We start from the raw sequence: 574,037 nt of genomic DNA on the forward strand, positions 1-574,037 counted from the left end.
GGAAAAAAACAAAACAATCCTCCTGCTTAAAGGGGTACTCCGCTGATCAGCATTTGGAACATACAGCCGTCACACCCTCTCCCAAAGACTTGAATTGAGGGGGCGGAGTGTGACATCTTGAGGGGGCGGGGCTATGACGTCACAAGCTCCTGGCGCCGGCTCCAGCGTTCGGAACAGTTTGTTCCAAACGCTGAGCAGCGGAGTACCCCTTTAATGTTCTCATCAGTCTGTTGCTCTGCCACCCCTTCCCCTTATCAGACACTATGTGAGTACTTACAGGGGCTGCAGTCACTTAGTGTAGGATCAGGGCGGCCAGGAGGGGGTTAATCTTCTCCTTTACTGAGTGTCCTGAGCTCCGTGCAGGCAGATGACAGGCCTGTGTGTGAGGGAGAAGTCTCCACCAATCACAGCTCAGCTGGGAGAAGTCTCCACCAATAAGAGCTCAGCTGGCAAAGGGAGGGGGCGGGGTTAGCTCTCTCCTCTCCCTCACAACGCAGAGGGCTTAGAAAAATACCGCCCATTGCATAGCCTGTCTTTATATATAAAACATACCAGCAGGGAGTCTAAAATACCGGCCAGGTAGCAATTCTAGCTGCACAAAAAGTTGGTAAGGTTGCAAATTTTCACTTAAAACAACCTTGTGCCAATATATTTCACTTTTCTATGCCATGATACATTGTCCCCTGAGTATTAGACTTAGTAATAATGCAATAAAACACGATAACATATGATAAAAAAAAATACATATGTTTACTATTAAATCTCAAAATGTAAGATGTTCTGAGATCAGAGCACAGTGATGTCATCTCTGCGTAGAGGCTGGAGGGCGCTCTATCTTCAAATGTTCTGAGATTGGAGCACAGTGATGTCTTCTCTATGGCGAGGCTGGAAGGCGATGGATCTTAAAATGTTCTGAGATCGAAGCCCAGTGATTTCTTCTCTGTGGAGAGGCTGGAAGGCGCTGTATCAGATGTGCCGGGTGCTACTAATCTACTACACTGAGGTCTCCTCAACGGATGAGTCTTCAGGAGAGTCTCAAATGTTATAGATGTTATTGGGAAACTACATAGAAAGCAGAGAAATAAAGAAATATTTAGTATTTGAGCAATAGTAGAAGAGTATGAGAAGAGGAGATCATTTAAGTAAAGTTCTTACCTCAAGAGAGTTCCCCAATAGATGTTACAGATGTTCCGGGAGAAGTAGATCTATCTTCTCCGTTTCCATATCCAGCTCATATCGGTCATTATACAGGCTCCATCCGCATCATATGCGAATTTCTTCCGCTTTGGCTCCAGATCATCCATGTCGATATCCTCAGGGAATTGTCTCCCCTCCACCTCCATGTCCTCCGGCTGAGATGTTAAAGCCGGGGTTGATCCGGGAGCCAAAGCGGGCGGAGCTCTTTTGGCCGGTGTTGGCTGGAATGGTCTAGCCGATTTGGTGGTATCCTCGGTCACCTGGTCAAACTTGCGCTTTGCAGAACGCTTTCCACTGCTCGCCATCACTATCACTGCTGTGATACAACTCCCTCAACAAAGTCAGGGCTACAGCCGTTTTTGTTAGCCCCAAGATTCTATAGATTTATGACATCACATGTGTGACATCAGTGGGCGTGGCCACAGCACACACAGATATCATCATCCTTAGTATCATGTGATCTGCACTGGGCTTAGTATCTACATTATACAGATTATACATGGTGACATCCAATTGTTATATTAATACAGAACTACATAAGATTTCATGTTGTGTAGAAACATACTTTTATTTATTTATTTTTATACATTTTCCAATATATTCAGATCAAGAATAAAATCAGAAAAATACCAATTGTTACTCAATAACACTGCAAATACATTTCTTTGGAAGCTTCTTTTGTAAACATTACCGATTGTGGCCAATCCTGGTGAAATGATGGTACAATGTATATGACTTTAATCAGTGTCCCCCAGACCGGTTACTTATACAGTATCTGAGCCAAACAGGCCGACAACCATGTACGTGTGGCTGTGAGCTGCACAATTATAACATCTATATATATATATAACTCAATGGGGGAGATTCATCACATGTAGAGGAAGAGTGGTGCAGTTGCCTATAGCAACCAATCAGATCGCTTCTTTCCTTTTTAAAAATAAAGAAGCAATCTGATTGGTTGCTATGGGCAACAGCACCACTCTTCCTCTTCACAGGTTTTGATAAATCTCCCCTAATGCATGAATGTGTACATATGTATTTATGGGGAAGAGTTATCAAAACCTGTTCAGAGGAAAAGTTTGAGTTGCCCCTAGCAACCAATCAGATCGCTTCTTTCATTTTTCACAAGTCTCTTTAAAAATGAAAGAAGCGATCCGGTTGGTTGCTATGGGCAACTGGGCAACTTTTCCTCTGCACAGGTTTTGATAAATCTCCCCCTATGTGTCTATATTCCAGCATAACTTCAAATGGCTGAAAATATTTCTATGAAACTTGGTCACATGTTACTTATGTCAACTAAAAATATAGTAGACTTAAATTTACCCTAACTTACACCCATTTGCAAGGGTCTGGGTTTTTGACTAAAGTCCCATGCAAGTCTATGGGACTCCTACAGCTCCACTCTGCATCCCCGGGTGAGTGTGTCAGTCCAGCTTGCAAACCACACCCCTCCTGTAAGTCCCGCCCCTCCAGCAATCTACAACTCTTCTTTTCAGCCCTTTTTTAAACAGCTCAAGGCCCCAAAACAACATTTTCGCTCCATACAACCACATCACAGGCTCTTCAACACAATGTCTATATCACAGCCCAGCCCCATCTTACTCCACAAGCTCCACATCTCCAGGTGAATGTGCCGATCCGACTATAGAGCCACAAACCCTCCTACAAGCCATCACAAAGCAAGGCCCAATTTAATTTTTTTGGCCTACAATCTCTTTATCACAACCCAGCCCCACATGAGGACAGGATATGAGATTGGGATATGAGGTCGGGATATGAGGACGAAGTATGAAGTCAGGATATGAGGACAGGATATGTGGACGGAGTATGAGGACAAAGTATGAGGTTGGGATATGAGGACAGGATTTAATGTCAGAATATGAGGGTGGGATATGAAGTCTGGGATATGAGGGATTTGGGAATATAAAGTCATGGTACAATTAGGGTTGCCACCTTTAGTGCAAAAAAATACTGGCCATGGTAATTTGCATAATTAATTATTTATGTGTGACATCACAGATAGCTCCGCCCATGCACGTCATGTAATGGCACAGGGGGATCAGAAGGGGATTAAAATGGCATGGGGGGGTATCAGAGGGGGGATTTGAAATGCCACAGTGGGATCAGAGGAGGGCAATTAAAATGCCACAGGGGGATCAGAGATTGGCAATTGAAATGGCACGGGGGGGGGGCAGAGGAGGGGGTCAAATGGGGGATTGAAATGGCACGGGGGGGATTAAAATGGCATGGAAGGGGGATCAAAGGGGGGATTGAAATGGCACAGGGGGAGATCAGGGTAGGGGGATGGAAATGGTACAGGGGGATCAGTAGGGGATTCAAATCGCACAGGGGGTTAAAGGGGACGATTGAAATTACATGGGAGAATCAGGTGGGGGGAATAAGAGGAGGGGGATTGAAATGGCACAGCGGGGATCAAAGTGGGATTGAAATAACATAGGGCCGTTGTGCCATTTCAGGCCCCACCAATTCTCCAATGCTATTTTAGTTGATCCCCCTGTGTCATTTCAACTGATCCCCCTGTGCCATTTCAACTGATCCCCCTGTGCCATTTCAACTGATCCCCCTGTGCCATTTCAACTGATCCCCCTGTGCCATTTCAACTGATCCCCGTGCCATTTTAATGAACCCCCCGATCACCCTGCCATATGCATTTTAATTGAATCACCCCAACCCCCCCCCCGATCCCCAGCCATATGCATTTTTATTGATTTACCCCCACAAGCCCCCTCCCCCATGCTCCCTCATCAGTCACTTGCATTTTAAAGGGGTTCTCCGGTGAAAAAAATTTTTAATGTTTTTTTTTTTTTTTTTCTTTTTAATCAACTGGTGCCAGAACGTTAAGCAGGTATGTAAATTACTGCTATTTCAAAATCATTAATCCTTTCTATAGTACTTATTAGCTGCTGTATGCTCCAAAGGAAGTTATTTCCTTTTTGAATTTCCTATCTGTCTGACCACACTGCTCTATGCTGACATCTCTATCCATGTCAGGAAATGCGCCGTCTCATGGACGGCAATGCTATTCCGTGCAGAGTTCGCAGAAAGAATGGATATGTTCAATCTTTCTGCGGACATCGGAATTTTAATTTCCGTGCCTGTTTCTGACGCAGAAATTCTGCTAGGTGCACATCGCAGCAGAATCACATTGTAATCAATGGGACTCTGCTGCTGCGGAATCTCTGCGCAGGAATTCTGGTCGAAAATTCTGCCATGTGTACATATCCTACCGCTGTGTTCGCACGACAGATTTTTCTAACAGAATACCGCGGGAAATGCCGCTGCAGCTGAGTCCTGTTGTTTTCCATGGGATTCTGAAGAATTTCTGCAGCAGAAAATCCAGATTCCGGCATCTGCAGAAAGAATGAGAGGATGGAGCATTTCTGAGCGGTCCTAGCGCCCGTTGAAACATTCAAATGTGCGGAATGTCTGCCAGTGTTTTCGGGATGGACATTCTGCACATTCAGCGGTGTGAACATGGCCTTAAAAGGATCCTTTGACTTAATGCAGATCGTGAAGGATAATCTGACTGGGTTGATGTTGAAGAATGATCGGCAGTTGGCGCTAGGGCCCAGCTGATATTGCCGTTCCCTTTGACAGAACTATATTCCGCGTGAAGTCTGCAGCCAGAATCATTCTTTCGGCTCAGGAATTTTGGCGGTGCACAGCTCCACCACTGACATTCCGTCATGTGCACCATGCGACGGAATCCCGTTGACCATAATGGTTTCTCTGCATTAACCCCTTAACGACGCAGGACGTATATTTACGTCCTCCGCCGGCTCCCGCGATATGCCGCGGGGTCACCGCGTCATATCGGGTCGTTCCCGGCGTCTATCAACGTCCGGGACTCGCGGCTAATACAGAACATCACCGATCGCGGTGATGCCCTGTATTAACCCTTCAGACGCGGCGATCAAAGCTGACCGCCGCGTCTGAAGGGAAAGTGAAAGTATCCCGGCTGCTCAGTTGGGCTGTTCGGGACCGCCGCGGTGAAATCGTGGCGTACCGAACAGCTTACAGGACACCGGGAGGGCCCTTACCTGCCTCCTCGGTGTCCGATCGACGAATGACTGCTCCGTGCCTGAGATCCGATAACACTGATCACAGGCGTGTTAATACACGCCAGTGATCAGCATGAGAGATCAGTGTGTGCAGTGTTATAGGTGGGACCTATCAGTGTGTGCAGTGTTATAGGTGGGACCCTGTGGGACCGATAACACTGCAAAAAAAAAAGTTTAAAAAAAAAGTGTTAATAAAGGTAATTTAACCCCTTCCCTAATAAAAGTTTGAATCACCCCCCTTTTCCCATAAAAAAAAATAAAACAGTGTAAATAAAAAAATAAACATATGTGGTATCGCCGCGTGCGTAAATGTCCGAACTATAAAAATATATCATTAATTAAACCGCAGGGTCAATGACGTATGCGCAAAAAAATTCCAAAGTCCAAAAAAGCTTATTTTTGGTCACTTTTTATACCATTAAAAAATGAATAAAAAGTGATCAAAAAGTCCGATCAAAACAAAAATCTTACCGATAAAAACTTCAGATCACGACGCAAAAAATTAGTCCTCATACCACCCCATACGTGGAAAAATAAAAAAGTTATAGGGGTCAGAAGATGACATTTTTAAACGTATAAATTTCTGTGCATGTAGTTATGATGTTTTCCAGAAGTCCGACAATATCCAGAATAATGATAAGGTGTCATATTTACAGAAATATGCACTGCGTAGAGACGGAAGCCCCCAAAAGTTACAAATGGCCCTTTTTTCTTCGATTTTGTCGCACAATGATTTCTTTTTCCGTTTCGCCGTGAATTTTTGGGTAAAATGACTAATGTCACTACAAAGTAGAATTGGTGACGCAAAAAATAAGCCATAATATGGATTTATAGGTGGAAAATTGATATATGCACATTTGCCTGAGGAAGTGCCCGATCCGGGCAAGAAACGCGTTGCTACTGTGTGCTTAATAAATATCTTTAAATGAACGATGGATGACCATTGAAATCTCCTTTACTGCTGTTTATTGCGCCTATTGAGGATCATCTTTCCTTTCCTGTTCCTGAAATCTCTGCAAGCCGGCCAGCTATGCTGATACCGGAGGATCCAGGCTGCATTCAGCACACTGCATCATCACTCGAGCTCATCTAGGTGTTGTGCCCATAGCGCAACACCATCTGGTAAGTGGAACACCAACCCCTTCCCTTACCCCAAGGTCTTGAAGTATTACACTAGGGGCGCGTGTCCTTTTCTCTTTTTGTCTGTCATGATTTTTAAAAGGTAAGGAGAAAAAAACGAAAGTGCAAAAACTGAAAAACCCTGAGTCCTTAAGGGGTTAAAGGGGTATTACGGTGGAATTTTTTTGTTTGTTTTTTTTTTTCAAATCAACTGGTGCCAGAAAGTTAAACAGATTTGTAAATTACTTCTATTAAAAAATCTTAATCCTTCCAGAACTTATTAGCTGCTGAATACTACAGAGGAAATTCTTTTGTTTTTGGAACACCGAGCTCTCTGCTGACATCACGAGCACAGTGCTCTCTGCTGACATCTCTGTCCATTTTAGGAACTGTCCGGAGTAGGAGAAAATCCCCATAGTAAACATATGCTGCTCTGGACAATTCCTAAAATGGACAGAGATGTCAGCAGAGAGTACTGTGATCGTGATGTCAGCAGAGAGCTCTGTGTTCCAAAAACAAAAGAATTTCCTCTGTAGTATTCAGCAGCTAATAAGTACTGGAAGGATTAAGATTTTTTAATAGAAGTAATTTACAAATCTGTCAATAGAAGGAAAATGTGTGTGCAGCTCACAATTAATAATACACACCGGGGTCAGACTAGGGCATGCAACTATACCTCAGTTGCAGAAAAGAGAAAACCAGAAACAAAATATTTAGCCCGGACCTTCTAGGTGAGTATATATATTGTATATATAAGGATAGGTTATAAATAATTATATATGTAATGTTTGGAACTGATAAGTAAAAATTGATGAATATAAATTAAAATAAATGGATCGTGCTTCAATAATAATGCAATAGGTTCATTAAAATATCACAATATAAAAAGTTACTCCTCACAGGGCCCTTGTGTGGAGAACACATAAAATTACAGGCAATCAATTGATACTAAATATACATAGAATAAGAATGAATCACTGGCATATTGTGTACAACCAGCAAATGCCTATTTGTGACAAGCAGATACTTGTTGCACAGAACAAGCAGTATGTGCTTACTTGGCTAATCCCCCATAAGAATAATTGAGGTGAAATGTATCCTTATTATATTATTAGACAGTTTGTAGCAATTTGAAAATGGTGTTACCCGTCCTTTTTGTAACAACTCGGGCAGTTCACACTGGAAACAAGTGATGTTATAACGGTGCCTGGATGGTTTAATGCACCGAATCCTCTAAGCGGCGGTCCCAGATGGTATTCAAGAAATAGCCAAGCAGAGTCCTAATGTAAAGCGTTGGTGGTTACCTCGGACTGATGACGCTGGCAGGCGCTGATGTATATAAGATGCCGGGAGACCGTTGGCGCTGGCAGGCGCTGGAGATGAAAGAATCCTCACCACTGGGCTTCAATGCTGGCTGGATGGAACCGGAGACCGCACGCTGAGTACGAGGAGCTCACCTCGTGTTGCCGGCGTGTGACGTCAGCAGATGTTAGAGCTGGAAACTCTGCACCAGAGTTGGACTTGTAATCGTTGGACCGGACAGGTGCTGGACTGGATACAATGCAGTCCAATGGTTCACAAAAGGTAACTGACCGTTAATAATGGGTACAGTTCACAAGCAGCATTTGTGCCAGTGACTATGTAAACAGGACTAGACGCGTTTCAGGGTTATGTGGTGTAACCCTTTCCTCAGTAGTCATAAATGGTTGCCATGAACGATTGCCTTTTATATAAGAGCACGAATCTCACAAATTAACAGGTTACAGAGTAATAATAAAAACATTGAATGGAATTAACGGATCGGTTTCCTAGAGAGCAATGTTTATATAAACAATAGTAGGTATATGAAATAATGTATGGATATTATTCAATAGTATAAAGAAACGTTTTGACAAAGAAATAATGGTATTAAAATATTTTAGAGCTTTTGATTAATTATAGCAGTGGAATAAAAAAATTGATAAAAAATATCTACAATGAAAAATATGATAATTATTGGAAATGCAATATATAATCTAATATTGCAAAAAGTATAAAGCAATAATAGAAAAGAATACATAGGGGAAAAATGAGAAAAAAGTGTGAAAGAAAAAAAATGAAAAGAAAAATGGGTGTAATAAAATTAAAATAAATAATATACCGTATATACTCGAGTATAAGCCGAGTTTTTCAGCACGATTTTTCGTGCTGAAAACACCCCCCTCGGCTTATACTCGAGTGAACTCCCCCACCCGCAGTGGTCTTCAACCTGCGGACCTCCAGAGGTTTCAAAACTACAACTCCCAGCAAGCCCGGGCAGCCATCGGCTGTCCGGGCTTGCTGGGAGTTGTAGTTTTGAAACCTCCGGAGGTCCGCAGGTTGAAGACCACTGCGGCCTTCAACATCATCCAGCCCTCTCTCACCCCCTTTAGTTCTGAGTACTCACCTCCGCTCGGCGCTGGTCCGGTCCTGCAGGGCTGTCCGGAGAGGAGGTGGTCCGGTGGCATAGTGGTTCCGGGCTGCTATCTTCACCGGGGCGCCTCTTCTAAGCGCTTCGGGCCCGGCCTCAGAATAGTCACGTTGCCGTGACAACGACGCAGAGGTGCGTTCATTGCCAACGTACTTCTGCGTCATTGTCAAGGCAACGCCTCTATTCCGGGCCGGAAGCGCGGAGAAGAGGCGCCCCCCGGTGAAGATAGCAGCCCGGACCACCTCCTCACCGGACCACCTCCTCACCGGACAGCCCTGCAGGACCGGACCAGCGCCGAGCGGAGGTGAGTACTCAGAACTAAAGGGGGTGAGAGGGGGCTGGATGATGTTGAAGGCCGCAGTGGTCTTCAACCTGCGGACCTCCGGAGGTTTCAAAACTACAACTCCCAGCAAGCCCGGACAGCCGATGGCTGCCCGGGCTTGCTGGGAGTTGTAGTTTTGAAACCTCTGGAGGTCCGCAGGTTGAAGACCACTGAGGGCGAATGATGAGAAGAGGATGATGAAGGGGGGGGGGGGGGTGTGGGGATGATGAAGGGGGGGGGGGTGTGGGATGATTACAAGGGGATGATGAAGGGGGGATGTGTGGGATGATAAGGGGATGATGAAGGGGGGATGTGCGGGATGATAAGGGGATGATGAAGGGGGGATGTGCGGGATGATAAGGGGATGATGAAGGGGGGGATGTGTGGGATGATGACAAGTGGATGATGAAGGGGGGATGTGTGGGATGATAAGGGGATGATGAAGGGGGGATGTGTGGGATGATAAGGGGATGATGAAGGGGGGATGTGTGGGATGATGACAAGGGGATGATGATGAGGATGTTAATGACGGGTCTGGATGATGACAGGGGGGGGATGAGGTATTTCCCACCCTAGGCTTATACTCGAGTCAATAACTTTTCCTGGGATTTTGGGTTGAAATTAGGGGTCTCGGCTTATACTCGGGTCGGCTTATACTCGAGTATATACGGTAGGATTAATAATAAAAAATAGAAATAGAAATAAAAAATGCAAATAAAATGTAAAAAATAAAATAAAAAATAGAAATAAAAATAAAAAGAGAGATGTGAATAGAGTTATAGGGGATGGAGTCAGCCTGTGGGACACCCCCTTTTATAATACAGGGGTGTCCTCACAAGCCGAGTACATCCCCTACAAAAATCCCAAAAATTGGAGTTGAGTCCCCCTGGTTCTAATGTTGCGAATTCAAATATTTTCTTGCTTTCGGCTTTTGACATTTTCAATAGAAAGCTGCCCCCCCCCCCACCAGTCTTTTTTGACCAATTGGAGACCAGTGAAAGAGAGAGACGACATATCACTGTTGTGGACTGTGGAAAAATGCGCAGATAATGGATGTTTCAAGTTTTTGTTTTTAATATTATTTAAGTGCTCTGCTATTCTCATTTTGGAGGGCCCTCTTGGTCCGGCCAATATATTGTTTTTTACATCCACATTCAATAATGTATAGGACACCTTTTGAATTGCATGTTATTAGATCTTCAATTTTCCATTTGAATGTATTGGTCTGGGTACAAATCTCTACAACTTTCTTGGGGCCCTTAATTTTTGTGCAATTGGCGCATGTCCCACACCTAATAAATCCTTTTGTACTCAACCAAGAATTAGTCTGTTTATTAACAGGTGGTTTTTTAGACGGCGCTACGGTAAGGCCTAGATTTGGGGCCCGGGTATATACTATTGGGGGACGCAATGGTAATAATGAGCCCACCTCTCGATCCTGTCGTAACAAATGCCAATGTTTGCATATTATTTTCTCCACTTTTTTATATGATTTGTTAAAAGGGATCACCAATTTGCCTCCAAAATCTTCCGTGTTTTTGACTCTCTATTCATAAAAAAATGTTGTTCTAACTAATGCCTTAATGTGTTCTAGAGACTGTTCAAGTAGCTGATCAGGATAATTTTTTTCCTAAAATTGATCTGTGAGAGGTTGAGCTTCTTCCGAATTGATCGTCTGAGGTACAATTTTAACCTCCGATATTGTCCTTTTGGGACGTTCATTAGCCACCTAGGTAGGTGACAACTTGAATAGCCTATAAAGCTACTTTTTGCCGTCGGTTTTTGATATGTTTTGCATATCAAATTATCCTGATCAGCACTGATGATGATGTCCAAAAAATTAATATTAACTTTACTGATGGTAGAAGATTGTGATCATTTGAGTTCAAATTAGTTATAAAGTGCTCTAAATCAACTAAATCCCCCTCCCAAATTAAAATAATGTTGTCTATGTACCGCTTCCAGAGCACCAGGCCTGCGCCAAGCCGTGGCAAGATGTTATGCTCCTCCCATGCCGCCATAAATAGGTTTGCATAACTTGGCGCAAACCTGGTGCCCATCGCCGTACCTATTAACTGTAAATAATAATCCCCTTCAAAATAAAAATAATTGTGCATTAAAATAAAATGGATAGCTGAAGTGATAAAATTAATCTGTGGTGATTTTATGTGTCCTTGTTGAATAAAATGTGTGACTGCTGCTATCCCTAAATCGTGCTTTATTATCGTGTAAAGGAATGAATCCCCTATAACACATCTCTTTTTATATTTATTTATTTTTACTTTTTATTTGCATTTTTTATTTCTATTTTTATTTTTTATTATGACTCCTATATTATTTATTTTAAATTTATTACACCCATTTTTCTTATTTTAATTTTTTTCTTTCACACTTTTTTCTCATTTTTCCCCTATGTATTCTTTTCTATTATTGCTTTATACTTTTTGCAGTATTAGATTATATATTGCATTTCCAATAATCATATTTTTCATTATAGAAATTTTTTATACATTTTTTTATTCCACTGCTATAATTAATCAAAAGCTCTAAAATATTTTAATACCATTATTTCTTTGTCAAAACGTTTCTTTATACTATTGAATAATATCCATACATTATTTCATATACCTACTATTGTTTATATAAACATTGCTCTCTAGGAAACCGATCCGTTAATTCCATTCAATGTTTTTATTATTACTCTGTAACCTGTTAATTTGTGAGATTCGTGCTCTTATATAAAAGGCAATCGTTCATGGCAACCATTTATGACTACTGAGGAAAGGGTTACACCACATAACCCTGAAACGCGTCTAGTCCTGTTTACATAGTCACTGGCACAAATGCTGTTTGTGAACTGTACCCATTATTAACGGTCAGTTACCTTTTGTGAACCATTGGACTGCATTGTATCCAGTCCAGCACCTGTCCGGTCCAACGATTACAAGTCCAACTCTGGTGCAGAGTTTCCAGCTCTAACATCTGCTGACGTCACACGCCGGCAACACGAGGTGAGCTCCTCGTACTCAGCGTGCGGTCTCCGGTTCCATCCAGCCAGCATTGAAGCCCAGTGGTGAGGATTCTTTCATCGCCAGCGCCAACGGTCTCCCGGCATCTTATATACATCAGCGCCTGCCAGCGTCATCAGTCCGAGGTAACCACCAACGCTTTACATTAGGACTCTGCTTGGCTATTTCTTGAATACCATCTGGGACCGCCGCTTAGAGGATTCGGTGCATTAAACCATCCAGGCACCGTTATAACATCACTTGTTTCCAGTGTGAACTGCCCGAGTTGTTACAAAAAGGACGGGTAACACCATTTTCAAATTGCTACAAACTGTCTAATAATATAATAAGGATACATTTCACCTCAATTATTCTTATGGGGGATTAGCCAAGTAAGCACATACTGCTTGTTCTGTGCAACAAGTATCTGCTTGTCACAAATAGGCATTTGCTGGTTGTACACAATATGCCAGTGATACAATCTTATTCTATGTATATTTAGTATCAATTGATTGCCTGTAATTTTATGTGTTCTCCACACAAGGGCCCTGTGAGGAGTAACTTTTTATATTGTGATATTTTAATGAACCTATTGCATTATTATTGAAGCACGATCCATTTATTTTATTTTATATTCATCAATTTTTTCTTATAAGTTCCAAACATTACATATATAATTATTTATAACCTATCCTTATATATACAATATATATACTCACCTAGAAGGTCCGGGCTAAATATTTTGTTTCTAATTTACAAGTCTGTTTAACTTTCGGGCACCAGTTGATTAAAAAAAAAAAAAAAAAGTTTTCCACCGGAGTACCCCTTTAATCCTTCCTGTGCCACAATCAAAGTTGATCGTGGCCTCTAAAGTGATAAGCCTATCAGGTTGTATTTGTGGGAGGGGCGTTGAATAATTAACACAGGTGCGTGCGTTGCGTTTGGCGGTGTTTGCAGTTTACTGTGCACCGCTGTCAGATCGTACGTTCCCCCTCAAGAGTGTGGAGTTCGGTGGCTGAGGTTTTCTGGTCATAATCTGATCTATGGTCGGTAAGTGCCGGTATCCGGTGATGCGATCTTTCATTCTCGTACGTTCACATATGCGTTTTTTTGTCATGGTGGTCCGGGGGCGGGGATCTGCAACGCTGCCGACGAGTACAGTGCTGGTACCGGGGTGTCGTTGAGGGCCTGGTTGGGGTCATGAATCTTCTTTGGGGTCCCGGAGGTCGGGGGCTGCGGGTCCCAGCGAAGTTTCCCTTTCTGCTACATGGCCGGCTGAAGTGCATGGACGCCGTCACTAGGTGCCGCTGCATGTGCACGTGTAATGCTGGTCACTTGGTTTGTTACATAAAGTTTGAAAGTTTTTATAAAAAATAAAATAAAAAAAGAGGTGGTTGTGGATACACGTAGTAATGTTATGTTGGTAGGGGAATGCTTAGGCATATAGATGCATAAATAAACACATCAACCCGATTCCAGGGCTGGATTAACTTAGGGGCAGATGGAGCTACTGCTCCAGGCCCCTACGTTAAAATAGGCCCAGCGGTCAGCACATACTGCTTGTTCTGTGCAACAAGTATCTGCTTGTCACAAATAGGCATTTGCTGGTTGTACACAATATGCCAGTGATACAATCTTATTCTATGTATATTTAGTATCAATTGATTGCCTGTAATTTTATGTGTTCTCCACACAAGGGCCCTGTGAGGAGTAACTTTTTCTATTGTGATATTTTAATAAAACTATTGCATTATTATTGAAGCACGATCCATTTATTTTATATTCATCAATTTTTACTTAGTTCCAAACATTACATATATAATTATTTATAACCTATCCTTATATATACACAATATATATACTCACCTAGAAGGTCCGGGCTAAATATTTTGTTTCCAATTTACAAATCTGTTTAACTTTCGGGCACCAGTTGATTTAAAAATAAATAAATAAATAAAGTTTTCCACCGGAGTACCCCTTTAATCCTTCCTGTGCCACAATCAAAGTTGATCGCGGCCTCTAAAGTGATAAGCCTATCAGGTTGTATTTGTGGGCAAAGGCCGCCCACGACCGCTAGATTTACAGAGAAAGAGGGACGGCCATGTGATGTCCCAGGCCAGCCCTGTTTCCTTACCTATAGCCCTGGGTGGTGACGTGGACAGCGGGCTGCGTAACCTCTTGACCCCCGTGCCCCACGTGATGTCAGGGTAGCATAGGAGGCTCCTCCCCCTTGCCGGAAAAAGCAGCATATGTGTTGCATTCAGGGGCGGACTGACCGCTGAGCCGTGTAAAGGGCCCGCTGCAGCTGCTGAGGATTCAGGACAATTGTCCCGGATCCCCAGTCAGACAAGCACTACTTTCAGATGATGTCTTTCTCTATATAAATATCGCTGCTCCTGCTCTGCGAATCATTAGGTGACAACTAGCAGCGCAAGGATGAAGAGGACCTGATTGTTGGCTCCGCCCCCAGCACAGGAAGAGGACGGGGCGAGAGCTGACAGGCCTCCCAGGAACACAGAGCAACTGCTTCATGTGAGGTGAGTGATGTCCGTGTGCTGCCTCTTCCCCCCCTGACTAGCAGTATACTCTGGGGCTGGGTAATGTGTATAGTAGCAGTGGCGTCTCCAGATTTCATATTTTGGGGGGGCAACCGGGGGGGCCAGGGCAAAAGTGTGTGTGGGGGGGGGGGGGACCTTCTCACTCCCTGCTGTTACATAGTTCGCACGCTGATTGACCAGACGCTGACCTTGGAGTTGATTGGCGGAGGGTATTTCCGGAAAACACCCTCACACAGTGTCCATTTAGCAGGTTAGAGGCAAAGCGGTTACGGTGCAGATGGGCCCGCACCTGATAGACGCTGCGAGGTAGTGGCTGACTAAGAAGGAAGCAGCTTGGACAGGGCCAGACTGGGATAAAAAGCTGTCAATATTACCTCCCATCCCATATCCCCCCCCCCCCCCAAAAAAAAGGGTTGCGGTGCTGCAAATTATGCACTTTTGTCATTGTTTCCTTAAATATTTAAACCACACACAGCTTTTAAGAATTAGTTGCCAGCTATTAACCCTTTCCCGCTATGGGATCTATGCAGCACCCAACGTGTTTGCACATGTCCCCACGATCTCCTTTGCTGCCGTGGGAAGCTCAATCACAGCCGGGGACTTGCCGCAGCTGCCAGAGCCGCAATCGTGCCGGTCCTGGCAGCATTAACCCCACGTCATCTATGGGGTTGACAGGGGGAGGGTTCACCAACAGTGGCGCCATGATATGATCGCGGGTCGCCGACATGATGACCTCCTGTCTGCCAGCTACGGAAGCCTGTGAGATCCAGCCACAGACGGCAGCATGTGAAGCCGATCAGGCTATACTGTGCTGCAGTACAAATGTATTGTAGCATGGTATAACCTGTAAAAAGTGAAGGAAAAAAAGTTCTTCAATAAAAGTATAAAGTGTAAAAAAATAAAAAATAAAAAAAAATTAAAAAATAAATTTTTTTTAAAAAAGCCCCTTTCCCAATAAAAGCCCTGTAATATCACAAAAAAAAATGTGTACTATAAAGCTCCAAGCAGAAAAAGTTTTCTAAAGTTATTATCATTTAAAGAGACACATGTCAAATAAAAAAAAAAAAAAAGAGCCTGGTCATTAAGGTAAAATATGGGTCCGTCCTTAATGAGCTAAAGAAGCAGTGCAGCAAAAAATAACTTATAGGATAGGGGATAAGTTATAGGTCACAGGGGGTTTGAGCACTGGGACCCCTGGGGATCTCCTGAACGGGGCCCCGGTGCTCTGCCAGGAAGCTGCGGCCGACAGCCCCCCTCTATGTATCTCTATGGGGTCGAAACGCCCCCTTCCAGCAGACTGCTGGGGCACCGTTCAGGAGATCGCGGGGGTCCCAGCGTTAGGACTCACCGCGCTCTATAACTTATCCCCTATCCAAAGAATAGGGGATAAGTTATTTTTCACCACACAACTCAGCTATTAAAGGGGTATTCCAGGCCAAAACTTTCTTTTATATATCAACTGGCTCCGGAAAGTTAAACAGAATTGTAAATGACTTCTATTAAAAAATCTTATTCCTTCCAATAGTTATTAGCTTCTGAAGTTGAGTTGCTGTTTTCTGTCTAACTGCTTTCTGATGACTCACGTTCTGGGAGCTGTCCAGCTCCTATGGGGATATTTTCCCATCATGCACAGCTCCCGGGACGTGACATCATCATTGAGCAGTTAGACAGAAAACTTCAGAAGCTAATAACTATTGGAAGGATTAAGATTTTTTAATAGAAGTAATTTACAAATCTGTTTAACTTTCCGGAGTCAGTTGATATATAAAAAAAGATTTTGCCTGGAATACCCCTTTAACCATTTGGATCCGCTGTCAAAACTTACAGCGTCATCTAAACCAGTGGTTCTCAACCTTTTTGGCGACTGTACTCTCAAAGGCTGAAAGTATATCCGCGGGTACCCCCTTGCACGGAACTTGCGAGCGAGGGGTACGCGCTGACAAAAGGCTTGTTCTTACCTTTGTACTAATGCATTCCCCCCATCTTACTCCCCTTGTGCTATTATCCCCCTCCATCTTACTCCCCTTGTGTGTGCAATTATTATCTGATATGGTAAAAGGGGATCAGAGGGATGGGGGAATAATAGCACAAAGGGGTTAATCTCTTGTGCCATTGTTCCTCCCTCCCTCTGATCCTCTTGTGCCATTTCCACCCCTCCGTCTTAATCCCCTTGCACCATTCCCCCTTTCTCTGATCCCCTTTTGCCTTTTATCGGATAATAATGGCACAAGGGGATTAAATCGGAGGGGGGGGGGGGGGGGGAATGGCAAAAGGGGATTAACATGGCCGGGGAATAATAGCACAAGGGGATTAAGATGGAGGGGGGAATAATCATAGCCCCCCCCCCCCCCTCCATATTAATCCCCTTGTGTCATTTCCCCCCCCCCCCCCCCTCCATCTTAATCCCCTTGTGCCATTATTATCCGATATGGCAAAAGGGGATAAGAGGGATGGGGGAATAATAGCACAAGGGATTAAGATGGAGGGGGGAAATGGCGCAAGAGATTAAGATGGAAGGGGAGAGGGATAATGGCGGAGGGAGGGATGAGGGGGGATGGGGAGTAATAAAGCACAAGGCATAACATTTTAATGCCTTGTGCTTTATTACTCCACATCCCCCTCCGCCATCATCCCTCTCCCCCCCTCCATCTTAATGCCTTGTCCTCCGTCCCATACAGTCCCCCCTCCTTCCCATACAGCCCCCCCTCCGTCCCATACAGCCCCCCTCCGTCCCATACAGCCCCCCCTCCGTCCCATACAGCCCCCCCTCCGTCCCATACAGTCCCCCCTCCGTCCCATACAGTCTCCCCTCCGTCCCATACAGTCCCCCCTCCGTCCCATACAGTCCCCCCTCCGTCCCATACAGTCTCCCCTCCGTCCCATACAGTCCCCCCTCCGTCCCATACAGTCCCCCCTCCGTCCCATACAGTCCCCCCTCCGTCCCATACAGTCTCCCCTCCGTCCCATACAGTCTCCCCTCCGTCCCATACAGTCTCCCCTCCGTCCCATACAGCCCCCCCCTCCGTCCCATACAGTCCCCCCTCCGTCCCATACAGTCTCCCCTCCGTCCCATACAGTCTCCCCTCCGTCCCATACAGTCTCCCCTCCGTCCCATACAGTCCCCCCTCCGTCCCATACAGTCTCCCCTCCGTCCCATACAGTCTCCCCTCCGTCCCATACAGTCTCCCCTCCGTCCCATACAGTCCCCCCTCCGTCCCATACAGTCCCCCCTCCGTCCCATACAGTCTCCCCTCCGTCCCATACAGTCTCCCCTCCGTCCCATACAGTCTCCCCTCCGTCCCATACAGTCTCCCCTCCGTCCCATACAGTCCCCCCTCCGTCCCATACAGTCCCCCCTCCGTCCCATACAGTCCCCCCTCCGTCCCATACAGTCCCCCCTCCGTCCCATACAGTCCCCCCTCCGTCCCATACAGTTGTTTTTAACTTTTTTCTTTTTGTTTTACCTGGCATCCTGCGGTCCCGTTGCCTGCTCCTTCACGCAGCGTGTCCCGTTCGGTGGGGCCGCACTGACGTGTGACGTTCTCCTATGCTGTGCGGCAACTCCGCGCAACATCAGGGGAGGTCACATGTCTCCCCGGCACTACTTACAGTAGCCGCGGCCGCAGCTCGGGCTGTGCTACTGTACAGTGAGCTGCCGCGGCTATGTGCTGTCGAATACTGGCCAATGCATGGCCAGTATTTATCAGCGCAACCCCTGGCGTACCCCTAGGGGTACACGTACCCCAGGTTGAGAACCCAGGATCTAAATGGCCTTTATGTGCATCACTGGTGGTGCAGTTATACAGTTGCATTTTGGGGAAGTGATTCATTTTAGTTTTCATGGCCGCTTAAGGCCTCTGTGGCCGCAAGGACTCTTCCTATGGCAGCCTCTAGCACAGTGTTTCCCAAACCAGGCAGCCTCCAGGTGTTGCCAAAACTACTCCTCCCAGCCAAAGGCTGTCCATGCATGCTGGGGATTGTAGTTTTGCAACATCTGGAGGCACCCTGGTTGGGAAACACTGCTGTAGCAATACAGCACAGATGTAATAGATCAATGAAGTGCCTACATACTGCATTGATCTGTATAAGCAATCCAATGGTTAATTCATGCAAGTCCCATAGAAGGATTAAAAAAGTGTAAATGGTAAATTGCAAACGTGGTTTTAAAAATATAAATCAACTTCTTTCATAAAAGGTTAAGTCACCTCCAATAAAAATGTAAAAAAAAAAAACACAAAAAATCTTATCTGGTTTTCCTGTAAGAGCTCTTAGAATATATATCTATTGATCCCACACAGTACACAGTGCACAGTGTAAGGAAAAATACAAAACTAAATGACAAAAGAGCATTTTTTGGTCACATCCCAGAAAAAAATGAAATAAAAAGTGATCCAAAATTCCAATCTACGCCAAATTGTTCCCAATAAAAACGACATGGAGCAAAAAAAATAAATAAAAATAAAAAATTATGCCAACACAGCTTCATAAAACAGATACAGGGATCAGAAAAATTGTAGGCATACCCATGTTTTTAAACTAGTAAATCATAAAAAAATAAAAATAAAAAAAACACTATAGAAATTGGTTATTGTAATGGTACCGACCTGAAGAATAAAGATAACCTGTCCATCTTACTGCACAGTGACATATAAACAATCCGCCACAAACATGAAAAATTATATTTCACCTCACAAGCAACTTTCTGTTTCACAGCACATTTTATGGCAAAATGAAGGATGTCATTACAAAGTATGATTGGTCTCCCAAGGGGTTAATGTGGTGTTTCCTAACCAGGGTACCTCCAGCTGTTGCAAAACTATAACTTGTAGTTTTGCAACTGCAGGAGGCACCCTGGTTGGGAAACACTGGGTTAATGAGTGGTACACTACTGAGTGGTCTGTCAGAGATGAGGGTCTCTTGGTGACAGGACTGTGGGGGCACTGAGGCTGGGCCTGTAAGTATGGATGAAGTATTACACCAGTACTACCTAACACTGGCACCTTAATAGTGGTGCTGGCTGACAGTGGTGACAAATAGGTAAATGTTTTACACAACCTACCTGTGGTCATGGTCTGTGGTCTCTTCCCTCATGCAGTCCCATCGCTCCCTCTCATATTCTGCCGCCATGTCTCTTCTGTTCGGGGCTGTGACAGGACAGGCTCCTCATACACTGATAAGACCCGGGAATCTAGTGCTGGGCTCAGCCTGTGTGTGCAGCAGCTCCCTGACCATAGAGATGAGTACAGGGAGAGGACAGAGAGGACTGTGGAGCTTCATGCTGTACTGCTCTCTCTATGATCGGGCAAAGCAGCTTAGGAGCCACTGCCCGATTGCGACCGGGGTGCGGGGGGTGCGGCCCGCAGCGGGTGACACCATCCTGATTGGGTGACACCAAGTACGCCCCCGGTCCTCACTCGCGCTGTCTCACTTGTCTCCCTACTAGTAGCACCCACCCCCGTCACCTGCACAGTGAACCGGCCTGCGCCCCCACGTCTTCTGTTGCGCCGGCCCAACGTCACTCCGCAGGGCCGCGCAGGAGGACGTGAGTGACGTCACTCGCAGAGCGCCCGGAGAGAAGGAGCGCTTCGCTGGATGGGTGAGTGTGTTTCTGTCTCACTCGATCTCTGTTTGTGTGTCTCTGTCTGTCTGTCTGTCTGTCTGTGTGACACTGTGTGACTGTGTGTGTGACTGTCTGTGTGTGACTCTGTGTGTGTGACAGTGACTATGTCTCTGTGTGTGTGACTGACTGTGTGTGTGACTGTGTGTCTGTGTGTGTGTGTGTGTGTGTGTGTGTGAATGTGTGTGTGAGAATGTGTGTGTGACTCTGTGTGTGTGTCTCTGTCTGTGAGTGTGTGTCTCTGTGTTTGTGTGTCTGTCTGTTGCTATCTCTGTCTTTGTGTGACTGTGTGTGTGTGTGTGTGTATGTGTGTGACTGTCTGTGTGTGTGTCTATCTGTGTGTGTCTCTGTGTTGTGTGTATGTGTTTTTTTTGTGTGGTGGGAGGGGGGGTTTGTTTGAACCAGCGATCTAATGTGGGGAGACTCTGACCTATTGTGGGGAACATGCAAGGGAACCTGTGCCCTAATGGGGGGAAACTACTACCAAATGTGGGGAAACTGCTACCTAATGTGCGAAAGCTGCTTCATAATGTGGGACAACTGCTACCTAATGTGTGAAATCTATGCTACCTAATGTGGGGAAACTGCTACATAATGTGGGAAAACTGCTACCTAATGTGGGGAAACTGCTACCTAATGTGTGGAATCGGTGCTACCTAATGTGGGGAATCTGTGCTACCTAATGTGGGGAAATTACTACCTAATGTGGGGTAACTGGTACCAAATGTGGGGAATCTATGCTACCTAATGTGGGGAAACTGATATCTACCTAATGTGGGGGAACTGCTGCCTACCTAATGCTCCCCCCCTGGCAGTAGCACCCTCATCATCCACCAGCAAACCCACCCAGCAGCAGCACCTCCATCAGCAGATCCTGATGGTGGATAATGGGGGTTCTTCTGCCAGGAGGATGATGCTGCCGATGGATGATGGGGATGATACTGCCAGGGGGATGGCCAGTAGCACCCTCATCATCCTGCAGCAACACCCCCCCCCCCCCCCAGTACTAGCACCCCCATCATCCACTAGCAACACCACCAGATTTATATTCAGAGGGTACAGTATGTGGCAGATTTATATTCAGAGTGTGCAGTATGTGTTGGGATTATATTCAGAATGTACAGATGTGTGGTAGTATTATATTCAGTGGTTACGGTGTATGGAAGGTTTATAATAAGAGTATAACGTATAGTAGTATTATATTTAGAGGGTACAGTGTGTGGCGGTATTATATTCAGGGGTACAGTATGTGGCAGATTTATATTCAGAGGGTACAGTATGTGTTGGTATTATATTCAGAATGTACAGTGTGTGGTAGTATTATATTCAGTGGGTATGGTGTATGGAAGGTTTATAATAAGAGTATAATGTATAGTAGTATTATATTTAGAGGGTACAGTGTCTGGCAGGTTTATAATAATACTTGTTTTCATATAGAGGATGAGAATGCGCTGACATAGTGAGGAGTCATCTGGGCGTCGCATTCTACAGATAGAAGTTTTAAATTGGAGGAACGTCCCTGTGCGTCGTCATTAAGGCAACATCACTAGGCCAGGGCTGGCCCAGAGCGGAGAAGAAGGCCTCCCGGTGAAGATGGACAGCCCGGAACGACTAACCCTCCCCACCGGACGGTCCCTGCAGCATAGATGGCCCGGACCAGCTCACCCTTCCTTCCCACCGAGGGAAGGCGAGTAGAAAACTAAAGGGGGGGGTCTGGATGATGACAATGGCCGCAGTGGTCTTCAACCTGCGGACCTCCAGATGTTTCAAAACTACAACTCCCAGCATGCCCGGACAGCCGATGGCTGTCCGGGCATGCTGGGAGTAGTGGTTTTGCAACATCTGGAGATCCGCAGGTTGAAGACCACTGAGAAGAGATTGACAGGCGGAGAGTCCACTCGAGTATAAGCCGAGGGGGGGGGGGGCTTTTTCAGCACGAAAAATCGTGCTGAAAAACTCGGCTTATACTCGAGTAGATATGGTAAATCAATGGGACTCTGCTGCTGTGGGATATTAATGTGGAATTCCCAACGGACATTGTGTCATGTGAACATACCCACAGAGTGTTTGTATAGAGGGGCCAGGGGGGCCGGATAATTGCAGAAATCTTTTCTATAAGGTTTCTGTTTCTGTTATTGGTAATTAATATTGTATAAATTGTATCTGTCGTACGTTTTATGCATATGAAATTGCTAGCATAGCCAAAAAAGATGTTCGATACTTTGCATATCTTCATAGATGTTGTTTGATCCTTTATTTTGCTAAACAAAATTTTTTTTTTTTTTTGTAGGGGTGCATTAAGTGTCAAAGAGGTGTGGCTAGGGACTTTACATCAGATAGAGGTTACAGTCTGGGAGTATAGCGGACCCTCTACCACACCTCCTTGACACTCTGGGCCCCCATAAAAGTGAGTTGTTGTTTTTTTTTTTTTTAATAGCTGAAGAAGAGATTCTATAAAGATATGCAAAGTTTCCATACACTGTCATATATTCATCTATCCTGGTCATTTTATGTGCTTGAAACATGTGACGGATGCGCTTTATTTGTGTTAAAGGAGTACTCCGATGCTCGTTTTTTTAAGGGCAAACTAAGCCTAAAACAAAGTTATATAACATTGTAAATTACTTACCTTATTCATATGGCTCTTTTCCTGGTCTTCTCCCGCATTTCTTCTCCGACCGGAAGCTGGCGCCTTTTTCTTCAATCCATGACGCTCGACCGCTGCTTCTTCGGCACCGCCGCCATCTTAGCCCGGTGACTCATCGCTCCCATGAGTCACTGTGGGCTCTGCCGGCCTCCCAGTCCCGAGTCGGCCACTCCCCATCTCAGTAATATATTCATATATTCGCAGAGCTGAGCTGCCATAGGCTCAGCTCTGCAATGCCTATCTCTGTGCTGCCTTCCAATCAGCGCTTATGTTCTGCGCATGCGCAATCCTCCCTTTAGGCAGGAGCTGGCCGAATGTAAGGATGGGGCATGATGGGAGATGTAGTTTTTTAGCAGAAACTTCGGGCGGCCATAAGAGGAGAACGGCTGGGCCATTTAAGATGATTGAGGGGTCATCGAAAAGGTAAGTTAATGGGCTACATTGTGGCATTTTTTTTTTTATTTTTTTTTTTGGTGGTGCATCAGAGTACTCCTTTAAACAAAATTTCTTTGTGTTGCATTTTCATTTTATATATTTCTATAAAAAGGCCCATCAAAATCTTCAGCACCAGGCCCATGATGCTCTTAATCCGGCCCTGGTCGTAAAAGTACACACAATTTGTAGTCCATTCATTGTAAATCAAAGGTATGTCCTCCAATATGTGATAGTGGGGAGCACTTTACCTCTTCTTCATTTCGGGTGAGTCAATTTCCTGTTGACTCAAGGAAATGAAGGGGGGGGGAGGTGTTTTCAATATATTGTGTATTTTGATTGGATCAGAATAAAGTGGGGAGACACTAGTCTCCATATTGATCCTGGCAGCCATGTTTAAGCAGATAAATTCAAATCTTAACCCTAAAATACCAAATGATTGAAAATGAAAGGTGCATTACAGACATATATTTTATACTCACACTCTGTATATAAGCTGTACACTGTATCACCAATGACACGTGATTTTAACATTTAATAGAGTGTTTTGTTTTTTTAACTATATGGAGGCAACTATTAACAGAGGGGCCTACCCAAACTATATAGGGGGCTCCATATAGTTTGCGTAGGCCCCTCTGTTAATAGTTGCCCCTATAGTTGTAGTAGGCCCCTCTGTTAATAGTTGCCCCCATAGTTGTGGTAGGCCTGGGACCCTCTCAGAGAGGCCTAAAACTATATGGGGGAAAAACTATTAGCAAAGAGGGGCCTACAACAACTATATGGGCTGGGGAACAACTTGCCACTATATAGTTGTTGTATGCCCCTTTCTGCTGTTAACCGTTGCCCCCAAAGCTGTATCAATGCGCAGCGGCCGTGTGCAGGGGTGTAGCTAGAAACCACAGGACCCCGATGCCAAAAATTACTTACAGGGCCTCCCTACTCCTCCCCCCTGAATTTTTTGGTGGGGGTCCGACTGCTGAGACCCCCACCGATCACCTCGGTTGAAGTGGTTCTCCAACTGTTGGAAAGCTAAAATTCCCATCATTCTGGAGAGCCTCAGGCATTATGGGAGTTGTAGTTTTGTAACAGCTGGAGAGACACAGATTGGACACAGTTTTACCCATCATCACTGCAGAACTTACAAGTGACTACAGCTCTGATGGGACAGTCAGGAGAATACACAATGATATCAGTGACCTGAGTGACGTCTTCTGACTTGAGTGACGTCTTCTCTATTATCTTTTCTTCTTCATCTGGTCCAGAGACCAGGTCTTCCCCCAGCTCCATCTTCTCTGCAGTCTCTGACATCCAGACATCATTGGCTCCTCACTTTGTCAGCAGATCCTCATCCTCTGCATGAAGACAGTAATCATTATAACCTTGCCAAAAAGTGTACCCTAAATAAAATACTGCCCCACACTGTACCCTGAATATAATACTGCCCCACACTGTACCCCTGAATATAATACTGCCACACACTGTATCCACTGAATATAATACTGCCACACACTGCACCCTGAATATAATACTGCCACACACTGTATCCACTGAATATAATACTGCTGTACACTGTACCCTGAATATAATACTGCCACACACTGTATCCACTGAATATAATACTGCCACACACTGTATCCACTCAATACAATACTGCTGTACATTGTACCCTGAATATAATACTGCCACACACTGTATCCACTGAATATAATCCTGCAACACACAGTACCCTGAATATAATACTGCCACACACTGTACCCCTGAATATAATACTGCCACACACTGTACCCCTAAATATAATACTGCCACACACTGTACCCCTAAATATAATACTGCCACACACTGTACCCCTAAATATAATACTGCCACACACTGTACGCTGAATATAATACTGCCACACACTGTACCCTCTGAATATAATACTGCCACACACTGTACCCTCTGAATATAATACTGCCACACACTGTACCCTCTGAATATAATACTGCCACACACTGTACCCTCTGAATATAATACTGCCACACACTGTACCCTCTGAATATAATACTGCCACACACTGTACCCTCTGAATATAATACTGCCACACACTGTACCCTCTGAATATAATACTGCCACACACTGTACCCTCTGAATATAATACTGCCATACATGCATACACATCATATATACATATACACCCCTATTATCCTGTGTGTCCTCATCACTCCTCATCCCCCCCCCCCGCAAAACCTCTCATCACCCCCATAACCCCCCTGCACCTTTCATAACCCCCCTGCTCCTCTTATCACCCCCCCTGCTCCTCTTATCACCCCCATCACCCTCCCTGCAACTCTCATAACCCCCCCTGCACCTCTCATCGCCCCCGCCCCTCTCATCACCCCCCCCTGCACCACTCATCACCTCCATAACCCCGCCCCTGCACCACTCATCACCTCCATAACCCCCCACCACCTCTCATCACCCCCCCCACACCACTCATCACCTCAGACCCCGCCCCCCTCTGGCCCACACATCACCTCTTATCACTCCCATAACACCGACCGCCGCACAACTTCACTTACCCTGCCGGGGACCTGTGAAACCATGTGAGGCTTCTGCTGCTCCTTTCACTGCACTGCACTGCACGGGGAGGATGAAGAAGATCGCGCGGGGACGTGGCCAGGTCAGGTGATTGGAGTAGACGTGCGTGCCTGCACGGGGAACGTGATGTCTTTACTCCAATCAGCCCTTGGCCTGTCCGGCCCTGCCATAATTCTTAAGGGGCCCGCACCCTAGAAATAGGTAATTTAATAGAAATGTGTGGGCCCCCCCAGAATGAGGCCCAGTCATAGTCCTTGTGGGCACCCAGCGGTCAATGAGTGACAGTCGCAGTCACTCACTGACAAGCAGGGCCGCCATCAGGGGGGTACAAGTGACAATCCAGTAAAAAAAAAAAAGGTCCAGGGACGTCCGGGCCATCTGAGGCTCCCGGCCCCATACAGGTGTATGGGTTGTACCCCCCCTGATGGCGGCCCTGGTTCTCAAGCACCATATCAGCTTTGTATGGGATATCTCTTGTCCTAGCTACAATGCCCTTCATAGTCAGACATTAGCTATAAACAATATAGTGTTAGTTGTCCTATATTCTGTTGAAGCAAAATGTAACCACTTGATGTCCATGGATTCTATCCTTTGTAAATAAATCATGGTTTAATAGGTGACATATTATATATAAAATTTCATGGTAATTTGCAGTAATACATTTAGTATATATATAATTATTTTTTGGCAGATTAGTGGAAATACTGTAGTATGAAAACCTGCTTATGTATTTTTTCCTTGTTTTTTTTTTCTCACAGATACTGTTAAGTCACTTTCTGTTTTGCATAATTTTTTCCATTTAAATACTTTTCAGGCCTTGTAGAACATACTGTACTTTTTCCAGTTTAGAAGTGACGCTTTCTAACCATTGTTGTCCCATTGGGTTAAATGTAGATTGCATTCACTGACATGTAGTAGTGTTGGTGCTTATTAGTAGCTCCAGTAGAGTAGGGCTAATATAGGATTCTCAGGTGAAGGATCAGTCTGGGGTGCAGAGGGGGGTGGTTCATTAGGACCCACTCGTCTCAAACCAGTGACGCATCCCATACCCGTTTGTTTTGTTTTTTTCTTTTTCCCCCCTGAACCTGAGACTGTTAGGTGGAGTATATTGTAGGTGTACATTGTATTTTGTCGTGTACACTTAACAAATATCTTTAGGGGGGAATTGATAGGGATGACCCTTATGTTTCTGATGACTGATCAATATATTAATACTAATATGCCAATATGCCATTGCTCAAGAAAAATATTTGTTAAGCTACCCTTAACCCCTAAACAGTTTCTATTTGTTTTCAATTAAGTAACCTTAGAATGACGCCAGAAAAATACCACCATACCAAGGCTGGATAACACCGCCATACCAGAACGGAATGATTCCACCATATCAAGACTGGATAATACCACCATACCATGACTGAACAATACCGCCATACAAGCCATCATTCTGCATGTGGGTACATTGACAAGTGCATATTTTACTGTGTGTTTTGCTGCCGATTTTCTTACCCATTGAAATTAAATGGCAGCTAATTCAGCTGCAGAAAATCAGCAAACGGCAGCAAAATATGTGTTCACATGGGCGGATTTGTTTTCAAACTCATACCGTCTTTCCCACTGAGTTTGAATGGGGTCAATAGGGTCTGTGGTGGATTTTCCATAGAGGAAATTCTGCTGCAGAAAATCTGCTGTGGAGAGCTCGTCCCCATTCACACTCACAGCGGGAAACACGGTACAAGTTTGAAAACAAATCTGCTCATGTGAACACAGCCTAAGGGACAGTTCACACGTGAGTATTTTCTGCGGGAGATTTTCCTGCCCATTGAATTCAATAGGCACAAAAATCTGCAGCATAATTGGATGCGTGAACTGACCCCAAGGCTGAGCCTCATACGTCTACAGAAGCTGCAGAGTCATAGGGGACTGTAAAAATTATAAAAATACTACAACTCCCAGTGTGCTCTGTCTGTGACCCCCTAAGGCTCAAGGTTGGAGGAAGCACAGGCTGAACAGACAGATCACAATGGGAGTTGTAGTTCTAAAGTTGAAGAAGATCCTGAAGGAAAAAACAAAACAATCCTCCTCCTTAACCCCTTAACGACCAAGGACGTATATTTACGTCCTTGGCTGGCTCCCGCTATATACCCCGCGTCATATTGGGTCGGTCCCGGCATGTATCTGAAGCTGGGACCCGGGGCTAATAGCGCGCGGCAGCCATCGCGGTGCCGTGCGCTATTAACCCTTTAGACGCGGTGTTCAAAGTTGAACGCCGCGTCTTAAACAAAACTAGAACCTTTCCGGCTGCTCAGTGGGGCTGATAGGGACCACCGCAGTTAAAATGCGGTGTCCCGATCAGCTGGGACGCGTGCGGAGGTCCTCTCACCTGCCTCCGGCGTGTCCCTTCAGCGATTGATTGCGCCAAGCCTGAGATGCAGGCTTAAGCAATCGACCGCCGATAACACTGATCAATGCAAAGCTATGGCTTTGCAGTGAACCGTGCTGGCAATCAGTGTATGCAATGTTATAGCCCCCTATGGGAGCTATAACACTGCAAAAAAATGTGTAAAAAAAAGTTAATAAATGTGATTTAACCCTTTCCTTAAATCACCCCCCCCCCTTCAAATCACCCCCCTTTTCCCATAAAAAAAAAAAAAACCATGTAAATAAAAATAAATATAAACATATGTGGTATTGCCACATATGTCCAAAATAACGTATTTTTGGTTGCTTTTTATATCATGAAAAAATGAATAAAAATAGCCATCAAAAAGTCCGATCAATACAAAAATGGTACCAATAAAAACTTCAGATCACGGCACAAAAAATGAGCCCTCACACCGCCCCATACTCAGAAAAATAAAAAAGTTATAGGGGTTAGATGACAATTTTAAACATATAAATTTCCGTGCATGTAGTTATGATTTTTTCTAGAAGTCCGACAAAATCAAACCTATATAAGTAGGGGATCATTTTAATCGTATGGACCTACAGAATACAGATCAGGTGTCATTTTTACCGAAAAATGTACTGCGTAGAAACGGAAGCCCCCAAAATTTACGTTTTTTCTTCAATTTTGTCGCACAATGATTTTTTTTCCCGTTTCGCTTTAGATTTTTGGGTTAAATGACTGATGTCACTGCAAAGTAGAATTGGTGGTGCAAAAAAATAAGCCATAATATGGATTTTTAGGTGCAAAATTGAAAGGGTTATGATTTTTAAAAGGTGAGGAGGAAAAAACTAAAAAAAAGGGGTACTCCGCTGCTCAGCGTTTGGAACAAACTGCCGTCATGCCCTCTCCCATAGAATTGAATTGAGGGGGCGGGGTGTGGCATCTTGAGGGGGCAGGGCTATGACGTCACAAGCTCCTGGCGCCGTCTCCAGCTTTCGGAACATTTTGTTCCAAACGCTGAGCAGCGGAGTACCCCTTTAATGCTCTCATCAGTCTGTTGCTCTGCCACCCCCTCCCCTTATCAGACACTCTGTGAGTACTTACAAGGGCTGCAGTCACTTAGTGTAGGATCAGGGCGGCCAGGAGGGGGTTTATCTTCTCCTTTACTGAGTGTCCTGAGCTCCGTGCAGGCAGATGACAGGCCTGTGTGTGAGGGAGAAGTCTCCACCAATCACAGCTCAGCTGGCAAAGGGAGGGGGCGGAGTTAGCTCTCTCCTCTCCCTCACAGCGCAGAGGGCTTAGAAAAATACCGCCCATTGCATAGCCTGTCTTTATATATAAAACATACCAGCAGGGAGTCTAAAATACCGGCCAGGTGGCAATTCTAGCTGCACAAAAAGTTGGTAAGGTTGCAAATTTTCACTTAAAACAACCTTGTGCCAATATATTTCACTTTTTTATGCCATGATACATTGTCCCCTGAGTATTAGACTTAGTAATAATGCAATAAAACACGATAACATATGATAAAAAAAAAATATATGTTTACTATTAAATCTCAAAATGTAAGATGTTCTGAGATCAGAGCCCAGTGATGTCATCTCTGCGTAGAGGCTGGAGGGCGCTCTATCTTCAAATGTTCTGAGATCGGAGCCCAGTGATGTCTTCTCTGTGGAGAGGCTGGAAGGCGCTGTATCAGATGTGCCGGGTGCTGCTAATCTACTACACTGAGGTCTCCTCAACGGATGAGTCTTCAGGAGAGTCTCAAATGTTATAGATGTTATTGGGAAACTACATAGAAAGCAGAGAAATAAAGAAGTATTTAGTATTTGAGCAATAGTAGAAGAGTATGAGAAGAGGAGATCATTGCAGTAAAAGTTCTTACCTCAAAAGAGTTCCCCAATAGATGTTACAGATGTTCCGGGAGAAGTAGATCTATCTTCTCCTTTTCCATATCCAGCTCATATCGGTCATTATACAGGCTCCATCCGCATCATATGCGAATTTCTTCCGCTTTGGCTCCAGATCATCCATGTCGATATCATCAGGGAATTGTCTCCCCTCCACCTCCATGTCCTCCGGCTGAGATGTTAAAGCCGGGGTTGATCCGGGAGCCAAAGCGGGCGGAGCTCTTTTGGCCGGTGTTGGCTGGAATGGTCTAGCCGATTTGGTGGTATCCACGGTCACCTGGTCAATCTTGCGCTTTGCAGAACGCTTTCCACTGCTCGCCATCACTATCACTGCTGTGATACAACTCCCTCAACAAAGTCAGGGCTACAGCCGTTTTTGTTAGCCCCAAGATTCTATAGATTTATGACATCACATGTGTGACATCAGTGGGCGTGGCCACACCACACACAGATATCGTCATCCTTAGTATCATGTGATCTGCACTGGGCTTAGTATCAACATTATACAGATTATACATGGTGACATCCAATTGTTATATTAATACAGAACTACATAAGATTTCATGTTTTGTAGAAACATACTTTTATTTATTTATTTTTATAAATTTTCCAATATATTCAGATCAAGAATAAAATCAGAAAAATACCAATTGTTACTCAATAACACTGCAAATACATTTCTTTGGAAGCTTCTTTTGTAAACATTACCGATTGTGGCCAATCCTGGTGAAATGACGGTACAATGTATATGACTTTAATCAGTGTCCCCCAGACCGGTTACTTATACAGTATCTGAGCCAAACAGGCCGACAACCATGTACGTGTGGCTGTGAGCTGCACAATTATAACATCTATATATATATATAACTCAATGGGGGAGATTCATCACATGTAGAGGAAGAGTGGTGCAGTTGCCTATAGCAACCAATCAGATCGCTTCCTTCCTTTTTAAAAATTAAGAAGCAATCTGATTGGTTGCTATGGGCAACTGCACCACTCTTCCTCTTCACAGGTTTTGATAAATCTCCCCTAATGCATGAGTGTGTACATATGTATTTATGGGGAAGAGTTATCAAAACCTGTTCAGAGGAAAAGTTTGAGTTGCCCCTAGCAACCAATCAGATCGCTTCTTTCATTTTTCACAAGTCTCTTTAAAAATGAAAGAAGCGATCCGGTTGGTTGCTATGGGCAACTGGGCAACTTTTCCTCTGCACAGGTTTTGATAAATCTCCCCCTATGTGTCTATATTCCAGCATAACTTCAAATGGCTGAAAATATTTCTATGAAACTTGGTCACATGTTACTTATGTCAACTAAAAATATAGTAGACTTAAATTTACCCTAACTTACACCCATTTGCGAGGGTCTGGGTTTTTGACTAAAGTCCCATGCAAGTCTATGGGACTCCTACAGCTCCACTCTGCATCCCCGGGTGAGTGTGTCAGTCCAGCTTGCAAACCACACCCCTCCTGTAAGTCCCGCCCCCTCCAGCAATCTACAACTCTCCTTTTCAGCTCTTTTTTTAACAGCTCAAGGCCCCAAAACACCATTTTCGCCCCATACATCCACATCGCAGGCTCTTCAACACAATGTCTATATCACAGCCCAGCCCCATCTTACTCCACAAGCTCCACATCTCTGGGTGAATGTGCCGATCCGACTATAGAGCCACAAACCCTCCTACAAGCCATCACAAAGCAAGGCCCAATTTAATTTTTTTGGCCTACAATCTCTTTATCACAACCCAGCCCCACATGAGGACAGGATATGAGATTGGGATATGAGGTTGGGATATGAGGACGAAGTATGAAGTCAGGATATGAGGACAGGATTTAATGTCAGAATATGAGGGTGGAATATGAAGTCTGGGATATGAGGGATTTGGGAATATAAAGTCATGGTACAGTTAGGGTTGCCACCTTTAGTGCCAAAAAATACTGGCCATGGTAATTTGCATAATTAATTATTTGTGTGACATCACAGATAGCTCCGCCCATGCCCATACATGTCATGTAATGGCACAGGGGGATCAGAAGGGGATTAAAATGGCATGGGGGGTATCAGAGGGGGCATTTGAAATGCCACAGTGGGATCAGAGGAGGGCAATTAAAATGCCACAGGGGGATCAGAGATTGGCAATTGTAATGGCACGGGGGGGGGGGGACAGAGGAGGGGGATTGAAATGGCATGGGGGGGATCAAAGGGAGGGATTGAAATGGCACAGGGGGAGATCAGGGTAGGGGGATGGTAATGGTACATGGGGATCAGTAGGGGATTAAAATCACACAGGGGGTTAAAGGGGACGATTGAAATTACATGGGAGAATCAGGTGGGGGGAATAAGAGGAGGGGGATTGAAATGGCACAGCGGGGATCAAAGTGGGATTGAAATAACATAGGGCCGTTGTGCCATTTCAGGCCCCACCAATTCTCCAATGCTATTTTAGTTGATCCCCCTGTGCCATTGTTACGCTGAGCGCTCCGGGTCCCCGCTCCTCCCCGGAGCGCTCGCAGCGTTCTCTCATTCGCAGCGCCCCGGTCAGACCTGCTGACCGGGTGCGCTGCGATATTACTCCCAGCCGGGATGCGATTCGCGATGCGGGACGCGCCCGCTCGCGATGCGCATCTCGGCTCCCGTACCTGACCCGTTCCCCGTCTGTGTTGTCCGGGCGCGCGCGCGCCGGGTCTCTGCGATTTAAAGGGCCGCTGCGCCACTGATTCGCGCAGCAGGCCTAATCAGTATTCTCACCTGTGCACTCCCTACTTATACCTCACTTCCCCTGCACTCCCTCGCCGGATCTTGTTGCCATTGTGCCAGTGAAAGCGTTCCCTTGTGTGTTCCTAGCCTGTGTTCCAGACCTCCTGCCGTTGCCCCTGACTACGATCCTTGCTGCCTGCCCTGACCTTCTGCTACGTCCGACCTTGCTCTTGTCTACTCCCTTGTACCGCGCTTATCTTCAGCAGTCAGAGAGGTTGAGCCGTTGCTGGTGGATACGACCTGGTTGCTACCGCCGCTGCAACACCATCCCGCTTTGCGGCGGGCTCTGGTGAATACCAGTAGCAACTTAGAACCGGTCCACCGACACGGTCCACGCCAATCCCTCTCTGGCACAGAGGATCCACCTCCAGCCAGCCGAATCGTGACAGTAGTTAATGACATTTTTCGTGATCTCCTATATACCTGTGTTGTGGTTTTCCTGGACGATATTCTGATTTTTTCTGCCAACTTAGAAGAACACCGCCAGCATGTCCGCATGGTTCTTCAGAGACTTCGGGACAATCAACTTTATGCCAAAATGGAGAAATGTCTTTTTGAATGTCAATCTCTTCCTTTCCTAGGATACTTGGTCTCTGGCAAGGGACTACAAATGGACCCAGATAAACTATCTGCCGTGTTAGATTGGCCACGCCCCTCCGGACTCCGTGCTATCCAACGTTTTTTGGGGTTCGCCAATTATTACAGACAATTCATTCCCCACTTCTCCACTATTGTGGCTCCTATCGTGGCTTTAACCAAGAAAAATGCCAATCCTAAGTCCTGGTCTCCCCAAGCGGAAGACGCATTTAAACATCTCAAGTCTGCCTTTTCTTCTCCTGCCGTGCTCTCCAGACCTGACCCATCTAAACCCTTTCTATTGGAGGTAGATGCCTCCTCTGTGGGAGCTGGAGCTGTCCTTCTACAAAAAAATTCTTCCGGGCATGCTGTTACTTGTGGGTTTTTTTCTAGGACCGTCTCTCCGGCGGAGAGAAACTACTCCATTGGTGATCGAGAACTACTGGCCATTAAATTGGCGCTTGAGGAATGGAGGCACCTGCTGGAGGGATCAAAATTTCCAGTTATCATATACACTGATCACAAGAATCTCTCCTATCTCCAGTCTGCCCAACGACTGAACCCTCGCCAGGCTAGGTGGTCGTTGTTCTTTGCCCGTTTTAACTTTGAAATCCATTTTCGCCCTGCTGACAAGAACATTAGGGCCGATGCCCTCTCTCGTTCTTCTGATGCCTCTGAAGTAGAGGTCTCTCCGCAACACATCATTCCTCCGGACTGTCTGATCTCCACTTCTCCAGCTTCCATCAGGCAAACTCCTCCAGGGAAGACCTTCGTTTCTCCACGCCAGCGTCTCAGGATTCTCAAATGGGGACACTCCTCCCACCTCGCAGGCCATGCGGGCATCAAAAAATCCTTGCAACTCATCTCTCGATTTTATTGGTGGCCGACTCTGGAGACTGATGTAGTTGATTTCGTGCGGGCATGTACTGTCTGTGCCCGGGATAAGACTCCTCGCCAGAAGCCTGCTGGTCTCCTTCATCCTCTGCCTGTTCCTGAACAGCCTTGGTCACAGATTGGTATGGACTTTATTACGGACTTGCCCTCATCCCGTGGCAACACAGTTGTTTGGGTGGTCGTTGATCGATTTTCCAAGATGGCACATTTTATTCCTCTTCCTGGTCTTCCTTCAGCGCCTCAGTTGGCAAAGCAATTTTTTGTACACATTTTTCGCCTTCACGGTTTGCCCACGCATATCGTCTCGGATAGAGGCGTCCAATTCGTGTCTAAATTCTGGAGGGCCCTCTGTAAACAGCTCAAGATCAAATTAAACTTCTCTTCTTCTTATCATCCCCAATCCAATGGGCAAGTAGAAAGAGTTAATCAGGTCCTGGGTGACTATTTACAGCATTTTGTTTCCTCCCGCCAGGATGACTGGGCAGATCTTCTACCATGGGCCGAATTCTCATACAACTTAAGAGTCTCCGAATCTTCTGCTAAATCCCCATTTTTCGTGGTGTACGACCGTCACCCTCTTCCTCCCCTCCCTACTCCCTTGCCCTCTGGTTTGCCCGCTGTGGATGAAGTGACTCGTGATCTTTCCACCATATGGAAAGAGACCCAAAATTCTCTTTTACAGGCTTCATCCCGGATGAAAAGATTTGCTGATAAAAAAAGAAGAACTCCCCCCATTTTTGCTCCCGGAGACAAGGTATGGCTCTCCGCTAAATATGTCCGCTTTCGTGTCCCCAGTTATAAACTGGGACCACGCTATCTTGGTCCTTTCAAAATCAAGTGCCAGATTAACCCTGTCTCTTACAAACTCCTTCTTCCTCCTTCTCTCCGTATTCCCAATGCCTTCCATGTCTCTCTCCTTAAACCACTCATCCTTAACCGCTTCTCTCCCAAAGTTGTTTCTCCCACTCCAGTTTCCGGATCTTCTGACGTCTTTTCTGTGAAGGAGATTCTAGCATCCAAGACGGTCAGAGGTAAAAGATTCTTCTTGGTTGACTGGGAGAATTGTGGCCCAGAGGAGAGATCCTGGGAACCTGAGGACAACATCCTGGACAAAAGTCTTATCCTCAGGTTCTCGGGCTCCAAAAAGAGGGGGAGACCCAAGGGGGGGGGTACTGTTACGCCGAGCGCTCCGGGTCCCCGCTCCTCCCCGGAGCGCTCGCAGCGTTCTCTCATTCGCAGCGCCCCGGTCAGACCTGCTGACCGGGTGCGCTGCGATATTACTCCCAGCCGGGATGCGATGCGGGATGCGCCCGCTCGCGATGCGCATCTCGGCTCCCGTACCTGACCCGTTCCCCGTCTGTGTTGTCCCGGCGCGCGCGGCCCCGCTCCTTAGGGCGCGCGCGCGCCGGGTCTCTGTGATTTAAAGGGCCGCTGCGCCACTGATTGGCGCAGCAGGCCTAATCAGTATTCTCACCTGTGCACTCCCTACTTATACCTCACTTCCCCTGCACTCCCTCGCCGGATCTTGTTGCCATTGTGCCAGTGAAAGCGTTCCCTTGTGTGCTCCTAGCCTGTGTTCCAGACCTCCTGCCGTTGCCCCTGACTACGATCCTTGCTGCCTGCCCTGACCTTCTGCTACGTCCGACCTTGCTCTTGTCTACTCCCTTGTACCGCACTTATCTTCAGCAGTCAGAGAGGTTGAGCCGTTGCTGGTGGATACGACCTGGTTGCTACCGCCGCTGCAAGACCATCCCGCTTTGCGGCGGGCTCTGGTGAATACCAGTAGCAACTTAGAACCGGTCCACCAACACGGTCCACGCCAATCCCTCTCTGGCACAGAGGATCCACCTCCAGCCAGCCGAATCGTGACAGCCATTTCAACTGATCCCCCTGTGCCATTTTAATGAACCCCCCCGATCACCCTCCCATATGCATTTTAATTGTATCACCCCAACCCCCCCCCCCCCCCGATCCCCAGCCATATGCATCTTAATTGATTTACCCCCACAAGCCCCCTCCCCCCATGCTCCCTCATTCAGTCATTTGCATTTTAAAGGGGTTCTCCGGTGAAATATTTTTTTTAATCAACTGGTGCCAGAACGTTAACCAGGTATGTAAATTACTGCTGTTTAAAAATCATTAATCCTTTCTATAGTACTTATTAGCTGCTGTATGCTCCAAAGGAAGTTATTTTCTTTTTGAATTTCCTATCTGTCTGACCACACTGCTCTCTGCTGACACCTATGTCCATGTCAGGAAATGCGCCCTCTTATAGACAGCAATGCTATTCCGAGCAGAGTTCGCTGAAAGAATGGACATGTTCAATCTTTCTGCGGACATCGGAATTTTAATTTCCGTGCCTGTTTCTGACGCAGAAATTCTGCTAGGTGCACAGCGCAGCAGAATCCCATTGTAATCAATGAGACTCTGCTGCTGTGGAATCTCTGTGTGGGAATTCTGCTCAAAAATTCTGCCATGTGTATATATCCTACCGCTGTGTTCGCACGGCAGATTTTTGGAGCAGAAAACCGTGGGAAATGTTGTACTGTTGTTTTCCATGGGATTCTGAAGAATTTCTGCAGCAGAAAATCCAGATTCCTGCATCTGCAGAAAGAATGAGAGGATGGAGCATTTCTGAGCGGTCCTAGCTCCCGTCGGAACATTCAAATGTGCGGAATGTCTGCCAGTGTTTTCGGGATGGACATTCTGCACATTCAGCGGTGTGAACATGGCCTTAAAAGGATCCTTTGACTTAATGCAGATCGTGAAGGATAATCTGACTGGGTTGACGGTGAAGAATGATCGGCAGTTGGCGCTAGGGCCCAGCTGATATTGCCGTTCCCTTTGACAGAAGTGTATTCCGCGTGAAGTCTGCAGCCAGAATCATTCTTTCAGCGCAGGAATTTCGGAGGTGCACAGCTCCACCACTGAAATTCCGTCAGGTGCACCGTGCGACGGAATCTCTTTGACCACAATGGTTTCTCTGCATTAAAGAGGTACTCCGGTGGAAAACTTATTATTTTTTTTTATTTAAACAACTGGTGCCAGAAAGTTAAACAGATTTGTAAATTACTTCTATTAAAAAATCTTAATCCTTCCGGAATTTATTAGCTGCTGAATACTACAGAGGAAATTGTTTTCTTTTTGGAACACAGAGCTCTCTGCTGACATCACGAACACAGTGCTCTCTGCTGACATCTCTGTTCATTTTAGGAACTGTCCATAGTAGGAGAAAATCCCCATAGCAAATATATACTGCTCTGGACAATTTCTAAAATGGACAGAGATGTCAGCAGAGAGCACTGTGGTCATGATGTCAGCAGAGAGCTCTGTGATCCAAAAAGAAAATAATTTCCCCTGTAGTATTCAGCAGCTAATTAGTACTGGAAGGATTAAGATTTTTTTAATAGAAGTAGTTTACAAATCTGTTTAACTTTCAGGCACCAGTTGATTTAAAAAAAAAATAAATAAAGTTTTTCACCGGAGTACCCCTTTAACCACTTAAGGACCAAGGTCCTAGCTCCCTGGTACTTAAGGACCAAGGATGTATCGATCAGCAGGTACCCCACGCAAATGCCCAGGGGGGTCATTGGTGACCCGGAAAATAAGGGGGATCGGGGTTGTCTAAGACACTCACGATCCCCCTGAAGGGATAGGAGTGAGGTGGCAGGGGTGCCACAACTCCTATCCCTGCTATTAGTTGTCTAGAAGCGACGACCAATCGGGGGCAGGGGGGGGGTTAACTTTCGGTTTCCCCGTTCTGCCCACCCACAATAGGCGGGGCAGGATGGGGAAACCGACAGGGACCGGTGCCGAAATCCACTTACCCATGCACCAGTGGGCGGCTATCGGCTGCAGAAGAGGACGGCGATGCGGCTCCCTGGTGTAGACTACGGAAGCCGGTGAGTTGCCTAGCATCATCTGGAGGGCTACAGTCTGAGACCACTATACAGTGGTCTCTAAACTGTAGCCCTCCAGATGTTGAAAAACTTCAACTCCCAGCATGCCCAGACAGCAGTTTGTTGTCTGTGCATGCTGGGATTTGTAGTTTTGCAAGATCTGGAGGGCTACAGTTTAGAATCCACTATATAGTGGTCTCAAACTGTGGCCCTCCAGATGTTGCAAAACTGCAAATCCCAGCATGCCCAAATAGCAAACAGCTGTCTCGGCATGCTGGGAGTTGTAGTTGCGTACCTCCAGTTGTTGCATAACTACATCTCCCAGCATGCCCTTCGGCGATCAGTACATGCTGGGAGTTGTAGGTTTGCAACAGCTGGAGGCACACTGGTTGGAAAATACTGAGTTAGGTAACAGAACCTAACTGAATGTTTTCCAACCAGTGCCCCTCCAGCTGATGCAAAAGTACAACTCCCAGCATGCACGGTCTGTCAGTATTGAAACAGCTGGAGGTTTGCCCCCCCTCCCCGCATTTGAATGTACAGGGTACATTCACAGGGGCAGGTTTACAATGAGTTTCCTGCTTCAAGTTTGAGCTGCAGCAAATTTTTCGCCACAACGCAAACTCTTAGCGGGAAACTCACTGTAACCCGCCAGTGCGAATGTATCCTAAAAACACTACACTACACTACACTAACACATAATAAAGGCTAAAACACTACATATACACCCCCTTACACTGTACCCCCCCCCCCCCCCCCCAATAAAAAAAAAAGTATTGTACGGCAGTGTTTGCAAAACGGAGCCTCCAGCTGTTGCAAAACAACAACTCCCAGCAATTCCGGACAGCCACTGACTGTCCAGGCATGCTGGGAGTTTAGTATCAGCTGGAGGCACTCTGTTAGGGGTATTCTATGCCAGTGATTCCCAATGTCCACCCCTATGCAATCCCTAATTTAGTCCTCAAATGCGCATGGTGCTCTCTCACTTCGGAGCCCTGTCGTATTTCAAGGAAACAGTTTAGGGCCACATACGGGGTATTTCCGTACTCGGGAGAAATTGCACTACACATTTTGGGGGGCTTTTTCTCCTTTTACCCCTTATGAAAAGGAAAAGTTGGGGTCTACACCAGCCTAAAAATGTTTACACTAACCTGCTCGTGTTGCCCCATACTTTTTATTTTCACAAGCGGTAAAAGGGAAAAAAGACCCCCAAAATTTGTAACGCAATTTCTCCTGAATAAGGAAATACCCCATATGTGGGTGTAAAATGCTCTGCAAGCGCACAACAAGGCTCAGGAGTGAGAGCGCACTATGTACATTTGAGGCCTAAATTGGTGATTTGCACAGGGGTGGCTGATTTTACAGCAGTTCTGACATAAACGAAAAAAAAAAAAATACCCACATGTTACCCCATTTTGGAACGTAACAAGGGGTATAGTGAGCCTGAACACCCCACAGGTGTTTGACGAATTTTCATTAAAGTTGGATGGGAAAATGATTTAAAAAAAAAATTTTTTTACTAAAATGCTGGTGTTACCCTAAATTTTTCATTTTCACAAGGGAAAATAGGAAAAAAGCCCCCAAAATTTGTAACCCCAAAGAACATTGTAAGATTGTAAGAACATAGCCCATATGTGGATGTAAAGTGCTCTGCGGGCAAACTACAATGCTCAGAAGAGAAAGAGCGACATTGGGCTTTTGAAGAGAAAATTTGTCCGGAATTGAAGGCCATGTGTGTTTACGAAGCCACCATAGTGCCAGAACAATGGACCCCCCCACATGTGACCCCATTTTGGAAACTACACCCCTCATGGAATGTAATAAGGGTTGCAGTGAGCATTTACACACAGGTGTCTGACAGATTTTTGGAACAGTGGTCCGTGAAAATGAAAAATTTAATTTTTCATTTGCACAGCCCACTGTTCAAGGGCGTGGTTTAGCCTCAACTACCCAAAGGTAATAACGCTGGTCCTGGGCTAGGCACGGGGGGGGGGGGGGGGGGGCAATGAAGACGCCAAGTTATGGACAAACAGTAGCTTTACTGAGGGTAGACAGATGACACAGTCTATGCAGTACAGCCAATATCCCAAGGAGGTGACCAGTGACACAGGGGGATATCGCAGGCTTGCTGGGACTGTAGTAGTTAGACAGACTTTGGTGCAGACCATGGTGACTAAAGAGTAGACTTGACTGACTTCATGACTGACTATTAGATGGCTTTTGTTTACTTGCAATTGACAGGTGGCTGCAGACTTTAGGCTTGAGGCCTTCAATGCTCCGGACACACACAGAGACGACTGCACTGGACCTCAGGAACTAAGAGAGAGATTGCAGCCCCTCCCCTGGTTATATAGGGGGGCTGTGCAAGGAGCCCATAGGTCACTTGGGGGGGTCACCTGGTCACTAGTGCCTCCTGGGTAACAATCACATGGTATAACAATTAAAGAAACAGTACATTATTAATATCACAACTTATATACACAGGGGATAATACATAAAGGGGGCCCTGGGGACATGGAGAAACTCTGCCTGACAGGGCAGGAGAAGTACAGGGAAACATCATCCCATACTGGGCCACCACAGATACATTGGTAACATAGTAACACAAGATATCAAACAGGTTAAACCTAAATCTCATTTAATTCATTCCAATTTAACTAATGTGGAGAAGACAGCATTACAAGTAGATACAAATCTTATAAGAAAGCCGTCCGATAAGGGTAGCAATATTGTCCTTCTAGATCGAGATTTATATATGAACACATCTCAAGATCTATTGAAAGACTTACCAGCCACTAGATCGAGATCCTACTGAAGCGTTCCTTGCCGAAACTGCAGACTTTACTTTCAGATGCCAAACAGGAGGGCCTCCTGACTGATGATGAAATGAAAGTGATTTTTAATCCACACCCAACAATCTCTACTTTTTACACTCTACCAAAAACCCATAAAGGCACTAACCCATTGAAAGGGCGTCCAATAGTGTCCGACACAAAAGACACCGTACTCAAAATCAATGATGTCACTGTCACGGATACCACCACCCTTATGAGCTTAGATGAGCTTAGATGTAGTCATTCACTTTGTACTAACACATTAATTTCTTTCTCTTTGGCGGTGCCCTTTACCATCAAGGGAAGGGTACCGCCATGGGGACCACTTGTGTACTGTCGTACGCTTATTTATTTTTGGGGTGGTGGGAGCACAATTTGGTTTTTGGTGATGATTTTTCCATTTACACTGAGCACCTTTTGTACTGGGGGAGGTACATCGATGATATTTTGATTTTCTGGGATGGGGACGTTTCTTTATTTTTGGATTTTGTACAGAAACTTAACCAGAACACAATTGGTATGAAGTTCCTCTCCGAAATAGGAGGTAGAACTATTAATTTTCTTGATCTCACAATCTACATAGACGTCAACAACTGGATACAAACTAATATTTTTCACAAGCCAACCGCTACCAACAGTTTACTTCTTCGGGACAGTCACCACCCCGTCTCACTCAAAAAAAAGTATACCTATTGGACAATATCTTTGAGCAAAACACAACTGTTCAGAGGAACAGAAATTCAGACAGGAAAGTCATTTACTGATGTCCAGATTCATAACAAGAGGCTATCCCAATAAACACCTGAGGAAAGCATATGCCAGGGCATCATAAAGCAATCGGACTAATTTACTATCGACTAAGGCTGCATTCACACTAGGAGCATTCATCCGTTATTAAATGTCCGTCTTCTGTGTAAAAACGGACGTTTAATAACGGATGAAATAAAGGGTGATAACGGCTGCATAAATATTCATCCGTTACCCTTATCCCTCATGTATGGCCGAACACCTCTGCCTACAGACTCCCACAGCCGGGACAACTACTGCTCCCATTATGGAACAGACTTGTTTCCATGATGGGAGTAGTAATTCCTGGCTGCAGGAGTCTGCAGACAGCTGGGGATGCTACATTAGTGCTTGTACTACTACCCCCATCATGGAACAGAGTCTGTTCTATGATGGGGGTTGTAGTACAGGGGCTGAGGGATTGATCGCACCGGGTTTCACTTCTGAGAACCGATGCGATCAAAAGTTATTAAGCAGGGGAGCGATGTATCCGTGTGTTTTAACTTTCATTTTTGAATCCCCCGAGGGGAGCCCTGAATGGCCGGTCAGGGCTCTCAGCGAGAGATTGAAAAATTAACTTTGAGAGTAGAAGGGGCCAAAGAGCACTGTGGGGGGCAAGATATATAGCGCTGCAGAGGGGGGCAGACATATAGCCTATATATCTAGCCCCCCCCGCAGCGCATTAGATATGACCCCCGCCTGCGCATTAAATATATACCCCCGTAGCGCATGTATATGTGCCCCCCACAGCTCTTTTATATACATATACCCCTACCGCCGTATGAATGAACAGTATTTCTATTAGCAGCGCAGAGAGCCGGGAGCCGACTCTATGCGCTGCTAATTTAAATACCTTTCATTCATATAGCAGCAGAGGTATATTTATGTAGAAGCACTGGGGGGGGGGGGGGGGCAGATAACCCTATATGTCTGCCCCCCACAGCTCTTCTATATACACATGCCCCTACGGCTGTATGAATGAAAGGTATTTCTATTAGCAGCGTATAGTGTCGGCTCCCGGCTCTATGCGCTGCTAATAGAAATACTGTTCATTCATACGGCGGTAGGGGCATGTGTATATAGAAGAGCTGCGAGGGCACATATACATGCATATCCACAGGATAGGGGATAAGTGTCTGATCACTTGGGGTCTAACTGCTGGGATCCCCGCAATCTCCTGACAGGGCTCCTGCTCTCTGACAGGAGCGTGTGTTGGGGACGGCAGGTGCTCCATTCATTTCTATGGGAGCGCTGGAGAGACTGGAGTACAGCACTTGGGTCTCTTCGGCGCTCCCTAAGAGAATGAATGGAACGTGTGCTGTCTGTAGTAGAGAGCCGGGGCCTGTTCAGGAGATTGCCGGGGGTCCTAGCAGTTGGATTCCCTATCCTGTGGACAGGACTGGTGCAAGGATTTTTGCCACCCTAGGCGAAAGCTCATTTTGCCGCCCCTCGACCCCGCCCATTGGCACCGCCCTTTGACACCTTACTACCGGGGTGACACACTGTAACAAACCTCCTCCTTATGTAATCTCCTTACTACTGGGGTGACACACTGTAACAAACCTCCTCCTCATGTAATCTCCTTACTACTGGGGTGACACACTGTAACAAACCTCCTCCTCATGTAATCTCCTTACTGGGGTGACACACTGTAACAAACCTCCTCCTCATGTAATCTCCTTACTACTGGGGTGACACACTGTAACAAACCCCCTCCACATGTAATCACCTCACTACTGGAGTGACACACTGTAACAAACCTCCTCCTCATGTAATTTCCTTACTACTAGGGTGACACACTGTAACAAAGCTCCTCCTCATGTAATCTCCTTACTACTGGGGTGACTCACTGTAACAAACCTCCTCCTCATGTAATCACCTTACTACTGGGGTGACACACTGTAACAAATCCCCTCCTCACACGATGCTAGTTCTGGCTGGGCGGGTGGTTCGGGTGAGCGGCAGGTGCTTTAGATGCTGCCTGGCTGCTAACTTTCTTGCAGTGGGCAGAGTGGCGCCCCCACCAAGAGGGCGCTCTAGGCAGCTGTCTATTTTGCCTATAGGCAGAACCGACCCTGCCTGTGGATAGGGGATAAGTTGCTTTTCGTTGCACAACTCCTTTAAGGGACTCATATATATTTTCTGGGATTCAGGTAAATACCTATACAGTTCAGTCAAAAGTTGTCTGAACTCTCTAAAATGTATGAGGGGTCTTAAAGGAGAAAAGGGTCTCTCACCTGTGACATTCATGTGTATATAGTTGTCAGATAGTTTGAAGATGTATAGTCACCTTTAGGAGGTTATGAATAAATGGGTTTTAAAGGGGTTATCCAGGAAAAAAACTTTTTTTTATATATATATATCAACTGGCTCCAGAAAGTTAAACAGATTTGTAAATTACTTCTATTAAAAAATCTTAATCCTTTCAGTACTTATGAGCTTCTAAAGTTAAGGTTGTTCTTTTCTGTCTAAGTGCTCTCTGTGTGTCTCGGGAACCGCCCAGTTTAGAAGCAAATCCCCATAGCAAACCTCTTCTAAACTGGGCGGTTCCCGAGACACTTAGACAGAAAAGAACAACCTTGACTTCAGAAGCTCATAAGTACTGAAAGGATTAAGATTTTTTAATAGAAGTAATTTACAAGTCTGTTTAACTTTCTGGAGCCAGTTGATATATAAAAAAAAGTTTTTTTTCCTGGATAACCCCTTTAATGTCCCTGTTGTCCCCTCACAAAGGTTGGCACTCATGGGTAGAAATGCTCTGGCATTTCAACTTACTGCTTCTTCTGCACAACGACTGTCCGGGAATGCTGGGAGTTGTAGTTTTCGCAAAATCTGGAAGTCAACAGTTCGGAGACCACTGGCCTACACCAACAACAATAAATTCTTTCACAGTGTGCAAAATCACAAAAAAATAAAAAAAAAAATGCCTGGTCATTTAGGACAGAAACACTCTGGGTGTTAAGGGGTTAAGAAAAAGCGAAAACTTGCTTATACCTCTTTTTGACCATTAGAGGGCAGCCTATCACTGTCTTTTTTTTTTTTTTTTTTTTTACCTAGAACAGTGTTTCCCAACCAGGGTACCTCCAGATGTTGCGAAACTACAACTCCCAGAATGCCCGGACAGCCTTCGGCTGTCCGGGCATTCTGGGAGTTGTAGTTTTGCAACAGCTGGAGGCACCCTAGTTGGGAAACACTGACCTAGAAGTTAATTGAACATTGCCAGACTACTAGGATTGGAGCCTGTTCACAATATGAGTGCATTTTAACTTTTTGGGAGACATAAACAAGCCAAAATGTGTAGAGAAACAGAAAAGTGACATAAGTTGTTGTTGTTTTTTTTTTTTTTTGGGCAGTTTTTGCTTTTTTAACAATTAGGGTGTAATTGTTAAAACTGCAGGTTGACAGCAGCATGTAAGAAGCAGGCACTGCATACAGGCAACCTGATCGTGTGTTTTTACCCTGAAGCATTTCTCTGAAAAAATACAAAATAAATTAAAAAAAACACAAAAATGTAAAATAAAATAAAAAAATATAAAAAAATAAAACACACAATTACACATGCATTTATTTAAAGTGGCACTTTGTTATAAACTGCCTTGAAAAAACACCACACACAGAGCACACTGCGTTTTAAACAATACACACCCTAAGTGAAGGAAAAACTCCATACAAAATAAGCATTGTAGGTATAGCATTTTATATTTCCCTATTGACCTTTAGCGAAGGTTTTTGCTTAAAAAAAATCAAAATCAAAATGAATTGCTGGTAAAAAAAATAAACAAAAACAAGCTATAAAACACCTTATGTAACATAAAATTTTTTTTATTTAGGAAGTGCCTAAATATGACGCAATAATAAAAAAAATAAAAAAACAAAAATTTATTGCTGGTAAAAATACACAAAAACAAGCCACAAAACACCTTATGTAACAATAAAAAAAATGTATTTAGGAAGTGCCTAATATGACGCAATAATAAAAAAAAATAAAAAAACATAAAAATTTATTGCTGGTAAAAATACACAAAAACAAGCCACAAAACACCTTATTGTGACAACTAGAGATGAGCGAACTCACAGTAAATTCGATTCGTCACGAACTTCTCGGCTCGGCAGTTGATGACTTTTGCTGCATAAATTAGTTCAGCTTTCAGGTGCTCCGATGGGCTGGAAAAGGTGGATACAGTCCTAGGAGACTCTTTCCTAGGACTGTATCCACCTTTTCCAGCCCACCGGAGCACCTGAAAGCTGAACTCATTTACGCAGGAAAAGTCATCAACTGCCGAGCCGAGAAGTTCGTGACGAATCGAATTTACTGTAAGTTCGCTCATCTCTAGTGACAACAAAAACTAAAAAAAAAAAAAATTATTTAGTAAAAACATTCTCTCACGAGAAGATATGGAATGACAGAAGACAAGGAAATGCTTAATATGACACAATAATTTAAAAAATAAAAAAAAAACGTCCGTCAAAATACACAAAAACAACCCACAAAACCCCATATGTGATAATTAAAAACGAAAAATAAATTAATTTCGTAAAAACATTCTAGCACGAGGAGATATAGAAAGATGGAAGACAAGGAAATGCTTAATAAGACGCAATAATATAAAGTTAATTGCCGGTAAAAATACACAAAAAACAAGCCACAAAACACTTTACGTGACAATAGAAACTAAAAAGAAAAGTAAAAACGTAAAAACATTCTAGCACGAGAAGATATAGAATGAAGGAAGACAAGGAAGTGCTGAATAGGACGCAACAATTGTGCTACAGTGAATGAGAGAAGGCGATTCCCAGGACTGGGCGGCTGTATACTATGTATATCTGAGCTGTACGCTTTCAGTAGGTGAGGAGGAGTTCAGCTCCGGGGGCTGGGAGGAGAATACACTGACAGGACATGCTCAGCTATAACTTCTCTATGACTTCCTGCTCTACAATTTTAGGACTGGACGTTACCAACCAGGAAACCAAGGGTTGTGTACCTGCGGTTTATCTTCTAGATTGTTCGTCCTACCTCTCTATGGCTCTGCACTGAGGTATCGGGCTCATTATACTACTATACTGGAACATATAGGAAGCATTACTGCAAAGTGAAAGCAAAAGTAAAACATCGGAGAAGCCCATCCTGGGGACACCGGCCGCAATGGAGAGAGTAGACAAATGCTCCGTCCTGTTGTTAAGAATATCTGAGAAACTGAACAATGAGGAACTAGAGGGCATGAAGTTTCTTTGCCAGAAACAAATAGTCAAAAAGAAAATGGAGACGATCACCAGCCCCATACATCTGTTCAGGCACCTGAAGGAGCTGACCGAGATCTCGGAGGACGATCTCGGTTTTTTGGTCGTGTTATTGAACACCATCAATCGTCCGGATCTCGCTCAAGAGGTAGAACGTTTCCACAGTCCACCATCCAGGGTCGAGGCAGGAGAAAGAGGTAAATGGCCAAAAATATAATGTGTAAGAAATGGGTAGTTACATGTGTCATGTGTCACCGCATGCCCTGTGCTAAAGGGGTTTTCCAGTTTTATGTAAGTATAACTTAAAGGGGTTCTCCGGTGCTTAGACATCTTATCCCCTATCCAATGAGACGCTGGGGACCCCCGTGATCTTGCACACGGCACCCCGTTTAAAATCAGTCAACACGCTCCGGGTCTGATTACCGTGACCACAGGGCCGATGGCGTGTGACATCACGCCTCCGCCCCCGTGTGATGTCACGCTCCGCCCCTCAATGCAAGCCTATGGGAGGGGGAGTGACAGCTATCACGCCCCCTCCCATAGGCTTGCATTGAGGGGCGGAGCATGACGTCACACGGGGGCGGCCCTGTGGTCGCCGGTAATCAGACCCGGAGCGAACACGCTATCCAATAATAGCCAGGTAGTTCCTGGATTAGCCAGTTCGATCCCCCCACCCCCTCCTCCATACTGTATCTATCTCATATCTATTTATCTATCTATGGACATCTATCTATCCTCCCATACAGTTGTAATTTGCTTATTTCTATTATACAGATCATCTGGACCAGGCCTTTGACATTATATGTGATAATGTTGGGAGAGACTGGAAGAAGCTGATCCGGTCACTTGGTGTATCAGAGTCAACTATAGAACAAGTTGTTTATGCGAACCCCAACAATATGCGGGAACAACTGCAACAATGTCTGAACGAGTGGAAGAAGAAGAGGAAAGATGGCGCCACTATATCGGTCCTGGTAAAAGCCTTAGAGAACTGCAGAATGAGACTGGTGTCAGAGAGAATAACAGAGGCCATCAACCTCAGTCATGGGGCATCATAGAAGAAGTGACCACCACCTCCAAATCCTGATGTTTGTTATGTCATTGTTCCCCAACCTGTGGCTCTCCCAGTGTTACAAAAACTACAAAGATTGTAGATTATAAACTTATGGCAAGCCAGCGGTTGTGGAACACTGGAGCGTGTATTGTCATAGAACAAGCTGCTGGACTATTAAAGGAGTACTCCGATAAAAATGTACATGTATCCCCTATCCTAAGGGTAGGGGATGTGTCTGATCATGGGAGCGGGGCGGATTTGGTCTGACCCCTGGGACCCCCCAGAAATCTCCCGCACGGTGCCCCGGCTCTCCTTCTGAATGACCAACATGCCCCCTCCATGTTTCTCTATGGTAGAGCCCAAGCGCTGAAATTTGGAAATCTTGACCTCTCGCATAGAGATGAATGGAGGGAGTGCCTTGGTCACTGCTTTGGGGGTGGTCGACTCGCCACATTCAGAATATTGAGCCGGAGCACCGTGCGGGAGATTCCTTATCCCCTATTCTTAGGACAGGAGATACATTGTTCTATGCCGGAGTACCACTTTGATTATTTTTTCTGCCCTTTTTGCAGCTGCCATTAGGAGGAGCTCACAGCATATACAGCTTTATGGCGCTCCCATTGAGGTCGATATTATTTTATACAACCATTTGCAGTTAGCTCCTCCTAGTGGTGGCCATGTGCAGCACAGATTATATCATTTATCATGTTAAAAAGAAGAAAAAAAAATATCATCCATATACTGATCTGTTATGACAGGAACCTGCACAGAATCATGGATCTAAAAATGTAATGGAGGACATTAACCCTTATGGCACCATCCCCAGTTTTGGTTTGCACTTCTTATCCCTGATATATTAAAAAAATTAAAATAAATACTTAATGTATAATGTACCAAGAAAAATTTGACAAAATTTGTGGGCTAAAAAGGAAAAATAAAATGCAGTTCTGCTCTTATCTCCAGTTTTTTTTTTTACGTTCCTATCTCTGCCCTAAACTCCCTAGCCTGGGCCAAAGCACCTTTCTTTGCATTCACTTGCAGGCAGTGGAAGAGAGAGGTGGTGTCTGGTAACTATAAAAGAAAGTATACTAAGCGATTGTCTGAGCTAGTGATTGTGAAGTATACAAGTGAGTGTAAGTATAAAAGTGAGAGTGACTTAAAATTAAGAGACTTACAATTCAGGGAGTTTAACCCGCGAAGGACTCAGCCGATTTTGGCCTTAAATGGGCACTGTCAGATACAAAAACTTTTGCTATGTTGTAAAGCATGCAAAACCAATAGGTTTTGCAATTGCTTTCATTAGAAAATGTTCAGTATTTCACACTGAAAAAGACAGTTGTGGTAGCCCTTGGGGGGTAATAGTAGTTGGGGTATTGTTGTGGTAGATGAGGGGTTAATGTTAACCCTATAGTTCGTGACGCCAGGCTGAGGGCTAGTATGCTGAGATAATTCTCCGGCCTATCGCCGCCCTTCCCAGTAACGATAGGTGCATGCATAAAATGACTGAGGTCCACAAGGTAGTTGAACTTGAAGTTGGATAATTTTACTTAAAGGCTTTCGGTACATCCAATGAACAGTAACAGTCTCGTTAATACATTCTCTATACAGTTCAATGACTGACCGTTGTTGCGGACCTTGACTTCTAATACAAGTCTCTGAATTTAGGGTAATTTGCGAAGATCCGTCCGGATTTAGGGGATAGATAAGGTCCGGTGATCTTGCAGAGTGCTTAGGGATTGATACACTCACGATTCTGAATAGATCAGCCGTTGCCGCAAGGCTCGGGCCTAACTCACTGCGGAAGATAGCTGCGCAGATCCTGCTCATTTGACAGCCCAGGAACAAGAGAGAGAGAGAGCAATGGCCGCCGCTCCCTTATATGGGCAGGGCCGTTTTGGATTGGTCCGAGTAACTGTCACTCACCGTTACAGGGAGTGATGGGAGAAAGAAATTGCTTAAGTCCTTAAGCAATAAACCATAGAGTGCACCTGATCATGTGACCCGCAGGTCCTGCTACACTATGCAGAAGTAATTAACCAATTATATACATTTTTACAATCCTATATATATAAACCCTAAATAATTACTAGATAACTAATACCTAGATGAGAGGTGACTAGGGGTGGACTAGACAATAAGGACCCCCAGCATCCTAGGGACTCTGGCTATGGGGACCTATACACACAGGTACCAGATAGGATACGGTACCGGGACACCACATAGTCAAACAACTGCCCTTCCAGCCTGCTTGGACAAATACTAGTCCTGCTTCCTTGATTGACAGCTGTGAGCGCAGGGCTGGAGGAAAAATCCTCCCACTGTCAGCTTGTGACCCGCTACTGTCAGTGAGGACAAGCTGGGAGTTGTAGTTTTGCTAATGCTAGGGGAGATGTGAGCAGACGGCATACTGAGGGAGGGGGCGGAGACCTGCACAGTGAGGCCACGCCCCCTCCCTTTGAGAGGAATTCAGACTAGTGAGCTAAATTAAAAGTGTAATTAAAAAAATAAAGGTGCTAAAAAATTTTGGTTGGATCTGGTGGGTGCGTTTTATGTTTTTTCCTCCTCGCCTTCAAAAAATCATAACTCTTTTATATTTTCATCCACAGACTAGTAAGAGGGCTTGGTTTTTTGCGCGACCAGTTGTCCATTGTAATGCCATCCCTCAATTTACCATAAAATGTATGGTGCAACCAAAAAAAAATACTATTTGTGTGGGGAAATTTAAAAAGAAAACCGCAATTTAGCAAATTTTGGAAGCTTTCGTTTTCACGCTGTAAAATTTATGGTAAAAATGACGTGTGTTCTTTATTCTCTGGGTCAATACGATTACTCTATTACTCAATACTCTATTACTGTTGCACTTAAAAAAAAAAAAAAAAAAAATCGCAAACTTTTTAACCAAATTAGTACGTTTAAAATCCCTCTATTTTGAAGACCTATAACTTTTTAATTTTTCCACATAAGCGGCGGTATGAGGGCTCATTTTTTGCACCGTGATCTGTACTTTTTATTTATAACATATTTGCCTTTATAACATTTTTAATACATAATAAAATGTTTTTTTTGTTTTTTTTTAAAGCAACAACTACCCTCATTAATGGCAAAATATTCATCAAGACACGCTCGAACAGAGTCCCAAATATTTAAAGAATATTCTAATATTTCTTGATTATTGTGTTTCTTTGTAATGTGTCTAAAAATGTAATTTATGTGAATTGTTTTGCTCATTTATTAGTGATACTGTTTGCATAAATCATATGACAAGACCCGCCTCCTCCTCCTCCTCAATCCACTTATCGATACCCACTCTGCTATGTGGGACACCAGAGGGGCATTATTACTGTTCTAAATGCTGCAGATGCTGGAAAAGTATGGAGCTTAAAGGTGTACTCCGCCCCTAGACATCTTATCCCCTATCCAAAGGATAGGGGATAAGATGTCAGATCGCCGGGGCCCGCTGCTGGGGACCCCGGGGATCGCTGCTGCAGTACCCCGCTATCATTACTGCGCAGAGCGAGTTTGCTCTGTGCGTAATGACGGGCGATACAGGGGCCGGAGCATCGTTATGTCACGGCTCCGCCCCTTGTGATGTCATGGCCCGCCCCTTTCAATACAAGTCTATGGGAGGGGGCGTGGCGGTCGTCACGCCCCCTGCCATAGACTTGCATTAAGGGGACGGGCCGTGATGTCATGAGGGGCGGAGCCATGACATCACGCGGCTCCGGCCCCTGTATCGCCCGTCATTACGCACAGAGCGAACTCGCTCTGTGCTGTAATGATAGCGGGGTGCTGCAGCAGCGATGCCCGGGGTCCCCAGCAGCGGGACCGCGGCGATCTAACATCTTATCCCCTATCCTTTGGATAGGGGATAAGATGCCAGGGGCGGAGTACCCCTTTAAGAGGTTAGTCCAGAAGGTTCTGCAGAGAGGAGTTGTGGCTGGGAGGGTATCATTGGTAATACTGATATATGCATATCAAACTTTTGTGGTGGGGGGGGGGGGGTATGCTGTGGGGCACTTGGGGGGGGGCATTATACTGTTTGTGGTACTTGTGGGTCATTTTCCTGTGAGGAGGCCATTAAGGGGGGAGCAGTATACTATGTAGGGGACACTAAGGAAATATTATACTGTGTGGGGGCAATTAAGGGGGGAATTATAATTTGTGGGGGCACTAAAGGGAGAATTATAGTAATTTGGCAATTAAAGGGACACAATACTGTGTGGCACTTCAGGGGGCATTATTCTTTGTGGTTGCCACTAAGGGGACATTATACTGCATGGAGACAATAAGGGGGGCCTTTTACTGTGTGTGGGCCATTAAGAAGGAATTATACTGCGTGGGGGCACTAAAGAAGGCATTATACTGTGTGGAACTTAGGGGGTATTATACTATGAAGGGGCCACTAGGCCCCTTCATAGTATAATTGACATAAATTACATTATACTGTGTGGGGTTACTAAGAGGGGCAATATACTGTGTAGGAGCAACTGAGGGCACATTATACTACATGGGGACACTAAGGGGGGGCAATATAGTCTGTGTGGACCATTATTGGGGTATTTTACTGTGTAGGGGCACTAAGGAAGGCATTATCCTGTGTGTGGAACTTATGAGGTATTACATTATCCTGTGTGTGGAACACTTAGAGGACAAAATACTGTGGGGGGATTTTATAAATTGTTACACCCAAAAACTGGCGTCTAAATTTTACATTGTTGCACAAGAAACACCTAAGGCCGGCCCTGCTTAAAAATGATCAAGATGATTATTTACACATTGGAGGAACCATTCTTTTTAGGGCCAGTCAAGAGGACTTCCAATGGTGCGGACCCCTCTCTTAAAGCCTGTAATGTGACTCGTGTTCATCCCATAAATCCCATGTGTGTTCATCCCATTAATGCGCTCACTGTTCCAGGTTCACAGATCAAACACAGAGGAAAAAATATGGGACTTTTCCAGAGTAAATTTTAGCAAAGGAACAAATGACAATACAGAGGAGCCTGCCCCGCTGAATACGTCCATGACACCAGCTATGACATGGTCTTGACTCCAGTGAGTGAAACACATGGAAGCGAAATGCATTGGCCTCCATGATGTTGAGCATTTGCCATGATTTATGCTATTTTCAGCCGCCATATTTGCTTCACATTTGGCTTTGTGTCTAGGATTAGAGTCAACAATCCAGGCTCAATTCCCCCAATGGACTCCGCCCAAGTATATACTTTACACTATATATGAAAGTTGTTGTCCAGTGAATATACTACAGGTGGCTCATAACATAACACTCAACATCCGTAACTGCACATACCATACAGGGTGAGGGCGCGTATTATCATAACATTACGTGACAACATCCGTAACTGAACATACCATACAGGGTGAGGGCGCGTATCATAACATAACGTGACAACATCCGTAACTGCACATACGGGGTGAGGGCGCGTATTATCATAACATTACGTGACAACATCCGTAACTGAACATACCATACAGGGTGAGGGCGCGTATTATCATAACATAACGTGACAACATCCGTAACTGAACATACCATACAGGGTGAGGGCGCGTATTATCATAACATAACGTGACAACATCCGTAACTGAACATACCATACAGGGTGAGGGCGCGTATTATCATAACATAACGTGACAACATCCGTAACTGAACATACCATACAGGGTGAGGGCGCGTATTATCATAACATTACGTGACAACATCCGTAACTGAACATACCATACAGGGTGAGGGCGCGTATTATCATAACATTAGGGGACAACATCCGTAACTGAACATACCATACAGGGTGAGGGCGCGTATTATCATAACATTAGGGGACAACATCCGTAACTGCACATACCATACAGGGTGAGGGCGCGTATTATCATAACATTACGTGACAACATCCGTAACTGAACATACCATACAGGGTGAGGGCGCGTATTATCATAACATTACGTGACAACATCCGTAACTGAACATACCATACAGGGTGAGGGCGCGTATTATCATAACATTACGTGACAACATCCGTAACTGAACATACCATACAGGGTGAGGGCGCGTATTATCATAACATTACGTGACAACATCCGTAACTGCACATACCATACAGGGTGAGGGCGCGTATTATCATAACATTAGGGGACAACATCCATAACTGCACATACAGGGTGAGGGCGCGTATTATCATAACATTATGTGACAACATCCGTAACTGAACATACCATACAGGGTGAGGGCGCGTATTATCATAACATTAGGGGACAACATCCATAACTGCACATACAGGGTGAGGGCGCGTATTATCATAACATTACGTGACAACATCCGTAACTGAACATACCATACAGGGTGAGGGCGCGTATTATCATAACATTAGGGGACAACATCCATAACTGCACATACAGGGTGAGGGCGCGTATTATCATAACATTACGTGACAACATCCGTAACTGAACATACCATACAGGGTGAGGGCGCGTATTATCATAACATTACGTGACAACATCCGTAACTGAACATACCATACAGGGTAAGGGCGCGTATTATCATAACATTACGTGACAACATCCGTAACTGAACATACCATACAGGGTAAGGGCGCGTATTATCATAACATTAGGGGACAACATCCATAACTGCACATATGGGTTGAGGGGCATATTATCATTACATTAGATGACAGCATAAGCGATATTAGCAAATTATAGAATTTGGCTGATTCTAACAAAACTCTTACGCCACTATATAGAGCCAATACACCGATCAGCCATAACAATGAAATCACACACCTAAAAGGGATAGGGGATAAGATGTCTGATCGAGGGAGGCCTGCCGCTGGGGACCCCTGCAATCTCGTCTGCTGCACCCCGGACATCCGGTGCACGGAGCAAACTTTACCAGGTGCCGGATAACTGGCGATGTGGGGGGAGTCTTGTGACGTCATGGCCGATCTGCACCATTTATTCTGGGAATCCTATGTCCCCTTTCTTGGGACCGGTGTGGGGCCCAGTGGTCAGACCCCCCCCCCCCCCCCCCCCCTTGATCTGCTTGTTATGTCTTATTCTGTGGATAGGGGAGAACCTAATAAGATTTTGTCAACCTCTCTCGTGTTGCCAAAATAGCTGTGACCGGTTGACACACGGACTCTACAAGACCTCCAATGGTGTCCTATGGTACCTGGCACCAAGATTATAGCAACAGATCCTTTCAGGCTAGGTACACCCATAATATTTGGTCAGTATTTTTAGCCAACATCAGGAGTGGGTCCTATACGTAGAAAATACTCATTACTAAATGAAAGAAATTGAGTAAAAACAGAAATTTGTTTTGGTTGATTGAAATTCCAGTAATATTCTTATTTATATTTATTCTAGAGAACCAAACTTTTGCTGAATTTACAGACTGAAAGGGATTAAGGAGGTGAATGTCAATCTACTTCTTCACACAGCGCCCCCTTCTTACAGTCCTCCAGGTGGGATACCTGAAGTGACAAACAACAAAGAAAAGACTCCGGATTAGAAGGATCTCATTGTATATTGGATGTAACGAGATGGAACAACCCCTTCAAATAAAGATACATTACCTGTTCGTCAATACAACGGAACTGCCATGTCCACGCTGCATTGTACAGGAATGGCCGTAGGTCAAAGCGGTTATCATCAGGGCTGTAGCTCTCGGCATGGTAAGCAGGTGTCAGTGTGGTCATCTTGTGTCTATTAATGGAGTACATGCGGAAGAAGTGCTTCACTTTCTCACCGACCTGGGGTGTAATGTACACGCAGGTATTTAGCTTCTGATTCATACAATTCAAATATTTTCTCCATTTTCCTTACTGTTATGACGCTATGTAGTTGATCAATGGGCCTTAAAACTTTAATTTCTTTCACATATGGACTGTAGGAGCCCCTGTATAATTACAAAGGACTTAAAGGGGTATTCCGGGCCCAAACTTTTTTTTTTATATATATCAACTGGCTCCGGAAAGTTAAACAGATTTGTAAATTACTTCTATTAAAAAATCTTAATCCTTCCAATAGTGATTAGCTTCTGAAGTTGAGTTGCTGTTTTCTGTCTAACTGCTCTCTGATGACTCACGTCCCGGGAGCTGTCCAGCCCCTATGGGGATATTCTACCATCATGCACAGCTCCCGGGACGTGACATCAACAGAAAACTTCAGAAGCTAATAACTATTGGAAGGATTCAGATTTCTTAATAGAAGTAATTTACAAATCTGTTTAACTTTCCGGAGCCAGTCGATATATAAAAAAAAAAGTTTTTGCCTGGAATACCCCTTTAAGGATCACTTGCAGCTTATCCCTCAAACTAGATGAATATAAAAAATGTTGCCAGTGTCGCCCCGATATGTTTTGCCAGAACTTCAGCGTCATCAGGGGTAAAAGAGTTTTTTAACTACATGGCAGCTGCTCCTGAATGAGAATGTTGCTTATGTAGAGCAGCTTCAGGGAAAAAAAAAATCACTTCACTTACTTGTCTTGGTGAAATTTCCCTCCACATAAGCAGCAATTTACAGAACATACTATAGGGTCCAGTTTTCACAACTTTACGCAATTTCCCAAATACAGACAGCTCATCATATGTCATCCCCATATCATCCTGCAGGGGGCAGAATAAAGAATAAGTAAATATGCGTATATATATATATATATATATATATATATATATATATATATATATATATATATACACACACACACACACATATATCTCAAGATACAAGGCAGTGTAAAGATGTGTGCACAGCCATAGGATGAAGGTAAGTGAGACAAGTGGGGTGGGTGGGTGATGTTATTTATAGGGTAATGATTTTTCAGTGTCTAAACATCATATTAAATTCATATCTCTTTTGGTCCAGTCACTTTCCCACTGAAGCTACTGGAAGAAAGCAATGCACTAGTATTATATTCCATAAGCGAATTAGTGTCTTTTATGCTAACAGGCCATATTAAAGGAGTACTCCAGCGAAAATTAACATCCTATAACCACAGAATAGGGGATAAGTAGCTGATCACATCAGGGGTCTGACACCCCCCCCCCCCCCCCAAACAGGACCCAGGTGTTCTCAGTGAGGACCTCGTGTCATCTACCGCGCTCATACGCGATCCATTCATATTTATGGGAGCACTGATGATGCCCAAATGCTGTACTCAGGTCTTTTTGGTGCTCCCATGCCCTCTACCGGTAGACAACACCCGCCCCTCACTGAGAGTGCTGGGGTCCCGTCCAGGTGATCGGGGGGAGCCCCAGCGGTCGAACCCACCGCGATCTGCTGTGTTAATTTTTGCCGGAGATCTCCTTTAATCCTTTAAATTAACTTCTTTTTTTTTTTTGCCTGGGACTGTTTACTGCAATACTGCCCCCTATGAACAAAAATCTATATCTGAATGATAATATTTTTATAGTTACTACATACTAGTTATTCATAGAATTAAAAAAAAAAAATATTATAGAAAATTCCAACAAGAATTAGAGATTTGCAGACTAGTATTCTGTGTACGCCCTATATATAACAATACAGTGTGGGGTCTGCAGGTGACATACTGTAGGCCAGTGTTTCCCAAGCAGGGTGCCTCCAGGTGTTGCAAAACTACCACTCCCACTCTATGAAGATATGCAAAGTATCGAACATCTTTTTTGGCTATGCTAGCAATTTCATATGCATAAAACGTACGACAGATACAATTTATACAATATTAATTACCAATAACAGAAACAGAAACCTTATAGAAAAGATTTCTGCAATTATCCGGCACCCTTGTCCCCTTTATACAAACACTCTATGGGTATGTTCACATGACAGAATGTCCGTTGGGAATTCCACATTAATATCCCACAGCAGCAGAGTCCCATTGATTTACCATATCTACTCGAGTATAAGCAGAGTTTTTCAGCATGATTTTTCGTGCTGAAAACGCCCCCCCCCCCCCCCCCCTCGGCTTATACTCGAGTGAACTCTCCGCCTGTCAATCTCTTCTCAGTGGTCTTCAACCTGCGGACCTCCAGATGTTGCAAAACTACAACTCCCAGCATGCCCGGACAGCCATGATGACGATGGCCGCAGTGGTCTTCAACCTGAGGTCCTCCAGATGTTTCAAAACTACAACTCCCAGCATGCCCGGACATGCTGGGAGTTGTAGTTTTGCAACATCTGGAGGCACCCTGGTTCGGAAACACTGCTGTAGGCTGATCTACATGTTTTGCCGCATTCACTGCTGGAGGGGGGGGGGGGGGGGGGGGGGTGGTTACTGACACTTGAAAACGCTATATCATCAAGGGGATTTTAGGACATCACCTCATCTGTCTGGGACACCTGTCCGTCTGTGAGTGGCTCCAGCTCTGCAGTGGGTGGGGCGGATAATATGCTGAAATGTAGATAGGGGAACCACTGGTTAAAATAGGGCACAATCACTGATGATGGACAGAGACCATAATACAGGGGACCACCCACCTCGTCAGTGCAGTAAGCTGGAAACTGTCCATACAATACTGGATGAAACCCCTTAGATCGGTCTTACTTATGCCACCAATGGGGTTTATATCGGCGCTCGAACAGTCGTACTTCGTGAGATATCCTCGGAGACTGCAGACAAAAAGAATGGTGGGGGGGTTATTTGTAGGAGTGTTCTTCAGGCTAGTGTCCACCTTAGAGATTTGCACTGTGCATTAGCAAGTTGACTGGGACCAATCTGACTTTGCAATACCCTTTCTATTGTGCCAAAACCAGGACCAGTGGCAATGTGTGCCGATTTGGCAAAACTGTCCTCTGTCTCGAATTTCTGGATACCGCAGACATGGGATAGCTGTAGGGGTTCCTTATAAGGGTATATTCTATGGGGGTTCCCCTATAACCAAGGGTATATACAGCGCCATATAGCTGACATGAAGCCGTCTGCCAACAGTCATATCCCCTCACTCCCTACTCTGGACTATCTAAGATGGCCGACATGCAGCAGCTCTTTACACTATATTAGAGCCTATCGACAGACTGGCATATCTGTAATCTGCCCCATCTGCTTTCTATCCTGAATGAGCGGTCAAATCTTGGACTGTGGTATTTACCACATATATTTTGCATGGTCTTATTTTATGTTACCTTTCTATGATATCTTATTATGTATGTATGGTCTATTTTGCTATACTGTCTAATATCCCTTGATGAACCCTATTATATTGTTTATGGGGGGGAAATGCCTCTGGACTTTTGTTTGAATATGACAGAAAATATATTGTCTGGACAGGAATATATTAGCCCAGACCAATATATTTCTGTCATATTCAAACAAAGTCCCAACGCATTTCCCCAACAACAATATAATGGCATTCATCAGGGGAGATGAGACAGGATAGCAAATGCTAACTAAAGAGTCAATAACTGATTCATTGAATTGGACCCATGGATTGATACTGGTTCAGCATTTTAGCCCTATGGATCTGTTTTGTCTGGCTCTTTTAGCCTAATTTTGAGGACTTTTTTCTGGTGTATTTTATATATTTATATTAAAGGTTAGTTTTTACCATTAGGTTTCTCTTGCCTTGTGATAATGGTATATACACCCTTGCATTCAACCCGAACATGGTCTGTCTTGGAGTTTTAGATCATTTAAACATAGGCCTATATTTCCCCGTTGGGGTATGTTCGCACATGCAGATTTGCTTGCTGTAGATTTTTACTTTCCAATTCACTTCAACAATTTTTTAATTCTTCAAGTGAATGTGGCGGGTATACCAGACACAGCCCTCGGACAAGAGAGACGCTGTTTCTGAAGTAAAAAGCAGCCATGTTTTTGTGATCTCCATCAATTCATTTAACCCCTTAAGGACACCCCTTTATTTTTACGTTTTCATTTTTTCCTCCTCGCCTTCAAAAAATCATAACTCTTTTATATTTTCATCCACAGACTAGTATGAGGCTTGTTTTCTGGCGCGACCAGTTGTCCGTTGTAATGCCATCACTCACTTTACCATAAAATGTATGGTGCAACCAAAAAAATACTATTTGTGTGATGAAATTAAAAAGCGCAATTTTGCTAATTTTGGAAGGTTTCGTTTTCACGCCATACAATTTACGGTAAATGACATGTTTTCTTTATTCTTTGGGTCAATACGATTAAAAGGATACCCATGATAACATACTTTTCTATCACTGTTGCGCTTAAAAAAAAATCGCAAACTTTTTAACCAAATTAGTACGGTACGTTTAAAATCCCCCTATTTTCAAGACCTATAACTTTTTCATTTTTCCGTATAAGTGGCGGTATGAGGGCTCATTTTTTGCGCTGTGATTTGTACTTTTTATTGATACCATATTTGCTTATATAGAACTTTTAATCCATTTTTTATTAATTTTTATTGGAATAAAATTTTATAAAAAAGCATCTATTTTGGACTTTTTTTATTTTTACGTTCACGCAGTTCATCGTACGATATCATTAACATTTTATTTTAATAGTTCAGATATATACGCACACGGCGATACCAAATATGTATATAAAATATTTTTGAAACACTTTTTGGGGGGTGAAATAGGGAAAATGGGACAATTTACGTTTTTATTGGGGGAGGGGGTTTTTCACATTTTTTTTACTTTATTTTTTTATTTTTACACTTTAATAGTCCCCATAGGGGACTATTTATAGCAATCTTTTGATTGCTAATACTGTTCAGTGCTATGTATAGGACATAGCACTGATCAGGGTTATCGGTCATCTTCTGCTCTGGACTGCGGGAGGGCAGATCAGAGCAGAAGACGCTTGGAAGGCAGCGGAGGCAGGTGAGGGGACCTCCGTCTGCCGTGCTGGATGATCGGATCGCCGCGGCAGCGCTGCGGGCGATCCAGTCATCCATTTTAATGGCTGCGATGCTGCAGATGCCATGATCTGTATTGATCACGGCATCTGAGGGGTTAATGGCGGGCATCCGCGGGATCGCGGATGTCCGCCATTACGGGCGGGTCCCTGGCTGCGATCAGCAGCTGGGACCTGACGCGCATGATCCGGGTATCGCTCCGATGCTCGCGGTTATGCTTAGCACCTAAATGTACGTCCTGGTGCGGTAAGTACCACCTCACCAGGACGTACATTTACGTCCTGCGTTGTTAAGGGGTTAATCATTTTGCCCTGTAAATCTGATTGTTGTGGGTCTCACAAGTCAAAAAAAAACCTTGAATACACAATTAGTTTTCTAAAAATGAGAGATGTGTTATAGACCTTTCATCCACATTAGCTGAGCCAAGAACCAGCAGACTACCGGGCATACCACGCGTCCAAAGACTTAGCTGGGCAAATAAATAGGCGATTACCATCCGTATCCTCGCCTGGAGAGACAGGAGACAAGATTTTTAAAAGTAAGAAAGTATATATAACTAATGTAGTGTTATCCCAAACTGTACATGCCTCAGCATGTTTCTGCTTGATTTACCCATGATAGGAAGTTGTGTAGTCCTTTCACTCTCAGGGTGGTGTTGACTCAGCAGCTCCTCCCTCTCTCCCGCGACAACGCAACATAATTTTCTGTCTCATGAGGTTTGCCTGGATCTTGTCTCTGAGCTCTAGCCTGCCTCCATAGTGATGTCACCCCCTCTGACCAGCCCCTACATCACCATCTCCCTGTCATATACACATGTACATATATATTTTTATTGGGAATTTAGGGAAGAATGAGGAGTGATTCACTTCAATTCCCTGGTTGGACTTGATGGACGTATGTCTTTTTTCAACCATACTAACTATGTAACTATGTATGATTACAGCATGCTGCCTTGTGCTGAGTAATGCCACAGACAGCGGAGCAGACAGGGAATGATTAACAGGTGCTGCAACCTCACTGCATGTTCTTTTACTGGATGTTGGAGTACCCCTTTAAAAGAGACCCTGTAGTCGCATATCTGTTTATAGTATGGTGATCGGCCCCCCACTGATCTAGAGATACAGGGCTTGTTAACCCATCTAGTGGTCTAGCTACATTATACTGTGTGTGGCATGTGTGCGCTTTACTAGGATGGGGGGGGATTTGCATATTTACTGTTTCGGGCATGTATTTAGCATTGGCAAGGGACTGAATACAGACTAGTAAGTATGTATGACCCCGGTCCTAGTACAGTCCACACATGCCGCACACTATACAATGCCGTTCACGTCCATCTGATGGAGTAGCTAGGCCACCAGATGAGCTAACAAGCCCTGTTTTTCCAGCACGCATGGGGGTGATCATTATACTATAAGTATATAATCAGTCCCCCCCCCCCCCCCCCCCCCCCCCGCCTCGCCTGTCTATAGATGCCACTTTCTATTACAAAAAGAACACTGGTCCTCTTTATAGGGGTTGTTCGACACGAATGGTAATAGTGCCAGGTGTCCGATAATCGGTGCTTACTGGTTCCCCTCTCGATACAAGAAAATGACAAACAGCCAATGAATGGCTGAGGTGGGACACCGCGGTGGACTGTGACTGGTTAAGCTGTCTTTTCCTGTTGAGTGGAGATCAGGTAGTGCTGAGCAGTGGGTACAGGTCACCAGCGGAATGGCAGCAGCAGGGGATCAGGCGGGTAAGTATCTAATTCAGCACCGGCCAACCCCTTCAATAGGATCAAGATTAAATACAGTATTTTATTGGTTTCTCTTTGGATTACCTGAATGTTCTGAAGAGCGAGATTCTCTTGGCCACTTCCTCCATGGACACGGAACTGAGGAACTTTACCAGTCACCATAGTAAATATCCCGATAACCGCTTTAACAGCTGCATCAATGCATGGGGTCAGGTGGTGGCTAAAGGCGGCAAAATAGTGAACGGATAGTTGGCAACATTATAGGAAACTCTGGTAAAGGCATAAATCACCCTGTGTGATCCAGACGCTCTAACAAATATGGTATATGGGTACAGTTTGCCTGTAGCCTAAATGAGTTGCACCTTACACAACCGGGTGCACTAATCTGATAAGGTAAATATCGCCCCTTGGGGATAATATCAACATCAAAAAACCCCAAACTACCTGCCTATTTGTTCGGACAATGTCCTGGCCCGCTCCTTTGTTTCATAGGAAGAGTTCTCTGTTGCCATGTAGCAGGTGGTTAAGAGACGACTGCAGAGATCCTGGGGCGTCCTGGGTACGTAAAATGCATCACCGACTATTTGACGCATGTCATGTAGAACTTCTTCATCTTAACAAAAAAAGAAGGTAAAGTATTTGGGTTAATACCAGGGAAAGAATTTACAGATGTAAATTGCCAGTGGTTTTTTTTTTATTTTTTTAAATATGTTGTCTATGTAACTTACTGCCGGCATCCACGGCCTGACAGACAAGGCGACACATGGAGTATACAATGCAGGCCACTGCAGAGCTGTCCACGCCACCACTAAGGGGAAGGAGGAATCCCCCCTGAAACACAAAATGACATACAGGTCAGTCTCCAGATGCATTATATACAATGTATGTAAGAACTAAAGGATCTGCAGAGGCCAGTGGTATATGGGAGGAAGGAGGTCATATTCCCTACTCATTTAGACTGCTGTTATATGGGGAGCTCCACACTACACAGCAAGACTGCTGTTATAGGAGGTGCTACACACTACACAGCAAGACTGCTGTTATAGGGGGCGCTACACACTACACAGCAAGACTGCTGTTATAGAGGGAGGTCCAAACTACACAGCCATCCTGCTGTTATAGGGGGAGGTCCAGACTACACAGCCAGGCTGCTGTTATAGGGGGAGGTCCAAACTACACAGCCAGAATGCTGTTATAGGGGGAGGTCCACACTACACAACCATCCTGGTGTTATAGGGGGTGCTCCACACTACACAGCCAGACTGCTGTTATAGGGGAGGGTCCACACTACACAGCCAGACTGCTGTTATAGGAGGTGCTCCACACTACACAGCCAGACTGCTGTTATAGGGGGCGCTCTACACTACACAGCCAGACTGCTGTTATAGGAGGTGCTCCACACTACACAGCCAGACTGCTGTTATAGGGGGTGGTCCAGACTACACAGCCAGACTGCTGTTATATGGGGAGCTCCACACTACACAGCCAGACTGCTGTTATAGGAGGTGCTCCACACTACACAGTCAGACTGCTGTTATAGGGGGAGCTCCACACTACACAGCCAGACTACCGGTATAGGGGGTGGTCCAAACTACACAGCCAGACTGCTGTTATAGGGGGCGGTCCAAACTACACAGCCAGACTGCTGTTATAGGGGGCGGTCCAGTCTACACAGCCAGACTGCTGTTATAGGGGGCGGTCCAGTCTACACAGCCAGACTGCTGTTATAGGGGGCGGTCCAGTCTACACAGCCAGACTGCTGTTATAGGGGGTGGTCCAGACTACACAGCCAGACTGCTGTTATAGGGAGTGGTCCAGACTACACAGCCAGGCTGCTGTTATAGGGGGTGGTCCAGACTACACAGCCAGACTGCTGTTATAGGGAGTGGTCCAGACTACACAGCCAGGCTGCTGTTATAGGGGGTGGTCCAGACTACACAGCCAGACTGCTGTTATAGGGAGTGGTCCAGACTACACAGCCAGGCTGCTGTTATAGGTGGAGGTGCACACTACACAGCCAGACTGCTTTTATAGGGGGAGGTCCAGGCTACACAGCAAGACGACTGTTATAGGTGAGCTCCAGAATACACAACCAGACTGCTGTTATAGAGGGAGGTCCAGACATCACAGCAAGACTGTTGTTACAGGGGGAGCTCCACTTACTTTTTACATAAATAATATAAAAATGTTTACCTGTTTACTGCGCCTTAAATAATCCCAGAGCCAACATGCAGGTCCAAGGCTGTAATGAAAAGCATTAGCATATAAGTCACAAATGCCTGAATTTAATTTCTAGTCACCCCACCCTAAATGTTTCAGTCTTCAATACCTTATTTCTTCAGCAGGATTGTGGTACTTCCATTGGATTGGCTCAGAAGTAAGGGTGTACACATCATCAAATGAGGACAGAGAGAAATCCACATGCACTCTATGAAATGGAGGATTTCTGCTCGCCTGCACAATACAACAAATATTAACATCATCATTTTTATGTAGGGTTATAATGGGTTTAGAAAAAAAACTGAGCAGGAGGGGGTGTTCCCTTGTTTGCCCTCACATCTCATTTGGAAACTTCCACTTTTCAGAGCAGCCAACTGGCTGCTCTGTGAACTGAGGCTCTGTGACATGCCCCCAGCTCACACAGCAGGCTGATTGACAAACCAGGAGCCTGCACTCCTGTATTTTGTCTCTGCACTGGGACACACAGGTAATAGCTGCAGCGACCAGAGAGTGTTCTGGACAGTGAAGGGACCCTAGTTGTAAGAAGTATATAGCATTTTTTCACCCAGAATACACAATATACCAATGTATATTACAATTATGCATATAATCGTATTATCTACATTGTATAAAAAGTTTAGCAAATTACGCATTATGAAGATATTGTAAAACTGTGGATAACATGGGGAGTAATACAAGTTGAAAAGTCCCTTACTGAAATGCAGCGTGATGACGTATGCGCTCTGTAACTGCGGACATCTTCAAGATCTAAAGTGGCGGTAAGAACTTCCTGTGGACAAGAGAAAGTCAAGTTGACATTTTTGCTTTATGGTGTATTTTTTTTTTTTTTTTGCCAAAACTGTTTGAGGGAATTCACACACTGCAGAATTGCTTCAGTATGTGTGTGTGTGTGTGTGGATTCTGCACTGACAATCCTCAGACATATACAGATTGAAACCCACAGACAGTGGCATCGCTAAGGGGGGGACCTGAGGTTCTGGTGCCCATAGCCCTGGGTCTCAAGCCATCGCTGCTTTTTTAATTTTTATTTAGGCATGCCAGATGCTGCTGGCTCCTATGATGGGCGGACATTTTCCTCCTCCCGGTTTGGTACCCGCCCATGAGGAGCGGAACGTGCCACGAAATTACACAGGGACCCAATGGCATTGGCTGCATGCTGCTTCTCACCAATACTACCAGGTACCGTCTGTGTCATACTATTATGCTATAGCAGTGCTATATACAGTATATCAGTCATACTGCTAGTAATAGAAGTAGTATGAATAATACATAGCAATCCTTACCAGAGTAGTCATCTAACCTTGACAACCCCTTTTAATCTAAAGATCATACTGACCATATTCCCCAGCAGGAGTGATGGTGGCTTTTCTGGATTGTCTAGTCAGCTGTACAACACTGAATGCTGTTCCTATAAGTCTACAGAAAAGGCCACCAGCATGAAGACTTTGGCTAGTCAACCTGACCTCCTGCTGTCCTGGTCATGCCTCGCCATCGCTTTTAAAGCTCTACAGGAGACAAGGCTGACACCATCTTGATACAATCTATAGTCTACAGCAATAATATCTATTCTATGTAATAGCCTTACCACATTTTCAAGAGAAAACTGAGCGCCCTGCGCTACAATGTCCCCATTGATTGAGATCATGGAGCAGCCATCAAAGTACAGCCGGTCGCTGTCACAGCCCCTGAGGTTGCACAGAAGATAAATGCCGCCATTCTGGAAAACAAAGGGAGAGGAATAATGCTCCATGCAAAGAGGAATTGTAAAAATGATATGTTGTCAAGAGTAAGAACTCATCTAAATCTGTACGATTCCTTCTTAAGTAAAGGGTAAGCAAAAAACCACGGCTCCATCTGGGAAGCATTGAGCTTCAACCTCATCCTTCTACTGCCCATGAAAGAATAAATACAGAGATGGGTATATACAGAGCATAGGGTGGCCTGTACCTTTGTAGTTGTAGACTTGACCAGATCTACTCTCAGATGGGCCTTCCTCAATTCATGATGACTCCCAGAACCATTAGTGAATATCTCCACCCCATCCAGCCCCATGTCGATGTGAGGACTGCAGAAGAGAAGAAAAAGATTGATATGTATCATTGGACTATGGTCAAATACCATATACCATGTGGCTGCTGCTAGGGGGCGCTTGAAAAGATCAGATGCTCAGCCCTGGTTGGGTCCATTGCCTATTAGGTGGAGGGAACCTGGACTGCCCCCTCTAGGGGAACGTCATTGTTATTACAGAGATTGTCTATTTTTATAAACAATACTAGCTGAGTACCTGGCGCCGCCTGGTTTTTCCTATCTTGTCCTTGTGGGGGAGGAAAAGCAAAAAAGGAGGAAGCTTTTGTCCTCATATCCCCTCCTTTAATCCTGACCCCATATGCCCTCCTTAAATCCGTAACCCATATCCACTCCTCATGTCCCGACCTCGTATGCTGAGTTCATATCCAGTCCTTATGTCCCATCCTCATATCCTGTCCTCAGGTGGGACTGATTTGTGATGACGATATTGTAAGCTGAAAATAGTAGGGGACGTGGCTTTGTGGGACTGAGCGTAATTTGCCAGCCAGACTGATGCACAAAAAAGATAGAGATTAAAAGGGGTGGGGCTTAAACAGTGGGCGTGTCTTTGTGAGATGGAGTGTGGCTTGCAAGCTGGATTGACACATTCACCAGGAGATGCAGAGCGGAGCTTGTAGAGTAAGGTTCTGGAAGTCCCATATACTTGCATGGGACTTGAAACAAAAACCCATCTTTTATATAAGGTGTAGGTTAGGGTTAATTTAACTTTAATATCTCCAGCCGTATGGAAGTTATGTGGGAACATGCATTTCCCATAGATTTGCATGGGACTTTAAACAAAAACCTTGACCCTCACAAATAGAGGTAGTTAAGGGTTAAATATACTATCCTTTATTTTAAGTGGACATATAAGTAACATGTGACCAAGTATTATCGAAATATCTCCAGCCGTTTGGAAGTTATGCTGGAACATATATTTTCCATTGACTTGTATGGGACTTTAAACAAAAACCCCGACCCTGGCAAATGGGGGTGAGTAAGGGTTAAATCACCTATCCTATGTTTGTTGTTGACATATAAGTAACATGTGGCCAAGTTTCATGTTAATATCTTTAGCCATTTGGACGTGATGCTGGAACAAACACACATACATACACACACACAAACACTTACACACATTGAGGTTTATATATATATACACTAGCTGAGTACCCGGCGTTTCCCGGTTTTTCCTTCCTAATCCTTGTTGTGGAGGAAAAGAGGAAGCTTTTGACTTCATATCCCAACCCCATATCCCGTCCTATCCCAACCTCCTATCTCGGCCTCTTATACCGTCCTCCTATCCCGACCCGTAATATGTGTACCAGGTATTGAAATATCTCCAGCCGTACGGAAGTTATGTGGGAACATACATTTCCTATTGACTTGTATGGGACTTTAAACAAAACCCTGACCCTGGCAAATGGGGGTGAGTAAGGGTTAAATCACCTATCCTATGTTTGTTGTTGACATATAAGTAACATGTGGCCAAGTTTCATGTTAATATCTTTAGCCGTTTGGACGTGATACTGGAACATACACACGTTGAGTTTTTTATATATACAGTGGTCCCTCAACATACGATGGTAATCCGTTCCAAACGAACCATTGTTTGTTGAAACCATCGCATGTTGAGGGATCCGTGCAACGTAAAGTATAGGACATAATACTCACCTGTCCCCGCTCGTCACCGCTGCCCTGGATGTCGCCTTCCATCGCTGTCGCCGCGTCCCCGGGGTGTCCCCACCGCTCCGGACGTCTCTGCCATCACGTCACTACGCACACCGCTCCTATTGGATGAAGGGACGGCGTGCGCGGCGACATGATGACGACGAAGGAGACCGCCGCCGATGCAGGGGATCCCGAAGAGGACGCTCCGGAGCCCCGAGGACAGGAGACCATCACCGCAGCACACGGGGCACCGTAAACGGCTATCCGGTGGTAGCTGAAGCAGTCTGCACTACCGGATAGCCGTTTATGCGATGGCCCCGACCTACAAAAGCATCTTATGCCTTCAACATGCGATGGCCTCTGAGAGGCAATCGCATGTTGAAATTATCGTATGTCGGGGCCACTGTATATAGATTACCAGTAGTAGAAGAGTAGGAGGTCCTCTGGTCAGGATCATCTTCTCTTGGTCATAGTTAAGTGAGGTTACAAAGAGAGTCTCTCCCTCTGAAGGACCTGTTCTGCATTAGGGTTCGCTCATATGGGCATATTTTTGTGTCAACAGGTTTCACGCTGCGAGTTTGAAAGGGACAGGCCCTCCACCGGCTGCCCACAGCGGATTTCCAGCAGCGGAATCTCCGCGGTGGAAAATCGGCCGCAGACCACATTGACTTCATGTGAACGAGCCCTTACACAGACATTCTATTGTTTTGAAATGGCACTGTGTAATACTTCATTTCACCTGTGGTGGTGCTGCAGCTTAGCAGGTGGACATGCTGTGACCAGCTTATTGTCCATGGACCCTCCACAACCAACAGTGATTGTCTAAAGTAGAGAATGCCTTTAGAAAAGGGGGATTGATATCATGGAAAGGCTATGGAATGGAAACAAATACAAGGCCCCTTTGTCCCCTGTGTCAAAGCCCAGCACCATAATGAGGGGCCCATTTTGAATGTAGCTATAGGGCCCCTTTCTTCTGCGTACCCCTAAACGAAAGGATAATTCAACCACACACATACAGTATAATATTTTACCTGTTAGGTGCCCACAGCTCCTCACAGATCTCAGACCCCAAGCAGGTGTCTTTGGTTGCCAACACTGCATCACCAAATGGAACTGTGTCCTAAAAGAGAATTAGATGTACTTTTAAGGTTTTTTTCTGGACTAAAAAATGTACGGGTCAATCAATCAATCAATATCAGTTCGGTGGAGGGGGCCAATTTCTGGCTGCCCTCGCCAATCAGCTGGTTAACCCCTTAAGGACGCAGGACGTAAATGTACGTCCTGGTGAGGTGGTACTTAACGCACCAGGACGTACATTTACGTCCTAAGCATAACCGCGGGCATCGGAGCGATGCCCGTGTCATGCGCGGCTGATCCCGGCTGCTGATCGCAGCCAGGGACCCGCCGGCAATGGCCGACGCCCGCGATCTCGCGGGCGTCCGCCATTAACCCCTCAGGTGCCGGGATCAATACAGATCCCGGCATCTGCGGCAGTTCGCGATTTAAATGAATGATCGGATCGCCCGCAGCGCTGCTGCGGGGATCCGATCATTCATAACGTCGCACGGAGGTCCCCTCTCCTTCCTCCGTGCGGCTCCCGGCGTCTCCTGCTCTGGTCTGAGATCGAGCAGACCAGAGCAGGAGATGACCGATAATACTGATCTGTTCTATGTCCTATACATAGAACAGATCAGTATTAGCAATCATGGTATTGCTATGAATAGTCCCCTATGGGGACTATTCAAGTGTAAAAAAAAATGTAAAAAAATGTAAAAGTAAAAGTAAAAAAAAAGTGAAAAATCCCCTCCCCCAATAAAAAAGTAAAACGTCCGTTTTTTCCTATTTTACCCCCAAAAAGCGTAAAAAACATTTTTTATAGACATATTTGGTATCGCCGCGTGCGTAAATGTCCGAACTATTAAAATAAAATGTTAATGATCCCGTACGGTGAACGGCGTGAACGAAAAAAAATAAAAAAAGTCCAAAATTCCTACTTTTTGAATGCATTTTATTTAAAAAAAAAATTATAAAAAATATATTAAAAGTTTTTTATATGCAAATGTGGTATCAAAAAAAAGTACAGATCATGGCGCAAAAAATGAGCCCCCATACCGCCACTTATACGGAAAAATAAAAAAGTTAGAGGTCATCAAAATAAAGGGATTATAAACGTACTAATTTGGTTAAAAAGTTTGTGATTTTTTTTAAGTGCAACAATAATATAAAAGTATATAATAATGGGTATCATTTTAATCGTATTGACCCTCAGAATAAAGAACACATGTCATTTTTACCATAAATTGTACGGCGTGAAAACAAAACCTTCCAAAATTAGCAAAATTGCGTTTTTCGTTTTAATTTCCCCACAAAAATAGTGTTTTTTGGTTGCGCCATACATTTTATGATATAATGAGTGATGTCATTACAAAGGACAACTTGTCGCGCAAAAAACAAGCCCTCATACTAGTCTGTGGATGAAAATATAAAAGAGTTATGATTTTTAGAAGGCGAGGAGGAAAAAATGAAAACGTAAAAATTAAATTGTCTGAGTCCTTAAGGCCAAAATGGGCTGAGTCCTTAAGGGGTTAAAGGGGCTGCTCATGGTAACCAGTTACAGCGCCATACTTTTCATAGTGGCTGTGTCTGGTATTGCAGTTCACCAATTTCACATTGCAGGTCCCCTCTCACCCAGTGAAATCCACAGACATTCGATGATATCAAGGGACGCTGAGGTTCCTCTTAAAAACTGAGCTGTGCTTAAAGCACTATGTATCAGTAAAGCAAATATGGAGGAAATAGAAATCGAACCTGTCCTGTGATCTTCTGGATCGTTCTTGGAAGAAAGTGATCCTCAATTACCCTAAAAGACATAAAATTAGATTTGTTCAATAGTCTGTTACATCACATATCTGTTGGCTGTGCGGGCATGCTGGGAGTTGTAGTTTTGCAACAGCTGGAGGTTCACAGCTTGGAGACCACCTCTATACAGAATAAAACTATACGACCTTACCTTGACTTATTCCATGGGGTGAACCACCGCAACTCCCGATAATTCCCAGCATTAGCCATCACCATTTTTGGCCGAATAAGGAGTATTTTCCTGCCAAATAATCAAATTATGTGGTAGATTATTTAGGAAAAATACATTAGGGGTGTACAAGAGCAATGCATACATAAGGCCCTCACGGACCCTTATATTTAAAGGGGTACTCCGGCGCTTAGACATCTTCTCCCCTATGCAAAGGATAGGGGATAAGATGCCTGATCGCGGGGGTCCCGCTGCTGGGGACCACCTTGATCTTGCACGCTCCGGGTCTGATTACTGTCGATCACGTTGTGACGTCAAGGCTCCGCCCTGTGTGACCCGTGTGACGTCACGCTCCGCCCCCCTCAATGCAAGCCTATGGGAGGGGGCGTGACAGCTGTCACATCCCCTCCCATAGGCTTGCATTGCGGGGGTGGAACCTTGACTTCACAACGCTCCGGCCCCGTGATCGACAGTAATCAGACCCGGAGCGAACACGCTCCGGGACTGATTTTATCGGGGTGCGGCGTGCAAGATCACAGGTGTCCCCAGTGGCGGGACCCCGTGATCAGGCATCTTATCCCCTATCCTTTGGATAGGGGATACGATGTCTAAGTGCCGGAGTACCCCTTTAAGATATGTAGGGAACCCCCCCTATTAGGTAGAGGCCCCCAGAAGAAGGGTAAATAGGGAATTCCACCCTATTGGGTAGAAGCCCCCAGAGTATAGGTAGTGAATCCCCTCTATTAGGTAGTCCACAATAGTTAGGTGGGCAACCCTCCTATTAGGTAGAAGCCTCCAGTCCGTAGGTAGGGAATCCCACCTATTAAGTAGAAGCCCCCAGTAGGTAGGTAGGGAATCCCACCTATTAAGTAGCAGCCCCCAGTAGGTAGGTAGGGAATCCCACCAATTAAGTAGAAGCCCCCAGTAGGTAGGTAGGGAATCCCACCTATTGGGTAGAAGACCCCAGTAGGTAGGTAGGAAACCCTCCCCTTTTAGGTAGAAGCCCCTAGTAGAAAAGCAAGTAGGGATCCCCTTATTAGGGGATAAGAGGATTCAAGTGGTAGGGAATCCACCACTTTCAGGTAGAAGCCCCCAGTAGTTAGGTAGGTAAGTAGATGCTCCTATTAAGTAGTTTGCCCCATTTAGTCCCCTCAAAAAGAAAATAATAAAACCCCACTAACCTTCCCTCTGCTCCCTTGCTGAGGCCTCTGCATCCTCTGTTCTGTTAGTGGTGCAGGAACGATGAAGAGGCCTCAGTGTAGGGAATGTGAGAGGGATTTTTATTATTTCTATAGTCTCCAGGTATCCGGATGGGTATAGAGGACAATCGAACAAGTCTGGTATCAGCGACAATCTTGATACCAATATTGGGACATCCCTACATGGAACATCATTCTTGCCCTTTTTCTTTTGGGGGAAAAAAACACACACCAAAAAACAAAAGTAAAATATGAGAGAATTACTTGTTGAGGAATATGACTCTGCAGTTGTATCTTACGTTTTTGTGCAGCACCGGCCTATAATATACAAATAACATTCAATAAGTTATATATGCAAACAGACAACACCTTAAAGAGAACCTCTCATCATCTAGTAAAATTTAATAATCCTCCCAGTTCACTGCCCCCATCATGATAAACCACCCCCTGCCTTTATTTTTATTATTTTTTAGTTTTCTACCTTGATATTGCTCTGTATTTTCTGCTCAGTCTCAGTCAGATTCACAGACTGGGAAGGGGCGTTCCCCAGCAGGTGTGACATCATCTGAAGCCATACAGGGGAGAACTTCCTCCCTCCCTTTGCTACACACAGCCCAGAGCAGTTCAGTGTGAGAAGAGCTATGATTGGCTAAGGTTTAGAAACATTGATCTAACGTGTAAGGAGGCGTCCCGAATGTCGAGGGGGAGAAGAATCGGTAATGTTGGATTTCAACTGCCCATAAGACACCATCACAGGAGTCAAGAAGCAATGATCTCTCCCCATTGAGAACACATGCATGCTCGACTGAGCTGAGCATACACGTATATATGGAAATTAGGAGCTATAGTGGCCACCCGACTGCTCTCTTATTGTATGGCCACCTGTTCATGACTCATGACTAATACCTGTTCAGGAAGATCAGCACCACCAAGTGGCACCACGCTGACGGCAAGTTCATATTTACGGGACATGGCTAGCAGGTTCGATGTAAAATCATCAGCCAGTATGGAGTTTTAGCCTGCCATATTGGAATCACTTATATGTATGTCTCTGGAGAAGGTGCTCTGTATCAGCATCATACGTTTCGGCATTCTCCTACACCAGTGGTCTCCAAACTTTGGACCTTCAGATGTTGATAAACTACAACTCCCATGCTGGGAGTTGTAGTTTTACAACAAGCTGTCCTACACTGTAACTGTATTAGCTTATATATCGTTACCATCGCTATCTCTACCATTGTGCCTTGATGACCTAAAATGGCTTCTATCACCCGTCCTGAATTTTATCTAATGCCCTCTTCTTTCTATTCCACATTCCCATTAGATTATAAGCTCGCATGAGGGATCTCCATACTTTTGAGTAGAGATGGGCGAACTTACAGTAAATTCGATTCGTCACGAACTTCTCGGCTCGGCAGTTGATGACTTTTCCTGCATAAATCAGTTTAGCTTTCAGGTGCTCCCGTGGGCTGGAAAAGGTGGATACATACAGTCCTAGGAGACTCTTTCCTAGGACTGTATCCACCTTTTCCAGCCCACCGGAGCACCTGAAGGCTGAACTAATTTACGTAGGATAAGTCATCAACTGCCGAGCCGAGAAGTTCGTGACGAATCAAATTTACTGTAAGTTCGCTCATCTCTACTTCTGAGCTATGTTGATGAAAGCCCCCCTGATCTTCCCAGATGGGGAGGTTCAGGTAGGTACGGGTATAACAATCTCCATACTCACATCCCTACATCGCAGATGATGTCCCTGGTTATATGAGACTCCAGAAGTTCAGCCAGGACTTGAAATGAATGCAATATGGTATCGGGCTCAAAGAAATGATCCGAGCAGCCATACCCACTGTGTGTGAAGAAAATTTTTTTAATAAATGCGTTACCCATAAGCACCATTATTTTTTTTATTAATTTCATATTTTTTTTTACAGTACAAAGAAGCTCATTTATACCTATGTACCTATGATAACACCTACTGTCTGTGGCCTTGTTTACACATGTGATAGCCTGAGGGAGTAGGGTATATGGGGTGTAGCTGTGCGGTGACTAAAGGGTGCCTGGTTAATCCTTGCTATTCGTGACGCCAGGGTGAGGGCTCCTCTGAAATGCTTGTCCTACCGCCACCCTTCCCAATCCAAGAGCGATAGGGAGGTAGAGAATAATTGAATGTCCACAACTGGAAAGTTTGCTGAAACAGTTGTAACTTTTACTGAAGATTTTATGCAAGCTTCATAACCGGAACAGTTGCTATACATGCAAGCTTCCTTTGGAGATTGACAAAGGTTGGGACTTTAGCAATTTAGAGTCTTTAAGGTATTATGCGCTGTTCCACTGGATTTAGTTGCGGTCCAGTAGTCATGCTAGCTTTAGCGGGGGTAGTTTAGAACTCACGGTTTAGTTCAGCTGAGGCCGGTAGGTTTTCCGGCCTAGCGTGTCTTTGCAAGTTGCGCAGATCCGTCCGGCATCCACGAGAGCAGCAACCCAAGAGAGCGATAATTAGCTACAGCTCCCTTATATGGGCAGTTGCTGGACTAGAGTTAATTGGTCCAATACTTGTGTCAATCACCAAGGGTTATGGATAACATGTGACCCAAGGACCTCCAAAGGTCCTCTAACATACCATACAGGATTTTAACATGGTCACATGACCGAAGGTCCTGCAACGCTAACAAGGTAAGTACTCTATACATTATCTTAAATACACACATTATTAAATATACACATATATCAACACTATAGAATTAAAGTAGAAAAGAGGCGACATGGGGCTGTCCCACCTGGGGGAGCCTACCTGAGCGTAGTTACTCTGACTTTGGGGACCACCACACTAGGCACAGTATGCAATACGGTACCGGGACACCACACCCATATCTATGGAAGTCTGTAAAGGCGTAGCTTGTAGCTTTTGGGCCCCAATGCAAAATCTGCAACAGGGCCCCATATGCCAAATATAATACTGGTCTCTTATGGGACAGATGTGCTTTGGGGCCCCCTGCTACCTCTATAACTACACCCCTGGAAGTCTTTGGGGGGTGATTTATCAAAACCTGTCCAGAGAAAAAATTTGCTGAGTTGCTCATAGCAACCAATCAGATGGCTTCTTTAATTTTTGAAAAGGCCTGTGAAATATGAAAGAAGCAATCTGATTGGTTGCTATGGGCAACTCAGCAACTTTTCCTCTGGACAGGTTTTGATAAATCTCCCCCATAGTGTTTGGAGCGTTGCAGTTGCCCATAGCAACCAGATTGCTTCTTTCATTTTTCACAGGCCTTTTTTCAAAATGAAAGAAGCCATCTGATTGGTTGCTATGGGCAACTGCACCCTTCTTCCTCTACACAAGTTTTGATAAATCTCCCTTACAACTAGTGTTGAGCGCAAATATTCGAATAGCAAATTTTTATCGCGAATATCGGCACTTCCAGAGAACACTGATCCCTACCTACTTTTAGTTTGTGGGCCAATGAGTAGGAGGCAAATACACTTGTCAGAGGTTAGCAACATCCCTAGCAACCAATAGGAAAGTAGTTAGTTGATGGAAACTATGGAATGTCTCATGGAAAAAAAAGTTAACGAATACGCGAAATTTGCGTATATAGGACAAATATTCATCCATATATTTGTGAAATATCGCAAATTCGAATATGGCCTATGCCGCTCATCACTACCTATAACGTCTTCCCCCCATAGCAACCTCTACAGGCATAATGTGGTATTACACTTGTCAGGGATGGACAGCGGTCACTCATATTTTAATGCCTCACCTCAGTCCATCCCTGACACACTCATTTGAATAGGCCAAGTCTTGGTCTATGGGGAGAGAGGGGCTAAACAAGGGACCCCCATTTATTATATTCATATCGGAATGACAAGAGGTCGCCATCTTTAGCCTGACCCTTTATGGAAACATACTGCCCAACACTTAACCTTTGACCTACAACCAAACAGAGTTCTTTATCTAGGTGGAGGGGCTGACACAAAAGGGAAAAGTACAAAACTCCCTGATAAAGCAACGTACATGACTAAACTCACCAAATCTCTAGTTCTGGGCCCAGGCGATACCGAGCACCTTTTGCTTTTGCAATCTCAATACCTGAAAAATAATTTAGAAATATAAGGATATTTATATATATATATATATATATATATATATATATATATATATATATATATATATTTATAGGATTTATTTATGGGATGTCTCAATACCATTTTTTTAAGACCAAGTACGAGTACTGACACTTTTAGCCTTAGGCAAATATGAGGCTCTCACCAATGCTCATATGTCCCCAATAGTTAGGTAGGGAATCCCCCCCCCCCCCCCCCTACTATTAGCTAAAAGTCCCCAGTAGGTAGGGCAGTGTTTCCTAACCGGGGTGCCTCCAGGTGTGGCAAAACTACAACTCCCATCATGCCTGGACAGCCAAAGGCTGTCCAGGCATGCTGGGAGTTGTAGTTTTGCAACATCTGGGTGCACCCTGGTTGGGAAACACTGAGGTAGGGAATCCTCCTTAGTATAAGCTAAAAGTCCCCAGTTGGTAGGGAACTCCCCATATTAGGCAGGTAGGTAGGCAGAGGGTACCCTTTCCCCCTTATTAGGTAGAAGCCCCCAGGAGTTATTAGGTAGAAGCCCCCAGGAGATATTAGGTAGAAGCCCCCTGGAGATATTAGGTAGAAGCCCCCTGGAGATAGGTAGGGAATCCCTCCATATTATGTAGAAGCCCCCAGTAGGTAGGTAGAGAATCCTGCCCCACTAAGTTAAAAGGGTACTCCACTGGAAAACATTTTTTTAAATGAACTGGTGCCAGAAAGTAAAACAGATTTGTAAATTACTTCTATTTAAAAATCTTAATCCTTCCAGTACTTATCAGCTGCTGTATGATCCACAGGAAGTTATTTTCTTTTTGAATTTCCTTTCTGTCTGACCACAGTGCTCTCTGCTGATGCCTCTGTCCACTTTAGGAACTGTCCAGAGCAAGAGCAAATCCCCATAGAAAACCTATCTGCTCTGGACAGTTCCTAAAATGGACAGAGGTGTCAGCAGAGAGCACTGTGGTCAGATGGAATGGAAATTCAAGAAGGAAAGAACTTCCCGCGGATCATACAGCTGCTGATAAGTACTGGAAGAATTAAGATTTTTAAATAGAAATTATTTACAAATCTGTTTAACTTTCTGGCACCAGTTGATTTAAAAAAAAATGTTTTCCAGTGGAGTACCCCCTTTAAAGCCCCAATAGGTCGGTAGGAATTAGGTTGAAGCCCCGGGTAGGTAGGGAATCCCCCCTATTAGGTAGAAGTCCTTGAAAGATAGGTAGGGAATCCCCCTTAGGTATTACGTAATACGGGGATACCCTTCCTAACTACTGGGGGCTTCTACCTAACAGGGGTCTAGAGCCACTTCTGCTGTTACATTAAGAAAAGTATTGGTAATTAGTTATCGGTGATTACTTGTATTTACTTTAAAAAGTACGGGACACACACATATATATATATATATATATATATGCGCCTTTGGCTGTCTGGGCACGCTGGGAGCTGTAGTGGTTGGGAAACACTGGTATATTGCAGCATAAGAAGGAATGGCAGCAAGCAGAGATCTTGAAAAACGTGATAAATTGTCACGGAATACAGTAGAATACCCCTTTGAATATATTATTGGGCTTCTGTACATCACTGAGCTCTGCACTCTGAAGGGGACAATTTGCCTCCATTGTTGTGATCGGTTAGGGTCCTATCAGTCAGACCTCCACCGATCAGCTTTGAGGCAGGGTCTCCTTATAATTTCAGTACAGTACAGTGATCCCTCAACAATGGCCTCAACATACAATAGTTTCAACATACAATGGTCTTTTCTGGACCATTGTAACTTGAAACAAGACTCAACATACAATGCTTTGGAATCTGCGAAATGTGTCAATGGCTGGAAGAACCGACCAATCAGAATGGATATTTCACTGGTAAAACCCCCTGTGTATGCACTGACTGGTGTTTGGTAGCGCCCCCTACAGTACAGTGAGGTATTACATGTTCTGTACTCTTTACCTGCCAGGGTTAGCTGCTCCTTTGGACACAGGGTGAGGGCGGCTCCATTTTCCTTTTTTTTAGGACATTGCGTGTTCTGTACAGGACCCTGAAGAAGCTTCAGTCCTCTACATAGACCAGTGTTTCCCAAAGAGGTTGCCTCCAGCTGTTGCAAAACTACAACTCCCAACATGCCCGGACAGCCTTTGGCTGTCCGGGCATGCTGGGAGTTGTAGTTTTGCAACAGCTGGAGGCACCCTGCTTGGGAAACACTGAACTAGACAGTGATTTACAGCTCCCAGCAGATCTTTCTTACTTTTATATGTAAGGATTTGCTTTATCTATATTAGTTATCTACTTATTTTTCTTTAATCCTCACTTTTTCCTATTTTTGGACGACATTTTGGTGGCTTCAGAACCAATTACCAGGTTTCCATAGGAGTTATGGTCTCAACATACAATGGTTTCAACATACAATGGTCGTCCTGGAACCAATTAATATTGTAACTTGAGAGACCACTGTATGTGTTTTTCTTTGGGGGGGGCAGGAGGGTTTTCCAGTAGGGGGGCATGTAGGTCCCATGGATGACTCCTAAGTCTCCTGTTTTTCCAAGATCTCTGCTTGCTGCCATTAATTCTTATATGTTCTGTATTCTTTTCATGCAAGCAATAACCGGTGTTTCCCAATCAGTGTGCCTCCAGCTGTTGCAAAACTACAACTCCCAGCCTCCAGCTGTTGCAAAACTATAACTCCCAGCATGCCCGGACAGCCTTTGGCTGTCTGGGCATGCTGGGAGTTGTAGTTTTGCAACAGCTGGAGGCACACTGGTTGGGAAACACTGCAATATACTATAAAAGGATAGGGAAGCATTGTGCAGGAGATGTTTATCATGTGTTTTGTCTGTCACTTACTCTGTAAGATTCTATGGAGATTCCCTTCAAAATCCAAAGCCCATTGGTTCAGGGAGCAGGTGGCCAGAGTGACCTTCCTGCCCATGGTGCAGCAGAGTTCAGGAGAGTCTGCAGACTATTCCTCCTGATACATTGTATCCCTGTGTGCCAGCAGTAGCCCCAGCACTTCCTCCTCCTGTACTGACACCTCCCAGCAGCTCACAGATCACTTCCTGCCTCTTACTGTTTGTTAGTGCGTGTGTGCATGTAGTGAATAGCAACTTGTGACCTGGCCATCTGCTGCAGGACTACAACTCTCAGCATGCACTGACAATTTTAGGCTCTGCTGCAGCTGGAAAGCCACAAGTTGTGCTTGAATGATACAGAACAGACTCCCCCAGCTGTTGCAAAAATAAAACTCCCTAAGGGTACGTTCACACGTGCAAATTTTTTTGCGGGTTTTCTGCTGCGTATTTGAAAGGGGGCGGGCTCTTCTCGGCTATCCGCAGCAGATTTTCCACGGCGGAATTTACGGAATGTAATGTAAATTCCACCGCGGAAAATCTGTTGCGGACAGCCGAGAAGAGCCCGCCCACTTTCAAATACGCAGCGGAAAACCCGCAAAAAAATCCACTTGTGTGAACGTACCCTAAGGCTGGGTTCACACAACGTTTCGAGTGGATCCAACTGGGGGGAGTGAAAACCGGGCGCTCCCGTACCCCAGCCGGACCCGGCCCATATCTCATTCATTTGAATGAGCCGACCGGAGTCAGATAGTGACAAATTTTTGCCCTGTATCCGGTTTGGTAACCGGACCTAAAACCGCGGTATACCACAGTCTTAGGTCCGGTCAGAAAACTAGATACGGGGCAAAAATGAGCCGACCTGAGTTACTATTTGATTCCGATTGGCAAATTTTTTGCCCCGTATTCGGTTTTGTAACCGCACCTAAAACCGCGGTGTACCATGGTTTTAGGTCCGGTCAGAAAATCTATGAGATACAGGCTGGGTCCGGCTGTGATACCGGAGTGCCTGGTTTTCAGTCCCCCCAGCCGGATCGGGTGACCGTATCATCAAAACATAGTGTGAACCCACTTTAAAAGGGATACACAAGATGTCTGATCATGGGGGTCCTGCCGCTAGGGACCCCCGCTATGTCCGGGCCGGCGGCGGCGGCCAGAACACGGACGTTTGGAGCATCCGTGTTCGTGACGTCACGCCACCGCCCTTCTATTCATGTTTATTGGAGGGGGTGTGGCGGCTTTAGTCGGCAGTCATCCGGCATGGAGCGGTGTTGGCTGAGGTGCCGCAGCGAAGATCACGGGGTTCCCCAGCTGCGGGAACCCCGCAATTAGACATCTATCCTGTATCTAAGATGTTTTCCGGCAGAGTATTCCTTGAAAAAACACTTTACAAAGACCAATATTTCCCCTAATACAGTGGGCATATAGTGGTAGATATAAACTCTATCCAGACCATATAAGTGATTACAGTGCAGTTATATCAATTGACTACAGGGGGTGTCTTCATGAAGTCATCCTCTTTCTCTATTTTTCTCTATCCGTTCCAGCTCAACATAATGGGGAGGGGGAATTATCAACTGGGGTCCACCTACAACATAATGGGGGGAATTTATTATTTGGGCAGATTTTTGCGGAATGCGAAACCTGCTGCGCAAGTGTGTAGTTTACCCATTTGCTGCGCAAAATTTATTATATTCTACGTGTCTCTTGATCACATCTTATTTTGCACTTTCTTTGTGTTGTCTGCGCCGGCTTTGTCATTTTTCTTACTGTGCGCTTCCAATGGGCAGGGTTAGCAGATGCACTGGTTATTGCACTAAATGTATCAATTGCGCAAAAATTATTTGGCCAGCTGGCGTAGGAATGTATGTGAGCTTTTCACTCTGTTGTGCACTGAGTGATGTGCGCAACAAAATACATTTTGTGCAGCTACCGGGAAAACCACACACTTGCGCAGTGTGTTTCCCAAAAATCTGCGCTAATGGTAAATTATCCTAATGACTGGATGCTGTCTCAAGACCACACTCCGGTGCCAGTGCGCGAACCCTGTCCCACTGAAAAGAAGAAAGTGAATCAGCAATGGAGTTCAGCACTCCAGGTACAAGTACAGCAATAAAATGAGCAGGCAAAACCAAATCCCGCAATTCCAAACGGCGCAAAAAACGCAGCACCGCCGGCAAATTAGAAGTCTGGTTATTGATCGCATGAACCACACCCATATTGTCACAACGGAAACGAACACGCCTACCGCACAACCTATCATCCCAAATATCTGTTGCCAACACAATTGGAAACCGTATCAACAATACCAGATTAAACAACAGGCCTTCCTGCCGCATAGACTCAGGCCACTAATCGGCACACTACTGCCAGCCAAAAAAGGCCCCAAAGCCCCGCAAGCCCACCGTGTCCATGAACAGTTACAAGGCAGAATCCTCCACTGCCTTGGCCATCCAGACTGAACCCCCATTGTACACTGCCAAAAAAGACTCCAAAACCGCCAAATCTGCCCGCACATCCGTAGACATACAAACAAAATGGTGAGCCACCAAGACCCCGGTTGTCGCCATAGCCAAACGCCTACAAAACATCCACCCCATAGGCAAAAACCTACCAGCAAAATTCAACTTACCTAACAAAGACTGCACCACAACGACACTTCCGGCAACAGGCCACACATCCCCGTAAATCCTCCAGCTTATCCTCTGGAAGGCGGCCCTCCATATGCTCAGTGTCTATAACGATGCCCAAAAATTTAATTATCGTCGCTGGACCCTCGGTCTTGTCACTGGCCAACGGAACACCAAAGCGGCGAGCCACCGGCTCCATGGTATGTAACAGTACTTAACAGACCCTCGACCCCGCCAGGCCCAAAAAGTCATTGAGGTAGGGAAGCTCCGAGGACCAGTCAGCCTCCTGCTGCACCACCCATTCCAGAAAACAACTGAAAGCCTCAAAATAGGCGCACAAAATTGAGCAACCCATTGGCTGCTAACGAATCCCCAACAACCGAAAACTCTCTGAATGCATCTACAACAACCAAAACGCCAATTGCACATCCATTTTTGCCAACAAGGCCCTGTGCCCAAACTCACAAACCCATTTGACAGCTTCATCAAAAGATATATAAGACACCGAACACGCCCCTTCGGCAATCCCATCATTCACTGACGCCCCAGCCGGATGTGACAGGTAATGGATCATCTGGAACTTCCCCGGCTCCTTCTTAGGTACCAAGTCAAGCGCGAAACGACCAACCCTTCCACTGGAGGATCAGCAAAGGGGCTCGCCATTCTGCCCAACGCCACCTCTGCCGCCAACTTAGCCGACACCACCTCCAAGGCCACGTAAGCCGACACCAGATTATGCCCCCTGCTACCAGAAGCCACCGCTGAACTAGGGATCCGAAAACCAAAAGTAAAACCCTCCAACAGCAACGCTGCCACTGCCCTATTTGGGTACCGGCTTAAAAACGGCCACATCTCTGCTACCCTCACTGGAGTCACTCCTGGCCTGCAAAGCCTCCACTACCTTTCCTGTACCCCCTTTAAAACACTGCATGTAGCTATGTGCCCCACCACAGCTGGAACACTCATGTTTAAAGCGACAGTTGGAGGAGAACCTGCAGGACCCCTCGTTGAACTACCAACAGCAACCGCCGGCTGCCCCCTGAAACGGCTGAGACCCACCCCTCGGAGCCGCCATAAGGCGCATACATAAACCTATGTCCTTGTGATCCCACCGCAAGGACGGACGCACTGCCTTTAATGAAACTATTTGTCATACCTCAGCCTCCCCCATACATGCGATAGGCCTCCCCGATAGCGTCCAAATAGCATAACAAAGCCGCCGCGGGTAAGGAGACACGGGATGCGGCGCGTGTGCGGGGACCGGCCGCCACGCTAACCGCATCCCGGACGGAGGAGACCCTGCGCTCCCGGTCAGCGTGTCTGACCGGGACGGGCAGGGACACCGCAGACTGGGGCAGGGACAGCGAGCACTCCGGTCCAGAGGAGGGGACCGGAACGCTCACTGCTACAACTTCCTTTTTACTCTCCTCCGGCTTCTTGCGGTCCAAATTTAATTTCTCCAGCAGAAGTAACAAAAAAATTTCTACGTACTCATCTTTCCTTAACCTTAACTTTTTGCTTCAGATGAGCCCCGAGCGGCCCCTCAAAGCAAACATACACCTTGCATCCTTGATGGCAGCCACACCCGCAGGCGCAACTGCAGCAACACTCACAGGTGCAAGAACTGTAGCAGGGACCACCCCACTGCCAACACCCCCACTAGACACTGACACTGAGGCCAACTCCCCAGCTGCCCCAGCCCCGCGACCCGCCACCCCCCACACCGGACCCGCTCCACACCACCACGGAACACAGAAGGACGATCAGCCGCCATCAACGCTACAGAGGAAGACCGCTCCACATGATCCACCACCTCACCGTCCTCCAGGTCAGAAGAAAAAACGGGACTGTACGCCCAGCCACCATGCTGTCCCCTGTCTCGATGATAACTCTTCCCCTTACCAACCCTTAACCCTTTGAAGACCAAGGGACGTATTTGCTGCATGTTTTTAATTGCCTGATACAGGCAATTAAAAACATGGGTCAAATACGTCCCTTGGTCTTCAAAGGGTTAACTAACCTCCTAACCCCACCCCTTGAACTATACTATTTACCATTATCTCCCCCTTTACCATTATCTCCAGCCACGACTGACCACTTCTCTCTTAAAGTAACAGACCCCCTTATAAAATACATGCTGTCCATTGGAACTACTAAACCCCTTGTCAAGGCGCTATTCCGCTACAGGTTCCCCTCTGCTACATCTGCTTACATCGTGCCCCTAGTTCTGCTTCCCCTGTGGAGGTATGGAGGGGGGGAGGTCAGGCACTAAGAGGTACAGTACTGAGTTGGAGGTAATTATTTTGAGGGGAATTTTTACTATGTGGGGGCACTAGGGGGCATGTTAATTTAGTGGGGCACTAAGAAGCATTATAATATCACAGCAAAAGAAAACATCCACACAGAGGTCTGTGCACCTGCTGGGGTCCCGGTAATCTGTCCCCCACCCTGAGTCCCTCCCTGCACAGCTCCAGAACTAAAAGGATAAGTGACTGTACTGTATTCTGTATGTAATGAGGGCCCCCATAACAGGATCTGTTCCACCTGATGTAATCCACTTTGATCTTCCTACATGTGCAGGAGGAGGAACAGATCTGGGCCCAGACTCCCCCAGCAGGTGAATAGAACAAATCAGTTTATTGTAAGAGAAAATCAATGCAACTATTCAATAGCATGTGAGACGTCAATTGTGATTAATACTATTTGTCTATCTATCTCATATCTATCTATCTATCTATCTCATATCTATCTATCTATCTATCTATCTATCTATCTCATATCTATCTATCTCATATTTAGCTATCTATCTATCTCATATCTATCTCATATCTATCTATCTCCTATCTATGTCATATCGATCTATCTCATATCTATCTATCTCCTATCTATGTCATATCTATCTATCTCATATCTTTCTCCGATCTATCTATCTCATATCTATCTATCGCATATCTATCTCATATCTATCTATCTATCTCATATCTATCTCATATCTATCTATCTATCTATCTCATATCTTTCTCTGATCTATCTATCTCATATCTATCTATCTATCTCATATCTATCTATCTATCTCATATCTATCTCGTATCTATCTATCTATCTATCTCATATCTCTCTATCTATCTACACTGCTCAAAAAAATAAAGGTAACCCTAAGATAACACATCCTAGATCTGAATGAATGAACGAATCGTATGAAATACTTTTATCTTTACATAGTTGAATGCGCTAACAACAAAATCACACAAAAATTATCAATGGAAATCAAATGTATCAACCCATGGAGGTCTGGATATGGAGTCACACTCAAAATCACAGTGGAAAACCCCACTACAGGCTGATCCAACTTTATGTAATGTCCTTAAAACAAGTCACAATGAGGCTCAGTAGTGTGTGTGGCCTCCACGTGCCCGTATGACCTCCCTACAACACCTGGGCATGATCCTGATGAGGTGGAGGATGGTCTCCTGAGGGATGTCCTCCCAGACCTGGACTAAAGCATCCGCCAACTCCTGGACAGTCTGTGGTGGATGGAGCGAGACGTCCCAGATATGCTCAATCTGATTCAGGTCTGGGGAACGGACGGGCCAGTCCATAGCATCAATGCCTTCCTCTTACAGGAACTGCTGACACACTACAGCCACATGAGGTCTAGCATTTGTGATGTCCCAGTATGGGATGATGATGCATGTCCCCAGGGTCCCCCTTATAGTATCTGCATAATGCATATATGTTTGTATTATAAATGTGTACTGTTTCTTTAATGTTTGTACCACATGATTGTTACCCAGGAGGCTCCAGTGACCAGATGATCCCACAAGTGACCTATGGGCTCCTTGCACAGCCCCCCTATATAACCAGGGGAGGGGCTGCCATCTCTCTCTTTCCTGCTGAGGTCCAGTGCAGTCAAGTTGTTCCAGTGTCTGTGTATTGGAGGCCTCAAGCCTAAAGTCCTGCATCCACAAGTCAGTCAGTAAGTCGTCATCTTATTGTCAGTCACCATCTCTGTCAAGTCCATCTGTAGTCACCGTGGCCTGCACTAAAGTCAGCACCTGGCCAGCCTCCGAGAAGGCGACTGTAGAGCAGATCTTTGAAGGGCTTTACCAGGTATTTGAGTCACATTCGCCATCAGAGGTACGTCTCCGGCTGTATGAAAGGCAACAAAAGCCAGGTGAGACCTTGAGAGCATTTGCCTTAGCCAGGGGTCAAGTCCTGGGAAAAAAAAGTGTGGGAACTCACCCAGGATTTCCACTTAAAGGGGTACTAGACATCTGCCACTGGGGACCCCCGCATTCTTCCAGCTGCACCCGGCGTTCGTTTAGAGCGTTGGGTGCAGCACCGGTGGCTCGTGACGTCACGCTCACAGCCCTTCAATGCAAGTCTATGGGAGGGGGTGTGATGGCCGTCACGCACCCTCCCATAGACTTGCATTGAGGGGGCATTACTGTGATGTCACGAGCCTCTGCCCCGCATCACCAGTCATCCGGCACGGAGCGACGTTCACTCCGTGCACCGGATGTCTGGAGTGCCGCAGCCGAGATCGCCGGGGTCCCCAGCAGCAGGACCCCCCTGATCTGACATCTTATCCCCTATCCCCTTATCCCCTAATGGGAACTGCGTTCCTGCTGTGGAAAAAGTGCAGGAACTCCGTTCTCATGAGTTCCTGCAGGACTTGAGCCCTGGCCTTAGCCCTACAGAATGCCCTAGAGACTGTTCAAAAACTAGATGGCATAACTCCCGAGCAGGGCAACAAGGTGTTCATGGACAGATTTATCCATGGGGCTCATAATAAGTGGGACAAAGCCCAGCTGAGAATGTTCGCAGTAGAAAACCCCAGTCTGTCCTTCCCCCCTTTTAAGAGACTGGCTATTCAAGTCATAGAGTCCGGGACAGAGTCAGAGGGAGTTTGCGCACCTGTCCCAGAGCCACTAGGTGCGTTTGCTAGGCCCATACCACCACCATCTCTGCCCCCCGTCCCAGTGTCGGTGATGGTGGTGGAGTCAACGGAGTCGTCAACATTGCTAGAAGGTAGCACAAGGCTTTCAGTAAACACCCCACAGACTTTGGGCGCACGTCTATGATCCAGCACAGAATTCTCACCGGCAACAGCCCATTTATTAAAGAAAGACACCGTCAGGTCGCGCCAGGCATGTATCAGACTGTCCAGAAAATGCTGGCCGACATGAAAGAGGCGGATGTCATTCAAGAAAGTAAGAGTCCCTGGGAGGCGCCCGCGCCCCTAGTATTGGTCAGGAAGAAAGATGGGACTATTCGCTTTTGTGTCGACTACAGGAAGTTGAACAATGTCACTCACAAAGATGCTTATCTTCTACCCAGAATCTATCTATCTCTTATCTGTCTCATATTAATCTATCTATCTCTTATCTATCTATCTCATATTAATCTATCTATCTATCTCATATCTATCTATTTATCTATATCATATCTATCTATCATCTATTTATATCATATCTATCTATCTCATATCTATCTATTTATCTATATCATATCTATCTATCATCTATTTATATCATATCTATCTCATATCTATCTATCTATCTATCTATCTATCTCATATCTATCTATTTATCTATATCATATCTATCTATCATCTATTTATATCATATCTATCTATCTCATATCTATCTATCTATCTATCTATCTCATATCTATCTATCTATCTATCTCATATCTATCTCATATCTATCTATCATCTATTTATATCATATCTATCTATCTCATATCTATCTATCTATCTATCTATCTATCTATCTATCTCATATCTATCTATCTATCTATCTATCTATCTCCTATCTATCTCATATCTATCTACCATCTATTTATATCATATCTATCTATCTCATATCTATCTGTGCTGCCTTCGCAATGTATTTTACATGCTTGGCACTCAGCAGGGTCTGTTCCTTTAAGACCCTCCATTTTCTTGAAGCCTAGAGGCGGGCCTTCTCTCTAAAGCATAGGACTAGCTCCGGCATGTCTCATTCATTCCAGCTCCAGCCACCACAGTGACCAGATCCACAGGACTTCTTAAAGCTAATACAGCCTGCAAATCTGATAAATACCAAAGCCTGTGAGTAAGGAATTGTTAGTTATCTTGTGTAGAGAGATGCTCGGCATTTGTAGATAGATAATGTGTTTTCAGTGTGTAGTAAGTGAGCACATGTTAGACCATATCTATGTATTAGCAATGCATAATGTAAGGCACTTGAATAGCCATGCTTATATCTGTCTTTCATATGTTTGTTTTACAGTTTTACCGCACTTTCATTATATCTCAGTAAAGATTACATCAGTTAAGCAAACCAGCGTGTCTTTCCTTGAGATTCGGTATAAACTTGATGTGAAGCTGTGTCCACGAGACAGCGGAGACATTATAGTAAAAAGGCTTTTAAAACGTTATCAGAAGCAGTTAATCAGCTTTGAATCGTCCGCAGCAGTAAAAAAGACTCATAAATCCTGTGCCCTGCAGTCTGTGTCGGAGTAAGGGCGCGAAGCACTAGAAAGTGAAACTAATTCTCTCACGTGCTATAACACCGCTGTGCTGTGTCCAGTCATCATCATTATCTACGCTGCCAGCTAAATCAAGATGCAGAACCCAGAGAACAGCACTCTGACAGTTAACCCTCAATGCTCCTATAAAGAGGAAGACACCTTGCCAAGAAGTAGATCTAGGTGCACAACATTGTCTAGAGCGTCCAGTCAAACAAATCTAACTTCGGTTAGCGCCGATGCATCAAGATTTAAACGCCATAGTTCTAGACACTCAAGCACCACCAACCTGTCATCCGCTAGCGCCATAGCAACTAAGGCAAGAGCGAAAGCAGAGGCAGCTTGTGCAATGGCGTCCTATGCAAAGCAGGAAGCTGAATTGATGAAAGAACAAGCTGAAGTGCAAGCATCTTTACACTTACTGCAACAGCAGAAAAACGCTGCAGCAGCCTTAGCCGAGGCAGAAGTTCTCACAAGGGCTGCCGAAGCTCAGTTCGCTGACATAGAAACCCAGATGTCACCCCTCAGCGCAAGCCAACGTACCCGTGAGTACATACAGTCACAAGCAACCATGTACACTGACCAGCAGTTCAATTATGCACCAAGACCATCAATAAGCAACTTTGATACTATGCAACACTGCAAGACTGAATTAGAACCTCAGGGTAGGAAGTCAAGTGGTCGCATGCTCAGAGACCAATCTGCCAACCTGACAAGAGTGCAAACGGATGCTGATGTACTCCCTCCTCAAGCAAATACAAGTCTGGATTATAGCAGAAAGACTTACAATAGAGGAGAACAAAGCAGACTTAGTCAATTACCTGATCAGCCTTACCAGCCGCAGCCATACCCTGAGTTTACACCCAGGAAGTATTCACCAGATGCAGCAAGAGCTACAGAGGTAGCAAGATTCCTGATGCGCCGTGAGATAGTGAGCGCTGGTCTCATGAAATTCGACGACCGTCCAGAAAACTACTGGGCCTGGAAGTCATCTTTCCTAAGCGGTACCCAAGACTTAGATCTGACAGACAGAGAAAAGCTTGATCTGCTCGTCAAATGGCTAGGACCAGAGTCCACTGAGCAAGCCCAAAGAATCAGATCAGTACATGTTCATGACGCAGCAGCAGGACTTGCAATGGTGTGGAGGAGACTAGAACACTGCTATGGGTCACCTGAAGTGATTGAAGATGCTCTTCTGAAGAGGATAGAAAACTATCCAAGAATGACAAACAAAGACAATCAAAAGCTGAGAGGGTTTGGGGACCTACTCTTAGAAATAGAAGCCGCTAAGTCTAGTGGACATCTGCCAGGTCTCTCATACTTAGATACAGCACGTGGAGTTGATCCCATAATCGAGAAACTTCCTTTCAACTTGCAGGAAAGGTGGGTCACTCAAGCATCAAGATACAAGAAAGAACATCGAGTCGCATTTCCACCATTTGCCTTCCTTGCTGAATTCATCGTAGACCAAGCTGAAACACGCAATGATCCAAGCTTTGCTTTCCTGAACAAGAGAACTGCAAGCTCCCCAAAGGTAGAGCAAAAACATCCAACGCCTTACAAAGAACGCAGAGCAACAGTTTCTGTACGGAAGACAGAAGTCTCGCCTGAGTCTGCAGTCAATCAGGAAGACAACACAAGTAAGAAAGTTGAGGAGCCAGACAAAATATGTCTCATCCACAACAAGCCTCATCCACTAAGAAAATGTCGCAGTTTCAGAAGTAAGACGTTAGAAGAGCGCAAAGCTTACCTTAAAGACAATCACATTTGTTTCAGATGTTGCGCTTCAATTCAGCATCTTGCAAAAGACTGTACAAAAACAATAAAATGCACAGAGTGCAACAGTGACAAACACCTGTCAGCACTGCACCCAGGACCATCACCATGGAAACAAGAAGTTCCAGCAACTCAAGAAGATCATGGTGGGGAGCAAGGCGAGAGTACAACGCCAGCAGTAACCTCAAAGTGTACTGAGATCTGTACAGAGCAGGGCCGCCCCAGATCATGTTCCAAGATATGCTTAGTCAAGGTGTATCCTGCAGGCTTCAGAGAAAAAGCAATCAAGATGTACACAGTCTTGGATGAACAGAGTAACAGATCTCTGGCAAAAACAGAGTTCTTTGACCTCTTCGGTGACAAAGGAAGTCCAACTCCATACACCCTGAAGACTTGTTCTGGAGTTGTAGAGACAACAGGGAGAAGAGCAAACAACTACATCATTGAGTCATTAGATGGAAAGACAAAGGTGACTCTTCCTACCCTCATAGAATGTGATGAGATACCAGACGACAGGTCAGAGATCCCCACACCTGAAGTTGCTCGTCATCACCCCCATCTGGTGCGAATAGCAGACCAGATACCAGCACTAGATCCAGATGCTGCAATCATCCTTCTACTTGGGAGAGATATCCTCGGACTGCACAAAGTCAGAGAACAGTACAATGGGCCACACAATGCACCATTTGCACAACGCCTTGATCTCGGATGGGTCATCGTTGGAGAAGTATGTCTAGACGGACTCCACAAACCAGAAAAGGTAAATGTCTACAGAACACATCTGTTACAGAATGGTCGTACATCTTGTCTTTGCCCATGTACCAACAGTCTACACATTAAAGAGAGACTTGTAAACCCAACACATCATCGGAGTATCCAGAGGTGCATGGAAGACTTAGCCTCAACTGGAGATACAGATGAACTGGGCTGTAAGGTGTTTGAAAGAACACGAGATGACGACAAGCTAGCACCCTCGGTGGAAGATACTCTCTTCCTTGAGATTATGGACAGGGAAGTCTTCAGAGACAAATCAGGCAGCTGGGTAGCCCCTCTACCCTTCCGGTCACCACGCCATCGCCTTCCTGACAACAAGGTACAAGCAGAGAAACGCTTCACCTCGTTGCAGCACATGCTACAAAGAAAGCCAAATATGAAGAAACACTTCCAAGCCTTCATGCAGAAGATCTTTGATAACGATCAAGCTGAAAAGGCACCACCACTACAAGAGAACCAAGAACACTGGTACTTACCAATATTTGGGGTGTACCATCCTCAGAAACCAGGCCAGATACGGGTAGTATTTGACTCTAGTGCGAAGCACAAAGGCCTCTCACTAAATTATGTCCTTCTCAGCGGACCGGACCTGAACAATACACTCCTTGGAGTACTCATCAGGTTCAGAAAAGAACTCGTAGCAGTGACAGCAGACGTACAACAGATGTTCTACTGTTTCCTTGTTCGTGAAGATCACAGAGACTACTTAAGGTTCCTGTGGTATGCAGACAACGACTTTAACAAAGAAATCACAGAGTACAGGATGAAGGTACATGTGTTTGGAAACAGTCCTTCTCCAGCTGTAGCTATCTACAACCTGAGACGAGCAGCACAGCAAGGTGAAAGACATGGTCAAGAAGCCACACAGTTCGTCATGAAGAACTTCTACGTAGATGATGGACTTGCTTCTTTCTCCAGCAACGAAGAAGCTATCAACGTCCTGAAAAGTACAAGAGAAATGTTGGCAGAATCCAACATAAGACTGAACAAGGTAGCTTCCAACAGCAACAGAGTCATGGAAGCATTTCCAATGGAAGACCGTGCTAAAGACCTCAAAGACTTGGATCTAGGAACAGAATCACCACCCTTGCAAAGAAGTCTTGGGATTAGTTGGGACCTGAAGACTGACAGTTTCACCTTCAGGGTCTCCAGAGAAGAGAAGCCATTCACAAAAAGAGGTGTCCTATCTACAGTCAACAGTCTTTACGACCCCCTGGGGTTCGTAGCACCCATCATCATGCAAGGTAAAGCTCTTTTGAGACAGATCACTACTGAGCAAGAACAAAGTGACTGGGACATACCTCTACCTGAAGAGAAGGAAATGCAGTGGAAGTTGTGGAAAGACTCATTGTTAGAGCTTGAACAACTCAACATCCCTAGACCATACGTATCTGTTTCCTTGTCTGCTACAAAGAGAAGAGAAATATGCATATTCTCTGACGCCTCCACTATGGCTATCGCATCTGTCGCCTACCTTAGGGTAATAGACACTGAGGGACAAAGCCATGTCGGGTTCCTCATGGGAAAATCTAAGCTGGCTCCCAGACCGTCTCACACTGTCCCACGTCTAGAACTTTGTGCTGCTGTCTTAGCTGTAGAGATGGCAGACATGATTACAACAGAACTGGACATCGAGATCCATACAATTAACTTTTATACAGACAGCAAGATTGTGTTAGGATATATTCACAATGCTTCAAGAAGATTTTATACATACGTGGCCAACAGAGTGACACGTATCAGAAAGTCTACAAGTCCAGAACAGTGGCATCACATCAGCACAGACAAGAACCCAGCTGATCATGGGACGAGACTAGTGCCAGCCGCTGCGCTCAAGCAAACTAACTGGTTCGTAGGTCCATCCTTTCTTCGTAAACCAGAAACCAAAGAAACTACTCAGGTAGAGACCTTTCAGCTCATAGAACCAGATCAAGACAAAGAGGTAAGACCTCAAGTGACAGTTTGTAGGACTATAGTTACAAGAGACAGTCTGGGCGCTCATAGATTTGAAAGGTTTTCCAGCTGGAAGTCGCTGACCCGTGCAATCGGAAAACTTAAGGTCACGATCATCAGATGCATCCAGCAGGAAGTCTTTAAAGAAGAAATCCAAGGCCTTCTGAAAACGGAAGAGATTTCTCAACACAATTCGCTCAAGGACTTGTACACCAAGCAAAGGAAACAAGTTCAAAGTCTTGCGGACATTTTCTGGAAGAGGTGGAGACAGGAATACCTGGTGATATTCCAGCCACGCAAGAAATGGCAAGATGACAAGCCCAATTTACAAGTTGGAGACTTTGTCCTACTGAAAGACTCTCAGGCCCACAGGAACGAGTGGCCTATTGGACTCATTGTGGGGACTGATCCTAGTAGTGATGCTAGAGTTAGAAAGGTTGAAGTTAGGATTGTTAGACAGGGCATTCCCAAAGTGTATGCAAGGCCAATTTCTGAAGTAGTTTTACTTCTGTCCAAGGGTTAGTGGCATAACAAAAAGTATGCCAGGTGGGGAGTGTGCTGCCTTCGCAATGTATTTTACATGCTTGGCACTCAGCAGGGTCTGTTCCTTTAAGACCCTCCATTTTCTTGAAGCCTAGAGGCGGGCCTTCTCTCTAAAGCATAGGACTAGCTCCGGCATGTCTCATTCATTCCAGCTCCAGCCACCACAGTGACCAGATCCACAGGACTTCTTAAAGCTAATACAGCCTGCAAATCTGATAAATACCAAAGCCTGTGAGTAAGGAATTGTTAGTTATCTTGTGTAGAGAGATGCTCGGCATTTGTAGATAGATAATGTGTTTTCAGTGTGTAGTAAGTGAGCACATGTTAGACCATATCTATGTATTAGCAATGCATAATGTAAGGCACTTGAATAGCCATGCTTATATCTGTCTTTCATATGTTTGTTTTACAGTTTTACCGCACTTTCATTATATCTCAGTAAAGATTACATCAGTTAAGCAAACCAGCGTGTCTTTCCTTGAGATTCGGTATAAACTTGATGTGAAGCTGTGTCCACGAGACAGCGGAGACATTATACTATCTATCTATAAACTCCAAAAATCTGCTGCAAAAGAGGCTAAATTGAGACACGTGATCCTATTTTGCAGTAAAAAGCACCTTTGGAGTTAATTGAAGGGGGAAGATGTATGCACAGGGGGAAAATCCCCACTTGTAATATGTTTAATAAAGTATGGAGATTCACGAGACGCTTATTAGGGATTAAGGGTAGTATGCACTACACACTAATGTGGGGTAATGGAAATTTTCCAGAAATGGTGAAACTAAAGGAATTTGTTAACTGGGAAAGAAATGGGGTTATTAGAGTTAAAGATTTTGTGATAGAAAGCACGTTAAAAGAGTGGAAAACATTTAATGGGGAATTTAGTATTAGTCAGAGCGAATACTTTTCATACTTACAAATCAAAAGCGCTTTTGAGAAGGAGAAGAACAACCCTAGATGGGCAATAAATAGACATGAGTTAATTGACTATATGTTTGGGCTTCGGTCCTCTCGACAAAGGTATTAGGTAACTTATATAAGGGCCTAGTTAGATTTTCCGTTGAAAAATTTCCTCCAAAGAGTAGGGATAAATGGAAGCAAGTAGTAGGTCAGATCGATGGGGAAGAATGGAGGGAAGTATTCATAAATATTTCCCAATCATCTCTCAACATGAACCATAAAACCTCTATGATAAAGCTGATACATAGGATCCCATATACGCCGGGATTCTTGTATAAGATAGGAAAAAGACTTGACTCTAAATGCCCGAAATGTAATATGGAAGGTGCGGATTTGTCACATATGGTGTGGAGCTGCCCAAAACTGCTTTCCTTTTGGACAGGGGTATTACAATATGGTTGAAACGAAATTGGGTACTAAGATAAGCTTTGATATTAAAACGGCCATTCTAGGGATAGGACTTAGGATGCAGTGTAAGAACAGTGTTCTGATAAAGGCTTTCGGATTAGCTAGAATAATTATTCTTAGGAGATGATTTGCTCCCCAGGGCCCATGTTGGGTTGAGTGGCAGAGGGAAGTTCAACAAATGAGAAGATTTGAAGCTATTTACTATCAGGGAAAAAAGATAGGTCAAAAAGTTGAAAACGAGTGGAAGAAATGGGATGAGGCATCCTAGCTGGTAGTGGGTGGGGGGATAGGGGTGTGGGTGGGATTCATAGGCGTGCGCAGCCTATTGCATTAGGGTGTGCACCCTAAAGCACAAACTCACGCTGTGCGCGTGCATATATATATATGCACACAGTTAGTATAGTTCCCCCACATTAGGTGCAGTATAGTTCCCCCACATTAGGTGCAGTATAAGTCCCACCACATTAGGTTCGCAGTATAAGTCCCCGCACATTAGGTTGGCAGTACAGTTCCCCCACATTAGGTTTGCAATACAGTTCCCCCACATTAGGTTGGCAGTACAGTTCCCCCACATTAGGTGCAGTACAGTTCCCCCACATTAGGTTGGCAGTACAGTTCCCCCACATTAGGTGCCACCTAATGTGGGGGAACTGTACTGCACCTAATGAAGGGGAACTGTACTGCATCTAATGAGGGGGAACTGTACTGCACCTAATGTGGGGGAACTGTACTGCACCTAATGTGGGGGAACTGTACTGCACCTAATGTGGGGGAACTGTACTGCACCAGTACAGTTCCCCTACATTAAGTGCAGTACAGTTCCCCCACATTAGGTGTAGCATAGTTCACCACATTATGTGCAGTACAGTTCCCCTACATTAGGTGCAGTATAGTTCCACCACATTAGGTGCAGTATAGTTCCCCACATTAGGTGCAGTATACTTCCCCCACATTAGGTGCAGTACAGTTTCCCCACATTAGGTTGGCAGTATAGTTCCCCACATTAGGTGCAGTATAGTTCCCCCCACATTAGGTGCAGTATAGTTCACCCCTCATTAGGTGCAGTACAGTTCCCCCACATTAGGTGCAGTACAGTTCCCCCACATTAGGTGCAGTACAGTTCCCCCACATTAGGCTGGCAGTACAGTTCCCCCACATTAGGTGCAGTATAGTTCCCCCACATTAGGTTGGCAGTACAGTTCCACCACATTAGGCAGGCAGTACAGTTCCCCCACATTAGGTGCAGTATAGTTCCCCCACATTAGGTTGGCAGTACAGTTCCCCCACATTAGGCTGGCAGTATAGTTACCCACATTAGGTGCAGCATAGTTCCCCCACATTAGGTTGGCAGTATAGTTCCCCACATTAGGTGCAGTATAGTTCCCCCCACATTAGGTGCAGTATAGTTCACCCCACATTAGGTGCAGTACAGTTCCTCCACATTAGGTGCAGTACAGTTCCCCCACATTAGGTGCAGTACAGTTCCCCCACATTAGGTGCAGTACAGTTCCCCCACATTAGGTGCAGTACAGTTCCCCCACATTAGGCTGGCAGTACAGTTCCCCCACATTAGGTGCAGTATAGTTCCCCCACATTAGGTTGGCAGTACAGTTCCCCCACATTAGGCTGGCAGTACAGTTCCCCCACATTAGGTGCAGTATAGTTCCCCCACATTAGGTTGGCAGTACAGTTCCCCCACATTAGGCTGGCAGTATAGTTCCCCACATTAGGTGCAGTATAGTTCCCCCACATTAGGTTGGCAGTATAGTTCCCCACATTAGGTGCAGTATAGTTCCCACATTAGGTGCAGTATGTTCCCCCACATTAGGTGCGGTATAATTCGCCACATTAGGTGCAGTACAGTTCCCTACAAAAGCAAAATAGACATGGAGGCCACCAGCATCTGGAGGTGCTACCTTCCTACTGGCAGGAAGAGGGGGTTAATTTGAGGGTACTACCTTCTTACTGGGGGGCGGGTTAATCTGGGGGTACTACCATCCTACTGGGGGGGGAGGGGGTTAATCTGGGGGTACTACCTGCCTACTCGGGGCCCCAGATTAACCCCCTCCCCCCCCCCCCCCCGGTAGACCGGTAGTACCGAAGATTAACCACCCTCCCCCCAGCAGGCAGGTAGTACCCCCAGATTAACCCTCTCCCCTCAGCAGGCAGGTAGTAACCCCCAGATTAACCCCCTCCAGCAGGCAGGTAGTACCCCCAGATTAACACCCCCCCTAGTAGGATGGTAGTACCCCCCCCCCCCAGTTTAACCCCCTCTCCCCCCCCTGTAGGAATGCAGTACCCCCCAGATTAACCCTATCCCCCCACCCTGTTAGAAGGTAGTACCCCCCTGATGACCCCCTCCCCCCCCAGTAGGATGGTAGTACCCCCCAGTTTAACCCCCTCTCCCCCCCTGTAGGAATGCAGTACCCCCCAGATTAACCCTATCCCCCCACCCTGTTAGAAGGTAGTACCCCCCTGATGACCCCCTACCCCCCAGTAGGATGGTAGTACCCCCCAGTTTAACCCCCTCTCCCCCCTTTAGGAATGCAGTACCCCCCAGATTAACCCTATCCCCCACCCTGTTAGAAGGTAGTACCCCCCTGATGACCCCCCCCCCCCCAGTAGGATGGTAGTACCCCCCCAGTTTAACCCCCTCTCCCCCCCTGTAGGAATGCAGTACCCCCCAGATTAACCCTATCCCCCCACCCTGTTAGAAGGTAGTACCCCCCTGCCCCCCCAGTAGGATGGTAGTACCCCCCAGATTAACCCTATCCCCCCCCCTGTAGGAAGATAGTACAGTGCCCCAGATTAACCCCCTCCCCCCAGACCCAGTAGGCAGATTGAAATAACATTCTCTCACTCAGCGCGGTAATCCTGCGAACCGCGTACCGTCACGTCACGCTCTGGGGCCGGCGTCCTTGAATACAGCGTGACGTCCTGATGGTCATGTGACGGCAGTAACGCGCCGTCACATGACCGGACCAACAGAAGGTGAGCCAGAGCGGAGCGGGGCACAAACAGGAGTAGGAGGCAGCGCTGTGCGGTGCGCCTGACGGACAGGCGCACTGCACAGCGGGGGGGGGGGGGGGGGCGGGGGTCTGGGCTGGTGAAGGACGGTCGGGCACAGATGGGGGGGTGCTGCAGAGGGTTTTGGTGTCACCCGGTGCGGGCCGCACCGCCACTGGATTAGGGTGTGCCTGGGCACACCCGGCACACCCCGTGCGCACGCCTATGGTGGGATTATTTATATTGTGTAAAGCGAATTTTGAAATGCATTATTGTAATTTTGTAATTTGAAATAAAAAAAATAAATAAATAAAAAGCACCAGAAATTGTGTAAATACACCACATGTAAATGAATGTATAATGATTCGCCATACATCCTCCGAATCGTACAGAGTTGTAATCATAGCCTTCTAATGTACCGCGCCACATTACAGATCCATATAATGCAGATCCATAACACGGACGTTCATATAGTTTACAATTATACATTTTTGTACCTAAAATTGCAATTTGTTCCGCCCCCAGTGAAATGAATGACACCTGCTATAATAAGTAGCTTCGCCCATCAGCTCTCAGTGATACTACTTAGGGATAGCCAGGGGCCATGACACCTCGGGGGGATGTCAGCATCCTGACACCTGATTGGATGATTGGTCTTAGGTTGGGAATATATATATATAGAGGATACTTGGCTACAGTAGAATAGAACAATCCAAATTGTCTATACGGCCATATTGGAGCATTACCTATAGACTTCTGAGGAGTCCTCATAGTCCCTGCAGCATGGACAAGAGAAGATTTAAGAGAAGACTATCCTTCATTCTGCTGGCCTGTATGATCCAGACGTGCCTTGGATGGCCACTGCAGGTAAGAGGACTGCACAACTTTTATTGTTTTTAATGTTTATTTTTTTATTTGGCTTATGGAAAGAATTTCTGCTAATTCATATTGGATTATATTTTGCTAATTCAGCTCATATAGAGAAGCAGAGTCCCATAGCCTAAAATAATGGGACTCTGCTGCAACAGAATTTCCAAGCGAATTTTTTTTTGCCAGATTCAGCTTGGGCACTCCACCGTGTGCACGAAGCCTTTAGTCAATGTTTCCCAACCAGGGTGCCTCCAGCTGTTGTAAAACTACAACTCCCAGCATGCCAAACTTTGTCCTCTTCTGACCCCTATGACTTTTTTTTTAATTTCTCCTTATACGGGCCTGTATTAGGGCATATTTTTTGACCCCTGATCTGTAGCTTTTAACAGTACCATTTTTGCTTTGATGTGATGTTTTTTAAATGAAATTCGGGAGCTGCAGTTAGTTGTTAATTACAACTCCCAGCATGCCCTGATACAGCCTGTGGCTCAGCAGCTGCCCCAAACTCTCAGAATTATGGACTATATAGTAGTATATAGTATAGGTCTGTGTTTTCCAACCAGGGGTGCCTCCAACTGTTGCAAAACTACAAATCCCAGCATGTTGGACTATATAGTAGTATATGGTATAGGTCAGTGTTTCCCAACCGGGGGTGCCTCCAGCTGTTGCAAAACTACAACTCCCAGCATGTTGGACTATATAGTAGTATATGGTATAGGTCAGTGTTTCCCAACCAGGGTGCCTCCAGTTGTGGCAAAACTACAAATCCCAGCATGTTGGACTATATAGTAGTATATGGTATAGGTCAGTGTTTCCCAACCGGGGGTGCCTCCAGCTGTTGCAAAACTACAACTCCCAGCATGTTGGACTATATAGTAGTATATGGTATAGGTCAGTGTTTCCCAACCAGGGTGCCTCCAGTTGTGGCAAAACTACAACTCCCAGCATGCCTGGACAGCAAACGGCTGTCCAGGCATGCTGGGAGTTGTTGTTTTGCAACAGCTGGAGGCATCCTGGTTGGGAAACAATGCCTTAAGTAGATGATCTCTAGAGCTGCTGCATTTTTATAGCTGGGTATTCAGATGAAACTGATGTACCCTCTATATATTGCATGTGTGGTGACCCAGTACAGGATGTTGTCCTGTAAGGTAAACATTGCCTCAGGCACTTCCAGTGTCACTGTTCTGGATCCACTACTCCAGGGTATATTGTGTTATGTATGTATGTTATTTTGTGATTCAAGTTTAGGTAAATTGTTAACAGTGTTATTGTGTCTTTAAGGGAGCTAATGCAGAGTAAACCATAGGATCCTGATGCCCAATGGGAGGCCCCCTAGCTTAGGCCTTAAATAGAGTAAGAGGGCAGGAACTAGTCAGAGAGAGTGTTGGAGGAGAGAAGTGTGGGCTGAGGTACAGTGGGGAGAGAAGTCTGTGGTAACTTAAAGAAGACCTGAGGAGAAGTCAAAAGTCAGTAACCAAGCATCTACAAGAACCCCATTGCACAGGTCCAGTCTACAGTCTCAGATAGCAGTGTAGAATAGAAAGAATAGATAGAAAGCCTCAGGCAACTCTTGGTCCCATAGTCTACAGTCCAGGTCTAGCGCTAAGCTAAAGCTTCGGGGAAATTACAACAGTCAGTCCCAAGTCATCATGGGTGGTGTTAAGTCACAAGTCTAAAACCTAAAAGTCACAGTCTAAACCACAGTCACAGTCAGTCAAGTGAAATGCACCACAAGTCCCAACAAGGCAACGGGCTCCCAAGGGTTACTTTGCATTTCCCCTGCTCTGATCCGTACTGTAAAGAATTTTACCATCATTCCTGCCTTAGAAAAAAATAGTTTTCAATAACCCTGGACCTGTGGTCGTTATTGTCCCCAGCTCTTGGCCCACGAGAACTGTCTAAACCTTGGAGCGTGGTGGTTAATGCTGCCCTGACGTCACGAACCGTGCATCACCCCAGTAGTACACCACACATGTGTTGAATAAATTGGCACTTTATATAATAATAATAATAAAATGTTAATACTATTGTACTACTTCTAATACAATCCTGTTTGTACCTTTATTTCAGATTAATTTTGAAGCCACCAATAAAGAAGGTAGGTGCATGATTTTGCAGATTCATGAAGCCATCCAACATACAATATGTTATCTTGGGATCCTCGCCTATAAGCAACCTGTGGTCTCTCCTTCCCTTTTAGTAAATATTCAGAATCCCAGCCACAAATTGAATGCAGTAAATATAATGGCAGAAAAGAAGGGGAGGAGGGGGATGCAGCTGCAGTTGCTCGCTGTGTCTGAGACTGCATGCTGTGAGAGGGGAGTGGGAGCAGCTGATTGCTTTAGAGCTGAGCACAGCAATAGCATTAGCACCTCCTAAAGGACGAAGAAAGAAACTGTACAGAAACCCGCGTAAGAATGACTCCTAATCTTATTATCTTTATTTTTTCTCTATTAGCAGAGGAAGTGAAGGAAGTTCCAGAAGTTGAGCCTCCAGATGTTTTCAGTATTATTGTAGATTCTAACAAAGGTAAAGATATAAGTGTAAGTGTAAATTGTTAGAATCTAAGGCAGAGTTTCCTAATCAAGCTACCTCCAGCTGTTGCAAAACTACAACTCCCAGCATGCCCGGACAGCCAAAGGCTGTCCAGGCATGCTGGAAGTTGTAGTTTTGCAACAGCTGGAGGCACCCCGGTTGGGAAACACTGATTTAAGGGGCGGGCTGATAACTGTTTGGTCTGTAAGTTTGGTTCCTTTCTTTGACACCCTGACCCTCTTACCAGCTATATAACACTGATCAGGTCTGGTGCAAAGATTCTTGCCACCCTAGGCGAAAGCTAATTTTGCCGCTCCTTGACCCCGCCAATTGGCTCTGCCCTTTGACACGCCCCACCTTGCTACTGGGGTGACACCCTGTAACAAACCCCCTCCTCATGTAATCACCTACTACTGGGGTGACACACTTTAACAAACCTCCTCCTCATATAATCTCCTTACTACTGGGGTGACACACTGTAACAAACCTCCTCCTCATGAAATATCCCTACTACTATGGTGACATACTGTAACAAACCCCCTCCTCGTGTAATTTCCTTACTTCTGGGTTGACACACTGCAACAAACCTCCTCCTTATGTAATCTCCCTACTACTGGGGTGACACACTGTAACAAACCCCCTCCTCATGTAATCTCCTTACTCCTGGGGTGACACACTGTAACAAACCTCCTCCTCATGTAAACTCCTTACTACTGGGGTGACACACTGAAACAAACCTCCTCCTCATGTAATCTCCTTGCTACTGGGGTAAGACACTGTAACAATCCTCCTCATGTAATCTCCTTACTACTGGGGTGACACACTGAAACAAACCTCCTCCTCATGTAATCTCCTTGCTACTGGGGTAAGACACTGTAACAATCCTCCTCATGTAATCTCCTTACTACTGGGGTGACACACTGAAACAAACCTCCTCCTCATGTAATCTCCTTGCTACTGGGGTAAGACACTGTAACAATCCTCCTCATGTAATCTCCTTACTACTGGGGTGACACACTGTAACAAACCTCCTCCTTGTGTAATCTCCTTACTACTGGCTGACACACTGTAACAAACCTCCTCCTCATGTAATCTCCTTACTCCTGGGGTGACACACTGTAAAAAACCTCCTCCTCATGTAATCTCCTTACTACTGGGGTGACACACTGAAACAAACCTCCTCCTCATGTAATCTCCTTACTACTGGGGTAAGACACTGTAACAATCCTCCTCATGTAATCTCCTTACTACTGGGGTGACACACTGTAACAAACCTCCTCCACATGTAATAACCTTACTACTGGGTGACACACTGTAACAAACCTCCTCCTCATGTAATCTCCTTACTACTGGCTGACACACTGTAACAATCCTCCTCCTCTTCATGTAATCTCCTTACTACTGGGGTGACACAGTGTAACAAACCTCCTCCTCATGTAATCTCCTTACTACTGGCTGACACACTGTAACAATCCTCCTCCTCTTCATGTAATCTCCTTACCACTGGGGTGACACACTGTAACAAACCTCATCCTCACGTAATCTCCTTACTACTGGGGTGACACACTGTAACAAACCTCCTCCTCATGTAATCTCCTTACTACTGGGGTGGCACACTGTAACAAATCCCGCCCCCCCCCCCCCCTCATGTAATTTCCTTACTACTGGGTCGACACACTGTAACAAATCCCCTCCTCATGCGATGGTGGTCCTGGTTGGGCGGGTGCTTTGGATGCTCGCTGGTAACGTTCTTGCAGCATCCCCATCAAGAGGGGCCCTCTAGGCGGCTGCCTACTTTGCCTATAAGCAGAATCGGCCCTGATACTGATATTTATTTATCTCCAGGTAGCGAGATGTTTTTGCAAGAAGGAGACATTGCAGTAGACATCAGTCGCAGCGCCATAAAGTGTAATGACGATTTCTGCAGATGGATTAAAAACAGTAACGGACTAGTTAATGTGCCGTACACCCTCTCATCCAGCTTCAGTGAGTATTACATATAGCACCCATAAGCTTTTCTGTGCTAAGTGTTGCTGAGCTTCCACTAAACCTAGAGCATAAAGGCACTGGATGAGAAAAACATGGCTGCTCTCGTCCATGGGTTGTGTCCAGTATTGCAGATTTTCTCCATTTGGGTAAATAGGACTGAGCTGCAATACCACTCACAACCATGGGGGCAGGGGGGTGCTATTATTATTAGAATTCTTATCCAGTATAATCTGTCATTAAATGGTACCTGTCATTAGTAAGAAAAAATGTATACGTTATAGATTAGCCTATTTGAATAACTTCTCTAATATACTTCTTAATATAATTTTGTAACTTTATATGTTTAATTAACCCCCCAAAGTTTTGCCACCATGGGTCCTCCTTCTGCTCTTGCCTGGAGTCCTGCTTGCAGATTGTCTCCTGTAGTAGCCTGGCAGAGACAGGCGGGACCTCAGTTCAGCTGAGGGGTGTGTGTGCAGCCTCAACCAATCACAGCCTGGGCTGTATGTAGCAGAGTGAGGGAGGAAGTTCTCCCTAGCAGTGCTTTAAATGATGTCACACCTGCTGGGGAACGCCCCTTCCTAGTCGGTGGAGTTCAGTGAGACTGAACAGAATATACAGCACAATATCAAGGTAGAAAACTAAAAATAAAACAAAAATAAAGGAAGGGGGTGGTTTATCATGATGGGGGCAGTGTTCTGGGAGGATTATAAAATGTATCAAGATTGTGACAGTGCCTCTTTAAATGGGCACTCTCATTAAAATACATTTTTGCTATTGCACTCCTTATGGTAAATAAAAAATATTTCTAATATACTTTGCTTACAAAAAAAAAAAAAGTTTTCTATGTTTTATTTGTGCTTGAAAAGCTCAAGAGCACATTTCCCCCCATCTTATACACAGACTTTGGACCAAAGCCCAAACACAGGAAGTGCAGCCTGGAGTGCTGAGGGGGGGGGGGTGTCCAGCCTCATCCAATCATAGCTCCTCTCACACTTCACTGCTATATGCTGTTGGTTGGACACACCCCCCTCAGCACTCCAGGCGGCACTTCCTGTGTTTGGGCTTCGGTCCAAAGTCTGTGTATAAGATGGGGGGGAAATATGCTCTTGAGCTTTTTTTAAGCACAAATAAACCATAGAAAACTTCCACTTTAAGCACAGTATATTAAAAATATTTTTTATTTACCATAAGGAGTGCAATAGCAAAAAACATTTTTTATGAGAGTGACCATTTAAGTGACTGTCGACAAGACTTTTATATTGATTTTATTTTTATAAACAGTCAGAAAAAAATTGGAAAGTGGTACTTTTTTGCCATAAAGTGGCCACTACATGTGTCTAACTTTTATTCACCCGAAGGTAGTTGTAGATTGCCAGAAACTGTCCAGAGCAGGATAGGTTTGCTTCTGCTCTGGACAGTTACTGACACAGACAGAGGTGTCAGCAGAGAGCTCTGTGGTCAGACTGGAAAGAACCACACAACTTCCTCTGGAGCATACAGCAGCTGATAAGTACTGGAAGGATTAAGATTTTTATATAGAAGTATAGGGTCAGTCTCCTTAAAGAGTACCTCTCACGATCTTGTTAAATTTTATAATCCTCCCAGTTCACTGCCCCCATCATGATAAACCACCCCCTGCCATTTTTTTTTTTAGTTTTCTACCTTGATATTGTTCTGTATTCTCTGCTCAGTCTCAGTCAAATTCACAGACTGGGAAGGGACGTTACCCACTGGGAAGGGGAGTTTCCCAGCAGGCGTGACATCATCTGAAGCCATAGAGGGAAGAACTTCCTCCCTCGCTCTACCACACACAGCCCAGAGCAGTTCAGTGTGTGATGAGCATTGATTGGCTAAGGCTGCAACCCCCACCTCCCCTCAGCAGTCCAGACTGCATTTCCTAATTTTGGACTTCTGCCAAGCCAGCAGTCATGAACGACTGGGGGAGACAGGGAGAGTGAGCTCTAAACTGACCCTAAAAACACCTTGCCTACTTGCCCACTTGTCCATCCATCCTAAGCAATTGATCGACAACTTTGAGCCGGTCCTTCCCTGTGTTACAGTGCAGTGGCGTAAAAAATATATATAGTCGGTCATAGGCCAGAAACAGAAAATCAAAACTACTAGACAACCAGTTTTGCTAGAGAGGATACAAATACTAACAGGGCAGAATCTAAACAGGCAAACTTATCAAGAACATAGGACACTGTTCACAAACAGATACAAGTACAATGAACAAAGATCAGATCAACCAAACAGGATATAAATATAGAACATTGCTCACACTGAACACATAACTAACAAACAGATTCGGTCCATAACACAAGACTTGGAAACGGATGAGTCAGCATAGACTCCAGGAGCAAACAGGAATAAAAACTCAATCCCCCAGAAAACACGGGAATGTCCTGATACTAGAACTCAATCTCCCAGAGTCCACCATGGAGCACAGAGATATCTTGTACTAAATCTCAATTTCCCAGAGTCCCATTAAAAGGTCATAGGGATGTCTTGTTACAAAAACTCAGAAAACTGATATAAGAAAACTCAGTGTGAACAGCGACATAGCAGAACGGAAATACAATCCTAAAAACCTAATGTAACAGACTAAAATCTACTAAACAAGACTAATAAACCATGGCTAAAAACTCAGATAATACCACAAGATAAAAACTCAAGCAGAGATAGAAGTATAATGCACAGACATCATAGCAGCATTACTGCACAAGCAGACAAAATGTATTGCACTAAATAACCAGCAACTAGAATGCAGACTGAGCTGGAGATATATAGGCATACCCGCTTTGCAATTGGGTGTAAGGATTAACTTTTCCACGCCTGGAAAGGAAAGCACAGAAAACAGATAATGCATGAAAAACAAGGTCTGAACAGGGCCTAAAACGGAAAAATGCAAAAACAAATATATGAACATTACATTGTTATGTACCATAAGGAGTGCAATAGCAAAAAATACTTTTAATGAGAGTGCCCATTTAAAGAAAATTAATGCTATACACAATGTACAGTGGATTAATAATCCATAACATAAAACATGGTCTGGATACGAGTTTATTCTTCTCAAAGAGGTGGTCTTAAAGGGGTTATCCAGGAAAAAAAAATTTTTTATATATCAACTGGCTCCAGAAACTTAAACAGATTTGTAAATTACGTCTATTAAAAAATCTTAATCCTTATAGTACTTATGAGCTTCTGAAGTTTTCTGTCTAAGTGCTCTCTGATGACACGTGTCTTGGGAACCGCCCAGTTTAGAAACAAATCCCCATAGCAAACCTCTTCTAAACTGGGCAGTTCCCGAGACACATGTCATCAGAGAGCACTTAGACAGAAAAGAACAACCTTAACTTCAGAAGCTCATAAGTACTGAAAGGATTAAGATTTTTTAATAGAAGTAATTTACAAATCTATAGATAGAGAAAGGTAGTTCGGCACAGCTTGGTTAGTGATCCCTGGGTAGTAAGCACTGTAGCGGCATGCACTTTAGAAGCAGGTGGTGCTCAGACTATACAAAAGGTAAATCCATATATATATATATATATATATATATATATATCTAGGAAGGATGCCGCAGCACACGGAAGGTTCAAAAGTGTAAACAGTGGTTTATTCCATGATAATACAAGTTAGCAACGTTTCTGCTGCCAGTGCAGCCTTTGTCAAGCAACAAAATGGTGACCATACAAGATATTTATATGCAAATGAACAAACAAATCAATCAAATCAATTAATGTGAATACAGTGTAAAAAATACATTTACGATATAGGGTAATTAAAACCACTATAATATACATATTGCACAAGTGCTCTGCAGTGATTTAAAATCAATATACATATGCAAGGACTGCAAATAAAGTTATAAACAGTATAGCATTGTAAATAATCTTAACAAGGTTACATGTGTACCTAATAATTAGAAACGGGGGCTGAGTGGTCACATGTTCCCGACTCGTCTCCATGCAAACCGCCGTTGCTGTGGGTAACAGCAGAGCTGTGGTGTGTGTTGGTAATCGCAGGACGCCAAGAGCGGCCGCGCGGCTCCACCGTGTCAGCTGACCAGGGTGTCACGTGACCGCTCCTACGTCCGAGCATGCGTATTGAAGAAAATGAGTATTATACTGCCATGGTGGTTAAGGGAGAAAAGAGGGGAAATCTGATCTATCTAGCTGAAGTCTATCAGGGCAAAAGAAAAAAGGATCCTATGTGTATATATAGTGGATAGAAAGTCAAGTGTATAGACATTAATACCCTAGGTATATCATCAGGAGGAAGGGTATATATAAAAAAGAAAAGGCAAGTTGAAAATAAATAGAAGATAAATACATATAAGATGATAAATAAAGAAATATGCAAAAATGGGAGAAATACAAAAATAGAAAAATAATAATAATGTAAATAAAAAATAAAAATAAAAGATATAAAAAATAAATAAAAATAGATAAATAAATAAAAAGATATGAATATAAAGAATATTAAAATAAAGAAAGTAAAATAATAAATAATTTTTTAAAAAAAAGAATATAAGTATAAATAAAAATGGTTTTGATTTTGGACTGTAATCTAGCCCGGCTCCATACATGTTTAACACGCACATCGGGCTATAAAGGCCCAACACCTCAGTTGCCCGTGCTCACCCCAATATTATGGGGGAGTCCCTCTGGGGTACCCAACGGCGTCAACCGTAAAATTTAGGTCCCCAGTATCAGGCCTATGGAGGTGGGAATCCACCAAGGGCAGCCCCGCATTCGTTTTCTCACACACTGAGCACGGGTATGTTAGTGATTACTGTTATCTATAATAAATATAAGGTACTCCATATATATGGATTTATTCCTTGCACAAATAAATGAAAATAAATGAAAACAATCAAGATAACAAATAAATATTTAAATAAGAAAAATAAAAATTAATGAAATACAGAAGTGAAAATAATAATGATAAGAAAAATAAAAAAGAATGAAGAGAATTAGAAAAAAGTAAGCAAATGAAAAAAGGAAAATATAAGATAAAAAACATAGTAAGTGTGAGAATGTATTTTCCTTTTTTCATTTGCTTACTTTTTTCTAATTCTCTTCATTCTTTTTTATTTTTCTTATCATTATTATTTTCACTTCTGTATTTCATTAATTTTTATTTTTCTTATTTAAATATTTATTTGTTATCTTGATTGTTTTCATTTATTTTCATTTATTTGTGCAAGGAATAAATCCATATATATGGAGTACCTTATATTTATTATAGATAACAGTAATCACTAACATACCCGTGCTCAGTGTGTGAGAAAACGAATGCGGGGCTGCCCTTGGTGGATTCCCACCTCCATAGGCCTGATACTGGGGACCTAAATTTTACGGTTGACGCCGTTGGGTACCCCAGAGGGACTCCCCCATAATATTGGGGTGAGCACGGGCAACTGAGGTGTTGGGCCTTTATAGCCCGATGTGCGTGTTAAACATGTATGGAGCCGGGCTAGATTACAGTCCAAAATCAAAACCATTTTTATTTGTACTTATATTCTTTTTTTTAAAAAATTATTTATTATTTTACTTTCTTTATTTTAATATTCTTTATATTCATATCTTTTTATTTATTTATCTATTTTTATTTATTTTTTATATCTTTTATTTTTATTTTTTATTTACATTATTATTATTTTTCTATTTTTGTATTTCTCCCATTTTTGCATATTTCTTTATTTATCATCTTATATGTATTTATCTTCTATTTATTTTCAACTTGCCTTTTCTTTTTTATATATACCCTTCCTCCTGATGATATACCTAGGGTATTAATGTCTATACACTTGACTTTCTATCCACTATATATACACATAGGATCCTTTTTTCTTTTGCCCTGATAGACTTCAGCTAGATAGATCAGATTTCCCCTCTTTTCTCCCTTAACCACCATGGCAGTATAATACTCATTTTCTTCAATACGCATGCTCGGACGTAGGAGCGGTCACGTGACACCCTGGTCAGCTGACACGGTGGAGCCGCGCGGCCGCTCTTGGCGTCCTGCGATTACCAACACACACCACAGCTCTGCTGTTACCCACAGCAACGGCGGTTTGCATGGAGACGAGTCGGGAACATGTGACCACTCAGCCCCCGTTTCTAATTATTAGGTACACATGTAACCTTGTTAAGATTATTTACAATGCTATACTGTTTATAACTTTATTTGCAGTCCTTGCATATGTATATTGATTTTAAATCACTGCAGAGCACTTGTGCAATATGTATATTATAGTGGTTTTAATTACCCTATATCGTAAATGTATTTTTTACACTGTATTCACATTAATTGATTTGATTGATTTGTTTGTTCATTTGCATATAAATATCTTGTATGGTCACCATTTTGTTGCTTGACAAAGGCTGCACTGGCAGCAGAAACGTTGCTAACTTGTATTATCATGGAATAAACCACTGTTTACACTTTTGAACCTTCCGTGTGCTGCGGCATCCTTCCTAGATGTCTGAATTGCCTTGACCGGGGCTCCACTCGCTGCTTGCACCGCTATCACATCATTGTGGGACGTGCTGCTCTAATTCTCCTGTGCTATATATATATATATATATATATATATATATATATATATATATATATATATATATAATTTACAAATCTGTTTAACTTTCTGGAGCCAGTTGATATATATAAAAAAAAGTTTTTTCCTGGATAACCCCTTTAACCACCCTTGAACTTTGTTTTGCTCATGGGTACACCATGTGGCCATGCATAGTATTGCATGAAAAACGTTTTAAACCTTACGAGTCGCCTCTATGAGCAGACATCTGATATCAGAATTGACCAGTGTTTCCTCATGAAATTTGCAGAGATTTCTGATTTCTGTCATTATATTTCATGTCATCATACTTTCAGGTAGCGATTTTGTGTTTTCCATAAAAACGGCCATGCAGGAATTTGAGACTCTCACCTGCGTCCGGTTCGTGCCTAGGACTACAGAAGCAGATTATTTGCAAATCATTTCAAAAAGCGGGTACGTAGACGACGCTTGCTCTGCCATACACTGTGTTTGTGAATGCTATTGGAGGATGGAGATATAAGAGATAAAGTAGTGAACATAGGTAACACTCATCACCTATCCACAAGGTCAGTGCCCTATTGGTGCTGCCACTTAATTTAACTCTTTACAGCACCCATTGAATCAACCTCTTTTAGGGACTTGATGGCAGCTTATTGATCAGCTGAACAGTGTGGTCTGTCTGATCCCTAGAGATCAGCTGTCATTGCAGAAGGTAGCTGGCCATAGATTTCCCCTGCAGTGGCCAAGGTAACATTTTATGGAGGACTTTCATATGATTGGTCGACCACATATGGGGGAGATTTATCAAAACCTGTCCAGAGGAATAGTTGCTGCGTTGCCCATAGCAACCAATCAGCTCGCTTCTTTCATTTTGAAAAAAGGCCTGTGAAAAATGAAAGCAGCAATCTGATTGGTTGCTATGGGCAACTCAGCAACTTTTCCTCTGGACAGGTTTTGATAAATCTCCCCCTATAGTGTTAAGAGCGGTGCAGTTGCCCATAGCAACCAATCAGATGGCTTCTTTCATTTTTCACAGGCCTTTTTTCAAAATTAAAGAAGCGATCTGATTGGTTGCTATTGGCAACTGCACCTTTCTTCCTCTACACAAGTTTTGATAAATCTCCCTTATAACTAGTGTTGAGCGCAAATATTCGAATAGCGAATTTTTATCACGAATATCGGCACTTCCAGAGGCACTGATCCCTCCCTTCTTTTAGTTTGTGGGCCAATGAGAAGGAGGCAAATACACTTGTCAGAGGTTAGCAACATCCCTAGCAACCAATAGGAAAGTAGTTAGTTGATAGATATAATCGTGCATGCGCATTTTGTTTCATTACGAATGTCGCATGGGAAAAAAGTTAACGAATACGCGAAATTCGCGACTATAGGACAAATATTCGTCCATATATTTGCAAAATATCGCAAATTCGAATATGGCCTATACCTCACCACATATGGGGGAGATTTATCAAAACCTGTCCAGAGGAAAAGTTGCTGAGTTGCCCATAGCAACCAATCAGGTCGCTTCTTTCATTTTTCAGAGGCCTTTTCAAAAATGAAAGAAGCGATCTGATTGGTTGCTATGGGCAACTCAGCAACTTTTCCTCTAAACAAGTTTTGATAAATCTCCCCCATGGTGAATAGACCAGAGGAGGCGAGTCAAGACTATGGACCCCCACCTCTATGGCCTAAGTGACTACATAACTTACAATTGACCCCCCATTTTCTAGACTTAACATTGGCTGGTCATTGGCTACAGCTAGGTTTGCCATCTTTAAACAATACCGACCATGCTAATTTGCATATTTAATTATATATGCGTAACATCACAGGGTACACATATGCGGGGGAAATTTTGTCTTTTTTATTTCTCCTTATACGGGCCTGTACGATCTGCAGTTTTGTTTTGATGTGACTTTTTGATCGCTTTATCTATTAAATTCAGGAGTTGCAGTTAATTACTAACTACAACTCCCAGCATGCCCTGATACAGCCTGTGGCTCAGCAGCTGCCCTAAACGAAAACTACAACTCCCAGCATGTTGGACTATATAGTAGTATATAGTATAGGTCAGTGTTTCCCAACCAGGGGTGCCTCCAGCTGTTGCAAAAGTACAACTCCCAACATGTTTTAGAATATATAGTAGTATATAGTATAGGTCAATGTTTCCTAACCAGGGGTGCCTCCAGCTGTTTCAAAACTACAACTTCCAGCACATTGGAATGTAAAGTAGTATATTGTATAGGTCATATGATTGTATATAGGGGAGACTAGCAGGGAGCCCATAGGTCACTCTTGGGGTCACCTGGTCACTGGTACCTCCTGGGTAACAATCACATGACATATCACATAGTATAACTCTTAAAGCAACATTACATTTTAGAATACTTTACATGGTAAAACATATTACAATGGGGAAACAAGTGCAGGAGGCCTTGGGGACACTGAAGGAGGCTGCCTGACAGGACAGCAGGAGCACGGGGTAACACCTCCCGTACTGGGCCACCACATTGCAACATTCCTGGAGTTGGAGGATTGGTTGGATTAATATTAAAATACCAGCATGATGGCCAAAATATGTAAAATACCAGCCAGGTGGCCACCCTAGCTACAGTTCTGTGCAAGATATTGGCCCTTATTTACTAAGAGTGTTGTGTAGGTTTCTTTGTGGGTTTAAATTCCCAAAAAATCTTTTCCACTGTATTTACTAAGGTTTCCCTACATTTTCCCCTTTCCCTACACTTTGCTTTTTTTTTACACATGTTCTGATCTGTCAGGTTTTCCTCAGCTCAAATCGACCACATTTTCTGTGGAAACCTTAGTAAATATGTTGGGTTTTTGTGAAAATGTCGGGAACACGCCCCTTTTTGGAGACCACGCCCATTTCCCCAGCGGTCACCCCCCTTTTCGGGTTTCCGCAGCAAAATGGAGAGTTAGTCTGGGTTTTTTAAATTCTGGTGCAAAATCTGGTGCAGACAGAATTTCGGGCGCAATGCGACAGAATCTGGCGCACAACCCGACAAAACATGTCGGGTTTGCAATAGTAAATGAGGGCCATTATTGTTATCAGAATGGCTGCCTCCAATGGTTTATGTCTAAATGGTCATCCAAGTAATATAATAACTACTGTATTTTGCTCTTAGATGTTGGTCCTACATTGGGAAGCAAAAAGGAGGCCAGCAACTCTCTCTGGATACTCCATGCAATGCGTTCGGAACCATCCAACATGAGCTGAACCACGCTTTGGGATTGTTCCATGAGCACAGCAGAAGCGACCGCGACAACTATGTGGATATATTATTGGATAACATCATTCCAGGTAATGGACTATAGGGGCACAAAGCTATGCTGAAGGTGTTGTGGTGTCGCATCTTAACATTGCAGGCAGGTGACGGCTCATTTCTTATTGTAAATAATATTTTTGTTTTACAGGAGCAGCACCCAACTTTCAGAAATTCGATTCGGAAAACTTAGGACTTGAATACGACTACTCCTCTGTAATGCACTATGGAAGGTGGGATGAAAGATGGCGGTCACCAAGTAGTTACCTCTAGGCCCAGGGTCATAACTATAGGGGATAGGGGATAAGATGTCTGATCGCGGTTGTCCCGCCGCTGGGGACCCGTGTGATCTCCCTACTGCACCTGGCGTTAGCTTAGAGCATCAGATGCATCTCCAGAGGCTCGTGAAATCACTGTCACGCCCCCTCATTGCAAGTCTAAGTCTCCCATAGACTTGCATTGAGGGAGCGTGGCAGTGACGTCACGAGTCTCCGCCCTCAACAGTCACAGAGTGAAGATCGCTCTGTGCACCGGATGTCTGGGGTGACGCAGCCGAGATTGCAGGGTTCTCCCCAGTGGTGGGACCCCCGCGATCAGACATCTTATCCCCTATCCTTTGAAAAGGGGATAAGATGTCTAGGGGTGGAGTACCCCTTTAAATGTGTTCCATGGAATGCTGCATTGAGATGAGATGAGACAGCGCTCCCTCATGTTACAATATAAATTGGTTCCAGGAAGAGCATTGTATGTTGGGACCAGAACTCCATTGGTTCTGAAGCCCCAAAATGTCATAAAAAAAGGATCAAAGAAAATAAGTAGACAACTAATACAGATAAAGCAAATCCTTACATATAAAAGTAATAAAGATCTGCTGGGAGGTGTAATCACTGTCTATGTAGAGGACAGGAGCTTCCTCAGGGTCCTGTACAGTACATGCAATGTCCTAAAAAAGTAATGGAGCCGCCCTCACCTGGTGTCCAAAGGAGCAGCTAACCCTGGTACAGGTAAAGAGTACAGAACGTGTAATACCTCCCTGTACTGTAGGGGGCGCTACCAGACACCAGTCAGTGCATACACTTCAGTAATACAGGTGTTTTACCAGCCATTGACATGTTTCACAGATCTAGACTGTCTGTAGTATTGTATGTTGTGTCTGGTTACAAGTTATAATGGTTCATGGCTGTATAGTGGTACTGTATATGTTGGGAATACTTGTGACATATAGCTCGTGTGTGATACGAACACAGCCTAAGCTGACCTGAAAGAAAAGACATGCTTTATAATGATATTTGTTCTGTGAAGATACTATATCACATTTACATTTGGCTTCTAGAAATGTCTTCGCCAAAGCAAGTAATCTAGCTACTATCGTACCAAAACCAGATGCCAGTGTGCCCATTGGGCAAAGATACGGCCTCAGTACCTTGGATGTTGCAAAAATAAACAAGATGCATCAATGCGGTAAGAAAAAAATCAATAAAAAAAAACTCTTTATACCAATATTGCGATTGTTAGACAGTTGTTTTGGGTGACTTTTTCATGATAAGCTGCCCTGTGTGTGTACATGACGAGCAGCACTATTTCTGGTCATTATATAACATGTAAATGGTTATTTTATAGCAGATATCTGCTCTGCAGGCTTAATCTATAATTTGCAGTTCTCGCAGAGCTGGTGGGTGGAGCTCCCAGTAAGTAATGTAATGTATGTGCACAGTGACCTCACCAGCAGAATAGTGAGTACAGATCTGGGGTATAATACAGGATATAACTCAGGATCAGTACAGGATAAGTAATGTAATGTATGTACACAGTGACCACACCAGCAGAATAGTGAGTACAGCTCTGGGGTATAATACAGGATATAACTCAGGATCAGTACAGGATAAGTTATGTAATGTATGTGCACAGTGACCTCACTAGCAGAATAGTGAGTACAGATCTGGGGTATAATACAGGATATAACTCACGATCAGTACAGGATAAGTAATGTAATGTATGTACACAGTGACCTCACCAGCAGAATAGTGAGTACAGCTCTGGGGTATAATACAGGATATAACTCAGGATCAGTACAGGATAAGTTATGTAATGTATGTGCACAGTGACCTCACCAGCAGAATAGTGAGTACAGATCAGGGGTATAATACAGGATATAACTCAGGATCAGTACAGGATAAGTAATGTAATGTATGTACACAGTGACCACACCAGCAGAATAGTGAGTACAGCTCTGGAGTATAATACAGGATATAACACAGGATCAGCACAGGATAAGTAATGTAATGTATGTACACAGTGACCACACCAGCAGAATAGTGAGTGCAGCTCTGGAGTATAATACAGGATATAACTCAGGATCAGTACAGGATAAGTAATGTAATGTATGTACACAGTGACCTCACCAGCAGAATAGTGAGTGCAGCTCTGGCGTATAATACAGGATATAACTCAGGATCAGTACAGGATAAGTAATGTAATGTATGTACACAAGTGACCACACCAGCAGAATAGTGAGTACAGCTCTGGAGTATAATACACGATATAACTCAGGATCAGTACAGGATAAGTAATGTCATGTATGTACACAGTGACCTCACCAGCAGAATAGTGAGTACAGCTCTGGAGTATAATACAGGATATAACTGGGTCAGTACAGAATAAGTAATGTAATGTATGTACACAGCGACCTCACCAGCAGAATAGTGAGTGCAGCTCTGGAGTATAATATAGGATATAACTGGGTCAGTACAGAATAAGTAATGTAATGTATGTACACAGTGACCTCACCAGCAGAATAGTGAGTGCAGCTCTGGAGTATAATATAGGATATAACTGGGTCAGTACAGAATAAGTTATGTAATGTATGTACACAGTGACTCCACCAGCAGAATAGTGAGTGCTGCTCTGGAGTATAATACAGGATATAACTGGGTCAGTACAGGATAAGTAATGTAATGTATGTACACAGTGACCTCACCAGCAGAATAGTGAGTACAGCTCTGGAGTATAATATAGGATATAACTGGGTCAGTACAGGATAAGTAATGTAATGTATGTACACAGTGACCTCACCAGCAGAATAGGGAGTACAGCTCTGGAGTATAATATAGGATATAACTGGGTCAGTACAGGATAAGTAATGTAATGTATGTACACAGTAACCTCAACAGCAGAATAGTGAGTACAGCTCTGGAGTATAATACAGGATATAACACAGGATCAGTACAGGATAAGTAATGTAATGTATGTACACAGTGACCACACCAGCAGAATAGTGAGTACAGATCTGGGGTATAATACAGGACATAACTCAGGATCAGTACAGGATAAGTTATGTAATGTATGTGCACAGTGACCTCACCAGCAGAATAGTGAGTACAGCTCTGGGGTATAATACAAGATATAACTCAGGATCAGTACAGGATAAGTAATGTAATGTATGTACACAGTGACCTCACCAGCAGAATAGTGAGTGCAGCTCTGGAGTATAATACAGGATATAACTCAGGATCAGTACAGGATAAGTAATGTAATGTATGTACACAAGTGACCACACCAGCAGAATAGTGAGTACAGCTCTGGAGTATAATACACGATATAACTCAGGATCAGTACAGGATAAGTAATGTCATGTATGTACACAGTGACCTCACCAGCAGAATAGTGAGTACAGCTCTGGAGTATAATACAGGATATAACTGGGTCAGTACAGAATAAGTAATGTAATGTATGTACACAGCGACCTCACCAGCAGAATAGTGAGTGCAGCTCTGGAGTATAATATAGGATATAACTGGGTCAGTACAGAATAAGTAATGTAATGTATGTACACAGTGACCTCACCAGCAGAATAGTGAGTGCAGCTCTGGAGTATAATATAGGATATAACTGGGTCAGTACAGAATAAGTTATGTAATGTATGTACACAGTGACTCCACCAGCAGAATAGTGAGTGCTGCTCTGGAGTATAATACAGGATATAACTGGGTCAGTACAGGATAAGTAATGTAATGTATGTACACAGTGACCTCACCAGCAGAATAGTGAGTACAGCTCTGGAGTATAATATAGGATATAACTGGGTCAGTACAGGATAAGTAATGTAATGTATGTACACAGTGACCTCACCAGCAGAATAGTGAGTACAGCTCTGGAGTATAATATAGGATATAACTGGGTCAGTACAGGATAAGTAATGTAATGTATGTACACAGTAACCTCAACAGCAGAATAGTGAGTACAGCTCTGGAGTATAATATAGGATATAACTGGGTCAGTACAGGATAAGTGATGTAATGTATGTACACAGTAACCTCAACAGCAGAATAGTGAGTACAGCTCTGGAGTATAATATAGGATATAACTCAGGATCAGTACAGGATAAGTAATGTAATGTATATACACAGTGACCCCACCAGCAGAATAGTGAGTACAGCTCTGGAGTATAATATAGGATATAACTGGGTCAGTACAGGATAAGTGATGTAATGTATGTACACAGTGACCCCACCAGCAGAATAGTGAGTACAGCTCTGGAGTATAATATAGGATATAACTGGGTCAGTACAGGATAAGTAATGTAATGTATGTACACACTCACTTAACTTAAGAAGTACACGGTAAAATGGCGTTCACATAAAGAAATACTGGTTGTAGTATAGTAAGCAAATGGACATCAGGGTAACTAAAATCATTTTTTTACAGGAATATGTCGGGGATTGCTGTCTAACGCTACAGGATCGTTCACTTCTTCCAACTACCCTAACAATTATCCCAGTAATACCAACTGTGTTTGGCTCATTCGCATCCCATCTAATCAGGTAAGACCCAAGGGTCTTGTGGTGGGCAATGCCAAAACTCCTGGGGGGAAATTTATCAAAGCCTGTCCAGAGGAAAAGTTGCTGAGTTGCCCATAGCAACCAATCAGATCACTACTTTCATTTTTAAAGAGACCTGTGAAAAATGAAAGAAACGATCTGATTGGTTTTTCCTCTGGACAGGTTTTAATAAATCTCCCCCCTAGGCCCCATCAAGGAGAATGGTCTTTGGGCCCTATCACATTGGGTGGATTCTTTACCTCTGCACCCCTAGGAATGCATCTCTCAAAGATGGCCTCCTTGTCCCCACCAGGTCGCAGCCTGACGTTTAGAAGCCCTATAATGTCAGTACTATTATGAGTTAAAGTTTGAGTCCCCCCCCCCCCCTTCCAGTCATAAGTAGGGTTGCCACCTTTCTTGAAAAAAATAAAAATACCGGCCATGCTAATTTGCATAATTAATTATATATGCGTGACATCACAGGATAAACATATGCGGGGAAAATGTTGTCCTATTCTGACCCCTATAACTTTCTTATTTCTCCTTATACGGGCCTGTATGAGGGCTAATTTTTTGCGTCCCGATCTGTAGTTTTTAACAGTACTATATTTGCTTTGAAGTGACTTTTTGATCGCTTTTTTAAATTATTATAATTTTTTTTTTTTTAGCAAATACGGGAGTTGCAGTTAGTTACTAACTACAACTCCCAGCATGCCCTGATACAGCATGTGGGTCAGCAGCTGCCCCAAACGGAAACTATAACTCCCAGCATGTTGGACTACATAATAGTATATAGTATAGGTCAGTGTTTCTCAACCAGGGGTGCTTCCAGCTGTTGCAAAACTACAACTCCCAGCATGTTGTACTATAACAGTATATAGTATAGGTCAGTGTTTCCCAACCACTGGTGCCTCCAGCTGTTGCAAAACTACAACTCCCAGCATGTTGAACTATATAGTAGTATGTAGTATAGGCCAGTATTTCCCAACCAGGGGTGCCTCCAGCTGTTGCAAAACTACAACTCCCAGCATGTTGGACTATATAGTAGTATATAGTATAGATCAGTGTTTCCCAACCAGAGGTGCCTCCAGCTGTTGCAAAACTACAACTCCCAGCATGTTGGACTATATAGTAGTATATAGTATAGATCAGTGTTTCCCAACCAGGGGTGCCTCCAGCTGTTGCAAAACTACAACTCCCAGCATGTTGGACTATATAGTAGTATATAGTATAGATCAGTGTTTCCCAACCAGAGGTGCCTCCAGCTGTTGCAAAACTACAACTCCCAGCATGTTGGACTATATAGTAGTATATAGTATAGATCAGTGTTTCCCAACCAGGGGTGCCTCCAGCTGTTGCAAAACTACAACTCCCAGCATGTTGGACTATATAGTAGTATATAGTATAGATCAGTGTTTCCCAACCAGAGGTGCCTCCAGCTGTTGCAAAACTACAACTCCCAGCATGTTGGACTATATAGTAGTATATAGTATAGATCAGTGTTTCCCAACCAGAGGTGCCTCCAGCTGTTGCAAAACTACAACTCCCAGCATGTTGGACTATATAGTAGTATATAGTATAGATCAGTGTTTCCCAACCAGGGGTGCCTCCAGCTGTTGCAAAACTCCAACTCCCAGCATACCCGGACAGCCAACGGCTGTCAGGGCATGCTGGGAGTTGTAGTTTTGCAACAGCTGGAGGCGCTCTGGTTGGGAAGCACTGGTATAGCACATGGCGCAACGATCCACAAGTTGGAGGATTGGTTGCATTGTATGGCTGGAATCTTTAATATAGACATACCGGCAGGGTGGCCAAAATACCGGCTGTGCCAGTAAAATACTGACCAGGTGCCAACCCTAATCATAAGATGTGTCTTGTCTATTAGATTTTCTTGCAGTTCATCGCTTTTGATGTCCAGAACTCCCCGGACTGCGCCTCCGATTACATAAGAATTTATGATGGTGCAGATAGGTCGGCTCCGCTATTACTTGACAGAAGTTGCGGAACCGGAGACATGCCCCCGATGGTTTCTACTGGAAATAAGATGCTTATTGAATTTGTCAGTGATAATATGGCTACTATGGCCACTGGATTCAAGGCTTCATATAGTACTGGTAAGGGAATACACTATATGCAATCTATAAAAGATGAATGTGTTCTGTCTAAAGGCCTTTTTTTTTTTTTTTGCCAACACAATCATCATTCTTGCCCCCACAATGCCCTGTGTAGACAGAGGATGTGCGGCCAACAATGATGAATTGAAAAGGACCGATCCATCGATCAATTAATTCAGCTGTGCAAAAACTCAGTAATCAAATGCCAGTCACAGAGATCCCCACATCGGACCATATAAAATGTATTTAATGACAGTGACCCTCTGAATGACCATAGTGAATAGTGACCCAACCTGTCTATCAACAGATAGATGGATAGATAGATAATAAATAGATATAAGATAGATAGATATGAGATAGATATGAGATAGATAGATATGACATAGATAGATAGATAGATATGAGATAGATAGAAATGAGATAGATAGATATGAGATAGATAGATATGAGATAGATAGATAGATAGATAGATAGAAATGAGATAGATATGAGATAGATAGATATGAGATAGATAGATATGAGATAGATAGAAATGAGATAGATATGAGATAGATAGATAGATAGATAGATATGAGATAGATAGATAGATAGATAGATATGAGATAGATAGATATGAGATAGATAGATATGAGATAGATAGATATGAGATAGATAGATAGATAGATAGAAATGAGATAGATATGAGATAGATAGATAGATATGAGATAGATAGATAGATAGATATGAGATAGATAGATAGATAATAAATAGATATGAGATAGATATGAGATAGATAGATAGATAGATATGAGATAGATAGATAGATAGATATGAGATAGATATATCTATCTCATTTCTATCTATCTCATATCTATCTATCTATCTGAGATAGATAGATAGATATGAGATAGATAGATAGATAGATAGATATGAGATAGATAGATAGATATGAGATAGATAGATAGATAGATAGAAATGAGATAGATATGAGATAGATAGATAGATATGAGATAGATAGATAGATATGAGATAGATAGATAGAAATGAGATAGATAGATATGTGATGGATAGATAGATATGAGATGGATAGATAGATATGAGATGGATAGATAGATATGAGATGGATAGATAGATATGAGATAGATAGATAGATAGATAGATACATAGGTTTGTGCACTCCACCCATTGCACTAGGTGAGGGATGTGCTAGAACTTACATGCCCAGATATTGTGGCTCAGTGCAGCCTAGGAGAGGCATATTCATAGTGTAGGGTCCGTCCCAAATGAGGTCTCCTTATTGGGGTGGGATGTTACACACTATTTGGCCAAATGGTAAGCTAAGAACCTCTATTTCCACTATAGCAATATTACAAAGTAAAACATATTTCATATATAGCTTTGTGCTAGCAGTGTGCTGCTGTAATTATTTTGCTTGTATAGATAGATAAATAAATAGATATATAGATTTGAGATAGATACATAGATATTAAAGGGGTATTCCAGGCAAAAACTTTTTTTTTATATATCAACTGGTTCCGAAAAGTTGAACAGATTTGTAAATTACTAAATTACTAAATTACTAATTAAAAAAAATCTTAATCCTTCCAATAGTTATTAGTTTCTGAGGTTTTCTGTCTAACTGCTCAATGATGATGTCACGTCCCGGGAGCTGTGCATGATGGGAGAATATCCCCGTAGGAACTGCACAGCTCCTGGGACGTGAGTCATCAGAGAACAGTTAGACAGAGAACAACAACTCAACTTCAGAAGCTAATAACTATTGCAAGGATTAAGATTTTTTAATAGAAGTAATTTACAAATCTGTTTAACTTTCCGGAGCCAGTTAATATATAAAAAAAAGTTTTGGCCTGGAATACCCCTTTAATTAGATAGATAGATAGATATGAGATATATATATGATAGATAGATAGATAGATGTGAGATAGATAGATATGAGATAGATAGATATTAGATAGATAGATAGATAGATAGATAGATAGATATTGTTGTATTTTCCATAAAACAAGTGTCCTTACAACGCAATGTTTCCACTGGCTCACCCATATATAGAACATACATGACATATACATATACATTCATATACATATATATATTTATGTACAGAGATTATCTGTCCATCTATCTTCTATGTATCTATCGTAACAAAGGACTCTCTTATATTTTAGTGAATTGTGGCTCTATGCTCATCAGTCCTACAGGAACCATCTCATCCCCCATGTACCCTGCTAACTATCCCCCATTGATGGATTGTACCTGGGTCATTAATGCCCCTGCTGGGTTTGTGGTGAGTATATGGACTAGCACATGGGGGGGGGGGGATTAAAACATTAAACATTGGTTGCCAACCATATATTCACCTCTAAATGGAAGGATCAGCTTTTATAGTCGTCTTGTGACTCAATGTTCACTGTATGTAACTGGATTTTATTCTTTATTTCAGGTGTCTTTAAATGTGACAGACTTCAATGTGGAACTCCAGTCAGCCTGCATTTTTGATTATCTTCTTGTGTTTAATGGACCGAAAGTAACCTCCCCTCTGATTGGCCGATATTGTGGCCGGGGGATCACCATTCCCCCTATCAAGTCAACAGGAAATACTCTTCTTCTTCAGTTCCGCAGTGACCGATCCATTCAAGGATCTGGATTTTTTGGCAAATATGCTTTTGGTAAGTGTAGGGGGCAATGTGCTGATGCTTGGTGTGAGACTGGAATACATGGAGGACAGTCATTTAAAAAAAGAGGGCTACCATGGGGGGTGTAGATGTTATACGCTTGTATTGCTGCTTCTTGTAGAGCATATAGTGAGCTATCTATTACAGATATGTATCAAAATGGCCTAGGCAAGTCAAAGTGCCTGCAGGACTTAGGGCACATACCCTACCAGGACTCCAAGACTTAGGGCACATGCCCTTCCAGCCCTCCAGGACTCAGGGCACATGCCCTACCAGCCCTTCAGGACTCAGGGCACATGCCCTACCAGCCCTCCAGGACTCAGGGCACATGCCCTACCAGGACTCCAAGACTTAGGGCACATGCCCTACCAGCCCTCCAGGATTCAGGGCACATGCCCTACCAGCCCTCCAGGACTCAGGGCACATGCCCTGCCAGCCCTCCAGGACTCAGGGCACATGCCCTACCAGCCCTCCAGGACTCAGGGCACATGCCCTACCAGGCCTCCAAGACTCAGGGCACATACTCCCCAGGACTCAGGGCACATGCCCCACCAGCCCTCCCTAGCTGTTCCTTGGGGCACATCACCAAAATTAATAGAACACAAAAAATGAAATAATTAAATGGGCACTCTCATTGAAACTAATTTTTGCTATTGCACTCCTTATGGTAAATAAAAAATCTTTCCAATGTACTTTGTTTTAAAAAAAAATATGAAGTTTTCTTAGTTTTATTTGTGTTTCAAAAATCTGCCACTAGGTGTCCCTACTTGTCCAGAGCATATTTTCCCTATTTTATGCACAGACTTTGGACTCCTGCTGGTCTGGCAGAAGTCCAAAATCAGAATAATGCTGAGGGGTGTGTGCAGCCTTATCCAATCATAGTTCATCTCACACTGAACTGCTCTGAGCTGTGTGTAGCAGAGTGAGGGAGGAAGTTCTCCCCTGTATGACTTGAGCAGAAAATACAGAGCAATATCAAGGTAGAAAACTAAAAAAAATAATAAAAATAAAGGTAGGGGGTGGTTTTCATGGTGAGGGCAGTGAACTGGGAGGATTATAAAATTTAACAAGATCATGACAGGTACTCTTTAAATTTAATGATCAGATTCATAAATATAAAAAGTTGAGACATTTAACCATTTTTCCCTATTTCTTTCCATAGAAAAGAAATGAGCAGAAGAAGATGAATTTTGGCATAATTATCCTTTGATCTAAATGGGAAAATAGATACAAGAAATGAAGAAGTAGATGTAATACTCTATTGCTCCTCTGCACATCACATGATGTCCATGATCACATGATGTCCATTACTACTATAGGCATAAGAAACCGGTCAAAACGTTAAAATTATAAGTTGTAAAGTTTTATTTTTATTTAATTGTAAACAGCAATAAAGGCAACAAGTACATTAACTCCTTTTTCATTTGTGTCTTACATGGAGTTTTTCTATGCAAAGTAATGTCCCCAATGTACGACAGGTCATCAATCACCAGCTGTACATTGAGTTGGGCATCATGGCACCAGCTGCACACTTTTGAGGGCATCATGGCATAACATAGTAACATAGTCCATCAAGTTCAACCTACAACCTTACTGTGTTGATCCAGAGGAAGGCAAAAATGGCTGATGCCATTTGCTCCATGTCTAGTGATGAGCGGCAGGGACCATATTCTAATTCGCGATATTTCGCGAATATATTGACGATTGTTCGTCCTACGTTCGCAAAATTCGCATTTTCGCTATGTTCATTCACTTTTTTTTTCATGCGAAAATTCGCATGGAAAATTTGCATGAAAATTTGCAACAAACAAAAAAAAATTATGAATATTCGTCATTACGAATATATAGCACAATATTCTAAATATTAGCGAAATCGCAAAGTGCCGATATTCGCAATAAAAATTCGCATTACGAATATTTGTGCTCAACACTACCCATGCCAGAGGAAAAATTCCTTCACAACTCTTATATGCCGATTAGAATAAATCCCTGCATCAACGTTCTATGCCCATAAATCTACTGTCCATAACCTTTAATATTATGTTTTTCCAGAAAAATAACCAGGCCCCCCTTAAACTCTTAAAGGGGTACTCCGCCCCTAGACATCTTATCCCCTATCCAAAGGATAGGGGATAAGATGTCAGATCGACGCGGTCCCGCTGCTGGGGACCCCGGGGATCGCTGCTGCGGCACCGCGCTCTCATTACAGCACAGAGCGAGTTCGCTCTGTGCGTAATGACGGGCGATACGGGGGACGGAGCAGCGTAACGTCATGGCTCCGCCCCTCGTGACATCACGGCCCGTCCCCTTAATGCAAGTCTATGGCAGGGGGAGTGACGACCGCCGCGTCCCTTCCCATAGACTTGTATTGAAAGGGGCGGGCCGTGACGTCACGAGGGGCGGAGCCGTGATGTAACGATGCTCCGGCCCCTGTATCGCCCGTCATTACGTGCAGAGCGAACTCGCTCTGTGATGTAATGATAGCGCGGTGCCGCAGCGGGGATCATAGTGCTCTCCAGCAGCGAGACCCCGGCGATCTGACATCTTTTCCCCTATCCTTTGGATAGGGGATAAGATGTCTAGGGGAGGAGTACCCCTTTAAGTAAGCAGGGCGTACCTGTACGTGCTGCGCCCTGTTCCGGTATTTAAAACGCCGTGACCCCGCATCATACCGGGTCGGTCCCGGCTGCTTATGGGAGCTATAACACTGCAAAAAAAAAAAAAGTGAAGCAAAAAAGTTAATAAAAGTCATTTAACCCCTTCCCTAATCAAAGTTTGAATCACCCCCCTTTTCCCATAAAAAAAAAAAAAACTGTAAATAAAAATAAACATATGTGGTATCGCCGCGTGCGGAAATGTCCGGACTATAAAAATATATTGTTAATTTAACCGCATGGTCAATGGCATACGCGCAAAAAAAATTCCAAAGTACAAAATAGCGCATTTTTGGTCACGTTTTACATCATGAAAAAATGAATAAGAAGCAATCAAAAAGTCCGATCAATACAAAAATGGTACCGATAAAAACTTCAGCACATGGCGCCATAAATGAGCCCTCATACCAGCCCGTATGTGGAAAAATAAAAAAGTTATAGGGGTCAGAAGATGAGAATTTTTTACGCAAATGTAGAAACGATGCCAGCTCACCCCTGGTCCGGATATAGAGCACAAAGAAAGTGGGGACTTGCACTCGCAGGCAATAAGAAATATGGAAAGAACCCCAGCTCAGGTTCAGATCAAATCAATATAGCTTTATTTCACATCACGCCAGAAGCAACAGGTAACAGGTCGGGTGTGACGCGTTTCTGCCAGGTGCTGGCCTTAGTCATACCAGAATTTTTAACGTATACATTTTCCTGCATGTAGTTATGATTTTTTTCAGAAGTATGACAAAATCAAACCTATGTAAGTAGGGGATCATTTTAACCGTATGGACCTACAGAATAAAGATAAGGTGTCATTTTCACCGAAAAATGTACTGCGTAGAAACGGAAGCCCCCAAAATTTACAAAATGAAATTTTTTCTTCAATTTTGACGCAATTTGACGCACAATGAATTTTTTTTCCGTTTCGCCGTGGATTTTTTTGTAAAATGACTGATGTCGCTGCAAAGTAGAATTGGTGGTGCCAAAAATAAGCCATTATATGGAATTTTATGTGCAAAATTGAAAGCGTTATGATTTTTAGAAGGTGACGAGGAAAAAATGAAAATGCAAAAACGGAAAAACTTGTTTATTGATTCAGGCACCGCAACATTATAGGGCAGAGAGTTACATAGTCTCACTGCCCTTACAATAAAGAATCCCTGTCTGTGATGATGGTGAAACCTTCTTTCCTCTAGACGTAGTGGATACCCCCTTGTCATGGTTATCGACCTAGGTATTGTGGTGGCCTAGTACGGGAGGTGTTACCCCTGTGCCCCTGTTGTCCTGTCAGGCAGCCTCCTTCAGTGTCCCCAATGCCCCCTGCACTTGTTTTCCCATTGTAAATATGTTTTACCATGTAAAGTGTTATAAAATATAATGTTGCTTTAAGAGTTATACCATGTGATATGTCATGTGATTGTTACCCAGGAAATTGTTCCCTGCTGGTCTCCCCCATATAAGCCCTGGGTGGAGCTTCTCTCTCTCTCTTCTGCTGAGGTCCAGTGCAGTCTTGTCTAGTGTGTGTGTCCAGAGTGTTGGAGACCTCAAAGTCCAGTCCTGCAGCCACCATCAAGTCAAGTAAGATAAAGTCACAGCTTTATGAGTCAAGTCAGTCCCTGTCATCTGTCAAGTCAGTGTGGTCTACATTCAATTGTCCAGTCCTACTACAAGTCCCAGCAAGCCCTTAAGGTCTCTGCATCCTTGGACCCTGGCTGAACTGTATAGACTTTACCAACTGTCTACCCTCAGTAAAGCTATCATTGTCCATAACTTGGCATCAGAGTCTTTATTGCCCCCGTGCCTAGCCCAGGATCCAGCGGTATACCTTTGGGTGGTTATAGGCTAAACCTCGCCCTGGTGTCACGAATACAAGGGGTTAATGCCATCTGCCCCTAGGGCAACAACATCTGCCCTCATCACACCCCGCCATCACAGTATAAATTATATTTGTACATTGTGATCAGATCGCCCCTAAGACTTCTTTTCTCCAAACTAAGAAACCCCAAGCTTGATAACCAGTCTTGGTCTTGTAATCCTCCCATACCATTATTATCTTTGTCGTCCTCCTCTGCACCCTCTCCAGTTCAGCCATGTCCTTATATACAGGGGCCCGGAATTGGACACAATGCTCAATATGTGGTCTGACTAGTGATTTATACAGAGGCAAAACTACAGTGTGACGACCAGAAAAAGAAAGAGAGGCAGAAATGAATTGGCACTGAATGTACTACTGCTATAGATGCAACATTTCTAGTATGCGGACAATGGATGGAGATGGAGCATGTATAACCCAATTAAGATCTTAGGAGGTGCTTCATGGAAACAGAGGATATTCCAAATGTGTAGATACCAAGAAAATCGAAAGCGGACCACACACCCGGCACGTGTCCTCAAGGGGTGGCTGGTCCCCGAACAGGGTCTTCAACAGGGAGGCGGTAGATGGAACGGGGGGCGCTCAGATGCCGGCATCTGATCTCCCTCCATTCCATCTACCGCCTCCCTGCTGAAGACCCTGTTCGGGGACCAGCCACCCCTTGAGGACACGTACCGGGTGAGTGCTCCGCTCCATTTTCTTGGTACCTACACAAAACCACAGTATGTTCCTGTCCCTGCATTTATGCCTCTCTTGATACATCCCATGACTTTGCAATAATGCCCCAATAAGTAATAGTGTCCAAAAGAGTAATAGTGCCATATTTAGCCTCCACACAATAATAGAGCCCTCTATTAGTGTTCCTCTTGTGCCCTCACATTTTAGCTGGGCCCCCCTTGTACCCCCATTAAACATGTGCAATTTGTTTCAAACGTAATTCATTTTTGTCCGAATTGTTCAGATTTCCTACATTCGGATTGATCCGAATGTACGAAATATTTACATCCGAATGTACCCGAAATCTGAACAAAACGAATTGTACATGCCTACGAAATTGTGAAAAACTAATTGCCGTTTAGAACGTTTGGGGTCCCAACGTTCTAAACGGCAATTATCCAATTAAGTCTGCGGTTTTATGAATAAAAAAATTTCCCACGGCAATTATTATGCATTTCATTGACCTATACTAACCAAGTTCAGAAAAGAGCGAGGGATATTTAAAAATGAAAGTAGTTAGAAAATAGCGCATGTTTGCCAACCACCCAGGGTGTCCCCAGCTGTTGCAAAACTGCAACTCCCAGCATGCCCAGACTACCTTTGGCTGTCAGGGCATGCTGGGTGGGTGTTGTAGTTTTGTAACAGCTGGAGGCACCCTGGTAACAGTAACAGAAACAGTGTTAGCGCAAGTGACATGACATGTTATACATAAATCACCCGACAATCAAACACATCGATCAAACACATCAATCATTCATACAGCACTCATTCATTCAACATTACAGCATGTATTAATAAATCACATCAAATTATATTATCTTACCTGTCTTCCAATTTTCTGATCTCTGCGGCTGCCCTCTTTTCCTGCACCCGCTCCCGATAATAGTCCCCTGATTAAAAAAGATTTACCCGAATGTACCCGAATACCGAATGTATCCGAAAAAAATCACACCCGAACCCCCGAATACCGAATGTATCAGAAAAATCAAGCCCGAACAAATTACGGAACCGAACATTGAAAAAACTAAACGAAAAATTTTCTTGTGCACATGTCTAACCCCCATACTAGTTAGGTTCCTTCGTTCCCCCGCACTGTAATCAGTTTTTCTTGTTCCCCATACTGTAGTTATGTCCCTTTGTGTACTCTACATTGTAGAAAGACCCCTTTGTACCCCCCATAATGTCATTATCCCCCTTATGCCCTTTACATTGTAGCTGGGCCCCCCTTGTACCTCCATAGTAGTTCCTCCACAGGTTCCTTTGTGCCCCCGCACTAACCTATTAACCTTCCTTATTCCCCATTCTGTATTTATGTCCCTTTGTACACTCTACATTATATTATTGTTGTTATTCTCCTTTTGCCTCCACGTTGTAGATAGGCCCATTTGTGCCCACACATTATAGTTAGGCCCCCTTATGCCCCCCACATTGTAGTTTAACCACTCCTTGTCCCCCAATTCTGTTTTCAGTCCTCATTTACATCCCCATACTTTGCTAAGATCTTCAGAATCAATTGTATTCTGTGGAAGAATCCTCCAAACAAGTGTTCGATTTCCCCACAGCGCCTCCACAGGGTAACAAAGCTGCCTGTTGTGACTTATACATGAAGCTCCCATATTTTCGACTCAGAATTCTTTAAAGGGAATCTGTCATCCAGCTGCTGAATACTACAGAGGAAATTATTTTCTTTATGGAACACAGAGCTCTCTGCTGACATCATGACCACAGTGCTCTCTGCTGACATCTCTGTCCATTTTAGGAACTAAGAACAAAAGGAAAAGCGCTCCTAGTGTGACAACGTAACATATACGGTACGAGATTCAAAAGCAAATATGCTCACTGAGTAGAGTTGTACTGCGACCAAGTACAACTATGGTGTAAGCGTGGAATAAACCCTTGATGGGCGAAGCTCGGCAGCCGCTCCTGGCAACACAGGTGAAGCACTCAGACGGATCCCTCCAAGGAACAGCACAGGATAGAGCAGGCGCACACAACTCCAAAGGTAAAAAATGTTTAATTTACCTGGCATGCAACGCGTTTCGCTGGAAAACCAGCTTCATCAGTCATGCCTGATGAAGCTGGTTTTCAAGCGAAACGCGTTGCATGCCGGTAAATTAAACATTTTTTTTAATAGAAGTACAAAATCTGTTTAACTTTCTGGCACCAGTTGATTTAAAAAAAAAAAAAATTCCACCGGAGTACCCCTTTAATTGTTTTCCCAATGTAATATTGATCTGTGATTGTGTAGAAGACATAATGTATACTGTGTGCCTGTGTGTTTGTGTGCGCATATAATAAACGCAAGTTTAAAAAAGAAAATACTTTTTTTTTTATTAAGTTGTAAATTATACAATAAAATGGACCAGGGTCATACAGGGACAATGTCTTTGAAATATTTTACAAGCATTTTTTCTGCAATACATCTATATTATAACCAATATTACAGAATTGCAGAATCTGTACTTGGAAACTATAATTTTGTGTCTACCTAGAACCACCACTAGGGGTCGTTTACTGCATGCTGCATTTTTGGAGGTTTATTTTATTAGTTGTATGCATTTAGCTCTTTAGCTCCCCCTAGTAGAGGCTGCAAGCAGAAATAATTTTACAATTTTATTTGCAGTAGACTATGAGTGATACAAAGCTACTGACGGCTATATCTTAAAAAATAAATCTGCATAGAAAAGAAAAAGGTCATGTCATTTGCTTTGATCTTTGTGGGCAACATTGAACAATATATGTACATGTAGGGTAGTTTCATATAACCTTAGGTCTCCAAACTGGATGTTCACATTTCTTCTCCAATAGGTGTCCATTCCCGTTTCTTTATAAAACCACAGGGTGTGACTCTATTGTTCGATTCCCTCTGCTGTTCCTCACTTTGATGACACTGCAAAGGAACAGAAAGTAAAGTGAGAGATAACAAGCAAACATTCTGACAATAGCATTAAAGGGGTACTCCGGTGATCCAACGTTCTCAACATTTTGTTCAGTACGTTTGGAGCCGGAGGCTGTGATCGTGACATCAAGGCCACACCCCCTCATGACATCACGCCACGCCCCTCCATTCATATCTATGGGAGGGGCTTGTTGGCCGACATTAGTGGAGGGGCGTGGTGTGACGGCATGAGGGGGCGTGATGGCATGATTACTACTGCAGGAACCCGGCATTTGTTTAGAACACTGGGTGCTGCAGGAGATCTCGAGGGGGCCCCAGCTTATCGTTAGGGGATAAGATGTCTTGCAGCAGAGTATCTCTTAACCCCTTAGCATTTAGTTTTTGTTTTTTTCTCCTCGCCTTCTAATACACATAACTCTTTCAATTTTCCCCCGACAGACCTATAGGAGGGCTTGGTTTTTTTGCACCACCAATTGTGCTTTTAAATATCACTAATTTTACCAACAAAACAAGAAGAAAAAAAACATGCCATTTTTGTAATTTTTCAGGGGGCTTCCGTTTCTACGCAGTGCTCTTTGTAGGTCTGTACGATTACAATAACCAATTTATATAGGTTTTATTTTGTTTTACTCAGGGGTGAAGTCCTGGGGAAAAAAGTGTAGGAACTCATCCAAGATTTCCACTCAAGGATTAGTCCTGCAGGACTCCTGCTAATGGGAACAGTGTCCTTGCTGTTGAAAAAGTGCAGGAACTCAGTTCCCATGCGTTCCTGCAGGACTTGAGCCCTGGTTTTACTACTTAAAAAAAAATAAAAATAAACTTTTTGTAATTTGTATGCTTACAATTGTCCTCTCCTGACCCCTATAACTCTTATGTTTCCATATACGGGGGGATATGAGGGCTTATTTTTTGCATCGTAATCTTTCGTTTTTATCTGTATCATTTGTGTTTTGATGGGACTTTTTGATTACTTTTTATTTTCTTTTTTTTCTGGCATATAAAGTGACCAAAAATCAGCAATCCTGGACTTTGACTTTTTTGTTTACATTTACACCATTTACCACGCGGTTTAATTATCATTATATTTTAATAGTTCCGACATTTAAGGACACGGCGATACCACATATGTTTATATTAATTTTTGTTTATATTGTTCTATTAAAAAAAAAGGGGAAAAGGAAGGTGACTCAAACTTTTATTAGGGAAGGGGCTTATTCACATTCATTAACTTTTTTTTTTTTTAGATCACAAATGATCCAATCTGTGTTATTGTTTGGACAACTTCTTAACAGAAGGTGGCCTGGGGCATGATAACATTAAACATGGACATGCACATGTTTTGTGTAGATACAGGGTTAATCATTTCTCCTGGTGGGCCCGGGGAAACAAAGTTAGACATTGCGCCAGTATCTTTCAGTGGGTCCTTGAGCTGCTTATTGAGATTTGAGCCAGAGCTTTGGGATGTGCAATGCCAGGTCTGACCTGGTCGGGCTCAACCATAAAGGAAAACTGTCACATGTTCACTCCCGCACTAACCACAGGTACTGACAGATAGTGCTGGGGACGCTGATTCATATGATCCTTACCTTGCCTGGATCCGTCTGGCCGTTCGCCAAGTTTAGTTTTAAATATATGCAAATGTGGCTGTAATTGGCACGGGTGGGGTTTTCAGGAGCCTAGTGGCACTGTGACATCAGCGACGCCCCCTTATGAATATTCATTCCCCCCTCCCTCCCTCCAGCTCTCCCTCTCCCCCCCGCTCCTAACTGGTCTTCACTGCACATCTGCCGCTTCCTGACATGCGCAGTGAAGACCAGTTAGGAGCGGCGGGGAGTAGGAGAGCCGGAGGGAGGGCGGATGAATATTCATAAGGGGGCGTCGCTGCGGACGGGCGGCCCTTACGTCACAGTGCCACTAGGCTCCTGAAAACCCCGCCCGTGACAGTTACAGCCACATTTGCATATATAGAAAGACTAAGATTGAAGTACCTGTGGTTAGTGCCGGAGTGAACATGTGACAGTTTTCCTTTAAGATACTATAACTATTTATTACACATTTGGGTGTTTCAATATTCTTTCATTTTGAATTGTCATACTACCACACGTGAATGCTTTTCTATATTGTAAACATTCTTTTTATGTATAATTCAAGGCTCAAAACTCTTCTAAGGCTGTCCATGCCTTCAGCTGAACGATCACTTAAAGGGGTACTCCGCTGCTCAGCGTTTGTAACAAAATGTTCCGAATGCCGGGAGCTCATGACATCATAGCCCCGCCCATCATTATGTCACACCCCGCCCCCTCAATGCAAGTCTATGGGAGGGGGCGTGACAGCTGTCACACCCCCTCCCATAGACTTGCATTGAGGGGGCGGGGTGTGATGTCATGAGGGGGCAGGGCTATGACATCACAAGCTCCCGGCGCCGGCACTAAGCATTCGGAACATTTTGTTCCAAACGCTGATCAGCGGAGTACCCCTTCAACCAATATCTCGCTCTCCCGATCCTCATACAGCTCGGCCTGTACCACCCCTTTAACATTAAAATATAAACTTACCAAATGTATAATCTGCCTTATAGCCTTTCCTGTTGGTCTGGGTGTCGCTGGAGAACTGGAATAGCATCATTCGCCCAGAGGACAGCAAGCTTAACGTGGTTTTCCTGCCGCAATATTTGCCGAGGACGGATGAGTTGATATCTCCGCCATTTCTAATCAACAAGACGTCACTGGTGCAATTCGGAGAGGACTCGATGTCGAACAATGTGAAGTTCACAGACACCTTTAAGAAATGAATACTTTTCTGAACCATCTGTAACATCATTGAATGCCTCCAAAAGGAAGCCAAAATCTGTGGTGCTACCATACGGAAGGGGCCTGAGGAGATCTATGGCCCATAGCAACCAATCAGATCACTTCTTTCATTTTTTATTTTTATTTTTTTTTAAAGCCCTCTAGAAAATGAAAGTAATGATCTGATTGGTTGCTATGGGCAACTCAGCAACTTTTCCTCAAAACAGGTTTTGATAAATCTTCCCCTTTGACACTATGGGTAAGATTTATCAAACCCTGTCTAGAGGAAAAGTTCCTGAGTTGCCCATAGCAACCAATCAGATAGCTTCTTTCATTTTTAAAAGACCTGTGAAAAATGAAAGAAGCGATCTGATTGGTTGCTATGGGCAACTCAGCAACTTTTCCTCCGGACAGGTCTTGATAAATCTCCCCCTATGAGACTATGTGTATGAATCTTTTGGAACCAGTATACTCAAAGTTCAGGATATAGAGTCCACTGAAACTACACTATATGGAACCAAACTTTTGGCCTTCTCTTTAAAGGGGTGCTCCCGTGGAAAACTTTTTTTTTAAATCAACTGGTGCCAGAAAGTTAAACAGATTTGTAAATCACTTCTATTAAAAAATCTTAATCCTTCCAGTACTTTTAAGGGGCTGTATACTAAAGAGAAATCCAAAAAAGAAATGCATTTCCTGTGATGTCCTGACCACAGTGCTCTCTGCTGACCTCTGCTGTCCATTTTAGGAACTGTCCAGAGCAGGAGAAAATCCCCATAGCAAACATATGCTGCTCTGGACAGTTCCTAAAATGGACAGCAGAGGTCAGCAGAGAGCACTGTGGTCATGACATCAGAGGAAATGCATTTCTTTTTTGGATTTCTCTTTAGTATACAGCCACGAAAAAGTACTGGAAGGATTAAGATTTTTTAATAGAAGTGATTTACAAATCTGTTTAACTTTCTGGCACCAGTTGATTTAAAAATAAATAAATAAAAGGTTTCCACGGGAGTAACCCTTTAATCATTATATTCAGGTGTTTCATTAAAGTCCCATTTCCACAGGTATATAGTCCAGCCCCAACCAATGCAGTCACCTTTACAGACATTACTAAGGGTGCATGCACACCACGTTTTTGCAATAAAGTTAAAAAAAAAGGATTCCTCAAAACCTGACTAAACTGTATCAAAACGTGCGTACAAATTTTAACCCGTATACGGTTTGAAAAATAATGTCCGGTTGCATCCGTTTTTTCAGAAAAAAACGTATACGTTTTTAACTTTTCACTCCATTTTGAATAAAGTTTCACTTGTTTGATTGAAATTCCAAGTGAAAAAACTGTGCAAAGTCAAAAACCGTACAGTGAAGACCGGATGGAACCGTATGCACATACAGTTCTGTACGGTTCCCATTGACTCCCATGTTTTTAAAAAAACGTATACGGTTTAATACAGTTTTTCACCCGGACCAAAAAACGTGGTAGACTATGGTTTTGGGTACGGGTAAAAAAAAAACGGACAAAACTGTACAAGACGCAAAACGGACTAAACCGGATGATGCGTTTGACATACGGTTTACAATGTTAAATCAATGCATATGGTTTTCTATACAGTTCCGTACTATTTTTAACTGAAAACCGTATACTGGAACTGTATAGCAAAAACGTGGTGTGAATGCACCCTAATAGAATGGGTATAGCGCTCACTGATACCAGAGCGGTGCTGTAATAGGAGCCCCCACTGCAACCAGTCAGGTCCGATACTTCCCTCATAGATCTTCCCTCATCAGCTCTGACTGATATTACTGAGAAGTGGAAGCGTTTAAGAACCACAGCGAATCGGCCACGAAGTGGAGACCACGTAACGTTGCAGAAGGAGTCATCTCAGGCTCAGGGGCATAGTGGATAAATGTGGCCAATACTCTGCAAACTTAAAGGGGTACTCCGCTGCTCAGCATTTGCAACAAAATGTTCTGAATGCTTAGAGCCGGCGCCGGGAGCTTGTGATGTCGTAGCCCCGCCCCCTCATGACGTCACTCCCCGCCCCCTCAATGCAAGTCTATGGGAGGGGGCGTGACATCTGTCACGCCCCCTCCCATAGACTTGCATTGAGGGGGCGGGACGTGACATCATGAGGGGGCGGGGCTATGACATCACAAGCTCCCGGCGTCGGCTCTAAGCATTCGGAACATTTTGTTCCAAACGCTGAGCAGCAGAGTACCCCTTTAAACCTCACAGTGGCAAGTGTTAGATGAAGTGGTGTAAAGCCGCGGCAGAAGCAGAAGAAACATGTTCGGTGGAGCGATGGATCACACTTCTCTATATTTAGATATTTGGTGAATGCCAGAAGAATGTTATCTGCCTGACTACATTGTGCCAGCTGTAATGGTTGGTGAAGGAAGGATAATACTATGGGGTTGTTTTTAAGGGGTTGACCTAGGCCCGTTTAGTTCCAGTGAGGGGAAATCTCAGTGTTTCAGCACCAAGACATTGTAGACAATTGTCACCACCATCTTTATGGGAACATTTTGGGGTTCGGCCCTTTTTTGTCCCACATGACTGTGCCCCAGTGCACACAGCGAGGTCCATAAAGACATGGAGGAGGAGTCTGGTGGGGTAGAACCTGAGTGGGCGCACAGAGCCCGGACCTCAACCCCATCCAACATCATTGGGATGAACTAGAATGGAGATTGTGAGCGCTGCCTCTCCTCCAACATCACTGTCCGACCTCACAAATGTTCTTCTGGATCAATGGGCAAAAATTCCCAAAGACCCCTCCAAAATCTTGTAGAAAGTATCAGAGAAGAATGGAAGCTGTTATAACTGGAAAGGGGGAGCGACTCCATATCAATGTCTACAGATTTAAAATGACATGTCCTGAAAGCTCCTGGAGGGGACATATGGAGGGGGCCAATACTTTTGTCCATATATGAGTTGCCCATAGCAACCAGTCAGATCGCTTCTTTCATTTTCCAGAGGCCTTTTTAAAAATGAAAGAAGCGATCTGATTGGTTGCTATGGGCAACTCAGCAACTTTTCCTCTGGACAAGTTTTGATAAATCTCCCTGATAGTTTGTATATTAGGGAACATAGGGAGGAGTATTAAAGGGGTACTCCGCTGCTCAGCGTTTGGAACAAACTGTTCCGAACGCTGGAGCTGGCGCCGAGAGCTTGTGATGTCACAGCCCTGCCCCCTCATGATGTCTTGCCCCGCCCCCACAATGCAGACTTGCATTGAGGGGGTGGGGCTATAACGTCACAAGCTCCCGGCGCCGGCTCCAGCATTTGGCACAACTTGTTCCAAACGCTGAACAGCGGAGTACCCCTTTAAGTGTCAGAGCATCTAAAGCATATAGCGCTGTTCCCAACCCATGGCTCGCCAGATGAAGCAAATTGTCTGGGCGTGACATGGGGAGTTTATAGTTTTGCAACAGATGGAGAGCCCCAGGTGGTGGAACAATGGCTTACAGGACAAGAAGATTTTAAAGAGTACCTGTCACCAAACTAAACTTTTAATATATTGTTCCTTATGTAATTATAAGACACTTTGCTATTTACTTGCTGTTAAAATTCTCAACCTATATATGTTTTTAATGGGATTGAAAATATGTTCCCTGCGCAAGTCAAACAGTTAGTTCGGTCTCCTCCCGGCTTGGCAGGAGACCAAACTCAGGAAGTGCGTGCGGGGCATTGCGAGGCACAAGCTCTCGCAGGCTTCAGTGATGCCCCGCCTGCTGGGGAACGCCCACTTTCTCCTGCCGGGAGCTCACCCAATGTGAGCAAGGGGAAAGGTACGATAACCAGCTTTTTAAAGCTTGGGAAAATAGTTTTTAAGGGCAGGAGGGGTGTTAGGAGTAGTTAGGCAATATAATCTGAGTTATCTGGTTTGATGACAGGTGCTCTTTAAGAATATGAAAACCACATTGTGAGTTCTTACCTTGAACCCAATGGGAGCTATGATGACAGAAATGTCCTTGGCACTGCTGGGATAGAAGCTTGGATATTTTGGGGAGACCACAGAACCATTGTAAGCAGTATAAGTGTTGCCATACATCACTGTAGAATAAAAAAAAAAGTATTATATTTAAAGAAAATGTTTTTTTTTTAAATAATTTTTGGTGATTTTTTTTTTCTTCTAATTTTACTATGTAGTTTTTATAATAATGCTGAAATCTTACAGTTTCCATTCTTAAGACCTTAAGGCCTTAAAACTAAGCTGAGACTTCCTGTTTAGATCATTTCCCAGAAATGCCTTTCTTCTCAGGAATACAGTGATGGGTGACACCAGGAGATAGATAACACTGGATCCACCACCATTCACAGCAGAAATTAGCTTCCCCCTCCCTATAGAATAACCCATGAAAAGGTCAAAGAGAATGCCCAGTAATGTTACCCATGGTCTTGCTGTAAAGCATATTACTAAATGCTGAAAACAACTCAAGTAAATTGCAGCCCCCCTTAATATTTCACAAAAATGGCTTGTTTGATTGATTAGCTTGTTCTGGGCATGCTCAGTGGGAATGTAATGAGTATCCTCACTGAGCATGCCCACAAGCGGTTATCAGTCAAACTATGAGGATAGCTAAGACAATTCAATTATATACGGTACTTTCCAAATAATGCAAGGCATAAATGAATGTCCTGTTTCTGGTCACCGAGCATGCCCACAACAGCTAATCAGTCAAACTATGAGGATATCTAAGACAATCCAATGATATACTTCTCTAAGAACGCAGGGCGTAAATGTACGTCCTGCGCCTGGTAACTGAGCATGCCCACAACAGCTAATCAATATCTTCACTGAGCATGCCCACAACAGGGAATCCGTCAAACTAGCCAGCTTAATGAGAATATCTAAGACAATTCAATTTTATACTTCCTTCTAACACCTTAAGGATGCAGTGCGTAAATGTACACCCTGTACCCGCTCACTAAGCATGCCCACAACAGCTTATCAGTCAAACTAGACAACTATATAAGGATTTCCAAGACAATTCAAATCTATACTTTCTTTTAACACCTTAAGGACGCAGTGTGTAAATGTACACTCTGTACCCACTCACTGAGCATACCCGCATCAGCAAATCAATATTCTCACTGAGCCAATTAATGAGGACATCTAAGACAATTCAATTCTAAACTTTTTTTTAACACCTTAAGGACGCAGTGCCCAAAAGTGCTTCCTGCGCATGGTCACTGAGCATGCCCACAACAGCAAATTAGTCAAACTAGCCAACTATATGGGAGTAGTTTTACAATAGCTGAAAAGCAACAGGTTGCAGGCAACAAGTCAGAGCAAAACTACAACTCCCAGCATGCCCAGACAGCCGAAGGCTGTCTGGGCATGCTGGGAGTTGTGGTTTTGCAACAGCTGCAAGCACACTGGTTGGGAAACACTTTTTATCAACTTTGTATCCTATGGTAAAAGCTAGAATTCAGCTGTCTACCACAGATAACAGCTACACCTATTGTTTTCATTAGTTTATGCACATGAGGCCCCACCATCTTACTAGTTGTATCAGTACCTGTCTCATATGAGGCATAAAAGCTGCTGGCACAGGACTTAATGGGTACGTATTCCACCACCATGAATGGTCCTGATGATATGAACACGGGATAAGTCTCGTTGGGCCTGATAGTTGCCAGAATGGGTTTTGCTTTGCTGACTCCGTCGTACACGTTAATTTTAGCGTTGCAATTTTTGGATGAAGAGCTGAATGATGTAAAGCGCAGAAAAACCTGTAAAAAAAAAAAAGAATGTGCGGGTTAATATTCCGGTGTTTGCACAGACTTGCGGTTGATTCGGTGTGGATTTTCTTCAGATTTTGACTTCCATAATGAAGTTAATTGGGAAAAATCAGCAGAAAATCTGCAGTGTATTTTATGACATGTCAACATGCCCTTGTACGTGCATATTTGTGCAATATGGCCGCCGGAGTTTAAAAAAACGTCCGAAGCCCACGCCTGGTGCAAGGATTTTTGCCACCCTAGGCGGAAGCTAATTTTGCCGCCCGTTGACCCCGCCCATTGGCTCCTCCCGTTTTATGGATGTGCGCGCGATGTCAGGATGTTGGACGGATCTGACCTTAGTGATCACCCCTTTATCAGGCTGAAAAAAGCAGATTATTATAGTACGGGTGGAGGTAGCGTGGCGGGGTTTTGCTTGATGGGCAGCTGCTTCGGATGGGCGGGTGCTTCAGATAATTGCTTACTTCATTGCCGCAGGCAGAGTGGCGCCCCCATCAAGAGGGTGCTCTAGGCGGCTGCCTATTTTGCCTATAGGTAGAGCCGGCCCTGCTGCTGCCATATCCCCACCGGACCTGCGTCAAACTCCATTCATTTGAATGAGCCGGACAGCGTCAGACAGTGACTCTGAATTGCGCGCTGGAGGCAGGGCCCCTCCGGATCAATTTGATTACGCATTGTCTATGACTACACGTCGCTGGTCACGTGAGCGCATGCGCATACTGAGCACTCATGTGACCAGTGAAAATGAATTTTCAAATTGAGCCAGTGGTGCCCGTCTCCAATGCACAATTCAGAGAAGACAGAAGCGGATCTTCTATGGGACATATCTCCGGACCCAAGGTACGTATTTTAGTCAGTGACCCTTCATCGGTCTCCTGTAACACTATAACCCAGTATATTGGGTTTGGTGTGGGTGAGCAGGATGACCGTTTTCCTTTAAATTCCCCCGCCATATTGCACAAACATGGCATGAATGTGCCCTAACATACAGTCAGCCCTTAGGTAAGTCAACATTTTAATGCCATATGTAATGTCCCAGTACAGGATATACTACTGTACAGTACTTAGGCCCTGTCAGGTTGAGTCCCTCATTGTCCTAGGGGCTCTCCTGCAGCATCTCCCCATAGTAGTAAGTCTAATATTATGTATAGTGTTGTAAATATAGTGCATAATGTTATGTATAGGTATATAAAGTATAAATGAGCTTTAAGGATCTTTGGAGGTATCACCTGTTATGGTCACATGATGTGTTATGTTACCCAGAGAGCACCAGCTCACCAAGTGACCTGCAGCTTGACCTGTGGGCTTCTTGCTCAGTCCCCCTTTATTAGAGGGGGGGCCATTACAATCTCTCTCTTACACCATCACTCCTGCTGAGGTACAGCAAAGCACAGACATGACAGATCCTGTGTCCAGTCCACCTGGAGGCCATACAGCCTGCACACCAGCCACATTGTCAGTAAGTCATCTCATCTATATCTGCTGTCTCTACCAAAGTCAAGTCACTAGTCAAGTCAATTATAGTCAGAGAGGCTGGATTGAAGTCTGACCCATAAGTACTGCAAGTCCCAGCAAGCTGCAAGGCCCTTTCCGTGTCACTGGTCAACTCTCTGGGATTCTGGCCGAGCTGTAGAGACTTTAACAATTGTCTAACCTCAGTAAAGCTACCGTTAACCCTTACCTGGTCTTGGACTATCATTTCCCTGTCTAATCTTGGGAAAGCGGTGCTACCATTTGGGGGGCTATCGGAAAAACCACTCTGGCATCACGAACATTAGGGGTTAATAACACAGTGCCCCTGGGCTATACCATCTGCCCCATCCACTACAACTTTGGCGTCACCACACGTATATCTGCCGTAGATTTTTATCTCCTTATATGCATTATTGTGACGCTAAGTCCCGAAAAACTGAAAAAGCTAAAATCGTCAACTTACCTTGCTTATAGGAACATGAAGAAGCCAGATGCAGCTGTCATTGACCCGCGGCGTGGACGCATTGATGGAGGAGAAGTTTCCTGATGGCCCCAGGAACTTAGTCCGGCAGAGATCTGTCAAGAAGGAGGAACCATTAGATTGGAGTCTACAATGAAGGGTGGAAACATTGCGATGAATTGGTCATTCCATTGTTCCCCAACCTGTGGTTCTAGAGTTCCCATGGGAGTTGTAGTTTTTTAACAGCTGGCGAGGCACAGGTTGGAGAACACTGGTCTATATAATTCTTCTGGTGTTTACTAAAAGATTACATGGTGGTTCAGTCTCTTATATGTTCCCCATCCCATATGATGATGATCCCATAGACCAGTGGGAGTTGTAGTTTGCAACAGCTGGAGACACACTGGTTAGAAAACACTGCTATAGACACAATACCATTACTATTATAATCCTAAGGCTACTCTCAAACAGTAGTATTTTTTATTTTATTTATTTTCAGTACAGTGACCGCCCGACCTACGAAGGCCCCGACATACGATAATTTTAACATACGATGGCCTCTCAGAGGCAGCATCAACATACGATGCTTTTGTAGGTCGGGGCCATCGCATAAACGGCTATCCGGCAGCGCAGACTGCTTCAGCTGCCACCGGATAGCCGTTTACGGTGCCCCGTGTGGTCCGCTGACGATCACTTACCTGTCCTCGGGGCTCCGGCGCGTCCTCTTTGGGATCCCCTGCATTGTCGGCGCTCTCCATCTTCGTCATCACGTCGCTGCGAACGCCGTCCCGTCATCCAATAGGAGCGGCGCGCGTAGCGACGTGATGGTAGCGAAGGAGAGCGGCGATGGAGAGCGAGGACGCCGGGGAAGCAGAGGCCTTGCTGGAGCGTCGGGGACACCCTGGGGACGCGGCGATAGCGATGGACGGCGACATCCAGGGCAGCGGTGAAGGTCCGGAGCGGCGGGGACAGGTGAGTACAACTTCCTATGACAGTGGTCTTCAACCTGCGGACCTCCAGATGTTGAAAAACTACAAATCCCAGCATGCCGGGTGTTGTAGTTTTGCAACATCTGGAGGTCCGCAGGTTGTAGACCACTGTCCTATACTTTACATTGCATGGATCCCTTAACATACGATGGTTTCAACAAACGATGGTCCGTTTGGAACGGATTACCATCGTATGTTGAGGGACCACTGTATTTATTTTGTCAGATTTTGTTTATTTGTCAGATGACATGAAAAGGATAATGTAACAGATGGCATCCATCCGAGGGTACTGCAGAAATTAAAGGGGTATTCCAGGTAAAAACTTTTTTTTATATATCAACTGGCTCCGGAAAGTTAAACAGATTTGTAAATTACTTCTATTAAAAAATCTTAATCCTTCCAATAGTTATTAGCTTCTGAAGTTGAGTTGCTGTTTTCTGTCTAACTGCTCTCTGATGACTCCCGGGAGCTGTGCAGTTCCTATGGGGATATTCTCCCATCATGCACAGCTCCCGTGACGTGACATCATCATTGAGCAGTTAGACAGAAAACTTCAGAAGCTAATAACTATTGGAAGGATTAAGATTTTTTAATAGAAGTAATTTACAAATCTGTTTAACTTTCCGGAGCCAGTTGATATATATAAAAAAGTTTTTGCCTGGAATACCCCTTTAAGTACCATGCTAGATACACCCTTATTCCTTATAGTTAAAATATTATATGTTCTATAGGATAGGGGATAAGATGTCTGATGGCGAGGGTCCAGTCACTGGGACCCCCCGCGATCTCCATGCAGATACCCGGCGTTCTGAACATTATGTTCAGAACACTAGCTTTGGGTGGCCATGGTCGTGACGTCTCACCACGCCCTCTCCATTCATGTCTATGGGAGGGGGGGCATGATGGCTGTCACGCCCCTACTATAGACATGAATGGAGAGGGTGTGACATGACGTCACAAGGGGGGGGTGGCATCACGGCCGCCCAAACCCATCGTTCTGAACATAATGGGGAGATTTACCAAAACCTGTCCAGAGGAAAAGTTCCTGAGTTGACCATAGCAACCAATCAGATCGCTTCTTTCATTTTGCAGAGGCCTTTTCAAAAATGAAAGAAGCGATCTGATTGGTTGCTATGGGCAACTCAGCAACTTTTCCTCTGGACAGGTTTTGATCAATCTCCTCCAAAGTTCAGAACTGGGTGTCTGCACAGAGATTCCGGGGGGCCCAGCAGTAGGACCCCTGCGATCAGACATCTTATCCCCTATCCTTTGGATAGGGGATAAGATGTCTAGTAACGGAGTACTCCTTTAACTGTTTACTTGAGACATACAGAAACCATCATTTACATCACCTCAAGATGGAGGATACTGAGATGAATAATAGCCCTGTTACCAGAGAGAACATTACATTACACAGGAGGAACAATTCTACATCTTAAAGGGGTACTCCGGTGGAAAACTTTTTTTTTATTTTTTTAAATCAACTGATGCCAGAAAGTTAAACAGATTTGCAAATTCTGTCCATTTTAAGAACTGTCCAGAGTAGGAGAAAATCCCCATAGCAAACATATGCTGCTCAGGACAGTATCTAAAATGGACAGAGGTGTCAGCAGAGAGCACTGTGCTTGTAATGTCAGCAGAGAGCTCTGTGTTCCAAAAAGAAAAGAATTTCCTCTGTAGTATTCAGCAGCTAATAAGTACTGGAAGGATTAAGATTTTTTTTATAGAAGTAATTTACAAATCTGTTTAGCTTTCTGGCACCAGTTCTCCACCGGAGTACCCCTTTAATATACAATAACGTCAACACAGCTCCATCTGTTCAACATACCTGTATATTGCACTTAATATGTCTTTACCTGTTAAAGTGGATTGCTTTGTTGTTTCTTAGTTGTTTCTCACAGAAATAAGTAAAATAACGTAAATTGTACACAATACAAATTCTAGAAAATGTTTTAAAAGATATCTTACTGCAAGCGTAAAACTTGTTTATCTTGGCCACATCCTGACCGCTGAGTCCATCTCTTTGTCCAATGAATACCATGGGGTCCGGTTTGGGGACAACTGATGGCTTTAAACTGGTGTTACTGAATGTATATCTATGGAATTAAGGAAAAAGAAGAGCTATAGAGCATCTACTACAACCTCTAGTGGTTGTCAACCTTTGGCTCTCCACTGCTACACAACAACAAAACAATCCCACTATGTACCGATAGCCCCAGGCAATATCAATGTTCTAAGCCTACGATTCCAAACCAGGGGTATGTGTACCCACAGGGGTACTTATCAGTTCTCCTAGGAGTATGTGGAAAACAAATTCAGTAAGGACAGCAGCAGCCACTGGTCACTGGACCAAGGACCTACTGCTATGTGACATAGTAATAGGTCCTTGGACCGGTGAAGCAGTGAAGCATGCTCTCGAAATGCGTCAAGAAGTTTCAGACGATGTGAAGTGTTTGTATGCTGAAGAAATAGCAGCTTTATTGTAAATCCTTGTATAAAAACAGCATACAAACACATCACATCGTCTGAAACATCTTGACGCATTTCAAGCGCATGCACTCGAAAGGCGTCAAGGAGTTTCAGACGATGTGATGTGTTTGTATGCTGGACCAGAGAAGCAGTGGAGCCATGAAATGGGGCAGTATGGGGGTCTGCAACTACATAAGGGCAAAGAGGGAGCCTACAACTATATGAGGGCATAGTAAAGGCCTAATACTATATGGGGGCCTACAACTATTTTGGGGCACAGAGAGGGCTTACCATTACATGGGGTCACAGAGGAGGCCTAGTACTATGGGGGAGCCTACAACTGTATGGTGGAACAGGCGGGGCCTACAATTATATGGGGGTAGAGAGGGGGCCTACAACTTTATGGGGGCATTATGAAGGCCTACAAGGATATAGGGGAACTATGGGAGCCTATAGATAAAAGGAATGGAGGATCCAGCACTAAAGAAATAGCAGGTTTATTGTAAATCCTCGAATAAAAACAGCATACAAACACTTCACTTCGTCTGAAACTTCTTGACGCATTTCGAGCGCATGCGCTCGAAATGCGTCAAGAAGTTTCAGACGATGTGATGTGTTTGTATGCTGGACCGGCGAAGCAGTGGAGCCTTGAAACGGGGGAGTATGGGGGCCTACAACTACATAAGGGCAAAGAGGGAGTCTACAACTATATGAGGGCATAGTAAAGGCCTAATACTATATGGGGGCCTACAACTATTTTGGGGCACAGAGAGGGCTTACCATTACATGGGGTCACAGAGGAGGCCTACTACTAAATGGGAGCCTACAACTGTATGGTGGAACAGGCGGGGCCTACAATTATATGGGGGCACAGAAGGGGCCTACAACTTTATGGGGGCATTATGAAGACCTACAAGGATGTAGGGGAACTATGGGGGTCCATAGATAAAAGGAATGGAGGATCCAGCACTAGACCTGGACCAGAGAAGCAGTGGAGCCATGAAACAGGGCAGTATGGGGGTCTACAACTTCATAAGGGCAAAGAGGGAGCCTACAACTATAGGAGGGCACAGTAAAGGCCTAATACTATATGGGGCGTACAACTATTTGGGGGCACAGAGAGGGCTTACCATTACATGGGGTCACAGAGGAGGCCTAGTACTATGGGGGAGCCTACAACTGTATGGTGGAACAGGCGGGGCCTACAATTATATGGGGGCACAGAGGAGGCCTACTACTATATGGGAGCCTACAACTGGATGGTGGAACAGGTAGGGACTACAATTACGGTATATGGGGGCACAGAGGGGGCCTACAACTTTATGGGGGCATTATGAAGGCCTACAAGGATATAGGGGAACTATGGGGGCCTATAGATAAAAGGAATGGAGGATCCAGCACTAAAGAAATAGCAGCTTTATTGTAAATCCTCATATAAAAACAGCATATAAAACAGCATACAAACACTTCACTTCATCTGAAACATCTTGACACATTTCGAGCGCATGGGCTCGAAACGCGTCGAGATGTTTCAGACTATGTGAAGTGTTTGCATGCTGGCAGGTTCTGCGGAGAGAAGTCTTGTCCGGAAGGGAAAAATCTTAAAGGGGTACTCCACTGGGAAAAAATAATTTTTCAAATCAACAGGTGCCAGAAAGTTAAACAGATTTGTAAATGACTTCTATTAAAAAATCTTAATCCTTCCAGTACTTATCAGCTGTTGTATGCTCCACATGAATTTATTTTCTTTTTGAATTTCCTTTCTGTCTGACCACAGTGCTCTCTGCTGACACCTCTGTCCATTTTAGGAACTGTCCAGAGTAGGAGCAAAACCTATCTTGCTTAGGACAGTTCCTAAAATGGACAGAGGTGTCAGCAGAGAGCACTGTGGTCAGACAGAAAGGAAATTCAAAAAGAAAAGAACTTCCTGTGGCTCATAACAGCAGCTGATAAGTACTGGAAGGATTAAGATTTTTTTAATAGAAGTAATTTACATATCTGTTTAACTTTCTGGCACCAGTTGATTTAAAAAAAAAAATATATATATATATGTTTTCCAGTGGAGTACCCCTTTAAAGTGAAGAAAAGGAAAAATGAATGACTCTGATCAGAGAAGACGTCACCTGTGAGTCACTGGATGTAACTGCACCATATAATATACAGATGTACATAACATTAAAACATTACATGTAAATAAAGTATATATAAAGTATATATGTGTGCTTACCTGCCGTAATGCATGACAGAGTTATAGTCATAAGGAAGTTGCAGAGTGTTTCTATCGTTCTTCTTGAAATCTGCTTGATTTTCTATAAACAAGAAAACAAACTGGAGAATTAAACAGCGTAATCCTAAATCACAAAAAGAATAAAAGAAAAAAATCTCCTGTGTGTTCAATTCCATATCATTGACCTATGGGGGGCAGTATTAGGATTGTTGCTCTTGGTTAAGACGTTTCCAGTGTTACAAAAACAGAGCTGATTTTTTTTCTCCAAAAACAGCACCAGACCTGTCCTTAGGTTGTGTGGGGTATTGCAGCTCAGTTACATTAAAGTGAATGGAGACAAGTTTTAAAGGGATATTCCGGCCCTAAGACATCTTATCCCCTATCGAAAGGATAGGGGATAAGATGTCTGACCGCAGGGGTCCCGCCGCTGGGGACCCCCCGGAATCTTTCATTCGGCACTCACCTCTTTGAGCTGCACACCGTGCTGCCAGCTCACAAACTGCCGGGTGCCGACCACGGGGCCAGAGTATCGTGGCGTCCCGACTCCGCCCCCCGTGTGACATCACGCACCGCCACCGCTATGCAAATCTATGGGAGGGGGCGTGACGGCCATCACGCCCCCTCCCATAGACTTGCATAGGGGGGGGTGGGGTGTGACATCACACGGGGGCGGAGTCGTGACTTCACAATACTCAGGCCTATCACCTGAGCTCGTCTCAATGGTGGGAGCCAAAATGCACCAAGGAGAGTTAAGTTGATTGGCCCCATACTGGAGATCACGGGGGACCCCATCGGTCGGACCCCTCATGATCAGTCACTTATCCCATATCCCTGTAGTAAAGGGCTGTAGTTAAACAACCGTTAGTTTACCAGGCACAGTGCTGTACTGTTGATAGTGGCTGTGCCTGGTATTGCAGCTAATTCCCATTCATTGTTTACCAGACACAGCGCTGCACAGTTGATAGTGGCTGTGCCTGGTATTGCAGCTAAGTCCCATTCATTGTTTACCAGGCACAGTGCTGTACGTTGATAGTGGCTGTGCCTGGTATTGCAGCTCAGTCCCATTCATTTCAATTACCAACATAGGGCAGGTTTATGTAGACAGCCGTAAAAATCCGGATAAGCAAAACGTTTTACAAAATCAGTTGTAGGGATGTATGGGGAAAGTTACTCACCTGGGGAGATGTAGTTCCACATAATGTCCACAAAGTTGTCTCGGTCCGGCCGGGTGTGTTCATGGAAGAAGCTCAGAGAATGCATGGCTTCATGCTGGATCACACCATACTTCATACATGACGGTGACTCAAGGTTTAATGTCTGTACGCCCCCAAATTTTCCAATGACGGACCAGCAGCTGAGCATAGAATATAAAAACGTAATTTTTAAACATTAAAGGGGTACTCCGGTGAAAACCTTTTTTCTTTTAAATCAACTAGTGGGAGAAAGTTAAACATATTCGTAAATTACTTCTATTAAAAAATCTTAATCCTTCCAGTACTTATTAGCTGCTGAATGCTACAGAGGAAATTCCTTTCTTTTTGGAACACTGATGACATCACGAACACAGTGCTCTCTGCTGACATCTGTGTCCATTTTAGCAACCATGCATAGCAAATGTATGCTAAGGGCAGCATGGTGGCTCAGTGGTTAGCACTGCTGCCTTGCAGTGCTGGAGACTTGGGTTCAAATCCCACTAAGGACAACAATAAATAAAGCGTTATTATTATTATTATTATAATAACGTCAGCAGAAAGAACTGTGGTCGTGATGTCATCAGAGAGCATTCCAAAAACAAAAGAATTTCCTCTGTAGTATTCAGCAGCTAATAAGTACCGGAAGGATTAAGATTTTTTAATAGAAGTAATTCACAAATATGTTTAACTTTCTGCCACCAGTTGATTTAAAAGAAGAAAGGTTTTCACCGGAGTACCACTTTAAAAAAAAAAAAAAAAACATTTGGGGATCTTTACTAAATCGGGTTCAAATAAACAATGGAAAGTTGGTAAAATTTGTAAAATAACTTCTCCTTTATTACAGTCCAGATAAAACAGTGGAAAGTCACAGTTACATCAATGGCAAGGTAAAACTCTGGAAACGTTCTGCATGACGCGTTTCAGGTCATGTGACCTTTCTTCAGATGCATCTGAAGAAAGCTCATGTGACTTGAAAAGCGTCATGCAGAACATTTTCCGAGTTTTACCTTGCCATTGATGGAACTGAGACTTTCCACTGTTGAGTGTTTTATCTGGACTGTAATAAAGGAGAAGTTATTTTACCAATGGCTTCTGTTCTCAATAACTTCTAAATGGCCGAAGATAGTTCGATAAAACATGGTAACCATGTTACTTATATGTCAACTAAAAATATCCCACAACCATATGTGAGGGTGGAGGTTTTTTTTAGAAGGACTTCTAGTACCTCTCCTGATTGCAGAAATTTTATGCTGCAAAGATTGTCCGGGACTTTTAAACATCCTGCCGAGTGTCCAGCAGGTGCACAGGATAATTAGTGCAGGGGACGGGATATGAATAAAAAAATAGGAGTATTAAATATAAGGACAGGGATATGAGGACGGGATATGAGGATAGGATATAGGGATAGGATAGAGAACATGATAGGTGGACAGGATAGGATAGGAGGACAAGATATGAGGATGGGATATGAGAATAGAATATAGAACGGGATAGAGAATAGGATAGGAGGACAAGATATGAGGATGGGATATGAGAATAGAATATAGAACGGGATAGAGAATAGGATAGGAGGACAAGATATGAGGATGGGATATGAGAATAGAATATAGAACGGGATAGAGAATAGGATAGGAGTACGGGATAGGAGGACAAGATATGAGGTTGTGATATGAGGACGGGATATGAGGTTGGGATAGGAGGTCAGGATATGAAGAGGGCATATGAGGACGGGATACGAGGTTGGGATGGGAGGACAGGATATGAGGATGGGATATGAGGACGTGATATGAGTTTGGGATAGGAGGTCAGGATATCAGGTCGGGATACAAAGTCGGATGGGAGGACAGGATATGAGGTCAGGATAGGAGGTCAGAATATGAGGAGGGCATATGAGGACGGGATACGAGGTTGGGATGGGAGGACAGGATATGTGGTGGGGATATGAGATCAGGATGGGAGGACAGGATATGAGGTCAGGATAGGAGGTCAGAATATGAGGAGGGCATATGAGGACGGGATACGAGGTTGGGATGGGAGGACAGGATATGTGGTGGGGATATGAGATCAGGATGGGAGGACAGGATATGAGGTCAGGATAGGAGGTCAGAATATGAGGAGGGCATATGAGGACAGGATACGAGGTTGGGATGGGAGGACAGGATATGTGGTGGGGATATGAGATCAGGATGGGAGGACAGGATATGAGGTCAGGATAGGAGGTCGGGATATGAGGACAGGATATGAGGAGGGCATATGAGGATGGGATACAAGGTTGGGATGGGAGGACAGGATATGTGGTGGGGATATGAGATCAGGATGGGAGGACAGGATATGAGGTCAGGATAGGAGGTCGGGATATCAGGAGGGGATATGAGGATTAGCATTAAGGGGAGTCACCCCTAGTAGTATGTGCTATTTTAAGCGGACTCATGACAGGGGCTGTTGCGCTTTTGAAATACGGCCATAGAAGTGAATGGGGACCGCTGTTCCCATTAACAGTATACGTGGGCATTCCATTTTTGGTGGGATGCCAACAAGTTCAGTTAACGGGGACAGAAACGTTGTGCGTTCCAACCCTAAAACACATAATCACTGTGGTGGAAGTCATGTAAGCCAGTACTTTGATGCACACTGCACAAGTATTATTGGTTGGAATTATGGACGGATATTGTTTCCATATAGAGTTAGGCTGGGTTCACACTATGGAAAATTCTGTGCACAACACTAGGACGCTCGGATATGTGCCCTCACCATTAGCGGCAATGCATTTCAGCGCAATTTTGCCACAAGATGTACAGGTAAGTTGTTTGGGGCGGAGGCCGGAATCTGAATTTCTGAAGTTCTAGAACATGTAGAAAAATAATTTTCACTACATATAAGACTTACCCTGTGTTGTTTTGTATAGTGATATAGTCCTTCTCAGAAGATCTGTCTATAAATCGGATGCAGGTCACAGTAGAAAACTCTTCCAAAGCCGATCGAATAAATGTTTTATCTGAATCAGCTGGGGAAGGGGAATGACAAGTGTTAATCAACAACTTATATTAAGTGACTTTCTACAAGAGGTTGTGTTATCGAGGACAAGAAAACTGATCCTCTACGCAATGAAAACATTAGCAATCAGCTGTGATCTCTAGGAGAATGAGGCAGAAATAAGTGTTCAATTTCCCTGCAGTGCCCCCACAGGTGAAGAGTGGCATTACATGGTGTCTGTTCAAATCAATAGGCTGTCAGTGTAATGTATGTATGTTGTCGGGGGAGACACACTCTTTGTTGCTAAGCTTCTCATATTATTATGATCTTTTTATACCTAGGCCAGTAACTACGACAAGGGGGCATCCACTACGTCTAGAGGAAAGAAGGTTTCACCATCATAACAGACAGAGATTCTTTACTGTAAGAGCAGTGAGACTATGGAATTATCTGCCACATGATGTTGTGATGTCTGACTCAATGAACAAGTTCCAGGGGGGTCTGGAAAAATATAATATTACAGATTATGGATACTAGATTTATGGGGATAAAAGGTTGATCCAAGGATTTATTCTGATGCCATATTGGGGTCGGGAAGCAATTGGGTAATTGGCATCAGCCTCATGAGGGATTTTTACCTTCCACTGGATTAATGGACTCAACCTTATGATCTATGTAACTATTTAATCCTTTTGTTCTTCCTAGATAAGAATGCATGGGATATCATAAGGCTATCCTTCATATCAGATAGAGATAGGTATAAGGCTATCCTTCATATAAGATAGAGATAGGCATGAGGCTATCCTTCATATAAGATAAGGATAGGCACAAGGCTATCCTTCATATAAGATAGGGATAGGCATAAGGCTATTCTTTATATAAGGTAGGTATAGGCATAAGGCTATTCTTTATATAAGATAGAAATAGGCATAAGGCTATCCTTCATATAAGATAGGGATAGGCATAAGGCTATCCTTCATTTAAGATAGAGATAGGCATAAGGCTATCCTTCATATAAGATAAGGATAGGCACAAGGCTATCCTTCATATAAGATAGGGATTGGCATAAGGCTATTCTTTATATAAGATAGGGATAGGCATAAGGCTATCCTTCATATAAGATAGAGATAGGCATAAGTCTATACTTCATATAGGATAAGGATAGGCATAAGGCTATCCTTCATATAAGACAGGGTTAGGCATAAGGCTATTCTTTATGTAAGATAGGGATAGGCATAAGGCTATCCTTCATATAAGATAGTGATAGGCATAAGGCTATCCTTCATAAAAGATAGGGATAGGCATAAGGCTATTCTTTATATAAGATAGGGATAGGCATAAGGCTATCCTTCATATAAGATAGTGATAGGCATTAGTGTTGAGCGGCATAGGCCATATTCAAATTCGCGAATATATGGACGAATATTCGTCATATATTCGCGAATATTCGCATATTTGTAATACCCTCGTTTTATTTTCACATACGCGAAAATTCGCGTTTACGAAAATTAGCATAAACAAAAATTTGCGCATGCGAAAATTTGCATATGCTAATTTCGCATATGCGAAAATTCGCACGCCAGTCTCACACAGTAGTATTAGAGCCTTCTTTACACCACACAAGCTGGAAGCAGAGAGGGATGATCACTGTGATGTGTACTGTGGAAAAAAAATACGAATATTCGTAATTACGAATATATAGTGCTATATTCGCGAATTCGCGAATATGAGATATTCGCGAATAAAATTCGCTTTGCGAATATTCGCGAGCAACACTTATAGGCATAAGGCTATCCTTCATATAGGATAGGGATAGGCATAAGGCTATCCTTCATATAAGATAGAGATAGGCATAAGGCTATCCTTCATATAGGATAGGGATAGGCATAAGACTATCCTTCATATAAGATAGAGATAGGCATAAGGCTATCCTTCATATAGGATAGGGATAGGCATAAGACTATCCTTCATATAAGATAGAGATAGGCATAAGGCTAGCCTTCATATAAGATAGGGATAGGCATAAGGCTATCCTTCATATAAGATAGAGATAGGCATAAGGCTATCCTTCATATAAGATAGGGATAGGCATAACGCTATCCTTCATATAACATAGGAATAGGCATAAGGCTATCCTTCATATAAGATAGACTATTGATAGGTATTCAGAATATTGGTCAGACTAGATGGGCCTAATGATTCCTACCTGCCGACACATTCTATATTTCTATGCTTCTATGTCTAAGCTGCCAAGATGTCTGGTTGTGACTTTCTCCCATCTCCCATTGAAAACATATGCACTTAAGGCTAAAACTAGTGAGAGGTTGCATTGAGACTCTGTGTACACTGGCACTGTGACCTCCATTCAGAAATAGGTGATGGCGGTACTGATAGATTAAGTTTATTACGGATTCCTGTTGGTTTTTGATGGGGTCCATCAAGGTTACAGTGTTTTTGAAAGCATGAATAACTCTACATAGTTAACCATTTTGATTGTGGCCAAACAACAAAAGTGCAGGTCTTCACCCATAAGGCCAGGTCTACGCTCATAATTCCAGGTCTACACCCATAAGGCCAAGTCTACACCCATAAGGCCAGGTCTACACTCATAAGGCCCAGTCTACACCCATAAGGCCCAGTCTACATCCATAAGGCCTGGTCTACACCCCATAAAGCCCAGTCTACACCCATAAGACCAGGTCTACACCCATAAGGCCAGGTCTACACCCATAAGGCCAGGTCTACACCCATAAGGCCCAGTCTACACCCATAAGGCCCAGTCTACACCCATAAGGCCTGGTCCACACCCATAAGGCCCAGTCTACACCCATAAGGCCAGGTCTACACCCATAAGGCCAGGTCTACGCCCATAAGCCCAGGTGTACACCCGTAATGCCAGGCCTTATAGTATCTACTAATAAGACAATCATTGAGACAAACTTACTGAAACCTGAGTTCAAGACGATGGGCACGTTGACTACTCCGTCCACTATACTCCATTTGCAGGAAGAACATTTTCTTGCATTGCGTCCAGGTGGCAAAGCAATATCACCTTCAGTCAATGGCCTGGAAACACCTAGTGAAATGAGGAACAGATGAGCTGGTGTGGTAGGTATCAATACATGATGGATGAAGCCACGTTCAATTGATGGAAATGAGAAGACATTGATGGTCCCCCAGTACTATGTTGATGTAAGACAGCTTTCCATAGTGGGGGAATGAACTATGTTGAGGGCACTTATGGTGCATAGAGGTTCAAGGCCCATAAGACAAATGGTACATCTGATCCAAGGATGTCAGTAAAGAATCTCACTTAACCCCAGGACTCTCTGAGGGCATTTAGAGTCTTGACATGGTTGTTGAAAGGAATTGAAGAAAGGGGGTGGGGGTTAAACATCTTACCAATATTTGCAGATAGAATAAAATCCGATATGGTCACCTGATCCTCTTCTGGTAGGAAATAACAATTAGAATCTTATCATTTAGTTCAGATTCTCACAGAAATAACTTGGAGACAAATGTATACAACCTATTACCATTGTGGGTAGATTCAGTCACATTGAAATGGTGCTTATTGACTTTGCATATACAGAATGTTTATTTTAACAGTTTTTTAATGGCAAATATTTGCCTAAAGTTAATATAGCCCTGAATTGTCATGCCAAAAAATGGCCACAAATATGGTAAAAAAAATTATTTAAAAAAACAGCATAAAACAAATAAAATTCACAGAAAAAAAACTAACAAAAAACAGGCTTTAAAAAAATTGAAAAATTCATTTTTTCTTCTTAAATTGAACCCTAAAAAATAGCATGTAACAATAGCCTCAATATTTAAAAATGGCTGTTTATAACATTGTACTTACCCAAGTGTTGAGATGATAATGGAGCCTATGAAGAAAAATAAATATTAGATTAGTGTCATGTTATATTTTTTTTAGAAAAACTGTTGTAATAAGTCCTTAAAGGGGTACTCTGGTGGAATATATATATATATATATATATATATTTTTTTTTTTTTATCAACTGGTGCCAGAAAGTTAAACAGATTTGTAAATTACTTTTATTAAAAAATCTTAACCCTTCCAGTACTTATCAGCAGCTGTATACTGCAGAGGAAGTTCTTTTCTGTTTGAATTTCCTTTCTGTCTGACCACAGTGCTCTCTGCTGACACCTCTCAGGAACTGTCAGAAACTGTCCAGAGCAAGAGCAAATCCCCATTGCAAACCTATCCAGCTCTGGACAGTTCCTGACATGGGCAGAGGTGTCAGCAGAGAGCACTGTGGTCAGACAGAAAAGAAATTCAGAAAGAAAAGAACTTCCTTTGGAGCATATGTGATGTCCCAGTACGGCATATGTTCCTACAATCCTGTCAGGTTGAGTCTTTGTGCATCCTCAGGGCTCGCCTGCAGTGTTCCTCCATAATGTGAATGAGTTGTATATTAAGTGCAAAGGACCTTTGAAGTGGGTTACATGATTGTTGGTCACATGATAATATTTGTCACATGTTTAAGTCATATGTTTGTTACCCAGAGAGCACCAGGTGACCAGGTGACCCGCAGTTGGCCCCCCTTTATAAGAGGGGGAGGTATTACAGTCTCTCTCTTGTGTTTAACTTTCTGCTGAGGTTCAGTCCAGTCCAGATGTCTCAGGGTCAGTGTCCAGCACATCTGGAGGCCTCAACCTAAATTGCAGCCACAAGTCAGTAAGTCATCTTTATCTGCTGTCATCATCTTCAGTCAAGTCAAGTCAATTGTAGTCAGCATGACCTGCACCTATAGTCTCTCAAGTCACTGCAAGTCCCAGCAAGCTGTGAGGTCCCCTGTGTTACTGGTCACCCTTCTGGGATACTGGTTGAACTCTATAGACTGTACCATCTGTCTACTTCAGTAAAAGCTACCGTTAACCTGCCTAACCTAGGACTAGCGGTTCTGCCTTCGGGTGGTTACATAGACAAACCACGCCCTGGTGTCACGAACATGAAGGCGTTATTACCATCTACCCCTGGGCAACACCATCTGCCTCTTACACCTCACATCACACCCCGTGGCTCACCACACTGATAAGTACTGGGAGAATTAAGATTTTTAAATAGAAGTCATTTACATATCTCTTTAACTTTCTGGCACCAGTTGATTAAAAAAAAATAAAAAATAAAAAATTTCCACCAGTGTACCACTTTAAACAATGAACAGACCCCTGCACTATTAGGTTATGTTCACATGATGGAATTCTAATGTGGAATTCCACACAGAGATTCCATAGCAGCAGAGTCCCATTGATTTTAATGTGATTCTGCAGCGCTGTTAACATAGAAGAATTTCGCACTGGAAACATCTGGCATGAAAATGTAAATTCCGGTGTCTGCAGAAAGAATAGACATGTCCTTTCTTTCTGTAAACTCAGCACGGAAATGCATTGCCGTCTATGAGATGGCCCATTTCTGAGCGGTCCTAGCACCGCTCCGCTGTCAGAAAATTTTCCATGTGGACATTGCCCGTGTGAACATAGCCTAACAGTGTTCCGCAACATGTGGCCCACCAGCAGTGGCAGAACTACAACCCCCATCATGCCATGACTGCCTGCAGTGAACCTGCCCTTACTATGAATGCCTATACCACCCATTATAGCAATGGTGTGGCTCCATGTGCCGGTTGCAGAAAGAAGGGGCACCAACAAGTCCCCCTTCCTAGGCAAGGATATGTATCTACAGAATATTTGCTCCGGGTACAGGAAATCATAGTTTGGATCCAGCTAGGACCTACCTGTAATGGCAAAGCAGATCCAAGGGTCCATACTGCTGCAGATACGAATAGTAGTATAAAATGGGCCATAGCTATTCCACATTGATCAATGGAGAAGAAGACTGTAGGAAAGATTTATAAGCCTCCAGACAATGGGGATATCCAATCAGAATAGACTATGGAAGAGTATTTACTCAATGGGATGGGAATAAGGATCAATGGTATTATCCAATCTCAACGAACATCTACATATCTACAGGAGACTAACACGTGATAATGAAGGCTATGGGTGACCCCCAACACAAGGCCATAAAGACAGTCCTGGGTAACTACTTAGATGATAACATCTGCAAATGACCATAGACTTACTAGAGGGGCTCAAAGTGTTATCTCTGAAGACCACAACACATTGTCACAATGTTAGGTGGAGATAGACATATCTCTTTACAGGCTGAAAACCAGACTGCATGGCTACTCCAACGGCATTGTCAGCAAATGAATGGAGGGGGATATGGACAAAACAAGGGGAAATAAAACACCAGACTTTTAAATTCTGGTTGGGGGGATGGGGGATGGGGGGGGGGGGATAGTCAGACACCATAGAAGCCCATTTTATTATTTGCTATCTATGAAAAACTATCAGTCTGCTCAGCTGCTTCTACTCTGTAACAGATTTGACAGCAGGCTCAATGTGCCAGGTTGCCTAAAAACCCTGGTTACATCACTTCTCAGGGGCTTAAAGGGGTAGTCCGCTGCTCAGCGTTTGGAACAAACTGTTTCGAACGCTGGAGCCGGGAGCTCGTGACGTCATAGCCACACCCATCATGATGTCACGCCCCCTCAATGCAAGTCTATGGGAGGTGGCGTGACGGCTGTCACGCCCCTCCCATAGACTTGCATTCAGGGGGCGTGGGGGTGACATCATGAGGGGGCGGGACTATGACGTCACAAGCTTCCGGCGCCGGCTCCAGTGTTTTTTTTAAATCAACCGGTGCAAGAAAGTTATATAGATCTGTAAATTACTTCTATATAAAAATCCTAAACCTTCTAGTATTTATCATCTGCTGTATACTCCAGAGGAAGTTGTGTAGTTCTTTCCAGTCTGACCACAGTGCTCTCTGCTGACACCTCTGTCCATGTCAGGAACTGTCCAGAGCAGGAAAGGTTTGCTATGGGGATTTGCTCCTACTCTGGACAGTTCCTGATATGGATAGTGGTGTCAGCAGAGAGCACTGTGGTCAGACTGGAAAGAACTACACAACTTCCTCTGGAGCGTACAGAAGCTGATAAGTACCGGAAGGATTAAGATTTTTAAGTTGAAGTAATTTACAAATCTGTTTAATTTTTCTGGCACCAGTTAATTTGAAAACTTTTTTTCCTTTCAGGGTACCTCTTTAAAGGGGTTTTCCAGCATTTAAAGGGGTACTCCGCCCAAGACATCTTATCCCCTATCCAAAGGATAGGTGATAAGATGTCTGATCACGGCGGTCCTGCTGCGGGGGACCCCTGCAATCTCTCCTGCAGCACCCCGAGTCATCACTGCACGGAGCTAAGTTTGCTCCGTGCATGATGACTCACCATACAGGGACCGGAGTATCGTGATGTCACGGCTCCACCCCCACGTGATGTCACACTGTTCCCTCAATGCAAGTCAATGGGAGGGGGTGTGACAGCCACCACTCCCCCTCCCATAGGCTTGCATTGAGGGGGCGGAGCATGATGTCATGACGGGGCGGAGCCGTGATGTCACGATACTCCGGCCCCTGTATGGTGAGTCATCACGCACGGAGCAAACTTAGCTCCGTGCAGCGGGACCCCCGCAATCAGACATTTTATCCCCTATCCTTTGGATAGGGGATAAGATGTCTAGGGGCGGAGTACCCCTTTAACAACTTATCCCCTATCCACAGGATAGGGGGTAAGTGTCTGCACAGTGTCAGCACATATTCCATGGGAGATACCCAAGAGCCGACCACCCCTCCATGCAACAGAAAGAACCCCGTTTATGAGATAAGATAGGGGATAAGTGGTTAAGTGTTGGACAACCCCTATAAGCTCAGCATATACATATTATATAAAATGTGGACAATGTGGTCGGAGTATAATGGAGCTTACTGAGACCACAATGAACAAGTGTTATTTCTTGCAGCGCCTCCACAGGCTAAATGAAGCATTACATAGTCAAGTCAATAGGTTGTTTGGCTCTTTATAACCATTGACGAAGAGAATAATTAATATATAGAGTGTAATAAAATGAGGTCTAATGTGGACAAGAACTCTACAAAAAAAGCAAGAAAAGAACACTGGGAAACGGAAAACCTGAGAAGTCCACTTCTGTATTCTATAGTATTTTTAGGGTAGATAGAAATACAATCTTTGGATGTTCTGTCTGTATCCTCCATGCACAGAAGTGATCATGTATTTCCGTGAAGAGCCCTCGGTAGTGTCACTAGTCAGTGAATGTTGTCATTGTTCCTCCTATAGATCTGTACCTTGCCTGGAGCGATGCATAAGCCGCCTCCTGAACCTTGAATTGTTCCCCTCCACCCTAAGTTGTGTATTGTGACCACAGGTGGTGTCTCTCGCTGGCTCAGTTTTCTTTGTAACTACCCAGATTGATCTACAAGACATTGTCTGAAAATAGGACTGGTAAACAAGACTGTCAGCAGACTGGATATTCCCAAAGATATGGATGACCTCTGAAGCCTACAATGCAGGGTCACCATGAAATCACTTAGGCCTCATACATGAGCTGTGGGAATGGAGTCCACAGAGTCCTTACAGTTCCGTACGACAGCTCATAATTTCTCCCTATGGTACCATAACATAGAGATATTCACTCCTAAAAGCAATTCTTCTTGAAATAAATCCCCTTTTAACTTGAACATGGCAGGACTTGGACGTGTAGTATGGACCCATGGTACAATGTAGTATTAAATGCCAGACTTTTAAATATATATATTCATTCATTCATATAATGCATTGATGTATAGGGTTTGGCAGAGCGGCAGCCCTCTTAGGCCTCATACACATGACTGGTATAAGTCAGAATGGTATGCTGACACATATCGTGGCTTGACACCCCGAAACACATCAGTTTTTTTTCCCACTTTATGATTTACTTGTATCTTTTAAATATGATCTAAATAAAACTTTGTGTTTTAACTAATCCTCATGCTGGAGTTGGAGTGCCAGGAATTTTTTCATTCACTTGACACCAGTGGGCCCATTGACTTTAAAGGGGTTTTCTGATCACAAAAAATTGATGGCCTATCCCTAGGATAGGTCATTAAAGGACTACTCCGCCCCTAGACATCTTATCCCTTATCCAAAGGATAGGAGATAAGATGTCTGATCGTGGGGGTCCCGCTGCTGGGGACCCCCACAATCTCGGCTGTGGCACCCCAGATATCCGGAATGACTGGCGATATAGAGGCTCGTGACGGCACGGTCATGCCCGCTCGCCCCCTCCCATAGACTTGCATTGAGGGGTCGTGGCCGTGACGTCACGAGCGGGGCACAGCCATGATGTTTCGAGCCTCCGGCGCAGCACCCGATGCTCTAATCGAATGTTGAGTGCAGCAGGGGTCCTGTCGCTGCAATCAGACATCTTATCCCCTATCCTTTGGATAGGGGATAAGATGTCTAGGGGCGGAGTACCCCTTACACATCTTATCGGTGGGTTGCCAATGCCCGGCCCCAATCAGCTGGGTGCCAGAGCTACAGAACCAGGAGGAAACAGCTGGTGCTGGGATAACCTGGCGAGGCTACCGCAGTACTCAGGCAGAAAAATCTGATATTGGCTAGGAGGCGCACACCCGATGATAGTGAACAATTGCTGACTTTATTAAGTTGTACAACTTGTAGTACAAATGGGACAACGTGTTTCAAAGGTTCATCCTTCTTCTTCAGGTCCTTTCGAAAGATGAACCTTTGAAACGCATTGTCCCATTTGTACTACAAGTTGTAAAACTTAATAAATTCAGCAATTGTTCACTATCCTCGGGTGTGCGCCTCCTAGCCGACATCGGATTTTTCTGCCTGAGTACTGTGGTAGCCTCACCAGGTTATCCCAGCACCAGCTGTTTCCTCCTGTATCTTCACCACTGGCACAGCGGGACCGACAGCCGGCAGCCTCCCGATACTGCAACCCATTACATGCGATCGCCAGTGTTGTGCCTACCTGCACAACACCCACAGGTGAGCAATATTCCTATTCCTGGCAAACTGTCCAGCCTAAAAAATTGGGATTAACTGCACTATATAGCGTCATCTCTGCTTCTGTCCCCCTCTCCTCCAGAACTGCAGAACCGGCATGCACATAGAAGCCAGAAGCAGGTGGCTCGTTTCTCGGTGTAGTGGCTGTACCGTGTTGCTACAGCACAGCTTCCATTAATCTCAGTTAAAGGGGTACTCCGCCCCTAGACATCTTATCCCCTATTCAAAGGATAGGGGATAAGATGTCAGATGGCGGGGGTCCCACTGCTGGGGACCCCCGGGATCTCAGCTGCAGCACCCACCTCAATGGCTTCCGGCAACGCTGGAGGCTTCGGATCCCGACCAAGCGAGCGGAAGAGCGTGACGTCACGACTCCGCCCACGTGTGACGTCACGCCCAGCCCCTCAATGCAAGTCTATGGGAGGGGACGTGGCGGTCGCCACGCCCCCTCCCATAGACTTGCATTGAGGGGCCGGGCATGACGTCAAACGGGGGCGGAGTCGTGATGTCACGCCCCTTTAAAGCTGAGCTCCAGCATAGCCATTAAACATAAAAAAAACATTTATGGACCAAATGTAGTCTACGTGGTGGTTGCTTTTGGGTCCCACAACACAAAGTAGATGTTTAAGACAGATTGAACATAGTCACTAGTAGACTTGGTTGAATTAAACTCAATGGCCCTGATTTACTAAGAGTGGAGTTTAGTTTTCTTAGTAGTTTTTTTTTTTTTTTTTTTACAAACAGGTATTTTCCCACGGTATTTACAAAAGTTTCCCTACATTTTGCACTTTTGTCTATGTTTTGATTTTTTTTTTTTTTTTTTTTTACACCTGCTCTAAGCTGTGGGGTTCTCCAGAGCTCAAATCCACCACTTTTCCGTGGAAACCTTAGAAAATATGTTGGGATTTTTGGAAAATGTTGGGGACACTCCAATTTTTTTGTGACCCCCAACCCCTTTCCCCGATGGCCCTGCCCCTTTTTCGGGTTTTCTCAGTAAAATGGAGAGTTGGTTGTTTGTTTTTTTTCTATTCTGACGTAAATTCTGGCACAAATTCTGGCACAATGTTTCTGGCACACAACTCGGCAAAGCATATCATGGGTTTACAGTAGTAAATAAGGGCCAATAGGTCCATCATGTGTGCCATAGTCTCCAACTGCATCATATTGTCCTAATGAAATTCACGTTTGTCACAGTGTGATGCCAACAAATGGCACCAGATTCCCAGATGCCTTTTTTAGTGTTTTACTAATGTCTTTTTGACACTGAGTTGACTTGAGACTTGTTCACAGTTACAGGACCCCAAGGAGCCCCCAAGATCTGCCATTGTCTTACAACAGGAGATGCAAACACTTATATAAGTACCTCATTTCTGGAGCATCACAATATAGGGTCAACATTTGACTTCTGTGGTTGGGATAAATGGGACTTAGAAGTCATTGATAATGTCTACGACGTCCATTTGTGTGTCTCCGATTTCATGCACCGCATGGCTGATCATTGTTTTCAAGAGGGAATCTGTTGGCATCTGTTGGCGCCACACAGCGGTGATTGTAAGATTCATTAGTATCACCAAGTAAAGTGGCTTTTAACCCCTTAACGACCACGGACGTAAATGTACGTCCTGTTTTGGCGGTACTTCGCGCACCAGGAAGTACATTTACGTCCTGTGTATGCCGCGGCGATCCGATCATCTATAATGGGGGACGGAGGTCCCTTCACCTGCCTCTGTCCGTCTCCCGGGGTCTTCTGCTCTGGTCTGAGATCGAGCAGACCAGAGCAGAAGATGACCGATAATATTGATTAGTGGTATGCTCTATGCATAGCACTGAACAGTATTAGCAATCAAATAATTGCTATAGATAGTCCCCTATGGGGACATAAAAAGTGTTAAAAAAAAAAGTAGAAAAATTTAAAAATTAAAAGAAAAAAAAAATGAAAAATCCCCTCCCCCAATAAATATTAAAATTGTCAGTTTTTCCCATTTTACCCCCAAAAAGCGTAATTTTTTTAAAATAAACATATTTGGTATCACTGTATGCGTAAATGTCAGAACTATCAAAATATAATGTTAATGATCCCGTACGGTGAACGGCGTAAACGTAAATTTTTTTTTTTAAAGTCCCAAAATTCAGATTTTTGGTCAATTTTATTCCAATTTTTTTTTTTATAAAAAATGATCTAAAAGTTTTATATATGCAAATGTGGTATCGATAAAAAGTACAGATGACGGCGCAAAAAAAATGAGCCCTCATACCGCCCTATATACAGAAAAATGAAAAAGTTATAGGTGGTCAAAATAGGGCAATTTTAGATTACTGATTTTGTACAAAATAGTTTTAGAATTCTTTTTAGCGGTACAAAAATATTAAAGTATCTAGCCATGGGTATCATTTTAATCGTAGTGACCCACAGAATAAAGAACACATATAATTTTTACTGTAAAATGTACAGTGTGAAAATGAAACCCTCCAAAATATGCAAAATTTTGGTTTTCATTTAAATTTCCTCCGTAGAATTTTTTTTTGGGGGTTCACCGTACATTTTATGGTAAAATGAGAGGATTCTTTACAAAGGACAATTGGTCATGCAAAAAACAAGCCTTTATATGGGTCTGTAGATGGAAATATAAAAGAGTTTTGGATTTTAGAAGGCGAGGATGAAAAAACGAAAACGCAAAAATAAAATTGGCCTGGTCCTTAAAGGGATCTTATCCCCTATCCAAAGGAAAGGGGAAAAGATGTTAGATCGCTGCGGTCCCGCTGCTGGGGACCCCGGGGATCGCTGCTGCGGCACCCCGCTATCATTACTGCGCATAGCGAGATCGCTCTGCACGTAATGACGGGCAATACAGGGGCCGGTGCATCGTTACGTCACGGCTCTGCCCCTCGTGACGTCATGGCACGCCCCCGTCAATACAAGTCTATGAGAAGGGGCGTGGCGGTCGTCACGCCCCCTGCCATAGACTTGCATTAAGGGGACGGGCCGTGATGTCATGAGGGGCGGAGCCATGACGTCACGCTGCTCCGGTCCCTGTATCGCCCGTCATTACGCACAGAGCGAACTCGCTCTGTGCAGTAATGATGGCGGGGTGCCGCAGCAGCGATCCCCGGGGTCCCCAGCAGCGGGACCGCGGCGATCTAACATCTTATCCCCTATCCTTTGGATAGGGAATAAGATGCGAGGGGCGGAGTACCCCTTTAAGGTTAAAATGGGCTTGGTCCTTAAGGGGTTAATGGTGAGATTGTAAAGTTCAACATTTACAATTTTTGACTCAGGATGTGCTTCCTCTCAGAAAGTCTATGTAATACTTGTCCATCGAGTCCAGTGCACGCTACAGAATATCCGTCCAGAGAAGTTCTGGGCGGACGTTTTGTGTGCAGCAGGTGCCACCATCATAAATCGGCGCTATGATCATCCCTTTAATGAAAACGCATTTCCGCACTTTTCTTCGTCAAGAGAGTAAAAATCATCCTTTCGATGAAGTGAGGATATGAAATTTCCTTATCGAGATTTCTGCCATTGAAATCAGATGGTGGGTACAGTGCAGCAGAATCCCATCATCTCCGCCCAGGTTCAAATTGGAAATGAAGACATCTCACATCCCAGACCTGTGAATAAGGAAACGTGGACTGATCTACCGGTGTTAACTCATGCAGAGACATAGAAGCCAGATAGACAATGAAAGGCGATATTGGATTAACATCTATGTATTATCAGACAATGGTAGCCAATCACAAGGTTAGAACCAGGATATAGTGCAAGACAGCTATGTTTATCAGCTACAATCTATAGAAATGTTATGCAAATTTGTCAATCCTCTAATTCAATTCCAATCTGCTTGAATATAATGTTGAGTACATTTACAGTAAATGCGGTCGAACTCGAACCTGACAGCTCGGCGATCGATTGCTATAGTCTGCATTAAGGAGTCCAGGATGACAGGCTCAGGTCTCCTAGGACTGTATCCATGCAAAGGATAGAAGATAAGTTTTAGATTGCAGGCGGGGGACCATGAATTTCCTGCATGGGGGCCCCGGCTCTCCCCAGGAAGGAGGCATGTCAAATCCTGCACAAAGGGGCGGCCGACAAACCCCCTCCATGTATCTTTATGGGAGAGACGTTCGGCTATCTCCAGCTCTCTCATAGTGATACATGAAGAATTCCTGCCATACTTACCTCCCCTGCCCTCCTGCTGCTCCCACAGTCCGATCTTACTCTCCAGGCTGCGCTTCTGTTCTGTCAGTTTCTAATGACGTCACACTCCCCTGCTCAGCAATGTGATTGGCTGAGCAGAAGCTGGCAGAACAAAAAATAAGCTAGGACTGGAAGTTCTGACAGCAAGAGCATTGGGGGAGTGGGGGAGGTAAGTATTTCCAGGAAAAATAGAAAACTTTGCCTACTCCTTGTGCATTAAGACAGGAAATTGGTGCATACTCCTCTCTCTCGCTGCTCGATCATCCTGTCCTGGCTGTACTTCTGTTCTGTCAGTTTCCGATGACGTCACGCTCCCCTGCGCAGCTATGTGAATGGCTGAGCAGAAGCTGGTAGAATGTTAGGGGAGCCGGGACCAAAAGTTCAAGAGGAGTTCAGTATTTCCTGGCAAAAAGAAAACTTTGTGCATTAAGACAATAAAATGGTGCATACTTACCTCCCCGACTCTCCCACTGCTCCCACTGTCAGATCTAGTCCCTGATCCACCCCTGTTCTGCCAGCGTCTAATGATGCCATGCTCTCCTGCTCACGAATGAGATTGGATAAGCGGATGCTGGCTGAATATGAGGACAGCCGGGACCGGTAGTGAGAGGCGCAGGAGAGCAAGGAAGGTATGTACAGTATGTGCTTTTTGTTGTCTTAATGTTTAGGGAGGCAGTAAGCAAAGTTTAGTTATGCGCCATATATCATATACTTATTGTGATGGTTGTGATGAGGGTTGTGATGAGATGTAAATCTTGGCTCTTTGTTAATTTGTTGACCCCGGATGGGCACTAAAGTGCCCATCCGGGGTCAACAAATTAACAAAGAGCCAATGACATAGAAAATGGGTGCAATGACATAGAAAATACCCTGCATCTCACAGGAACCTACTATACATGAAATACTAGACATTTTATTAAATTTCTCTCTGATTTTATTTCTTACACCCTGAGGTGAAAATGTGGAATCTAGTATGGCAGACGTGTAAGACGAGCTGCTCCTTGAGTGTTCTCAGCGAGCTCCGGCCCATTGGCTGCTATTATGTTTTGTCCTTGCATTTTTGTTAAACTCCCTAAATAGGTTAATGTAAAACAGACTTCAAGGTATCCAGAGGCGCTCGCTACCGTATCCAGCTAACATGCAGGCCGGAAAATGCCTCGCAATTATATGCTATCTACTGAGACCCTGCCTGTTGTTACCCTACCAGGTGAGACATGGGGGGGGGGGGGGTCATATCTTTTTCTGTATCATGATCACTAGTTAGTTCGGTTCGAACTGGGCCTAAGGAATTTTGTGGGTTCAGAAATAATGTTTTATAGAAGTTTACCTTGCATTATAACTGATATCTTATATGGGATCACTGTGCTCTCTGCTGCTGCCTCTGTCCATGTCAGGAACTGTCCAGAGCAGCTGACAAGTACTGGAAGAATTAAGATTTTTTAATAGAAGTCATTTACAAATCTGTTTAACTTTCTGGCACCGGTTGATTTTAAATAAATTGTTTTCCGCCAGAGTAACCCTTTAATATTCTGAGCTTATTCACTTATTTAGGCTTCCTTATAGTTGTCATTGCGCCATTTTTCTGATACAGAGGGCCAAATTCCCTGCATAGACATATTTGCAACATCCACCATACATGCAGGGGTACGTGCAATGAGGCATTATGGAGCAGGCTCTGGAGCCAAGTGTGCTCCACACAGGCAGGGTATAATAAGAGATCTACAATAACAACAGGCCAATATATATATATATATATATATATATATATATATACACACACACACACACACTATATATACAGGGTGGGCCATTTATATGGATACACCTTAATAAAATGGGAATGGGTGGTGATATTAACTTCCTGTTTGTGGCACATTAGTTTATGTGAGGGGGGAAACGTTTCAAGATGGGTGGTGACCATGACGGCCATTTTGAAGTTGGCCATTTTGAATCCAACTTTTGTTTTTTCAATAGGAAGAGGGTCATGTGACACATCAAACTTATTGGAAAACAATGATGTCCTTGGTTTTAACGTAACTTTATTCTTTCATTAGTTATTTACAAGTTTCTGACCAATTATAAAATGTGTTCAATGTGCTGCCCATTGTGTTGGATTGTCAATGCAACCCTCCCCTCCCGCTCTTCACACACTGATAGCAACACCGCAGGAGAAATGCGAGCACAGGCTTCCAGTATCCGTAGTTTCAGGTGCTGCAGAATGGACAAAACTAAAATTGGAACAGGACCCTCAGTTTACGCAGAAGATTTTGTTCAGTGATGAGGCAAACTTTTATGTGAATGGTGAAGTTAACAAACAAAACCACCTCTATTGGTCTGACACTAACCCACATTGCATAGATCCCTCCAAGACTGTAGGAACACAAAAATTGATGGTATGGTGGGGTATATGGGGTACAAAGATAGTGGGGCCATTCTTCATCAATGGAAACCTCAAGGCCACTGGATATGTGAAATTGCTCCATGATGATGTGTTTCTCTCTTTATGCACTGAAGCTGGCACGTTCCCTGAGTTTCTCCAGCAAGATGGTGACCACCACATTATGGGTGTCAGGTCCGAGCATTCCTAGATAAACAGTTTCCTGGAAAGTGGATTGGTCATCGTGGGCCAGTTGAATGGCCCCCAAGGTCTTCCGATCTGACCCCCTTAGACTTTTATCTTTTGGTCATCTGAAGGCAATTGTCTATGCTGTGAAGATACGAGATGTGCAGCACCTGAAACTACGGATACTGGAAGCCTGTGATAGCATTTCTCCTGCGGTGTATATAGTAGTATATAGCAGTGTATACGGATCCTGGAAGCCTGTGCTAGCATTTCTCCTGCGGTGTATATAGTAGTATATAGCAGTGTATACGGATAATGGAAGCCTGTGCTAGCATTTCTCCTGCGGTGTTGCTATCAGTGTGTGAAGAGTGGGAGAAGAGGGTTGCATTGACAATCCAACACAATGGGCAGCACATTGAACACATTTTACAAGTGGTCAGAAACTTGTAAATAATTCATGAAAGAATAAAGTTACGTTAAAACCAAGCACATAATAGTTTTTCTTGTTAAATTCCCAATAAGTTTGATGTGTCACATGACCCTCTTCCTATTGAAAAAACAAAAGTTGGATTCAAAATGACCAACTTCAAAATGGCCACCATGGTCACCACCCATCTTGAAGAGTTTCCTCCCTCACATATACTAATGTGCCACAAACAGGAATGTGGTGTCCCGGTACCGTATCCTATCCGGTACCTGCGTGTGTGGGTCCCCTTAGCCAGAGTCCCTAGGACATCGGGGTCCCCATTTTCTAGTTCACCCCTGGTCACCTCTCATCCCGATAGTTATTGCGCTAATAGTTTATTTAGGAAGCATGTAAATATGATATCAATGTCTATAAATAGTTAATTACCTGTCTATAGTGTAGCAGGACCTGCGGGTCACGTGGTCAGGTGAACTCTATGGTATTTCTTCTTAAGGACATTTGGAGGTCCCTGTGACGTAGTCAATCCCATCACACTGTGTAACAGTGAATGACAGATGTTCGGACCAATCAGATTCACCCCACCCCTGCCCATATAAGGGAGCGGAGGCCATTGTTCTTTCTCTTGTTCCCGGGCTGTCAAACGAGCAGGATCTGCGCAGCTGTGAGTTAGGCCTGAGCCTTGCGGCAACAGCTGATATATTCAGGATCCCGATTGTATCAATCCCTAAGCACTCTGCAGGATCACCGGACCTTATCTATCCCCTAAATCCGGACGGATCTGCAATAATTACCCTAAATTCAGAGACTTTAATTTCATTCAAGGTCCGCAACAATTGTCAGTCATTGAGATATATAGAGACTGTTTGCCTGTGACTGTTATTGTTCAATGGATGTACTGCCTGCAAGCATCTAAGTAAAGTTCTTCAAGTTAAAGTTCAACTGCTTTGTGGATCTTCAGTCATTTTATTACATGCACCTAACGTTACTGGGAAGGGCGGCGATAGGCCGGAGAATTACCTCAGCATACTAGCCCTCAGCCTGGCGTCACGAACTATAGGGTTAACATTAACCTCTCATTTACCAAAACAATACCCGCACTACCAACACCCCCCAAGGGCTACCACAAAGCCTTTTTGGCGTTGCACGAACAGGATACGGGTGTGTGCCTACTACAGTCGCCATTAGTGAAAGTGTACTCCCCCCCAGAAAAAGAACTTTATTCATGTGCTGTAAACCGAGTTGCTGTGTACAGGAACGGTGCTTGTGGTGCACCATACAAGGGGGCCAAGAGAAAAGTAAGGGGGGAGGCGAAAATTCTGTTACAACTGAAATGTGTAAACTACGCAATGAGTTCATGCTGCGATCCTTTGGTCCGGTTGGCACAGGCGGAGCCGAATTGCTGCCGGAGAAGCCCGCGAAGAAAGCCCGCGCTGTGCCACACCCCGCCCCTGGGCGTGGCCACCAAGTTGCAGTGTCGCAGCCGAAAGGGAACTCAGAGATACAGGAGTCATTTCGGGAGGGACCGGAAGTCGGGGCTGCACCGATAGTGTCCTTCCTGCCGGGCACCATTTTGGAGAAGCCCACTATAAAAGACGCCAAGCACAGCGACCTCTTCAGTCTGCACGGAGAGCCGGAGAGTACAGACATGGCGAGAGCAGCGTTCCACATGGTGAAGTTAGCAAAATGGCGCCGGAAACACGGAAAGTTGTGGCAGTTGCAGCCCAACTTTTTCAAGAGCTTGCTGACCGTTTGCAGTGGTTGTCATTAGACAAAGAGGGGGCCTGCAATCTTCCCCCACTGCCTGATGATGACGACGATTGGCCAGAGACACCTCCAGCGGAAAGCTGGCTAGGAGTCTAGTAAACTAGCCTTAGACTCCGCTCCCTGATATGGTTTAGTCATTGTCCACACAAGTCCAGCGGATCCACTTCCTCAAGCCGTTGGCAGTACCTGAGACGCAAGCTATGGCTAAATATATCCAAGAAAACCTACAAAAGGGATTCATCCGGAAGTCCACCTGTCCAGCCGGGGCTGGATTCTTCTTTGTAGGAAAAAAAGATGGTTCCCTTCATCCCTGTATTGACTATCGGGGTCCTAAACAAAATGACGATCAAAAATCGTTACCCTTTGCCTTTGATTTCTGAACTTTTTGATCCTTTACGGGGAGCCAGAATCTTCTCTAAATTGGATCTGCAGGGTGAATACAATCTTATTCAAATGGAAGACAGCCTTTAACACCCGAGATGGCCATTTTGAGTACCTTGTCATGCCTTTTGATCTCTGCAACTCTCCCACTATCTTCCAAGAATTTGTTAATGACATCTTCCGAGATCTGTTGTATACCTGTGTAGTCGTCCATCTGGATGATATTCTTATTTTCTCTCCCAATTTGGAGGCTCATCGTTTCCATCTGGTCCTTCAGCGTCTCTGGGAGAATCATCTGTATGCCAAGCTTGAAAAATGCCTCCTTGAGAGAACAAGTCTTCCATTTCTTGGTTACATTGTCTCCCACCAAGGTCTACAGATGGATCCTTCCAAGCTTTCTGCAGTTTTGGACTGGCCACGTCCTACTGGTCTACGGGCAATTCAACGATTTTTGGGGTTTGCCAATTGCTACCAACAATTCTTTCCACACTTTTCTTCCTTAGTTGCCCCCAATTGTAGCACTTACCAAAAAGAACTGCAATCGCAAGAACTGGTCTCCTGAGGCTGAGGAAGCTTTCTCTCGGTTAAAACCTACCTTTGCTTCTGTACCTGTTCTCTCAAGACCTGACCCTGAAAAGCCATTCTTTTTGGAAGTAGACACATCATCCGTAGGAGCTGGCACAGTTTTAACTCAGAAAACCCCCAAAGGCAAGAATATGACCTGTGGTTTTTTCTTCAAGACCTTTTCACCTGCAGAGAGGAATTACTCTATTGGCGATCAGGAACTCCTCACTATAAAACTTGCCTTAGAAGAATAGCGTAATCTTTTGGAGGGTTCCACACATCCAGTCAGCATCTTTACGGATCACAAGAACATTTTGTATCTTCAGTCTGCGCAACATCTGAATCCCCACCAGGCAAGATGGTCGCTCTTCTTCTCAAGGTTCAATTTCTTATTTAATTTCCGTTCTGCAAACAAGAACATTAGAGCCGATGCACTCTCCGATGCACCCTCCCTGGTAGCTACCTGTGCTCGAGACAAGACTCCTCGGCAGAGACCTGCAGGCCTCTTACAGCCTCTTCCTATTCCGGACACTCCTTGGTTTCACATCACTATGGATTTTATCACCGATCTGCCTCCATCCTATAACAATACGGTCATCTGGGTGGTTGTCGATTGGTTTTCCAAGATGGCTCATTGTATTCCATTGCCCGGTTTACCATCTGGTCCGCAACTGGCCAAACACTTCCTTCAGCATATCTTCCGCTTACATGGCCTTCCGTCTCACATCGTCTCGGACCGCGGGGTACAATTTGTTCTGGTGAGCTGTATGCACTCGTCTAAAGATCAAGTTGGATTTCTCATTTTCCTACCACCCACAATCTGATGGAGAGAGTGAACTAAGTTCTGGGAGAATATCTTTGTCACTTCGTTTCGACCCGACAGGATGACTGGGTCGACTTTTTACCCTGGGCGGAATTCTCCTACAACCATAGAGACTCTGAGGCCACAAAGTCTTCTCCATTTTTTGTTGTCTACGGTCTTCATTCTTGTCTCCTTGGACGTGCCAGCTGTTGAACTAGTTTGGGATTTCACGTCCATCTGGCAACAGACTTCAAGTCTCCTCCCATTTGAAATCTCAGGCGGATAAGAAAAGAAGACCTCCTCCATCCTTCTCTCCTGGTGATAAGGTTTGGTTATCCTCCAAATATATCAGTTTCAAGATACCCAGTTACAAGTTGGGCCCTCGTTTCCTGGGACCGTTTGAGGTTTTACAAAAGATTAATCCAGCAAACTTCGTCTGCCTTTTTCTCAACGCATTACAAATTCTTTCCACGTCTCCCTCCTCAAGCCAGTTGTGATCAGTCGGTTCTCACAAAAGTATGTTGCTTCCATTTCTGTTTCTGGTTCTTCTGATGTCTACAAGGTCAAAGAGATCTTAGCTACGAAAAATGTGGTGGACTGGAAAGGTTTCGGGCCAGAGGAGAGAACTTGGGAGCCGGAGAAAAATATCCTGGACCGTGACTTACTTCGGAACTTTTTGAGACCAAAAAAGAGGGTGAGACCCAAGGAAGGGGGGGAGGGCTCTCGCTCCGGTGGGTCACTCCAGCTGGGAGCCTTCTCTTGCGTCGCCCTCAGCTCACAGCAGTGCTGCATGCAAACCCCAGACTGCCACTCACCTTCTGTCCTCTTCTTTCCCCAGTGGTCCTGCTCCTCGCATTGTGGGGCGTGCTAGTTGCGAGCCCCGCTCTGTTCTCCTCCTGCTGCCTGTCTCTGCCGGCATGCGCGTCCCTGCCTCCTAGGGCATGCGCGCACGGTTCTTCTAAATTTAAAGGGCCAGTGCACCAATAATTGCTGCTTGTCTGAAACCAATCTTTTTTAGTTCTAGCACTTCCTACTCTTCCCTGACGGATCTTTGTACCTTGTGCCTAGTGAATGCTTCCTTCTCTGTATTGCCTATTAGTGTTCCAGACCTCCTGCTTGTGACCTGACCTCGCACCTTTGCTGCTTGCCTCCTGACTTCGTGCCTTCGACCTGACTACGCTTCTTTGCTGCCTATCCTTGACCTTCTGCTACGACTGACTATTCTTGTGTACTCCAGTGTCAAGTTTCACCTAGGCAGCCTGTGTGGACGAATCGTGTCAGGGGTAGCAACCTGGGTGCCGACTGCCACAGCAAGACCATCCCGCTTTGCGGCAGGCTCTGGTGAAAACCAGCTGCACCTTAGACTCTGCTCCCTGATATGGTTCAGTCATTGTCCAAACAGGTCCAGCGGATCCACTTCCTCCAGCCATTGACACTATCTACAGGAGAAGCTACTTACTCAGAGCCTATTTACTGAGAAACGACCTATTGTGGGCATATATACTAGAATAACTACCTACCGTGGCCCCCATAAACCGGAGAAAATACTGTGGTGGCCCAGTATGGGAGTTGTTGCCCCGTACTCTTGCTGCTCTGTCCGGCAGCCTCCCTTGAGTGTCCTCTAGGCCCCTTGTACTTGTTTCCCCCCTGTATACATGTTTTGCTATGTATTATTATATATAATGTGTTGTTGGTTTAAGAAATGTACCATGTGATTGTTACCCAGGAGGTACCAGTGACCAGATGATCCCAGGGGTGACCTATGGGCTCCCTGCTAGTTTCCCCCATATAAAACCTCTCTTGTTCTCTTGTTGCTGAGGTCCAGTGCAGTCAAGTCGAGTCTAGGTGTGTGTCCATAGTCATTGGAGGCCTCAAGTCAAGTCTGCAGCCACAGTCAATTGCAAGAAAGCTACAGTCATAGCTTTGTCAGTCGTCAATCAAGTCGGTCCCTGTCAGCAACTGTCAAGTCAGCGTGGCCTGCCTCAAATTGTCCAGTCCTACTACAAGTCCCAGGAAGCCATTAAGGTCTCTGAGTTACTGTTCACCTCCTTGGGCCCTGGCTGAACTGTATAGACTTTACCATCTGTCTACCCTCAGTAAAGCTACTGTTGTCCATAACTTGGCGTCGGAGTCATTATTGCCCCCGTGCCTAGCCCAGGATCCAGCGGTATACCTTCGGGTGGTATCAAGGATAAACCACACCCTGGCGTCACAAATACAAGGGGTCAATGCCAAACCGGCCCTAGGGTAACAACATCAGCCCTCATCACACCCCATTACCACAATACCTACTGGTGGCAACTATCTGATAGGAGAAACCTCATAGTGGGGGGACCTGTCTACGTCTGGAGCGACCTACCTACCTACTAGGGAGACCTACCTATGCCTTCCCATCAACCCACTTACCTACCCACATTACTGTGAAGGACAACAAGAGACATTATTACTGTTTGGGGCAAAATAGATGGTAAGTAAGGAGGGCGCTAGAAAAGTGCACATCCTAAGATGTTTGTTTGGCAGGTTCTGCAGAGATGAGTTATGGAAGAAATCATCCTGGCAGTCTGGGATGGATGAACATGCAAAAGGGTATGTGTACGGCCAAGAGAAGATGTCACCTGTGAGATCCTGGATGTAACTGCACTGTAATCACTTATATGATCTTCATGGATTGTGCAGTGCTGGTATCTAGCACTGTATCAAGGGAAATTGGTCTGTGTAGTATAGTTTTTTATTTATTTAGTAGCAGTATGGTGTTATGTGGTCATGTGGTGTCCCAGCACTAAAGGCTGTCCTGTGTGCTAAAGATGGCCTCGGGCATGTTGGGCCCATTGCTATATGATCTAATTTATCATACTGTGTTGTGTTTCTCTATGTTATCCTTAATTTTTGTACAAAAAAGAAAGTTGCAACAGCATTCTTGGTCAAAAAATGGAGGCTCTTAGCGCACTTTTTGATCAAAATGTGTCCCCCCCCAAATTTTGATCAAAAAGTGCGCTAAGAGCCTCCATTTTTTGACCAAGAGTGCTGTTTCAACTTTTTTTTTGTGCATTTTGTATTTGCCACAGCAGCGGGCACCTGTGTATTAGGTTGTTGTGCTGGCTATTTTTCCTTTTATCCTTAATTTTTGTACCATACCTTTAAGGGAATGCTTCAGAGTGACCAGGTGAACCTGATGCCCCAATGGGAGCCTCCTAAAATTGGTCTTTATGTAATGTAGGGGAGGAAGGATCTGTTCAGTCAAGTGAGTTATAGTCAGTGCTAGAGTGAGGGAGAGTTTGGTTCAGAACTGTAAACTGAGGTACCATGAGGAGAAGCCTAGGGAGAAGAAAAAATTAAAATTCTACAGGCACACTGTCACGATGCCGGCTGGCAGGTAGTGGATCCTCTGTGCCAGAGAGGGATGGCGAGGACCGCGCTAGTGGACCGGTTCTAAGCCACTACAGGTTTTCACCAGAGCCCGCCGCAAAGCGGGATGGTCTTGCTGCGGCGGTAGTGACCAGGTCGTATCCACTAGCAACGGCTCACCTCTCTGACTGCTGAAGATAGGCGAGGTACAAGGGAGTAGGCAGAAGCAAGGTCGGACGTAGCAGAAGGTCGGGGGCAGGCGGCAAGGATCGTAGTCAGGGGCAACGGCAGGAGGTCAGGAACACGGGCTAGGAACAAACAAGGGAACGCTTACACTAGGCACAAGTGCAACAAGATCCGGCAAGGGAGTGCAGGGGAAGTGAGGTGATATAGGGAAGTGCACAGGTGGAAACTAATTAGCTAATTGGAAGATTGGGCCAGGCACCATCATAGGTGCACTGGCCCTTTAAATCGCAGAGACCCGGCGCGCGCGCGCCCTAGGGAGCGGGGCCGCGCGCGCCGGGACAGGACCGACGGAGAGCGAGTCAGGTACGGGGACCGGGGTGCGCATCGCGAGCGGGCGCCACCCGCATCGCGAATCGCATCCCGGCTGGAGGCGGGACCGCAGCGCACCCGGTCAGTGGATCTGACCGGGGCGCTGCAGCAACGAGGATGAGGCGAGCGCTCCGGGGAGGAACGGGGACCCGGAGCGCTCGGCGTAACAGTACCCCCCCCCCTTGGGTCTCCCCCTCTTCTTGGGGCCAAAGAACCTGAGGAAAAAAAAGTCAATTTTTCCGTGATGAGGTCCGATGCACATTAGGAGGGGTTCTGTGCGGAAACGCATGAGACAGTCCAATCTTTCATTGTTAATACAATAGATGTAGAGGGGTCTGGCGAGACTGGTCACAGGGACGTAGAACCTGTTGATAAGAGAGGCCAAAAAAATTTTTCCTGCAGATCCGGAATCCAAGAAGACCATAGTAGAGAAGGAGAAGGTAGAGGCAGATATCCGCACAGGCACAGTAAGGCGTGGAGAAGCAGAGTTGACATCAAGAACTGTGTCACCTTTGTGCGGAGTCAGCGTACGTCTTTCCAGGCGGGGAGGACGGATAGGACAATCCTTCAGGAAGTGTTCGGTACCGGCATAGTACAGGCAAAGATTCTCCATGCGGCGTCGTGTCCTCTCTTGAGGTGTCAAGCAAGACCGGTCAACTTGCATAGCCTCCGCGGCGGGAAGCACAGGAACGGATTGCAGAGGACCAGAGGAGAGAGGAGCCGGGGAGAAAAAACGCCTCGTGCGAACAAAGTCCATATCCAGGCGGAGCTCCAGACGCCATCCGGAAGAACGCATGTCAATGCGAGTGGCAAGATGAATGAGTTCATGCAGGTTAGCAGGAGTTTCTCGTGCGGCCAGAACATCTTTAATGTTGCTGGATAGGCCTTTTTTAAAGGTCGCGCAGAGAATCTCACTATTCCAGGACAACTCGGAAGCAAGAGCACGGAACTGAATGGCGTACTCGCCAACGGAAGAAACACCCTGGACCAGGTTCAGCAGGGCAGTCTTGGCAGAAGAGGCTCGGGCAGGCTCCTCGAAGACACCACGGACCTCAGCGAAGTAGGACTGGACTGTGGCAGGATCATTGCGGACCCCATCAAATTTGTCCGGCAGGGACAAGCAGGGGTTAGGAGCGGCCGGTTGCTGCGGAGGAGTTGCAGGAGCCGGCGGAGGAGATGGTTGTTGCAGCTGTAGCTGTGACTGAATTTGCTGTATCTGTGACTGAAGATGCAGTGTCACGGAGGTCAAGTATGCCAGCTGTTGATTTCGTTGGGCGATCTTTAGGGCTTGCTGGGCGACCAGTGTAGGGAGGTCGGTGACAACTGGCAGAGGAACTTCAGCGGGATCCATGGCCGGATCTACTGTCACGATGCCGGCTGGCAGGTAGTGGATCCTCTGTGCCAGAGAGGGATGGCGAGGACCGCGCTAGTGGACCGGTTCTAAGCCACTACAGGTTTTCACCAGAGCCCGCCGCAAAGCGGGATGGTCTTGCTGCGGCGGTAGTGACCAGGTCGTATCCACTAGCAACGGCTCACCTCTCTGACTGCTGAAGATAGGCGAGGTACAAGGGAGTAGGCAGAAGCAAGGTCGGACGTAGCAGAAGGTCGGGGGCAGGCGGCAAGGATCGTAGTCAGGGGCAACGGCAGGAGGTCAGGAACACGGGCTAGGAACAAACAAGGGAACGCTTACACTAGGCACAAGTGCAACAAGATCCGGCAAGGGAGTGCAGGGGAAGTGAGGTGATATAGGGAAGTGCACAGGTGGAAACTAATTAGCTAATTGGAAGATTGGGCCAGGCACCATCATAGGTGCACTGGCCCTTTAAATCGCAGAGACCCGGCGCGCGCGCGCCCTAGGGAGCGGGGCCGCGCGCGCCGGGACAGGACCGACGGAGAGCGAGTCAGGTACGGGGACCGGGGTGCGCATCGCGAGCGGGCGCCACCCGCATCGCGAATCGCATCCCGGCTGGAGGCGGGACCGCAGCGCACCCGGTCAGTGGATCTGACCGGGGCGCTGCAGCAACGAGGATGAGGCGAGCGCTCCGGGGAGGAACGGGGACCCGGAGCGCTCGGCGTAACACACACCAATCTCCGGAAAAACCTGGTGCACAGGTGAATGTCACAGCCTGGCGGTAAGCACAGATAACTTGGGGAAACAAATAGTCTTCAGTCAGTCAGTCAAGTTAAATCTCTCAAGTCAGAGTGGGCTGCTAATATTCTGAAAGCTGCAGCAACAGCAACTACAACTCCCAGCAAGGCGACAGGCTCCCTGGGTTACACTCTGCACTAAAGCTTTTATTGTAAAGGATTCAATTATCTCAGCAACAGTAAAGATAGTTATCCGTAACCTTGCATCTGTGTATTCATTACCCCGTATCTCATCCTCGAACCAGGGAGGTTAACGGTGCCCTGGCGTAACAAACTTTATTTTACACCCTACCTTCAATCAATCCTATCACTATTAGTGGCACCACAGCATTTAGTTCTGCATCATGAATTGTGTGTTCTAGTATCCACACCTTAGGCACCACAGTCAGGGTTTGGCAAAAAGTTACAGTATTTATTTTTCTTTACCTCCACACGTTGTCACGATGCCGGCTGGCAGGTAGTGGATCCTCTGTGCCAGAGAGGGATTGGCGTGGACCGTGCTAGTGGATTGGTTCTAAGTCACTACTGGTTTTCACCAGAGCCCGCCGCAAAGCGGGATGGTCTTGCTGCGGCGGTAGTGACCAGGTCGTATCCACTAGCAACGGCTCAACCTCTCTGACTGCTGAAGATAGGCGCGGTACAAGGGAGTAGACAGAAGCAAGGTCGGACGTAGCAGAAGGTCGGGGCAGGCAGCAAGGATCGTAGTCGGGGGCAACGGCAGGAGGTCTGGAACACAGGCTAGGAACACACAAGGAAACGCTTTCACTGGCACAATGGCAACAAGATCCGGCGAGGGAGTGAAGGGGAAGTGAGGTATAAATAGGGAGTGCACAGGTGAACACACTAATTGGAACCACTGCGCCAATCAGCGGCGCAGTGGCCCTTTAAATCGCAGAGACCCGGCGCGCGCGCGCCCTAGGGAGCGGGGCCGCGCGCCGGGACAGGACAGACGGAGAGCGAGTCAGGTACGGGAGCCGGGATGCGCATCGCGAGCGGGCGCCACCCGCATCGCGAATCGCATCCCGGCTGGAGACGGTATCGCAGCGCACCGGGTCAGTGGAGCTGCCCGGAGCGCTGCGGTAGCGAGAGTGAAGCGAGCGCTCCGGGGAGGAGCGGGAACCCGGAGCGCTCGGCGTAACAGTACCCCCCCCCCTTGGGTCTCCCCCTCTTCTTAGAGCCTGAGAACCTGAGGAGCAGACTTTTGTCTAGGATGTTGTCCTCAGGTTCCCAGGATCTCTCTTCAGGTCCACAGCCCTCCCAATCCACCAAAAAGAACCTTTTTCCTCTGACCGTCTTAGAGGCCAGTATCTCTTTCACTGAGAAGACGTCAGAAGAACCGGAGACAGGAGTGGGAGAAACTAACTTGGGAGAGAAACGGTTGATGATGAGTGGTTTAAGAAGAGAGACATGAAAGGCATTAGGAATACGGAGAGAAGGAGGAAGAAGAAGTTTGTAAGAGACAGGATTAATTTGGCACAAGACTTTGAAAGGACCAAGATAGCGTGGACCCAGTTTGTAACTGGGAACACGAAAGCGGACATATTTAGCGGAGAGCCATACCTTGTCTCCGGGAGCAAAAATGGGGGGAGCTCTTCTTTTCTTATCGGCAAACTTTTTCATGCGAGATGAAGCCTGTAAAAGAGAATTTTGGGTCTCTTTCCATATGGTGGAAAGATCACGAGTCACTTCATCTACAGCGGGCAAACCAGAGGGCAAGGGAGTAGGGAGGGGGGGAAGAGGGTGACGGCCGTACACCACGAAAAATGGGGATTTGGAGGAAGATTCAGAGACTCTAAAGTTATACGAGAATTCGGCCCATGGTAGAAGATCTGCCCAATCATCCTGGCGGGAGGAAACAAAATGTCGTAAATAATCACCCAAAACCTGGTTAATTCTTTCTACTTGTCCATTGGATTGAGGATGATATGCAGAAGAAAAGTTTAATTTAATCTTGAGTTGTTTACAGAGAGCCCTCCAGAATTTTGAGACGAATTGGACGCCTCTATCCGAGACTATCTGTGTGGGCAACCCGTGAAGACGAAAAATGTGTACAAAAAATTGTTTAGCCAACTGAGGCGCTGAAGGAAGACCAGGAAGAGGGATGAAATGTGCCATTTTGGAGAATCGATCAACGACCACCCAAACAACAGTGTTGCCACGGGACGGGGGTAGGTCTGTAATAAAATCCATACCAATCAGAGACCAAGGCTGTTCGGGGACAGGCAGAGGATGAAGAAAACCAGCGGGCTTCTGGCGAGGAGTCTTATCCCGGGCACAGACAGTGCAGGCTCGCACAAAGTCCACGACATCCGTCTCCAGAGTCGGCCACCAATAGAAGCGAGAGATGAGTTGCACAGATTTCTTGATGCCTGCATGACCTGCGAGATGGGAGGAGTGACCCCATTTGAGGATTCCGAGGCGTTGGCGTGGAGAGACGAAGGTCTTTCCTGGAGGAGTTTGCCTGATGGAGGCTGGAGAAGTGGAAATCAGGCAGTCAGGAGGAATGATGTGTTGCGGAGAGAGTTCAACTTCCGAGGCATCCGAGGAACGAGAGAGAGCATCGGCCCTAATGTTCTTATCGGCAGGCCGAAAGTGAATTTCAAAATTAAATCGGGCGAAGAACAGAGACCACCTGGCCTGGCGAGGATTCAGCCGTTGGGCAGACTGGAGATAGGAGAGGTTCTTGTGATCGGTGTAAATAATAACTGGAAAACTTGATCCCTCCAGCAGATGCCTCCATTCCTCAAGTGCTAATTTAATGGCTAGAAGCTCTCGATCCCCGATGGAGTAGTTCCTCTCCGCCGGAGAGAAGGTCCTAGAAAAAAAACCACAAGTAACAGCATGCCCGGAAGAATTTTTTTGTAGAAGGACCGCTCCAGCTCCTACAGAGGAGGCATCAACCTCCAATAGGAAGGGTTTAGATGGGTCAGGTCTGGAGAGCACGGGAGCCGAAGAAAAGGCAGACTTGAGCCGTTTAAAAGCGTCTTCCGCTTGAGGAGGCCAAGACTTGGGATTGGCATTTTTTTTGGTTAAAGCCACGATAGGGGCCACAACGGTAGAAAAATGTGGAATAAATTGCCTGTAATAATTGGCGAACCCCAAAAAACGTTGGATAGCACGGAGTCCGGAGGGGCGTGGCCAATCTAAGACGGCAGAGAGTTTGTCTGGATCCATTTGTAGTCCCTGGCCAGAGACCAAGTATCCTAGGAAAGGAAGAGATTGGCATTCAAACAGACATTTCTCTATCTTGGCATAAAGTTGATTGTCACGAAGTCTCTGAAGAACCATACGGACATGCTGGCGGTGTTCTTCTAGATTGGCAGAAAAAATCAGGATATCGTCCAGATATACAACAACACAGGAGTATAAGAGATCACGAAAAATTTCATTAACAAAGTCTTGGAAGACGGCAGGGGCGTTGCACAGGCCAAAGGGCATGACCAGATACTCAAAGTGTCCATCTCTAGTGTTAAATGCCGTTTTCCATTCATCCCCCTCTCTGATGCGGATGAGATTATAAGCACCTCTTAAGTCCAATTTGGTAAAGATGTGGGCACCTTGGAGGCGATCAAAGAGTTCAGAGATGAGGGGTAGGGGGTAGCGGTTCTTTACCGTGATTTTATTAAGACCGCGGTAGTCAATGCAAGGACGTAGAGAGCCATCTTTTTTGGACACAAAGAAAAATCCAGCTCCGGCAGGAGAGGAGGATTTACGGATAAAGCCCTTTTTTAAATTCTCCTGGATGTACTCAGACATAGCAAGAGTCTCTGGGGCGGACAGAGGATAAATTCTGCCCCGGGGTGGAGTAGTGCCCGGGAGGAGGTCAATAGGACAATCATAAGGCCTGTGAGGAGGTAGAGTCTCAGCTTGTTTTTTGCAAAAAACATCCGCAAAGTCCATATAGGCCTTAGGGAGACCGGTTACAGGGGGAACCACAGAGTCACGGCAAGGGGTACTGGGAACCGGTTTTAGGCAGTCCTTGAAACAAGAGGGCCCCCAACTCTTGATCTCCCCAGTGGACCAATCCAGGGTTGGGGAATGGAGTTGAAGCCAGGGTAGTCCAAGGAGAATTTCGGAAGTGCAATTGGGGAGGACCAAAAATTCAATCTTCTCGTGATGAGGTCCGATGCACATTAGAAGGGGCTCCGTGCGGAAACGTATGGTACAGTCCAATCTTTCATTGTTTACACAATTGATGTAGAGGGGTCTGGCGAGACTGGTCACCGGGATGTTGAACCTGTTGACGAGAGAGGCCAAAATAAAATTTCCTGCAGATCCGGAATCCAAGAAGGCCATAGTAGAGAAGGAGAAGGCAGAGGCAGATATCCGCACAGGCACAGTAAGACGTGGAGAAGCAGAGTAGACATCCAGGACTGTCTCACCTTTGTGCGGAGTCAGCGTACGTCTTTCCAGGCGGGGAGGACGGATAGGACAATCCTTCAGGAAGTGTTCGGTACTGGCACAGTACAGGCAGAGATTCTCCATGCGGCGTCGTGTCCTCTCTTGAGGTGTCAGGCGAGACCGGTCGACCTGCATAGCCTCCACGGCGGGAGGCACAGGAACGGATTGCAGGGGACCAGAGGAGAGAGGAGCCGGGGAGAAAAAACGCCTTGTGCGAACAAAGTCCATATCCTGGCGGAGCTCCTGACGCCTTTCGGAAAAACGCATGTCAATGCGAGTGGCTAGATGAATGAGTTCATGTAGATTAGCAGGGATTTCTCGTGCGGCCAGAACATCTTTAATGTTGCTGGATAGGCCTTTTTTAAAGGTCGCGCAGAGGGCCTCATTATTCCAGGATAATTCTGAAGCAAGAGTACGGAATTGTACGGCGTACTCGCCAACGGAAGAATTACCCTGGACCAGGTTCAACAGGGCAGTCTCAGCAGAAGAGGCTCGGGCAGGTTCCTCAAAGACACTTCGAATTTCCGAGAAGAAGGAGTGTATAGAGGCAGTGACGGGGTCATTGCGGTCCCAGAGCGGTGTGGCCCATGACAGAGCTTTTCCAGACAGAAGGCTGACTACGAAAGCCACCTTAGACCTTTCAGTAGGAAACTGGTCCGACATCATCTCCAAGTGCAGGGAACATTGGGAAAGAAAGCCACGGCAGAATTTAGAGTCCCCATCAAATTTATCCGGCAAGGATAGTCGTAGACCAGAAGCGGCCACTCGCTGCGGAGGAGGTGCAGGAGCTGGCGGAGGAGATGATTGCTGAAGCTGTGGTAGTAGCTGCTGTAGCATCACGGTCAGTTGAGACAGCTGTTGGCCTTGTTGCGCTATCTGTTGTGACTGCTGGGCGACCACCGTGGTGAGGTCGGCGACAACTGGCAGAGGAACTTCAGCGGGATCCATGGCCGGATCTACTGTCACGATGCCGGCTGGCAGGTAGTGGATCCTCTGTGCCAGAGAGGGATTGGCGTGGACCGTGCTAGTGGATCGGTTCTAAGTCACTACTGGTTTTCACCAGAGCCCGCCGCAAAGCGGGATGGTCTTGCTGCGGCGGTAGTGACCAGGTCGTATCCACTAGCAACGGCTCAACCTCTCTGACTGCTGAAGATAGGCGCGGTACAAGGGAGTAGACAGAAGCAAGGTCGGACGTAGCAGAAGGTCGGGGCAGGCAGCAAGGATCGTAGTCGGGGGCAACGGCAGGAGGTCTGGAACACAGGCTAGGAACACACAAGGAAACGCTTTCACTGGCACAATGGCAACAAGATCCGGCGAGGGAGTGAAGGGGAAGTGAGGTATAAATAGGGAGTGCACAGGTGAACACACTAATTGGAACCACTGCGCCAATCAGCGGCGCAGTGGCCCTTTAAATCGCAGAGACCCGGCGCGCGCGCGCCCTAGGGAGCGGGGCCGCGCGCGCCGGGACAGGACAGACGGAGAGCGAGTCAGGTACGGGAGCCGGGATGCGCATCGCGAGCGGGCGCCACCCGCATCGCGAATCGCATCCCGGCTGGAGACGGTATCGCAGCGCACCGGGTCAGTGGAGCTGCCCGGAGCGCTGCGGTAGCGAGAGTGAAGCGAGCGCTCCGGGGAGGAGCGGGGACCCGGAGCGCTCGGCGTAACACACGTGCACCCTTGAGAAAATCCTGCGTATGCTCCTGGTTCTTTTTAACTCTAAAAAGTATTCACAGGACAGCCCATTGAATGGGAATTATTGGGTGAAGAGTGTCGTATACTTTATTCTGTAATGTAATTTTGTGTTCTCATTTATTACAGACCTTAGTTGGAGAAGACAGCCAAAATGGTATGTCCTACTTTCCTCTATATAAATAGTTTAGTTAAAAAGTCTCCACATGATAATACTAAACTATCTCAATAAAATTAAAATGCAATTCCTTAAACAATCTGAGGTTTGGGTTGTCTGGACATGCTGGGAGTTGTAGTTTTGCAACAGCTGGAGACGCCCTGGTTGGGAAAACTCTTAACAGTGTTTAATGTTGTGTCCCCTCAAAATAACTCTATTACAGCCATTAACACAGCCATTAAAGGGGTACTCCGCCCCTAGACATCTTATCCCGTATTCAAAGGATGGGGGATAAGATGTCAGATCGCGGGGATCCCGCCGCTGGGGAACCCCGGCTGCAGCACCCACCTGTTGCGGCTTCCGGAAACGCTGGAGGTTTCGGCTCCCGTCCACGGTGACGTGAGATCGTGATGCCGTCACGCCCCCTCCCATAGACTTATATTGAGGAGGCGGGGCGTAATGTCACACGGGGGGGGGGGGGGGAGGCGTGACGTGACGATCTCCCGTCACCGTGGTCGTGAGGCGTTAGGAATAATAGGGGATAAGATGTCTAGGGGCGGAGTACCCCTTTAATGTCTAAACCTTGGCAACTAAAGTCAGTACAACTCTCAGTGGAAATGTCCAAATTGAGCCCAAAGTGTCAATATTTTGAGTGGCCGCCATTATTTTCCAGCACTGCCTTAAGCCTTTTGGACATGAAGTTCACCAGATCTTCACAGGTTGTCTCTATAGTCCTCTTCTACTCCTCCATAACAACATCACAGAGCTGGTGGATGTTAGAGACTCTGCGCTCCCCCACCTTCTGCTTTAGGATGCCCCACAGATACTCAATAGTGTTTAGGTATGGAGACATGCTTGGCCAGTCCATTACCTTTACCCTCAACTTCTTTACCAAGGCATTGGTCATTTTGGAGGTCTGTTTGGAGTCCATATAATGTGTGAATACTGCCCTGAGGCCCAGTCTCTGAAGGGAGGGATCATGCTCTGATTCTGTATGTAACAGTACATGTTGGTGTGGTGGCCCAGTACGGGAGATGTTGCCCCATACCCTTGCTGCCCTGTCAGGCAGCCTCCTTTAGTGTCCCCCCCCCCCCCCTGTACACATGTTCTGCAGTGTATTGTATTATAAAATGTGTTGTATCTTTAAGAGTTATGTCATGTGATTGTTACCAATAGGTTCCCTGCTGGTCTCCCCCATATAAGCCCTGGGTGGAGCTTCTCTCTCTTCTGCTGAGGTCCAGTGCAGTCTTGTCTAGTGTGTGTGTCCAGAGTGTTGGAGACCTCAAAGTCCAGTCCTGCAGCCACCATCAATTTAAGTAAGCTAATGTGGTAGCTTGGGGGTAGGTGGTGTAGCTGGTGGTGTAGGTGGTGTAGCTGTGCAGTGTAGGTGGTGTAGGTAGGGTGTAGGTGGTGTAGCTGTGCAGTGATGAAAGGGTGTTGGATTAACCCTTAACTGTTGTGACGCCAGGGTGTAGGTTCTTCCTCAGTATATATATATCCTACCGCCACCCGTCCCAGGAACGATAGGGAGGAATAAAGGATTGCCCACAACCGGAGGTTTAGTAAACTGTAGATAACTTTACTGCAGCTTTTATGCAGATTGATAACGGCAAACGGTCTATACAGAAGAGTAGTCTGTAAGTTCCTCACAGTTGGTTGGGACCTTGTAGTATATAAGCGCTGAGTCTGGAATTACGCTGTTCCGTTTGATTTAGGGAAGAGAATTATTTAGGTCCAGCAGTCACGCAGGATTAACGGGATTTAGATTTGGTAGACTCACGGTTAGTAAGTTGCAGCAGTGATAGGCTTCAGGCCTAGTCCTGTCTTTAGATTTGTGCTGAGCTTTAGATGTGCTGTCATATCCTGGGGGAAAGAGAGGGAGAGATTGGTTACAGCGCCCCTATATGGAGAGGGGCAAGCTTAGAGCTTATTGGTTCCCACCAGCTGTCAGTCCTTTCACAAAGCATTATGGTACATCATGTGACCACATCATGTGCCCTGGAAGGTCCTTAAGCTTAACTTTACAATTGACTTAGTAGTCATGTGACCTAAGGTCCTGGAAGTACTATACACATAATAGAATATATACAATTTACACACATCAAACATAATAAAATTAAAGAAGGAAGAGGTGACAAGGGGTTATCCCACCAGCAGGATCCTACCGGTACATAGGAACTCTGACTTTGGGGACTTAGCACACAAGGTATGGTACAAAGTACGGTACCACACTAAAGTCACATCTTTATGAGTCAAGTCAGTCCCTGTCATCTGTCAAGTCAGCGTGGTCTGCATTCAATTGTCCAGTCCTACTACAAGTCCCAGCAAGCCCTTAAGGTCTCTGCGTCACTGGTCACCTCCTTGGGCCCTGGCTGAACTGTATAGACTTTACCAACTGTCTACCCTCAGTAAAGCTACCGTTGTCCGTAACTTGGCGTCAGAGTCATTATTGCCCCCCGTGCCTAGCCCAGGATCCTGCAGTATACCTTCGGGTGGTATTGAGGATAAACCATGCTCTGGCATCACGAATACAAGGGGTTAATGCCATCAGCACCTAGGGTAACAACATCTGCCCTCAACACACCCTGCTACCACATTGGCATTCATGGGTCCCTTAACCCCTTAAGGACGCAGGACGTAAATGTACGTCCTGGTGCGGTGGTACTTAACGCACCAGGACGTACATTTACGTCCTAAGCATAACCGCGGGCATCGGAGCGATGCCCGTGTCATGTGCGGCTGATCCCGGCTGCTGATCGCAGCCAGGGACCCGCCGGCAATGGCCGACGCCCGCGATCTTGCGGGTGTCCGCCATTAACCCCTCAGGTGCCGGGATCAATACAGATCCCGGCATCTGCGGCAGTGCGCGATTTGAATGAATTCATAACGCCGCACGGAGGTCCCCTCTCCTTCCTCCGTGCGGCTCCCGGCATCTCCTGCTCTGGTCTGTGATCGAGCAGACCAGAGCAGGAGATGACCGAAAACACTGATCTGTTCTATGTCCTATACATAGAACAGATCAGTATTAGCAATCATGGTATTGCTATGAATAGTCCCCTATGGGGACTATTCAAGTGTAAAAAAAAATGTAAAAAAATTTAAAAGTAAAAGTAAAAAAAATTTGAAAAATCCCCTCCCCCAATAAAAAAGTAAAACGTCCGTTTTTTCCTATTTTACCCCCAAAAAGCGTAAAAATATTTTTTTATAGACATATTTGGTATCGCCGCGTGCGTAAATGTCCGAACTATTAAAATAAAATGTTAATGATTCCGTACGGTTAACGGCGTGAACGAAAAAAAAAAGTCCAAAATTCCTACTTTTTTAATACATTTTATTTTAAAAAAAATTATAAAAAATTTATTAAAAGTTTTTATATGCAAATGTGGTATCAAAAAAAAGTACAGATCATGGCGCAAAAAATGAGCCCCCATACCGCCGCTTATACGGAAAAATAAAAAAGTTATAGTTCATCAAAATAAAGGGATTATAAACGTACTAATTTGGTTAAAAAGTTTGTGATTTTTTTTAAGCGCAACAATAATAGAAAAGTATATAATAATGGGTATCATTTTAATCGTATTGACCCTCAGAATAAAGAACACACGTCATTTTTACCATAAATTGTACGGCGTGAAAACGAAACCTTCCAAAATTAGCAAAATTGCGTTTTTCGTTTTAATTTCCCCACAAAAATAGTGTTTTTTGGTTGCGCCATACATTTTATGATATAATGAGTTATGTCATTACAAAGGACAACTGGTCGCGCAAAAAACAAGCCCTCATACTAGTCTGTGGATGAAAATATAAAAGAGTTATGATTTTTAGAAGGCGAGGAGGAAAAAATGAAAACGTAAAAATTAAATTGTCTGAGTCCTTAAGGCCAAAATGGGCTGAGTCCTTAAGGGGTTAAAGGGGTATTCCAGGCCAAAACTTTTTTTTTTATATATCAACTGGCTCAGGAAAGTTAAACTGATTTGTAAATTACTTCTATTAAAAAATCTTAATCCTTCCAATAGTTATTAGCTTCTGAAGTTGAGTTGTTGTTTTCTGTCTAACTGCTCTCTGATGACTCACGTCCCGGGAGCTGTGCAGCTCCTATGGGGATATTCTCCCCTCATGCACAGCTCCCGGGACGTGACATCATCATTGAGCAGTTAGACAGAAAACTTCAGAAGCTAATAACTATTGGAAGGATTAAGATTTTTTAATAGAAGTAATTTACAAATCTTTTTAACTTTCCAGAGCCAGTTGATATATATATATATATATATATATATATATATATATATATATATATATAAAGGTTTTGCCTGGAATACCCCTTTAATGACCTGTATCTCCCCAGTACCAGCAGCACTCATGTAGGCCCAGACCATGACACTCCACCACCGTGCTTGACTGTAGATAAGACCCACTGGTCTTTGTACTCCTCACATGGTTGTTGCCGCCACACACACTTGACACCATCTGAACCGAATAAGTTTGTCCTTGTTGCCAAGGATTAGACATTAATGTCTGAGTTATTAAACACCATAAAACACTGTTATACAGACTGTGCACTCACTATTTTACATTGAAGCAGAGGGGCATTTCTTCCGTGTTGTCACATGGGAGGATAAAAGAAAATATTGACAAAAATGTAATGGGATATACTGTATATTAGGGAACGACCGATTATCGGCACGGCCGATATTATCGGCCGATATTCACTTTTTTTTTCCATTATCGGTATCGGCTTCTAACCTGCCGATAATGCGCAAAACAAGGTGTGCGCACGAATCGCGGGACTGAAGTCCCGCGATTCGTGCGCACGCCTTGTTTTGCCGTGCGGAGCAGTTGCCTGACAGCTGACAGCTCCCTCACCTCACACGCTGCTACGTTCTTGTACTGTGAGTGAGAGCCGCGGGGACGCCATTCACGGCAGGCCGGCGTGATGACATTGCATCATCGCGCCGGCGCCCGGGAGATCACGTCCCTGCAGCTCTCACTCACAGTACAAGAACGTAGCAGCGTGTGAGGTGAGCACTGCTCGGGCGCTGTATGGATGGACGGGGCAAAAAAAAGTGAGGGGGGGGGGGGCAAATATAAGTGAGGGGCACATATCAGGGGGGTATTATATGTGAGGAACACAGGACAGGGGGGATTATATGTGGGGGCACATGACAGCCCCCCCTGTCATGTGCCCATATAATGCCCCCCTGACTTATAATACCCCCTGTCCTGTGCCCCTCTGTCATGTACCCTCGCATATAATGCCCCCTGAGGGGGCAGGACATGGGGGATTATATGTGAGGGGCACTGGACAGGGGGCTATATATGTGAGGAGCACAGGACAGGGGGTATTATAAGTCAGGGGGGCATTATATGGGCACATGACAGGGGTGGGCTGTCATGTGCCCCTCATACATAATACCCCCTGTCCTGTGACCCCCACATATAATGCCCCATGTCCTGTGTTCCTCACATACAATGCCCCCATCATGTGCACCCACATATAATGCCCCCTGACATGTGCCCCTCACATATAATGCCCCCTGTTCTCCACCCTCAGCGGACATTATATGTGAGGTGCACAGGACATGGGGCATTATATATGAGGGGCACAGGACAGGGGGTATTATAAGTCAGGGGGGCTTTATACAGGCAGGGGGAGAGAAGCAAGTGGCGGCGGTGGTTAGTTCATTGATTTAAAGCGCCCGCTTTAAATCAATGATCTGCAGCGGCTTCAGGGGGGGGGGGGGGGGGGGTTGTTTGGAGAGAAGTAGCCAATAATTTACACCGGAATATCGGCATAAATTATCGGCTATCGGCCTTAACCTCCACAGATTATCGGTATCGGCCTTAAAAAATCGATATCAGTCGATCCCTACTGTGTATAATGTGAGGGGTGGACTCACTTATGGGATATACTGTGTATAATGTGAGGGGTGGACTCACTTATGGGATATACTGTATATATAATGTGAGGGGTGGACTCACTTATGGGATATACTGTGTATAATGTGAGGGGTGGACTCACTTATGGGATATACTGTGTATAATGTGAGGGGTGGACTCACTTATGGGATATACTGTATATATAATGTGAGGGGTGGACTCACTTATGGGAGATACTGTATATATAATGTGAGGGGTGGACTCACTTATGGGAGATACTGTATATAATGTGAGGGGTGGACTCACTTATGGGAGATACTGTATATAATGTGAGGGGTGGAGTCACTTATGGGATATACTGTATATATAATGTGAGGGGTGGACTCACTTATGGAAGATACTGTATATATAATGTGAGGGGTGGAGTCACTTATGGGAGATACTGTATATAATGTGAGGGGTGGAGTCACTTATGGGAGATACTGTATATAATGTGAGGGGTGGACTCACTTATGGGAGATACTGTATATAATGTGAGGGGTGGAGTCACTTATGGGATATACTGTATATATAATGTGAGGGGTGGACTCACTTATGGAAGATACTGTATATATAATGTGAGGGGTGGACTCACTTATGGGAGATACTGTATATATAATGTGAGGGGTGGACTCACTTATGGGATATACTGTATATAATGTGAGGGGTGGACTCACTTATGGGATATACTGTATAAATAATGTGAGGGGTGGACTCACTTATGGGAGATACTGTATATATAATGTGAGGGGTGGACTCACTTATGGGATATACTGTATATATAATGTGAGGGGTGGACTCACTTATGGGATATACTGTATATAATGTGAGGGGTGGACTCACTTATGGGATATACTGTATATATAATGTGAGGGGTGGAGTCACTTATGGGATATACTGTATATATAATGTGAGGGGTGGACTCACTTATGGGAGATACTGTATATATAATGTGAGGGGTGGACTCACTTATGGGATATACTGTATATAATGTGAGGGGTGGACTCACTTATGGGATATACTGTATATAATGTGAGGGGTGGACTCACTTATGGGATATAATGTATATATAATGTGAGGGGTGGAGTCACTTATGGGATATACTGTATATAATGTGAGGGGTGGACTCACTTATGGGAGATACTGTATATATAATGTGAGGGGTGGACTCACTTATGGGAGATACTGTATATAATGTGAGGGGTGGACTCACTTATGGGATATACTGTATATATAATGTGAGGGGTGGACTCACTTATGGGAGATACTGTATATATAATGTGAGGGGTGGAGTCACTTGTGGGAGATACTGTATATATAATGTGAGGGGTGGACTCAGTTATGGGAGATACTGTATATATAATGTGAGGGGTGGAGTCACTTATGGGATATACTGTATATATAATGTGAGGGGTGGAGTCACTTATGGGATATACTGTATATATAATGTGAGGGGTGGACTCACTTATTGAAGATACTGTATATATAATGTGAGGGGTGGAGTCACTTATGGGATATACTGTATATATAATGTGAGGGGTGGAGTCACTTATGGGATATACTGTATATATAATGTGAGGGGTGGACTCACTTATGGGATATACTGTATATATAATGTGAGGGGTGGAGTCACTTATGGGATATACTGTATATAATGAGAGGGGTGGACTCACTTATGGGATATACTGTATATATAATGTGAGGAGTGGAATCACTTATGGGATATACTGTATATATAATGTGAGGGGTGGACTCACTTATGGGATATACTGTATATATAATGTGAGGGGTGGAGTCACTTATGGGATATACTGTATATAATGTGAGGGGTGGACTCACTTATGGGAGATACTGTATATATAATGTGAGGGGTGGAGTCACTTATGGAAGATACTGTATATATAATGTGAGGGGTGGAGTCACTTATGGGATATACTGTATATATAATGTGAGGGGTGGACTCACTTATGGGATATACTGTATATAATGTGAGGGGTGGACTCACTTATGGGATATACTGTATATATAATGTGAGGGGTGGAGTCACTTATGGGATATACTGTATATATAATGTGAGGGATGGACTCACTTATGGGATATACTGTATATATAATGTGAGGGGTGGACTCACTTATGGGATATACTGTATAAATAATGTGAGGGGTGGAGTCACTTATGGGATATACTGTATATATAATGTGAGGGGGGACTCACTTATGGGATATACTGTATATATAATGTGAGGGGTGGACTCACTTATGGGATATACTGTATATATAATGTGAGGGGTGGACTCACTTATGGGAGATACTGTATATATAATGTGAGGGGTGGAGTCACTTATGGGAGATACTGTATATAATGTGAGGGGTGGACTCACTTATGGGATATACTGTATATATAATGTGAGGGGTGGAATCACTTATGGGATATACTGTATATATAATGTGAGGGGTGGACTCACTTATGGGATATACTGTATATATAATGTGAGGGGTGGAGTCACTTGTGGGAGATACTGTATATATAATGTGAGGGGTGGACTCAGTTATGGGAGATACTGTATATATAATGTGAGGGGTGGAGTCACTTATGGGATATACTGTATATATAATGTGAGGGGTGGAGTCACTTATGGGATATACTGTATATATAATGTGAGGGGTGGACTCACTTATTGAAGATACTGTATATATAATGTGAGGGGTGGAGTCACTTATGGGATATACTGTATATATAATGTGAGGGGTGGAGTCACTTATGGGATATACTGTATATATAATGTGAGGGGTGGACTCACTTATGGGATATACTGTATATATAATGTGAGGGGTGGAGTCACTTATGGGATATACTGTATATAATGAGAGGGGTGGACTCACTTATGGGATATACTGTATATATAATGTGAGGAGTGGAATCACTTATGGGATATACTGTATATATAATGTGAGGGGTGGACTCACTTATGGGATATACTGTATATATAATGTGAGGGGTGGAGTCACTTATGGGATATACTGTATATAATGTGAGGGGTGGACTCACTTATGGGAGATACTGTATATATAATGTGAGGGGTGGAGTCACTTATGGAAGATACTGTATATATAATGTGAGGGGTGGAGTCACTTATGGGATATACTGTATATATAATGTGAGGGGTGGACTCACTTATGGGATATACTGTATATAATGTGAGGGGTGGACTCACTTATGGGATATACTGTATATATAATGTGAGGGGTGGAGTCACTTATGGGATATACTGTATATATAATGTGAGGGATGGACTCACTTATGGGATATACTGTATATATAATGTGAGGGGTGGACTCACTTATGGGATATACTGTATAAATAATGTGAGGGGTGGAGTCACTTATGGGATATACTGTATATATAATGTGAGGGGGGACTCACTTATGGGATATACTGTATATATAATGTGAGGGGTGGACTCACTTATGGGATATACTGTATATATAATGTGAGGGGTGGACTCACTTATGGGAGATACTGTATATATAATGTGAGGGGTGGAGTCACTTATGGGAGATACTGTATATAATGTGAGGGGTGAACTCACTTATGGGATATACTGTATATAATGTGAGGGGTGGACTCACTTATGGGAGATACTGTATATATAATGTGAGGGGTGGAGTCACTTATGGGAGATACTGTATATATAATGTGAGGGGTGGAGTCACTTATGGGATATACTGTATATAATGTGAGGGGTGGACTCACTTATAGGATATACTGTATATAATGTGAGGGGTGGACTCACTTATGGGATATACTGTATATATAATGTGAGGGGTGGACTCACTTATGGGAGATACTGTATATATAATGTGAGGGGTGGACTCACTTATGGGAGATACTGTATATATAATGTGAGGGGTGGACTCACTTATGAGATATACTGTATATATAATGTGAGGGGTGGACTCACTTATGGAAATACTGTATATATAATGTGAGTGGTGGACTCACTTATGGGATATACTGTATATATAATGTGAGGGGTGGAGTCAGTTATGGGAGATACTGTATATATAATGTGAGGGGTGGAGTCACATATGGGAGATACTGTATATATAATGTGAGGGGTGGACTCACTTTGGGAGATACTATATATATAATGTGAGGGGTGGACTCACTTATGGGAGATACTGTATATATAATGTGAGGGGTGGAGTCACTTATGGGATATACTGTATATATAATGTGAGGGGTGGACTCTCTTATGGTATATACTGTATATAATGTGAGGGGTGGACTCACTTATGGGATATACTGTATATAATGTGAGGGGTGGAATCACTTATGGGATATACTGTATATATAATGTGAGGGGTGGAGTCACTTATGGGATATACTGTATATATAATGTGAGGGGTGGACTCACTTATGGGATATACTGTATATATAATGTGAGAGGTGGACTCACTTATGGGATATACTGTATATATAATGTGAGGGGTGGAATCACTTATGGGATATACTGTATATATAATGTGAGGGGTGGAATCACTTATGGGATATACTGTATATATAATGTGAGGGGTGGAGTCACTTATGGGATATACTGTATATATAATGTGAGGGGTGGACTCACTTATGGGATATACTGTATATAATGTGAGGGGTGGACTCACTTATGGGAGATACTGTATATATAATGTGAGGGGTGGACTCTCTTATGGGATATACTGTATATATAATGTGAGGGGTGGACTCACTTATGGGATATACTGTATATAATGTGAGGGGTGGACTCACTTATGGGAGATACTGTATATATAATGTGAGGGGTGGACTCACTTATGGGATATACTGTATATATAATGTGAGGGGTGGACTCACTTATGGGAGATACTGTATATATAATGTGAGGGGTGGAGTCACTTATGGGATATACTGTATATATAATGTGAGGGGTGGACTCACTTATGGGATATACTGTATATAATGTGAGGGGTGGACTCTCTTATGGGATATACTGTATATATAATGTGAGGGGTGGAGTCACTTATGGGATATACTGTATATATAATGTGAGGGGTGGACTCACTTATGGGAGATACTGTATATATAATGTGAGGGGTGGACTCACTTATGGGATATACTGTATAAATAATGTGAGGGGTGGAGTCACTTATGGTATATACTGTATATGTAATGAGAGGGGTGGAGTCACTTATGGTATATACTGTATATGTAATGAGAGGGGTGGACTCACTTATGAGATATACTGTATATATAATGTGAGGGGTGGAGTCACTTATGGGATATACTGTATATATAATGTGAGGGGTGGACTCACTTATGGGAGATAATGTATATATAATGTGAGGGGTGGAGTCACTTATGGGATATACTGTATATATAATGTGAGGGGTGGACTCACTTATGGGAGATACTGTATATATAATGTGAGGGGTGGAGTCACTTATGGGATATACTGTATATATAATGTGAGGGGTGGACTCACTTATGGGATATACTGTATATAATGTGAGGGGTGGAGTCACTTATGGGAGATGCTGTATATATAATGTGAGGGGTGGACTCACTTATGGGATATACTGTATATAATGTGAGGGGTGGACTCACTTATGGGATATACTGTATATATAATGTGAGGGGTGGAGTCACTTATGGGATATACTGTATATATAATGTGAGGAGTGGACTCACTTATGGGAGATACTGTATATATAATGTGAGGGGTGGACTCACTTATGGGATATACTGTATATAATGTGAGGGGTGGACTCACTTATGGGATATAATGTATATATAATGTGAGGGGTGGAGTCACTTATGGGATATACTGTATATAATGTGAGGGGTGGACTCACTTATGGGAGATACTGTATATATAATGTGAGGGGTGGACTCACTTATGGGAGATACTGTATATAATGTGAGGGGTGGACTCACTTATGGGATATACTGTATATATAATGTGAGGGGTGGACTCACTTATGGGAGATACTGTATATATAATGTGAGGGGTGGACTCACTTATGGAAGATACTGTATATATAATGTGAGGGGTGGAGTCACTTGTGGGAGATACTGTATATATAATGTGAGGGGTGGAGTCACTTATGGGATATACTGTATATATAATGTGAGGGGTGGAGTCACTTATGGGATATACTGTATATATAATGTGAGGGGTGGACTCACTTATTGAAGATACTGTATATATAATGTGAGGGGTGGAGTCACTTATGGGATATACTGTATATATAATGTGAGGGGTGGAGTCACTTATGGGATATACTGTATATATAATGTGAGGGGTGGACTCACTTATGGGATATACTGTATATATAATGTGAGGGGTGGAGTCACTTATGGGATATACTGTATATAATGAGAGGGGTGGGACTCACTTATGGGATATTACTGTATATATAATGTGAGGAGTGGAATCACTTATGGGATATACTGTATATATAATGTGAGGGGTGGACTCACTTATGGGATATACTGTATATATAATGTGAGGGGTGGAGTCACTTATGGGATATACTGTATATAATGTGAGGGGTGGACTCACTTATGGGAGATACTGTATATATAATGTGAGGGGTGGAGTCACTTATGGAAGATACTGTATATATAATGTGAGGGGTGGAGTCACTTATGGGATATACTGTATATATAATGTGAGGGGTGGACTCACTTATGGGATATACTGTATATAATGTGAGGGGTGGACTCACTTATGGGATATACTGTATATATAATGTGAGGGGTGGAGTCACTTATGGGATATACTGTATATAATGTGAGGGGTGGACTCACTTATGGGAGATACTGTATATATAATGTGAGGGGTGGAGTCACTTATGGGATATACTGTATATATAATGTGAGGGGTGGACTCACTTATGGGATATACTGTATAAATAATGTGAGGGGTGGAGTCACTTATGGGATATACTGTATATATAATGTGAGGGGGGACTCACTTATGGGATATACTGTATATATAATGTGAGGGGTGGACTCACTTATGGGAGATACTGTATATATAATGTGAGGGGGTGGAGTCACTTATGGGAGATACTGTATATAATGTGAGGGGTGGACTCACTTATGAGATATACTGTATATATAATGTGAGGGGTGGACTCACTTATGGCAGATACTGTATATAATGAGAGGGGTGGAGTCACTTATGGGAGATACTGTATATATAATGTGAGGGGTGGTCTCACTTATGGGAGATACTGTATATATAATGTGAGGGGTGGAGTCACTTATGGGATATACTGTATATATAATGTGAGGGGTGGACTCACTTATGGGAGATACTGTATATATAATGTGAGGGGTGGAGTCACTTATGGGATATACTGTATATATAATGTGAGGGGTGGAGTCACTTATGGGATATACTGTATATAATGTGAGGGGTGGACTCACTTATGGGATATACTGTATAAATAATGTGAGGGGTGGAGTCACTTATGGGAGATACTGTATATATAATGTGAGGGGTGGAGTCACTTATGGGATATACTGTATATAATGTGAGGGGTGGACTCACTTATAGGATATACTGTATATAATGTGAGGGGTGGACTCACTTATGGGATATACTGTATATATAATGTGAGGGGTGGACTCACTTATGGGAGATACTGTATATATAATGTGAGGGGTGGACTCACTTATGGGAGATACTGTATATATAATGTGAGGGGTGGAGTCACTTATGGGAGATACTGTATATAATGTGAGGGGTGGAGTCACTTATGGGATATACTGTATATAATGTGAGGGGTGGAGTCACTTATGGGAGATACTGTATATATAATGTGAGGGGTGGACTCACTTATGAGATATACTGCATATAATGTGAGGGGTGGAGTCACTTATGTGATATACTGTATATATAATGTGAGGGGTGGACTCACTTATGGGATATACTGTATATATAATGTGAGGGGTGGAGTCAGTTATGGGAGATACTGTATATATAATGTGAGGGGTGGAGTCACTTATGGGAGATACTGTATATATAATGTGAGGGGTGGAGTCAGTTATGGGAGATACTGTATATATAATGTGAGGGGTGGACTCACTTATGGGAGATACTGTATATATAATGTGAGGGGTGGAGTCACTTATGGGAGATACTGTATATATAATGTGAGGGGTGGACTCACTTTGGGAGATACTATATATATAATGTGAGGGGTGGACTCACTTATGGGAGATACTGTATATATAATGTGAGGGGTGGAGTCACTTATGGGATATACTGTATATATAATGTGAGGGGTGGACTCTCTTATGGTATATACTGTATATAATGTGATGGGTGGACTCACTTATGGGATATACTGTATATAATGTGAGGGGTGGAATCACTTATGGGATATACTGTATATATAATGTGAGGGGTGGAGTCACTTATGGGATATACTGTATATATAATGTGAGGGGTGGACTCACTTATGGGATATACTGTATATATAATGTGAGAGGTGGACTCACTTATGGGATATACTGTATATATAATGTGAGGGGTGGAATCACTTATGGGATATACTGTATATATAATGTGAGGGGTGGACTCACTTATGGGATATACTGTATATATAATGTGAGGGGTGGAGTCACTTATGGGATATACTGTATATATAATGTGAGGGGTGGACTCACTTATGGGATATACTGTATATAATGTGAGGGGTGGACTCACTTATGGGAGATACTGTATATATAATGTGAGGGGTGGAGTCACTTATGGGAGATACTGTATATATAATGTGAGGGGTCGACTCACTTATGGGATATACTGTATATAATGTGAGAGGTGGACTCACTTATGAGATATACTGTATATATAATGTGAGGGGTGGAGTCACTTATGGGATATACTGTATATATAATGTGAGGGGTGGACTCACTTATGGGAGATACTGTATATATAATGTGAGGGGTGGAGTCACTTATGGGATATACTGTATATATAATGTGAGGGGTGGACTCACTTATGGGATATACTGTATATAATGTGAGGGGTGGAGTCACTTATGGGAGATGCTGTATATATAATGTGAGGGGTGGACTCACTTATGGGATATACTGTATATAATGTGAGGGGTGGACTCACTTATGAGATATACCGTATATATAATGTGAGGGGTGGAGTCACTTATGGGATATACTGTATATATAATGTGAGGGGTGGACTCAGTTATGGGAGATACTGTATATATAATGTGAGGGGTGGAGTCACTTATGGGATATACTGTATATATAATGTGAGGGGTGGACTCACTTATGGGATATACTGTATATATAATGTGAGGGGTGGACTCACTTATGGGATATACTGTATATATAATGTGAGGGGTGGACTCACTTATGGGATATACTGTATATATAATGTGAGGGGTGGACTCACTTATGGGATATACTGTATATATAATGTGAGGGGTGGACTCACTCATGGGATATACTATATATATAATGTGAGGGGTGGAGTCACTTATGGGATATACTGTATATATAATGTGAGGGGTGGACTCACTTATGGGAGATACTGTATATATAATGTGAGGGGTGGAGTCACTTATGGGATATACTGTATATAATGTGAGGGGTGTAATCACTTATAGGAGATACTGTATATATAATGTGAGGGGTGGACTCACTTATGGGAGATACTGTATATATAATGTGAGGGGTGGACTCACTTATGGGAGATACTGTATATATAATGTGAGGGGTGGACTCACTTATGGAAATACTGTATATATAATGTGAGGGGTGGAGTCACTTATGGGAGATACTGTATATATAATGTGAGGGGTGGACTCACTTATGGGATATACTGTATATAATGTGAGGGGTGGAGTCACTTATGGGAGATACTGTATATATAATGTGAGGGGTGGAGTCACTTATGGGATATACTGTATATAATGTGAGGGGTGGACTCACTTATAGGATATACTGTATATAATGTGAGGGGTGGAGTCACTTATGGGATATACTGTATATATAATGTGAGGGGTGGACTCACTTATGGGAGATACTGTATATATAATGTGAGGGGTGGACTCACTTATGGGATATACTGTATATAATGTGAGGGGTGGAGTCACTTATGGGATATACTGTATATATAATGTGAGGGGTGGACTCACTTATGGGAGATACTGTATATATAATGTGAGGGGTGGACTCACTTATGGAAATACTGTATATATAATGTGAGGGGTGGACTCACTTATGGGATATACTGTATATAATGAGAGGGGTGGAGTCACTTATGGGATATACTGTATATAATGAGAGGGGTGGACTCACTTATGGGATATACTGTATATAATGAGAGGGGTGGAGTCACTTATGGGAGATACTCTATATAATGTGAGGGGTGGACTCACTTATGGGAGATACTGTATATAATGTGAGGGGTGGAGTCACTTATGGAAATACTGTATATATAATGTGAGGGGTGGAGTCACTTATGGGAGATACTGTATATATAATGTGAGGGGTGGACTCATTTATGGGGGATACTGTATATATATTGTGACGGGTGGACTCACTGTATATTTCTCTATTGAGGTAGGGGATGGTACATATGAACAAAGCACCTGCCCTCAGTTCTCTTTAATGCCCCTACAGTTTTACAGACAGTGTATTAGTAGAACCGGTTTTAGCCCATGCACGCATAGGAGTAGCTAAAGAGGTAGCAGTTGCACCGGGGCCCTGGTGCCTAAGGGGGCCCCAAAACACAACTGCCCCATAAGAGACCAGTACAATTATTGGCACATGGGGCCCTGTTGCAGATTTTGCATCGGGCCCCGAAGCTACAAGCTACACCTCTGCATGCATGAGAATAGGGGATGCAAATGTTTCCATGTCCTGTGGCTCTCGGGGGTCGGTAAAGTCTGGGGGTCTGTTGACCTATTGTCATGTATTTCTGCGGCGCCCGTCGCCTCGTTGCCTTTGTCTCAGATGCCGATGTCTTGTTTGTTTCTGCAGGAGCAGAAGAGATGGAAGAAGATATCTTCAGTAGAATAGTAAAACAAACAAAAGGTAATACCTAAGAACATACAAAAGGCAGTGTCTCCCAACCAGGGTGCCTCCAGCTGTTGCAAAACTACAACTCCCAGCATGCCCGGACAGCCAACGGCTGTCCGGGCATGCTGGGAGTTGTAGTTTTGCAACAGCTGGAGGCACCCTGGTTGGGAGACACTGGGCTAAGGTGTAGCCCCATAGATAGAAAACCATATATTTGTTTAGCGTGAGGCTTAAAGGGGTACTCCGGTGGAAAACTTTTTTTTTTTTTTTTTTTTTTTTAAATCCACTGGTGCCAGAAAGTTTAACAGATTTGTAAATCACTTCTATTAAAAAATCTCAATCCTTCCAGTACTTTTTAGGGGCTGTATCCTAAAGAGAAATCCAAAAAAAGAAATGCATTTCCTCTGATGTCATGACCACAGTGCTCTCTGCTGACCTCTGCTGTCCATTTTAGGAACATATGCAAACATATGCTGCTCTGGACAGTTCCTAAAATGGACAGCAGAGGTCAGCAGAGAGCACCGGGGTCATGACATCAGAGGAAATGCATTTCTTTTTTTTGGGGATTTCTCTTTAGTATACAGCCCCTAAAAAGTACTGGAAGGATTAAGATTTTTTAATAGGAGTGATTTACAAATCTGTTTATCTTTCTGGCACCAGTTGATTTAAAAAAAAAAAAAAAAAAAAAGTTTTCCACGGGAGTACCCCTTTAATACATCTGTAATGATGGATTGTCTGCATTGCATTTATAATAAGCTTTGTTTTGTTATACACAGGCACCAAGAGGCTGATCCGTCAGGGAGACATAGCTGTGCCGCTCAGCCGCAGTGCCCTGTCCTGCCCCGGGCAAGCCTGCTTCTGGCCTAAGTCCATTTCTGGACTTGTCCTTGTGCCTTACACATTGTCCTCTGAATACTGTAAGACAAAATCCAATAACGTTGAATGCAATGGAAATGACTGGGGGTGTCTGTAACTATTGTAACGTACCGGCAGGACTGGTAGTGGATCCTCTGGACCAGAGAGGCGATGACGCGGGTTGTACTAGAGGACCGGTTCTAAGTGGTTACGGGTTTTCACCAGAGCCCGCCGCAAAGCGGGATGGACTTGCTGCGGCGGTAACCACCAGGTCGTATCCTCTAGTAGCAACTCGACCTCACTGGTAGCTGATATGGCGTGGTACACAGGGAGCAGGCAGGAGCGTAGTCGGACGTAGCAGAGGTCAGGTCAGGTCAGGCGGCAAGGGTTCAAAGGCGAGTAGACGGTAGCAAGGGTACTGCAACAGGCAGGGCAGTATACACAGTACGGAACGCTTTCTCAAAGGCACTAGGGCACAAAGATCCGGCAAGGGCAGGAAGGGGCAGGAGACTTTTATTAGGGAAGGAGGCAGGGATAATTAGCCAGCACACCCTGGCCCTTTAAATTTACAGAAGGTGGCGCGCGCGCGCGCCCTAGGGAGCGGGGCCGCGCGCGCCGGAAGGCAGAGCCAGTCTGCGCCGAGAACGAGGAGCCAGGTAAGTCAGACAGGGACACGGCGCGTGAGCGGGGACCAGCCGCCACGGCAGCCGCGTCCCCGACACAAGGGATCCCGTGCTCCCGGTCAGTGTGACTGTGTGGAAGGCACCGGGAAGGGGGAGCGGGGAAGCGAGCGGTCCGGAGGCGGGGACCGGAGCGCTGGCTGTGACAACTATATAATGTTGACTGCCTATGTGTAATCTCCAAGGGCGGATGTCTCATTGAAGCTGCCCAGGTACCTATAAGGACAGTGGAGAATGGAGAGCAATTTAAAGGGGCACTCCGGTGGAATTTTTTTTTTTTTTTAAATCAACAGGTGCCAGAAAGTTAAACAGATTTGTAAATTATTTCTATTTAAAAATCCTAATCCTTCCAGTACTTATCAGCTGCCATATGATCCACAGGAAGTTCTTACCTTTTTGAATTTCCTTTCTGCCTGACCCCAGTGCTCTCTGCTGACACCTCTGTCCATGTCAGGAACTGTCCGGAGGAGGATAGTTTTGCTATGGGGGATTTGCTCCTATTCTGGACAGTTCCTAAAATGGACAGAGGTGTCAGCAGAGAGCCCTGTGGTCAGACAGAAAGGAAATTAAAAAAGAAAAGAGCTTTCTATTGAGCATACAGCAGCTGATAAGTGCGGGAAGGATTAGGATTTTTAATCAGAAGTAAATTACAAATCTGTTTCACTTTCTGGCACCACTTGATAAAAAAAAAATGTTTTCCACCAGAGTACCCCTTTAAAGGGGTACTCCGGCACTAAGACATCTTATCCCCTAAGGATAGGGGATAAGATGCCTGATCGCGAAGGTCCCGCCACTGGGGACCCCCGTGATCTTGCACGCAGCACCCCGTTAGAATTACTGGCGATCAGGGGTCGGAGCATTGTGACATCATGGCGTTGCCCCCGTGTGACGTCATGCTCCGTCCCCGTGATCGCCAGTAATCAGACCCAGAGCTCCGGGGACTGATTCTAATGGGGTGCTGTGTGCAAGATCACAGGGGTCCCCAGCGGTGGGACTCCCGCGATCAGGCATCTTATCATTTCTTAGTGCCGGAGTACCCCTTTAAGTCTAATCTAATCTGAACAATTCTAGTAGGAATGTGGTATATGTAGGATGTAAAAAGAAGGTTGCAGCAGCACTCTAGGTAAAAAAAATGCTGACTCTTAGCACACTTTTTGATCCTCCACGTGTGGTAGATAGGGGACACGTTTTGAACAAAAAGCGCTAAGAGCTTCAATTTTGTTTTATCAGTAGTTCTGCTGCAACCTTCTTTTTGTGTTTTTGGATTTTCTACAGCGACATGCACCCATGTATTTGGTTGTTGTGCTGGCTAATGCTGTGTTTGTATATGTAGGATGGATGGCTAGATAGATAGATAGATAGATAGATGCAGTCATAGCCGTAAATGTTGGCACTCCTGAAATTTTCCAAGAAAATGAAGTATTTCTCACAGAAAAGGATTGCAGTAACACATGTTTTGCTATACAAATGTTTATCCCCTTTGTGTGTATTGGAACTAAACCAAAAAGGGAGGAAAAAAAGCAAATTGGACATAATGTCACCAAACCCCAAAAATGGGCTGGACAAAATGATTGGCACCCTTTCAAAATTGTGGAAAAATAAGATTGTTTCAAGCATGTGATGCGCCTTTAAATTCACCTGGGGCAAGTAACAGGTGGGGGCAATATAAAAATCACACCTGAAAACAGATAAAAAGGAGAGAAGTTCACTTAGTCTTTGCATTGTGTGTCTGTATGTGCCACACTAAGCATGGACAACAGAAAGAGGAGAAGAGAACTGTCTGAGGACTTGAGAACCAAAATTGTGGAAAAATATCAACAATCTCAAGATTACAAGTCCATCTCCAGAGATCTAGATTTGCCTTTGTCCACAGTGCGCAACATTATCAAGAAGATTACAACCCATAGCACTGTAGCTAATCTCCCTGGGCGTGGACGGAAGAGAAAAATTGATGAAAGGTGTCAACGCAGGATAGTCCGAATGGTGGATAAGCAGCCCCAAACAAGTTCCAAAGATATTCAAGCTGTCCTGCAGACTCAGGGAGCTTCAGTGTCAGCACGAACTATCCGTCAACATTTAAATGAAATGAAACGCTATGGCAGGAGACCCAGGAGGACCTCACTGCTGATACAGAGACATAAAAAAGCAAGACTACATTTAGCCAAAATGAACTTGAGTAACCAAAATCCTTCTGGGAAAACGTCTTGTGGACAGATGAGACCAAGATAGAGCTTTTTGGTAAAGCGCATCATTCTACTGTTTACCAAAAACGGAATGAGGCCTACAAAGAAAAGAACACAGTACCTACAGTGAGATATGGTGGAGGTTCCATGATGTTTTGGGTTGTTTTCCTGCCTCAGGCACTGGGGCATTGAATGTGTACAAGACATCATGAAATCTGAGGATTACCAACGGATTTTGGGTCGCACTGTACAGCCCAGTGTCAGAAAGCTGGGTTTGCGTCCGAGATCTTGGGTCTTCCAGCAGGACAATGACCCCAAACATATGTCAAAAAGAACCCAGAAATGGATGACAACAAAGCGCTGGAGAGTTCTGAAGTGGCAGCAATGAGTCCAGATCTAAATCCCATTGATCACCTGTGGAGAGATCTTAAAATTGCTGTTGGGAAAAGGCGCCTTCCAATAAGAGAGACCTGGAGCAGTTTGTAAAGGAAGAGTGGTCCAACATTCCGGCTGAGAGGTGTAAGAAGCTTATTGATGGTTATAGGAAGCCACTGATTTCAGTTATTTTTTCCAAAGGGTGTGCAACCAAATATTAAGTTAAGGGTGCCAATAATTTTGTCCAAACCATTTTTGGAGTTTGGTGACATTATGTCTAATTTGCTATTTTTTTCTCCCTTTTTTGGTTTAGTTCCAATACACACAAAGGGAAGAAACATGTGTATAGCAAAATATGCGTTACTGCAATCCTTTTCTGTGAGAAATACTTCACTTTCTAGAAAAATTTCAGGGGTGCCAACATTTACGGCCATGACTGTAGATAGATAGATAGATAGATATGAAATAGATAGATATGAGATAGATAGAAATGAAATAGATAGATATAAGATAGATAGATATATAGATAGATATGAGATAGATAGATCGATAGATAGATAGATATGAGAGATAGATAGGGGCAATAAAAGTATTTAGTCAGCCACCAATTGTGCAAGTTCTCCCACTTAAAAAGATGAGAGACATAATGGGGAAAAAAATCCATAAAATCACATTGTCTGATTTTTAAAGAATTTATTTGCAAATTATGGTGGAAAATAAGTATTTGGTCGCCTACAAACAAGTAAGATTTCTGTCTCTCACAGACCTGTAACTTCTCCTTTAAGAGTCTCCTCTGTCCTCCACCAGTTACTTGTATTAATGGCTCCTGTTTGAACTTGTTATCAGTATAAAAGACACCTGTCCACAACCTCAAACAGTCACACTCCAAACTCCACTATGGCCAAGACCAAAGAGCTGTCAAAGGACACCAGAAACAAAATTGTAGACCTGCACCAGGCTGGAAAGACTGAATCTGAAATAGACAAGCAGCTAGATAGATAAATAGCTTGAGAAAGATCCTGGAGAGGATCGAAACTTTGCTGCTTTGTCACATTTTTTGATGGAATAAATCCACATTTTTTACCTTTATGGAGTGCTGCACTGGTTCTACTTTTTAGATAGATAGATAGATGGATAGTCCCTGGTCCAAGGGCCAACAGTGAATAAGAATCCAAAAAAGGCTTCTGCATGTACATATAATGCAAAAAATAGCGATGTTTATTTTTCCATGCTATATAAAAAGCTGCAATGTCCAAGCACATGATAAAAAGATAGATATTTGATTGATTGATTTATTGATTGATAGATAGATATGAGATAGATAGATATGAGATAGATAGATATGAGATAGATAGATATGAGAAAGATATGAGATAGATAGATATGAGATAGATAGATATGAGATAGATAGATATGAGAAAGATATGAGATAGATAGATATGAGATAGATATGAGATAGATAGATAGATATGAGATAGATAGATAGATAGATAGATATGAGATAGATATAGATAGATAGATATACAGCAACAGAAGAATGCAGCAGCACACTGCCAGCACAAGGATATAGGTGAAACATGAACATGCAGATAAAACATGGAGAGCTATACAGCTATGGTGTAATAGATGCAAATGTGAAACTATGAAATAGTGAGGCACTTAGCTCGCAAATTTGTCTCCGCCGGTGGTCAAATAGCTTGGACCGTCCCACCGCGATAAGGTGGCCTCATTGGGACGGACCCTACACTGTGAATATGCCTCTGTGTGAACAGTTCAGTAAGCATGGCAGGGTCTGGAACATCCAAGACACCTTATATACACACCTGATAGAGGTCCATATAATAGTTTGGTATCAACTAAAGTGCTGGCTGACTTATTCTTTGTTTGTATTGCACATACGGGGGAGTGGCTACCTCCATGTTGGCTCTTGCACCCCACCCACCTCTATCAGGTGTGTATATAAGGTGTCTTGGATGTTCCAGACCCTGCCATGCTTACTGAACTGTTCACACAGAGGCATATTCACAGTGTAGGGTCCGTCCCAATGAGGCCACCTTATCGCGGTGGGACGGTCCAAGCTATTTGACCGCCGGCGGAGACAAATTTGCGAGCTAAGTGCCTCACTATTTCATAGTTTCACATTTGCATCTATTACACCATAGCTGTATAGCTCTCCATTGTCACGATGCCGGCTGGCAGGAGGTGGATCCTCTGTGCCAGAGAGGGATTGGCGTGGACCGTGCTAGTGGACCGGTTCTAAGTCACTACTGGTATTCACCAGAGCCCGCCGCAAAGCGGGATGGTCTTGCTGCGGCGGTAGTGACCAGGTCGTATCCACTAGCAACGGCTCAACCTCTCTGACTGCTGAAGATAGGCGCGGTACAAGGGAGTAGACAGAAGCAAGGTCGGACGTAGCAGAAGGTCGGGGCAGGCAGCAAGGATCGTAGTCAGGGGCAATGGCAGGAGGTCTGGAACACAGGCTAGGAACATACAAGGGAACGCTTTCACTGGCACAATGGCAACAAGATCCGGCGAGGGAGTGCAGGGGAAGTGAGGTATACATAGGGAGTGCACAGGTGAACACACTGATTAGAACCACTGCGCCAATCAGCGGCGCAGTGGCCCTTTAAATCGCAGAGACCCGGCGCGCGCGCGCCCTAGGGAGCGGGGCCGCGCGCGCCGGGACAGGACCGACGGAGAGCGAGTCAGGTACGGGAGCCGGGGTGCGCATCGCGAGCGGGCGCCACCCGCATCGCGAATCGCATCCCGGCTGGAGGCGGAATCGCAGCGCACCCGGTCAGTGGATCTGACCGGGGCGCTGCGGGAGCGAGAGTGTAGTGAGCGCTCCGGGGAGGAGCGGGGACCCGGAGCGCTCGGCGTAACAGTACCCCCCCCTTGGGTCTCCCCCTCTTCTTGGAGCCTGAGAACCTGAGGACCAGATTTTTATCTAGGATATTGTCCTCAGGTTCCCAGGATCTCTCTTCAGGACCACAGCCCTCCCAGTCAACCAAAAAGAAGGTTTTTCCTCTGACCTTTTTGGAGGCCAGTATCTCCTTTACAGGAAAGATGTCTGAAGAACCGGAGACAGGAGTGGGAGAGATAAGTTTAGGAGAGAAACGGTTGATGATGAGTGGTTTAAGAAGAGAAACGTGAAAGGCATTAGGAATACGAAGAGAAGGAGGGAGAAGAAGTTTATAAGAGACAGGATTAATCTGGCACAAAATTTTGAAAGGACCAAGATAGCGTGGTCCCAATTTGTAGCTGGGAACACGGAAGCGGACATATTTAGCGGAGAGCCATACCTTGTCTCCGGGAGAAAAAATGGGGGGAGCTCTTCTTTTCTTATCAGCAAACTTCTTCATGCGTGATGAAGCCTGTAAGAGAGAATTTTGGGTCTCTTTCCATATGGTGGAAAGATCACGAGATATTTCATCCACAGCGGGTACACCAGAGGGCAAGGGAGTAGGGAGGGGGGGAAGAGGGTGACGGCCGTACACCACGAAAAATGGGGATTTGGAAGAAGATTCAGAAACTCTGAAGTTATACGAGAATTCGGCCCATGGCAGAAGATCTGCCCAGTCATCCTGGCGGGAGGAAACAAAATGCCGTAAATAATCACCCAGGACCTGGTTAATTCTTTCTACTTGCCCATTGGATTGAGGATGATAAGCAGAAGAAAAGTTTAATTTAATCTTGAGTTGTTTACAGAGAGCCCTCCAGATTTTAGACACGAATTGGACGCCTCTATCCGAGACGATCTGCGTGGGCAACCCGTGAAGACGAAAAATGTGTACAAAAAATTGTTTTGCCAACTGAGGCGCAGAAGGAAGACCAGGAAGAGGGATGAAATGTGCCATCTTGGAGAATCGATCAACGACCACCCAAACAACAGTGTTACCACGGGATGAGGGTAAGTCTGTAATAAAGTCCATACCAATCAGAGACCAAGGCTGTTCGGGAACAGGCAGAGGATGAAGAAGACCAGCGGGCTTCTGGCGAGGAGTCTTATCCCGGGCACAGACAGTGCAGGCTCGCACGAAATCCACAACATCCGTCTCCAGAGTCGGCCACCAATAGAAACGAGAGATGAGTTGCACGGATTTCTTGATGCCCGCATGACCTGCGAGATGGGAGGAGTGACCCCATTTGAGGATTCCGAGGCGTTGGCGTGGAGAGACGAAGGTCTTCCCTGGAGGAGTTTGCCTGATGGAGGCTGGAGAAGTGGAGATCAGGCAGTCAGGAGGAATGATGTGTTGCGGAGAGAGCTCTACTTCCGAGGCATCCGAGGAACGAGAGAGAGCATCGGCCCTAATGTTCTTATCGGCAGGCCGAAAGTGAATTTCAAAATTAAATCGGGCAAAGAACAGAGACCACCTGGCCTGGCGAGGATTCAGCCGTTGGGCAGACTGGAGATAGGAGAGGTTCTTGTGATCGGTGTAAATAATAACTGGAAATCTTGATCCCTCCAGCAGATGCCTCCATTCCTCAAGTGCTAATTTAATGGCTAGTAGCTCTCGATCCCCGATGGAGTAGTTCCTCTCCGCCGGAGAGAAGGTCTTAGAAAAAAAAGCACAAGTAACAGCATGCCCGGAAGAATTTTTTTGTAGAAGGACCGCTCCAGCTCCTACTGAGGAGGCATCAACCTCCAATAGGAAGGGTTTAGATGGGTCAGGTCTGGAGAGCACGGGAGCTGAAGAAAAGGCAGACTTGAGGTGTTTAAAGGCGTCTTCCGCTTGAGGAGGCCATGACTTAGGATTGGCATTCTTTTTGGTTAAAGCCACGATAGGAGCCACAATGGTGGAAAAATGTGGAATAAATTGTCTGTAATAATTGGCGAACCCCAAAAAACGTTGGATAGCACGGAGTCCGGAGGGGCGTGGCCAATCTAAGACGGCAGAGAGTTTGTCTGGATCCATTTGTAGTCCCTGGCCAGAGACCAAGTATCCTAGGAAAGGAAGAGATTGACATTCAAACAGACATTTCTCCATTTTGGCATAAAGTTGATTGTCACGAAGTCTCTGAAGAACCATGCGGACATGCTGGCGGTGTTCTTCTAGGTTGGCAGAAAAAATCAGGATATCGTCCAGATACACAACAACACAGGAATATAAGAGATCACGAAAAATTTCATTAACAAAGTCTTGGAAGACGGCAGGGGCGTTGCACAGGCCAAAGGGCATGACCAGATACTCAAAGTGTCCATCTCTAGTGTTAAATGCCGTTTTCCATTCATCCCCCTCTCTGATGCGGATGAGATTATAAGCACCTCTTAAGTCCAGTTTGGTAAAGATGTGGGCACCTTGGAGGCGATCAAAGAGTTCAGAGATGAGAGGTAGAGGGTAGCGGTTCTTTACCGTGATTTTATTAAGACCGCGGTAGTCAATGCAAGGACGTAGGGAGCCATCTTTTTTGGACACAAAGAAAAATCCGGCTCCGGCAGGAGAGGAGGATTTGCGGATAAAGCCCTTTTTTAAATTTTCCTGGATGTACTCAGACATAGCAAGAGTCTCTGGGGCAGAGAGAGGATAAATTCTGCCCCGGGGTGGAGTAGTGCCCGGGAGGAGGTCAATAGGACAGTCATAAGGCCAGTGAGGAGGTAGAGTCTCAGCTTGTTTTTTGCAAAAAACATCCGCAAAGTCCATATAGGCCTTAGGGAGACCGGTTACAGGGGGAACCACAGGGTCACTGCAAGGAGTATTGGTAACCGGTTTAAGGCAGTCCTTGAAACAAGAGGGACCCCCAACTCTTGATCTCCCCTGTGGACCAATCCAGGGTTGGGGAATGGTGTTGAAGCCAGGGTAGTCCAAGGAGAATTTCGGAAGTGCAATTGGAGAGGACCAAAAACTCAATTTTTTCGTGGTGAGGTCCGATGCACATTAGGAGGGGTTCCGTGCGGTAACGCACGGCACAGTCCAATCTTTCATTGTTAACGCAATTGATGTAGAGAGGTCTGGCGAGACTGGTCACTGGGATGTTGAACCTGTTGATGAGAGAGGCCAAAATAAAGTTTCCTGCAGATCCGGAGTCCAAGAAGGCCTTAGTGGAGAAGGAGAAGGTAGAGGCAGATATCCGCACAGGCACAGTAAGACGTGGAGAAGCAGAGTTGACATCAAGGACTGTTTCACCTCTGTACGGAGTCAGCGTACGTCTTTCCAGGCGGGGAGGACGGATAGGACAATCCTTCAGGAAGTGTTCGGTACCGGCACAGTACAGGCAGAGATTCTCCACGCGGCGTCGTGTCCTCTCTTGAGGTGTCAGGCGAGACCGGTCAACTTGCATAGCCTCCACGGCGGGAGGCACAGGAACGGATTGCAGAGGACCAGAGGAGAGAGGAGCCGGGGAGAAAAAACGCCTCGTGCGAACAAAGTCCATATCCTGGCGGAGCTCCCAACGCCTTTCGGAAAAACGCATGTCAATGCGAGTGGCTAGATGAATGAGTTCATGTAGGTTAGCAGGAATTTCTCGTGCGGCCAGAACATCTTTAATGTTGCTGGATAGGCCTTTTTTAAAGGTCGCGCAGAGGGCCTCATTATTCCAGGAAAGTTCTGAAGCAAGAGTACGGAATTGCACGACGTACTCGCCAACGGAAGAATTACCCTGGACCAGGTTCAGCAGGGCAGTCTCAGCAGAAGAGGCTCGGGCAGGTTCCTCAAAGACACTTCGAATTTCCGAGAAGAAGGAGTGTACAGAGGCAGTGACGGGGTCATTGCGGTCCCAGAGCGGTGTGGCCCATGACAGAGCTTTTCCAGACAGAAGGCTGACTACGAAAGCCACCTTAGACCTTTCAGTAGGAAACTGGTCCGACATCATCTCCAAGTGCAGGGAACATTGTGAAAGAAAGCCACGGCAAAACTTAGAGTCCCCATCAAATTTATCCGGCAAGGATAGTCGTAGGCCTGAGGCGGCCACTCGCTGCGGAGGAGGTGCAGGAGCTGGCGGAGGAGATGATTGCTGAAGCTGTGGTAGTAGCTGCTGTAGCATCACGGTCAGTTGAGACAGCTGGTGGCCTTGTTGCGCTATCTGTTGTGACTGCTGGGCGACCACCGTGGTGAGGTCGGCGACAACTGGCAGAGGAACTTCAGCGGGATCCATGGCCGGATCTACTGTCACGATGCCGGCTGGCAGGAGGTGGATCCTCTGTGCCAGAGAGGGATTGGCGTGGACCGTGCTAGTGGACCGGTTCTAAGTCACTACTGGTATTCACCAGAGCCCGCCGCAAAGCGGGATGGTCTTGCTGCGGCGGTAGTGACCAGGTCGTATCCACTAGCAACGGCTCAACCTCTCTGACTGCTGAAGATAGGCGCGGTACAAGGGAGTAGACAGAAGCAAGGTCGGACGTAGCAGAAGGTCGGGGCAGGCAGCAAGGATCGTAGTCAGGGGCAACGGCAGGAGGTCTGGAACACAGGCTAGGAACATACAAGGGAACGCTTTCACTGGCACAATGGCAACAAGATCCGGCGAGGGAGTGCAGGGGAAGTGAGGTATACATAGGGAGTGCACAGGTGAACACACTGATTAGAACCACTGCGCCAATCAGCGGCGCAGTGGCCCTTTAAATCGCAGAGACCCGGCGCGCGCGCGCCCTAGGGAGCGGGGCCGCGCGCGCCGGGACAGGACCGACGGAGAGCGAGTCAGGTACGGGAGCCGGGGTGCGCATCGCGAGCGGGCGCCACCCGCATCGCGAATCGCATCCCGGCTGGAGGCGGAATCGCAGCGCACCCGGTCAGTGGATCTGACCGGGGCGCTGCGGGAGCGAGAGTGTAGCGAGCGCTCCGGGGAGGAGCGGGGACCCGGAGCGCTCGGCGTAACATCCATGTTTTAACTGCATATTCATGTTGCACCTATATCCTTGTGCTGGCAGTGTGCTGCTGCATTCTTCTGTTGCTGTATATCTAGCCTAGTAGCGTGCACCTGTAGGCCAGGTCCATATAATAGTTTGGTATCAACTAAAGTGCTGGCTGACTTATTCTTTGTCTAGATAGATAGATAGATATGAGATAGATAGATATGAGATAGATAGATAGATATGAGATAGATAGATAGATATGAGATAGATAGATAGATATGAGATAGATAGATAGATAGATATGAGACAGATAGATAGATATGAGATAGATAGATAGATAGATAGATATGAGATAGATAGATAGATATGAGATAGATATGAGATAGATAGATAGATAGATAGATATGAGATAGATATGAGATAGATAGATATGAGATAGATAGATAGATATGAGATAGATATGAGATAGATATGAGATAGATATGAGAAAGATATGAGATAGATATGAGATAGATAGATATGAGATAGATAGATAGATATGAGATAGATAGATATGAGATAGATAGATATGAGATAGATAGATAGATATGAGATAGATATATTTATACAAATGTGTTCACACATTTGTATAATTGCATCATTAATTGACAGTGTTAATTACATAATGTATACCAAAGACATAATAAACAATAAAGTGTTGCTGCAGTCATCCATATTCATTATTCACGTGACAGTTGCGGTGTCCTTTTGGTTATTCATCCGTGCATAGTGATTCATTAGTGTCCAACATGCTGTGCTTGAAAATATTCATAAATACACATACTGTACGCAGTAGATGCACTTACCCAACAGAGCCGCTGCTTCCACGTGTGTCACTGTACGGAGCTTGTGTTGATGGTCACTGCGCACTCCGCCAATCCTGTGTGAGTTTCTCCGCCGTTGTGCGACCTATCAGCGTAAGTGCATGGTGTGACGCAATGCGCATGTGTACAGTGGAAATGTGATGATGTCGCCATCTTAACTATGGGAAAAATAGTCCATACTTGTAGAAAGGTAATTCTTCATGCAGTGTCAGAGGTCCCGTGTTTGTTATTTCAGGGTTTGTTGCAGATAGAGCTGGCATGGCTCAATAAAGTGTTCTGTTCAGATTCACGGTGGTCGCCTGTATGCGCTCAATGAATAAACACCCAGCGCTGCAAGCGGGAACTAGTGGAGACAACACCTGCCAATGGCAAGCGATGCCACATAAGTTCCAATCACCTACTGTTGCAGCATTTCAGGATATTCTGTACCCTACGAACAAATTAGATCTTACTGACACTAGTGTAAAAAAAAAGCATTGTTAATATATTAGACACATTCCACTAAAAAAAACTGGTGCCATAAAGTTAAACAGATTTGTAAATTACTTCTATTAAAAAATCTTAATCCTTCGAGTACTTATTAGCTGCTGAGGAGATTCTTTTCTTTTTGGAACACAGTGTTCTCTGCTGACATCTCTATCCATTTTAGGAACTTTCCAGAGTTCCAAAAATGGACAGAGATGTCAGCAGAGAGCACTGTGCTCGTGATTCAGCAGAGAGCTCTGTGATCCAAAAAGAAAATATTTTTTTCTGTAGTATTCAGCAGCTAATAAGTACTGGAAGGATTGATATTTTTTATTAGAAGTAATTTACAAATCTGTTTAACTTTCTGGCACCAGTTGATTTAAAAAAATAAAAGTTTTCCACCAGAGTACCCCTTTAACGCTTCATTTGTACAGGACTTCACAGCAGCTCTGTTGGTGGCTTACAAAACGTAGATTCCATTTTGTCTGCAATTAAACAGAAAAATAATAGAATATTAGTCAGGTCAATAGTATAAGTACATCAAAAGCAATGCACAACAGGTAAGAGGCTACATTAAGGGGAACTACCTAATACTCATTCTTGATGTAGTTTTGAACTCAGCATTGAGGCCAAAGGATCTCATTGTGTTCAACCTGAAGATCGACATTAATTCTCGTTTTTTCAGGAGTGTAACGAGATTGCGCCTCTTTTGAGTGGCGGGATGTGATCCAAAATCATTAATTTAAAGGGGTACTCCGCACCTAGCATCTTATCTCCTATCCTAAGGATAGGGGATAAGATGTCAGATCGCCAGGGTCCCGCTGCTGGGGACCGCCGGGATCTCGGTTGCGGCACCGCACTATCATTACTGCACAGAGCAAACTCGCTCTGCGCAGTAATGACGGGCAAAACAGGGGCCGGAGCATCGTTATGTCACGGATCCGACCCCTCGTGATGTCACGGCCCGACCCCTCAATACAAGTCTATGGGAGGGGGTGTGGTGACACGCCCCCTCCCATAGACTTGCATTAAGGGGGCGGGCCGTGACATCACAAGGGGCGGAGCCTTGACTTCACAATGCTCCGGCCCCTGTATCGCCGGTCATTACGTACAGAGCGAGTGTGCTTTGTGCAGTAATGATAGCGCAGTGCCGCAGCCGAGATCCCGGGGGTCCCCAGCAGCGGGACCCCGGCGATCTGACATCTTATCCCCTATCCTTTGGATAGGGGATAAGCTGTCTAGGGGCGGAGTACCCCTTTAAGGTCTCTCTCTTTATGATTGGCCTCTGTGTAGTGTTTCGCAACTGGGAGGTCCAATCTGTTTTTTTCGTATAGTGTACCGTTGTTGGTTGAGACGAGTCTTGAGATCAAGACTCGTCTCACCAACGTACAGTTTCATGCACGGGCACCACAAAATGTACACCACAAAAACCGAGTTGCAATTAAGGGAAAACCTGATATCATAAGTGCAATTAGTTTCTGGATGCACACATTTTTAGCCCTTCGCCATGTATTCACAATTAACACAGCTACGGCATGGCAAGCAACCTTTAGATATCTTTGCTGTGTTTTGGGTTGGTTTGAAATATCAGATTTTACTATGTTATCTTTGAGATTAGGCGCCCTGCGAAAGGACATCAGGGGAAGATCTCTAATTTCCTCAACTTGAGTATGGCTATCGCGAACTAAATGCCAGTGTTTGCGTATGACTGCAGTAATCTCATGTGAGAAGTCATTATAGGTTGAAATGAAAGGCATATAATTACTTTTCTTGGTGTGTACTGGGGTACTGATACCTCCATTATTTCTTTTTTGATGTCCTCAATTAATTTAACATATAAAAAAAGAAAAAGGGAGAGGAAGAGACAGATAGGGAGCACAACATGTGCCGTTACTCCGGTGAAAACCGGTGCAAATAAAGTGACAAGGTTATGCTAACCTGGGGATGTTGTACGCAGAGTACAACATCTAACAGCGCATGTCACCCAATTCCAGAGTAAGGAGCCAGGAGCTGCCCGAGGGAATCCCGTGTCGGAGAAGGTCTCTGAGCGGTAATGTGAAGCTGAAGGTATTCCGTAGGGACGGAGAGAAAGAAACCTTGTTGTGGCGCTCACTAGGCCGTAGCTTGGAGTTGACACAGAAGGTAAGAATGTCTTCAGTGGTAAATGACCGATATGGATAAGAAAAATAATAAAAACGGAGTGCAGTTTATTAAATCAAATGGAAGTAACGGACCTTAAAACGGAGTGCGGTTTATTAAATCAAATGGAAGTAACGGACCTTCAAATGGAGTGCAGTTTATTGAAACTGAGTGCAGTTTATTAAATTAAATGGAAGTAACAGACCTTAAAACGGAGTGTGGTTTATTAAAATTGAGTGCGGTTTATTAAATCAAATGGAAGTAACGGACCTTAAAACGGTGTGCGGTTTATTAAATCAAATTGAAGTAACGGACCTTCAAATGGAGTACAGTTTATTGAAACTGAGTGCAGTTTATTAAATCAAATGGAAGTAACGGACCTTAAAACGGTGTGCGGTTTATTAAATCAAATGGAAGTAACGGACCTTCAAATGGAGTACAGTTTATTGAAACTGAGTGCAGTTTATTAAATCAAATGGAAGTAACGGACCTTACGGTCCGTTACTTCCATTTGATTTAATGAACCGCACTCCGTTTTTATTATTTTACTTGTCCGTATCGGTCACTTAACACTGAAGAAATACTTACCTTCTGTGTGAACTCCAAGCTACTGCCTTTCGTTCTCTCCGTCCCTACAGAATACCTTCAGTTCAATTAATTTAATGGGGTAGCGTCTTGCGGTGAAGTCTGTAGTCATTTTGTCTAAGGCTTGTTCAAGCTTCTCATCATTGTCAGTGATTCGTTCGGCTCTGAGCATCTGGCTGTATGGGAGTGATCTCAATTCTCTAGGGTGTCCACTGTCATATCTCAGCAAGGTGTTGCTGTCTGTAGGTTTATAGTATAGATCTGTACTGAGTTTACCTTCCTTAGCTACTGTTACGTCCAAAAAATTGACAGATGTTCTGGAGAAAGTCAGTGTGAATTGTATGTCTGGTTCTACATGATTGAGAAACTGGTGAAACTCGTCTAGTTCTTGCTCAGAGCCTTTCCATAATAGGAAGATATCATCAATGTATCGTCCCCACTTCAGCACACGGCTAAATTGGGGCGACACGTAGATGAGCTCCTCCTCTAGGAATGCCACAAAAATATTGGCATAAGTTGGTGCCGCGTTACTTCCCATCGCTGTCCCCCTCATTTGCATATAATATGCATCATTGAAGAGGAAATAGTTGCATTCTAGTACTATCTTTGGCAGAGAGATAATAAAATCTATCTTTTCTGGTGTATAATCAGAGAGAATAAGAGCATTTTCAACTGTATAAATACCTCTTTCATGGTTAATTGACGTGTGAAGACTAGCTACATCAAGTGTACAAGGATGGTCTGATCCGGAATGGTTGTTTCTCGAATTTTTGATGAAAAATCGGAAGATGTATGATTTGGCACAGGTGGCGTAATTGCGTAGTAATTTATCGAGAAAAATTGATGTGAGATGTTACTGATTGTTGCCCGGAGACTATTGGTCTACCGGGAGGATTCTCACGATCCTTATGAATTTTAGGAAGTACAACAAAGGAGGAATGGGAAAATCTACAATAAATTTTTTTTTTTATTCTCAGACTATTGGTCTACCGGGAGGATTCTCACGATCCTTATGAATTTTAGGAAGTACAACAAAGGAGGAATGGGAAAATCTACAATTATTATTTTTTTTTATTCTCATCGATCAGACCATCCTTGTGTCCATTAGTAACCACCCCCATTATGCGGGATACAATTTCATTTTTTAGGGTCCCTTGGTAGAAGTGTTTATACCATCTCATCTTGCAACTGTCTCTCTGCTTCACGTATATATTGGAGCTTGTCCATGACCACTATTGCCCCACCCTTGTCAGCTGGTTTTATGACAAGGCGGTGGTCAGGGACAAGCTCCTTTAGTGCTTCTAGTTCAGCATGGGTCATGTTTGGATGTTTAAGGCTTCTTTCATTTTTCATAAGACCTCTGAGTTCACGCCTCTGAGTGTGTAGAGAGGAGGAGAAAAAACAGTGTGGCGAGCCCGCCTGCAGGAACTCCGGCTAGGACTGCACATATTTATAATTGTGGACCTGAGGAAGGCGCCAGCGAGCGCCGAAACGCATTGTCCTGTTTTTACTGTCTTGACTTCTTTTTTCAATAAAAGTTAGCCCTGCATAAGTGCTGGCTCATACCGTTTCTTGACTCCAACCTTCGCCATCTGACAGCAGCGCTCTCAACATACCCCCCATTTTTACTCCTCCTACTTTGCCTCTGAGTGTGGTAATTGCGTGTGATTCCACAGGGGGTGATAACGTGAATGATAACTAAAAGGACACCGGAACTGTCACATGAATAAGGCATATGAACATTAGAAAGACAAATTAATAAATCACATAAGGCACGGTTAACCATTTAGGGTTTGTGGAAATGGAGGTGGACCCAGGGGCACTGAAATAGAGTCCGCCACACAGGATGTAAAAGGGTACAGGAGAGCCACCACAGATAGATATGAGATAGATAGATAGATAGATAGATAGATATGAGATAGATAGATAGATATGGGATAGACAGATATGAGATAGATAGATATGAGATAGATATGAGATAGATAAATATGAGATAGATATGAGATAGATAGATATGAGATAGATAGATATGAGAAAGATAGATAGATATGAGATAGACAGATAGATATGAGATAGATAGATAGATAGATATGAGATAGATAGATAGATAGATATGAGATAGATAGATAGATAGATATGGGATAGACAGATAGATATGAGATAGATAGATAGATAGATAGATGTCATACAAAAGAGATAGAGATAACCGTCCATTTTCTTCTGTTCCCCCTGTAGCCTCCGTTGACACTGCAGTCATCCGTTCAGCCATTGAGGAATATAGTTCTTTAACTTGTATTCGTTTTGTGGAAAGGAAAACAGAGGCAGATTACATCCAGATCCGCTCAGTTGATGGGTAAGTGTTATATTGGGGTCTATAGACTTATGGGCCTACAGAGCATGCATCCTTGATACAGGTGTCAGATTTGTGGAAATATGGGCGCCTACCGATCTGACTTATTATATTTTTTTCTATGGGAATATACTGTACAATATAGATTTTTGCAATGATACATGCTTGTACATTTATATTACATTGCTGCATAGTTAGTATGTGTTACGCCGAGCGCTCCGGGTCCCCGCTCCTCCCCGGAGCGCTCGCTACACTCTCGCTACTGCAGCGCTCCAGTCAGATCCACTGACCCGGTGCGCTGCGATACCGCCTCCAGCCGGGATGCGATTCGCGATGCGGGTGGCGCCCGCTCGCGATGCGCACCCCGGCTCCCGTACCTGACTCGCTCTCCGTCGGTCCTGTCCCGGCGCGCGCGGCCCCGCTCCCTAGGGCGCGCGCGCGCCGGGTCTCTGCGATTTAAAGGGCCACTGCGCCGCTGATTGGCGCAAGTGGTTCTAATTAGTGTGTTCACCTGTGCACTCCCTATGTATACCTCACTTCCCCTGCACTCCCTCGCCGGATCTTGTTGCCATTGTGCCAGTGAAAGCGTTTCCTTGTGTGTTCCTAGCCTGTGTTCCAGACCTCCTGCCGTTGCCCCTGACTACGATCCTTGCTGCCTGCCCCGACCTTCTGCTACGTCCGACCTTGCTTCTGTCTACTCCCTTGTACCGCGCCTATCTTCAGCAGTCAGAGAGGTTGAGTTGTTGCTAGTGGATACGACCTGGTCACTACCGCCGCAGCAAGACCATCCCGCTTTGCGGCGGGCTCTGGTGAAAACCAGTAGTGACTTAGAACCGGTCCACTAGCACGGTCCACGCCAATCCCTCTCTGGCACAGAGGATCCACCTCCTGCCAGCCGGCATCGTGACAGTAGATCCGGCCATGGATCCCGCTGAAGTCCCTCTGCCAGTTGTCGCCGACCTCACCACGGTGGTCGCCCAGCAGTCACAACAGATAGCGCAACAAGGCCACCAGCTGTCTCAACTGACCGTGATGCTACAGCAGCTACTACCACAGCTTCAGCAATCATCTCCTCCGCCAGCTCCTGCACCTCCTCCGCAGCGAGTGGCCGCTTCAGGCCTACGACTATCCTTGCCGGATAAATTTTATGGGGACTCTAAATTTTGCCGTGGCTTTCTTTCTCAATGTTCCCTGCACTTGGAGATGATGTCGGACCAGTTTCCTACTGAAAGGTCTAAGGTGGCTTTCGTAGTCAGCCTTCTGTCTGGAAAAGCTCTGTCATGGGCCACACCGCTCTGGGACCGCAATGACCCCGTCACTGCCTCTGTACACTCCTTCTTCTCGGAAATTTGAAGTGTCTTTGAGGAACCTGCCCGAGCCTCTTCTGCTGAGACTGCCCTGTTGAACCTGGTCCAGGGTAATTCTTCCGTTGGCGAGTACGCCGTACAATTCCGTACTCTTGCTTCTGAACTATCCTGGAATAATGAGGCCCTCTGCGCGACCTTTAAAAAAGGCCTATCCAGCAACATTAAAGATGTTCTGGCCGCACGAGAAATCCCTGCTAACCTACATGAACTCATTCATCTAGCCACTCGCATTGACATGCGTTTTTCCGAAAGGCGTCAGGAGCTCCGCCAGGATATGGACTTTGTTCGCACGAGGCGTTTTTTCTCCCCGGCTCCTCTCTCCTCTGGTCCCCTGCAATCCGTTCCTGTGCCTCCCGCCGTGGAGGCTATGCAGGTCGACCGGTCTCGCCTGACACCTCAAGAGAGGACACGACGCCGCATGGAGAATCTCTGCCTGTACTGTGCCGGTACCGAACACTTCCTGAAGGATTGTCCTATCCGTCCTCCCCGCCTGGAAAGACGTACGCTGACTCCGCACAAAGGTGAGACAGTCCTTGATGTCAACTCTGCTTCTCCACGTCTTACTGTGCCTGTGCGGATATCTGCCTCTACCTTCTCCTTCTCTACTATGGCCTTCTTGGATTCCGGATCTGCAGGAAATTTTATTTTGGCCTCTCTCATCAACAGGTTCAACATCCCGGTGACCAGTCTCGCCAGACCCCTCTACATCAATTGTGTTAACAATGAAAGATTGGACTGTACCATACGTTTCCGCACGGAGCCCCTCCTAATGTGCATCGGACCTCATCACGAGAAAATTGAGTTTTTGGTCCTCCCCAATTGCACTTCCGAAATTCTCCTCGGACTACCCTGGCTTCAACACCATTCCCCAACCCTGGATTGGTCCACTGGGGAGATCAAGAGTTGGGGTTCCTCTTGTTTCAAGGACTGCCTTAAACCGGTTCCCAGTTCTCCTTGCCGTGACCCTGTGGTTCCCCCTGTAACCGGTCTCCCTAAGGCCTATATGGACTTTGCGGATGTTTTTTGCAAAAAACAAGCTGAGACTCTACCTCCTCACAGGCCTTATGACTGTCCTATTGACCTCCTCCCGGGCACTACTCCACCCCGGGGCAGAATTTATCCTCTCTCTGCCCCAGAGACTCTTGCTATGTCTGAGTACATCCAGGAAAATTTAAAAAAAGAGCTCTCTCCGCAACACATCATTCCTCCTGACTGCCTGATCTCCACTTCTCCAGCCTCCATCAGGCAAACTCCTCCAGGGAAGACCTTCGTCTCTCCACGCCAACGCCTCGGAATCCTCAAATGGGGTCACTCCTCCCATCTCGCAGGTCATGCGGGCATCAAGAAATCCGTGCAACTCATCTCTCGTTTCTATTGGTGGCCGACTCTGGAGACGGATGTTGTGGATTTTGTGCGAGCCTGCACTGTCTGTGCCCGGGATAAGACTCCTCGCCAGAAGCCCGCTGGTCTTCTTCATCCTCTGCCTGTCCCCGAACAGCCTTGGTCTCTGATTGGTATGGACTTTATTACAGACTTACCCCCATCCCGTGGCAACACTGTTGTTTGGGTGGTCGTTGATCGATTCTCCAAGATGGCACATTTCATCCCTCTTCCTGGTCTCCCTTCAGCGCCTCAGTTGGCAAAACAATTTTTTGTACACATTTTTCGTCTTCACGGGTTGCCCACGCAGATCGTCTCGGACAGAGGCGTCCAATTCGTGTCAAAATTCTGGAGGGCTCTCTGTAAACAACTCAAGATTAAATTAAACTTTTCTTCTGCCTATCATTCTCAATCCAATGGGCAAGTAGAAAGAATTAACCAGGTCCTGGGTGATTATTTACGGCATTTTGTTTCCTCCCGCCAGGATGACTGGGCAGATCTTCTACCATGGGCCGAATTCTCGTATAACTTCAGAGTCTCTGAATCTTCCTCCAAATCCCCATTTTTCGTGGTGTACGGCCGTCACCCTCTTCCCCCCCTCCCTATTCCCTTGCCCTCTGGTTTGCCCGCTGTGGATGAAATATCTCGTGATCTTTCCACCATATGGAAAGAGACCCAAAATTCTCTCTTACAGGCTTCATCACGCATGAAGAAGTTTGCTGATAAGAAAAGAAGAGCTCCCCCCATTTTTTCTCCTGGAGACAAGGTATGGCTCTCCGCTAAATATGTCCGCTTCCGTGTCCCTAGCTACAAATTGGGACCACGCTATCTTGGTCCTTTCAAAATTTTGTGCCAGATTAATCCTGTCTCTTACAAACTTCTTCTTCCTCCTTCTCTTCGTATTCCTAATGCCTTTCACGTTTCTCTTCTTAAACCACTCATCATCAACCGTTTCTCTCCCAAACTTGTTTCTCCCACTCCTGTTTCCGGCTCCTCGGACATCTTCTCCGTAAAGGAGATACTGGCCTCCAAGAAGGTCAGAGGGAAAACTTTTTTTTTGGTCGATTGGGAGGGTTGTGGTCCTGAAGAGAGATCCTGGGAACCTGAGGACAATATCCTAGACAAAAGTCTGCTCCTCAGGTTCTCAGGCTCTAAGAAGAGGGGGAGACCCAAGGGGGGGGGGTACTGTTACGCCGAGCGCTCCGGGTCCCCGCTCCTCCCCGGAGCGCTCGCTACACTCTCGCTACTGCAGCGCTCCGGTCAGATCCACTGACCCGGTGCGCTGCGATACCGCCTCCAGCCGGGATGCGATTCGCGATGCGGGTGGCGCCCGCTCGCGATGCGCACCCCGGCTCCCGTACCTGACTCGCTCTCCGTCGGTCCTGTCCCGGCGCGCGCGGCCCCTCTCCCTAGGGGAGATAGAGATAACCGTCCATTTTCTTCTGTTCCCCCTGTAGCCTCCGTTGACACTGCAGTCATCCGTTCAGCCATTGAGGAATATAGTTCTTTAACTTGTATTCGTTTTGTGGAAAGGAAAACAGAGGCAGATTACATCCAGATCCGCTCAGTTGATGGGTAAGTGTTATATTGGGGTCTATAGACTTATGGGCCTACAGAGCATGCATCCTTGATACAGGTGTCAGATTTGTGGAAATATGGGCGCCTACCGATCTGACTTATTATATTTTTTTCTATGGGAATATACTGTACAATATAGATTTTTGCAATGATACATGCTTGTACATTTATATTACATTGCTGCATAGTTAGTATGTGTTACGCCGAGCGCTCCGGGTCCCCGCTCCTCCCCGGAGCGCTCGCTACACTCTCGCTACTGCAGCGCTCCGGTCAGATCCACTGACCCGGTGCGCTGCGATACCGCCTCCAGCCGGGATGCGATTCGCGATGCGGGTGGCGCCCGCTCGCGATGCGCACCCCGGCTCCCGTACCTGACTCGCTCTCCGTCGGTCCTGTCCCGGCGCGCGCGGCCCCGCTCCCTAGGGCGCGCGCGCGCCGGGTCTCTGCGATTTAAAGGGCCACTGCGCCGCTGATTGGCGCAAGTGGTTCTAATTAGTGTGTTCACCTGTGCACTCCCTATGTATACCTCACTTCCCCTGCACTCCCTCGCCGGATCTTGTTGCCATTGTGCCAGTGAAAGCGTTTCCTTGTGTGTTCCTAGCCTGTGTTCCAGACCTCCTGCCGTTGCCCCTGACTACGATCCTTGCTGCCTGCCCCGACCTTCTGCTACGTCCGACCTTGCTTCTGTCTACTCCCTTGTACCGCGCCTATCTTCAGCAGTCAGAGAGGTTGAGCCGTTGCTAGTGGATACGACCTGGTCACTACCGCCGCAGCAAGACCATCCCGCTTTGCGGCGGGCTCTGGTGAAAACCAGTAGTGACTTAGAACCGGTCCACTAGCACGGTCCACGCCAATCCCTCTCTGGCACAGAGGATCCACCTCCTGCCAGCCGGCATCGTGACAGTATGGTTGAAAAAAGACACATTTCCATCAAGTTCAAGCAAGACGATGGATGAAGAGTGGTATCATGGTGGTATCAGGATATTGACAATGCAGGGTATCTGTATATCAAGGGGTATCCTGGAATAGCATCCAAGGAAACCATGTGCGGTAGAACTTATCATGATATTAGGTGAGGCCTTCCACTTGCATAAGGGTCTATTCACACGGCAGAATTTCCGCTTGCGGAATTCCGCCTCAAATTAAAGCTCATAGACCTCTATGAGATTCCGCAAGAGGAAATTCAGAAGTGTGAATGAGAATGCGGAATCCCATAGAAGTCTATGGGATTTAATGTGAGACAAGCGGAAATTCTGCAGTGTGAATAGACCCTAAGGGTGTTCACTCTGGACACCCAGATCAATAGGGACAGAATAGCAGACTGTTTTCCAAGGAGAGGAATACATGCCCTAGCAGCCATGACTAGAAAACGGAGCAACGAACGTTTGTAGATTTTCGTGGAGATCTCACGGTGATGCAGAAGAAATAGAACAGGTGTCAATCCCATGGTCAATCCAGGAACCTGACAAATAGTAGTTGGGACTCTCTACCAAAAATAGGAGAGGGTTGGGGAAGACCCAACGAGACCCAACGAGCCCTCAGAGGAACCATATCACCAACACACACAGGATCCACATGCGACCAGATAGCATGGAGCGGGCACTCTGTACCATCTGGACAAGAGTTTGTAAAACTTAGCATTTATTAAAGGGGTATTTCAGGCAAAAATATTTTATCCCCTATCCAAAGGATAGGGGATAAGGTGTCTGATCATGGGGGGCCCGCTGCTGAGACCCCCCGCGATCTCCCTGCAGCACCCACATTCTATGCGGGTACTGCGTCTCTAGTTTCGGAAACCTCCAGGTTTTCGGGACTGGGGACTTGACGTCACGCCATGCCCCCTCCATTCATGTCTATGGGAGGGGGCGTGACGGCTGTCACGCCCCCTCCCATAGACATGAATGGAGGGGGCGTGGCGTGACATCACGTCCCCAGTCCCGGAAACCTGGAGGTTTCTGAAACTGGAGATTCAGCACTCAGACACCTTATCGCCTGGGGATAAAATATTTTTGCCCGGAATACCCCTTTAAGAATGTAATAAAATAAGTGCCCTGAAATAACATAAGTGTGTCACAAACAGTGCCGAAAAGACCGAAATAAGCCCCAAAACCAGAGGCTATAACAGGGGCATGCTGATTATTGCCCTTAAGTAATTAAAATACAGCCTGTGATAAATTAACAAATATTGTCCTAAAATTCAGTATGTAGTACACACCTAGATATACAAAAAGTCCCAACGTGTTTCCCCTTTATATGTAAAGATAAACTACCAATGCAAGGGGTTCATCAGGGGACAACAAGTAGGAAAACAACAGACTTAATCAGGCTTAATCAGATATGGCAGACCAACAAAAGGTTGCCAAATTAATAAAGGGTCAGTCCACCAGACACCCTCGGTAACTTGATGATGACTGTGGGGGGGATCCAGGATATTAGTCCTCCCTCCTTTCCGAGCGGCAGGGGTTGGGGGGGGGGGGTTACCAATGAGTATGTCATAGAGAACTCATGTTGTGAAGATCCAGTGGCAGCATCGAGTGATGTACATTGCGTATTATCAGCCACAAAACGTGAGGGTGCGGGAAGGGAAGTGACATAGTGGTGTAGCTGAGTAAACCTTCAGGGGCCTAGATGCCTCAAGTCTGACACGCCTAGGAGATAAGAATGCCTCACCAATTTGCATTTTTTTTTCTGAAGTTTCACAAAAATGTAGCGGCTTTTTAAAAAAGTTGCATATAATAAATTCAACCAAAAACGCACTACACTTAAAGCTTTCCCCTTCTTTTTACGGAAGCCATGCTCCTTTGGAGGAGGAGATGCAAACGTGAGTGAAACACTCTTTTTACTTGTTGTTGCGAAATGAGGCTTGTGCAATCAAATGTATACCTTTCTCTACCAGAAAACGTATATGCCTAAATAAACTGACGTATATGCCTTAATAAACTGACGTATATGCCTTAATAAACTGACGTATATGCCGTAATAAACTGACGTATATGCCGTAATAAACTGACGTATATGCCTTAATAAACTGATGTATGTGCCTTAATAAACTGACGTATATGCCGTAATAAACTGACGTATATGCCTTAATAAACTGACGCATATGCCGTAATAAACTGACGCATATGCCGTAATAAACTGACGCATATGCCGTAATAAACTGACGTATATGCCGTAATAAACTGACGTATATGCCGTAATAAACTGACGTATATGCCGTAATAAACCGACGCATATGCCTTAATAAACTGACGCATATGCCGTAATAAACTGACGTATATGCCGTAATAAACTGACGTATATGCCGTAATAAACTGACGTATATGCCTTAATAAACTGACGTATATGCCGTAATAAACTGACGTATATGCCGTAATAAACTGACGTATATGCCTTAATAAACTGAAGTATATGCTGTAATAAACTGATGTATATGCCGTAATAAACTGATGTATGTGCCGTAATAAACTGACGTATGTGCCGTAATAAACTGACGTATGTGCCGTAATAAACTGACGTATGTGCCGTAATAAACTGACGTATGTGCCTTAATAAACTGACGTATATGCCTTAATAAACTGACATATATGCCTTAATAAACTGATGTATATGCCTCAATAAACTGAAGTATATGCCTTAATAAATTCCCTCACAGATTAGTAAAGACTATAGTGCAAATTTAAAATTCCAGATGTGAGCATTGCTTGAAATGCACCATTGTGTGACAAAACGTTTAGTGAAAAAAAAAAAATACCAATCAAAAGGGGGTTAAATAGTTAGATAATAGTACCTCAAATCAGCATTAGACAGGCCCACCAGATCCTGGGATGCGCGCAGCCTTCAACTGTATGTTCATCTTTAGGGTGCGTTCACACAGAGTATTTCAAGAGGAATTTACTCGAGTAATTCCTCTTGAATTCTCCGCTCCAAATTAATTCACATCTCCTCTGCCCATTGACTTTAATGTTTTTTCCGCTGTCCTGTTCACAATGCGGAAATTCTGCTAGCGGAATTCTGACGCTGAATTCCATTCCGCTTGAAGAATGAGCATGTTCATTCTTCAAGCGTAATCCGCTAGCAGAAATCAATAGAAGTCAATGGTAAAAAAAAAATTCCGCCCGACATCGTTTTCACGCAGAATTCGTGCGCAATTTGCGCGGAATTCACGCAGAAATGGCTGAAAAACCCTTCACTTCTTTCTCCACCATTTCCGCGCGCAATTCCGCGCAAATTGCGCGCAAATTTTGCGTGAAAACAAAATTATTTTTTCCGCCCGTAAATTTATCGGCGTGAAGAGAAGTCTTCATGGCAATCTGAGCCGGATGGAAAAGATAAGGAGAAAAGGAAAACTGAAAATCTTAGATCAGAGACGACATCCCCTGTGTGATTTTTAAATAATTTTTTTTAATGTGGCACATAATGCTTCCCAGTGTAAATAATACGCCAATATGGAAACGCCCCCTAATCACCCACTCCCCGCTTTCTCCCTGCACAGTAGATTTGCCAGGGAAAACAGACATTTTCGTTAGCGAATCTGCATTAATATGAGGTGCACCGCACTCTCGTGGGGTTAAAGTTCCTCTTGGAGCTTCGTACATGATCCCCTAAAGTGTATAATCTTCACCCTCTTCCACCAAAAATAGGTTGCTACATTTCCTGTTCTAGATGTCCTTCTTCTTCCCCGTCCTCTCCTTATTCCTGTCTTTCTTTCCATTTTCCATTTCTTTCCATTTCTCTTTAGACTTTTTTCTATCTATAGAACGACCACTGACCATACGGCTGCTCCTTCAGATGCTGGTCCTATCAGGGCAGGATTGGGGGGCCTCAAGATCTCTCCTTACTCAACCCTGGCTGTGTATCTAAAGGGATCGTCCAACATGAACTGAACCACGTCCTGGGATTTGTCCATGAACACACCAGGAGTGACCGCGACACCTATGTGGACATTAACTGGACACGTATACCAGACGGTAATTCGCTGATCTATACACACTATACATACTGGTGCTAGAAATGATGATAGTGCAGAATCTAAGCTGTTGCCCATGGCAACTAGTCAGATTCTATCAGTTATTTACAGGGGTCATTTATGGCAAGTCTTAGAGCAGTTTCCATAGCAGCTAGTCTTAGAAAAATAGAATTCCGCTGGTTGCCATGGGTGACTGAACCTTGACTACAATACTTGTTACACATAAGTATAGGTAAAATATTAGCCATACTTCCCAACCCTTCCAAATGGTCCAGGGGCCTTATGAAAAGGGGAGACTTCTCCAAGATACCTGAAGGTCACACAGAGTTCTGCTTAGCCAGGTTGATTGGTCAGTGACTAGAAATTTGGGGCCCCCAATGCTTCAGGGCCCCCAATGCAAAATCTGCAACAGGGCCCCATGTGCCATTAATAATATTGGTCTCTTATGGGGCAAATGTGCTTTGAGGCTCCCTAGGGAACCAGGGCCCCCCGATGCGACTGCTACCTCTGCACCCCCCTATAGCTATGTCCCTGCCCTTTGCACCCATGGAAAGGCGCTGTATCAGTAACCTTGACCCCCCCCCTCCCAAACCAGCACACATGCATCAACACCCTACCCCTTCCCTTTACCATACAGTTATATTAAGTCACTCACAATTTACATCTTTTTTGATCATAGTCGTTCTCTTTCCTTTTCTTCTCCATCCGGCTCAGACCGCCATGACAACTTCTTCCAGCCAAAACATTATCTCTTCAGCATCTGCAGAACAAACATCTTACACTCCACTAAGTAGGTAGGTAGCCAGGTAGGTTATAGGTAGGTAGACAGATAAATAAGTAAGTCGGTAGCATTGTAATTAGGTAGTAGGGTAAGGAGGAAGGTAGGTAGCCAGGTAGATAATAGGTAGGTAGCTAGGTTGGTTAGGTAGCCAGGTAGGTAGTTCTGTAGGTATGTACACAGTGACCCCCCCAACAGAATAGTAAGTGCAGCTCTGGAGTATAATTTAAACTATAATTAAGGAATAATACAAGATAAGTATAGTAATGTAGAAAGGTGGCTTATTTTTATTTACATTAAAAAAAACATTTTAAATCTCTTTTCCCACAGTTTACAAAAGCAACTTTGAGAAGTCTCAGCCGGACACCAATAACCTGGCCGTGCAATACGATTACACGTCGGTGATGCACTATGGGAGGTAAGTGAACTGTATAGGTTTAGCTATATCCATACAATAAAAATAAAAAAAAACGCATTATATGTTTCCAATTCACCTGAGGTCAGGGCTGGTGCAAGGATTTTTGCCACCCTAGGCAAAAGCTAATTTTGCCACCCCCTTGACTCTGCCCATTGGTTCTCCTTTTAACAAGCCTCACCTTGCCACAAGTGACATAATATACCAAACCTCCTTTCCATGTAATCACCTTTCTACTGGGGTGACACACTGTAACAAACCTCCTCCTCATGTAATCTCCTTACTACTGGGGTGACACACTGTAACAAACCTCCTCCTCATGTAATCTCCTTACTACTGGGGTGACACACTGTAACAAACCTCCTCCTCATGTAATCACCTTACTACTGGGGTGACACACTGTAACAAACCTCCTCCTCATGTAATCTCCTTACTACTGGGGTGACACACTGTAACAAACCTCATCCACATGTAATCACCTTACTACTGGGGTGACACACTGTAACAAACCTCCTCCTCATGTAATCTCCTTACTACTGGGGTGACACACTGTAACAAACCTCCTCCTCATGTAATCTCCTTACTACTGGGGTGACACAATGTAACAAGCCTCCCCCTCATATAATTACCTTACTACTGGGGTGACACACTGTAACAAGCCTCCTCCTCATGTAATTACCTTACTACTGGGGTGACACACTGTAACAAGCCTCCTCCTCATATAATTACCTTACTACTGGGGTGACACACTGTAACAAGCCTCCTACTCATATAATTACCTTACTACTGGGGTGACACACTGTAACAAGCCTCCTCCTCATATAATTACCTTACTACTGGGGTGACACACTGTAACAAGCCTCCTCCTCATGTAATCTCCTTACTACTGGGGTGACACACTGTAACAAGCCTCCTCCTCATGTAATCTCCTTACTACTGGGGTGACACACTGTAACAAGCCTCCTCCTCATGTAATTACCTTACTACTGGGGTGACACACTGTAACAAGCCTCCTCCTCATATAATTACCTTACTACTGGGGTGACACACTGTAACAAGCCTCCTCCTCATATAATTACCTTACTACTGGGGTGACACACTGTAACAAGCCTCCTCCTCATATAATTACCTTACTACTGGGGTGACACACTGTAACAAGCCTCCTCCTCATGTAATCTCCTTAATACTGGGGTGACACACTGTAACAAACCTCCTCCTCATGTAATCACCTTACTACTGGGGTGACACACTGTAACAAACCTCCTCCTCATGTAATCACCTTACTACTGAAGTAACATACTGTAGCAAACCACCTCCTCATTTAATCTCTTTACTACTGGGGTGACACACTGTAACAAACCTCCTCCTCATGTAATCACCTTACTACTGGGGTGACACACTGTAACAAGCCTCCTCCTCATGTAATCTCCTTACTACTGGGGTGACACACTGTAACAAGCCTCCTCCTCATGTAATCTCCTTACTAATGGGGTGACACACTGTAACAAACCTCCTCCTCATGTAATCTCCTTACTACTGGGGTGACACACTGTAACAAACCTCCTCCTCATGTAATCACCTTACTACTGAAGTAACATACTGTAACAAACCACCTCCTCATTTAATCTCCTTACTACTGGGGTGACACACTGTAACAAACCTCCTCCTCATGTAATCACCTTACTACTGGGGTGACACACTGTAACAAGCCTCCTACTCATGTAATCTCCTTAATACTGGGGTAACACACTGTAACAAACCTCCTCCTCATGTAATCTCCTTACTACTGGGGTGACACACTGTAACAAGCCTCCTCCTCATGTAATCTCCTTACTACTGGGGTGACACACTGTAACAAACCTCCTCCCCATGTAATCACCTTACTGCTGGGGTGACACACTGTAACAAGCCTCCTCCTCATATAATTACCTTACTACTGGGGTGACACACTGTAACAAACCCCCTCCTCATGTAATCTCCTTACTACTGGGGTGACACACTGTAACAAACCCACTCCTTACGTAATCACCTTACTACTGGGGTGACACACTGTAACAAACCTCATCCACATGTAATCACCTTACTACTGGGGTGACACACTGTAACAAGCCTCCTCCTCATATAATTATCTTACTACTGGGTTGACACACTGTAACAAGCCTCCTACTCATATAATTACCTTACTACTGGGGTGACACACTGTAACAAGCCTCCTCCTCATATAATTACCTTACTACTGGGGTGACACACTGTAACAACCCTCCTCCTCATATAATTACCTTACTACTGGGGTGACACACTGTAACAAGCCTCCTCCTCATGTAATCACCTTACTGCTGGGGTGACACACTGTAACAAACCTCCTCCTCATGTAATCTCCTTACTACTGGGGTGACACACTGTAACAAGCCTCCTCCTCATATAATTACCTTACTACTGGGGTGACACACTGTAACAAGCCTCCTCCACATATAATTACCTTACTACTGGGGTGACACACTGTAACAAGCCTCCTCCTCATATAATTACCTTACTACTGGGGTGACACACTGTAACAAGCCTCCTCCTCATGTAATCTCCTTACTACTGGGGTGACACACTGTAACAAACCTCCTCCCCATGTAATCTCCTTACTACTGGGGTGACACACTGTAACAAACCCCCTCCCCATGTAATCTCCTTACTACTGGGGTGACACACTGTAACAAGCCTCCTCCTCATATAATTACCTTACTACTGGGGTGACACACTGTAACAAGCCTCCTCCTCATATAATTACCTTACTACTGGGGTGACACACTGTAACAAGCCTCCTCCTCATGTAATCTCCTTACTACTGGGGTGACTTACTGTAACAAACCTCCTCCCCATGTAATCTCCTTACTACTGGGGTGACACACTGTAACAAACCCCCTCCCCATGTAATCTCCTTACTACTGGGGTGACACACTGTAACAAGCCTCCTCCACATATAATTACCTTACTACTGGGGTGACACACTGTAACAAGCCTCCTCCACATATAATTACCTTACTACAGGGGTGACACACTGAGGTAGAGCAGCGCCCCCATTAAAAGGGCGCTCCAGGTGGCTGTATATTTTGCCTATAGGCAGAGTCGGCCCTACCTGAGGTCATCACAGACACTTGTGCTGATAATTCTCAATGGGGGAGATTTATCAAAACCTGTCCAGAGGAAAAGTTGCCCAGTTGCCCATAGCAACCAATCAGATCGCTTCTTTCATTTTTAACAAGGCCTCTGCAAAATGAAAGAAGCAATCTGATTGGTTGCTATGGGAAACTGGGCAACTTTTCCACTGGACAGGTTTTGATAAATCGCCCCCAATGTGCTTAAGATCTTCACCTATACCTATAATACTTACTATACATTGCATAGGGCCCTATTTTTCCTGACAGTCTCTCAGTCTTTGACTGGAAGCACATGGTAAGTGAGATTTTACACCTGTTCACACTGGTGCGGTGCTGTGTGGCGTCCATTGCTGTGGGAAGGAGTGGCCCAGGGACTGGTTCAGGCAGCATTGGGGCTGCTCTGCCAGTGGGGCGTTCCCCCTGTGGGCACTGGCGTTGCGGCGGTGGTGGTCACCGCCCAGTGCTACGCTATTTTATGCTAGAGACGTTAGGGACCCGCTACTTACAGGTGGCCGTGACGTGGCTAGTGGGCCTGCACTTCATAATCATAAAGTACACTAATGACCTGTTAGATTAATACATTTTGCTGAGAAGCCTTAGATCATTGTACATGTTTGTGGATGTGCGACCATGTCTGTTTTCCTCTACTTGAATTCACTTATTTTTTTAATGTTTCGTTGCAACATGTCTACTTTGTTTTTGCGGTATTTTTTATAACAATACATACATGTGGTTTTTTCATCTATTTAGATACGCCTTTACCAATGTCCCAGGAGAACCCACCATAGTGCCAAAGCCTGATGCCACTGTCCCCATAGGGCAGAGATATGGGCTGAGTAACCTGGACTTTTTGAAGATAAATCGCATGTATCAGTGCGGTAATGGAACTTATTTATCAGATATTTATAACTTTTTTTTTTCTGTCTTAAAAAAATAAATAAAAAAAAAGCATACATGCGAGTAATGCCTCCAGATGTTGCAAAACAACAACTCCCCCCATGCCTGGGTGAAGTAAAAAAAACTGTGACCCGTAGCCAAATGTGACCTGAACCCAGCGCTTTCAGTCCTTCTCAGTGCTGATCGCAGTTAGGGGTTAGGATTAGTGTTGGGCGCGAATATTCGCATTTCGAATACTTATCGTGAATATTGCAAATTTAAAAATAGGCGAATAATGCGAATATATTCGCTATATTTTCGAAATTATGAATATTCACTTTTTCCCGCATATTCGCATATGTGAATATTCGCATATTCCTTCTTTTCACTTGTGGCCAATTAGAATGATGCACATACACTTGTCAGAGGTTATCGACAACATCCCTAGCAACCAATAGTAAAGTTGCCCACCCCCTCACTGTTTTCTTCCTCGAATATGCAAATATGCGAAATTCGCAAATATAGGACAAATATTCGTCTATACATTCGCGAAATATCGCGAATTTGAATATGGCCAATGCCGCTCATCACTAGTTAGGATTAGGGTTAGAATTATGTTTAGGGTTAGGATTAAAGGGGTACATCGGTCGAAAACTATTTATTTTTTAAATCAACTGGTGCCAGAAAGTTAAACAGATTTGTAAATTACTTCTATTTAAAAATCTTAAGCTTAAAGGGGTACTCCGGTGAAAACCTTTTTTCTTTTAAATCAACTGGTGGCAGAAAGTTAAACATATTTGTAAATTACTTCTATTGAAAAATCTTAATCCTTCCAGTACTTATTAGCTGCTGAATGCTACAGAGGAAATTCCTTTCTTTTTGGAACACTGATGAGATCACGAGCACAGTGCTCTCTGCTGACATCTCTGTCCATTTTACCAACCATGCATAGCAGATGTTTGCTAAGGGCAGAATGGTGGCTCAGTGGTTAGCAGTGCTGTCTTGCAGTGCTGGGGACTTGGGTTCAAATCCCACTAAGGACAACAATAAATAAAGCATTAGTATTATTATAATAACGTCAGCAGAGAGAACTGTGTTCGTGATGTCATCAGAGAGCATTCCAAAAAGAAAAGAATTTCCTCTGTAGTATTCAGCAGCTAATAAGTACCGGAAGGATTAAGATTTTTTAATAGAAGTCATTTACAAATATGTTTAACTTTCTGCCACCAGTTGATTTAAAAGAAAAAAGGTTTTCACCGGAGTACCCCTTTAAAGCTACTTAGATGAAAGCTTCTTGTTACGTTATTGCATATACGCTCTGACAATGAACTCTGTGCTCCATTCTTGCTGCTGCAAGATTTTTCTTTCTTTGTTATTTTTCTTTTTTCTTTTCCTATGGTACTGAATTGAAAATTGTATTGATAAAACAATAAATAAACAGTTAAATAAAAAAAAATCTTAATCCTTCCAGTACTTATCAACTGCTGTATGCTACAGAGGGAGTTGTTTTCTTTTTAATATTTTTTTCTGTCTGACCACAGTGCTCTCTGCTGACACCTCTGTCCGTGTCAGGTACTGTCCAGAGCAGGAGAGGTTTGCTATGGGGATTTGCTCCTGCTCTGGATAGTTCCTGAAATGGACAGAAGTGTTAGCAGAGAGCACTGTGGTCAGACTGAAAATAATTTAAAAAAAGAAAAGAACTTCCTCTGTAGTATACAGCAGCTGATAAGTACTGGAAGGATTAAGATTTTTAAATAGAAGTGATTTACAAATCTGTATAACTTTCTCGCACCAGTTGATTTAAAAAAAAAAAAAAAAAACATGTTTTCCACCGGAGTACCCCTTTAAGGGTTAGGATTAGGGTAAAGGGTTAAGATTAGGGGTAAAGGTTAGAGGTTAGGATTAGAGGTTAGGGGTTATGAATAGGGTTAGGGAGTGAGAGGAAGCTGGCTGTAAAGTGGAAAAGTGTGCCTCTTTGCGGAGCATCACATTCTTCTACAGGGACAAAGTTTTCTTCATTACACTGAGCATGCTGGGAGTTGTAGTTTTGAAACATCCGGAGGTCCACAGTTTGGAGACCACTGAACTGTCCTATACCATCTTTTTTTTTGTATATATATATATATATATATATATATATATATATAGTGATCCCTCAACTTACAATGGCCTCAACATACAATAGTTTCAACATACAATGTTTTTTTCTGGACCATTGTAAGTTGAAACCAGACTCAACATACAATGTACAGACAGTCCAGATCTGTGAAACCTGTCACAACTGGAGGAACTGACCAATCAGAATGGGCATTTTACTGGTAAATCACCTTTATTACTGAAGTGCCTGCACTGACTGGTGTCTGGTAGCGCCCCCTACAGTACAGGGAGGAATTACATGTTCTGTACTACTCCTTACCTGTGCCAGGGTTAGCTGCTCCTTTGGACACCAAGTAAGGGCGGCTCCATTTGGGACACTGTGTGTTCTGTATAGGACCCTGAAGAATCTTCTGTCCTCTACTTAAAGGAGTAGTCCAGTGGTGACTCAGTGGTGAACAACTTATCCCCTATCCTAAGGATAGGGGATAAGTTGCAGATCGCGAGGGGTCCGACCGCTGGGGCCCCCTGCGATCTCCTGTACGGAGCCCCGACAGCCCGCGGGAAGGGGGCGGGTCGACCTCCGCACGAAGCGGCGGCCGACACGCCCCCTCAATACAACTCTATGGCAGAGCCGAAGCGCTGCCTTCATCAATCTCCGGCTCTGCCATTGAGATGTATTGAGGGGGCGTGTCGGACGCCGCTTCGTGCGGGGGTCGACACCCGCTATCTGGCCGGAGAGCCTGGCCCCCGTACAGAGAGATCGCGGGGGGCCCCAGCGGTCGGACCCCCCGCGATCTCAAACTTATCCCCTATCCTTAGGATAGGGGATACGTTTTTCACCACTGGACTGCCCCTTTAAACCATTGTTTCCCAACAAGGGTGCCTCCAGCTGTTGCAAAACTACAACTCCCAGCATGCCCGGACAGCCAACGGCTGTCCGGGCATGCTGAGAGCTGTAGTTTTGCAACAGCTGGAGGCACCCTGGTTGGGAAACACTGAAATAAACAGTGATTTACAGCTCCCAGCAGATCTTTCTTACTTTTATATGTAAGGATTTGCTTTATCTTTATTAGTTATCTACTTATTTTTCTTTAATCCTCCCTTTTTCCTATTTTCGGATGACATTTTGGTGGCTTCAGAACCAATTACCAGGTTTCCATAGAGTTCTGGTCTCAACATACAATGGTTTCAACATACAATGGTCGTCCTGGAACCGATTAATATTGTAACTTGAGGGACCTCTGTATATATATATATATATATATATATATATATATATATATATATATATACATGTGTTTAAACATTTAGAGAAAAAAAAGGTATACATGCAAGTTTGGCTTCCAGATGTTGGAAAACTGCAAAACTACACCTCCCAGCATGCCCGGGCGTGCTGGAAGTTGTAGTTTTGGAACATCTGGAGGTCCACAGTTTGATTACTGTCCTATACTATAACAACCACTAACTTTTTCTGTTTTTTTGGTTTTTCTATTATAGACGTGTGTAGTTTTCTTCTCAGCGAGCCTTCAGGGAGTTTTCAGTCCGGAAATACAACTCCCGCATCCCCGAGTAGACCAGGATGTACATGGCTCATTCGTGTTCCAGCAAACAAGGTATTTCATGTCCTTAGAAATAACCAGGACAGCTTTTCGGCTTCTAAAAATACACATGGAAGTTTTTATTGTTAAAGCAAAGCAAGCCGAGATTTTGAAAATGGTGAGGAATCGCAGAGCAAAATTTTATTTTTTTTCATACAATTTTTTTCCAGTATTGTGGATAATAAAAAATGTAGTTTAATTTAAACCTGATGGAAATACTTACTATTGACATCATTGCTGTGGTTCACACTGGCGGGAATAGGCTGTGTGGTAGGGTACGGTGCGGTGCCACTTGCCCAAACCGCTGGCAGAGGTTATTGTTTTTTATCTTAATTGTATATTTACTATATTCAATACAGAGATAAAATTAGATAAGAAATAGTAATAGATTAAATCGGGGGGGGGGGGGGTTGCATGCAGGAGGAATCATTCTCACCAATGGTAGGCGCTATGATAGATAGATAGATATTAGATAGACATGAGATAGATAGATATGAGGTAGATAGATATTAGATAGATAGATATGAGATAGATAGATATGAGATAGAGAGATAGATAGATATGAGATAGATAGATAGATATGAGATAGATAGATATGAGATAGACATGAGATAGATAGATATGAGGTAGATAGATATGAGATAGATAGATATGAGATAGATAGATAGATATACAGCAACAGAAGAATGCAGCAGCACACTGCCAGCACAAGGATATAGGTGAAACATGAATATGCAGTTAAAACATGGAGAGCTATACAGCTATGGTGTAATAGATGCAAATGTGAAACTATGAAATAGTGAGGCACTTAGCTCGCAAATTTGTCTCCGCCGGCGGTCAAATAGCTTGGACCGTCCCACCGCGATAAGGTGGCCGCATTGTGACGGACCCTACACTGTGAATATGCCTCTGTGTGAACAGTTCAGTAAGCATGGCAGGATCTGGAACATCCAAGACACCTTATATACACACCTGATTCTTTGTCTAGATAGATAGATAGATAGATAGATATGAGATAGATAGATATGAGATAGATAGATAGATATTAGATAGATATGAGATAGATAGATGGATATGAGATAGATAGATATGAGATAGATAGATAGATATGAGATAGATAGATAGATAGATATGAGATAGATATATATGAGATAGATAGATAGATAGATAGATATGAGAGAGATAGATAGATAGATAGATAGATATGAGATAGATAGATATGAGATAGATAGATATGAGATAGATAGATAGATATGAGATAGATAAATATAAGATAGATAGATAGATATGAGATAGATAGATAGATAGATATGAGATAGATAGATAGATATGAGATAGATATGAGATAGATATACAGCAACAGAAGAATACAGCAGCACACTGCCAGCACAAGGATATAGGTGAAACATGAATATGCAGATAAAACATGGAGAGCTATACAGCTATGGTGTAATAGATGCAAATGTGAAACTATGAGATAATGAGGCACTTAGCTCGCAAATTTGTCTCCGCCGGCGGTCAAATAGCTTGGACCGTCCCACCGCGATAAGGTGGCCTCAATGGGACGGACCCTACACTGTGAATATGCCTCTGTGTGAACAGTTCAGTAAGCATGGCAGGGTCTGGAACATCCAAGACACCTTATATACACACCTGATTCTTTGTCTAGATAGATAGATAGATAGATAGATATGAGATAGATAGATAGATATTAGATAGATATGAGATAGATAGATGGATATGAGATAGATAGATATGAGATAGATAGATAGATAGATAGATATGAGATAGATAGATAGATAGATAGATATGAGATAGATATATATGAGATAGATAGATATGAGATAGATAGATATGAGATAGATATGATATGAGATAGATAGATATGAGATAGATAGATAGATATGAGATAGATAGATATGAGATAGATAGATATATATGAGATAGGTAGATATGAGATAGATAGATATGAGATAGATAGATAGATATGAGATAGATAGATAGTAAGATAGATAGATAGATAGATAGATAGATAGATATGAGATAGATAGATATGAGATAGATAGACAGATAGATAGATAGATATGAGATAGATAGATGCAGGACACCAATTGGTCAAGGTCACGGACCCAAAATCCAGATGAAGTAAAAAATATAGTCGCAGCACTCCAAATAGGGGGAAAAAATATAAGGTCGCTTTATTCCATACAAAAACAGGAGCTCCTGTTTTTGTATTGATAAAGCCACCTTATATTTTTTTTCACCTATTTGGAGTGCTGCAACTATATTTTTTTTACTTCATCTAGATAGATAGATAATAGATATTAGATAGATAGATATGAGATAGATATGAGATAGATAGATCGATAGGAGATAGATAGAGATAGATAGATAGTTCCAGATAATTGGGCAGCACTTGTAGAGTTAATAGTCCTTAAAATGTGCAAGCTAGAGATGGACACGGTCTCCAGGAGTCCCAGATAAATACACTTGAAAGAAGGTGACAGCACCCAAATTACGGTGAAGAAGGTGTGTGGCTTTATTCACCAAACATCAGAGTGACGTCTCGGCCGTCTCACATGGACATTTTCAAGCAACAAATGGTACAAAGTGCAGAGTATAAATAGTTCACAAGACTCATTAACATACAGTGCATCATTATAAAAAGGGGACATTCACTCAGGGGCGCATCTGCAGTGTATTTGGCACCACAGATGCGCTGCCAGCACACACAGAGTTAAGGCAGAGCTCAATGTGTGTGCCAGCAGCGCATCCCCGACATCAAATACGCTGCGGATACGCTCCCATGTGAACATACCCTAACAGTGTTTTCCAAAAAGTGTGCCTCCAGCTGTTGCAAAACTACAACTTTCAGCATTTGTCGGGACATCCTGGGAGTTTTGGTTTTGCAATATTTGGGGCTACACTGGCTGGAAACAGGCCTGATGCAAGGATTTTTGCCACCCTAGGCCAAAGACAATTTTGCCGTTCCCTGACCCCGCCCATGGAGGATGGCATGATGTCAGGATGTTGGAAGTACCTGACCTTGGTGATCGCCCCTGTCTGCTTTGGAGGTGGCGCTGCGCTCCTCCAGCAGGCTGGAAAAAGCTGATTATTATAGTATGGGTGGGGTTGGGGTACCGTGGCGTGACTATATGCAGGACTTGACTATTTGTAGTGACAGCAGACATAGGCTTTTGACTTACTGGAATGACTGTAGCTTTGTGGTCTTCCAGACGCTGGTCACTAGCACTGAGATCTCTGGTGGTTGCTGTGCTCAGTAGCAGATGGTAAGAGAGGGAATTGTAATGGCCGCCCCTTTATATAGTGGGGGGCTGGACTAAGGCCCATTGGTCAAGCTGCGGGTCATAGGTTAAGCTGGTGCTCTCTGGGTAACATCATGTGACAACATAACATAACATGTGACAATCTCACAGGTCCTTTAGACAACTCGCAGGTCCTTTAGACTAGCTATACATTAGGACACTGACTACACATAAGGTAAGATAAATAACATTATAGAAACAGCAGGGGAGACCCCAGGTCCATGAGGGACTCAACCTGACAGGGCCTAAGTGTAGTGCAGGACCATGTCCTATACTGGGATATTACACAGACATATAGCCCAGAATGAGTAGATTTACATAAATATAGTTAATAAAGTTAATTTACATAAATAAATAATTAAGTTATACAGGAACTCCTCTCATAACAGAGAATAAACCTTGATATCTACTGGAAATGCACAACAATTCCTGTGAGATTTTTCTTCCACGTTTTAGGTCATTTTGCAGTTCCATGCCTTCACTACTTCCCCATCCTGCTCCACCGACTTTATTGTTGTCTATGATGGAGCCAGCAAGTCGTCCCCAGTCCTTGGAAATACAACATGTCGGAGCGGAGAGCCTCCACCGGTCGTGTCCTCTGGAAGCCTGATGTTAGTGGAATTCTGGAGCCACGAGAAGACAACGTTCTCAGCCACATATCAGACAGGTAGAGTGGGTGCAGTATGAAGTGTACTGTGGCATGCAATGGGCACCATATTTGGCTTCTATGGGATAGGGATCATCTCTTTCTGTGAGCAGTTTATTAAACCATTATTTTTTATCTTTCAAGTGGTTTGTGGAGGAACAATGGCGGCTGTAAATGGAACAGTGACATCTCCGGGATATCCCACCAAGTACTTCTCATCTGTAGACTGTAAATGGTCCATTGTGGCCCCTCCTGGGTATAAGGTAAGCAGTAAAAGAGCCGCAGCACTCCTTCAGCTCTTCCAGAGCACAACCCTCAGCACTTTCATGCTGCCTGAACCACGAGTCCCCAGGGTGGTCCCTGATGGTTCCTGCTTGAACCACCGACCTTGAGTGATAGATTTCAATCAAGGCTGGTGGGGCAGGGAGAAAGTGCTGAGGACTCACCACGATGACTTGTGCCTCAGGCAGCATTAGGCCCCATTCACACTGACATTGTGCCCCGTCGGAGGAATGTCCGTGAGGCCCTTTTATTGTGCCTTAATGGACGTTCTTTTTGATGGGGCCCAACGGGAAACAACAGGTCCCGACAGATCCCATTTTCTATTATGGGGTCCCTCGGGCACTTTTGTTTTTCGACGGGAGTAGCATGAGAAAAAAACGTTGCATGATGTATTTTTCCTCCCGCTATTCGCCAACAGATGTCACACTGTCGTGTCGGAACGGCAGTGTGAAAGAAGCCTTACAGTGATGACAGGTACTCTTTAATATAATCAATGGGGACTGTTGCGTAGCGTCAACCCAATAATGCAGGGGGTGACAACCACAGATCTTCATAGCCTTGTACATTCTGTTGTTTTCACTGAATCTCCTCCTTCCTGTACCTTATGTAAGACTATTGCTAACTAAACATCTCTACCTGTCCCCTCAATGTGCTGGAGGCTCCTTAACTGCCTGTGACTTACCGTCTGCTGCCTCTCCTGGGCCTTTTATTTTTAGACCTTAAAGGGGTATTCCGCCCCTAGACATCTTATCCCCTATCCAAAGGATAGGGGATAAGATGTCTAATCGTGGGGGTCCTGCCGCTGGTTCCGGGGGTCGTGACGTCTCGGCCATGCCCCTTTTGATGTCACACCACGCCCCCTCAATGCAAGTCTATGGGAGGGGGCGTGGCGACTGCCACGCCCCCTCCCATAGACTTGCATTGAGGGAGCGTGGTTGGACATCAAGAGGGGCGTGGCCATGACATCACGACCCCCACCGCCCCCTCCAAGCATTCGCAACAAAATGTTCCCAATACTGGGGCAGCGGAGTACCCCTTTAAACCAGAGGTGTAACTTGTAGTTTGTGGGCCTCAATGCAAAATGTGTAACAGGGCTCCATGTCTATCATGTGCTCTTTAAAGGGGTATTCCAGGCAAAACCTTTTTTTATATATATATATATATATATATATATATATATATAAACTGGCTCTGGAAAGTTAAACAGATTTGTAAATTACTTCTATTAAAAAATCTTAATCTCCCCTGGGTAGAGGCAGGGTTGTTTCACTTTGCAGATCTAGTGGACCCGATCAAAAGAACATTCCTAACCTTTCAAGCCCTTAGTGACAAGTTTAATCTCCCTAATGACACACAAAACTTTCTCCAAACCGTCACTTCACATGCAGGGTTAAGCTCACCTGAAGCTGCTTTCCCTAAACCAACATCCTTTGAGTTGTTGTGTAGGGGTGAGACCACCACGAGAGGTTTGATATCCTCCATTTACAATATTTTACATTCTTTCATATATCAAGATAATTGGAAACACCCCTACATGACAAAATGGGAAGAATATTTAGGCTATGAAATTCCAAGAGCCACATGGCAAACTATATGGGATCGAGCAGCGAAATCTTCTTCCTGCGTAATACATAAAGAAAATCAATACAAAATTCTCTTTCAGTGGTATCACACACCGGAAGTATTAAACAAACTTCATCCACAAAATAATTCTAGTTGCTGGAGGTGTAGTATGGAGTTAGGTACACTACCACACATATTTTGGGATTGTCCCTCCCTGCGTCATTTTTGGTTGGAAGTGCAGTCTTTAATAGGGAAGATACTGAAACTGAAGATACATCTGAACCCAATCAATTATCTCTTAAATGTGCCCCCCCCCCCCTGGTATTAGAAAAAATAAACTCAGATTATTCCATTCCATACTCACGGCTGCAAAGTGTTTGATAGCCAAAGAATGGAAAAAACCTACCCCTCCATCCGTACAAGCCCTAACCAATAGGATTCTGGAAGTTAGGCGGATGGAATATCTCTCTGCAATGACAGATAACAGGCTTTCTCATTTCTACGAAACTTGGAAGGAATGGGATGATTATATAGAAGACGATAACCAACACTGAATGGAGGAGAGTCGGAAGAGGTCGCATAGGCATGGACCTATTCTATAGTTCACATCTTGGTCAAACAGGTACTTTATTTTTATTATTTTTATCTTTTTTTTTTTTTTCTCTTTCTTTTCCTTCTTCTTTTCATTTTCTTTATTCCGTTTCTGGAATCTAACCAAAATAATATAGATTGCTATGTTCCTACCTAATACACACTCACGGATTTGAATGTATTGTAGATAATCTATAAATCTGCAACTCAATTCCTATAGAAACATGGCAACTGCTTCAAGCTACCTAGTTGTAGGGTTCTTGTTACAATATTGCATATACGCTTTGACAATGAACTCTATTCTTGCTGCTGCAAGATTTTTCTTTCTTTGTTATTTTTATTTTTCTATTTTACTGAATTGAAAATTGTATTGATAAAACGATAAATAAACAGTTAAATAAAAAAAAAAAATCTTAATCTTTCCAATAGTTATTAGCTTCTGAAGTTTTCTGTATAACTGCTCAATGATGATGTCCCGTCCCGGGAGCTGTGCATGATGGGAGAATATCCCCATAGGAACTGCACAGCTCCCGGGATGTGAGTCATCAGAGAGCAGTTAGACAGAAAACAACAACTCAACTTCAGAAGCTAATAACTATTGGAAGGATTAAGATTTTTTTAATAGAAGTAATTTACAAATCTGTTTAACTTTCCGGAGCCAGTTGATATATAAAAAAAAGTTTTGGCCTGGAATACCCCTTTAATAATACTGGCGTCGTCTTATGGGGCAGAGGTGACTTGGGTCCTGTCACGTACCAGGGCCCCGATGCGCCTCTGCACCTCCTATAGTTACGCCCCTGCCTGCAACCTTACTTCCTCAGACCTATGCTGACAATATGGACTGATCTATACACATATAGCTTCTGATAGATCTAATATGGCCACACCTTCCTATGGGATGCCTAGACGTCATGGGTTTTAGCCTTGGCGTCATGGGTTTTAGTTTCCAGAGGTACTGCCAGTGGTGATTTCTGCAATCCAGATGGTGGACAGAAGCTGGGTTTTTGGTTTCTAAAATGCAAGTTGGAGGTGGCTTGGGGCAAAATAGAGCAATGCTGGGAGATTAGGTGAAGTTGGAATGAATTCATGTGTCCCAACACTCACCAAGTTCCTTCTAGAAACATTGATTATTGAAGTTTCACAAATAAGGGTATGTATATTTGAAAATGGGGATCCCGTATGACCCCCTTAAAGAGTACCGGTCATCAAACCATATTTTCTAAAATAACTTAGACTATATTCCCTAACTACTCCTAACACCCCTCCTGCCCGTAACAAAAAAAAACTTCCGAGTTTTAAAAAGCTGTGTATCATACCTTTCCCCTTGCTCACATTGTGTGAGCTCCCAGCATGAGTAAGTGGGCGTTCCCCAGCAGGCGCAATGTCACAGAAGCCTACGAGAGCTGTGCCTCGCCATAGACTAAATGCATTTCCTGAGTTTGGTCTCCTGCTAGGCCAGGAGGAGACCAAACTAATTGTTTGACTTGCGCAGGGAACAGAACAGAGCCATCTAGTGGCTGTTTTTCAATAGTATTAACAACATTTAAAGGTTCATAATTTTAACAGCAAGTACATAGCAAAGTGTCTTATAATTACATAAAGAACAATACATAAAAAGTTTAGTTTGGTGACAGGTACTTATTAAACAAGATGCAGCAGTGGCGCCTGAGGTGCTTGGTGGTGTTTTGGGAAACCAGTTCTCCTGTGGGAAACAGAACAAATTTTCCACGATAGATGGATAAAGTAAAAGTTCTTTTTAGTAAATTACCAATGCATTTCGGGAAGGGAACCCCTCGCTTCGTCAGGTCATACAGGAGTTACAACATTTAGGGATGTAACAAAAATACCATTTGCTGCATCCTTAAAGGGGTACTCCGCCCCTAGACATCTAATCCCCTATCCAAAGAATAGGGGATAAGATGTATAATTGCGGGGTCCCACCGCTGGGGACCCCCCTGATCTCCCTGCTGCACCTGGTGTTCATTTATAGCTTTGCGTGCAGCACCAGAGGCTCATGACGGCCTTTGGATAGGGGATGAGATGTCTAGGGGCAGAGTATTCCTTTAAGAGGTTAATACTTTGATGTGTTTGCACCTTATATCTGCCCCCAGGTGCAGCTGACTTTCACCTCTTTTGCCCTGGAGCTTTCCCGAAACTGTATCTATGATTACCTCTCCATCCTGCACGGTTCTCACATAGAATCCTCAGTGTCAGCAAAGTTTTGTGGATCCAATAAGATGCCAGCACAAGTTTCGGCAGGGAACTGGGTGCTGCTAGAATTTCACACTGATAAATCGGTGCAGAGTACGGGCTTCCAGATCAAATACACGTGGGGTAAGTGTGATAAACACCGGAGCCAAGAATAATGTAAAAACAGTCAAAAATACACAGTATACAATGGCCCTGATTTATTAAGAGGGGAGTGGAGTTTTCTTTGTGGGTTTTGATTCCTGAGAGGTATTTTTCCATGGTATTTACTAATGTTTCCCTCTGTTTTGTACGTTTTTATTTTTTTTACTACTGCTCTGACCTATGGTGTTTTCCTCAGCTCAAAATCACCAATTCTGTGCAAACATTTGTAAATATGTTGGGATATTTCTAAAATGTCGGGGGGGGGGGGGGGGGGCACCCCCTTTTCAGCATCCACGCCCCCTTTTCCCAGCATCCATGCCTTTCGGGTGGACGCCACTTAGAAAATATTTTCGGGTTTTCTAAGTAAAATGGAGAGTTTGTGTTTTTTTTGTTGTTTTTTTGCCGCAAATTCTGGCCCAGACTTTTTACACATGCAACAAATTTATCCAATGGAAAAACCTTTAATGTGAATGTACTTATGTCATGCAACATTTTGTTCCCAAAGTCAGCCAGTAATATATAATATATCACACGATCTGCCGGAACCAAATAATTAACTTTTCTTGATAAAAAATACAAGTTTATTTTCCTAATAAAATGTATTTGTTACAATCGGAATATAGGCATATAAAATGGCCGGGAACATGTGATGACGTTATATATCCTACCATGTCTTGCAGGGTTTAGCCCAATTCAGCACCTTTGATAAAAATAACTTTTATATCAGCGCATGCCGTATGCTAACTGCTAGAAACTAGTCATTGGGGGTGGAGATCTGGGCCCAACTAGTCACACTTGTAATGACACCTATCAAGGCATGATTGACAGGCCAGGGAGGGTTAGACATTGTAATGGCTCTGGCTTCACTATTCTACATCGTCTGTGCCACAGCCCTGAGGATCACTGTGGTGATTACTTAAGAATTCACTGCGCATGCCCAGGGAAGGTATCGCTTCCGTACATGCTCAAGATTTCAACCTGGGAAAGAGTACGTCCAACCCTACCAGGCTTGTCACTCACGCCTCGAGGGGTATGATTACTACTTGTTGGGCCCAGGTCTCCACCCCAATGACTAGTGTCTAGTAATTGTTTGGCAGTATTACACTGCGCACATCCACTTATTTAGTTATTTATTTTTATCACTGTGTCCACGTTTTGTGTTCTGTTTGTCCACTAGGATTTGGTCAGGGTGCAGTAGCCCTTCTGGGTGTCCCTTTTGCTGGTCTAGGGGAGGTGTGTGTGGCCATTAGGTTTCTTACCTCCTTGCCTTACCCTGTTGCATCTCTGCTTCGGCAGGATGCCAAAACCGGTTTTACTGGTTCCTTGGTAAAAACCTAAGAACATTTTCGGTCCCTGAGTAGCTTTGGCGAAAGAGGACATTGTACCTTGAACCTTGCAGGTGCCTTTTGGCCTGGATGCGAAGGGTTTGCTTTGTTGGGGGGCCTCTCTCCTTTCGGAGAAGGGCTTGCGATAGACCGTATCCTCGTGCACGTTTTTTTGTGTGAACACTTGCACTTTTTACTCGCACCTGGGTGATTTGAGAGCACATACCTCAACTCTTAATAAATAAAATAATAATAAAAAAAAGGGGCGGATAGTTGTGAGCCAACATGCTGACCCTTATCTTCCCCAACATAATCTCTCCGGGGGAGAGTTGGAAGGCCCCCGTGGACATTAGAGAGTTGGCCAGTCCTGCTAAAACCTCTGGGGTCGCCAACATTTCACTAAAATGTATGTGGGCCTTAAGTGTTTTTCTTTTCTAGTGGTCTGAACCAAGAAAGAAGACCTGATACCCCTCGATTTGGAGTGCGTGGATACAGGAAGACAACAGGTCAACTCATTGTATATCAAATAAAATCATATGAATAATTTCCTGGTGGTGTTCTTCCTTTATCACGTGGGATTCCTCCCTGGTTATAACATAGTTTATGTAGGTTTAGTCACCAGCAGACTCCCTAATACTTTTGGTGGCCATCTCTGGGAGCCACAGCTATTCCAAATGGGGCAGTGACCATAAAAGTGGCCTCAATACAGGAGTCAATAGCTCTGATATTGTGGGAGCTGTCTGGACTGTGTGGGGGTCTAGTTAGAGACAGTGCTCACTGAGGCAGTAACAATCTCTATTTGGTGGTAGTCAGACACCTCAACTTTTGCTGCATGTCTCTCTGTGCAGTCCCTATTCCAGAGTGCCCCACTGTTGACGATGGACATCTTGGAAGTCACCAAATGTCTGACCAGGCACTGCTACTAGTTTCCAATGTTTCTTGATTGGTTAATTTTTGGTTCCAAAACTATACACACCCATTAAAGGGGTTTCCAAGACTTTAAAGAGTACCTGTCATCAACAAAAACTTATAATATGTCGTTCATAATCATTAATGAAGACATATTGTAATATATCTTCATTAAAAAATATTAATATTTATACCAGTTTTTTCCTTTTTATACTTTTGGCCACTAGGGGTCTCTCTTCTATGCCTGGTCTGCAGGCAGCTTCCTATGCTTTTCATAGTAAGTGTACAGCTTTTAGGACTAATGCTGAAAGGGCTCTGGTCCTTCCACAGGAAGTTCAGGAGTCGCTCCCAGCCTGGAGCAGCACTGTGAGCTACAAGCCTGCACATGCCTCTCATATAACAGAGGCCAGTCACCTCCCCCCTGCTCTGTGTTCTCCCTGCCCCTCACCACACGTTATCTTTTACATTGTATTATCTCACTGCACTCCCTGCTCTGTGCCCCCCCCCCCCCCCCCCCCGACATTCATCTTAATTACTGCCTCTGTAATTGCTCCCACCACCCCTGGTTCTCAGCATTGACTTTTTAGTGCAGAGAGACACAGGAGAGAGAGACAGGCTGCCGTTCTTCCCCTGTACTTAGTCTGTATGCACACTGCAGAGCAGTGATTCCCAACCAGAGTGCCTCCAGCTTTTGCAAAACTACAACTCCCAGCATGCCTGGGCAGCTGTTGGCTGTCTGGACATGCTGGTAGTTGTAGTTTTGCAACAGCTGGAGGTACCCTGGTTGGGAAACACTGCTGCAGAGGGAGAGCAGCATACAGGAAGACTGGCAGAAGCAGAGTCCCGGCCAGGCTTCATGTGACATCATGCCTGCCGGGACCCGCCTCCTTCCACCCCTCAGAAAGACAGTGCTCCTGAGCTAATGAAGAGGAATAAAAAAAGGTATTTCCACAGCATTTTAAACCGCAATAAACACAGGGATAGGCATAGTTAGAGTAAGGGACAGATGGGGAGGGGGATCAGGGAAAGTATAGTTGATGACAGGTACTCTTTAATATTTAGGGTCTATTCTTTCTAGATCGTTGGTAGTCCAACTCCTGGTGCCTCCATCGATCAGCTGATGGAAGGCTTGCGGCACTCTTCCCTATCAGACACGGCTCCGTACATTTTGTATTGGCTGTGTTTGGTACTGCAAACCACCACAGGTCAGTCCTACATGACAGGGATTGAGCGACATGTATGGCCTGGTAATGAGGAGGCCAAGGAAAGAAATGGCTCACCCATCATATGACACCCCAGATCATTCATCTGATGCACAGAAAGAAAACCAAAATCAGCATGGGTGCAAGTCAGTCCGTATTATATAGCGAATATCCAACATCTGTATACTGAAACGATTTATAAAACATAGTCATTTGTTGAAATTCTGCAAAAACCACAATAAAAACAACATTCTAAATATTTCCATGGCGTCAAGAGCAACATGTTTCTAACTACTTAGGTGAGTTCTTCATCATGACTGCAGTGTTTGCCCAAGGGCCAGAGCTCCTTTAAGCGTTACTGTAAAAAAACGTTTGATATATCCCGCAGACACGTCAAATGTTTTTATTAGCCAGTGTCCCCCACTGATTTCTAGATATACCTGTGAGACGTGCTCGGCTGAGAACTTTACTCTTTGGCTTTCATATGAGGGATTCCATTGTAACTTTGTGGAGCCTGTCTTATGCAGGAAACAGAAGAAACCTTTGAAATGTCTGGGAAATATCTTGAAGGTTTAAAAAAAAAAAAAATCTCAATAAAGACCAATATATGGAGGGGTCAATCAATATTTTCCCATAGATTCCTATTTTGGAATCCAAAAAATCCCTATGTTCCCATATATTTTAATTTTTGTGATCCCACAAGCTTTATTAGAAAAAAGTGCTCAAAATCAAATTGGAAAAACACTCTCTTAAAATTACACACAGCTCGGGACGGTTTTGTAGATTAGGACCTGTGGTTTCAGGGAGTTATACTCCTCTATTGTTTTTTTTATATAGTGCACCTAAGGAGACATGCCTGCAGGTACATGCTCTCTCATTAACTGGCCTCCGCTTGTGCTGTTAAAAATCTCCCTGCTCTGCCCCCCTCGACATGTTTCGCTACAACATAGCTTTATCAAGAGGTAGCGGGCTACCTCTTGCCCGCTACCTCTTGATAAAGCTACGTTGTAGCGAAACATGTCGAGGGGGGCAGAGCAGGGAGATTTCTAACAGCACAAGTGGATCAATTATTCTAGGGGTATTTTGTTGATATCTACCATAATGTATACCCATAAAAATACCCAGTTAGTATGTATATATTATTCCTCCATAAAAGAAGAAACACAGGCGACTCACCAGCTCTTCGTAACTTCGGATTTATATCTTAGGTATGTGCAAGCAAAGCGGCTCCATGCTGCAGCGGTAAGCTTGACGCTAGTGCGCTCAGCCTCCAGCTGTTGCAAAAGTGCAACTCTCAGCATGCTGGGAATTGTAGTATTGTAACAGCTGGAGGCACCCTGGTTGAGAAACACTGACCTGTACTGTGGGAAATGGTATAACCTTCTATTGGAGCAGTGTGTATCAACCAGTGTGCCTCAAGCAGTTTTAAAACTACAACTCCCAGCATGCTGAGAGTTGTAGTTTTGCAACAGCTGGGGGCACACTGATTGGGAAACAGTGCTTTACAGCATCAAACTTGCACATAAGTGATTTGCTGTGTTTTTAGAGTTACCCTGACATCTAGTCTTCTTATTTTGGAAGTGATTTTAGGAATTTGTTTAATAAAGAATGTTTTAACTGTGTGTGTGTGTGGGGGGCGGGGGGGGCTGTAGTTAAGGCAGTGTTTTCCAAACAATGTGCCTCCAGCTATTGCAAAACTCTCTGCATGCTATTGGCTGTTTAGGGCTTTAAAATGGTATTCCAGGAAAAAAAATTTTTTTTAATAAAAATAATATTCATAAAAATCAAAACACTAAAAAGCTAAATAAAAATAATAATAATAAAAATAATAATGATAATAATAATAATTTATTATTATTAATAATAAAAATCATAAATAATAATAATTTCTTTAAAAGGTAAGGAGGGAGAAAACATTAATTAAAAAAAGGTAAGCCCCCCCAAAAAAATCAATATTCTACAAAATTTGGCGACTCTGAAGAGGTAGAGGTTTTGGCTTTGTATGCAGTAGAAATACATACAAATACGTATACCTACTATACATTTTTTTTTAAAATATTTCCCCACTAGGTAAGTGTTTTCCAACCAGGGTGCCTGCAGCTGTTGCAAAACTACAACTCCCAACATGCCCAGACAGCCTTTGGCTGTCCGGGCATGCTGGGAGTTGTAGTTTTGCTACAGCTGGAGGCACCCTGGTGGGGAAACACTGCCTAGATTTTTTTTCGTAACCATTAGACAAGGCATAGGGATACGTCATCAGGATTTACCCTACTTGCTGACGGTTTCCAAGCAACAAACCAACACATCTGATGTAACATAAGTTAGCAGTTCACTTTATGTTCAGTAATAATGGTTTGTTTATTGTATTATTGAACGTCCTGAGATCATAAGGAGACAGATACATAAAAAATATACAAAAAAAAAGAAAAGAAAAAAAAGCGCTGTCCACGGTGCTGAAGTAGCTCCGCTGCCACACACAACATGGCCGCCGCCTCCGTGCTGCAGAGCCCGGGCTCCTGCGTGACGTCACTTCCGCCCTCCACTCAATCTGTGTTTACATACTAAGCAAGCTGTGAGAGAGCGCCCCCCATCACACAGGAGGGGACCCCGAGACTACAGGACAGGACCCCGAGCCCAGCCTGCAGCTATGAAGGTGAGACTACAGGTCATACGTATAGTTAGTAGATAAGAACAAGTAACCACTGCTAGAAAAACAAAAACTACAACCCCCATCATTGAGGGGGCATGCTGGGAGTTGTAGTGCTGCTACCAGCCTACAGCTGTATGGCCAAATAATTAGGGAATTCTCCAATAAAGCATAGTCCTCCTCACCTAATGAAGATATTGGAGGGCAGACACTGTGTGGCTATTGCAGAACTACAACTCCCAGCATGCCCAGAGAGCGGAAGACGAACAGGTTGAGACCATTGCTGCAGACCTAACCTCTATCACAGTGTTTTCCCAAGCAGTGTGCATCCACTGGTTGCAAAACTACAACTCCCAGCATGTCCGGACAGCCGTTGGCTGTCCGGACATGCTGGGAGTTGTAGTTTTGCAGTTTTTGACGTTTTATGTATTCTTTTTAGTTTTTTTTTTTGCAATGTTTTGTGTTTTTATATTTGTATGTGAATGAGCACTCACCATCACTAGTCGTACAGCGCCCTCTGTTTTATTCCAGCACAGCTGCCTGCATGCCTTTCGCATTGCTGTAACTGGGTCATGTGAACACCAGTCTGACTCTCACAGAGTTACCCTGCTTAAAGGGGTACTCCAATAAAAAGTTTTATTTTTTTTTACTATAAGGACCGGGCTGCCTGCTTAAACTAAAAACCCCAACAACCTCTACTTTCCTCCCAGGCTCCATCCCTGCCTCTGGGACCCCCACTGATCACAAGAGCGATGCACAATTGTCCCCCAAACGAAAGGTGGGACCATACATAATGAGTGGAGAGCTAGCTGTGCATGCGCACTGCTGCTCCATTATTTTGGGAGAAACTGCCTCCATTCTTATTATTGGTGGGGGTATCAGGAGTCCTATCTCTCATAACCTCATTGTGTGTCCTCAGTGATCTCATAGTGTACCCACATAATACAGTATTCTTGTACTGTGCCCATATAAAACAATGTCCTAATAATGTGCTCCATTAACACAGTGTGCTCATACTGTGCCCCCATAACCGTGTCCTCATAGTTTGCCTCCATAACACAGGGTCTTCATAGTGTGCCTCATAAAACAGTGTCCTCATAATGTGGCCCCATTATAAAGTATCTTCATAGTGTGCCCCATAATACACTGTCTTCATGTTGTCCCCCATAACCGTGTTCTCCTATTGTGCCCCCATAACTCAGTGTCCTTATACTGTCGCCCCATAATAAAGTGTCTTCATAGTGTGCCCCCATAATACAGTATCCATGTAGTGTGCCCTCATAACACAGTGTCCTCCTATTGTGCCCCATAACACAGTGTCCTCATAGTGTGCCCCATAACACAGTGGCTTCATAGTTTGCCCCATAACACAGTGTCCTCATAGTGTGCCCCATTTCCTCATAGTGTGCCCCATAACACAGTGCCCTCATAGTGTACTCCATAACACAGTGTCCTCATAGTGTATCCCATTATCCCATAACAGTTTCCTCATAGTGTGCCCCATAACACAGTGTCCTCATAGTGTACCCCATAACACAGTGTCCTCATAGTGTGCCGCCATTATACAATGCCCACATAACAGTGTCCTCATCATGTGCCCACAACAGTGTCCTTCTACTGTGCCCACAACAGTGTCCTTCTACTGTGCCCACATAATATAGTGTTCTCATAGTGTGCCGCCATTATACAATGCCCACATAACACAGTGTCCTCATCATGTGCCCACAACAGTGTCCTTCTACTGTGCCCACAACAGTGTCCTTCTACTGTGCCCACATAATATAGTGTTCTCATAGTGTGCCGCCATTATACAATGCACACATAACACAGTGTCCTCATCATGTGCCCACAACAGTGTTCTTCTACTGTGCCCACAACAGTGTCCTTCTACTGTGCCCACATAATATAGTGTTCTCATAGTGTGCCGCCATTATACAGTGCCCACTTAACACAGTGTCCTCATACTGTGGCCTCATAACATAGTGCCCTCATCGTGTGCCCACAACAGTGTCCTTCTACTGTGCCCACATAATATAGTGTTCTCATAGTGTGCCGCCATTATACAGTGTTTTCATAGTGTGCCGCCATTATACAATGCCCACATAACACAGTATCATCATACTTTGGCCTCATAACACAGTGCCCTAATCATGTGCCCACAACAGTGTCCTTCTACTGTGCCCACATAACACAGTGTCCTCATACTGTGGCCACATAACACAGTGCCATCATCGTGTGCCCACAATAGTGTCCTTCTACTGTGCCCACATAATATAGTGTTCTCATAGTGTGCCGCCATTATACAGTGCCCACATAACACAGTATTCTCATACTGTGGCCTCATAACACAGTGCCCTCATCATGTACCCACAACAGTGTCCTTCTACTGTGCCCACATAACACAGTGTCCTCATACTGTGGCCACATAACACAGTGCCCTCATCGTGTGCCCACAATAGTGTCCTTCTACTGTGCCCACTTAACACAGTGTCCTCATACTGTGGCCACATAACACAGTGCCTTCATCGTGTGCCCACAACAGTATCCTTCAACTGTGGACACATAATATAGTGTTCTCATAGTGTGCCGCCATTATACAGTGCCCACATAACACAGTGTCCTCCATACTGTGGCCTCATATCACAGTGCCCTCATCGTGTGCCCACAACAGTATCCTTCAACTGTGCCCACATAATATAGTGTTCTCATAGTGTGCCGCCATTATACAGTGCCCACATAACACCGTGTCCTCCATACTGTGGCCTCATATCACAGTGCCCTCATCGTATGCCCACAACAGTGTCCTTCTACTGTGCCCACATAATATAGTGTCCTCATAGTTTCCCCTTATAGCACAGTGTCCTGGTAGTGTACCCACATAATACAGTATTCTTGTACTGTGCCCATATAAAACAATGTCCTAATAATGTGCTCCATTAACACAGTGTGCTCATACTGTGCCCCCATAACCGTGTCCTCATAGTTTGCCTCCATAACACAGGGTCTTCATAGTGTGCCTCATAAAACAGTGTCCTCATACTGTGGCCCCATAATAAAGTGTCTTCATAGTGTGCCCATAATACACTGTCTTCATGTTGTCCCCCATAACCGTGTCCTCCTATTGTGCCCCCATAACTCAGTGTCCTTATACTGTCCCCCCATAATAAAGTGTCTTCATAGTGTGCCCCCATAATACAGTATCCATGTAGTGTGCCCTCATAACACAGTGTCCTCCTATTGTGCCCCAATAAAACAGTGTCCTCATAGCGTGCCCCATAACAGTGTCCTCATAATGTGACCCATAACACAGTGTCCTCATAGTGTGCCCCATGTGTCCTCATAGTGTGCCCCATTTCCTCATAGTATGACCCATAACGCAGTGTCCTCATAGTGTGCCCCATAACACAGTGACCTCATAGTGTCCCATAACACAGTGTCCTCATAGTGTGTCCCATAACACAGTGTCCTCATAGTGTGCCCCATAACACAGTGTCCTCATAATGTGACCCATAACACAGTGTCCTCATAGTGTGCCCCATGTGTCCTCATAGTGTGCCCCATTTCCTCATAGTATGACCCATAACGCAGTGTCCTCATAGTGTGCCCCATAACACAGTGACCTCATAGTGTGCCCCATAACACAGTGACCTCATAGTGTCCCATAACACAGTGTCCTCATAGTGTGCCCCATAACACAGTGTCCTCATAGTGTGCTCCCATAACATAGTGTCCTCATAGTGTGCTACATAACACAGTGTCCTAATAGTGTGCCCCATAACACAGTGTCCTAATAGTGTGCCCCATAACACAGTGTCCTCATAGTGTGTCCCATAACACAGTGTCCTCATAGTGTGTCCCATAACACAGTGTCCTCATAGTGTGTCCCATAACACAGTGTCCTCATAGTGTGTCCCATAACACAGTGTCCTCATAGTGTGTCCCATAACACAGTGTCCTCATAGTGTGCCCCCATAACACAGTGTCCTCATAGTGTGCTCCCATAACACAGTGTCCTCATAGTGTGCCCCATAACACAGTGTCCTCATAGTGTGCCCCATAACACAGTGTCCTCATAGTGCGCCCCATAACACAGTGTCCTCATAGTGTGCCCCATAACACAGTGACCTCATAGTGTGCCCCATAACAGTGTCCTCATAGTGTGCCCCATAACACAGTGTCCTCATAGTGTGCTCCCATAACACAGTGTCCTCATAGTGTGCTCCCATAACACAGTGTCCTCATAGTGTGCCCCATAACACAGTGTCCTCATAGTGTGCTCCCATAACACAGTGTCCTCATAGTGTGCCCCATAACACAGTGTCCTCATAGTGTGCCCCATAACACAGTGTCCTCATAGTGTGCTCCCATAACACAGTGTCCTCATAGTGTGCCCCCATAACACAGTGTCCTCATAGTGTGCCTCATAACACAGTGTCCTCATAGTGTGCCCCATAACACAGTGCCCTCATAGTGTGCTCCCATAACACAGTGTCCTCATAGTGTGCCCCATAACACAGTGTCCTCATAGTGTGCCCCATAACACAGTGTCCTCATAGTGTGCCCCATAACACAGTGTCCTCATAGTGTGCTCCCATAACACAGTGTCCTCATAGTGTGCTCCCATAACACAGTGTCCTCATAGTGTGCCCCATAACACAGTGTCCTCATAGTGTGCCCCATAACACAGTGTCCTCATAGTGTGCTCCCATAACACAGTGTCCTCATAGTGTGCCCCATAACACAGTGTCCTCATAGTGTGCTCCCATAACACAGTGTCCTCATAGTGTGCCCCATAACACAGTGTCCTCATAGTGTGCCCCATAACAGTGTCCTCATAGTGTGCCCCATAACACAGTGTCCTCATAGTGTGCCCCATAACACAGTGTCCTCATAGTGTGCCCCATAACACAGTGTCCTCATAGTGTGCCCCATAACACAGTGTCCTCATAGTGTGCCCCATAACACAGTGTCCTCATAGTGTGCCCCATAACACAGTGTCCTCATAGTGTGCCCCATAACACAGTGTCCTCATAGTGTGCTCCCATAACACAGTGACCTCATAGTGTGTCCCATAACACAGTGTCCTCATAGTGTGTCCCATAACACAGTGTCCTCATAGTGTGTCCCATAACACAGTGTCCTCATAGTGTGTCCCATAACACAGTGTCCTCATAGTGTGCCCCATAACACAGTGTCCTCATAGTGTGCCCCATAACACAGTGTCCTCATAGTGCGCCCCATAACACAGTGTCCTCATAGTCTGCCCCATAACACAGTGACCTCATAGTGTGCCCCATAAAAGTGTCCTCATAGTGTGCTCCCATAACACAGTGTCCTCATAGTGTGCCCCATAACACAGTGTCCTCATAGTGTGCTCCCATAACACAGTGTCCTCATAGTGTGCCCCATAACATAGTGTCCTCATAGTGTGCTCCCATAACACAGTGTCCTCATAGTGTGCCCCATAACACAGTGTCCTCATAGTGTGCTCCCATAACACAGTGTCCTCATAGTGTGCTCCCATAACACAGTGTCCTCATAGTGTGCCCCATAACACAGTGTCCTCATAGTGTGCCCCATAACACAGTGTCCTCATAGTGTGCTCCCATAACACAGTGTCCTCATAGTGTGCCCCATAACACAGTGTCCTCATAGTGTGCTCCCATAACACAGTGTCCTCATAGTGTGCCCCATAACACAGTGTCCTCATAGTGTGCCCCATAACACAGTGTCCTCATAGTGTGCCCCATAACACAGTGTCCTCATAGTGTGCTCCCATAACACAGTGACCTCATAGTGTGCTCCCATAACACAGTGTCCTCATAGTGTGCCCCATAACACAGTGTCCTCATAGTGTGCCCCATAACACAGTGTCCTCATAGTGTGCTCCCATAACACAGTGACCTCATAGTGTGCCCCATAACACAGTGTCCTCATAGTGTGCTCCCATAACACAGTGTCCTCATAGTGTGCCCCATAACACAGTGTCCTCATAGTGTGCCCCATAACACAGTGTCCTCATAGTGTGCCCCATAACACAGTGTCCTCATAGTGTGCCCCATAACACAGTGTCCTCATAGTGTGCTCCCATAACACAGTGTCCTCATAGTGTGCCCCATAACACAGTGTCCTCATAGTGTGCCCCATAACACAGTGTCCTCATAGTGTGCCCCATAACACAGTGTCCTCATAGTGTGCCCCATAACACAGTGTCCTCATAGTGTGACCCATAACACAGTGTCCTCATAGTGTGCCCCATAACACAGTGACCTCATAGTGTGCCCCATAACACAGTGACCTCATAGTGTGCCCCATAACACAGTGTCCTCATAGTGTGCTCCCATAACACAGTGTCCTCATAGTGTGCCCCATAACACAGTGTCCTCATAGTGTGCCCCATAACACAGTGTCCTCATAGTGTGCTCCCATAACACGGTGACCTCATAGTGTGTCCCATAACACAGTGTCCTCATAGTGTGTCCCATAACACAGTGTCCTCATAGTGTGTCCCATAACACAGTGTCCTCATAGTGTGTCCCATAACACAGTGTCCTCATAGTGTGCCCCATAACACAGTGTCCTCATAGTGTGCCCCATAACACAGTGTCCTCATAGTGCGCCCCATAACACAGTGTCCTCATAGTCTGCCCCATAACACAGTGACCTCATAGTGTGCCCCATAAAAGTGTCCTCATAGTGTGCTCCCATAACACAGTGTCCTCATAGTGTGCCCCATAACACAGTGTCCTCATAGTGTGCTCCCATAACACAGTGTCCTCATAGTGTGCCCCATAACATAGTGTCCTCATAGTGTGCTCCCATAACACAGTGTCCTCATAGTGTGCCCCATAACACAGTGTCCTCATAGTGTGCTCCCATAACACAGTGTCCTCATAGTGTGCTCCCATAACACAGTGTCCTCATAGTGTGCCCCATAACACAGTGTCCTCATAGTGTGCCCCATAACACAGTGTCCTCATAGTGTGCTCCCATAACACAGTGTCCTCATAGTGTGCCCCATAACACAGTGTCCTCATAGTGTGCTCCCATAACACAGTGTCCTCATAGTGTGCCCCATAACACAGTGTCCTCATAGTGTGCCCCATAACACAGTGTCCTCATAGTGTGCCCCATAACACAGTGTCCTCATAGTGTGCCCCATAACACAGTGTCCTCATAGTGTGCCCCATAACACAGTGTCCTCATAGTGTGCCCCATAACACAGTGTCCTCATAGTGTGCCCCATAACACAGTGTCCTCATAGTGTGCCCCATAACACAGTGTCCTCATAGTGTGCCCCATAACACAGTGTCCTCATAGTGTGCCCCATAACACAGTGTCCTCATAGTGTGCCCCATAACACAGTGTCCTCATAGTGTGCCCCATAACACAGTGTCCTCATAGTGTGCCCCATAACACAGTGTCCTCATAGTGTGCCCCATAACACAGTGTCCTCATAGTGTGCCCCATAACACAGTGTCCTCATAGTGTGCCCCATAACACAGTGTCCTCATAGTGTGCTCTCATAACACAGTGACCTCATAGTGTGCTCCCATAACACAGTGTCCTCATAGTGTGCCCCATAACACAGTGTCCTCATAGTGTGCTCCCATAACACAGTGTCCTCATAGTGTGCCCCATAACACAGTGTCCTCATAGTGTGCCCCATAACACAGTGTCCTCATAGTGTGCTCCCATAACACAGTGACCTCATAGTGTGCCCCATAACACAGTGTCCTCATAGTGTGCTCCCATAACACAGTGTCCTCATAGTGTGCCCCATAACACAGTGTCCTCATAGTGTGCCCCATAACACAGTGTCCTCATAGTGTGCCCCATAACACAGTGTCCTCATAGTGTGCTCCCATAACACAGTGTCCTCATAGTGAGCCCCATAACACAGTGTCCTCATAGTGTGCCCCATAACACAGTGTCCTCATAGTGTGCCCCATAACACAGTGTCCTCATAGTGTGCCCCATAACACAGTGTCCTCATAGTGTGCCCCATAACACAGTGTCCTCATAGTGTGCCCCATAACACAGTGTCCTCATAGTGTGACCCATAACACAGTGTCCTCATAGTGTGCCCCATAACACAGTGACCTCATAGTGTGCCCCATAACACAGTGTCCTCATAGTGTGCTCCCATAACACAGTGTCCTCATAGTGAGCCCCATAACACAGTGTCCTCATAGTGTTCCCCCATATCAGTGACCTCGACACTGTTACAACATAATAAATTGTCCTCATACTGTGCCCCCATAACAATAATGGCCACTGTTATTGGCCTCTAAACCATCTTAAAGGAAAATTGTGAGCTTGCTCCCCCCACACTAACCAGCGGTACTGGCTGATCCGGCCCCTCCCCGCTGATCCGCCCTGTCGTTCGGCCGAAATCTTTGTTTTTCTGTATATGCTAATTAGGTGCTAACTGGCACAGGCGGGGTTACTGGAACTCTGATATCAGCGCCGCCCATTTCATCAATATTCCTCCCCTGACATCAGAGTGGCAGTAACCTCGCCTGTAATCCCGCCTGTGCCAGTTAGCACCTCATTAGCATATACAGAAAAACGAAGATTTCGGCTGAAAGGCGGGGCGGATCCGGGCACGGTAGGTATCAAACTGATCAACATCCCACTGGATCCACCACTGGCACTAGTGTGGGGGGAACAAGCTGACAATTTCCCTTTAAGTTGCATGTAAGTGGTCACTCAGTTGCGTGTCCGTCATCTTTCAGGGGGTGGACACAATATTGGGAGAGAAGGTGAGGGACTCTCTTATTCATCATAGGAACACGTCAGTAATTCCCGCTCTACCACACTAATAAGAATAAACATGGTGACATTTTTTTTAATATCCAGTCCTACAAATTTTTATTCTATTTTAGGGAACAACTACTGAAATGTTGGAAGATGAAACTACAGGGACAGATGAAGAAGAGGTCCCAACCCCCACTGAGGAACCTGCAGGTAGGACACAAGAACTGTTATAATGAGAGATAGCCTTATAGTAGAGATAGATAGCCTTATAGTAGAGATAGATAGCCTTATAGTAGAGATAGATAGCCTCATAGTAGAGATAGATAGCCTTATAGTAGAGATAGATAGCCTTATAGTAGAGATAGATAGCCTCATAGTAGAGATAGATAGCCTCATAGTAGAGATAGATAGCCTCATAGTAGAGATAGATAGCCTTATAGTAGAGTTAGATAGCCTCATAGTAGAGATAGATAGCCTCATAGTAGAGATAGATAGCCTCATAGTAGAGATAGATAGCCTCATAGTAGAGATAGATAGCCTTATAGTAGAGATAGATAGCCTTATAGTATAGATAGATAGCCTTATAGTAGAGATAGATAGCCTTATAGTAGAGATAGATAGCCTCATAGTAGATATAGATAGCCTCATAGTAGAGATAGATAGCCTCATAGTAGAGATAGATAGCCTCATAGTAGAGATAGATAGCCTCATAGTAGAGATAGATAGCCTCATAGTAGAGATAGATTGCCTTATAGTAGAGATAGATTGCCTTATAGTAGAGATAGATAGCCTTATAGTAGAGATAGATAGCCTTATAGTAGAGATAGATAGCCTTATAGTAGAGATAGATAGCCTTATAGTAGAGATAGATAGCCTTATAGTAGAGATAGATAGCCTTATAGTAGAGATAGATAGCCTCATAGTAGAGATAGATAGCCTCATAGTAGAGATAGATAGCCTCATAGTAGAGATAGATAGCCTCATAGTAGAGATAGATAGCCTCATAGTAGAGATAGATAGCCTCATAGTAGAGATAGATAGCCTTATAGTAGAGATAGATAGCCTCATAGTAGAGATAGATAGCCTCATAGTAGAGATAGATAGCCTTATAGTAGAGATAGATAGCCTCATAGTAGAGATAGATAGCCTCATAGTAGAGATAGATAGCCTTATAGTAGAGATAGATAGCCTTATAGTAGAGATAGATAGCCTTATAGTAGAGATAGATAGCCTCATAGTAGAGATAGATAGCCTCATAGTAGAGATAGATAGCCTTATAGTAGAGTTAGATAGCCTCATAGTAGAGATAGATAGCCTCATAGTAGAGATAGATAGCCTCATAGTAGAGATAGATAGCCTCATAGTAGAGATAGATAGCCTCATAGTAGAGATAGATAGCCTCATAGTAGAGATAGATAGCCTCATAGTAGAGATAGATAGCCTCATAGTAGAGATAGATAGCCTCATAGTAGAGATAGATAGCCTCATAGTAGAGATAGATAGCCTTATAGTAGAGATAGATAGCCTCATAGTAGAGATAGATAGCCTCATAGTAGAGATAGATAGCCTCATAGTAGAGATAGATAGCCTCATAGTAGAGATAGATAGCCTCATAGTAGAGATAGACAGCCTCATAGTAGAGATAGACAGCCTCATAGTAGAGATAGATAGCCTTATAGTAGAGAGAACCTCCGTTCTCTCACTCACTGCTATGTGTTTGGATGTTGCTCTATGTGCGCACAAGGGGAACCTGGATTTGTGTGGTGGTTTGGAGTTTTGGATCCAGTGTTGTTGAGAAGTACTTTCCGGGGTGACAGAACTACACTCCTGCAGCTTAGCTCCATGCTGAAATGGGCATTGCCACCAAAAAATACTTTTGGCATGTCATAAAGACCTATCAAAAATTATGAATGTTCAGATCCTGACTGATCGCTAGATCGGGAGAAGCGCCATCTCCTACCATTTTCTGTATACAGCCGCTATGAAGGATATGTCTCTATGGTAACAGACTACAAACGAGACTGTTGTAGTCTGACCCACTATTTTCTATCCTCTACTTCTTAATAATACACATGTAGTAGGATATCACAAAGTAGGGATCAGACTGACAGCATTGTGACTCATCAGACTATACAAATAATTTGTTTGTAGTCTGTTACCGTGGAGACACATGGGTCTTTTTAGAAGTAGGAGCTTTGGACACTAGTCTAGTTCAAAAAGTTGCCTAATTTTTTAATTAAGCATTGGTGCAATAAAACTTAAAGGGGTACTCTGCCCCTAGATATCTTTGGATAGGGGATAAGATGTCTGATGTCTGGTGGGACCCCCGCGATCTCCCTACTGCACCCGGCGTTCGTTTAGAGCATTGGGTGCAGCGCCGGAGGCTCGTGACGTCACGGCCACAACCCACTCGTGACGTCACGGCCATGCCCCCTCAATGCAAGTCTATGGGAGGGGGGGTGACTTCCGTCACGCCCCCTCTCATAGACTTGCATTGAGGGGGCATGGCTGTGACGTCACGAGTGGGGCATGACCATGACATCACGAGCCCCTGCCGCGCATCGTCAGTCATCCGGCACGGAGCGAAGTTTGCTCTGTGCACCGGATGTCTGGGGTGCCCAGCCAAGATCGCAGGGGTCCCCAGCGGCAGGACCCCCGCGATCAGACATCTTATCCCCTATCCTGTGGATAAGGGATAAGATGTCTAGGGGCGGAGTACACCTTTAAGTTGTTATTTTGTGGGGGTATCTGATCATGGGGAGTCTGACCATTTGAACCCCCCATCTTTTTCAGAACAGGTCCCAGCTCTTGCCACTCAGTTTCGGCAGTGATGGCCGCTCAGCCAATCACTGGGTGTCGAGCGGTGAGAGCAGGGCTCTGAACAGAAGATTGTGCGGGGTCCAAGTAATCGGACCCCCGCAATCAGGCACTCTTTCTCTATGCTTTGGATAGGGGGATATGTTTTTTCTAAACCGGAGTCCCCTGTAAATCAGGGGTGTGTATGGGTCCCGATACCAGTATCTGTATCGGGACATCCCTACTACTATGTTGTAATTATTTTATCTGAAGGAAACTTGTAATATACCTGCATTTCAGGTTTGAGGTCATGTGATGTCTTCCTTATGATTTCTTATTCTGTAACATACATTAGTCATGCCACATAGATCTCTTCTCGTAATCCACTGCCCCAATGGATGCGCGGTTCAGCCCCAATGGATGTTCCATTCATGTTCCTACCATGCTGCACTTTATAGTCAGTGGTCAAGTCCTGGGAAAGAAAGTGCGGGAACTCGCCCAAGATTTCCACTTAAAGGGGTACTCCGGTGGAAACTTTATTTTTTATTTTTATTTTTTAAATCAACTGGTGCCAGAAAGTTAAACAGATTTGTAAATGACTTCTATTAAAAAATCTTAATCCTTCCAGTACTTATTAGCTGCTGAATACTACAGAGGAAATTCTTTTCTTTTTGGAACACAGAGCTCTCTGCTGACATCATGACCACAGTGCTCTCTGCTGACATCTCTGTCTATTTTAGGAACTGTCCAGAGCAGCATATGTTTGCTATGGGGATTTTCTCTTACTCTGGACAGTTTTAAAAATGGACAGAGATGTCAGCAGAGAGCACTGTGCTCGTGATGTCAGCAGAGAGAAAATAATTTCCTCTGTAGTATTCAGCAGCTAATAAGTACTGGAATGGTTAAGATTTTTTAATAGAAGTAATTTACAAATCTGTTTAACTTTCTGGCACCAGTTGATTTAAAAAAAAAAAAAAAAAAAAAGTACCCCTTTAAGTCTTTGTCTTAATATAGAGGAAATTTATGATTTTTAGACTTACCGTCACTTTCTTATAAAGTTTTACTTTGAAACAAAATATTTTCCTGGAACTACGAGCAGCGAGATAAACTATTAAGGATTATTAATTGCTTCTGGATTAAGACAAATACAAATCCTGCTGATTCTAAATGAATTCCTTCTGCTAAGCTTATAAAGTAGATTTCTGTGGAAATACATGTAGAAGAGCCAAAATTAAAGGGGTATTCCAATTTTTTTTTTGTTTGTGTTACAGGGGCTGTAAAGTTAGTGTAGTTTATAATATAGTGTCTGTACCTGTGTTTGATGGTGGTCTCGCAAATATTTTTGCCCTCTTGTTCATTTTTAGCAGCATACAAAATGAGGTTTTCCCAGGCGCAAGTGCGACCGAAGATATTACATCACCAGTCAGGTGTTGAAAGGGAGCCTGTCTGTGCTTCAATGGGTGGAGCGACCGCTGGGTGGGAGGGAAATCTTTCTTCACAGGGCTGCGGGGAATGGAAGTTTCATGAACAGCACACATAGCTCAGGCTGGGTTCACATCACGTTTTTTCAATCAGTTTTTCTAAAGAAAACCGTATGGCAAAAAAACGGATGGAACAGTATGGGAAAAAGTAAACCGTATGCATTTTTAAACTTAATACTGTTTTTAAAAGTGCATACAGTTCTATCCGTTTTTATAAAAAAACAAAAAACAAATGGGAGGGGTGTTGGGTGGGGACTTTAGGATGCAAATGCGCATGTGCAAAGTAAAAATATTTTTGCCCTGTTGTTCATTTTTATCAGCATACAAAATGAGGTTTTCTCAGGCGCAAGTGCGACCTAAGACATTACATCACTAGTCAGGTGTTGAAAGGGAGCCTGTCTGTGCTTCAATGGGTGGAGTGACCGCTGGGTGGGAGGGAAATCTTTCTTCACAGGGCTGCAGGGAATGGAAGTTTCATGAACAGCACACATAGCTCAGGCTGGGTTCACATCACGTTTTTTCAATCAGTTTTTCTAAAGAAAACTGTATGGCAAAAAAACGGATGGAACAGTATGGGAAAAAGTAAACTGTATGCATTTTTAAACTTAATACTGTTTTTAAAAGTGCATACAGTTCCCTCCTTTTTTATAAAAAAACAAAAACAAATGGGAGGGGTGTTGGGTGGGGACTTTAGGATGCAAATGCGCATGTGCAAAGTAAAAATCGTATACGGTTTCCTGTATGGAACTGTATACATGTGCGTTTCTCATTGACATCCATGTTAAAAAAAAATATGCGGTTGCAGTACGGTTTTTAAACCGGAGACAAAAACGTGGTCAACCATGGTTTTGACTCCGGTTTAAAAACCGTACTGCAACCGGACGGAACTGTATGCACTTTTAAAAACAGTATACAGTTTAAAAACGCATATGGTTTACTTTTTCCCCATACTGTTCCATCCGTTTTTTTGCCATACGATTTTCTTTAGAAAAACGGATTGAAAACAGTATGGCAAAAACGTGATGTGAACCCTTCTTTGCCTTCTCTTTACCTTCTCGCCTTCTTTACCATAAGGACTGTGAATTTATGGAACAGTCTACCTCAGGAACTGGTCACAGCAGGAACAATTAGCAGCTTTAAAACAGGGTTAGATACACCCTTCCCTTCAATGCCCTGGTTGGACTTGATGGACGTATGTCTTTCTTCAACCATACTAACTATGTAACCCAGCCTCAGCTGTGCTGTAATGGGTGGGGTGACTGATGTGTGGGAGGGAGAAAAGTGACCTCAAACTTACAAACAAGGGATTCTAATATATAAACGAGAAAAAACAACAGGAGGTGCGCCCCTAGTGAGGACCGTTTAAATAAGATGAAAGAGATAACGCAAAGATGGGTTCTTACCCCTAGGTGTTGCGCTCAGAGCACAACACCTACAGTAGCGTCTATATGCAGGAAATCGAGGGAAACCGCTGCCACGAGGAACAACCCGGTGTGACGTCCGTCAGTCCGGTGGATAGCAATGGAGATAAATATGTGAACAAGTTCCTCTCAAGTACCCGGAGAGGGAAATAAACTTCTTTATTAGCAACGCGTTTCGATCCCGAACCGGGATCTTCGTCAAGCCTGATGAAGATCCCGGTTCGGGATCGAAACGCGTTGCTAATAAAGAAGTTTATTTCCATCTCCGGGTACCAGCGCCTTCTTGAGAGGAACTTGTTCACATATTTATCTCCAAAACAAGGGATTCTGGGACTTGTAGTTGTAGGTAGGGAACTCCAACAGGAAATAGCGATCTCACAAAAAGAAAGCAGCAATGTTATGATGGACTCCCAACACAGCCATTTACCCCTAAGACATACACAAATCCTTCTTAAGCATGTCCATTACTGCCTGGCAGGTAAGTACTAAGGCCACCTTATGGTGAATAACCACACGATACAGGAGATTTTACATACTTTCCTGAAAATAAATCCCGCTTATCAATCAATGAGATATCCCATTAGCAAAAAAAAAAATAAAAACCCAGCTCTGCTACATCGGTACAGACAGATGACGGCACGTGTGCCGTCACGCCAGCAGAGGGCAGCAGGACTCCAGTTATCAGTAATGGAAGCGTCGCCATATCATTGATGGCTGACATATACCACACAATTCCAGATCACATACCAAGAAGTCGATTGCCGGCACCTAGGTGTAGTTCATGGACGTCTTCCGTCGAGGCATAGCTGTGGTGACGTACGTTCTGCAACCCCAAGGGCAGCTAATCTAAATTGCCAAAATTATTTTTTTTATAATTGATTTTATAGTCCTTGGAATTGGGCAACGCTGCAGGACTCTTTGTACGCAACGCAGCGAGCGATTTCACGCACGGATATGTGAATAATAGTCACTGGCTGATCTTTGCCCGTACATTGTTCTTCCGAATAGTTTGCAAAAATAGCGAATGTTCTTGTTTCCATAGTGTATGTACGTGCGGGTGTTTGTGTGTATATAAGGTCTGTTATATATGTAAGGGTTAATACGTGCCGCACAAACAGGTACACAGCCTAGACCCTAAAGCAGTGTTTCCTGGCCAGTGTGCCTCCAGCTGTTGCAAAACTACAACTCCCAGCATGCCCGGACAGCCGTTGGCTGTCCGGGCATGCTGGAAGTAGTAGTTTTGCAACAGCTGGAGGCACTCTGGTTGGGAAACACTGCCCTAAAGGCTTGCAGGATGGGGGCACCATTGTCACACCAGGTAGGAAACTACTGACCCCAGTCACTGTTAGGGCTGGACGGTATACCGGTTCGTACCGGATACCATTTTATTTTTCTCCGACGGTATGAATTTTGTCCCATTTTGCCGCTATACCGGTGGGGCCCCTCCCCCCGCCCATTAATGAATTACAGAGCCCACGGCTCCGCTCTGTCAGGGGAGAGCAGAATGAGACTCCTCATCCCTGCTCCCCCTGCAGTTTCAGGCCGGCTCCTCTCTGCAATGAGAGCCAGGGGAAAGCGCCGAAACTGCACCCCCTGGCTCTGATGTTTCCCGGAGCCCCGAGCCGGCTCCCTGCTCCAGTCCACCGCTCCACATCTCTTCACCAGTGTTCATAACAAGCGTCCGCTCCTCTTGGTCCTGCGGCGTAAGGCAGAGCATTGCGCCGCATTTCTTCTAGTTCCGGCGCCCGCGCTCCTGAGGCCCCTAGTGCACGCCGCAGGACCGAGGGGAGCGAGCACTTCAGGGGCGGAAAGACCGCCAGTCAGGGGGCCCGCTGATCTTTGAAAGAGCGGCGGGCCCCCTCACACAACGCACGTGAGCTGCGCCGCTACTGCTCACTGTTCTAAAGTGGCCGTGGCGCACAATAGCGCAGTGGGCACTTTAGATCAAAATTTCAAATTCCCTCCTGGCGGAAGCGTCAGTATCCTGCGCTGAACGCTTCCGCCAGAGAGGATCCTGTGTCCGGGCGGGAAGCGCCCACGTTACCGCACTGATGACAGGGGCACTTCCCAGCAGCCGCATCAGCGCACAGGTGAGGAGGAGGGGAGGGGGTTAATGGAAGCAGAGGGGGTAATGGAATAAGGGGAAGGATAGGATAAATGAAAGGAGCAGGGGGGTTAATGGGTGCAGGGGGGTTAATGGAATGAGGGACAGGATGGGGTTAATGGGTGCAGGGGGGTGAATGGAAAGAGGGGCAGGATGGGGTTAATGGGTGTAGGGGAGTTAATGGGTGCAGGGGGGTGAATGGAAAGAGGGTCAGGATGGGGTTAATGGGTGCAGGGGGGTAATGGAAGCAGGGGGGTTAATGGATTGAGGGGCAGGATGGGGTTAATGGGTGCAGGGGGGTAAATGGAAAGAAGGGCAGGATGGGGTTAATGGGTGTAGGGGAGTTAATGGGTGCAGGGGGGTGAATGGAAAGAGGGGCAGGATGAGAGTGAATGGAGAGATTTTCGCTGCCCTGACTCCTCCTCCCCTGTAGTGCAGATCTGTGATAGACATCAGCGGGGGAGTATACAGTACAACGCTGTTTCCCCAACCAGTGTGCCTCCAGCTGTAGCAAAACTACAATTCACAGCATGCCCGGACAGCCACAGGCTGTCCAGGCATGCTGGGCGGTTGTAGTTTTGCTACAGCTGGAGGCACACTGGTTGTGGAAACCCTAATGTTCTGACACTTTAACAAGCCCCCCCCCCCCAAAATACCGTTAAATACCGTGATACCGCCATAATTTAAAAAAATACCGTGATACACATTTTTGGTCATACCGCCCAGCTCTAGTCACTGTCACTACCTGCTTAGACGATCTGCTCTAAACGGCGGTGCCCAACGGGTCGACTGTCCCTACACTAGGCTAAGTGTTCAGGGTTAGGGTGCACTCACCCCACGTTTTTGCAATACAGTTCCCGTATACTTTTTCAATGTGAAAACCGTACTGAAAACCGTATGCAGCGACACTCCATTGAAAACCGTATGCCATACGATGCATCTGGTTGTATCCGTTTTGCGTCTTATACGTTTTTTTTTTTTTTTTTTTTTTTTTTGCCCGTACCCAAAACCGTAACCTACCACAGTTTTGGCTCCCGATGAAAAACCGTATTGAGCCGTGTACGTTTTTTTTTTTTTTTTTTTTACATGGGAGTCAATGGGAACCTTACAGAACCGTATGTGCGTACGGTTCCATATGGTTTGCACCATACGGTTTTTGACTTTTTTTTTTTTAAATCTCAATCAAACAAGTGAAACTTTACTCATAATGTAGTGAATAGTTAAAACATATACTTTTTTTCTTAAAAAACGGATGCAACCGGACATCATTTTTCAAACCGTATACGGGTTAAAATTTGTACACACGTTTTGATAACAGTTTAATCTTTAATTCAGCATATGTCTAATGTTAAATAACAAATAAATAATACATTATTAATAAATAAAGAAATTAGGTATTAGGACTATATTGAGATGTAAAAAGAGCCTATTGGACTGTGTTAGGATAAATATAATGAAAACCTATGCTATACCCTAAAATAGAGTTGCCACCAATAAACCAATTCCATAGAAAATAGCGGCAGTTTTGGGCAATGTGGAAAGTGCATACACAGACTGGGGGGCATCAAGCAGCACCTGGGTCAGATCCTAAATGGGAGATCACAAATTGGCATGGTCACACAGATCAAATCAACTGGTGCCAGAAAGTTAAAAGGGGTTATCCAGGAAAAAACTTTTTTATATATACCAACTGGCTCCGGAAAGTTAAACAGATTTGTAAATTACTTCTATTAAAAAATCTTAATCCTTTCAGTACTTATGAGCTTCTGAAGTTAAGGTTGTTCTTTTCTGTCTAAGTGCTCTCTGATGACACGTGTCTCGGGAAACGCCCAGTTTAGAAGAGGTTTGCTATGGGTATTTGATTCTAAACTGGGCGTTTCCCGAGACAGGTGTCATCAGAGAGGGCTTAGACAGAAAAGAACAACCTTAACTTCAGAAGCTCATAAGTACTGAAAGGATTAAGATTTTTTAATAGAAGTAATTTACAAATCTGTTTAAAGGGGTTATCAAGGAAAAAACTTATATATATATATATATATATATATATATATATATATATAAAAGTTTTTTCCTTGATAACCCCTTTAAACAGATTTGTAAATTACTTCTATTAAAAAATCTTAATCCTTCCAATACTTATCAGCTGCTGTATGATCCACAGGAAGTTCTTTTATTTTTGAATTTCCTTTCTGCCTGACCACAGTAATCTGTCATCAGTGTCACCCACACTAACCTGTTGGTAGATACCGGTAGTGCAAGTGACACTGATAATAACCATACTTACCTGTCCACGTTCCATGTTCCCATTGTCCTGCTATCTTCCGCCATATCTTCCGTTTCAGCGGCAGGCTTGGAGCATGGGTGGAGCTTCTTGACGTCACCACATTTGTTTCTCTGCTGGTTCCTGCCGCGAGCAGGCCTGGGAAAACAGAAGCAGTGCTGTCAGGATGCTCTGCCCATGGCCTGAGCCCGCCACCGGAATGGAAGATACGGGGGAAGATAGGACAACGTGACCAAGGATCGGGGACAGGTAACTATGGTTATCATCAGTGTGACCAGCCCCTTTCTGTACCGATTTATGATGACAGATTTCCTTTTAATTTCCCGAGACTTCATAGCCCGAGACTTGCACGAGTGTTCTGGATATGGATTTGCTAAAAAGTTCAAAGTAGTCCTGTGCAAGTTTCGATCTATTTACACATTGAGGAGAACATGATGAGAACCTATCAGCAATACAACTGAAACTCCATCATAAGTGGTGGCTTCAATACCCATAATAATATACACCTTAAAAAAGGCGTTCCGTTACCTCATTTAACTCTAACGGCAGAAGTGTCCGCAGGCCTTAGATCCAATGCATCTCGTTCAAAAGTAACTCAAAGCTGTTGAAGATATTTGGAGGGACATGACCTACTGGATAGATGGTAATGGGAGACTGATCTCTTTATAGTTTTCATGGCAATGTCTTCAGAGCTCGTGTAATGTAAATTCCCTACGGATGTTAGAGCAGTGTTTATTCAGTCGTGAATGTGTCGGGTTGTTCTTTCATCATACTGCTGTCCATATTTATACACTATTAAATATATCACGTATTCAGAGTAACAACTACAATGACTTTAAATCTTCAATGTCTCACCTGTCTGAATTACCGTTTCTAATGTGGACAACCAAGATGTCTCTGTTGCAAGTATTTTGAAAACTCCTTTGGGCTCTCCTTCATATAATTTTAGGTTCCTTGTGGAGGTTGGATAGGGGGTCATATAAAAGAAAGTTCCAATGCTTCTTTGGCATTGAGCCCTTGAGTAGGTTGTAATAAGGTTGCTTTCCGGTATGTTCAGCAGGGGTTTTGTTTAAAGGGGTATTCCAGGCAAAGACATCTTAGCCCCTTTCCAACAGATAGGGAATAAGATGTCTATTCACGGGAGGCCTGCTGCTGAGACACCCCCCTACGATCTTGTGACATCACGCCCCCTCCATTCATGTCTATGGGAGGCGGCGTGCCAGCACTACCACTCACAGGATCCCCACCAGCACCCTTGCATCCTACTGCCTAGGAGTAGTGCATTGTACATTTGGACCTGAGGAAGGCACTCCTTGTGTGCCGATATGCGTCGTCTGTATTGCCAAAATAAATTATTGTCCTGTGCTGGCCTAAGTCTCTCCATTTGTGACCTAATTTTGAGCAGCGCCTCCAAGACGTTTTTTTTTTCCTTTTTCTATTATTTGCGGTTCTCTACTGGCTCTCACACAAGAGTCCAGACCCGGTCGGAGTGTGGCAGCCATTACTAGACCTACCTGTACTACACTCACATCAGCCAATTGTGAGCCACGACCCCATGCACCTTGGGATCAAGTATTGTCACCCAATCTGGTGAGTATATCTCTTAGGTGTGGTGGAAGGTCACACCAAGTCGATATACAATATAAAGGGAGCGCCCCCTGTCTTCTCTTTTTCTCTCTCCTAAATCACAATGTAAGTGATGATAAGCTCTCTATAGTTTGTTTTAAATATCCCAACTAACCTAGACCTTGAAAAAATTGTAAAATATAAAGGTGATAAAATATTGTCAGTATTGTGAATATTGTGGACTGCGTAAGGACTGAGTATGAGGTAAGTCTTGGTGGCCTTTATCCACAGTGACTTAAAGCTCGTGCACAGAACTCACTGAGCAATGTGCGGTTTCCTTGATAACTGTACTGCCCAGCATGGCCTGCATTTCTCTCCACCCTGGAGCTGAAGATGGCGTAGACCTGAAACTTTTAATGTGACATGTGCAAAGTTGTAATTGGTTGGGGGCTGAGTTTTCAGACCCCCAACATTTGCTAGAATCAACAGGAAGAGAAGCTCACGGCTGGATGCTTCTCTCCTTGGCCCCCTCGGATGCTACCTAGACTGTCCCATAGACTTACATTGCAAGTCTGTCTCGGTCACATGAGTTATGTACATCTGTCTCACACTTCTTCTGGCTCGTTCTAGTCATTGGTCGGTGTTGAACCTTTGATTTGGTGGTCTCTGCAGACCACTGTTTTGCTTCATCCATAGTCACATAAGATCCGTGTCAGTGAATTGTTTCATTATGCAATGAGCCTGAGGCCTGTCGCAGACCAGAGCAGAATTTTGGCTGTATTTTACATTTTAAAAATGTTGCTACAGTTCTCTCTTACGTAGAAGATTTATCCAAACTTCAGACAACCTAGTTGGACGTTTATCCAACCTGATCACCATGAGGGGTCAGCAAAGATTTTTTTTTCTTCTTTTAGTGCAAATTGGAACATATCCGATGGAACGGAGCCAGATGATCATGACTATGGATTTTGGCATGGATATATCTAAGATACGGGTTTAGCCATCTTAAGTTGATCTTTTCTTCTCATAGCTGACTGCGTCCCCACATCCTCTAATACGTTGCGAATGAATAAGAAGTCCTCTCACATAACTGCGCTGTTTTTCTGCTCTACGTCTAAGTCGGTGGTATCACAGCTACTCCGTACAACTAAGGTTTCTGCTGCCTGTCTCAGATACCAGTCAACACCCACAGTTCTTGAAACAAGCCTTGTTCTGTCTTCCTGGAGAGGCCACAATGGAGCCTGAGACGGACGCGCACGGTGAGAGACGCATAAAGGAAATGGCAGGAGGACATGAATGGGGAGCAATCTGATCCAGTCCAACCTCTACTGTTTTCTACCTCTTCAAAGTTCATTGCCACCCAGGACCAAAGGGAATGAGATCATCCCTATAACCTGACTTCTAAGGTGCCATACTGACTTTAAAAGGATCATGCAGGGCACAGAGTCAATGAACCCTTTCCCCACATTTGGTAACCCGATCTGTAGACGTGGCATCCTCTATTACCCTGTCATATTATGATCTTGTATTGGGTAACATTCATCTCTACATTTGAATGCAATATAGTTAAAGACCATTGACATTCAAATCCCTCAAAGAGGACAACATTCACTTAGACAATTTCACTTTTTCATAGTCTTTTACATACTTTTGCCAATGACTTATTTCGGCAACCATAGTACCTTCTGAAGCCAGTCCGAGTGGCCTTACCACTTGGTAGCTGGCCTAGATAGCTGCTAGCACCATCGGGCAGGGAAAAAGTCGAGGGGGGGGGGGGGGTACAATGCTGATTCAACCCCTTTATTCTCAGAATTGGTAGATCCCAGAGTTCGATCCTAAAGGGATGGAACTCCACTTTATGAAATGGGGGTTCCCCTTTAAAGGGGTATTCTGGTGGAAAACATTTTTTTTTCCATATCAACTGGCTCCAGAAAGTTAAACAGATTTGTAAATTACTTCTATTAAAACAATCTTAATCCTTCCACTACTTATCAGCTGCTGAAGTTCAGTTGTTCCTTAATGTCTGACAACAGTGCTATCTGCTGACACCTCTGTCTGTCTCAGGAACTGTCCAGAGCAGAAGAGGTTTTCTATGAGGATTTGCTCCTTCTCTGGACAGTTTGTAATGTCCCAGTACAGGACACGTTCCTGCACTACACTTAGGCCCTGTCAGGTTTAGTCCCTCAGTGACCTGGGGGCTCCCCTGCAGTGTCTCCCCTGCTGTTACTTTAATGTTATTTATTGTACTATGTGTATAGTCAGTATACTAATGTATAGACAGTATAAAGGACCTTTGGAGGACTAATGTAATTGTCTAAAGGAGCTGTAAGATGTTACGTGTTATGTTTATGTTACCCAGCGGGCACCAGCTTAACACATGACACACAGATTGACCTATGGGCTTCTAGCTCAGCCCCCCTTTATAAGGGGGGCGCCATTACAATTCTCTCTCTTCCTACTGAGGAACAGTGGAGAGGAGATGTCTCAGTGCTAGTGTCCAGCTACCTGGAAGGCCTCAAATCTACAGTCACTTCCAGTAAGTCAAGTCTATGTCTGCTCTCACTACCTACAGTCCAGTCAAGCCTAAAGTCAATTATCTAAAGTCTATTACAGGTCTAATTGGTCCCAGCAAGCTGTGAGGTCCTTCTGTGTTCCTGGCCACCTCTCTGGGATTCTGGCCGAGCTGTAGAGACTATGCATAGAAATATGTACGGTGACAATAAGAAATTATGTCATTATACCTGTTATAAATAGAGATGAGCGAACTTACAGTAAATTCGATTTGTCACGAACTTCTCGGCTCGGCAGTTGATGACTTATCCTGCATAAATTAGTTCAGCTTTCCGGTGCTCCGGTGGGCTGGAAAAGGTGGATACAGTCCTAGGAGACTCTTTCCTAGGACTGTATCCACCTTTTCCAGCCCTCCGGAGCACCTGAAGGCTGAACTCATTTTACGCAGGAAAAGTCATCAACTGCCGAGCCGAGAAGTTGGTGACGAATCGAATTTACTGTAAGTTCGCTCATCTCTATTTATAATAGGTATAATGACATCATTTCTTATTTTTCTTCTTGTCACCGTACATATTTCTATGCATAAGGCATGTTTGCACTATTCAAGGCAGGATTGTTCTGTGGTTTCAGTGGGGGGCGACCTGGCTTCCATGTGAGGTCATGATTAAAGGGGTACTCTGCTGCTCAGCGATTGGAACAGACCGTTCCAAACGCTAGAGCTGGCGCCGGGCGCTCGTGACATCATAGCCCCGCTCCCTCATGATGTCATGATGCAAGTCTATGGGTTGGGGCGTGGTGGCTGTCACGTCCCCTCCCATAGGCTTGCATCGAGGGGGCGGGGTGTGTCATCATGAGGGGGCGGGGCTATGATGTCACGAGCTCCCGGCTCCAGTGTTCGGAACAGTTTGTTCCAAATGCTGAGCAGCGGAGTACCCCTTTAAGAGCCAATGGGCATAGCTTGAAACGCATAGACCTGTATTGACCTTCATGGCTTCCGAAACTGTGTTATTTCGATTGCATCATTTTAAATATGTTCTAATAAAGGAAGATGCAACTAAATACTATTTTTCACATCTAATGAGTCTTTCCCATATAGCCACTGGAGGGAAGCAGTAGTCTGAAAGTCTCTGCAATATTCACTGCTAGGATTAGTGGCTAAAGGCCGTATGTCAGAACGGAAAAAAAACATCCAGTCTTCACATCATATCTATAGTGACTCTCTAGAGCAGTGGTCTTCAACCTGCGGACCTCCGGATGTTGCAAAACTACAACTCCCAGCATGCCCGGACAGCCTTCGGCTGTCCGGGCATGCTGGGAGTTGTAGTTTTGCAACATCCGGAGGTCCGCAGGTTGAAGACCACTGCTCTAGAGGTTTATTTCTATCAGAGAAAGTGATGACTAGAGATGAGCGAACTTACAGTAAATTCGATTCGTCACGAACTTCTCGGCTCGGCAGTTGATGACTTATCCTGCATAAATTTGTTCAGCTTTCCGGTGCTCCGGTGGGCTGGAAAAGGTGGATACAGTCCTAGGAGACTCTTTCCTAGGAATGTATCCACCTTTTCCAGCCCACCGGAGCACCGGAAAGCTGAACTAATTTATGCAGGAAAAGTCATCAACTGCAGAGCCGAGAAGTTCGTGACGAATCGAATTTACTGTAAGTTCGCTCATCTCTAGTGATGACCTATGGCTATGATATGTGAAGGTGGCTGTCTCTCCATTCCCTGCATTAACGGGTTAAATTGTGCAAAGAAAAATTTAAAAGACTGCAGTGCTAAACCTTCATTGACCAAATTATTGGGGCTCCTGGCACTCTGATCAGAAAGTGATGCCATAACTCTCTGTGATGGATATACCATATTAGAGTACTCTTGGTTAAAGGGGTACTCCACTGGAAACATTATTATTATTATTTTTTTTTTTCAAATCAACTGGTGACAGAAAGTTAAACAGATTTGTAAATTACTTCTATTAAAAATTCTTAATCCTTCCAGTACTTATCAGCTACTGTATGATCCACAGGAAGTTCTTTTCTTTTTGAATTTCCTTTCTGTCTGACCACAGTGCTCTCTGCTGACACCTCTGTCCATTTTAGGAACTGTCCAGAGTAGGAGCAAATCCCCATAGAAAACTTATCCTGCTCTGGACAATTTCTAAAATGGACAGAGGTGTCAGCAGAGAGCACTGTGGTCAGGCAGAAAGGAAATTCAAAAAGAAAAGAACTTCCTGTGGATCATACAGCAGCTGGTAAATACTGGAAGGATTAGGATTTTTTTATTGAAGTAATTTACAAATCTGTTTAACTTTCTGGCACCCGTTGATTTAAAAAAAATGTTTTCCAGTGGAGTACCCCTTTAATAGTAGGGGATCCCCCTGTTTAGGATTCTCATCTCTTGGTTAGAGTGAGGAGTCGCTATGAAGAGTCTCTCTCTCTCTCTCTCTCTGGAAATTTCCTTTCTGTCTGACCACAGTGCTCTCTGCTGACACCTCTGTCCATTTCAGGAACTGTCCAGAGCAGGATAGGTTTGCTATGGGGATTTGCTCCTACTCTGGACAGTTCCTAAAATGGACAGAGGTGTCAGCAGAGAGCACTGTGGTCAGACAGAAAGGAAATTCAAAAAGAAAAGAACTTCCTCTGTGGTATTCAGCAGCTGATAAGTACTGGAAGGGTTCCGATTTTTTAATAGAAGTAATTTACAAATCTATTTAACTTTCTGGCACCTGTTGATTAAAAAAAAATGTTTTCCAGTGGAGTACCCCTTTAAGGGTACGTACACATGGGCATATTTCCTGTCAAACTTGCAGCATGTTTCCTGCTTCGAGTTTGAAAGGAGTGAGCCTTTTATGCGCTGCCCTCTGCAAATTTTTGGTAGCAGAATCTCAGGGAGCCAGCCCTTTTCAAACTTGTAGCGGGAAACACGCTGTGAGCTTAACCCCTTAAGGACCGGGGGTTTTTCCGTTTTTGCTTTTTCGTTTTTTGCTCCTTGCCTTTAAAAAATCATAACTCTTTCAATTTTGCACCTAAAAATTCATATGATGGCTTATTTTTTGCGCCACCAATTCTACTTTGTAATGACGTCAGTCATTTTGCCCAAAAATCTACGGTGAAACGGAAAAAAAAATCATTGTGCGACAAAATTGAAAAAAAAAAAACGCTGTTTTGTAAATTTTGGGGGCTTCCGTTTCTACGTAGTACAATTTTCGGTAAAAATGACACCTGATATGTATTCTGTAGGTCCATACGGTTAAAATGATCCCCTACTTATATAGGTTTGATTTTGTCGGACTTCTGGAAAAAATCATAACTACATGCAGGAAAATTAATACGTTTAAAATTGTCATCTTCTGACCCCTATAACTTTTTTATTTTTCCGTGTATGGGGCGGTATGAGGGCTCATTTTTTGCGCCGTGATCTGAAGTTTTTAACTGTACCATTTTTGCATTGTTAGGACTTATTGATCGCTTTTTATTCATTTTTAAATGATATAAAAAGTGACCAAAAATGCACTATTTTGGACTTTGGAATTTTTTTGCGCGCACGCCATTGACCGAGCGGTTTAATGAATGATATATTTTTATAATTCGGAATTTCCGCACGCGGTGATACCATATATTTTTATTTTTATTTACACTGTGTTTTTTTTTTTTATTGGAAAAGGGGGGTGATTCAAACTTTTAATAGGGGAGGAGTTAAATGATCTTTATTCACTTTTTTTTTCACTTTTTTTTGCAGTGTTATAGCTCCCATAGGGACCTATAACACTGCACACACTGATCATTGTTATCCTATAGGGACCTATAACACTGCACACACTGATCATTGTTATCCCATAGGAACCTATAACACTGCACACACTGATCATTGTTATCCCATAGGGACCTATAACACTGCACACACTGATCTTCATCATTGATGACTGGTTTCTCATAAGAAACCAGTGATTGACGATTCTGCCGCATGAATGCTCATGCCTGGATCTCAGGCACTGAGCAATCATTCGGCGATCGGACAGCGAGGAGGCAGGTAGGGGCCCTCCCGCTGTCCTGTAAGCTGTTGGGGATGCCGCAATTTCGCCGCGGCTATCCCGAACAGCCCACTGAGCTAGCCGGCAACTTTCGCTTTTGCTTTTAGCCGCGCGGCTCAGCTCTGAGCGCGCGGCTAAAGGGTTAATAGCGCGCGACGCCGCGATCGGTGCTGCACGTTATTAGAGGCGGGTCCCGGCTTCACTATGACGCCGGGCCCGCCGTGATATGACGCGGGGTTACTGTGTAACCCCGCGTTATATCAGGAGAGCAGGACCAAGGACGTACCTGTACGTCCTTGGTCCTTAAGGGGTTAAGCACGGCCCTTTCCTCAGTAGGCTTACTACTCCTTCCATTAATTATCAGCTGCTGAAGTTGAGTTGTTCTTTTCTGTCTGGCAAACAGTGCTCTCTGCTGACATCTCTGCTTGTCTCGGGAACTGCACAGAGTAGAAGAGGTTTGCTGTGGGGATTTGCTTCTACTCTGGACAGTTCCCGAGACAGGTGTCATCAGAGAGCACTTAGACAGAAAAGAACAACTCAACTTCAGCAGCTCAAAAGTACTGAAAGGATTAAGATTTTTTAATAGAAGTAATTTACAAATCTGTTTAACTTTCTGGAGCCAGTATATATATATATATATATATATATATATATATATATATATATTTTTTTTTTTTTTTTTTAATTTTTTTCCTGGTTAACCCCTTTAAATAAAGTAAAAACACCAGAAGGTTACTAGATTAAGACGATGATGAAGTAGACAGAGAAGTCCTTATCTTCCATTACTTCTGTCAGCGCAGTACTGTTTACTGACGTCTTTTGCCGTCTTCGTTTTTGATGCGTAGACATTCTCTCGCTAATCCTCAAACTGCTCAGGTCCCAAGGAGTTATAGCCGGAGATTAGAGACTATTGAACCGAAGTCCACGACCACAAAGTGGATGCACGAAGTGTCTGTTCTCAATCCTTAACCAGCAACTTCTCGGCATCTGCTTACTACAGATTCTGTCTCCTATCCTCTGGGACTCGCGATGAATAACTTGCTTCCAAAATTAAAAAGCAATTAGAGAAAAAAAAAATCCTCCAATAAAGAAAGATTTCAATGAAATATCAGCTCCCGAGACAATGTAAATACCCAGGGGATCACAGTGTCTAAGTAACAAAAGAGAATAAAATATAGATTTAATTCTGTTGTTTTTTTTCCCCATTGCAATGTGTATGAATGTATTAGCTGTTCAGTAAATATTCATTAATGTCTGCTGTGGTTTGTGAGCCTAAGAAGGCTAAGGGGTCTATTCACATGGCAGAATTTCCGCTTGCGGAATTCCGGCTCAAGTTAAAACCCATAGACTTCTATGGGATTCCGCACTCCCATTCACGCTTCTGAATTTCCGCTAACAGAATTCCGGCTCAAGTTAAAACCCATAGACTTCTATGGGATTCCGCACTCCCATTCACACTTCTGAATTTCCGCAAGCGGAAATTCAGAATTGTGAATGGGAGTGCGGAATCCCATAGAAGTCTATGGGTTTTAACTAGGGATCGACCAATTATGAGTTTGGCCGATATTATCGGCCGATATTCACGATTTTTGACATTATCGGTATCGGCAATTACCTTGCCGATATGCCGATAATGCCCCGCTCCCCCGGCTCGAGACCGCTGCCGCCACTGCCCCATTGCCTCCCCCATCCCCGGTTTTATAACTACCTGTTCCCAGCGCCTGGGGTCCGCGCTACTTCGGGCTCCTGCGATGTCCTGCGCTATTGCTGTGTGCTGCGCAATGACGAGTGACGTCCTCAACGCGACGTCACCGTCAGTGCGCACAGTGACGGCTCAGGACGCCGCCGGAGCCAGAAGTAGCGCAGACCCCGGGAACAGGTAATTAGAAAACTGGGGATGGGGAGGCAATGGGGCAGCGGTGGTGGTTGGACTAGGGAGGACTCCAGGACAGGCAGGAGGAGAGTAGCGGGCGGCGGTGTCGGTCTCTGGCCCCGCAAAAGCCACTGCAGTTCATTGATTTAAAGTGCCCGCTTTAGATCATTGATCTGAAGTGGCTTCTGCAGGGCCGGGGTGGGGGTGGGGGGGGGGAATAGCCGATAACTTATACTGGAATATCGGTATAAGTTATCGGCTATCGGCCTCAAAGTTGACATATTATCGGTATCAGCCCTAAAAAATCAATATCGGTCGATCCCTAGTTTTAACTTGAGCCGGAATTCCGCAAGCGGAAATTCAGAAGTGTGAATGGGAGTGCGGAATCCCATAGAAGTCTATGGGTTTTAACTTGAGCCGGAATTCCGCAAGCGGAAATTCAGAAGTGTGAATGAGAGTGCGGAATCCCATAGAAGTCTATGGGTGTTAATTTGTGGCAGAATTCCGCAAGTGGAAATTCTGCCGTGTGAATAGACCCTTAGTCCTACTCCTCTAACCATGGAAGAAGCCAAGCTTTGCTTCAAAGTCTAGTTTGGTGCCCACCAGTGTGCCATAGTATTGTAACAAGGAAACGAGTGTGGACCCGCTGTGCTACCAAATTGGCTTTGCTGTGGGCCGCCGTTTCACTTCACTGGACTTAGCTAGAGGCTGCTTTACTAAAGTTGACCGGTGTAGTAACATATGGGGAGATTTATCAAAACCTGTGTAGAGGAATAGTGGTGCAGTTACCCATAGCAACCAATCAGATTGCTTATTTCATTTTTAAAGAGGCCTCTGAGAATTGAAAGAAGTGATCTGATTGGTTGCTATGGGTAACTGCACCACTATTCCTCTACACAGGTTTTGATAAATCTCCTCCATAGTTCATAAGGTCGAAAAAAGACCAGAGTTCATCAAGTTCAACCTATATCCCTAATGAGTCCCTACTGAGTTGATCCAGAGGAAGGCAAAAAAAAACTCATACTAGAGGTAAAAATTCCTTCCCGACTCCAAACATGGCATCAGAACAGATCCCCAGATCAACCCTCCGTCCATATAGATCTGGAATCCATAACCTGTAATGTTATTATTCTCCAAAAAGTATCCAGACCCCTTTTGAATTCTTTTACCGAGTTCACCATGACCACCTCCTCCGGGAGAGAATTCCACAGTCTCACTGCTCTTACAGTAAAGAACCCCCGTCTGTGCTGGTGTAGAAACCTTCTTTTCTCTAGACGTAGAGGATGCCCCCTTGTTATAGATACAGTCCTGGGTATAAATAGATCATGGGAGAGATCTCTGTACGGCCCCCTGATATATTTATATATAGATATTAGGTCGCCCCTAAGCCTTCTTTTTTTCTAAACTAAATAACCCTAATTCTGATAATCATTCTGGGTACTGTAGTCCTCCAATTCCCCGTATTACCCTGGTTGCCTATCTTTGAACCCTTTCCAGCTCCACTACATCTTTCTTGTACACTGGTGCCCAGTACTGTACACAGTATTCTATGTGTGGTCTGACCAGTACTGTACACAGTATTCTATGTGTGGTCTGACCAGTACTGTACACAGTATTCTATGTGTAGTCTGACCAGTACTTTACACAGTATTCTATGTGTGGTCTGACCATTACTGTACACAGTATTCCATGTGTGGTCTGACCAGTACTGTACACAGTATTCTATGTGTGGTCTGACCAGTACTGTGCACAGTATTCTATGTGTGGTCTGACCAGTACTGTACACAGTATTCTATGTGTGGTCTGACCAGTACTGTACACAGTATTCTATGTGTGGTCTGACCAGTACTGTACACAGTATTCTATGTGTGGTCTGACCAGTACTGTACACAGTATTCTATGTGTGGTCTGACCAGTACTGTACACAGTATTCCACCAGTGTACAAGACTGGCCCAGTGAGAGTGTAGGAAGCGGATGGCCCAGCATAGCAGAAGACACCATAATAGTCATGAAAGGGTCAAGCAAGGCAAGTTGGCAGGACATGCGTAAAGTGTCGGCAGACAGCAAAACAGGCAAAAGAGTTGTGGCAGGCGGCACAGGTTTGAAGTCAGGCACTATTTGAGTCAGGCACAGGAGAGTCAATAAGGTACAGAAGAATCAGGCTGAATCACACCTTCGCTATGAAAACAAAGAACCAAAATATTGTTTTGGCACCTAGGACCGAGCAGACTTAAAGGGGTACTCCGGTGGAAAATAATTTTTTTTTCAAATCAACTGCTGCAAGAAAGTTAAACAGATTCGTAAATTACTTCTATTAAAAAATCTTAATCCTTCCAGTACTTATCAGCTGCTGTATACTACAGAGGAAGTTGTATTTCTTTCTAGAGTTCTTTTCAGTCTGACCACAGTGCTCTCTGCTGACACCTCTGTCCATGTCAGGAACTCAAGAAAGAAATACAACCTCCTCTGGAGCATACAGCAGCTGGAAGGATGTTTTCCACCAGAGTACAACTTTAAATAGGCGGTGCTGAGATAAAATAAGAGGGGGACAGGTTTTGGGTGTGTGCATTGTTCCTTTAAAGCAGGGGTCTCAAACTCAAATCATCTGGGAGCCACTGGAGATAGCGGCTGGGTGAGGCTGGGCCGCATGCGCCCCTCACATATAATGCCCCCATCAGGCGCCCCTCACATATAATGCCCCCATCATGCGCCCCTCATCATCCACCAGCAACACCCCCCACCAGCAGTAGCACCCCCATCATCCACCAGCAAACCCCCCCCCCACCACCATTCTCCCTACTCCCCTGTGGTTATAGCATGAGCTGACGGATGATGGGGGTGCTACTGGTGGGGGGGGAAGCATTAGGTAGACAGCAGTTTCCCCACATTAGGAAGGTAGCAGTTTTCCTACATTAGGTAGCTTAGTTTCCTCACATTAGGTAGCATAGATTCCTCACATTAGGTAGTATAGTTTCCTCACATTAGGTAGCATATATTCCCCACATTAGGTAGTATAGATTCCCCACATTAGGTAGCATAGTTTCCTCACATTAGGTAGTATAGTTTCCTCACATTAGGTAGTATAGTTTCCCCACATTAGGTAGCATATATTCCCCACATTAGGTAGGATAGATTCCCAACATTAGGTAGTATAGATTCCCCACATTAGGTAGTATAGATTCCCCACATTAGGTAGTATAGATTCCCCACATTAGGTAGCATAGTTTCCTCACATTAGGTAGTATAGTTTCCCCACATTAGGTAGCATATATTCCCCACATTAGGTAGCATAGTTTCCTCACATTAGGTAGTATAGTTTCCCCAGATTAGGTAGCATATATTCCCCACATTAGGTAGTAAAGATTTCCCACATTAGGTACCATAGTTTCCCCACATTAGGTAGTATAGATTCCCCACATTAGGTAGTATAGATTCCCCACATTAGGTAGTATAGTTTCCCCACATTAGGTAGTATATATTCCCCACATTAGGTAGTATATATTCCCCACATTAGGTAGCATATATTCCCCACATTAGGTAGTATCGTTTCCCCACATTAGGTAGCATATATTCCCCACATTAGGTAGTATATATTCCCCACATTAGGTAGCATAGTTTCCTCCCATTAGGTAGTATAGTTTCCCCACATTAGGTAGCATATATTCCCCACATTAGGTAGTATAGATTCCCCACATTAGGTAGTATAGATTCCCCACATTAGGTAGCATATATTCCCCACATTAGGTAGTGTAGATTCCCCACATTAGGTAGTATAGTTTCCCCACATTAGGTAGCTTAAATTCCCCACATTAAGTAGCAGCATGTGCCCCACATTACGTAGCATTGTGTTGCATCACACAGACACACACACACAGACAGACAGACACACATAGGTCCTGCGCAGCACTTCTAGTCTCCGGCGGCGACCTCACGTGCCTCATCAGATTCGGGCCGGCCGACTGGGGGGGGGGGGAGGAGGGGAGGAGTAAGTGAAGGTAATGTGCTCTATTGGACAGGGCGGGGGAGGCTTTGATGGCAGACGCAGATGAAGACCGGCGGAGGGGGGTGTGTACTGGTGGCAGCGCGGACGCAGATGAAGACCAGCCAGACACACACACAGAGGGGACAGAAATCCCCATCAAATCTTGTGTGAAGTCTTCCGGCATTTAGCGCTGCTTGCCCGAAGCAGGGGTAAATGCCTGAAGAAATCACCTGCCCGACACCCGGAACTGTATGTCGGAGTTTGAGACCCCTGTTTTAAAGGCTCCATGTTCGGCTCTCTGCTGCCACCATGCTGCAGCTCTCTCTCTCTACCATTACAGATCCTACTCTGGTTTGATAATTAAAGAGGTTATCCAGGAATAGAAAAACAGAGCTAATTTCTTTCATAAACAACTCCATGTCTGTCCCCAGGTTGTGTGTGGAATTACAACTTGGCTCCATTCACTTCAATGGAACTGAGCTGCAGGACCACACCCAACCTGGAGACAGAAAAGGAGTTGTTTTTTAAAGAAATTAGTTCTGTTTTTTCTATTCCGGGATAACCACTTTAAAGGGGTATTCCAGGAAACTGAAACCTATTCCCTATCCACAGGGAAGAGGATAAGCGTCTGATCACGAGGGTTCTAACCGCTGGGACCCACTCCGCGTTCTCCTATACGGGCCACCCGCTACCTACCTGTCAACATCGCTCTCCAGCCACTACCCTGGGAAACAATATAGCTTGCTCAGCCAATTAGGGGCTGAGACGGGAACCCAGAGATTTTAAGTCCCCGGAGTACCCCTTTAAATGTCAAACTAGAGCAGGAACTGCAGTGGTGGAGGAATCTGCAGCATGGTGGCAGCAGAAAGCAGGACATGGACTATGAGCCAGCGATGGGGATAAGTGACAGGACGGGGATGTCTTGGTCTAGGATCATGACCCAGACACCAAACTGGTGCATAAACAAAAGTTCTTGTTTATTCATATGCAACTTGTTTATTTAGCAGTGCCTTATCTCCTGACAGTGTAAAGGTCTGAACATCTTTATGTCCTAATTTTGCCCTTTTTGAGGCATGCTAGGGCTAAATAGAGGCCCCAAATATTTATCTTTATATCCTGATTTTGCCCTTTTTGAGGCATGCTAGGGCTAAATAGAGGCCCCAAAAAAATGTATGAATATTAGGCTGTGAGAAAGGCAATCAACAGCCCCCCCCCCCCCCCCCAAAAAATAAAAAAAAATTAAGTATTGAGAATTTTATTTGGAGAAAATGTTAAAGGGATTGTCTGGGATTAGAAAAACACAGCTGATTTCTTAAAAAAAAAAAAAAAAAACGCACCACACCTGTCAGTTTCTGTGCTGTATTGCAGTTCAGTTAAAGGGGTACTCCGCTTCTCAGTGCTTGGAACAAACTGTTCCGATCGCTGGAGACGGCACCGGGAGCTCGTGATGTCATAGCCCCGCCCCCTAATTATGTAACACCCCGCCCCCTCAATGCAAGTCTATGGGAGGGGGCGTGACAGCCATGCAGAGGCATTTTTTATGTGTCTCTTAATATTTTGCTAAAAAATCTCTGTTCTGGTGCTCACTCATTCTGACATCCACTGCCCATGAAGGGGTGTGTCTGAGGCAATCACTGAAGCCGCCCTCACTCACCATGCATTCAATTTCTCACTGAGTCTGCTGTGCTGTGCTGGGTCTCTTTATCCAATCACTGCAGGCTGCTCTGTAACCCCCTCCTCTCTGTTTTCATACTGCAGTCTAATAGAACAGGACAGGAGTGAGCACAGAGGTTCTAGTCCCACCCTTACTGATTTTGTCCCTGCCCGTGCTTCAGCTGGGACAAAGATGGAACTGCTGCCCGACAGAATTATGTTCTGGATAGTATGGGGACCCCTAGTGGTCATTTGTTTTTTTTTTGTTTTTTTTTATAAACCATGATTTCTATAAAAAGAAGATACTTTTTTATGTAGTAAATTAGAAAGGTTGATGTTTTGTCAAGATGTACAACATATAAAAAGTTTTTGATTCTTTCAGTGCCCATTTAAAGCAAATGATATGCAATGTGAAGAACGTAATGAAGCATACAAAGCAAAGTCAGACAGAACCATTACAGCTATAGGGAACGAAAACAAACGGTACCATCATAATCATACATAAATATAAATATAAAAGAGATAAAAAGAAAAACTAAAACACTGGTGGTTTCATCTACATCATCTATTACGTATTTCAACAGAAGCAAACCCAAATTCAGAATAATTTTATAACATAGGTAGTAACATGGAAAATGAAAAAAAAAAACTAATAAAAACATGTTTCACATAAAAACTTGATTCATACATTTTTTTCTGATGGCCCATTCCTCTTTAGCAGCATTTGAAGAAATGCTTTTTAGCAACATGGACCATAGGAACCTGTAGTCTGGATCTGACAGTGATGTGGGCATGCTCTTTGAACTGTGCAGTGGTGACCTTCCAGGTAGAGCTAGGACTGTCACCTATTGTAAATGGCGTGATCCCGTCTCATCTATAGTTTAATGATAATAATCTGATCCTGCCCGCACTGTTTGCCATTCTCCACCTACAAGCTGACGATCAGTACTAGATGTCAGAATGAGTGTTGGGTGTACATAGGGGGCGCCATCTTAATAAGGAGCCCCATTGATGACATAAACAACAACACTTTATGCATAAATCAGGCTTTGGTCCGTAATGCGCAGCACATGCTATCTCATCTGGCAGCAGCTACAGATCTCAACAAGAAAGCCGCCAAACCCTTGTGAAAAGCTCATTACCGAGACGTGTTTACGTGGGTGACGTTCCCCTTTAATGTAACATAGACACTTTCTTTATGCTTTGTGGAATTTCACCTATAAGGCCGTCCCAATAATCTTCTTAGAACAGGAGGGATACATGATACAAAGTTTCAAGGAGAAAGAAGATTTTTTTTTTTTTCCTTCAACAAACCGAAGATCAAAACAAAGGCAATGTTTGTCCGGACCTTTCATTTCCATTTTATTTTATTTTATGCAGCGAAGAGATATCGGCGCCGTCTTCACAAAGGGAAGGAAAAACCCACATTAAAAGTAATCAAAGTTATTTCTTTGATGCATGGACTGCTGATTCCTACAGTGTAAAAAAAAAACTAGGACGACATGTACCTAAGGCAACTTTCTCCACAAGCTGCAACCTCCTGTGAGAGACGAAATGCGCTATACAGATGGAGCAGAGTTAGCGGCAGTCAACATCCTCCGTGGTTCAAAGGTCATATCTGAAGAACCGGGATTATCAATGAGTGACCCAAATCTGTAGTATGGAGCATTGATACGCTACCCATAATTCTTTTGTCCTCGCGATGGGAAGGGTTAAAGGGGTACTCCACCCCAGCGTTGGGAACATTTTGCTCCAAACGCTGGATACGAACTGCAGGGGTCATGACACCACGGCTATGCCCCCTTGTGACGTCACACCAGGCCCCCTCAATGCAAGTCTATGGGAGGCATAGACTTGCATTGAGGGGGCGTGATGTCACGAGGGGCGTAGCCGTGATGTCACGATCCCCGCAGCCCGCACCCAGTGTTCTGAACAAATTGTTCCGATCTCTGGGGCAGTGGAGTATAAATGGGGGTGGAGCTTAGATGACCAGATTGATTTATGTGCCTAGAGGTTCTAGCAGTATAAATCCGATTATAGGACACTGGCTGCTACGGCTACCTGGGTGACACTCTATAATGGCATGCACCCCATACTTTAAATGTCAGCTGCCATAAACTTTAGTTTGCTTACTGTTTGCTGCCTGCGTCAGTCTATCGTGTTGCACATACTGTAAACGTCAGCTGCCATAAACCTTTCCTTTGCCCATTGCTTGCTTCCAGCGGCGGTTTACCGTATTGCACATACTGTAAACGTCAGCTGCCATAAGCCTTTCCTTTGCCCATTGCTTGCTTCCAGCGGCGGTCTACCGTATTTCACATACTTTAAAAGTCAGCTGCCATAAATGTTTCCTTTGCCCATTGAATGCTTCCAGCGGCGGTCTACCGTATTGCACATACTTTAAAAGTCCGCTGCCATAAACGTTTCCTTTGCCCATTGCTTGCTTCCAGCGGCGGGCTACCGTATTGCACATACTTTAAAAGTCAGCTGCCATAAACGTTTCCTTTGCCCATTGAATGCTTCCAGCGGCGGTCTACCGTATTGCACATACTTTCCAAACCTTTTTTGACCACAGATCTGTATATTGATTCTGGTGCCAAGCTTTGGAACATCATCTTTAGGTATTATTAGAGTCTTCCCCGGGGGATTCCCTGCACAAAGTCCATACTCCTGCTAGGTGGAAAACTTGAACAATTTCTTAGGGCTCATTCACTTTACGGAATCTCAACCAAGAGAAATTCCATGCTGAGATTCTGTGGGCAGTAGGTGCCTGCAGAACAAGCCGATGCTAGGACGGCCTGGACATGCGCCATCCTCATTGACAGCAATGCAGTCTTTTGGCGGAGTAAGATATCCTGTCATAAGACACACAACAACTGTGCTTAACGTACCTGAATGACTTATAATAGGGTCCATTGGCTTCAGTCATAATGTCCATCATTTTGATGGGAAAAATAATGCAGTAAACTGAGCCTTTTCCTCCCTTTAAATCAGCTGGAACTACTGATGGAGGATCGTAGCATCTGACAGTGTCCTGAACAGAGCCTTAGAGTCCATCCATCAATTGTTTAGTTCTAAGATAGATCAATGGAGAGTGGATCCATGCTCCTGACTGCAGGTCAGTCTGGTTTATTGTAGAGGAAATCATCAGGACACAGCAGTAGAGGGCACAGTCTAGTGAATCCATCTAGAACAGTTAAAATGTACAGAAAGACCATAAAAAACTAGAACAACTTTTGTGAAGACATTGAGCCAGCAGCAAATTTTGGGTTAGTTCAGCTCTAAATGATGTTCAAAAAACAAGAAATATGTGCAAAATAAAGTCCATTTTATTTAAACATGATTAGATATTAGGGATCGACCGATATCGTTTTTTTTAGGGCCGATACCCTCTGGAGGTTAGGGCCGATAGCCGATAACTTATACCGATATTCCGGTATAAGTTAAAGGCTATTTATCCCCCCCCCCCCCCAGCGACACCGCTGCAGATCATTGATTTAAAGCGGGCGCTTTAAATCAATGAACTGCAGCAGCTTTTGTGGTGCCAGGGACCGGCGCCGCCACCCGCTTTTCTCCCCCTGTCTGTACTGGGGTCCTATCACCGCCACCAAATTCGCCCCCCCAAACGCGCCTCCCCCCCCCACCCCCACCGCCGCCGCTGCCCCATTGCCTCCCCCATCCCCGGTTTTATAATTACCTGTTCTCGGGGTCCACGCTTCTTCTGGCGTCTGCGACGTCCTCCTGAGCTGTCACTGTGCGTTGAGGACGTCACTCGTCATTGTGCTGCACAGCGTAACACAGGACGCGCAGGAGCCAGAAATAGCGCGGGCCCCGGGAACAGGTAATCATAAAACCGGGAATGGGGGAGGCAATGGGGCAGCGGCGGAGGCGGTCTCTGGCCGGGGCGGTGCAGTGGGGGGTGCAGTGCGGGGCAATATCGAATTATCGGCAAGGTAATTGCCGATAACGTCCAAAATCGTGTAGTTCGGCCGATAATATCGGCCAAACCGATAATCGGTTGATCCCTATTAGATATACACCCAAAAAAATTGCCCGTAAAAACATGTACACAAACAGACATAGTAAAAACAGTGGGGGAGCCTAAAATTCATGTGAAATCAATAATGCATAATAGAATATCAATAATCAGAACATGATAGCAGCTCGCATGGGGTTAATTAAATGCCATTGCACCTAAAATTCAATCAATGTTATACACTACATGCTATGATATGTAACCATGATAATCCTAAATCTCATAGCAGCATGTTGGTATATAAAGTGCATGCCGATCATTACTCAGCACAAGTGCAGGCAGTTACAATCATAACCAAGTGAATATAGACAATGGCAAAACAAAATTATACCCAATGCAGCAGATGAACATGATGACTGACCAGCTGTTTTCCCACCTCACCCTCCAATGTGATTCGCCTCCGCTTTGTCCAAATTTTTTAGGTGAATATCTAATCATGTTTAAATAAACTTTGACTTTATTTTTTTAATTTGTTAAGCTTATCATTTTGGACATTATGTATAGTGGGTAAGCTTTTTTGTTACATTGAGGTATTATGACCTATTTTTTATTGGTTGTGTAGCTCAGGTCTAAAGCCTGCCGAGCAATGTATACAGCTATAGACTATTTTACAGCCTGTAACTCAGGATCAGTACAGGATAAGTAATGTAATGTATGTACACAGTGACCTCACCAGCAGAATAGTGAATGCAGCTCTGGAGTATAATATAGAATATAACTCAGGATCAGTACAGGATAAGTAATGTAATGTATGTACATAGTGACCCCACCAGCAGAATAGTGAGTACAGCTCTGGAGAATAATACAGAATATAACTCAACATCAGTATTTCACGTATGGGCAGAGAAGAGTGAAGCCCTAAACTGACCCGCTCCCACTTGCCCTGCCTACTTGCGTACCCGCCCTAGGCGACGGGTCCACAACCATGGTGACAGTCCCTACCTGAATAACTGCTGGGAGTAAAACATCAACCAAATAAACTTACAATACAGATGGAGGTTGGGACACTGTATGGAATCACACACACACTAACAGAAACAATAAATAAACATACACACACAATACGTCAAAGTCAGCAAGCAGAGTCAGTACCAAGAGATAACAGAATAGCCAAATCACAGAAACAGTAGAGAAGTCAGAGAGGGGAGCCAATGGGTCAAAAATGCCAGAAATTCAAGATACAGTACAAACTATCTAGGAGTAGGAGCTCTTTCGCAGGCGATGCCTGGATGAATACTGAAAATAGGGGTTTAAATAGGGAGCTAAGCAGGCAAAAAGCCAACAAGGTCAGCTGACCGTCCAGAGAACAGGGCGTTTTCACAGTAACCAGAATAACAAAAGACCTCAGTGCAGATTAACCCTTCTGGTTCTTACACAGTTCAGAATAAGTAATATATGTTCATGGGGATCCCACGAGCAAAATAGTAAATTCTTCTCTGGAATTGAATACAGGATATAACTCAGGATCAGTACAGGACGTGCAAGTGCTGAAATGTTGCTGAAACACTAAGCAGCAACATCTGAGAAGTAGAGATGAGCCAAACTCTCCCCCACATTCAGATTCTACAGATTTCCATGTTGACTTGTGATCCACCTGCCCTGATAATTCTTGAGTTGAAACAATTTCTTGTGCTTTCAATTTCAAGTAAATGAAATTGAGGAGCGGGCAAATTTTTTAACCATTTAATTGCATGGGTTGGCAAATTGGTGAATCGATTGGCTCATCTCTTTCGCCTTGTGTCCATTCTCAAGGTCATGGCTTTAATGCAGTAATATCCACATGAGCTGTAGCTAAAAATGGAAAGCCATGGGATGGATTGCTCCCTTCAACTACCGGAGCACTCACCATCACACACCCTTTAAGAGACGGAATTGATTCACTGAGGAAGAAGCAGAAGCCAGACGCAGCTTGGAAATGAGGCCACGGTATTTAAGATTCTTCTCCCGTTTGTCAAATTCAGTTTGTTCACAGCCCTGCCATCACTTTCCCTGCATCCTGCTTGCTTTGTCATGTAACATGGCACCAGGGAATTGTGAATGAATGCAGCGAGTCTTGTCTTAGAGGGAAAAAAAAGTTGGAAGCTGTGACATTCGGGGCACTCGCCGAACGAGCATCGCATTCTTCTGTCTACTTTTTTGTTTGTTTTCTTATTTCACAACATTTCGATCGTGTCTTGTTTCACACTCCCGTGGGGTCGTGTGTTTGTTCAACGCTTACGCTGTCCAGAAAAGAAACATAGGCGACCACATTTATGGCGGTAGCTTTCAGATGGGAAATTGGCACAGCGGGAGAGAAGTCGACAAAGTTATTTTGTCTTGTGAGTATCTTGAGTTGAGGGAATCGTCATAGAAGTCAAGGTCAAGATCTTCTGACATTGTAAGGAAGAACAAGTAGTGGAATGCCATGGAAACCAAGGTTTGGAAAGGCTGTGTAGGTCTACAAGCTCTTCATTATGGAGTTGCATCCCACTACTCTGCATTGTCAGAATGAAACAAAAGCTGCAATTTAACAGACTGAGGCAAAATTAAAGGAGTACTCTACCCCTAGACATCTTATCCCCTATCCAAAGGAAAAGATGTCTGATTGCGAGTGTCCCGCCACGGGAGACCGCCGCGATCTCCCTGCTGCACCCAGCATTTGTTTAGAGCGTCAGGTGCAGCACCGGAGGCTTGTGATGTCACGGCCACGCCCCCTCAATGCAAGTCTACGGGAGGGTGCATGACTACCGTCACGCCGCTTCCAGTAGACTTGCATTGGGGGGGGCTTGGCCGTGACGTCATAGGTGGGGCATGAGCGTGACGTGACGAGCCTCTGTCCCGCATCGCCAGTCATCTGGCACGGAGTGAAGTTCGCTCCATGCAACGGAAGTCTGGGGTGCCGCAGCCAAGATCGCAGGGGTCCCCAGCGGCAGGATCATACACATCTTGTCCCCTATCCTTTGGATAGGGGATAAGATGTCTAGGGGCGCGGAGTACCCCTTTACGTTTGTCCAGAAAAAAAATCATTTATCGCATTAGAGAATTCTGAATACAGTGATCCCTCAACTTACAATGGCCTCAACATACAATAGTTTCAACATACAATGGTCTTTTCTGGACCTTTGTAACTTGAATCCAGACTCAACATACAATGCTACTGACAGTCCAGATCTCTGAAATGTGTCAATGGCCGTAAGATCTGACCAATCAGAATGGGCATTTCACTAAAGGGCATGCACTGACTGGTGCCTGGTAGCGCCCCCTAGAGTACATGGAGGTATTACATGTTCTGTCCTACTCTATACCTGTGCCAGGGATATCTGTTCCAGGTGGCAGCAGCTCCATTTTACTTTTTTTGGGACACTGTGTATTCTGTACAGGACTCTGAAGAAGCTCCTGTCCTCTACATAGACAGTGATTTACAGCTCCCAGCAGATCTTTATTACTATTATATGGAAGGATTTGCTGTATCTATATTAGTTATCGTCTTATTTTTGTTTAATCCCCAATTTTTCCTAATTTGGATGACATTTTGGTGGCTTCAGAACCAATTACCAGGTTTCCAAAGAGTTATGGTCTCAACATACAATGGTTTAATCATACAATGGTCGTCCTGGAACCAATTAATATTGTAACTTGAGGGACTACTGTATAGAGGGGAAAGTATTTTCAAAGAGCATCTCTCCCTTTCTGGAGGACATGTCCTATCTGTGTTACACAATCAGCTTATTATCGTAAATGGTCAACGTGTTATACTTAGTTTCTCCTGTGGTGGCACTATTGGGAAATGTAACACTTTCTGCCAGATTATCCTGGTGATCACAGAGACTACCAGCAGGAGATCAGTTTATTGCCAGGGTACCAATTTTAAAGTGTCACCAGTGTCACTTTAGGAAATCTGTCACCAGTGTCACCTGCACTAACCTGTCTGTACCGACAGGTATTGCAGGTGGCACTGATGACAACGGTACTCACCTTGTCCCAGTCCGTTGCGGGGATCTTCGGTAATCTCCTCTGTTAGCTCCCCCCTGGGCACCGGCTTGGGGCACTTGCGGAGCTTACTGATGTCACCGCTCTCACAGCGGGACCCAGCAGGGAGCAGCAGCGGTGATGTCACTAAGCTCCGCCCAAGCCCCAAACCGCTGATGCTCTCTGCTGGGTCAGTACCGGCAGGTTAGTGCAGGTGACACTGGTGACAGATTTTCTTTAACAAAACGTTTGTCATATCATGTCACAAGTTTAAATCAGTCAGGGTCTGAGTGTACAGACCATCACCCATCATTAGAATGAGCCACTTCACCCGCTGGCTTGCTGAGATCTCCGTCCAGTTGCATTAGATGGGCTCCATTATGATATCAGATATGTAGCCTATTTAGTGCAACTAAAAAGGAGTGTACAACAAGTCATGGAAGGGCACAGGCACCCGCTTTTCCCAGCTCGTTCTAATGATCTGTGGGGGTCAGTACGCTCAATCCCCGACTGATCAAAACTTTTGACTTTTGTCTCTGTAAATGGTCAAAAGCTTTGTTAAATCACAGGGTAACTTTAGTGAGTACAGATTGCTCTCTCCTTATAATCCATGTAAATGGAGCCTACTCAAACCACAGGCAGCATGAAATGGGTGCAGGGAGCATGATCCCTGTACCCGTTTCAGCCCTGTACCCGTGTTTCAGAGAAAATATTGTTTTAAGAAGCTGCTTGGACCAGGATAAGTAATAGTTGGATCAGGTCCCAGGGAGTTCTCTCTGTGTCCCGCCAGCACTGAGTGAAATGTCTTTCCTTATACACAGATACCCTGAAATGCGTCACTCAGGGCTCGCCCCAATGACTACTTACCTGTGTCGCGGAAGCTTTTTTAAAATAAAGTAAACCATTGTGTGTCGGGATCTTGCACATGTTTTATGCCGTTTTGGTTAGCACAAAATAAGTGACATTTTCCCATGGGCTGAATGAAACCCTGACAGACTTCCCTATCACAAAGATCTCAAATTCACTTGGTACAGCTGTGCTTTTTTAGAGTAGTTGTATCTTTGACCAGAAACCGGGGTCTCCAAGTGATCAGGGCATTCCCCGGTCCTGACTGACAGAACTCTTCCTATCTATGTATAGGGTGAGATTGGTCCATGAGGGCCGGATCTAATGATTTCGAACTCCGTTCCCAAACAAATATACAACTATGCTTACTCCAAGACGTCACACCTGTTCAGGGTAAATCTAAGATATTTGCGATGAGGAGGCCTGTCAGTGTTTCATGTTGCCCGTGGTTCTAGAAGCATTAAAGGGGTACTCTGCTGCTCAGTGTTTGGAACAATCTGTTCCGAAAGCTGGAGACGGCTCCGGGAGCTTGTGATGCCATAGCCCCGCCCCCTCATGACGTCATGCCCCACCCCCTCAATGCAAGTCTATGGGGCACTGTGGTTGATGGGCGGTATGTTTCACCAAGGCTTCTGGCCTTGGTGAAGTAAGAGACGATAATTATCCAGTGTCTGTGCTGTGATGCAGACTGACACTGTGGCTGTAGTATGGCTGGAAGGCCAATCCGGGACAGCTTTTACTGGGAATGGTCAAGTGTAGGGTGGGGGCCATTAACCACAATCCATGCCGTCTTTGTTGGCCTTAAAGCTAGGCTGCCTCACCAGCTGAGTAGGATTTTGCATGTTGCAGCTCACACTGCCAGAGAGCTGAGTTTTGAGATTTTCCTTGTGGAGTGTGGAAGCTGGTGAGCAGAGTGCTTGGAGGCTTGGAAAAGACTTGCTTGATGCCGCATGGCATGGACTCAGGTGTGAACAAACACCTAAGGAACGCAGGTGGACTTTTGTTACTTTTTTACTTTGTTCTGCATTTAAGACTGCTTGCTGTTTGCCGAGTGTGAATAAAACACTGAACTTTTGATTTGAAAAGTCCTGGTTCCATGCCTCTATACTGCAACCGCCCCTGTCAGTCATCACAAAGCTTAAAAAGAAAACTACACTCCACTCTTAGTAAATGAGGACCAATGTGAGCCAAATTGCACATGTGACGTCATTTGTTAGCCAAGACTTTTTATTTACTTTAAGGGTTTCTGAGCTGCTTTGTAGGACTCTGTGCCAAATTAATATGAACTCAAAATAAACACATCAGAACACACTAAAAAAGGGAAAACTCTACAAAAAGTGTTGGATTTCTGTTTAGGAAACCTGGTCCATTGTATGAGCATGACTGTTTTGTTTTTCGGCCTGTGCAGTTGTTTTTTGTTGGCTAGGACCTACTAACTTGTGTCCAGTCCGTGAGTGCCTGACCACACAACTGATTGCTAGAATAAAGTGATACCAGATCATTATACTGTTAGGCTATGTTCACACTACAGAACGTCCGTACGGAAAATCTTTGTGTGGACATTCAGAAGTCTGCGGGCGCCGGCACTAGGACCGCCAAGGAATGCGCCGTCTCATAGATGACTATGCATTCTGTGTGGTGTCTGCAGAAAGAATGAACACGTTCATTCTTTCTGCGTACATGGAAAACTGAGTTTCTGCGTTGGAATTATCTGGCATAGAAATTCCGCTGTGCGCACAGCATGGCAAAATCCCATTGAATTCAACAGGACTTTGCTGCAGCGGAATCTCCATGCCGAGTTCCAATACGGAATCAGACATGGAAATTCAGATGTGTGAACATGGCCTAAGGGTATGTTCACACTATGGAATGTCCACGTGGAAAATCTATGTGCGGATATTCCGGAGACTGCATATGCCGGTGCTAGGAACGCATGGGAATGCATCAGTACGGGTTCATCCTTTCTGTGGTCACAGTTCGAAATTTCCGTGCTGGAAACTAGGGATCGACTGATTATTGGTTTGGCCGATACTATCGGCCGATAATCACGATTTTGGACATTATTGGTATCGACAATTACCCTGCCGATATGCAGATAATGCCCCCCCCCCCCCCCCGCCCAGAGACTACCGCTGCCCCATTGCCTCCCCATCCTCTGGCCACATGCCGTCGCTGCCCCATTGCCTTCCCCCATCCTCTGGCCACATGCCGTCGCTGCCCCATTGCCTTCCCCCATCCTCTGGCCACATACAGCCGCTGCCCCATCGACGCACCTCCCCCCCATCCTCTGCCCACATACCGCCGCCGCCCCATCGCCTCCCCCCCATCCCCGATGTTATAATTACCTGTTCTCTGGGTTCGCGATACTTCTGGCTCCTGCGCTGTTGCTATGCACTGCGCTGCGTAGTGACGCTTGAAGTCCCCAACGCGACGTCACCGTCAGTGCGCACAGTGACAGCGCAGGACGCCGACGGAGCCAGAAGTATCGCGGTCCCCCGGGAACAGGTAATTATAACACCGGGGTTGGGGGGAGGCGATGGGGAGGCGGCGGTATGTGGGCAGAGGATGGGGGGGGGCGGCGGCGGCGGTATGTGAGCAGAGGATGGGGGGGGGGGGGAGGCGATGGGGCAACTATGGTGGTTAGACTCAGGACCCCAGGACAGGCAGGTGGAGAAAAGCTGGTGGCGGCGGCGGTCTCTGGCCTGGCAAAAGCCACTGCAGTTCATTGATCTAAAGCGCCCGGGGGGGGGGGGGGGGGGTGGGTTGAAATTGTCGATAACTTATACCGGAATATCGGTATAAATTATCAGCTATCGGCCTGAAAGTTGACGGATTATCGGTATCGGCCCTAAAAAATCGATATCGGTCGATCCCTAATGGAAACACCTGGCAAGGAAATTCAATTCCTCCGTGTGCACAACGCAGCAGAATCCTGTTGAATTATTTGCTGTAGCGGAATCTCTGTGCAGAATTCCGAGCGGAATTTCGTTTGGAAATTCCAACATGTGAACATAGCCTTATAGTCAGTGGGATAGCCAGGGTTCCACTGCTTTAGGTACCATGATCAATGTTAATCTGAAAGCTAAAAATACAGTCACCCGCTCAACTCAATGGGCTGATGGTGGACAGAGATGGTGGTCTCTTCCCTTTTCTCTGCCTGTACAGTCAGCTATGCAAATCATTGAACAAGTCCCTGAGTGTTAGCAATCAAAAGATTGTATATATAGTCACCTATGGGTGCTTAAAAATGTGTAATAAATTATTCAAATATAAATAAGCCCCTCCCCTAATACAAATTTTAATCACCCACCTTTTACAATATTCTAAATAAAAATATGTATAAAAAAATAAATAAAATAAGCATATTAAGTATCACCATATGCAGAATTGTCAGAACTGTGTATGGCAGTAAAGAAGGGGGTTACATCTGAACTTACAACTACTCACATTAAGGGAACGTTCACACGCGCTGATTTTTTTTTTGCGGGTTTTCCGCTGCGTATTTGAAATGGGGCGGGCTCTTCTTGGCTGTCCGCAGCCGATTTTCCGCCGCGGAATGTACACTGCGGAAAATCCGCCGCAAGCCCCATTGAAGTCAGTAGGGACTGTGGCGGATTTTCCACAGCGTAAATTCCGCCGCGGAAAATCTGCTGCGGACAGCCGAGAAGAGCCCGCCCACTTTCAAATACGCAGCGGAAAACCTGTTAAAAAATCCGCGCGTGTGAACGTACCCTTAGGCTGTGTTCACACGTTGAATGTTTACTGCCTTCTTTGTTGTTGGTGCGGGCCGCCGGCGTTGGAACTCTGTACTGTACGCTGTATCCCTAGGCCCGGGCTGAAAAAGATGAACAAAATAAACTCACCTTTAACTCACCTTCCTACATTGGCCTTACGCTCTTCCTGGGGACGGGAACGTTGGAGAACCGTCAGCCTATCACCGGCTGCAGTGATGTTCCGCCACGGCCGGTGATAGGCTGAGCCCACTGTCATGTAAGAAGCCAGCTGGTGATAGGCTGATGGCTTTCCGACGTTCCCGTCCCCAGGAAGCAGGTCCGGACCGACGGGGGAAGGTGAGTTAAAGTTTAGTTTGTTTATCTTTTGCAGCCCGGGTATAGGGATATAGCGTACAGTATAGAGCAGTGGTCTTCAACCTGCAGACCTCCAGATGTTGCAAAACTACAACTCCGAGCATGCCCGGACAGCCGGTGGCTGTCCGGGCATGCTGGGAGTTGTAGTTTTGCAATATCTGGTGGTCTGCAAGTTGAAGACCACTGGTATAGAGTGTCAGCGCCGGCGGCCCGCAACAAACGAGGAGGGCAGCGCTTGCTGGTGCCGTGAGTAGTACCCCGATGGGGACAGCGCAGCGCTGGGCTGATAATTCATTCATTCCCGATGGGGAGGGGCCCAACCGGTATTGCGGTATGGGGAAAAATTCATATCGTGCAGCACAAAAATTTCGGTATTCGGTATGAACCGGTATACCGCCCAGCACTAATATCTACTATATATCCTGATCCCATAGAAATAGAAGCAGCAGTATACAGATAGAGCTGGAGGGGAGGTGTGAAATTACTACAAATCCTCATCCCATAGAAATAGCAGCTGCAGTATACAGATAGAGCTGGAGGGGAGGTGTGAAATTACTACATATCCTGATCCCATAGAAATTGCAGCAGCAATATACAGATAGAGCTGGAGGGGAGGTGTGAAATTACTACATATCCTCATCCCATAGAGATAGCAGCAGCAGTATACAGATAGAGCTGGGAGAAGAGGGGTCTGGGTGGGTTTTTTTGTTTGTCAGACTGGTGATTACATGACCCAGTTACAGTAATAAAACACATAGATGCAGCTGCTCTGGAATAAAACAGGTGGCGCTGTACAACTGGTGATGGTGAGTGTGTATAATATGGGCAAAAAGAACAAACAACCCATAGTGCTTCTTGAAGTGTCTGCCTCCTCTCCAGTTTCTTGTCCCAGTTCTCTGTCAGGTCTTTAAAGGGGTACTCCCGTGGAAAACTTTTTTTTTTTTTTAAATCAACTGGTGCCAGAAAGTTAAACAGATTTGTAAATCACTTCTATTTTAAAAAAAAAAATCTTAATCCTTCCAGTACTTTTTAGGGGCTGTATACTAGAGAAATCCAGAGAAAAAGAAATGCATTTCCTGTGATGTCCTGACCACAGTGCTCTCTGCTGACCTCTGCTGTCCATTTTAAGAACTGTCCAGAGAAGCATATGTTTGCTACGGGGATTTTCTCCAGTTCCTAAAAATGGACAGCAGAGGTCAGCAGAGAGCACTGTGGTCATGACATCACAGGAAATGCCTTTCTTTTTTTGGATTTCTCTTTAGTATACAGCCCCTAAAAAGTACTGGAAGGATTAAGATTTTTTTTTTTTTTTTTTTAATAGAAGTGATTTACCAATCTGTTTAACTTTCTGGCACCAGTTGATTTAAAAAAAAATAAAAAATTTTTTTTTAAAGTTTTCCACGGTAGTACCCCTTTAAGTCACATGAATATGTCGGCCAATCGGTGCACACAGCGGTGGTGGTGACATTACATTTGAGGTCAATTAAACCCTATTTCTGACATGAGAGAGCCCCTTTTAATGTTTTCTCTATGTTGTAAAGCAGCGAAAAGTATTCCCTCGGTTTTACTGTAACATCAAGAAGAAAAAAAAAAAAAAAAAAAAAAAAAAAATTGCTTATTTTGCCGAAATCTCCGTCAGCTGGGAAATTAGAAGTTTATCAAGAGTCGGGAAAACTTTATAATCTCCCAACCTTCAGTAAATAGTCCCCGGAGGGTGAGCGTGTGCGTTAATGCCGGAATATCATCCAGAATGGCAAGCACAATTGGCTGGAGCGCTGCAGACCCGCTCCATTAGTGGAGATGTGACCGGTTTATTTTATTACCTCCTGACATCCGGGAACGAGGAAAAATAAAAAACATCTAGTAAATAATCTCTGAAGTCTTCTGCCGTTTTTTTATCTTGTCACCTACACTTTATCGTCTTTGTCTGGCGGTGAATGTGCTGTACAGATATATTGTATTATGATATTCTTCAGACCTGCTGTAGAGGGTCCTGCATGATATGTGGGAATCGAAGTCACTAGAGGTGAGCGAACTTACAGTAAATTCGATTCGTCACGAACTTCTCGGCTCGGCAGTTGATGACTTTTCCTGCGTAAATGAGTTCAGCTTTCCGGTGCTCCGGTGGGCTGGAAAAGGGGGATACAGTCCTAGGAAAGAGTCTCCTAGGACTGTATCCACCTTTTCCAGCCCACCGGAGCACCTGAAGGCTGAACTGATTTACGCAGGATAAGTCATCAACCGCCGAGCCGAGAAGTTCGTGACGAATCGAATTTACTGTAAGTTCGCTCATGTCTAGAAGTCACCATGATACGCCGTATAGGACGCAACGGCGTATAGGACGCACCCAATTTATAGGTGCAAAATCTAAAAAAAATAAAGATTCTGAACCCAACAGTGGTCTTCAACCTGCGGACCTCCAGATGTTGCAAAACTACAACTCCCAGCATGCCCGGACAGCCGTTGGCTGTCCGGGCATGCTGGGAGTTGTAGTTTTGCAACATCCACAAGGACTATGCAGGGACTAGCAGGTTGGTTCATCTGGTGATAGGTCAGAGTTCAGTAGAAGACCTAAGGGAAGGTTGGGTACAATCCTTGTATTTGTTCATCATATTCTACTTCATCTCTAACTACCATCATCATCATCAACCAACCATCTCTGGTGCCTGATCTCTGCTGAAGAGTTGTTTTTTTTTTTTTTTTTTGTTCTTCTTACCTGTCAGTATATACTTTGTATGTTTTTTTCCCCACTTGTTCCAGAAAGTTAAACAGATTTGTAAATTAATTCTATTTAAAAATCTTAATTCCTCCAGTACTTCACAGCTGCTGTATGCTCCACAGGAAGATCTTTTCTTTTTGAATTAATTTTTTTTGTCTGACCACAGTGCTCTCTGCTGACACCTCTGTCCATGTCAGGAACTGTCCAGTATCAAAGAAAGACTTCAGAGGAACCCGGCTCCACGGCGCTGAACGACCACAACAGGTGAACCATAAAAGGAGTTTATTTGACCGGAATGCAACGTGTTTGGCTGCGCATGCGCAGCTTCATCGGGCATGCCTGATGAAGCTGCGCATGCGCAGCGAAACGCGTTGCATTCTGGTCAAATAAACTCCTTTTATGGTTCAGCGCCGTGGAGCCGGGTTCCTTTGAAGTCTTTCTTTGATATTGCCGTATATCTACCGGAGGGCAGCAGTCGACCGAGGATTATTCTATGCTTTATCATTGTTGTGTATGAAGTTGCACAACCACCCAGGGTGAGCATTTTATCTATATTTTCATCTCACCACGGGATTGTAACGTTACTACTCTATGGAGCGCCTGTCTCTTCTATTTCAGGAACTGTCCAGAGCAGGAGAGGTTTGCTATGGGGATTTTCTTCTACTCTGGACGGTTCCTGACATGGACAGAGGTGGCAGCAGAGAGCACTGTGGTCGGACTAGAAAAAACTACACAATTTCCTCTGGAGCATACAGCAGCTAAGTACTGGAAGGATTAAGATTTTTAAATAGAAGTCATTTACAAATCTTTATAACTTTCTGGCACCAGTTGCTTTAAAAAAAAAAAAAAAATGTTTTCCACCGGAGTACCCCTTTAACTGGGCTCTGATCACAGATAAGTAAAAGAAATCCCCAGCGCACTCCTTTAAAAGCCAAGAAAAAGGGGGACCTCCACCTGTACACATACTGTATGTGACAGGCAATATATACATCTGTGCTGTATACTGCTGTATATCGCCTGACACATGGCAGTCCTAAATGTCCAAGTATCCAAATACCCAACTGCTTCCCAGACATAGTACTAGATAAGCGGCGAATGTGAAGCTTTTACGTAAAGAATGAGAAAGAATTAATCTAGATTTCACAGCTTAGCCTAGAGCAAATCCTTGTCTCTACCTGTAGAACCCCCCCCCCCCCCCCCCCCATCATCATGATCTATATTCTCATCACGCCGGCACATCACCCCCTCCTTCTCTCTCGATTCTCGCTGCCAGCGAGGCCAGCTTGCGAATTGACTCATCAAACTGCTGTTTCTACTGTTGCAGACGCGAAAGTGAGGATTCTGCCTCGGACAGTTCCCCAGCAGGGAGCTGCTCTTTGGCCGCTGTTCCTGCTGAGTATGCACTCCCCATGCTAATCACTCGCTGGAGTTAGAGATCTGCCAGTATAGGTGCGGATGGAATACTAGTGCCTGGTACGATTCAGGCCTAAAATATTCCTTACGTCTCTGGTTTTCTAGAGAATTTTATCCAAAAATAAAATATATACATACAGTAAATATGTTACTGGGAAGTTCACCATCGTCCTATACGTCTCTACGCCTCCTACCAGGTTTGTTGCCAAAGGGGAACATCAACCAACTTTATTGCCCATTCCTGTTCTTGTAAACTAGTTAAAGGGGTACTCCACCCCTAGACATCTTATCCCCTATCCAAAAGGATAGGAGATAAGATGTCTGATCGCGGGGGCCCTGCCCCTGGGGACCCCCGCAATCTTGCATTCAGCACCCACCTCTGGGGACCCCCACGATATCCCTGCTGCACCCAGCGTTCATTTAGAGAGTGGGGTGCAGCGCCGAAGGCTTGCGACGTAATGGCCACGCCCCCTCAATGCAAGTGGTCATGTCATCATGAAGGGCGTGGCTGTGACATCACGAGCCTCCGCCCCCCCATCACCAGCCATCCGACACGGAGCGAAGTTAGCTCTGGGCACCGGATGTCTGGGGTGCCGCAGCCAAGATCATGGTGCTCCCCAGCGGCGTGACCCCGTGATCAGACATCTTATCCCCTATCCTTTGGACAGGGGATAAGATGTCTAGAGGCAGAGTACCCTTTTAAGGATCCGTTTGGTGCATGGGTAGCTCTGGCTCCCTGCCATTCTCCTTCCTTCTTCTATACTTTTAGCATGCCCTTACCAAGTGTCCTGTTTTGTTTATATGAGTGGTGTATAGACTGTATTCAACCAATGGTTCCCCAATGGCCGGTCCTGTCAAGTCAACAAGATGTGTCCAGGGATAGCTTTTGTACTCATGGCACTTGCATGCCTGGCCATCTCTTCTACATTGGATTGTGGCCGTTGGAGTTTTGGTCCCAGAGGTGGGATTAGGGGCCACAGTCCAACCTTAAAGGGGTACTCCGCCCCTAGACATCTTATCCCCTATCCAAAGGATAGGGGATAAGATGTCAGAACGCCGCGGTCCCGCTGCTGGGGACCCCTGGGATCCCCGCTGCGGCACCGCGCTATCATTACAGCACAGAGTGAGTTCGCTCTGCACGTAATGACGGGCAATACAGGGGCCGGAGCATCGTTACGTCACGGCTCTGCCCCTCGTGACGTCACGGTCCGCCCCTTTCAATACAAGTCTGTGGGAGGGGGCGTGGAGGTCATCACGCCCCCTCCCATAGACTTGCATTAAGGGGACGTGCCGTGATGTCACGAGGGGCGGCACCATGACGTCACGCTGCTCTGTCCCCTGTATCGCCCGTCATTACACACAGAGCGAACTCGCTCTGTGCTGTAATGAGAGCGCGGTGCCGCAGCGGGGATCCCAGGGGTCCCCAGCAGCGGGACCGCGGCAATCTGACATCTTATCCCCTATCCTTTGGATAGGGGATAAGATGTCTAGGGGCGGAGTACCCCTTTAATCTGGCTTTGTGCACTGATCTATCATTGGTGACTCGGTCCAAGAGGTGACGGCAATGCATTTCCGAGCAGAAAGCCAGAATCTGACATTGACATGACAGAATAGGAATTTCCGCGGTAGATGTTTCCACTGACAAAATTCCAGCAAAACAATGGGACTCGGCTGCTGCAAAAGTTCCGACGGGAATTTTTCTGCTGAATTCCGCTTCTAAATTCCATTGTGTACACATAGCCTAAAGCGAAGTTTCTGGGTGGGTTTTAGTCTTGGTGTTTTTTTTTTTTTCTTTTGGTATTTTCCTTCTGCTTTTTGTATCATGACAAGTCATGTGATTCTTTCATCATGTGAATCAAGGATTTCTATTGAAGAAATAAGGGGAAGGAGACACCTTCTATGGGAGAGAACTTCCAAGATTATGTAAAAAAAAAAAAAGCCATAGTGTCAACACGCTGCGATTTTAGAAAATTACCACTGAGTTCAAAACGACAGAAAGGCGCCAAAGATGAGTGAAAAATGGCAAGAGGGTTTGGTTGATTCATAAATCCCTATTGATTTTTAGATGACTGTCTGCTCTGTTTTATTTTTCACCAAAAAATGCAGTGCGACATCTGTAGTTCTTTTTGGACAGAAACCTAGGATAAGAGTGTCACATTTTTTCTACCGTCTGGTCTGTTTTTTTAACCATTTGGTCTTTGGTCTTTTGCATTTTTCAAACTCATCTTTTTTTCCCCAGCTATTTTTTCTTTGCTACTTTTAATACTGTTCTGCAATTTGCAAAAATAACTTTATTTTGTTTCTTCACCCATATGCACAAGCAACGTTTAGACTGCACAATAAAATTGATGTTTTTTTTGAGCCGTAAACGGCGTCAGAATTTGACTCAATAAGATTTACATTTTTCTATCGAGTTCAATTGAACTCAATGTTACAGATGTTATCAGGTGAAAAAAAGAATCATAAATATGCAGAGGCTGCCTGCTAAAAGTTAAAAAGGCCCATACTTACCTCCTGCACTCCCCCATAGCCTCCGTTAACCCAATCTCTGCTTGGCTGTGGTCCATATGTCACATTGACAGTGTCCTGCCTCAGCCGGTGACTGTGAACATTTTTCTTGGGACAGACAATTGCAATTTTAGGACCATTTTTAAAATTGTAAAATTACTGTTCACATTTCTGTTTTTTAGCTCAAAAACAGCATAAAATACTGTATGTGAACATAGCCTTAGGCTAAGTTTACGCATTAATAACACTGACAACAGTATGTAGCAAAAATATAACTTTATTGATTATAAAACATAATCAGAGTATACATTAAGACGCCATAACTTGGGGGATGACAGGCGGCTTACATGACAGTAAAATGTAGCATCAATTGGTAAAAGACCAATCATGGTGCAGCAGAGTAAAATGTCAATATATATACTATACACTATAAGGGCAGGGTCAGGGTATCGGCAAAATACCCTGCGGATCTGCAAACGGCAGTCGCAGAGCAAGCTCACGGCTGTGGAGGGGTAGCTCTATGTGTCTGCTCAAAGCGGCGGATTTCTACAGTGGGACACACAGAGATACCCGGCCGCAGCCATGAACTCGCTCTGCAGTCCCTCTGTGTCAAATACACTGTGGATCCGCCCTGAGTGATCCTACCCTAAATGTGAACAAAAACACAGTACCAACAAAGCAAAGATTCTCACCATATAATCAAAGGCCAAATATTTGCCATGTACGGAATCCTTACCCGGTGCGTCCTTAACCCAACGCACTTTTCGCTCCTAGTGAGCTTCATCAGGGGGCGCCCCCTGACGAAGCTCACCAGTAGCAAAATGTGCATTGCAGTATACACTCACTAGGTAAGGGTTCTATACATGACAGGTATTTGGGCTTTAAGTGTAGGAAGTGGTGGCATCCAAAAGCATATGAATTGGTCATTTTGACCTTATATACACACACCCAAAGACTAATTCACAGTTATTAGAATTATCACATAACCAGCATATTTTATAAATTGTATGATCGAAATGTATGAACTGACCCTAAAGGCTGCTGCTATCATTGGCTGCCGCCTCATCATTTGTATTCTTTGTCTTTAGAAGGACTTTAATTTCAGGGGAACACAACTACTTTATAATATTTGGTAGCGGTTACAGCACTAAGAAAATATAGAGAGCTTACAGAGGCCCAGGCAATTTGGATAAACATTCCCTAGAGTGGGGCAGATAGGGGTCTAAACTTGACTCCTACTTGACAAAGGACCCCCACTTGGATGTGGCCAAAAATAGGACATCATACATATACATCTATTGCATGTTAATAGGATATACCATAGAGGCCTTATACCTGTCTGTGTGGGATTGGGTGGCCCATGGCCCCTTATTGTCCTTATTACCTTTCTGTTGGAGTCCATGGGATTTGCAGAAAAAGCCAATCGTCAACTTTTTGCCCGGAATACCCCTTTAAGAGCAATGATTACAAGACTCTCCTATGGGATCCTCAATTTTTTGGGAGGATGGGGAACTGCATGTCATATTTTGTAGGCTCCTTGTGTTCTAAAGCTGGCCGTACCTATTAGAAAAATGTTGGCTAACCATCTAATGTGTATAGGGGTCCTACTAAACCGGGAGGAGAGATGGGTTGGGCATGTTGTATTTCAAGTCTACCAGTCTAACTATGTTGTTGCAGTGGCAGGATATGCTTTTAAAACCCCCGGCAACCCAGTAGCCCACTGCAAAGGCGAGCGGTCTATGGACTTGCCAGTAACCCCCTAGACTTGCATTGAACTTTAGAGACCACTCCCTTAAGCAGCAGGCTGTGGAGTTGAACTTCTAGAGACCACTCCCATAAGCAGCAGGCTATGGAGTTGAACTTCTAGAGACCACTCCCTTAAGCAGCAGGCTGTGGAGTTGAACTTCTAGAGACCACTCCCATAAGCAGCAGGCTATGGAGTTGAACTTCTAGAGACCACTCCCTTAAGCAGCAGGCTGTGGAGTTGAACTTTTAGAGACCACTTCCTTAAGCAGCAGGCTGTGGAGTTGAACTTCTAGAGACCACTCCCATAAGCAGCAGGCTATGGAGTTGAACTTTTAGAGACCACTCCCGTAAGCAGCAGACTGTGGAGTTGAACTTCTAGAGACCACTCCCATAAGCAGCAGGCTGTGGAGTTGAACTTCTAGAGACCACTCCCATAAGCAGCAGACTGTGGAGTTGAACTTCTAGAGACCACTCCCATAAGCAGCAGGCTGTGGAGTTGAACTTCTAGAGACCACTCCCATAAGCAGCAGGCTGTGGAGTTGAACTTCTAGAGACCACTCCCATAAGCAGCAGGCTGTGGAGTTGAACTTCTAGAGACCACTCCCATAAGCAGCAGACTGTGGAGTTGCCGGGGGTTTAAAAGTGTATCCTGCATTCGCAACAACAGTGTAGTTACATTTTTAATACGCCCAACCTTTTTGTTTTTGGGGAGAAAAGCCACTGCCAGATGTGTCCTCATCTAGAATGCATGCACAATGGGTTGAATGTGCACCTGCATGTAGCGAACTGAATGCTTTACTGACACCTTAAAGCGTGCTCACTCATTCACATATCCACTGCTCAGGAAGGGGCATGTCCGAGGCAAGCACTGAGCCTGCCCTCACTTACCATGCATTTACTTCCTCCCTGAGTCTGCTGTGCTCTGCTGGCTCTCTTCATCCAATCACTGCAGGCTGCTCTGTAACCCCCTCCTCTCTGTTTTCATGCTGCAGTCTGATAGGACAGGAGTGAGCACAGAGAAGTGCTAGTCTCACCCTTACTTCCTGGATTTGCCCTAGCCTGTGCTTCGGCTGGGACAAAGATGAGACTGCAGCCAAACAGGATTGTGTTCTGGATGGTATGGGAACCTCTAGTGGTTGTTTAGACCTTTCAGCTCTATTTAAGGCAAATATCTGTCTGCCTATATTGCCTTGTATTGGGGCATACTTACCTAGAAGCGGCTCAAACTGCACCACAGCAGTAAGGAGGATGCGAACTAGATGGCTAGTTTATATACAACTTCTGAGCAGGATATAAAACACAGAATGTGTGACATAAACGCGTTTTGGGCACTTTTAGCCAGGGATCAAATCCTTGGGAAAAAAGTGCAGGAACTCGCCCAAGATCTCCACTCAAGGGCTGGTCCTGCGGGACCAGCCCTTGAGTGGAAATCTTGGGTGAGTTCCTGCTGTGGAAAAAGTGCAGGAATTCCGTTCCTACAGGTTCCTGTAGGACTTGAGGCCTGCTTTTAGCCCTTAGTTATGGCTGAGTGCCTAATGTGAATAAAACGCGTTAGTACATACTTCATGTTCATTATAATGTGAGTGTTACCCAACTGGTGCCTCTCCAGTTGTTGCAAAACTACAACTCTCAACATCCCTGTACAGTGGAAGGCTAAAATAGGGTATGTGCACACTGAGGAATATCTGGTGCTGCTGGTATCTATTGACACAAAGATGGCCCAGGCATTCAGTGTCCCCGCTGGCGACAATGCAGTTGGGGACGAATTCTGCTGAAAAAATGAATTTGTTCATTCTTTCGGGCGGGTCCAGAATCCGAAATTTCCGCTGTGGAAATTCTGCAGTGTACACAGTGCAGCCGAATCCCATGCTATAATAATATAAATATTCCTCAGTGGGCACATACCCTAATAGTTTTTCAACAGCTGACGATACTCCATTTGGGGAACTCTGTCCCCATATAAAGGAAATTAAAGGGGTATTCCAGGAAAACTCTTTATTTTTTTTTATTGAGATATATATATATATATATATATATATATATATATATATATATATATAAATATTAACTGGCTCCAGAAAGTTAAATAGATTTGTAAATTACTTCTATTAGAAAATATCTTAATCCTTCCAATATTTAGCAGCTGCTGAAGTTGAGTTGTTCTTTTCTGTCTGGCAACATGCTCTCCGCTGACATCTCTGCTTGTCTCGGGAACTGCACAGAGTAGAAGAGGTTTGTTATGGGGATTTGCTTCTACTCTGGACAGTTCCCGAGACACGTGTCATCAGAGAGCACTTAGACAGAAAAGAACAACTCAACTTCAGCTGCACATAAGTACTGAAAGGATTAATATTTTTTAATAGAAGTAATTTACAAATCTGTTTAACTTTCTGGAGCCAGTTGATATATATATATATATATATATATGTGTGTGTGTGTGTGTGTGTATGTATATATATATATATATATATATATATATATATATATATATATAAAAATATAAAAAGTTTTTCCTGGATAACCCCTTTAATAATGTGCAAACACGATAGAAGGTAGAGTCACACATTGTGTATACGCAGCATATTTTGCGCTGTGTGAAATCTGCTGGGTAGCGGGTAATACACTGCGTATTCTCCTTTGAGCAAACACACAGGGCTACCGCACATCACAGTCACGTGGGTGCGCATAGGCTGGCGCGGGTAGCCCTGTGTGCCTGCTCATAGCAGAATATGCACCGTATATATGCAATGTGTGACCCTACCTTTAAAGGGGTTCTTCGCCCTTAGACATCTTATCATCTTATCACCTATCCTTTAGTTTAGATGTCTGATTACAAGGGGTCCTGCCGCCCCCTTATGTACGGTGTCCATTTTAAGACATCGTCAGTTGTCAGCCGCAACTCCGTCCTCCGGCAGGGGAAATGGCGTCCCGCCTCCTCCCTCGGACCAATCACCGTCCTCCTTCAGCCACAACTGCCTCCTCCCTCATCCGAAACTCCCTCGTCCAAAACGCCGTCATGCCTCAGACGATTCTGCCTCAGACGCAACTTCCTGCCGCATAGCAGAGCCGACACTGCACGGCAGGTATAGCAGAGCCGACACTGACTAGCATGTACAGCAGAACCCGTATAGCAGAGCCGACACTGACTAGCATGTACAGCAGAACCCGTATAGCAGAGCCGACACTGACTAGCGTGTACAGCAGAACCCGTAGAGCAGAGAGACGACACTGACTAGCATGTACAGCAGAACCCGTATAGCAGAGCCGACACTGACTAGCATGTACAGCAGAACCCGTATAGCAGAGCCGACACTGACTAGCGTGTACAGCAGAACCCGTATAGCAGAGCCGACACTGACTAGCATGTACAGCAGAACCCGCATAGCAGAGCCGACACTGACTAGCATGTACAGCAGAACCCGTATAGCAGAGAGCCGACACTGACTAGCATGTACAGCAGAACCCGTATAGCAGAGCCGACACTGACTAGCATGTACAGCAGAACCCGCATAGCAGAGCCGACACTGAATAGCATGTACAGCAGAACCCGTATAGCAGAGCCGACACTGACTAGCATATACAGTAGAACCCGTATAGCAGAGCCGACACTGACTAGCATGTACAGCAGAACCTGCATAGCAGAGCCGACACTGACTAGCGTGTACAGCAGAACCCGTAGAGCAGAGAGACGACACTGACTAGCATGTACAGCAGGACCCGTATAGCAGAGCCGACACTGACTAGCATGTACAGCAGAACCCGTAGAGCAGAGAGCTGACACTTATTCGGCTCTGCTACACACCAGGAAGGTTTTTCCTCTGATGGATGACAGAGTTTCGGATGAGAGACTTTAGGATGACAAATGAGGGAGGAGAGACTTGCGGCTGACGCCTGACCGAGATTGGCCAGAGGAAGGAGGCGGGACGCCGTTTCACCTGACGGAGGATGGAGTTACAGCTGATGACTGGCGATGTCCTAAAATGGACTCCGTACTTACGATCTCTGAGCTGTCACGGCAGCATTTTGAACAAGGAGACTTGGCGCTTCCGTGTTTGTGATGTTAAGCCACGCCCCCTGAATTCATGTCTATGGGAGGGGGCGTGACGGCTGTGTACACAGCCGTCACGCCCCCTCCCATAGACATGAAATCAGGGGGCGTGGCTTAACATCACAAACACGGAAGCCCTAAGTTTCCTTGTTTAGAATGCCGGAGATCGCGGGGGGGTCCCAACGGCCGGACCACCCGGTATCACACATCTGATCCCCTATCCTTTGGATAGGGGATAAGATTTCTAGGGGGCGGAGTACCCCCTTTAAAGTGTGCTGAACATCATGAGGCATATTTAGCGTTCTATAAAAATACGACCTGTACAATATATATTTTTTTTTTTAACATAACGTAAGCCAACGCTCCATGAAAATAAATTAGATCCACAAGTGATCTGGTTTCTTCAGGGGTTAATCGTTTTATAAATTACTATCATTGAAGTCATATGATTTTAGACCTGCGGCGCTGTTTTCTATTATTATACGTGTCCTGTGTGGTCAATTTACAAGACACATCACATATGAGAGTCCTGCGCAGCGGCGGCGGTGGCGGCGGAGCCTTGTTAGTAGATTGACAGAAGGCTATCTAATTGGCGTGATCTCACGTATTTGGCCAGAAAACAACATTCTGCAAATAATTCAGCATTCTAATTGGTTTCCCTGATGAAATCTAATTGTGCTAATAGCAGAAGCTTGCCGGCTCTCATTTCTGTAGAAATTAATTACAGGCTTTATTTCTCAGGGACAAGCGAGCAAGAGAACGTCCGGGGCTTTCGCTTTTAACCCAGTGATTGGTGACCTTTGCTGCGCAATTTCTCTATATATTGCTAATGATCCTCTGCATGCAGATGAAGAGGCTGCTGTTAGCCTATTATTTAGGCCGAGTATAACCAAACACCACCTTGCGCTACCATCTAACTATAAGGCTGCACAACAATTTTAAGGGGTACTCCCGTGGAAAACTTTTTTTTTTTTTTATCAACTGGTGCCAGAAAGTTAAACAGATTTGTAAATCACTTCTATTAAAAAAATCTTAATCCTTCCAGTACTTTTTAGGGGCTGTATACTAAAGAGCAATCCAAAAAAAAGAAATGCATTTCCTCTGATGTCATGACCACAGTGCTCTCTGCTGACCTCTGCTGTCCATTTATAGGAACTGTCCAGAGCAGCATCTGTTTGCTATGGGGATTTTCTCCTGTTCTGGACAATTCCTAAAATGGTCAGCAGAGGTCAGCAGAGAGCACTGTGGTCATGACATCAGAGGAAATGCATTTCTTTTTTTTGGATTGCTCTTTAGTATACAGCCCCTAAAAAGTACTGGAAGGATTAAGATTTTTTAAATAGAAGTGATTTACAAATCTGTTTACCTTTCTGGCACCAGTTAATTTTAAAAAATAAAATAAAAATAAAAAAGGTTTCCACGAGAGTACCCCTTTTTTTTAAATCAACTGGTGCCAGAAAGTTAAACTGAATTGTAAATGACTTCTATTAAAAAAAATCTTAATCCTTCCAGTACTTATAAGCTGCTGAATACTACAGAGGAAATGGTTTTCTTTTTGGTACACAGAGCTCTCTGCTGACATCATGACCACAGTGCTCTCTGCTGACATCTCTGTCCATTTTTAGAACTGTCCAGGGTAGGAGAAAATACCCATATCAAACATATGCTGCTCTGGACAGTTCCTAAAATGGACAGAGATGTCAGCAGAGAGCACTGTGGTCATGATGTCAGCAAGCGAACTCGCTCTGTGCTGTAATGATAGCGGGGTGCCGCAGTGGGGATCCCAGGGCTCCCCTAGCAGCGGGACCGTGGCGATCTGACATCTTATCCCCTATCCTTTGGATAGGGGATAAGATGTCTAGGGGCGGAGTACCCCTTTAAGAACCACTGCTCTATAAATACATCCACACTAATGACTCAAGCTAAACAGGTTACAATCTGGGGCTGTGAGGGATGGTGAAGACTCTTAGACTTCACTCGTAGTCGTCTATCTCTGCACCTTCCACACAGACCAGACACCTTCCTCTGAATCAGCCTATGGCATTTACTCTGCGGACGATTATTGCAAACATTGTTATCTTCTCCACGAAAAGACTCCTACACAGAAATGAGCAACACTTCCCAATGACGCACCTCGGAAAGCGGAAAACAAGCCTTTTACGGGACAGCTACCGCCAGAATGCTCAAGACTAGTTTTCATTTTTGGTAATTTAATATATTGAAGTATTGCGTTGTTGTCTCTAGTTAGTCCTAATCTTGTTGCTCTCCATAGGCTTAGAGAACCTTCCTGGAAGATTTTTCTCTGCTCGTTCATCCCCCGGACTTTCCCATAAAGATGTGCGGTTGTGTGTTCGTCTCTATAGGAAGGTCACTGCATGGCACCTCCAACCCCAGATAATGAGAAAAGACCTTCAGCTCCAAAGAATTAAAGGTGTATTAGTTGTTTTAATAAAAATGCATCAGTAGATGTTGGCGGCGGGCAGCGTTTTCATCCGTCTGTGGAGAATATGTGGCACCCTTTGTGTCAGAAGCTGACCGGATGCATGTTTTACTCATAAATTCATACAACATTCATACTCCGCCCCTAGACATCATATCCCTTATTCAAAGGATAGGGGATAATATGTCTGATCACGGGGGGACCCACTGCTGGGGACCCCCGCGATCTCAGCTGCGGCACCCTAGACATCCGGTGCACGGAGCGAACTTCGCTCTGTGCCGGATGACTGGCGATGCGGGGGGGGGAGGCTCGTAATGTCACGTCACGCCCCCTCAAAGCAAGTCTATGAGAGGAGGCGTGACGGCCATCCAGCCCCCCTAGACTTGCATTGAGGGGGCGTGGCCTTGACGTCACGAGCCTCCGGTGCTGCGCCCAACACTCTAAATGAACGCCGGATGCAGCAGGGACATTGCGGGGATCCCCAGTGGCGGGACCCCCACAATCAGACATCTTATCCCCTATCCTTTGGATACGGCATAAGATGTCTAGGGGCGGAGTACTATATGTCTGAAACGCGTAGGCTATTTCCAGTGATGCATTTTTATTGACACAATGAATAAATCTTTAAACCTTTGGAGTTGGAGGTCTTTTCCCTTGATCTGGTCCCTGTTTGGCCTTCAGTCCAGGGGACCCTCTCTATGTGCTCTCCATCTACCCAGGTAACTGCAGTGAATAGGATAGTGCAGGACTCTTTCCATCCAATACCAGTTTATCGCTTTATATCGGCCATGTTGAAAACCAATATACCAGATTCTTCTTTCTCCCTATATCTGCTGCTATGTTGCCCCCATACACTGTTAGTCTGTCACACAACCCTTATGTTATCACTTCTCGACCTGCTAAGTATTTCAGCTTAATAATACTGGTCCTCCTGGGTGATGAGTCCATAAATGGACCAGTAGGCCACCAGCCATCTACTTCTTATCTTCTGATGGGCCAGTAGTTATGTTTCAGTATAATAGGGACGTTGTTGAATGATCTATTATAGGACTGTACAGTAGTTGCACAATCGTCATATTATTTACACTGAATTGCCACTTTATGAGAGACGGCCATCTAGTAGAATGTTGAGCCTCTTTGGACCAAAACCAATTTCTCTTCAAATCATTATTGCAGGAATATTGGTACTGGATTGCTTCTTGCAGTTGCCACACATTATATGGAGGTACTGACGTGTTCTGAACAGATTGTTTTACCTCATCCCAGTGATTCTCTATAGGATTACGATCTAACCGGATCAAGAAAACCTACGTCATGTTCCTGTAACCAATCCATGACTATACGACCCATGGCTCATGGTGCATTGTGCCAGTGGGTAAGCTAATCCTATAAAGGGATGAACTTAGTTGGCCACAATGCTTAGAAGATACTGTCCATCCACAGGTATTAAAGGGGTACTCCGATGAAAAACATTTTTATTCATATCAACTGGCTCCAGAAAGTTAAACAGATTTGTAAATTACTTCTATTAAAAATTCTTAATCCTAACAGTACTTATCAGCTGCTGAAGTAGAGTTGTTCTTTTCTGTCTGACCACAGTGCTCTCTGCTGACACCTCTGTCTGTCTCAGGAACTGTCCAGAGCAGGAGCAAATCCCCATAGCGAACCTTTCCTGCTCTTGACAGTTCCTGAGATAGACAGAGGTGTCAGCAAAGAGCACTGTGGTCAGACAGAAAAGAACAACTCAACTTCAGCAGCTGATAAGTACTGGTAGGATTAATATGTATTAATAGAAGTCATTTACAAATCTGTTTAACTTTCTGGAGTCAGTTGATATGAAAAAAAATGTTTTTTTTTTAAATCGGAATACTCCTTTTAAAGGGGTACTCCGCCCCTAGACATCTTATCCCCTATCCAAAGGATAGGGAGGGGATAAGATGTCAGATCGCCGGGGTCCACGCTGCTGGGGACCCCGGGGATCGCTGCTGCAGCACCCCGCCATCATTACTGCGCAGAGCGAGATCGCTCTGCACGTAATGACGGGCAATACAGGGGCCGGAGCATCGTTACGTCACGGCCCGTCCCCGTCAATACAAGTCTATGGGACTTACCATAGACTTGCATTAAGGTGACGGGCTGTGATGTCATGAGGGGCGGAGCCATGACGTCACGCTGCTCTGGCCCCTGTATCGCCCGTCATTACGCACAGAACGGGACCGCGGCGATCTAACATCTTATCCCCTATCCTTTGGATAGGGGATAAGATGCCAGGGGCGGAGTACCCCTTTAAGGTGTGCCAAGAAAATATTCCCCAAATCATTGTTACCTTTGGCACCCAGAACTGTTCAGAGAGAGATTATCAATTCCTGTAATTTGCTCCAAATTCTTCTATCAGCTTGAGAAATAAGAAATGTAGAGTTATCGGACCAGAAAATGTTTTTCCACAGCACATTGATCCAACGTTTGCACTTTTTTGACACAATGATCATTAGCATAATGTGTCCTAACTCATTGTTCCTTAGCAAGGACGCCTATAACATAATACCGTAATGTACTAGTACACATGGTTCTGATGCAGTTTTTCTGTGCACCGCCTGTACATCAGAACCATTGTTGACATCTCTAACTTTTTTGTTGAATTGTTTGCGTCCACAGGATCCCCCCCTTTCACTAAATGTTTTTCCTTGGACACCATTCCCGGTATAATCTCAACATTGTTACATGAGAAAACCCCACAAGGTTGTGAAATCCTGTCCTCGGTTAGTCCTCATAGATAGACAATGGAGAACCTATAGAGATGCAACAAACTGACACAGTATTATGAATAAATATAAATCTTTATTATAAGCAGATAAGATAAAACCTGATAAAAAATCAGCAGCAGTTAGAAAGAAAACGACTCCGAACACAGATATCAGATAATGTCCAATAGGCACATGGAATGGCACATAAGTATAGGTATACAATACTCAATGAAAAGTGGACTTAAAAACAAGCCACAGTACATTATATATATATATATATATATATATATATATATATATATATATATATATATATAAAGAATACACCTAAAGATGCCTCAGTAAACCCAGTACACTAATGTAAACAAAAAGGACATGTAAAGAAGTGTAGCTAGTAAAGTGTCATTTGCCCAGTGCTATCGGCAGTATAAATGCAGGGAGACAAGGATGTTGCCCATACATATCTGAGGGGAAACAAACCACCTCAGTAAAAGTTGGAGCATCGGTTGTCCCTGAAAAAAATTATTAAACATATAAGACTGTCCATGCACCTAGCCAACTGACACCCAGCTATACTTACATAGGTCAGGAGCCTACCCCTACGTCATTTCGCTCACTCGCTTCCTCAGGGAGTGTCATATGGAGGGTAAGCGGAAGTTTATATACATGATATCGACCAATCAAACAAGTTCTATATGAATTAAATACCTGGTACAGCTATGCGCGCTGTAAGCGTGGCATGTAATGGTCTGCGCCATCTTGTTTTCAACCGCGCATGCGCACGGCACCACCGGAGTGCGTACATGTTGACGTCACCACGATGGTAGCGGGCGCACGCGCAGTGAACACAAGAAGCTAAAGCTGGTAAGGGAAAATCCAACGCATGCGCAGACAGATAGATAAGCTGCGCGTGCGTGGAGAAGGTAAGCCCGTATTCAACGGGCGCATATAACCTAGTAGTGGTAATATGGGGAGCGCTATATTAAGAACATAGACAACACAAACCACATGTAGTGATGACAAAAATGTGCAGAGTGCTCGTGCCCAAAATAAAATAAAGTGATCATGTTCGTGAAGACGTGAAACGTAATGAAAAACACAGAGTAAGATGTAATAGTAATATCACATGATGAGGCATAAATTTATAAAAAAAATGACACATAAATATATAGTAAATAAAGTGCATATGTGCATATGCAAATAAGTGCATGTAAGTGTATCCATGTTGGGTGTACTTATTCATATATATGTGTAAAATGAATAGGTGAATAGTGGAGTGTATTACAAAAATATTAATAAAAATAAAAATATCGGCCGAAAAATGAAAAATTTTTGGCCTCATAGATAGACAATGAAAGAATACTGTCAACAAGATGTATGAATACAATAGAAGAAATTATTGAGAAACCTGAAGACCCAAAGGGAAGACAAACCGGGTCCCACCGGGCTTATGCTGGACATCGCTGATCGGGTGGATGTCCGGCATTAACCCTTTAAAGGGTACCTCTCATCAAAAAAACTTTTGATACATTATAGATTAATATATGCAGAATAACTTTACAATTGCATGTTATTAAAAAATATGCTTCTTTCTATTTAATTTTCCACTTTAAAGAAATGACCACTAGGGGTCTCCCTACCAGTCCTGGCAGCAAGCATTTCAGACTCATGATGGAGTCCTAAACACTACGAGCTGCCAGTCTGCTTTGTTCACAAAGGAGAACACTCAGAGCTGCCAGCCTGCTTTGTTCACAGCCTGTTTGGCTGTGAACAAAGCAGGCTGGCAGCTCTGAGTGTTTAGGACTCCAGCATGAGTCAGAAATGCTTGCTGACAGGACTGATCGGGAAAAATACAATAGAAAGAAGCATATTTTTCATTAACATGCTATTGGAAAGTTATTCAACATTAATTAATCTAAAATATATCAAGTCATATTTATTTGATGAGAGGTACCCTTTAAATTCAGCTAACAAGGTTGATTGCGGCATCTAAATGGGGTAAATCCCCTTCCCGGCTAGCTCAGCAGGCTGATCGGGACTGGCAAAATCATGGCATCCCGATCAGCTGAGAGGATGGCGATAGGTCTCTTACCATCCTCCTCGCAGTCGGAGTGTAAAAAAAAAAATATATATATATATATATATATATATATATATATATATAAAAAAAAAGTAATAAATATAAATAAACACCTACCCTAATAAAAGTTAAAATCACCCCTCTTTTCCAATAAAATAATGTTAAAAAACGAAACAAAAAAAAAAACATATACGTGTGGTATTGTCGCATGTGTAAATGTCTGAACTATTAAAATATAATGTTAATTACCGTATTTTTCGCCGTATAAGACGCACTTTTTCTTCCCCAAAACTGGGGGGAAAAAGTCGGTGCGTCTTATACGGTGAATACACAACTATCGCGGCGGTCCCTGCGGCCATCAACGGCCGGGACCCGCGGCTAATACAGGACACCACCGATTGCGGTGATGCCCTGTATTAACCCTTCAGACGCGGCGATCAAAGCTGACCGCCGCGTATGAAGGGAAAGTGACACTAACCCGGCTGTTCAGTCGGGCTGTTCGGGACCGCCACGATTTCACAGCGGCGGTCCTGAATAGCCGGGTTAGTGCTTACAGGACATCGGGAGGGACCTTACCTGCCTCCTCGGTGTCTTCTCCGTTCAGGGATCCCCTGTATGGTCGGCGCTCTCCTTCCTCGTCGTCGCGTACGTGCGTCGGCGTGCGTAACTACGTGATGGCGGCGACGGAGAGCAAGGATACCAGGCCGGCAGCAGAGACGTTCCGGAGCGACCGGGACACGGCGACAGCGAGGGAGCGACATCCAGGGCAGCGGTGACGGGTCCGGAGCGGCAGGGACACGTGAGTATTACCTCCTATGCAGTGGTCTTCAATCGGCGGACCTCCAGATGTTGCAAAACTACAACTCCCAGCATGCCCGGACAGCCAACGGCTGTCCGGGCATGCTGGGAGTTGTAGTTTTGCAACATCTGGAGGTCCGCAGGTTGAAGACCACTATTGGGTTAAAAATCTTTATTTTATTAGATTTTGCACCTATAAATTGGGTGCGTCTTATACGCCGGTGCGTCCTATAGGGCGAAAAATACGGTAAACCTCAAGGACTAAGGCGCAAGCGTAAAAAAAAAAAATATCAAAGTCCAGAAATGCGTATTTTTGGTCACTTCATATACTAGAAAAAATGTTATAAAACGTGATCAAAAGGTGTCATCAAAACAAAAATAAACTCAATTAAAACAAGAGATCACGGCGCAAAAAAAAAAAAAATAGCCCTCATGCATCCCTAAATGCGGAAAAATAAAAAAGATAAGATTTTAAAAGTAATAAAATAAAACAAAACCTATATAAATTGGGTATCATTTTAATCGTATGGACCTACAGAATAAAGACAATGGGGGAGATTTATCAAAACCTGTGCAGAGGAAAAGTTACTGAGTTGCCCATAGCAACCAATCAGATTGCTTCTTTCATTTTCCAGAGGCCTTTTCAAAAGTGAAAGAAGAGATCTGATTGGTTGCTATGGGCAACTCAGTAACTTTTCCTCTGCACAGCTTTTGATAAATCTCCCCCAATGGGCCTAATTTACTAAGAGTGGAGTATAGTGTTCTTCGTGGGTTTTTGTTTTCAACAATTATTTTTCCATGTCCATTGTACCTTGTATTGTCAATTTTCCCTACGTTTTTTGCTCTTTTTACGCCTGCTCCGAGCTGTCAGGGTTTCCAGAGCTCAAATCTACCTCATTTTATGTGGAAATATGAGAAAATTTGTAGGTTTCTTTCAAAAACGTAGTTTTTTTTGGGGTAGACACGCCCCTTTTCCCTAATGGCTGTCACGATGCCGGCTGGCAGGTAGTGGACCCTCTGTGCCAGAGAGGGATTGGCGTGGACCGTGCTAGTGGACCGGTTCTAAGCCACTACTGGTTTTCACCAGAGCCCGCCGCAAAGCGGGATGGTCTTGCTGCGGCGGTAGTGACCAGGTCGTATCCACTAGCAACGGCTCACCTCTCTGGCTGCTGAAGATAGGCGCGGTACAAGGGAGTAGGCAGAAGCAAGGTCGGACGTAGCAGAAGGTCGGGGCAGGCAGCAAGGATCGTAGTCAAGGGCAACGGCAGAAGGTCTGGAAACACTGGCAAGGGACACACAAGGAACGCTTTCACTGGCACTAAGGCAACAAGATCCGGCAAGGGAGTGCAAGGGAAGTGAGGTAATATAGGGAGTGCACAGGTGATAACTCTAATTGGAACCACTGCGCCAATCAGCGGCGCAGTGGCCCTTTAAATCGCAGAGACCCGGCGCGCGCGCGCCCTAGGGAGCGGGGCCGCGCGCGCCGGGACAGAACAGACGGGGAGCGAGTCAGGTAGGAGAGCCGGAGTGCGCATCGCGAGCGGGCGCTACCCGCATCGCGAATCGCATCCCGGCTAGCAGCAGGATCGCAGCGCCCCGGGTCAGAGGACGTGACCGGAGCGCTGCAGCGGAGGAGGTGAAGCGAGCGCTCCGGGGAGGAGCGGGAACCCGGAGCGCTCGGCGTAACAGTACCCCCCCCCTTGGGTCTCCCCCTCTTCTTGGAGCCTGAGAACCTGAGGAGCAGACTTTTGTCAAGGATGTTGTCCTCAGGTTCCCAGGATCTCTCTTCAGGACCACAACCCTCCCAGTCTACTAAAAAAAAAATTTTTTCCTCTGACCTTTTTGGCAGCCAAAATCTCCTTGACCGAGAAGACGTCCGAGGAGCCGGAAACAGGAGTGGGAGGAACAGATTTGGGAGAAAAACGGTTGAGGATGAGTGGTTTGAGAAGAGAGACGTGAAAGGCATTAGGGATACGAAGAGAAGGAGGAAGAAGAAGTTTATAAGAGACAGGATTAATTTGACACAGAATTTTGAAAGGACCAAGATAGCGTGGTCCCAACTTGTAGCTAGGGACACGGAAGCGGACATATTTAGCGGAGAGCCATACCTTGTCTCCAGGGGAAAAAACGGGGGGAGCTCTTCTTTTCTTATCCGCGAACCTCTTCATGCGTGAAGAAGCCTGTAAGAGAGAATTTTGGGTCTCTCTCCATATAATGGAAAGGTCACGAGAAATTTCATCCACAGCGGGCAGACCAGAGGGCAAGGGGGTAGGGAGGGGGGGAAGAGGGTGACGGCCGTACACCACGAAAAATGGGGATTTGGAGGAAGATTCAGAGACCCTGAAATTATACGAGAATTCGGCCCATGGAAGGAGATCTGCCCAGTCATCCTGGCGGGAGGAAACAAAATGTCGCAAATAATCACCCAGGATCTGGTTAATTCTTTCTACTTGTCCATTGGACTGGGGATGATATGCAGAGGAAAAATTTAATTTAATCTTGAGTTGTTTACAGAGAGCTCTCCAGAATTTAGACACGAATTGGACCCCTCTATCCGAGACAATCTGCGTAGGCAACCCGTGAAGACGAAAAATGTGTACAAAAAATTGTTTAGCCAACTGAGGCGCAGAAGGAAGACCAGGAAGAGGAATGAAATGTGCCATTTTGGAGAATCGATCAACGACCACCCAAATAACGGTGTTGCCACGGGAAGGGGGTAAATCAGTAATAAAATCCATACCAATCAGAGACCAAGGCTGTTCGGGGACAGGCAGAGGATGAAGAAAACCAGCGGGCTTCTGGCGAGGAGTCTTATCCCGGGCACAGATAGTGCAGGCTCGCACAAAGTCCCCAACATCCGTCTCCAGAGTCGGCCACCAATAGAAGCGGGAGATGAGTTGCACAGATTTCTTGATGCCCGCATGACCTGCGAGATGGGAGGAGTGACCCCATTTGAGGATTCCGAGGCGTTGGCGTGGAGAAACAAAGGTCTTTCCTGGAGGGGTCTGTCTGATGGAGGCAGGAGAAGTGGAGATCAGGCAGTCAGGTGGAATGATGTGTTGCGGAGGGAGATCAACTTCTGAGGCATCCGAGGAACGAGAGAGAGCATCGGCTCTAATGTTCTTATCGGCAGGACGAAAGTGAATCTCAAAATTAAATCGGGCAAAGAACAGAGACCACCGGGCCTGGCGAGGATTCAGCCGTTGGGCAGACTGGAGGTAGGAGAGGTTCTTGTGGTCGGTGTAGATAATAACAGGAAATCTTGATCCCTCCAGCAGATGCCTCCATTCCTCAAGTGCTAATTTAATGGCTAGAAGCTCTCGATCCCCGATGGAGTAGTTCCTCTCCGCTGGAGAGAAGGTCCTAGAGAAAAAACCACAAGTGACAGCATGCCCGGAAGGATTTTTTTGTAGAAGAACAGCTCCAGCTCCTACTGAGGAGGCATCAACCTCCAATAGGAAGGGTTTGGAAGGGTCAGGTCTGGAGAGCACGGGAGCCGAAGAAAAGGCAGACTTGAGTTGTTTAAAGGAGTCTTCTGCTTGAGGAGGCCAGGACTTGGGATCAGCATTTTTCTTGGTTAAAGCCACGATAGGAGCCACAATGGTAGAAAAATGTGGAATAAATTGCCTGTAATAATTGGCGAACCCCAAAAAGCGTTGGATAGCACGGAGTCCGGAGGGGCGTGGCCAATTTAAGACGGCAGAGAGTTTGTCTGGATCCATCTGTAGTCCCTGGCCAGAGACCAAATATCCTAGAAAAGGAAGAGATTGGCATTCAAACAGACATTTCTCAATTTTGGCATAGAGTTGGTTGTCACGAAGTCTCTGAAGAACCATACGGACATGCCGGCGGTGTTCCTCTAGATTGGCAGAAAAAATTAGGATATCGTCCAGATATACCACAACACAGGAGTATAATAAATCACGAAAAATTTCATTGACAAAGTCTTGGAAGACGGCAGGGGCATTGCACAGTCCAAAGGGCATGACCAGATACTCAAAGTGTCCATCTCTGGTGTTAAATGCCGTTTTCCACTCGTCCCCCTCTCTGATGCGGATGAGGTTATAGGCGCCTCTTAAGTCCAATTTAGTGAAGATGTGGGCACCTTGGAGGCGATCAAAGAGTTCAGAGATGAGGGGTAAGGGGTAGCGGTTCTTAACCGTGATTTTATTAAGACCGCGGTAGTCAATGCAAGGACGTAGGGAGCCATCTTTTTTGGAGACAAAGAAAAATCCGGCTCCGGCAGGAGAGGAGGATTTACGGATAAAGCCCCTTTTTAGATTCTCCTGGACGTATTCGGACATGGCAAGAGTCTCTGGGGCAGAGAGAGGATAAATTCTGCCCCGGGGTGGAGTAGTACCCGGGAGGAGGTCGATAGGGCAATCATAAGGCCTGTGAGGAGGTAGAGTCTCAGCTTGTTTTTTGCAGAAAACATCCGCGAAGTCCATATAGGCCTTAGGGAGACCGGTTACTGGAGGAACCACAGAGTTACGGCAAGGGTTACTGGGAACCGGTTTTAGACAGTTCTTGGAACAAGAGGACCCCCAACTCTTGATCTCCCCAGTGGACCAATCCAGGGTTGGGGAATGAAGTTGAAGCCAGGGAAGTCCAAGGAGAATCTCCGAGGTGCAATTGGGGAGGACCAAAAGTTCAATCCTCTCATGATGAGATCCGATGCTCATAAGAAGGGGCTCCGTGCGGAAACGTATGGTACAGTCCAATCTTTCATTATTTACACAATTGATGTAGAGGGGTCTGGCGAGACTGGTCACTGGGATGTTGAACTTGTTGACGAGAGAGGCCAAAATAAAATTTCCTGCAGAACCAGAGTCCAAGAAGGCCACTGTAGAGAAGGAGAAGGCAGAAGCAGACATCCGCACAGGCACAGTAAGACGTGGAGAAGCAGAGTAGACATCAAGGACTGTCTCACCTTTGTGCGGAGTCAGCGTACGTCTTTCCAGGCGGGGAGGACGGATAGGACAATCCCTCAGGAAGTGTTCGGTACTAGCACAGTACAGGCAGAGGTTCTCCATACGGCGTCGTGTCCTCTCTTGAGGTGTCAGGCGAGACCGGTCGACCTGCATAGCCTCCACGGCGGGAGGCACAGGAACAGATTGCAGGGGACCAGAGGAGAGAGGAGCCGAGGAGACGAAACGCCTCGTGCGAACAGAGTCCATATCTTGGCGGAGTTCCTGACGCCTTTCAGAAAAACGCATGTCAATGCGAGTGGCTAGGTGAATAAGTTCATGTAGATTAGCAGGAATTTCTCGTGCGGCCAGAACATCTTTAATGTTGCTGGATAGGCCTTTTTTGAAGGTCGCGCAGAGGGCCTCATTATTCCAGGACAATTCTGAAGCAAGTGTACGGAATTGTACGGCATACTCGCCAACGGAAGAATTACCCTGGACCAGGTTCAACAGGGCAGTCTCAGCAGAAGAGGCTCGGGCAGGTTCCTCAAAGACACTTCGGATTTCCGAGAAGAAGGAGTGTACAGAGGCAGTGACGGGGTCATTGCGGTCCCAGAGCGGTGTGGCCCATGACAGGGCTTTTCCGGACAGAAGACTGACTACGAAAGCCACCTTAGACCTTTCAGTGGGAAACAGGTCCGACATCATCTCCAGATGCAGGGAACATTGGGAAAGGAAGCCACGGCAAAACTTAGAGTCCCCATCAAACTTATCCGGCAAGGATAAGCGTATCCCAGGAGCGGCCACTCGCTGCGGAGGAGGTGCAGGAGCTGGCGGAGGAGATGACTGCTGAAGCTGTGGTAGCAACTGTTGTAGCAAAACGGTCAGTTGAGACAGCTGTTGGCCTTGATGCGCAATCTGTTGTGACTGCTGGGCGACCACCGTGGTGAGGTCAGCGACAACTGGCAGAGGAACTTCAGCGGGATCCATGGCCGGATCTACTGTCACGATGCCGGCTGGCAGGTAGTGGACCCTCTGTGCCAGAGAGGGATTGGCGTGGACCGTGCTAGTGGACCGGTTCTAAGCCACTACTGGTTTTCACCAGAGCCCGCCGCAAAGCGGGATGGTCTTGCTGCGGCGGTAGTGACCAGGTCGTATCCACTAGCAACGGCTCACCTCTCTGGCTGCTGAAGATAGGCGCGGTACAAGGGAGTAGGCAGAAGCAAGGTCGGACGTAGCAGAAGGTCGGGGCAGGCAGCAAGGATCGTAGTCAAGGGCAACGGCAGAAGGTCTGGAAACACTGGCAAGGGACACACAAGGAACGCTTTCACTGGCACTAAGGCAACAAGATCCGGCAAGGGAGTGCAAGGGAAGTGAGGTAATATAGGGAGTGCACAGGTGATAACTCTAATTGGAACCACTGCGCCAATCAGCGGCGCAGTGGCCCTTTAAATCGCAGAGACCCGGCGCGCGCGCGCCCTAGGGAGCGGGGCCGCGCGCGCCGGGACAGAACAGACGGGGAGCGAGTCAGGTAGGAGAGCCGGAGTGCGCATCGCGAGCGGGCGCTACCCGCATCGCGAATCGCATCCCGGCTAGCAGCAGGATCGCAGCGCCCCGGGTCAGAGGACGTGACCGGAGCGCTGCAGCGGAGGAGGTGAAGCGAGCGCTCCGGGGAGGAGCGGGAACCCGGAGCGCTCGGCGTAACAATGGCCATGCCAAAAAGTTAAACAGATTTGTAAATGATTTCTATTAAAAAATCTTCACCCTTCCAGTACATATTAGCAGCTGTATGCTACAGAGGAAATTCTTTTCTTTTTGAATTTCTTTTTTGTCTTGTCCACAGTGCTCTCTGCTGACACCTAATGCCCGTATCAGGAACTGTCCAGAGGAGGAGAAAATCCTCATTGCAAACCTGTCCTGCTCTGGACAGTTCCTGACACGGACAGAGGTGTCAGCAGAGAGCACTGTGGACAACACAAAAAAGAAATTCAAAAAGAAAAGAATTTCCTCTGTAGCATACAGCTGCTAAAAATTACTGGAAGGGTAAAGATTTTTTAATAGAAGTCATTTACAAATCTGTTTAACTTTCTAGCACCCGTTGATTTAAAAAAATAATAATAAAATGTTTTCCACCGGAGTACCCCTTAAAGGGGTACTCTGCCCCTAGACATCTTATCCCTTATCCAAAGGATAGGGGATAAGATGTCTGATCGTGGGGGTCCCGCCGCTGGGGACCCCCGGGATCCTGGCTGCAGCACCCTGCTGTCATTACTGCACAGTGACGGGCGATACAGGGGCCGGAACATCAAGACGTCACAGCTCCGTGACATCATGGACCGCCCCGTCAATACAAGTCTATGGCAGGGGGGTGGCGGCAGTCACACCCCCTCCTATAGACTTGCATTAGGGGGACGGGCCGTGGCGGCACGAGGAGGTGGAGCCGTGACATCACGATGCTCCGGCCCCAGTATCGCCCGTCATTACACACAGAGCAAGTTAGCCCTGTGCAGTAATGGCAGCGGGGTGCTGCAGCCGAGATCCCGGGGGTCCCCAGCGGCGAGACCCCCACGATCTGACATCTTATGTAAGATGTTTTTGGCCAGAATACCTCTTTAAAGGGGTACTCCGGTGGAAAACTTTTTTTTTTTTTTTTTTTAAATGAACTGGTGCCAGAAAGTTAAACAGATTTGTAAATGACTTCTATTTAAAAATCTTAATCCTTCCAGTACTTTTTAGGGGCTGTATACTACAGAGGAAATGCTTTTCTTTTTAGATGACTCTGATGTCATGACCACAGTGCTCTCTGCTGACCTCTGCTGTCTATTTTAGGTACTGTCCGGAGCAGCATATGTTTGCGATGAGGATTTTCTCCTGTTCTTAAAATGGACAGCGGAGGTCAGTAGAGAGCACTGTGGTCATGACATCAGAGAAATCTGAAAAGATAAGCATTTCCTCTGTAGTATACAGCCCCTAAAAAGTACTGGAAGGATTAAGATTTTTAAATAGAAGTAATTTACAAATCTGTTTAACTTTCTGGCACCAGTTGTTTTAAAAAAAAAAAAAGTTTTCCACGGTAGTACCCCTTTAAAGCATTCTCTAAAAAAAAAAATTATGACTTTTTACTTTTAATATTCAAAATGTATGGGTTTGTGTGTGTGTGTGTGTGGGGGGGGGGGGATTTCTTAAAGGGGTACTCTGGTGAAAACCTTTTTTCTTTTAAATCAACTGGTGGCAGAAAGTTAAACATATTTGTAAATTACTTCTATTAAAAAATCTTAATCCTTCCAGTACTTATTAGCTGCTGAATGCTACAGAGGAAATTCCTTTCTTTTTGGAACACTGATGACATCACGAGCACAGTGCTCTCTGCTGACATCTCTGTCCATTTTAGCAACCATGCACAGCAGATGTATGCTAAGGGCAGCATGGTGGCTCAGTGGTTAGCACTGCTGCCTTGCAGTGCTGGGGACTTGGGTTCAAATCTCACTAAGGACAACAATAAATAAAGCGTTATTATTATTATTATTATTATAATAACATCAGCAGAGAGAACTGTGCTCGTGATGTCATCAGAGAGCATTCCAAAAAGAAAGGAATTTCCTCTGTAGTATTCAGCAGCTAATAAGTACAGGAAGGATTAAGATTTTTTAATAGTAGTAATTTACAAATATGTTTATCTTTCTGCCACCAGTTGATTTAAAAGAAAAAAGGTTTTCACCGGAGTACCCCTTTAAGTTAATAAACAAAATATGAAAAAAAAAAAGTGTCTGCTATAGGACCGCTTGTTCCCAAGAAATTCCATTAATCATAGTCACATCCTAAGTAACTGGTTGTTCTGTTTGTTTTGTTGTTGCACATTTTATGTTGTTTTTTTTTTTTTTCTATTCATTTTACCTTTACTGGCCTGTTTGTCAGTGTATTATTATGTGTTTGCTTTGTTGGATGAACAATATAAAATCTGATGAATAGCCAGTTTTTTTTCTTCTTGCTTTTTCTACACAAGACTTTAAAGAATTTTTAATGGACTGGCTCCACAGAATATATCATTGTGCGTTTTAAGCGATGTTCAGGCTTGGTCAAGGCAATTTATATTCAGCATCCAGCCTGAGCTGTTTCTTCATAACATTTACTACTTTATTTTATCTCCATACACAGAAATAACTTGAAGGTCCTTGGCCCCAGTGCAAAATCTTTAACATGTGTTGTATTTGGAAGAGAGACCAGGCCAGGTAACTGCTACCTCAGCTACAATCTCAGTTAAAGGGGTATTCCAGGAATTTTTTTATTTGACTGTGTAGTGTATAAGATAGTGTCTGTACCTGTGCGTGACGGTTTTCTCACAATTCTTCTGTGATTTTCACCCCAATATTTATTTTAAACAGCATACAAAATGACTGTTGTCTTAGATTTTTCCCAGGTTGCAATGCGGCCGATACCTGACATCACTAGTCAGCTGATGGCAGGGAGCCTGTCTGCTTCAATGGGTGGAGGGATCGCTTGGTGGGGGAGAGAGATCAATCTGCAACTAATTGTATTTATGCAACAGATGTAGGCACCGTGATGGAAAAAACACAGGTCTTTTGAATGGATGCAGCTCATTTATGTTTCAATGGGTGGGGTGGCTCATGTGTGGGAGGGAGGAAAATGGAAATATGGAATTTGTAGGCAAAGAAGCAAACTCAAAAAGGAAATACCAGTTCACAAAAAGCTAGCCACAGTATTATGGTAATCTCACAACATAGCCATTTAGCCCCAAGACAAGCGCAGATCTTTCCTAAGCATGTCCATTACTGTCTGCCAGGTACGTACTAAAATCACCTTATGGTAGATAACCCCTTTAAATTGGTTGGTTAAGGACTTTACCAAGCACCATGTCGGTGCCATGGTAAAATTAACTATGTCATAGCCACACAATATACCATAAATAGATGGAGGTCCCGGGTCTTTGGGACCCGCACCAATCTCCAGATCCCTGTCCTATTCACTTCTATCAAAACAGGATGACCGTAAATTCAGGAGTTAGTCCGGCGCAGAGAGGAACCATCAGGGAGCCAGATAAAATCGATGGATTTTTTAGAATCAACGCGTTTCGCTGCGCATGCGCAGCTTCATCAGGCATCGCCTATTCATAGACTATTCACTTCCATGACAGTTATGGAAATAGCAGAACACAGTGGCCCAGTTGTTTCTCAGTCCCAGTGGGCCCAATTGGGTGACCTTCATTCTAGAAAGGAGTGACCTGCGTCTCTTATCATTTCCTGCTGATTCTAAGATGAGATAACGTTTTTAAGGAACAGTCTGAGCAAAACTAATATAGTGTGTGCTAGTAGCGGTGGATTCTCTGTATCCCGTGATCCAGTAGTGACAGATACTATGCAGGCTTCACCATCTCATAGTGATGTGGACTGAAAGGGTTATCCTCTATTCACAGTACAGTGATCCCTCAACTTACAATGGCCTCAACATATAATAGTTTCAACATACAATGGTCTTTTCTGGACCATTGTAACTTGTAACCAGACTCAACATACAATGCTATGGAATCTGCAAAACATGTCAAGGGCTGGAAGAACCAAACAATCAGAATGGGCATTCACTGGTAAAACCCCTGTATTCCTAAAGTGCATGCAGTGACTGGTGTCTGGTATTGCCCCCTACAGTACAGGGAGGTATTACATGATCTGTACTCTTTACCTGTATTACTGAAGTGTATGCACTGACTGGTGTCTGGTAGCGCCCCCTACAGTACAGGGAGGTATTACATGTTCTGTACTCTTTACCGGTATTACTGAAGTGTATGCACTGCCTGGTGTCTGGTAGCGCCCCCTACAGTACAGGGAGGTGTTACATGTTCTGTACTCTTTACCGGTATTACTGAAGTGTATGCACTGCCTGGTGTCTGGTAGCGCCCCCTACAGTACAGGGAGGTATTAAATGTTCTGTACTCTTTACCTGTATTACTGAAGTGTATGCACTGACTGGAGTCTGGTAGCGCCCCCTACAGTACAGGGAGGTATTACATGTTCTGTACTCTTTACCTGTATTACTGAAGTGTATGCACTGCCTGGTGTCTGGTAGTGCCCCCTACAGTACAGGGAGGTATTACATGTTCTGTACTACTCTTTATCTGTATTACTGAAGTGCATGCACTGCCTGGTGTCTGGTAGCGCCCCCTACAGTACAGGGAGGTATTACATGTTCTGTACTCTTTACCTGTCCCAGGGTTAGCTTCTCCTTTGGGCATCAGGTGAGGGCGACTCCATTTTCCTTTTTTTTTTTTTTTAGGACATTGCGTGTTCTGTACAGGCCCCTGAAGAAGCTTCTGTCCTCTACACATACCAGTGTTTCCCAAAGAGGTTGCCTCCAGCTTTTGCAAAACTACAACTCCCAGCATGCCCGGACAGCCTTTGGCTGTCCGGGCATGCTGGGAGTTGTAGTTTTGCAACAGTTGGAGGCACCCTGGTTGGGAAACACTGACATAGACAGTGATTACAGCTCCCAGCAGATCTTTCTTACTTTTATATGTAACTATTTGCTTTATCTGTATTCATTATCTACTTATTTTTCTTTAATCCTCACTTTTTCCTATTTTCGGATGACATTTTGGTGGCTTCAGAACCAATTACCAGGTTTCCATAGAGTTCTGGTCTCAACATACAATGGTTTCAACATACAATGGTCATCCCGGAACCAATTAATATTGTAACTTGAGGGACCACTGTATAGGGAATAAGTGATCGCTGGGGTACAACTACTTGGGCCCCCCATGATCTCCAGAACAGGTCCCCTGTCTCTTTCCTTGGAGCGCTCTGGCCCCCACCTTCTGAGATGAACTGGTCTCGGCAGCCAATCACCACTCAGCCAATCACCAGTTACAGCCATGTCCCACCTCAGATGGTGGGGGCTGTAGCACTATGAGGTAAGAGGCTGGCCCTGTTCTGGAGATGTCAGAGGTCACCGTGATCGATGCGCCCGCGATCATAACAATATCCCCTATTCACCAGATAACCCCCTTTAACCTCGGGGAGCCCCTAGGTTTGTGTAGTCCAGAATATTGTGGATTGGCAGAGATTGAGAACTGAGACAAAAATGCAGTTATATCAGCAGGAATTGGCAACTTGATGACAGAAAAGGCAAATCAATTCCAGTAAACAATCCAGGGTTCAAATCTGTAGAACAAAAGTTACAGCAAGCCAAGAGTTAAAGGGTTACTCCGGTGGAAAACTTTTTTTTTTTTTTTTTTAAATCAACTGGTGCCAGAAAGTTAAACAGATTTGTAAATTACTTCTATTTAAAAAAAATCTTAATCCTTCCAATACTTATTAGCTGCTGAATACTACAGAGGAAATTATTTTCTTTTTGGAACACAGAGCTCTCTGCTGACATCACGAGCACAGTGCTCTCTACTGACATCTCTGTCCATTTTAGGAACTGTCCAGAGCAGCATATATTTGCTATGGGGATTTTCTCCTACTCTGGACAGTTCTTAAAATGGACAGAGATGTCAGTAGAGAGCACTGTGCTCGTGATGTCAGCAGAGAGCTCTGTGTTCCAAAAAGAAAAGAATTTCCTCTGTAATTCCTCTGTAAATGTAAAAAAAAAAGTTTTCCACCGGAGTACCCCTTTAAATCGGCAAAGTTTTCGGTACAATACCTTTTACCCAACAAGCTCTTTAGGTTAGGAAGTGGTTTTAAAGTGGGCAGCAACCTTCAAAGTGTTAGGCCGGGTTCACACCACGTTTTTGCAGTACAATTCCCGTATACGTTTCAATTTGAAAACCGTACGGAACCGTATTGAAAACCGTATGCATTGACTCTCCATTGAAACCCGTATGCCAAAAGATGTATCAGGTTGTGTCCGTTTTGCATCCTGTACGGTTATGTCCGTTTTTTTCCCGTACCCAAAACAGTAGCCTAGAACGGTTTTTGGTCCGGGTGAAAAACCGTATTGAAACGTATACGTTTTTTTTTTTTTAAACATGGGAGTCAATGAGAATCGTACAGAACTGTATGTGCGTACGGTTCCATCCGGTTTTTGACTATGCACAGTTTTTTTCTTGGAATTTCCATCAAACAAGTGAAACTTTATTCAGAATGGAATGAAAAGTTAAAAACGTATACGTTTTTTTCTTTAAATAAAAAAAAAAAAAGGATGCAACCGGACATAATTTTTCAAACTGTATACGGTTATTAAAGGCGTATTCTGGGCAAAAACATCTTATCCTCTATCGAAAGGATAGGGGATAAGATGTCTGATCGCGGGGGGCCCGCCGCTGGGACCCCCTGCGATCTCCCTGCAGCAGCCCGCATTCTATTCGTAGCTGCGTCTGAATTTTCAGAAACCTCCGGGCTTCCGAGACGGGGAAGTAACGTCACGCCACGCCCCCTCCATTCATTTCTATGGGAGGGGACATAACGACCACAACGACCCCCCTCCCTTAGACATGAATGGAGGGGGCGTAGCTTCACGTCACGTCCCCGTCTCGGAAGCCCAGAGTTTTCCAAAACTTCCGACGCAGCTACGCATCGAATGCGGGCTGCTGCAGGGAGATCGCGCGGGGGGTCCCAGCGGCGCCCCCCCGCGATCAGACATCTTATCCCCTATCCTTTCAATAGGGGATAAGATGTTTTTTCCCGGAATACCCCTTTAACTAAAGATTTTTTTTTAATAGAAGTCATTTAAAATCTGTTTAACTGTCTGGCACCAGTTGATTTAAAAAAAAAAATATATATATATATTTCACCGGAGTACCCCTTTAAGAGAACATGTATTCTAGACTGCTGCTTCCTCCATTTGTCCAGTCTTTTGCAGCAGGCATGGCTTGGCCTATAGGTCAGTGCTGGAATAGTGCCGGTAAGTTCTTCCCTATAGTTCTCCTCCTTGTCTCGGGTTCATCTGCCCGTGCTCACCCATTCTTATAATTAATGGTTCTCCGCCATTGTAGCCGTTCTCACCTCACTGCATTTCCTGGGCTCCCGATCATTTCAGAAATGTCATGCTTGTTTTCCAGCCCCTAGAAGCGGCCCGTTGCTGAAAAACACTGACATTTACCAAGTTCATTCACCTGACACTGTAACCCATAATAATAAAGTAGATATTATGATAAATGGGGCCACTGAGTGCTCCCAAAGATAAGGCTCGTCTTTTGTAGTCTGGCTGTATGTGGAATCCTATAGATCTTGAGATCGTGGGCACCGATACACTTTGCTGTCGGCATCATAGATTGGCTTTGCGTGTTACAGGTATAAATTTTTCCAGTCGAGTTGACTTTGGATTTTTTTTATTTTTTTAAATCAACTAGCGCCAGAAAGTTAAACAGATTTGTAAATTACTTCTATTAAAAAATCTTAATCCTTCCAGTACTTATTAGAAAATTATTTTCTTTTTGGAACACAGTGCTCTCTGCTGATCTCATGAGCACAGTGCTCTCTGCTGACATCTCTGTCCATTTTAGGAACTGTCCAGAGCAGCAGATGTTTGCTATGGGGATTTTCTCCTACTCTGGACAGTTCTTAAAATGGACAGAGATGTCAGCAGAGAGCACTGTGCTTGTGATGTCAGCAGAGAGCTCTGTGTTCCAAAAAGAAAAGAATTTCCTCTGTAGTATTCAGCAGCTAAAAAGTACTGGAAGGATTAAGATTTTTTTAATAGAAGTAATTTACAAATCTGTGTAACTTTCTGGCACCAGTAGATTAAATAAAAGAAATAATAATTACACCGGAGTACCCCTTTAAAGGGGTAGCCCAAATGCAGTAATGTCTGCTCACCGCCAGATGCCGATCCTTGACACACCTGTGTTCAATGGACCCGCCGGTCCCGCCCCGGCTTCAACAGCGTATAGAAAGGAAGGATTGTCCGGCACCAGGTATGTTCTTAAAAGAAGCGATCTTTTAAGAACATACCTGGTGCCGGATAATCCTTCCTTCCTTTAAAGGGGTACTCCGGTGGAAAAAAAAAATTTCAGAATAAACTGGTACCAGAAAGTTATACAGATGTGTAAATTACATCTATTTAAAAATCTTAATCCTTCCAGTACTTATCAGCAGCTGTATGCTCCATAGGAAGTTATTTTCTTTTTCAATTTATTTTCTGTCTGACCACAGTGCTCTTTGCTGACACCTCTGTCCATTTTAGGAACTGTCCATAGTAGGAGCAAATTCCCAAAGCAAACCTCTCCTGCTCTGGACAGTTCCTGACACGGACAGGGGTGTCAGCAGAGAGCACTGTGGTCAGACAGAAAGGAAATTCAAAAAGAAAAGAACTTCCTGTTGAACATACAGCAGCTGATGAGTACTGGAAGGATTAAGATTTTTAAATAGAAGTAATTTACAAATCTCCAAAGAATTTCGTCCGGCACTCAAGGTAGGAGATAAAACAGGCTTGTCTTTATTTATAAAGCAGTTCATATACAGAAGAATGGTCTGACGCGTTTCACCCGCTGCGGGGCTTAATCGTAGACTGACACATCTTATACAAACATGGTTAAAATATTGAAATTACTGGTCATTTACGTCATTAAAAGTAAAATCATGTGGCAAAGCTGGACCGGACTAGCCCGCTACCTGATTTCATCATAGAAGTCTGTTCATACTAACATTGATGATGGAGGTGCGATTCACTCGCGGTACCATAGATCTATGGTACCGCGAGTGAATCGCACCTCTATCATCAATGTTAGTATGAACAGACTTCTATAATTGAACTGCTTTATAAATAAAGACAAGCCTGTTTTATCTCCTACCTTGAGTGCCGGCCGAAATTCTTTGGAGTTCGCGAGACTGCCGTGGGCGGAACCGGCTGGTCCGCAGCACAGGTGGGAGAAACTATCGGCGCTGGTGCGAGTGGTATCCATGCTTTCTGTGTTTAATTTATAAATCTGTAGAACTTTTCTGTCATCAGTTGATTAAAAAAAAATATATATATTTTCCAACGGAGTACCCCTTTAAGTTGGAAGTTCATCTGTGATATAGAAGCAGAATAACTTTCCTGTCTGCCAGGGACGTAACCATTGGTTGTTTTTGCACTGGGGCCTGAGGGAGTACATAAGGTGCAACCTTTTTAGTGTAACCTGACTGCCCTAGACCTCAGCTTAGTGACATCACTGTGTGCGATTACATCACATAGAGCAGTGGTCCCCGACCCTGCCACTGTGTCACACTACCTTCAACCAGTGCTGTGGAGTCGGAGTCGAGGAGTCTGAGTCGGACGAAATTTTGGGTACCTGGAGTCGGAGTCGGCAAACAATGCACCGACTCCTACTAAATTTAGATTGGAATAAATAAAAAAAAGCAAGTTGAAATGTCCCAATTCACAAAAAGTTATAATTAATGACTTCTCTACTGTAAGAATAAAGACCAATGCATGCAGTGCCTCACGTAACCGTAAAACGAACACGTTAAGTGACCGTGAAGAAGCATGCTTTTCATGTGCTTCACTATATGGCACGCAACGCACAATTAGGAGCAGCAATACTTCTACTTTCCATAGTGTTGTGTTCTGCTGTTACATGGGTAACCTAGCCTCTCACTGATAAGGGATTAAGTAAATATGTTTTTTGCAGGTCTAGAGACACTTGTATAAGTGAAGGGAATGGAGGGTCAATAGTTCAAGACTGAAGCTGTAAACCATTTGAAAAACTGCTGCCATTCAGCTAAGGCTATAAAAACTTGTAAACTCCGATTGTTAGCTTAAACTTTAAACATGACTATGGGATTCTACTAGGGAAATCATGTTTTATAATAAATGTCCCTCCCACTGCCCTGTCTTCAGCAGCAGATCAGCACACAAAAAGGAGAAGGCAGCAGCTTCTGCCCAACTACCTCTCTCTCTCTGCTAGAAGAGCTTAGAAGAACTTGGTGGAACAGCTTCTTGGATTCAACTGTAAGTGTTTATAAATACATTCGCATATTAATACAGAGGAGTCGGAAGTACAAAAAACTGCGGAGTCGGAACATTTATCTACCGACTCCACATGTGGTTTCACAATTGGGAAGTGCTGTTAAATATATTTCATTACAAAGAATAAACGTATCTGGAAAAAAAACACAGCAGAGCTTCTCATGGGAAAGTAGTCATGATGACGTCAGTGTGCCCTTCAGTATTTGATGAAGAATCGGGGAAATCTTGCTCACCTTTTGTGGTTGTGTGCCAGACACAACCACCTATGACAGCATGTAAGGTCGGTGCAGCCACCCGGGTTTCGGCGGTCAGTGGTTTTCACCCGAATGTAGAGATGACAATGAAGGAACAAAATTCCACGGGTCCTCGGCGCAAACGGTCTGATAAACTCACATTCCGTATAAGCTAAAGCTAGAAGATAAACTCACATGTATAAGAATGTAGTCCATTTATTAAAGTGCCAAAACGAGCAAACGCATTTCGAGGCCTTTACTTGCCTCTTCATCAGTCATTACGAATGCAAAAAATATATACAGCGCCGGATGGAGGACATGCCCTGTGCTGCCATACACGCATCTCTTAGGTGTTTGGTAAGTTAAAGTGGGGTAATATAGCAGTCGGAGAGGTCGCAACGGTGGGACTAGTCAGACTCGAGGTGAGCAGCACTTGTTAAATCCTGGATGTTATCTCTGAAGCAGATAGAACTGTACACATCTCAGCGAGACGGATTGAATCATTTCATTTTGCAGCAGAGAAGTGACTCCCCCGCTGTGTCGAGGTGACTGCTGCGGCAGGAATGAAAATAACACTGTAACCATCGAGTTTTCAGGAAAACTTTGATGTTGTGCATGGTTTTGATGATAGGATGTGCCTGCGAAAAGTTTTCTGTAGTAGCAGTGATAAGTGTGCGCCAGCGACCAACCATCCATAGAGCAAATTAACTATACGATGATCACTTTTTTAGCATCAACTTCATATACTTGTCTACTATAGTATTTTCTGCCCAGACTTCATATACTTGACTTCCTTTTTCCTCCATTCCACCACTGTTCTTTGGTATTGTTACATAATTCATAGTTCACAAGGTGGAAAATAGACCAAAAAAAAAGTCCATCAAGACCTATATCCCTATTTTGTCCTTACTGAGTGGGTATGTCACTTAAAGGGGTATTCCAGTTTTTTTTTTTTTATTTGACTATGCTACAGGGGCTGTAAAGTTAGTGTAGTTCATAATATAGTGTCTGTACCTGTGTGTGACGGTTTTCTCACACTTCTGATGTGATTTTCACCCCAATATTTATTTTTACCAGCATACAAAATGTCTCAGATTTTTCCCAGGTACCAATGCGGCCGAGACCTGACATCACTAGTCAGCTGATGACAGGGAGTCTGTCTGCTTCAATGGGTGGAGCGATCGCTTGGTGGGAGAGAGTTAAATCTGCAACTAATGCAACAGCTGTAGGCACCCTGATTGAAAACCACAGGTCTGTTGAATGGATGCAGCTCATTTATGTTTCAATGGGTGGGGTGGCTGATGTGTGGGAGGGACGAAAATGGAATTATGGGATTTGTAGGCAAAAAAAGAAAATTTAAACAGGAAATACCGGTTCACCAAAAGCTAGCCACAATGTTATGGTAATCTCACAACATAGCCATTTAGCCCCAAGACAAGCGCAGATCCTTCCTAAGCATGTCATTACTGTCTGCCAGGTACATACTAAAATCACCTTACGGTGGATAACCCCTTTAAAAAAAAAAAAAAAAATTATCAACTGTTGCCACAAAGTTAAACAGATTTGTAAATTTCTTCTATTTAAAAATCTTAATCCTTCCAGTACTTATCAGCTGCTATATACTACAGAGGAAGTTCTTTTCTTTCTGGAGTTCTTTTCTGTCTGACCACAGTTCTCTCTGCCAACATCTCTGTCCATGTCAGGGATTGTCCAGAGAGGTGTCAGCAGAGAGCACTGTAATCAGACAGAAAAAAAATTAAAAAAGAAAAGAACTTCCTCCGGAGCATACAGCAGCTGATAAATACTGGAAAAATTAAGGTTTTTAAATAGAAGTAATTTACAAATTGGTTTAATTTTCTGGTACCAGTTGATAAAAAAAAAAAATCTCACCGGAGTACCCCTTTAAAGGCAACCAGGCAATAGATTTTACCATATATAATGCTTGGCAATGCATTATATATGGTAAAATCTTTATCCTTACCATCCCCGGGGGATGTTTTTATGAAGTTATAACGTCTCAAACGCCATCCCGTAAGTAGTCCCCTGGGCGGGGAACTATACTTTTCTCCCCTTGTCCAGCCATAGTGACACCCTCTCGGCACTATTGATGGCCCCCGTCATCGCTCTGCTGCCTAAGCAGACGAAGCAGACACACAGAGGGGGTGTCACTACGGCTGGAGCAACGGGACAAAGTAAGTATAGCTTCCCTCCCAGTGGACTACTTACAGGATGACTTTATAACTTTCTATCTTCACCAGTGAGCACAGAAGAATGCTCCTCCTAATGTTAAGAGTACAAAAGTTCTGGTGCCTTTCCCATGTATTTGCACTATGCCTGATGAAGATCCATGTTTGGGATCGAAACGCGTTGCACTGTATACAATAAAACAATTTCATTCAATCCTGGACCAGCGCCGTCATTGAGAGGAACTCTTTTTCCATTCATTCCTCCGTATACCTTGCTACCGGTGAGACTGACGTCACCCCGGGAAGTTCCTCGTGGCAGCTGTCCGGCTTCTCATTCACTCCAGACGCTACTCTAGGTGTTGTGCTCTGAGCGCAACACCCAAGGGTAAGGACCCATCTTTTGTTTCACCCTGATTTATCTCCCCAAATGGTCCTCACTAGGGGCGCACCTCTTGTGTTTTTTATTCCTCTGCATTAATTTCCCATGTATTTATTCCCAGAGTGGTTTGTCACTTATCATTGCAGCATCTAGCACCATGTTATGACATGTGACCATGGCAGCTGATTTTTAGCCACCGTAGTGATGTCACTGTGTCATATTGTAGAAATAGCAGAAAGAAATAGTAGCACAGCACTCACCCTTAGTTTCCAGCAGTGATGAAGTTTCTTTTCTTGAACTCACATCAGGATAATGGTGTAAGGAGAGAAGTGAAGATGCCCTTGGAGCTCGTGTAGCGACGGTCCCGTTTTGCATTTTTCTTCCTGCTTGGTCACGCCTTCAGGCAGAAACCAAAGCCAAGGGGGATGCCGGGAGCATTTGTGGTCCCTTAGTAGCTCCAGAGAAAAGGGACATTGAACCTGGAATCTCGCAGGTACCTTTTGGTCCGGAGGCGAAAGGTAAAGTTTGTTGGCAGGCCTCTCTCCTGTCGGAGAAGGGCTTGCGATAGACTGCATCCTTCGTGCACTTTTTTTTAGTGTAACACGTTTGCACTTTTTCTTGCACTTTAGGTGATCCGAAAGCACGTTCCTCGGCTCTAAAAAAAAAACATTTCAATCCCCTACTGCAAACCCAGGAAACCAGCAGAAAGATGAAATCATGAGATATCTGGTACCAATCTGATGAAGAGTAGACCCCCGAAACGTGTTATTGGTCTGTTTTGGACTTTGTCCTCCTGGTCATTTCCTGGTTTTGCCCAAAGAGGGTTTTTTCTGTTTCTCAACCTATTACTAAAAAAAGATATATCCCAAAAAATATAGTTTTTAGTGACTTTTCAGAAGAGTTAATCTAAGGGATTTATATGTATTTTTATTTATTTAGTGCATTGATTTTTATATTATCGTTGGAAACGGCCTTGAGATGCTGTGCTCGTAGTAGTCATGCAAGGCTCCATAAAGGCCTGTGTGCTTTTTTGTTATTTTTTTTTGTGAAGGGGAAAGAAGTGTCATTATCTATTGAGACATGACAATTTGCCATCCTCAAACTATGTATGTGCTTTTTCTTCAATAGATCCTTTTTTTCTCTCTGCGTTTTCATTGTGAAAATATACAGATTTGTGAGCAGAACATAAGTCACTTTTTTTGCTCCCGGTTTTTAGGAGAAAGAAATATAATTACAGTTTAACAAGAAAAGAAAACACGAAGCCTCTTAGGGGGCCCAGACGCTGAATGTTATGTTTCTATAGAGCTGAATGCGAATTATAGAGTTTGCAGGGCAGACATTAAAAATATATTTGTATCAGTATAAAAAGCTATTACACATGCTATGCTTCCAATTTACATTGCAAAGGATGAAATGGGCGGAGAGGGCCTGCAACATTTCAGCAAAATAATGAGCTGATACTTTTTATATATTTGAAAACCCCATCACATGCATTGTACATTAGGTTTTTGTTGATTTTTTGGTACAGAAACTTTAAAACTCCTAAGTATAGTCCCTGAAAATATAGCAAAAATCTACAAACCTTGTATGGCTGCCCATGGGTCCATGAATGGGTCTCTAAGGCGTTCCATGCATACCGTATTCTTTCCTGTAAGCAATTACTATAAGGGAAAATTGTTCTGCAATACAACAAATATTTTTATGAAAATTTTATAAAGAATCTGAAGGTATAGTTTGGGACCAAAGGAGCCTATGGCACATTGGGATAAAGTAAATGTCTTATATGATTCTGTGACACATGGAGGTACAGTATGGTCTTAAGGAGTCTATAGCATCATACAGGTTCAGTGTGGGCCTGACACAGTCTATGGCACATGGAGGTGCAGTATGGTCCCGAAGAAGTCTATAACATCATACAGGTTCAGAGTGGGCCTGACACAGTCTATGGCACATGGAGGTGCAGTATGGTCTTACAGGAGTCTATAACATCATACAGGTTCAGTGTGGGCCTGACACAGTCTATGGCACATGGAGGTGCAGTATGGTCTTAAGGAGTCTATAGCATCATACAGGTTCAGTGTGGGCCTGACACAGTCTATGGCACATGGAGGTGCAGTATGGTCTTACAGGAGTCTATAACATCATACAGGTTCAGTGTGGGCCCGACACAGTCTATGGCACATGGAGGTGCAGTATGGTCTTACAGGAGTCTATAACATCATTCAGGTTCAGTGTGGGCCTGACACAGTCTATGGCACATGGAGGTGCAGTATGGTCTTACAGGAGTCTATAACATCATACAGGTTCAGTGTGGGCCCGACACAGTCTATGGCACATGGAGGTGCAGTATGGTCTTACAGGAGTCTATAACATCATTCAGGTTCAGTGTGGGCCTGACACAGTCTATGGCACATGGAGGTGCAGTATGGTCTTACAGAAGTCTATAACATCATTCAGGTTCAGTGTGGGCCCGACACAGTCTATGGCACATGGAGGTGCAGTATGGTCTTACAGGAGTCTATAACATCATACAGGTTCAGTGTGGGCCTGACACAGTCTATGGCACATGGAGGTGCAATATGGTCTTACAGGAGTCTATAACATCATTCAGGTTCAGTGTGGGCCTGACACAGTCTATGGCACATGGAGGTGCAGTATGGTCTTACAGGAGTCTATAACATCATTCAGGTTCAGTGTGGGCCCGACACAGTCTATGGCACATGGAGGTGCAGTATGGTCTTACAGGAGTCTATAACATCATTCAGGTTCAGTGTGGGCCCGACACAGTCTATGGCACATGGAGGTGCAGTATGGTCTTACAGGAGTCTATAACATCATTCAGGTTCAGTGTGGGCCCGACACAGTCTATGGCACATGGAGGTGCAATATGGTCTTACAGGAGTCTATAACATCATACAGGTTCAGTGTGGGCCCGACACAGTCTATGGCACATGGAGGTGCAGTATGGTCTTACAGGAGTCTATAACATCATACAGGTTCAGTGTGGGCCTGACACAGTCTATGGCACATGGAGGTGCAATATGGTCTTACAGGAGTCTATAACATCATACAGGTTCAGTGTGGGCCTGACACAGTCTATGGCACATGGAGGTGCAGTATGGTCCTACAGGAGTCTATAACATCATATCGGTTTAGTGTGGGCCCAACAGATGGCCGTCCATTATGGGCCCAAAGGATTCTGTGATATTATGGTGTTACAGTAGAGGCTTAAAGGAGTGTATGACACATGTAGGTATTGTATGGGCCCAGAGTATTCTATGACCGGTTGTGCAAAAATTTCCAGTGTTCCTAATCCCACGCTGCATGTGAGGGCGGGTTTAGCTGCAGTCTTGAGTGTATCCGTCTATCCCTGGATCCACACAACCATCCGTAAGGAGAATAACCGTTACACCTATACGAGCGTTGTGCCTCCTTTCAGCAAAATTGAACCCGGTGAGTCCTCCCAAAAATTGGGGCCTGTCCGGTACCATACTGTTCTTCACAGGGAGCGCTCTTTTGTCTTTCTTTTCTCTATGACACACATTAAGGTATAGTATGAGCTCAGAGGAGTTTAAGGTCTATGGCGGTACAGTATGGGCACAAAGGGGTCCATGGCTCATGAATGTATAGTATGATTCCAGCATGGCACAACAGTATAGGCCCACAGGTTTTTATAACAAATGGAGGAACAGTATGAGCTCAGAGGTTATAGCTTGTGGAGGTTTGAGCCTAAAGGAGAACATGGCACATGTACAGTATGATGCTGGCAAAGCATGGAGGTACGGCAATACAGTATGAACCCCTAGTACTTCATTGGCCAGATATGATGGATCAGTACAGTGCAGGTTGGTAACAGATCTATGTACATAAGTCAACAATGTTTTGAACTAATACAGTAGACCAGTTGTCACCAAAACGTGGACCTCCAAGCGTTGCAAAACTACAACTCCCAGTATGCCCAGACAGCCAATGGCTGTCCGGGAATGCTGGAAGTTGTAGTTTTGCAACATTTGGAGGTCCACAGTTTGGACACAACTGCAGTAGACTATTTATGTACAACAATGGAGAAGAGCAGTATCTATCTATCTATCTATCTATATATCTCATATCTATCTATATATCTCATATCTTTCTATCTATATATCTCATATCTATCTATCTATCTATCTCATATCTATCTATCTCATATCTATCTATCTCATATCTATCTATCTCATATCTATCTATCTCATATCTATCTATCTATCTCATATATATCTCATATCTATCTATCTCATATCTATCTATCTATCTATCTATCTATCTATCTATCGTATAATACTATTTACTGTTCTTAAGCTCCAAATGTTATAAACCATAGACAAGGAATGATATCATTAATAAACCTTCCTCCTGAGCAATGGGAAACATCTTTCTCTGTGTCGGGATATCAAGACGGCCATATCTTTACTAAACCCCCAAAAGAACAGAGTAGAGCCGAAAGCTATTAAAGTCATAATTTTGCAACATTGCTCCCGACTGTGAGATCTCTGTGTGATGCTTTTTACTTCACGGACACCGTCTGAATAATGGCTTTTGGGAAGCTCTGAGGGGGATATGGGTAACTTTTTTTAATTGAAATGAATCGATATGAGATAATGGAAATTATAAAAAAATATATATATATATAAATATGGAAACTTAGATGTCTGTACAGAAGTCAGCATGTACCCTACATGCAAATTTTTTAAGCTCAGAAATCAAATCGGGGAACATTTATTATAAAGCTGATCAAATTGGGAACTCCCTGGTTAAGAAACACTGTTCTAAGCAATAATAGGGGTGTGGGGGAAACATGAAAAAAAAAACATTTCACATCCCTCCCATTTTATGTCAATCCCCCAATGTCACATGCCCCCATTAATGTTGTGCCGGGCCACCAGGGAAACATAACAAAACCTGATGCTCACCTTGCTCCGGTCCCCATAGGTCTGCCACAGATCCGTTCTCCTTTGTGCGGTCTGCAGTCCCGTGATCTTTTCTGTGATCCCTTTCTCGCTCAGCCAATCAGAGGCCGCAGCGTTGTCATGTGTCAGGCAAGTGATTGGCTGAACAGGAAGGTCCTGTAAGTCCCATAAGACACCAGACTGCTTAGAGGAGAACGGGATCTGTGGCAGACCTATGGGGACCAGGGCTAGGTGAGCATCAGTTTTTTTTTTATGTTTCCCCCACACCCAGGTACAACATTAATGAGTATGTAGACATGGAATGGAGGGGGGATGTGACATGGGGGGGGGGGAGAGATTGTGACCTTCAGTGATGTGACATTGGGTGATGTGACATGGGTGTGTGGACATGAAATGAGGGGATGTGGCATGGGGGGAGTAACATGGGGCATGTGGCATGGGGGGGGTGGACATGAAATGTGGAAGATGTCACATGGTTGGGATATACAAAACAAAAGAAGAAAAAAGCGGATATACTATAATGCAGTGAACCCTGATATTTACTATGATATAGAGGTTGAGCCTCCGTGTTTTTGTGTTTGTTTGGATACATGGTTGAGATGTGACATGGGGGAGGGGGGGGGGAATGTGAAATGGAGATGTGGACATGAAATGAGGGAGATGTGAAATGGGGGATGGACATGAATTGGGGGGATAGATGTGAAATGGGGGGAATGTAAAATCGAGGGATAGAAATGAAACGGGGGGATAGGACATGAAATTCGAAGGATTCACCATTTCTTTATTATATCAGAATCTCATGTCGAAATCCCAATATTTAACCTCCATAATCACATTTTTCCTAAATCGTGCAGCTCTAAATGCTGCCCATACCATCATACATATTACAAATACTACCATATAATGCAGTCACTTGTAATAGAGAGAATTACCGGCACCACCTCAGGTAAGTTCAGGGAAAAGGAGTATTGTTCACATAGAGGGGAGTTATCAATTCCCATAAAACCGCAACAAGTCACTGGGGTGCATAGGCGTTCTAGATGCAGAAACAAGGAATAGCCACAACTCAGTAGAAAAATAAAAACGCTGCACTCACCATGTGTTTTTTTTCAGGATGCGTCTTCTTTATTGAAGTTAAAACATAGCGGCAGACACAAGTGGGAGAGCAAGTGAACAGACGTGTAGGGGGGGAGGAGAAGCAGTGGACCATTGCGCGCACGTAGCGCTTCGTCAGGCCATATGTCATGCCACTGGTGTGTGTGCTTGTAACGGCAGTGGAGCAGTGAATCCACTGAACCTGTGTGGTTGACGCATGGGCCGTACCAGGGAGCGGAGTCTAAGGAGCCGCAGATTTTCACCAGAGCCCACCGCAAAGCGGGATGGACTTGCTGCTGCAGGTGGCACCCAGGTTTCTACCCCTGCTACGACTCATCCACACAGGCTGCTGAGGTGTTACGTGGCACAGGTAGGATGAGGCAATCTCGTAGTCTGGACAGGCAAGAGGTCAGGGCAGACGGCACAGGAGCAAGGTCAGGTCACAAAGCAAGAGGTCTGGAACACTGTAGACAATACACAACTGAAATGCTTTCTCTAGGGCTAGTGAGAACAAAGATCCGGCAAGGGGAAGCAGGAAATGCTGACACTTATAGTGTCAGCGAGCAGCAGTAACCAATTAAGGTCGTACTGGCCCTTTAAATCACAGAGAGCCGGCACGCACGCACCTTAGAGGGGGGGGGGGGGTACACACACGCTGGCGACCTGGGACAGCGAAGGAAGCAGGAGGTGAATATCGGCCTTGCGTTCACATATGAGAGCGCTCACGGCCAGCGTGTCTGGCCAGAGCGCTAGTTGTAACAGTGCTCTTAAACCTGCGCGTGCTGGTATCTCTGTGGTGCGAGTATACAAATCTACAAACTGATATACATATAAAACAGACATAGAGATTACAAACTTAGATTAAAGCAAGACCTACTATGCATGTGAGATACAGGAATACAATAATAGCGTCAAGGGGTAAGAAAAGATAATCTATCTGGATTCCTTTACCAGAAGTTGCTTGTTCCAAAGGCTCCTTCTACTCTTTCTATAGCGGCAAACTTCATGGCATTTGGGTCACCTCCATGGAAATCTCTCATGTGAGAGATAAAGCGGGTGGCTCCAGTGCCCGTAGATAGCGATCTGATGTGTTCACGATTTCTGTGGAATAGTGGTCTGATAGTTTTACCTATGTAGAACATTCCACAATCACAGATCAGACTGTATACCACATAATTCGATCTACAAGTTATGCATTGTTTAACTTGCACTGTGTACCCCCCCCAATTTGAACTGGCTGCATCTGGCATTATATCTGCAAAAAGAACAGGATGCCACTACCATATATAGTGCCCCTGTAATACTAACTTACCGTTCTCATAAAATACACCCTATCTTGCTCACACAATAACATTCCCATGCAGTGCACAGAAATATACGAAAATAATACGGCCATATGATGCCAAAATGATAATAAGCTAAAAAAAAATTTGCTCACTCAGATACTACACAGAACTAGGCAAAATTTATCCAAAAAGAAGTCCTTCACATCTTCTTAAAATGACTTTGTAACGAACTCTGTAACTTTCCGAGCACTTATACGCATCCGCAGGTGCTGCTCTTTGTAATCTTAGGTGCACACTGAGAAAATGAGTGATAGTTACTGGCTGCGACGGGCTCCGTTGGCTCTTGAAATGGAAACCACCATTTACCGAAGACGATGACTTCACACACCACTTTGTAGAATGAAAAGAACAGTCTAAGAGTATAAGAGCCCTGTGTTAGTCGAGGCTGCACGTGTCTCCATGTTGGGTAGAGGGGGAGGGGGTCTAGACTTGTTTCTGCAAATACACATGACTACTTCCATTTACCTCGTGGAGGAGGCCGTCATGTTTCTGTATTGAGTCAGTTCTGTTATTATATGTACACATAGTGTTACACGATCCAGGTTCTGTCTGTTGGACACAGTTTCCATTTTTGCAGTAAACAAACTCGCTTTGGTGTCCATTACATACTCGTTGGTAGTATTGTGCTTAGTAGATACCACCATAGTGGCCTCACATTGCATCATATCACCAGCCACAGTGCCACCATCTTAGACCCAGCCATAGTGACCCATAACAGAATCACAGTGCATCACCACATGGTTTCCATAGCTGTGCCAACCTCAGTGCCCCCTTTACAGTACTAGCCACAGCGTCACATCATATCACCAGCCACAGTGGCACCATCTTAGATCTAGTCATAGAGACCCATAATGGAATCACAGCGCATCACCACATCGTTTCCATAATTGTGCCAACCACAATGCCCCCTTTACAGTACTAGCCACAGCGTCACATCAAATCACCAGCCACATTGGCACCATCTTAGATCTAGTCATAGAGACCCATAATGGAATCACAGCGCATCACCACATGGTTTCCATAATTGTGCCAACCACAATGCCCCCTTTACAGTACTAGCCACAGCGTCACATCATATCACCAGCCACAGTGGCACCATCTTAGATCTAGTCATAGTGACAACATAAGAGATAACATTGTATATCAATCAGTGCCTTAGAATAGTGGCCACCACATGATATCCATAGCTAAAGTAAGCCCATCACAATGCTATTGTAGAACTAGCGGGTTTGGTGGTGGTACACAGGCTCGAAATAGGAGACTTAACAAAGTTTCTTTATTAAAAATGTGATGTTTCGGCTGCACACTGCAACTTTTTTCAAGCCTTCTATCCACGATTGCTGACTATTCAGTGGGTTTCAGACAAAGCCCCACAGGTGGCTGGCACCAGCACAGTTCTAGTGGGTGCTGGCTATTTCTCATCACAGTGCTAGTCATAATATCCACTTATTGGCTTTAATGCCCATATTTTAAGGTCAGCCAAAGTGACCCTGTAAGTAGCCAATGTTCCCCTATGAAAGTGGCCACCACTGGACCTTTATAACAGTGTCATCAACATTGTCCCTTCATGGTTCCAGCTTAAGTCCTCCCATCATCGTCCCAGTCTTATCAGGTTGAATATACAATAATCCTTTGAGGGAGAACCCCCTCCGGGGAAAAGCCCTGTATCTAGGGACCCTCTTAAATATAACCTTTATTATTATTGCTACTACTATGTTAAGTGTCAAGTACTCTTATGCCATTTGGCATTAAGATCTCCTCTCCAGGTGATTCAGTATGGAACCCATTTGGTATGGCTTATCTGCCTGGTAAGTAACACGGTGATCACTGCTTTAAAACACTACACAGCCTTCCTGACGTTTCACAAGCAATCTGGCTTTGTCACGGGTTGTGAGGCTTCTGGTAGTTAGACACACCGTTTCTCCTTTTATAGTTTCTTATGGTGATGTAATTTCCTGTTCTGGGAATTAATCACTGTGTCACTGTGACATGGTATGGCGCCGATCACATGATTCACATCTCCGATATCAGTATCTCCTATCTGTGCATGACACCAGATTTAGATTTTCAATGCTCCTTTACTCTCCATGCTCATGACTGTGGACTTAGTCCTTTTCTCATACCTCTAACAGCATCTGCTTTCTACGCACTACACCATACTTAAATCCTTGCCGTCCTTTTTCCTTGCGCTTGCGCAAGGAAAAAGACCTCCGTAAATTTAAGTCCAGTGTCATGTGTCATCCGGTGTCATGTCATGCATGTCCAACTAGTGAAAGTGTGTCTGGAGTGAGAATGACCCACTCACCTGAAATGATTGTGCAGATATCAGGCACATTGCTAGCAGAGGTATTTTAGCATAAGCTAAAACTGTGGTGTACCACGGTTTTAGGTGCGGTCACAAAACCCTATACGGGGAAAAAATGAGCCGACCGGAATCACTATCTGACTTCGGTTGGCTCATTCAAATGAATGAGATGGAGGCCGGGTCCGGTTGGGAAAACTTTTTTTTTGTTTTTTTTTAAATCAACTGGTGCCAGAAAGTTAAACAGATTTGCCGGCCCCGTTGCCTCCCCCATCCCCGGTTGTATAATTACCTATTGCCGGGGTCGGGTCCACGCTGCTTCTTGCCTCCGGTGTGGCGTCCCCTGCGTCGTTGCTATGCGCTGCATGGTGCGGCGCAATGACGAGTGACTTCACTCGTCATTGCGTCTCGCAGCGCATAGCAACGACGCAGGGGACGCCACACCGGAGGCAAGAAGCAGTGCGGACCCGACCCCGGCAACAGGTAATTATACAACCGGGGATGGGGGAGGCAACGGGGCAGCAGCGCCGGCAATGGGTGCCGCTGCCCCTTCTCTCCCCCTCTCTATTGGCGCCGCTGCCCCATTGCCAGCGCCGCTTCTCTCCCCCTGGCTCTCGGCGCCGGCAATGGGGCAGCGGCACCGATAGCCTGGGGGAGAGAAGGGGCAGCGGCACCGATAGCCTGGGGGAGAGAAGGGGCAGCGGCACCGATAGCCTGGGGGAGAGAAGGGGCAGCGGCGCCGATAGCAGGGGGAGAGAAGCGGCAGCAGGGCTCTAGACCCCAGGACAGGCAGGGGCAGAGAAGCCGGCAGCGACGGCAGGTCTCTGCACCTGCAAAAGCAGCTGCAGTTCATTGATTTAAAGTGCCCGCTTTAAATCATTGAACTGCAGTGGCTTATCGGCGTATAACATGCAGATAGACTTTAGGCTAAAAATTTTAGCTTAAAAAATGTGTGTTATATGCCGATAAATACGGTAGTTATGTTGATATCTGCAGCATTAAAGGAGAACTTCCCTGGAAAACTTTTTTTTTTTAAATCAACTGGTGCCAGAAAGTTAAACAGATTTGTAAATTATTTCTATTAAGAAATTTTAACCCTTCCAGTACTTATCAGCTGCTTTATGTTCCAGAGGAAGTTCTTTTCTTTTTGAATTTCCTTTCTGTCTGGCCACAGTGCTCTCTGCTGACACCTCTGTCCATGTTAGGAACTTACCACCTACCTTACTACCTATATACTGTTTATAGTTTTTTTTTTTTTTATAATCCTGAAATCTTGCAGTTTCCATTGTAGCCACTAGGCCTAATACTAAGCTTAGATTCCTGTTCTGTATGATAATTTCCCAGTAATGCCTTTCGTTGTCATCACAGACAAGGAGTACAGTGAAAAGTCACACCAGTCTATAAATAACACTGGATTCACCACCATTCATAGCAGAAATCAGCTCCTCCCCCTTGTAGAATGATCTCTGAAAAGGTCACCAAGAATGCTCAGCAATGTCACCAATAGATCCTGTCTATTGTTGTCTGTGGTCCATGGGTCCTGCTGTAAAATATATCTCTAAATGCTATAAAAAAAAATCAATCAATCAACAATCATAAAATACAAACAAGTTAGAAAAAAAAGAACATGTTTCAGTATCTGTAACTTTTGTATCGGGAAATAAAAATATCTAGGTGATAAATGCCCTTTAAGCAGCATTAAAGGGGTACTCCGGTGGAATTTTTTTTTTTTTAAATGAACTGGTGCCAAAAAGTTAAACAGATTTTTTAATTACTGCTATTAAACAAATCTTAATCCTTCCAGTACTTATCAGCTGCTGTATACTACAGAGGAAATTCTTTTCTTTTTGAATTTCTTTTCTGTCTGTCCACAGTGCTCTCTGCTGACACCTCTGTCTGTGTCAGGAACTGTCTAGAGCAGCCTAGGTTTGCTATGGGGATTTTCTCCTTCTCTGGACAGTTCCTGACATGGACAGAGGTGTCAGCAGAGAGCACTGTGGTCAGACAGAAAAGAAATCTGAAAAGAAAAAAAAATTCCTCTGGAGCATACAGCTGCTAATAGGTACTGAAAGGATATTTTTTTTTTTTTTTTTTAATAGAAGTAATTTACAAATCTGTTTCTGGAGCCAGCTGACTTAAAAAGACCTAAAAAAAAAAATGTTTTTCCACCGGAGTACCCCTTTAAAGTGAGGAGCATTTGTATTTTATATATAACTCCTGCAATCCAGAATTTATAATATTGGGGGATTGAATATTAATAGGAAAAGGTTAATAAAATGAGTTATGACTCATGACCGGATATTGAAATTTAATTTTAGTAATTTGATAGTGTGAGGGAAAGAATGAAATCTTCAGTCCTTGAGCCGGTCACAGAATGGGATGAAATCTCCGCAAATCCTCACCAGATCACAAAGGTTAATAAGAGCTGTGAAGGCAAGACGTAGAGAAAGCATCCTCAAGACGAGAACATTTATGGCCTGTATCATCCATCGGGAACCTTAGGTTATGGGGTCGGACCTGATTAAAGCCGAGGAGATTCTCCTGGTAGAAGACGAGGACCGACCATTTGTGCCTCATTTAATAATGGGATTATGAGATTATGGTTTATAAATCACACAAAATGTGGTTCCAAAAAAGTTGCCTATGACAACTCTTCCAGTATGTCTTCTGCTAAGAACTAGGCAACATAGGTGTTTAATCACAGAATATTAAATAGTACAGTCATTGTTAGAAAAGGGGTACTATGTTTTTCAAAAATAGTTGATCGAATGAGCACCAATATGCATCCATACCGTGCAAACAGCTTCCACGGACTGTCAGTAGGATATAGGGTTGGTCAAAGGCAACCTTACTACTTAAAGGGGTACTGTATTGTAGGACAATTTATTATTTGGACTGGGACCCCCCGCAATCTCCTGTACAATATCCTGGCTCTCCTCATGCAGGGATCGGCACGTGCCCTCTTTTCATCTCTATGGGAGAACTGGAGATACATGAGTAGAGAGCTCGGGTATCTCCAGCTCTCCCATAGAGATTAAAGAAGGGCACTTGCCGACCACCCCCTCCCCCGGAATAGGATAGCCAGGACGCTTTATAGGAGATCGTAGGGTCCCCCCCGATCAGACACTTATCACCTATTCTTAGAATAAGGGATAAATTGTTCTACACTGCAGTACTCCTATAAAAAGGGGTACTCCGCTGCGCAGCGTTTGGAACAACTGTTCCGAACAATGAGCCGGGAGCTTGTGACGTCATAGCCCCGCCCCCTCAATGCAAGTCTATGGGAGGGGGCGTGGCAGCCGCCACGCCCCCTCCCATAGACTTGCATTGAGGGGGCGGGGCGTGATGTCACAATGGGGCAGGGCTATGACGTCACAAGTTCTCGGCGCCGACTCCAGCGTTCCAAACGTTGAGCAGCGGATTGTGTGAATTTACTCAGATAGCCCATTTCACCTCGGACAATGTACATGTTTTTGAAGCTGGAGTACGTGCTCAATCGCCCATATTCATTGATAAGTGCAGCATGCCACATAATACGTACGCAAGAATGCAGTCTATCACAAGCCTTCTCTGTCTAAAGAGATGGGCCCCCATAAACTACTCCCTTCTCTCCGGGCCAGGAGGCTTCTGCAAGAGACCAGCATTGATGTCCTCCATCAAAGTGTCCACCAAAGACCACAAAAGCAGTGCAGGCAGGTCTAAGCAAGTGAGATATAGGATGTCGTTCGAAGTGGACTCTCCGCTCGAAAGACAGTTTAGCTACTACAGAGCCTTTCATAAACTGACCTATTGAGAACATGGTGGTCACCAGTGAATTGTGTTTGCGAGGAAACAAAATAGACTCTGCCAAAATTTTGATTCCTTAGGAAATATATGACATTAGTTTTCAAGTTGACACCTATGCTCACGATAGAAAGTGGGATTATAGTATTACTTAGGAATAGGCAAAGGTGACAGGTTGGTTGGTGGGTCTAGCTATGTGTTCCCCCATTATCGAGAGAATAGGAATTCTCTACCTGCAATTTTGTAAGTCAAGAAGGTCTACGGGAGGAAACTGAATGGAGCTGCCCACTTAACCCGCAGAAGACGGAATAATTTCTCAAAAAAAGGCCCAGATTGTTAGACATCTATCTTTTGTAGTGTGATATATGGACCCCTTGTGAGCCATCAGGGTTATTTATAAAACCCAAAAAGGAAAGGTTCACGGGAAGATGTTAGACTTCCATTTACCATGATAATTAAAAGCAGAGCTAATGTAACACTAAGTGCAAAAGTAATCATTAAAAGCAAATATCTCCTTAAGTGCCGGCCTGGAAACATCCAGATAGGCACCCTGCTGTGCCAAGGTGTTTTTGTATTAGATCGGTGCCCTACTATGAATAGAAATGACCATTATGGGATAATTAACTCTTAATGGAAGCAGTTTACGGTATGTATGTGGTTTACAGGAAATAGCAGAACTTACCGAGGGCCACATGTTCTCTTTGTTAAGAGCGCGTTTAAGACAGTATTCCCCACCCTGTGGCTTTCCGGCTACAGCTACGATCATGTCCCGAGGCATGAACATTGGTGAAAACTGATCTTAGATTCCTAAGAGGTTTGGTGACCTGCAGATATATCATTGGGAAACAAGGCAATGGGTGTTAACCCACTGTGCTACCCAATCAGTTTGACTTTGGGCCATGCTGATGAGCAGAGTCTTAGCACCCTCTAGGTTTTTTTTACCAATTAACCAACCTCAGGATACAGAAGCTGGAATAGCTGCTAAAGGGCACCCGTTGGCTTTTCAAGGGTGGCCTCAATGTGCGTAGAGCTGACCCAGCAGACCAGAAGACACTGGTACAGGGCATTAAGAGGTCAGAAAGGGCAATTCAGGGTTCAGGGGTAGGTTATGGGCAAGCAGCAAGACAGCATAGTCAAAAACAGGCAGAAGAGTCATGGCAGGCGACAAAGGTTCAGAGTCAGCAATCTGGATCCGGCACGGAGAGTTGATACATGGCACAGTTGGCAGGCAGAAACTTAGTCAGGAAAAGCAGGCAGATGTTTTACATTGGAATCAGGAATACAGCAGACTGCAATGGACTCTAGAAACCACAATATTGCTCAGGCACAGATAAGCGGGTGGAGCAACCTTGTATGAGTAGTGGAAAGAATGTAGATAGACTCTGTTCTCAAGATTGCAGCACTATGTTATAAATTGTACTTTGAGCTTTTATATGAGTAGAACTGAGCAGGAATAGGTGGGGGACAAATTAGAAAGGCTCTTGCTGGCCCCTTAAATAGCGAGGAGAGAACAGGTAATCCAGATATTGTGACGGTGACCAACAGGAGAGAGCAGGGCATTGGGCAGGAGTCGGCAGAGATGAGTTACAGTACTCATTGACTGTATGTGACATAGTCGACCCATTTATAGCTGCCTTATAGAGATTTTTTGCTGCTATCCATTCTGTTTTACGAATCTGACCCAGCAGTCACCTAATCTCCATAGGTCCGGCTTCCCTAATCCTCACAGTCAGATATTTTCACTGTGAAAAGCTGCATCTGACTACATTGTAGTGTGTAGCAAATGAATGACCAATCATATAATCCTTGGAGGTGCCAGGTCTGCGGCAGCAGGAGCCGTTGCTACTGATCAGCTCTACTGTATGTATGAGTTGTATTCTATTCAAGACCCACATGTATTGGTTTTAGCATCCAGTGAGTCTTTTTTTTTTATCAGGAATTGTTCTAAATGGACAATCTTTTTAGGTGGAAATTCCTGATATTGGGCTACTAGCCATTATTTATTTAAATCAACAAAATTTGGACATTTAAGTATATGGGGACGCTTTCCAAATCACCCAATTTGTTTGGTTTGGTTTATGTGATTGTTCTCCCAACGTTGAAACTGTTGGCAAGCATAGATTTTGGTTCTCCCGTTACCAAGCATGGATATTGGTTCTCCTCCCATTATCAATCATGGATATTGGTTCGTTACTAGGCATGAATGTTAGTTCTCTTGTTGGCAAGCATGGATGTCTGTCCCCTCTGGTTGGTAAGCATGGACATTAGTTGTCCTCTTGTTGATAAGCATGGATGTCGGTTCTTCTCTTGTTAGCAAGCATGGATGTCGGTTCTTCTCTTGTTGGTAAGCATAGAGGTTGGTTCTCCTCTTGTTAGCAAGCATGGATGTCGGTTCTTCTCTTGTTGCCAAGCATAGATGTTGGTTCTCCTCTTGTTGGCAAGCATGGATGTTGGTTCTCCTCTTGTTGGTAAGCATAGATGTTTGTTCTCCACTTGTTAGCAAGCATGGACATTGGTTCTCCTCTTGTTAGCAAGCATGGATGTTGGTTCTCCTCTTGTTAGTAAGCATGGGCATTGGTTCTCCTCTTGTTGCCAAGCATGGATGTGAGTTCTCCTCTTGTTGCCAAGCATGGATGTTGGTTCTCCTCTTGTTGGCAAGCATGGATGTTTGTTATCCACTTGTTGGCAAGCATGGACACTGGTTCTCCTCTTGTTGCCAAGCATGGACATTGGTTCTACTCTTGTTGCCAAGCATGGATGTGGGTTCTCTTCTTGTTTCCAAGCATGGACATTGGTTCTACTCTTGTTGCCAAGCATGGATGTGGGTTCTCTTCTTGTTTCCAAGCATGGACATTGGTTCTCCTCTTGTTGGCAAGCATATACATTGGTTCTCCTGTTGTTTCCAAGCATGAACATTGGTTCTCCTCTTGTTGGCAAGCATATACATTGGTTCTCCTGTTGTTGCCAAGGATGGACATTGGTTCTCCTCTTGTTGGCAAGCATAGACATTGGTTCTCCTCATGTTGGCAAGCATGGACATTGGTTCTCCTCTTATTGCCAAGTATAGACATTGGTTCTCCCCTTGTTGGCAAGCATGGACATTGGTTCTCCTCTTATTGCCAAGCATAGACATTGGTTCTCCCCTTGTTGGCAAGCATGGACATTGATTCTCCTCTTTTTGGCAAGCATTGATTTTGGTTCACCATCTTTACTTTAAAGACCTACTGAAGGAGTGAACTTTCTGAACCTGCCCTTTGTTAGTCGATACACTAAGACTAATGCTTGCGCTGGCAAATAAACAGTTAATCGGAAGACGTTGGAAAATTGTGTAGATAAGTGCATTTATTCACTTTCACAGCGTTGACTTAATAGATGAAAGGCACATTTAGTCTTCCCCAGTGATCCAACAAGCTGTGCAGTATTGCGGATTGTACAAACCTGGGTACTTTGTAGCATACAGATTTGCATAACCATAGGTTATTTTTACACCTCTGTAGTTTAAATATTTATCACTCCATCTGCAGCCAAACAATCGGTTGTCATCTTCTGGTTCTTAAAACAACTTCTCTGGGGCAGAAGGGATACGTGTTGTAGCCTCGGCACTACCGGGGAAGAAGACTGAACTAATGGAAAATGACTCCTTCCAATGCAGTGAAATTTTTTTATGTAGGTTAGTATGGACCGCGTGTCCTTCACAGGTCTACAAATCACCAGTAAATGGGTGCACTGCGGGCACTTTTTGGTATATGTCAGAACACATTCAGATCTGAGACCTAATGTGTATGGGGCCTTTAAAGGAAAACTGTCAGCCAGTTCATCCACTCTAAACCCAATACACTGGGTTATAGTGTGGATGAACAGGAGTCCATACAGTCACTTACTTTTTTTGGTTTTCTTGCCGCCGAGTTTGCGTCCTCTAAAGTTATGTAATTCACCTCCTCAGTTGCGCTCTGCAGGCGTGTCCCCCACCGGCAGTCATGCTTTGGGTTCCGGAGGAATGGGCCTAAACCCGCCCACTTGTTCGCATATTCATTTTCTTCAACTCCACTTCCTAGTGACGTCGAGTCACACGCCCCCTGAGCTGCTCTGCGCAGTGTAGCTGCGCATGCGCCGGTCCCTCGCCACCCGGAAGTCGGGTGTAGCGAGGGACTGGCGCATGCGCAGTTACGCTGCGCAGAGCAGCTCTAATGACGCACAGCTTTCATTTCATCAAGGATGGGAGAGCTGGGTAAAAACTTAAGCGCATGTGCTCTGCGGCTCAGGGGGCGTGTGACTCCACATCACTAGGACGTGGAGTTGAAGAAAATGAATATGCGAATAAGGGGGGTGAGCTTAGGTCCCTTGCTCCGGAACCCAAAGCATGACTGATGGTGGGGGACATGCCTGCAGAGTGCAACTGAGGAGGTGAATTACGGAACTTTAACAGACGGAAACTCGGTGGCAGTAATAACAAAAAAAATGTAAGTGACCCCTGTATGGACTCCTGTTCACTCATACTATAACCCAGTATATTGGGTTTAGTGTGGGTGAACTGGCTGACAGTTTTCCTTTTAAAAAACTTGATGTCAAAAGTGCAGGTACGTCAGCATATGACAGGAGATTTACTATCTTATCGTTTAGCCTTGTCCCCTGATGATGCTTGTTGAGGTGAAACATGTTGGGATTAAAAAATTTATGTGGCATCTGACATGATGTGGCTTTAAAAAAAATAAAATAAAATAAAGCAGCATGTCAGTGTTTGCCAACCAGGATGCATCCAGCTGTGGCAAAACTAAAACTCCCAACATGTCCTGGACAGCCAAAGCTGTCCGGGCATGCCAGGAATTGTAGTTTTGACACAGCTGGAGGCACCCTGGGTGGAAAACAGTGGTTTATGTTGTGGAAATGCTGTATATTTTTTAAACATTTTCCCCATTTGACTTCAACAGGATTGTCAAAATCTGCAATTAAAGAGGTACTCCGGTGGAAAACTTTTTTTTTTTTTTAAATCAACTGGTGCCAGAAAGTTAAACAGATTTGTAAATTACTTCTATTAAAAAATCTTAATCCTTCCAGTACTTATTAGCTGCTGAATGCTAGAGAGGAAATTATTTTCTTTTTGGAACACAGTGCTCTCTGCTGAATCATGAGCACAGTGCTTTCTGCTGACATCTCTGTCCATTTTAAGAACTGTCCAGAGTAGGAGAGCATCCCCATAGCAAACCTATGCTGCTCTGGTCAGTTCCTAAAATGGACAGAGATGTCAGCAGAGAGCACTGTGCTCGTGATGTCAGCAGAGAGCAATGTGTTCCAAAAAGAAAAGAATTTCCTCTGTAGTATTCAGCAGATAATAAGTACTGGAAGGATTAAGATTTTTTAATAGAAGTAATATACAAATATGTTTAACTTTCTGGCACCAGTTGATTAAAAAAAAAAAAAAAAAAAAAAGGTTTCCACCGGAGTACCCCTTTAAATGTTTTGCTGCGGAAATGCTGCAGATCCGCAACAGAATCCACAATTGCAGATTTCAAACAAGTGTCTACAGCCAACCATTCACAACTTTCAGCTTTCGGTGACTGGTTGCTATGGGCACTGTCAGATTTAAAAACTTGTAAGTGAGGACGGAACTAGCACTCCTCTGTGCTCACTCCTGTTCTGTCTGCAGCATGAAAACAGAGAGGAGGGGGTAACAGAGCAGTCTGCAGTGATTGGATAAAGAGACCCAGCACAGCACAGCAGATTCAGGGAGGAAGTGAGTGAAGGCGGGCTTAATGCCTACCAAGGACACGCCCCTTCCTAAGCAGCGGATGTCAGAATGAGTGAGCAGCAGAATAGAGGGAATTTTGAGCCAAATGCAGAAGCTAGACACATAAAGAAAGACATGTAAAGCATCGGCATGAACCTAGTGAGTAACAAAGAAGCATTATTTTTTTTCTGTGACGTAACAGGTACCCTTTAACTTTTATGCTTTTATTATATTAATCTGTTATAGAAAATCTGGAGCATTTCCAGAAGAACATGCAAGGAGTTGTAGTTGCAACAGCTGCAGGGACACAAATAGGAGGCCCCTGTTATAGGGGGAGGGAAATGGGCATCATGTCCTGGGCCTGGAGCCTTCTGACTAGCATCCACATCAGTGTTTCCCAACCAGGGTACCTCCAGCTGTTGCAAAACTACAACTCCCAGCATGCCCAGACAGCCAAAGGCTGTCTGGGCATGCTGGGAGTTGTAGTTTTGCAACAGCTGGAGGCACCCTGGTTGGGAAACATTCATCCACACTGTAGCCCTGTTGCCATCTGACTACATCTTCTATTGTACCTGCAACAAATATTTTGGCGGCTACAGATAAAAGTCTAGTATAAGCCATATTTGTCCATTTCACCCCATCACCGCCGCTGCAGACCCGGCTTCTTCCTCGAGAACAGTGGACTCCATTGTTATCTGTTGCATTTTTTTTTTTTCCTCTTTAAGACATTATATTACTCTCTAATCTCTTCATTTCGGAGCGCTGCACACAAGGCGTCCTCAGGGAACGCAGCGGAGGATGAGGTTTCAGGAACACCTGTCTGGACTCACAATTTAACTCTGTCACAGCTTCCCTGCTTTTATCCCAAATCTTTGAGTTGGCAATAGTTTCGGTAAAAAAAAAAAATCAGCTAAAGAAGCACTCCCGGAATTAATTTATTATTTATTTACTAGCTGAGTACCCGGCGATGCCCTAATCCTTGTGAGGGAGGAAAAGCAACAAAGGAGGAAGCTTTTGTCCTCATATCCCGTTTTCAAATCCTGACCTCATATCCCCTCCTCATATCCCAACCCCAAATCTACTCCTCATATTCCGACCTCATATCCTGACTCCAAATCTACTCCCCATATCCCATCCCCATATCCCAACCTCATATCCCGTCCCCATATCCTGTCCCCATATCCTGTCCCCATATCCTGTCCCCATATCCCGTCCACGTATCCGACCTCATATCCCGACACCAAATCTACTCATATTCCAACCTCATATCCTGTCCTCATATTTTGTCCTCATAACCTGTCCCTATATTCCTTCCCCATATCCCAACCTCATATCCCGTCCTCATATCCTGTCCCCATATCCCGTCCCCATATCCGACCTCCTATCCCGACTCCAAATCTACTCCTCATATTCCGACCTCATATCCTGTCCTCATATTTTGTCCTCATATCCTGTCCCCATATCCCAACCTCATATCCCGTCCTCATCCCGTCCCCATATTCTATCCCAATATCCCAACCTCATAACCTGTCCTCATATCCCGACCTCATACTGTCCTCATATCCCGTCCTTATATCCCAACCTCATATCCCATCTCAATATCCCAACCTCATATCCCATCTCAATATCCCGACTAGAGATGAGCGAACTTACAGTAAGTTCGATTCGTCACGAACTTCTCGGCTCGGCAGTTGATGACTTATCCTGCATAAATTAGTTCAGCCTTCAGGTGCTCCGGTGGGCTGGAAAAGGTGGATACATTCCTAGGAAAGAGTCTCCTAGGACTGTATGTATCCACCTTTTCCAGCCCACCATAGCACCTGAAAGCTGAACTAATTTATGCAGGAAAAGTCATCAACTGCCGAGCCGAGAAGTTTGTGACGAATTGAATTTACTGTAAGTTCGCTCATCTCTAATCCCGACCTCATATCCCGTCCCCATATCCTTTCCTCATACTCCGTGCTCATATCCCGTCCTTATATCCTAACCTCATATCCCATCTCAATATCCCGACCTCATATCCCGTCCTCATATCCTGTCCCCATATCTAATCCTCATTTCTAATCCTCATATCCTGTCCTCAGGTTGGACTGAGTTGTGATGAAGATATTGTAAACTGAAAATAAAATGGGTGTGGTTTAAAGAGTGTGCGTGTCTTTGTGAGATGGGGCATGAAATGCGGGGAGGGTGTGGCTTGCAAGCCAGACTGACACTTTCACCAGGAGATGCAGAGCGGAGCTTGTGGAGTAAGATACCAGAAGTCCTATATACTTGCATGGGACTTGAAACTAAAAACCCCATCCTTCACATAAGGGGGTAGGTTAGGGTTAATTTAACTATTATATATTTTTATTTGACATATAAGTAACATGTGACCAAGTATTATCGAAATATCTCCAGCCATATGGGCGTGATGTTGGAACATACACACACACACTCATTGATGTTTTATGTATAGATTTATTTATTATTTATTGATTCATTAATTCATTGCTGATATAGTGCAGCTTAGGTTATTATTACAGAAAAGTACAGAGATTTTTTGTATTCCCTGTGCTTACCTGTTTTAGCTGATGTGGCAGGCGTGAGAGCCTACATTTCCCATGAATTCCCTGGCTTTTCAAAAAGATGCGGTTGTTTTTTTTGAGAAATATTGCCATAAGGCGAAAGGGATTTGACTTATCATCACAATTTAAGCAGGAGATTTATCAAAACCTGTCCAGAGGAAAAGTTGCTGAGTTGCCCATAACAACCAATCAGATCGCTTCTTTCATTTTTGAAAAGGCCTGTGCAAAATGAAAGCAGTGATCTGATTGGTTGCTATGGGCAACTCAGTAACTTTTCCTCTGGACAGGTTTTGATAAATCTCCCCTAAGTGTTTTATAAAAATTTGAAACAGTTAGGGCCGTGTTCACATGAACATGAATTTTTCACGTTTCTACAGCATTTTGGCAGTTTCTGCTGCGTCTTTTGTATATTAATTAAACATTAGCAGCTTTTTGCCACAATTTTGAGAAAATCACAACAGAAACATAAAAATGCAGCAATAAATGCAAAGTGTGAACACTATATATCCTGATTCCATAGAGATAGCAGCAGTGGTATACAGATAGAGCTGGAGGGGAGGTGTATAACTACTTTATATCCTGATCCCGTAGAGATAACAGCAGTATACAGATAGAGCTGGAGGGGAGGTGTATAACTACTTTATATCCTGATCCCATAGAGATAACAGCAGTATATAGATGGAGCTGGAGGGGAGGTGTATATTTACTATATGTCCTTATCCCATAGAGATAGCAGCAGCAGTATACAGTTATAGTAGTTATACACCTCCTCTCCAGCTCTAACTGTATACTGCTGCTGCTATCTCTATGGGATAAGGACATATAGTAAATATACACCTCCCCTCCAGCTCCATCTATATACTGCTGTTATCTCTATGGGATCAGGATATAAAGTAGTTATACACCTCCCCTTCAGCTCTATCTGTATACTGATGCTGCTATATCTATGGGATCAGGACATATAGTATTTATATACCTCCTCTCCAGCTCTATGTCCTGATCCCATAGATATAGCAGCATCAGTATACAGATAGAGCTGAAGGGGAGGTGTATAAATACTATACGACCTGATCCCTTAGAGATAGCAGCATTATACAGATAGAGCTGGTAAGGGAGGTATATAACTACTATATATCCTGATCCCATAGATATAGCAGATAGAGCTGGGAGGGGAGGTGTATAAATACTATACGTCCTGATCCCATAGAGATAGCAGCAGTATACAGATAGAGCTGTTAAAGGAGGTGTATAACTACTATATATCCTGATCCAATAGATATAGCAGATAGAGCTGGAGGGGAGGTGTATAAATGCTATACATCCTGATCCCATAGAGATAGCAGCAGTATACAGATAGAGCTGGAGGGAGTTGTGTAACAACTATATATCCTAATCCCATAGAGACACCAGATAGAGCTGGGAGGGGAGGTGTATAACTACTATACATCCTGATACCATAGACATAGCAGCAGTATACGGATAGAGCAGAAGGGGATGTGTATAACTGCTATATATCCTGATACCATAGACATAGCAGCAGTATACAAGTAGAGCTGGAGGGGAGGTATATAACTACTATATATCTTGATCTCGTAGAGATAGCAGCAGTATACAGATAGAGCTGGAGTGGAGGTGTATAACTACTATATATCCTGATACCATAGAGATATCAGCAGCAGTATACGGATAGAGCAGAAGGGGATGTGTATAACTACTATATATCCTGATCCCATAGACATGGCAGCAGTATACAGGTAGAGCTGGAGGGGAGGTGTATAACTACTATATATCTTGATCTCATAGAGATAGCAGCAGTATACAGATAGAGCTGGAGTGGAGGTGTATAACTACTATATATCTTGATCTCATAGAGATAGCAGCGGTATATAGATAGAGCTGGAGTGGAGGTGTATAACTGCTATATACCTTGATCTCATAGAGATAGCAGCAGTATATAGATAGAGCTGGAGTGGAGGTGTATAACTACTATACATCTTGATCTCATAGAGATAGGAGCAGTATACAGATAGAGCTGGAGTGGAGGTGTATAACTACTATATATCTTGATCTCATAGAGACATAAGATGAAGCTGGGGGGGGTGATCTGAGAGCTGCTGAGAGGGATCTGGTAGGTGATGATATCGTCCTGTAGTTCGTAGGAAGTCAGGCACAGAAATGGCACTCTGTGATGTCACATGGGAAGGTGTAAGAAAATCAGACTGGTGGTCACATGACCAAGTAACAGTAATTAAACACATGGAGGCATCTGTGCTGTAATAAAACAAATGGCGCAGTAGGACTGTAGTGTAGTGATGGTGAGTGTACATGGGCAGATGTATACGTAGTCACTTCCCTTTCTTCCAAAATTGTGGAACGGTGTTGATTGTGGGTGGAGTTTTGATGAACCCCACCCCATTGTCGTACACGTTCTCGTGATTGTCCTGCCAAAATGAGGACTGTTTGTAAGAAGACCTGTCGATTCCCCGATATATACCGATGTCCTGAAGAGACCACTACAGGAGCAATTGACTTCTTTTGTACGGTGCAAGTTGTGCCAGAATTCCGATGCATTTTCGGTAGTAGATCGACCGCACAATGTTAAAGGGGTATTCCAGAAACATTTTTTTATTTTATATATCAACTGGCTCCAGAAAGTTAAACAGATTTGTAAATTACTTCTATTAAAAAATCTTAATCCTTTCAGTACTTATGAGCTTCTGAAGTTAAGGTTGTTCTTTTCTGTCTAAGTCCTCTCCGATGACACCTTTCTCGGGAACCGCCCAGTTTAGAAGAAGTTTGCTATGGGGATTTGCTTCTAAACTGGGCGGTTCCCGAGACACGTGTCATCAGAGAGCACTTAGACAGAAAAGAACCAACTGTTCCAAACACTGGATCTGGCGCAGGGAGCTTGTTACATCATAGCCCCGCCCCCTCCTGACATCACAGCCCACCCCCTCAATGCAAGTCTATGGGAGGGGGCGTGACGGCCGTCACGCCCCCTCCCATAGACTTGCATTGAGGGGGCGTTCGGAACAGTTTGTTCCAAATGCTGGGCAGCGGAGTACCCCTTTAAACAGATTTGTGAATTGCTACTATTAAAAAATCTTAATCCTTCCAGTACTTATCAGCTGCTGTATGCTCAAGAGGAAGTTCTGTAGTTCTTTCCAGTCTGACCACAGCGCTCTCTGCTGACACCTCTGTCCGTGTCAGGGACTGTCCAGAGCAGGATAGGTTTGCTATGGGGATTTTCTCCTGCTCTGGACAGTTCCTGGCACGGACAGAGGTGTCAGCAGAGAGCTTTGTTGGCAGACTGAAAAGAACAACTCAACTTCTTGTGGAGCATACAGCAGCTGATAAGTACTGGAAGGATTAAGATTTTTTAATAGAAGTAATTTGCAAATCTGTATAACTTTCTGGCACCAGTTGATTTTTTTTTTTAAATAGTTTTCCACTGTAGTACCCTTTTAAGCTAGCCATACACATAGGATAGCAATCAGCATGTTCTCAGCAATCCCCAGCCCACACAGGTATCCTTACAAGTTTGGCGCCAGTTGTCTTCAGCAGTCAGTAGCTTCCCACTCTCAGCCTCTCATAGTCCAGCACCCATTATACTTACCATATCGACAGGCTTCTCTCTCGCCTCCCAGTGATCAAGATCTCACTCCAGCACAGCACAGCTTTACGTCAACCAGCGCCACACAGTGGAGAACCTCACAAATTTTATATGAGCATTAGGATTTAAAGGGGTACTCCGGTGGAAAAAGTTTTCTTTTTTTTTTTTTTTTTAAATCAACTGGTGGCAGAATGTTAAACAGATTTGTAAATTACTTCTATTTAAAAATCTTTAAACTTCCACCACTTATTAGCTGCTGAATACTACAGAGGAAATTCTTTTTATTTTTGGAACACAGAGCTCTCTGCTGACATCACGACCACAGTGCTCTCTGCTGACATCTCTGTCCATTTTAGGAACTGTCCAGAGCAGCATATGTTTGCTATGGTTTTTTTTTTTTACCCTACTCTGGACAGTTCCTAAAATGGACAGAGATGTCAGTAGAGAGCACTGTGCTCGTGATATCAGCAGAGAGCTCTGTGGTCCAAAAAGAAAAGAATTTTCTTCTATAGTATTCAGCATTTAATAAGTACTGGAAGGATTAAGATTTACAAATCTGTTTAACTTTCTGGCACCAGTTGATTTAAAAAAAAAAATAAAAAATTCCACCGGAGTACCCCTTTAACCCACAATTTTGTACTAATTAGCTCCCATCTACAGGGCTCTGCATGTAATCCCTGCTACTTCTTAAAGGGGTACTCCAGTGGAAAACTTTTGTTTTTTAAATAAACTGGTGCCACAAAGTTAAGCAGATTTGTAAATTACTTCTATTAAAAAAATCTTAATCCTTCCAGTACTTATTAGCTGCTGAATACTATAGAAGAAATTATTTTCTTTTTGGAACACAGAGCTCTCTGCTGACATCATGAGCACAGTGCTCTCTGCTATTGGAAAAAGAGATGAGTGGATGGGCACCACAAAAATAATAGTAATATATTGAATTGGGTGCAAACAGTGACCGAAATATACAACTAAGCCTCCAGTAGAAAACAGCTGATCACTATATTCAAATGCACAGCCAAATAATAATGAATAATATATAACCTTTATTAGGAAACACAACACACAGTTAAAAACACTATCTTTTTAAGTGTTTTTAACTGTGTGTTGTGTTTCCTAATAAAGGTTATATATTATTCATTATTATTTGGCTGTGCATTTGAATATAGTGATCAGCTGTTTTCTACTGGAGGCTCAGTGCTCTCTGCTGACATCTCTGTCCATTTTAGGAACTGTCCAGAGCAGCATATGTTTGCTATGGGGATTTTTTTCCTACTCTGGACAGTTCCTAAAATTGACAGAGATGTCAGCAGAGAGCACTGTGCTTGTGATGTCAGCAGAGAGCACTGTGCTCATGATGTCAGCAGGGAGCTCTGTGTTCCAAAAAGAAAATAATTTCCACTGTAGTATTCAGCAGCTAATAAGTACTGGAAAGATTAAGATTTTTTAATAGAAGTAATTTACAAATCTGTTTAACTTTCTGGCACCAGTTGATTTGAAAAAAGTTTTCCACCGGAGTACCCCTTTAACCCAAAATTTTGTACTAATCAGCTCCCATCTACAGGGCTCTGCATGTAATCCCTGCTACCTCTTAAAGGGGTACTCCAATGGAAAACTTTTATTTTTTAAATCAACTGGTGCCAGAAAGTTAAGCATATTTGTAAATTACTTCTATTAAATAATCTTAATCCTTCCAGTACTTATTAGCTACTGAATACTATAGAAGAAATTATTTTCTTTTTGGAACACAGAGCTCTCTGCTGAATAACGAGCACAGTGCTCTCTGCTGACAACTCTGTCCATTTTAAGAACTGTCCAGAGTAGGAGAAAATCTCCATACCAAACATATGCTGCTCTGGACAGTTTCTAAAATGGACAGAGATGTCAGCAGAGAGCACTGTGCTCGTGATGTCAGCAGGGAGCTCTGTGTTCCAAAAAGAAAATAATTTCCTCTGTAGTATTCAGCAGCTAATAAGTACTGGAAGGATTAAGATTTTTTAATAGAAGTAATTTACAAATCTGTTTAACTTTCTGGCACCAGTTGATTTAAAAAAAAAAAAAAGGTTTCCCCCGGAGTACCCCTTTAACAGCAATATGGTGCAAAAGGCCAGAATTCCCCGGCGTCATGTTGTCTAACTGCACAGGCACTGCAGCCAGTAGACACAATGTAAGTACAAACTCAAAGGAACAAAACATATGAAGACTGTAAAAATCACATTTCTCAGCGAGTCGACATATTTTGAAGGTGTCAAAGAAAATAACAGTAAAGGAAAAGTCATCCACTATTTATAATACCGTATATACACGAGTATAAGCCGAGTTTTTCAGCATGATTTTTCGTGCTGAAAACGCCCCCCTCGGCTTATACTCGAATGAACTCAATCCCTGTCAAACTCTTCATCAGTGGTCTTCAACTTGCCGACCTCCAGATGTTGCAAAACTAAAACTTCCAGCATGCCCTGGTGTTGTAGTTTTGAAACTTCTGGAGGTCCGCAGGTTGAAGACCACTGCGGCCTTCGACATCATCCAGCTCCACCCCTCCCCCCTTTTGTTTTGTACTCGCCTCCCCTCGGCGGGAAGTTAGGGTGAGCCGGTCCGTATGGGTTAGTTGTTGTGGGCTGTACATTTTCACCGGTGGGGGCCTCTTCTCCGCGCTTCGGGCCCGGACTAGTGACATTGCATTGACGACGACACACAGGGACGTTGCGCATGAACGTCCCTGTGCGTCGTCGTCAAGGCAGTGTCACTATTCCGGGGCCGGGCCCGAAGAGGCCCCCCCCCCCCCGGTGAAAATAGACAGCCCGCAACGACTAACCATCCCCACCGGACGGTCCCTGCAGCATAGAGGGGCATAGCATAGCATAGCTTCCCACCGAGGGGAGGTGAGTACAAAACAAAAGGGGGGGGGGGGGCTGGATGATGACGAAGGCCGCAGTGGTTTCCAACCTGCGGACCTCCAGAGGTTTCAAAACTACAACTCCCAGCATGCCCAGACAGCCGATGGCTGTCCGGGCATGCTGGAAGTTGTAGTTTTGCAACATCTGGCGGTCTGCAGGTTGAAGACCACTGATGAAGGGATTGACAGGCGGTGATGATGAAGGGGGGGGATGATGACAGGGTAATGATGAAGGGGGGGATGATGACAGGGGGATGATGACAGGGTGATGATGAAGGGGGGGATGATGACAGGGTGATGATGAAGGGGGGGGGATGATGACGGGGGTCTGGATGATGATATGGGGGGATGATGTATTTCCCACCCTAGGCTTAAAGTCGAGTCAATAACTTTTCCTGGGTTTTTGGGGTAAAATTAGGGGCCTCGTCTTATATTCGAGTCGGCTTATACTAAGTATATACGGCACTTCCCAATTTCACCCCCTTCCGTACAAACTTTTAAATTATCACTATCTTTATAGGTTGTTTCAGCTTCTTTTTTTTTTTTTTTTTTTCATCAAAAATGGCAATATCCACAAAGTATTGGAAACATGAAATTTAATGTGCTGCTTTTTGACTCAATTATGAGGCCCGCCGACTGAGATGCCCGCTGCGTTCTTTTCATTTCTATTACTATCGTATGTCCTGTACAGTATCTGAAAAATTGATACAATCACGATGAGAATGATGTTCTGTTTCTAAACACTTTGATGATTCTTTCTACGATGAATTATACATGCCATTTGCCACCTGGGTGCATTAAAAATACTGTCTGCATTTTTACTTAATCCTTTGACCACTGGGGGCACTGTTCTGTTGGCTTCTGTTATAATGGATTACGGAAGCTTTTTCTAGAAAACGAGGCAAACAAAGTGCAATACGTTCTACTATGTAGTAAGAGTCACTGTAGGGTGTAAAAGGGTTTTCAATACCAGACCTATTCTGGCCTCCTGCTGCACCACTTGCGTCATCCTGTCTTATTATGGCGATCAATGTATATAACGTATGCAGTAAACATTCCGAGCTGCCCCTAGTGGTTTTTGTAGGCAGACAGATTTGTGTAATTCAGTTTAAAGGGGTAATCCGGTGGAAAACTTTTTTTTTTTTTTAATCAACTGGTGCCAAAAAGTTAAACAGATTTGTAAATTACTTCTATTAAAAAAAATCTGAAACCTTCCAGTACTTATTAGCTGCTGAAAACTACAGTGGAAATTCTTTTCTTTTTGGAACACAGAGCTCTCTGCTGAATCATGAGCACAGTGCTCTCTGCTGACATCTCTGTCCATTTTAGGAACTGTCCAGAGCAGCATATGTTTGCTATGGGGATTTTCTCCTACTCTGGACAGTTCTTAAAATGGACAGAGATCTCTGTGTTCCAAAAAGAAAAGAATTTCCTCTGCAGTATTCAGCAGCTAATAAGTACTGGAAGGATTAAGATTTTTTAATACAAGTAATTTACAAATCTGTTTAACTTTCTGGCAACAGTTGATTTAAAAAAAAGAAAAAAGGTTTTCCACCGGAGTACCCCTTTAATGGGTATCTTTCATCAAAAAAACTTTTGATATATTATAGATTAATGTATGCAGAATAACTTTCCAATTGCATGTTATTAAAAAAATATGCTTCTTTCTATTACATTTTTCACTTTGAATAAATGACCACTAGGGGTCTCCCTACCAGTCCTGGCCGCAAGCCTTTTTCATAGATTTCAGACTCATGCTGGAGTCCTAAATCTCAGACTGCAGCCGGGACACAGACAAGCTCAGCACTGCTCCCTGGCAGTTTTATTTATTTTTATGAAAGGTACCGTTTAAAGGGGTACTCCGCTGGCCTGCTTCCGGAGAAGTTTATTGTTCCGAACGCTGTGTGGGGGCTTCTGTGTTCAAGGCCGCCCCTCGTGACGTCATGCCCGCCCCCTCAACGAAAGTCTATGGGAAGGGGGCGTGGCCGTGGCACAGCACCCGAAGCTCTAAATAAATGAATGCCGGGTGCAGCAGGGAGATCGCGGGGGTTCCCAACGACGGGACCCCCACAATCAGACATCTTTTTCCTGTCCTTTGGATAGGGGATAAGATGTCTAGGGGCAGAGTACCCCTCCCGTGAAAAAATCACATGGTGCCAGAAAGTTACAAGTAATTTGTAAATTACTTTTATTAAAAAATCTTAATCCTTCCAGTACTTTTTTGTGGCTGTATACTACAGAGGAAATGCTTTTCTTTTTGGATTTCTCTGATGTTTCGACCACAGTGCTCTCTGCTGACCTCTGCTGTCCATTTTAGGAACTGTCCAGAGCAGCATATGTTTTCTATGGGGATTTTCTCCTGCTCTGGACAGTTCCTAAAATGGACATCAGAGGTCAGCAGAGAGCACTGTGGTCGAGACATCAGAAAAATCCAAAAAGAAAAGCATTTCCTCTGTAGTATACAGCCACTAAAAAGTACTGGAAGGATTAAGATTTTTTAATAGAAGTAATTTACAAATCTGTTTAACTTTCTGGCACCAATTGATTTAAAAATAAAAAAAAGTTTTCCACCAAAGTACCCTTTAAGAAGTTGCCACACAGTATTACATTTAGTTAGATTTTTTTTTTATAAATCACAAAAGGTGATGTCATATATATTTCTTTTTTCCGATTGGTAAGGATTGCAAACACGGAGCAGCCAGTAGCAGGCCTCATGCATCGCTGCACAGGAATTTTTCAGTAGATTACGCCAATTTTTCGTAGGACGCACATAATCTCTGTGATGGAATTGGGGGGAAAAAGCACCTAGGAAAGGGTTAAATAACAATGTAAACAATCCAAGCATGAAAGGGGGGCGAGGGGGCATTCAAACATAAATAGCTGCGGGTCTCCCCTCCAGCGCACCACGTTGGCAGCGCGGCTGTAGGATTAGCACGAAACTCAGCGGTGCTGCTCAAACGCTAATAATCCTGATTTATGTTTTCATTTTAACAGACCCGGTGCCACGTTACACAGGGAAAATTGCACGTTGGCACTGCAGGGACCCCCGGGTTATTAAAGCTATAAATCGCTTTAGGACAGAGCTCTGCTGGAGCAGCCGATGACTTATTTGAGGGGTTTGGTTCAAGTACCCCAATAATGACATGCTGCCAGAAATATCCACCAGCTTCCAGCATGGCGCTCATGCTGCCCACACCGGAACGCAGCTTGGCTGTTTGCTGGGCACAGTGGGGTGGTGGATTTCCTTTGGCTTCGTTCATATCTCTTCTGCAAAAAAAAAAAAATATTTCCGTGTTATTCATTTAGTGCTATTAATCAGAAATGTCAGAGGCTTTTATAGCGATTATTATTGATTTTATATACCGTATATACTCGAGTATAAGCCAAGTTTTTCAGCACGATTTTTCGTGCTGAAAACACCCCCCTCGGCTTATACTCGAGTGAACTCTCCACCCGCAGTGGTCTTCAACCTGCGGACCTCCAGAGGTTTCAAAACTACAACTCCCAGCAAGCCCGGGTAGCCATCGGCTGTCCGGGCTTGCTGGGAGTTGTAGTTTTGAAACCTCCGGAGGTCCGCGGGTTGAAGACCACTGCAGCCTTCGACATCATCCAGCCCCCTCTCACCCCCTTTAGTTCTGTACAGTACTCGCCTCCGCTCGGCGCTGGTCCGGTGCTGCAGGACTGTCCGGAGAGGAGGTCGTCCGGTGGGATAGTGGTTCCGGGCTGCTATCTTCACCAGGGAGGCCTCTTCTAAGCGTTTCGGGCCCGGCCCCAGAATAGTCACGTTGCCTTGACGACGATGCAGAGGTACGTTCATTACCAACGTACTTCTGCGTCATCGTCAAGGCAACGCCTCTATTCTGGGCCCGAAGCGCGGAGAAGAGGCGCCCCCGGTGAAGATAGCAGCCCGGAACCACTATCCCACCGGACAACCTCCTCACCGGACAGTCCTGCAGCACCGGACCAGCGCCGAGCGGAGGCGAGTACTGTACAGAACTAAAGGGGGTGAGAGGGGGCTGGATGATGTCGAAGGCCGCAGTGGTCTTCAACCTGCGGACCTCCAGGGGTTTCAAAACTACAACTCCCAGCAAGCCCTGCTGGGAGTTGTAGTTTTGAAACCTCTGGAGGTCCGCAGGTTGAAGACCACTGAGGGCGGATGATGACAAGAGGATGATGAAGGGGGGGGTGTGGGATGATGACAAGAGGATGATGAAGGGGGGGTGTGGGATGATGAAGGGGGGTGGGGATGATGAAGGGGGGTGTGGGATGATTACAAGGGGATGATGAAGGGGGGTGGGGATGATGACAAGTGGATGATGAAGGGGGGGTGTGGGATGATGACAAGGGGATGATGAAAGGGGGTGGGGATGATGACAAGGGGATGATGACAGGTGATGATGATGAGGGTCTGGATGATGACAGGCGGTGATGATGATGAGGATGTTAATGACGGGGGTCTGGATGATGACAGGGGGGGGATGATGTATTTCCCACCCTAGGCTTATACTCGAGTCAATAACTTTTCCTGGGATTTTGGGTTGAAATTAGGGGCCTCGGCTTATACTCGGGTCGGCTTATACTCGAGTATATACGGTAACTTTTTTTTTTTTTTTTTGGTCCCCCACTTATGCTGTATGATAAATGAGGACGGTGATGGACAGTAACTGGGACCCCCTGTAGAAACTAGGGCTGGGCGGTATGACCAAATGTGTGTATCGTGGTATTTTTGTCACTTTTGGCGGTTCCACGGTATACAACGGTATTTCCTCCTCCCCCCAAAAAAAAATTAATTATCAGCCCAGCGTTGCCCCCATTGGGGTAAATACTCACAAGTCACCCGCAAGCGCTGCGCTCCCTGTCCTGTTTCTTGCGGGCCGCCGGCGCTGACACTCTATACTGTGCGGTATCCCTATGCCCGGGCTGCAAAAGGTAAATAAATTAACGCATGTTGCTACGTCGGCCTTACGCTGGGGACGGGAATGTCGGACAGCCGACAGCCTATCACCGGCCGCAGCGATGTTCCGCCTCGGCCGCTGATAGGCTGAGCCCGTTGTCATGGAAGGAGCTCTGGCCGGCTTCTTACATGACAGTGGGCTCACCCTATCAGCGGCCGAGGCGGAACATCGCTGCGGCCGGTGATAGGCTGTCGGCTGTCTGACGTTCCCGTCCCCAAGAAGCAGGTGAGGCCGATACCGGACCAATGGGAGGTGAGTTAAAGTTTATTTTGTTTATTATTTGCAGCCCGGGCGTTGGGATACCGCACAGTATAGAGCAGTGGTCTTCAACCTGCGGACCTCTAGATGCTGCAAAACTACAACTCCCAGCATGCTGAGAGTTGTAGTTTTGCAACATCTGGAGGTCCGCAGGTTGAAGACCACTGGTGGTATAGAGTGTCAGCGCCGGCGGCCGCAACAAACAGGAGGAAGAGGAGGGCAGCGCTTGCGGGTGACACAGGAGTATTTACCCCGATGGGGACAGCGCTAGGCTGATAAATAATTGGGGGGGGGGCAGAACAGCGCCCGTGGGTCACATATGATTAGTTCCCCGATGTGGGGACAGCGCAGCGCTGGACTGATAATTCATTCATTCCCGAGGGGGAGGGGCCAAACCGGTATTGCGGAATGGGAAAAATTTATATCGTGCAGCACAAAAATTTGTGTCTCACTTCATGTATCCCCATCATGTGTCTCACATTGATACACATCTACTCTTGTCTTTTTATTTTTATTTTTTAAGAGCCGAGGCAAGTGTTCTCTATCACCCAAAGTGCAAGAAAAAGTGCAAACGTGTCACACTAAAAAAACGTGCACAAAGGATGCGGTCTATCGCTAAGCCCTTCTCCAACAGGAGAGAGCCCCCCCCCCAACAAACCTACCCTTCACCTCCGGGCCAGAAGGCACATGCTGTATACTGGTGGCATCTTGACCAAAGCCAAGATGCCCAGGGGTTGCAGGGAGGTGCGGAACCCAATGGCCACACACACCTCCCCTAGAACGCCAGGAGGGACACCCAGAAGAGCTACCGCATCCTGCCAATCCTGTGTACAAATAAAGACACGAAACGTGGCACAGTGACAAACAAAAAAATTATAAATAAGTGGACGAGTGCAGATATACTGCCCGGTCATCCGGCCGGATCTATAAATAATGTCCCTGATCCTAGCCAGAAGGCCGGGATACCAAGGGTGAGTGCCAAAGGTGAAGAGTATGGTGCAGTGCGTTCACTCAGTGAGCTAGAACACCACTCCCTGAGGCACAGAAGTACCTCGGCTCTACACCCCTCTACCTCATGGAGAGACCCGGAGGAGACAGGTCACATCAGGACAGCCGTTGAGCTGGTTACGTGGCACCAGCCCCGGAACGCCCCGGTACACCTGCTCCTCCATGCAGCATCCATCCTACATCAATGGCAAAGACTAAACCACTGATAAGAACAGATACTACACTTGATCTAAGCCAAAAGGCCTTGTCATGTGGCTCAAAATTAAGTCACACTACTATCCAGATCATGTGGCCCACATCCGTACCTCAGGACTTAGGGTCTGTTCACATTACACTTATGACAACTAGTAAACTTATGTGCCATGTAGAGATGAGCGAACTTACAGTAAATTCGATTCGTCACGAACTTCTCAGCTCGGCGGTTGCTGACTTTTCCTGCATAAATTAGTTCAGCTTTCCGGTGCTCCGGTGGGCTTGAAAAGGTGGATACAGTCCTAGGAAATAGTCTCCTAGGACTGTATCCACCTTTTCCAGCCCACGGGAGCACCTGAAAGCTGAACTAATTTATGCAGGAAAAGTCAGCAACCGCCGAGCCGAGAAGTTCGTGACGAATCGAATTTACTGTAAGTTCGCTCATCTCTAGTGCCATGACATATGCATTTAACAGAGACCATGACAGATGCCATACAAAGAGATAATGTTTCTAATATAGATATATGGAAGTATATGCAATGCCGCTCTCTGATGCCACCTTTTGGAGGTAGCTTTCCATTCAATTTAGTGTCTGACTCTGATAAGAAGCATTAGAACATGACTGGGGAAAAAGACCAACCCAGACAGCTATTGTCCCTCACTAGATCAGAGCAGGGTAATGGAGGCTGCAGAGAGGCCTATTGCTGTTTACCCAGAAGTATCACCCTTGTGTTTCTGTGACTGTCCAGAGAGGGGCATCATACTCCATATTTGGTGGACGTGTCCCCTGGTTGCCTCTTTTTGCCGTCAGATTATGGACCTCGTCTGCTCAGTCATGGAAATGCAATGCCCTTTATGCCCCAAGGTGTGTCTTTTGGGACTTAAGCCGGATGTGTCAGTTTCTCCAGTTTACTCTTGTCAGGATCCGGACTGGTATGCAGCGAGGACACTGGTGGTGGATCCTCTGTGTCAGTGGGGTGATGACGTGGGCCGTACCAGGGGAACTGAGTCTAAGGGGTTACTGGTTTTCACCAGAGGCAGCGGCAGGTAACCCCCAGGTCGTTCCATCCGATAGCGACTCTACCCCACTGACAGCTGAGACAGGCGCAGTAAACAGGGACAAGGCAAGAGCAAGGTTGGATGTAGCAGAAGGTCAGGGCAGGCAGCAAGAGTCGTAGTCAGGGGCAACAGCAGAGGGTCTGGATACACAGGCTTGGGAACACACAAAACGCTTTCTCAGGGCACTAGGGCAACAAGATCCGGCAAGGACAGGAAGGGGAAGTGGGTTTTATATGGAATGGGAGTGATTACAACTGATTGGGCCAGGCACCAATTAGTGGTGCACTGGCCCTTTAAATTTCAGAGAGCCGGCGGGCGCGCGCCCTAGAGAGTGGGGCCGTGCGCGCCGGGACATGACAGCAGGGGAACGGGACATGTGAGACGATTGGGATGCGACCCGCAGGCGGGTGCGTCCCGCTACGCGGATCGCATCCCTGCCGGCAGTAACAGTGCAGCGCTCCCGGTCAGCAGGTCTGACTGGGGCGCTGCAGACAGAAGAACGCCGTGAGCGCTCCGGGGAGGAGCATAGACCCGGAGCGCTCGGCGTAACAACTCTTTTAGCGGCTCGCGTAAATGTGGTCTCTACATGGCGATCCCAAACCTTCTCTGTACCTTTGGTGATCTCCCGGGTCAATAATATGCTTGTCTCTGAAAAAAAAATAACATAAATGGATACTCTGATGGAAAACTATTTATTTTCAAATCAACTGGTGCCAGAAAGTTAAACAGATTTGTAAATGACTTCAATAAAAAATCTTAATCCTTCCAGTACTTATCAGCTGCTGGATGCTCCAAAAGAAGTTCTTCTCTTTCTGAATTTCTTTTCTGTATGACCACAGTGCTCACTGCTGACACCTCTGTCCATGTCAGGAACTGTCCAGAGCAGGAGCAAATCCCCATAGCAAACCTCTCCTGCTCTGGACAATTCCTGACATGGACAGAAGTGTCAGCAGAGAGCACCATGGGCAGACAGAAAAGAAATTAAAAAAGAAAAGAACTTCCTGTGAAGCATACAGCAGCTGATAAGTACTGGAAGGATTAAGATTTTTTAATAGAAGTAATTTACAAATCTGTTTAACTTTCTGGCACCAGTTGATTTGAAAAAAATGTTTTCCACCGGAGTACCCCTTTAATGCTCTAAGGGCTGTTACAGTAGACAGGTTTACTAAAGTTTGGCAAGCCCGGATTTTCTACCCCCATGTCTCAGACATGTCCTAATATTTCCCTTTGTGTTGGTTGGGGTCCATCCCCTTTCTTTTCTTTTTTTGTCATAGCTATTGGGCGGGGGCTTTGACCCTATCTTATTGTCTTTGTGAACCAAGTTTAAAGGGGTATTCCAGGAAAAAAATTTTTTTTATATATCAACAGGCTCCACAAAGTTAAACACATTTGTAAATTACTTCTATTAAAAAATCTTAATCCTTCCAATAATTATCAGCTGCTGAAGTTGAGTTGTTCTTTTCTGTCTAAGTGCTCTCTGATGACACGTGTCTCGGGAGCTGTCCAGAGTAGAAGCAAATTCCCATAGCAAACCTTTTCTACTCTGTGCAGTTCCTATGGGAATTTGCTTCTACTCTGGACAGCTCCCGAGAGACGTGTCATCAGAGAGCACTTAGACAGAAAAGAACAACTCAACTTCAGCAGCTCATAAGTACTGGAAGGATTAAGATTTTTTTTAATAGAAGTAATTTACAAATCTGTTTAACTTTCTGGAGCCAGTTGATATATATAAAAAAGTTTTTTTCCTGGATAACCCCTTTAATCATTTCTTCTTAATGATGGATGACATTTCTAATTATTGCTCCTATCTGACAGACACAAAACATTACTGCATATAGCCCACAAATATCCCCCAATCGGGGTCTGAGACAAATATACAGAAAAAATGTATCACAATAATTTGCAATGACACGGTCAGTCTGAAAAAGAAGACATAAAATACGGAAATAATAAATACAGTATTAGTAATAGATATAATTACAAGGACCCTATTTATTGTTTCCCCTATGCTGTTTCCTGTTTGATTTACTATATTACTTCTGCATGTATCTTATTCACACTTGGGATATTTATATTTCAATAAATGTATCCCTTTTGACACTAAAAAACATCAAAAATACTTGCTCCAATGCCCTGCTGCTTGGGGGGGTTTGAATGCCCCTCTCTTCCATAAGGAGATACAAGTACAGTAACCCCCCCCCCCCCCCCCCGACCTACGATGGCCCCGACATACGATCATTTCAACATACGATGGCCTCTCAGAGGCAGCGTCAACATACGATGCTTTTGTATGTCGGGGCCATCGCATAAACGGCTATCCGGCAGCGCAGACTCCTTCAGCTGCCACCGAATAGCCATTTACGGTGCTCCGTGTGGTCCGCTGACGATCACTTACCTGTCCTCGGGGCTCCGGCGCGTCCTCTTCGGGATCCCCTGCATCGTCGGCCCTCTCCATCGACGTCATCACGTCGCTGCGCATGCCGTCCCATCATTCAATAGGAGCGGCGTGCGTAGCGACACGATGGCGGCGACGGAGAGCGCGGATGCCGGGGAAGCAGAGGCCTTGCCGGAGCGTCGGGGACAGCAATGGACGGCGACATCCCGGGCAGCGGTGACGGTCCGGAGCGGCGGGGACAGGTGAGTACAACCTCCTCTAACAGTGGTCGACAACCTGCATACCTCCAGATGTTGCAAAACTACAACACCCAGCATGCCCGGACAGCCAACGGCTGTCCGGGCATGCTGGGTGTTGTAGTTTTGCAACATCTGGAGGTCCGCAGGTTGTAGACCACTGTCCTATACTTTACATTGCACGGATCCCTCAACACACGATGGTTTCAACAAACGATGGTCCATTTGGAACGGATTACCATTAGAGATGAGCGAACTTACAGTAAATTCGATTCGTCACAAACTTCTCGGCTCGGCAGTTGATGACTTTATCCTGCATAAATTAGTTCAGCTTTCCGTTGCTCCGGTGGGCTGGAAAAGGTGGATACATTCCTAGGAAAGAGTCTCCTAGGTCTGTATCCACCTTTTCCAGCCCACCGGAGCACCTGAAAGCTGAACTCATTTATGCGGGATAAGCCATCAACTGCCGAGCCGAGAAGTTCGTGACGAATCGAATTTACTGTAGGTTCGCTCATCTCTAATTACCATCCTATGTTGAGGGTCCACTGTATCATAAGAGTCATGTTACCTATTTGCATGAAAACATGGAGTGGCTGGAGCAGAGTAACACTTGGCTTCAGGATCAGACTACAGAGGGCTTGTTTGTAGTCTGTTACCATGGCGACACACAGGTCTGCAAATGGGCTGTGTGCACAAAATAGTAGGATATTTCTAATCAAGACTATTTGCAAACTTCCTCCCTTTTATATTTAAGATGCACTGGAGAAATACAATATGGTTACAGAGGTTGACATTGCGTTATGGATACCTGCAATATATTTTCATACTCCGTATAATAGGCTGCATTTGGTTATTTTCTTACGTTTATTATTCGCCGTGAAGTGAAAGAAAATAAGAACAAGCAGACAGACTTTCCTCTTGAATTGATACAGATCCTTTTATACACACACTGTGCAAGTGTCACTAATGAATTTTGCAGGTAACCGCTCCGTTTCGCCGTTTCGGCTGCCTGCAGCACACATTTTGATACTTCCTTCTCCTACGTGTCTGGATGTTACAGTCATGTTTATGGCATATCGGCGTCTTTTCCAAGAATTTTACAGCCACTGCACGGATGCTTTGATAGCTGGCATGGCATGTTTGCAGTAGGAAGCCATCAGCCGCCATTGCTAAACCATTTGTTTAATGTGGATCTGAAACAAGTTGATATATATATCTATAATACTAACGGTTGACTGCAAACTGTAATATTTGCCCATTTATTATTATTGGTTATTATTCCAAGTATTGGCGCCATTAAAAGGGGTATTCCAGGATCTAACATTTTATCCCCTATCCAAAGGATAGGGGGATAAGATGTCTGATCGCAAGGGGTGCGCCGCTGGGCCCCCCGCGATCTCGCTGCAGCATCCGCATTGTATAGCTGCGTCTCTGGAACTGGAGACTTGATGTAACGCCACGCCCCCCCCCCCCCCTCGCGACATCACGTCACGCCCCTTCCTTTCATGTCTATCGGAGGGGGCGTCATTTTCTGACACACACTCTACTAACCTTATAGAGATGTGTCATGATAGCCTATGCGATTCTGAACTAAAATACCAAAAATAATTCCTTAACTTCCCTTAAAAAAAATGAGTCTACTTTAGCTGTAATCTGCTGTTAAGTGCCTGTTGTTATGGAAAGTCTGTCTCTGGTAACAGACACAGCAGAACAGAACACAAGAATTGAATTGTGTGAGTGTGGGGGGGGGATTAGCATGTTCTTTCTGCAGAAGAGAGAGCCTGGCCTGTGTAGCTGCAATATGAGCCTGTCTACCTGCTTAAGATGGTCCTTACTGTCCCTGAAAGGTAAATCAAAACTTCCTTATCATCTCTTACCACCCTCAAAGTTAGATGCAGATGTTCCTTGTATGAATACCTGTGTACATATTGCTGTATGTCCACAGTGCTGCAGTGTAATCCCCCCCTCCCAAAAGTTTGCAGGCTTGTCATCATCAACAGGTAAGGATATGGCAATGATACTGAAGAGTAGAAGAGGAAAGCCAAGGGTCAATATCATTAAGACATTCAAAGTCGGGCAGAGGTACCATAGAAGATCTAAGATGGAGCCTGAAGATGAAGCCAAGATCAATATCAAATGGTCCTGAGGCATCGGTGTACACCTAAAAAAGTAAGGAAGAGGTGAAGGTCAGGATGTAGTGTTACCATGTTTAGGTAAATGCAACAGAATAAAATTGTCAGGATTCGTCAGACTGGTGGTGGATCCTCTGAGTCAGAGAGGGATTGGCGTGGACCGTACCGGTGGACCGGTTCTAAGTTGCTACTGGTTTTCACCAGAGCCCGCCGCAAAGCGGGATGGTCTTGCTGCGGCGGTAGCAACCAGGTCGTGTCCACCGGTAGCGGCTCAACCTCACTGACTGCTGAGACTGGCGTGGTACAGGAGGACTAGACAGAGGCGAGGTCAGACGTAGCAGAAGGTCAGGGCAGGCGGCAAGGTTCATAGTCAAGGGCAACGGCAGAAGGTCTGGTAACACTGGTCAGGGCACTCACAAAACGCTTTCACTAAGCACTGAGGCAACAAGATCCGGCAAGGACAGGAAGGGGAAGTGGGTTTATATACACATGGAGCAGGAAGCTAATTGACACTGATTGGGCCAGGCACTAATTAGTGGTGCACTGGCCCTTTAAATCTTAGAGAGCCGGCGTGCGCGCCCCCTAGAGAGTGGAGCTGCACGCGCCAGGACGTGACAGCCGGGGAACGGGACAGGTGAGTAGATTGGGATGCGACCCGCGGGCGGGCGCATGCCGCTACTCGGATCGCATCCCCGCCGGCAGTGACAGTGCAGCGCTCACGGTCAGCGGGTCTGACCGGGGCGCTGCAGAGAGGAGAACGCCTCAGCGTAACAAAAATACTAGTATTAACAATAATCTGAGGATCGGACGGGGTCTGGGGAGCCTGGAGCTTTTATATGAAAGATGACCTGTGGTGTCACTGAACTGTCCTACATTACTTGGCCATGAACACATTAGAAATTTTTAGAGAGTTTGTAGGTCATCGCCATAATACATTAGGGTAGGGAAAGAAAAAGTCCTTCAAGAGTTATTGTGTAGTCCCCAGAACGATCTTATTCAAAACATTAGGGTTAAGAAAGTCAGTCCTTAAAGAGTACCGCTCATGATCTTGTTAAATGTTATAATCCTCCCAGTTCACTGCCCCCATCATGATAAACCACCCCCTGCCTTTATTTTTATTATTTGTTAGTTTTCTACCTTGATATTGCTCTGTATATTCTGCTCAGTCTCAGTCAGATTCACAGACTGGGAAGGGGTGTTCCCCAGCAGGCGTGACATCATCTGAAGCCATGCAGGGGAGAACTTCCTCCCTCACTCTGCTACACACAGCCCAGAGCAGTTCAGTGTGAGAGGAGCTGTGATTGGCTGGGGAGGCACCTATTGGCAGCTTTTTTAAACACAAATAAAACAGAGAAAACAAAGTATATTAGAGTGCAATAACAAAAATTTGTTTTAATGATAGTGCCCATTTAAATAATTATTGTTTTATCCCCAGAACGATCCTGTCCCAAACATTAGGGTTGAGAAAGAAAGTCCTTGGGTGATCCCCAGAACTATCTTGTCCCAATGATCTTCTCTCTCTTTTATATTCCATATCACTTTTAGCAGATCTTTCCGAATTTCTACTCTCTCTTCAAACTTCTTCCTTTCTGTTAAACTCGGCTCCTCAGAGTAGAAACACTATTAACCTTCTGTAGATATTCTGACATGATCATAAGATGGCAAAGGCGAAAATCACAGCTGTGTCTTCCCCCTATCAAACCAGTTCTCATTTAATTCTCTTGAAAACAATAAGAGGTGCCTCGTACCTTCCTTAAACCCCCCACTCATACTACCACCACCCATCACTGAATGACAAGACGCATCTTTCATATAATTCGCTCCTTCTAAGATGAGAATAAAATTGCCACTCTTGTACACGTCTGACAAATCCCCAGCTCTTGTCTGTCTTTCTAATTGCAAGGTGTCACCCAGTCGACACCGGCGAGATTTCTACCCCCTTGACACTCCATGAAGGCGCGCACAAGGTTTCCGCTGGCACTGATTGAGATTTTCAACTTAATTAAATTTTTCGAATGCTGAGAAGCGACAAGGGCTGCGGCAGGGTAAGAGAGGAGATGGGAGGGGAGGGGGTTATGGGCGACAGCTGAGTGTGCTCGCACTACACAGTGCGGATTTCAGGTATCTTGACAGCTATGTGGGTGCTGTACTAAAGAAGAAGATGCTCTTCTCTACGTGACAACTGTGTGGTTGCATAAGACAATATATACCCCTCATTGACAGTAGATAAAATATAGTTAATGTGATATCTCAATGTGTCAAGCATCATCCAACAAGCCTATAAAATGGTCCCCTATCGGAGCGGCGTGCACAATCCCTATTTTAGGCCCCTTTCACACTACCGTTAGGTTCCTGCATTCTGACGCTCGTTATTCAGCAATTAAATGAAAAAATGGATGAAATAACTGAATACAACGGATGATAACTGATGACCAATTTTGACGGACAGGTGCCATCCATTCTCATTTGTCATGCATCGTTATAGTCCGTTATTTTATGTCCATTATTTTATTTCCATGTGACTTCCTGATTGTGATGCTGTACTGAGCATGCTCAGTAGCAATAAAGGCTTATAACGGAATATAAAAATAACGGACAATAAAGGATGACATTTGTTGTTACAGTTGCGCTCTGTCCGGACTTGCCGGCTGTGAGTGCTTTCTGTCCCCGCTGTCGGTGGGGCTGAGATTCGCAGTGCGGGACGCGCCCACATACGAGTCTCAGTCCGTCGCTCGCCTTACTGTGTCCTTGCTTCCTGTCGAGCTCTGGCGTGTGTGCCTCTGGCCCCTTGGGCACGCGTGTTTCGGAGCTCTGTTTCTTATGAGGCCAGTACTCAATTAGTCTAGGGTTTGCACCTGTCCCCTGGTCCATAAGTATCTGCCATTCCCTGCTCCCTGGGCCGGATCTTGGTTTTCTGTCTTAGTCTTTGTTTGTCCTAGTCTGAGTTAGTGCTGGGCGGTATATCGGTATGAACCGGATACCGTTTTTTTTTCCTCCCAAGGTATGGATTTTTGCCCATACCGCTATACCAGTCGAGCCCCTCCCCCACCCTCCGAGTCAATAAAAAAACATTAAACTTACCCGTAATGGGGGTGGTCCGGGCCATCCATCCTTCCTGCATTCCGGGTGAAGGGTGAACCGGTCCGGGCTGTCCTTCTTCTCCGGGAGTCCTCTTCTCCACTCCGGGCAGGCTCCGGCCTAGTACGCTGCATAGACGCTGCTACGCCGTGACGTCAGGTGCGTCGCTGCGCAGTGGCTTCTATGCAGCGTTAATAGGCCGGAGCCTACCCGGAGTGGAGAAGAGGACTCCCGGAGAAGAAGGACAGCCCGGACCGGTGCACCCTCCACCCGGAATGCCGCCGGACACTACAGAAAGGATGGATGGCCCGGACGATACCTGCAGCAACTGGGAAGGTGAGTCAGGGTTCTGGGATGGACAGGGGTCTGTATAATATACTATACCTACAGTAGGCCCTCCAGCTGTTGAGGCCCTCCAGCTGTTGCAAAACTACAACTCCCAGCATGCCCGGACAGCCAACGGCTGTCCGGGCATGCTGGGAGTAGTAGTTTTGCAACAGCTGGAGGCACCCCTAGTTGGGAAACACTGACCTATACTATACACTATATATATATATAGTGTATACTATAGTCCAACATGCTGGGAGTTGTAGTTTTGCAACAGCTGGAGGCTGTAGGGTGGTTTGTTACATCTATTTAAAAGGGTACTTCACTGCCCCAGTGTTCAGATCATTTAGTTCCAAAAGCCCATTTAGTTCCGCTACGCCACCTCAATGCAAGTCTCAATGTAAAAAAAAAAATACCGTGAAATACCGTGATACCGTGATGCTTTAGAAAAATACCGTGATACTCATTTTTGGTCATATTGCCCAGCACTAGTCTGAGTCAAGTCCTGTTCCTTAGTCAAGTCCTGTTTCAGAGTCTAGTCCTGTTTCAGAGTCTGTGTACCTGTCCCTATTTCCGGCCTGTCCTGTTCCTGTGTTCCTGCCTTGTCCTTCTGCCATGCTCGCCACGTCATGCCCGCACGTCCTGCCAGTGGCTATGACATCACGAGCTCCTGGCACCAGCTCCAGCGTTCGGAACAGTTTGTTCTAAATGCTGAGCAGCGGAGTACCCCTTTAAAGTTTCCATTGAGGATCCTATACTTCTCTCCGCAGACTCTTGTGTGTGTCTCTTCTCTCCTCTCTTGATCCCTCAGAATGATTTAGGATGGTGTTCACCTGGATGTATAACACTTAATTAGCAGGAAGTGCTGTGCCCCAAGCAATCCCAGGGTGCAACATTTATTAAAACGGGTGCTGGTCCTTCCATATGGAGAGGCCACAAAAGCAGAGCAAACTTAAAGGGGTACTCCGCTGCTCAGCATTTGGAACAAACTATTCCGAACACTGGAGCCGGCGCTGGGAGCTCGTGACGTCATAGCCCTGCCCCCTCATGATGTCCCACCCGCCCCCTCATGTCACACCCCGCCCCCTCATGATGTCACACCCCGCCCCCTCATGATGTCACACCCCGCCCCCTTATGATGTCACACCCCGCCCCCTCAATGAAAGTCTATGGGAGAGGGCGTGATAGCTAGTGTAAACTATTATTCCTCTCTCTCTGCTCCTCCCATTAACTAAAATGTTCCCAGCCGCTGCCGTCAGAGGTTCCTGGCAGCAGCTTTTTACCTTCTTCCCAATCTAAGTATTTAACGCTAGGTTGAGGAAGCATGCATGTGTAGAGGAGTATCAGAAGATGCTGCTGACCAGATATCTAGGGGACCCAAAGGCCCTCAGTACACACCAATTTTATTTATGGCCTATGATAGGTGGGGGGGGGGGGCCCTATTACAGATCTTGAATTGGAGCTGTGAGTTACAGTTCACCTCTGGTCTTGGACAACAGAGTTCCCCAACCTTAATATTTTGTGATTCACATTAAACTCTGTAGGATTATTAGGACCTACAGAGTAAGGGATGTAACTGGGACCCAAAATTTTGTAATGGTCTACCACCAAAAGTATATATTTAAGTAAAATCTGTCACCCCAAAACATATAACTAATATAGAATTATCACTAATTGTTCTGGCTTCAGCATACATTTGCTTGATTCACCCCTGACAGGAAGTTTGGAAGTCCTCTCGGTGTCAGTGTGGTGTTGTCTAGGGAGCTCCTGGGCTCTTCTTTCTCTCCTGTCATGAAGTTGTGTAGTCCTCTCCTTGTCAGTGTGGTGTTGTCTCAGCAGCAGCGGGGCTCTTTCTTTTCTCCTGACATGAAGTTGTGTAGTCCTCTCCTTGTCAGTGTGGTGTTTTCTCAGCAGTTCCCATGCTCTTCCTTCTCTCCTGTCATGAAGTTGTGTAGTCCTCTCAGTGTCAGTGTGGTGTTGTCTAGGGAACTCCTGGGCTCTTCCTTTTCTCCTGTCATGAAGTTGTGTAGTCCTCTCATTGTCAGTGTAGTGTTGTCTGAGGAGCTCCCTGGCTCCTCCTTCTCTCCTGTCATGAAGTTGTGTAGTCCTCTCATTGTCAGTGGGGTGTTGTCTGAGGAGCTCCCGGGCTCTTCCTTCTCTCCTGTCATGAAGTTGTGTAGTCCTCTCCTTGCCAGTGTGGTGTTGTCTCAACATCTCCCGGGCTCTTCCTTCTCTCCTGACATGAAGTTGTGTAGTCCTCTCCTTGCCAGTGTGTGTGGTCTCAGCAACTCCCATGCTCTTCCTTCTCTCCTGTCATGAAGTTGTGTAGTCCTCTCAGTGTCAGTGTGGTGTTGTCTAGGGAACTCCTGGGCTCTTCCTTTTCTCCTGTCATGAAGTTGTGTAGTCCTCTCATTGTCAGTGTAGTGTTGTCTGAGGAGCTCCCTGGCTCCTCCTTCTCTCCTGTCATGAAGTTGTGTAGTCCTCTCATTGTCAGTGGGGTGTTGTCTGAGGAGCTCCCGGGCTCTTCCTTCTCTCCTGTCATGAAGTTGTGTAGTCCTCTCCTTGCCAGTGTGTGTGGTCTCAGCAACTCCCAGGCTCTTCCTTTTCTCCTGTCAGGAAGTTGTGTAGTCCTCTCATTGTCAGTGTGGTTTTTGTCTCAGCAGCTTCCTGGCTCCTCCTTCTCTCCTGTCCTGAAGTTATTTAGTCCTGTGTAACTTGTATCCAAAATTTGGAACCCATACCTACCATATCCTTAATAGAAAATTTACCTTACAAAAATATTTGACTTAGGGACATAATAGGTAAATAAATGGTGTAAGAAGACAGATATATAGAATGCGTTATGGGTATAGTGACTGTGCAGTGTTAATAGTGCTGTAATGGCTGCTCATTGTGACAGAGACCTTCTCCAGCGCAGCGCAGAACAATTTGCATCTCCATTAATTGAATTACTAATGTAATTAACGTAGGTGAACCACTTTAATTAGAAATAAGACAGGGAGAGTGACATGCTGATAGAAAGCATCTGGAGTTAGACTAATCTTTAATTTTAATTTAAGAAGCAAAATGATTTCAGTACAATTAGAACCAGTCCCGGGGGATGTGTCTAATATCTTCTTCATGTGCACCGCCGCTTTGTAATAGTACCGAGCAGTTTAGTGACCTCACAGTATTCACGCGGGATAGAGTGATGTCATAGTTGGTGTGTGATGTCATTTAAGAAAAAAGGATCAGTCCATAATCTGGAGACTACTTCATGAACACTATGTACATTTAAAGGAGTACTCCATCCCTAAACATCTAATTCCCCTATCCAAAGGTTAGGGGATAAGATGCCTGATCTTTTACGACGTGGTACCCCAGGCATCTGGTGCACGGAGCGAGCTCAGCTCCGGGCCGGATGACCACCACCGTCATGTCCCCTCCATTCATGTCTATCGGAGGGGGCATGATGGCTGTGATAGGCATAAGGCTATCCTTTATATAAGATAGGGATAGGCATAAGGTTATCCTTCATATAAGATAGGGATAGGCATAAGGCTATTCTTCATATAAGATAGGGATAGGTATAAGGCTATCCTTCATATAAGATAGGTATAAGGCTATCCTTTATATAAGATAGGGATAGGCATAAGGCTATCCTTCATATAAGATAGGGATAGACATAAGGCTATCCTTTATGTAAGATAAGGATGGAAATAAGGCTATCCTTCATTTAAAGGAGATGTTTGGTGCAGACTTTTTCTATTCCATCCTGCCCGGGCTGCAAAAAAAGACAAAACAAACTTTCACTTACCTTCCTACGTTCCCTCGGAGCTCCACAGCTCAACAGCTGATCAGTCGGCCGGGCTGTTTACTTCCTACTTCCCTTAGCCTGGTAAATCACACGGCGCTTCAGCCTATCACCAGCCGCAGCGATGTCCTGCCTCGGCCAGTGATAGGCTGAAGCGCTGTGTGACGTACCGGGGTAAGGGAAGTAGGAAGTAAACAGCCCGGCCGACTGATCAGCTGTTGCAGAGCTCCAGGGGAACGTAGGAAGGTAAGTGAAAGTTTGTTTTGTCTTTTCTTGCAGCCCGGGCAGGATGGAATAGAAAAAGTCTGCACCGGACATCTCCTCCGGACAGGATGAAATAGAAAAAGTCTGCACCGGACATCTCCTTTAAGATATGGATAGGCAATGGCATAAGGCTATCCTTCATATAGGATACGAATAGACCGAAGACTATTCTTCATATAAGATAGGGATAGGCATAAGGCTATCTTTCATATAAGATAGGGATAGGCATAAGGCTATCTTTCATATAAGATAGGGATAGGCATAAGGCTATCCTTCATATAAGATAGGGATAGGTATAAGGCTATCTTTCATATAAGATAGGGATAGGCATAAGGCTATCCTTTATGTACGATAGGGATATAAATAAGGCTATCCTTCATATAGGATAGGGAAAGGCATGAGGATATCCTTCATATAGGATACGGATAGACATAAGGCTATTCTTCATATAAGATAGGGAAAGGCATGAGGATATCCTTCATATAAGATAAGGATAGGCATAAAGGACTATTCATAGTATTCAGAATATTGGGCAGACCAGTTGGGCCAAATGGTTCCTATCTGCCGACACATTCTATGTTTCTGTATGTCTAGGTAGTTATTCTTGGATCTCTTCTAAGGTCTCCAAGGGTTTGTAGTTATTCTTGGGTCTAGTTTGGGATCTGTAGTTATTCTATAGTCTTTAGTTATTTTAGAGTGTGTTCTGAGGTCTATATGTATTAAGTGATATTTGTTTCGTGGGTCTGGTTAGAAAAATGAATCCCATCCCAACACCAGCCTCTGGCCCCCATATCTTCATAGTTTGGTAAAGGTTTAAAAGGATGCCCTTTCTTTATCATCATATCATTTGTAGATTCAAAATCCTGTGTTGATTAATTTAGTAATGGTCCTCCACCATGTTTTTCTAGGTATCTTCCTTCTTTAAAGGGGCATTCTGGTAGCAAAAAATTATATTTAAATAAAACGGTCACCTTGAGATATATAACTTAATAATATAGCGTAATCAATAATTGTACTGGCTTTAGCATGTTCTTTCTTAATTCACCCCTGACAGGAGGTTGTTTAGTCCTTTCATTGTAAGTGTGGTGTTGTCTCATCATCTCCCAGCTCCTGACTCTCTTGAGACACTGCATCGTCATCTGCTTTCTCAGGAGGCGTTACTGGATCTTGACTCTTCCAGCAATCACAGCCCTATTATTTGGACATTGTGGGAAGAGTAAGGTGTGTTCATGCTGCCTTGTGTTAAACAAAGCCTCAGGCGGAGGAACAGTCAGAGAATGAATACAGCAGCTTCTGGCTAACTAACATTAAGGGTGCGTTCACAAGTGGGATATTTGTTGCAGATCTTTCTGCAGCTCAAAACAATTTATCTGAATGGGAATAATTCTGAATTGGGCAGTTGCAGAAATTCACCATTAGGGAATGTTCATACATACTGGGCACACTGCATATTTTATGCCGGGTTTAATTTTTTATTTTATTTATATTGATATATACAGCTTATAAAACACAGCATGTAGAGAATGTGTGAACTTACCCTAACAGTATGTTCACATGCAGCAGGGGACCAGGGATAGGTAAGTATAGTTTTAGTATGTATATAAAATATATGTTATTTGTTTATTTTTTTTATTTAAAATATTTATCTTTTCCTTTTCTGAAACTCTCCTTTAAACGTGCATGGTTGTTAATCTACATCCTCATACATTGGAAGCCTTCGTGTTTCTTTTTTTTTTCTGTAATCATATCACCATGGAGGAGACGCGTGCCAAATATTGAAGCCAACATTACACAAATGCTCAACAGATAAAAGGTCTGAAAATGTTTTCAAACCGTTCATGTAAGTGAAAACGTACATTTCCAAGATGCGCATCCAAAAATCTAGGATAACATATCCAACAAGCCTATTCCCTGCAGAGGTGGCCATGTATAATGGCTGGTGACCAGGAATTTCCCAAGATTATAACTATGAATTTATTAACAAGCAAAAAAATCTATTACGATTTATAGATAATATGAAATGTCGCATCATCCCCCATTCCCTTTTTTTTGTAGTGCTCAGTAAAACCCTTTAAAGGGATGAGCCAAAATGTCCTTTGCACATATCCATTGAAAGTCAATGAAGGGGATCAACGTTTGGCTAAGAACTTTTGGTTCTTCATTTTACCAATCAGTTGGGTCTGAACACTCAGACCATCACCGATCAAAACTTCTGACTTGTCACCAAAAAAAGCTTTCATATGTCATTGATCTGTCCATGTGTGGTGTGTAATGCACAGATGGAAGACCCCTCTGTTAAAGGCGTTGTTCCATCACCAACAACCCCCATAATATGGGAGCGATTTTGAGGAAGCTGTGGTGACTAAATGGAGTATCACATGACAGATGAATGGCGGTCAATGTAATTCGTGGATGGCTAATGTCTTTTCTCAGGCAAGGTGGGGCGGTTGTGTGCGCACCCTATGGGCAGAGCCTGGGATGGCAGTGACGGGAGAAGATGCCCAGCAGTGCAGAGAAGCACAGATCAGCTGGCATGGATTAAAGCTTATTCGGTGGCTGTACATGCAGGGAGCAGTATTACACCAGTGGTGGTGGACTTCCCTGAAAGCCTGGCCCTGACTGTGAGGTAATGATGAGAGTTGGACGTTTGCAACAGCTGGAGAGCCACATGTGAAGCTGCACTATTGTAATAGGTTCTACTTAAAAGTATAAAATACACTCATTAACAATAACAAAATGATGCATGCAAATAGAAATTTTGGAATTCTGCAAAAAATCGGCATGCAGTGTAAATCGACATGCATATATGTAAATAGTAACAGGTGCTGTCACGGTTCGGCAGGCAGGAGGTGGATCCTCTGTGTCAGAGAGGGTTTGGCGTGGACCGTGTCGGTGGACCGGTTCTAAGTAGCTACTGGTTTTCACCAGAGCCCGCCGCAAAGCGGGATGGTCTTGCAGCGGCGGTAGCAACCAGGTCGTATCCACCGGCAACGGCTCAACCTCTCTGACTGCTGAGATAGGCATGGTACAAGGGATAAGGCAAGAGCAAGGTCGGACGTAGCAGAAGGTCAGGGCAGGCAGCAAGGATCGTAGTCAGGGGCAACGGCAGGAGGTCTGGAACACAGGCTAGGAACACACAAGGAAAGGCTTTCTCTGGCACAAGGGCAACAAGATCCGGCAAGGGAGTGCAGGGGAAGTGAGGTATAAGTAGGGAGTGCACAGGTGAAAGCTAATTAAGCTAATTGGGCCAGGCACCAATCATTGGTGCACTGGCCCTTTAAGTCTCAGAGAGCTGGCGCGCGCGCGCCCTAGAGAGCGGAGCCGCGCGCGCCAGCACATGACAGCAGGGGACCGGGACGGGTAAGTGACTTGGGATGCGATTCGCGAGCGGGCGCGTCCCGCTGTGCGAATCGCATCCCCGACGGCCATGTCAGTGCAGCGCTCCCGGTCAGCGGGACTGACCGGGGCGCTGCAGGGAGAGAGACGCCGTGAGCGCTCCGGGGAGGAGCGGGGACCCGGAGCGCTCGGCGTAACAGGTGCAATCTGAGTAGACACTTATAGTGCCTTTATAAAAGCCTCTCAGAGGCTACTTGTGGGTAGTGTACCTCATGGTGAGGGATCGTTCACTACTAGACACGTCCCTATAATGCCCCTGAAGACATTTTGTCCAGTTGACAGATTTTAAAAGAAGGTGCATTATTAAACTTAGAGCAGCAAAATGGTTGTTTGGCCAAATTTCCCACCATGTAAGCCATTCTGACCAAATTGTTAGGAGGTGTTGGGAGCAGAGGTTACGTGTGGGCACATACACACGGTGAACAGGCTCCGAATGGCCCAGACAAGCCGCCAGTACAGAGGATCAATTTATCAGCCAACAAACACAAGCAGCTTTCTTGTCCACCGTCAGATATAGGTGGCTTTTTAATTACACCCCCCCCCCCCTGTCTCTGCCCAGGCCTTTACTTGTCTTACCATTGACAGCAGTCACCATTACCTTCACTTGCAGTGGTGTTGTGAATGAGAAACCTAGACTTCTATGGACATGACACCATATGGTCTTTAGCAAATAATGCAGGATATGTTTGGGATCCAATGATGGGGAGGTCCAAATATGGAGACCTCCTGCCGAGCATTTTAATCCTTTCTTTGCTGTGGAATGACACACTGCCCCCTGCTGGTGTGATGAGACATTTGGTCACTCCTAGTTGTGATAACAGGGATACTAATACCTCAGTGATATGTGCAGAACATCGTTCATCCACGAGTTGCCTCTCATGGCTTCCTGTTGGCTCCTTGGCTGCCCGGTCACCAGATTTATCACCATTCGATCATTTATGGGACCAGCTGCGACACCAATTTCAGCATCCTATGAGTGTGCAGGATCTACAGGCCCAGCTGCAACATCTGTGGGCAAACGTAGAGCTGGGCGGTATGACCAAATATTTGTATCGCTGTATTTTTGTAACTTATGGCGGTTCCACTGTATATAACAGTATTTCTCCCCCCCCCCCAAATCAGTGCTGTTCTGCTTCTCACCCCCCCCCCCCCCTAAATTAATTATCAGCCCAGCGATGCGCTATCCCCATCGGGGTACTACTCATGTCACCCTCAAGTGCTGCCCTCCTTGTCCTCCTGTTTGTTGCGGGCCGCCGGCTCTGACACTCTATAGCTGTATCCCTTTGCCAGGGCTGCAAAAGATAAGCAAAATAAACTTTAATGCACCTTCCTACGTCGGCCTTACGCTCTTCCTGGGGAAGGGAATGTCGGAGAGCCGTCAGCCTATCACCGGCCGCATCGATGTTCTGCCTTGGCAGGTGATAGGCTGAGCCCACAGTCATGTAAGAAGCTGGCCGGCTCCTTACATGACAGTGGGCTCAGCCTATCACCATCCGAGGCAGAACATCGCTGCGGCCGGTGATAGGCTGACGGCTCTCCGACGTTCCCGTCCCCAGGAAGCTGGTCCGGACCGACGGGGGAAGGTGAGTTAAAGTTTATTTTGTTTACCTTTTGCAGCCCGGGCAAAGGGATACAGCGTACAGTATAGAGTGTCAGAGCCGGCGGCCCGCAACAAACAGGAGGACGAGGAGGGCAGCGCTTGAGGGGGACGTGAGTAGTACCCCGATGGGGACAGTGCAGCACTGGGCTGATAATTAATTGGGGGGGGTTGCAGAACAGCCCTCGCGGGTCACATATGATTAGTTCCCCAATGTGGGGACAGCGCAGCGCTGGGTTGATAATTCATTCATTCCCGAGGGGGAGGGACCCAACCGGTATTGCGGTATGGGAAAAATTCATATCGTGCAGCACAAAAATTTCGGTATTCGGTATGAACCGGTATACCGCCCAGCACTAGGCGTATGTGCCACAGGGTGCCATATTGAACACAATGTAGAAAACTGGCTAAAGGAGGAGACAGGTATTCCGGATCCCCGCTGGACAGTTAGGCGGTGCTCTGAGTAATGCGTGAACATAAGTAGAGCAAAGCAGAAGAAAGGACTCGGCAACTCACCACTGCTGTAGAACGCGTGGACTTTATTCCATATAGCGAATCATGACACAGTCCATCTCGGGGAAGGGAGGTACAGGAGGCAGGGGGTATGGGTGGGATAGCGCAGATTTGTGCTGACTGGGCAATTCCTCAAGCCACGCGAACGGGGGAAGGGAGGTATAGGAGGCAGGGGGTATAGGTGGGACAGCGCAGTTTCGTGTTGACTGGGCACTTCCTCAAGCCACACGAACATCGTTGAGGAAGTGCCCAGTTGGCACGAAACCTGCATGCCTTCATACCCAACCGTATCTCATATTGTATCCAGGCTAGAATACATGAGCCTCCTTTCAGTTGTCCAGTTTTTCCCACAAAACTTCTCCTTTCACTCTTATATTGTGATCACTTCAATATTCCATCATTCCATTCGCACATAATGCATCAAGAAGGAGTTGTTGGAATGGAATGAAACTTTGAGTATATTTCTGTTTGTTCAGCACCATGGACAGAGCTGTGTACAGTATACGGCACTATATGCACTGAGGATGCACATACATTGGCCTTAATTTACTTAGAGTGCTGTGTAGTTTTCTTTGTGGGTATTAAAGGGGTTATCCAGGAAAAAACTTTTTTTTATATAAATCAACTGGCTCCAGAAAGTTAAACAGATTTGTAAATTATTTCTATTAAAAAATCTTACTCTTTTCAGTACTTATGAGCTGCTGAAGTTGAGTTGTTCTTTTCTGTCTAAGTGCTCTCCGATGACACCTGTCTCGGGAACCGCCCAGTTTAGAAGCAAATCTCCATAACAAACCTCTTCTACTCTGTGCAGTTCCCGAGACAAGCAGAGATGTCAGCAGAGAGCACTGTTGCCAGACAGAAAACAACAACTCAACTTCAGCAGCTGATAATTATTGAAAGGATTAAGATTTTTTTAATAGAAGTAATTTACAAATCTGTTTAACTTTCTGGAGCCAGTTGATATGTAAAAAAAAAAAAAGTTTTTTCCTGGAATACCCCTTAAATTCCTTTCATTTTTTTTTCCACAGTATTTACTAAGGTTTCCCTATATTTTGCACTTTTCCCTACACTTTGCTTTTTTTTTACACCTGCGCTGATCTGTCGGGTTTTCCTCAGCTCAAATCCACTTCCCCTTTTAAATCCGCAGCGGAAAAGCCTTTGGCTGTCCAGGAATTCTGGGAGTTGTAGTTTTGCCACAGCTGGAGGCACCATGATTGGGAAACACTGCATTATAGCCTTTCCTTGGACTGTGCATTTAACCAAGTCTGTCTTGAGCCATTAGCGGGTCTGAAGAGACTTTGAGTAATAAGTAAAGTGGTTTTGTAGGCAATATACCTTTCAAAAAGCTTTTAATCCTTCGCGGGATAAATATCATGTAACACAGTACAGGAAAACCTGTCATTTATAGATATATAATGCACAGATCTAGCAGAGCTGAGCGTGTCGTGATGCTTCCGATGTTGTAATAACGGGGTTAATATAAGATATAGGAGACTTTTATACGTTGTTGTAGATGTCCAGAGGAAAAGTTGCCCAGTTGCCTATAGCAACCAATCAGATCGCTTCTTTCATTTTTAACAAGGCCTCTGCAAAATGAAAGCAGCGATTTGATTGGTTGCTATGGGCAACTGGGCAACTTTTCCTTTGCACAGGTTTTGATAAATCTCCCCCCCCCCCATGTGACCAGATATCTTCACGCTCACATTCTGGTTAAAACTATAGTCACTTTACTTGACGGGGCGTTAAATTGCGCTGGACTGGATTCTGTGGCGCAGCATTAATTCGTTGCGCGGTTTGCCCATACTGGAAAACTTGAAATGCACAGTCTATTGCAATCTTCAAACAATGTATGGCCTTGGCTGTCCGGGCATGCTGGGTGTTGTAGTTTTGCAACATCTGGAGGTCCGCAGGTTGTAGCCCACTGGTAGAGGAAGTTGTACTCACCTGTCCCCGCCGCTCCGGACCGTCACCGTTGCCCGGGTCATACGATGGTAATCCGTTCCAAATGGACCATCGTTTGTTGAAACCATCGTATGTTGAGGGATCCGTGCAATGTAAAGTATAGGACAGTGGTCTACAACCTGCGGACCTCCAGATGTTGCAAAACTACAACATCCAGCATGCCCGGACAGCTGTTGACTGTCCGGGCATGCTGGGAGTTGTAGTTTTGCAACATCTGGAGGTCCGCAGGTTGAAGACCACTGGTATTAAAAGGTTGTACTCACATGTCCCCGCCGCTCCAGACCGTCACCGCTCGTCACCGCTGCCCTGTATGTCGCCGTCTATCGCTGTCGCCGCGTCACCAGGGTGTCCCCGACGCTCCGGCAAGGCCTCTGTTTCCCCGGCATCCTCGCTCTCCGTCGCCGCCATCACGTCGTTACGCACGCCGCTCCTATTGGATGACGGGACGGTGTGCGCAGCGTCATGATGACGACGATGGAGAGCGCCAACGATGCAGGGGATCCCGAAGAGGACACTCCGGAGCCCCGAGGACAGGTAAGTGATCGTCAGCGGACCACACGGGGCACCGTAAACGGCTATCCGGTGGCAGCTGAAGCAGTCTGTGCTGTCGGATAGCCGTTTATGCAATGGCCCCGACCTACAAAAGCATCGTATGTTGATGCTTCCTTCAACATGCGATGGCCTCTGAGAGAACATTATAGTACTCACCTCATGTGCAGCAGAACATCGTCATACACTCCTCAGCTGCTGTAAGATATTATACACACTTCAGCTGCTGCAGAGCTTTATAATACACACCTCAGCTTATGCATATCATCATACTACACATCTTAACTGCTGCAGAACATCATATTACACACCTCATTTAATGCAGATTCTCATAATACACACCTCAGTTGCTGCAGACCTCACACCTCAGCTGCAGAACATTATAATACACACCTCAGCTGCTGCAGACCACAATACACACCTCAGCTGCGGAACATTATAATACACACCTCAGCTGCTGCAGACCATAATACACACCTCAGCTGCTGCAGACCATAATACACACCTCAGCTGCTGCAGACCATAATACACACCTCAGCTGCTGCAGACCATAATACACACCTCAGCTGCTGCAGACCATAATACACACCTCAGCTGCTGCAGACCATAATACACACCTCAGCTGCTGCAGACCATAATACACACCTCAGCTGCTGCAGACCATAATACACAACTCAGCTGCTGCAGAACATTATAATACACACCTCAGCTGCTGCAGAACATTATAATACACACCTCTGCTACAGAACATTATAATACACACCTCAGCTGCTGCAGACCATAATACACACCTCAGCTGTTGCAGACCATAATACACACCTCAGCTGTTGCAGACCATAATACACACCTCAGCTGCTGCAGAACATTATAATACACACCTCAGCTGCTGCAGACCATAATACACACCTCAGCTGCTGCAGAACATTATAATGCACACCTCATCTGCTGCAGGACATTTTTTTTCTAAAAAGTATTTAAATGCTTTATATCTACCAATAGTTTCCAAGAATCACCTCCATACCCCTCAAAAAAGAGGTTCTGCAGCAGCTGAGGTATTTTATGTACAAAAATATGTTCTAGTTCTCATGCAATCACAGCTCATATTTCCCATCTAAATGTTCTGCTAAACCTCCATTAAACCCAGTGCATTCAGTCTGCAGCTGCATTGAGAATCTGGAGACACTGCAAGGTCCCCGGGGGGCTCCTCAACCCCTCATAGCCTTTTGCTTCTGAATATTACTGACAGCGAGCGAATCTACTCCTATCGCCCACCATCATCACCAGCACCTCCTCCCATTCACAGGCCTCTGAAGATAAGCCATGGGAAGCCTCCGGGGTGGGGAGCACAGCTTGTAGGAGCAGGGCTGCGGATGTGCTTGCATTGCAGTTGTTGTATTTGGAATAATTAGCCTCCGGCGGAGAATGCGTGGCTGTCACAAAAAACACAGCGAAGCAAGGATGTGACCAAGGGAGGAGGGGGATGGGGACGACAGAACAAAATTACTGCCTCCTGCATTAATGCAGACAAACAGCCCCATAATCTGGCGAGTCAGAGGTCTGTGGGGGGACGGGATGGGGGGCTGTCCAGGTTGTGTCTACTCATTATTAGCTGCAATGGGTGGATGTAAGTGGCCCTGTAAGGGACTATTCACACAGAGCAAAGAGATCATAGGGGTCCTGCCATACTAGTGAAGGGTTATGTGGGCCGCGTCTCTCTGTTATACTCCACATCCCATTATTCTGCAGAGATTTTGGCAATTGCAAAGGATACTGCCACGTTTCACTATAGGGAGTGCTCCAGACTACACAGCCAGACTGCTGTTATAGGGGGCACTCTACACTACACAGCCAGACTGCTGTTATAGGGGGAGCTCCAGACTACATAGTCAGACTGCTGTTAGAGGGGGAGCTCCAGACTACACAATCAGAATGCTCTTATAGGGGGAGCTCCAGACGACACAGCCAGACTGTGGTTATAAGGGCACCCCACACTACACAACCAGACTGCTGTTATGAAGGAAGCTTCAGACTACACAACTAGACTGCTGTTATAGGAACACTCCAGACCGCTGTTATAGGGGGCGCTCTATACTACACAGCAAGACTACTGTTATAGGGGGAGCTCCAGACGACACAGCCAGTCTGCGGTTATAGGGGCACTCCACACTACACAGCCAGACTGCTGTTATATAGGGGTACTATAGACTATGTAACCAGACTGCTGTTATAGGGGGGGGGGAGCTCCAGACTACACAACCAGATGGCTGTTATAGGGAAAGCTGCACACTACACAGCCAGATTGCTGCTATAGGGGGAGCTCCAGACTTCACAACCAGACTGCTGTTATAGGGAAGCTTCAAGCTACAAAACTAGACTGCTGTTATAGGGGCGGTCCAGCCTGCACAACCAGGATGCCGTTATAGGGGGCTCTCCAGACTACTCAGCCAGGCTGGTGTTATAGGGAGACCTCCACATTACATTGCTGTTATAGGGGGAGTCTAGACTACAGAACCAGACTGCTGTTATAGGGGGACTCCAGACTACACAAACAGACTGCTGTTATAAAGGAGGCTTCAGACTACACAACTAGACTGCTGTTATAGGAACACTCCAGACCGCTGTTAAAGGGGGCGCTCTACACTACACAGCCAGATTACTGTTATAGAGGGAGCTCCAGACTACACAATCAGACTGCTGTTATTGGCTGGAGCTCCAGACTAAACAGCCAGACTGCTGTTACAGGGGGCGCTCCAGACTACACATCCAGACCGCTGTTATAGGGGGCGCTCTACAATACACAGCCAGACTGCTGTTATAGGGGGCACTCTACACCATACAGCCAGACTGCTGTTGTAGGGGGAGCTCCAAACTACACAATAAGACTTTTGTTATTAGGGAAAGCTCCAAACTACATAAGCAGACTGCTGACACAGGGGGTGCTCCAGACTACACAGCCAGACTGCTTTTATAGGGGGCACTCAAGACTACATAACCAGACTGCTGTTATAGGGGGAGCTCCAAGCTACACAACCAGACTTCTGTTATATGAGGTATTCCACTTTACAGAGCCAGACTGCTGTTATAGGGGTAGCATCACACTACACATCTAGACTGCTGTTATAGGGGAGCTCCATACTACATAACCAGACTGCTGTTATTGTTGTGAGCTCCAGACTACAAAGCCAAACTGCTGTTACAGGGAGAGCTCCAGACTACACAACCAGACTGCTGTTATAGGGGGAGCTTCATACTACACAACCAGACTGCTGTTATTGGTGGGAGCTCCCCACTACAAAGCCAGACTGCTGTTACAGGGAGAGCTCCTGACTACACAACCAGACTGGTGTATTGGGGGAGCTCCAAACTACACAACCAGACTGCTGTTACAGTGGGAGCTCCAGACTACACAGGCAGACTGCCATTATAGGAGGAGCTCCCGACTACACAGACTACTGTTATAGGGGGCGCCCGACACTACACAGCCAGATGGCTGAACTATTTTTGCTCCTTTTACAGACAGAATTGTTTGACTATAATCTATTTCTGTTCTGTGAGATAGTGAGATGTCTCTTCCTGACATATAGACCTGATGTGCTGTAACCATGTTACGTTTTCCGTGACATCCCATAATAGCCCCTGCTACTTTAGGTTCATATCCAGCAAGCGAGGGAAGAGAGATGTGAAATGGGGACCTTGGGTAATTGTACTGAGCAGGGTCAGTGCTGTAGGATAAAGGTCCCGGGAGGTTACTCACTTCCTCTATTAAGTGGAAATTGCTATGAGATTTAATAACATGATTTCTCACCACATCCCCTGCTGTAAATTGCTTTATATCCCTGTAAACCATGTAGCATCTGAGGTCCCTGTGATGTGCGGGCCCCGTCCTCACCCCAGCAGCGGAGCCTCCAGGGCTGCAAATTAGAAGTGGACATCACTATCACACATACAGTATTACACAGCGGCTCATGCATCTTTACTTACACGTCTCCTATTCTTTATGGACAGGATTTTACTGCATTAATGGTATATATCAGTGTTTCCCAACCAGTGTGCCTCCAGCTGTAGCAAAACTACAGCTCCCAGCATGCCCGGACAGTGGGGGTTTATAATAGGGTTTTGAACATCACAATACACACCAAAGCTGCTGCAGAACATTATAATAGACATCGGTGCTGCTGCAAAGCATCATCACACATAACTCAGCTGCTTCAGAACATCATAAGACATAACTCAGCTGCTGCAGAACATAATACACACATAACTCAGCTGCTGCAGAACATAATACACACATACTTATAACACACACTTCAGAGGATGCAGAACACCATAATACTACAGCTAAGGCAGACTATCATAATCAACACCTCTGGTACTGCAGAATATCATTATATACACCTCTGGTACTGCAGAATATCATTATATATACCTCAGTTGCTGGAGAATCTTATGATACTCACCACAGGTGCTGCAGAACATCATAATACACACCTGCACTGCTGCAGAGACTTTATAATACACACCTTGGCTGCTGCAAAACATCATAATATACAATTCTTGTGCTACAGAACATCATAATACACACCTGCACTGCTGCAGAACCCTTATAATACACACTTCAGCTGCTGCAGAACATCATAATATACACCTCGTCTGCTGCAGAACATTGTAATATATACCTCAGGTGCTGCAGAACATCATAATACACACCGGCACTGCTGCAGAGACCTTATAATACACACCTCGGCTTCTGCAGAACATCACAATATACACCTGCACTGCTTCAGAACCCTTATAATACACACTTCAGCTGCTGCAGAACATCATCATACTATACACCTCACTGGCTGCAGAACAGCATAATATACACTTCAAATGCTGCAGAACATCATAATACACACCTGCACTGCTGCAGAGACCTTATAATACACACCTCTGCTGCTGCAGAACATCATAATATACACCTGCACTGCTGCAGAACATTATAATATATATCTCAGGTGCTGCAGAACATCATAATACACACCTCACTGGCTGCAGAACAGCCTAATATACACTTCAGGTGCTGCAGAACTTCATAATACACACCTCAGCTGCTGCAGCACCTTATAATACACAGCTGGGATCCTTGCTTTTGAAAAGGATGATGCTCATGTGAGATCCTTGCTGTTAAAGAAAAGGTTAAAAGAATTACATTTGTTTAGTCTTGAGAAGAGACGTTTAAAGGGGTACTCAGGTGCTCAGCATGTGGAACAAACTTTTCAGAACGCTGGATCCGGCGCCAGGAGCTTGTGACAAAATAGCCACGCCCCCTCATGATGTCACACCCCGCCCCCTCAATGCAAGTCTATGGGATAAAAAAACTAAAAACGCATAGGGTTCCCCCTATTTTTATTCTCAGCCAAATGCCGACCAAGCAGCAACAGCCTGACGTTACCAGGGTGGGCGAGGACCATTGTTACTGGCCCTCCCCAGCATAAATAATGCCAGCCTGTTACCGCCTAGGCCCTGGAGCACCATTTTTTATTCTCCCGGCCTGTTGGTACCAGCTCTTCCCGACACCCCTGTGGCGGTGGGTATCGGGGTAATAATCGGGTGTTTGTGGCTAACGCTAAGCCCGGCTTAGTAAAGGACTCTGTCTATCAGACAGCTTCCACTACTAATCCTGTAAAGTAAATAAAATAAAAAACACTTTTTAAAAACTTTTATTCCAAAAAACACTCCCCCACAAGCCCTCATTTTATAAATTTTAAACAAAAAAAATGCTGGTCATCAACATAGTCTACCGAATCCGAAATGAGAAGAAAAAAAACACAGAAAATTGGTTAGTACATTTATGGTGCCCTCCCTTAGGGAAAAGGCCCATAAACCAGTGTTTCCAAACAGGGAGCCTCCAGCTGTTACTAAACCACAACTCCCATCATTTCCAGACAGCCTTAGGCTGTCTGGGAAAGATATAACTTGTAATTTAGCCACAGCTGGAGTCCCGCTGTTTCTAAACTATCATGGGAGTTGAAGTTTAGCAACAGCTGGAGGCACCCCGTTCCTAAACTACAACTCCTGTCATTTGAGTTGTAGTTTAGCAACAGCTAGAGTAACCAGCCGCTCACCGGCCACCTGCCCGCACCTACAACCCACCCGCTAGCTGTTGCAAGACTACAACTCCCAGCATGCCCTAACAGTGAGGACATGCTGGGAATTGTAGTCGCAATGGCTAGCAGGCCGGTGGCAGTTGTGGGCGGATGGTCGGGTTGCGGAGCCGGCCAGCTCCCAGGAATATAAAAACTGCACTGTAATTTCATATTTCCCGGGCGGTCCCTCATCTCACCCCGCCCCCCCCCCCCCCGCTCATGTCCTCCACCGCTCCCCCCCCTCCGCTCATGTCCCCGCTGCTCTTCCCCCCCCCCCCTCCGCTCATGTCCCCCGCCGCTCATCTCTCTCCTACTGCCGCCGCTCATCTGATCCCCCCGCAAACTTTTGCAGACGCCATTTTTTGGTTTTCTGTTATTTTGAAAGTGTAAATGATGGAAATAAAATGTAACGTTTGTTGACATATTATAAGAATGTCTAATCTGTAATTTGATGCCTTTTGGAGATTTTTCCATCTTTCCTTGGCTTCTTTATGCACATTAATACAAATTTTTACCTGGGGTGCCCAAACTTTTCATCCCCACTGTACATACTTGACCACTGTAAAGTGAAAACTGAAATTTGCTTAGGTAAGGCTGTTTGTAACTTTTTGCTTACCCACAAAAGTTGCACAAAAAAGTGCTTATCCGCATGTGTGAAAAAAAGGCTCTAAATACCTTGATAAATGTTCCCCAATGTATATAAGTATATATACAAAAAATATGGAGAAAAAAAAAAACTGTTCCAGGTTAAACCCGCTCAAAGGACAAGGGGGCACTCCCTTCATTTGGAGAAGAAAAGGTTTGGTCTCAAGGGGCGACACGCCTTCTTTACCATAAGAACTGTGAATTTATGGAACAGTCTACCTCAGGAACTGCTCACGGCAGGAACAGTTGAAAGTTTTAAAACAGGGTTAGATAAATTTCTGGAACAAAATAACATTAATGCTTATGCAGAAATATAAAATTCCCCCCCCCCCCCTTCCCCTTCATCCTGCCACACCCCTTCCCTTCAATCTCTTGGTTGGACTTGATGGACGTATGTCTTTTTTTCAAGCGTACTACCGTATATACTCGAGTATATGCCGAGTTTTTCAGCACGATTTTTCGTGCTGAAAACGCCCCCCTTGGCTTATACTCGAGTGAACTCTCCGCCTGTCAATCCCTTCATCAGTGGTCTTCCACCTGCGGACCTCCAGATGTTGCAAAACTACAACTCCCAGCAAGCCGATGGCTGTCTGGGCATGCTGGGTGTTATAGTTTTGAAACCTCTCGAGGTCCTCAGGTTGAAGACCACTGCGGCCTTCGTCATCATCCAGCCCCCCCCCCCCCCCTTTTGTTTTGTACTCACCTCCCCTCGGCGGGAAGTTAGGGTGAGCTGGATGATGACGAAGGCCGCAGTGGTCTTCAACCTGTGGACCTCCAGAGGTTTCAAAACAACAATTCCCAGCATGCCCGGACAGCCGATGGCTGTCCGGGCATGCTGGGAGTTGTAGTTTTGCAACATCTGGAGGTCCGCGGGTTGAAGACCACTGATGAAGGGATTGACAGGCGGTGATGATGAAGGGGGTGGGGATGATGACGGGGGTCTGGATGATTACATGGGGGGGGGATGATGTATTTTCCACCCTAGGCTTATAGACGAGTCAATAACTTTTCCTGGGTTTTTGGGGTAAAATTAGGGGCCTCGGCTTATATTCGGGTCGGCTTATACTCGAGTATATACGGTATGTAACATAAATAAAATAGAGTACCCCTTTAAATCATTCTATCGCTAGTATTGTTCAGTAATATGTGAAAGCAAAGCACTGATCAGTACCCTTGGCGTTCTGCTTATACCCTGCACCAGTCCAGAGCGACAAATTGCTAAATTCAATTTTATTTAATTTTTTTTTTTTTTTTTTTTTTTTTACAAGCCCCGTTTTTTCCTGCATTTCAGGAAATAATAAATTCCCCCCATAGAGCGCTATTACCTGCTGTTTACTCCAACTGATAATGATGTTTATTACCGCGTTTTAATGGAGAAGATTCATCACTGTCGGCAGTAACATGGGCACTGGATAGATTATCCGTATAGCAGATCATCATCATCCTCGCCTGTCTCATCATCACTCTGTTTAATTTAAATGCCCTTTAGCTAAAAACTCTTTCCTGCCACCGGTGTAACAAGCGCAAGCACTCATTATTACAGTGCGAATATCACATTCCCCGCCTGCGCCTTACTTCTACATCTGTATGCATTAGCACATCTTGTACCAGACCTCGGTTTTGCTAGGAAAGATATTTGGGTGATATTTCCTTCTCACATGAGACATTTCTTGAAAACTGAGATATACTCTGAAAGTCACGACCAGTCTCGGAGGAGCTCTCCAGGATTAGGAAAAAAATACCGCTGATTTATTTGAGTTGTGCTGCAATACTACACACAACCTGTAGACAGGTGTGGCGCCGTTTTTGGTAGAAAGAAGGCATTTTTTTTTTTTAATACTGAGCAACCCCCTTCAAGGCCTCCTTCACACATTTCTTAGTGGCCTTTTTTTTTAGCCTAAAAAATGCCAGCTATGTTTGGATCGTACATATAGTGGAACAAGAACAGATACTTTTCTGGCGCCAGTTGGCGGCACACCAAATTACAGGGACTGGTCAAGGAAGGAGGAAGATTATCTAGAGCTTTATCAACATCTTAAAGGGGTACTCCGCTGCCCCAGTGTTCGGAACATTTTGTTCCGAATGCTTGGAGCAGGTGGCGGGGGGGTCGTGATGTCACAGACACGCCCCTTGTGACATCACACCACACCCCCTCAATGCAAGTCTATGGGAGGGGGCGTGGCGGCCGCCACGCCCCCTCCCATAGACTTGCATTGAGGGGGTGTGGTGTGATGTCACGAGGGACGTGGCCGTGACGTCACGACCCCAGCCGCCCGCACCCAGCGTTTAAATGAACACTGGGTGCTGTAAAGAGATTGCGGGGGTCCCAGCAGCGGGAACCCAGTGTTCAGACATCTTGTCCCCAATCCTTTAGATAGGGGATAAGATGTCTAGGGGGAGAACCCCTTTAAGGATAGATAAACCTGTTTCAAAGGGTACCTTCTTTCTTCTTCAGGGTAAATGACCTGAAGAAGCAGGGAGGTACCTTTCAAAACTCGTTGATAGAGCGTTGTATAGAACTTTATTGACATCTTAAGGATAGACAATGCGTTTGGAAGGGTGCCTCCTTTCTTCAGGTCGGATGACATGAAGAAAAGGGGTCCCTGTCGAAAAAGTCTTGTCTATACTTAAAGGGGTACTCTGGCGCTTAAACATCTTATCCCCTATCCAAAGGATAGGGGATAAGATGCCTGATCGCGGGGGTCCTGCCGCTGGGGACCCCTGTGATCTTGCACGCCGCACCCTGTTAAAATCAGTCCCCGGAGCGTGTTTGCTCCGGGTCTGATTACTGTAGATCACGGGGCCGGAGCGTTGTGACGTCAAGGCTCCGCCCCGTGTGATGTCACGCCCCCCTCAATGCAAGCCTATGGGAGGGGGCGGGACAGCTGCCACACCCCCTCCCATAGGCTTGCATTGAGGGGGGCAGAGTGGGACATCACACGGGGCGGAGCCTTGACGGGACCCCCGCGATCAGGCATCATATCCCCTATCCTTTGGATAGGGGATAAGATGTCTAAGCCCCCGAGTACCCCTTTAATTTACAGAGAGCAGGGACTCATTTTGACAGGAATCCTTGCTCCTATACACTAAACAGCGATGTTGTATACATCAGTGCTTACCTTATGGCCCTCCAAGGTAAGTGGCTATATTATGCATCCAATTTACTCCTTATACTCCCTGGGCCCAGCGCTCTACACCTGGCCCAAGAAATGTAGGGCCCAAGAAATCGGCATTGCATCAGGAACAAATTTAACAAATTCAACGACCCAATTGAGGCAAAACATTAGAAAACGAAAAAAGGTTTGCTGGTATTTTACACCTTGGGCAGAAGGACCTGTTGTTTTTGTCCCCTCCTTTCCATGACCCTTGGGCCAATCCCACCCTTTGTTTAAAGGGACCCTGTTTTACTCTGAAACGTCTAGGTGTTTTAAAGAAACCATATTTTAGAAATGCCCCTGGGACCCACCCCCCAATGCCGATGGCATTTTTAAACTAAGATTTCTCTGAAATGCCCAGACAATGTTAATAATATGACCCAAATTTGGGAAACACATCAACCATTTTTCGTTACCCACTTGGGAACCACTAACAAGGCTAAAATGTTTGCATTTCTTTCAAGTCTTGAGATCTTTTCTCGTAGGATACCTTACTGTTTCCAGATGTCGCTTCAAATGTTAATTGGGACCACTGGTTCTCGCCACTTGTGATTCCCATCATCTCATCTAATAAGAAAACGAAACAAGATAACAATATCAACTTGGTATAATGTCAAGAACCATAAAAAAAAAAACACCTTGAACAAGTCTTTTTCTAACCAAATTGTGTGAAAAACACACATGACACCGCTCATTAGAGTGCGCTTTGAGGCCTAACAATCCCGCTGACAGGTCTATATGGGGCTTGTTAACATCGATGGTTGTTAGTCTCGCTCAGAAGCTTTAGGTGCCTTCAGAACTGCTAATGTGGGCCTCAGGGTATCCACAGCATGCACATCGGGAGCCTACGGGGTTTGGCACATGATCGTTCATAAATGGCTCTATTACTCTGATGTCAATAAAAAAATATATATTTTTTTTATCTGCCAGAAATGTTTATCTGCGTCCATCAATTATTTAGGGGCTTTTGCAAATGAGATCTGAGATTGGATCACGAAGAGCGTTCCAGATTTTAATGAATCTTGGCCTTGTCCACTCCGGCAGAATCCAAGGCTTGAGGTCTTGTCCTCTCAACCTTTGCCGTAGGTCGTGTTTCTTGATGCATCTCCGAGTGTAGTCTTTCTTTGTTATCTAGATCTTCAACTTGTCCATTCATGTATTGTTATTCCTATTTCTTGAGCTCTGTCCAAATGTTGTCACAGCCCCAGCCTCCTCCGCACGGCGCACTCCCTGCGGGACCAAAGCCGGGGAAATGAAAGACATCACAGCAGATTCTCCGTGTCTCTAATGAGGCTCCTGTCTCAACCTGACATGTCTGCAGATACAAGAGAACTGTCAGACGGCCGACGGAGGAAAAGGAGGAGATGTATTGATCACAAACTGTCTCATCGAACACCTTCTCGGGAAGGAGGAGGTTGGAGGCACCGGCGTTTGAAGTAGGAGACTAATAGCAGGTAGTTCTTCAGGTGTTTTCCGCTTGTCACGTAAGGGGAATATCCTACTTACTGACAATCTATGGGAACACTCGGTGCGCGATTTGCTCCATTTGATGCTGTTGTTATTGGCGAGTGGAATCATTAAAACATATATTCTGCCAGTTATCGGTTTCGAGGTGAGCGGTTTTTATCAGCCAATTATACCGTATCCTATATATTTTTCTGGTCATTTCCATGAGTCCGATTGTGTTATTTTTTTTTGTTTTTGCTAGGTCTTTTAGGCTTTCCATACATTTTTCTGTTTTTGCAGAATATATTGAAAATAAAAAGATGGACTCTAAGTTCATGCTAATGCAGTCCATAAATATATTTCTATTTAACTTTTTTTTTATAGTAGAGGGGTAGGTATTAAGAATAGTTAAAAAAAAAACAATGAAAGAGTGTCTTAAAGGGGTAATCCGCTGCTCAGCGTTTGGAATAAACTGTTCCGAACGCTGAAGCCGGCACTGGGAGCTCTTGACGTCATAGCCCCGCCCCATCATGACGTCACACCCCGCCCCCTCAATGCAAGCCTATGGGAGGGGGCGTGACAGCCGTCACGCCCCCTCCCATAGACTTGCATTGAGGGGGCGGGGTGTGACGTCATGATGGGGCGGGGCTATGACGTCAAGAGCTCCCAGTTTAGCTCAACAGTTTATTCCAAACACTGAGCAGCGGAGTACCCCTGTAAGAAACCTCTTCCACCTACCACATCTACTAGACCCTTCTTTGAAGAGGATAAAACAATGTAGATTATGCATTGCTACAGCAGTGTTGTGTCCCCTTCGGTCTCAGGATCACTGGTGGTCCCAGAGGTCAGACCTCCACCAATCTTAAACTGATTAAACACATCCTAGCTATATGCTATTTATGAGATGGAAAAACACTATGGCCAACCCTAAAAAAGTTTAAAGGAGAACTCCAGCGAAAGTAAACTTATCCCCTATCCACAGGGGTCCAATCGCTGGGACCCCCCATGATCTCCAGGACGGGACCCTGGCTCTCTTAGTGTTGAGTGCATGTTCTTTCCTGGTAGGCCCTCCATTAATTTCTGTAATGGCACCGATGATGCCATTAAAGGGGTATTCCAGGAAAAAAACTTTCAGCTGGCTCCAGAAAGTTAAACAGATTTGTAAATGACTTCTATTAAAAAAATATTAATCCTTCCAATAATTATCAGCTGCTGAAGTTGAGTTGTTCTTTTCTGTCTGGCAACAGTGCTCTCTGCTGACATCTCTGCTTGTCTCGGGAACTGCACAGAGTAGAAGAGGTTTGCTATGGGGATTTGCTTCTACTCTGGACAGTGCCCGAGACAGGTGTCATCAGAGAGCACTTAGACAGAAAAGAACAACTCAACTTCAGCAGCTCAGAAGTACTGAAAGGATTAAGATTTTTACAAATAGATTAGATTTACAAATCTGTTTATCTTTCTGGAGCCAGTTGATATATAAAAATTTGTTTTTCCTGGATAACCCCTTTAAATAGCCTAGGGTACTCTGATTACAGACCTTTTTACAGTTTCTTCATATGCCCTCCTGTTCCTGAGATATCAGGGAATCAAGTCAGATGGGCGTAAACTTAAGTTTAATAATGGGAGTGACATTCAGGTGATGGGTGGGGTTATACAGTCAGGGGATATATATTAGGCAGACACGCAGACAAAATATAAGCCCTCATATCTCGGGGGAAGGAAGGATGTATCAAAACACTGTAAAAAGGTGTGTGATCAGAGTACCCTATGCTGTTTAATGATGACTTCATCTCATTTTGGGGGGGTTAAGTGTCACTTTAAAACCGGTTGATATTAAAGGGGTTGTCAAAAAATAAAAAATAAATAAATAAAAAGAGCCTTTGTTTTATTGAAATAGCACCATTTGTTTCTTCAGGCTGGAGTTGGTATTGCAGAACTTCGGCAAAGAGTAACTTATCCCCTACCCACCAGATAGGGGATAAGTAGCTGATCATGGGGTGTCCGACCGCTGGGACCCCCCACAATCTCCGGGATGTGACACGTTGCTCAGTGAGGAGCTCCTGCTGCAGACGGTATGCGCCACATTCATTTCTATGGCCGCGCCGAAGAGAACGGAGTCCAGGACTTGGGCATCATCGGCGCTCCATAGAAATGAATGGAGCACGTGACCTCTACCGGTAGGCAACATGCGCTCCTCACTGAGAGAGCCAAGGTTCCGTCCCTGAGATAGAAGGGGGGTCCCAGTGGACCTCCTGTGGATAGGGGATAAGTTACCCTTTTAAAGGGGCACTCTCATTAAAATTATTTTTTGCTATTGCACTCCTTATGGTAAATAAAAAATATTTCTAATATACTTTGTTTAAAAAAAAAGAAGTTTTCTATGGTTTATTTGTGCTTAAAAAAGCTCAAGAGCACATTTCCCCCATCTCATACACAGACTTAGGACCGAAGTCCAAACACAGGAAGTGCAGCCTGGAGTGCTGAGGGGGGGGGGGGGGGGTGTCCAACCAACATCATAGGGCAGTTAAGTGTGAGAGGAGCTATGATTGGATGAGGCTGGACACACCCACCTCAGAAAACTTCATTTTTTTTTTAAAATAAAGTATATTAGAAATATTTTTTATTTACCATAAGGAGTGCAATAGCAAAAATTTGTTTTAATGAGTTACCCTATAAAAAGCACTAATTCATGGGAGGATGGTCAAAAAAGGTTAGACCTAGGAAGGCATAACAGAAGACATACAGTATGAAGACACCTAAGGATGCTTTCACACCACGTTTTATGCCTACGGCTGCTGGATCCGGCTGGGGGAGGGGAAAACCGTCACAAAACCGGATAGGGGGCAGAAATGAGCCGACTGGAGTCAAATGGTGACTCCGATCGGCTCATTAAAGTCAATGAATTTCAAGGACTGCATATTGCGGACACAGGTTCTCTTATCCCAATTTTTTTGTTCTGCCATTTGTTTTGCCAACCGGTTATAGCCATCACTCATGGCCCCTGTAGGAAGCTCTAAATGAACATCTCCGAAGAGGAAAACTAAGAATTGGCCAAAGATATAGACAAGACGGTTATCTACACTTATGCCCCAGGAAATGAATAAAGTCTGACTAGTCCTGAAGCTCCTCTCGGCAGCCATGAATAGAACAAGCACTCAGTGCATTATATGTTTAAGCCCTCGTCTTTCAGCATGCGCAGGCTTTATGTAGTATGATTGCTCCGCCATCTATTGCAACCGCTAATGGTATCTGAAGTGTATTACATGTTTCTGAAGAGTTCATCTCATCTGTAATGCTTTGTTTTTGGCTGCTATCTCCTGTCTACTCCATTGCCGGCCTGTGATCACCAGATGCAGGTTATTAAAGAGGTAAAGAATAAGGATGACTAAGAGGATCTCTGCTGCTGCAATTTATTGACGGAAAATTGACTGTTTTCCTTAATTTACCCAAGAAGGCTTATGGAAGGCCTAAAAGCATAATTCACATGAGCGCTGGGTCTTCGCAAAGTTTGTTGTTTTTTTTTTTTTTTTTTTTTAGAGGACATTAAAGGGGTATTCCAGGAAAAAACTTTTTTATATATATCAACTGGCTCCAGAAAGTTAAACAGATTTGTAAATTACTTCTATTAAAAAATCTTATTCCTTTCAGTACTTATGAGCTTCTGAAGTTAAGGTTGTTCTTTTCTTTCTAAGTGCTCTCTGATGACACCTGTCTCGGGAACCGCCCAGTTTAGAAGAGGTTTGCTATGGGAATTTGCTTCTAAACTGGGCGTTTCCCAAGACACGTGTCATCAGAGATCACTTAGACAGAAAAGAACAACCTTAACTTCAGAAGCTCATAAGTACTGAAAGGATTAAGATCTTTTAATAGAAGTAATTTACAAATCTGTTTAACTTTCTGGAGCCAGTTGATATATATAAAAAAAAGTTTTTCCTGGAATACCCCTTTAAGACCGGAAATGTAATTAAAATCACTAGCAAAAATCACTTTATACTGTGTAAATGTTTTTAAAGGGGTCCCTCGCTATGAATAGTCCTTCCTTGTTCAACTGGACAGCTGACCTCTATGAGGGAATCTGACAGCAGGGGGGGGGATTAATAAAGGTCTTTGTACAAATTTGTACGGATCTGCTCCGCACTCGCCAAATATGTGGGGTTTGTTGCAGACGCGACGAGACTACATGTGAAACGCGAGCGCCTCTTTATAAATCCAGTGCGATCCCACACTAGTGGCTTTGACTGAAGACCAGCCACACCAATGCCGCTCTTTGTTAATTCCTCCTTTTCTGTTAAGTTTCCCTGCAGCTCCTCCACAGGGGAAATGAGGTATTACACAATGTCCTCCAGAGAGAGGCCCCTTTCACACTACCGTTATACCCGGTCAACAACGGCCGTCAAACTCTCTCTTTTTTTTTATTTTAAGTTTGAAGGCCGTCATTTTAACAGGTCATAACGGGCAATAACAGGTCCGGATGGACAACCATTATGGTCAATGGGGGTCTGTCGGGCGCTGCTATTTTCAGAGAGAATAGCGAGAGAAAAAGACGATGCAAGCACTATTTTTTCTCCCACTATTCACGATCTTAAAATAACGGGCTTCACACTGCGGCAGTGTGAATGTAGTCAGAGAGAGGCACTCTGTGTCACTTTGGTACATTCTTTGTGACAATCTCCACTCTGGCTCTGAGAGGAGGATCTTTACCAGAGGACCATCTTCTATTAACCTTAATATGTTATGTAAAGGTTGTTTATCTAATGCTATGGCAGAATAGGATACTTAAAGGGGTATTCCATTGTCAGTATGTTGTCCTCTATCAACAGGGACTGCTGTGATCTCCCACTGATCCGTACAATGGATGTAATATGTCCCCAGGAATTATTGGAGAGCATTACACATGCTTGACCAGCGCTTCATTAATTGTCTATGGGGCTTCCAAACATTGCCAAGCTCAGACAGCATGTTCAACAAGACAGGTCCCCTTTAAGTACCCATACCTACCTGCTCTCTATTACTCCATGCTTTGGTAGATATTGGTAGTTCCTTTGAGGTACATGGGTTGTTTTATGGTGAACACCACGTAAAATAACCAAATGCAATTTACATTGATATACAGTATTTTATTTATTAGTCCTATTCTGCAATCTGGTGGTAAGTGAACCTCCGACTCCCAGCATCTGATGTTTTTCCACATTACAGTCTGGGATTTTACAGACTTTTTCCACAACATAATTTTTCATTAGTTTCTCAGATCATCTGTGAAGAAGCTTCTAGCCTGAGTAAGCATTGAAAGGAGAGGACACGACAGGCCTTCCATTGACTCTTGGTATGCCCCTGATTTTTGTACATTAATATATACTAACAGCATAAATGTATGTTATCAGCAACTTGTGAATGTTTGCAGTGCTGAGGGTGCTGCGGCAACAATGAGTCTGTAGGGACACTATGATTTTACATTTGGACGTCTGCCATACCCAAGATGAGTCGTGGGTGCTTACGATAAGTGGTTTAGGTAGGTGGCTGTACTTATTTTGAAGCGTGGGTTGGATTTTTGTCTCTATAAACTGTAAGCAGGCCTATGTGCTCTCTATAGTCATTAAAAACACCTCTCCTGGTGAGACATTGGGTTTTTTATGGGGATATACAGTTTAGTGCTGTGATAATGGGTTGAATCAGAAGCATGAGGCAAACAACCCAAGTCTACCTGCATACACAGAGATGCAATGCAATGCCTATGTCATGGGGTTTATTGCTGCAATGTGAAGGTTGGACGGTTCATCACATTACAGATACCATCTACCTTAAGAGTAAGAGGATTGTACACATAGACAACTAGTTAAATGGGCACTGTCATTAAAACTAGTTTTTGCTATTGCACTCCTTATGGTAAATAAAAAAAATCTTTTTAATGTACTTTGTTTTGAAAAAAAAAAAGTTTTCTATGTTTTGTTTGTGTTTAAAAAAGCTGCCAATAGGTGTCTTGCTACTTGTCCAGAGCACATTTCCCCCCATCTCTTGCACAGACTTTGGACTCCTGTTGGCCTGGCAGAAGTCCAAAATCAGGAAATGCAGTCTGGAGTGCTGAGGGGTGTGTGCAGCCTTAGCCAATCCTAGCTCATGTTTCTGAACTGCTCTGGGCTATGAGTAGCAGAGTGAGGGAGGAAGTTCTCTCCTGTATGGCTTCAGATGATGTCACGCCTGCTGGTGAACGCCCCTTACCAGTCTGTGAATCTCACTGAGACTGAGCAGAAAATACAGAGCAATATCAAGGTAGAAAACTAAAAAATAAAAAGGCAGGGGGTGGTTTTTCATGATGGGGGCAGTGAACCAGGAGGATTATAAAGTTTGACAAGATCATGAGAGGTAACTTTACAAAAAGAAAAGAAAAACACACCGACAGCAACAACAACGAAAAAAAGCTCCTTCCATTTTGTATACAATCCTATGTGTGTGTTTTTATGGATTAGTAATTTCTTAAAGGGGTTGTTTCCAAAACCACAGTATAGGGTATAAATGTATGATTGGTGGCCTGACAACTGGGATCCCCCGTCATCTTGAGAATTATGGTCTCTAGTCTCCCATCGTAATTGTGAGTGCCAAAGATAGCCAAGATAGAGATGCTGTTTGTCACAGGGTCCCTAAACAAGCCCCCCCCCCCCTCAATTAACTCATTTAACTAACATTTTCTCCTTATCTTCTTAAAGGTGGATTTTTGGGTACTATAAAAAATCTCCCATAATTTTGTCCATGTTTGTGTACAACTCCATTTAGGATATAGTCAATTGAGCTTATTACGTCTCTTGCTATAAGTGATGGCTGGAAATCCAGCCATGAGCGCGGGCAGACCAGGCACCTTGCCGTACACAAAGAGTTAAATGACTCTAGTTGGGCTGGAGCTGCTTGGAGCTCACCTGTGTCATCTGGGTTTGGTTCTCAGATCTGCTACCTAACAGAGAGGTGTATCCCTGATCACCCTCCTATATAAGCTTGGAGTAGTGATCAGTTCATTGTCTGTGAAAGGTTATACCTTAGCTGACACCTCCTGCTTACTGGATACCTGCTTATATATTGATCTTTGGCTTTTCCCTTGACTCTTCTCTTGCTCTGCATTCCTGTACTCCGCTATCTCCTGGTACCGACCTCAGCTAGGCTGAGATTGATTTGACTGTGTGCCTTCGTGTATCTCTGTTCGTTTGTGTGCCTCCAGCTGTTCCCTGACTCCTACTGTTTTTGTACTTTATTATTTTGACAACGCTGCCCCAGCACTTTAGCAGGGAAGGTTTGTCATCGTGGTTGTCAATCCGTCACTTAGGGCGAATAGACAATAGGTAGGGGCAGTGGCTGTGGGTAAGTTAGGGCTTCACTGTTCCCTGCCCATACGTGACACCAAGGACATATGGTAGAACACAATGGCTAAAATTTGGACCTCTGGTGTCATGAGGTTGTCTAAACAGCCTATCCACTTGTACCCGTTGCTGCATTCCCCACTATCACTTGATAGGGCTTAAAAAAATAAAATAGCAACATTCACGTTCCTGATCCCCCTTTGCTGTCATTATCATTGTGTTTGGATTTCCACTGATCTTCACTTCCTTTCTCCTTCCAACACTTTTTATTACCCAGTCCAACCTATTTTTTAGTTTATCCCACAAGACAACCCCTTTATTTTTATATGTTTTGGAACCTATGTACTCTTGGTTATGTTCCTTTTTTAGCCCTTCAGCACCATCCAGTACATTTCACCTCCTGCCTCTCTGATTATCTTTCTGCCTCTGTTGCTTGGATCCTGTCTTTTCTTGGCGCCTCTTTATTGCTTTCTGTTTTCTCCTTATATCTCACTCCGTAGTTCTCCTTCTCCATCGCTCTGTCTTCTCATTAGTTCTCCGATCCCCCCCCCCCCCCCCCCCATCCTGGTTGCTCTCTTTTCTACTGCCTGTCTCCCAGGACCAGCTTTCTTACTGCTAGTCAAATGAATTTTACTGCTCAGATATCAAGTCATCACTAGTCCTCACATTTTCACTATATTTATAAGTAGCGCCGCAAAACCCATCGGTCCATTTGCTCACGAAAAGTAGAAAATTGGAAGTGACTTGGAGAATGTGAAGGCTGCAGGTGCCTCGGAGATGCCCATTACTTTGCTGCTGCTTAAAATTGAAGCATGACTATGATTGACATATTAGCCTCTCTGTTACTCGGTGCAAATTGTCCCTATAACCTTTATTATGTCTGAGAAAAAAAACTACAATACAGTATATACCCTGTGAGATAATGCACTAGTAGTCTAGTATTTTTTTAATACATGTCTTAGGAGTGCTGAAAGAAGTGTGCAACCTTTTTAGTGTAACCTGACTGCCCTGGACCTCAGCACTTAGTGACATCACTGTGTGCGATTACATCACATAGCCCAGTGGTCCCCGACCCTGCCACTGTGTCACACTAACTTCAACCAGTGCTGTGGAGTCGGAGTCGAGGAGTCGGACGAAATTTTGGGTACCTGGAGTCGGCAAACAATGCACAGACTCCGACTCCTACTAAATTTAGATTGGAATGAAAAAAAAGTTAAAATGTCCCAATTCACAAAAAGTTACAAATAATGACTTCTCTACTGTAAGAATAAAGACCAATGCATGCAGTGCCTCATATAACCGCAAAACGAACACGTTAAGTGACCGTGAAGAAGCTTGCTTTTCTTGTGCTTCACTATATGGCACGCAACGCACAATTAGAAGCGGCAATACTTATACTTTCCATAGTGTTGTGTTCTGCTGTTACAGGGAACCCATTGGTAACCTATCCTCTCACTGATAAGGGATTAAGTAAATATGTTTTTTGCAGGACTAGAGACACTTGTATAAGTGAAGGGAATGGAGGGTAAGACTGAAGCTGTAAACCATTGGAAAAACTGCTGTCATTCAGCTAAGGCTATAAAAAAAACTTGTAAACTCCGATTGTTAGCTTAAAGAGTCAGAACATTTATCTACCGACTCCACAGCCCTGCCTTCAGCGGAGGCTTGACAGAGAGGAGTTGTGTGAGGTGAGTGGATTTTTTGTGGGGTGACATACAGGGGGAAAGAAATGTGTTCTGGATCCAGCAATTACGTAAAACATCAAATTTTATTTGTAATCCAACACAATAAAATCCTGCAAGAAGGCACTCACAACACACCACCTAGCCAGTGACACAATGCAACATGGATGCGTTTCGAGCGTCACTGGCTAGGTGGTGTGTAGTGAGTGCTTTCTTGCAGGATTTTATCGTGTTGGATTACAAATAAAATGTGATGTTTTACGCAATTGCTGGATCCAGAACACATTTCTTTCACTATTACATATCAAGCTGGGCCAAGCTGAGGATCCGCGCAAGACCATTAGGAGGAGGGCTGAAGATTTTTGTACTTTCAGTGACATACAGGGGCCTCATTTTTTATAGGGGATCACAGACGGGCCTAATTTCTATAGGAGTGCACAAAGGGGTCTTACTTCTGTGTGGGGACACAGAGAAAACCTAACTTCTATCTGGTGGCACAAAGGGGACCTAACTACTACATGGGGCACAGAGGGGACCTAACTTCCCCTTTTAAGCACTGTGAGCTGTGTTATAAGTCCATATTGCAGGGTGAAAGGCAAAAAGGTTGTGACTTATAAGCCACTCAGCACTGACTGTAAGCCCCCAGTGGTAGCAGAGGAGCACTAGTTTACAGGAACACAATGTAAAACAGATACCAATATCGAATTTCTTACTATGAGGCACATAACTTTTCAGTAAATTTCCTTTGCATCTAAGGTTTCCCTCTGGTTAAAGTCAATACGATTGACCAGAGAGGCAGACTAGAGGATGCCCAAGGCTACTGTGAGTTCCATGGTATGATCAATCATTGACTGTGCCATAGGGACCGTATTCTATGATGGTCGTCCATCTATTCCACCTTCTTGTTTGTGCCTCCTTTGGTTTTTATTGTAAATTATACCATGCAAATATACATTATTCCAAAGATAAAAAAATTTAAAGGGGTGATAATAATTAATTAAAAAAGGAAATCTTTTATTCCGTTTCTCGGCTCTACGTTCCCAACTTTGTCCTGGCTTCTGTCTGATTCATCAACTCAAAAACACACACACCCAACTTCTTTATACATTCTTTTTCTTCCTGCGTCTAGCCCACTTTTTTGTGTTCTGTTCCCCCGGCTGTCCCCAACTCCCATTGCTGCTTCTCTCCCTCCGCAGCTCTACGTCTGGCATACAGATGGAGGAAGCCGTTCGCTGCTTCTTGCTCCATGTCTGCCTAGCCCGAGGCCCGGAGCTCATGATCCCCCTGTGTTGACTTCAGAGGTGCCGGCTGAGGTTGCTAATCCTCGTCTGATCCGCACCCTCCGGCTGCTCAGGCTCGTCAAGAGAGGATATGAAGGAAACACATTCTGAATAAGTAACTGCTCTTCCTGACTGCTCCGCCACTTTGCTAGCTCCTTTTGCTATGAGAGTCCTGCCCTGACCCTGATTCACCGGTGTCATTCTTAAAGGATGGACACCCCCCACCAATACCCCCTTCGAAAATAAAGCTGCTGCGGCTCAAAAGTGACAAAACACATGTGGTGCATTAACCCCCTTTTACGAGACTCTGTGGGACCGAGCGGCGCTGGCTTTATTTAACACATCATCGGTTGTCCATTAGCCCACTTTCGCCTAATGTGAAAGAGATGTGGTGTGTGCTCGATGCCTGAGTGTACTCTGTTAGGACGGTTAGGGAACATGATGCGGGCGTAGCATCCTCAACTATTTTGCAAAGATTGATTAGCCTTATTTAGTATATCTGCCCCTCCATTGCACTTTTACAGTTGCCATGGACACAATGAATTTGCAAAACAGCTCTTTACAATGTTATGCTCAGTAGCAGGTTTCCAAAGTTAACCCTTTTGTGGCGAGAATTACTGTAGTCTACTTGTGTCTTCTGAGGTTTGTAGACCCCTTTCTTTATGTTAGCTGTAAAGGTTTTTTTTCCTTTAATTATTTTAATTACCCTTTAAGATGTCAGAACGCAGAAGGTCCATGTGCCTTAACCTCAGCCCTGTGACATAGGAGAGTCTGGGCTTCATAGGAAAAATCTAAATATATTGTGCTGAGCCTTTCTATGTCTTCCCTCCTCTCCTCCCTTTCCTTGATGTTTGAGAAAATTCTTCACCTTCTTTTTTGCTAGTTCGGTTTCTCAGGGGAGGGGAGTCCTGCACCCAGAGGATCCATATGCTTTGACCACAGCCTTGGGGTAAAAATAAAAGAGAAGGGGCCCATGCCCAAGATTATAATTGACCTTTATTATAGGGCCAAGGACTGCTAACAGGAGAGAAGGGCCTCCTATTTGTTCCCCTATCTCTTTTCATGACCCTTTGTTAATAATGGAGTTCCTCAGGGGAGGGGAGTCTTGCACCCAGAATATCCATAACCTTGACTCCATCTCTGTGGCAAACATAAAAGCGAAGGGCCCCATAGTAAATATTAAATTTGTCTCCATTTTGCTACCCAGGGCATCTTATTTCTTTTCTACTCCTTTTCCTAGACCCTAGGGCCAATTTCTTTTTTTGCTGATAATGAAGTTCCTCAGGGAAGGGGGAATCTTGCACCCGGAGGATCCATGACCTTGACCCCAAACCTGTGGCAAACATGAAAGAGAAGGGCTCCATAGCAAACTTTTATATTGGCCTCCATTATGGTACCAGGTTTTGCTACCCAGGATGGAAGGACATCTTATTTCTTTTCCACTTGTTTTCCTTGACCCTAGGGACAATTCTACACCTCTGTCCTTGCTAATAATGCAGTTCCTTAGGGGAGGAGGGGAGGAGAGTCTTGTACCCAGAAGATCCATATGCTTGGACCCCAGCCTTGTGACAAAATTTAAAAGAGAAGGGGCTCATAGCCAAGATTAACATGCGCCTCCATTATGAGGACAGGATTGGCTAACAGTACAGAAGGGACCTTTTTTTTCTCGTCTCTCTTTTCATGACCCTTGGGCAAAGGTCCAAACCTCCTGCAGTTAGCTTCTAGAAAGGGTAGTCCTGCCACCAATAGCAAAGGTGAGTGGACCAACTTTGCTGTCCAAGGAAACCATAGATTCTATGATATGTACAGTCTCTTGAATTAGAATATTGAGTAAAACCCTTGCAAAAAAACATAAAAAAAATAATAAGAACACAGTAAACAAATGTTGACAAAGGCTAAAACTGTACGATTCATCAAAGTCAGGGAGAAAACCGACAGAAATTCTGTGTGAATAGCAATTTTTCTTAATGAAGTTAAGTGGCGGTGAATATAGTCCCTGAGGGCTCCTGCACACAGTAGAGTCCCTGTGGCAATGTAATATCGAGCCATGGAAAACCTGTATAGCACCGTAGTATGGAGATATGCTTCTAGGGGACATCATCCGACGTAATATATCAGAATTCTTCTCTTCTGTCGGAATTTTATGTCATTGATGAAATATGGAGGTAGGGTAGGGCCCCAAGGACTTCTGAGCACTGTGTTGGGCCGCAGTAACGCTGCCTTTACTCTCGCTCTTCCTCCTCTTTGGATGTCTCTTTTCTTTCTACAGAATGCTATCATTTGTTTTTGTCGCTATCTAATTCTAATGACCTCTTTGGACGAACGTCTCTAGTGACTCCTCGATAACTTTGTTCGGCTGTTACAACACCTGTCGCCTTTCTATTTTTATTTTACATGGCTTGTGAGAACTTTTAACTCTATATTGCCCACAGGCCATTTTATTTTACTTTATTATTATTATTTCTTTTTTTAAACAATGTTGCACACGTGCCGGTTAAACAACTATAATTGTTTTTTAAGCTAATAGAGTGAGTATAGCAGGGGGTGGCGAATAGGGCTTTCTGTTTTTACCATTTACTCGTATAATTGCTTAGTTTGAGAAATATTGGCCTTTTAGTGTGCGCAAACATAGGGGAAAAAAACATTCTAAAAAGCACTAGTGGGACCAATGGAGGCAGCGACGCAGCTGCTGCCTCCATTGTAAACACAGCATTTATTTAAGCTTTGTGCGTCTAGCAAGCGGGAAAACAGAAACCGTTTCTCCCTACCTCCCCCCATTGATAATTGTGGCTGCGCCGTCTCTCGTGCAACCATAATGGTGGCGGAATTTAAAGAGACGGCACACTAGGATAACCCTCTTGATGACCTCTAATAAAGTCTTTGAGTTTCAATAGTAAATTGTAAACTTGAACAGTATTTAAAGGTAGAAGTGAGCGAAACTCCCAAATCCCTAAAGGTCCAGTTTGCCGATTTTGACCGCCATATTCGCTATAGATTCAAAAGTGCCCCAATAGTGAAAAGCAGGAGTCGATTCCTCCGTACACTACACTGAGTGACTGGGTTGGGTGCAGAGCATCTGGCCCAACAAATGTAGAAACAGCATAGAGCATCGCTACTTACCTCTGAGACACTCGACAGGAGCGACAGGAACCACAAAAAGTTCAGATTTAAACAAATTTAAAAAAAATTTGGGGAAATTCAAACCAAATCTAATCTGTGTTGAATCTTTTTGCTTATCTCTGTTTAAGAGGAATCTGTTGTGTTAAAAATGCTTCCCAATCTGTAGGCTGCATATTATGGAGCAGGAGAAGCAAAGCAGACTGATATATTATTATAATTATTATTACTATTATTATTATTTTAATAATAATAAATAATTTTATATTGTTATTAATGATTATTTATAATATATATATATATATATATATATATATATATGCGTGTATTTAAATTTATTTTAATATATTCTTTTTCCATCTAAATCTCTGCTTATTTGCTCATTCAGGGCCCAGGAGTCCAGTAGGCGGTCTTACTCAGTGATTGACAGCCTTCCCTATTTAAAGAGTACCTGTCACCAATCTAAACTTTTAATATATTGTTCCTTATGTAAATATAAGACACTTTGCTATTTACTTGCTGTTAAAATTCTCAACCTTTGTATGTTTTTAATGTGATTGAAGAAACGGCCACTAGGTGGCTCTGTTCTGTTCCCTGCGCAAGTCAAACAGTTAGTTCGGACCTGGCAGGAGACCAAACTAAGGAAGTGTGGTCGGGGCATGGCAAGGCACAGCTCTCATCTCATTCTCAACTCACAGGCTTCATTAACGTCCCGCCTGCTGGGGAACGCCCACTTTCTCCTTCCGGGAGCTCACACAATGTGAGCAAGGGGAAAGGTATGATGCACAGCTTTTAAAAGCTCAGAAAAAAAGGGCAGGAGGGGTGCTAGGAGTAGTTAGGGAATTTAATCTGAGTTAGTTTAGAAAATATGGTTTGATGACAGGTACTCTTTAAGTATGAATACAAAGATAGCTTTCCATCACTGATAAGCACCGCCCTTTGGACTCCTAAGCCCAGCATAAGCAGAGTTTTAGAAGAAAAAAAATATTAACTGTACTGAACCTTTCTTCACAAAACTTTATATCAATCTGCTCAGCTTCTCCTGCTCTATAATCTCCCCCTCGCCTACAGACTGGGCTGCAATTTAGATGTGACAGGTTCCCTTTAAAATTACCAAGACACAGGAACTTAGGTCTCAGACTGAAGAGACGGGGACAGCAACCTTGCTTTTCTCGCTAAACTCTCCTAAAGTTTTTTATATTGTAAAATTCCCCTGTCTGTACCGACTGGGAGGGCACTAGAAGAAGCTGAATAAGATAAGGTCTACCTCTGAACAACATGAGTGTATTCACAATGGCGCCATCCATTGCATATTTGGAATACGATTTGGCTACATGCTGTAAAGATTTCCAAATTTTGAGACCTTAAAGAGGTACAAATTGTTCCGAACGCTGGAGCCGGCGCCAGGAGCTCGTGATGTCATAGCCCCGCCCCCTCATGATGTCATGTCCCGCCCCCTCAATGCAAGTCTATGGGAGGGGGCGTGACAGATGTCACGCCCCCTCCCATAGACTTGCATTGAGGGGGCGGGGCGTGACTGCATGAGGGGGCGGGTCTATGACGTCACGAGCTCCCGGCTCCAGCGTTCGGAACAGTTTGTTCCAAACGCGGAGCAGCGGAGTACCCCTTTAAGCAGGGACCACCACCAATTGCCATAAAGGGGGCGCACCACTGCTCTTAGCTTAGATTTTTGTATAAATTTCCAAATATACGGAAAAATAAAATTTTCTCAGTCAGTTATATACATAGAAAATACAAGATTCTTCCCATCATCTCAAGACAAAACCCGTTACTCCTAATGTTGCCTGAGGTGTTGCTGCTGGGAACACAAACGTATTTCACGTCTATACTTCTTCAGTAGAATTATGCAAAAAATCGACGTATAGATGGAGTTTTCTGGACCTTAGAGACTTCAGTGTGAAGAGGAATTATCCTGAGTGGACAACCCCTTTGTATATACTTTAAGCTGCTTATAGATTTTTTGCTGTGTATCTTGTCTAGGATTGTAATTCACACACGCTATAAATGAAACCATTGATCCCTAACTGTGGGTCTCCAGCTGCTGCAAAATTACAACTCCCAGCATGCCCTGACAGGTGGGGGCAGCACTGCCATAAAGTGAGCGTCCCTACAACTCATTTACATTTTCTTATATTGTGTGACCTTAAAGAAACACTCTTACTTTTGGTTATTTTTCTGTCTGCCTAGATCATACACACTCGCCAACAGTCGTACAGCACTATCCGAACGTTAGATTTATTCCACCACAACTGCCTCCATGTGTTTCTTTACTGTAACTAGATCATGTGATCACTAGTTTGACCCACAGAAAGTTACATGGCTTAATGTGCCATAAGGAAGTCAAGTCCTTGGTCAGCTGAAACCTGTAAAATACAGGATGACATCATCACCTTTCAGATCCCTCCCAGCTCTATCTGTATACTGCTGCTGCTATCTCTATGAGATCAGGATATATAGTAGTTATACACCTCCCCTCCAGCTTTATCTGTATACTGCTGCTATCTCTATTGGATCAGGATATATAGTAGTTATACACCTCCCCTCCAGCTTTATCTGTATACTGCTGCTGCTATCTCTATTGGATAAGGATATATAGTAGTTATACACCTCCCCTCCAGCTTTATCTGTACACTGCTGCTATCTCTATGGATCAGGATATATAGAAGATTTATCCCTTCCTTCCTCTTCTGTCGTTATACTGCTGCAATCTCTATAGATCAGGATAAATAAGAGTTCAACACATTCGCTCCAGCTCTATCTGTATACTGCTGCTGCTATCCCTATGGATCAGGATATATAGTAGATATACACCTCCCCAGCTCTATCTGTATACTGCTGCCGCTATGTCTATGTGATCAGGATATATAGTAGTTATGCACCTCCCTCCCAGCTCTATCTGTGTAATGCTGCTATCTGTATGGGATCAAGACATATAGTAGTTATACACCTCTCCTCCAGCTCTATCTGTATACTGCTGCTGATATCTCTATGGATTGGGAGATATAGTAGATATTCACCTTCCCCCAGCTCTATCTGTATACTGCTGCTGCTATTTCTATGTATTGGGATATATAGTCCATTTTAACTCTGTCCATTTTATGAACTTTCCAGAGCAGGATAGGTTTGCTCTGGGGATTTGCTCCTACTCTGGACAGTTCCTAAAATGGACAGAGTTGTCAGCAGAGAGCAGCACTGTGGTCAAACTGAAAGGAAATTAAAAAAGAAAAGAACTTCCTGTGGAGCATACAGCAGCTGATAAGTACTGGAAGGATTAAGATTTTTAATTAGAAGTAATTTACAAATCTCTTTAACTTTCTGGCACCAATTAATAAAAAAAAAAAAAAATGTTTTCCAGTGGAGTACCCCTTTAACTCTAGGGTAAATCACTTTATCATTTTTAATTGATCGCATGACCCATATGTGTAAGGGTCTGGTGATGCAGGTAGGTTAAAGGGGTACTCCCGTGGAAAACTTTTTTTTTTAAATCAACTGGTGCCAGAAAGTTTAATAGATTTGTAAATCACTTCTATTAAAAAATCTTAATCCTTCCAGTACTTTATAGGGGCTGTATACTAAAGAGAAATCCAAAAAAGAAATGCATTTCCTCTGATGTCATGACCACAGTGCTCTCTGCTGACCTCTGCTGTCCATTTCAGGAACTGTCAAGTGCAGGAGAAAATCCCCATAGCAAACATATGCTCTTCTGGACAGTTCCTAAAATGGACAGCAGAGGTCAACAGAGAGCACTGTGGTCATGACATCAGAGGAAATGCATTTCTTTTTTGGATTTCTCTTTAGTATACAGCCCTTAAAAAGTACTGGAAGGATTAAGATTTTTTAATAGAAGTGATTTACAAATCTGTTTAACTTTCTGGCACCAGTTGATTTAAAAAGAAAAGTTTTCCACGGGAGTACCCCTTTAATAGTAGTGGAGACCAATGGTCGCACAACTTTGCCAGTCAATTTCATAGGCAAAATCGTGTGGGTGTTTCTGACCACGTGCAGGCATGGCTTTATTAAAAACCGCCTCTTTAGTGCCACCTATTGAAGGTCGTTACCCTTTAGGACAGTGGTCTTCAACCTGCAGACCTCCAGATGTTGCAAAACTACAACTCCCAGCATGCCCGGACAGCCGTTGGCTGTCCGGGCATGCTGGGAGTTGTAGTCTTGCAACATCTGGAGGTCCGCAGGTTGGAGACCACTGCTCTAGGACGATGTCCCACCCACCAATGGTGCAAAGTAGGTAGCTACAATTGACTTACAGAGTGACAACCTTTTATAGGTGACATTAGAGTGAGAGTTTTTTTTTTTTATCCTTCTCGAATAGAACTAATTTGCATACTTTTTTTTCCCATGAAGCATTGCTAGTAAGAGTCCATTTCTTCAATGAGAAAGAGTACTCCCTCCCAATGCAGGATATACTATGTTCTGTCTAACTGTACAGTAGGATCTCAGGATCAAGTTCTTGCTTTCTGCATAAATAAGTTCAGCTTTCAGGTGCTCCCGTGGGCTGGAAAAGATGGATACAGTCCACCGGAGCACTGGAAAGCTGAACTAATTTATGCAGGATAAGTCATCAACCGCTGAGCTGAGAAGTTCGTGACGAATCGAATTTACTGTAAGTTCGCTCATCTCCAATAACTATCATAGTGAAAAAATACACTGCAAACCGCATTATAGACTTTAAAAAAAAAAAGAGAAACGCACCTTAGGGTGCGTTCACACGGCCGTCTGTCCCCGTTTTTTTTCATCCCCGTTTCGCTTTCCGTTCTTGCAGGCTGTAAATGGATTAAAAACGGTTTAAAAAAAAATCCCATTCATGTCAATGGGATTTGTTTTTTACAATCCGTTTACATCCGTTTGTATCCGTCTGCGCTCATTTCCTTTTTTTTTGACTGCAGAAAAATCGGCACATGCAGTATACAGTAAATTTAATAATTAAGAGTCTATTGCATCCGCTTGCATCCGTTTTTTCAATCCATTTTTTTATCCGTTTTTATTTCTGAGCATGCTCAGAACAAAAACATATATATTTATTTTGATTTATTAACTGAACATAAAGGATCCAAATGGATACAAACAGATACATCCGTTATTGTCCTTTTTTTTTTTTTTTTTTTTTTTTAAAGGGTTCCTCTCATCAAAAAAACTTTTGATATATTATAGATTAATGTATGCAGAATAACTTTACAATTGCATGTTATTAAAAAATAGGCTTCTTTCTATTTAATTTTCCACTTTGAAGAAATGACCACTAGGGGTCTCCCTACCAGTCCTGGCAGCAAGCATTTCAGACTCATGCTGGAGTCCTAAACACTACGAGCTGCCAGTCTGCTTTGTTCACAAAGGAGAACACTCAGAGCTGCCAGCCTGCTTTGTTCACAGCCTGTTTGGCTGTGAACAAAGCAGGCTGGCAGCTCTGAGTGTTTAGGACTCCAGCATGAGTCAGAAATGCTTGCTGACAGGACTGATCGGGAAAAATACAATAGAAAGAAGCATATTTTTCATTAACATGCTATTGGAAAGTTATTCAACATTCATCAATCTAAAATATATCAAAAGTTTATTTGATGAGAGGTACCCTTTAAGTGCGTCTTTATTCTTGACGTGAGGAGAACGGGATGGGTCTAGATGGCCGTGTGAACGCAGCCGAACATGCAGAAAAACAATAGACTAGTTACCTCTTTACTCTTCTCCACTAAAACTTAAATAAAACATGAGTTTTCCATTTTTTTGCTGAGAGGCTCGGAAGAATTATCACTTATTTATTTGTGTTAGATTTATCAAGTGGCAGGAAGGTTGGAATAAAATGTAGGAAACCAAAGTGTGTTTTGCGCAACATTATGTGCGATGCAGTCCATTGAAGACGATGTGTGCGTGGTATGTAATATATATTTTATTTTACAGAAGAGACGTGGATAAACTTCATGTATTAGAGCCATCAGTGGTGCTTTAAAGAAGCACTCCGGGAATGTTTTATTTCTATTTTATGCTTATATAGTGCAGCATAGGTTATTATTAGAGAAAAGACATGAGCGAAGCGAACTCGTAGAACCTGCGATGTGTCACAACTTTGCTAAAAGTTCGGTTCGGCTAGAACTCAAACTTTGGGGCCGTTCACTTAAAGGAGTTGTCCAGTAGTGGAAAACTTATCCTTTATCCTAATGGTAGGGGATAAGTATCAGATCGCGAGGGGGCCGACTGCTGGGACCCCCCGCCATCTCCCCTACGGGGCCCCCGATCTCCGGCCAGATAGCGTGTATTGACCACCGCACGAAGCGGCGGCTGACATGCCCCCTCAATACAACTGTATGGGAGAGCCGGAACGCTGCCTTCGGCAATCTCCGGCTCTGCCATAGAGTTGTATTAAGGGGGCCTGTAGGCCCCCTCAATATACCTCTTTGAAGATGAAATACCTCTTTAAAGGGGTTCTCCGGAGGAAAATAATTTTTCTTTCAAATGAACCGGTACCAGAAAGTTATACAGATTTTAAATTACTTCCATTAAAAAATCTTAATCCTTCCAGTACTTATCAGCTGCTGTATGCTCCACAGGAAGTTGTGTAGATCTTTCCAGTCTGACCACAGTGCTCTCTGCTGACTTCCTGTGGAGCATACAGCAGCTGAAAAGTACTGGAAGGATTAAGATTTTTTTTAATAGAAGTCATTTACAAATCTGTTTAATTTTCTGGAAATGGTTTATTTGAGAAAAATAGTTTTCCACTGGTGTACCCCTTTAAGATCAATATATATAAATAAATATATATATATATATATATATATATATATATATATATATATTTATATTAACACCGACTTTAGATAGGGGATAAGTTGTCAGCACGGTAGTACCCTTTTAAAATACACCAACTCCGAAAATCACAGCACCAGTCAGGTCTTGGATCATGAAGAAAACTGGAAATCTTTTATTGTCCCCAAATAAAGTGCAACGTTTTGGCAGCAGTAGCCTTTATCAAGCTTGATAAAGGCTACTGCTGCCTAAACTATGCACTTTATTTGGGGATAATAAAACATTTCCAGTTTTCTTCATGATCCAAGACCTGACTGGTGCTCTGATTTTCGTAGTTGGTGTACCTTAAAGGGGTAATGAAAAAATAGAACGGAATCCAGCTCAGATGCAGATCAAATATGCGCAGCTTTATTTCAACATCACGCCCAAAGCAACAGGTACAAGTCGGAAATGACGCGTTTCGGCCAGGTGCTGGCCTTAGTCATGACTAAGGCCAGCACCTGGCTGAAACGCGTCATTTCCGACTTGTACCTGTTGTTTTGGGCGTGATGTTGAAATAAAGCTGCGCATATTTGATCTGCATCTGAGCTGGATTCTGTTCTATTTTTTCATTGTGCTTAAGTGCAAGTCCGCACTTTTCCGTGCTCAATATCCGGACCAGGGGTGAGCTGGCTTTGCCTTAAAGTTCTTTCTTCTATCTTAAAGGGTTACTACCGTGCTGACAACTTATGCGCTATCTAAAGGATAGGGGATAAGTTGCCTGATCGTGCGGGTTCCCGGCGCAATCTCGCATGCAGTACCCCGCTCCGGGTCTGATGACGGGGCCGGTGATCGTGATGTCACAGCTCTGCCCCCCTGTGACGTCACACCCCGCCCCCTCAATGCAAGTCTATGGCAGGGGCGAGACAGCTGTCTCGCCCCCTGCCTTAGACTTACATTGAGGGGGCGGAGCGTGATGTCACATGGGGGCGGAGCCGTGACGTCACGACACTCCGGTCCCGTGATCGGCAGTCATCAGACCCTTTAGATAGGGGATAAGTTGTCAGCACGGTAGTACCCCTTTAATCCTGGGCTGGCAGCCTGGGCAACCACTTGCACAGAGGTCAACCCCCGGTGCTGTCTCACTTTCCTGTCTATATTTATGTATAACAAAAACTTCAGAGGGCGCAGTATGATGTGAACCACCTCAGTTTAGGTTGTATAGGGCGCGTTTTGTAGCATCAGGGAAGAAATCTACAAAGATCACGGGTACATTGTTACCCTTTCATGTTCTCGGATTTCTTCCCTTTGTAAGACACCTCCAGGACATCTCCCGCCTCTCACTCTGTGCCCGCTGAGTGGTAACCATGAGCGTCCGAGACCGAATCTATTTACAGTGCGTGTCCGTGTCCTTATGATTGCGGCTTGGCAGATATTTCACAGTATCTTCATCCTATTGTGAATTGGAACGGACGTGTCCTTCAAATAATCCCAAACAGCTGTGGGTTTGCCGTCTTCTGCAGTGATATTTTAGTTGTTGTCATTTTTGTTTTGTTTTTTTGGCCGGCGTATCCAGAACTTCTGTGTCCCTCAACAGCCTGCTGGTAAGATAACCGAATGTTAGCAGAATTCAATAAAAGCGGAAAATTATCGGGAACAATTACCATAAAACCCGGGAAGCTGCTGAGAACAATGCCTGTAATACTGAATGGGAATTTACGATGGTGCTGATCGCGGCGCCGTGTAAGTGCGCCGATCAATTATCCCCTCGTATCAATGGGGCTTATTTATGCAGAATATCCTGAATACACATGAGAGATATGTTGGCCGAAATATGTGCGACTGTGTTTTTTTTTTTCATGATTTTGGCCATTAACAGGTCACAATTGTTCATCCTGATGACCAATTGAAAACCGTGTTGGGTTTTTATGCAAATAGTAAAGGATAGAACAGCGCTGGCACTGCTAATCCATAGTTCAGACACTGCGTTGTGGCAACTCTGTACACACCAATCTTGTGGATTCCAACAATGACAAACATGAGGCGGGGCGCAAAACATGGACAGAAGGGCTACAATTGTTTCATGCTAGGTCAATGCTTCATCCGGCCCACATGTGGCGATATCTTGTCAGAACTCCGTGTTCCCTTACTACACCGCCCTCCCAGCCACCCATCAGTGCAGGGTTAACTCTTACCGTGCCTCACGGTGTTATACATGGTTGTCTCTTTTATCTGTGTGTGTGTGTGTATATATATATATATATATATATATATATATATATATATATATATATTAGCAGAATTCCTTTATTCTAGCATTGATGGGAGGTGATATATTCTATAGAAAACTCAGTCTCATGTACATAAGCCATATTTCCAAATTAGAGCGGGGCAGAATCAGCAGAAGGGGCTGCAGACACAAAGCCATGTGAAAGGTTGCTGCTCTACCCAGTTTTGCAGCTCTGTTCTGGCTGGGTGAAGCACTGACCTAGCGTGAAACAATTGTAGCCCTGGGTCAGCGCTTTATCCAGGCTACATGTGGCGGGAGAAAACACACCTTCCATGTGTGTTTTCTCCCGCCACATGTAGCCTGAATAAAGCACTGACCCAGCATGAAACAATTGTAGCCCTTCCATGCATGTTCCCCCTCGCCACATGTGGGCCAGAGGAAGCTCTGACCCAGCGTGAAACAATTGTAGCCCTTCCATGTGTGTTTTCTCCCGCCACATGGAGCCTGGATAAAGCACTGACCCAGCATGAAACAATTGTAGCCCTTCCATGCATGTTCCCCCTCGCCACATGTGGGCCAGAGGAAGCTCTGACCCAGCGTGAAACAATTGTAGCCCTTCCATGTATGTTTTCTCCAGCCAAATGTAGCCTGGATGAAGCTCTGACCCAGCGTGACACAATTGTAGCCCTTCCTTGCCTGTTTTCCCCCGCCTCATGTTTGTCATCTGCTCCTCTGCTTCTGTCTCATTGTATCTTATACTGCTTTTATCTTTGAAATAAAAGTATCATAAGGAACAGTGGGTGAGTGCTCCTTTACCTTCTTCTGCTTTTCAAGTAATGTGTTGGGTTTTTAGCCATTCACATAAGCTTTGTTTGGCCAAACATATAGAAACATAGAATGTGTTGCCAGATAGCATGGTGCAAAAAGGCCACAGCAGACCCACTTTTATGAAATAGCAACATGTCGTATGAAGTCTCTTATAAATAACCTGTTGAACTTTTGAAGTGCAATAACAATGTAACAACTATCTAGCAGGAGGGGGACTTTAAGGCGACACGGCTTCTTCAGTTGTCCTACTTTGCCCTTTGTCGTCCGCCACCTAACCCAAGGACACTCATTCATAGCCTACCTTCCCTTTGGGACCTTACTTGCAGTGATTTACCCCAACTGACTGGGTACCGTCCCCAGCTTTACCCTACTGATGTCTGCGCTGCTCCAACTCCTTCTCTTGAGCGCCTCCAAATCCCCCTCTAGCTCCTGAAAAACAACAACAAAACGCATCAGTAAAAAAAACCTGAGAAACAAATAGTGCAGACCGGCAATACACCTCTTACTGACTTTCTCCGGCCCACAATCCTCTTTTACTCTTTTCCAAAGACCCCCCACCCCTCTCCTGTGACCTCACCCCTGGTTTAACCCCTCAATTCCTACCCACTTTTTCCATGTTCTCATGCTGTTCCCCTATCGTAGGCACCCTCCCCTCCCATGTTGTCTGTTACGGGGACTTTCTTTTACACCCACAATTCATACCATTCCATGTAAGTTTTTTTTTTTCTTATTGGCCGATGTTGTTCATGTGTCTAGCAGAAATTACAGCACTGGGACTATTAGGGGTTGCTTTTGTCAAATTGGGGCCCGCCCATTCATGGGCCCATTACTCGCCAATCTTATATCGGAGCATCTCCTTATATCTTTTTAATAATCCATGCAATCTTATAGACTATAGAAACCTAGTTTTTAGGTGTTGTGGGGTGCCTTACTTACTGGATCCCAGCACAGGTATGGTAAGACACTTATGGTAGGTCTTCCCCTAAACAAATCTTTCTCTGTAGAGATGCATATTAGCGTAATGTTTCCACAACCCAAAATGTATACAAGAGCCAGAAATCGTATTCCTGCGCTGAAGGTTCCAGACAAGGGTGACATTATCTGTAGCTAAATATTCAGTGTTGGCAAAAAAATTCATCTTCCTTGCTCGAAAAGCCCAGTGGGGACAACCATGACTAAAAGCGCTTCTCTGTAAATAGCATTAACCCAAGATCTACTCTACTGGGTTAGTTAGGATTATATGTACATTGCCTACAGGGAGACAATCTATGCAACGCTTCTTATTGTTCTAGTGAGGTTTTTCTAATGGCTTCTGGCAACCCACCGTATACCTTCCTATGAATATTTCAGCAGTTACATATTTTTTTTCGTAGACTTTGGTTGTAGGTTTCACGTTTCCTCCCATGGTTTCTACATTTTATAGCATTGCTATTACTTATTTATCAACATTTTTTTTTTATAGCTCAAGGAAAAGCTGCAACGGCAGCCATCATATTACCCTTCACCAAAATGTTAATATTTTGTAAAAAAAAATAAATAACCCCGTACTCCCATCCCAACCATTGGTTGGACTAGCTGGTGGTGCATCTCCAAGGTGAACGATCACCTCAACTATAACGTAGAAGAGTATTCCCTTACCTTAGGCTCTTAAGCTTTTGCCAAATGCCAATACCCATAGTGTCTTGAGAGCTATCCTTTGTAAGGGCATGATGGGAGTTATAGTTTTTCAACAGCAGGAGACCTGAAAGTTAGGAAAAACTGATGTAGAACAACAGTGTGGTGACCCACTATGGTTCCCACTTCTCAATATTTCTCTAGATCAACTAGGACAGTGGTCTCTGAACTGCGAACCTCCAGCTGTCGCAGAACTTCAACTCCCAGCATGCCCTGACAGCCAACGGCTGTCCAGGCATGCTGGAAGTTGTAGTTTTGAAAAAGCTGAAGAAACACTGTTTGGAAAACACTGCTATACACATAGCTTTAGCTGCCATTTTAGAGATGACAGAAGTTAGGTGAAGATCTCTGTGAGGGACAGTGAACAGTGAACAACGCAGATAGGAGTAGGAGCACACATATATAATAATTGTAGTAAAGTGGCACCGTTGAAGTTTTGCAAAAGCTGAAGGTCCACTGTTTGGAGACAACTGGACTAGGGTAAATCAGGACTTCTCGTCTTGCCATACTATTGTCCATTTTTTCCAGATTGACCTTCATCACATATCTTTTTTTTTTTTCCCTACCATACTAGCTATGTAACTGTATAACATTGCAGTATAGAGAGTGCTATTGCATAGTACCTGTCCCCAGAATTACTTGCACATTGGTTGAAAGTTGGCCAAATCCACCGATAACAGCAGAACCATCCAACATTTTAATGTGTAGTGAGAAAAAAAGGGAATATTGGATTTTGACATACAAAGTCCTTTACTCCTGCAGAAAATAAGCATCTGACAGAGGTGTCTGGCAGCTCCTTATTCCACTCTCCCAATTGAAATTACATATTTTTTAAATTTTTTATTGAAAGCTTTTTAATGTATGGGCTTAATTTCCCTATCTCACCAATTCACACCCTTGGCAACTGACAGTACACAGGCACCGGCTTGCTAAAGCTATAAGAGAAAAGCAGAAGAATCCCTAAGGTGTCACGCCCCCTCCCATAGGCTTGCATTGAGGGGGCAGAGCGTGATGTCACACCGGGCGGGGCCGTGACGTCACAATGCTCCGGCCCCGTGATCGCCAGTAATCCGACCCGGAGCGAACATGCTCCGGGGACTGATTGTAATGGGGTGCATGTAATGGGGATGTCTTAGCGCCGGAGTACCCCTATAAGGTCAGGTGATTTCATGTAAACTTTGAACTTGTTCACCAGGGGCAGTGGTGCAAATTTCTTTAATTAACTGAAGACAGAAAGTTAAAAAGACTTGTAACTTACTTCTATTAAAAAATCTTAATCCTTCCAGTACTTATCAGCTGCTGAATGCTCCACAGGAAGTTCTTTCTGTCTGACCACAGTGCTTTCTGCTGACACCTCTGTCCATTTCACGAACTGTCCAGAGCAGGAGAGGTTTGCTAAGGGGATTTGTTCCTGCTCTGGACAGTTCCTGACATGGACAGAGGTGTCAGCAGAGAGCACTGTGGTCAGACAGAAAGGAAATTCAAAAAGAAAAGAACTTCCTGTGGAGCATACAGAAGCTTGAAGTACTAAAAGGATTAAGTTTTTTTTTAATTGAAGTAATTTAGAAATCTGTTTTACTTTCTGGCTCCAGTTGATTAAAAAAAAAGGTTTTTCAGCGGAGTACCCCTTTAAAGGTGCATGTTTTGGCTAAAATGGTTATTAAAGGAGTACTCTGGGATAGAAAAACCTATCCCCTAGCCTAAGGACCCCGGCAATCTCCTGCCCGATGCCCCGGCTCTCCTTCAGAATAGGGGTGTCAACAACCCCACAAAGCGGTAGCTGACACGATCTATCAATGCATCTCTATGGGAGAGCCGGAGCACTGTACTCAGGAATCTCCGCCTCTCCCATAGAGCTGCATGGTGCCGGGGTACCGCGTGGGAGATTGTGGGGGGTCCTAGCAGTCGGACACCCTGCGATCCGACACTTATTCCTTAGGATAGGGTATCTGTTTTTCTATTCCGGAATACACCATTACAGAAGTTGTCTGGTCGATAAAAAGCTGCCACGATCCCCTGCTGCTCCTGTTCCGGCAGTGTCTGGTACCTGCTGCTCACTACTTACTAATGACATCTTGAGAAATCTATGTCAATTATGGCCTGAAACAGGTCACCATCATGGCCAATGATTATTTTTCCATCCTCACACCAATACGTAGGTTTGTTTTTTGCAGGACTAATTGTACTTTGTAATGACTTTCTTCATTTTCCATAACATGGGGTTTTCAGAAATGGTGAGTTTCAAAGGGTTTTCTGGTGTGCTATTGGGGTGTAAATTTAGATGGTGTGCCATTGGGGTGCCACTTTACATGGTGTGCTATTGGGGTGAAAATTTAGATGGTGTGCCATTGGGGTGTCACTTTAGTTGGTGTGCCATTGGGGGGGGGGTCACTTTAGATGGTGTGCCATTGGGGTGCCACTTTAGATGGTGTGCCATTGGGGTGTCACTTTAGATGGTGTGCCATTGGGGTGTCACTTTAGATGGTGTGCCATTGGGGTGTCACTTTAGATGGTGTGCCATTGGGGTGTCACTTTAGATGGTGTGCCATTGGGGTGTCACTTTAGATGGTGTGCCATTGGGGTGTCACTTTAGATGGTGTGCCATTGGGGTGTCACTTTAGATGGTGTGCCATTGGGGTGTCATTTTAGATGGTGTGCCATTGGGGTGCCACTTTAGATGGTGTGCTAGATCCCTGGAGCCTAAGGGATATGTGATTTTGCACTGTGGCTCGGGAACTTCAAGTTACCAGTCTGGTATTAGCTAAATAGTATTTAATATATATCATAGCTTTATAATATGAAGCACTGTGTGACCTCAGGGTCCAATGCTCTATGGCGCTATATCAAACTCTGCTGTGTAAACCAGTAGCCTGTAACAATCCCACGCTACCTTCTTCTGGAGCCCTGAACCGTACAGACACCTTCATTGTGCTCAGTGCTGTATATACAGTGATATAATATCCAACACTACCTCACTACCTTCATTCTCCTATATTTCGAGGTAGGAAATGGCCCCTATGTGTTTTTGGGTCATACATTTCATACATGCAATGATTTTTCCCAGCAATCCCAGTATTTCTTAACGCTGTCAAATGAATGCAACAAGACAGTAGAAACAACAGTATCTGGCACCGCCAATGCAATATGGATGAGAGTGTGAGCCGGGATAAATGGTTGTGTACAACGTGTATCAGTCCTGATTTAACATGCTGAAGTGCGGTGGTGCTCTTATCAAGGAAATCCACAGCAATGAATAAGAGACAAAGATAATGCACTCACCGCTGATCACGATGCGAAAGTTCAAGCTTTATTCCAACAGAATGCAAAAGCTTCAGTAGACAGGACAGGGAGCTCGGATGGAACAGGTGAGGTGGGGGTTTGACGGAGGGGTGGCAACTAGTTTCGAGCTCTAAGGCGCTTCCTCTGGCCTGCTGATCACGATGCGAAAGTTCAAGCTTTATTCCAACAGAATGCAAAAGCTTCAGTAGACAGGACAGGGAGCTCGGATGAAACAGGTGAGGTGGGGGCATGAGAGAGGGGTGGCAACTAGTTTCACACTCTAAGGCGCTTCCTCTGGCCCGCTGATCATGATGCCAAAGTTCAAGCTTTATTCCAACAGAATGCAAAAGCTTTAGTAGACAGGACATTGAGCTCGGTTGGAACAGGTGAGGAGGGGCATGACGGAGGGATGGCAACTAGTTTCACACTCTAAGGCGCTTCCTCTGGCCCGCTGATCACAATGCGAAAGTTCAAACTTTATTCTAACAGAATGCAAAAGCTTCAGTAGACAGGACAGGGAGCTCGGATGGAACAGGTGAGGTGCGGGTGTGACGGAGGGGCGGCAACTAGTTTCGCGCTCTAAGGCGCTTTCTCTGGTCCGCTGATCACGATGCAAAAGTTCAAGCTTTATTCCAACAGAATGCAAAAGCTTTAGTAGACAGGACAGGGAGCTCGGATGGAACAGGTGAGGTAAGGGTGTGACGGAGGGGCGGCAACTAGTTTCGCGCTCTAAGGCGCTTTCTCTGGCCCGCTGATCACGATGCGAAAGTTCAAGCTTTATTCCAACAGAATGCAAAAGCTTCAGTAGACAGGACAGGGAGCTCGGATGGAACAGGTGAGGTGGGGCATGACGGAGGGGTGGCAACAAGTTTTGCGCTCTAAGGTGCTTCCTCTGGCCCACTGATCACGATGCAAAAGTTCAAGCTTTATTCCAACAGAATGCAAAAGCTTCAGTAGACAGGACAGGGAGCTCGGATGGAACAAGTGAGGCGGGGGCGTGACGGAGGAGCGGCAACTAGTTTCACGCTCTAAGGCGCTTCCTCTGGCCCGACGGGCCAGAGGAAGCACCTTAGAGCTCGAAACTAGTTGCTGCCCCTCCGTCATGCCTCCGCTGTTCCATCCGAGCTCCCTGTGTACCTGTCCTGTCTACTGAAGCTTTTGCATTCTGTTGGAATAAAGCTTGAACTTTCGCATCGTGATCAGCGGTGAGTGCATTATCTTTGTCTCTTATTCATTGCTGTCAAATGAATGTCGCATATTTACGTGTATTTAAGAAATACATGACCACTTATCCGACTACGAGGCCACATTCTCTGTTTTTTTATCATTTTATGTCGCCATCTGTCTCTGCAGCATCACATCAGACTGTAGGATTTTTCCAGGCAAGGAGTTCTCAGTTGCGCCTGCACCCGCGCTCACACGTCCCCTCCATCAATCAACGATGCCCATCTCCGCATGCTTGGCAGAGTTTGCTTTGGGCACTACTGGAGGGAAGTGCTACGCTCAGCATCATTAACCCCCTCTCTGCCAGGGAGACCCACCGAGCTGCGATATTGACGGAAACTCGAAAGCGAAATCTGTGGTCAGCAAGAACCATCTGTGCAAGAGCTGTGTTCATTATAGAAAGATTAATGGGAGTCTGCGATCCTGCAAATAGAGTAGTAAAGCTAATGGGAAGTGACATGTAGAACCCCCTCACTTGGAACTGCGACCTCTTGTTGTGTGGCGGGATCTGTAGTATTTATTAGTAGTCAAGGTTAATATAACACCTATTAAATCAGTCCATTTAAGGACGCCGGCATTGCAGATATTTTACATTCTGGCTTCGATGTCTATAGCTTCTAATGTAGGTCAGAAATATCACCAAAAAATTGTCTGAAACTGATAGAAGTAGCAACATATGTCAGCAATGTGGTCTTTTTTTAAACTCCCTCTTTACCTTCCTAAAAACAAGTGTTCCCAAGTCCAACTTCAAATTGTGTTTAAAGGGGTTATCCAGGAAAAAAACTTTTTTTTTTTTTATATATATCAACTGGCTCCAGAAAGTTAAACAGATTTGTAAATTGCATCTATTAAAAATTTTAATCCTTTCAGTACTTATGAGCTTCTGAAGTTAAAGTTGTTCTTTTCTGTCTAAGTGCTCTCTGATGACACGTGTCTCGGGAACCTCCCAGTTTAGAAGCCAATCCCCATAGCAAACTTCTTCTAAACTGGGCGGTTCCCGAGACACGTGTCATCAGAGAGCACTTAGACAGAAAAGAACAACCTTAACCTCAGAAGCTCATAAGTACTGAAAGGATTAAGATTTTTTAATAGAAGTAATTTACAAATCTGTTTAATTTTCTGGAGCCAGTTGATATATAAAAAAAGTTTTTCCTGGAATACCCCTTTAAAGTCCATATTCCATCTGCAACTACAATGGTTTTACTGAATAGAACTGCAGTAATGATAGCTTAAAGGGGTACTCTGGTTAAAAAAAAAATATATATATATATATTTTTTTTTAAATCAACTGGTGCCAGTAAGTTAAACAGATTTGTAAATTACTTCTATTTAAAAATCTTAATCCTTCCAGTACTTATCAGATGCTGTATGCTCCACAGGAAGTTCTTTTCTTTTTGAATTTCCTTTCTGTCTTACCATAGTGCTCTCTGCTGACACCTCTGTCCATTTTAGGAAATGTCCAGAGCAGGAGCAAATCCCCATTGCAAATCTATCCTGCTCTGGACAGTTCCTGACATGGACAGAGGTGTCAGCACAGAGCGCTTCCTGTGGAACACAGTAGCCAGGAGCAGTTGTGTGTGAAGCAGCTTTGGGTGTGTCCCTTTTTGTGTTTCTCCAGAGTTCCAGAGGCAGAGCAGGTGATTCACCAACCTTTCCCAGGGGTGTGGCAGGCTCCTTGGGAGAGTTTTCCCTGCATGGAGCCCCTGGCCTCCACTCCCCGTTCTTCCAGGCTGGCGGGGGGTGGAGAGAAAACAGCGACAGCCATTTTTCCGGCCGGAGGAAGAAGATCTGGCAGAGTCTGCAGCAATGCAGGCTCGGCTCCTCCGGCAATGGGTGCCAGCCAGAGATCCAGTGGAAGGAAGGCGAGGAGGCAAAGTATTGAGTTGTGGGCTGAGAGAGGGCCCGAAGAATCCAGCGAGACCTACTGCTCCCGCATGACCGCACGGTTTGCGGAATACGACCGCTGCGGTAGGGAGCTTAGGTTGATGAGAGAGGACCTGCGTGGAGCCCAGAATCTGGCATGCTCTGGGTCCAAAAAGAATAAACTGGAACAGAAAAAGAGGATTGCAGCCCTGAAGAAAGACATTGCAAAGATGGAGGAGAGGAGAGCAGAGATCCTGGAGGGAAGCGGTCTCTTCAGGGAGAAGATGGAGAACCGGGATCGGTTTGCCGCCATGAAATCCCCAGGTAAGGTGGAGGTGGATGATGGGGAGAGTAGTGGCGGTGAAGAAAGAGAGGATGGTGGTGTTGGTGTAAAGGAGGAGGAGGTGGAGGAGAAGAAGTTGGAGGAAAGTGTACAGGTTGTGGAGGATGATGTATTGCCTGACCCTACTCCCTGTGACACCCAGACCACTAAGACTCAGGACAGCTACATAGAGCCGGCTCAGGTGGCACTACCGCTAAGCGATAGTGAGGATGATGATGTGGAGAGTGAGGCTGGGGGATTGCTGAGGGCTATAGTGATGCAGGAGTCCCCAGCCCACCTCCAGAATTTTACATTTGGTGATGACCAGTGTGATGACACATTAGTAAAAAGAAAGGCAAAAAAACAGAAGACCCAGGAAACTGTGCATTATGTGTTCCGTCCTTTCCAGCAGTCTGGGCCAGCTGCAAAGCTGGTTCAGGCTGCTGGGTCCTCTAAACTGCCAGACTCCGTTTCTGTGGTGGAACGGAGCCAGCATGGGGGATACAGCATGGCGTCAGTAAAAGCTGCAGACGCAATAGATGTGAAGCCCGCCCATCCTGCTGGTAGGGAGGGGCAGGATGGGCTCATGGTGGGCAGCGCGAGTTATGCCCCTGGGTGCTCGGGGGGCGGTTCCCCGAGTACTGTGGGCATTACCGGCACTGCAAGGCACTCCCCTGTGAGGGGGGGGAGTGTCCGGGCGCCGGGATTATCCACAGAGCCTGTGAAGTCGGGTGAAGCAGGTGCTGGCGCTGTGGGAGGAGCTGGGGTGCGCCCGGTGGGGCAGTCCCAGAATCAGGATGTGATAGCAGCCATGAAGGAGAAGCCATCGGCGTCGACCCCAGCAGCGGCTAAGCCAGCACAAAGGGCTTTACTAAAGCCAGCCATACTACAAGTCCCAGCCAGCCCAGAATTTGTTAGTCAGGACAAGAATGTAGGATGTGATATTGATGGGTGTAGTAGTGTTGTGGGTGAGAGGAGTGTATGTGGGAGTGTCAGTGGAGTGAATGTTGATGGGAGTGGTAATAGTATGGCTGGAAATAAAGAGGTTGAGAGTTGTGGTGTGAATGGTGTTGTAAGTGGTTCTGGCTCTGGGTCTGGTCCGGCTGCCCCCCCGGCAGTGACTGCTCCCAGGAGCTATGCTAATGTCGCTGCCGGGGGTTCAGGGGGGTCCCCGTCTCTGTCCGGCCCTGGGGGCCATTTGCAACAGCGCCTCCTGGAGGCTCTACGCAGGGGTGACAGGTCGATCCAGGTAGAGGGAAGGGGTGAGGTCGACCTGTCTTTCTGGATAGAGAGGCACGGTTTGGGGGCTTTCCGAGAGCGGAATGGGGAGGTGGTCTGGTCCCTCCCGACAACCGGGCAGGACAATAACCGTAGGAATGTGGTCCGTCTGATTTGGAGGGGCGAGGATGCGTGCCCACCTCGCGCTAAAGTGGTTGAGCTCCTCCTTCAGATGGAATTCAGGGCGAGTGACATCTTTGCCCTGATTCACCCCTACGGATCGTCTGAGTTTGACGTCAGTTTCGTTCGGCCGGAGGGGCTCGAACTCTTCTGGTCGAATTACGAAGTGGCAAAAAACGAGCCCGGCTGGCGGGATTTCGCCGTAAAGGCGATTTCCCGTCAGAATGCTGTCAAGAAGGTGACCGTTTTGACCCGTAACGAGTCACTTTCTTGTTATGACATCATGACCTGGCTCGGACGGTATGGGGATGTGACGGACATGCCCAAGAAAAACTTGGATGAGCACGGGATCTGGTCCGGGGCCTGGACGTTTTCCGTCAAACTCAAGCGTTCAGGGAGTACGGTTGCCCACATTCCGTCAGCCGCCTTCCTTGGACGTGATAGGATCCAGGTCTTCTACCAGGGGCAGCCTAAGGTCTGTCACAGGTGTGGCAGCCCCACCCACTTTAGTGCAGCCTGTACTGTACAGGTCTGCGCTTTGTGTGGTGGGGTGGGACATCTGGCCGCATCCTGTAGGCAGATCCGGTGCCACCTGTGTGGTGTCCTTGGGCACCCATTTAGCCGTTGTCCTAGCGCCTTCGCCCGTGCAGCGGCCGCTCCGGCTGAGGAGAGCTGTGAAGTTGCCTCGGCCGGGGAGGGTATGGGCAGGGATGGGGGTGCAACAGGGCTCGTGAGGAGGAAAAAGGGCCCCGCCAAACTAAGGCGGGAGGAAAATCGTAGAAGGAGTAGGGAGCTGGAGAGTGCCCAGGTGACGGGGGTAGCTCTGGCCTCTGCTCCTGAATGCGGCCCTGTAACCGCTGAAGCCCCACGAGGAGGATGTGCTGGATGGGGAGATCAGGAGGCTTCACAGAGAGGAAGGCAATATGGCCGACCCTTCCGATTCCTCCCACTATGAAAGTGTGGATGAGGAGAGTGGGGAGAGGCCTAAAAAGAAAGACAAGGGCAAAAGGAAAGGGAGAAAGAAGAGGTCAGAGCCCTCTGTTCCTTGTACTACGGGCCAGGTTCAAAACGGAAGCCTGACTGCCCCCCCTCTGGTTGACCTGTCAAACCGGTACCTCGTCCTCGATACCATCTCCTCCCCCTCCTTGGCTGGGGAGGGTGAGGGCGAGGTGCCTAGGGAGAAAGAGCCTCTGGGAGGAACTGGGCCCTGTCCTATTGAGGCACCTTCCTCAGAGGGCAGGGCTAGACCGGGGCCGGACGGAGACGGGGATAATATGGATCTATCTGAATCGAAAAAAAGATCCAAGAGTGGTCCTGCCCTCTCGTCTTCTTCGGGGGATGAGGGGGCAAAAAAGAAGGGAAAACAAAAGTAAAGGGTGTGGCCGTCTAATTTAATCACCCTGTATGGCGGCACTCACCCCATTGACGCTGGCATCTATTAATTGTGCCAGCATAAAGTCGGATACGGCTAGATTCGCAGCCTTTGATTTTCTTGGCCGCGTTGAAGCCGACATTTTCTTTTTACAGGAGACCAGGTTGTCAGATCTAGCCTCTCTGGTAAAAGCCAGAAGAGAGTGGAGGCGCGGTCCCTCCCACTGGTCTCTTGCGGCTGAGCCGTATAGTGGGGTGGCGGTCCTTTTTACCGCTCCTGTTGAATGCCGACGGGTTATTGAATTAGAAATGGGGAGGTGCCTGATCTTAGATGTCTTCATGAAGGGACAAGAGCTCCGGCTCATTAACATATACGCCCCGCAAAGTAAGCGGGGCCGTAAAGATCTCTTTATGAGGATTAAGCCCTTTCTTTTTACGAGTCGGCAGGTGATCTTTGGAGGGGACTTCAATAATGTCACGAGGTCCCAAGATAGGAGAGGCTCCAATAGTCCGCTGACTTGCGATAGTGTGGCGCTGATTAGCATAGCTAGAGAAGCTCGCCTAGAGGATGCCCACATCCGGAGCCCCTCGGGCCACGCGGGTTTCACCTATCATCAAGGTAGTCGCAGGTCTAGGATAGATAGGTTTTATTTAAAGGAGGAAGCCGTCTCTTCTGCAGTGTCCGTGGTTGAGGTGGAGTTCTCCGATCACTGTATGATTTTGTTTTCCCTGAATGTTTCAGAAACCCCCCGGATGGGAAAAGGTTATTGGAAGCTGAATTCGTCCCTCCTGGAGGAAGCGGAGATAAGACAGTCCTTTGAGGATTTTCTTCAGAGTCAGGTACCTTTACTGGGCCTATGTAGTAGTAAGTCAGAGTGGTGGGAGATATTCAAGAAGCGGGTTGCGGGGTTCTTCCGCCAGCTCTCGAGCCTCAGGTCCCTGAACAGGTATCGCCTGTATCAGGGTCTGAGGAGGAAACTCGAGCTTCTTGTCTCGACTGGAGGTAGCCAAGAGGATATCTCCAGAGTGAAGTCCTTGCTGATGAGGTGTCAGTACGATAGGCACGCATCTTTGGTTTTTGAGAGGGATTTCGGGAAGTACCGCTCGCCCGACCCTTACAGAAACTGTAAGATGTCAGTGAGTAGTAAAGTCATTTCAGGACTGATTGATAGTACAGGATCTCTGAATCGGTCCAGATCAGGGATCTTGGAGATCGTCAGATCCTTCTACTCTCACCTCTTGGGAAGGAAGGATCTGGATCGGGATGTGATGTCGGGTTTCCTGGCTGAAACCATTCCTGAGCCAGGGGTAGACCCCTCTCTTGGCGTTTTGGCAGAAGAGATCAGGGAAGAGGAAGTGAGACTGGCGATCGAGGGGCTTGCCCCCAAGAAGTCACCAGGTCCGGATGGCTTAACATCTGAGTGGTACAGGACCTTTAAGGAGTCTTTAGCTCCCCTCTTGACTGAGGTATTCAATGAGTGTCTCTCCTCGGGCACTCTGCCAAAGTCAATGAGGAGGTCAGCCCTGATTCTTCTCTCAAAGGGTAAAGATCCCAGCCGTATTGAGAATTGGAGACCCATAGCTCTTCTCAATACGGACAGGAAGCTTCTGGCCAAGATACTGTTTAATCGGCTGGTGAAGTTTGCACCCCGGCTCCTTTCGGAGGCCCAGCACTGCACTGTTCCAGGCCGAAGCACCTTAAGTGCTGTCCTTAGTGTCAGGGAGGCAGTGGAGCGGAGTAGTGCGGGTTTCTGGAAGGGGTACTTGCTGTCCTTGGATCAGGCCAAAGCATTTGATCGGGTGAACCACGAGTACCTCTGGTCCATCCTCCTGAGATATGGCTTACCGAGTACTTTTGTTAATTGGCTTAAGATCTTGTATGCAGGGGCAGAGAGTTTCCCACTGGTGAACGGGTGGTCTGGCCACTCTTTTGGAGTGGGGTCTGGAGTCCGTCAGGGTTGTCCTTTGAGCCCGCTGTTATATGTGTTCGCGATCGATCCCTTCCTTAGGAGGGTGAGTTGCGGACCGTTGGTGGGAGTCGGGATGAGTTTGGCGGAGCCGGGGGCCATCCAGGGGGTAGTGGCGTACGCCGACGATGTCACTATTTTCGTCTCCTCGAGAGAGGGGGTTGATGTGGTGATGTCGGAGGTGGAACGCTACTCGGAGGCATCCGGGTCTAAGATCAACCGGGATAAGTGTGAGAGTCTCTGGCTGGGAGGGGGGGATCCCACGTTTGATCTCCCGGACACCCTTCCAGGGCCCCAAGAATCAGCAAAAGTCTTAGGCATCACATTTGGCCAGGATGATTATCCCACCAAAAACTGGGATGGTAAGCTCCAGGATGCCACTCAGAAGGTGGACCAGTGGAAGGGTTGGTCTTTGACCCTCAGGGAAAGGGTACACCTGATCAAATCGTACCTGCTCCCCTTGTTTATCTATCTGGGCAGCGTATGTATCTTGCCAGAGGCTTACTACACTAGGATCTACAGCCTGTTTTTTCAACTGTTATGGGGGAACAGGATGAACCTAGTCAAGAGGGAGGTTACGTACCGCACGAGGAGACTAGGGGGTTTATCTATGGTAAACCCTGTGGTGTTCTTAACAAACACCTTTTTAAAAGCTAACATCTCAAACCTCTGGTCAGAGAGGGCTCCTCCGTGGGTACTCTCCTGCAGGGAATGGTTTCGGCCTTTCTTCCAGGAATGGGAGACAGGAGGGCAAGTGAAGGACCTCCGTACGCCCCATGGATATCTTCCGGCTTACGCTACCCCGACTCTGAAGGCGATACGTCGGTGGGGTCTGGGAGTGTGGGAGATCAGGACCCAGTCAAGGCAGTTCCTTGACAAACGGGTTCTGTTGACCCACTTCCAGAGGCCTCTGGCACTCAGGGACTGCCCAGGTCGGGATCTGAGGGTGGGGTTGTACCTTTTAAACATGAAAAGGATCCCCCAGAAGTTTTGGGACTTGGCCTGGCGCTGCTTTCAGGGGAAGCTATATGTAAGGGACAACCTGAAGTGCAGGAACTCTGATGACCGGGGATGTCCCCGAGAAGAGTGTGGGGACACGCTGGAAAGCATGGACCATTTCCTGCTTCATTGTCCCTTTAATATAGGGGTTTACAACCGGGTGGGCGCTTCCATTGGCTGGAGTCAACTTGCCGGCCTTACCTATCCAGAGTGGGCTTATGGGGCATTCAGGACACTGGGTGGCCGAGACCGGGGCACTTTATTCTTAGTTAGTTTAGTGGTTAGGTACTACACGTGGAATGCACGGTGTTTAGTGTCGACCCAGCAGAAAATCCTCTCCGAGGTGGAGGTCTGTAGGAATATCACCGGTGACCTCGGGAAGATCAGGTCTTTGGAGTATGGCAGTCTTGGTACCAGTAGGGCTTCTCTCCTGTGGAGAGGGTTTTCTTTTGATGTGCCCTAGGTACTAGATCTTTTGGGTAGAGTACCTTTATTTTGGATAGGGGAAGTGTGATAGGGATAGAGATAGGGTGAGAGTAGGGTTAGCTTTAATGGAGGGATAGAATTAGGGAGAATTGTAGGGGGAGTTAGGAAAAGAGTTAAAAATTATTTTGGTGTATCAAGTCTGCCATCCTTCTTTCTGGTGGTGGGCTAATGCATGTGCACGCTAGCTTTTTTTGTTTTGTTTTAAGCTGATATGGCATGAAGGGCTTACAGGCGACCAAACTTGGGCCTAAAGTGGGTTGTGGTTCAGTGTCTGTTAGTTAGTATGTATAAGTTTGTGTATAAGTTGGTTGGGTGGAGTGCTAGGTGGGGAGGGTGTATTTGTGGGTGGTGGTGTGTTTTCGTGTTTTTGGGGGACCTGACATGGGTCAGTTAAGGACAGAACTTTGTAAACTGTAGAGGAACGGTATGGACTCTGACCCATGTGCAGGAGGGGTGGTGTGGGTGAGGGCACAGTTCGAGTGTAGGGATTTCCTGTATTTTTTTTTTATTTATTTATTTATTTATTTATTTTTTTTTTTGTAGGTTTCTGTAAATAGGGTGCATATATTTATGTTTATATACTATAATTTATTAATTTCTATTAGTGATTTTGTATCTATTTGGTTTTGTATCTACATCGTTTTATATTGTCTCATATTATAGTTATGGCAGTCGGACCAGTTGTTGTGTTATGTGTTTTTGTTTATTTATTTAGATTTTTAATTTTTATATTTTTTATTTATTTATTTTCCCCTTTTGTTTTGTTTCCCGAGTATGGATGGTTTTGAGTCACAGCCAGGTAGTGCTAATTTTATGTTTATGTTTAAGCCAAGTTGTGCTGTTTATTTTTATTTATTTATTTCTTTATTTTTATAATTATTATTTATTTATTTTTTTATTTTTTACCCCCCCCGAGTATGGATGGTTTGAGTTACAGCCAGGTAGTGCTAATTTTATGTTTATGTTTAAGCCAAGTTGTGCTGTTTTTATGTTCATTTTTGGTATGTGTGTCAGTGTGTTTTTGTTTGTTTGTTTTCTTTTTGCTTTGTAAAGCTGGGCTGGCCGGTTAGGCAGGGTTTTGTTTTTGATTTATATTATAGCTGGTTAAGCTTGTTTTTTGTTGTATTGGATAAGTTTTGTATTTTTATAATAAAAAGAGTGTCAGCAGAGAGCACTGTGGTCAGACAGAAAGGAAATAAAAAACGAAAAGAACTTCCTTTGTATTATACAGCAGCTGATAAGCACTGGAAGGATTAATATTTTTAAATAGAAGTAATTTACAAATCTTTTTAACTTTCTGGCACCAGTTGATTTAAAAAAAGTAATGTTTTTAAACTGGGAGTGACTACCGCTGTGCTATTTGGCCGAGTGTCGACACAAGCAAATTCACACCACACAATGTTGGTATAAATCCCCTCCTCAGTACTGACTCCAGGGAGTTCTGTTTATTAACCGGAAATCACATTTGTTTTTACAATTTAACAAAAAGGGGAGAGTAAAAACTATCGCATCAAATCATCGTGCTATATGCTGATTGGTCATTTGAGCGTGGTGTAGCATAAGTCACTTGTGTTGCAATTTCTCTACCTTGAGATTTTTCCATCCTTCCAAAAAGCCCAATGTTTAGACTTCTTGTATCCACAGACTCCATCTCACGGTTCTAGTCTTAATTACGGGCAAAGAGCAAGCTGAAATGTTTTCAATTAAGGGGTACCTTTCATCAAATAAACTTTTGATATATTTTAGATTAATGAATGTTGAATAACTTTCCAATAGCATGTTAATGAAAAATATGCTTCTTTCTATTGTATTTTTCCCGATCAGTCCTGTCAGCAAGCATTTCTGACTCATGCTGGAGTCCTAAACACTCAGAGCTGCCAGCCTGCTTTGTTCACAGCCAAACAGGCTGTGAACAAAGCAAGCTGGCAGCTCTGAGTGTTCTCCTTTGTGAACAAAGCAGACTGGCAGCTGGTAGTGTTTAGGACTCCAGCATGAGTCTGAAATGCTTGCTGCCAGGACTGGTAGGGAGACCCCTAGTGGTCATTTCTTCAAAGTGGAAAATTAAATAGAAAGAAGCATATTTTTTAATAACATGCAATTGTGAAGTTATTCTGCATACATTAATCTATAATATATCAAAAGTTTTTCTGATGAGAGGTACCCTTTAAGGAAAGCAAAGTTCTTCTGCAATATTTAGCAATAGCAAATAGCATTTAATAAAGGCATATGAGTATAGATATAGCGATCAATATATCAGAATATTATAGACCCAACAGGAGTACCCCTTTAAAACAGTACCTGTCATATCACAGAAAAAATAATACTCATATGTTACTCACTAGGTCATGCAGATTCTTTCCAGCTTTCCAGTGTCTGCTCAGGAAGGGGTGTGCACTGAGCCCGCCTTCAGTCACCATGCATTTACTTTCTCCCTGAGTCTGCTGTGCTGTGCTGGGTCTCTACATCCAATCACTGCAACCCCTCCTTATTTTTTAGACAGGAGTCTGATAGGACAGGAGTGAGCACAGAGAAGTGTTAGTCCCGCCCTCATTTCCTGGACTTTGTCCCAGCCTGTGCTTCAGCTGGGACAAAGATGATGCTGCAGCCGGACAGAACTATATTTTGGATGTTTTTTTTATTTTATTTTTTAAAGCCCTGATTTCTTTAAAAAGAGGAGATGCATGCCCATGCATACTGAGGGTTGCCAAGCTTGGTGATATAATGGGGAGGACTACTAAGTACTAAGACTGGTATGACGTGGGCAGACCTGTGCTTGAAGTAGATGTGTTCTCGTTTAGCCTGTGTTTACACGTTAAGGTTTTTAATTGCAATTATTGAAAACAAAGCCAAGAATGGATCTGAAAAGAGGTGAAGGCTCAGTCTCTTCTTCATGAGTGCCCCCATGTAAGATATGTTCCTTGTTTTAAATTCAATAATTGCAATTTAAAATTTAAATATGTGAACACAGTTTTAAGGAGTCTATTACATGGCTCCATTTTTGAGCGGGAAGGACTATACCAACAAACGCTGGATCATGCCCTATAGTTTTAACAATGTGTCCCTTAACTACCATCATTGTGGAGGAATGATGGTTTCTAAACCTGCCCATGAACAAGCACCTACGGATCGCTGGGGCCCTTACACAGGGCAGTCTGGCCTATATAGCTGTTAATCGTCTCCCTGAAAACATTTAGGGTTGGGCAGATGAAATCCAACATGCCTGGTTCTTCTCTACCCCAACATCTGCCGCCGGGAAGAGTTCGGAAGCCCAGATACACATTGTATAGTCAGCCATTCCCTCTAATACTGACACACTCGGTCAACATCTATCTAATGTATATAGCCAGTGTAACGCTACTGGTTGGCAACCACCAGCGTACCATGTGCCCTGGATCTTACCAGTGTTGGGCAACATTCTCTGTGCCATGTATTTCTAGGTCTTCCTGCTCCGCTGTGTCTTTTGCTGCATTTTCCGCTCTGTCCACCAGGGTGGCGCATAAGCACTGGCTGAATTTTATAGAGCCAGCGTGCGATCCCTAATGGATCCTCCTCCAGTCCCAGCCAGGCACTGCATATATAAGTCTGCCACACCTGCGGTTTAAGCCCTAAGGCTAGGTTTAGGCTACAGAATTTCCGTCTGCAATTCCGCTTTGAAATTGCAGGCGGAAATTCTGCTTGCCAAAATGCATAGTGTAGTGAATGGGATTCCGTTCACAAATTCACACTTCGGAATTTGTGAAGCGGAATTTTTGAACAGAAAATCCGCTTGGAAATTTCCACCTGAACAATGGCGGTGCTCTTTCTTCAGGCAGAAATCCACCCGGAACACATTGCAGTCTATTGGAGACTGCAGTGTCCGCACGGTCCTAGCGCCGACTGAATCAGTCGGCGCTGGCTACACTCGGAATCTCCGGGCGGAAATTTTCTGCCTGGAGATTCCGTAGTCTGAAGGTTACATTCTGGATCCTATCCTGCACTGCTAGGTATCTGTAGCCTGTCTGCCGGACCTAAAGTCTGTCTGCTGATCCTGTGTTCCTGATTCCTGCCTGTGTATACTGGACTTTGCCTTTGCCTCATCCCTTTGACTTCTACCTGCGTATGAACTTGGACTGTCTACCACGATTCCTGTTTCCTGTGTCAGTTTGCCCCTTCTGTCTGCCTGGCTAGCTGCCACTTGTGGCGCAGTGAGCCCAGTTGTGTATGACCAGGTAGGCCTATCTATTTTAAGGAATATGACAGTGTCTTGTGTGATGACGTAACATTGATGATATCGCATCATATGATCGCGGAGACCAATAGTTGTCTTTGAGGATATATTTCATCCATGGGGGCATCGACACATGGTCACTTACCACTCCTTAAAGTATGAAGATGTCATCATACCTCATTGTCAGCAAAAAGTGATGGGAGTCAAATGAGACAAGAGCATAGGAACACGTGAGAATCGGTAAGAGGTTTTTGTTAGAAAGTTTCATATTTTTAGATTTTAAGCCATTAGAAGATTAATCAGAAAAACATGGCTGCCTAATTCAATAAACCCAAATAATGAAAGTGTAGCCTGCGTATAATGCAAATGCAGGTAGGCAGGGGAGGCATTTCTTGCTTCATATACAATAAATGATTCTACTTTTATCTCCGATTTCTCTCATTGCAGATGACTGACCTCCCCAGATGCCTTGTACCTCCCAATACACTTTTGATCAATTCTAAGACACCCGCGCTGCCGAGCCGCCTTTAGTGTGCAGATTAACATAAGTAACGTCTTAATGTACACAGACAGAAACAATAAGAAAAACCTACTACAAATGCAAATACTGTATACAATGGAGGTAGGAAGCCAGTGGATGGGAAGGGTAAGAAAATGTAGACTTTGCTCTTAAAGGGGTACTCTGCCCCTAGACATCGTATCCCCTATCCAAAGGATCTCTCCGCAATCCCTCCTGCGGCCCACAGAGTCATCAGCTGTACGGAGCTAAGTTTGCTCCGTGGCTGATGACTCACTATTCAAGGGCCGGAGTATCGTGACGTCACGGCTCCGCCCATAAACTTGTATTGAAGGGGCAGAGCAGTGATGTCACGATACTCCGGCCCCTGTATCATGAGTCATTAGCCACGGAGCAAACTTAGCTCCGTACAGCTGATGACTCCGGAGGCTGCAGGAGATAAGATGTCTAGGGGCGGAGTACCACTTTAACAAATAATATAAAAAATTAAATAATATTACTAAGACTGATCTAAAGTAAAATGCCCTATCCTTCTCTTCCCTTATATCTACAGCCGGGGAGTGTAGAGAGGCCCCCAGACACATTAGATAGGCCTACTGTAAGGTATCTGATCAGTAGGAGGTCGGCTCCCATCTGGTGACTGAAGAGGCCATGGCACTATATCCTCTTCCGTTGTTACCAGGCACAGTGTGGTCCTTTTTTTTTTTTTTTTTTTTACTCTGTCTGGTAGTGTAGGAAACAGCACATCTTAGGAGAACGGACTAAGTTGTCATATGAGGAACAGCAATTATTAAACTACAGCACTGTGCCTGGGGAACGGTATAGGAAGCATTACTCACGGAGACAGCGTTGACCCTTTAGTCATGGGTGTTTGGAGTCAGAACTCATGACCAGATAATGATGATCTATCCTAAAGATAAACCCTTTATCTTATAGTCCGAAAAACCTCTTTCAATGTTCCCACAAGTGATTATCCATCCTGATTGGCCATGGTTTCATCATGGAGAGCTTACTGCCAAAACCTCTAATAGCGTCAAGAAGATCCTTAAAGGGGTACTCCGCTGCACCAGCGTTTGGAACATTGTGTTCCGAACGCTAGATGCGGACGGTGGGGGTCATGACGTCATGAACACGCCCCTCGTGCCATCACGCCACGCCCTCAATAAAAGTCTATGGGAGGGGGTGTGACGTGACGTCACAATCCCCGCCACCCACACCCACCATTTTAGACAATTGTTGGGTGCTGCACAGAGATCGCTGGGATCCCAGCTGCCGGACCCCTGCGATCAGACATTTTAGCCCCTATCCTTTGGATAGGGGATAAGATGTCTGGGGAGAGTACCCCTTTAAGCAGAATCAGTTGCCGGAGCAAGAAGAATGCAGTTTCCGTGGTGCTACCACAGCGGGAGATAGAAGTACCGATTGGTGGTCAGTTTAAAATACTTAATTCATACTTACTGAAACAGTCCCCCAGTTGGTACTTTTATCTTTTGCAGTGAAAAGTGTCCTTTTCTTGCTTTGCCTATTGATTTTGCCTAAGGATCTCCTTGACGCCAACAATGACCATTCTAAACCCCAAATGGGACTGTCGGATTTCATTAGAGGTTTCCTAATCCAATCCATACATCTTAAAATATAACATTATGGATGAAAATCTTTCAACACTGTTTCAAACTAAATTTAACGCAACTCTTTGGTACGAGAGTTGGTGAAAGCCCACCATCATCTGATACCCTGCAACACGAGGAACTTAGATGCCAAAAGCCTTTTAACCTGAAGTTGTTGAGATATTGCCGTATCGGTGGCTAAGGCCGTATACATTATCATGATGCCTATTGGGTTTGTCATCAAACACTGGCACCACAGAGGCATAAGTTAAAGTAGTGCCAGGCCGCGTGGTGCCAGGCTTCTTAGCAAATCAGTCAGATTCCATTTTCGTGATTGTTGTAAATCATTTGTCTTTTTCACCTTTTCCATCATACCCAATGACATTTGCATCTGATTTTTGAAATATTTAATGTAGCGTCTTTGGCGAGACTGTAGCCTTGGATTCCCAAGGAATATGAAGATTATGCAAACCGTATTTATGGTGACCTCTTGGTACCGTGCAGAGTGGATTTGCTCACCTTTCGCTATTCCAGCGTCTTCACCTCCCCAGCTGACAGACATTTTAGCTGTAGGATGCGCTAGAGGAATATTTTAACCTTTTCGTCCATCTCTAAAATGTCATTTTTTCACTGGCTGCTCTGGCCAAGCACTGACCTTTACAAGTCCAGGGACAGTGTTGCCCTTTTGTGTGGAGTCTTACAGATAACGTAGACAATAGAGCTGTCTATACAATGTGTCCATCTCCTGTCCTTCGAGCAAAGTAATAGATAGATTCTACTGTGTCGGAGTGTTTTTTATGGTTTTGCTCCCTGAATGAATGACAGTCACAGGAGATTACATTTTTGTGTCCGTGGATGTCTACAAAAGATAAGTCAAATTAGAGAGATTGCTGCCTGGGTTGTCTACCGGAGTTAGATTCATAGGTTGTTTGCTGCTCTTCATGTGGTTTGGATCTTAAATGACTGTAACACAAAGAGATCTTACATTTGTTGTTGTTATTTTTCCCAAAAAGTAAAAATATATCATTGATGTTGACACAAGGCATCCTGGAGACATGTACCCACTGGTAAATTTATACATTTGGCTAAAGGCTAGAGTTACACATATGCGGCTTCCGGCTCTGGCGAAACTGGGCAAAAATTGCTGCCACAACTGATGCCAGAAGTGCATCAGTTGGCATCAGTTGTGCATCATCCGGCGTCCATTCTATGTGATAGCCGGACTGGAGAACACAGATAAATGCGTTCCCCTCTCTGTGCCGGACCGGCAAGTCCAATCATCCGGCATCCAAACTGAGACACCGGATGATTGTGAACTGTCCCATTCAAATGAATAGGATCAGTTCTTACTGACGACGCATATATACGAAGGCCATAGAACTAAATCTAAGAGTTCTTCACCCTCACCCTTGGCAAGGGAATGTGGACTTCCAGGTCACTACCCCTGGAGTAATCTCTGTTGCAATAGAAAGCACTTAGATGGTAGTAGACACCATTTTACCAACCAAAACAGAAGATGGAAATCATAGTTGAACAGCCAGAGGTCAGAACAGGTAGATTTTGGGTATCATGTAGGCTAATGATCAAGACAGGCAGCAGACAGAAAGATGTGGTCAGAAAAGCAGCCACGTCAACACCAAAACATATAACTCTGTACAGGAACCTATGGAACATTATTGCTCACCAAGTTGGAAAGGGTCCCCCAAAAAACCATGAAAGCAGAAGATTGGAGGAAGACTGAATGATTTACTGCTACCCCCCCTCTAAGAGACTAAATGTTGCATCAAAGATAGAGAGGTTTGAGATGGGGACTAGTCGAGACCCCACAGAAAACACTAAGCAGGAAGATGACTTAAGCAGGAGAAGCGGCTGAATGAGATGGGGTAAGAGAGTGTGGTGTTGCCGAAGTCTTTTCAAAACTCTTATCATATGGACAACATCACTATGGTTCCTCTACTATTAACAAGAGATGAAAGAATGCAAAGAGGATCTTCTCTGGTAGACAGTCACTAATGTCCTCCATTACAAACCTCCTATTGTGGCATATGAATGTTAGTTAAAGGGGTACTCCACCCCTAGACATCTTATCCCCAAAGGATAGGGGATAAGATGTCTGATCACGGGTATCCCACCGCTGGGTCCCTGCTGCACCCGGTGTTCGTTTAGAGCGTTGGGTGCAGCGCTGGAGGCTCGTGACGTCACGGCCACGACCCCTCAATGCGAGTGTATGGGAGAGGGCATGACTGACGTCACACCCCCTCCCATAGACTTGCATTGAGGGGGCGTGGCTGTGACGTCACAAGCTGGGTGTGATGTCATGAGCCTCCTCCCCGCATCGCCAGTCATCCACCACGGAGCGAAGTTCGCTCCGTGCACCGGCTGTCTGGGGTGCCGCAGTTGAGATTGTGGGGGTCCCCAGCGTCGGGACCCCCTCGATCAGACATCTTATCCCTTATCCTTTGGATAGGGGATAAGATGTCTAGGGACAGAGTACCCCTTTAAGTCACCTGCTTGGCTTGAGTAAGTAAGAGCAACTCTGTCAGTCTTAACCCTTTATTTATATCAAATGAGTAGCCAGATGAAAATTGCACGGTGGGCAACATGTTGACCTTGTTGACCTAGGTTCAAATCTCACCAAAGACAACAAGGAGTTTGTATGTTCTCCCCATGTTTACGTGGGTTCCTCCCATACTCCAAAACATACTCATAGGTGAATTTAGAGTGGGGCCATCGGTCTATTTGAGTGAACAGTGTACAGCACTGCAGAATCTGTGTGTGCTATATAAATAAAGAATTCTTATCATTATAATAATGATAATTATTCTTATTCTTCTTCTTATTATTATTATTAAAAGTCTTTTTTATTGAGGGTAATGAACATGTTAGGCTCCATGCACAAAACCGTATTATGGTACCATACAACCTACAATTTTTCTGATCCATAATATGACAACCATAAAAGTGTATGAGGCCGTTGTGTACCTCCAAAAGCCTCCAGTGTCCCAGGAAGGGGCGGTGTTGCGATGATACAGCATTAGAGTACATGCACCACACAGGGACTCTTCTGGTGTGAATAAGGCCTTATCACTAAGTTTCTCATGCTATGTACAATGGTGAGATGAAATATATTAATATATTCAGGATTACAAACAATTCAGGACCTGATTGCAAATAAGATAAATTAGCCGACCGAGGAGAACATGTCGGGGTGATATGTGGCACCGATTTACCTGAACAAAGGGAAATCAGCATTGAGAAAGTTGGCACCATGTGCTTCCTCCCAGTGGTCACCCAGATTATCATCTCTGAAGCTGATTTATATGGAGACGGGAATGAGAGCTGGGACGGGTCTGAAATAGAGAGTTCTGGGTACACAGTAGGATAGGGCGAACTGTAGTATGCAAAAGACAGAGCATTATGGATCATATATTATGCAACATATATATATCAAGGTCCTAGTCTCCAGAAATTTCTTAAAATAGATTCTAGATATGATCGATAAGCCCTTCCTTTAAATAGTGACCATACGCCCATAGCATTAGGTTTATTGCCCGCATGACCGTGTAAGCCCAGGTCCACCTATAGCAGTGCCATTTATAACACTTAAAGTGTACCTGTTGCCTTAAAAAACTTTCCATATGTCCTGGAGACAAGACAAAAGTTTTGATCTGTCATGGTCTGAGTGTGCAGACCCCGACCGATCATTAGAATGGGCAATGCGCTGACCGAGACAATCCCATAGACTTGCATTGTAAGTTTGTCTTATTAGTACGCTCTTTTCCTGGTTCATTCTTGCGATCAGTCGGGGTCTGAAAACTCAGACCCCTACCTTCAAAACTTTTGAGACCATTTAACAGCCAAAGTGGCTCTTAACAGTAATAGTGTTAGTGCCCCCCCCCCATAGATAATGCTACATTGCCCCCATATATAGTGCCTAGTGCCAGCCAGATTGCACATATGAATGGTGCCGGGCGGTGTGTCCAAATTAATGACGCTAGAGATTCCTTATTGATCTTTTTAGGCAGTATGCCTCTCTTGCAGACATCAGAGCCTATGTGTGAGCGCATGCATATATTATGTCTTATGTGTGAGCGCATGCATATATTATGTCCTATGTGTTAGTGCATGCATGTATCATGTCCTTTGTGTGAGTGCATGCATGTATCATGTCCTTGGTGTGAGTGCATGCATGTATCATGTCCTATGTGTGAGTACATGTATGTATCATGTCCTGTGTGTGAGTGCATGTATGTATCATGTATACGTGTTAGTGGCATGCATGTATCATGTCCTATGTGTGAGTGCATGCATGTATCATGTGGTGTATGTGTGAGTGCATGCATGTATCATGTCCTATGTGTGAGTGCATGCATGTATCATGTGGTGTATGTGTGAGTGCATGCATGTATCATGTCCTATGTGTGAGTGCATGCATGTATCAAGTGGTGTATGTGCGAGTGCATGCCTGGATCATGTCCTGTGTGTGAGTGCATGCATGTATCATGTATACGTGTTAGTGGCATGAATGTATCATATCCTATGTGTGAGTGCATGCATGTATCATGTATATGTGTTAGTGGCATGCATGTATCATGTGGTGTATGTGTGAGTGCATGCATGTATCATGTGGTGTATGTGAGAGTGCATGCATGTATCATGTATATGTGTGAGTGGCATGCATGTATCATGTGGTGTATGTGAGAGTGCATGCATGTATCATGTATATGTGTGAGTGGCATGCATGTATCATGTGGTGTATGTGAGAGTGCATGCATGTATCATGTCCTATGTGTGAGTGGCATGCATGTATCATGTGGTGTATGTGAGAGTGCATGCATGTATATGTGTTAGGGGCATGCATGTATCATGTGGTGTATGTGAGAGTGCATGCATGTATCATGTATATGTGTTAGTGGCATGCATGTATCATGTGGTGTATGTGTGAGTGCATGCATGTATCATGTCCTATGTGTGAGTGTTATGCATGTATCATGTGGTGTATGTGAGAGTGCATGCATGTATCATGTATATGTGTTAGGGGCATGCATGTATCATGTGGTGTATGTGTTAGTGGTATGCATGTATCATGTCCTATGTGTGAGTGGCATGCATGTATCATGTGGTGTATGTGTTAGTGGCATGCATGTATCATGTATATGTGTTAGTGGCATGCATGTATCATGTGGTGTATGTGAGAGTGCATGCATGTATCATGTATATGTGTGAGTGGCATGCATGTATCATGTGGTGTATGTGTTAGTGGCATGCATGTATCATGGGGTATATGTGTGAGTGGCATGCATGTATCATGTGGTGTATGTGTTAGTGGCATGCATGTATCATGTATATGTGTGAGTGTCATGCATGTATCATGTGGTGTATGTGTTAGTGGCATGCATGTATCATGGGGTGTATGTGTTAGTGGCATGCATGTATCATGTATATGTGTTAGTGGCATGCATGTATCATGTATATGTGTTAGTGGCATGCATGTATCATGTATATGTGTTAGTGGCATGCATGTATCATGGGGTATATGTGTGAGTGGCATGTATCATGTATATGTGTGAGTGGCATGTATCATGTATATGTGTGAGTGTCATGCATGTATCATGTATATGTGTGATTGGCATGCATGTATCATGTGTCCTGTGTGGTGTGTGTCCCCCACATGTTGAGCATAGTAGCATGTATGAGGCATGCATCCTGAGTGTATGTACTTTTTAAAAACACAGTTTGGATGAATATTTATAAAGTTTTATTCTCATGTCGGCGTAACTTTTCCATTCTTTGCTGTCAGTTCTCCCTCGCCGGGCAGAATCTCATTGTTATTGTCACAGCATCTTGTAGTACACGGATTGCCTTGTGTACCAGAGCTGTTCAGCACCTCCAGTCAGGAGAGCAGCTGTAGTGTCGTGGGCATCTGTCGGTGTCTGTGAATTGCCTTACCGGAATTACGTGAATCTGGTGGTAGACTATTAGTCATATATCCTGCGTGTTCACTGTAGTGCCATTAACCATCAGACACTTCATACACCACGCAGCGTGCAGGGCATCTCACTTCACGCCAGGATGTGTACGCTTGAATTTTTCCAAGGATCCTAAAATCCTCACTAGCTGCTGCATTAATCCCGATCTGCCTGCAGGTGAGATAAATTGTCGGCTCACCGCAGTGACAGGTCCGGCTCTGCAGTGACACAAACATATGTAGATTCCGTTTCCATTCAGCTCAGTGTAGAAATGTTGACCTTAAAGGAAAACTCCGATGCCCCCCCAGAAAGAACAAACTAATCTCCAAATGTAGCCCATTCACATACCTTCACATAGCACCTACAATCACGCGGAATGGCCCAGCCGTTTTCGCGCTATGCCCGACCGAAGTTTCGGTCACTTCCGGGTTATATGCCTGGGCAGCGCATGGTTAAAAACTACATTTCCCAGAATACCCACTCATCATATCCGGCCAGCTCCTGCCCTCCCCCTGCTTCTCTCCTGCTAGTCCCACTTCCTAAATTTTAATAAAGTACGCCCCCTTCGCTCCCTCTCATTTTCATATTACGAGATTTGAAAAAAACATCCTTACTCACGTGCAGCTGAAGCTCCAATGAGCTTTCGGCCACGGCTGCGTGCGCAGATTATGCCGGAGAACGATGTGCTCATGCGCACAACTAAGACAGTTATTGGCAAGCGGAGTTAACGATGTGTGCATGCGCATGTCTATAATGGAGATTGGCTGGTGGTTTTTGCTGAGCTAAGCCTATGGCAGCTCAGCAAACAAGCATAAATGAATATATAATTGCGGGAGGAGTAGCCGACTCCGGGCTAGGAGGCCGGCAGAGCCCGCGATGACTCATGGGATGTATGAGTCACCGGGCTAAGATGGCGGCGGAGCGCTCGGAATAAGAAGTCGAGCGTCATCAAATGAAGGAAAACTACTGAGCTTCCAGTGAGCAGCAGAAAGAAGAAGAACACCGGGATCCTTTCAGTCTGGACAGCGCAAGTACATTAGAAATTTATATAACTTTATTTAATGCTTTGTTTGCCCAAATACAGTTTTCCATTGGAGTACTCCTTTAACAAAAATTTCCACCTTTGAATGCGGAGACTTAATAACCCCCCAATGGCACCTTATAATGCCCCATAGTTTCACACCCTATTAGGGCCCACACGCAATTCAAAATTTTCTCTGCTCAAAAACTCCAGTTCTAGTGCAGACTCCCATGGTCTACAAAGGAATTCTACTGCACTGTGCACGCTGCTGAATCTTTTCCACTGTGTAAATACAAGAGTCCGGACTCTGCCGAAACAATAAACATGTTCATTCTTTCGACAGAAAACCATGTGGACTGCACTGCCGTCAATGGGGATGGCACAGGTCAGCATGGTCATAGTGCTGATTCATTAAGGGGCACCTGCCATAGACATTATGTAGTGTGGACATTCCCCATATCAGTAGTGTGTCCCTCTAGTGATCATTCTAGTTGTCCGTTACCCAGTAGTCTTCCAGTTCTTTTGACCACTCATGCAGTGTTTGCAACCAGCGACATGCACAGAAGATAGGAAACTTCATGGTATGGCTATAAAATTGACCCATTACAAGTATGGGGCAAATTTATTTCCCATAGACAAACAGTTCTGGTGTTTCTTCACCCTCCTTCGTGACCCCTGTTCCAATTCCCCAACTCACCTTAGTTCCTCTGAAAAAGTGGGTTCTGCGCAGGTTCTTGCCACCTAGTTGCAAAAGGGATGGAGGCAACTAGTGACTTGCCCCCCTCTCTCTAAAGTCCCCAATAGTCTGCCTCTATGTTGTAACAAAGCAACAGATGTTGTCCCGTTGTGCTGCCCAACCGGTTTGACCTACAGCCGTGTTGTCTGAGTACCTTCTAAGTAGTTATTCTTTATCCCGCTCTGCTATGTGGAAGCTGGACTTTTGCTGTAGAGGGTTCTAGGTCGCTTCACAATAGTGGTCACGATGTGGGTGGCACTTGGCCAAGTGGACCAGAAGATACTGGTGCAAAGCATCAAGAGGTCAGGCAAGACAAGTCAGGATCCAGGCATAGCTTATGGACAGGCAGCAGGACAACGTAGTCAGGAACAGACAGAAAATTGTGACAGTGTTTAATAGGCGTGCACAAGGATTTCCCTGTTTTATTTCTGCGGCCCCGCGTTAACTTTAAAAACGCAGGGGCCGCTGGAAGGTAGCCCATGCAGGGACGTCACTGACGTCCCATGCGTGTGCCCTTACGAATGGAGGAGTGGTGCATCGAGGAGGAGGAGGACGACGCGCGCATGGTAAGTTGAATGTCATCTTCGGTGTTCCGACCACCGCTACTCCTGTCCCGGGACCTACTGCTATGGCCTATAGGCCATAGCAGTAGATCGTGACCCCGGACCGGAGGAGCGGTGGTCGGAACATTGAAGTGGGGCAGTACACAGACATACAGCCTCTAGCCATACACTGTATATGGCTGAAGGCTTTATGTCTGTGGGGTAACTGAACTGCACCTAATGTGAGGGAACTATACTGCACCTAGTGTGGGGGAACTATACTGCACCTAATGTGGGGGAACTATACTGCACCTAGTGTGGGGAAGCTATACTGCACCTAGTGTGGGGAAGCTATACTGTACCTAATGTGGGGGAACTATACTGCACCTAATGTGGGGAAGCTATACTGCATCTAATGTGGGGGAAGTATACTGCACCTAATGTAGGGGAACTATACTGCACCTAATGTGGGGAACTATAATGCCAACCTAATGTGGGGAAACTATACTGCCAACCTAATGTTTGGGAACTATACTGCACCTAATGTGGGGAACTATACTGCACCTAATGTGGGGGAATTATACTGCACCTAGTGTGGGGGAACTGTACTGCACCTAATGTGGGGAACTGTGCTGCACCTAATGTGGGGGACTATACTGCACCTAATGTGGGGGAACTATACTGCACCTAATGTGGGGAAGCTATACTGCACCTAATGTGGGGGAAGTATACTGCCAACCTAATGTGGGGAACTATACTGCCAACCTAAAGTGGGGAAATTAAACTGCCAACCTAATGTGGGGGAACTATACTGCACCTAATGTGGGGGGACTATAATGCACCTAATGTGGGGGAACTATACTGCACCTAATGTGGGGGAACTATACTGCACCTAATGTGGGGAACTATACTGCACCTAATGTGGGGAAGCTATACTGCACCTAATGTGGGGGAACTACAACTTAATGTGGGGGAAGTGTACTGCACTTAATGTGGGGGAAGTGTACTGCACCTAATGTGGGGAGCTACAACCTAATGTGGGGGAACTGTACTGCACACCTAATGTGGGGGAGCTATACTAACTGTGTGTGTGTATATATATACATACCGTACATACGCGCGCGCGCGCGTTGTGAGTTTATGCTTTAGGGTGCACACCCTAATGCAATAGGCTGCGCATGCCTAAAGTGAAGTGCTGTAAAAAGTGCTACCTTTCTACACATTTTTACAGATGTATGTGAATGACTACATTTAGTCGCAAAGTAGAGGTACGAATATTTTCTGCCGGTACACGAATAGTTAAGCTATGCGCGGCTTCTGATTATGTAGATGTATCCTGAGTGCTCCGTCTTTGATGAAGGTTCACACCGGTAGTGGCCGTGCCATTTTTATCTCTGTAGGATCCACCTTGGCTCCTCTTGTTTATTAAGCTTCCCCTCATTCTGCTTCAGCCCTCAGCAAGTAAGTTTGTATAACAGGCATCCATCACGCCGTACGTCAAGTCCACAGCTCAAGGGAACAAGCGTTCATCAGTCATCCTGACAAGACAGGTACCCACTGCAGGCACACTTAATGAGGCTACTGTCGGCTGCCCTGCCACCCTTGCCAGCTCCCCCAGGCATGAAGCAAGAGTTACCAATCTCAGAGCTGCCAACCCAAACATAGCTGCGCCGCACGTCTTCTACCACGTATGTACAAAGTGCAAGTTTCTGCTGAACACGGCGGCTGTTCTGTCACGTCTATTATTTTTCCACATAATTGCGGAACTTTATAATAGGCAAAAAAAATACCGTAAATCTGAACCATTGTCTTCCCTATAGATGGGCGGGTGCACATGCCTCCTCGTAGAAGAGCTTGATTTCTTATAAAATGTGGTCTGATCTCTAGTTATCTAGGTCGCCATTATAGACAAAAACAATCTAAATAAACAAATAAAACACAAACATTATACCATTCATGTCTTTTATCGAGTAAACATGTAGAAAAAATAGGTTTTCTCAATTGATAACGAATAAAATGGGACAAACCGTATGGGGCAAAATGTATTCCCAATATGCCACGCAACTGGTTTGGCTTTGGGTATGGACTCCAGGGTATTGTTTTAGTAGTCCATAGGTTTTCCCAATTTGATAACGAATAAAATGGGATTTTATCTCTGTCACGATCGTAGACAAACCGTATGGGGGCAAAATGTATTCCCAATATGCCACGCAACTGGTTTGGCTTTGGGGTCTTCTCCAGGGTATTGTTTTTGTAGTCCCTAGGTTTTCACCCTTCATTACCAATATAGAGATCTGGACATTGCTGCTAGAAGCTACCGGGTTGTTATCTCTGAGAGCGGTCCCCATGTGGATGGCGGCTGTCCCAGCGGACCAGAGAATACTGGAGTGAGACACTGAGGTGTTAGGGTCTGTTCACACGGCAGAATTTCCGCTTGCGAAATTCCGCCTCAAATTAAAACCCATCGACTTCTATTGGATTCCACACTCCCATTCAACCTTCTGAAATTCCGCAAGCGGAATTTCAGAAGGTTGAATGGGTGCGTGGAATCCCATAGAAGTCTATAGGCTTTAATTTGAGGCGGAATTCTGCAAACGGTATTTCCGCCGTGTGACCAGACCCTAAGGGTACATTCACACTGAGGAATAGGAGAGGAATCCTCGCGTAAAAAATTCCGCTGTGGAATTTAAAGGGGTTATCCAGGAAAAAAACTTTTATATATATATATATATATATATATATATATATATATATATATATATACTGTAAATTTGTAAATTACTTCTATTAAAAAAAATCTTAATCCTATCAGTATTTATGAGCTGCTGAAGTTGAGTTGTTCTTTTCTATCTAAGTGCGCTCTGATGACACGTGTCTCGGGAACCGCCCAGTTTAGAAGCAAATCCCCATAGCAACCCTCTTCTACTCTGTGCAGTTCACGAGACAAGCAGAGATGTCAGTAGAGAGCACTGTTGCCAGACAGAAAAGAACAACTCAACTTCAGCGGCTGATAATTATTGGAATGATTAAGATTTTTTAATAGAAGTAATTTACAAATCTGTTTAACTTTCTGGAGCCAGTTGATATTAAAAAAAAAAAAAATTTTTCCTGGAATACCCCTTTAAGGTTTTTTTTTTTTTTTTTTTTAAATTGTGCTGAATTAACGTGGAATTCTGTGCAGATTTTCCACACGGAATATAGGAGGAAACTGTTTGTTTTTTTGCTGGACTACAACCACCAATTGGAAATTCCCTTTTTATTTATTTTTTTATTAAACATTTTTATCATTGACTTCAATGGACTTCTGCTCGCGTATTCCACAAGAAGAATGAACATGTACTTTCTTCTAGAGGAACGGAATTCTGCGAGCGGAATTCACGCAGTGTGGACAGTGCAGAGTAAAATACATTGAAGTCAATGGCAAAGCAGATGTTAATTATTTCTAAGAGGAGAATTCAAGAGGAGTTACTCGAGTAAATTCCTCTTGAATTACTCAGTTTGAAGGCACCCTTAAAGGGGTACTCCGGCGCTAAGACATTTTATCCCCTATGCAAAGGATAAGGGATAAGATGCCTGATCGCAGGGGTCCCGCCGCTGGGGACCCCCGTGATCTTGCACGCAACACCCCGTTAGAATCAGTCCCCGGAGCACATTCACTCCGGGTCTGATTTTTGGCAATCACAGGGGCCGGAGTCACGGCATTGTAACGTCACGGCCCCGCCCCGTGTGATGACACGCTCCGCCCCCTCAATGCAAGCCTATGTGAGGGGGCGTGACACACACACCCTCCCATAGGCTTGCATTCAGGGGCGGAGCGTGACATCACACGGGGGTGGGGCCGTGATGTCACAATGCTCCGGCCCCTGTGATCGCCAGTATTCAGACCCTGAGCGAACATGCTCTGGGGACTGATTCTAACTGGGTGCTGCGTGCAAGATCACAGGGGTCCCCAGCGGCAGGACCCCCGCGATCAGGCACGCCGGAGTACCCCTTTCAGAAGCAGGTCAGGGTACAGGCCAACTGTAAAGTGATGACAGGGAGAGCACGGATGGAAAGTGATCTGTACAGAACAGGAAGTCTCATTTTCTGAGGACACATTCCCTTTAATTGATACACTTTTGTCAATTAGCTCCTAGAGGTTCACTTACCTTTTCTCCCTGCACTGTGGATGTTTGCTCAATGTGCTCAATATTAGTCACAAACAGTACAACTATATTTGTGTTGTTAGTCAGATTGTGTATTTCTATAATTGTGACTTTCCAATCGACCACATTATATTATTAATCAGTTCAAAAATCTAGGTTATATTTTTTCTTCCAACCATAAGGGTATGTTCACACAGCGGAATGTCCATGCGGAATTCACACACGGAAATCACGATTCTGGCATCCGCAAAAAGGATAGACTTGTCTATTCTTTTTGCGGCATTCGCTTAGAAATGCATTGACGTCTATGAGGCGGCGCATTTCAGAACGGTCCTAATGCGCGGCGGATTATTCAAAAGTGCGAAATGTCCGCACGTGTTCTCTGTGCGGACATTCCGCATATTTTACGCTGTGTAAACATGGTCTTAGCATCTACATCTGGCCCCTTGCATGGGATTTTTTTGGTTCTCAAACCAGGGGCGCAACTTATTCTTGCCAGACTCAACATTTTTAACAGGGCCTGCATTTACCATGTGCCATTTATAATGCTGGTCTATAGAAAAACAAAATAGGCGCGCCCCTAGTAAAGCCCGCAGGAGACAAAAAAATAAAATAAAATAATAATTTAAATAAAATAATTAAATAATAATAAATAATTAAATACATAAAATAAATATTAAATAATAATAATTAAATAAGGAATAAATAAATAATTAAAAAAATAAAATAAAGTTGCACCTAAATCACAACATCTCAGAAGGCATTTGTGTATACAGGAAACTTTTATGGGGTCAGCCCTCTTATGGTCTGCCCGAATCCACGCCTGTGGGTCGGTGTGTCAAAATCTTCTAAAGGGGTGTAGGTGACCACTTACTAAAAAAGGACATCTACTCTGCGCTTCTCCTCAAGGAACATGAAGTGCAGTTAGAGGACATCGATATACTATCTATAATTATGCACCCACGCATTTCAAATCTGTACAGGCCTGACGAAGAATCCTGTACAGATTCGAAACGCGTCACAGCATAATAGATTGTATATGGTTATCTGTCATCTGGACTCTGTGTTCCTTGAGAAGAAGTGCTGAGTAGATGTATTTTTTTGTAGCAGGTCACCTACACCCCTTTTTAAAGGAGTACTCCACTGAAAAAATTTTTTTTTTAAAATAAAATGATGACAGAAAGTTAAAAAGATTTGTAAATTACTTCTATTAAAAACATCTTAATCCTTCCTGTGATACAGCAGCTGATAAGTACTGGAAGTTCTTTACTTTTCGAATTTCCTTTCCTGTCTGACCAGAGTGCTCTCTGCTGACACCTCTGTCCATTTCAGGAACTGTCCAGAGCAGCATATGTTTGCTATGGGGATTTGCTCCTACTTTGGACAGGTCCTAAAATGGACAGAGGTGGTCAGACAGAAAGGAGATTCAGGAGATACAGAAGCTTAGAAGTATTAGGGTGCGTTCACACTGCGGAATCTCCGCTCGCTGAATATTCCGTCTGGCGGCCGCCGCTGAAAATACTTTGGCGCTAGGGACGCGGGGCACTAAGCCATCACCATTGACGGCTATGGCAGTACTCGCGGAATTGTCCGCCACTGAAATTCCACATTGTGAACGGGTCTCACGGAGACCCGTTCACACTAATGTTAAGTTCACACCGCAGAATTCCGCCCGTGAAATTCGGCGGGAATTCTGTAGTGTGAACGTACCTTTAGAAGGATTAAGATTGTTTAATAGAAGTAATTTACAAATCTGTTTAAAGGGGTACTCCAGTGGAAAACTTTTTTTTTTTTTTTTAAATCAACTGGTGCCAGAAAGTTAGTCTTTCTTTGTAAATTACTTCTATAAAAAAAAAATCTTAATCCTTCCAGTATTTATTAGCTGCTGAATACTACAGAGGAAATTATTTTCTTGTTGGAACACAGAGCTCTCTGCTGACATCATGAGCACAGTGCTCTCTGCTGACATCTCTGTCCATTTTAGGAACTGTCCAGAGCAGCATATGTTTGCTATGGGGATTTTCTCCTACTCTTGACAGTTCTTAAAACGGACAGAGATGTCAGCAGAGAGCACTGTGCTCGTGATGTCAGCAGAGAGCTCTGTGTTCCAAAAAGAAAAGAATTTCCTCTGTAGTATTCAGCATCTAATAAGTACTGGAAGGATTAAGATTTTTTTTAATAGAAGTAATTTACAAATCTGTTTAACTTTCTGGCACCAGTTGATTTAAAGGGGTTATCCAGGAAGAAACATTTTTTTATATATATCAACTGGCTACAGAAAGTGAAACAGATTTGTAAATTACTTCTATTAAAAAATCTTAATCCTTTCAGTAGTTATGAGCTTCTGAAGTTTAGGTTGTTCTTTTCTGTCTAAGTAATCTCTGATGACACCTGTCTCGGGAAACGCCCAGTTTAGAAGAGGTTTGCTATGGGGATTTGCTTCTAAACTGGGCGGTTCCCGAGACAGGTGTCATCAGAGATTACTTAGACAGAAAAGAACAACCTTAACTTCAGAAGCTCATAACTACTGAAAGGATTAAGATTTTTGAATAGAAGTAATTTACAAATCTGTTGAACTTTCTGGAGCCAGTTGATATATATAAAGAAGTTTTTTCCTGGAATACCCCTTTAAAAAAAATGTTTTCTAGCGGAGTACCCCTTTAAGATTTATAATACTGCTGTTGGAGCATAGTAGTTCTTTGAACTAATGCGGTGTTTTTCAAACTGCAGCCCTCCAGATGTTGCAAAACTTCAAGTCCCAGCATGCCCGGACAGCCGTTGGCTGTCCGGGCATGCTGGGACTTGTAGTTGTGCAACATCTGGAGGGCCGCAGTTTGGAGACCACTGAATCGGCGTACTGTGGCAAACTCAACTCTACTACATCACTTCGTGCTCAGTCATATAGTTCACAGCTTAATGTTTCGCCTAGGCCTGAGACTGGAAATGTGAAGTTTCCTTCCGTCCTTCCTTAAGTAAAGATCTTTGTTAACCCTCCGCCATGGCCTCATCTTGTTTACCGCGCAGACATCGTTCCCGCACCCGACCCCCTCAGACCCTGATGTATTTTTCAGAGCCCCGGAGGCCTGACAGAAATCCTCAGGGAGCCACTGCCAGGGACAGGGTTTGGGGGGGGGGGGGGATTTACCACAGGAAAATAGCTGTTTCCATGGCAACTGTTGGCGCAGAATAAGCTAAAGGGAACCAGCCGTACAGAGGAACAGGCCTGGAATACAGACGGCTATTTAACCGCTTCATTGCTGCTTTGTGAATCTTCTCATTTCGTGCGTTTTTGGAAATCTTCGCCATATCACGAGGGGGGATTTTTTTTTCGAGTAAATCGTAATTGTTCTACATTGAAAAAGTTCAACCACTTTCGATCGTTCGTTGTGAGGGAGGGGGTCAGGGGTCGCATTCTGTCTGGACTGTTGCAAAATGGTGATCTTTATGTCGTCTCCGCTTGCTGTCATTGAATAAGAACATGCATTAAATCTTGAGGATCGAAGCCTTTACAGACCCAATGGGGGAGATTTATCAAAACCTGTCCAGAGGAGAAGTTGCTGAGTTGCCCATAGCAACCAATCAGATCGCTTCTTTCATTTTTAACTAGGCCTCTGCAAATCTGCAGCAATCTGATTGGTTGCTATGGGCAACTCAGCAACTTCTCCTCTGGACAGGTTTTTGATAAATCTCCCCCATAGTGTTAAGAGTGGTGCAGTTGCCAATAGCAACCAATCAGATCGCTTCTTTCATTTTTGAAAAGGCCTTTTCAAAAATGAAAGAAGCGATCTGATTGGTTGCTATGGGCAACACAGCAACTTTTTCTCTGGACAGGTTTTGATAAATCTCCCCCGACATGTTTGACAGCTTTATCAGCTGTGGTATGTATAATAGGCAAAATTGTTGCAGGGTTTTTCCCTATCAACCCTGCCGAAAAATCCGCAGATCGGTGCCGATTTTATTGAAGATTTACTGTAGACTCCCTAAGGGTATGTTCACACGGCGGATTTTTTACGGGATATTTTCGGCAGAATTTTTGCAGACAGCGGGCACTGGCAGAATGTGCCAGTACTAGAACCGCCGGGAAGTGCGCCATCTCCTTGGACGTAAATGCATTTCCAAGAGGATTCTGCATAAAGAATTGACACGTCAATTTTTTTTTTAAGCAAAGACCGGAATTTCCGCGACAGATTTTTCTGACGTGTACGTGGTGCAGCAGAATCCAGTCGAAAAAAATGATGGGATTTTGCTGCAGCCGATGTCTCGAGCAGAATTTTTCTGCGAATCCTGCCATGTGAATGGCGCCTTATAGGTTTGTATATGGATTTTATTGCAAGTTTGACTTCCCTATAGAAGTCAAACGCTTGAGATGCTGCAGGCCGAAAAATCTTTACACGAGTCAATTTCTGTGAAGAAGTTTTCACCTTGTGTAGATATGATTTCCGAAATCACTTAAAGGGGTACTCCACTGGAAAACATTTTCTTTTAAATCAACTGGTGCCAGAAAGTTAAACAGATTTGTAAATTACTTCTATTAAAAAATCCCAATTCTTCCAGTACTTATCAGCTGCTGTATAATACACAGGGAGTTCTTTTCTTTTTGAATTTCCTTTCTGCTTGACCACAAGTGCTCTCTGTTGCCACCTCTGTCCATGTCAGGAACTGTCCAGAGCAAGATAGGTTTGCTATGGGGATTTTCTCCTACTCTGGACAGTTCCTGACATGGACAGAGGTGTCAGCACAGAGCACTGTGGTCAGACTGGAAAGAACTACACGACTTCTTGTGGAGCATACAGCAGCTGATAAGTACTGGAAGGGTTAAGATGATTAAATAGAAGTCCTTTACAAATCTGTATAACTTTCTGGCACCAGTTGATTTTAAAACATTTTAATAGACTAATAATAACACATAAATAAAGCAACTGACAGAAATAATGAGGTAAGTTAGATCCTATGGGTCCTAAATATGTTAATACAGTGGTCCCTCAAGTTACAATATTAATTGGTTCCAGGATGACCATTGTATGTTGAAACCATTGTATGTTGAGACCAGAACTCTATGGAAACCTGGTAATTGGTTCTGAAGCCCCAAAATGTCATCCAAAAATAGGAAAAAGTGAGGATTAAAGAAAAATAAGTAGATAACTAATATAGATAAAGTAAATCCTTACATATAAAAGTAAGAAAGATCTGCTGGGGGCTGTAAATTACTGTCTATGTCAGTGTTTCCTAACCAGGGTGCCTCCAGCTGTTGCAAAACTACAACTTCCAGCATGCCCGGACAGCCGTTGGCTGTCCGGGCATGCAGGGAGTTGTAGTTTTGCAACAGCTGGAGGAACCCTGGTTGGGAAACAATTGTCTATGTAGAGGACAGGAGCTTCTTCAGGGTCCTGTACAGTACACGCAGTGTCCCAAATGGAGCCGCCCTTACTTGGTGTCCAAAAGGAGCAGCTAACCCTGGCACAGGTAAGGAGTAGTACAGAACTTGTAGTTCCTCCCTGTACTGTAGGGGGCACTACCAGATAGCCAGTCAGTGCAGGCACTTCAGTAATTCAGGTGATTTACCAGTAAAATGCCCATTCTGACTGGTCAGTTCCTCCAGTTGTGAGATGTTTCACAGATCTGGACTGTCTGTATAATTGTATGTTGAGTCTGGTTTCAAGTTACGATGGTCCAGAAAAAAACATTGTATGTTGAAACTATTGTATGTTGAGTAGGGACCGACCGATATCGTTACCGATACCGTTTTTTTAGGGCCGATACCGATAATCTGTGTTGGTTAGGGCCGATAGCCAATAACTTATACCAATATTCCGGTATAAGTTATCGTAAGTTATAAGTTATTTATCCACCCGCGACACCGCTTTAAATCAATGAACTGCAGCGGCTTTTGCGGTGCCATAGACCGCCGCCGCCACCCGCTTCTCTCCCCCTACCTGTCCGGGGGTCCTGAATCCTATCACTGCCACCGTGAACGCCCACCCCCCCCCCCCCCCCCCCCCCCCACTGTCGCACCGCGCCGCGTCACGTCCAGAAATACAATCGTGGTTATTTCCAAAGATATCACCTTCCGTAAAACCTTCCTGTATAGAAATGGGTAACAGGGGTGAGGGAAATAAAAAAAAACAGACGCTGGAGCGGCGCTCCCGGGGGGGGGGGGGGGGGGGGTGGTGGACGGGGAGAGATAAAATATACCGCATGAACGGACTGAATAAAATAATAAAGGAGTTTATTGGGCTAAATTCGCACTTCGCGTTTCAAGTGGAGTGTGACCACTCGAAACACGTAGTGAGCGATACACCATATATATTCTAATAGTATATTTTCTCTCTCCCTCACCCCTGTTACCCATTTCTATACGGGAAGGTTTTACGGAAGGTGATATCTTTGGAAATAACCACGATTGTATCTCTTCCTATGGCATGCATCGCCGAACTCGAATATCAAGAGTGCCGTATCTCTTGCATCCCCCACTACATTCCCATGGGACACATATTAAAAGGCTATTACTTCAGATTAATAGTTGAGTGCAGCCGGTTTTATTCTGCACAAATCTCCATCTGTATTCTGTATTCTTCGTCCTCTTCGAGTTTTCTTTTTTCCCCTTTTAACCACAAGTAGGTCTTCTGCACTTTTGCTGAGGTTATTATACATGTAAAAATGAAGCTCTGCTTCGGCCCCAGCACGCCTGTAAATGGTGACAGATTGTGCCTCTCACCAGTTCTGACAATGTCTGCTCCGTGCCGGTAGTGGGACGTCTGGTTCTGGAGTGACAGAGGAGGCTGTCGAATGCCCTGCATGGTTCTTCTGGCACATACATCATCCTGTCACATTATGCAGAAGCCACAATACCAGCCATTTGTTGTTATCTAATTGGTAGTGTTAAGGCGATTCTGGTGCCCAAGACCCTCTGCAGCGAGAAGCCTTCAAATGGTTATCACTCGGTACTGAAGTCAACCAAAAACACTCAGACCATCCTATCCAACATATCCTCAACCAGCTTTGGGTCTTTTAGCATATTCCTGTTAGTTGCATTAGTCACTAGTCTCCATAACCTAGGAAATAGTTGTAGATGATATAGAGTGGACAGTCACACACCTGAGCCCTGGTGCCTGAGACCAACCAAAGGCTCATCTGCTATATGAGAAGACACGGGACTTGCTTCTCGGCCTTTTGGCTAAGATCAAGTGTAGTATCTGTTCTTATCAGGTAGTCCACTGGTACGAATGGATGGCTACATGGAGGAGCAGGTGTACCGGGGCGTTCCGGGGCTTGTGCCACGTAACCAGCTCAACGGCTGCCCTGATGTGACCAGTTTCCTCCGGGTCTCGCTGGGAGGGTCTAGAGCCGAGGTACTTTTGTGCCTCGGGTAGTGGTGACCCTGAGGTGCTGAAACTCATTGGGTGTTATAACTCACTGAGTGAGCGCACTGCACCACACAATCTTCACCTTTGGCACTCACCCTTGGTATCCCGATCTTCTGGCTAGGATCAGGGAAATTTTTATAGATCCGGCCAGTTGGCCGGGCAGTATATCTGCACTCATCCACTTATTTATTTTGTATATCACTGTGCCACTTTTACGTGTTTTTTTGTACACAGGATTTGTCAGGATGCGGTGTCCCTCCTGGCGGTCTAGGGGAGGTGTGTGTGGCCATTTGGTTCCTCACCTCCCTGCAACTCCTGGGCATCTTGGCTTCGGTTGAGATGCCATCAGTATACGGCTCCTTGGCTGATACCTTGGTTAATGCCTAGATTGAAGCCAGGTGCTTTTGTGGCCCCATAGTAGCTTCCGCGAAAAGGGGAATCGAACATGAATCCTTTCAGGTGCCTTTTGGCCCGGAGGTGAAGGGTAGGTTTGTTGGGGGGCCTCTCTCCTGTTGGAGAAGGGCTTAGCGATAGACCACATCCTTTGTGCACGTTTTTTTTTGTGTGACACGTTTGCACTTTTTCTTGCACATTGGGCCTCTTAAAAAAAAATAAAAAATTTAAAGACACAGACAATAAATAGCACATGATAGGTTGGGGCCTGTTACACACTTTGCATTGGATCTCAGAAGCTTCAAGTTAGGCCTCCAGACTGATGATGTGTGCAGTGGTCTTAGCACAGTACTGAATACTACAACAAACCAATTCACAAAACATTGCACTTATTCTAAAATGGGCACTGTCAAATTCAAAAACCTATTTTATGTTGTTCATCTTGGCAAAACATGGTATTTCCTTTATATAAAAATTAGGGCTTATAAAAAATAAATAAAAAAAAGACCACTAGTTATCCCCCCCATACAATCTAGAACACAATCCTGTCCAGCTGCAGCATCATCTTTGTCCAAGCTGAAGCACAGGCAGAAACAAAGTCAAGGAAGTGAGGGCGAGACTAGTACTCCTCTGTGCTCACTCCTGTCCTATCAGACTCCAGAATAAAAACAGAGAGGAGGGGGTTAAGGAGCAGCCTGCAGTGAATATATGAAAAGACCCAGCACTCAGGGAGGTCATGCAGAGTGAGGACACACCACCTCCAAAGCACAGAATGACAAAGCAAGTGAACAACATAGAAGGTATTTGTGAGAGAATTATTGGTGCTAGACACATAAGAAATTATATGTACTTGATCAGAATTCAGCACTGAGTAACATAAAACTTTTTTTTTTGTAGGATATGACAGGTACTCTTTAACCAGACTCTAGTAGGCATCTCAAGGCAGCTTTGGTGAGTGGTAAACTAAAGCAACATCATTGAATGATAAAAGAACAATACTCCTTAATACTCCTTATTAATAACAAGAGCTCAAAATAGAATCAATGGAGCTCAAGTATTGTATATACCGTATATTGGAAAGACATACTGCGAAACTTCATTGCTGCTTGTTAGGAAGATTTAGCAGGGCTTGTCTATATGGGTCTCGAAACAAGTCCCAAAAGGAGTGATGTACCCAAGTAAAGTCCTATTAGAGGCCACACACAATGCACAATGTCTCTCTAGCCCAGTTCGATGAATAGGTGAGAATGAAATAGGTTGATAACATGAGATTTCGATGTGCTAAGGAAATTGAAGTCACACTGGGAGATTTATTAGAAGATCTTAAGCATTGTATTCACTGTTCGTGCCCCGTTGGCAAGATCTATGACATCTTCCCAAAAATGTCCAAGGGAGGGCAGATGTCTTAACCAACTGTTGGTGCCAGTAGGATTCCAGCCCATGTGCAGCTATCCGCATTAGTTCTCTGTACTCGGTGTCTTACATTTGTGTTTGGTGGATAGAGGGGGTCACATTACAAAATCATTTTAAAAGGAAACTGTCAGTAATTTTTTTCAAGTGAAGCTGCTGGCAGTGTGGTGCCGGTCATTTCATACCCATTCTATACATCTACATGGTATATGTGTCTGTGTTATATGTTTTTACATATTTGCTCGCTGCCTGTAATTGAAGTACCTAGCGTCACATTACATAGCAGCTCGGAGTCATGGAGTCATGTGTCTGCATTCATCTCTCCCCCTGCTGCAAGCACGCCTTCTGCCTGATGATTGACAGCTGGATTTCAGACAAGCTCATGCAGGAGGTCTGTCAATCATTAGGCAGGAGGCGTGCCTGCAGCAGGTGGAGAGATGAATGCAGACACATGGCTCCAGGTTCTTTATTTAAAGGCAACAAAATATCTATTATTTAAATCATGTTTTTATGTTAAAGGGGTACTCCACTGCTCAGCGTTTGGAACAAAATGTTCCGAATGTTTAGAGCCGGCAGAGGGAGCTTGTTGCGTCATAGCCCCACCCCTCATGACATCACACCCCGCCCCCTCAATGCAAGTCTATGGGAGGGGGCGTGACGGATGTCACGCCCCCTCCCGTAGACTTGCATTGAGGGGGCTGGGCGTGGCATCATGATGGGCGGGGCTATGACGTCACAAGCTCCCGACGCCGGCTCTAAGCATTCAGAACATTTTGTTCCAAACGCTGAGCAGCGGAGCACCCCTTCAACCATATTCTTTTAAAGCGTACCTAATGTTTTTTACGTGTCTAGCTTTTGCATTTGGCTCACAAATCCCTCTGTTCTGTTGCTCACTCATTCTAACATCCACTGCTCGGGAAGGGGTGTGTCCGATGCAAGCACTGAGCCCGCCCTCACTCACCTTGCATTCACTTACTCAGTAAGTTTTCTGTGCTGTAAAAGTCTTTCCCAACCTGAAGAAGGGGTGAGGGCCCGAAATACCTGTCATTTGTCCTTTTATTATTTTATTGCACTGCAAATAAGCAAGTCCACTTTGGATTTGAACATTACTCCTGACTTGGAATCCATTTTCATTGGGATAAGCAGTGCCTGACATCAGAAGAGTTTTCTTTCTTCACCTCTGTACCACATTCAACCTATTCTCCTGGAACCCCTGGGCTGAGCAAATTTCACATAATTTGATACCCCATTAATAGGCACATTTCCCTGATCCCTAATAAGGATAATTGAACCCTGGGGTAATACATGAGGCCCTGTCTTCCGATCTTTTATTCTTATACAGGCTCCTCTTTATAATCACAGACACAATTACAGTGAATGGAGACAACAAGGTATAGATAACAGAAGTACACAGAATAGCTGTTGCTCACAGACCAGCCCTCCCCTTCCTAAAGAATGACCTTTGAAAAGGTCACAGAGAATGCCCAGTGATATTTTCAATTCATCTGAAAGGGACAGTCCTGTCTATTGTTGTCTATATGTGCTGCTATAAAGCATATCTCTACATGCTGTTAACAGATCGGGCAAGATGACTTTCCTCATAATAATATACAGAAATTAAATTAAAAAAAATCAAATGAGAAAATTTTGCTGGGCATCAGTTTAAATTTAGTTTAAAAAAAATGTCTAAAATTGCTAGTACTAAAATCCTTTTTTTTTTTTCAGAAAAAACACCATTTTGTTCCATGGATTGTGTCTGGCTTTGCAGCTCATCCGTTTTCAAGTCATGAGGGTTCAGTTGTAATACCAAGCCCAGCCAATGGTCAAGGGTGGTTCTGTTTCTGGAAAAAGCAACTTATGTAATTGTTACCTAAAATGTCATACCTGCTATAGACAATGGGGGAGATTTATCAAATCCTGTGCAAATTTGCCCAGTTGCCCATAGCAACCAATCAGCTTTCTCTTTGCATTCTTAACAAGGCCTCTGAAAAATGAAAGAAGCGAGCTGATTGGTTGCTATGGACAACTTTGCTTCTGCACATTGATAAATCTCCCCCATTCTTCTAATTTAGAATTCCAGAACTTCTACAGGAGTACTTCTCGACCAACATTATAGCTCTCGACCCAACAATATAACCATTCGGACATTCTTAGCTTAAAACGATCATCTTGTTCCTGGCAGTATCATGGCAGCAGGAGTTGCAGTAAAATTTCCCCTTCTCTGTAGTGGTAAAATGAAGACGCAGTAGTAGGAAAAACTCCCCCCTGCAGAAGCTCATGTATTTATATCAGCAGAGTCAAGTGGATGGGCACGGGTTGCGATGTCCCTCACCAGCATGTTCCCACCACTTCATTCTGCAGAAGTGACCAGGAGAGTAGTGAAAAAAGGCTATTGGAGGTATTATTTATTTTTTTACTTGCACCAACTATATGGGGGTCCACAATGAATGTATAGTAACTTTAACCTGGTAAAGATCAAACCCAAGCATTGACTGGCAAAAAGACTTCCAACCACTCGTTACAAGGCTCTCTTCCTGCCATAGACCTGACCACCCTGGCAGGGACAAGTCAGGGGCATGTAGCAGATGTGTGAGCCTGCATTGGCAGGTCTGCTCCCAGCAGCCACTGCTTCTGTTAAAGGGGCAGTATACCTGCCCCAGCTCATTGGCCTGGAGACCAGTACAGAGCAAGGGTCCCTCCTGCGAGGCCACAGATAAAGTGACCTAGCGGGGGCAGCGCGGTTGGAGCCACAAATTTAAAAAAAATAATTGCGTTGAGGTCGACAGATGGCCCTCCGGGCAAATGCTTCCTGTAAACAATGGACTTCGGCCTATGTGGCCCCAGTGAGGGTACCACTAAGGCCATATTGGCTGATGATGTTTCTTTTAGGTTTTCCAGTCCAGGATTATTGGATAAAGTATTCTGCATCTTCATTCAATAGGCTTCCATGTCAAACTTAGGAGACCACCGAATGGGCTAATACAGGAAGTAACTGCAGGGCTCGAAGGCCCACCCGCACAGCCTGCTCAGTATCACCTATGTAGTCTTTAACTCAGTTTTAACCTTTTTAAACTCCAGCAAGATAAGACAGTGTTACTTTGCCGCCAGTGAAGTTCTCCTGAGCTGTTGTGGTTGTCAGCCGATCACCTTCCTGCAGACAGATGGAGAGTAAATGTTGGGTAAGAATAACATTTTAGTTGGTGTTAGATTTGCTTTCATCTGTTTTATGTCTGCTGACTGGATGACAGGCTGAAGACTTTGAACTGACTTAAAATTTTTATTTGCTGCATAAATGTGTTGCTATATTTCATATCTAAATAATTTCCAATTTCCATGACCTACTTCAGCTGAGAGTAAATAAGATGAAACTGCATCCAGAAGAATGTGCAAGAGATGGTGCCAAACAAACATATATAGGGTTAACATATGAGTACACCATGATGGAGGGCTGCCAATGTATCTGGTATGGGGCCCACAATAAGTGTGACATCTGTCTTGGGTTTGTCCTTGTCCTTAGGTTAGGTAACCCAGTGGTGGACTCCCTATGTCCACAGTCACTATCTAGTATAAGAACAAGGAGACTAATCCAGACTGTAATGAGCATTTATAGGGGGTTTCTGGACCGTAAATGGGTACTCCGCCTCTAGACAGCTCCAGCCTCTGGGAACCCCTGGGATCTCGACTGTGGCACCCCAGACATCCGGTGCAGGGAGCAGCGAACTTCGCTTCATGCTGGATGACTGGCGATGTGGGGCGGAGGCTCGTGATGTCACAGTCATGCCCCACTTGTGACGTCACGGCCATGCCCCCTCAATGCAAGTCTATGGGAGGGGGCGTAACGAGCGGGGCGTGACCTTGACGTCACGAGCCTCCGGCGCTGCACCCGACGCTCTCAACAAACACCGGGTGCACCAGGGAGATCGCAGGTGTCCCCAGTGGCAGGACCCCCAGGATCAGACATCTTATCCTCTATCCTTTGAATAGGGGATAAGATGTCTAGGGGCAAAGTACCCTTTAAAATATGACTAAACCAGCTCAAAATAGTCTCTACTGCTAGGTCTAGGTTACAGTGTGGCCCGATACATCACTAGTCAGACGTTGAAAGGGAGCCTGTCTGAGCTTCATTGGGGGAAGCCACCGCTTGGTAAGAGGGAGATCATTATCCATAGGGATGCCGGGTATTGTAGTTTCAAGGACAGCATGCAAGGCAGCTCAGCTGTGCTGCAATGGGTGGGGTAACTAATGTGTGGGAGGGAGAAAAGTGACCTCACACTTACAAACAAGAGATTCTGGGAAATAGCCATTTCACAATAAGAAAGTAGCAGCGTTTGGTGGACATAACCATTTAGCCCCAAGACATGCATGGATCCATCCAAATTATGTCCATTACTATCTGGCAGATAAATACTAAAATCATCTTATGGTGGATTACCCCTTTTAGCGTAATTCATTTGCTCTAATATTTATTGTCCTTTACCCGCTAATCATTAATGTTTGGCTGTGTGGTGGCTTTTTACTACAACTTAAACAAGAACGCAGTAGAGAGGCATTAGCCGTGAAGTGATTCTTGGTAAGACGAGGCGGCACTGAATTTCATGGGTCAAACGGTGTGTACAGGAGGTGGCACCTCCTAAGTGTTTAGGTTCTTCTTTTGCTAAACACCGCCTGGCTACAGCAGCTTTTACTGACACATGTTCCTCCCACAGTCAAGTCTTTGATCCTCCAGCAAGAAGCCTCTTTGATCTTTCCAGACTTAATTGCTATGTGGTGGATGAGGGTAACACCTGAAGAAGAACACCGCTTCACCTCCCTTGGCAGCGATGTAGCCCAGCACTATTTACCAGGCAGCATCCTGCAGAACATGCTGGCAACAAGTAAAGGAAAATCACTAGAAAAAGGGACTAGAGCAATGTTCCTAGATCAGGTGTATTTTTGCTCTATAGAAAGAGAGTGATCCATAGGTAATAGTGATCCCAGCTAATCCTGGTTATAGGAATTGTCCAGTGTAAAAAGGCCCATATGTATGTTATCTCTTATCGTCTTATCTCTTGACTAGATTTTCTCTCTATCTCAGTAGAACCTGTCCTGTCAACTCTTTGATTTGAATGGGAAAGGTGTAATGATACATTTTCCTGGTGGTGGCGATGCAGTCAAAAGAAAAACTTATTAGCGGGTTTCTCCAACTGATCGCTGTGATCTCTTTTTTCTTCAAGGGATCCCACATAAGTAGGGGTTGTCCAAAGCAGAGAACATATGTTAAAGTGTATTGGAAAAATAGAATATTAGAATAGAAAAAATAGAATGCAGCAATAGACAGAGATGCAAAATAGTGTAAATAAAGAATGATGACAGCGCAGCACTCACCCTTGATAGTGGTTTATTCAGATCAACGATACACAGGAAAGTGAAGATCCGCAGTACAGTGGGGTCTGGGGGGGGGGGGAGAACAGGAATGAGGACTCAATGGAGTCCTTGCAGCAACGTTTCGCGGCAAAAACCGCTTGGTGACAAGCGGTTTTTGCCGCGAAACGTTGCCGCAAGGACTCCATTGAGTCCTCATTCCTGTTCTCCCCCCCCCCCCCCCCCCCCCGGACCCCACTGTACTGCGGATCTTCACTTTCCTGTGTATCGTTGATCTGAATAAACCACTATCAAGGGTGAGTGCTGCGCTGTCATCATTCTTTGTTTACAATATGTTAAAGTGTACCTGTCATATCCCACCAAAAAAAAAAAGAAGGTTATAGGCTTCTCAGTACCTAATTCTGATCCTGTACATATAATTATGTGTCTAGCACCTATAGTTTTCTCACAAATACCTTCTATCTGTTGATCACTTGGTTTGTCATTCAGTGCTTTGGAGTTTTTGTTAACGACAGGTACACTTTAGGATAAATGCTGATGGTGGCTGCAGAGTGGCACATGAATAGAACTGGAGTTGAATCCTTCACCCTTCTTTATGCTCTGTACCAGACGGTAATGGATGTAGACTCTGAATATCTTAGTAGTGTTTGTTCTGCGGATTAGACTGGAGTTCAGCAGTCTCGGAGTTACTCTTAAAATATAGACTTAGCATTTGACAAAATAAGCGTAAGGGTGGACTGGCGGTTTTGAAACTTTCCTATTTCCCTACAATATTTTTCATTTCACTTTTCTTTTCTCATTTAATTCTCCCCCTTTGAAATGCCCCCCCCCCCCCCCGTTCCCCCATACATCAGTTTCATTATCAAAGTATTTTCCTTGCTGTCAGTATTACATAATATTTTGCCACCAACATCATCTTTGCCGTTCCCGTCAGCAAGAGGAAGACTTCTTTGAAGTTACGTGAATTCGTATAAAATATCCATTTGTATAAATACACATTACTTACATGAAACTTTAAAATGTCTGTTTTCATCTTTCAGTCATATCTCCTCTTTATGTATTCTCTGCTTCCGGAAGATAAATTCTGGCAGTATATGCTGCAGCCTCAAAAACATCCGAGAACAACAATCGTCGATGACTAAAGGTCCAAGGGCCGAATCCTCCTCAATAATAAGGGAACAGGGTTAGATTATAGTAAGGGCACAAAGGGTGCGTTCTCTAGGGCACATTCTCTACAACCTACCCTCCCTGATGGTCTTATCCAGCCATAAATAGGTGGCCACATCTACACCCATTGGCCACATTATTAGGTCCACTTTAATAGTCCTGGGTCGAACCCTCCCCCCCTTTTTCGTGGCATTCTTTCTACAAAGTGCTGGACACATTCCTTAGAGATTTTGCTCCATATGGACATGATGACATCACACAGTTCCTCCATATGGACATGATGACATCATACATTTCCTCCATATGGACATGATGACATCACACAGTTCCTCCATATGGACATGATGACATCACACAGTTCCTCCATATGGACATGATGACATCACACAGTTCCTCCATATGGACATGATGATATCACACAGTTCCTCCATATGGACATGATGATATCACACATTTCTTCCACACTCCGGGATTTAAAAACTTAGCCCCTATCCTGAGGATAGGGAAAAATTGTCAGATCATGGGGGAGTCCAACCGTTGGAACCCCCCACGATCTCTTGTACGGGGCCCCGGCTCTCCTCTTGAATGGGGTGTGTCGGCCAACGCACAAAGCCTCTCAATGCATCTCTATGGGAGAGCAGGAGCGCTACACGAGAGTCTCCCATAGAGCTGCATGGAGGAGGAGTGTCAGCAATCACTTTGTGCATTTAAAAGGAAAGCCTGAGACCCCTACAGGAGGGGGAGATCGTGGGGGGTCCTTCCCAGCGGTCAGACCTCCCACAATTTGACACTTATCCCTTATCCATAAGATAGGGGATAAGTTTTTGTATCCCAAAGTACTCCCTTAAACTCCTACAAGTCAGACACATTTGCAGCCATCTCTCCTATATTTGGCTGTGATAGGAGCTCAGGAGAGGTTCTAGAATGGTGGCCTTCAACAATCTTTTTGCCCAGAGACATCCCCCAACCTTGCACCAGCCCTGAAGAAAAATCTGTAGAGACCCAGACAGACATTTTTCCTGCAGCGCCCTTTGTGGTATTTTATTGCACCCAGTCACATGGTTTTACTAAGCCCTTCAGACTGGGAGAAGCCCTGTGCAGTGGCTTTTGAGACTGCTCTATATTTGTAAAAATTTTCTAATTTTATTGAACATCTTGTAAAAAAAAAAACACATCACTGGTAAGTGGTAGACGATTACTGTCCGAAACGCATCGGCTCTAACAATGATTTGTTTTTACAAGCTGTTGAATAAAGTTTGAAATTGCTACGTATCTAGGAGCTGGAGGTCTTTCTGTATTCATGTTTTACATGCTGTGCTGGACTTTCTTCTTGTATGATATATCTTGTATATGAGAGGTCCCCAACCCAGTCCTCAAGGTCCATCAACAGTCCAGGATTTGATGTCATTCCCTGTTCTAGTCCAATGGAGTAACTGCAAAAACTTGGAATGTTGGTGGCCTTAAAGGGGTACTCCACTGGCCAGTGCTCGGGACACTTAGTTCCGAACGCTGTGTGCGCACACTGCGGGGGTCGACCATGCCCCCTCTTGACGTCATGCCCCCTCAATGTAAGTCTATGGGAGGGCCGCCATGCCCCCTCCCATAAACTTGCATTTAGGGGGCATGACGTCAAGAGGGGGCATGGTCGACTCCCGCAGTGTGCGCTCACAGCGTTCGGAACTAAGTGTCCCGAACACTGGCCAGTGGAGTACCCCTTTAAGAACTGGGTTGGGGACCACTCTTGCATAAGGTAACCTTATGCCCCAATAGGGCATGCAAACTGGATTTCTTCTACTAGGACCACCCTGAATGGAAATCTACTTCGTGCCTCAAGTCAGTCTCTGTTAGTGTCTAAGATGGTGGTTTCAAAAAGTGTTTGGCCCCTGGATGTCCTTACGTCAACATTTCAAAAATGTTTTAGACCCTTTGGATCATGTACGTGTGATCCTGGTTATGACTGAAGTATACGGCATTTGCATGATGGCAAAATTGTTTCTTGTTTTTGTGTCTTAAAAGGTTTGTAGGTCAAAAGGGGTTCCTTAGACACTTTATTAAAGGGTAACTCTCATTAAAACAAATTTTTGATATTGCACTCCTTAGGGTAAATAAAAAATATTTCTAATATACTTTGTTTAAAAAAAATGAAGTTTTCTATGTTTTATTTGTGCTTAAAAAAGCTCAAGAGCACATTTCCCCCATCTCATACACAGACTTAGGACTGAAGTCCAAACACAGAAAGTGCAGCCTGGAGTGCTGAGGGGGGGGTCCAGCCTCATCCAATCATAGCTCCTCTCACACTGAACTGCCATAGGCTTTTGGTTGGATCCCCCCCCCCCCCCCCCCCCGGCTGCACTCCAGGCTGCACTTCCTGTGTTTGGACTTCGGTCCTAAGTCTGTGTATAAGATGGGGGAAATGTGCTCTTGAGCTTTTTTAAGCACAAATAAAACACAGAAAACTTAATTTTTTTTAAACAAAGTATATTAGAAATATTCTTTGTTTACCATAAGGAGTGTAATAGCAATAAATAGTTTTAATGAGAGTGCCCCTTTAATGAGAGTGCCTATTTAACAAGAGACTTTTTTTTCTATCTTCAGTTATCTTGGTATGACACATTTTGTATATCCACTAATGGCCGCCATCCATCCATACACTGATAGGTGTTGTTAGATAGATATGTGAAGGTTATTCACCATTTATATATCACAGCAAAGCCTAACAGTAAAATCGGATTGATCTACTGCAGATAATCCAGGAGAATGTCATTGATCACAGTTTGTTAGTGAGTAAGCCATTAGCACACAACGCCAGGCTGTTTTATTGATCCGGTTCACGAATGACCGGGGTTTTGCATAGTTAGGTCCCGAATGTTTGTTACTTTACATTTGTAATAATTGCGTCTGTACTGAGATCCTTATAGGAAAATCAGAACACATAGGGGAAAATGCTAAATTCCATTAAATTATTATAAATGTTGGAGTTAGTGGGAGGTTATATAGTAGAGTTAAATAAAACCTAACCCATCCCATTTGCAAGGGTGTTTTTTTTTTGTCTGAAGACCCATGCAAGTCTATGGGACTTCAAGTACATCTCCTGATTGCATTCCTCTCGGGCAACAGGGGACGGGATATGAGGACCTGATATGAGGACGGGATGTGTGGACAGGATATGAGGAGGTGATATGAGGACAGAATATAAGGAGGTGATATGAGGACAAAATATGAGGACGGAATATAAGGACGGGATATGATGACTGGATGTATGGACGGGATATGAGAACCTGATATGAGGACAGGATATGATGACGGGATGTGTGGACAGGATATGGAGACGGGATATGAGTACCTGATATGAGGACGGGATATGGGGACGGGATGTGTGGACAGGATATGGAGATGGGATATGAGAACCTGATATGAGGGCGGGATGTGAGGACGGGATATGAGGTCGGGATGTGAGGACGGGATGTGAGGACGGCATATGAGGGCGGGATATGGGGACGGGATGTGAGGACGGGATATGAGGACGAAATATAAGGACGGGATATGATGACTGGATGTGTGGACGGGATATGAGAACCTGATATGAGGGCGGGATGTGAGGACGGGATATGAGGTCGGGATGTGAGGACGGGATGTGAGGTCGGGATGTGAGGACGGGATGTGAGGTCGGGATGTGAAGTCGGGATGTGATGACGGGATGTGAAGTCGGCATGTGATGACGGGATGTGAGGTCGGAATGTGAAGTCGGGATGTGAAGTCGGGATGTGATGACGGGATGTGTGGACAGGATGTGAGATTGGGATATGAGGTCGAGATATGAAGTCAGGATATAAGGACGGGATATGAAGACAGGAAATTAGACTGAGAGCATTATTATTGCTTTTCCTCTCCCACAAGGTTTAGATAGGAAGACCGGGCAATGCCAAGAATTGACAATTTGACAATATTGGGGGAGATTTATCAAAACCCGTGAAGAGGAAAAGTTGCCCAGTTGCCCATAGCAACCAATCAGATCGCTTCTTTCATTTTTAACAAGGCCTCTGCAAAATGAAAGAAGCGATCTGATTGGTTGCTATGGGCAACTGGTCAACTTTTCCTTTGCACAGGTTTTGATAAATCTCCCCCATTGTTGTTAAATTAGACTAACCAGTATAGCCAGTGTCTGCAGTAATGTGTCCTTGTATTTAGCACAATGACTGGTCCATCTATTCTAGTTGAGAAGATAACTGGTGATAACCAGATTATGGACTATGCTTGCAGTTTTTGATCACTCTGAATAATGCCTTTTTTTTGTTTTTCTATTCTTGCCCAGATTCTCTGAAGGACCACCCAGACCCCCCTGTTGGTGTCATCTGGAGAGTCACAGGAGGACTATTCAGCATAACAAGAGGAGCTGTCGGGGCCACTCTCGGAGGTGTAGCTTGGGTGGGAAGCAGGAGCTTAGAGCTGACAAAGACCGCTGTTACCAGTGTGCCGGCTGCTGGTTTAGGACTGGTTAAAGGAGGAGTTTCTGTAGTGACTGGTGGAGTTGGAGCTGTCGGATCTGCTGTTGCCAGCAAAGTGTCCTTTGTCCCCAAGAAAAAGGACAAGTTTGATTAATTGCATTACTTCCTTTTCCTTGTCTTCTCTAATAAATCACATCAGGAAGAACGTTCCTCCTTGTACAGGTCCCAGTTGTCAGCGGTTGATCACCTGTAGTATGTCATGACTACCTGAAGGACTGCTTCACAACCTACTCAAAGTAAATCTATTGTAGAAGCAAAATAGATGCCCCTACAGAAGCAATATCAAGTCAATGGTGGACATTTTAGGTTAGAGTGTAATTTTATTAGAACAAAGCATTGTGTTGCCATATCAGTCCTTGGCAATTTCCAATCTCCAACCAATTAATGATGACTGTGTGGTGTTTTTTTGGCTGGGATAATGGGTAGGCACTAGAGGCAGATGCCTAAGGCACAATGGCTTTCCCTACCAGTATATTTATGTCTGTGTTCATCTACAAGATCTTTCAATTTGTTATGTCACTATAAGAGAGGACTCAACCTATACAATAGATGGTTATGGTCAATAAACATAAATACTGTGACTTATACTATTATATGGGAATGGATTGTGTCACTGGGCCCGGACAGGAGTATTATATGGCTTCTTATATGGCTTGTACTAATGGTAGTTCACATTAAATGGCATGGCAGTAGTGGTTTGCATTTTTACCCTCGCCGCCATATTTGGTTGGTCCACAGAACCCCTTACAATGTTGAGCTGACCACAGAGTTCAAGGGGTTGTCTCATCTGGACAACCCTGATTATTTTTTTCAGGACTCATTGTGGAAGATCTCAGCTTTTATCATTGCTCTTGATCATTGTCCACATTATACAGAGGGGGTATTGTGTTTCCTTGAGGAGACTGTCAAACTGGTCTATGAAGTCCTACAGGCCATGCAATGATCCGTGGGGGGGGGGGGGAGTTTCTTCGTTTTTTGGTTCTTAATTTTTAGAAGAAAATAACTTTCTCTTCACCACCACCTATTTGAGGTTGCTTCCTTTCAAATCAAAGGGCCTTAAAGGGGTAAGCATAGGGGATAAGATGTCTGATTGTGGGGGTCCCGCCGCTGGCTCGGCACGGCACCCCAGTCATCCATACACGGAGCGAACTCTGCTCTATGCCGGATGACTGGCGACTACAGCCGCCACACCCCCTCCCGTAGACATAAATGGAGGGGGCGTGGTGTTATGTCCCAAAGCTCCAAGCTTCCTTGTCATATGTAATACGTCTCAAATCGATGTCCAGCCTAAGAAGATCATCAACATAGTGTACATATGCATTGACATATACTCTAATGGCACAATACATGGCCTAAATATTACGTTATATAATGGTGACCACTGGTGTCATTGATGGTAAGTAAGTAGCTCTTAAACAAAGGCTCGAATGCTAAAAACAATGGGGGAGATTTATCAAAACCTGTCTAAAGGAAAAGTTGCTGAGTTTCCCATAGCAACCAATCAGATCGCTTCTTTCATTTTATAGAGGCTTTTTCAAAAATGAAAGAAGCGATCTGATTGGTTGCTATGGGTAACTCAGCAACTTCTCCTCTGGACAGGTTTTGATAAATCTCCCCCCAATGTTTCTGGGTATATATCCAAACATAGATAATCTCTATTTGTAGCAGAGAAGCGTTGTAAAATATAAACTTTAACAAAAACGATGAATGGCAATGAATGTGAAAAACGCATTTACAGTAAAACCATACGTTGAACAGTTGTTTATGCTGTGTGGACTGTGTGTGTGTGTGTTTTTCTTATTATTTAGCTTTTTAACACCATGTCATACTTAATAATTACCTAATATATACTATGTAGACATAGCTATTGGGAACCAATGCTCATTGAGTCCCATTTCCACAGGTGTATAATATCCGGCCCCGACCAATGTGGTCGCTATTACAGACATTAGTGATAGAATGGGGCGTTCTATAGAACCTCATCTGGCATTATGAAGAACAAAGAAAGACAGAGACTGCGCTCACCATCCAACTTGTCTTTTATTCATGTGTAGGTGCTCGACGGAGGAGGCAGGGGCACTCCGGGACAAGTTGTTTTGCGCGGTCTCGGGCTTCTTCTAGTCGGTGTGTCGGTTGGCACACCGGCTGGAAGAATCGCGAGACCGCGCAAAACAACTTGTCCCGGAGTGCCCCTGCCTCCTCCATCGAACGTCTACAGATGAATGAATGAAAGACATGTTGGATGGTGAGCGCAGTCTCTGTCTTTCTTAGTTCTTCATACTTCTTGCCTGTATCAGACTTTGCAACACAAGTATCCACGTCCCTTCGGGATCTCAGCGTTACCTCTCCTACCTACAGTCACCAGACCCTAGTCCTGCATGTGCCAGACAGTTTTATTGCTTATCTGGCATTAACGTCAGCACAAAACTTGTGCCCATCAGGAGCTTTATGGCATGGGTTTGCATGGCCAAGCGGCTGCACATCACCAAACATAATGCCGGATGTGTCAGATGAAGTGGTGTAAAGCCACCGCCTCTGAACATGGGAGCAAAAAGAACCATTCTGTGGAGTAAGGAACCACACTTCTCTATGTTGTGTCTGATGGTCAAGTCTGGGTTTGGTAAATGCCAGGAGAATGTTACGATACTGACTACATTGTTTCAGCAGTAAAGTTTGATGGAGGAAATATAATATTTTGGAGTTGTTTTTTAGATTTTGCCTAGGTCCCTTAATTCTATTGAAGGGAAATCTTAAAGCTTCAGCACCAAAACATTGTGGACAATTGTCCCTTTCATCTTTATGGGAACAGTTTGGGTTTGGCCTTTTTCTGTTTCCCCATGACAGTGCCCCAGTGCACACAGCAAGGTCCATAAAGACAAGGAGGGGAAGAACCCGACTGCACAGAGCCCGGACCTCAACTCCATCCAACACCATTGAGATGAACTAGAATGGAGATTGTGAGCCCGGCCTCTCCTCCAACATCACTGTCTGACCTCAGAAATGATCTTCTGTAAACTTCTTCCACAAAGTGGATGCACACATGAACCATTCCAACAAAAACAGTTCGTAAGGTAGATAATGGTAGATAGTACTGAAGGAGTGAACCCATGAGGAGGGTAGATGTTCACTTGGGCAGTTCCTGAGTTGATAAATCCCTGAAGACTGTGGAAAAACTCTGTAGGTTGGCTCCCAAGAGGACACATTCATCTGGAGCGAGCAGAGGTCCACATGGGAACAGATTGCTAAGGGGCCCTTGAAGTTGTTATCCCCCTGGTCTCTTGGAGAACATTCAGAAAAAGGAAGGAAGAAGTAAGTCTGTCAGGTCAGGGTTAAGTCTTTACACAGTATATTTGTGGTTTATTGGGTAGTAGCCAGTACTAGTACACACAATCCTAGTAAGCTTAAAGGGGTACTCTGCCCCTAGACATCTTATCCCCTATCCAAAGGATAGGGGATGAGATGTCTGAGCGATCTCCCTGCTGCACCCGGTGTTCGTTTAGTGCATCGGGTCCAGCGCCGGAGGCTCGTGATGTCAAGGCCACGCCCCCTCAATGCAAGTCTATGGGAGGGGGCATGACTGCCGTCATGCCCCTCCCATAGACTTGCATTGAGGGGGCATGGCCGTGACGTCACGAGTGGGGCATGGCTGGATGTCACGATTGGGGGTGACCGTGATGTCAGTCACGAGCTTCTGCCCCTCATCGCTAGTCATCCGGCACGGAGCGATGTCTGGGGTGCCGCAGCCGAGATCGCAGGGGTCCCGCCGCTTGGGACCCCCCCCCCCGATCAGACATCTTATCCCCTATCCTTTGGATAGAAGATAAGATGTCTAGGGGCAGAGTACCCCCTTTAAGCAACTATGCTTTAACTCCAGACAGTAAAACAAACAGTAGCAGCTCTTGTAGAATTTTAGATCCTCTTAAAAACAGATCTAGACTTATATAGGGAGCTATTTATAATAACTGCACATATTTACCGGAGTATTCTAGTGAATTCTAGAGAATACTAAAAGTTAACTACAGTTATACTGTCCCACCAGAGGTGGCAGCAGAGAACAGAAAGTTATAAATGTACATGAGCGTAAGTGGATTCGCTTAACTCCTTTTACCATCTGGCATCACCTGGTAACATACAAAAAAATGCATGCTAAACTACAGAACGGTGCAATTTACATACAGTACGATGAGATCGGGGGGGGGGGGGGGGGGGGGTCCTACATCAAACCATATGAAAGATGCCTGTACTAGGACACTGCACTTGTATGAGTTTGACAATGCAGTGACGTGGCTGAATGAAATGTTAACACATACTATCCCTCCATACGTTATCTGGGCTTCTAGGAGCCTCCCAGCCTTTACCTGCTCTGATCTTAATCAGCTACGTGGGATAAGAATTTGGAGCCCGCAGTCGCTGACAATGGGTGTAATAAGGTGGCAGATATCCTTTGTATCTTAATCAGCAGTGACATCTACTTTTCCGAAATGAATGTCTGGAATCATTTTAACTTATTTTCTCTCATTGTCGTCTTTATTAAATTGTCATCTTCTGTTAATATTGCAGTTAGATTCCCAATATCATATCTAGCAGAAAGCCCGATGCTGCAGGCATTGCCTATTGTGTCTCAGTACTAGGTGGCATTCTGTAGGAGGCTTAAAGTGTACCTGTCATCAAAAAAAAAACTTTTTATATATTGAAGATAAATCCCTAATGAACAACTTTGTAATTGCTTTTAATAAAAATATTTGCCTCCTTTTATGTGTATTTTAACTTTAAAAACTTAACCACTAGGGGTCTCCCTACCAGTTCTGGCCACAAGCATTTCGGACTCACAGCATGAGTCCTAAATCACTCTGCAGCCAGGACAGGTACGAGCTCAGCGCAGCTCCCCGCCTGTCAATCAGAGTCAGTGGAGCGCTGCTCTGCTAATAGTAAATACCGGATTTGCCTTGATCTTGAACATATGTAGATATATATATGAATATACCTCAAGAGAGGGATCGCAGCAAGAGGGGTGGAAGTGAGCCGGGCCAGGCTGCACATGACGTCGCGCCTGCCGGGGGGATAGGGGATAAGCAATGAGAAATGAACCGCTCGCTCTCCTCTCACAAACCTGTGCACGGATAAGCGGGCAGTGTTCTCACCGGTATTCAACATCAAGTACAAGAAGAAACACCCAGTGTGCGGTGAATCAGAAACTTCTTTATTCTTTCTTAGTGCAGTAAAAACGGCAGAGCATAAAGTCACCAATGCGTTTCAGGTTATACTCCCTTAATCATTCCCTAATAACAGCTTGATTCCCCCCCCTTTCCCATTTTTTAACTAAAATGATGCAAAAAAAATTCTGTGGTATTGCCGCTTGCTTAAATGTCTGAACTATTAAAAAATAATATTAATTAAATTGCACGGTCAATGGCGTACATGCAGATTTTTGGGTCACTTCATATGCCATAAAAAAATAATAAAAAACGATTAAAAAGTCCCATCAAAGCAAAAATGGTACCAATAAAAACTACAGACAACAGTGCAAAAAATAAGCCCCTCAATACGGAGAAATAATAATAATAGGGGTTAGAAGAGGACCATTTAAGCATACAAATTTTGGTGCATGTAGTTATAAAAATTTTTTAACTAGTAAAATAAAATAAAACCTATATAAATTAAACCTATATAGAATATACTACACACACTGCTATACATGGAGAGTATGTGCAGTGCATTGCACCTTAGTGTCTGTACAGTCCTATGTTAGCGGGTGCGGGCGGGATTGGACAAATATTTTAGTGGGAGCAGGCAGGATTGGACACAAATGTTGCGGGAGTGAAGCAAACACCCTGCGGGAGCGGGTGGGATTGGTTGAGAAATCATCGGGAGCGGGATTGAAAAAACAGTCCCGCGCAGGGCTCTAGTTCGAATATATAATCTAGTATTTTGGGCTGGCCCTAGGTTGGCTGTGCCCTGTGCAGTCCTCCTTGTCGAAGCCTTCCTTATATAGTACCATATAGTGTCCCCTCTTTATAGTATACCATATACTGTATGTAATACTACTCCTCTTCTGCATAAAGCACAGCTGGAGAAATATGGCATGGTGGCCATGGCTTCTCTAACAAAGTCATCTGTTTGCCAGAAGCCAAACCTGTCTAACTCAATGTTTTTTTTTATCAGATCAGGTCACTTGCATATGCCATGAGCTTATTATTGGTGGAGGTCTGACCTCTGGGACCCGCACCAGTCTTAAAGGGGCACTCCACCCCTAGACATCTTATCTTCTATCCAAAGGATAGGGGATAAGATGTCTGATCGCAGGGGTCCTGTCGCTGGGGACCCCCGTGATCTCCCTGCTGCGCCCGGCATTCGTTTAGAGCAGGGGTACTCAACTATTTTAAGAGAGGATCCGTTTATTCAGGTCTGACATCCGTTAAAGGTCCGAGCTGAACGCTAAGGCCTGGTTCACACCTAGCGGCCTCAGTACCACTATAATATTGAATAGTGAATATAATACTGACGCACACTGGGCCCCTGAATATAATACTGCCACACACTATACCCCTGAATATAATCCTGCCACACACTGTAACCCTGAATATAATACTGCCACACAGTGCCCCTAAAAATAATTCTGCCAGACACTGTACCCCTGAATATAATACTACCACACACTGTGCCCCTGAAAATAATTCTGCCACACACTATCCCCCTGAATATAATACTTCCACACAATGGGCCCCTGGTATATTACTGCCACACGCTATTCACCTGCAATATTACTGGCACACGCTATGCACCCAAATACATTTTCGACAAACACTGTGCCCTGTACCGACTAACTGTATCTCTGTGCCCCAAAGAATTAATGATACCTCTGTGCCCCCAGAATTATTGATGCCACTGTCCCCCAGAATTAATTATGCCACTGTCCCCCAGTATTACACCACTATGCCTCCAGAATTAAGAATGCCACTGTTCCCCCAAAATTACGCCACTATGCCTTCAGAATTAATGATGCCACTGTTGCTCCGGGCAACGGCAATTCATTTGCATCGGTGTCTTAGAGACACCTATACAAATGAATGAGGGAAGATCCGTGGTGCGGTCCGCCAGTTTAATATCCCTGGTTTAGAGATTCGGGCGCAGTGCCGGAGGCTCGTGACGTCACGGTCACGCCCTGCTCGTGATGTCACGGCTACGCCCCCTCAATGCAAAGCTTGCATTGAGGGGGCGTGGCCGTGACATCACGAGTGGGGTGTGATTGTGACGTCACACGCCTCCGGCCAGCATGGCCAGTCATTTGGCACAGAGCAAAGTTCGCTCCCTGCATCGGATGACTGGGTTTCCACAGCCAAGTTCGCGGGGGTCCCCAGCGGTGGGACCCCCGCGATCTCGGCTGCGGCACCCCAGTCATCCGGTACAGGGAGCGAACTTTGCTCCGTGCCGGATGACTGGCGATAGGGGATAAGATGTCCTTTGGATAGGGGTTAAAATGTTTAGGGACAGAGTACCCTTTTAAGAAAAATGTTTAGGCTTTATCTTCATATTATGTGTAGGTCCAGGTTTATAGTTTTCTCATAGATCGGCCTGTTATTCGAGACCAGGTTTTCTAACTAACATCCTTCGCTTGGAGGCCACTGCAAAAATGTCAAGACCATGCATGCTGATAGGAGTTTTCATTATTCAGCACTATATGGGGCATTTATATCCTAATTCGAAGACCTTGAGATGATTTAATGGCGTCTAGCCTTCTGTTGGACTGTCACTCCGAGGCATGATTCTTCTAGGTTAAGATAACCTTCAGATTATGATGTTCTTGCAGCTGTCACTGGCGAGTTGACCATCGTCTCTCGAAGAAGTTATTGTGCCCTTTTCGGTAAATCCTGCAGAGTTGTTTCTTGTCAATATATATGTTAAGATGTGAAGAACATTGAATGTAACCTCACAGACTGTTTTCTCTCATCCCTCGAACAAGTTAACCACTTCTTACTATATGTAGTCATCTATTATTTGAGGAGACGTGGAGCCCACAATACTTGAGAAGATGTAAGAATCCTCCATTATTCACCGTTAAGCATTTTTGTAGCCTCCTTTTCACGCGCTTATGGGAACTATTCTATTACTTTGTACTTTATGCAAATGAAGAAGAAAATAACTCGGCCGTGTTCGGTGCTCCCGCAGAAGCGTCTTATCTTCCGGGTGAGGACTCTTTTGTTGAGGGAGCGGTTTTCTTTGTCAGATGACGGATTCGTCTGTCAGTTGTCTCCTCAGAGCTCAAATTTTAATTCATAGAAGATCGAAAAGCAATGAATATCTCTGTCTTCATATTTTTTCAGTTTTTACAGTTTTGCCTTGGAGTTATTTTTGTATCCATTTTTTTATTATTATTTTTTTTTACTATTTTCTATTTAACCATTTAACCGTTGATTCATCATTTGTCTCCATGGCTAATAAGGCTAATAAAAAATGGCTACTCACATTGAAGGACCTGTCCTCCCCTGCATTTTCAAAGACAACACATTGATATGAATAGACATGGTGTCATACTTAATTTTTCCTTGTGGTGGCGCTGCCGGAAAATTAAGACATTGTTCTAATCTACATCATTGGCTCCATTAGAAGCTTCCATCGCAGATTCTGGCAAATTGACTGAGATCATGATGTACGATTGATAAACCATGATGGTAATTTTAACAGAGCTTTACGGCTAATTTGGCTCCACCAGGATTTTTACCAAATTATATGACCATAAAATCCACTAGGAAACTGACCCTGTCATATTTGAGGGGTTCCATATGATGATCCACAATTCTTTTAAGGGTATATGATATCATAGAGTTGGTATACCCTGCTAGGGTTCTGCTTGTTTAAGCCAGGAAGAAGTGCACAGTGCTTTGTATTCAGTATTCACCTGCTCATTGAATTTTTGCCCATTTTGCTACTGTTACAAACTGGAATTCAGATGGACTTAAAGGGGTACTCCACCCACAGACATCTTATCCCGTATTCAAAGGAAAAGGGATAAGATGCCTGATTGCATGCAGCACCCGAGCTGCAACGGGCATTCTAAACAGTATGTTTAGAACGCTGGGTTTCCGCGGCCGGAGATGTGACTTCACGCCATGCCCCCTCATGACATCACTCCATGCCCCCTCCATTTATGTGTATGGGAGGGGTGTGATGGCTCTTTTAACTATTTCATTGTAGTTCTGGCTGAAAGTTTAGGGTCATTGTCCTGCTGAAAGATGAACCTTCCTCCCAGTCTGAAGTGTTTTGCAGGATGCATCAGATTTTCTTCAAGTATTGCCTGTATTTGGCTCCATCCATCTTTCCTTCTATTCTATTTACCTAAAGAGAAGCTGAAGAAGAAAAAATGACCAACGCAACTATTTGTGGGAAAAGCTTCACTCTTTATTGAATCGTGTACACGATCACATCAAGACAGGTGGACACATAGACAGTGACATGTTTCAGTTGAAGATTAGTCATACTAAGGTTGGGATCTCCAACTTGAACATGTCACTGTCTATGTGTCCACCTGTCTTGATGTGATCCTGAACAAGATTCAATAAAGAGTGGTTCTGTCATGACCGGGGGTGGACAGGGAGAGTGAGCCCTAAGCTGTCCCTAGAAACACTCTCCCTGCCTACTTGCCCATCCACCCTAAATGATGGATCAACAACTGAGCGGCGGTCTCTTCCTGCGCTAAAGTGCAATGGGCATAAAGGTAGACAAAAAAACACAGTACATAGTCGGAGACGTAACAGAGTTGCTAGCGGCCTTTATTTCTTGTCAGACTGATGATCTCTAAGGGGGATGAGCTTCGACAGGAGTTTGTGATCCTTCGCCATGAGACACAATAAATAAGGGAGTGTACTGAGGAAGTGGAGCGCCGGGTTTCTTCGATTGAGAATACCCTCCAGCCTCTGCCGGAGCATATGGCGTCATTGCAGCGGCAAGTTAAAGCTGTCCTTGATAGAGCTGATTATATGGAGAACTGCCTTAGGCGTAATGTATCCGCCTGTTTGACCTTCCATAGAAAGCGGAGGGCTCGGACCCTGTGGCGTTTTTGGAGTCGTAGCTGAAAGACATTTTGCCGGCTGATACCTTCTCACCCTATTTTACAGTGGAAAGGGTTCATCGGGTGCCGGGCAGGGCCCCTTCTCCTGAAGCTCCTCCTCGGCCGTTCCTTGCAAAATGACTTCACTTCAGGGACTGGGATGCTATCCTGCGAGCTGTTCGCATTAAAGGGTAGGTGTACTTTAATGACAGTAGAGTTGCCTCCTACCCTGATTTCTCTGTGGAATTGCGTAAAAACAAAGGATCAAGTTCACTGAAGTGCGCCTTCATCTCCATACCAAGGGGCATCGTTATGCTATGCTGTTTCCAGCTTGACTTCGTGTAGTGGATGGAGCCACTACAAGGTTCTTCACGTCTCCGGCTGAGGCACTAAAGTGGGTGCATGCGGTTCCTCCGGTGGCTCCTCTGGACTGATCACATGGCAGAACTGTTCCTGTTTCCCCTTGTTCCCTTCTCTTTAGTTAGGGTAGGGTGTTAGGCTATTGTTTAGGGCCCGTCTGAGTGTCTATGGACTGCTACTTCATAGGGATTTCCCGCTTATGGGGTTGTTTAGTGAGTTGGCCTACTGAGTTAGTTTGGATGGGGTTGGGTGGATGGGAGTGGGGAGGGTTGGTTTGCCAGTTGGTGTTCTTGCTACTAACCATCGGGTAGTGTTTAGGGTGTTGGTGTTCTTGCTACTACCCATCAGGTAGTGTCTAGGTCTGCACATGTTCCCAGTGTTAGACAGGGTTTTGTTGGGGATGCTGCTGTTAATGTTTTCTTTATTGTTTTGTCTATGCCTTTTTGACTCTGTTTTTGTGTTTTGTGTTTGTGCCCAGTTTGTCTTTCTGTGGTGTGTGTGATCCCGGTGCTCTCTCCTTCCTCGCCTTGGTCCTCCTTTGGCTCTTCCTGTTTCTGTCCATGGCTCTTTTTAATGATGGGGACCCTGAAGGTTGTTAGCTGGAATGTTTGGGGCTTAACTCCAAATTTGGGGGCTCTATGCTTAGACTTTGTGAAACGTCAGCCTCCTCATATTATATGTTTGCAGGAAACTCATCTAATGGGCCAGAAGGTTCCTGCCCTAAAGAGAGCTTAGATAGCACGGGCTATCATGCCTCCTTCTCTAATTACTCTTGGGGTGTCTCTGTTTTAATTACTTCGTCTTTGCCATTGGTGGTTTCTCAGGTTGCTTGTGAGCACTTTGGGAGATTTGTGATATTGCACTGTTATATTGGTTTTTTCTCCTTTGTTCTTGTGTCCGTTTATGTGCCTTCTCCTTTTAAGGCCTCTGTGTTGGAGTTGATTACTAACAAACTGTTGTCTTTTCCCTCTGACCCTGTTCTTCTTATAGGTGATTTTAATGTGGCTCCTGATCCTCAGCTCAACCGCACCACTGCTGTTAACCCTGGCTCCTCCTCTTTTACTACCTGGTGCTTGGTGTTGGGCCTGACCGACCTTTGGAGGTGGAAGTACCCGACTGCATCTGCTTTTTTCTTTTACTCTGCAGCCCATAGGTCCTTCTCTTGAATTGACCCCTTGCTTTGGCATCAGAGGATCTCCTCCAGGCTGAAAGAGATGTTTCCTACACCACTAGGGGGATCTCAGACCACTCTGCTGTACTTGTAGTCCTCAACCTAGGCCCCTTCTTGTATATGGTGCCTGCACCCGGGTTGGTTACAGGCAGAGGCAGTTACGGAGGCTTTGGGGGTTGCCCATGCTGAATACTGGGAGCATAATGCTTCTCATCCTGATCCTTTAGTACAATGGGATGCATACAAGGCCATGGTAAGGGGTGCTTTTATAGCGGGTGTGGCGGGGCAGGGAAAACTTAGGTCAGCTATGGAGAGGGGGTAGCTGCAGGAGGTGAGTGCGTTGGAGGCAGCATATGTTAGAGATCCCTCTCCTGATAATGAGAGGGCGTGGGCTAATGCTCAGAGGTCTCTTTTGGTGGTTCAGAAGGATGGAGTCCAGTTGCGGTTGGCTGACAGGGAGGTGGCCCTTTTTGAATTTGGGGATAAGAATGGGAACCTACTGGCTTATTTGGCGAGAGCAAGTAGTTCTGCCACCTCTTTCCCTTGTATCAGGGGTGTCGATGGTGCTGTGGTGTCCGATCCCCAGTTGATTAATTCTGTTTTTAGCGACTAGAGATGAGCGAACTTAGAGTAAATTCGATTCGTCACGAACTTCTCGGCTCCGCAATTAGTTCAGCCTTCAGGTGCTCCGGTGGGCTGGAAAAGGTGGATACATTCCTAGGAAAGAGTCTCCTAGGACTGTATCCACCTTTTCCAGCCCACCGGAGCACCGGAAAGCTGAACTAATTTATGCAGGAAAAGTCATCAACTGCCGAGCCGAGAAGTTTGTGACGAATCGAATTTACTGTAAGTTCGCTCATCTCTATTAGGGACTATTACTTCTTGTTACGCCGAGCGCTCCGGGTCCCCGCTCCTCCCCGGAGCGCTCGCTACACTCTCGCCACTGCAGCGCTCCGGTCAGATCCACTGACCCGGTGCGCTGCGATACCGCCTCCAGCCGGGATGCGATTCGCGATGCGGGTGGCGCCCGCTCGCGATGCGCACCCCGGCTCCCGTACCTGACTCGCTCTCCGTCGGTCCTGTCCCGGCGCGCGCGGCCCCGCTCCCTAGGGCGCGCGCGCGCCGGGTCTCTGCGATTTAAAGGGCCACTGCGCCGCTGATTGGCGCAAGTGGTTCTAATTAGTGTGTTCACCTGTGCACTCCCTATGTATACCTCACTTCCCCTGCACTCCCTCGCCGGATCTTGTTGCCATTGTGCCAGTGAAAGCGTTTCCTTGTGTGTTCCTAGCCTGTGTTCCAGACCTCCTGCCGTTGCCCCTGACTACGATCCTTGCTGCCTGCCCGACCTTCTGCTACGTCCGACCTTGCTTCTGTCTACTCCCTTGTACCGCGCCTATCTTCAGCAGTCAGAGAGGTTGAGCCGTTGCTAGTGGATACGACCTGGTCACTACCGCCGCAGCAAGACCATCCCGCTTTGCGGCGGGCTCTGGTGAAAACCAGTAGTGACTTAGAACCGGTCCACTAGCACGGTCCACGCCAATCCCTCTCTGGCACAGAGGATCCACCTCCTGCCAGCCGGCATCGTGACAGTAGATCCGGCCATGGATCCCGCTGAAGTTCCTCTGCCAGTTGTCGCCGACCTCACCACGGTGGTCGCCCAGCAGTCACAACAGATAGCGCAACAAGGCCACCAGCTGTCTCAACTGACCGTGATGCTACAGCAGCTACTACCACAGCTTCAGCAATCATCTCCTCCGCCAGCTCCTGCACCTCCTCCGCAGCGAGTGGCCGCTTCAGGCCTACGACTATCCTTGCCGGATAAATTTGATGGGGACTCTAAATTTTGCCGTGGCTTTCTTTCTCAATGTTCCCTGCACTTGGAGATGATGTCGGACCAGTTTCCTACTGAAAGGTCTAAGGTGGCTTTCGTAGTCAGCCTTCTGTCTGGAAAAGCTCTGTCATGGGCCACACCGCTCTGGGACCGCAATGACCCCGTCACTGCCTCTGTACACTCCTTCTTCTCGGAAATTCGAAGTGTCTTTGAGGAACCTGCCCGAGCCTCTTCTGCTGAGACTGCCCTGTTGAGCCTGGTCCAGGGTAATTCTTCCGTTGGCGAGTACGCCGTACAATTCCGTACTCTTGCTTCAGAACTATCCTGGAATAATGAGGCCCTCTGCGCGACCTTTAAAAAAGGCCTATCCAGCAACATTAAAGATGTTCTGGCCGCACGAGAAATCCCTGCTAACCTACATGAACTCATTCATCTAGCCACTCGCATTGACATGCGTTTTTCCGAAAGGCGTCAGGAGCTCCGCCAGGATATGGACTTTGTTCGCACGAGGCGTTTTTTCTCCCCGGCTCCTCTCTCCTCTGGTCCCCTGCAATCCGTTCCTGTGTCTCCCGCCGTGGAGGCTATGCAGGTCGACCGGTCTCGCCTGACACCTCAAGAGAGGACACGACGCCGCATGGAGAATCTCTGCCTGTACTGTGCCGGTACCGAACACTTCCTGAAGGATTGTCCTATCCGTCCTCCCCGCCTGGAAAGACGTACGCTGACTCCGCACAAAGGTGAGACAGTCCTTGAGGTCAACTCTGCTTCTCCACGTCTTACTGTGCCTGTGCGGATATCTGCCTCTACCTTCTCTTTCTCTACTATGGCCTTCTTGGATTCCGGATCTGCAGGAAATTTTATTTTGGCCTCTCTCATCAACAGGTTCAACATCCCGGTGACCAGTCTCGCCAGACCCCTCTACATCAATTGTGTTAACAATGAAAGATTGGACTGTACCATACGTTTCCGCACGGAGCCCCTCCTAATGTGCATCGGACCTCATCACGAGAAAATTGAGTTTTTGGTCCTCCCCAATTGCACTTCCGAAATTCTCCTTGGACTACCCTGGCTTCAACACCATTCCCCAACCCTGGATTGGTCCACTGGGGAGATCAAGAGTTGGGGTCCCTCTTGTTTCAAGGACTGCCTTAAACCGGTTCCCAGTACTCCTTGCCGTGACCCTGTGGTTCCCCCTGTAACCGGTCTCCCTAAGGCCTATATGGACTTTGCGGATGTTTTTTGCAAAAAACAAGCTGAGACTCTACCTCCTCACAGGCCTTATGACTGTCCTATTGATCTCCTCCCGGGCACTACTCCACCCCGGGGCAGAATTTATCCTCTCTCTGCCCCAGAGACTCTTGCTATGTCTGAGTACATCCAGGAAAATTTAAAAAAGGGCTTTATCTGCAAATCCTCCTCTCCTGCCGGAGCCGGATTTTTCTTTGTGTCCAAAAAAGATGGCTCCCTACGTCCTTGCATTGACTACCGCGGTCTTAATAAAATCACGGTAAAGAACCGCTACCCCCTACCTCTCATCTCTGAACTCTTTGATCGCCTCCAAGGTGCCCACATCTTTACCAAACTGGACTTAAGAGGTGCTTATAATCTCATCCGCATCAGAGAGGGGGATGAATGGAAAACGGCATTTAACACTAGAGATGGACACTTTGAGTATCTGGTCATGCCCTTTGGCCTGTGCAACGCCCCTGCCGTCTTCCAAGACTTTGTTAATGAAATTTTTCGTGATCTCTTATATTCCTGTGTTGTTGTATATCTGGACGATATCCTGATTTTTTCTGCCAACCTAGAAGAACACCGCCAGCATGTCCGCATGGTTCTTCAGAGACTTCGTGACAATCAACTTTATGCCAAAATGGAGAAATGTCTGTATGAATGTCAATCTCTTCCTTTCCTAGGATACTTGGTCTCTGGCCAGGGACTACAAATGGATCCAGACAAACTCTCTGCCGTCTTAGATTGGCCACGCCCCTCCGGACTCCGTGCTATCCAACGTTTTTTGGGGTTTGCCAATTATTACAGGCAATTTATTCCACATTTTTCCACCATTGTGGCTCCTATCGTGGCTTTAACCAAAAAGAATGCCAATCCTAAGTCATGGCCTCCTCAAGCGGAAGACGCCTTTAAACAGCTCAAGTCTGCCTTTTCTCCGGCTCCCGTGCTCTCCAGACCTGACCCATCTAAACCCTTCCTATTGGAGGTTGATGCCTCCTCAGTAGGAGCTGGAGCAGTCCTTCTACAAAAAAATTCTTCCGGGCATGCTGTTACTTGTGGTTTTTTTTCTAGGACCTTCTCTCCGGCGGAGAGGAACTACTCCATCGGGGATCGAGAGCTACTAGCCATTAAATTAGCACTTGAGGAATGGAGGCATCTGCTGGAGGGATCAAGATTTCCAGTTATTATTTACACCGATCACAAGAACCTCTCCTATCTCCAGTCTGCCCAACGGCTGAATCCTGGTGGCCAGGTGGTCTCTGTTCTTTGCCCGATTTAATTTTGAAATTCACTTTCGGCCTGCCGATAAGAACATTAGGGCCGATGCTCTCTCTCGTTACTCGGATGCCTCGGAAGTAGAGCTCTCTCCGCAACACATCATTCCTCCTGACTGCCTGATCTCCACTTCTCCAGCCTCCATCAGGCAAACTCCTCCAGGGAAGACCTTCGTCTCTCCACGCCAACGCCTCGGAATCCTCAAATGGGGTCACTCCTCCCATCTCGCAGGTCATGCGGGCATTAAGAAATCCGTGCAACTCATCTCTCGTTTCTATTGGTGGCCGACTCTGGAGACAGATGTTGTGGATTTTGTGCGAGCCTGCACTGTCTGTGCCCGGGATAAGACTCCTCGCCAGAAGCCCGCTGGTCTTCTTCATCCTCTGCCTGTCCCCGAACAGCCTTGGTCTCTGATTGGTATGGACTTTATTACAGACTTACCCCCATCCCGTGGCAACACTGTTGTTTGGGTGGTCGTTGATCGATTCTCCAAGATGGCACATTTCATCCCTCTTCCTGGTCTTCCTTCAGCGCCTCAGTTGGCAAAACAATTTTTTGTACACATTTTTCGTCTTCACGGGTTGCCCACGCAGATCGTCTCAGATAGAGGCGTCCAATTCGTGTCAAAATTCTGGAGGGCTCTCTGTAAACAACTCAAGATTAAATTAAACTTTTCTTCTGCATATCATCCTCAATCCAATGGGCAAGTAGAAAGAATTAACCAGGTCCTGGGTGATTATTTACGGCATTTTGTTTCCTCCCGCCAGGATGACTGGGCAGATCTTCTACCATGGGCCGAATTCTCGTATAACTTCAGAGTCTCTGAATCTTCCTCCAAATCCCCATTTTTCGTGGTGTACGGCCGTCACCCTCTTCCCCCCCTCCCTACTCCCTTGCCCTCTGGTTTGCCCGCTGTGGATGAAATATCTCGTGATCTTTCCACCATATGGAAAGAGACCCAAAATTCTCTCTTACAGGCTTCATCACGCATGAAGAAGTTTGCTGATAAGAAAAGAAGAGCTCCCCCCATTTTTTCTCCTGGAGACAAGGTATGGCTCTCCGCTAAATATGTTCGCTTCCGTGTCCCTAGCTACAAATTGGGACCACGCTATCTTGGTCCTTTCAAAATTTTGTGCCAGATTAATCCTGTCTCTTACAAACTTCTTCTTCCTCCTTCTCTTCGTATTCCTAATGCCTTTCACGTTTCTCTTCTTAAACCACTCATCATCAACCGTTTCTCTCCCAAACTTGTTTCTCCCATTCCTGTTTCCGGCTCCTCGGACATCTTCTCCGTAAAGGAGATACTGGCCTCCAAGAAGGTCAGAGGGAAAACTTTTTTTTTGGTCGATTGGGAGGGTTGTGGTCCTGAAGAGAGATCCTGGGAACCTGAGGACAATATCCTAGACAAAAGTCTGCTCCTCAGGTTCTCAGGCTCTAAGAAGAGGGGGAGACCCAAGGGGGGGGGGTACTGTTACGCCGAGCGCTCCGGGTCCCCGCTCCTCCCCGGAGCGCTCGCTACACTCTCGCCACTGCAGCGCTCCGGTCAGATCCACTGACCCGGTGCGCTGCGATACCGCCTCCAGCCGGGATGCGATTCGCGATGCGGGTGGCGCCCGCTCGCGATGCGCACCCCGGCTCCCGTACCTGACTCGCTCTCCGTCGGTCCTGTCCCGGCGCGCGCGGCCCCGCTCCCTAGGGCGCGCGCGCGCCGGGTCTCTGCGATTTAAAGGGCCACTGCGCCGCTGATTGGCGCAAGTGGTTCTAATTAGTGTGTTCACCTGTGCACTCCCTATGTATACCTCACTTCCCCTGCACTCCCTCGCCGGATCTTGTTGCCATTGTGCCAGTGAAAGCGTTTCCTTGTGTGTTCCTAGCCTGTGTTCCAGACCTCCTGCCGTTGCCCCTGACTACGATCCTTGCTGCCTGCCCCGACCTTCTGCTACGTCCGACCTTGCTTCTGTCTACTCCCTTGTACCGCGCCTATCTTCAGCAGTCAGAGAGGTTGAGCCGTTGCTAGTGGATACGACCTGGTCACTACCGCCGCAGCAAGACCATCCCGCTTTGCGGCGGGCTCTGGTGAAAACCAGTAGTGACTTAGAACCGGTCCACTAGCACGGTCCACGCCAATCCCTCTCTGGCACAGAGGATCCACCTCCTGCCAGCCGGCATCGTGACACTTCTCTTTATATTCTTCTCCCTCTAGGCCTTTCTTGCAAGAACTGTCCCTCCCCAAGCTTAGTTGTGCTCAGGCGGAGGTGTTGGGTGTTCCCTTTACAATTGAGGAGGTAGGACAGGCTATTCAGGATCTTCCTCATGGGAAAACCCCTAGATGGGATGATTGGTGATTGGTACAGGAATGGCCCCTATACTACTTAAATTGTTTCACTCGGTGGCTGTAGCAGATTCTCTCCCAGACTCTATGATTGTTGTGCTCCTAAAGCCTGGAAATGAACCATTGCTGCCTGATTCTTATAGACCTATCTCCCTTTTAAATGAGGATATTAAGATTTTGGCTAGAGTAATAGCTCGCCTACATGGTGTCATTGCCTCTATCATTCATCATGACCAGACTGGGTTTATGCAGGGTAGAGCTACTGACATTAATGTTAAACGCTTGCAACTCAACATTGCGGCTGTAGGGGAGGATTTTCCTATCGGAGTGGTGGTTAGTCTGGATGTCTACAAGGCCTTTGATTCAGTGGTATGGCCCTATCTTTGGGAAGTCCTGGGTGCGTTTGGTTTCATCCCTGCTTCTGTGCTTGGGTCTGCCTTTTATATGATAGCCCTAGGGCCCGTATTCGCACTTATCTGGATGTTTCTGCTCCCTTCCCTCTTGGGCGTGGCACAAGGCATGGGTGTCCAATGTCTCCTTTCCTTTTTGCGCTAGCGGTGGAGCCTTTAGCGGCAGCCATCCGTATGGATCCCACTATCTGTGGTATCCCCAGGGGTAATATTGTAGAAAAGATTTCCCTTTATGTGGATGACACGGAGTCAAACGGTGACTCCGGTCAGCTCATTTTTGATCCGTATGTGGTTTTGGACCGGACCTAAAACCGTAGTAAACTACGGTTTTAGGTCCGGTCAGGAAACCGCATACGGGTCAAAACTGAGCCGGCCGGAGTCACAGTTTGACTCCGGTCGGGTCATTAAAGTAAATGGAGTCACCACGTTTTGTACATCCGGTTTGCCCCTCCCCCCGCCGGATGTACAAAACGTGGTGTGAATGCACCCTAAGTCTGGTCAACAAATATGTCCCGTTGTGCCAGGCACTGTATGTGAGTCACAAATGCCCTAAGAAATTTGATAAGGTGCGGACCCCCTGGCTTTTACTTGATGTGTCAGCTGACCTCCTGGCTGGATTGTCTCCGTAGGTCTCCTATGGTTTGTTGCTGCTTATGGGAGGGGGCCGGGTTGGGGTTGCCGAGATGTTTGCTATTGTCTGTCTATGTTGGGCTTTCCTCCAGCTGGGTCTCAGGTATAGCCCTTTTTTTTTTTTACTGCTGGTGATTGTATAATCCTCCTTGAACTCCTGTGTGTATTATGGTGTTGGTCTCTGGGACCTATGGAGGTTGTTGTTTTCTGTTTTTACCTTGTTGGTATTATATGTCGTTGAAATTGAAAAATCGAAATAATGACTTTAAAAAAAAAAAAAGAAATAGAAAGTTTCTTGACTGATTCATACGCAACTGTGACAATTACTGTACGCTCCGGCACCTGGAGAAGAAAAGCTGGTTTTAGAAATGCTATTATAGACTAATCGGTCATTTTGCAGATGTAACAGTTATTATAGAGCAGAGACAGTTCCTCTAATGTGAGCCTAAATTCTGATAAAGCATTTATGAGATTCACCAATTACACCGTATAACAGCTATTTCAGATCCTACCCAGCTCTTCTTGTTGTCATGGAAAAGATTAAAAAGCTCCTGAATGTTCCTGTTCGAAAAAAGGGACAACTGAGGTGTATAAAACTAAAAGTATGCAGTAGGCAGTAAAAGTATGTGTGCTATTGACTCATATCTTAATGCTACCATCCTACGGGGATAGTTCTTTATGACTAGAATCAGGGAGGATTCCATTATGCTCAATATAATGTACTGTGTGTATTGTGACAATGCAGTGATGTCACAGTGCAAGGATAATGCACACAGTGACGTCACAGTACAGGGATAATACACAGTGATGTCACAGTACAGGGATAATGCACAGTGATGTCACAGTACAGGAATAATACACACAGTGATGTCACAGTACAGGAATAATACACACAGTGATGTTACAGTACAGGGATAATACACAGTGATGTCACAGTACAAAGATAATGCACACAGTGATGTTACAGTACAGGGATAATACACAGTGATGTCACAGTACAGGGATAATATACACATTGATGATAAGGTTTAGATATAATGAACAGTCAGTCATGTCACAGTACAGGGATAACGCACACAGTGGTGTCATGGTATAGGGACAATGAACAATGATGTCACAGTATAGGGATAATGCACACAGTGATGTTATGGTATAGAGACAATGAACAGTGATGTCACAATATGGGGATAATACAGGGCTCAAGTCCTGCAGGAACACGTGGGAACTGAGTTCCTGCACTTTTTCCACAGCAGGAGCACAGTTCCCATTACCAGTACCAGCCCTTGAGTGGAAATCTTGGGTGAGTTCCCACACTTTTTTTTCCAGGACCTGACCCCTGGGATAATGCACACAGTAATGTCATTGTATAGGTATAATGCACACAGTGACATCACAGTACGGGGATAATACACACTATGATGTTGCAATATAGTGATATTGCGCACCCAGATATCCTAGTAGTGATAATAAAAACATATATACAGTATCACAGTTTCCAGATGATCACACAGCAGTCACAGCCCAAACATGGACAACCCACTTAGTAAAGTCACAGCTCACTGATCAAGCAAACAGTGGTGTCTCAGTAGGATGATAATGCACATAGTGATGTCACAACACATAGTAATAAAACATTGAATAATAACTGATACCAGTACAGAAATAATAGACTAAGTAAAATTCTTGGCCTTCTGCATTGTGGTATTATGATTACTGACCTCGGCTGAGACTGGAATCGCCCATAGTTCATTGGATGTTCTTCTGGGATGGAGCTTTTTTGATTCTCCAGGGTTCCAAGTCTTCTTAAATTGGAAATAATGGGTCAGATTTATTATTATGGATACAACAGTTTTTTGGCATAGTTTGCACCACTTTTTTTTGCAAATTAATTTAGACAAGTTTATTATTGATTGGGGCCAAATGGAATATGCTCGCACCATACTCAAGACCTTGGTGTGTCAACTCGGCTGTAACAGGGTTAAATATTGTGACACTTTTATTGTAGTTCAAAGTTGTTTTTTGGCACAAATAGTATTTAAAAAAAAAATGTTTATTCCCAAAAGTTGATCAGATCTCAATTCATGTAAAAAAAATGTCCTGAGTTTTTATTGGCTTGTGCATATTTTCCTATCATATGTTTTTACCGCAATATCATTTGGAGGTTTCAGCTTATCTTGTTTTTGGCAGATCTTCCAGAAAAAGGAAACTGTCTACACTTACATAAGGAACCAACAAAGAAAAAAGAAGCAATGTAAAGCTAGCAGAAATGTGTTATATGTGTTGTCTCCAGAGCCAGATCAAGGTTGTTGAAGACCAAAATTTTGTTTGGCCCTAATCCCACCTCTCGGACCCAGACCTTACCATAGTTCTTATTACAGCCATGTATAGGAGATGCTCCGCTAAGGTGATGGAAAAAGCCATGTCAGTGAGTCTCTTAGACATCAAAAGAAAAGCTCCAAGCGTAAATGGTCACCTCTCTACTTTTTCCTGGCTGGATAAGATCACCATCCAGTCAGATAGGATAGGTGGTACCCATGATTGTGGATGCACCAGGGTACATGCCTCATATGCCCGCCATCTTATCTGGTCCTTGATGATTTAGAATAGATTTTGTTTGCATAACACTAAGATATGCCATCATTGTCTGACCACTGTTATCTTGCCCTTTGTGTAGATAGGTAGCGCCCCGCCCCCCCCCCCCAAAAGATAGCTAGGTCCCTGGTAGCTAGGCCCCTTCAGTAAGTAAATAATTCCCCCAGTAGGTAGGTAGTTTTAGCCATTGGATAGATAGTTGCCCCTAATAGGGGCCTGAGGCACCTTGCAGCCTACAAGAGTAAGTGATGGGGTAAGGAGCCAGCTCCATCATAGCTTCCCATGGCTCCTATCTACCTTCTAAGGGAACCTATAGATAGATATTGAGGGAACCTATAGATAGATATTGATAGGTTCCCCAGGTAATTAGATATAAGCCCCCAGTAGGTGATGTCAGTAGGTAGATAGGTACTCTAAGTAGACAGGGGCCTCTAACAGGGGCCTAGGGCCACACTAATGCCTACCAGAGTAACTGATGGGGCAAGGAGCCAGTGCCTTTATTCTTCATCACAACTTTCAAGGACACGCCTGCAGTTGCAATTGGTGGCCGGCTCGTCCCGTGATCTGAGCAGTTGCCCTGGATTCCCCTGTCCTAGCGATCACCAGCAGTCTAACCCCCTGGGCCAGGTAGGCAGTGGCGCCTTAGATGGGTGCCTATCCTTGCCTACCCATAGTCCTGGCCCTGTGAACGGCCATTTAACAGCCATTTCCTTGGATCAATAAGTTGAGTAATTAAGTAATTTTTTTTTGTTTCGTTTTTTTTTTCCAATCCAACCTTGAAACCATCATATAAAGTTAATATTCTGGCAACCTGAATCTATTATGTCATTTATTACCATTTATGAAGCATTATACTTGCTGACTTCCTCTTTATTTTGAAAATGTTACATATATAAATCCATATAATTTTCCGTGTCAGTTCTACAGATCCCAATCATAAAAGACACAATAATCATCTTCAATGCATCTTTATAAACATTTATAAATAATACAACATGATCAAAAAATATTTGTGCAAATTCCTTCAGCCGGAGTCCTGTACAGTATAGACCAGACAGTCAGTGCAGTCGTACACATCAGAGGAATATACCTTGTGTTTTGGTTTATGTAAACATTATAACACCCTCTGCAACCATATAAGAAACTATTGTGACCTATGGGGACAAGGAAACCTTCTACATACCATTATTCTATGGAAGTTAGCTCGATAGTGTTATGGCAACTGCTGACCAACCAGTGCCTCTCCATGGTTGACGTCCCATGAAGTCTCGGTCAGAACATTGTTGACCTTTTTATGATCCTTTTTATATTGAACTGAACTACTAAAACATTTTCAAGTTTCGCAGAGGTATAGTCCCTCATTTTGTTTCATGTGCTTTATGACCCCCCTCCCTCGGTAGTGCAACTTTTATTGTTTTATTTTATTTACTTTTTTTCCCCAGAGCAAGAAACAAGAAGAAGAAGGGGAATCTCGTATAAAAAATATATTTTTCCAACATTATTCTCTCAGTTGTTGGTAATATCTTCAGTCTTTTGTTACCATTAAATTAACTATCACAAAAAAGGGGTAAAAGATCTGTCCTCAATGAGGCTGTAGGAAAGGTTCCTCAAGTCCTGGGAAGAACTCACAGTTTTGTAACCCAGTTGGACCAGTACTTGTCGACAGGCGTTCTGGGTGAATTCTACAATGTCATATGATAATGTTAGTCTCCAGCTTTCAGCTGTGGCGGCAGAGTTCCGTACTGTGCCATATTTGTGTTTGGCCGAAGACTGGTCTCCTCGAGTGTTATTCATTATCCATCTTTCGACATTGACATCCAGTGGAATACCCACAAAGTCATAGATCTCCTCCATCTTTTTCATGGGGTTCCTAGCCAGATCTTCATATCTCAAGAGCATGTATCGGCCTTTCAACCAAGGAGGCCGGCTTAGCCCTGTTGACACAGAATTTAAGAAGTCCTCACAGACTGTTGTCAGCTGGGTTATGTCCAAATTGTATGGTCTACGACCAGTGGCCCTCCAGATCCTCCACAACCTATAAGTGTCCCTAAATGTCTCACTACGAGAAGCCAATATGCCTCTTGGGTCTCTTACCAACTGGATGACCTTTAGGTTTAGCCTGGGATCTTCCACCAATGCTCTTAAGTCATTAACCTCTGGGACCCGCACTGTTTTGATAGCCACGTGTCCATGCTCTTTGCACGAATCCATTGCCAAGGTCAAATTTAGGCTTCCACATTTTTTAACACAGTCCCCCTCTTCTAGATAAATGTCGGTGGGTCCCAGGGCATCACAGACTGGTGGGGAGCACAGAGCTTTGCTGGCTCCTCTTCTAAATAACCTGTCTGTAGTATGGTTGACTGGTTGTGGCTTTATGTAGTTCTCCATGAAATACAAGTCACAGTCATATAGACTTCTTAAAAGGTCTCTGCTTGCACCCAACATCACTCGCCTATCAGTGGCGCTCTTACTAGGAGTCATTTTGGGTATCAGGGTATACTGAACATGGTAAAGTGGCTCAAACAAGTAGAAGACATCTGTGTGTTGATTGAAGAGTTGTCCTACAAAGGAAGAGCCACTGCGAGTAGTCGCCAAGATAAGGATATGAGTCTTTCTCGAACTATTAGAGATTATCAACTGACCATCCTCACAGAGACGATCGGGAGATTCTGTAGGGTCTTGCCCGGGGGTGCAGTTATTTGGGTTAGGGATTGGGCACATGTGGAAGGATTTGGTGGTAAAGGTCCGGATGGCTGTGTACTGAATAGCAACGGAGGCTAGCGCTAGTAAGAGGACAGCCTTCCAAGAACATTGCATGGCTGGAAACCGTCATTAAGCCTCTTCAAGTTATTCTGTTGTTTACTGTACCTATGTGGAGGACACAAAAATTTTTTGTTATGCACAGGAAATACAACTATTAAAACTCTCATCATAAACGTACAGCATCAGTAAAATAGTAGGAAGTCTCCACGGGAGTATAACCAGTCAGCATAGTGTGCTGTGACTAGGAGACACCACTAACTTATTTGGGCGCTCATTAGTAACATTGTATAAGTACAATGGAAATCTTAGAGTTCAATGTGAGAGTCCAGTGGTAGTCTCCGGCTGTTCTGCAAAGATCAGTGGGGAGAGACGCACACCCTTACCGATCGTCTGGTTGAAGTGTGGTGCTCACTGCCCAGATAAGTCCGTCTTGGAATTACTGCTCGTAGACCTACCTTCTACTTCCTTAACCCTATTAAAAGGGTACTCCGGTGCTCCAGCATACTGAACATTTTGTTCAGAATGCTCCGAGCCGGAGGCTATGATCGTGACTTCATGGCCATGGCTGCTCGTGACGTCAAGCCGCGCCCCCTCCATTCATGTCTATGGGAGGGGGCGTGTCATCCGGGGACCCCTGCGATCAGACATCTTATCCCCTATTCTTTGTATAAGGGATAAGATCTCTAGCAGCGGAGTATCTCTTTAAGAGGGTAATCCGGTGGAAAACTTTTTTTTTTTTTTTTAAATGAATTGGTACCAGAAACTTAAACAGATTTGTAAATTACTTCTAGTAAAAAATCTTAATCCTTTTAGTATCTTAGCAGCTGTATGCTACAGAGAAAATTCTTTACTTTTTTAATTTCTTTTTTGTGTTGTCCACAGTGCTCTCTGCTGACACCTCTGTCCATATCAGGAACTGTCCAGAGAAGCATAGGTTTACTATGGGGATTTTCTCCTGCTCTGGACAGTTCCTGATATGGGCATCAGGTGTCAGCAGAGAGCACTGTGGACAAGTCAAAAAAGAAATTCAAAAAATAAAGATTTTCCTCTGTAGAAAACAGCTGCTAAAAAGTACTGTAAGGATTAAGATTTTTTAATAGAAGTAATTTACAAATCTGTTTACCTTTCTGGCACCAGTTCATTTAAAAAAAAAAAAAGTTTTCCACCGGAGTACCTCTTTAAGGTTGACTTATGCTAAAAAAAAATATGACACAAAAACTATGCAATATCTAAAACAGAGATGCGAAACTCCAAAAAAAAAAAAAAAAAAGTCCAATCAATGTTTTTTATTCACTCCTCCTGCTAGCAGTTTATAGGACGAATGAGCAAATAAGAAAACAGCGACTGGACTTGAAGTGTCGCCTCTTTACTTCGGGAAGCAGAGCACCCAATAGAGGGACTACAAGTCTCAGCACTGTTCCGGTTCTACACTAAATTTCTTTTGAGAACTATGGGTTTATGGATCGAGGTCAGGGGGTAAAGCCATGGTTAATAATATTAAAGGGGTACTCGGTGGAAATTATTGTTATTATTTTTTTCAAATCAACTGGTGCCAGAAAGTTAAACAGATTTGTAAATTACTTATATTTAATCCTTCCAGTACTTATCAGCTGCTGTATACAGTACTACAGAGGAAGTTGTTGTAGTTCTTTTCTGTCTGACCACAGTGCTCTCTGCTGACACCTCTGTCCATATCAGGAACTGTCTGAAGCAGGAGAGGTTTGCTATGGGGATTTGTTCCTGCTCTAAACAGTTCCTGACATGGACAGAGGTGTCAGCAGAGAGCACTGTGGTCAGATAGAAAATAATAACTCAATCCTTCCAGCTGCTGTATGCTTCAGAAGAAATTAAGATTATTTAATAGAAGTCATTTACAAATCTGTTTAACTTTCAGGATCCAGTTGATATGGAAAAAAACTTGTTTTTCAGCGGAGTACCCCTTTAACAATAAAGATTGACACTTTTAAATGGTTTTCACCCACCCGCGATCATACATCTTATCCCCTTTCCTTTGTATAGTGGATAAGATGTCTAGGGGTGGAGTACCCCTTTAAACCAGGTCGAAGCCATTCAATTTCCAAGTGTTCCACCCTTTTACTCAATTTACATCTTCATATCACGATAAATTCTGTTGACCTAAATTTTTAGATATTGGCATCCGTTATCGCTCTTGAGGAGTTGGCCATCAAACTACCATTTAAAGTAGCCTTAGTGACCCTTGTGGGTAAGGATTTAGTCATAGGGGTTGCATGTAGGCCCTGGTATTAGATGGTGCTCACTGCCTCTCTGCAGCATTAGTGCTATATATATATATATATATATATATATATATATAGCAATACAATAAAATAATACATGCACTCACCGCACCTGCCTGCGGGTCCAGAAGTCCAGGCTCACGGGGAGACATAGTCGGCCGCTGAGGAGTGCTCAGAGCCAACGCTTTCTCAGCTTCCGTCTATATCTCCCCATGAGCCCGGACTTCTGGACCCGCAGACACGTACTGTGCGGTGAGTGCATGTATTGTTTTATGTTGAAACTTTATCTAGTATACGTTCACTCCACAGGCGTCATTCAATTCATATCTGGACTCCAGACCGTGGCTCCCTGAACCATCGTTCTCCTTACCAGGTAGGTCTTCAGCAGCCATAACTGGTATGCTCTCCCCTGTCCTCATATTTGCAATATTTGAGCCACAAGCCTTTGTAGGTTTTTTATTTATTTTATTTTTTTTATACCAGTTTTACCAATTTTTTACTTTTAGGGCTATTTAGAGAGAGCACAGTTGCACCTGCTACAACATCCGTAGGACACCGTGATAGAACAGACGCATCTTTTTTAGTTCTTGCTCTGGATCAACAGTAGGGTTATAGGTTGAACTTGATGGGCTCTTGTCTTTTTTCAAGCTTATGAACTACACTGCTCAAAAAACATAAAGGGAACACATGGATAACACATCCTAGATCTGAATGAATGGACTAATCGTATGAAATACTTTCGTCTTTACATAGTTGAATTCTCTGACAACAAAATCACACAAAAATTATCAATGGAAATCAAATGTATCAACCCATGGAGGTCTGGATATGGAGTCACACTCAAAATCATAGTGGAAAACCCCACTACAGGCTGATCCAACTTTATGTAATGTCCTTAAAACAAGTCACAATGAGGCTCAGTAGTGTGTGTGGCCTCCACGTGCCCGTATGAACCTCCCTACAATGCCTGGGCATGATCCTGATGAGGTGGCGGATGGTCTCCTGAGGGATGTCCTTCCAGACCTGGACTAAAGCATCCGCCAACTCCTGGACAGTCTGTGGTGGATGGAGCGAGACATGATGTCCCAGTGTATGTTATATAAGGATGTCCCAATACCATGTTTTTAACCAATACTTTTTTTAAGTACTTACTGATGTCACGTGACAGGGTTTTCTTTAATTTATTTTCTTTTTTAATGAAAAAAGGGTTTATTTTATTAGTTTTTATAAGAGAAAAAGGCTTTTTTATATTTATACAGTATATATATATATATATATATATATATTATATATATATATTTTTTTATTATTATTTTATTTTATGTAAACTTTTTGAAAAGGGCTGGTGATTCAAATTTTTATTAGGTAAGGGGTTAATTTACTATTTTTTAGTCCCCGTAGGAGACTATTACTTGCAATCCGTAGATTGCATACACTGATCAACGATATGCCATAGCATAGCGTTGATCAGTGTTATCGGTGCTCCTTTACTACTGCCTGCCACGGCTGCCTACAGTAAAGGAACGACGATCGGACGGCACGGAGCACGGGAAGGGACCTCCGGCCGTCCTCTCAGCTGATCAGGACACCGCGATTTCACTGCAGTGATCCCTGAGCTAACCGGCAGTTAATCTCAGGACTTTTGGATGCCGCGATCTACTTTGATTGCGGCATCTAAAAGGTTAATGCGGGTCCCGGCTGTAACGTGCACTCAGCTGCTGAGCGCACTGCATAGCTCGGAAGTGGGCACAGGGCGTAAATGTACACCCTGCGTCCTTTAGGCGTTGATCAGTGCGGAGAGTGCAGGCGGCTTGCCGCACCTCTGTGATACCTGATAGCGGGAGTCCCGCCGGCAGGTATCGGATTAGGTATCGGGGACATTTGCACGAGTACAAGTACTCCAATATCGGTATCGGGACGTCCCTAATGTTACTTATTGCCACTTCGTTACCTGTATTATGATATTTATGTGATATTTTGTGACTTTTTGACAACATTCGGTATAATGGTCTTATTGATAACACTTTAGAGTCCTCAGTTCCCGCAACACAGAAGGAAAGGCACCTTGTGCCAGGGCTGCTCGTTCTACGGCCTTGTAAAATTCCTCAATAAGAATCACATAAAAAGATTTCACTTTTATGGATTACGAGGCTCGGAGAAGACGTATTTAATGGGCAGCAGAAAAATCATTTCCTCCTTGAAAAAGAATCAGATTTTCCACCAGCTCCAAGGTAACGAGATGTTCTTCTCACTTGTACTTTTGTGTGAAGGAATATTTCAAGGTGCACTTACCGCAAGGTCCTGGCGTCAAAAGACGTCAAGGTTTCACATGTTACCGTATTTTTCGCCCTATAGGACGCACCGGCGTATAAGACGCACCCAATTTATAGGTGCAAAATCAAAAAAAAATAAAGATTCTGCACCCAACAGTGGTCTTCAACCTGCGGACCTCCAGATGTTGCAAAACTACAACTCCCAGCATGCCCGGACAGCCAACGGCTGTCCGGGCATGCTGGGAGTTGTAGTTTTGCAACATCTGGAGGTCCGCACGTTGAAGACCACTGGTATAGGAGGTAATACTCGCGTGTCCCTGCCGCTCCGGACCCATCACCGCTGCCCTGGATGTCGCTCCTTCGCTGTCGCCGCGTCCCCGTGGTGTACCCGATGCTCTGCACTTCTTCTTCTCCGGGATCTATGCTCGTCGTCGCCGTCATCACGCCGCTACGCACGCCACTCCTATTGGATGACGACGTGATGACGTCGAAGGAGAGCGCAGGGGATCCCGGAACGGAGAAGACACCGAGGAGGCAGGTAAGGTCCCTCCCGGTGTCCTGTAAGCTGTTCGGGACGCCGCGATTTCACTGCGGCAGTCCCAAACAGCCCGACTGAGCAGCCGGGTTAGTGTTATTTTCGCTTCAGATGCGGCGGTCAACTTTGATCGCCGAGTCTGAAGGGTTAATACAGGGCATCACCGCGATCGGTAATGTCCTGTATTAGCGGCGGGTCCCGGCCATTGATGGCCGCAGGTATTCGCCGTATAAGACGCACCAACTTTTCCCCCCCAAAAACTGAACGGAAGAAAAAGTGCGTCTTATACGGCGAAAAATACGGTATATCCATAGCTTCACTCTGGCACTAAGCAGTTTTGGGGGATTCCTGTATTTTTGAAGCATTTTTGCGGCATTGACTTCACTAAGGTCAAATCCACCACCTCACCTGTGATCTTTACATACAAAACTAGGCATTTCAATTGCATTCTTTTTATCTCGAATTGAAAATGCATGGGATTATTTTATTTTTTTTTTATACTTTTTTTCGCGTGAAAGAAAGAGAAATGTACAGGTTCCCAGCAACCATTAAAATTGAAAATTGGGATAGGAGTTGACCCTGAACCTTTTTAAAGGGCCAATTACAGCTCATAAAATAGGTCTATGTGATCCAGGCCCAATAACAAAAGCTGTAGCTAAGCAATCTGCTTTGAAACTCGTCAGTAGTGGTTCAAGCAGCGCCACCACAGGAGAAATAAAGTATTACATGGTAGCAAATTGCTGTCTCTATATAGCAGGATATACACTGCTCAAAAAAATAAAGAGAACACTTAAACAACACAATGTAACTCCAAGTCAATGACACTTCTGTGAAATCCCACTGTCCACTCAGGAAGACACACTGATTGACAATCAATTTCACATGCTGTTGTGCAAATGGAACAGACAACAGGTGGAAATGATAGGCAATTAGCAAGACACCCCCCAATAAAGGAGTGGTTCTGTAGGTGGTGATCACAGACCACTTCTCAGTTCCTATGCTTCCTGGCTGATGTTTTGGTCACTTTTGAATGCTGGCAGTGCTTTCACTCTAGTGGTAGCATAAGACGGAGTCTACAACCCACACAAGTGGCTCAGGTAGTGCAGCTCATCCAGGATGGCACATCAATGTGAGCTGTGGAAAGAAGGTTTGCAGTGTCTGTCAGCGTAGTGTCCAGAGCATGGAGGCGCTACCAGGAGACAGGCCAGTACATCAGGAGATGTGGAGGAGGCCGTAGGAGGGCAACAACCCAGCAGCAGGACCGCTACCTCCGCCTTTGTGCAAGGAGGAGCACTGCCAGAGCCTGCAAAATGACCTCCAGCAGGCCACAAATGTGCATGTGTCCACTCAAATGGTCAGAAACAGACTCCATAAGGGTGGTATGAGGGCCCGACGTCCACAGGTGGGGGTTGTGCTTACAGCCCAACACCGTGCAGGATGTTTGGCATTTGCCAGAGAACACCAAGATTGGCAAATTCACCACTGGCGCCCTGTGCTCTTCACCGATAAAAGCAGGTTCACACTGAACACATGTGACAAACGTGAAAGAGTCTGGAGACGCCATGGAGAACGTTCTGCTGCATGCAACATCCTCCAGCATGACCGGTTTGACGGTGGGTCAATAATGGTGTGGGGTGGCATTTCTTTGGGGGGCCGCACAGCCCTCCATGTGCTTGCCAGAGGTAGCCTGACTGCCATTAGGTACCGAGATGAGATCCTCTGACCCCTTGTGAGACCATTTGCTGGTGCGGTTGGCCCTGGGTTCCTCCTAATGCAAGACAATGCTAGACCTCATGTGGCTGGAGTGTGTCAGCAGTTCCTGCAAGAGGAAGACATTGATGCTATGGACTGGCCCGCCCGTTCCCCAGACCTGAATCCGATTGAGCACATCTGGGACATCATGTCTCGCTCCATCCACCACAGACTGTCCAGGAGTTGGCGGATGCTTTAGTCCAGGTCTGGGAGGACATCCCTCAGGAGACCATCCACCACCTCATCAGGAGCATGCCCAGGCGTTGTAGGGAGGTCATACGGGTACGTGGAGGCCACACACACTACTGAGCCTCATTGTGACTTGTTTTAAGGACATTACATAAAGTTGGATCAGCCTGTAGTGGGGTTTTCCACTGTGATTTTGAGTGTGACTCCATATCCAGACCTCCAGGGGTTGATACATTTGATTTCCATTGATAATTTTTGTGTGATTTTGTTGTCAGCGAATTCAACTATGTAAAGACGAAAGTATTTCATACGATTTGTTCATTCATTCAGATCTAGGATGTGTTATCTTAGTGTTCCCTTTATGTTTTTTGAGCAGTGTATTAGGTCTTCTAGAGCAGTGGTTCCCAACTGGTGTGCTGTGGAAGTCTGGTGGGTCCTAGCATGTCCTAACTGTGAGGTCTCCAGGGGCTTCCAACCTCTAGTGACACTGCCTGCAGCCACTTGAGCCGGGAATGTCAGTTCTTCTGGGGCGTGCATGATGACATGATCATACATGTCCCATAGGTAGAGAAACTGGAGAATATGCTGATGAATGTGGGGGTACTAAGATGTAGTTTTTTTTTCACCTTGGGGGGGAGGGGCCTTCATACAGGGGAAAAGCTATCTACAGGGGGAAAACTAACTGCAAGGGGGGCAATATAACTACAGGGGGACCTATAAACAGGTGAAAAGCTACCTACAGAAGGCCCTTTATACGGGGGGAGAGCTACAAGGGGGGCTATATACATGGGGAAAGCTACCTATAGCAGGTCCTACCTACAGAATATAAACTGCCTACAGCTGGTCTTACATATAGGGACAAACTACCTACAACGGGGTCCTACATCCAGGACTTAAACTAACATCAGTTTGGTTCTAACCTACACGGGGAAAACTGCATAGGGAAGTTGTAAAAATGTTACCCGAGATTTGCCTTAAGCTAAAAAAGCTTGGACATAAGGTCTTAGAGTGAGAAGCATTCTGTAGATGGTCCCTGCTTTAAAGGGTACCTCTCATCAAAAATATTTTGATATATTATAGATTAATGTATGCAGAATAACTTTACAATTGCATGTTATTAAAAAATATGCTTCTTTCTATATAATTTTCCACTTTGAAGAAATGACCACTAGGGGTCTCCCTACCAGTCCTGGCAGCAAGCATTTCAGACTCATGCTGGAGTCCTAAACACTACGAGCTGCCAGTCTGCTTTGTTCACAAAGGAGAACACTCAGAGCTGCCAGCCTGCTTTGTTCACAACCTGTTTGGCTGTGAACAAAGCAGGCTGGCAGCTCTGAGTGTTTAGGACTCCAGCATGAGTCAGAAATGCTTGCTGACAGGACTGATCGGGAAAAATACAATAGAAAGAAGCATATTTTTCATTAACATGCTATTGGAAAGTTATTCAACATTCATTAATCTAAAATATATCAAAAGTTTATTTAATGAGAGGTACCCTTTAAGAAATGTATGGAGGTCCTAAATTAGGGAGCCCCCTTCTCACCCAAATATCAACTCAGTTTGCCACAATGGTTTATAATATGGTTCTAAATCTTTTGTAGGTGCTTACCATAAAATGGGCAAATCTTGGCCCAGTAGTAATGACAGGTCAAAGTCTTGGAAGAAATCTTGGTTCAACTTTTATTGAGATTCTCTCTTCCGATAAGTCAGCTGTAGAAGGAAAAGAAAACAGGGTCATTTATTGCTGAAAGAGCAATGTTTCACAGTGACAGCCAAGTGACCAGTCAGTGACCCGTGCAAGTCCAATCCCCTCTGCAGCAATATAGAAGTACCGTCTCATCTGTATCTCCTAGATGAATATATTCCGTTAACATTGAGAGATACTTCTGTCGTTCTGTATATATATATATATATATATATATATATATATATGTATATGTGTATATACACATCAATGCTGATAATGCGTTGGAGTAGCCTTGCATCTACAAGAACACGCTATCCTTGAAGTTGCCTTAGACCGTGTCCCACTTTATATATTGTTGTACGACTCTTGTTCTTTGTTCTTTTCCATCTGAGTTATAAAGATAAGCAAAGAAATGTATATGAGAAATTTACATCACGGTGCTCGTAAACTAAATATGTTGCCTCCATATGACTCTTTGAACGCGTCACATATGAAGTGCAAAACTCTTGTTAGATTAAAGACGGAACAGAAATCGGCCATTGTCACCAAGGGTGGATGTAGATAGTCTTAAAGGGGTACTCTGCCCCTAGACATCTTATCCCTTATCCAAAGGATAGGGGATAAGATATCTGATTGTGGGGGTCCCGCTGCTGGGACGCCCGCGATCTCTGTGCAGCACCCAGCGTTCATTTAGAACACTGGGTGTGGGCGGCGGGGGTCGTGATGTCATGGCCACGCCCCTCGCCACATCACGCCCCCTCAATGCAAGCCTATGGGAGGGGGCATGGTATACACCACACCCCCTCCCATAGACTTGCATTGAGGGGGTGTGACGTGATATCACAAGGGACGTGGCTGTGATGTCATAAACCCCCCCCCCCCATTGCCCGCTCCAAGCATTCGGAACAAAATGTTCCGAGCGCTGGGGCAGCGGAATACTCCTTTAAAGTGTCTCTACGGTGTTATATTGAAAAGATGAGACTTGCCAAAAAGGTCCTCAGCCTCATGGAAATGTGGGTATATATTGGTGGGTATGTTTTGAGTTCATCAAAACAAGGGTTATCTTGCCAAACAAAACAGTGGAGGATTCTGGTAAAAGACCCTATACTGGTAGGACTGGTACTACAAAGTTGTCATCTTAGATCAGATCTCTAATGTATGTTGTTAGTCATAACTCATGACCATGAAGAGAAGAGGACCATTTACAAGTTCTTCACCATTCTATCTGGACTCCTACTGTAGAATTAACCATGAATAGAGGTGGATGTACCATAGAGGTGGAGGTGGATGTACCATAGAGGTGGATGTACCAAAGAGGTGGATGTACCATAGAGGTGGAGGTGGATGTACCGTGGAGGTGGAGGTGGATGTACCGTGGAGGTGGATGTACCAAAGAGATGGATGTGCCATAGAGGTGTAGGTGGATGTACCGTGGAGGTGGATGTACCAAAGAGGTGGATGTGCCATAGAGGTGGAGGTGGATGTACCAAAGAGGTGGATGTGCCATAGAGGTGGAGGTGGATGTACCAAGGAGGTGGATGTACCATAGAGGTGGCACATGAGCTCTGTGAAAAGAGGTTTAAGGTGGCCATACTTTCAGTAGCTGTTGGCTGAACGTTCATTTGGTCAACAAGTATCTCTCTCTGTCTCCACATATAAATATTTGCCACAGCCAGATGTTCATGTCTTCTTAAAAAGTTCTGGCAGAGCCTTAAAGAGCACCCCTGCTTGTCCTCAGTGTACAGAGCCCTGCTTGTCCTCAGTGTACAGAGCCCTGCTTGTCCTCAGTGTACAGAGCCCCGCTTGTCCTCAGTGTACAGAGCCCCGCTTGTCCTCAGTGTACAGAGCCCCGCTTGTCCTCAGTGTACAGAGCCCTGCTTGTCCTCAGTGTACAGAGCCCTGCTTGTCCTCAGTGTACAGAGCCCTGCTTGTCCTCCAGTGTAAAGAGCCCTGTTTGTCCTCAGTGTACAGAACCCTGCTTGTCCTCAGTGTACAGAGCCCTGCTTGTCCTCAGTGTACAGAGCCCCGCTTGTCCTCAGTGTACAGAGCCCCGCTTGTCCTCAGTGTACAGAGCCCTGCTTGTCCTCAGTGTACAGAGCCCTGCTTGTCCTCAGTGTACAGAGCCCTGCTTGTCCTCCAGTGTAAAGAGCCCTGTTTGTCCTCAGTGTACAGAACCCTGCTTGTCCTCAGTGTACAGAGCCCTGCTTGTCCTCAGTGTACAGAGCGCTGCTTGTTATCAGTGTACAGAGCCCTGCTTGTCCTCAGTGTACAGAGCGCTGCTTGTTATCAGTGTACAGAGCCCTGCTTGTCCTCAGTGTACAGAGCGCCGCTTGTCCTCAGTGTATAGAGCCCTGAGGGGTATATGTGTGAGCGCAGAGCCCCGGTTGTCCTAAGTGTACAGAGCCCTGCTTGTCCTCAGTGTACAGAGCTTTGCTTGTCCTCAGTGTAAAGAGCCCTGCATGTCCTCAGTGTACAGAGCCCTGCTTGTCCTCAGTGTGCAGAGCCCTGCTTGTCCTCAGTGTACAGAGCCCTGCTTGTCCTCAGTGTACAGAGCCCTGCTTGTCCTCAGTGTATAGAGCCCTGCTTGTCCTCAGTGTAAAGAGCCCTGCATGTCCTCAGTGTACAGAGCCCTGCTTGTCCTCAGTGTACAGAGCCCTGCTTGTCCTCAGTGTACAGAGCCCTGCTTGTCCTCAGTGTACAGAGCCCTGCTTGTCCTCAGTGTACAGAGCGCTGCTTTTCCTCAGTGTACAGAGCCTTGCTTGTCCTCAGTGTACAGAGCCCTGCTTGTCCTCAGTGTACAGAGCCCTGCTTGTCCTCAGTGTACAGAGCCCTTCTTGTCCTCAGTGTACAGAGCCCTGCTTGTCCTCAGTGTACAGAGCCCTTCTTGTCCTCAGTGTACAGAGCCCTGAGGGGTATGTGTGTGAGCACAGCGCTCCCGCCTGATTCACAGGCGGGGAGCTGCGCTGAGCTCATTACGTGCTCAGCCAGCGCTGAAATTTCGGACTCACTGTCAGGCCGGCGTGAGTCCGAAATCAATGAAAAAGCTTGCGGACAGGGACTCCTAGGGAGACCCCAAGTGGCCACATTTTCAAAATGAAAATACACATAAAAGGAAGCAATTTATTTTTATTAAATCCAATTACAAAGTTTTTCTATATACAATCAGCTCTAACATATCAAAAAAAATTTATGAAAGGTACTCTTTAAATCTCCGAAAACAAAAGGCCTGGGCAGCAGAAATCTAACATGCCTGACCCTTCTCTCCTTCAACATCATCTGTCAAGAATTGGGAGGACACATATGCCTTAGACAGTCGGCCATTCCCACCATAGTTGTTGGGTTGAGAGGACTTTTGGACTTTAGGTTAAAGTGTATGGAGACCTTTAGAGCCTTGATTGGCTGCATCTATATGAAATCTATAGTCTGGCCAGTTCCCTGCTCCCTAGCCCTAAATACCCTGGCCAAAGAATAGTGTCTAGATGGCACCCCCTTGGTAATCAGCCCCCCTGGACACATATTGGACTATTCCCATGATGGCTATGCCCAGATGCCTTGTAATATTTAGCAAACAGGAAAGTGGGTTATAGAGATAGAGGGGGGTACATGAAACAAGCCCTTCCGTTTAGGTGGATAGGCAGGCCTAGTGCAAGGATTTTTGCCACCCTAGGCGAAAGCTAATATTGCCGCCCCTTGACCCTGCCCATTGGCTCCTCCCGATATATGGAGACACGCGCAATATCAGGGTGTTGGACAGACCTGACTTTAGTGATCGCCCCTGTCTGCCTCAGAGGGAGCGCTGCGCTCCTCCAGCAGACTGAAAAATTAAGATTATTATAGTACGGGTGGGGTGGGGGTAGTGTGGTGGGCTTTTGCTTGATGGGCAGGTGCTTCAGATGGGCAGGTGCTTCAGATGCTGGCTAACTTTATTGCAGCAGGCAGAGCAGCACCCCATCATGAGGGCACTCTAGGCAGCTGCCTATTTTGGCTATTAAGATAAAAAACAACAGGATGCGCTCCGTAGTGTGATACCTTCAGGTAAGAACTGTGCTTACCGAGGTGAGTTGTACTCCATGCAAATACAACCATGGATTAGGGTATAGCAATGATGGGTCTCTGCAGACACTCCACGCCAACATAAAACTGATAAAATTAGACTTTCTCCAACACAAGCAAGATGACACAAGTACTGAGACCAGGATACAATTGAGGGATTTTTATTACCCACAATGCAACGCGTTTCGCGGAAATTCTGCTTCTTCAGTTGCCTGAAGAAGTGGAATTTCTGCAAAACGCATTGCATTGTGGGTAATAAAAATCCCTCGATTTTATCCTGGTCTCAACGCTTGTTTTATCTTGCTGGTGTTGGGGGAAGTCTCATTTTATCTATTTTGCCTATAGGCAGAGCCGGCCCTGTGGATAGGGGAATGGTGTAGTTAACCAGCACCAGAAGCATGCCCATTGTAAAATGCCCACTCACTTCTTTATACGCCCCTAAGACCATCACTTTCCATCTCCATAAACCCTACAGTATGATGGTATTTTACACGTCTGGCTCTTGGGCATGAAGCATCTTCTTGCAAATCCTTCTTTTAGCCGAGTCATTTTCCTGTTCTATATCTGGGTCTTGGCATCTACAACCAGGTGACTGTAATCCGAAATACCTCTTCACTTTGGAAACCTCCCTTTCCCACAGCAGGGTCTGTGTTCAGCCCCGTGTGTCTCTCCTAGCTCCGCTTCTACTGCTGAAGACATCACAATGCAGACTTTGTACAGCTGCGGCCTGGCACATTCACCCTGGCATCTCCTCCACCAGTCCAATGATATCAGCTCCAACAAAGCCAAAGAATTAATGTAGTATACATATATGAGCAAATAGGCAAAGTGTTTCACATATTTAAAAATATTGCTCCCATCATGATAAACCACCCCCTGCCTTTATTTTTATTATTTTTTTACTTTTCTACCTTGATATTGTTCTGTATTTTCTGCTCAGTCTCAGTTAGCTCCATAGACTGGGAAGGGGCGTTCCCCAGCAGGTGTGACATCATCTGAAGCCATACAGGGGAGAACTTCCTCCCTCACTCTGCTACACACAGGCCAGAGCAGTTCAGTGTGAGATGAGCTATGATTGGCTAAGGCTGCACACACCTCCCTCAGCACTCCAGACATTTCCTGATTTTGGACTTCTGCCAGGCCAGCAGGAGTCCAAAGTCTGTGCAAGAGATGGGGGGAAATGTGCTCTGGTCAAGTAGGGAGACACCTAGTGGCAGCTTTTTTTAAACGCAAATAAAACATATAAATTATTTTTTTTTTTTTTAACAAACTACATTAGAATGATTTATTATTTACCATAAGGAAAGCAATAGCAAATCTAAGTTTTAATGACAGTGCCAATTTAAGCTTCCACCTATAGACTATGACGCCCACCGTGAGACAAAAATTTTATTAATAATATAATAACATCTAAATCACCTTTATAGGTTATTTCTATAGGATTGTTATCGGCATGCCTTGCTTCACCATCACCATCCCCCTCCACGGGATACCACAAGTCACATGGCTCGATTGACCATGGTATTATCATATGGCAACACTTTAAGTGAAAAAAGGAAATAACATGTATAGGATACTCGCCAGCGTGCCCTCTTAACTCTCAATCTACCGATCAACCATGGACGGCTCTGCCTATAGGCAAAATAGGCCGCTACCTAGAGCGCTTTCTTGATGGGGGCAACGTTCTACCTGCCACAACAAAGTTAGACAACCGGTGTCCAAACCACTTCCTTAGCCAACAGCATGAGGAGGAGGTTTGTTACAGTGTGGCACCCCAGTAGTAAGGTGTGGCATGTCAAAGGGCTGGCCAATGGGCAGAGTCAAGGGGGCGGCAATATTATCTATTGCCTAGGGCAGTGTTTGCCAACCAAGGTGCCTCCAGATGTTGCAAAACTTCAACTCCCAGCATGCCTGGACAGCCTTCGGCTGTCCAGGCATTCTGGGAGTTGTAGTTTTGCAACACCTGGAGGCACCCTGGTTGGCAAACACTAGCCTAGGGTGACAAAAATCCTTGCACCTTCCTGTCACCAAGCAGTCCATCAGTCTCTTGCATGGTCTCCTTATTCATGGCCTAAAGCTGCTGATACACTTAAGATAGCGGTCGGCCATACACATATTGGGCAGAGAGCTATTCTTCAGGACTCCCCCATTAACATACATACTCAACTTAAAGGGATATTACAGGGAAAAAACTTAGCAAACCTCTTATGCTCCAGACAGTTCCTGAGACAGACAGAGATGTCAGCAGAGAGCACTGTTGTCAGACAGAAAAGAACAACTCAACTTCAGCAACTGATAAGTATTGGAAGGATTAAGATTTTTTAATAGAAGTAATTTACAAATCTGTATAACTTTCTGGAGCCAATTGAGATATATATATATATATGTATATATATTTCTAGAGCCAGTCCTTTAACCCCTTAAGGACCCTTGACGTACGCGTATGTCATGACACCCTGGTACTTAAAGACCCATGACCTACGTCATGGAGAATTCCGGCCCCCGCCGCGCACCGGGCGGGGATCGGACCGGGATGAAATCATTCAGCAGGCATCCCGTGCAAACGCCCAGGGGGGTCATCAGACCCCCCCATGTCGGCGATCGCGGCAAATCGCAAGTGAATTCACACTTGCGATTTGCGCGATTCCGGGTCATTACGGGTCTATAGTGACCCGGTGACCCGGAATATAAGGGGGATCGCGGTTGTCTAAGACACCCACGATCCCCCTGAAGGCATAGGAGTGAGGTGGCAGGGGTGCCACCCCTCCTATCCCTGCTATTGGTGGTCTAGACACTACCACCAATAGCAGATCGGGGGCTGGGGGGTTAACTTTCGTTTTCCCCGTCCTGCCCACCCACAATAGGCGGGGCAGGATGGGGAAACGACGGGGACCGGCGCCGAAGATCCACTTACCGATCCGGGCGGGCGACAGAGATCGGCGGCCGGCGATGACGTGTGGCTGGAGCCGACGGAAGCCGGTGAGTTGCCTAGCAACATCTGGAGGGTACAGTTTGAGACCATTATACAGTGGTCTCTAACTGTAGCCCCTCCAGTGCTGAGAGTTGTAGTTTTGCAACAGCTGGAGGCAGACTGGTTGGAAAATACTGAGTTAGGTAACAGAACCTAACTGAAGGTTTTCCAACCAGTGTGTCTCCAGCTGTTACAAAAGTACAACTCCCAGCATGCACGGTCTGTCAGTACATGCTGGGAGTTGTAGTTTTGAAACAGCTGGAGGTTTGCTCCCCCATGTGAACGTACAGGGTACATTCACACGGGCAGGTTTACAGTAAGTTTCCTGCTTCAAGTTTGGGCTGCGGCAAATTTTTGACCGCAGCCCAAACTCCTAGCGGGAAACTCACCGTAACACACCAGTGCGAATATACCCTAAAAACACTACACTACACTAACACATAATAAAGGGTAAAACACTACATATACACCCCCTTATGCTGTCCCCCCAATAAAAATGAAAAACGTATTGTATGGCAGTGTTTCCAAAACGGAGCCTCCAGCTGTTGCAAAACAACAACTCCCAGCATTTACGGACAGTCACTGACTGTCCAGGCATGCTGGGAATTTAGCAACAGCTGGAGGCACCCTGTTTGGGAATAACTGGCGTAGAATACCCCTATGTCCACCCCTATGCAATCCCTAATTTAGTCCTCAAATGCGCATGGCGCTCTCTCACTTCAGAGCCCTGTTGTATTTCAAGGAAACAGTTTAGGGCCACATATGGGGTATTTCTGTACTCGGGAGAAATTGCACTACAAATTTTGGGGGCTTTTTCTCCTTTTACCCCTTATGAAAAGGAAAAGTTGGGGTCTACACCAGCTTGTTAGTGTAAAAAAAATTAAAAAATTTACACTAACATGCTGGTGTTGCCCCATACTTTTTATTTTCACAAGCGTTAAAAAAGAAAAAGACCCCCAAAATTTGTAACGCAATTTCTCCTGAGTACAGAAATACCCCATATGTGGGCGTAAAATGCTCGGCGGGGGCACAACAAGGCTCAGGAGTGAGAGCGCACCATGTACATTTGAGACCTAAATTGTTGATTTGCACAGGGGTGGCCGATTTTACAGCGGTTCTGACATAAACGCAAAAAAATAAATACCCACATGTGACCCCATTTTGGAAACTACACCCCTCACGTAATGTAATAAGGGGTACAGTGAGCATTTACGCTCCACAGGGGTCTGGCAGATTTTTGGAACAGTGGTCCGTGAAAATGAAAAATTTTATTTTTCATTTGCACAGCCCACTGTTCCAAAGATCTGTCAAACGCCAGTGGGGTGTAAATGCTCACTGTACCCCTTATTAAATTCTGTGAGGGGTGTAGTTTCCAAAATAGGGTCACATGTGGGGGGGTCCACTGTTCTGGCACCACGGGGGGGTTTGTAAACGCACATGGTCCCTGACTTCCATTCCAAACAATTTTTTTCCCAAAAGCTCAATGGCGCTCCTTCTATTCTGAGCAATGTAGTTCGCCAGCAGAGCACTTGACGTCCACACATGGGGTATTTCCATACTCAGAAGAGATGGGGTTTCAAATTTTGGGGGGCATTTTGTCCTATTACTCCTTGTAAAAATATAAAATTTGAGGGAAAACTTGCATTGTAGTGAAAAAAAAAAAAAAACATTTTCACATCCAACTTTAACGAAAAGTCGTCAAACAACTGTGGGGTGTTAAGGCTCACTGGACCCCTTGTTACGTGCCTTGAGGGATGTAGTTTCCAAAATAGTATGCCATGTGTTTTTTTTTTTTTTTGCTGTTCTGGCACCATAGGGGCTTCTGAAATGTGACATGCCCCCCAAAAACCATTTCAGAAAAACTCACTCTCCAAAATCCCACTGTCGCTCCTTCCCTTCTGAGCCCTCTACTGCGCCCGCCGAACACTTGACATACACATATGAGGTATTTCCTTACTCGAGAGAAATTGGGCTACACATTTTAGGAAGATTTCTCTCCTTTTACCCCTTGTAAAAATTCAATAACTGGGTCTACAAGAACATGCGAGTGTAAAAAATGAAGATTTTGAATTTTCTCCTTCAATTTGCTGCTATTCCTGTGAAACACCTAAAGGGTTAACAAACCTTTTGAATGTCATTTTGAATACTTTGAGGGGTGCAGTTTGTATAATGGGGTAATTTATGGGGTATTTCTAATTAGAAGGCCCTTCAAATCCACTTCAAAACAGAACTGGTCCCTGAAAAATTTTGATTTTGAAAATTTTGTGAAAAATTGGAAAATTGCTGCTGAACTTTGAAGCCCTCTGGTGTCTTCCAAAAGTAAAAACACGTAAATGTTATGATCCAAACATAAAGTAGACATATTGTATATGTGAATCAATATATAATTTATTTGGAATGTTTATTTTCCTTATAAGCAGAGAGCTTCAAAGTTAAAAAATGCAGCATTTTCAATTTTTTCATCAAATTTTGGAATTTTTCACAAAGAAATAATGCAAGTATCGACAAAATTTTACCAATAACATAAAGTAGAATATGTCACGAAAAAATTGGAATCAGAATGAAAGGTAAAAGCATCCCAGAGTTATTAATGCTTAAAGTGACAGTGGTCAGATGTGCAAAAAATGGCTGTGTCCTACAGTGAAAATTGGCTGGGTCCTTAAGGGGTTAAAGGGGTATTCCATTAAAAATTCATCTCAACTGGTTTCAGACAGTTAAACAGATTTGTAAATTACTTTATTTTTATTTTTTCTCTCAGTTTTTTTTTATTTTGTTAGAAGTATTACGATAAGTGTTTTTCTTTTTGCTGTGTTGTTGTTTTTTCTTTTCCTTGTATATATGTATGAATTCAATAAAAAAAAAAATCTCAATCCTACCAGTACTTATAAGCTGCTGAAGTTGAGTTGTTCTTTTCTGTCTGACCACAGTACTCTCTGCTGACATCTCTGTCTGTGTGGGGAACTGTCCAGAGCAGGAGAGGTTTGCCATGGGGATTTTCTCTTACTCTGGTGGACAGTTCCTGAGACAGACAGAGGTGTCAGCAGAGAGCACTGTGGTCAGACAGAAAAGAACAACCCAACTTCAGCAGCTGATTACTACTGGAAGGATTAAGATTCTTTAATAGAAGTAATTTTACAAATCTTTTTAATTTTCTGGAACCAGTTGATATGAATTTTTTTTTTCATGGAATACCCCTTTAAATTCATTTACATCCAGCTACAATGTAGATATACACAATTTAATGCATACTCATACATGCGCGTAGACGCATACAGAGCCAAATTTACCCATAGGCGTTGCAATCTGCAAGAGGCTGCAACCACGTCCATCCTGGATTTTGGGTGCATTCACACCACGTTTTTGCCTGCGGTCGGGAAACCGCATACGGCCGAAAACGAAGCCGACCGGAGGCTGCGGTTCACTCCAGTCGGCTCATAGAAATGCATTGAATACGATTCCCGAATACGGCTGAGTGCGGGCGCCGCGATTAAGCCCCGCCCCCCCTCCTCCCAGCCGTATACGGGAACCGTATTTAAAGAAACGTAGTGTGAACCCAGCCTTACTCCGGTTATGGTTACATGCGGGTCACTACACCATTAAATTTACTTACATTAGCGCCAACGTAGCACAGGTCAGGAGGCGCAACCTTTGTTGCCATGTGACTTTGCCCGTATACACTGTATACACCGGAAGCCCCAGCACATGTAAGCATCACACCGATGCTCACAGTATACAAGTATTGGCATCACAAGAAATTCTCAGAAGGCAGATGTGGGTGCTTTTTAATCAACTGGTGGCAGAAAGTTAAACAGATTTGTAAATTACTTCAATTTAAAAATCTTAATCCTTCCAGTACTTATCAGCTGCTGTATGCTCCACAGAAAGTTATTTTCTTTTTAAATTTCCCTTAAGTGTGACCACAGTGCTCTCCAGAGTACAAGCAAATCCCCATAGCAAACATCTCCAGCTCTGGACAATTCCTGATACGGACAGAGATGTCAGCAGAGAGCACTGTGGTCAGACAGAAAGGAAATTCAAAAAGAAAAGAACTTCCTCTGTAGTAGACAGTAGCTGATAAGTACTGAAAGTGTTAAGATTTTTTTTCCAAGGGAGTACCCCTTTAATGATGCTGAGAGTGGAGTAATGTACCACATGTGCTAGAATGCCCTGGGGACTTGCAGTGAGTCGCCCAATATTGACCGTGTTATCGATAAGTAAATATTCCTCTTCCTGTAGTTGACAGAACAGTCTATTGAAGCAGCAGCGCAGACCTGCACAGGGGGAAGCTCTCCAGATCCAGCAGACAGATCGGAAATTTCCACATCTTACAGTGTACGAGCGGCCATCATCTCATGATCCAATACCGTAATACTGCACAGACACACTGCGATCTGTAGTACACTGCGCAGGGTTACGCTACAACAATATCATCACACACAGTATAACAAAACACTGTCACACAGTAACACATAATAGACTGCAACACTGTCATACGGCTACATACTATACTGCAACACTGTCATACAGGTACATAGTATACTGCAACACTGTCATACAGGTACATAGTATACTGCAACACTGTCATACAGGTACATAGTATACTGCAACACTGTCATACAGGTACATAGTATACTACAACACTGTCATACAGGTACATAGTATACTGCAACACTGTCATACAGCTACATAGTATACTGCAACACTGTCATACAGGTACATAGTATACTGAAACACTGTCATACAGCTTCATACTATACTGCAACATTGTCATACAGCTTCATACTATACAGCAACACTGTCATACAGCTACATAGTATACTGCAACACTGTCATACAGCTACATAGTATACTGCAACACTGTCATACAGCTTCATACTATACTGCAACACTGTCATACAGCTACATAGTATACTGCAACACTGTCATACAGCTTCATACTATACTGCAACATTGTCATACAGCTACATAATATACTGCAACACTGTCATACAGCTTTATACTATACTGCAACACTGTCATACAGGTACATAGTATACTGCAAAACTGTCATACAGCTTCATACTATACTGCAACATTGTCATACAGCTTCATACTATACAGCAACACTGTCATACAGGTACATAGTATACTGCAACACTGTCATACAGCTACATAGTATACTGCAACACTGTCATACAGCTACATAGTATACTGCAACACTGTCATACAGCTTCATACTATACTGCAACATTGTCATACAGCTTCATACTATACAGCAACACTGTCATACAGCTACATAGTATACTGCAACACTGTCATACAGCTACATAGTATACTGCAACACTGTCATACAGGTACATTGTATACTGCAACACTGTCATACAGCTACATAGTATACTGCAACACTGTCATACAGCTACATAGTATACTGCAACACTGTCATACAGCTTCATACTATACTGTAACACTGTCATACAGCTACATAGTATACTGCAACACTGTTATACAGCTTCATACTATACTGCAACACTGTCATACAGCTACATACTATACTGCAACACTGTCATACAGCTTCATATATACTGCAACATTGTCATACGGCTTCATACTATACTGCAACACTGTCATACAGCTTCATACTATACAGCAACACTGTCATACAGCTTCATACTATACAGCAACACTGTCATACAGCTTCATACTATACTGCAACATTGTCATACAGGTACATAGTATACTGCAACACTGTCATACAGCTTCATACTATACTGCAACATTGTCATACAGCTTCATACTATACAGCAACACTGTCATACAGGTACATAGTATACTGCAACACTGTCATACAGCTACATACTATACTGCAACATTGTCATACAGCTTCATACTATACAGCAACACTGTCATACAGCTTCATACTATACTGCAACATTGTCATACAGCTACATAGTATACTGCAACACTGTCATACTGCTACATAGTATACTGCAACATTGTCATACAGGTATGTATGTATACAGCAACACTGTTATATGGTCAAACATAGTATACTGCAACACTGTTAAATGGTCAAACATAGTATACTGCAACATTGTCAATCAGTTTCATAGTAAACTCCAAAACTGTCACAGAGCTGCATAGTATACCGCATCACTGTCATACAGTCAAGTATACTGCACCAGTCATAGTATACTGCACCATTGTCATACAGCTATATAGTATATTGCTACACTGTCCTGCAGAAGCATAGTACAGTACAATCTCCCAATAGCGGACACTCACTGGGAAAAAAAAGTGTCCGCTATTGAGAGATGTCCCCTATTGGGAAAAAAGGCTCCCAAATCTTTCTAAATGACAGAACAATGTCCTGTACTCACTCCAGAGTGTAATTAACTATAAAACACAATTTAAAAAAATCTAGTACAGTAGAATCTCCTAGTGCAGTATAATCACCTCTTATCACCCCCTGTATCATTTCACCTCCCCCTGTGCCATTTTATTTCCCCTCTTGATCACTCCAATGCCACTTCCCCCCCCCCCATAACACCCTGTGTCACTTTATTCCCCCTGTGCCAAATCAACCCCCTTTATTACCCCCTGTGCCACATCATTTCCCCTTGACCCCCCCCCCCCCGTCCCATTTCATTTCCCCTTTATTACTTTGTGCAAATTTATCACCCCATCTTTAATTTATTACCCCCTTTATCCCTATGCCATTTAATTCCCTTTTTATTCCACCTGTGACAATTTATTCCGCCTGTGCCCTGTGCAGAATGATCCCTCCTTACCCCTGCCACATCACCTTTACCCTTCCCTCCTCCCCCTGTTGTTCTTCTTACCTGGCCAGCAGGCTCAGGTGCAGGGGTTCTCAGCAGGTTTGACGTTCTCCTGACATCATCTGTTCTGCACTCGCTGAGAGGCTGTTAGCAGCCAGTGCTGCTTTCACTAAGTGCAGAGGAGAACGTCAAACCCGCTGAGAGCCAACAAGGGGGAGAAGGAAAGGGGAAAAGTGATATGGCAAAAGGGGTGAGGGGGGGGGATGATTTGGCACAGGGCACAAGGGGAAAAAAGTGGAGGTAAAGGGGAAATGAAATGGCAAAGGTGGGTTAAAGGGGGGGGGAGAAATGGCACAGTGGGTGGTAAATAGGGGGTGACGGATTTGCACAGAGGGTGATAAGAGGTAAGTGAAATGGCATAGGGGGATCAAGGGAAAATTATGTGGCACGGGGGGTAATAAAGGGGGGATGATTTGGCACAGGAGGGAATAAAGTGTGCACAGGGGAATCGGGGGGGGGGGGGTTACGAATTATGTGGACAGCGGATGTACAGAAGCAGGACGCCACTGTTTAGACAGCAGTCTTCTGCTTCTGTGCTGGGGGTGCAGTGGGGCCCGGGCCCTTACTGGGGTATTGGCTGTACCCCCCTGACGGCAGCCCTGCGTACAAGATAGGGTGGGCATTTAAGCCTTATTGTCCCCTATTGGGAGTGTTTTGTCCCCTATTGGGAGTGTTTTGTCCCCTATTGGGTGTATCCGTGTCCGCTATTAGGAATGTCCCCTATTCGGAGGGTGCACATACATTAAGTCTTATGGGATTCTGCCAGGGAATAAAAAACTGTCCGCTATTGGGAGGTGTCCGCTAAGGGAGATTTTCCTGTATTCTGTTGCAGTCTAATGATGTACTGTATGGCGGTGTTGTAGTATGTAACATGACTGTATGACAGTGCTGTAGTATATGATGTGACTAAAAAACAGTGTTGTCCTTTGAAGGTTACAGTGTGTGACTGTGTTACTATGTAGCTGTATAGAATATGGCGGTACACAGTATGTAACAGGACATACACAATATAGTGCAACACCGTCACAATACACAAGAACAGTGCACATTATGCCATCGTGGCCAGTGCACATCTGCAAGATATTTGCTCAGTTTTGTTATTATCAGTAACCTGCCATAAACTCTAGGGGGCTCCACTGATACCTTCCATATATTCGGCTGCTGTCACTAGAGGATGACGCATTTTGCTTTATTGCTAATTGACAAACGTGTAACTACGGTAAATGAAAGAAAATGATTCACATTTGGCAGCTCTAATCTATCAGTCACTTCCTGGAATCTGACTCAAAATTTTTGAATGCTACTGAATCATTTTGAGGCAATTATGCCGCGTAATTATATCATCATTTTAGTCACTCCGACTGAATTAAAGGTGCCCGGAGAACGCCAACGAGAAAAAAAAAATACTGGGTAGCATTATAGCCGATTACATATCCATCATGAAGATCCGGGGGTATCTAGAAAGACAGCACTAGCAGAACTATAAAGCAGGGATCGTCAACTAGTGGTCCTCCAGAACTACAACTCCCAACATGCCCTGATAGCTGTGAAAATGGATCGGAACCCGACCCGGTATCAGATGAGTATCTGCCCCCTTCCTAATTACATATCAGAATCTGCAGATGCACGAAAGAAGAAATCACTCTGACACACACAGTTCAGCAAATGATACTACCTGTATTTAAAACATTTACCAAGGTTTTTATAGTCTGTAACACGTCATAAACAGTTGTCCTTGTGATTGGTTTCTTCCATCTGCAGGCGTTCCTCACCCAGCACGTGGGTCTCATCATCTTGGGTGTAGTACCTGTTCGGGAGCAATCTTATACACATTGTTGCAAACTCGATGGGAGGGGGGAGTGAGCGATAGTTTAGCCCCCTGGGGACGCTTGTAGTTGTAGTTGTGCATAAGCTGGAGGCCCACAGATTGAAGATCCTTGCCCCATAGGTATATCGATTACATGTCATAGACCTAAGAACGCATTTGCATAGTTTTGGTTTCCAGAACTTCTGTGGCCTATTACACTCTCCTCATAACCCTTCATAAGCCCTATGGTTTATAAGGCCAAAGGTTTATTCTTATCAATTGCTATGGTCTGTGCTGTAGGGTAGAGACATTAATACACGGGGGGAGGGGGAATTATGTTCTGGGCATTTGCTGGTTTGACCAATGGTCTTATCTTACCTGGGCTCCTCAAGAGAAGTCATGGGGTTCAGGTAGAGAGAGAAATCCCGAGGTGCAGAAGTGCCCCAAGAATAGTGACTCTGGGGTGGTAGGACACACTGGGGCAGGAAGCCCCAGGAACTAGCATGCACCTATAATTTGTCCGGCCTCCAGCCTAAGCTCTTATTTTGAATTTATATAGGTCCAATCAGATGTCTAGGCCATACTTCACAGTGCTCATCTGATACAAGGATCTTTTCAAGGTGTGGTGCCCTTTTGGGAAGTCTTTCCTGGAGGTCTAGGTTCCTCACCTCCCTGCAACCAAGTTGTCTAAATAAAGAGCCCAATCAGATTTGTGATCAGTGGTGGTGATCCTTAAGTTTTGGTGAAAGGAAGCCATCAATCCTGAATCCTTGCAGCATACTTCTGGCCTGGAAGGGACTGGTTTTTGGGGGCCCATTTCTTTCAAGAGTGGGATTGTGATCAACCACATGCTTGTGCACTTTGTTATGCACTTGGGTGATCGAGCTCGTATCTCAGGTTCTTGAAAAAATAAGTCAATTTAAAAATAAAAGAAGAGCTTTCGTGCTTGGCACAGCAGGGGGCAACTTTTCAATTTTCAAAGGCCATCTCACATTCTCTCAAGACCTCTGCCTCTGCTCTCCTCTCACCCGCACCTCACAAAACCGCCTCCAAGACTTCGCCTGAGCTCCACATTACACTGGAACTCACTGCACACCACCAAGACCTGTCTTTAATAACAGCTAAATCAGGACAAAGTACAGGAAGTGTGGGCGGGGCTTAGCATGTGCCACGTGCAGGAAAGAGAGAAAGCCGGGGCTGTGTACCTCAAAGCTGAGCCAGTCTGCCTGCTGAAGATAATTCACACTGTGAAAGATTTCTCTCTCATCTCTCACTACCCATAAGGCTTAGGGCAGCTGTCCCTTGTGTTAACACCACTGTACCTTCTGCTGTATGTACACACTGCTGCAGTGTAATCTCCTCCCCCTTTAGTCAGCAGACTTGTCATTATCGTCATTATTACCATCAGCAGCAGCTGTTTCTTGCAAGGTCAAAGCATCAGTAACACCTTCTCTCTCCACCTGCTATCTATAGTAGTGTTCTGTGTAAATCATCCCCCAGCACAGTGCCAGCCTGTTCAGCCCAGTTTACTTTCTCCAGCACTATGCCATGACATAACTGGATAGGAGTATGTATTAAGCTGTGATTAGCCAGAGAAGTAAGGAAAAGGAAGTCGCTGTGTGTGTACTACTGGCAAACACCTCAGTTCTGGTCTTGCCCCCTGAAATAGAGTGCATGAGAAATAGCTGTGCACTATGGCTGTGGTGCAAGACATATCTTAGTGGGCTTCCAATCTTTGTTGGGGTTGTACACTTTCCTTTTTTTCATCATTCTGCACTAAAGATTTGACTTCTGCTACCCCTGGTGCCCTCGTAAGTAAAGTAAACTCCCCAAAACAATATCAAAAAGACAATGCCCCAGATGTTAATAGTGCCCCCTTTTTGCCCCACACAGTAAGAATGCCCTTTTGTTTGTCCATCTAGTGTCCTCCTCACAGTAAAAGTGCCCCCTCCACAGCAATATTGCCTCCTTAGTGCCTTTATTGATGTAATAGTGCCCCCTACAGCCCCCACACAGATAAAACATCGGACTGTCATTTAAAAGTGCCGCCACACAGTTGAAGACTCCAAATGTGCCCGTATAAGTAAACTGTATATGCTTGGAAATGGACCAAATTTAGTCATTAATAGACTACATTTGGTCCATTGACCACAATGACCATGATATAGGCACGTCGTAGTATGTTGTATATTGTTCTGCTGGCTATGCTAACTTACCCACTTAATGTAGGCTAGTTAGTGGTTTAGCCAACAGAGTACCAACTTATTCCACTGTCACGGTGTATATGGGACACACCACTCAGGTGGCATGGTCTACTGTTAGTGCTCATGGGTGGACCATTTATTAATAATGTATAGGGGGCACTCTTCTACCACAGTTTATGGGGGACTATGCTTGCACCCCACTAGGATGGTGTTCTGTACTTCTGTACTCTACCTGTTATTATTGGGTTGTTCTTGAAGTTAGCAATGGCTTAGCCATCAGAAAACCACCCCACTAATGTGCCCAATGGCAGAGGGTCACGCACAATTACACAATCTGCACCCTCTAAATAACAACTGATCTATTGCCACATTCTGGCTTTTAGAGTTTTATTTATCAAAGTCCTATTTGGGAAATTTGCTAATTTCCTGTTTTACGATTCATTAAGTCCATAAAACTCACACAGGCTCAATTAGATCTACATCTGCACACGAGAGCGATTCACCTGCATCCATCGAGTCATCATTTCTGGGTGTAGAAATCATATGCAAAGTGAACAACAAGTAAATAGCGCTTAACAAAGCAAAAAGAAAAGTCAAGGTTCCCGAGGTTAAACAAGACAGATACAGCTGGTAAAATAAGTATTGAACATGTCACCATATTTCTCACTAAATATATTTCGTAAGGTGCTATTGACATGAAACTAGATGTTGGCAACAACCCAAGTAATCCATAAATACAAAGGAAACAAAACAAACTCAGAAATTATGTTATGTGTAATATGAATGTGAAATGACATGGAAAAAGTATTGAACGCATATAAAAAGGAAGGAGCAAAAAGACATGGAAAGCCAAGACAACTGAAATCTATCAGTAATTAAAAAGCAATTCTGCCCCTTGTCAGTGCAAATTAATATCAGCCGGTTCAGTCCCAACTATTGGCTACAAAATGGTCTCATTGCCAAGGTGTCACACAAGACACATCTCATGATGGGTAAAAGCAAAGAGCCGTCTCAAGACCTTCACAACCTAATTGTTGTAAAACATAACAATGGTGTTGGTCACAGGCACATTTCTAAGCTTCTGAATGTTCCATTGATCCCTGTTGGGGTCATAAAACGGAACAGAAGACAATCATTTCACCATAAATTTACCTCGACCAGGTGCTTTTTACAAGATTTCTGACAGAGGAGCGACAAGAATATTCAGAAGAGTTGTCCAAGAGCCACGGACACTTGGGGAAAGCTTCAAAAAGGCCTGTACGCATGCTCACCACACAAGACTCCATTTCTGAATATAAAGCATGGCAAAGCTTGTTTAAAGATAACTGTACAACATTTGGAAAATGCAATGTAATACTAGTAGAATATAGTGTGGTCAGATGAGAGCATAATAGACCTGTTTGGTGCCATGATATGTGCCATGTTTGGAGGAGAAATAGTGCTGCCCATCACCCTAAAAGCACCAGACCAACAGTGAAGTCTGCAAGTCATAATTTGGGGATACTATGTAAAGAACTGAAGATCATGATTCATAGAAGAGGCCCGTGGAACCTTCAAGATTTGAAGACTGTGGAAGAATGGGCCAAAATCAAAAAGCAATGAATGCCAGTAGTTTCTCCATATAGGAGGCGTCTTGAAGCCATAATTACCAACACAGGCTTATGTACAAAATATTAAATAAATATCGATTAGCAAGTTCAAACTTATTTCTGAGCTCATGTCTTTTGGTTTCTTTATATGTATGGATTACTTGGGTTGTTGCCATTGAACATTTAATGTCAGTAGCAGATTTGGAAATATATTAAGTGAGAAAAATTGTGACGTGTTCAATACTTATTTCACCCGCTGTATATACACAATATTTTATGTCTTTCTCGTAGGCCTGGATGGACAAAACCTCCTCCATGCAAACTCTTGCTTATATATAATGTATAGAATGTAATGTATGTACACAGTGGCATCACCAGCAGAATAGTATCCACTTTGGAGCGGATTTCCAGGGACTGTTGGGTTTGTGCCATTTGATGGTTACAATGGCAGGTAACATCAGGAAGCAACTAGGACCAAGTTGTGAAGTGGTGATAATTTATAGTTATGGTGTAGCGATATTATTTGTCCTCTGTATACAGTGATCCCTCAACTTACAATGGCCTCAACATACAATAGTTTCAACATACAATGGTCTTTTATGGACCATTGTAAGTTGAAACCAGACTCAACATACAATGTTACGGACAGTCCAGATCTGTGAAACGTGTCAATGGCCGGAAGAACTGACCAATCAGAATGGGCATTCACTGGTAAAACACCTGTATTACTGAAGCGTATGCACTGACTGGTGTCTGGTAGCGCCCCCTAAAGTACAGGGACGTATTACATGTTCTGTACTACTCTTTACCTGGATTACTGAAGTGTATGCACTGACTGCTGTCTGGTAGCGCCCCCTACAGTACAGGGAGGTATTACATGTTCTGTACTCTTTACCTGTATTACTGAAGTGCATGCACTGACTGGTGTCTTGTAGCACCCCCTACAGTACAGGGAGGTATTACATGTTCTGTACTACTCTTTATCTGTGCAGGGTTTGCTGCTCCTTTGTACACCTGGTGAGGGTGGCTCCATTTTAAATTTTTAGGACATTACGTGTACTGTACAGGACCCTGAAGAAGCTCCTGTCCTCTTCATAGACCAGCGTTTCCCAACCAGGGTGCCTCCAGACTTGCTTTATCTGTAGTTATCTACTTTTTTTTGTTTAATCCTCCCTTTTTCCTATTTTTGGATGACATTTTGGTGGCTTCAGAACCAATTACCAGGTTTCCATAGAGTTCTGGTTTCAACATACAATGGTCGTCTTGGAACCGATTAATATTGTAACTTGAGGGACCACTGTATTCCCATTTCAGCTTGTTATCCCCTATCCATAGGACAGGGGATACCAATTATAACGGTGGGGGCCATCATTTTCCGCAGAATGAATGGAACACACCGCACCTGGACGGCCAACACTACACTTATTCCCTATGGGGCCACCGTTTTCGAGTTCAGCAATCGTAAATGTTCGGCGGCCCCTGCTTGAGAGGGGAATACCCTGTGTTGTGGCTTTTTTTTTTAGACCCATTTCTCATATGCCACTTATTTTTTTAAATAAAGTTGCAAAATGTTTGTACAACTGCACTCAACGGGGGAGATTCATCAAGATCTGTGCTGAGGAAAAGTTGACCAGTTGCCCATAGCAACCAATCAGATCACTTCTTTCATTTTTCAGAGGCCTTTTTTTTTTAAATGATAGAAGCGATCTGATTGGTTGCTATGGGCAACTGGTCAACTTTTTATCTGCCCAGGTTTTGATGGATCTCCCCCAATGAGCGGTGCACGACAAAGGCAAGCTGAAAAAGTGGGGTGAAAAATGTTGCAAATTTTGAATTCGCCCAATGAGTCTAATATCGGTACATCTTTGAGTTTACGGATACTTTTACAGTGTGGGAAATCCTGATTTGGCGGTACATTGGCATTGTGTTTAGAAATGAGCGAATTTACAGTAAATTCGATTCGTCACGAACTTCTCGGCTCGGCAGTTGATGGCTTCTCCTGCATAAATTAGTTTAGCTTAGTTCTCTGCCGAGCCGAGAAGTTCGTGACGAATCGAATTTACTGTAAATTCGCTCATCTCTAATTGTGTTACGGTCTTTTCCCTTTAGTTCAGAACACCATGCAGCACTTTTTCCCAGATCTGTCTTAGGCGATTGTTAAGAGTTCCTTACTACGCCGCGGCCCCGTTTCTTCATTAGTTTCCTGTTGTCGGGGAAACTACTTTACTCCCCTAGCAATGTGATATATAAAATGCCTCCGTCCTTGAGTTATTTACCAATTGTTATAGGGTTTCAAATGGCAAACTGGTTACTTCACCCCAGGCGAGTGAGACAAGCTGCCAACCATTAGATCATTACAATCTAATTACACTTGTGAAGTTACATTATCCTGTAGCAAAAATGACGTCTTCAAAAAGTACAATACAGCACGACTTTACTCATTACTCCCTATTAATAATGCATCATTATAGGGGAAGAAATGCTCAAAGACGCAATTACTTCTGATAAAAGCCAAGATGTTCATCGTAATTATACTTGAGCATTAAAGAGCGAGAAGAAAGACACGTGGAGGAAGACCATGGGACCATCACTCTCTGGTGTAGGGGACTACTGTCTGCCATGTCTCCTCACTGTACCTTAGATGGATTGTTAGAGATACGCGAATCCGTTCAGCTGGAATCAAATTTGGTCGGAGTTTCACAGAAAACTTCGGATTCGTTAAAGTCTGAATTTTTTGGGATTCAGTTCAGATTTGTTTCGTATTTGCTCCTGTACTCTGAGTGGCCTGGAAGTGGCGATAATGTATGTAATGCAACTACATGCACTGGGCTGGGTACTCTGCACCTGGCCCGGCCGCTCAGGAGCTTTGACAGGAGTCCCTGCTCCTGTGCATACACTGCATGGCCAATCGGGGCACTTCCGAATCTGAAATTGAGATCCAAATCCAATCTGCCAATGAGATATCCCATTTATTATATTTTTGAACGCTGGCAGCAACTAACCCTATCAGTGGAGTGACAGACATATGCACTTGAATATGAAGTACATGTGACTTTGGCATTAAATGCTGGTGCCTTGGCTAGCAACATGTTGGTCTGATGCTATACTTGTCTTCTATCCTGCCGACTACGCCAACCACTCTATATCCCTCTATCCTGCCGACTACGCCAACCACACTATATCCCTCTATCCTGCCGACTACGCCAACCACTCTATATCCCTCTATCCTGCCGACTACGCCAACCACACTATATCCCTCTATCCTGCCGACTACGCCAACCACTCTATATCCCTCTATCCTGCCGACTACGCCAACCACACTATGTCCCTCTATCCTGCCGACTACGCCAACCACACTATATCCCTCTATCCTGCCGACTACGCCAACCACTCTATATCCCTCTATCCTGCCGACTACGCCAACCACACTATATCCCTCTATCCTGCCGATTACGCCAACCACACTATATCCCTTTATCCTGCTGACTACGCCAACCACTCTATATCCCTCTATCCTGCCGACTACGCCAACCACACTATATCCCTCTATCCTGCCGACTACGCCAACCACACTATATCCCTCTATCCTGCCGACTACGCCAACCACACTATATCCCTCTATCCTGCTGACTACGCCAACCACTCTATATCCATCTATCCTGCTGACTATGCCAACCACACTATATCTCTCTATCCTGCTGACTACGCCAACCACTCTATATCCCTCTATCCTGCCGACTACGCCAACCACTCTATATCCCTCTATCCTGCCGACTACACCAACCACTCTATATCCCTCTATCCTGCCGACTACGCCAACCACTCTATATCCCTCTATCCTGCTGACTACGCCAACCACACTATATCCCTCTATCCTGCTGACTACGCCAACCACACTATATCCCTCTATCCTGCCGACTACGCCAACCACACTATATCCCTCTATCCTGCCGACTACGCCAACCACTCTATATCCCTCTATCCTGCCGACTACGCCAACCACTCTATATCCCTCTATCCTGCTGACTACGCCAACCACACTATATCCCTCTATCCTGCTGACTAGGCCAACCACTCTATATCCCTCTATCCTGCTGACTACGCCAACCACACTATATCCCTCTATCCTGCCGACTACACCAACCACACTATATCCCTCTATCCTGCCGACTACGCCAACCACTCTATATCCCTCTATCCTGCCGACTACGCCAACCACTCTATATCCCTCTATCCTGCCGACTACGCCAACCACTCTATATCCCTCTATCCTGCCGACTACGTCAACCACTCTATATCCCTCTATCCTGCTGACTACGCCAACCACACTATATCCCTCTATCCTGCTGACTACGCCAACCACTCTATATCCCTCTATCCTGCTGACTACGCCAACCACACTATATCCCTCTATCCTGCCGACTACACCAACCACACTATATCCCTCTATCCTGCCGACTACGCCAACCACTCTATATCCCTCTATCCTGCCGACTACGCCAACCACTCTATATCCCTCTATCCTGCCGACTACACCAACCACACTATATCCCTCTATCCTGCTGACTACGCCAACCACACTATATCCCTCTATCCTGCCGACTACGCCAACCACTCTATATCCCTCTATCCTGCTGACTACACCAACCACACTATATCCCTCTATCCTGCCGATTACGCCAACCACACTATATCCCTCTATCCTGCCGACTACGCCAACCACACTATATCCCTCTATCCTGCCGACTACGCCAACCACACTATATCCCTCTATCCTGCCGACTACGCCAACCACTCTATATCCCTCTTTCCTGCCGACTACGCCAACCACTCTATATCCCTCTATCCTGCTGACTACACCAACCACACTATATCCCTCTATCCCGCCGACTACGCCAACCACTCTATATCCCTCTATCCTGCTGACTACGCCAACCACACTATATCCCTCTATCCTGCTGACTACGCCAACCACTCTATATCCCTCTATCCTGCCGACTACACCAACCACACTATATCCCTCTATCCCGCCGACTACGCCAACCACTCTATATCCCTCTATCCTGCTGACTACGCCAACCACTCTATATCCCTCTATCCTGCTGACTACGCCAACCACTCTATATCCCTCTATCCTGCCGACTACGCCAACCACTCTATATCCCTCTATCCTGCCGACTACACCAACCACACTATATCCCTCTATCCTGCCGATTACGCCAACCACACTATATCCCTCTATCCCGCCGACTACGCCAACCACTCTATATCCCTCTATCCTGCTGACTACGCCAACCACTCTATATCCCTCTATCCTGCCGACTACGCCAACCACTCTATATCCCTCTATCCTGCCGACTACGCCAACCACACTATATCCCTCTATCCTGCCGACTACGCCAACCACACTATATCCCTCTATCCTGCCGACTACGCCAACCACACTATATCCCTCTATCCTGACGACTACGCCAACCACACTATATCCCTCTATCCTGACGACTACGCCAACCACTCTATATCCCTCTATCCTGCCGACAACACACACAAGAAAAAGTTCAATGTAGTTCAAACTAATTATGTTTACTTTGCCCCTTTTTGCACTCGGACTGGTACAAAATATCCTAGTGGTATTCGTTCGCAACTGAGGCACAAAGACTTAATGGTTGCATTAATACTAAATAGCACATTTCTTAAATGTTGCTATGAAACAATGTTTAGGTGGTCCTTAATAAAAAAAAATTAACATGAAATACTGACTGTAAAGTTAAAATACCTGGTGCCCTTTTTGTTTTGTCAAGTTGTTTCTTTTTAGTTTTTGTCAGGGTTATTACGATTCCATGCCCCCTCCCCATTTAAGCACTATCCTATACACACTGAGACACCCCTGATCTTGAATGGATCAGATGTAAAATGTTCATTTAAAGTGACAGGCAACTATTTAAAAAAAGAACAGCCCTGCAGGGGGGGTACAATCCATTCCCCTTACATGCCATAGTAGAACGGTTTGGTCAGCAGTAGTATGGAGAAAGCAACGAATAGGACATCCCGGCTTACCCAGAAAAATAAGATCAACTTTGTGCTACGTGTGGTCATCTTATATCTTACAGACTAACAGACGCCATGGTTGATAAATCACTGGGGACATATGATCTTTCCACCACACAAGAGGGGTCTGTAATCCGAATTTTACAGTAGGTAGATAGACAGATAGATAGATAGATATGAGATAGATAGATAGATATGAGATAGATAGATAGATAGGAGATAGATAGGAGATAGATAGATAAATAGATATGAGATAGATAGATATAAGATAGATAGATAGATAGATTTGAGATAGATAGATAGGAGATAGATAGATAGATATGAGATAGATATGAGATAGATAGATATGAGATAGATAGATATGAGATAGATAGATATGAGATAGATAGATAGATATGAGATAGATAGATATGAGATAGATAGGTAGATATGAGATAGATAGATAGATATGAGAGATAGATATGAGATAGATAGGAGATAGATATGAGATAGATAGATATATATGAGATAGATAGATAGATAGATAGATAGATAGATAGGAGATAGATAGATACGAGATAGATAAATAGATGTGAGATAGATAGATATGAGATAGATAGATATGAGAGAGATATGAGATAGATAGATATGAGATAGATATGAGATAGATAGATATGAGATAGATAGATATGAGATAGATAGATAGGAGATAGATAGATATGAGATAGATAGATATGAGATAGATAGATATGAGATAGATAGATATGAGATAGATAGATATGAGATAGATAGATATGAGATAGATAGATATGAGATAGATAGATCGATAGATCCATATGAAATAGATAAATAGATATAAAATAACTAGATAGATATTATGTATTCCATCCATGACAATGTGACTTCTTTGTTTTACTCACTCAGAAAGAGCATGTTCAGCCTCTAAGAGGTTCATACTGAGATATAAAACCCTGCCGTGTCGAAATATTGATTTCACACTTGGGTACAGACGGAGCGGAGTGTGAGCTCACATCAAGCCCTAGTGCATTACTTCGGATGGGGATGAAGTGCTGCTTCCAGATTCCTTTGCCAGGAATAATATTACCCATTATGCTATATTCGGCACCGCTATATAGACGACTGTCATACATATAACACTGGGCCATAGGACTGGATTTGGCGCAAGTATCATGTATAATATTTTTTTCCCCTGAGGTTAATATGAAATGTATTTAATCATGAAGATAATAAGGAGTCGTGGAATATCCTGTATTTACATAAGGTAAATCTGACTGATCCAGCGCATCTTCCCATTGGCTGCAATAGAAACGAAGGTGATATAGTCTCATTCAATCTCCTAGGAGAACTTTTTTTAACCTCTCTAACTTTTGTATCATTTCACCTTAAAGGGGTACTCCGTTGGGAAAAAAAAAATTCTAATCAACTGGTGCAAGAAAGTTAAACAGATTTGTAAATCCCTTTGATTTAAAAATCTTAACCCTTCCAGTACTTATCAGCTGCTGTATACTACAGATATACTACAGAGAAATTTGTGAATTTCCTTCCAGCCTGACCACAGTGCTCTCTGCTGACACCTCTGTCCGTGTCAGGAACTGTCCAGAGCAGGAGAGGTTTTCTATGGGGATATATGATTCTTATCTGGACAGTTCCTGACACAGACAGAGGTGTCAGCAGAGAGCACTGTTGTCAGACAGAAAAGAACTACACAAATTTATCTGTTTTATACAGCAGCTAATAAGTACTGGAAGGATTAAAAAATGTTTAATAGAAGTAATTTACAAATCTGTTTAACTTTCAGGGACCATTTGATTTGAAAACATTTGTTTTCTACTTGAGTTCCCCTTTAAACACTCCATGTACCGCCATATGGTGCTCCATAGGGCACAGTATTAGCATGTTCCTTATCATATGGCATCCAATGGAACAAAGCTCTTGTCATAGCGCGTTACAGGATGACACATTATGGCGCCTTACGGCTTGTACAAAACCGTGATAAGGCCGCATGCTTAAAGCTGTCGTTTTGTTCCAATGTATCAGTTGCCCGAGGACTGGACTTGACCTCCCAGCTGCGTTCCTTTTATTCTTACCGCAGACACTGACTGCTTATCCCCTTGTACGGCCCAAAATGATATCTCTGTTACCAGCTTAGAAAAGCTCCTTCACCCTCCTAAGCCAGTTCATCTCTCCGATTACTACAGAACATTCTTTCCATAACCTCAGTTCTGTCAGGTGATCCCAGGTATTAACCACGGTCATATACATGATTCTGCTGCTTAGGTTTAAGTGCAGGTGAAGCAGAGCTGATCTGTGTAGGTGCAGCAGAGCTATGTCCTTCATGTCATCGTAATATTAGAAGAGCTGTATGCAAAACTGATCACAATAACTTAACAGGAGATAGATAGATATAAGATAGATAGATATGAGATAGATAGATATGAAATAGATAGATGGATATGAGATAGATAGATAGATAGATAGATATGAGATAGATAGATAGATATGAGATAGATAGATAGATAGATATGAGATAGATAGATAGATATTAGATAGATAGATATGAGATAGATAGATATGAGAGATAGATAGATAGATATAAGATAGATAGATAGATAGATAGATAGATATGAGATAGATATGAGATAGATAGATAGATATAAGATAGATAGATAGATAGATATGAGATAGATAGATATGAGATAGATAGATAGATATAAGATAGATAGATAGATAGATAGATAGATATGAGATAGATAGATATGAGATAGATAGATAGATAGATAGATATGAGATAGATAGATATGAAATAGATAGATAGATATGAGATAGATAGATAGATATGAGATAGATAGATAGATAGATAGATATGAGATAGATAGATATGAGATAGATATGAGATAGATAGATATGAGCTAGATAGATATGAGATAGATATGAGATAGATAGATAGATATGAGATAGATAGATAGATATGAGATAGATAGATATGAGATAGATATGAGCTAGATAGATATGAGATAGATATGAGATAGATAGATAGATATGAGATAGATAGATATGAGATAGATAGATATGAGATAGATAGATAGATAGATAGATAGATATGAGATAGATAGATAGATAGATAGATATGAGATAAATATGAGATAGATAAATAGATAGATAGACATGTGATAGATAGATAGATAGATATGAGAGAGATAGATAGATAGATATGAGATAGATATGAGTTAGATAAATAGATATGAGATAGATAGATATGAGAGATAAACAGATAGATAGATATGAGATAGATATATAGATATGAGATAGATAGATAGATAGATATGAGATAGATATGAGATAGATAGATAGATATGAGAGAGATAGATAGATAGACATGAGATAGATAGATATGAGATAGATAGATAGATATGAGATAGATAAATAGATAGATAGATATGAGATAGATATATAGATATGAGATAGATAGATAGATATGAGATAGATAGATATGAGAGAGAGAGAGATAGATAGATATGAGATAGATATGATGTAGATAGATAGATATGAGATAGATAGATATGAGATAGATAGATAGATATGAGATAGATAGATATGAGATATATCTATCTATCTCATATCTATCTCATATCTATCTTATATCTATCTATCTATCTATCTATCTATTTATCTATCTCATATCTATCTATCTCATATCTATCTATCTATCTATCTATCTATTTATCTGAGATAGATAAATAGATAGATATGAGATAGATAGATAGATATGAGATAGATATGAGATAGATAGATAGATAGATAGATAGATATGAGATAGATAGATAGATAGATATGAGATAGATAGATATGAGAGAGATAGATAGATATAAGATAGATATAGATAGATAGATATGAGATAGATAGATATGAGATAGATAGATATGAGATAAATAGATATGAGATAGATAAATAAATAGATAGATAGATAGATATGAGATAGGTAGATAGATATGAGATAGATAGATAGATAGATATGAGATAGATATGAGATAGATATGAGATAGATATGAGATAGATAGATGGATATGAGATAGATAGATAGATATGAGATAGATATAGATGTATTTCATCATGACATCAGACTTTGGTTCTCTCTATGGTCTCTGACCAACACTACATGGCTTTTCCCCGCCATACTCCGCACTGCTACATCCCTCTACCATGCAACAAAGTTCTGTTTACATGCAAACTTTTCAGCGCTGTTGTCGCCATGGCAGTAGGTGCGTACAGGGCACAGGACAGAACATTTGTGACTGCAGTTTCTGCCGCCTCCATAATGACATATACTCCTCTAGCCGACCAGATCGGGGGTCCGGCCCACCTCTTATCTAAAGCAGGTGGCCTGTGCCTCCCCGGCCCATCTGTTATGTCCAGAAGTGTTCTGGTTAATCCACAGCTTGTGAGGATGGGAGCTGAAATGAAGAATCCGCTGCACATGAACCGTGGATGTAGCAGAGCCGAATTGGTCGTAAAACTCTACGCTGCTTATATTGCCTATGGGAACGTCCCTGCTTTAAATGTTAGGTCAGGTGTAACTGCAGTCCCATGTAAATGCACATGTGTCACGCCTTACACCAGAATGGTTACCAATGACAAACTCAGCTGTGCTATGTCTCATGAACTCTGCTAGAATGACTGAGGTTAAGGCCTTTTATATGCACTGTGCTCTATATCAGTGTTTTTCAACCAGTGTGCCTCCAGCTGCTGCAAAACTACAACTCCCAGCATGCCCCGGACAGCCGTTGGCTGTCCGGGCATGCTGGGAGTTGTAGTTTTGCAACAGCTGGAGGCACTCTGGTTGGAAAACACTGCTCTATATAGTCCATATATGGATCCTACAATTGTTCCGTGGACTGTGGCGGATACATGCAGGACCCTCCTCTATGTATTGTGGTCATATCCATCACTTAGTGTGCTCGTCTTTATGGCTCTCTGGTCACCTGACTAATAGTTACATGTGACAAAGGGCAAAGAGCACCGAATTATTGGGATTTGTGGAATAGTTATGAGCTGGGTCTGTACTGATAGAGGAGGGGACACAGAAAGGGGGTATAGATCAAGTATCATTGGATAGATAGATATGAGATAGATAGATAGATATGAGATAGATAGATAGATAGATAGATAGATATGAGATAGATAGATAGATATGCGATAGATAGATATGAGAGAGATAGATATGAGATAGATAGATAGATAGATATGAGATAGATAGATAGATAGATAGATAGATATGAGAGAGATAGATATGAGATAGATAGATATGAGATAGATAGATAGATAGATATGAGATAGATAGATATGAGATAGATAGATAGATATGAGATAGATAGATAGATATGAGATAGATAGGAGATAGATATGAGATAGATAGATAGATAGATAGATAGATATGAGATAGATAGATAGATATGAGGTAGATGGATAGATATGAGATATATAGATATGAGATAGATATGGGATAGATAGATATGAGATAGATATATGATAGATATGAGATAGATAGATAGATATGAGAGAGATAGATAGATAGATAGATATGAGAGAGATAGATATGAGATAGATAGATATGAGATAGATAGATAGATAGATAGATATGAGATAGATAGATATGAGATAGATAGATAGATATGAGATAGATAGATAGATAGATATGAGATAGATAGGAGATAGATATGAGATAGATAGATAGATAGATAGATAGATATGAGATAGATAGATAGATATGAGGTAGATGGATAGATATGAGATATATAGATATGAGATAGATATGGGATAGATAGATATGAGATAGATATATGATAGATATGAGATAGATAGATAGATATGAGATATATACCGTAGATAGATATGAGATAGATAGGTATGAGATTGATAGATAGATAGATAGATGATAGATATGAGATAGATAGATAGATGATAGATATGAGATAGATAGTTATGAGATAGATAGATGAGATAAATATGGGATGGATAGATATGAAATAGATATGATGTAGATAGATAGATATGGGATAGATAAAAGTTAGACAGATCTTTAGGTAGAGAGATAGATATACATACTGTATAGATAGATGTGAGATACAAGTTTATACATGTGATAATTGATACATATTTGGATATATAAATATATGTACAGGACAGATATAAGATATACTCACATGGATAAAAATGTATATATGATGATGATAGATAGATAGATAGATATGAGATAGATAGATAGAAATGAGATAGATAGATATGAGATAGATAGATATGAGACAGAGAGATAGATATGAGATAGATGTGAGATAGATAGATAGATATGTTATAGATAGATATGATATATATATATGAGATAGATAGATAGATATGAGATAGATAGATAGATATGAGATAGATAGATATGTTATAGATAGATATGATATAGATATGATATATATATGAGATAGATAGATATGAGATAGATAGATAGATATGTTATAGATAGATATGATATATATATATGAGATAGATAGATAGATAGATAGATATGAGATAGATAGATAGATATGAGATAGATATGTTATAGATAGATATGATATAGATATGATATATATATGAGATAGATAGATATGAGATAGATAGATATGTTATAGATATGATATATATATGAGATAGATAGATAGATAATGAATAGACAAATACAGAATAGACCATTACTGTAAATTGCCACTTTCTCTATCATTTCAAGTATCTGTATTCTAGTACCAGGACTGTTCCGTGGACATTGTCGCCTTGTTGCATCCAGACCTTCCACCCTAATCCCATGAATGGCCCCAGTGACCTAAGATGCCATAAAGTGTGGTGCCCCCTGTCACACCCAGGCAGACACACAGGACTGCAGTCCACTTACCTTCCCAGGCTTTGCTGCAGAATGCCAGGGGGTTAGGACCGGGGGGGATCCTTATTGAGCTCGCAGGAAAATCGGGGGCATCCTCTTGGGCTTTTCTCCACCGTCGTCGCCAGTGTTGGACCCCCAGCCTGCTCCCCTCATCTCCTCCATCCTCAGGTTGTTAGTCTCTTGTTGGATATGTCAGGGGGATCATGATCTAGTCAAGTGTCCCTCTCAGGGAGACCCCTTCCCCTAGTATGGCTCCCGGTATCCACCGCAAATCACTGAGTGATGGGGCCAGAAGAAGGGAGGGCTGAGGAGCAGACAGATGCAGGGCACCACAGCTCTCACTGCAGTCCTCCTGAAATCTATGTCTCCTTCCAGGGCTCTGAGATATTACAGCAGGAGCAGCTGAGAGAGAAGGAGACAGGAGGAGGGAGAAGGGAGGGAGACATCAGGGAGGAAGGGAGGAGGGATGTGAGAAAGTGCCACATGGAGGGATGGTGAGGAGCGAGGTGTGAGGGAGGAGAGGTGCCTCAAAGTGCACAACACAAACACCCTACACATCTTCTCCCATCACTGGACTCTTCATAATGGTGGATTAACACCACGGTTTGTCCCCACGGTTTTCTATCAGTTTTTTTTTTGTCAAAACCGTATTCCTCAAAACCAGACCAAAGTGTATGCAACCGCGCGCTTACGAAGAACCCATGTATGGTTTTTAATCGTATACGGTTTGAGAATTCTGTGTCCGGTTTCATACGGTTTTTAACAATTACATCAAATCCGGTTTTGAGATTTTTGTTCTTTGTTTTTTTAAATAAAGTTTCAATTGTTCTATTTTAGAATACTTTAGAATGGAAATGCGCATGTCTAAAGTGTAAAACCGTATAGGGAAAACCGGATTAAACCGTAGACACATAGGGGGAGATTTATCAAAACCTGTCGAGAGGAAAAGTTGCTAAGTTGCCCATAGCAACCAATCAGATCGCTTCTTTCATTTTTTTTCTTAAAGCCTGTGCAAAATGAAAGAAGCGAGCTGATTGGTTGCTATGGGCAACTTAGCAACTTTTCCTCTGGACAGGTTTTGATAAATCTCCCCCATAGAGTTCACTACGGTTCTCATTGACTTCCATGTTACAACATCCGTATACTGTTACAATACGGTTTTTCACCCGGACCAAAAACACGGTTTAGAGTACGGGGGGAAAATAAAAAAACAAAACAAAAAAAAAAACGTATTACAAACAAACCGTGGTCACTAGAGATGAACGCACTTACAGTAAATTCGATTCGTCACGAACTTCTCGGCTCGGCAGTTGATGACTTTTCCTGCATAAATTAGTTCAGCTTTCCGGTGCTCCCGTGGGCTGGAAAAGGTGGATACAGTCCTAGGAGACTCTTTCCTAGGACTGTATCCACCTTTTCCAGCCCACCGGAGCACCTAAAGGCTGAACTAATTTACGCAGGAAAAGTCATCAACTGCCGAGCCGAGAAGTTCGTGACGAATCGAATTTACTGTAAGTTCGCTCATCTCTAGTGGTCACAGTTATATCACCTGTAGGGTTGCCACCTTTCTTGCAAAAAAAGAAGCGGTCATGCTAATTTGCATAATTAATTATATATGCGTGACATCAAAGGATACACATATGCGGGGGAAATTTTGTCCTATTCTGACTCCTATAACTTTTTAATTTCTCATTATAGGTCAGTGTTTCCCAACCAGGGGTGCCTCCAGCTGTTGCAAAACTACAACTCCCAGCATGTTGGACTATATAGTAGTATATAGTATAGGTCAATGTTTCCCAACCGGGGGTGCCTCCAGCTGTTGCAAAACTACAACTCCCAGCATTTTGGACTATATAGTAGTATATAGTATAGGTCAGTGTTTCCCAATCGGGGGTGCCTCCAGCTGTTGCAAAACTACAACTCCCAGCATGTTGGACTATGTAGTAGTATAAAGTATAGGTCAGTGCTTCCCAACCGGGGGTGCCTCTAGCTGTTGCAAAACTACAACTCCCAGCATGCCCGGACAGCCGTTGGCTGTCCGGGCATGCTGGGAGTTGTAGTTTTGCAACAGCTGGAGGTGCTATCACACAGCGGAGGAAGAGGAAGCCGGCACGTATGAGACTAAGCGTGGAGGATAGCACGAGGCAACACAAACACTGACTCACAGGGGCCTGCAACGGAGGTGCTCAGCCGAGCACAAAGCACATGGATCCAACGAAGAAGAAAGACAAGTAGGCGGCACTCACCAAGCAGGGTAGATTTATTGCAGTCCTTCAGACGGGATACAGGGCTCAGGCGGGGGAGTAGCGGTGGAGGAAGGGGCTTGACCGGTCAAGTCCCTTCCTCCACCGCTACTCCCCCGCCTGAGCCCTGTATCCCGTCGGAAGGACTGCAATAAACCTACCCTGCTTGGTGAGTGCCGCCTTTCTTGTTCGTTGGATCCATGTGCTGGAGGTGCTATGGTTGGGAAACACTGGTATAGGTTATGTCTGTGATCGGGGGAGGGGCGTGGGGTCAAATGGGGGTAGGGAGGATCACAGGGTCAAACTTCTGGGCAAAAGTATGGGGAGGTAGGGGAAGCAGAGGGGCGTCAATCCTCTTCTTCATCGACGTCCGGACAGTCCAAGACGGAATAGTCTCTAAGCCGGCTGTGGAGCAGCCTGGGGCAGTCCTGGACGGACATGTCCTCCCTGTTGTAGATGAGGCGATTCCTGGCCAGCCATATAGCGTCCTTAAAACAGTTCGTAAGGCGCCAGACCTCCTGGATGGCCTCCAGGTCGTGAACCCTGGGAAAAAGTCCATAAAGCACCGTATGGAACGATAGGTTGTTCCTGGGTACCGTGTCCCAAGTTCCAGGGCGTTCAATATATTTCTCCACATTAAGTAGATACACAGACTTGCCCCATAAGGTATATAGGCAAGCCACTCCTTAAAGGGGTACTCCGCCCCTAGACATCTTATCCCCTATCCAAAGGATAGGGGATAAGATGTGACATCGCCGAGGTCCTGCCGCTGGGGCCCCCTGCAATATAGCAAGCAGTACCCACCTGTAACTGCTTCCAGAAACGCTGGAGGTTCTCTGGCTAATTCCTCCCAACCACGGGGACAGAAGATCGTGACGTCTAGACTCCACCCATGTGTGACGTCACACACTTCCCCCTCAATGCAAGTCTATGGGAGGGGGCGTGACGGCCTTCCGGAAGCAGTTACAGGTGGGTGCTGCTTACTATATTGCGGGGGTCCCCAGCGGCAGGACCCCGGCGATCTGACATCTTATCCCCTATCCTTTGGATAAGGGATAAGATGTCTAGCGGCAGAGTACCCCTTTAATTACACCCCCCCCCCCCCCACACACACACACACACACACACACAAACATTGAAGAGCTTGGCCCAACTTGCAACGTAATCCCCGTTATTATTACTATCTGATTGGGGGGATATGACTGCTGGGAGCACTGCATCTTTGAGCATGGGAACTCAAGTCACCCATTAGAATGAAGCGGCAGGTCGTGCATGTTCATTAAATTTATATGTTGGGACATCCCCTTTGAGCAGATAGGCAAACTCCCCCTACTCCCATTAGGCAGATAGGCATACTTCCCCCTATAAGACTGACAGACTTTTTCCCCATTAGGCAGATAGATAACCCCCCCCCCCCCCCCCTCTATTAGGTAAATAGGCAGATCCCCCCCCCCCCCAAATTAATAGTACTCCCTGGCCGCGCTGGAATTTTTTTAATCTTAATTCCCACCAAGCTCCTGACTGCTCTACGTTCAGCACAACAATGTGACATCAACTTGCCGACTGCATCATGATGCCACCATGCGCTCTCGTCATCTCGTAGGCCTGAAGAAGCCTATGGCTCCCAAGGATAAGTAGTGGGATAGGAAGCTCATTGTTCACTGCTCAGCCGCTCTTTAGTTTACAACTATATGTATATGTAGATGTAAACAGCACTGACTCTGGAATATGGGGCATATGCCCTAGATCCCAGTGTGAGACGACCACTGTTAAAGTGATGATGTGCCTTCCCTACCGTTTGGTGGGATAGGAAACTGATGGTTCCCTGCTCCACCAGAGTGCTCAACGTTATCTGTGTCCTAAGGATGCAGGTAGAGTTAAAAGTAATGCTGCTCCCAGTGGGACCTGCAGCTATTACAGGTTGCACCTACGGTTAAAGAAGCCCTGGTCACATGGACCTTGGGAACTTAGTCTGGAGCTGAGTCATAGACTTTTATGAGCATTGTGGGCATGCTCTGTGACCTGGGCAGAGGTCAGTATTCAGAAGGAGGAGGAAGTGAGCTGTGACCATCACCAATTGTCGGTGGTGGATCCTGTGTTATCTAGAACTAGATGTTATCCCAGTAGCCATTATCCAAGGCCGGTGCAAGGATATTTCCACCCTAGGCAAAAGCTAATTTTGCCGCCGTTTTGAGTCTGCCCATTGGCCCAGCCTTTGACACGGCCCATGCTGGCTGAGCAACTAATTTGCATGTTGGTTGTAACTTTCTTGCGGCAGGCAGAGTGGCGCACCCCCCATCAAGAGGGCGCCTCTAGGTGGCCGCCTATTTTGCCTATAGGCAGAGCCGGCCCTGCCATCATCTTCCATAATGTTCACTGAAGATATCCTGAAGAATTTCTGCTGCGATCCACACAAAGATTAACCCCATAGTTTTCTCAGGTTTCTGTACAATCAATGACATATAAGCAACATCACTTATGTTTTTGACGCTTTTTGGATAAAAATCCATACAGAAAATTTGTGTTGTAACCACACTCACTTGCCCCATTAAATAGGGATCAGATTTTACACCGATTTGGGTCAAATGTAACCTGTGTGAACATAGTAGACGTTTAAACATTTTCTTATCTTCTAGGTACATTGGTGATCTAGAAGAATACACATAATAACCTGGAAGGGTTGGAGGGGTTGTGTTACCGTGATGTTCAGTGTCATTCAGTCTGTAAAAGTATATAACAAAGAAAAACAGGCGTCCTGCACTCACCGTCCAAAAGCTGATAGTTCGACTCCCATTTCGGGCTGCTTTAACCGACATGGTAGACACAGGTAGCGTGGGGAGCTCAGAGCGCCCCACGCTACCTGTGTCTACCATGCCGGTTTAAGCAGCCCGAGATGGGAGCCGAACTATCAGCTTTTGGACGGTGAGTGCAGGACGCCTGTTTTTCTTTGTTATATACTTTTACTTACAGGGTTTCCCATTGTCCTAGCACGGCCGTCTGCTGATTTGATCTGGTTGGTTGATCGAGCATCCACATTTCCATCTCGAGGAGCTGTATCTGCAGGTACCGGTGCCACTATTCTATTCTCTTATTACCGTATTTTTCGCCCTATAGGACGCACCGGCGTATAAGAAGCACCCAATTTATAGGAGGTGCAAAATCTAAAAAAAATAAAGATTTTGAACCCAATAGTGGTCTTCAACCTGCGGACCTCCAGATGTTGCAAAACTACAACTCCCAGCATGCCCGGACAGCCGTTGGCTGTCCGGGCATGCTGGGAGTTGTAGTTTTGCAACATCTGGAGGTCCGCAGATTGAAGACCACTGCATAGGAGGTAATACTCACGTGTCCCCGCCGCTCCGGACCCGTCACCGCTGCCCTGGATGTCGCTCCATCGCTGTCACCGTGTCCCCGTCGCTCCGGAATGTCTCTGCTGCCGGCACTCTCCGTCGCCGCCATCACGTCGTTACGCACGCTGACGCACGTACGCGACGACGAGGAAGGAGAGCGCCGGCCATACAGGGGATCCCTGAATGGAGAAGACACCGAGGAGGCAGGTAAGGTCCCTCCCGGTGTCCTGTAAGCACTAACCCGGCTATTCAGTCGGGCTGTTCGGGACCGCCACGGTAAAATCGCGGCGGTCCCCAACAGCCGGGTTAGTGTCACTTTCCCTTCAGACGCGGCGGTCAGCTTTGATCGCCGCGTCTGAAGGGTTAATACAGGGCATCACCGCGATCGGTGATGTCCTGTATTAGCCGCGGGTCCCGGCCGTTGATGGCCGCAGGGACCGCCGCGATAGGGGTGTATTCGCCGTATAAGACGCACCGACTTTTTCCCCCCAATTTTGGGGAAGAAAAAGTGCGTCTTATACGGCAAAAAATACGGTAAATGTCGTTCAGTCTGTACTTTAGTGTTGTTCTTTTGGTAGTTTTGTGCAGATTTGCCCTTTAAATACCAAGTTTCCTGGCTGACTTTAGTAGTTCCCTCGGTGCTTTGCTAGCCCCAGGCTCTATACCGTGCGGACATAACCCTGAGCTCTTGCTTACTCTTCTTGTATGTTTAGCATTGTCTGATCTCCTTATACATCTGTCTGTCTTTTTTTTTCCCCGATCACCTTAGGGTCTTGCTTTATTTCTCCATTTGAAATATATTCAGTCCGCAAGGCAAGGTTCTTGTTCAGCTTGAAGGAATACACATCATCTTGGCCCTTATGTAACATTTTATCCAGAACTGACGCGTGACTAGATCCTTCTTCTATGTATACAAGCAGTGATGGAGCGATCAACAACCCCTCATGATCCTATGCATACCCAGGGCCGGCGGCCCACCGGGAAAATTCCCGGTATCCCGCTAGGCCAGTCCGGGCCTGCGCATACCCTCTTCCCACAGACACTACCCAGGCCCTTATTTATAGTCGGCTTCGCCCAATAGTTGGGAACACACCCTAAAGTATACGTTCCATCTGCCATAATAGGATGACTTGGTTTAGAAATCTCACCTAAAATTCTGCAGTGTCCTACTAGGCATTTACCTCGGTTCTATACTGGTTTACATGGTTTTTGCTATCTAAATGCTGCTGTGTTGTTTGTACCGTTTTGGTAGGGAATAAAAGGGTTAACTCACCTCCATCACACTACACTTCGAGTTTAGCTTAGGTCTAGTGTGGTAAGCTTGTGGGGGTATATGGGGTGTAGCTGTGCAGTGATGAAAGGGTGCTGGTTTAACCCTTAACTGTCATGACGCCAGGGTGAAGGCTCCTCGATATATACTTGTCCTATCGCCACCCGTCCCAAGAACGATAGGGAGGAATAAATGATTGTCCACAACCGGAGATTCAGAAAACTGTAGGAAACTTTACTGCAGATTTTATGCAGAGGTAAAACAGGAACAGTCTTTACATATGTACAGTCTATGAGGATCCTGACAGTTGGTTGGGACCTTGTGAGTATAAGCTCTGGAGATTGATTTACGCTGTTCCGCTGGATTTAGGGGATTGGTTTTAGGTCCAGCAGTCACGCTAGCTTTAGCGGGGATTTGATTTAGTAACTCACGATTAGTAAGTTGCGGGATTGTTAGGCTCCAGGCCTGGTTTTGTCTTGTCGCACGGATCTCCTCCTCTCTCTGCTAGTCCGGAAACCAAGAAAGCGATGATTGGCTGGCAGCTCCCTTATATGGGCAGGGGATGGCCTTGAGCTGATTGGTTCATCCCAACTGTCAGTCCTTTACACAAAGGATTATGGTAGAACATGTGACTACCCACGTGACCTGGAAGGTCCTTTAGCATACCATCACAGTAGAAACATTAGTCATGTGACCTAAGGTCCTGCAGACACTATATAAAGCAATACATTACACTAATTATATACATGTAACACATAAAATTAAAGAACGAAGAGGTGACTAGGGGTTATCTCAGCAAGCGGACCCCAACGGTACCAAGGAACTCTGACTTTGGGGACCCAGCACACAAGGCACAGTATGAAATACAGTATCGGGACACCACACTAGCAAGATAAAAAAAATCTAGGGTACCCTCCCTTAGGGGAAGGATGTGCTAACAGGTTGTTCTGTTCTGCCCCTAGGGGATAGTAGGTCTTGCAAGGCCTAAACCAAGGGTAGGTTGGTGCTAACCTGATTCCTACTGAAAATACTATTGGCTTGAAGTCACCTGTGGCCTAATCTGTAAGCAGAGAAAGGAAAGAAAGAAGAAAGAGTTAAACTTTGGTAGTAAGATAAACAAACACCCCATAGGACTAAAGTAGGACCTTTCAGGGCTTTGGGCGGAGCCTAGTACAGCATGGCTTCCACATTAAAGGGGTACTCCACTGGAAAACATATATATATATATATATATATATATATATATATATATATTTATTTATTTTATTTTTTTTTGTTTAATCAACTGGTGCCAGAAAGTTAAACTAAAATTTTCAAATTACTTCTATTAAAAAATCTTAATCCTTCCAGTACTTATAAGCTGCAGTATGATCCACAGAAAGTTCCTTTCTTTTTGAATTTCCTTTCTGCCTGACCACAGTGCACTCTGCTGACACCTCTGTCCATTTAAGGAACTGTCCAGAGTAGGAGCAAATCCCCATGGAAAACCTCTCCTGCTCTGGACAGTTCCTAAAATGGACAGAGGTGTCAGCAGAGAGAACTGTGGTCAAGCAGAAAGGAAATTCAGAGAGAAAAGAACTTCCTGTGGATCATAACAGCAGCTGATAAGTACTGGCAGGATTAAGATTTTTAAATAGAAGTAATTTACAAATCTGTTTAAAAAAAAATTGTTTTTCACCGGAGTACCCCTTTAAGATCTGCATCTTGCAGTTTTGGAATTGTGGAAACAGGGGGACGTGCATCCCGGCCTTTATGCCACACTGAAGGAATAGAGATACCGGTAGGACATGCTGGCCAGAACCACCTACCCCTGTGCTCAAGTATTAGACCCTGCTTTAGAGAGTTACCAGCTAGGACTAAAGTCCTTCGTGTTGCAGGTACCCTGACACCACCACAAGGGTAACATTTTTGGAGGAAATTCATCAAGACCTGTGCTGAGGAAAAGTTGTCCAGTTGCCATAGCAACCAATCAGATCTCTACTTTCATTTTTCAGAAGCCTTTTCAAAAAGGAAAGAAGTGATCTGATTGGTTGTTATGGGCAACTGGTCGACTTTTCCTCTGCACAGGTTTTAATGAATCTCCCCCTGTATCTTTATTTCTCATAAGATTGGTATTGTTCTCCACGCAACACTCTACGACTATCCAGTGTCTGCCTTTCACCCGTACCTCACCATCATGGACACCACACAGGCCATCAGGTTCTGGGGGAACATCATCACCTTCTACCACCCTCCTTTCACTGTCTTAGGCCACGGAGTCATTTTCTGGAAGTCCTCGTGCCAACCCGACAAGAAGTGCATAGTGTGGTTGAAAAAAAAAGTAGGTCCATCAACTACAGTTACATGGCTGTGGTAAGTGATTTTCTTTGCTTTTGGCTAGGAGTTGTACATGTGATTAGATTCTGCTCTCTTTACATTTTGCTTTTATTTATTCATAGACAGATTACAGAGATACAGTAGATCTCTAGTCTCCAAACTGTGGACCTCCAGTTGTTGTAAAACTACAACTTTCGGAATGCCCGGACAGCCAACGGCAGGAAGTTGTGGTTTGCAACATCTGGAAGTTTACATTTTGGAGACCACTGCAGTAGTTGATAGATAGATACAGTATAGATGCACAGCAGCACTCCAGTAGTAGTGATCAAGCGGTGGCTTTATTAATCACCAAAGTGTTAACAGTGACGTTTCGGTCACCTCTCATAACCTTCATCAAGCATCGTGACCGAAATGTCGCTGTTAATACTCTGGTGATTAATAAAGCCACTGCTTGATCACTACTACTGGAGTGCTGCTGTGCATCTATACTGTATATGAAGAAAGAGCTTGTGACCAGAGCCTAACCACCGCTGGAACCCACCTACTTGTCCAGGGTGCTGCTCCACTTGCTTGTTGTAGCTAGATAGATATGAGATAGATAGATATGAAATAGATAGATATGAGATAGATATGAGAGAGATAGATATGAGATAGATAGATAGATATGAGATAGATAGATATGAGATAGATAGATAGATATGAGATAGATAGATATGAGATAGATAGATATGAGATAGATAGATAGATAGATATGAGATAGATAGATATGAGATATATATGAGATAGATAGATATGAGATATATATGAGATAGATAGATAGATAGATATGAGATATATATGAGATAGATAGATATGAGATATATATGAGATAGATAGATATGAGATATATATGAGATAGATAGATATGAGATATATATGAGATAGATATGAGATAGATAGATAGATAGATAGATATGAGATAGATATGAGATATATATGAGATAGATAGATAGATATGAGACAGATATGAGATAGATATGAGATAGATATGAGATAGATAGATAGATAGATATGAGATAGATAGATATGAGATAGAGAGATAGATAGATATGAGATAGATACATAGATATGAGATAGATAGATATGAGATATATATGAGATAGATAGATATGAGATATATATGAGATAGATAGATAGATATGAGATATATATGAAATAGATAGATATGAGATATATATGAGATAGATAGATATGAGATATATATGAGATAGATAGATAGATATGAGATAGATATGAGATATATATGAGATAGATAGATAGATATGAGACAGATATGAGATAGATATGAGATAGATAGATGTAAGGGTTGACAGACCCTACCATACATGGTAGAGGCCCCCTTAAGTGTAGTGGCCCAGTGCAAGCTATACCAGCTGCTATGCAGAATGTATTCAGGTGACTGAAGTATAATAGGGTTTGCTGGACAGAAAAATGTGCGTTTCAAGTGCTGAAGGCCTATATAATTGTATTTTCTACATGTATATTTTCCTTTATTTCTCTGGTAAAATAAGCGCAAACTAAGTTTCTGACAGTTTACAGAGGGATAGGTTTTGCAAAAATTGTCTTGCATTGCATTTGCCAAATGTGAAGAGAGCAGAATCTAGTCACAAGTACAACTCCACTACAGCATTACAGAACCCACAATACTGTGCATTTGTAAACCAAAATGGAGCCTATCCCATGCCTGCCATATCAGTAAAAAGAGGTGAGCAAAAGGCATACCCAAAAACTTTTGTGGTAGAGGGTGTGATGCAGGGCAGATGGAATTACCCTAGGGACAGATGGCATTAACTCCTTGTATTCATGACGCCAGGGCATGGTTTATTCTCAATACCACCAGAAGGTATACCGCTGAATCCTGGGCTAGGCAAGGGGGCAATAATGACTCTGACGCCAAGTTACGGACAACGGTAGCTTTACTGAGTGACTGATGGAACAGTCTATACAGTGTAGCCGGGCCCACGGAGGTGACCAGTGACTTCAGAGATCTTAAGGGCTTGCTGGGACTTGCAGTAGATTTGGACAATTTTAGTGCAGGCCACTCTGACTTAACAATAGATGACTGTGACTGACTTAACTTGACTGATGACTGACTAAGCTGTGACTGACTTGACTTGACTTAAAGGGGTTATCCAGGAAAAAACTTTTTTTTATATATATCAACTGGCTCCAGAAAGTTAAACAGATTTTTAAATTACTTCCATTAAAATATCTTAATCATTTCAGTACTTATGAGCTTCTGAAGTTAAGGTTGTCCTTTTCTGTCTAAGTGCTCTCTGGTGACACGTGTCCCGGGAACCGCACAGTTTAGAAGCAAATCCCCATAGCAAACCTCTTCTAAACTGGGCGGTTCCTGAGACACGTGTCATCAGAGAGCACTTAGACAGAAAAGAACAACCTTAACTTCAGAAGCTCATAAGTACTGAAAGGATTAAGATTTTTTAATGGAAGTAATTTACAAATCTGTTTAACTTTCTGAAGCCAGTTGAGATATATACATATATATATATATATATATATATATATATATATATATATATATATATATATATAAAAGTTTTTTCCTGGATAACCCCTTTAAGACTGACTAAGCTGTGACTGTAGTTACTTGTAGACTTGTATCTTGTGGCTGCAGACTTGACTTGAGGCTCCTATGACTCCAGACGAACTCTAGGACTTGACTGCACCTCAGCAAAGACTCAGGAACTAAGAGAGAGAAGAGCCCTCCCAGGGCTTTTATGGGGGAGACTCTGGTGGGGTCCCATTGGTCACCCTTAAGTCACCTGGTCACTGATACCTCCTGGGTAACAATCACATGACAACTCACATGACAACTGGTGATCACATGTTAATCTTTCTTAAAGATACAACATTCTTATATACATAACATAGGGGATAATATACAATTACAATAGAACAGATGCAGGGGGGGGGGGGGGGGGCAGGGGACACTGCAGGGAGGCTGCCTGACAGGACAGCAAGGGTACGGGGGTAACAACTCCCATATTGGGCCACCACACTTCCACATTATTCTATAATAATAGCGTATGCTGCACTTTATAAGCCAAAAAAGTACTAATTTCTTGGAGTGTTTCTTTACATAACGTTTATTGTTGTTCACCGAAACCCTGGCTATCAGAAGTGTTATTCATGGGACTTAAAGGGGTAGTCCAGTGGTGAAAAACTAGGGGATAGGGGATAAGTTTAAGATCGCGGTGGGTCCGACTGCTGGGGCCCCCCGCAATCTCTCTGTACGGGGACCAGGCTCTCCGGCCAGATAGCGGTTGTCGACCCCTGCACGAAGCGGCGGCCGACACGCCCCCTCAATACATCGCTATGGCAGAGCCGGAGATTGCCGAAGGCAGCGCACCGGCTCTGCCATAGAGTTGTATTGAGGGGGTGTGTCCCGCTGCTTCGTGTTGTGGTCAACACGCCCCCTTCCCGCGGGCTGTCGGGGTCCCCACGATCTGAAACTTAGGATAGAATCCTTAGGATAGGGGATAAGTTTTTCACCACTGGATATCTCCTTTAAAGGGGTACTCCGCCCCTAAACATTTAATTCTCTATCCAAAGGATAAGATGACTGATCAAGGGGGTCCGGCCACTGGGATCCCCCACAATCTCTGGGCCAGGACCGCAGACATACTGAACATAGAAGCTTGGGGCATCCGTGTTAGTGACGTCACGCTATGCCCCCTCCACTGTGTGCGAGCCATCACGCCCCTCCCATAGACATGAGTGAAGGGGGTGCGACGGCGGTGGTCGCCCATCATCGGACACGGAGCGGAGTTCGCTCCATGCATCCGATTACCGGGGCCACGCTGGAGATTACTGGGGATGACCTGACCCACCGCCATCGGACATCTTATCCCCTGTCCTTTGGATAGGGGACAAGATGTTCAGGGTTCGGAGTACCCCTTCAATTTGAAGAAGGATATCGTGGGGTTTACGAAGGGACTCCGGTTTGCACCAATCATCCAAGTGACTACTACACTCATCATTATCCCACACAACACGTTTCCTAGACTTCCACTACCCAGGCATGCTGGAAGTTGTAGTTTTGCAACAGCTGGAGGCTCCCTGGTTGGAAAAACGCTGCTCTATATTAAAGCATTGATAAAGCTGCCATGGAAGATGGTGCTGGTGTTTTTTTTCCGTTGTGTTATAAAGTTCTCAGTTCTACTGACAAAATCCCTTCTTATCAGTGTGACAGTCGGACAGTTGCGCGCGCGGTATCAGCGGACTGTCTATCTCATCCGCCAGAGCTCGCGCAGGTGATCCGCTGTGTACACTTCCCCCTATCTCTCCTTATTGCACACAGTTTGGATAAACAATTTTGCGCAATTCCAATATTTAAGCAGGGAAGTAAAGTCACCTTCTTGAAGGGAAATCCAGCCAGTCTCCATATTTAAAGCGACAAAAAGAGAGAGAGAGAGCAGCACTGGTGCAGGAACGACAGAGAACCGTATGTAAAATATAGTAAAACTGAAGTGAAACAAGCATAGGAGGGAATTATAAGGCTGCGTTCACACCTTCAGGTTTCTAAAAGGAACCAATCATTAGATTTTACCATATATAATGCTTTGCAATGAGTTATACAGTGATCCCTCAACTTACAATGGCCTCAACATACAATAGTTTCAACATACAATGGTCTTTTCTGGAACATTGTAACTTGAAACCAGACTCAACATACAATGCTACAGACAGTCCAGATCTGTGAAACGTGTCAATGGCTGGAAGAACCGACCAATCAGAATGGGAATTCACTGGTAAAACCCTTGTATTCCTGAAGCGTATGCACTGACTGGTGTCTGGTAGCGCCCCCTACAGTACAGGGAGGTATTACATGTTCTGTACTCTTTACCTGCTCCTTTGGACACCAGGTGAGGGCGACTCCATGTTACTTTTTTACGACACTGTGTACTGTACAGGACCCCGAAGAAGCTCCTGTCCTCTACATAGACCAGTGTTTCCCAAACAGGGTGCCCCCAGCTGTTGCAAAACTACAACTCCCAGCATGCCCGGACAGCCAAAGGCTGTCCGGGCATGATGGGAGTTGTAGTTTTGCAACAAATGGAGGCTCCCTGCTTGGGAAACACTGACATAGACAGTGATTTACAGCTCCCAGCAGATCTTTCTTACTTTTATATGTAAGGATTTGCTTTATCTATATCAGTTATCTATTTATTTTTCTTTAATCCTCACTTTTTCCTATTTTCGGATGACATTTTGGTGCCTTTAGAACCAATTACCAGGTTTCCATAGAGTTCTGGTCTCAACATACAATGGTTTCAACATACAATGGTCGTCCTGGAACCAATTAATATTGTAACTTGAGGGACCACTGTATATGGTAAAATCTTCTTCCTCACCATTCCCGGGAGACGTTCCTGCCCCCAGGGATGGTGAGGATATGAAGTTAGACAGTCTCCCCCACAGCCCCATAGGTGAGTGTTTCCCAACCCAGTCCTCAAGGCACACCAAAAGTCCAGGATTTTAATTTTTCCCTGTTCTATTCCAATGGAGTAACTGAAAAAACCCGGAATGTTGGTGTGCCTTGAGGACTGGGTTGGGAAACACTGCCCTAGGTAGTCCCCTGGATGGGGAGCTATACTTACCTAGTTCCACCGCTCCGCCTTTCGTGACGCCGCTTCGGCGTGATTGACGGCTCGTGTCATCACTCAGCTCCTTAAAGGGGTACTCCGGCCCTGAGACATCTTATCGCCTATCGAAAGAATAGGGGATAAGATGTCTCACCGCGGGGGTCCCCCGCAATCTTGTATTCGCCACCCACCTGTTTGAGCTGCACGCCGCGGTGCAAGCTCATAAACAGCTGGGTGGCGACCATGGGGCCGGAGTATCGTGATGTCACGACTCCGCCCCCCGTGTGACGTCACCCCCTGCCCCCGCTATGCAAGTCTATGGGAGGGGGGCGTGACTTTGGATAGGGGATAAGATGTCTCAGGGCCGGAGTACCCCTTTAAGCAGATGGAGCGGGGTGGAGATACAGGCTGTCCATCACACCGAGAGGGGGGGGCGTCACTATGGCCGGAGTGGCGGGACTAGGTAAGTATAGCTCCCCGTCCAGGGGACTACTTACAGGGCAGCGAGGGAAACTTCACACTATGGACTGAATGCTAAAATTACACCGCCGAAAGAATGACCTTGCCAAAACGACATAGAGTACATTGCCGTCTATGGGGATGGCAAGGTCTAGGTGGTCCAATGTCCGGGTGGTCGACCGATTCAGTCAGTCCCAGCAGCCCAGATTCTCCAACCGTAGATTTCTCAATGTAAGTCCACAATAATTTCAACATGACCCTGCCATGCACAGTGTCCTTGTAAAATGCATTACTATAGAACAGTGTTTTCCAACCAGGGGGCCTCCAGCTGTTTAAAAACTACAACTCCCAACCTGCTGTCGAGGCATGCAGGGAGTTTTCAAGAGGTGTAACTTGTAGCTTCTAGGGTCCGATTAGGGTTGCCACCTGGCCGGTATTTTACCAGCACAGCCGGTATTTTGGCCACCCTGCCTGTATTTTTATATTAGAAATCCCGCCAATGCAATGGCCGGTATTTATCCAACCAATCCTCCAACTCCCAGAATGTTGCACCATATACTATACCAGTGTTTCCCAACCAGAGCACCTCCAGCTGTTGCAAAACTACAACTCCCAGCATGCCCGGACAGCCAACGGCTGTCCGGGCATGCTGGGAGTTGTAGTTTTGCAACAGCTGGAGGCACCCCAGGTTGGGAAACACTGACCTATACTATATACTACTATATAGTCCAACATGCTGGGAGTTGTAGTTTTGCAACAGCTGGAGGCACCCCAGGTTGGGAAGCACTGACCTATACTATATACTACTATATAGTCCAACATGCTGGGAGTTGTAGTTTTGCACAGCTGGAGGCACCCCTGGTCGGGAAACATTGACCTATACTATATACTACTATATATAGTCCAACATGCTGGGAGTTGTAGTTTTTGCAACAGCTGGAGGCACCCCTGGATGGGAAACACTGACCTATACTAAATACTACTATATAGTCCAACATGCTGGGAGTTGTAGTTTTGCAACAGCTGGAGGCACCCCTGGTTGAGAAATACTGACCTATACTATATACTACTATATAGTCCAACATGCTGGGAGTTGTAGTTTTGCAACAGCTGGAGGCACCCCTGGTTGGTAAACCCTGACCTATACTATATACTACTATATAGTCCAACATGCTGGGAGTTGTCGTTTTGCAACAGCTGGAGGCACCCCTGGTTGGGAAACACTGACCTATACTATATACTACTATATAGTCCAACATGCTGGGAGTTGTAGTTTTGCAACAGCTGGAGGCACCCCTGGTTGAGAAATACTGACCTATACTATATTCTACTATATAGTCCAACATGCTTGGAGTTGTAGTTTTGCAACAGCTGGAGGCACCCCTGGTTGGGAAACACTGACCTATACTATATACTACTATATAGTCCAACATGCTGGGAGTTGTAGTTTTGCAACAGCTGGAGGCACTCCTGGTTGGGATAAACTGACCTATACTATATACTACTATATAGTCCAACATGCTGGGAGTTGTAGTTTTGCAACAGCTGGAGGCATCCCTGGTTAGGATACACTGACCTATACTATATGCTACTATATAGTCCAACATGCTGGGAGTTGTAGTTTTGCAACAGCTGGAGGCACCCCTGGTTGAGAAATACTGACCTATACTATATACTACTATATAGTCCAACATGCTGGGAGTTGTAGTTTTGCAACAGCTGGAGGCACCCCTGGTTGGGATACACTGACCTATACTATATGCTACTATATAGTCCAACATGCTGGGAGTTATAGTTTTGCAACAGCTGGAGGCACCCCTGGTTGGGAAACACTGACCTATACTATATACTACCATATAGTCCAACATGCTGGGAGTTGTAGTTTTGCAACAGCTGGAGGCACCCCTGGTTGGGATACACTGACCTATACTATATACTACTATATAGTCCAACATGCTGGGAGTTGTAGTTTTGCAACAGCTGGAGGCACCCCTGGTTGGGATACACTGACCTATACTATATACTACTATATAGTCCAACATGCTGGGAGTTGTAGTTTTGCAACAGCTGGAGGCATCCCTGGTTAGGATACACTGACCTATGCTATATACTACTATATTGTCCTACATGCTGGGAGTTGTAGTTTTGCAACAGCTGGAGGCACCCCTGGTTGGGAAACACTGACCTATACTATATACTACTATATAGTCCAACATGCTGGGAGTTGTAGTTTTTGTTTGGGGCAGCTGCTGAGCCACAGGCTGTATCAGGGCATGCTGGGAGTTGTAGTTAGTAACTAAGTCACATCAAAACAAAAATGGTCCTGTTAAAACTACAGATCGGAGCTCAAAAATAAGGCCCGTATAAGGAGAAATAAAAAAGTTATAGGGGTTAGAAGAAGACAAAATTTCCCTCGCAAATGTGTATCCTGTGATGTTACGCATATATAATTAATTATGCAAATTAGTATGGCTGGTATTTTTTTTTTTTTTTTTAAAGAAAGGTGGCGACCCTAGCCCCGATGCTAAATCTGCAACATGGCCCCATGTGCCATTTATGATACTGGTCTCGTATGGGGCAAATGTGCTTTGGGCCCCTCTTAGGCACCAGGGGCCCAATGCGGCTGCCACCTCTGCACCTCTATAGCTATGCTTCTGGAGCTGTAGTTTTGCAACAGCTGGGGGCACCCTGCTTGGGAAACACTGGTCTAAGCTGCCTTGGGCTGCAGTACCAGGCGCAGCCACTATCAGCGCTGTGCTAAACATCAAAGGGCATAGACTATTCACTTTATATCCCATTTATACATAGGGTCAGTATCAGCCCAGAGATGAACCGTCCCCCCGTTCCGGGAGCTCTCTAATGTCGCCTTGATGAATATAATCTCCATTTATTACAGGCCAGGTAGCTTGACATGAACACATTAATAATCATTGATTATTGCCCATATATAATGAGTCCGGTGACACTTGTGCCCAATTATTAACTAGAATAGATGAGTACGTTATCCCCGCTGGGGAGTCCTGGACTGGATTGTTTTCCACTTGTAATAATACAGTATTATTCTTTCATTTATATCATGGAGGCTCTAGTATTATTCTTTACACAATACCGGTGAGATACATGGTGCTCTAATGCAGTGTTTCCCAACCAGGGTGCCTCCAGCTGTGGCAAAACTACAACTCCCAGCATGCCCGGACAGCCTTTGGCTGTCCGGGCATGCTGGGAGTTGTAGTTTGGCCACAGCTGGAGGCACCCTGGTTGGGAAACACTGCTCTAATGTTGAATTGTCACGGGGGGGGGGGGGGGGGGGACTGTAGTCACTCCCTAATAAGGGATATTGTAGGCAGTTGTTGCAGTCTTTGCTTACCTGCTATTTATTTTCTGCAGTGCTGCCTGCTCCACCAGTCCATGGTTATAAACAGTCCCTACAGCTTTCCCTGAGTGTCTCCGCCACTTGCCATATACTTTCCTCCATGCTTTACACCGCACCACTACTTTACACTGCACCACTACTTTACACCGCACCGCTACTTTACAGCGCACCGCTACTTTACACTGCACCGCTACTTTACACTGCACCGCTACTTTACACCGCACCGCAACTTTACACCGCGCCGCTACTTTACACTGCGCCGCTACTTTACACTGCACCGCTACATTACACTGCACCGCTACTTTACAGTGCACCGCTACTTTACACTGCACCGCTACATTACACTGCACCGCTACTTTACACCGCACCGCTACTTTACACCGCACCGCTACTTTACACCGCACCGCTACTTTACACCGCACCGCTACTTCACACCGCACCGCTACTTCACACCGCACCGTTACTTTACACCGCACCGCTATTTTACACCGCACCTCTACTTTACACCGCACCGCTACTTTACACCGCACCGCTACTTTACACCGCACCACTACTTTACACCGCACCACTACTTTACACTGCACCACTACTTTACACCACACCGCTACTTTACACCGCACCGCTACTTTACACCGCACCGCTACTTTACACCGCACCGCTACTTTACACTGCACCACTACTTTACACTGCACCCCTACTTTACACTGCACCCCTACTTTACACCGCACCACTACTTTACACCGCACCCCTACTTTACACTGCACCACTACTTTACACTGCACCCCTACTTTACACCGCACCACTACTTTACACTGCACCCCTACTTTACACTGCACCGCTACTTTACACTTGACCGCTACTTTACACTGCACCACTACTTTACACTGCACCACTACTTGTTCGTAGGCAACTCAGTAGAAGCCGCGGGCTACTTCTCTCTCTCAGTCGGAGCAGGTAGAACTTGTTTCAGAAGCAGGGGCAAAGAAAAGGAAAAAAAATAAAATAAATATAAATATATATAGATATATATGTAATCAATGGACATTTTCCATTTTGACAACAGTTTTTGCATTATACATCTCAGCTGCTGCAGAATACTACACACCCAGGTTGCTACATAACATCATCATACACAGCTTGGTTGCTACAGAACATTATAATACACACTTCGGCTGCTACAGAACATCGTAATACATACCTCAGCTGCTGAAGAACATCATAATACGAACATCAACTGCTACAGAACATTATAATACACACCTCAGTTGCTGCAGGACATCATAATACACACCTTAGCTGCTGCAGAACCTCACACTATGCATCCCAGCTGCTGCAGAACCTCATACGACATACCTAAGCTGCTGCAGAACCTCATAATACACACCTCTACTGCTACAGAATATCATAATACAAACCTCAGGTGCTATAATACACACCCCAGTTGCCGCAGAATATCATATTACACACCTCAGCTACTGCAGAACCTCATAATGCACACCTTAGCTGCTATAGAACATCATAATACACCTCATCTGCTGCAGAACATCATAATACACCTCATCTGCTGCAGAACATCATAATACACACCTCAGGTGCTATAAAACAGACCTCAGCTGCTACAGAACCTCATAATACACACCTCAGGTGCTATAATACAGACCTCAGCTGCTACAGAACCTCATAATACACACCTCAGCTGCTACATATCTTTAAAAAAAGAGGTTATGCAGGAGTTCAGGTGTGCAATATAAGGAATAATGTACCCATACTATACCTTAGAGCTCTGTGACCTGTATAAATGCACATGAGGCAACAGCTGGAGGCACACTGGTTGGGAAACACTGTCCTAAATGAATGGGCCCAACAAACCAAAACTGGTCACCACTAACTACTTCAATTCTGCCCCCTATGGAGAAGAATATTGATCTACATGGGATGAGATGTTTTTTAATCCTAAGTGTCTTTTTTAAATAATTTATCTGCACATTCAATAAGCAGATATTAAAAAATCACTCCGGGCTTCTTCTTGCCAATATCATGCACACTTATTACCACTAGTCCTACAGCGTCATTTGTTTCATTTCAGCACAGCTGCATCCATGTGTTTCATTACTGTAACTGGGTAAGGTGATCACCAGCCTGACCCACAGAAAACCACCCAGCTATATCTGTATACTGCTTCTATCACTATAGAATCAGGATATATAGTAGTTATACACCTCCCTTCTAGCTCTATCAGTATACTGCTGCTATCTCTAAGGGATTAGAATACATAGTAGTTATACACCTCCCCTCCAGCTCTATTTGTATACTGCTGCTGCTATCGCTATAGGATCAGGATATATAGTATTTTTACAACTCCCCTTCAGCTCTATCTGTATACTGCTGCTGCTATCTCTATGGGATCAGGATATATAGTATTTATAGACCTTCCCTCCAAGCTCTACCTGTATATTGCTGCTGCGCTCTACCTGTATATTGCTGCTGGGATCAGAATATATAGTAGTTATACACCTCCCCTCCAGCTCTATCTGCATTCTGCTGCTATCTCTATAGGATCAGGATATATAGTAGTTATACATCTCCCTTCTAGCTCTATCTGTATACTGCTGCTGCTATCTATATGGGATTAGAATATATGGTAGTTATACACCTCCCCTCCAACTCTATTTGTATACTGCTGCTGCTATCTCTATAGGATCAGGATATATAGTATTTTTACAACTCCCCTTCAGCTCTATCTGTATACTGCTGCTGCTATCTCTATGGGATCAGGATATATAGTAGTTATAGACCTTCCCTCCAAGCTCTACCTGTATATTGCTGCTGCGCTCTACCTGTATATTGCTGCTGGGATCAGAATATATAGTAGTTATACACCTCCTATCTAGCTCTATCTGTATACTGCCGCTATCTCTATGGGGCCACAATATATAGTAGTTATACACCTTCCCTCGAGCTCTATCTGTGTACTGCAGGATCAGGATATATAGTAGTTATACCTTACCTCCCATTAGGCTGTATTCACATGTTGCATTTTTGCCATGATTTTCCCAAAATCACAGCAAAACAGTGCTACCCTGATTAAGTATGAAAAACACGGTAATAACATGTCATTTTTTTACCACGATTTTTCGGGAACTGTCCAGAGAATGAGCAAATCCCCATAATCTCCTGCTCTGGACAGTTCCTGACATGGACAGAGGTGTCAGCAGAGAGCACTGTGGTCAGACTGGAAAGGACAACTCAACTTTCTCTGAAGCATACAGCAGCTGCTAAGTACTGGAAGGGTTAAGATTATTACCGAAAAGTGCAGGGAGCCTTGGGGACACTGAAGGAGGCTGCCTGACAGGACAGCTGGAACACAGGGTAAAACCTCCCGTACTGGGCCACCACAGAAGTAATTTACAAATCTGTATAACTTGTTTTTTTTCTCCCCCCCAGAGTATCCCTTTAATGGGAAATGTAGACAGTGTTAGAAAATAATTAATTACAAATCAAAAAAAGCCACAAGGCCCGATGCCTGCCACATCAGCTAAAACAGATAAGCACAAAGCATACACGAGAACCTCTACATTATGCTCTAATAATAGCCTATGCTGCACTATATTAGCAAAAACAAATCCCAGAGTGCTTCATTAAGGTGGGTATAATACATTAGAAAAAGGGTCCCGTGTTTTTTTCAGTGCCTTTGTCTGTCGCCTGTTTCTGGTATTGCAGCTTAGCCCGACTAAAGTGAAAGCAGATCTGCAATACCAAACACAGCCTGTAGGAAAGAGTGGCACTGTTTCTGGACAATATATTTCCGGTGGAAAACATTATTTTTATTTTTTTTAAATCAACTGGTGCCAGAAAGTTAAACAGATTTGTAAATGACTTCTATTAAAAAATCTTACTCCTTCCAGTACTTATCAGCTGCTGTTATAATCCACAGGAAGTTCTTTTCTTTTTGGATTTCCTTTCTGTCTGACCACAGTGCTCTCTGCTGACACCTCTGTCCATGTCAGGAACTGTCCAGAGTACAAGCAAATCCCCATAGCAAACCTATCCTGCTCTGGACAGTTCCTGACATGAACAGAGGTGTCAGCAGAGAGCACTGTGGTCAGACAGAAGGGAAATTCAAAAAGAAAAGAACTTCCTTTGTAGTCTACTGGAAGGGTTAAAGGGTACCGCTCATCAAATAAACTTTTGATATATTTTAGATTAATGAATGTTGAATAACTTTCCAATAGCATGTTAATGAAAAATATGCTTCTTTCTATTGTATTTTTCCCGATCAGTCCTATCAGCAAGCATTTCTGACTCGTGCTGGAGTCCTAAACACTCAGAGCTGCCAGCCTGCTTTGTTCACAGCCAAACAGGCTGTGAACAAAGCAGGCTGGCAGCTCTGAGTGTTCTCCTTCATGAACAAAGCAGACTGGCAGCTCGTAGTGTTTAGGACTCCAGCATGAGTCTGAAATGCTTGCTGCTAGGACTGGTAGGGAGACCCCTAGTGGTCATTTCTTCAAAGTGGAAAATTAAATAGAAAGAAGCATATTTTTTAATAACATGCAATTGTAAAGTTATTCTGCATACATTAATCTATAACATATCAAAAGTTTTTTTGATGAGAGGTACCCTTTAAGATTTTTTAATAGAAGTAGTTTACAAACCTTTCTGGCACCAGTTTATTAAAAAAAAATATATACATATGTTTTCCAGTGGAGTACCCCTTTAATTTATTGGTAGGAAAGAGAACTACGTGCACCATCTCTACTTCTAAATTTCACACCAATGGCAAGGACATCTCTTAATATTGCGTGTAGGCGGCCGAGGACTATTTGTATGCAGTTTTACAAACATTGTTGAATGAGCTGTGTAAAATCATTAGGTCTGTGAATGAA

At 44.7% G+C, this 574,037-nt stretch overlaps 9 protein-coding genes, 1 long non-coding RNA gene and 1 pseudogene across 21 annotated transcripts; 8 read left to right on the forward strand and 3 right to left on the reverse strand.

The window, feature by feature from the left end:
• Positions 1-46,951: 46,951 nt before the first annotated feature.
• Positions 46,952-49,513, forward strand: FADD (Fas associated via death domain). The gene is made up of 2 exons (XM_056527602.1): positions 46,952-47,485; positions 48,063-49,513. Exons 1-2 carry the CDS (start codon positions 47,194-47,196, stop codon positions 48,344-48,346), a joined length of 576 nt encoding a protein of 191 aa, XP_056383577.1. The 5' UTR covers positions 46,952-47,193; the 3' UTR covers positions 48,347-49,513.
• A 5,960-nt stretch (positions 49,514-55,473) lies between these two features.
• NADSYN1 (NAD synthetase 1) lies at positions 55,474-111,048 on the reverse strand. 4 transcript variants are annotated; one of them, XM_056527592.1, is made up of 21 exons: positions 80,044-80,209; positions 77,143-77,203; positions 74,843-74,959; positions 73,378-73,431; positions 71,897-71,986; positions 71,695-71,746; positions 69,918-70,006; positions 67,096-67,213; positions 66,734-66,865; positions 65,843-65,917; positions 65,237-65,361; positions 65,101-65,149; positions 63,636-63,738; positions 63,352-63,520; positions 62,992-63,127; positions 61,571-61,677; positions 58,813-58,944; positions 58,657-58,726; positions 56,835-56,960; positions 55,929-56,105; positions 55,475-55,826 (listed from the first exon to the last, which is right to left on the reverse strand). In XM_056527592.1, exons 1-21 carry the CDS (start codon positions 80,126-80,128, stop codon positions 55,773-55,775), a joined length of 2,121 nt encoding a protein of 706 aa, XP_056383567.1. In that variant the 5' UTR covers positions 80,129-80,209; the 3' UTR covers positions 55,475-55,772. The 4 variants fall into 4 exon arrangements, with proteins under 4 accessions (XP_056383568.1, XP_056383567.1, XP_056383569.1 ...); XM_056527595.1 differs by lacking the exon at positions 80,044-80,209 and adding an exon at positions 110,962-111,048 and having other exon boundaries at positions 55,477-55,826; XM_056527593.1 differs by lacking the exons at positions 77,143-77,203; positions 80,044-80,209 and adding an exon at positions 76,875-77,008 and having other exon boundaries at positions 55,474-55,826.
• Positions 55,993-124,863, forward strand: LOC130277191 (embryonic protein UVS.2-like). Of its 4 annotated transcripts, none has more exons than XM_056527597.1 (13): positions 55,993-56,127; positions 101,550-101,577; positions 101,937-102,008; positions 103,860-104,000; positions 110,907-111,024; positions 113,715-113,890; positions 114,004-114,085; positions 115,186-115,313; positions 118,557-118,672; positions 120,555-120,783; positions 122,949-123,067; positions 123,224-123,449; positions 124,618-124,863. In XM_056527597.1, exons 1-13 carry the CDS (start codon positions 56,065-56,067, stop codon positions 124,626-124,628), a joined length of 1,509 nt encoding a protein of 502 aa, XP_056383572.1. In that variant the 5' UTR covers positions 55,993-56,064; the 3' UTR covers positions 124,629-124,863. The 4 variants fall into 4 exon arrangements, with proteins under 4 accessions (XP_056383572.1, XP_056383573.1, XP_056383574.1 ...); XM_056527598.1 differs by lacking the exon at positions 55,993-56,127 and adding an exon at positions 57,098-57,120; XM_056527599.1 differs by lacking the exon at positions 55,993-56,127 and adding an exon at positions 75,672-75,786.
• On the forward strand, positions 88,559-94,761 carry LOC130277189 (uncharacterized). 2 transcript variants are annotated; one of them, XR_008845391.1, is made up of 2 exons: positions 88,559-94,465; positions 94,647-94,761. XR_008845391.1 is itself a non-coding variant. In XM_056527591.1 (2 exons), exon 2 carries the CDS (start codon positions 89,286-89,288, stop codon positions 94,212-94,214), a length of 4,929 nt encoding a protein of 1,642 aa, XP_056383566.1. In that variant the 5' UTR covers positions 88,559-88,769; positions 88,951-89,285; the 3' UTR covers positions 94,215-94,718. The 2 variants fall into 2 exon arrangements, 1 of the variants encoding a protein (XP_056383566.1); XM_056527591.1 differs by having other exon boundaries at positions 88,559-88,769; positions 88,951-94,718.
• Positions 124,864-131,038: 6,175 nt separating the features above from the next.
• LOC130277193 (hatching enzyme 1.2-like) lies at positions 131,039-169,754 on the reverse strand. Of its 2 annotated transcripts, none has more exons than XM_056527601.1 (13): positions 169,479-169,754; positions 166,303-166,464; positions 155,771-155,795; positions 154,850-154,981; positions 151,819-151,936; positions 148,915-149,093; positions 147,740-147,821; positions 145,012-145,139; positions 142,058-142,170; positions 139,899-140,112; positions 138,311-138,429; positions 134,145-134,367; positions 131,039-131,580 (listed from the first exon to the last, which is right to left on the reverse strand). In XM_056527601.1, exons 2-13 carry the CDS (start codon positions 166,324-166,326, stop codon positions 131,567-131,569), a joined length of 1,371 nt encoding a protein of 456 aa, XP_056383576.1. In that variant the 5' UTR covers positions 166,327-166,464; positions 169,479-169,754; the 3' UTR covers positions 131,039-131,566. The 2 variants fall into 2 exon arrangements, with proteins under 2 accessions (XP_056383576.1, XP_056383575.1); XM_056527600.1 differs by lacking the exons at positions 166,303-166,464; positions 169,479-169,754 and adding exons at positions 155,308-155,355; positions 157,671-157,776.
• On the forward strand, positions 167,174-220,141 carry LOC130277520 (high choriolytic enzyme 1-like). The gene is made up of 4 exons (XM_056528195.1): positions 167,174-167,269; positions 201,815-201,868; positions 202,630-202,770; positions 220,020-220,141. Exons 1-4 carry the CDS (start codon positions 167,215-167,217, stop codon positions 220,139-220,141), a joined length of 372 nt encoding a protein of 123 aa, XP_056384170.1. The 5' UTR covers positions 167,174-167,214.
• Positions 220,142-220,288: 147 nt separating this feature from the next.
• On the forward strand, positions 220,289-248,969 carry LOC130277521 (embryonic protein UVS.2-like). The gene is made up of 10 exons (XM_056528197.1): positions 220,289-220,301; positions 224,339-224,456; positions 229,251-229,429; positions 230,537-230,624; positions 234,521-234,648; positions 238,241-238,356; positions 242,124-242,334; positions 242,458-242,576; positions 246,861-247,083; positions 248,865-248,969. Exons 1-10 carry the CDS (start codon positions 220,289-220,291, stop codon positions 248,870-248,872), a joined length of 1,203 nt encoding a protein of 400 aa, XP_056384172.1. The 3' UTR covers positions 248,873-248,969.
• Positions 248,970-253,044: 4,075 nt separating this feature from the next.
• Positions 253,045-485,367, forward strand: LOC130277195 (transmembrane protein 263-like). 4 transcript variants are annotated; one of them, XM_056527604.1, is made up of 3 exons: positions 253,045-253,190; positions 262,073-262,154; positions 484,582-485,367. In XM_056527604.1, the coding sequence occupies exons 1-3, from the start codon at positions 253,185-253,187 to the stop codon at positions 484,866-484,868; spliced, it is 375 nt and encodes a 124-aa protein (XP_056383579.1). In that variant the 5' UTR covers positions 253,045-253,184; the 3' UTR covers positions 484,869-485,367. The 4 variants fall into 4 exon arrangements, with proteins under 4 accessions (XP_056383579.1, XP_056383580.1, XP_056383578.1 ...); XM_056527605.1 differs by lacking the exons at positions 253,045-253,190; positions 262,073-262,154 and adding an exon at positions 468,413-468,452; XM_056527603.1 differs by lacking the exons at positions 253,045-253,190; positions 262,073-262,154 and adding an exon at positions 468,429-468,560.
• Positions 471,729-471,811, forward strand: LOC130277871 (U2 spliceosomal RNA; annotated as a pseudogene).
• Positions 472,559-475,801, forward strand: LOC130277196 (uncharacterized). Its single transcript, XR_008845392.1, has 3 exons — positions 472,559-473,131; positions 473,229-473,282; positions 475,467-475,801. It is a non-coding gene; the product is annotated as an uncharacterized LOC130277196 (long non-coding RNA).
• Positions 485,368-507,483: 22,116 nt separating the features above from the next.
• On the reverse strand, positions 507,484-551,049 carry CHST1 (carbohydrate sulfotransferase 1). Its single transcript, XM_056527608.1, has 3 exons — positions 550,511-551,049; positions 518,033-518,133; positions 507,484-509,521 (listed from the first exon to the last, which is right to left on the reverse strand). Exon 3 carries the CDS (start codon positions 509,468-509,470, stop codon positions 508,208-508,210), a length of 1,263 nt encoding a protein of 420 aa, XP_056383583.1. The 5' UTR covers positions 509,471-509,521; positions 518,033-518,133; positions 550,511-551,049; the 3' UTR covers positions 507,484-508,207.
• Between the last annotated feature and the right edge of the window lie 22,988 nt (positions 551,050-574,037).

Source organism: Hyla sarda, chromosome 6 (assembly GCF_029499605.1).
Source record: "Hyla sarda isolate aHylSar1 chromosome 6, aHylSar1.hap1, whole genome shotgun sequence".
In the NCBI taxonomy this organism is placed as follows: domain Eukaryota; kingdom Metazoa; phylum Chordata; class Amphibia; order Anura; family Hylidae; genus Hyla; species Hyla sarda.

Bases quoted from the DNA above. Each gene is read 5' to 3' on its own strand.
- LOC130277189 (XM_056527591.1), top strand. From the start codon at position 89,286: ATGCAGAACCCAGAGAACAGCACTCTGACAGTTAACCCTCAATGCTCC.
- NADSYN1 (XM_056527592.1), bottom strand. From the start codon at position 80,128: ATGGGCAGGAAGGTCACTCTGGCCACCTGCTCCCTGAACCAATGGGCT. The intron at 63,521-63,635 runs GTAAGTTACATA...TTTTTTGTTAAG, and splicing joins TCAGGCCGTGGATGCCGGCA to ATGAAGAAGTTCTACATGAC. The intron at 61,678-62,991 runs GTAATCCAAAGA...CTGTCTCTCCAG, and splicing joins TCGCTCTTCAGAACATTCAG to GCGAGGATACGGATGGTAAT.
- LOC130277195 (XM_056527603.1), top strand. From the start codon at position 468,455: ATGTATAATAGGCAAAATTGTTGCAGGGTTTTTCCCTATCAACCCTGC. The intron at 468,561-484,581 runs GTATGTTCACAC...ATTCTTGCCCAG, and splicing joins TTACTGTAGACTCCCTAAGG to ATTCTCTGAAGGACCACCCA.
- LOC130277193 (XM_056527600.1), bottom strand. From the start codon at position 157,739: ATGGCCCATTTTATACTACTATTCGTATCTGCAGCAGTATGGACCCTT. The intron at 155,356-155,770 runs GTAAGTACAATG...ATTTCCTACCAG, and splicing joins ATTATCATCTCAACACTTGG to AAGAGGATCAGGTGACCATA. The intron at 154,982-155,307 runs GTAAGATGTTTA...TCATTTCACTAG, and splicing joins TATTCTATCTGCAAATATTG to GTGTTTCCAGGCCATTGACT.
- LOC130277520 (XM_056528195.1), top strand. From the start codon at position 167,215: ATGCCTCGCAATTATATGCTATCTACTGAGACCCTGCCTGTTGTTACC. The intron at 201,869-202,629 runs GTAATACCTAAG...TGTTATACACAG, and splicing joins AATAGTAAAACAAACAAAAG to GCACCAAGAGGCTGATCCGT. The intron at 202,771-220,019 runs GTAAGACAAAAT...TTCCCCCTGTAG, and splicing joins CACATTGTCCTCTGAATACT to CCTCCGTTGACACTGCAGTC.
- CHST1 (XM_056527608.1), bottom strand. From the start codon at position 509,470: ATGCAATGTTCTTGGAAGGCTGTCCTCTTACTAGCGCTAGCCTCCGTT.
- LOC130277521 (XM_056528197.1), top strand. The intron at 224,457-229,250 runs GTAAGTGTTATA...CTGCTCCTTCAG, and splicing joins CAGATCCGCTCAGTTGATGG to ATGCTGGTCCTATCAGGGCA. The intron at 242,577-246,860 runs GTAAGCAGTAAA...ATCTGCCCCCAG, and splicing joins TGGCCCCTCCTGGGTATAAG to GTGCAGCTGACTTTCACCTC.
- FADD (XM_056527602.1), top strand. From the start codon at position 47,194: ATGGAGAGAGTAGACAAATGCTCCGTCCTGTTGTTAAGAATATCTGAG. The intron at 47,486-48,062 runs GTAAATGGCCAA...TCTATTATACAG, and splicing joins GGTCGAGGCAGGAGAAAGAG to ATCATCTGGACCAGGCCTTT.
- LOC130277191 (XM_056527596.1), top strand. From the start codon at position 99,393: ATGGACAAGAGAAGATTTAAGAGAAGACTATCCTTCATTCTGCTGGCC. The intron at 102,009-103,859 runs GTAAAGATATAA...ATTTATCTCCAG, and splicing joins TATTGTAGATTCTAACAAAG to GTAGCGAGATGTTTTTGCAA. The intron at 111,025-113,714 runs GTACGTAGACGA...TTTTGCTCTTAG, and splicing joins CAAATCATTTCAAAAAGCGG to ATGTTGGTCCTACATTGGGA.